The sequence below is a fragment of the Camarhynchus parvulus genome, chromosome 2 (assembly GCF_901933205.1).
Source record: "Camarhynchus parvulus chromosome 2, STF_HiC, whole genome shotgun sequence".
Taxonomy (NCBI): Eukaryota; Metazoa; Chordata; class Aves; order Passeriformes; family Thraupidae; genus Camarhynchus; species Camarhynchus parvulus.
This window is the reverse complement of record NC_044572.1, coordinates 13,693,282-14,269,997: the sequence shown is the minus strand read 5'-3', so window position 1 is coordinate 14,269,997 and position 576,716 is coordinate 13,693,282. Positions and strand designations below refer to the sequence as shown.

The window sequence follows — 576,716 nt, the reverse complement described above, 5'->3', positions numbered from 1 at the left end:
TATATTGAAAATACTGATAGTTAATCTAACTTGTAAATTACAGCCCTCAGACAAATACAGAAGCAGCTGTCAAATAACCATCGCACTTGTGAGATTTAATTCAAACACAGTTTTATATTTCTGTTGTTTTTGATGACAATAGTAAACTACTACTTGCATAGCAAAGCGAGGGATTGATGTTTTCAGAAAAATGGAGTAACCATGTGAACCTCATGCCAATATTGGCTCAAAAAGCAGCCCATATGCATTGCAGAAGATACAGTCTTGTGAAAGATCCAGCTCATGGGGTAGGACTAGATATAAAGCAAAGAACTAACACTTTCATGGTCAGAAATAACTGAAAAAAATTCAACTCAATTTAGAAACAAAGTTTTCCTTTATCTGCCATATAAAACCAAACTGTTCTTGCGTTACTTTCAGGCTCTTCTCATTTACCTGGTGTTTCTCAATCCAAAATGTTTTACCAGTCTGATTTTTGATCTAGTGTTAACATCAACGTACGACTGCAGTGGCCCAGCTAGCAAAGCCAGGTCTGGGTGGGAATACTGAGCAGCTGCGCATCATCCCAGGATCCTTCTTCAAAGGGGACTTCAGATCACTCAGTTCTTGCTACTGTCTGCAGAGTCATACCCATCACTATTACTTATTTTCAGCAAAATAAAATGAAATCAGACTAACATCTCAGGCTAATTAAAACATTATTTTCCAGCTTACTCTTAATTTTATATCCCTTAGCCATTTTGCATCTCATGTCAAAACCACAAGCTTGGTATTTGAAAGCTCACTCACTAATCTTTCACAGAGGGGAATGATGATATTTTTTTGCTCTGAAATATAGAACAGAGTATCTGCAAGAGATCTAGCCACTGGGTAAAAATACTAGAGCTCAAAACCTGCTGTAGGAACAATTGATTTCAACTTGTAGTCCATCAACTTAATCATAAGAACATTACAAAAAAATAAGATCAGTGTCATTTCCATCAGCATCCTCACTTTAAAAAAAAAATTAAAAATCCAACTCAAAAGAAGTCAGGAGCATAGCAATCAAATGTATAAAAAATAAAACTAGTCTGTTTGTAAAATTTTGGTTCTTGTTAACAGGGACTACTTGTCTAAAGGACACCCTTTAAAAAGGCATAATTTAAACAGAAAGGCAGGAAAATTATTCACGTTCACTAAATGAATGCACATGACTAAAACATGAAAAAATCAAGCTTGACATTCAAGATACATCTGAAGTTAAAGGGCATGAAAGTCCAATAAATCAGAATGTTTTTTAATTATAAAAGCACCAAAATGTCTTCCATGTCTTTCACTCACAGAAGCATGGCTTATGTGTTTCTATTTAAAATAAGTAATATCTCATAGTTATACAGTTCAGAAAAAAAAATAACAATGTTAGACTTTATGGGCAAGAACATGAAGTGCCCAACTTTAAAGACACCTTTATTAGATGATCCTTAATGCCTGATTCTGGTTACTTAATACAAATTTAAGAATCCCTTAATGAAGTGGAAAGGCAAGTCATGCAATGAATAGATAAAAGAGGAATCCAGAGAGAAACAAGCCTAGATTCAGATCAAAACCACAAATATTAAAATAATGTTTCTCTTTGAAGCATTTTACCTCATTGGCACAATCCTATTTTATCTTTCTAAATGGCCTATCTGGCAATGCATTAATCTATCACTACCATTAAGAAGTTGAGAGGAAAAAAATCAGCAGGGAAAAAAATAGAATCAAATAAAAGGCTCAAAATTTGGCCCCTACATATCTTGCTCTTAGGCAAGCTGCAATGTATTAATAGTTCTTTTTAATACAAAGAGATGGAAAATAGTTTTTGCATAAATTAAAAACATGTAAATTAGTTTTTGCATGTATCAAAACCATCTTCTCACACTACCAACTACAGTATTGCTAGGAAGTGTGTTTTAATGATACTTAACACTTTCTTAAGCAGTATGAGGAAAACAAGTAACAAAATAGAAAGGAACCAAACTTCATTTTAAGAAACCCACAAAATTTATCAGACATTTAACATATCCAAAATAAATGGCTACAACATGACCAGGGTCCCACTGGATTATATAAGCAGGGCTTCAATGTTCACTTTATGAATCAAATTCTGAGGCTGCAATTTAAACCCTGATAGGAATGAAGTGGTAACATTTTGCTCCCAGGGATGTCAAAGAGGTGCCCTTTTGTCCTGGCCTGTCAAAGGCTGAACTGGACCAGTCAGAGGGGAGACGGATGTGAGCATCACATGTTCTTCACTGCTGGGCAGAAAGTAAAAAGGACTCATCATCCCACCCAGACAGGCTGTCCCTGTCAGCTCCTCAGGTAAAGTACAGTGGTCTCAGAGTGAAGGACTGCTGTGCTGCAGCTAATCACCATTTCCTTGCCCTGGGTGTGCAGACCATGGGCTGCACTCTGAGCTGGCCAAAGGCAGTTGTGGGGACAGAGCTCCCTGATAGCACAGATGTCTCCTTGCAGTGGGGCTAAGGCACTAAGGCTGATTCGTCACTTCACAGATATTTGCTCAGTCTAAGCCACCAGATAAAAACTAAGCAAATTTGTGCGTCTGTGTGTGTCTGTGTGTCTGTGTGTATGTGTGTATGTGTGTATCTCCAGCAAAGCAGAAGTTGACCTTTCAGACAAGACTTGTGCCACTGTTCTCTCACTGTAGTAGTCTTTAAATCACTGTGCTACTAATACAGTACATTAATAGCAAGACATCTCGCATGAGTCATGTACTCTTTGAGACTTGTGGGCTTCCTTTCTTCTGAATCATACCAAGTTTATCCTGGGATAGGGCATACTCCTCCCTACAGGGACCAAAAAGTGGTGAGGGGAGGATGGCTTAGACTAAGAGAAAGAATCTCTGAAAACAGATGATGTAGTCAATGACCTTTGTTCCCTTTTACTTTCCTCACAAAATTTAAGAAGCTGAGTGAAGATATTTCAGTGTTTGCACTAAAGAGAGTTTACAAATTTTACCCCCCATCTACACAAAGGTCATTGTGCTTTTGGGAAACACAAAACAATCCTCTGGTTCGCTCCCAGATCAGCTTAGTGCATCCTCATCACCTGCATATTTAATATCCAACAATAAGTAGCATTAAGAGAACAACAAGAGGCAAGAAGCTCTGCTTTGTTTAACCTGAGAATTGCTATGTGCTTATCCAAACCTTATCTACATCCTCCTACAAATATGTGAACCTCTGGGTATGAGAAATATTTAGACACCTGCTACTGAAATTAATGGGAGCTGCAAGCACAGAGTTCCCAGGACAATCAGATATCTTAAGTCTACAAAATTAGGTTGAAAACCTCCCAGGAACAATTTTTCTCTCTCATCATATTTACTACTTATCATCAGGAAGGACATATTTAAAGTACAGGCTCATTTGTAGTATGCTGGTAATCCTGATTTACTTTTTTTATGGGAAACAACCAGGAGACAGGGCAGTACAACAACAACAAAAAGAAGAAACAGACAAAAATAATGGAAAGGATTCAGTGTCTGAAAATGGGATTGTCTCAAGATTCCTAGTGGATTTTCAGTGGGTTCTAATTTTCATCCCAGCAGATTAAGCTTTCTGTGATAAAAGGGAGGTTTCTCTGAAAAGTGCAAGGGAAATGGCTTCTTAGGCCCCCTCTGACAATGCAAAACACATGGGCGTTCTGCTAAGCTCAGGCACTGCCTTTTTGAATTCAACGGTCCCTTTGCAGATGCAAGAGTTTTGGGAAAGAATGAGGACTGCAGCTTTCAGCCTGGTAGGATCAAGATAGCATTTTACACACTCTAAATCATGAGAAGAGGGTTCGTTTCCATTTAAGTACTCCCTTCAGGAAAAATGGCTTTAGGATGGCTTCTGCAGTTTCTAAAGCTTAAAATGATCCCCTGGAGAAGAAGGATATGGTTATGAGGAAGAATAGTTACTGTAAAACAGCTTGCTGCAAAGGTCCATAGCAGATGAGAGGAACTGGCTGGTTTACTTGTAATTCTGCCTTGTTCAGCTTTATGGCTTTGGCTGCAATTTAAAAATAAAGCCAAATTTGTGGTTTGATTGGCTGTTTCCAACACTGAACAAGTACTGCAAGATAAAAAAGAGCACACACATTTTAGTGGAATGAAAATACATCTAATCCCACTGAATACCTTCTTTGTAGTCATCCTCCACAAGTATTCGTGAGAACAATTATTTGCTTTTCCCTGCCCACAGGAAAAAAAAAAAAGAAAGAAAGGCAACACATTCAAAGCAGCCAGGTCTCTCACAGCTGATGACAGAGCTGAGTGCACATGGACCACAAAATTCCTAGTTACAACCATAGACCTGTGTTCCCCCAGAGTAGGGCTACTACATTACAGTTCTTTCAAGTTTGTGGGTTGCTGGACATTTTCTGAGGCACCACTGCGTGATCCAGGCAATGTCCATTGGAGTCATGGTGTGTGAAGCTGCAGAACTGGAGTGAGCTCTTTCCTCCTCCTCCAATCCTCTCCGTTAGCCAAATGTGCTGCCAAACGTATCGATGATATTTTTGCTCCCGACAAGGGAGAGAGAAATGAAGCATCTGACTCCATCTTATCAGAAGGCTAATTAATTACTTCATTATACTATATTATTCTATACTATATCACATCTATATTACATTACATCTAAACTGAATGTGCCAAGCACTCAGCTCTGCACACAACTGCCCAGAATCACATGACTGTCAGCCGACAGTACCAACACACACACACACACACTTGGCCCTGACAGGACAAGGAAACAAAACACCATCACTTTGGGTAAACAATCTCCATATTACATTCTACTTTGGCACAAACACAGGCACAGCAAAAAAGATAAGAATTATTTTTTCTTTCTCAGAGGTTCAGAGAATGTGAAAACCAGAAATATTCTTGGGAAGAATTGTGCCTTGCTTTTCTCCGTGAAGAGAAATGTGGCTACAAAATGTAAATTCTTCAGATACGGGCAATTCAAAAGGTGGTGCAACACATTATAAGCCTAAGGGGCAATCTTGAACATCATCAGTCTTGAAGCAGAAGCTGAGATGAACTTGGGTTCATGCTGCAGAAAAACTTAGGCACTGACCTATCAGCTAAAATTCAAACTTTGGAAGTTGTGGCTGTGGAAACGAACCACAATCTTTCCAAATGCAGAATTTCCTGTCCCAGCCTCTGCTGGGGCTGTGTGGGCTAGAAGTGACTTTGGAGAAATTAGTTACTTGCTGCTGTAGTCACAATAATCCCCCTAGGCATGTTTCTGTGGTGGTGACTACATTTGGAGACTCTGCAGCGTACCTGTCTCTCTCTTGTTGCCCTCCACAGACATCCATCAGAGTCATTTGAACTAAACCAGGTCTGAGTAGAGGACTTCAAACAAGTTTTCATGCATCCCTTCCATCTGAGACTTACAACGTCCTGCGTAAGCGCTACTGGGAAAGAGAGGTGCCCAAAAGAAACTTCTGCTTTTGCATCACGTGAATTTGTAGCACAGTTTTTCATCTGCCATTGTAACCTCACTGCTTATCAGCTGAGTGTCCCCATAAGGCTCCCTTCCTTTAACTGCTGGGGGCTTCATGTCTCATAAACGCTTTGCAGCAACAATAGCAATGAATTTCTCACCAACCCAGTCCCTTAGACAGGGTGTCTTCAGAATGAGTGGGGCTCTCTGTGTTCTTCACATGCCCAGGAGATCAAGGGTCTGACTTTGAGTGTATGTGCAAAGCAACTTGACAGTGCACCAGCAGAGACATGAGATCCTTCTTATGGCACTTGGCTAAGCTACAGAATGCAGAGCTGCAGGCTGTTGGGGTGACAGGTATTTCTGGGCTTAGAAAAGTTTTTAGAAAAGTCCTTACTGGGCAACATCAAGGCCTATAAAGAAGAAAGAAATCTTTGGTTCAGAGCTGCCCTGACCTACAGATTGCTGGAGAGTTGAAAAATGTACTAGGTAAGGGTCACTTTATCACAGAATCACAGAATAAGGTTGGGAAAGACCTCTGAGATCACCAAGTCCAACCTATGACCAAACATCACCTTGTCAACCAGACCATGGCACTGATTGCCTGGTCCAGTATTTCCTTAAACACCTGCAGGGACAGTGACTCCACCACCTCCCTGTACAGCCCATTCCAATGGTCATCACACTTTCTGTGAAGAAAAGGGTGATTGCTCACCTGTGTCTAACATTTTCATCTCTCCTGGCCATCAGCCATTGGCCACCCCTTGCTGAAATGCTAACTAGGCAAGGCAGATATTTAACCTGGCTCTTTGTAGACATTGCCACATTCTTTCTCTTTTGAACTTCTTTGCTTTGCTTTGCTTTGCTTTGCTTTGCTTTGCTTTGCTCTGTGTGTGGGGGTGCGTGTGTGGTTTTTTTTCCAGGCAGGGACTGGGGGTAGAGGGGAAGGAGAGGAAGGTGGGGAGCAGACAAAGCATCTCAAGGAGCAGAAGAAATTCCTGCTATAGGCTAAACTCTTCTTAGATTTTCAGGTTTTATACAGAAGTATGCATGAGTCAAAATCCCAGGTCTGAAGAGTCCAAAGCTGAGATTTGAGATTTCATGGGCTTATTATGCATGTAATCATTTTCTCATACTGCCTTCAGGAAGGCTTGTTAGAGAGTTAGGATTTTCATTTTGTTCCAGTAGGCTGCAAAAATGCATTTGGCAGTGTGTAAATTAGCTGATGTAGCTATCCCTTCAGCTCCACTGACCACTACACTCACCTCACAGGCTGGAAAATTCCTCCTGAAGCTTCATCACATCTCCTTGAACCAGAGATGCTATGCTAATGTATAGATGCTCTGCCTATAATAAGCTCCAGTTTCCATGTGCTAATAATTCTAGAGTGCTTGTAAGGGTGCTTAATAATATAAAAAAGTACAAAAGAGTGGGAAGCAAATGCACCCGGGGTGGATGGATGTAAGAAAGAAGATGGTTTTGCCTATCTTACACTATTAAATGTAAGATATATGGGGGGTCTGAACAAATCTCTCTGGCTTTCTGTCACATAAAGGTAGGCTCCAGTTTCCCATTTTAAAGATGAGTTTAATAACGTGAACGATAGAGCTGGATTAATTTTGTTTTCATCTGTAGGTATTATACCAGTGGGAAATGCCATCTGATAAAGGGTCTGATTCACCTAGCAACCTTTCTTGAAAAGGCATTACAGAATAAAAGCTATCTTCAAAGGACATTGATGTATTTATGTACTGAAATTAAAAAGTAGATGCTTCTGTCTTTGCTAAAGTTGACTGAATATATCCCACATTCCTTCAGCAATCCAGCACCTTGGCTTGGTGTGAACACACCTCTGGTTTTGTGTCTCTCAATCAGTGACCCTGCCTGTTATTCCTGAAGCCTTTTTTTTTTTTACATGTAATAAACTAACTTGTGAGTTACCAGATTAAGTTCTGCATAAGGAGAAGAGCATTGTTCCCAGGGAAAGAAGAGACTATTTTGAAGTGAAGGAAATAAAAGACAGTGAAGTGTCTTTATTTTCATTCCAGTTGAGCTAAGCTCACTGCTGGCAAGCTCAAATCTAGGTGGAATATCTACCTTTGACAGTCCTGGGATATCAGCAAAATTAAAACTCTGAGCACAGAGGGTTTTTCTTTAATTGGGCTTACAGCCTCCACCACCAAATTGCAAACATACAGTGAGCATAGATGTAAACAAAAACCTGCATGTAGAACCCCTTGCACTCTACAAATAGACATCAAAAACCTTCTCAGCATAAATGCTCTTTCTGCACTACCTCCTGCATTCTTTCTACATATATACAAACATACCAACAGAACACCATATTTTCATTTGCTTTCTTTTAGCATTAGAAAGTAAAGGCATTTATCCCCACCAGACTGTTTATAATGATGCTCTAGGTTTAGCTGCATTTCCCCTTTGGCTTTTCTCCTGAAGCAGAGAAGCATTTGCACAGAGCACACCAGGTGTTACTTTCATATCCTCAGACATACTGGAATATATTAACACAAACACTAAATCAAAACACAGCAAAATTAATGATCAGTGCTAGGCTAGAGAAACCAAACTCCTTATTACCAAACAAGACCTGAGTGTATTGTTTCTGTTATCTTAGTTCCTGATTAATATAAAATCAGATACCAATAGCTAATTAGCTGTTCTAATTATTGGTTTGAGCTTGCATAAATTATGCTGAAATGCCCAACTTTCTCTTGCTTTAATCAATATAATATGTCAAAAAGTTGCTTGGGGTTGTAAGATAATGAGATAACTAAAGCAGTATCCTGTATATTTCATTATTATAAGCTTCAGTCAAAAGAAATATCAGTATTTCTAAATTATCCCCACTTAAAGTATGCAGTCTAAAGCCTACTGCTCATCAAGCAACTGCTCATCAGCCCTGTAACTCTTGTAACTACTGCCTGACAATCACACTATCAAATAAAATGTAGATTGAATAATGCAAATGGTTGTATCTTTTCCAGAAACCCACAATGTCCTGAACAATACAAACTGCACCATTTTTCCAATGTGTGGACTTAATTTTTGTCTGGCTTGGCCTCTTGAGGGTAACATGTAATCCTCTGAGGGCACAATTTTGGCAAAAACTAATTCTCATTCAGACACGACCCTACTGCAATCCAGGTTCACTTGCAGGGCACTGTGGCCTGCTCATGCTTGTAATGCTAATCCTTTAATGCAGGGGTTACTTCTATAAGCACCATGGTCATTTGCAAATGAAGTAAATTCTTTAATTTCCTAAAAAGCTGGCTGCTATCTCTCACTTTCATCTGCTGCTTTAAAGCCCTTGATTATGAATAGATTCAAATTATTTTAGCAGAAAATAAAATTTTATGTATTAATGGCATAAGTGAAGGATAAGAAGAGAAATATCACTGCAGTGAAAGAAGTGGAAACAAGCACTGTGAAAGTGAGCTTTATGGCTCATGTATTTTTACATTATAATCTTCATAGTGTTAGGCAACACTACTCTTCAGCTGTACAAATAAAACAACTATTCATCCCGAATCTTGCCAAATTACTTAAATATCTAAAAGGTGATTTCAGCTGAACTTGGGCATCTAAGTACAAAAAAGTGATTAAGGTAATGTTTATTTGAATTGGTGCCAATAAAGTTCCTTAAGGGACAAAGGTTTTGCAGGTGTTCACAGTCCCTTCACCTTGGCTACCATAAGCAGTCTGTCACTTAGGCCCTGCTGGAACTTGTTCAAAGTCCAACATTAAGCATTCCCCAACAAGATTCTAAAAGGGAGAGATCCCATCACCATGTACTGATCATGGACTGGAAAAACCATGTTCTCCACATAACTTACAGGCACTGGCTATTGATGCCATCTGTTAAGATTAAGATAGGATGAATTTAAGACCCAGCTAGGCCAGAGCAGGGAAAAAAATCCTGTCTTTGATGAGAGGAAGGTTCATTTAGTTGAGAAATTGGGGACTTGGCTGCCACACAAGAGAGTCCTGCAGTCTTTCCTTTGCCCGTTCCATTTGCTCTGCCTGGTTTGAGTTCCACTGAAGGGTTCCCACCCTTGCTCCAGCAGCAGCAGAAGTTCAACTTGATCTTTGGCTCACACAAAGGACCAAGTACTTATGATAGTTGTGGTCACAGAAAACAACACAAAACTGGTTAAACCCTGGATTCTGAATGATGCACTTTCATCACAAGGGACCAAAGACAAGTCCAGATCAAAAGTTCACACCTGCTGCATATTTACTTAGGGCAAGAATTTCCTCATATGTTTCTCATGTTATTAAGCCACGAAAATGAGAAGTTGGAAGAAAGGTGGAAATGAGGATCCAGATTTAAAATTTGATTATTCTAGTAACAAAAGCATTTATTTTTTAAAACAATCAATAATGATTTTGTTTTTAGAATGAATGGAAATTGAAGAATTCCTCCTCATAGGAAGATCAAGGGACGGGATATAGTCCTGGTCAGCAGTGGAACTGAAAATAAGCTTACCCATTTAAGGAGTACAATGGACATAGCTGCTACATAACACCTTCAGCTGTGACCTTGAAGAGCAATCCTTCTGGATTCAAAAGACATTCAAAACCTGGAGATAGTTATGGTAAACTATGGAAGAGCACAAATATAAGAACTATGATCCCATGCTATGATCAGCATGGGTGCTGTGGGAGAAAGCCTGGGTCTTTTCTTTAAAGGAGGTGAGGATGCTGTTGAAATAAACACAATAATTAGTGCTGTGTCATGGGGCTCCTGGAGGGGGTTGGGTGGCAGATGTCAGAAACACATGGACATCTCCCAAGTGAACAGCAAGAGATATTAAAAAAGAAAAACAATTGAGGGTCATAACCTGACAGGTAATCAAGAAATTGAAATGTCTGAAGAATGACAAAACTTTGAGACCAGATGGGATCCAGCATGTTGGAAAAAATATGGCATTCAGGGACATTGGGGAAAGAGTAATCACTTTAGTGCCCTGCAGATTTATAATGCATATCCATAACAGCAGCACCTGTGTATGCAAGTGCACTGTACAAATTAATTTCATCATTTATGACTCTGAGTACATAGCAAATTTACTTTTCTTTTACTTTTATTTCTAGACAAAAAAAAATATTATTTGGATTTTTTTAAAGTTGCCTTTCTTTCTCTGGCTCTTCTTTGTTTCAGGCTGAACTTTGTTGCCCTTGTCTTTTGTTCTGACTGCCACTTCACAACTGAACAGCAAATGAATCCACTTACAGCCTCTTTATCTTTTCATTGGTACAGAAAGTGAACAAAACTAACACTTACCATTATCCTCCTCCTGAAGCCACAGCCCTCCATGGCAAATTGTTCCCATTCAGAATGTCTGTGATGATAGCCAGAGTAATTCTTTGTTCTGAAGCACCCAAACAATTCCTCAACCCATTTGTTTGATGAACAACACCTTCATGTGTTTCAGTAAAAAAAATGGGTTTTCTGCAGGAGGTTTAAAATTGCGTTATTAAAATCAAAATGAAATAAAACAAAAGACACTTCTTGTGTACTGTACAACGTATGCAGGGTTGAATGCATCTGAGATATGAGATGAGGATGCAGAGTTTGCAGCTGCTTCCCCATTATAGGATCAGAACTACACACTGTCCTAGCAATGCTAATCCTTTGCCTATGTCTGACAAATTCTCTCCTGGTTGTACATGTTGAAATTTTGAGTTTGAGAATCAAGACAGAATCCATGATTCTAAGAATAGAGCACTTTCAGGTGTTATCTGAAAAAGTCAAAATTTTACCTCAATTCAACCAGCCCATCTGCAAAATAGCATAATAATGTTATGCATTGCTAGTGAAGGAATCTAATTTTTTCTAGGGTTTTTTGGTGTGTGTGTGTTGTTTCTTTTTTTTGTAGTAAGGACCTGGAGACAGGATGTCCTGCCAGAGGAATGCTAGCTCTGGAGTGAGTACATGAGTGAATGTGATACAAGAGAAGGCACAAGGTTTTTTGTTCTTTTTTTCTTTTCTTCCTCTGCAGCCAGAGTCCTTCCGTTACCAAAGTATTGTGCAGCTTTCTGAAAACCAGCCAGGAAGGTAGTGAGGATCTCCAGCTTGGAAGGAAAAGGCATTTGCTTCATCCTTCTCCAGAAGCTGGTGGGCAGGGAGCAGGAACCAGCTCCAAGGGCTGTAGAAATATACCCAACAGAGTGTGGTGGCCACCAGCAGCCCCCTGCTCAGCTCAGATGTTGCAGCCACAGGCACATCTCTGCAAAGGCACCTTCACTTTTAATGGAGCTACAGCAGTGCCTCTTCCTCAGCCAGCTCTGTTTAAAAAGGTTGGACTCACTGCTACAGCCAGTGTGGTGATGGAAACCTGGGCCTGGTGCCTCGGAAGTATTTGCTTAGGTGTCCAATTCCTGGTGTAGTTAGACATCCAGCACCTTTGAGGAATTACATCTTCAGCCAAGGCAATTTGACAAAGAAATGTTATATTGTCATGAAAATAATGTAATAGTTACTTTTTCATGCATCTCAGCACCTCACGTTTATCTGCGAGGCCTCCTGAATGATAGGAAATTATTGTCTCTGCTCAGAAACTTGGTATTAGTGCATGTAGTAGGTTAGGTCTGTTGCCTAAAGTCACATAGGCAACCTGCATCTTAGCTAGGTTTGAATCCAGGTGTCCTGAGTCCCAGCCCAGTGTACTAGACAGGCTATCTTCCTCCTCTCGAGAGGTGACTGGAAAGGCTCTGAAACAAGAAATGTGCAGTGCTTGTCTAACTGCAGCAGTAGGAAAAAAATTTAAATACTACTCAGAGTCAGGCTTGAGGAAATTCTGATTTAATTATGAAAAGTCAGCATGAATTCATGAAAGCAAGCCTGTGCTTATGACTTTGCTGATAGGATTTTTTTCTGGGTGGGTAATAGAAATATCAGATAACAGGAATCCATACATTCTGTTTAACTAGATTTTCTGTAGAAAAGTCAGGTTCTTTGTGTTAAATGTCTGACTTTGGGAAGCAAAGGGATGCAAAAGAAATCCCCTTTTAACTTCTGCCTATGACAGCTTTCCATTAGAAACTACAAAGACTTCTCTCTCACATCACAGAGACGGGGATGAGGAGACAGCTTTAAACCTCTGGGAGCTTCAAAACAAGATCAAGAACATTCTAAAGAGGAAATTGCTCATGGGGCCACTCACATTGGGACTCACCAAGCTGATGCAAGTCTGTCAGTGGCTGCTGGCAGCCCCAGAACATATCCTTCATCAGCCCCTCCCCCTCACAGAGAATTTGGTGCCTCCCGCTTGCAGCCACAGGAGATTTGGAGACTCCTGGCCAACTCCTGCCCCATGGGGGAAGACCAATGGCTTTCAGATACACTCCCTTTCTTACTATTCTTGTTCTCTGAATTGGCAGTGGCAACCTTCTTGAGATATCTAATTTCAATAAGCCATGAACTAGCTCAAATATTTTTTTCAAGAGGTACCATGTATGCTAACGGTTTAACGTGTAAGGATGTGACTAAAAGAGAGTCACAAGGATTAGCGTGAGGATCAATTTTCTTCACTTTATATATCAATGACCTGGAAGAAAGAAGATGTAGTAAGTGGATTACACTTGCTGATGATATAAAGTGAAGGGGCAGACAAAACAAAGAAGGAGGGGCAACAAAATTCAGAATGTATAGTTTAGGATTTGGATGCAGCTGTGTATCTTCTAAGTTTTGGAATATTTCAGATAATGAGTCTGGTAATAAAGAAACAGAAGGAGAGAATATCCACTCAACAGCCACACATTACAAAACATTACAGAAGTGCAGTCAGTGTATGGGGTTAGTGGCAGAGAAAGCTCTAACAGCAGAAGCAAAAGTGCTGAACAGGAGAAACTGGAACAAAATCTCAAAACTGTAAGATAGAGAAAGGTAACTGTAAAGCAGGGAAAATATTCAAATGCTGTAAATGAGACTGGTTTTATGACAAAATATTGCATATTTCTGACTAGCTATGAAAAATATGTTGTGGGAAAAAAAGTGGTAGAACAGGCCTCTGCCAGAAACTGACAGCTGTTGAAATATCTTGATTACCCAGGGACTGGAGATGAAATCCAGGTTCGTATGGCTGAGGATAGATTAAAGGAGTCCTTGGTGCAGTACCCACAATCCTAAAAGGGAAAGAGAGGAGAAAGGACGGGAGCCCTTGGGAGCTGTGGCACTGCCTGGGGCACAGCGGCACGGGCATCAGTGCAGGGTGGGGGCAGGCAGGACGTGTCTGCTCAGGGAATGGATTCCCCTGCTGGAGCAGGGGCAGCACGGGCATCAGTGCAGGGTGGGGGCAGGCAGGACGTGTCTGCTCAGGGAATGGATTCCCCTGCTGGAGCAGGGGCAGCACGGGCACCAGGAGCACAGTTTGAGAAGTGCTTTGGCGTGTGCGGTCCAGCCCCCGCAGGCATCGGTCCCAGTCGGGCGCGGCTCTTCCCGTGAGTGTCCACGCCCTGTCGGCAGCCCACAGGGACGGACAGGGATCTCTGTGCGAGGGCTGGATGGGGTCCCATGTGGAGAGCGGCCTCCCCGTGGCTGTGATGTTCCTCCAGCAGCCGCTGCTGAGCTCTGGCTGTGCCCGGTGCCGCTGCTGCGCGGGGCCAGCCCTGGGCCCGCCCGCGGCCCAGTCGGAACCTCCCGCTGCCCCGGCCGCCCCCGGCCCTCCCCTTCTCCTTTCCTCTCTGTGTGATGTGCGCTGGCAGCTCATTTGTCACAGCCATTAAGTCATGTCGCTCCTTCCTGCCCCTGCTGCCGGCGTTGTTGCCCTCCCGGGTCCCGCCGTGCCCGCCTCGCCTCCCGGGCCGGTGCCCGAGCGCAGCCCCGGCCCGCAGTGCCGCACCGCCCGGCCGCGGGCACCTCTCCGGTCTCACTGTCCCCTCTGGGTGATTGCTGTCGCTGAACGGGACCTTCTGGGTCCCCCTGGCACACATCACACTTGGGCGACTCTGGACAGCTGTTGCCAGCTGCGTGCAGAGCTGCGGCTCCCTCAGCTCCGCTGCTGGCCTAGGGCAAGGAGAGTCAGTGCGTGCCCACTGCCTCCTCACCTGCTGCTGCTAAAGAAAAAGACCCCGCCCCACAGATTTCATGAGTTTTTGGTCCTAGAAGAATTTCCTGAGCCAGTGTCTGAGTGGCCTAGAAATTTCAGTAGTGTCTTCCTCTCAGCCTTGAAATAAATGTTAACTGAATTGTGAAAAGCAATCTATTGACCCTGTTTGTCAGAACATATTTGTGCTAACAATATTCAGCCTTGCACTATCCCCTGTGTTTCTTCTTTGCTTCAAAACATTTTGGATTCAAATCCTTTAGCTCATACTCCATGATCAATTTTACTTTCCCAAGACTTGATAACAATTCTGAGCTAATAATTTCAGATCTGTCCTGCAGTACGAATGCCCATCCACAGCCCTCGCCATGACTGGCCCATGAAATCAAGCCTTCACACAGCTTGCAGAAAGGACTCAGAAACCCTACAACGTCCTATGCAATGCGAAAGGAAACAGATGGGGAGTCTTGGTCCTTTGCCCAGCTCAGGTACAGACCCAGCTTGCTCCCTTCCGGCATCTTCTGAGTCAGTCTGAGTGTATCACGAACCTTGGAGTCACAGACTGTATTTGATTAGTTGTAATACTAAAATAAATGGAATTATTTGGGTTGTGTGACTTTCCCTATGACAGATAAAGCCAGAAGCAACAAATTCCCCAGTGGGTATATATGATTAATGTATGATGAATTTATAATATTTTTGCTTTTGACAGACTTTCAGAAGAAATTGAGACCTGTTCTGCTATCACACTTTCTAAATAAAATTGCACTTTTATTTTTTCTGTCAGAAAACTTGCTGATAAGCCAGAAAAGATCAGAGAAATAGATGCATTTGGGAGAGGATTTTACTTTATTATTGGGTCTTTGTTCCACGCAATTTCTGCATCTTAGGGATCAAGGTGAGCCTCCCATAATGCACCTGCCAGTAAGCAGGTATTAAAAGGAAGTCTTTCTAGGCATTTATCTATGAGACATCCGACTGTAAGATGAAAAGATGACCTAGGGATTTGCTGACCATCACAGGCAACGCTTGCTATGATTAAAGCTATGTATGTTACCTGGACACAGCTACATCAAAGTGCTAATTAGGGAACATGTACTTCTAACTGGTACCCTCTGAGGCTAATATGCTTTCATTTGTGTTAAAATCCATGACTGATGCAGAGAATCAGTGTGAGCTAGAAAGATATATCTATATAATGGACAGTATTACTGTACTCTCATCTTTTCTGTGATTTATTCTCTTTATGCAGAGAAAGAAAATCTGTGTTTATCTCACAGGGCTGAGACATCCAATTAAAGAGCCTTGTCCTACAAAATCATCTTTCTGAAAGTAAAAATGAAAGAAAATTGGTTTGATTCACTTATTCCTGATGATAAGTACTTAACCATCAGTTTTCAGGAGATTCTAATACTATAATATTCCCCAAAGGCTTGCTGTAATGGGGATAGACCACACTTACACAAAGAAGAAAGGAAAAACATCACCCACACATTGTACATGAATATAGATGGTTTTTAAAAACTGATTTACCAAGGCAAGCAATTGATAGCTAACAGATGAAGCGGATCATAGAAAAAACTTTATATATTGGCAGTGAAGCAGTCAGGATGCGGCGTGTGCTGTATGTGAGAGCTCGTGCTCTGAATGCCCCTCTGGTTGTGGCAGGTCTGTTGGGAAGACAGCAGTGCCTCTGCTTGGGTGAATTTTGTCTTCCTCTCCAGAACTGACACATAACAGACAGGGATACAACAAATCAAGTCATACCAAAGTAGGGGGGGACATTATTCACCCTCTAGAAAAAAAGCATCTAGCTATTCTCCTACTGAGTCATAAAACTGCATGCACTTAAGTGTAAAAGAAACCAGACCTATCTCTTCAAGTCAGACTGGTTTTGATACTCTTTTATCTAAGGAACAACAGAACCCAATTGTTTCTTGGTTGGACATAGACCATTTGGAGGCCATATGGACATCCAGGTTTTTATAGCACATGCAAAGGATATTTTACAGTGACAAGTTACACTCTCAGTGCTTCTTCACTGAGTGAGGCTGCAGAGAGATCAAATAAGTTTTTCTTTAAAGAAAATACAACAATAGAACTAATGTGACTAAGTGCATTACATTTACTGTTCAACTTCATCTGGTATAGGTAAGGATAGAAAAGGTCTATTGAAATGACTGCAAAGGTGACAAGCCTTCAGAAACTCAGCTGCTTTCATTTATTACTTACTTGAAGAAGTAATTAGGGTTCTTACTTCTTGGCTAATACCTCCTAATGGTCACTTTATTCTTGAAAATTTTACAGTACTTTGGCAGCTGGAAGGTAAGGTGATTGTGTAAAAATGTTTATCAGGAATGGCCCAATAAAAATATTTTCTTTCAGGCTACAAAAGCCTATGCCTAACTTTTTCTGCAGAGAGGTGGAATGGAATAACTTGTGTCATAGTGTGTAGAAAATAGAGGCAGGCAATGGGAATACATAATGATAATCCAGCCCAAGTGCTATGAATGTGAAAGGCCATTCTGCACAAACAATGCTCTGCCAATATGACATCTTGATTTTTCTTTGGATGTTTCTCATGGAGAGCAGAGTTTCTTTCATCCTTTACACAAAGTAGTTTTGATTTTCAGAATTTTCAGAAAACTAGAGGCAGCACTCTCTGCTATGCACTTACCACACACTGCTTCCACTGCAGAGGTGTTAGACAAAGACTTGGGTGTGTGAACAGCTCTGGAGTGCCCAGCCTGGGCAGGGATGCACACAGACCTCCCAGAGGTGCCAGGACTAGGGGGAGTGTGAGGCAGAAAACAGTTCTTCTTTTGTCAGTAAAAGCTCAGCTGGATTGAAGCAGTACCGGCCTGGCTAGGAAAGGAATTATGAGTGAGGAAGTGTTTCAGTACTTGGCCCATCACTTGTCTAACACAAATGTCATCAGAATCAGAAATGAACCATTTCCAGTGCAGGCATATCAGAAATCTTTGGGTTGTCTATTATGGCTGATTCCCTACTTCCAGTGACAAAGCAAATGCAGACTTTATATCCACAGGCTCCTGACTCAGCATCATCAATAATTGAGCTGTTAAAGCAGTTCCTTCTTGTTGAATGGCACTTTGTTCCCAACTAGAGCTTGTTGCAGGAAGACCATTTTTCTTTTAAAAGCTGGACTGTTCTATACTAAAATTCTCCCAATATAAACATGCTTTTCAAACCTCTTATTGGCTTTGTCCATGTGTAAAATCCCATTTTTTCCACATATTCACAATAATTCAAACTTAGGTGTCAATCACTTTTTCATTCCCAGGAAACAATTGTATACCATGGAATATATTCCATTGCTGTCACGGTACAAAGTGAACTATTAGAAAAGGATAAATAATACTTAAGGAAATATATTTTTCCCTGCTTTTGCCATATTGTTTTTAAAATTCCATTTCCCATTGTATTTTCTCCTACAACCTGGCTTTGTGATGTTGCTGTCTGCATGCAGAAGCTATTTAAGTGGAACGTTGCACCTCACTTGTTCAGAGCTTATAATGAAGAAAAATGTGCAAAAGCATTACTTCACAGAAAACAGATAAGTAAGCATACTGCCTGTCAAATTTTGTCACCCATGCTTGGCAGACAAAAAAATAAACTGCATAAGCCTGGTACAAGAGTCTGCAATCCACAGGGCGTGAAATGTCTTGGGGACTAAGTTTGTATTCTGCATTTCTTCATACATCTCACTAATTCTCTGCTTCTTTTCCTAGGCTGCAGAATCTGCAATGTATTGCACAGCACTAGCCGTGAGGCCCCTTAAATCTGTCTGGGATCAATCCCTTATGAGGTATTATCTCATTAAAACTGGCCCAAACCCCAGCCTGCTCAGTGATATTTAGATTTCTACATCAAGCTGATAGGAGGAAAAGAGGCATTACACCAAGGCATTCAAAAAAAAAGAGAGAGGAAAAAGCTTTTTTGCTTATCTGCTTTCATAAACAGCCAGAGGTAAGAAAACTGCTATTAAAACTATTAAGCTACTCTTCCCCAGTATCTGTCTCACGCTAGTTCTCTGTGTTACTCATGGCATCTGGCAGTGTTTTCACTTAAAACAGGGTTGCTGTTTGTTTTTCTTGCCAGCTCTGCAATCCAGATCTGCTTTTATTTGGTGAAAGTGAGACTGTTTGGTGATGCTCCTGACAGAAAGACAATAAGCAGTTTGTATGCATCCCATGTATGTGGGCTTACTGCTCTGCTGGGTGAAGACACTGCTGCAGGAGAGAAAGGCACAACTGTGGCTGTGCCCTGCAGCCACTCCTGAAAAGCTGAAGCCAGGACAGAGGGTGCCCTGTGCTCCAGGCCCAGCCTCCAAAAACAGGCACACATCCGCCATCCAAAAGCCACTGAGAATAGTGGTAGTGGCTCCTCTGGCTTTCTGCTTTCCTGATTTGACATCCCCTGTGTCCAGAGATGGAGAAAAGGTGTCTTAAAGCTCAAAAGGGGAATTCTCAACCTAAAACCTCATTTAAAGGAGAAGCTAACTTGCAGTGTGGTAGTGAACAACAACACTGTCCTGCTTTGGAGGGCTCAGAGGGGGAGCAGAGATGTGTGTGAGATGTTTCACTTACAAAAGGAAGCAATTTAGGCTCTTCTGTTAGCAGCCAATTTTTCTGAGTAACAGGGCAAATCATAGGTACAATTCTTGAGTTCCCTCCCTACCTGACCATGGAGGAATAGCAATGTGAAGCTCATGAATCATGAAGATAAGTATGATGCAGAGCAACTGATTTAACAAAATATTTCCTCAAATTCCATCTAAATGTAATGATAAGTTCTCCCTTCCCATGGCTGTCTGAGCAAGAGATGTGACAGCCCCAGAGTGAGAAGAGATAACAGAAAGTGTAGAAAATAAATTAATCCTCTTCTAACCATATGAAAGTACACAAAGCACAGAGCAGGGCTTGAAAAGGAGAGCATTTTGCTTTGTAAATTCAAATCAGAGGAGCAGATATTTTCTGCTTTCAAGAACACTGCAATACCCCTCATCTTCCACAGCAGGCTGAAAACCAGCATGAGGGGAGGAAATGAGGACCAAAACTGAAACAAAAGCTTGTAGTACCCAGATGCTCAAGGGAGAGAAATTTCTCTTTAATTATGAAGTTGCTGGTATAAGTTTTGTGATAGAAATGCTGCTCTGTCAAAAAATAGACAAGGTTTCTATGCCAGTATTTTCCAGATTTGTCCTTCCAACATTAACTTAATTCCATGAGGAAACTGGAAGATCTGGTTTTTCATTAACTATTCTGTGTGTGTTCTGAACCTAGGGTGTCAATGATCAGAAATTAAATAGATAATAGCTGTCTGCTTTAAAGCATGGCTCTCCTTGTAGCAACTTTCCAAGACTATGAGTAAGTAAATAAAATAAATAAATATGTGAAAATAGGAGTGTTTTCTTTTTTACTAGTTGAATTTTAGTTAACTAGTCTCAGGAAAAAAATGGTCAAGTGTACTATAATATTTGGAGTTGCTCCTTTCTTCATGACCTTCAGAGAGGTTACTTGAAGGTGCAGAATGGTGTTTATACCCTAACACTCTCTTGTGCATGCTGTAACATGCACATAACCTGAACTGCTTGTGGGGATATAAAATATTAAATAAAAACAGGGTTCTGCCATTATGACTTTCTATGATATACCTATTGAAAAGAATGGGGAATATTAGCTGTGCTGACTGGAACAGCTAGTCATCACCAATTTGCTCAAAAAAAATCATATTTCTCCAATTATATGAACTCTTGAAAGATTTTTCTTATGGGTCAACATTATCTACTGCACAATATGTGCCAATATTCCTTTGCTGCTTATTTACAAGCAGTACATAGCTAATATTCAATTGTCAGCATTTTTCTCTATGCCCTGCTTGCTTAAAAGCAAAGTTAAGGGCTTGACAAAATTGTCTTCCAGGAAACTTATTTGTATGTGCCTTCTGAAAAAGGAGCTCTGACACAAGTGATGTTAAGGTACTCATAAAGTTGGATATGACTGTATCTGCACCTACAAATGATAGTAAAATACTAGAAATTTAAAATCCCAAATTATTGAAAAAATTTGTACTTCTGCCTGCATCAGCAAGCAGGTAATTTTTCTGTATGTAACTGTTTTTCACCAGCAGAAGAGCTTTCCAATGCAATAGGCTGAGTCCTGGGGAAATTTCCTTTCATTTCATACAATTTTCCCCACAAGTGTATGAGTGAGATACCTTGAATTAATGATGTCATTTCAGTGCCAGGCTCTTCAGTGGCAATTACCAAAAGGAAAAAAAAAAAAAGAATGAATTCCCTGGGTGCTTTTGTTAGTTTTTCATTATTTTCTCTTTGAAAATTATTCTTCCACACTTCATCTTGAGCTGCCTTTTTTCAAGCTGAATAACCCTATTGCTTCTGCTGAATACATGGACATGACCACCCACACTTAGAAAAACCTTACCTCTTGCTGAGCTCCTCTGACACAGTAGGCAGCAGGGCTCATGCAGCAATAAAACTTCATGATCACAGGGGAAGGAAATAGCGCAAGGCTGGGAATCCTCCTGCTGTTTCCATATGATTTCCTAATTTCAAAATAAGCTGAGAAATAATAGGGGGGAAGTATATTGTGAGAATTTCCTCTGTGCTCTTCTGTGATTTCCCACCTGGGCTGTCATGAGTGCAAGGAACTCTATTAAACTGCTACCCCAAAATCAGCAGCTTGGCAGCCAGTCTAACAAGCAGGAAAACTTTATTCTCCAATTTTGTAAAAGGAAGTTTTCCTCTTGGACTAAGGAAGTGCAATCATAGAAGGCTACATTCTGGCTTGTATTTTTTTTTTTTTTGACTGCCTCCCAGTAGGAATGAGATCGTGATCTGGAGCATGTGAAAGGCTATACTTGTTTACACTTAGCCCTCAGTTTGGTCCTATATTAAGGTGAGATCCAGCTGTGATGATTTCAAAGCGTCCACACAGACAGTCAGGACAACCCTGGCAGTTTGGGGACTGGGATACAAACAGAGTGCTGGTTTATCACTAGGAACATCTACCAGGTACCACCTGGTGGTATATGGAATGTATACTGTAAATGTATATGGAATAAGGCATTTTGTGGCTGCAGCTGTTCATTTTACTCTTTAACTTCTTTCCTTCCCCATAAACCTACTTCTGTAGAGGGTCAATCTGTCCATTGATAACTCAGTCTAAATGACCATATTTTCAACTACAGTTTCATATACAGTAATAATTTTAGGGATATAGACTAAAAGGTAGGTAGAGTTTCTTTCATTCTACAAATACCAAATTGGTGGCAAAGTTACTTAGAAAAATAAAGACTCAGTTTTCTTTAAAAATAGCTAAAATAGAAAGTGTTATAAAACATTTTGATTATGAAAACCAGGGCAAGTCCAGATTTACTCCTCCATCCAGAGGACTCTCAGCTTTACACTGCATTATGAACAACAGAAGAAAATCAGCCAAGAACTGTATTACAGGGTGTGTCATATACACATTTGAAATATTTATTTCAATGTATCCTGTACACCTTGGTACAGTAAGCTCTCTCAGGTCACCTCATCAGCCACAAATCACTTTTTGGGTTGGCTTTTTTTGTTTGTTTTCATTGGTTGGTTTGGTTTGGCTTTTTGTTTTCTTTTACTTCAGAAAATCCTATAACATTGTTTGAACATGCATTTTTTTTGTGGTTTTCATTTCCTTTCTCTGTCCCTAAATTGATTATTTAAAGACTAACCCTCTGAAGGAAGCAAATGAAAACTGATGTCATATTGTGTCAGATGGTTAGGTATTCAAGAATTTTAATTTCAAAATACAGTGGATTATTGTACTTTAGACAGTGGATTTTTACTGTGCTACCACCTAATGAGAGCACATGTGGTCTTCAGAACTGAAGTCACAGGGGGGCACTGCTTTTAAATCCCATTAATTTTCTGGTAGACTTGTTATTTGCTTTTCTCTTTCCTTCCCCAGAGTTTCAGCACCTTTGAATGCCCTAGAAGAAGTGCTAATGCTTTACTTCACAGAAAATGTCCTAGGTACAAATCAGCCTGCTACAACAACAGCTGGAGTACCACTGCACTCTGCTACTGGCCTTGCTTCCTTATTTATTTAAAGCCCGTTATGAGAGCAAATTACCCAAAAAAAGACCAGGAGAATGGGGAAATATATACTTGGGGGATCAGAGCTGCTGGGAAGTGGAGCTCAGCCATGCCAGACCCCTCTGCTGCCTCTCCTGGTGCTCCAGTCCCTCACTCTCTGGGCAGGTTGGGCTCTCACACTGTACATTAGCACAGGCTGAATACCATAGTGGGACTGTTGCTCAGCAACAGCGACGAGAACAATTTGGTTTTGGACCATTCAGAAGATGATTACATTTGCAGCATGTTCCCCCCCACCTCCCCTCCCCTTCCCAGTACCTATTCCTGGATATTGTAAATATTCATCCGAGTTTTGCATATACAGTAGTTTCCCCTCTAGGTAAAAACCATACCATCCAAATGAGCTTTTAAGAGTACTTTACTCTAATGCATGCCTACATTTCCTCTCATTCAGTAGGTATAATGTTGCACACAAAATGGCAATGTTGGGCTTCTGGGGGGTTTATTTGTTTTGTCTATGTCAGACATATTTCAGCTGGAGCAGGGCTGGGCTCTTTATGACAGCGCTGCTTCATCGCTTTGTTTGAGACACGTAAAACAAGTGAAGTATTTAAATAGTTGTGAACACCTGAATGACTTTAAAGCATTTGAGTAAGAGATAGGTTCAGATCTCCAGATTTCCAATTTCCTCCCTAATTGTTTCTTTATCTACACATCTTTCAGCATCCCATTAGAAAACCAGTCCCACGCTCTCAACTTAAAAGAGTTTGTCTAGAGACTATAATGCAATATTTAAATATTTGTCATACATTTCCCTCAGCTTTCACTCTCAGTAGTAATTTATTCTGAACCTTCCAGTCTTCTTTCTGTTAACACATACGTAACTGTTGCAAGAGTAACTCTCCAGGTCAGTTATCCTGATCCACCCACCCTTTTGGCTAGGCCTTCCACTGCTGCTACACAGCAGACAGAGCACTCCAGGTCCTTTTGTCTTTAGTGCCTCCTTCATGCCCTGCAGAGCAGCACACAGTCACCCATCCATCCGTGCCACCATCACAGAAGCTAGCTTGGATATCCTATTTACAGACATCACATGCAACCTTCCCCTTATTTCTCTCCCCCAGATATGATGGAAAACAAGAAGGGAGGGAGAAAAAATGTACTAGTTCAGAAATCAGTTTTTACCCTCTAAGACCAATATGGATGTGTGTGTGTGTGTGTTTGTTTTCAGTAACACTGGGTCCCAGCCCACTGAATCACATCAACACGTTACTAATTTAAATATATAAGATCAGCAATTCTATTATTGTCCTTTTAGTGAGATATGTGCTTGTGTACCTTACCAACTCAGTCAAGCATAAGTTGTTCTCTTCTGGTGTAGATGTAAAAAAGGAATCTGGTGTTTTTGCACAACTCCTGCTACACCTTCCCTCTCTCATCTTATTTCTGCTCTTGACAGTCCTCTGAGGCAGTGAAGTGACCCACTGTGAGCTGCCAGCTTACAGGGAAGGGAAAAGGAAGAAAGTGGCAAATCTGGAATTTCTCTCAGTTTTTCAAGAGCACCTTGTTCTGCCTTGGCTGTGTCCTGACACAGGAGCACAGGGGCTGGCAGGGACTGTGACACAAACCCACCTTGCCCACCAGCCCCAGACCCTGCCACACCAGAGCCTGGAGCTAATGCCTCTCCATAGCCCAGCTCCTTCCTCACTCGTGCAGCCCTGTCCTGGAACCTCTGGTGGGGATCCACACTGCACACAGGAAATCTTTCATAGAGTGCAGCCTGCAAGATGTTTTTGCACATAGCAGATACACACACACAAACTCAAATGGCACTAGGATTGCCATTTAGAAGCCCTGCTTCAGATTCCCCTTCATGCATGCCCAATAACAAAATACTTTTTCCTCCCTAATTAGCTGTATTAGAGCAAACCCTAATACAAGGTTGACCTAAATACAAAATTGGGTGGTTTTTCTCACTTTACTCTGCGCAAGATGTATTTATCATATAAGTGCACATTTTTGGATTTTAAACATTTCTCTTTTTAAAATGCAAGTTAAATGTTAATCAGTGAGATAATCTTCATAAAAATTACTAGGTATCGATGCTCAGTTCCAACCAGATATTTCCTCATTATATCGAAAGAACAAATTAGCAGCTCCTGCTGCAATGAACTCCTTGATACAACATGCATTTATCCAGGCCCCATGGGAGTCATTACAACGAGATTCACCTCTGTGTGTGTGCATGTATATATTTAAAAACAACCCCCTCAAATCTCTCCTTTGGTCTTTCAGTGGGGAGCATATCAAACAGCTACAGCAAATCTCATACACACACATCAATATCATGCTAACATTGTTGAGTTTCACTGAACCCTATGCCAAATTAACTTTTACAGGGCAATTACAAAATCTTATAATCATGCAAATTAGTAGTTAGCAGCTTACATCTTCCAATTAAATTGCCTCCTGCTATTCCAAGATCCAAGTTAGCCACAAAAACTTCTCCTTTTTCTTTTTTAAAGAGAGACTCTTTATGTGGAGAGTCATCAATATATGGATTAGCCTTCTCAGGGACAGGGGTCCAACTTGAAGCAATCGCAGGCAGGTTATTTCACCAAAAGAATAAAACCCAAACCATAGTGTGAAGAGGAAGGGGCATTAACCCTGGAGTTATTATCAAATTTGAGTGTCCAGGTGCACTCCTAAGCTCAGGGTCACATTCTGTCTGCGGTATAATCCCATATCCAGACAAGATCCGAGCATCATCTACTCCCTCTCACATTCTCCCTCCCTCTTCCACCCTGTGTGAAGAAGAAAAGCCATTTCTACAAGGGCCAGGGTTGGCCTCTGACTCCTGGAGATCGACACAGTGTTCTCCAGCACAGTGACCCTTTATCTGCTTGGTCCACTAACAGCCAGGTGTCCTGTGCATTCTTCCTTACAGAATGAACACATGGCACATTTCAAAGCTTTCTTCCAGCTCCCTGCAAGGTAGGGAGCAGGATGAAGTCATCAGTGTAATATGCTTTAACATAAGGCAAGAAGATGAGGCTATTTACTCAATTTACAGAGGGAAAAAAAAGGGGGCTTTAAAGAGTCAAACTCCTGAGTTTAGCACAGCAAAACCAGCATTATTTGTTACTTATGAAGTACAGATTTTGTAGAAAAGGTTTTGTGTTTGTTGGGTGTTTTGGGTTTTTGTTTTGTTTTGTTTTTTTTTTTTTTTTTTTGCTAAAAGCATACAGAAGAAGAACATACTGCTTGGGCTCCTAAAACAGCAAAGGTGTCAGAGTGCACTGTGGCCTACAGAATTAACATTGATGATGAAAATCAAACATCTCAGAAGAAAAGTCAGAAAAGTCACAAAACACAACAGACAGTGAGAACCAGTGTCAACTCTGGAATATGTTGCAGAATTAAATTCTTTCTTTACCATTTTCTCTTCTTTAACTCGCTGCCCCTCAAAGGGCACCCACAAGGCTTGACTTGCACACTGGGACAGGATCTCTGCACACCTAAGGCAGCACTGCCTTCAGTTCCCAGGAGGTCAGTGATTTGTAACCATCCCTGGATCTTCCTCTGTGCAAGCTGTATTTATCATATAAGAGCACATTTTTGGATTTTAAACACTTCTCTTTTTAAAATGCAAGTTAAATGTTAATCAGTGAGGTAATCTTCATAAAATTACTAAGTATTGATGTTCAGTTCCAACCAGATATTTCCTCATTATACTGAAGGAACTAATCCCTGTAACCATCCCTGCTACTCTTCAAAATCAGTGCAGCTGATGTCTGTCCTGATGGGATTAGGCTTGGACAGAAAGCTGGCCTGATACAGAGGGCTGCAGCCTCCCAAGTTTTTGAGGCATCATTAGTAGCTCAGAGGCAGCAGCACAGGTTCTCCTGAGGGGCAGTTTTTCAGGCCAGCTTGGTGGGTGTCCCCAGGTACTGAGCACTCCCACAGCCAGACTCAGTGTTGGGTGTGTTGTGTCATGGCAGAGTGAGTTTGGAGTGACTCCTCACTCACTCAGCCCACTTATAACAGCTCTTCTCTGACTCATAAAATTCCTTATAACTGAAAGGAATTGAGGTTTGCTTTTGTTGTTTTAAGTGAAAACTAAACTTCTGAAGAGAAAAAATAAACAGCTACTGAGCTGTAAAGATGGACTCCTATTACTTCTGCCACCAGTCTCACCGCAGCTGTTCATAACCACAGCCATACAGGCTAAGTCCAGCATAGAACACAAGCATATCCCTAAAAATGCTAACAGAAACTATAGATGTCTTCATTCAGAGTATGCTGTCCGCTATCTTCTCTCTCATCCGGGATATGACCAATGCAGCATTATCAGAGGATATGTAGATTAGACTTTTTGTCTTTGGAAACATCAGTGTTTAAAAACTCGGAATATTTAAGAATCATCTCATTATCAAGGATTTGCCAATGGAGTTTCAGCATGACTGTGATTTTGATTCCTGGCTGAAAACAGATTTTTTTTTTTTTTTTTTGTTACACAGCTAGTTTAGATTGAATATCAGAATACCAAATGGCTATAGAAATTCCTCTCTTGCCTTATTCTCATAGCCCAGAATTTCTATGGATAAGGCAACATATTTGCAATCAGTAGCAATTGTAGTTTGTTTACAATCAGTGTATCAAAGCACCTTTTTCATACATGGGAACAGGGAGAGAAAAAAAGCATGGTTCTTGTGCCAGATAGATATGAAAGATTACACAGCTGCAGTGTCTTGAGGTTACAAAGCTGCCAGTTTAACAAGCAAGATAAGCAGCAATGCTGATGTATTTATAGCAGTTTAGACATTTATAGTGCATTTTAAAAGAAATGTAATGAACCAATCCATAAATAGTATGAGGATCATAGGTTTATTGCTGCCTTAGTGTAACAGAACCTTATGATACAAAAACATGTCAATAAGAAACTTCTGTGTTAATGGCATTGGCAATAAACTCTTTGGGGCAGGGCCTGCCCTGCTGGTGAGCAGACCTGGGCAGAGGGTAGCACAAGGCAGCACTCATCTGGTGGGACCTTGAGCTGCCATTGTACTGTAAATATTAGAAAATAACAACGGGAGATCTGAAAGCTACAACAGCCTCTGACAGGATCATTATCTTGAACAATATGTTCAATTAAAATTTTTTTAATAGTTGGGACCTAATCTGAATTTCTTGTATGGATGTCAATAGATTTTGGACCATGTCCTTGGATATGGCATTTTGCAAATGTGCTGGATGAAGCAGCTCAAGTCTATAAGCTGTTTCGCAGGAAAAGTAGAAAATCACAAGGATCTACCAGCTCATTAGACTTTAAGGTAGTGACATATTTTCTTATTTAATTTAAGAAAAGGTATGTCAAGCAATAAGTTAAATTCCTGCTTCTCAATATGTACATCCAAAAAGCAATTTGTTCTGTCTGCTTTATTGATTGCCAAAACAAAAAAGACATAGAATTTACTACTGTAAAATCCTTTTGCTGTCCCCAGTCATATGTAAATGGCAAACATTTTCATTTTGTAGTGCTGTCATACATTACCAAGTGGGGCAACTTTTGCTAGTGTCAAAATGGCTTTGCACCACTTCTGTGATAAGGAGAGTGCTGAGACAACTCTGAGCTGTCATCGCTGAATTCTCACCCATCCCCACGTCACGCAGTGCTGTTCAAGGATAGAGCTGTTGGCTTCTCCCCTTGACCAGCCTAGACCTTTATAGCATAAGTGAACAACATACCACGGGTTAAAAGCAACTTCCCTGCCAAAAACACTTTTCTGACTGGGGACTTCCTGTAAAAATTCTGGCTCCAAGAGGGAAGTAGAAGAGGGTATGCTAAATGCTTTTCTACTTAATTTTGAAAGTGATGACGCTCTCCAAAATAAATACTGGAGAGGTTCTTAAGCAGTAAATGCTTTGGACTGTAGCTGTAGGCTGGCACTCAGCCACAGTTAGGTGGTGTTTGGTTCTGGTTTCCCAGCCAACCTCTCATGAGTGAGTGTTAAAATGTGCGGTGAAAGAGTGATGAGGAAGAAGTGATGAGAGAGGAGTTGAGATTACCTCTCTGTCACAAATTGCCCTGCTAAGGTCAAAGTCAACATTATTAGCAGGGAAAGCTGATCAGAATTCAATACTAAATGTAACCTAGTGACATGAAGTTTCCTCTTTCAAACTTTCAAGCCTGCATGGATATGAAGTGCTCCTAAAGTGCTCTCATTTATAAATCCACTGCTCCTCAGAAAACCCCTCTTCATGATGGAAGCTCCTAGTTTTCAGTTTTGAGTCCTGATTTCCTACAAAGTTGCAGACACTTTTCCTACAGCTACTGCCTGGTACCACTGGCACAACTATGTGAGAGTCTCACTCAGCACTGCTGCCTCTCTGTCACATCCATCTCTGAACACAAGCCCGGGATCCCCGAGATGCCACTGCTGTTACATCTGCATGGGACTTTCAGATTGCTGTACGTCAGTGCACATGTGTTTGTTTTCAAAGTCAACAACAAATGTAACATTAAACACCTTTGACTGCTCCAGTGAACAGCCTTGTCTGCTTCATGTTGCAAAACAGACCTAATTCTTATTGTAGCTGGTTTGTGATTGAACTAATGGTGCATGCAGAATCATAATTCAGCAAAGTGAATTAAATTATCAAAGAGTCTTTTACACTCAACACTTATCACTGTCTATCCAAAAAACAAACAGTGTACTTGTGGGAGGGCAGTTTTTTTCAGAGAGTTTAGAGGGAGGTGGGTGGCCAGCTGTCAGCAAAGAGGAGGCAGAGACACAATTCACAGAAGCATTGAGGGGCTGGAAATATGCAAATGACAAATCTAAGCAAATCAGCAATCCTCCAAAGGAGAAGCATCAGTGGATTACAGGAATAATTTCCTCTTACAGATCCCATTTGTGAGTCTCTGACTGTCATTCATTACCCGTACGGTTTAACAAGGGACATGAATTACTTGTTTAGGATTATTTTCCTCTTTTGGGAGGAGGGTCCTCAGGTACTTGCTCTTTCAGTGCAAGGTAAAATTTGTCACCTAATTATTTTCCAAATAAGAACCTGACTAAAGGTCTTTGCATGGGAACAGAAATTTTTCTTTAAAATCTAAAGGAGGCAGATGTAGCTAGTGTCCCCAGTGCACTTCAAACCAGCTTGTACTGTCACCTGGTCCAAATGTCTTCATGGCAATGTAGCTCCAGTTTACCTGACTTACCAGATCACGCCTTCACCTGACCAAAGAGAACTGTTAACTTTCAGGACCATGCAGAAAGGCAAGTTTATGTGGCCTTTTCTTTCTACCCTAAGGAAGCTATTTGAAGACTTCTGTAAAGGGTTTTTTTTGTTTGTTTGTTTGACTGTGTTATTTTACTTCACTTGGTAGGGAATTTATTTTCCTTACAGGATGCACTTTGAATAACCTTTAGAGCTAGAACACATCCCAGAAGATGCTGAGCTGACCCATCCCAAATAAGACTGAGACCAAGATAAGCACTAATTCACTACTGGTTTTGTATTGCAAAGGAGAGTTTTGGCTTAGCAGATAAAATACTTCTCTTGCAGAAAGTAATCTCTGTAAAGTGTCTAGCCAATCTCATTCTTTTTATAGGCTAAAAAAATCAGCAAATTAGGTAGATCTTGGTTAAGTAGGGGAATAGAAGGTGTAAGACAGGAAGATGCCACTTTTTGCTCCTATCTCTGCAGCAACAGAGGCTACCTCATGACTCTTAAATAAATAACAGTGGCAGTTCCAACAAATGACAGTTTCTTTCTTCTTGGAAGATCAATCTCTTTATGAAATTTTAATTCATTTCAGATATTCTGTTTCTGTTCAACAGTTTTTAGGCTGGACTTGGATGAGCACTGGTGGGTTGCAGTTTCACTGAAGGAAAGCTGCTGTTCAGGAATGTTGTTGAGACCATGGACATTTTACTCCAGCATGGAAGGATCAGAAAAGTGGAGATTCCCAAAGCAAGATCAGTACTAAATGTGTACTAGCTGAAAGCTGTATGAAAGATGTTTGTTACCCTAATTCTTACAGATCTGTAAGAATCTGTACAGCTGTAAGCTTCACTGCCTCTGCACACTGCCTTTTTCTTTCCTGAGTGTACAATCTGACAGTTTTCCCAAATGTCCAGTCCCATTTTTCAATGTAATAATTCAACCTATTTCTTCATGTCCAAAACACAAGACTATGTTAACTTCTCCCAGCACTAGCATTTCACATGCCTAGGTGACTATGACTGTTTTTTCCTCTTCATTATCCCTTGTTCACACTAGATATCATCTGTTCATTCAGTCAATCCAACCAGCTGGATTTTCTAAATCTCTGTTCATTCTCTGTCCCTTTATTCTGGACTATCTCCCTTTGCTCACCATTCTTCTCAAAATGCCCCAGACTGGCAAACCTGTTGCTGAATCCAAACTGGGATGTGTGCAGCAGAAAATCAGCCTCACCAGTCTTTCCGGCTGTGCTTGTTTGTAGATCCCTGCAAAGAAGAAGAACATGGGACAACAGATTGAGATTATTGAACTGAATTACCATGCTGGTTCACTGTAATCTCCTGCTCTCCTAAACTGCCTGGTGTAGGTGATGTGCAGATGATTAGCTCTGCCTAGGTGTACTACCCAGTACTTCCCCCAGACTGGCTCCAGCTTGTCAAGATTGTTTTGTATTCAAGGCCTGCCCTGCATTAAATCCTTTTTGGGTTTCTATCATCTGCATAATCTCTATTCCATCATCTGTTAATGAAAAAACAAGCTAAACCCAGCCTCTGTGGAGCCCCATTTGATGTGTCCTTCCATTTTTAGCCAGCTCTTGGGATTGAGATCTGATAAGTGTTTTGTTGACCCAATGCTGATGCCTGGGCAGTAGAGAACAACTTTACATAAAATTTTGACACAACCCCTATTCTTTTCTGCTTCAATTGTGTCCTATAACACAGCTAATAATAAGACAATGAAATCATTGCCTCCAGCTGTTTCCCAATAGAATTTACCAAAAGAGTAGTGAAATGATCTCATTTAAATCTCATTCCACACAAAGCATTGAACTGTACCAGCCAACACCAACACTGGTTCCAGTGTGGTCATAGTGCAATTTCCTTGACAGTCCTGGACAGTTTCAGGGAGATTACAGATGGATGGGGCCCATTTGGTTCCAGCTGAACTGAAGTGCAGATGGATCCCAAATGTCAGAAAATGGATCCTTACAGCTGAAATACTTGTGGATACTCAAATTCCCTTGGAAAGTGACAGTTCTGGAAATAACATTTTCAGTACCAGTAAATTAGTCCCAGAATGGCATTTCCTGGCATGTCCACAGTCTGGATGTGGTTAGCTTGAAAGAGACACAGAAAAAATGTTGAAGCGAAGATACTATTGTGCTCAGAGGTGCCCCATGGGAAAATATCTAGGCTTGTTCTCTCACAGTTTAAAGCTCTTCCTTTTTATTTAAATAGTGTTAAGATTGATACAGGTAATGAAACTCAGGAAGGCTGCTGGCTTGTTTGAAAAATAGGGCAGCTATTTGGATGTGTGAAGGCAGCTCAGACAGACAGCTAACATAATCTACTGTAAATATTTTATTTCCTTGCTGTGGAAGGATAAGTCTATCTGGACAAAACTGTTCAGCTTCAAGCTCCAGTGGTGGAACATGGCAGGAGCACTGCAAAGATGGAATTGTCCAGCTAAAGCCCTGTGACGGCTGACAGTGCTCAGGACTTTTCAGAATCGGACAACAGCTGGTGGGGAAAAATATTTGAAAGTGAAGTGTTAAGATTTCAAGAACATAATCAAGTATGTTTTCCTACAAACCAAACAGAGCTCAAATGCTCTGAAGGACCTAGAGCTTGCGTTACTGCCAGGACAACAGCCACAGGCTGAGAAACCTGGTTTCCCTGGGATGCTTCTGAGCGCCTACAAAACCGCCCAGCAGATTCCAGCACTGACAACAGCAGCCACAAGCACAGCAGGTTCAAGCTTGGCAGGATCTTATCCATGCAGGCAGAGAAGAAAGGAAACTCTGCTGAAATTCCTGCTGATTTCACCTTTGAAAAGGATCCTCAGAGGTATCTGCCAGTTAGCTCATTCTGTGCTGTCCCTTTCTGTAATGGAGGCAGGAGTAGAGATATCCATCAAATATAGACCAGCTGCTCAGAAGTGCATGCAGATACCAACCCTTTAATTCCTTTTATGTAAATTCCCAGTAGGGACTGTAGGCTGGACTGTAATTTTGAATGAAAGATCTCAAATTCAAGATTGGTTTTGAATATGTGTGGGAGAGAAAACAAAAGAAATGTCCTTTATGTGCTGTCCAAATTATTTATATTTGGACTGAGTGATCTGCAGAGCAGATGGCTAAATGATTTCTGAGCTTCTCATAGGAAGCTGAGTCCTCTGTATATACAGGTATGCACATATAGATACAGTTTATCTTGCTCTACCTTGTGCTTATTGTGAGATGTTTCTGTAGGTCTATAGGGTGCACACAGGTCATCTTTGCATCCTGGCTCCAGAAGATTTCCCTGGGCCTTCTGCCTAATAAACCAACCAGTGAAATTGTTTACCCCACAGAAAATCAAAATATTTCAATCTAAAAACTGATGACCTGATACAATATGTGAACTGTGCTACTCCAAGATGTGCTGCATGCTTTGCTTTAAGTTCGTACAAATGTCAGTGGATATTTAACAGATTTAACTTCTTTTTTTTTCTTTAAACTGAATGAAGGGAACACTTTTTTTCCTTCTCATTTTAAATATGAACATTGAGTGACATTTCCTCTAATTTGGAAATAAAATATGGCAGTAACATTAGTCAATCTGTGCATGAGAAAATGGATGCCTTGCTCCTGTTACAGAGATAAACATGGCTGTTGGGCCATCCCAGTAATAAATTATAGAGAATTCAACCCTCCTGAAGAAATCTGCTTCCATCTTTCTGGTTTTTCTCCTGTGACTACTGCTACAAGACTGGAAAGTAATGAAACTGGTAGAAATCACTGTTTGCTGTACTTGTCTTTTAGTTTTCTTATTAGATTGTACAAATCTTGGGGGTTTTTATAGCATCCGAAGCATCTTGTTTATAAATGGGGTATAGCACATGTGAGGTGATTATGCTTTGGATTTCAGAATCTAGGAAGTGCTGCACTAGATCCTACAGTCCTTTCACAACAGTAGTTTGCCAACAAGTACCCAGTCCCAGTATTCACTAAAGGCTAGACCTGTTTTACAAGAGACACTTCAATATTTTATGGTCAAACTGCCTTATTGAAAATGTATGTTCGCTCAACTTTTTTTTTTTATTAATAATCTATGTGTTTTTCTTCCTCCTAGAAGGGATTATTTGCAGATGTTAACATATTTATTTTTCCTCAAATCTTCAAAGAGCTACCTTTGAGGTTTGTATTCATTTTTTTGGACCTGAAGTTCCATGGCTAATTCCATGAACATGATTGCCGCAACATGTACTCCAGTTTTAGCTGCTTGTTTTCTTTTAACATTTTCATTAATAGAGCATTTCCATCTTATAGAAGTGAAATGTCCTCCTTAGACCTTTTGTAACCTGAAATGTATCCCATAAGAGAGCACTTCTCCACCCTTTTATGCCTCTAGAAACATGCTGTCCATGTTATAAATATCAATAAAGCTGGAAGGACTTAACATCAAAATCTCCAAGACAACAACAAAGATACAACAAATCAAAGGCAAAATAGTGATGGTTCAATTAGACTTTTAAATAGGATATTAAAATGAGGTTTGTAGTTAAATACAATGTCTCTCTGAATTTGGCAGGAAAATCATTAACTGAATGATGTTAAATTTGCACAGATTGTTGAATAAATGAGTAAGACTTGGTTTAGATGGCAGCAGACCAGCCAAGAAACATACATACAAAGACTTGCTGCTAGTCCACATGAACAAATAAATGTCTTAAATGAGGATAAGGGTATTTTTTAAAGGATCAGTAACTGAATAGGTACTATTATCATTAGCTAGTCCTCCATATGGAGTAATCCTCTTAGAGTCTGTACAGGTGGAGGAGTTAGGGGGATATGGACACAAGTTCCTGTGTAACAAGATGAGGTTTCTTGCTTGTTTGCAGAAGGGGTGCTGCTAGCTGTGTTGGTATTAATCAAAGTTTGTAGCTATATATTCATGACATCTAAAAGCTCTGTAACTTTAATATTTGCTTACCTTGTTATTCTGGTGTATCTTTTGTGTGTGCTTCCTAGGATACATCCTGAGAAATCCAGGTAGCTGGAAGCACAGAGATAAACAATGCAAGGATTTTTCTGAAAAACTGTTCCATTTAACAGAACATTTACAGCTCAATTTATGATTTGGCTTTAGCTACTGCTAGCAATAAATTTCCAGAATATATTTATGAATTGTGCTGTGATTTCTTCCTCCTAATGAAAAATTTGTTTTCTGAAATCGACCAACTCCTGGATAGTCATCACCTGGAGTAATAGTTTAATACACAGTAAGTGTGTGTGAAAAAGCCAGAATAAACAACATCAAGGTATAACCTTTCTCCCAAAGGTGAAATGTAATTTTAATTAAGACTTAAAAGTAAGATTATTTGTTACGATGTTTTTATTGGTACTCATTTGATTAACATTATACTGAAGGCAGGGAAAAAAAGCAGTCCTTCATCAGCAGGTGCAGTCTACAACTGAAATGAGATCCTGGTTCTTATCTCAGCACATCTGGTTGTAACTTGTAGGCACTTGACAGTTTGTGTGGACAAGGCAGAATTCCTTCCTCCTCAAAGTTGTTGGACCCTTCTGCCCACTGGGAGCCGTCACTGTCCCACGCTGTTATCCAAATCTCCACTTGCAAGGATGGGGGCTGGTGTGGCAAAAGCAACCTCACAATTAAACAATATAAGCAACTATGGATGCACAATTCCTTGGTATAAGCATGGCTGAAATAGGCAGGAGTGGGAGATGGTGATGACAGATAAGCATCAGTTCCAGTTCAGACCTGAAATAAAGGGCCTTGGTGGGTGGACTGATGAACATACTTGTAAACAGTGATCCATGGGGCAACAGTTTTCTTTTGGGAACTAGAAATTCAAAAAAGAAGTGTCAGCTAAAGTTAAAGTTGGCTGAGTGGAGGGAAACGAGGGCAGTCCAAGAAGCTGTAGGCCAGACTTAGCAGTGGGTGGGATATGCAGCACAAAACCACATTTAAAATAACAAGGTAATTCTCAGAAGTGATTTCCCCCAAGTATTTTGAGCAATGAAATAACCACACTGGTCAATGCCTATGATGTGATCTCATCCCCAGAAGTACAGTTCCAGTTTCAAATACCCTTATAAAGTGATTACATCACAGAGATGCTTCCAATTTTACAATTGAAAAAGACTCGAAGTACAACCTCTCTACCAACATAGGCTAATGAAGCATATTCGAGAAAAGACCCTCCCTTCTCATTAATAAAACTAACATAATGCCTCTAGAGGAATTAAAGGACTTTGGAGCTATAGTTAGATTTGTGCAATATTGAAAGGCATTGATATTTCCACTCCAAGGACTGCAGCACATCCACTTACAATACATAGGTTCACAAGGCAATTCAATAAAGCAGTTCAACTCCAGTGAGTTCAGTGGAGTTGTGCCAGCTGTGGATTCAGCCTCCTGATTGTAAAATACAGTCTGTGATGGTGTGAATTATATGAAGTTTCAGATCCAAGTAAATATCAGACAACAGCAACTATACTCCATTTATTTCAGAGTTCACCTGGGGACTTTGCAAGAAGACTTCTTTCTGTATGAACAATACTGGGATAATTATAATATCTTAATATTAGAAAGAAAGGAGCCAAATAAATTGCTAAATGGTGTGAGAGAGAAAGATAAACCATGCTAGAAAAATTATACAATGGGCCAAATTTATTGAACAATGCATAATAATATGGGAATCTGAAATTTATTTTCAGTGTTGAATATGCAGGATACATTTAATATGCTCAAGATGCACTATTCAATCTGCAGCAGCTGTCTTTGTACAGAATATTTCAGAAGAATGAAAAGGAAGAACATACAGTGAAACAACCACACCAAGCACCTTGCTCTGCCCCTGTTTGCTGTCACAACATTCCTTCCTTCCATTCAAATACAGCATACAGCTGAGATTTTCCCATAGAACCGTGTTAAGTGTTTCACAGGAAAGAAAAGACAAACAAAGGAGAGTAACCCATTTGTGTGAAATGATCTGTACCCACCAATATTTCCACATGGAGAAATAACTATTTGTTGTTAAATTATCAGCTCAAAACTATGAAATATCAAGGATTTAAACCTAAGTGAATTGTCAGGTAACTTCCTCAAGAAGCTGGATCCTTTTCAGCTTCTGCACTGACACCCTGCTTCTGGAAAGCGTCATTATTCATTTATGTTTTGCCTTCCTGGAACAGGAACGGATGTAAGCCTGAGCTGCTGTGACTTAGAAGAATAAACTATTATCACACAGGCCACAACATGTAGAAAAAAGAGAAAAGATGCTATTGGTTCTGGTCATTTGTCCCTAAATCTGCTCTTGGTTGCAATAGCTGCATCTGAGGAGAAACAACATCCTTTCCAGTCCTTTGTTTCTTTTAGTGCTCTCACAATGCTCTATCCATGTGATCCATGTGTACCCATCTGTACCATTTTTTACATTTCTAACTTAATTTTATTAGTTTGACTCTGCCTCCTCTAGTCCCATTGGATGCATAAGCCTGCCCATATTCCTGCCTGTCCCATTTTAAAGTCAGGAAACATGAACCAGTGGTCAGACTACGTCTCAGATTTTCCAGGTAGCTTTTTTCTGCTCCTGCCACCCTGCTGTTCTGTTTCACTCTGCTATATTTTATGCTCATCACTGCTAAGGCTGTTGTTAAACTGAAATGCAATGCTTGTTTACAGGGAGACATACAGGAAAATTATGTACAGATTAATCAAAGCAATGCTTGTTTACAGGGAGACATGGGGGAAAATTAGACACAGATTGGCCAAAGCAACAGAGATAAACTTCTGGAGGCAGCCGTGCAGATGCAGCAGCTCCCAATGGCTCCCAGCTGGTGGTCAGAAATAATCATCCTGCCCAAGGAAAATGGGATGTGAAGTCTGTTTAACACATTTAGATGCAGATCAGATGGGTTGTCTCACCTTCAGGAAAATGCCATCTTTCCCAGAGCATCTGATTTAGTGTGCAGAAACCCAAGAGTTTCCAAAACTAACTCTGAACTGGAAGATGAAAGTTGGGGGGCCACATGTGGGGAGGGGCTGGGGCCTCCCCAAAGACTGGGTGTGCAGATAGGAGTTGGACCCCTGAAAGGCAATAAATATTAAGCATCAAGTAATTGATGCTTACAGCTGAATCAGGCTGCCACGGGACCATAGCTGCTAGCATGAACTCATTAACCCCTCCCCTGATGACATGAGTTTACTGTGAAGACTTCTCTTGTTCTCCATGGGAACCATGTGTTAAAGCATGACAGGTTTGGCTTTGGTTTTTTGTTTTCAGGGGGGAGTAAACAGAAGCCTCCTTGCTTCTTTTGCTCTGGGTTGGAAGGAACTTTGCAGAAGAGCAGGGCTCTGCCCTCTGAGGAAACAGTAGAGCATAGTGAGGTACAGGAAAAGGAATTTTTCTGGATGCAAGGTGAGCATGAGGGACTCAGCAGAGGCCAAGAGAGCCTGGAGCACTGAGATAAACCTCTGAGCAGTGTGAGGAACACAGGATCAACAGAGATCACAGAAAGAAAGAATTTTGGTGGAGTAACCAAAACAAACTGTAAATTCTGTCACAACCCAGAACAGCCCTGAGTTACTGATATTCAGAGCAACCCTGTCAGAATGTCCCTGTCTTGCCAGGACACAGTGCAGGAAAAAGTTCATTTGTAAACTCTCAGTTTACTGTATTTCCTTCTAGACTTCCTCCACAATAACTTTATTCCTTTAGCTATAACTCAAATAAAACCCAGTTTCCAAGTTTCAAAAGTGTCTTTAGTACTTTGGGCTGTTTGCTGCAAGGTTGTGCAGGCTGCAGAGCTCTGGTGAAGCTGTGATAGTTTCAACCCTGAGTGACTTTAGATTGAATTTAGAGGTGCACTCAAACATTTTGTCTGGCAGATGAAGAGCAGCAAAGAGCTGAGGGAGTGTTCATCTTTTTCTGTCAGACCTGCCTGCGATGTCTCTGTGACCTAAATTGCTTTCAGCTTCTGTGTGGACTTCCTCATTCAGCTTGCTGGATTCCCACCATCCACACGCTCCAACTACATGAGTAATGTCACATCTGGTCTAATGTTGAATTTGTGTACCCATGCAATAATTTAGTGTTTAGAACATTAACTAATCCTCTGGATTTTCTTGTTTTTGTTTTGCTGTGGGTTTTTTGTTTTGTTTGGGTTAGTTTTGGTTAATTACTTTGTAGTTTCATTTATTGTGAGCAAAAGCAAAAACAAGCAAAAGTTTGATTTCTTTTTGTGTATTAATAGACATATTTTAGAAGCAGCAATTTTGTTTTCAGCTCTTTCAGAACCAATATGAATAAAATAATGATTCTGCAGCATTTTCACTGATTTCTAATGAATTTCATCTGGTGCATTTTTATACAGAGCTACAGAAAATGCAGCATTTCATCCTTCATTGGGAGGAAAAAGTTGCCAAGCTAATTTAGATTTGCTGAAGCTCTAGCCTTTATGACACATAAATGACTGACACAGTAAAAGGAGACAGCACAAAATTTCACTGAGTTTCGACAGAAAGGCAGATTTATCCATGGGCATAACTCAAGGAAAGTTAAGAGAAGAGTCTGGCTTGGAGAGTCCCAAGTGGATTTCTACAATTTATGGTTTACAAATCCACTCTAATCCTTGTCCTTCCTATCTGTTATGGGCTACTCGCAGGCAATAAGTATCTGTCACATTGCCAAAGAACAGTTGTTTATCTAGTTTTAAGTGAGTATGGGAGCCCATTTGTTTGTTTTCACAGGAGGTATGATGGATGCAATTACAGGGGCAATAATATGCATGGTTACAGTGTAGCTGCTCTGTGGATCAGACAACAAAAACCATCCATCTTCCGTGCATGCAACCGTCACAGCTCCTGCCTTCAGCTGAGTGAGAGCTCTCCAAAATGTGCAGAAACTTTTCCAAGTTCAGGGTAAAACCAAATAAAATCATTCCCCCTAGTGCCTGTGGTGTTAGCATGGCAGGAAGGGAGACTCAATTTCTACATAACTAGGGCATGATTTGTGTCTGGGGAACTCTCTAAGCTTCCTCCTTGTCTCTGCTTGGACACAAACATTATCAATACTGGCTCCCTGACTGGGTGGAAGCTGCTGCTCTCCTCCATCATGACGAGATTCAATATTTGAGCAATCAGAGCTAGTCCTTCTGAATCAAGCAACAAAGTGATTTTGCTCTTGTTTCTGCACACTCACTGTACACAGAGAAGATGAATTTCCCCCATGCATCTGGCTCCCCTGTAAGATGTACTGTACTGGGCACTCTTTCACTACAAGTGTGCAAATCCTAATTTGTCTTGTCTTCACTGATATATTCTCTCTCCCAGCACTTTTAGGGCTTGCAACCTTTTCTTCTGTCTAGACTCTATCGTTTGATTTATTCCCCAATTTGATTTCATCTCTGATTTAATAGCTCTCTTGCTTGCACCTGCCCTTTTATTTTGTTGTGGTTTTTTTTTCTCACTTCTTTACTATATGACCTTTCCTAGACCTTATTTAAAAGATGTATATTGCCCTTTCTATTGCTATATTGTTCTTTTTGGCCTTTTTCCCCAGCCCCTCTTTGACCTCTTAATTCACTCAAAAGGGGAAGGGGTGAATGGAAAGTAAGAGTAAGACAAAGCTGATGCTGATTTGGCTCACTAGAGTCTTGAAAAATAGCTGAAATTTAATTGGACAAAATTTGGGAAGCTATGAGGGACCACAAAATCCTAGGATCTTAGCCCAGGAATATTGCAGTGTGCACATTTATAATCACCTTTGCATTTTTCTTATATTATCTGATCAACTTCTAAGGGTTTTCTGAGTCACACTATACTACATAATACCATTTATTAAAGACTGAAAACATAAGACTACATGCAGGAAATAGGGATAGATGCCAGGATTTGACCCACTGTTGAAAAGGAAAGGATTTTTAAAATAAAAAAATAAGCTTCACCCTGAAGATTTCCCACCCCATTGAGGAAATTCCTGTTCTCAGTGTCAGCCCGGCTAAGGCAGCAGAGCAGCATGAATGGAGCAGCCTGTCACAGACAAGAACAGCATTGTACACAGACAGAACTGGGAAAAAGTTCTGTTACTGTGATAGATTTGTGTAGTAACAAGCAAGGATGATAAATTTTAGAAGTTGGTCAGGGTTAAACTGGTAAATCATGCAATCAGTTATGGGTTCAATATTAACAGAAGATATTCTCCAAAAAAAAAAGAGACAAAGTTGATTACATTCTTTCAAATGACTCCCAGATGTTAAAAAGTGCCTTCCAATGAAAATAGTTATATAATCTACAAACCTGAACACCATGGTAAAGGAATGGTAGTGAAAATTACTGAGTTAACAATTTAGGCCCATGGCCATTTTGTCTCTCTAAAGACTCAGAAGAAAACTTCATATGTACTGAGAGCTGTTGAAGTGAAAAATTCTGAATTTAACAGATTTCATACTTAGTGCATTAACAAGAATCTTTTCACTTCAGGCTAAAATGCAGTCATTTTTGCACTTTTTGTGACACTGATTTATTTGTAAGAAGTGTTTCCTTTTTCTGTGGCTTGCAGTGGAACTGTGGAGCAGGCTCTCAAAGCCATTTAACTCTGTGACTGCAAATGCCAGTGACAATGAGGAAATACCCCTTACCTGCATAGTGCTGTAGTGGAGCTTGTCCCTGTTTAATATTCCCTTCTGGTTCATTACTTTCTGTGTTTCTTTGAAGTGCCCAAAACCGTTCAGTTTACCAGTTACTCCATCATAGTCTAAATATAGCATGTAAACTTTTAGACTAAAAAATAACTGTAGGGCTCCTTTTACTAAGATTCTCTAATTTAGAATTCTTGAGATACTACTCCTGCTTCAGTCTTTTCTTCTTTGCTCTTCTGATTTTCCCAAATTAGAGATGAAATCTAATGCCAAGCTAGGATTTTCAGAAACATATCAAATGAATGGAGCTTCTGAGGGCTGGTATTATCACATCACCCTCAAAATGGAATTAAAATAAACACACTGTCATTCAATAGCTTCCATATTAAAACTGTGAGAATTGCTGTTTGACTAATTAACAGACACATAGGTAAATGTTTGTTGAACAGTTGTCCCTGATTACTTTTATTTTTTTTTCTTCTTGTAACACTTATATGAACCTCTGAGTTACTTCTCGATAATGAATCTTGCTGGCAAATCTATTTTTTAATTATTTGTTTGGGGTACACAGAAAGATCACATTTTGGATGAGGACCCCACTCTATGGCTGAGCATATGCAAAGCTGTGATGGGTGCTCAAAAGTGTTATGGGAACAATGAAGGGATTTAAATTCCAAAACCAATTATATATTATTTGCAGAAATTAATGGTCCCATCAGTAGTGGAGACCAGATTTCAAACATCCCTGAGGCAAGAACACCACCAATGATTTTCACCTCTAAAAATATTTCCTAGTGTGTTTTTTGTCTTTGTAGTCATTTTGCCCTTGATGACATTGTTGTAACAGTTTCTAATGCCAAGAATAAGCCAAGAAAAGATAGAGAAATATAAACTGTGATTTTAAAAGGTTAGGTTTCTCTTCTCAGGAATGTAGTTTGCTAAGGGAGCATGCATTGTTTGAATACTTCATACTCACCATAGGGTAGATAATCTAACTTCAAATATCCGAAAGTTAACCATCAAAATCAGTGCCATTGACCTCGTGACATATTTACAGTGCAGGACTAAAACAGCCACCATCAGACAACTATACACTGGACTTGGCTTTGGTGTCTGGGATGCCTCAGATCTTTGGGCATTCATGAATTATAGGAGCCTCCCTCTTGAGGTGCTTTGAAAGGCACCTATGATTAATATGGGCATTATTTATGCTTACATAGGGAAAATGACCCAAAATCCCAACTGTAGCTACAGGGAAGATCTCCATGCATGCCTAGAGTTTCAACGGCCATGGGGTTGCCCCGAATGCCCAGGGTCTCTGCTGCCACTGGAAGGTTACAGGAGAACTGGTTTCTGAGCAGGGCCTGAAAGCCCCATGGAGAAATTCTTGCTAGCTAAACATCCACAAACTTCTCCTTGCAGTGAGGAACAACTCGTGCTCTAACTGATGCATTCAAATGAACAGATAAATTACTGGCGGTGCTTTTGAAGTAGTATCATCCTCACCCATCTTAAAAATTCTGGTAGCTACCTGACAGAACAGCTTATATTTTTCATTAAATGCTGACAAATATATTTTCTAACTGAGATCAAAATGGCATTATTTTCCCTTGAGTGCACTAATGTTTTATTTATATATATTTATTTTTTAAAATCTCCCTGATATTTACGGAGTTTATGAGTTTTGCTTTGGGTTTGTTTTTTTCTTAGTAAAGGTTTCTTTTAATCAAATGTGAGTATTAACTATTTATTAGCTATGGTCAAAAATAAACTTTCAGATCTGGAGGGCAAACACATTGTAAGGCTCTCACAGTTTAATCCTGGATTATGCAAACACTCAAATACTGGGAAGCTCATTTAAGCGAGAGGAGCAGTCAGCCTGGGAGAGCTTGGGGCAGTGTTCTCTCAGCTCTGTTCCCAGGCACCTGCAAAGCTGGATCTGTGCTTAGACAATCAGTGCCCAACCTTTTGCAGATCAAGAGCCAAGAAATAAAACACAAAGAGTCTTGGTTCCATCACTGGCACAAGTGCTGGGTCTTTGTGCCAGAACGAAACGCTCTGCCCCAAGTGTTTCCAGTGTTGTCCATCTTTGTCTTCCATTAAATGCATTCTCTCCCCCAGCTCAGATCCCTCCTCCTCCTCCCCCCAGCACCCCACAGCCTCCTGACTCACTCCATGCTCTGGATTTTCCAGCTCCAATGGCAAGTTTTGACACCGTGCTCCTACCAAGTAGCCACAAAGATGTCTGGGGAAATTTCTTCACTTCCAGATATAAATGGTATATGCCCGTGTTGAGAAACTTGTTGTGTTTCAGAAAAGGAGGTTTCATTAACCAGTCATGCCTTCAGTCTTCACATCTTTGAAAATATCTGAAAAAGGGTACAATTATTTATGGCTCCCAGGATTTTCTATCAAATTAGATGTTTCACCAGCTTATTTTTAAACCAAGTTAGATTTTTTTTCTTGCCGTAACTTTTAAAGGAAACTAGAGGAGCTGTTGATAAAATGTTTACTTTCAAATGGACACAGTTATTGAAGAATATATTGTTCATAGTTGCCAAAAGTAATACAGAAGAACAAAGCAGACTGACATTCTCCTTGAATGCATGCTGAAGTGAAAAATAAACTTTCAGTGATCCAGACTGTAGAAATGCAAGACAAGAAACTGCCATTGAAAAAAGTGTTTTATTAAATTAAGATGCTACTAGATGTCATTGTGACTCTGTGGGTAGCATGTCTGTCTCACAGCCAACTACTTGTGGGTTCAAGTCCCATACTGGGACTTTGGCTCCCATCCAGTGTGCTGCAGTAATAAGCAGCGTGTGGCACTTTTAGAGGTGTCATCCTTCAGAGGAAATGTTAAACCTACTGTCCTTCTGCCAGCTCTCCAGTTGGAAATTAAAGATCCCAAGTACCCTTTGAATACAGTGAGTAATAACCTTGGGGCCCTGGCCAAGATTCCCGCTCTCAATAAAAGAATTTGTAATTCACAGGGCATATTTCACAAAATAGCAGAAGTCATAGAAACCAATTGAAAAGCCTCATTAAAATTGTCATGGCTCCTTTATGTATTTTTCAACATAGCAAGTCACCTAATTGATGAAGCTTCAATGGCATTTTTAAGCAGCTGCCATAAATTGCCTATACAGGGGCGTTCAAAAGAACAAAGAACAACTTCCACTACACATCTTTGAGAAACAGCTAACTCCCATAGACACCTTTGAAAAATTCAGCCCAGGTTCAGGAAAGGTCCTTGAAAAATGTTTGACAAGACTCCATTTCAGAACAAACCTTTAGTGCGGTGCACTACAGCAACATTCATGGCCTGTTGAGTCTCCCAGCAGCTTCATGTGCTGTTCCACTCTCTAAGTGCCAAGAGCTGATACACTCATGTTTCCAAAGGTATTCTTGCACTGGAGACTTAACCTGGCCAGCTGGTGTTTACATGCCATTAATTATGATTTTGAGACATTTTCCACATGGCAGGAATCATAGCAAAGTTATTTAATGGCAGTGGGCAAATATCCTGCTGGTGGCATATATACATATGTGCATAATTGTGGAAGAGATTTCTAGCTTCCCTTGTGTGGGCTGGGTGAAACAGGACACACATGCTCTGAGCTAAATCCTCTATCTCCCACTGGCCCTGGGCAAGTAATCTGAAATACTGTAGTTTGCATATCAGGAAACTGTAAACTATTTCAGAAGAGCTGGAATTGCATTTCATAACCTGCCCACACCTTTTGTCCCCAGCCTGGTTGCCCCTTGGCAGCTCCACTTTGGGGGCTTCTTCACCCTTATGGTGTGTCACCTGGGTGAGCAGAGCAGCTAAGGGATGGAGGACACCAGTTACATGATTTCCTGTCATGAACCCTCAGGGTAGCCATGAGCTGATCACACAGAAGGGAAGAGCTTTCACCTGCTTCGCCCTCCCATTTACTGAATGCAAAAGGCTCCAGGTCCACATAGCAGCTTGGTGATGCCACTTCTGATAAGTCACGTGCCCTGGGAAACTAAAATTTAGCAGTCTGTTTTTCAGCCACCTTAAGCTCACTGGCAGCAAACAGGGAGAATGTACATCTAGATAACATTTCACCTCCTGGAGATCTCTCACGTAAGAGAGATCAGAGGAATTTTTTTCTCCTGACAGCTGAGGAAGTGGGAGTGTCTTGTGCAGATGTGGACCTCAGACAAAGGAATTCAACACTTCCATACCTAAATCCTTCTTATATCAGGCAAGGGTATCCTGCCTATGCAGTGGGAGGAAGGCTGAGGCTGCCAGAAAACAGCAGCTTGCAATGTGGCAGAGAATGTCCTTTGTGGACTACATCAATAATATTTTTTTACTACTTTATAAACACAGAATGTACCACAAATTTCCAAAACCTTAGGTATGTTATAGAGAAACCTCTGTAGTGTCAGAATCTTCTGATTTTTGTTTTTGTGGCACATATTCCTCATGCAGACGACAGAATGAGCTCCCCTGACAGTGCCCAGGTGCAGTAGCAGTCCCTCGAGTACCGCTTAGATGTGTGCCAAAGATTTCCCATCCCTGCCCACTCACTCCCATGACTACATTTTTAATGCAGTTTTATAGGATGGGTTGTTGTGGTTTCTTGCTCCTGAATAAGTTTCCCCTCTCTCTGCTCACTAGCCTCTGAAGAAAATAAATGGTAGGAAAAGAAAATGGCTTCTGTCTCTCTTACACCTTTCTCATTTCACTTCTGCTGTTCGCTTCTCATAGTTCCAATCTCAAGTGCTCTTCTGAACTCCTCACTCCAGTGACCGCCTTTCTTAATTTAATCTGGACAAAGCACTGAGTTCATTTCAAGTCATAAAGCTTGATTTGCTGTGTGCTCTTGGCAAATGTGAATAAGCTCCCTGGCTCCTTTTAATCAGCTATCATAATAATTTCTTTTTTTTTTTTTAAAGCTGCAGCAATTAGGTCACCAAAGCAAGTAGTCTCTTGTGTTCTGTTGAGAATAAATCCGTCCTTCTCTGACTTGCTGCATAATTTAATTATTAAAGCTTGATATCATTTTGGTTTCCATGTAAGGCAACCCCATCAGAGCAATTTTATCCTTTCCAAGGCAAGGTTACTGCTCCTAGAGCCAGTGCTCAGAGGGGCTGGTGCTGGGCTCTATATGGTAACATTACTACTTCCTACCACTCACATTGCAACATTTGTCTACCTAGCCAGCCAACAATAGCACTCTGCTGGCTTCCTCCTCATGAATCTGCTCTGAGCTAGCATGTGCAGGATCTGGTATCAATTAGTTAATAATTCAGCAATGGTTTGAAGATGTAAAACAGCTGCTAAAAGCTAAGCCTTATTATTATGCTAACTAAAATTTTTTCTTTCACCTTTTTGGTTTTTTCCTTCAGAAAATATTATTGTATTGTTAACTGCGTTTAGCACCTCCTAGTTCTGACATTTAAATATCTAAAATGTTTTGGTGTAATTACTTTGTTTTGTATCACAATACCTAAGTTGTTCAGTTCTGTATGAAAATTTGCATAGCTAGATTTTGGTTTAAGAACAGTAACTGTTTCTGTTCCCTGCTTTCCAAAAGACAAGAAATTTGTGTGGTATAATATTTTACCCATCTGACTGGAGAAGCCTACCAAATTAAATTATTTATGAAATTTGTAAAAAAGTTTTGGCCTCTTGGTTAATTTTAATTTTCAAACTCTGTTTTTTTCCTGGTTCCTTCTCAGTTCCTTTCACCACCCCAGGAGTATCAGATACTTCTGGTGCATTTGGGAGAAATCTCCCCTCAGTCACATGTTTTGAGGATCTGATTGGCACTCTAAGGAGGCTGCTGGGCACAAGTAGAATCCTGTATTTCAAGAAAGACTCGTAGTACCCACATGTAGCTGGAAATTGAAGAGACATAACAGCAGAGTTCAGTAAATGGTGCCAAATGTTGTTGGTCACAAGAACAAAGTATCTTCACACTCACCTTAATACATTGTGCAAATTGCTCAAACACAAACACATTTTGTCTGACTCATGCAGACAGAACAAGATCCAACTGCAGCGTGCTGAGAATAATGGGGTCTTGCCACTGAGTAAGTTTGTGTGGGTGTGCACTGCACATGATAATCAATAGCAATTATTCTAAAACATGAATTAGAACAACTGTACCATCTCATTAAAAATGATTTCCACTTTTTTTGCTGGACTGAATGCTGCAACCAAAACAATTTGAACTTGGAGATATTGTCCTACTCCAAATATGGGAAGTTGCTTAAAGGCTAAGATGACATGCAACATGGTTTTCTCTTGAATTTAGTTTAAATTCCAATAAACCTCACTAAAGAAACTTAAAATGATCTGTCTCATAAACTTCACAGCCTTTCTAGGCCAAATATATCAAAATTCTTCTGGTGTTATAAATCATTAAATACCTTCAAGCCTGTCAGAAACACACCATTTATGTAACAACACTTCAGTTCCTTATGGAACAACTAATTAAATGTCCCTTTTACATACTTGCCTTGTCCTGCCTGTAGCTATTAGGACACATCATGCATTTTCAGTCAGTGTGAGGGCACTGGAGTTAGCTTCCTGGAATTCCATCAGGATAAAAATAAAGTTGTTCTTAATATGTGACACATCATTCAGTATGGCTTGTTCCAGACACTCTGGGAGAGGAAAATAATGCATGCTTTGTCACTTGGGGCTATGTTTTGCCATGTGGAACTATTTTAGTGCTCTGTGCTTTTGATGGGGACAGCAGCTAATCCCCTTCTCAGGTACCAACACCAGAGGAGCATGACTAAAGTGCAATTTCTACACAAAACCTGTGGGCTAGCTTATGCAGAAAATTAGGATCTTCACAAGCCTTGCTGCCCCTGTGTGAAATAGGTGAAGCTGTTCTGCTTTGCCATACCTGGGGGCAGCTGAGCAGGCAAGGCACAGCAGAGCCCTCTGCCTTTGTTCACAATCCAGGAGGTCCAAACTGTTCCATCAGGAGGCACAGACTCAGCCTTGAGCTCAAATCCTGGCAAAGGCTGCACTTTCTGCCATGCCTGTCAGTGTGGCAGAGCTGGGCATGCTCTGCAGAAACACCTGGGTGACTTTCTGGGGAGCAAATCTTCTCCTGAGCAGTTGGCAGCAGTGTCAGAGATGTGCTCTAGCTGCGGCCAGTAAGAAGTCAGCGGGGAATGGGCCTTTAGCACAACCCCCAACAAGACAGCATGAGCCAGCAATGAGCTCTTGCAGCAAAGAAGGTTAAGGTTATCCTGGCTGCATTGGGCAAAGTATGGTCAGCAGGTTGGGAAGGTCATCCTTTCTATTTTTTCAAAAGAGGTGAGGTCAGAGCTGGAGTGCTGTGTCCAGTTCTGGGCTCCCCAGTACATGGGCATAATGAAGAGAAAGAAGAGGGACTCAGGAAGGAAAAAGAAGCTGAGCTGTCCAGGTTCCTTAAATTGCTAATATGAAACTGAGTAAAATCAGCTAAATTTGTGCACACTGGGGATGTTAATGACCAGATAGATAAAGCTGAATCACAGTGAGACTTATCTCAGTGCAATACTGTATATAAGTACATATATAAGACAGTATATAATATCCTGCATCCTTTATTGTCTTGTTTGTGTCTGTCTTGGCATTCCCTTTTGGACTTATTCCTTTCCCCAAGGCTTCTCCCAGCTGCCAGGGGCTCTGCACAGACTCCTCAGGTTCTTTGCAGTCAGTGCCACCACATCCTGCCATGAACCTGCCACTCTCCTTCAGCATCAGCAGCAAGAGCTGCAGCCAGCAGGATTCAAGGATATTTGACCTCTCATCCAGTCCATGTATCAATTCTGCTTCAAGCTCATTCTCCAGCCTGAACTGGGACTTCAAAGCCACAGTCTGATGCACTGCATTGATTTTGCCTCCAGAGACTATGAGAATATTTGCTTTCTCTGGGAATACTTTTTTTTTTTGCTGTGGCAGAAAATCAGACATAGACATATATAAACAAAGAGCTTTGAAAGAACATCTGGGACAGCAAGTGTCCAACAGAGACATATCCTGGCCTGTTTCCACTCTTTTGCCACTTGAAACTCATCCCTAGAGCCATAAACAAAGTAAAGAACAAGAGCATCAACGTTTTTCAAGGAACTCTCATCCTGCATCTCAAAGTAATTGCTACGTGCCTTTGCCTGCAACCTTATTTTGTGCAGAACCTTCATTTGCCCTTAGACATCAAACACTCCCCAACTTTGAAGAAGTTTGAATACAGATCTGGTCTTTGCAGTCGAAGCACACCTCTAGCATAATGATGAAAAAAGAAGGAATGTATTGAAGCAGAACACAGACAAACTTCTTCCAGAAGTCACTCTAATCAAGCAGCTGCTTCCAGCATGAGGTCATGTCAAAATGTTCCTCGACATGGTGAATACAGTTCTGACGTGATTTTTGAAAAGACTAACTATATTAAGCTCACAGCACTACTAGATCCCTACATTGGCCTCTTAAGGCAAACATGAGTGTGTTAAGGCACTGGTTTATTCCATAGACACAGTCAGAGGATAATACTGTTATTCAGTTCTGCCTCACCATGGGAAAGCAAATTGTAATGAGTTATATATAGAAGAGGCAGATACAATTTTTTTCCTAGTACAGTAAATCAACTATACACTTTGCATTCCAGTAGTTTCCCAAACCAGTTTTAATGCACTGGTTGGTAGATTTTAAAGGAATATATCTGGCATTTGAACCTCAAACATGTAGTAAAATATGTTATTCTGGTGGTGTTGTTATCCAGACTTCTTAATCACAGATTAGAAATCCAGTGGTTTAGGCAATGCTACAAATATATAACAAAGATGGGATGACACAAACAGTAATAGAATTCTGCACAAAAATACATGATACAGAGGTGCATGATACACCAGTATTCTTCTCCACTGTGATCTATCAATACTAACCTAGCTTAGTTGTTAAGGCTGAAACATTTGGCTATAAAAGGTCAGTAGTGTCCTTGAGGTATGGATCTGAAATATATTTGGGGGTAAAGCTCAGTGGAAAGAGAAAGGGGACCCTTCTGAAGTTGATTTGCATGAGTTCCTTACAACAGGAATTCTTAAAGAGCATCAGATTTTTATCATGTCTGGGGCACAAGGGCAGAAGCAATGGGACTAATTATAATAGCAACAACTATGATAACAATAAGACAAGAACAATGCAACAAAAAGATAAGCAATTTTTGTTCAGCAAATGGGTTCATTTTGCCAAAGCCTGTTTAAACTCTTGGGCAATGAGAGAAAGCAATTATTAGTGTACTTGAAATGTTTCCTGTCATCATATTTTTTCAACAATGCAAAGTTTCTAGCATTATAGGTGAAGAATTATTTAGGGGGAAAATATCCTGTTATCTAATCCAAGCCTTTACACTTGTCAGGTCTTCTCAGAAGTTCCTCCTTCAGCTGGAGAATTAGATATGGGTTCGAAGTTCAGAGTATTCACCTCCATGTGCCTGATGTTTCTCAGATGTAATTTTACTAGTGGTCATTCAGAATTAGTCATGTGTCTGTCTGAACAGAGTATACAATTTTGCCCTTCCACCAGCCCCAAAGATATCTTTGTCTATAGCCAGGCGAGGCAGGCAGGTGCTGTAATTATGCTTTCAGAGGACAACACTATCATATTTACTCTCATCTTTTACTCATCCTTTGATAGCTTTTTATGATTGCTCTCTGGCTTTTGGCTTGCAGCCATTTCCCATCCCACAGGCAATGACAGTCACAAATAGAAAGAAAAAAGGAAAAGATGACAGGAAGAAAACAGTCAAGTAAAACAGAAAGAAATTCTGGAGGGGAAAAGTGAAGGTTTAAAAGAAAAATTTAACACATCAGAACAAAATAAAATGCCTAAGACACATTGGTTTGAAGATAAATGCAAAACCTTTCCTTTAGACATTTAACAAGTACAGCAACACAGTAGCAGAGAAAGAAGAAAGGGGAAGGACAGCAATGGAGAAATTGTGTTACAATTGTGTCACAAGCTTTTCTCACAGCACATTCTGAATCCACACTTTAAGGGTGGCTGGTTGTGATTCATAAAATAAATATCAGAAAATATACCCATTTCTGAGTGGAGAGAGTAAGAAAATCTCTCAGCTCAAAGTCTCTTGGGAGACATATCTCAGCCACAGCATGTTTGCTGAAAATATAAACAGGTGCTTGACAGAAATTTTGAAACAGATTTTTTTTAATCAATGAAAAAAAGTTAATTTAATTTTTTTCTCTTAAAATGCTTATAACCATTATAAAGTGTGGAGTTTCTGGTGAAGATCAGAAAGTACCATGTTCTCTTAAGACAAGCATCTCATAATCTGAAGGAGAATCTGGCCTTTTGCTAATGCCAAGTTGGGATGGGTGAGGAGCTTCTTTCATACCACATTTTAGTAGCCTCTAGGGTCACCTGATCTCAAACAGGAACAGCTTTGAAATCAAGAAAACTTTTACAAGACATGAAAAATGTTTCCTGTCCAGCTCTAGCATGAAGATTCTTATATCACCAAATAAAATGGCTAAAATAGCTTTGTTTGTTCAGTTTATTGTTGTGTAAATTGCAGAGAAGGCATGGAACTCAAATATGCAAAGGTGGCAATTCCATTACCTACTTTCCAGCACAACATATGTTTTCAATTTAAGCAAATTTTACTCTTTCCCAACTGCAAATTGGATGACATACAACAAAAACTGTGTTTTAACAGCTTTAGCATTTTATAGACGTTACAGCCAAGCACCAATCCTTTACCTTAGGAAAAATTAAGAATTACAAAGAGTTTGCTATAAAAAGACCTAATCACCAGCCACCAGCAGGAAGCTGTATAGCCTACTGCATAGTAAGCTCTACTAAGGCACAGAACACACGAGCTCCTGGCCTTGAAAAAGATGCTTTTCCCCTCTTTGTTCCCATGTCTATAAAATGGGGCAATAATACCTATCTGCTATGTAATTGGGTGCTTTAGGGACAAGAGCTTGCTGGTTTTTGCAAAAAGGAGGTCACTTGATATTGCTAATAGCATGATTAATAATAATGCAACATGGCAAATGCAGTAGAAAATATTTAAGCAAGTTTCAATGAATTAACTCAAAACTTCTAGTTTTAGGGATCTATTTCCATTAGTTTTTTTCTTCAACTAAAGCACCACAATAGTCTTCATTCACAGCAAAAATGTTCCAGTAGATTGAGACTTTAGTTACAAAACCAGCTACATCCTCCTTAGCCTGTGTATGTTCTCCAAGATCTGTTAACATAAGGCCTGATGTTTTTATGCACTTTTGAAGCTCATCTCTAGTAAAATGGCAGAATACTAAGTATAATCACAGAATCACACAGAACAGGTGAGGTTGGAAGGGACAACAGTGGGTGTTCTGGTCCAACCTCCCTGGTCAAGCAGGGCCATCCCAGGGAGCAGGACTGTGTCCAGATGGCTCTTGAACAAACCCAGTGAGGGAGACTCCACAACTTCTTGGTCACTCACACAGGGAAGGAGTTCTTCCTCATATCCAGGAGTCTCATATCACATTGCCTCCTGTCCCGTTGCTTGGCACTACCAAGTAGAGCCTGGCTCCATCCTCTGACACCGTCCCTGCAGATACTGATAGGCAGTGAGGAGGTCCCCTCTCAGTCATCTCTTCTTGAGGCTGAACAGACCCAGCTCTCAGTCTGTCCTTGTAAGAGAGATGCTCCCTCCCTTAATCATTTTCATTGCCCTTCACTAGACATTGGCAAAATGCTGCCAATAAAAGAGTGCCAAGATCTTTAACTTTTTTTGTAGTAGTACATAAATAAGCTGCATATTAAAATACTTATTGTGAAAGCCTGAAAAATCACTCCTTTATTCCAGATTGTCTATAAAATCTGGGCTCCACTTCAGTCTGTTGGAGTTTTGCCATTGATTCGGCAGGGTACAGATTTCAGAATGGACTTTGAAACAATTAGATTAGAAACAGCTACTTTCCTGATTTCCCATATTTCACAGTGGAAGCTGAGAAAGGACATTTTGAATATTGAAGTAATTTAAGCCAGCCAAAAAGGATGCAGTCGGTAAACTTGTTACTTTGCTAAAAGATTGACTGTCTGGAAAATGTTACAGAGCTGGACACTTATTATTTTTGCATTAGTTCTCAGAGATCTGAGGCACAATCTATGAAATTAATCAAATGTGTGCATGTGCACACTATAGTCAGTGTGGTACCAGTTTTCTGTTCCTCACGTGCTCACGAACTCTTATAGCCACATGCTCATACACACTTTGATACAGCAGAGTTCCATATAGCTTCAACAGATTGTATGCTGACAACCACACAGAAAACAAAGAAACTCAAAAAATATATGCAAGGGCTTTCTATACTTACTATCTGGACAATATTCTTCCACACTTTCATTCTTACATCTATCATTGATTTTTCTTAGTACTTTGGACCTTGGGAGTATTTTTGATTTGGTAGCACTGATGAAACAAATCAGTTTTTCACTTTTGTATATTCTACTTTTCTTCTTTCATTTTTCCCAAGACCAATATAAATATTCTCGTGCCTAAAAGTTCAAATTAGGGTATGGCCAGTTATGTGTCCGAAGGACCTTGTTTCTCTTTTTGCCTTCTCTCAAGACCACAGGGTCAGTATCTTCCTGTTTTTGTTAGGCCACTTTCTGTTCATCTTCTACTTCTGTACTCATATAATTGAAGCAATGCTTATTTCCCATTCAGGAAATCTTCTCTTCTTCTCCTTTAGTCAAGGCCCGCCCCAAGGACAGTGATTTGGACAGTAGCATCTATTGTTTCAGCTGTTTTCTTCCAGAGACGATTTTAATTGCTTCTCCCACCTGCATGACAGAGTTTGCATACTCATCACCATGGCCCATGACTGTCCAGGGACCAAAACCACTTCTGCTGCACTTCAACATAATTTGCTACCCTCCACCATATTAATATTTGACCCTGTGGGCTGAGGTCAGCCTCTATGCACATATTCTCTTCTGACAATCGTCAGAAGCTGTACTGTCCTACCAAGAGATTATTTCTGAAAGGCCAGCAACTGATACACAGAATTGCTACCACTTGTATAAGCTCCTTCCAGTAAATTGGAAAGACCTCAAAAGACCTACAAAATTTTATTTCACACACAGGCACATGAAGACACATCTGTATTCAAGAAAAAAATAATGAAAAATATTATAAGGATCTTTGCAATCTAATACTCTCACACAACTCAGTTTCTCTATAATATCAGCCTCTATTGTATAAGTACCTTGTTGCATTAAACTTTTTTTCAAATGCCCAAAACTATTTAAAATAATGGTCCACCTGTTCACCCAGTTGTCTTCTTCAGATTGGGATAATTGGTTGTGGGGGCTGATGAAGGGGGTGGGAAGATGAGGTCAGTTAATTGCTGCCTGGGGAAGAGGATGTAGGAGGTCTCTTTTGTTCCAGGCCCAGGGCCCGCTTGTAATAAATGACATGCAACAGAGATGCTCAGAAGACACTCTTTTAAGATCCTTCCCACAAGGGAATAGCAGATGTTCTTTGTGATTTATGGGTCTGGGTTTTGGGGTCTAACACTGTAAAATGTCTGTGCAATCTGGACTAGGCATCACAAACAAGTGCAAACAAATATATCATGACATTATATCTTCCTGTGCATTAACAGAATAAAATGACAAGCACCAGAACTGGGTAAAATACCTTCCAGTTCTCCTTTTACATAACTGAAATGTGTGCAGACCTCACACACTTTGAGAATTTCCATAGCCAATGCTTTCTGGAAGGAAACAGCCCTCGTCCTGAACGCTGCTGTCCCATGGGTTCCCTGCTTTTAGATTATGGGAGATCTCACATCTGTTCTCAGACTTGCCAACTCTAATAAAATGTATTTATTTCAAGCTTCGTTGATGGTTAGGGAAAAAACCTTAATAACTATTGAAATGGAAATCAACAACTGTTCCAGGTCACAGTAAATGGATTTGAGGACTTAGTAACCTGGCACCCCTGAAAATGTCTCCTACATAATGCCAGACAAAATGAGCATATTTGTGAACATTTGGTCAGCTCTCATGGATGCATACTCCATTGCTGAACAAATACAATGTATCTTTCTTATTTCTTCCCTTTTCTTATCCTCTCCAGAGTAATAAAAATACAGGAGCCCTAATACAATATTTTCTATCTTTTCCTCTCCCTCTATCAAGTGTCTTTGATGCAGCTGTGATTTACAGTGTTGAGGATGACAAATCATCCATACTCCACACAGTGTTGCTTCAAGTGAGGAGAAGGAGTTTTAGAAAAGCAAAGTCCTAAAGCAAATAATGTTGCTCGACAAAGACATGAGCAAAATAACCTGCTATACCTTTGATATTGAAACATATGCATTTTCTTCTCCAGCCCTTAATGACTGTTTGAAGAAAAAAAAAAATCAAGATTAATTGGCTTTGAAATTTGGCTGGGAGAGTATTTAACACATTTTCACTTATGTTCAGATGCCGTGGCTAGAAAATGGTATTTGTGTTGGTATTCATAAGCCATACCTCTCACTTCCCTGCCAAATGTCTTTTATTGTAAAGGGGTTTATGTGGGAAATATCTCAGTTTATCTAAAACACCGAGAAAAAAATATTTTTAGATCTGTTTTCCTCCCTCCCCCACTGCCATTCTCACATGCATAATTAACCAGCAATCAGGTATAATAGCTAGACATGTAAATGCCTTTAGTTTCATGCAGGTGCAAAAACCCAAGGTTATACACAAATCAAGCCTTAAGGATTAGTCTTTCAGTATAGGACACAAAGGCTGCCTTCCCCCTCTCCTCTCAACTGATTCCTCAAATGCAGATACTTCTTTCATGTATAAAATCTAATAATGTAATCACATCCTGACCCCTATAATGTATAATGCAAAAACAATGTTGAGTGAGCATTATGAGTCAGTTTTGGCATCAGTTTTGGCAATCTGAAGATAGCAATACAGTGAAGAGAAAATTAACTCTAAGATGAAGCAATTACCAGGAGATCAGCTGAAAAAATGGAGATTTACTTCAAGAAAAACTTGGAAAACAGATTCTTTTCTGACTTAGAGGCACTAAGCTGTTTTTTCAGTTACAAGAAAAGAAAAAAGATTGGGCCTTGGGAATAATGTCTGTGTGTATGAGAACATACACAAAATGTGAAATGGGGAACAATCTGTAGGGATTTCTTGTTTTCCCATAGTTAATGTACAGGATACTTACCTTTATCTTCCACTAAACCTGGATTAGCATTTTGAACTTTAGAGATGAAAATCTTCTCCTAGGATAGAGGGTTTTCTAAAGGTGGCAAATAATAATTCAGAAACATCTTCCCTCCTAGATAATTTGTCAATATTCAAAACTAAAATCTTGAGTGAGACAAATGGTTCAAGGTACACAATCAGACCTTCCCCAAGGGGTAGTAATATGGCATTTGTTAAAACCCACCTAACTCTGCAGCTGACAGTGGGTAGGGCTGTGGTTTATGAGGAAGAAAAGAGGTTTTTGAGGTGGTTGAATAGCTGGGTTAAAAGGTTTGTCAGCACAAAAAAACAACCCAAAATCATCCTTATCGTGGCCATAAAATAAATACAAAATGCAGGCACTGTGAGTAGGTCTGGGTATATGGTCAGAGAGGTCACTATATTTTCCTTCATAGTCACAAATCATTAATTAGAACTAACTTTCCTGAGGAGCTGTGGAGTGTCCTCATAATCAAGGAGAGGATCAGTTTTACAGAGGCAAGAAAAAAATTAGAGTTGCACAACAAATAATCTTTTCTGCCAGTTTTCAGATTTAAGCAGCTGAAATTCTCCCCTCTGTGCAGATGCATTTTTGTGGAGTGGAAGCAAGCTCTAACATGCTCATCACTAAGCCAAACAAGTGCAGGAAGGCCAGATGCCTGTAAGATCTGGCATGCCTGTATTTAATGATGTGTTTGGATAGCAGCGATTGCAGCCTGTCCTGCTGCTCTCTGCTCCAGCCACAGAGCCAGAGCAGTTCCAGAAGCAAAAGGGAGCACTGACTGCCCAACAAGAAAGCAAACATTGAAAACATGCCTTTGCCTGCAGTCTAGCCTAACGCAGCTGGTGCTGGGACAGATGAGCAGGCTTTGCACAGCGCGTTCATCTGGCTCTGCTGGGCTCCCCTTCACAGCAGCAGCGCCGAGCCCCACTCCCAGCCCAGGGAGAGCCTCAGCTCTCTGGGCTTTGGAGAGTTTGCACTGCAGGCTTTAACCTCTCAGGCTGACTCTTTTTTGTCTACAAGAAAAGTCAAACTGTCTCAACATATGAGATTTAGCTCAGCATTAAGCCACAAATCCTAAGCCTAGAAGTGCTTTTCTGTGGCAACCTTAAGTTTCTGCCCTGCCATCCCATATTATGTCAGCTTTTCATGTTGCAGCTCTTTCCTCAGCATTCTTCTAACGTAATTTTCATAGTGCTTCTGGAGCAAAGTGCCCTGATGTCATGTGCCAGAGATTACATCCCTCACTGGGAGACCTAGGCACATCCTGAAAGAGCTTGTAAACTAAAAAATTGTGCAAGAAGCCCCAGAAACTGCACCCTTGAAATGACAACACATACTGTCGCAGACATTTGGTGCCTCTCAGATTATTCTGTGCTCTACATTGAAATGCAGTGTTTTTCCTCCTAAGACTGGCAGCTTGGAGGCAGTGCCAGGCTCTTTGGAAGAGCACTCTGCAAACACCTCTGTAAGTCTCCCCTGTTCCCCCAGCACTCCTTGCCCTGCCTGCATTGTGTACTTTCCTCCCTCTGCCACTGATGAGGCTCTCCCTTCTTGAGAGCCAAAAAGCCACCCACTGTGGTTTTCTCCATTAGGCCATAAATGCTCTTGAGCTGCTGGAATCTGTTTTGTAAATAGACAATTAAAATGAAGAAGGGAAAAAATCTCTGCTCACTTTGCATAGTCAGAGCCCAAAGACAGCTGTCTTGAGAGGCTCAATCCTGCACATCATGAGGAGGTTCTGAGGAGTGCTGAGTACCTTCATCTCTAAAGAGCCTAATTGGAGACAGGGGTAGCAAAGCACCTTCAGCACCCCACTGGATGGAGCCACATGTTATTGGGACTCCCACTGATTTCTGTCATCAGAGCAATTGGTTTTGAGAATAAGCAAGGAAAAAAATCCCCCACTGACATCAGTGGGAATCCTTGGCACATACGGGGAACAAAACGTTATGGTTGAGATCTCTGGATATGGGAGCAGTCTTTTATTCTGCTTATGCAAATTATTTATACAAATTATGCAAATAATTACCAAGTCATTCTGGTGACTGTATAATAATAACAATAATTATTATTGTAATTACTAATGTTGATGTTTGTCACTATTGTTGTTATTCACATTTATTGTGATCGTGCCTTGGGGCCAGCCAAGCAGTGTCCATTAGGGCTGTACTTAAAAGAGCAGTCACTGCCCCAGAGAGTTTACAAACTGAAGAAGCCCCATGGATGCAGAAGGGGAGGGAGGGACAGTGGAGGGGATGATGCAGTCAGTGCACTTAGGACTGGGGATGGGGAAGGAGCAGGGCAGGGAGTCATAGCAGGAGCAGTATGGGCAGACTGTGAGGAAGGGAGACATTTGTGAATTCCCTTTGTGTTTTTCTCCCAGGACCATACAGGTGTTAGCATTTTATATGTCAGTGTGTGAGACAGATACACCCACTCCTCAGGTCTGAGTGTGTAAGAGGTCTGTGGGAAGTGTGGGTTCCATGAACTTACATTTTACCTACTCTTGATCAGTACAGAAATCCCTAAGCTGCTGTTCTCCTTCTTGAGTATCCTGGGATTCTGAGGTGCTGTTGCTCTGCCCTGAGGTACACAATCTCTGTTTTAGCCTTCCAACCCAGCCCCAAGGAAACTGCACTGATGATGGGTTTTCTCTTAGCCTACTGTGTTCACACCCAAAAAGGTGGAGGAAAAAAACCCCAAACCAGCAATTAATGGAAGTGGGACCTGGCCTAACCTAACCTTCTTCATTCCTCATCAGATGTTTTCCAGGTTCTTACTGATATGGAGAAAGAGTTCTTGCCAACCTCTGCTCCCTTCCCAAAGTGTCTGCACTTAATTTCCTTCCCATGACCTTGAGTAACTTCACCAACCACTTTTATATAAAACAAGCTGGGGCTGGTTCTCCAAGCTTTGTGCCAGGTGGCAGGAACCACCTAAACCCCTGTGAAGAAGGGTGACCTTCACCCAGCTGTGTGCCAGGAGCTGGGCCAGCCCATGCCGTGCCTGGCAGAGCAGTGGGAAGGGGCAGGGCTGTCTCCAGCCAGCGCCTGTGCCTAAACTCTGGCCTTGATCAGTTTATTAATAGAGCAACTTAATGTGTTGTTTTTGCCAGATCCCTGCTGCTGCTTCTCCTTCCTGACTTCCTTCAGAGTGTTTGTTCATTGTTACTTGAAATAAATGAAAGAAAACTCCTACAAATTACTTCTTCCCTGAAAAATGCAAGGAATAGTCTCATTATTCTTGTCATAGAGATAACCTATCAGCCCTCTTGCATTTTGGAACTAGTATATGTAACATCTCATGGCTCTTCACCAACAAGACTTTCAATTACAAGAACATAAATCCAGTCAAATTTCACTGAAGTCAAGTCTTTTATTCTTGATTTACTCCCTTATAATTTAAAGCACTGTAGCTGTATTGTGCTCGAAAAAATAGAGGAACTTTTCAAATCTCAGAAGTCTGAATTTCTCAAAATGACATATGTGGCTATGATTTCCTGTGTGAAGTACAAATTATCAGGAATGTTTCTGCAGAGCTGAGTGATGCCAGAAACCACTTTTTGGTCTACATTTCAACAGTTATTCTTATCCTGTTTTAACTTTTGTGTAAGTAATAAGGATGGATGGACATTCTTCCCTTCATTTTTCAGTCTCTGTATTTTCACTCTTCATTAGGTTTTGTCTCCTCTGTTCTCTCCCCCTTTCCCACAATCTCTTATTAGTGGAATATGAGGTCATTTATTATCAGCCTGTACCAAACTTTCAAAACTGCAATGTTCAAGTGGGTCCTACATTAGGCATGAGCTAGGCCTATTCAAAATGTGTAACTTGTCATCATTTTGGTGCCTAATATTATCTTGCATGACAGAAATGTGTAACAGCATTTTTTCTGACAAGGCTTCTTATAATCAGAGGACATCTAATCTATTTATTTCTATTGGGTATGATGTGGGGAGTTCAAAGTTGCACATAGTAACCTGTCATTCACAGAAGTCTCAGACTTTTTTTGGAGGACTGTCTGTTGTGGGAGGGATAAGACAGATGAATGTGAGGAAATAGTTGAAAGGTTCAGCTTCCACTAGAATAAATATGAATAGCCTTGAGCTGACAGATGTAAAAGGACAATTGTTTAACAACTTCCTTTCTACCAGGAGACAATATTCCAAGCCCCTGTAAAATACAATGCACTATACAATATAAACACAATGCAAGTGTGCTTAGCAAATTAAATAGTTGGGGTAAGAATATTTGGATAGCTGGACTTATTTTCTTGATTTCTAATTTTCCAAAAATGTTGGCTAGATCTTGGTTTACAATGTCTTAGTTAATTTAAATTTCCGGTCCTATTATCCCTTTCTGAACCTCCTGGTAAGCTGAGTAGGTTTCATAGCTCCACAGAATAATTTTGCTTAGTGGAATTGTATTTATCTTGGCCATTTTAAAGTTCTCTGTTCAGCAGAATTTCTCAGATTAAAAAAAATCAAAATGTGAAAGAAAGATTGCAGAAAACAGTCCCTTGAATAAAATCAGCAGAATCATTTCCAGATTTTTAGATCCCCACAAAACAGGGAAATACCCACATTTTGTAAATGGGCAAAAGGAAATGCCCTCATTCTGTAAATTTCTGTGGATAAAAGGTACCTTCTGCCCATTGTCCCAGGTATCCTCAATACCTGTTTGTACTCAGTGATAAGGAAAAGAGGCAGAGAAACTCAATAGTGCTCAATACCTGCATGATCAAGCTGATCCATCTCCAGCTCTCTCTGTGGTCAGGGAGTGTCTTGGCTGCATGGCTTGGTGCCATTTTCATCTCCTCTACTACTCCCAGTAGTATTGTTGGGTTGAAACAGAATTATTTTAGGGACAGGATAGGAAGGAGCATCAGCACAGGAAATCCATCGTGATGTTACTTCTATTCTAGTCACACATGCAGAAGGCCAGAGGCAGTGGCACAGCCCTTTCCTTTAGCCCTTGCCTTCAGACCCAGGTTGTTTCTGCTGAGGACTGTGTTACAGCCATGGACATGAACAACTGCCCTGGGTAAGTTAGAGCAGTCACTCCCAAAGCATTCACATCCAGCGCTGGCTGCCTCAGGTACTGACTCTGCTGACACCTCACAGCCTAAGGCAACAAATTTCTCTGTCCTTGTTCCTTTCTGCACCTCACCAGATCCTGATGAGCCGGTGAAACAGTCACGTTTACTTCTGCCCCACTATCATCTAACGGGACGTACAACAGAAATCAAAGAAGTCTCATTTGCCCCCTCAAATGGCTCTGTTTCTAGAAACCATAAAAAGGAACTGTTTCTATTTATTAAGGCATTGTTCTACCCTTAGATAAGGAATGTCACAAGCTCATTGTAATTATTAGCCTGGAATACAGCTAATTCTGAAACAGAAAGGAAAAAATTTTCAGAGTACTGATGGCTACATTATTTGTGAAACTTTTGTGATGAGATGCTTTGTTGTAAAACTGGCAGGAAAATTGAGAGGGGTACTCACAGGAACTGTGGCATGTAGATGGTAATTTTTAAGGTCAATTACAAATCACAGTCTATAGATTTGCATATTGTATGGTGGCTGAAAATGAATGTGCTATTGTGAGCATCTATTCAAGATCCCCACGCTCCAACTGGCTCTGCCTGCTCCATTTCAGTATAGTGCCTGGTAATAGAATTATCCTGTGAACAATATACATGCTGAAGAATAATAGGTTGAAATTAATTCCCCCAGTGGTGTTTTCACTGCACCTACACCTTCTTGGCAACTGTGAATATCTGTAGCTTATCTTAGACACTACACTAGAAACAGACATTTAAATTAATTTTAAGCAGCTTGAATTTAAAAAAAAAAGTCCTCTATTCTTTTTAAAGTTGCCTCTATTCTACTACTCTCAGCTGTTCTACTTTTTTTCAAAAGTACTCACATATACTTGAAACAATATTTATTTACCCTAAAGCATTTTTTCAAGATTAATAACATAACCAAACATCATACTATTTTTCTTGGCAACAATCAGGACCCCATTTCATCCCTGAAGTTTATCCTTTCAGTTCAATTCAGCAGGACTTTATTTTTTACATTAAAAAATATACAAAGATTCTCAAGCTGTAAAGACACAGACACCCTCAGGTACCTGTCATAGGTAATCAGAAATCATACTCAGAATGTGTATTTCCCTTGTACATCCATTTGTCAGGAAGTCCAGTCTTGGACGCAGATCACTGCTTTGTAAATGGATCATCTGTTGTCTAAAATGCTGAAGTGGAAATAAATCTTATGACATATCCTGAGCCTTTCTTCTGTTGATTTTTTTTCCTAGACTGGAATAAATTGAGGGATTATATCTTTCATAGCTAGAGAGCTTAAAGAAAAGGACTTAGATTTGTAATGAATAAAGATACCTCCTGGGAAAGAAACAAAGAAAATAAAGAGTCAATGAATGAAATATTTGCATAGATAAACAGAAAGATCTTCCTGAGCCTACAAAGCATGACAAAGAAATGAAACAAAGCTCACCAATGGAAATAGTAGCAAAAAATTACTGGATTTTGCTAGATCAAATGCACCGCTGTTCAAACTGGATCGGTTCTAAAATAAATAACAGTGAGGAATAGCCACGATCCATTGATTTCTCGCTCCAGACAAACATTCTCTCAGCAGGCAACATGTTTTATCATAGCAGAGGTAAGCTTCAGTAGTCACTCTTATTATCTTCAGGAGTCTTCCATAGCCAATACACCTCAAATGCACATTTGAGATCAGGTTTATGTCTTGACTTTAGCAACACTTTCAGTTTTAAATGTCTTCTATTCTTGGTTTGGTTTTTTTTTTATGAGGGAGAAGAAATGCTTTGTGTGGTCATACTGGTCACACTATACAGAAAAAAAAAAGTGGCATTGTCGCTGGTTGGACACAAGATTTTCGGGGTGAAGGAAGAGACGAGATGGGCTCTATGATCAGAAGGCTTGATTTATTAAGTTATGATATATACATCTATTATAACTATACTAAAAAGAAAAAGAAAAGGAGAGTTTCTAGAAGCTGCTAACTACTTAAGAATAGAAAGTAAAGAAATGATCAACAAACTTTGCTCTCTCGGACTGTGTCTGAGAGAGCTCAGTTCTGGATTGGCTATTATCTCTAAACACTCAATCTGGGCCAATCTAGAACTGTCTTGTTGCATTCCACAGAAGCAGATAACTTATTGTTTATGTCTAGTTGCTGAACTTCTCAGCTTCAGCAGGAAAATCCTAAGAGAAGATTTTTCATAAAAGAAATGTCTGTGACATGGCATCAAGAGGAAACAGTAGAAAAGCCTGAATTTTAAGCATCACATAAACACCAGTTTAGTTCTTATCTTTCAGGACAGAGAACATCTTTCCAGACAGGTACATTTGACAGCTCTTACTCACTAGCCCTCCCATCCCCACTACCAGGAGGTTCAGTTAATGGTCCTGATAACTGCATGGGTGCAATGCCAGCAGCTTTATCAACATGTGAGTGTCTGTGATGAGGATACAACTGACCTTAATTCCACTTTCAGACTCTTACAGTGACTTGCTGTATGACCTTCAGCAAGGAACTTCTCTGCACACTGTTATTCCCAACAGGATAAAGAGATAATGATGTCTATCCACCTGGTAATGAGATTTGAGGGCTGCTGATAAAGTGCAGACCAAATTCTTGGTATTATCAGCACTTATGTGACTTCAGCAGCATCAGTCAGTTAGCCTTTGCAGGGAGCAGGAGCCGGGTTGGGAAGCAGTAATTGGAAGTAAAAGCAATTGATACAGAGGTCTGTTTAATGTGGCATTCTGGGCATTGACTGGTGTCATGGTGGGGTTTATATGCACCTTGTGTAGCTTGTGTCTCAGAAAAAAAGAGAAGGCTAGCAGCTTACTGCAGAAAAATGCCTTTTCTTCAAATTTTTGCTTTGCAAGTAAACTTCTGTCCCTGCTTTGATTGGGATGGTGCACCAGACAACTTCCAGAACTCACTTTTCAACCCAAAGTCCTCTTCCATCCCAACTGGCTGCTGTTGCCTTAATTTCCTTCACCCTGTATAGCTGTTTTTCATATGATTTTTTCCTTCATTATTTTCCTTCAAAATCTTTCGTTCTCTCTCTGATCTAGTTCCTGGATATTTTTTACTTGACCCAACTAGGAGCCAAGAGAAAGTTACAAACATATTTACTTGCAATACTAGGTTGTCCTTGTCAGTAAAATGTACCCCATGCACAGCACCTAGGCAAAGGCACTGGACATACCAGTTAAAGGTCAAAGTCATTCTGACAGTGCAAATGCCAAAAAAAGAAATTTCTCTTTCAAGTTTCATTTCTATTTATCCATTGCATGTTGTCAGTGGAAACTGAAGAGTATCCCACCTGCTTCCTCATTACTGTCCATAATCACACCAACTGTTTTCTCTTCAAGCACAGATTCCTATCCAAGTTCATAAATTACTTTTTGCAAGCTTTGACTTGCTCAGTATAAAAACGCAGAAACACTTTCATGCCAGAAAGGGGGAAGCTCCACCCCACTGCATCTGACCCCAGCATTCAGCTGTCTTTGTAAAGATTTTGAATGCTGGAACTAGATCTGAGGGGGAAAATATTGCTTTGTTTTAAAAGGGTGTAAATGAGTGATTGTAACGGGTGCAATCCTTACTTTTACATAAATATTGTGATCATTCCAGCAGGAGAGGAGGCCTTTCTCTAGAAGCTAGCCCATCTCTTTTTTATTGCAGAAGTGTTGAACTGGGACAATTTTTTTGCAACAAAATATCAGAGAGTTTGCTTATATGAAAAAGAATTCTAAGGAAAATTATTAGGATATTGCTACAGTAGTCTACATGGCAGAACTTGTACAGTTCCCAACTCTGAAGAAAACTGTGAAATTCTGCATTTTTTGCCATTTTTTTGTCATTTGCAGCAATCTCATGAATACAGATGTTCTCCTTTTGGATAGGAAAATACATACGTTGAAATGGATAATAAAACCCAAAATGTTTTTATATACTTTTTCTATCATTTTTATTGCATGTGACACAGTTATTAAAATGTGAAACAGAAGCAGAAAGGAGGATGTTTCACACTAAGGATATTAAACATTCATTCATGAAACACACCAATTTTTTTCCCCCACCCCTTTTTTTCCAGCACACTTTTAATCCTGCCTAGCCAGAAAGAAGGAAAAGTTGAAAAATGGTGACAGGAGTTTATACAAAGACAAGTTTTCCTGTCAGTATCCCTCATGTCCATGGGAGTATGGAGGATTTTGTGCACTGGTTTCCAATTGTCACCATGGCAGCATGGAGGGACAGGCTGCAGCTCATCATAACTCAGGCCAAGAAGCTCCAACCAACAGGGATTCCATAAATGCACTGGCATTTCAAAAGCAAACACATCCAGTAATTGGAAAGGACATTTGTCATCTTTTTAGAAGTTTAATTAGACTCGAGTCAAATAAAGTCGCTATACACCTAGAGATTGGGAATCAGAACCAACCATGCCTCTTGTAACTGTTTTAATGACTCAAAACTCTTCAGTGGGAGGGCAGTGGCCCATCAGACAGTGGACAGCATACACATTTTATCAACTATAACTGGTAGCAACCAGCTCATTCCCAGGATATTTTGGCAACAGATACAAAAGTTAATGGCTTTACACTCTGTCTCAGTTCTAACATTAAGACATGACTCATTAGGCTTTTTGTTAAATATTGTCCAAATTGAATGTTAACATGGGAAAGCACCAATGTAAAGCGTTAAGCACCTACTTCCGAATCAGTGGCAGCTTTGTGAGTATTTTGTCTGAAGAAGAATTTGGCCAAGCTGGGAAGGAAAACTATGTTGAAGTTTTGCTAAATTTTATTTTCTGTTTGAATTCTCAGGTAGCCTAACACACAGAACAAGTTCTCTTTCCTGCAATATGGTCTGTGTGTGTGAGGCCCCACTCAACATATACAAAGGAAAACCATGAAGCATAGAGGTGATCAGTGTCAGAGCAGGGATGAAGGAAGACTAGGGGCTGGCCATGCAGTGCAGAGTGCAGGGATACACGGGGAAAGGAGACAGACCAGTGGAAATCAGCTGGAGTTCTCATCCCTGCGTTCCGTTAGATGCACTGACAGGAGCAGACATGATGATTTATCTGGCAGAAAATAGCCTGGTAGTAGATACAGAACTCAACTTCATTAAGATAGAGATGCATATGATATCCTTCAGGCAGACAATGCAGAATATAAAATGGATCTGGAAGGAGCACTGTCAAGTCATGTTTAAAGGCATTAAAAGAAAAAAAAAAAAGATGCAATTGAAAATACTTTGATAGAGCAGAGATTTGATAATGTGACCCTTCAGGCTTAAGAGTATTAAAATATGGTCTAAGATGTATTAGTTCTTTGTGTTAGCAAACCCAAAAGGATTACACTTATTCCTTAGATATTCCCACGGATGTAGTGAATGCAAACTTACTGGGCCCTTTGAAGAAGGATCTGACAGGATGGGTCTTCTTGCTTCCCAAGAAAATCACTTAGAGACAGAAAAACCAAGACTGATATCTCATCACCCATTGGATAACAGTGCCATTGACCCCAAAGTGGTATCACAAAGGTGAGGCTAGGTAGGGAAGAAGGGAAGAGAAATGAACTTGAATAAAAATTAACCCATTCTGGAATGTATGAAGAGAGTCACAAAGTATTTTAGGCTATTGTCTATGCACACCAAGGGTTAACTTCTTTCTGCAGCTACTGGTTGAAAGGAGGAGAATAAAGTTGCTTCTGAAGAGATTGTGACTGATGAGCATTGACCTTTGATGTTTGACTGATTTGATTGTTTCCTGATATTTATTATTTAGCATTTATTGACCAGAAGAGGAAAGAAAAAATGCCTCATTGCTATCTCAAATTAGTGAACACTGCAAACTTCAGAAGATGTAAAATTCTGCAGAAAATTATCGGGCTTTGGGCAATATTAGTAGATTTTCATGTCAAACTTTTTTTCTTTTTTTTTTTTTTTCAAAAGGAGCAGATTAATATGGAGCAGGCATTATGCAGTTTAAAAATAAATTTCCTGTTATTAGAGTAGGTCACTATTACAGGATGTTTGCTATGTAGAATAAACCTTTGGGGATAGCAATCATATTGGACAGAGAGCAGATTGTGACAGCAATAATAAAGTGAACAGCACAACAGTGTGGGAAAGGCAGAAGAAAGAAAAAACTACTGCACTATTCTTAACAGAGATTCACATTGAGATATAGGCTTAAATAATTATAAGAACTGAAAATTTTTTCTCTTCTTTTACATTTATTTCCCTAGCCTGCTAGAATAAAAAAAAACAAACCACACTTTTATGGATTCATTTCATTGTAATTTTTTTTCCTGATCTGTACAAGGCTCAGAATCCATGTGCAGCAGTGACAAACACTACATGTCATGCTATTGATCGGTGCTAGCATATAAACTCACCAAGTCAACAAACTAAATGCCAAGCTCCTTCTGAGAAAGTCTGAGAGGAAAGCTGAAATGTATGCCAGACCCTGAAAACATCTTGCTTGCTCTTGTTGAACAGAGAAGACAAGAGCATGAGTGCTCCACACAGCCTTGCTGCCCCCAACGACAAAATATGAGCACATATCTCAACTAGTTTTTAATATGATTGCAAAATTTTTAGGCTGAGGCACTAACAGCAGAGCAAGACTCCATCCATGCAGGACTTTAGAGAGCTATCTCAGCAGCTTGACTTGAAGCCAGATGCAAACAGGAAACCAGTACAGCTGTTTGTGTCTGCTGGTGTATTTATTTTCTTTATCTGGGGTTTTATTTTATGTTCATCACCCAGTATCAGGGCACTTCTATTCACAGCATCTAAAACAATCATGTGCACCAACTCAGGTTTCCAAACGGCTCTCAGAGCTATCTTAGGAAAAGCACCATGCAGTAGTCAGGTGTGAGATCTTGCAAAATTGAGACAAAGATTGCCCAGTGTCACAGTTTTTGTGTGACAGTTGTGAATGAAAGGGTCCAGCTGCAGTGCCAAAGTCATCTTCAATACACAACCTTTGGACCTGCTGTGGAACATCCAACACTCTTCCATCACTCAGTGACACACTTCTGAAGTCTAATCACCTACCACCTTCTAGTACAATGTTGATACCATGAACATTTTGGGAAAGTGAATTTGGCCTTTATTCATGAGGACACAGGGATTAGTGTAGTGCAGGACACTGTCTGCATGAAAATTTTGGGGTTCAGCAATAAAACTTAATCAGGAAGGACTGTGTTTGTCTTCTGTGGTGTGAGTTTCTGTCACCTCAGGCAATGCCTTAAGCAAACAGGGAAGGAAGGCATTGGTCATCACAGAGGTTCAATAAAAAAATTATGCAGCTCTGTATTTCCTGACTGAGAAGTACTTAATAATTTCATTATCTCCCTTGACATCTTAATTTTGAAGTAGCACTGTTTGGGCAAATGCAGCTCTATATTTGTAAGACTGGATGAAGACTGGTCAATGAACAGGTGTTTAAAGTGAATGAAGACCTTCTAGACCAAACCTGAGCTCCTTGACTGTGGCCAGATTCAGCTGCATGGATACTGCTCATTCCAAAAAGGAGGTGGAGGAGTCATGTTCTGATGTTCCAGTGTTGTTATTTCAGAGACTCTGAGCTGAACAAGACAGTCTTAATGACACAACACATCTATTCCAAACCAAGAAAGAGACTCTGCACACACTTACTCTGTCATCCTAGGGTTGTCTCCTGTTATTGCCAAACACTTCATTGTGTTTTCTTGACACAGAGTTTAGTGCTTGCACTAATGAAACATAATCCCCCCTTTTCCCAGAAATGTTCTCAGAGCAGCAGGGTGAAACCAGTGTCATTGATTTTATACTAGGCCAGTAATACCATTTTAAGGGATGAATCCCTTGATGACTGTGACACATCAAAGTGCTCATGCAAGGGCAGGGGTCAGTGGGTTGGATTCTCCAGCCCATCCACGATACTCAGTTATTTCCTAGTACTGCATGAAAGCTGCAAATTGTTTCTTGGCTTTAGTTTCCTCTGTAGGGTCCAGATGCCAACTCCCTGGTTGTCCCTGGGGTATTACCAGGAGGGGGAGGAGTGCTCATGAGCTCCATGCCTACTTTCTTCCCAGTTGTCTAAGCCAGCTGTGCCATTAATTTCTCATCACTATGAAACAGTTTGAAGCATCTTTTGCTTTATGCCAAGGACTGGCATAGGCAGTGCCCAGCGCAGACAGAATAAAGCACTGACCTTTGCCATTCTGTTCTCATAACTTGCAAATGAGCACAGCTTAGCTGGTCCAGGACCCTGGCCAGCATGTGACAAAGAGAATGAGGAGTTAAGTGTTCCCTTCCTCTCCCAACTATCTGAAATTCATTTGGCCACTCCATGGCTGGAAGCCACTGCACCTGTGAGTATATCCCAGGGGGTCACTGCAGCCTGTCTGCCTTAAATGTCAAAAAATTCGGCAGATCCTACAGTGGGAAAATGAAGAATAACAAAGTCTGCACCACTGGATTTTCCTTTTGGATAGTAAAACACTATTTATTTTCCTTTAATTATAGAGCAATCATGCTTCTCTGAAATAAGGCTTTCAGATTTCACTATAACTTCTCTCTTAATTGGATGTTTGTGAATGTAAAGGTTTCTACCATGACTTGTGAAATGAAACAAAAACATCATTTCTACATTAATTTAATTCTTATATTTCCAACCATTCTCTCACAATCAGGTTTCCTTGATAGGCTTAATCTTTTGCAATGGTTTCCATGGCAACTCCTCTTCATTGTGGTGACACCAAGGACTCCAGTAATCATGAAGCCAAACTTTGCCAAGGGATTGGCTTTTGCTTTTTTCCCGCTGACTCTGCCATGGCAGCCCTTGCCTGCTTCCTCCTGTGTGCCCCACCTTCCCAACAGGCACACTAACAGGCAGGGGTAGGAAACACACAATGGGATGTAACTAATGTTTTATTGTTAATGCTACAGGCAAGGCTCCCTTTTCAATTCCTGTTATACATTGCTGTTTACTGCTGCATTCCCAGTAAATCCCCAACAGAAAGGTGAGGTTCTCATAGCTGCTCATCCTCAGAAATACAAAATGTTATCCTGGCTGTGGAGTCCAGCCCTGCAAAGCAGCACAGCCTTTTTCCAGAGCACAGCACCACAATGCCTGGTGTTCAGTTACACAAAGCAGCCTCCTCTGTTCAGCACAGTGCCTCAGCCGGGGGGCACAGTGTGAGTTATCCTGCACTGCACTGCCCACATCCACCCCAGCATTACACACACACACACACACAGAGGCTAACAACTCCTGCCATACAGCACACACACGCTGGCTAACAACTCCTGCCCTACAGCACAAACCCACGGCTGCTGTTTGCAGCTGTATGAAAATTGCTGACACCAGACTGAGGTGGCTCCAGCAGTGTTTGGTTATACACTGCAAGAGCTGTACTTTGTTGCTCCAATTTCCTTCCTACAGTTTACCTCCCCCTCCTCCAGACCAACCAGCTCTGAGGAATGGACTATGTGACTGGCAAATCAAACATTATTATTAATCGCTGTAATTACTTTTCTTGGCCCAATTGCAGAGCCTGGGAAGCTAACCACAGTCTCTAGAGTGCAACCTTAACTACAACATGTTTCTGAGCCACCATTACCTCATTGTTAGTCATGTTTAACCAGAGAGAATTGTGAAACCTTTTTTTTCCCTGAACCCTCTCAAACCACGTATGCTGCACAGATGAGTGTGAGAATCTCTACATTTATCTCTCTGTGCTTCCATCTAACCACGGACTTTGCCAAAACCCCAAGTGTCTGCTTCAGGCTGAGGGATAGGCGAGTACTCTTTCTTCTCCCAGTCACCAGTGGTGTGAATGGTTTAAAAACAGCAATGATATAATTCTCTGTCTTTGAATGCCCACAGAAGGAAAAATGTCCTCTTCTGAGAGGCATTGGTTACAGGGTAATTAATTGATGACTGCAAGGTCACTGAACAGAAAATGCATTGATAAACACTGTGTCTCTCAGCAATCTCCCTGCTTCTTGTGTTCATCACCAGCTCCTCATGTTCAGTGTGAGAGGCCAGGGCATGGTCCCTGCACTTGGTACTTGTCCCAGATATTCCTGCCTGACCCATGCATCACTCTGCACAAGCATGCAACTATGCCAAATTTTTTTTCCTAATTTTTTGAAGGTTTATCTGTCTCTTAGGTTTATCTCACCTTGCCACCATACAGGTGCTAATATCAGCAAGAGGCAAGGAGCAGGAGTAAGTTCAGGTGAGAGTGAGGTGGAGCAGCCCTTTTGTTTCAGACCTCATTTTATGCATTGTTTTTCTTACATATTTACTATACTGTGTATTACTTAAAAGTAAATGTACAGTAAAAAGGAAAACTTCTGTGGCTACACCTTCTATCCCTAGGACATCAGAATCTTTTTTCTTAGATCAGTCTCATTTCCTTTCTGAAGGGACTCACCGAACTATTTTACAGCTAGGAGTGCACCTATGTTTTTCTACTGCACAATATGACCTGAGACAAATTAAACACTCAAACCTGCCTTTGGCTTAAGCTAAAATTGTACCTGAGGTTGTCCACATTAAAACAGAAAAATTACAGACATGTGGCAACATCACAGCCCTTCTCAGCCACCCAATCAATGTGGTTGCCATATGGTTATGAAAGTGACTGACATTTTTCAACCTCTGCTCTTCTGCTAAGAGCTACTTTGCAGCCTGAGTGAAAAGGGTGGATGATTATAGAGCCAGCTGGGTGAGGGAGAGGGAGGGAACAGCTCAGACATTTTAGCCAGAGTTTCTGAGCAATCATCATCATCAAGCAGAAGGAATTCTGGTTCTCATTGTCTTTGTACAAGCAGGGGTAGGCAGGTTAGCGCTAATTGCCAGCTACCTGTGAACACTCAAATTAAAACTCAGCAGCCACTCTGGGGTTTTTCAGACTTGAGTGAAATGGCAGGAGAATGCTGCAGAGGCAGAGGACTGCTTGCTGTCCATGGGTAAAATCAACTGTCAGGAGGGCAGAGAAACACCCTGGCCAAAGCAGCAAGGCAAGAACAGCTTAGTTCTTCCTGTGGCACTGCCTTGCACCCGTGGCCAGCCACCCTGAGGGAAAAGCCTGGGGCTTTGCAATTGTTTGAATGGCAGAAGAGCTACACCTTCAGCTTTAGGGCTAACCTGTAGGAGAAGTGCAGCCACCATCACCAAAGAGTTATGAGCAGAAAAGGCACAGGGTTCTGTGCTCAGTACAGTGAACTCATTCATGCATTTGCTAAAGGTGCCTCTGTTGGGTGCTCTCAACTCAGTGCAAAAGGTTGTTTCTGTTTCCCCAGTTACAGAGAGCTCTACTGAGCATTCAGATATTCAAAACAACTCTTTCTGCCATGCTTGTGTACTCTGCCAGGCACAAATGATGCCACGGTGGCAGGGGATGTATATAAAAGCGGTGGACAATCATCCCTGCAAAAGAAAGCTGTATCCATAGCAGAGACAGAGCAGCACTTGTTCCTGTGCTCATGGGGGAACATTGAAAAGACTTGGATTAATCATTGCCAAAGAGCAGGTAAGTGACAATAGTGAGAATTTTCATGACTACTTAAATGGGACAAGAAATGTGCTAGTTTGACCTTTTGGAAAAAACGATGTAGACCTGCAAGTCTAGTAAAGGTCCTTCTGGCCTTTCCCTTTTTTTCAGAGGTGTAAATATTACTATTTCATTTCTAATACTTGAATTAAACCACTTTGACTGCTTATAGTAAAAATGTGTTTGTAATTATTTGCAGGCAGGAAATTTTATATGCAAGAAGAGAACTTAATGATGAAAATCTGGCCCTAGAAAAATTAGTAATGAATGCTCCAGCCAATATTTCCCAAACATTTCTCTGCTGCAATGTTGGCCAAGCTTTTCTGTTTTAACAGTTGCATTTTGGTCAGGCACACGTAAAAGTACATTTTGCACTAAAATGGAACTTTTGCTAAAGTGCCGCAGAAGAAACCAGCTCTGACATTTTTATGATCCCCAAACACAGACAGCCATTCAGACTACAGATACAGGAGTTATCATTCATATAGTCCTAGCTGCTGTTTTGGTTTGGTTTTCTGCCATGCCTGTAAGTGGACCTTGCTTTTAGCAAGCTCCCCATCTAACCAGACTCCCAGCCAATACCTGGTTGGGAGAGTGTTTTGTGTTCAGGCACCTCTGATTTGAAGACTCCTGTTGTAAATTCACAGCATCCAATTCTTGAGTATTTTTTTTCTGCTCTTCCCAAATCCTTACAGACTCTCAGTGAGAGGATATGCACACACCCCTGGTGCACACCTTGAGGAAGCTTTCTGTCAATTTCCCTTGAAATTCCTACTAAGGAAAGTCAGTGGGAAACAGAGCACACCACCAGAAAAGACTCTTCTTTGTTCTTCCCTCCAGTCATGTTGGCTGTCCTCAGTGTCTCCAGTGAAGGCACAGGGGAAGCTGCAGGCACCTTATGCTGCTAGTTCTCCTTTCCTCCAAGGACTGTCACTTGCAGCAGCCCTATTCCTTCCTAGGAAAGAACACAGCCCATTAACTAATTTATCAGCATTTACATTGCAAATATTATCTAATTAAATAACGCTGCTCCTTTAGCATTTACTGTGTATCTCTAGCAAGAGTTTAGTAGCAGGATAAAATATCTCAAAGGAGCTTAGGAGTTTAGCTCTCCAGTCACTCATTCCATTTGGTGTTATCTATGTTTATTTTTTCCTCCTCCACCTACAGATACACGAAGCAATGAAAACAAGCTGCAAATCCACATACTTGCCTTTGGAGTCTCTGATCCTTAAGACAAATGTACAGTTATTAAAACAGTTATCAGACACTTACAATCTAAGTGTTGCTAATGGATTTTTTTCTCCTTCTTTCCACTCTTCATAATTAATGCAACATTTGTTCACAGAAGTGCAGCTCTGGCTGATGCAGCAGCATAAGGAAACCAGCTTACCTGAAGCAAAATAATAATGGATCTTTGGGGAAATCCCACCATGAAAGGAGCCAAGAGTAAGAAAAGCAGAAGTTTAGAAAGCTGGACTGAAATGAATCCAAGGAAAACATGCATACACCAGCTACTTCTTTTCAAAGGAGGCAGGTGGCAGGCTTACATCTTCCTGTTCTTCAGCTCCCCATTTCCTTTTGTGGTCATTTTTCATATGTGTCTCTTCCTTTTCTTGCAGGGCAAAATCTGAATATGTTCTTTCTGTACTGTGCTTGCAGTTTCCAACTCAGCTTACACATAGAATAATTCAACCGCAGCTTCCTACATTCCAAGTTTATCTTGCTTCTGCAATCACTTTCCTCCCCTCTCCTCTGGATACTTCAGCATCAGGAGGATGTGGGCAAATCAAAGGGAACTGAGAGAAAACAAGCTGAAGGAATTAAGAGACTGAATGAAGGCACATTAAAACCTGGGTAATTTATGACATAGTGAAATGCAATGTCTGTCCAACATTCATGTATTTGGCATGGAACAATAATTGAAAGATTCTATCCTAGACACTCAGTGTCTTAGCATGCTGTTAGCGATACAACTCAATCTCACATGTATTGAACAATCAGTTCAGGAGAGTTCAGTCAGTCAAGCACATATAAAAACCTTCTGCTATTCCAGTGCTAGGAAATACATGCCTATCTCCTTATTATTGTTAAAATTCTATCAAGCAGTTCTTCTATGTGGCCTGAGGTGACTGAATTCCAGTTATTTGAGACCATAGGAAAATGAGATGTACTGGCATTTAAATATTACAAGAATTCAGGAGGGAGAACAAATACTGAAAGTAGTAAGTGAATGTAGGGCTGGGGGTGGATTAAAGGAAAAGAATGTCACATAAGGATAACAGAAACTCAAATCTTAATAATGATATAATCATCTAGAAAATATGTAGTTTGTTGTTAAAATATTTTAAACCTGAATATTTTGAACTGGAAAAACTGAAATTATAAATACAATGCAGGATTTGCTATTACTTTCCTATTATTTCTATTGTTTTTAACAGCACAAAGAAAGGGCGGGGTGGACAAATACTTAGAGTGATTATTCAAATGACTGCTTCATATGCAATAAAAAATGAGATCCATAATTTGCCAAAGGATAAATACAATGCTTTAAAAGTTGCTCTTAATTCTAGGTCATTGGCTTTACCATGACTGCATAATAGCAGGGGCAGAAATTGATCAGGCTCTTGTCTTCAGACAGAGCACACATTTTGGATAGATATGTTCATCTCTGAGGACAAGGAAGCTATAATGCTATTGTAATTATGGGTTATGTATGCCTTGTTCAGCTTCATGATACACAATATGCACTTATGTAGTTGGATAATAAAAAGTTGTATCTTATTTGTGATAAACAGCTTTTGCTTTAGCCTAGAGAGGGATTCACAAGAACATCCTCTCAGGTGCTCTTGCAAGTATTCATGCTGCATCTCAGTGGATAGCTCCTGCTGCATTAGAGCTTAAGGCAGGGCCATTTCAGCACAGAAATCTCAAGGAAGAAATGAGTCATATCTAAAAAAAAGCGAACCAAACCCAACCGTTCCATGTGTTGCACAGCTAGTGAAGCCTTGTTGTGGTTGGATTTGTATCCTGTGCTCTCCAGTATCACCAGTAACTCTACATTTCTTCCTAATCCCACACCTTCACTTCCCTCAATCTTCCCCACAAGTGCAAGCCCAAACCACCAGTGTATGGTATCTCCCAGTTCTTCTATGTTGTGCTCCTTCATCAGCTGCAGCTGCCTTCAATGTCCCTGCACCTACTGAGCTCTCTGGTGCTTCCAGAAGCTTTCCTCATCCTCTCTGCTCCCCACGATGCTGCTCTCTTGCCTCACAAAGTGGGGATTGCCCACTAGAACACCCTGAGACATTTCCTTTTATCACTAAGGAGCCTTTTCCAGACCTTGCACGTAGGCAGGGGATGGAGGGATTGATAGTGCAGGGCTTCAGTCTCACTCACTGTCAGCACCTGTGTGGCCAGAAGCCCAGACAGGCAGGGTGGATCTCTCACTGCTGCAGCTGAGCTGTAAGCAGCCTGACCTGGACTGAACTGTCTCTTCTGAATAGGATCTTTCTGCACTGGTCAACATCAAATTTGAATACACTTGATATCTCTGAGACATTAAATCCTTTGTCAAATTTGCTAAACTTTCATCACAACTTCTGAAATTCCTGGGTGAAGACATGAGTAGATAGACAGATGGATGCAGACAAACAGCCCTGTTTGCACATCTCATCACATTTCATTAGACAACCAGGGTAAGAAACTAAGAAGTTGAAAAAGCAGCACTGCCTCTATCTCACCAAAGCAGCTACTGAAACAATATAGGATTTGTCACCCCTCTTTCTCAGAAAAAAGGCTTACTTCCATAATTAGTTCTATGTTTGCTGGACCAAAACATGAAATCATATTTTTCTGATCCAACTTATCTGGACATCATTGTCTCCTAATTTTCTTTTTCTAATTTTCTGTACGGAGGGAACTCAGATACACACACACATGCACACCTAAAATGCCTATGTCTCACTTGCTTGGTCAGTAATTTAGCATAGTTATTTAAAAACTAATTGGAGATTATTTTTTTTCCTCAGGAAAGCAAAACTATTTTCAACATCATAAAAATTTTAAATAATCCAGGTTGGCAATTTAAAGTTATTACTGGATTCATTAGAGCTTCAATATCCTACCTACTGCTGAGCTGCTGACAGGACGAGATTTAGCTGAAATCAGTGGATCCAATTAGAGCCAGGGGTTCACACATTGAGCACTTACAGAGTACAAATTATTGGTGACATTTCTAAACAGTGATTGACACTGAAGCCAGCACAGGTTTTCTATACTGCAATGGAATATTATGAAAAGGACTGAACTTTATAACCTTTCCATGGTAGTGGCAAAAAAAAAAAAAAAATCAACTTCCACTTATTTGTTATCCTTCGTTTTTCAGCATAGACTTTTTTTTTCCAGAACAATTGGACAGTCCCAACATAAATCAGGGTTCTAAGTTATATTACAATTTATCAAGGCTGTGGTTGCAAAGGGCCACCTTCAGACATGGGGATTGTTAGATTTACCTCTCTGCAGAAAAATCATCCTTCTACGCAGATCCTAATAGTTGCTTAAGTCTCCATTATCAACCCACTGCTGTGAATAGGAATAGGTGAGATGGTCTGTGTATACTCATTTTCATCTCTTACACAATGATTTCTTTGGAATGTTTTTCTAATCTAATTAAAATTCATTTGTGTATGTCATTTATTAGCCCAACTGATTCCCAATTATATCTCCCTGCAAACCTTGTCTCTGTTAGAATATTGTTAGTGCATTCCAAATATAAATAATTAATAAGACAAGCATGCCTTTCTTATCATGACTTGTGTGCTATCAACAGACTCACAATTCACGTTTGGTGCTGCAATCACTTTGCTTCCAGCAGCCACTCAAGTATCAGTCCTTCTGGCTGCTATTGCAAGGGAAATGATTTAACCATCTTGAATGTTCTACATGGCAAGATAAGGAGGCATGCATGTGTGAGAAGTCAAGGTCAATTATCTCAGTACGGTTTTCCTGTTATTGCTATAAAAAATTGTCAAAAACTAAGGCCCTGATCCTGTAATTATTTTGCGTGCAAAAATCATACGGATATCAAAGTGAATTAGTTCAGCACAGAGAGGGAGTGCAAGACCAGACATCCAGCGAAATGTTTAATATTTCAAGTGTATCATTCTTCACAATACTGCTCTGTCAAAGTAAATGAAGCAGAGTAATGTACATTGGGAAAAAAAAAATCAGCCAATTCCATTTCTGCCTTCCCCATATAAATAAATACTAAAGACTCCAAGACTTGAAAGAAAGCCCTGAGGAATAAAACCTGATTGGTAAAATTTTGCCTAAGGTGTTGTAATAGACACCACAAAATACACGTTCAGTCACTGAGTTTCCACTACATTCCTCATTATAACTGCAACTGGCTGAATTATTCATTAGAGATAACACACCCTGTGAATTTATCATAATATTATTTATACAGTAGAAATTATCACCTAAAGCTGATGGCATTTGTTTATGTTTTCCACTATATGGCCAAAACTTGATATAGCAGGGGCACATTTCTTATTTGCAAACTGGCCAACAACAACTACAACAACAATATTAATAATACTAACAACAACAACCATAATAATAATACTTTCTGCTCTAATCTGCAGATAAAGTATCATTCTGTTTGAGTCCATGAAAACATCACTCTTCATGAGCATAGGCAAAGCAAAAAGTGGTTCTAAGTTGTATCAATTTCTAGTGTATTGCAACAGAAACTCAAGGTAAGATGCCACTACCAAAGACATAATTGAAAACTGTACAGAAAGGCTCAATAAACCTGAACATGCAATGCTGCTGTCAGTTGTTTGCCCCAAAGGAAGTTGTGTCCTTCATGTACAACAGAGCTGAGGAACATCTGTCAGTCATGCATAGGAGTCCCCTATCTTCCCTGTCACTCTGTGTAGTCTGCAGTACTACAAAATAGGTTTCAGAAAATTCCATTGGTCTGCTCCTAAAACACCTGTATTAGTCCTAAAGTGTTCTCAAAATATCAGTACAGCTGTTCTGGATCAGCCAGAGCAATGATCCTGTCAGTGGAACAGCAATATTGATCAGGGCTCTAAGATGAGGTAGTTGGGTTCATATTTAGCTAAAGCCCAGGTTCACCACTTTCTTCCCCCTTTTTGTAGCTCAGAAGCTTGATCCCTCTGGCCCATTATCTCCTCCATAACACCTTCTATCACAGCCTTCAAATATATCAGAGAAAAGACCTTTGGTTTTGTCGTCAAGCTTTTTGCAAATTTCCAATTCTCTTCTTCAACGTTGATGTATTTCCTTCCTTATTCCCTTAAAGGCTCTTATGTCCACACATTCCTAGCTTACAGATCGTGGCTACAAAGATCTCTCACATGATAATTGACTGTAATCTTCTATATACAAATATCCTGAGAGAAAACAGAGGGGGGCCCCCAGGATCCTATTGCTCAATATCCACCATTCCATCTGGGATGCATAAAATTCCTAAACACTGTGTTTTGTTGCCTAACGATGCTTCCAATCTTCCTAGCTGTAGCTGCACTACTGAACAAACAAGTTCTTTACTGCCAAAAAGCCCAGCCAAAAGTAACTGTCCCACAGACACTTGGTTGAACTTGGACCAAACAGTGGCCTGAGAACTCTACCACAGAACTCTGCAACATCTGACCACTGCTGCAACTTTCAGAGGTTGTGTCTGTTAGATTATATGTTTCCCTTTTCAAATCCCTTTAAGATGTGCATGTTTAAAAGACATCTCCTTGTTACAAATTACCGCTACGCCGGGTTACGTTACCCTACCACCTATTGCTGCTCAACAATTGCTAAGCCTAGAAGAAAGACCTGCCAAGCTGCCAACAGGAAAATAATACTTTTCTTAACCAGCTCTTTTCTCATATTTTGTCACATTAGAGTGGCTGCACAACACAGTTTCACTGCAGGGTTCTGCTGGAGGCAATTTTATTCCAGAGCTGATCATCAAGATTGCCTTCAGCAAACTCCTGAAGCATCTGCCCTTTCTCCTCCCAGGAACCTCCTGCATTCAGTTGGACAGGCAGAGGTTTCTCAGGTTTGCTCAGGCTTGCACCTAGAAGACAATAAGGAAAGGGAGAAAATAGCCTTTGCTCGCTCACTTCCTTCCCCTAACACATTCCAGACCCCACCATTTTCATTTTAACAGCTCCTCTTTTCTCCTGATGGCAATAGCTGCTGGACCTTTCACATCCCTCTGGAGCCCTCTGCACCAAGGCTTCATGCACAGAAAAATTCCACTCCAGGATAGAAATCAAGTCCACAGGGCCAAAGAGATATTCTGCTTGTCCAGTTTCTCTACATTCTCAAAAAACTTGGCCAGTCTTCATCTCCTAGATTCTCTTTCTCCTTCCAGCATGAGAGTTCATCTTCCCAGGTCACTTACAGGAAAGTTCTGCTCACACCACAGAGACACTGTTACTGCTCCCATGGCTATGCTCTGTAGTCTTCTGAGAGCAGATAGGAGCTCACAGTGTACTCCAAGACAGCAGCTGGGTTTTTTAGAGCATAATGTATTTGCTGGGCTTTGGCACGGGACTAGCCACATCCTCAAAGCTTACAATCATTTTGGGAGCAGAGTTTGTTCCCACAGACCTGCAGTAGATATTCTGGAAATATCCTTCTGATCTACTCATTCTCCCATGATGTGTTTTCCTCAGTCTGTGTTTTTTTTCTGACAGTTTCATAATTCTTTTGTGGGAAACCTCCCAAGTCCTGAGCCCTTGATTCCAGCTCCAGCATTTTTCCCAGATATAGTACAAACTAATGCCACAGTTAATAGGTTTGTGAAAGTCCAAAGACTTTCCTGCAGTTCCTTGTTCTAGGAAATATATAAAAAAATAAAATCCATTTCTCCCTGGAGCTACATCAGTGCTTAATGTTTCAGAGGATTTCAGTGACCAGAGCTTCAGAGCTGCACTTCTCTCCCTTTAAAGAAAAGCAGACAATTGACCTGAAAAAACTGTAGTCCTTATTTATAAGTCTGTCACATCCATAATACCTATCCATCCCAGGAATCTGATGTTACTACACCTTTAACTGTGATCATGGATAGCCCTCTCCTTTCCAGATTTGCCTCCCTTAGCTGTTAATCCAATAGCATCACACTCTGATGTGCTCAGTTCACTCATCTTCATTCTCCCAGGCCACTTTCTGGAGCTGTAAAGGACAGCATTTCCATGGCCCAGAGATTAGAAGACCGTTGAAGGGTGCTTAGAGTCCTCTGGTTCAGGAAGAAGGAATTAATTAGGAATTAAACTTTTCCTCCTTGCAATCTCATTATGAGTACAGCCACTTTTCCTATGAATATTATTTCTAATCATGCAATCATAGAATATCCTGAATTGGAAGAGACCCATAAGGACCATCAAAGTCCAACTCCTATACTTTCCTTTTAGGAAGGTACCACTTACATGGCCAATCTTTTATTTAGTGATCTTTGCTGGGTGTGTGATGGAAGAGTCTCTCTAGTCATTGCACACACAAATAAATTCACTGTTCAGACCAGTACGTGAACAGAACTTTTATATTCAGGAGATCTAGCAGTCAGCAGACTCTTGTAAACACTGACATAACTCAATAATTAGTCAGAATATTGGGTTAGCCAAAGAAAACCAGCAGTTTTGTGGGTGTTTTGTGAGCTAAATAGTCTCAGTGAAGAGTCCAGAAGTGCCAAAGTTGGTGCAAACTGGAGAAGAAGAAGGGAAGGATGTGCAAGGCGTGGGAGCCAGAAGCAGGGAGAACAGGGGAGGAGGCGGGGAAATGACCTGTCCCTCTTGCAGCAGCAGGAGGAAAGTCAGGCAGCTCTGTTGTCTCTTATCTTCCCCTAGAGATGCATTTTCAGTGCGATCGCCATCAAGCCTCACTGGCTGAGGCACTGGGATGGGGTATTTGAGGGAGACTACTGTTGGTTAAGACAAAAGAAGTGTCCTTATAATCTAGCTGTGAGGTGGTCATTCAGCTGCCAAGAAATAGCATTTCAGATGTGATTTCACTGTTCATTAAAGCACTTGAAGAAAATGCCTGCTTCTGAAGGTGTGAGAGAAGTTTCCTTCTGGAGAGGGGGTCTGACTTCACTTAGTTTGGACATGTTGAGGTAGGTGACTTGAGAAATGCATTTACAGCCCTGCTCAGGGAGCTGTAGTTAGGCAGTAATTGTGCCAGGTGCTGTGGAGGTGACCGCCCTCCACCACAAACAGCCCGTACACAGATTGCACAGCAGGATATTTCATTTTATTGGAAAAGACTTCTGAATAGCAAATACATTAATGGGATCCAGAATCAAACCTTAACTTGCAAACAAGGCAAAAAAGCTACATTTGCTGGGTAGTTTATTTCCAATAAATAATTTAACCTCTTCCAATAAAAAGTTCCGCATTCTGAAACAGAGAATTGGCTTTGCAGAAATTATTCCTGGTGCAGCATTTGTTCAAAGTCATTTCTACTGGATTCTGGAGGGAAGTATATGTTTCAGGAAAATATTTTGGATGTCCTGCAAAATATTAGTTGCAAAATCTCAGCTGCAAAATTTCCTCTGCTCTTTGAGCTCAAGCTGTACATAAAATAATGAGAGCTTCAGGTGTCTCCTTCTCTCAAAGCTGTAATTTATGTCAATAGATAGGAGGGAATTAGTGCAAAGCATAAATTATCCTTTCACTACACTGCTGCTTTCCAAAATTTATATTTCAACAATCCCAGAACAGACCTCGGCAATATGAAAGTCTTTAAAATTATATTGATCAACAAGTGATAAAAGAATCCTCTAAAAATAACAACATAAACCCAGTGAGTTTAAAATATCCACAGGAAAGCACAAGCCTTCTGAATATATGCTTACTCTTTCCAAGATTTATTTTTCCTTTGTCCTTAAAGAAATTCAAATTAATTATAAAAATGAGGACATTCCTAATGGGATTTTACTGAAATGTTACAAGGCTTAATTTGTGTGAAAGTACCAACAAGTTTATTCATTTTGTAGGAGTGTGGAATTTGCTTCACGTAATACTCAGGACTTAGCTACAGCTTTGATAGAAATGTTATTTGGTAATTATCTGCTCTTCCCTCGGGGACAAAGTAATTAATTCTGTTCTGCAGTTCACAGCATATTCTGTTCTTACACACATATGAAGGATGAATTTTGGAAGATTATGATCAATAGTTACTTTATTGACAACCAATAACTCATCATCCTGACAGCTCCATGACTTTTACAGAAAATTCAGGAACACAGAAGTCAAACTTCACTTCTTAACCTTTTCAGTTGTATCTGGCGGGGAGGGGAAGAATAAACCTAAAGGAAAATAAAAATTTAAAATTAGGTTTCATGAAAGAATTAGATGACCTTTTGTACATAAAAAAAGAAAACAGCCACCCAAAATCTATATTTTTAGTAAATCACAGCTAAGGTAAAACCCATATGTTTTCCCTCATTTGTTGATTCTTTATTCCTTTCCTTTAGAGTAGAGAATAATTTAAAGTTCAGGTTAAATACAAGTTTGAACAATAAATTTTAGGCATAGGTGAGGAGCTGAACCTCCCCTAAGGTCCAGTTAAAGGCACGTGACTTTTTAGTCCATCACAGAGCAGCTCTGTGTGTTTGGAGTTAAGGTGCTCATCACAGCCTACCCTTAATCAGTGTGGTGTGTTTCATACTTTGAAACAACAAGCACAGAAGAAGAACATACCAGCTGCTAAAAACCCAAATACAGAGAATCTGGAAATGCTGTCTTTGTGAAGAGGAAGACAAAAATGTTCCTTTTGGTACTTTGTACTCAAATATTACTTTGTGGAAGTCACTGCTATCAAGAAAAAAATTCTTTTCATAATTGCTTCTGCAGACATTTTTTGCCTGCAACAAGAGAAGTCCCGGTTCGGCACAGCTGTGGGAGAAAGAGATCCCCTCTAGGGATTCTCACATAAGACCTGACTCATTCCCTATCCCAGATACCACAGCCTGGGCAAGGCATTTTGGCTAGAGAGTTATGATTTCTTCCATGGATTTTTTTTGTTTGAACAAAATCTTCTGGAACAGATGCAAACATACAGCATGGAATTCCCCTTTTTCAGTCTAGCTTATCCCTTGACAGATCCAATGAAAAGTTCATCACAAAAAGCACTCCTGTATAAACAAACAACTGTCCACTCCAGAAAAGGTGACATCTTCTCCTGCTTGTGATGTATTCTGTAAAATAAACATGACTACCATTTCTTGGGGTTTTGTTTCCCCAGTTGAAAATTATTGATAATAATCAGGATAATAGCATTTTCTACCCAACAGGAAGTTGTGTCAACAAATATATTAAAATTGTCAAAAGATTGAGCTATAGGAACACAAATACTGATACCATAGCAAGGAATTAGGAACTTACTGTTCTTAAGTTTTCATTGGTCCAAAACCAGTCAGCTCTGAAACAACTGAAATTCTCATTTATTCCAACAGTAACTAAGGGACTTGGCACCAGCCACTTAATTAGTGCTGGCCTTAGTCAGTTTTAAAAAGCTTGTGCATGTAATCTGCCAATAAACCAACAATTAGATGTTTTACAGGAAACTATTCCATTGACAAAAATTAAGTTTAGGAAGAAGGAGTTGGAGGACTGGAACTGGCTGCATTTCACAACAGTGCTGGTAATAAATCTTGACAATAAAAGGGAATGAAATACTTAAGCCAGAAAAGTGAAATCACTAAAAATAAAACTAGAGACAAATTACATTCATCTACCAGATCTCATTCGAATATCTGAGTGGAAAAATTTCCTACCACAATAGCTGCAGCATCCCAAGAGATCTGCCTCTGCCTTCACCCATGCAATTCTGCCAATCCAGAAGACAAATAATGAGTGGTGTTCCTTTCCTCATTATGTGTCCTTCAGCTTGTGGCCAAGATAGAACACTCAATGTGGACAAGCAAACAGTAGTTATATCCACCAAAGGTGCCCCTTGAGGATGCTTTCCAGACTCAGAATAACATTAGTGAAAGAAAGAAAACCAACAAACCAATAAACAAACCAGAAATACCAGACCATCAAAGGTCTGAAAAAGACCACAGAACGCCTCTGTTTTTCTGCACACGGCACAGCCTGGCTCTGGCAGTGTGAACACCCACTCTGTTTCAGACAGCCAGGGACTCAGGATGTGAGTAGTCCTTGTGCTCATGAGCATTAACACCTTTGGGTAAAACAAGCCTGGTTCTTTCATCACAACCAGGAAATAAACGTTGTGCCAATCAACAGGAGAAACAGAGCATCAGCCAGCCTCTCTTTCTCTCTTTCCTTCCCCTGTCTTCTGCCTTATGTCTTAATGCAAGTTATGTGCTTTGACCTTCTGTGTGATATGTCTTATCACATATCTCATCCAAGGTCAAAGCACATAACTTGCATTAAGATTGCAGCATGAAAGTGGCCACTGTCTTCCTCTTCCTACTTTATCACTCCTTCTCCTGAACATGAGGTATCATGAAGTTTCTTCAAGCACAGGCTCTCCTGCAGCATCCTGGCACATACATTGCCTGGGATATGTACATCCTGCTGTGTGCTGGATCTCACTGTGCTGAGCTCACCCAGTTACCACCACAGGATCTGATCCCCACAGAGCAGCCCAGCACAAAGCCTTGTCTCACTTGGTTCACACAGGAGCTTCCTCAGGATTAGTTATCCCTGCACTCAGCCTCATTAACATTCCCTTCCCTGCCACTGAGAAGCAGGCCTAATTACTGAGGATGCAACGTTGGCTGATAAAGCCAAAGTGTCTTGCTGTTCTGGTACTATTTTAGTTGATACCAGTCTGAGATATTATCCACAGCACCCTGTGCTGAGTACAGTGAGTGAAATGAGGAATAATGAGGTGGGAAAAAAACTCCCTTTGCCTTTTTCATACTTCAGCAAAGGTTTGGGTCATACTTGATTTCAATACAGGTTGAAGGTTGGGGTCAAGTTTCACTGGGGACAGCTCAACTCTTCCTATCCTAATTGCTCAAGCCTACTTTTCATGATTAATTCTCTCATCAGTGCTTCAAGGTCTTCAGGGATTTTGGCAAAGATGACAGTGTTATCAGCTGATCTAATGTGGCTTAGGTGTTCCCATTTATCATGATGCCCTTTTCCTCTCTATTCAAGGTTTTCATAAACTTTTCCAAGCATGAGGTGACTTGTTCCAGTGTGACAATATCTTTTTGTCTATTCTATTCTTTCATTTGATCTCTTCACTTTTCTTGTCAATGCTTAAATGTCACTGCAACACACTGTTCATGTGCCCTGGGACTCTGAGAAATCCTCCTCCTTATTCAGTGCTTCTCATTCTGACTGTGTCCAGGTTTTTTGTGTGTACACCGTTTCCATTACACACCTCATTAGGGGCGTGCACCTGCTCCCATCAAAGCCAATGGCAAAATTCCCACTTACTTCAGTAAAAGCAGGTTTGGACCCAGTGGTATGCCAACTGATAAATTAACTTTCATACAAAACCCAAAGAGGTAGGAAATTTTCCAGGATTATGTTTTGCCATTTGAACAAAGGGAGATTTCTGTAATTGAAGTTGTCAATAACTTTTCTGTATTAAAAAAAATAGCTCTTTAGCCACTACTGAAGACCTGAATGAAAATAGACTCTCTAGCAATGTTAATACATTAAAAAAATAGAGTCCAGTAGCTTTTTCATAAAGTGAACTACATTAATGTCAACACCATTAACACTGTAGACTACAATTGCTTAGGATGGAAAGTGATGCCTGCTTTTTGAAATTAATTGAAGCCCATTGCCAAATGACCAATACAGGATATTCTCCAAGTAACATCGCTGCAGTAAACGCCAACTAAATACAATAAAAGAACATAAGGAGAAACATAAAATATTATTTTGGTCTCTGTGGCAATCATCAAAGAAAGCATGTATTATTTTTTTGAGAGGTTAGGGACATGGAATGAAAAATCAGGGTTGATATGCCTTTAATATTATTCTACCATGATTACTATTTTTGACATTGTGGAGATGCTTCTTCTATGAGAGATAGAGTGAGATTGTAGCATGCAGCAGTTTAAAATAGAAGAAAAGCTTCATCTTCCTTTACAGTCAACATCAGCCTCTCATTTCTGTGACCTAGGGTATCTTTCCCCAAGCATTCAAACAAGTCAGGGCATGTTTAAAGTTGGTTTATGAAATAAAACAAATCATTGTCTTCATTCTTTCTAAATTGGAGTTTTTGTATTAAGTCAAAATTTTCAGTAAATCAATATCTGATTAGAATATTTTGAAAGTCAAAAAAATTTTGTACTAGTTCTTGTTTGACCCACAACTGGCTATATTGTCTGGTTTTGATCCCAAACACAAATTTCTACTTTCACTGGCTGCAGAACTGTAATATAGATTAATGTCCAGTAAGCTATAGTTTGAGATGAAATTAATCTCTCTCATGATGTAAACCAAATTTAAGTCTTAGCCTCCAGAAATTTTTCTGTTAATGAATTTCTTCACTAGTCCTTCATCAGAAATAACGAACCCAGTCTGAAAATCTTTAATCCAATTCCCATGGAACTCATTAAAAAACTGGAAGTTTCTCTAAGTGAACTATGGAATCAAATATATTCTTTGTATCCCTGCTACTGCAGTGAGTTTGATCCATCAGCTTGTAGCTCCATTGTATTGATGATACCTGTGTGCTGCCCAGAACATACCATGCACGCGCAAAAAAGGCAGCAGAGGTAGAACTGAAGGAAGCTCTGCTTGGAGCTCAGCAGTATCAGATAAAGCAGCATAATCTTACTCCTTGTCAGCACTGTACAACCCCCAGGCTGCCCTCCACCAGGGTGCCTTTCCTCCAGACTGGGAGGCCAGTTGCCATGACTGCACATCACATACCTTTTCTACTCAATATCATGCTTCATAGTGTTTATTATGGAGTGGCTCAGATATCAATTGCACCAGGTAAAAAGTCCGAATCCTTGTCTTGATGATTTGAGAGGTAATAGCTGTGCAAAGTATGAAACAGACCTTCACCCCCTCTGCTAGTTATACCTTTCATTAATGACTTGATCAGTGCTCTGGGAGAGTAAAGGCTTTCAGAAGACTACAGCCCAGCTTTCTTAATTTGGTTTTCATAACAAAAGTCACAGAAGCCTCATTGTCTTTTCTAATAGATACTTGTGGGACATTAAAAACATGAAAGCCCCATGGATCCCCTCTGTAATGCTCTCCACTGTAAGGTTGTGTTCCATATGAGGTTATTCACTTTGGCTATCAGCTGCACTGACCTTCCTGAACAATGCAGTCAATTTTACCCTGCACTTGACACACAATACACTGATTCCTTGGCTCCTGAGAACAGGCTAATTGAGAGGGTGTGCTGTATTACAGAACATGATTTGCTTAAAAAGATTACCATCTAGCTCATTAATTTTACATTACCATACCATGCTTCTATTGACGTTATCACAATGCTTTCTACAGCTACTTACAGTGATCAGAAAAATGCACAGAGATCACATAGCCATTAAGGTGATGAAAAGGTTTTTAGAGCTATTATTATTTATTTATGTTATAGCAATCCCTCCTGGTCTTGGTCCATACTGGGGCTCACTGTGCCAAGCCAGAAAATGTGTTCTCCTTCCTGAAAAACTTGGAGTCTAATTACTCCTGGAAGTAACAAAGATGACACAAACAAATAGGAACAGGGAAAAAAGTAGTACTTATGACTTGCATTTAAACAAACCAAATGTTTTCACAACTGGAGACCTTATGTTCATTTTATAAATATACATTATAGAACAGGAGTGAGCAACAACAGAGTGGAAGTGATTGGCAAGGGGACAACTAGAAAAAGACTGAACTGGTGAGAATTTTCATCCTGAAAGGACAGCCTGAGATGGTATTTGAAAGGAAAGAATTCAAATTGATCAGATAGAATCTGATCTCATCAGTGAAGCCAAGGCTGCAGTGTTAGCACAATTAGATATAATATTTCTGACCAGTAAAGGTAATATTACAATAATTTGTGAAGTGTCTTGGACAAGGAACTAGATTAAATGAGTATGAAACAGTGTATGTGACCATCAGTATTCTCAGGGTTTTCATGGGAGAAGCCAAAGAAATTCTATCAGCAGAGAGTTGAAGGAGCCAGAAGAGATCCAGGTCTCTTCAAATGTCAGTGTTGACCTGGTCTAAATAAACTGTTTCCATTTTATACAGAATTCTGAAATTCCAAGTAACACAGCCTTTCATTTCAGAATTAAATGTTAAGTAGAAAAGGCTAATGAAAATTAATTGTAATAAGATTCTGCTTGAAAGAATTAAAACATTCCATTGAAAGAAAATTATGGGAAATGCTGCAGCACAACCATATGTGCCCAGTACCATCTGAGACACCCACAACAACATTTGGATGAAGCACAAGCTGTGAGGTACCTGGCATGGCTCTTTTGACTGCAGGAAGTTATAGGAGTGCTGCAATTTACGGCTGAGTTCGGAAAACTGCTGCCTGCTCTTCCACAGCAATGGGTTTGAAGCCATGAGATGGCTGGCTCAGAGAGGAACCTACAAGGCTGCCAAGCACACTGTTGCAGGAGTGAAAAACAGAGCTGAAGTCCTCTTGGTTTCCAGGCTGAGTGCTGCAGAGGCAGGACACTACAGCACCAAGGCTTGCCTTTCCCCAGTTCATCACAGTAATCCTTCACAGTGTGCTGGAATCTCCCTGTTATTCCCAGTTTCATCTTTTCCCATTGGTTGTAACAGTATCAAAAGGTCAATGGGCAACACAACAGCTTTGAGCTTGGTTGTTGACTGTCAGGTTAGCATGGGAGAACAGCCCTGATGCAGAGGTGGTGCTTCCGTGACTCCTGGGATCCCCAGTTCATGCTAGGAAGCACTGCATGCTGAAGAATCTCAGCTGAAAAAGAGGATGGGTCTAGACTGCAGATCTCACCTGCAAAGCTGATCCAAAGCTCCTGTGGTTCATGTGTGCATGGGGGACTCTGCTGCCTCACAGGAAATCCAGCCCCAGGGCACCAGCAGGACAGAGTTTGTCAAAATGGCAGACTCTGCACAACACGGTTGCTTTGAAGCCTCTGGAAGCCCATAAAATGAACTGGCAAGAACTCAAGCATGTTGCTATCAGAAATCCACCTGTGTTTCTCTTATAGTTCATCAGAAACTACATATTTCCAGAACACAATCTGGATTTCATAATACAACTTGGTTGGAAATACCCAATACGCTCAAACAGGAAGGTTAAGAAATGAAGATAGGAGATAAGGAAAAATTAGACCACTTAATCAGCTTTCCCCTGTGGCTAGATATAAGCAATAAAAATACAGTGAAATAACCTGTAAAGGACCAACAGAAAGGAAATACATATATTTAAAACTACTATTCATCCTTACAGCTTTTTATACTTAAAAAAACCCAACAGCTTTATAGTTCTACCATAAATTCTTCCTGTAGTACAATCTGGGGCATTACACAGCACTAGCTTACCCACAGTACCTTACATTGGGTTTTATTTTCCCCTTGCTAATATGGTTTCTGCTCAGAAGTGATGCAGCTGTAGTGATGCTCCTAAAGACATTTGTCCCTCTGTCTCACAGACATGGTTTCAATTAAGTTTAATTACAGCCACTGCAGTGTCAGACCAAAGTCTACTTCACACTATGGGTAGCTTCTGCTGCAGGACAGCTCAAATCAGAAAGCTCTACAAGAACAGAAAATCTGCTGCCACTCCAATAGTACTATTTGCAGTCACAATGGGTGAGTTTCCAAGTATTTTTTTTTTTTTAGTACTGTTTGAGGCTTATTCGGGGCTTCACTGCTGCAACCTGTAAGCAAGGAAAAAGATGGAAAGAGTAAAAGATGAAAGCAGATCTCCTGAGGCAGACTTTTATCATGAATCTCACCATCTCTGATGCTTTTTTGGAAACCTCAGCTCCTGCTGTCAGTTGATTATAAAGACCAGATTCTTTTTTTCTTAAAAAAAAAAAGTTATTATCACTGACAATTACAGAGAAAAGTCACAAAAAACATGACTGAAGTGTTCCTGCAGGGCTCCAAGGAGGAGGCAAAGGAAAAGAGTTGAGAAATTATTTCTCTGACAACCTTATTCTAAGCAAAACTCAAGGTTTTGGAAGGACTTTGGACTGTAAACAGGCATCTACAAAGAATGAAGCAAAGTGTAAATCTCATGCCTAAAAGTTTAAGAGTATGGAGAGTCAATCCTTTCGTGCTGAAAACAAAAGGTGTGACACAGATGCTGGTACAGTCATCGTTGATTTGCGCATCTCTAAGTCTGCTCCAAGCTTAACTTCTGCACAGCAACCAGCTTGAGGCAAGGCTTGGTACTCTGGGTACTACCAGGTTTTATTCTCACCCCAGAACTTTTTGTTCAGAACCCAAAACCTGCTGGGATGGATTATGTGGATGCTGTGCTCTAACTCTGTGCTCAAACACAGAAAATGGCATGCAAAAATCTGTGAAGGGAATGCAAATCTACCTTCTGAATGGGCCAGACACATGGCACCCTATTAGGAGCTCTATTTCTCAGGCATCAGACAAGTAATTTTTTTAATTTGTTGATGCCATGCACAGGATCCATATAAAGCCAGGCACAGAATCCAAGAACAAACTGAAAAGGAAAAACAAGCAGCATTTGCTCCCAGCAGCGATTGCAGCCACATGGCAATCTTGGCTGCTCTGCAGAAAACATTCATTAGCCTATTTAACCAAAATTAACTATGAAAATGTACTCTGCATTTTCTTCCCTCATGTTGGTAAGGTGTCTTTTAACATAAGTGTTTTCTAACCAATTTAAAGCAATTTTTTCCTGTAAATGGTATCATTATTATCATTATGTTGGGAAAGGTTAGGTCATGATTTTTCTCAGAGTTCTCAGAATCACATTTTACTTGCTAAAATGCCAGAAAAAAACCTCATACTTTAGATTCACTGAGATGCAGTAAATTAACATCAAGAAATAAAGCATAGAACATCCTAATGGACAAAACAGAAGCAATAAACTGTAGTTACAGATAAATACTCCCACAAATGCCTTTCTTCTCAGTGAAATCAAATCAATATCCCTGATTCAACAGCAAATATTTCCAATGGCCTGACCTGACCGCGTCTCACAGCATGGCTCTGACTCCCCCAAAAATAGAAACAAAGGTGTTGTAAGTTGCAATCCTGAGTTTAGGTCACTGAATCGAAGTACCTCTATGCCAGTGTTTGCACACTTCCTCTCCATCTCTAAAATGTGATCAATCAATTCATCTCTCCTTGGAAGACTTAAAATCTATATGTAAAGCTGCATTTACCACCCTGTGTACACTTCAGCTACAAATGTGTATATACTTGAATTAAGCTGTTCTGTAAAAAGAGACTGTGAATGGCATTTGTTTCACAACCCTGAGGAAGAATGTTGAGATTTTTTGTTCCAACAGAGCTGGGGCTTCATCCTTTCCACCTGGACACCCCTCCTGTGTCATAAGAGAATGTTGAACCACTTGTGCAGAACCAGACTGATGGTTCATCTAGCTCAGCATCTTTTATCTAGCAGTGTAACAACAAGGCGAGCACAAAGTGACACTTGCCCAGCAATTTGGAACACACATCTTCCTTAGCAGATGATGTCTTTGAACTTACTAGCCCTCTCACTATATATTTTTGTAGTTGCATTTTGAACTCCATAAACTTTTATCATCTGCAATATCCTGTGGCAAGAAATTCCACAGCTTACGTACATGCCATGGGGACCTTCTCCTCTTTTATGTTGAACTTTTCAACTACTAACTTGTAGGTATAGGTGCTCTCCTAGTGCTTGTGCTTCAAGAGATCCATGCCCACTTTTTCTGTGCCTCATGATTTTATACACGTTTGTCACATCAATCTGAAGTGGCCTTATTGCCATTCAAAGTCTTAGAGGGGTTGGATACTTAGTTTAAACCTAAATGGGGGAGCTGAGATTGTACATATTATTCAAGGAGCAGATAAATGAATTTATACAGTAAAGCAATATTTTCTGGTTTTTTTTTTTCCCTAGGATTATTTAACACTAGATTTGGTTTTAGTACTAAGGAACATTGAGCTCATACCCCACAATTTTATTCTTAAATTCCTCAGGATTATCATGACATGAAGTTGGACTTTTTTTGTCCATCACTTTACATTAACTATATTGAATTCTTGTGCCATTTTTATTATCTTTCAGTATCATGAGGTCCTTCTGTGACACTTTATCCATGTGGGCTGTCATTTCTACTACCCTGAGTAACAGCCCCATCAACAAGTTTTATCACCCCACTCTGCCTCCTCAGTAACTGCTTATTGTTTAATCTCTACTGCTTGCAGTTTCAAGTGGTAAGTGGCAAGAGTTGTGCATGATTACAACACAGCACATCAGAAAGGAAAGATTTAGAAGAATTATTGCACAATATTTCTATTCCTTTTACCACCTTTTCCTCTTTCCCATCTGTCCTGTATTCTCCCTGTTTGCAACACTCTGCAGAGAAAAAATACATGTTGTTCAAGGAAATTGCACTGGTAACTGTTCTCTGAAAATAACATTTGGATAATTAAAAGGAAAATCCTTTTTTTTTTCTTCAGCCTTTTCTAACTGAGCTAGAACCAGGGGTATCTCTGAAAAAGAAGTTTGAATGTACATGTAGGGGGAATCATCACTTTCTTCATTTAGTGTGATGTTCTGACAGAATCAACTGCAGTTTTCTTCTTACTGTCTGGGCTGATAAGAAATCTCTCCAAGGCCAGAACAAAGAATGCTCCAGGGATCTGACAGCACACAGGATTTATGTAGCAGCAGACCATCATCCTATTCAGAAGCATTTAGCCAGAGAAGTTTGCCTTGCCTCTACATCCAATTTCCATCAGTCAGAAATGTCTAGGGACCAGAAAGATTTAAGAGCAGAGGGTAACCTTTGTTTGTGGGTTGTTTTATTCATTCACGACACACAGGAAGTATGAGTATGTACTTAAGAAGGCAGAGGAAAACATAAAAAGTTGTTTTCAAATCTGACTTTCAAATCTGAAAACAGATTGTTGAAAGAAGCCTCTCAATTAGAATCTTAAAAAATATGATCTTCAGGATTCCTGTTTTCTCTAGAACCAATGACAATTAAAATGTTCCTCTTATACTTTGTCCTCCGAAGTCCTCTTTCTAAGTATGGGATTTTGACTAAATTTTAACCAGACAGAAAATCTGTGGATGCCACAACTAAGACAATTCATGGGACTCATTTTAGCACTCATTAGAGTTTGAAGAAAATGGTTTCTGTCCTTATTTAACATGCAAATATTTAGTTTCTTCTGCATTTTTTGAGTTTTTTGCAAAGTCTTTGCTATCACTTTAAGCTGTTTTTCTTCCAGTGATTTACATGTATTGAATGACTCTAAAGTTTTCTAACAAAGAAACAACCATCTAATTATCCTACATGAATCAAGCCAGGATAAGGTAATTCCCTTCTTGTGTAAGGGTTGTGTAAGCTTCATGTAAATAAGGCTGTATATGTACTTATTATAAAGCCAGTTTATATTCTGAATAGTTTGATGTTTTATGTGACCAAAGTCTTTCTATAATTTATGATCTACTGACTAAATTACTCACATTTTCTAAGAACAAGCACTTTCACCTCAGTCACACTCCACCTAACTGGATAATGAATGTTTATGTTATCAAAATTGAGAGAGACATCCCTGGAATTTCACTTTGTTGTGCAGTTACATCAGCAGTTATTCACAAATATTGAGAACCACATGCTTTCCTTGAACATCCCTATGAGTACTTACTGTAGCCTACAGACCTTCACTGGAAACAAAGGCTGTGGGTACCAGAGTTGAAAGCCTGAATTTTTTATTCATAAGAAGTTTTTGCAGTCAATGTTGAGCCTGAAAATGATGCTATTTGCCTTGAGAGCAGAAAATAGCAATTTAAGCAAAATCACTGACTGTCATGCACAAAAAAAAACCAAGTTAAAAATAAATTTGCATGAATAGTCAATGAACTGAAATGAAGATTTCTCTTTTCATGCATAAGACTTCTCAAAAATTGCCTAATGAACATTATATTGATTCCTTTTTTAAAATTAGGAATAGATGTGCTTCAAAAAATAGTTTCGCTGTGTTTCTTTGCCAATAATATTTCTTGACCACAGGATTCAGCAGCCATCTCATTTTAAAATTGTTTTCCATCCAAGCAACGTCACTGGAGGAATAACTCTCTCAAAAATATTATTAAATTCAGAAAAAGACATCTCAAAATATGTATATGGGACTATGTAGAAAAAACCCTGAAACTCACCTTTATGTTATGAAATTTCACTGGCATTGAAGGTGGACAGACTAGACCTTTCCTTCTCTCCTTTGAGGACAACAAGAAAAAAAATGGCATCTGTACCTAGCACAAGGCATTGCCATCTGTATGCATTAGGGTAAGCCAATTTAATTCTTAGGATAATGGGACTTTCAAGTTTCCAAAGCTACAGGCAAAAAAGAATATATTCCACCTTGTTTTCTCAGATCCTGAACATGATTTTCCCCCAAACTGAAAGGATTGCCTTAATGGTAAGTATTGATAGTTGTATATTTATTTTGTGAGCATAAGTTTAGAAATAATATTTGAATAAAAAATTCTATAAAGGAAATAATGAAAGACAAGTAAGGTTATGTGCCACTTTTGAGCTCTAGAAAAACATATAGTTCTCAGAAAGTCAGCTCCTGTATTAAAAGTGTGCACAAGAAAATTAATGACAGAGGGAGAGAGAAAAATCAGGGGGACAGCTACTTTGTGTTTCATTTTGATAGGAAAAAACTGTGTCAACCAAATTTTTGCTCTAACATAATTCAGATGAGTCATAATGTTGATTTTTAAACCAAATGCATCAGAGTCTGCGAGATAGCAAGCTCAAACCCATAATTGAAAGAATTATTTATCAGTCTGAGTTGAATAAGACATCATTCATTTAACAGAAATTAGAAGTAGCTGCCTTGGCAGAGTTTGCCTGTGGAATTTCAAGAGGATGGGCAAGAATTCTTATAAAGCTGAAGAAGTCTGTTTACTGACTTGAGCAGACTTTGAAGGGAGTCTCTTTGCATTCTGCGTGCACTGCTCTGTGCACAGAGTTATCCTTATCTTTAAATGAACAAATGCTGAAAATCTTCTACCCTACCAGTCTGTCTCAGCAGAGCAGGATAAACGTGCTCAGCTGAATGCACAGTTAACTCTCTGCACCAGGGCTTTACATGTGGACCAGTATTTTTTTGTCTTTATTTTTAATTATTTGTTTCAGTTTGAAATTCTGGTTGCCTTCAGAGGGATCTTAAGTTTTTGTACTCTCCCTTTAGGTTTTTTAATCCAGATTAAAGAATACATCCTTATTAAAAAGCTAACTATGCTTTATTCTGTCCAGTGTAAAATTCCCATTTTAAATGGCTGCAATCATAAGTCACTTTTAAAAAATGTAAGACTGAATTTGCATTGTGACTCTTGCTACTTTTATTCCCCATGAAAAAACACTTCTAAATTTGGCATATTATCATTCATAAGTAAAGTAGCTCTTTAAGTCCAAATTGCAGAAAAATGGTTGAAAATAACATGATGAATTAAAAAAAAAAAAAACAGATCATGAATGAAGAGTGTTAGATAAGGATCAGCATGTCAGTCTTATCAATAACATTAGTTCTAGCACTTATAACACCTATTTGTTCTACAAACATGCTTTGGACTCAGGTCAGGAGATGAGACAAGATCTTAATGAGGATGCTCCACATCCATTAGGAATTGGAGTCCATCTGTTTCTGCTGCTGTTGCTGTTAATCACTATCTTTATTAATTTCTTCTGCATTTCAAGCCACTGATGTGCCAAAAATGGCAAAACCAATCTCGTAGCCTGTAACTTCATTGTTCCTCACGTGCCTTCTTCCTCTGGTGGCTCACTGTGCAAGTGAAAGAGATGAAACTTACCCAGAGAGAGACACAAGCCCAGCTCCAGTGCAGGTCAAACATCCCTCCTCTTCCTCTTGGCCCCTTCATCCTCCAGGAGAGCTGGCAATGATGCCAGCAATGCCCACAGCCGTGGGACAGAGGGGGGACACCAGGGGCAGAAAATGACTATGAGGAGGAAGTCAGCAAAGAGGGGACAGGAAGGAATAGAGCAGAAAAGTGAGAAAGTGAGAACAAAATGGGCTGTGGTAATTACTCAGGACATAGAAACAGCTCTCCTGCTAAAATGAAAGGAGAAAAAAAGGAGATGCTGGTTTAACAGGAATGGACGTGAGAGTTTCATCTTAATATACACCGAGTAGCTTTGTCAAAGCTCTTTATACACTGCAAGGAAATAATGTATCCTCTCTTTAAGGGTGTTGAAACACAGCTCAAGGCTCAGATTTTGTTTTAAAAAGTAATGTAGTAGGGAGAGAACTACAAGAGGACTAAAAGCAGAAGGAGATATCCATATTGTGTCAGCCCCAGCCATAATATCCCACTATGCTCCTTTAATAGGGCTTGAGCTCAGGCTGCAATCTGCTACCACTTATTCAAACAAGGCAGCTATTTCATCAGTGAAGTCGGTAAATGTAAGAAAGAAGCAGCAAGCCAAAACCCAAAATGTCAGACTAAAAATCCTCTTCTCTCTCAGTCACTCAACATTCACTTCCCTGGTCCTGGCAAGGTCAATATATCCCTAAGGTAGCTCCTGGGCAGGCAAGACAACAAAAAGATCAGATTTTAGGCATTAAATGCAGTTGTGGGGGGAAAAAAACCTCAGTGAAAGCAGAACAGGGTCCTAGGGTTTATTTTAACATCAGACATCATTTCTTTATATCTACCAGCCACCTCTTCACTTGTTAAAGAGATCTGATCTTAAGAACTTCTCCCAGTCTTATATTATGTCTCTGTAATTATTGTTCATTTATTCTGACCAAATTATGGATAACTACGAATTATGTTTTGTATGCAGTAACTTTCTTGCCTGGGTAATTTTGCTAAAATTATAGGAACTAATGGAACACATGATTCTGAAATAATAAAATTACATTCATATCCTTAAACCAGTTGAATTTTTCACTTCTAGCAAGGGGTCAGTCATCATGTGTGATTCAAACTAAATATGACATTTCTTTTTCTATTTAATTTATTTTTTTTTTGTATCCAGCACAAAAGAAAAATGTTACTTGGCTATAAGCATCTTTCAGAGCAGCCTAAGAAAGAAGACAACTTAGATCTTTGTTTTTCATATTTGAATTTTGGTGCAAAATTGCATATATTACCAAATTTTTCCAATGACAGATTGCTGATATTCAGACTGTTCAGCATAATATGGAGAGATTTTAAACAAGTGAATGAACTTTCCTATCAAAAGCAACTTCATTTTTGCAGGCTAATCAAAAGGACATTGTCAAGGTTGTTAAGTATTAAAATTTCCATAAATTGGCAGTTCTTCCGTTTGAAAGTACTTACCTTAAAGAGACACTATCAGCCTAAAAAGAGACACATTTAAACTTGATCTGAATGCAGTGTGCTTTTAATCACTGAGTTTAAAGAGCTCAGGGAAAATGTTTTATTTTCCTTTAATTTTTGGGAGGAACTGGAAGGCTTGTTTGCTTTCCTGGCTTTTGTGATATATCATCTTGTAAAGTTTTCAAATGTCTAACTGGCAAGAGTGTAATCCTTTCTAAAGCAACTTCAGACATGTTTTCAAAGGTAATTTTTCACTTGAAGATGCAGATTTCCGTGGCAGTGGAATGGGTGCTTTTTTGAAATGGCAGGAGGTGCTTATCTAAATTTTAGATTTCTAAATACTTCTGCAAATTGGGTCATTGAGTTTATAAGAAACTGTGCCACTGACAGACAGTGGGATTCGTATTCCTGAATTCTTTCAGTGTCTGTAAAGTTTTGTTCTCCTGAGAAATTATTTTCCCCATCACACTGTTGCAGCAATGACTAAGACTTGACTGCTTCTGTGAGCAGTTACATGTTATTTCTATTTCACTTACACTGGACGTTTTATAAGATCTAGACCTTAGGTATTCAATTTTAAAAAAGGACACACACTAGGCACTGCTACAAACTGGCTCTATCATACACCAACATATATAAAAATAAAATTTTCCCAACTAAGATATGCCAAAAATATACCAATCTAAAATATGAGTCACATTGCCAAATCCTTTTCCCATGAAAAGTTTAACAAATTGGATACTGGTTTAAAAGTAAAGTACATGCTACTCTGAGATAAATGGTCTCTTCAAATTACCTGTGTCTCTATTACACCTCACTGTGTAGGTTCTCACAGAGGAATTTTAGTTTGTGTTGACATTATTTCAAAGGAAGCTGATGCACACTGATGGCCACTGATGACAGGTTTTTATGTGGCCAACAACACCTGTGAGAATTTTTGACATCTATTAACAATCATGTGATTACAGTAGGTAATTTAGGAGCTAAAGCAATGCACCAGTTATTCTTTGCTGCAAGGAGTGGCTGACAGTTGTCTACATCTGCCCTTTACCAAGTGATGTTGTAGCTCTGGGAGACATTGTGTAAAAGCCTTAAATTACTTAAGAGGGAGATGAAATTCATACACTATGAACTCCAGCTATATGCTCCTTTTTGATGCCAGCTCTCCCAACAACCATTCACAGTTTCCCTTTTAGTCCCCTTTGGTATATTGTGTGCCTTTGTGCAGCTTTGCATTGTTATCAGAGTCATTCCATTGCCTTTAGTGTCTGTGAGCTGCCGTTGGTCAGCAAAGCCACCAAGCCCATCCAGAGAAGGCTGCCAGGCAAGCAGCTCTATTTTGCAATAACACAAGTCTCCTGTTTGACATGAATACTAGACTCAGGCTACCCAGCATCAATTTTCTGCATATCTCTAGCTTACTTTGGAAAGAATCTGTGGTTAGAGGGCTACCAGCTCAGGACCTTCTATGCTATCCTAGTAGTACTGCTGAATATAACCAGTTGGGTTGTTTATTATTCCATAGATGTCTTGCAAGGTTTAGCATGACAACAAACAGCACTGAGGGAACAGAACTAAAAATTGCTGACTGTCGGCTCATTGTGCTTCATAAAATTGCTGCTGTTTCTGACAAGGGTTTTGATGTTTTACTGGGCAGAGTCATACACCTGGTGTTTATCTACCCACTGCAGGAGAAATGTGGGTATATTGTAAGACTATCTCATTTTCAGGGTAAATCTTTCTCAAAGGACTGTCTAGTAACAATATATCAGGTTTTAAAGCTAGGCAGTTTTTCTGTCTTGCACTCATGCTTTAAAATATGTTTTTCACATCAAAAGTGTTACCACACTGTCCTTATTCCTGGTGATATATTATCTCCACTTCTCTCAGAATGAGGGACCTTATAAATGATCAGCATCATCTCATATCTTCTAATAATAATGTATGTTTCATTTGCCACATCGGAACAGAATTACCTCAACCCACTTCATCAAATCTCTTTGGAGAATCTGATTTTAACCTGACATGTTGGGTCCATTAGAGAATGTAATTATTTAGGGTTAATTGTACAGGTGTGAAAGTAGGAAGGATATTTTGAGTTGTGACAGATAGTATCAGGGTCAGACTTGAGGTTAAGAGAAGGAGGGTGTGCGGCATTTCTGCTCCCCTTTAATAGAACAATTAACACTTAGCCCAATCAATCTTCCATTTTTGAATGTTCTGCTGATAGGTCATGCACCATTACATCAGCATGTGAGAGATGGCCAATGCAAATAGGTCACTGGGTACCATCTCAATGGCAGCTTGCTGTAAATCTGATGTGGTTTAAATACAACAGAAGAGCACCAAGATGAACAATAGAGGAAGACTCACAGATTCAGAAAACTTTATAGCAAAAAAGAATGTTCTCTTAAGCAGGATAAGCAGAACAGCATTGACCCTACCACTGATTCTGGGTACTGATATAGCTGGAGGTCTCTAAATCCAATAATAGCTGTAGAAATATCTTTAGACACCAAATCTCATTTTGCAGTTTGCTGTCCATGGGTTAACAAAGGTTTTTCCCCTTTATTAAGGACCAAAGAGACAGCAAGTCCAGGTTTATTTTTTCAAACATTACTGGATGGTGAATTTAAATTATGATGTTTTTGCATAGACACAGGCTCTTCACTTCTCCATTCTTTCTGATGGAACAATATGAGAAAAGTCCACCCTTGTGGTTAAGGTGTGACTGTAAAGAACACGATCTGCTCCCAGTCAGGGCACAGGTATCCTGGCACATGGCTGTACCACTGCTGTGTAAGGAAGGCTGGGGTCTGCAGTGTACTCAGGACCCAAGAGAAACCCACTGAGTGCACAATCTTATTTCACAGTGACCTGCTGTAAATGCAAAATGATTTCTCATGTCCCTATCCAACTATGAGTCCCTCAAGGGTGACGACACTGGTTTCAGAGTTGAGCCTCCACAAGTGTGTGCCTCAAGTCCTCAGCACCTGCAAGATTTTTTGTCATATGGCTTTTAACATGTTCACCATATGCTTCTTCGATGATTAAATGGCAAATTAATGCATGCAATGGTTAAATTTCCCTGCAAAGTGGGGTTTCTCCACTGTTTCACTCTACCTCAGGGCACGCTGTTCTACAGTGGTCCCTCCTGTCTCCATCCATACAGTGCCACCTCATGTGCCTGAGCAACTCGAGTGCTCTCAGCTGAAAGGCAGCAAGATCACACCTTACCCACTCTGCTCTTAGGTCCTCAATTAAGATGTACACCCTTATAATGGGTTTAGGAAAATAAATTCCCAGAAGCTCATAGACAGCCTAACCAACTTAATTTGAAGTGTGCATTATTCGCAGCTCTAAAGTTCAGCTTCAGAACGAGAACACTCAGAACTGCATCTTATGCTGTAATTTTAGTTTCCTTCATTGCCATCACATGGAGGGACACGTTTGTCAGCTGCATCATTCACAGGAGTATTGCAGAATCTTTTATAGCTGAAATGTTCAAAGCTTAAAATTCCCATTCTGTATGATTTTTAGGGTTTTTTTGGTTGGTTTTTTTTTTTTTGCTAAAACCAAATCCCTACATTTCATCCAGAATGAAATAATAATCTTTAAAATTTTCCAGGGAAATGAAAACCTTGTCTCCTGACTCCCACATCTCCTCACCGTGTTCCAGAAATCATGCAGGAGCATCAAACACTCAGACTGCCTGGCTCTGAGGTTGCTTGGAGGCTCCCAGCTCATACTGTCTGTTCAGACAGGTCACTTTAATCTTGAGACTTTCACCTCTCCTCTGCTGTGGGAACATCAGGGTGTCTGGTGCAAGAGCAGGCTGCAACATAGGACCCAGGCCTCTGGATTGGGTTTGGGAAGTCAGGGGTTCAAACAACCTCCCAGGGGTCTGACAGAGACTTCCATGTCATTCTGTTGTTGGGATTTTTCACAAAACTTTTTGATATTTCAAGTTATCCCCGTTCTTAAGAATTTTGGAAGTTTTTAGGGAAATATTCTTTTCCCATTTGTCTCTGGAAAAAAAAGGATGAGCTGCATGTGCAGCTTCCCTTCCTTCGATGTGTCAATCTTGAACTCCACTCAGAGGTTCAATTGGTTCCTCTCTTTTCATTTATTATCATCTTCTGAAGAACACTTTTAATAACAACAGGCTATCTGCAGTGTCTCTGATTTAAGTAGCAACTATTGATTGACTAGTTACAACTTCCGTGCTTTATGAATTGTTCTCTAGAGGTGACGAAATGGGGAAATCGATGCATCAATTTGCTTTTATATTCCAACCCCTAGTGCAAGTCAAACCTTTTCTAAGCAAACTTCAGAAGGTGAAGGAATATTTTAAAGTACAAGCAGATTTTGTGGGTGCAGAAGGGGAAAGCATATAATCAGACATTCAGTTCATTAAACATGGTAATTGCAACAACAAAAAGAAAAAAATAGCTTAGGCCAGTGATATAATTTACTCCAACTGGAATTCTTGAAGAAATAGACCATTTTATTGGAGCTAAAGTAATTTTATTTTTTAAAGGCTCAAAACTGAATAGTTTGAATGGGTGGAGAAATACTCTTATTACTGTGACTGACCAACAGAAGCAATGCAAAATTTTCACTCCCTGATTGCTATATTTGCCATGGCCATAGTGGTTTACTCTATCAGCCTAAATTTATACAGGGGGACAAAAGTATGGGTTTACATAGATTTTCAGTAAAAATACAACAGGAAATCATGATGCATAGGCGTAGAAGCTGCTATTATTTGAGTCACCATAACATTTTCTGGGAGCCAGAATAGTACCACATGATAATTCACCTACCTTATCACAGCAGAAAACCTCTTTACACTGAGAATCAGGTACAGGACAGGTTAATCTTAATGGCTTATATTGATAGATTAAATGCATATGTTTTACCCATGCATCAGTTCTGAATTCAAAGAAACAGCTACAGGATATTAATTTTGTACATTTTGTTATAGAATAGGTACTACATATGTTCAATACATTAACAAAATATGCCATGCATCGTTTTCTGTCAGAAATGAAAACAATGCACTTTGAGGTTTCTACATATTGCCAAGAATGTTTGGAATAAATGGACCTTCAACTTTATGACATACAGTTTCAGCTAAAATAAGAGACATGTATGAATAATGGCCATACCAGGTAGAAGAAAATTATTATTCTGGTTTTAGAATAGCCATAAAGTAACAATAATTTCCATATTTCTGAAAACAAAATATTGGAGAGACTGATAATATGCACACAGGCATTATTTCAGCAGATGGGGCATATTATATTCATGGGTCAGATCTTACACTAATGAAAAAAGTGTCTCCATCAGCTTTAAACACCTAGTTCCAAGGCTTTTTAAGGTACTATTTATCCTGAAAGATCAATAATTTAATCAGCTGCTCATTATTATAATGATTAATATGAAAAACATTTCCAGGTCTTGCTTAAATGAACACCCCTTCTATTTATATCTGTGCTTATTCCAAGGAGTGTAAATGTTGGATACACTAATGAAGGAGCAGGACTCTAAAAATATTCACCATAAATCAAAAACTTAATAAGCTACCAAAGCAAGAATTAAAATTATAAAATTTAAATGGTACAAGCAAAGAGGCCATTTTAAAAAGCAAAATAAAAAAAAATGCTCACCATGAATTACCTGAGAAGCAATATTGGACAATAAATAGAGTGGGTAATAAAAAAACTCAGCATTTCCTTCTCCCCTGCCCAGTTTAGCTCAGAACTAATAATTACAATTTCAGCTGCTATCATAAAAAAGTGTCCTTGCTGAAAAAACCCAGGATGCTGTATCCATAGCCAAAATTAAATAGCAAATCTGTGGGTTGCTGGATCCGTAGGCCAGGACCAAAGCTCACCAGATGTAGCTTCAGTTCCTGCCATGTACTTCTGATATAACCTTGAGAGGCTTAGACTCATATGCATAACTCCCTCTCCAAGCACTGAATCCCAGGACAGGTAGGGTAGTGAAATGATCTTGTTTCACAAGGAATATAAAAATGGAGAGATAAATTCCACCAGTTACAATAAGACTAATGTTGTCATGTGACCTCTCCAGAAATCAGATGTATATTCAAAGAACCATCTGTCCCCACAAGCAATCAAGGAGACTTGTCCTGGCTGTAGGGGGGGTGTCAAGTAAGAAACCTAAAGCCAAGAAGAGTTCCCAGCCGTATCCATATCCTTAAGAGATTAAAAACACTGTGCTCGTATTGTGCTTAGATTTGTTTTTTTAAGTTGCAGGAAGGCAAGGTGTCAGCTTCTCTTCTATGTGCCAAGAGTGTCTAGCCTATGGCTCATGGCTTGATTTTATTTTGCACCTTGGACATTGTGGAAACAAACTGTCATGCTTGGGAGAGCAAACCACTCAAACTGTTCGGAGAAACCACATAATTATTCAAAAGAGTGCAATACAAACCCAGCATGACTGGTTTTTAAGGTCATTCTTATCACACTGCATGGTTGCTTAAGCACAGTGCCTCACCTCTCCTGCCAGGGTTTCTGACCAGGTGCAGAAGCCTGTGCCACAGTGCCTGAGAAATCTTTTCTGGCTCCAAAGTATGCAGCTTTATTGGGCCAGGCACTTTCAGGCTTTATGTAGAATGTTAGAGAGCAGTTTGAATTTTCCCTTAGTATTTCAGCTGAACTGCTCTCACAGATCTGTCTAGCACCTTCGGTGGGTGCCCGCTCTCGGATGCTGCTCCGAAAGGTTATCAGATCTCTCGCAGGTGCCACATCTATAGCACTGTCTGATAACATACTGGATGCCTTTGCTTAGCACTGAGCCAATGAAGTGTGATTAAATCTTGATTTAATTGGAATTTAGACATGTGAATGAGAATAATAATTCTCAAACTGTAAGGAGGATTTGAGAATAAGCTCACTAGTTCATCCTCCAAAACTAGAGTGAGACAGTCACAGAAAACAGTTCTCTATTACTTTCACACATTATCTAATGAATCTTCATAGGATCCTGGTGAAACCAGAATTATGATTAATCTATTTTTATCCTCTTATGGTTACTAAAGCAGAAGAGATTAGCCCAACATATATAAATTGGTTGTTAAAAATGTCATCCATTTATTTGTCCTTGCAAACAATATTTTTCATGTGTCTGATGATAACATTTTAGATATCTTTTGTTAGAAATGTTCAGAGTAAGAAACCTGTTCACAATCACCTGGCTGACTGAAATACTGGGTTCTCATGGAATATGCTGACAACCCATGAGGCTGGGTTAATCACCAACCTGTGCACTCCTACACTGGCCACCACGATGGTATACAGAGTAAATGCATAATCAGCTCCTGAAGCTAAGGCAGTAGAAAGATGAAAAGACAACACACAAATAGGGGGGGCAAAAGATGCTGAAGTTACACAAACTTTTCTTCTATGATGTAGGAACATGCCCTTTCTCCAAGGAGCTTATTACCTGTGTTTTGATCCCAGTGCTGTTATTACTGAGCCTGGGGAAAAAGGGGATTTGAGAGACTCGGGTAACTATCTCCATTAGAGGTAAACATGTTTTAGGGTGCTTGTTCCTATTACAGAAACAAAAAGAGGGACTGTTTTGTCACATGGGAGGCGTTGAAAGGCAGGTCTGGTCAAACATGCCAAGTTGTATTTATGCCTACCGCTGGTCATGCTCTGCTGAGGAAGGCACAGGGAGCTGCAGCAGAGGCAGTGGAGCTGAGCTGTCTGTACAGCTGAGAAAGGCTCCTGAGCATGGCTCCTGTTTTATTATGATCCAAGCACACAGGTAAGTTTTTTACCCTCTCATAGAAGTACTGGGTTTAAGATCATGCAGCAATCAAAGTGTGGTTGTTTCTAGTCAGTGGGGCACTTTTTTTTCTCCCAGAGGCAAAGAAAAATATTAATGGAACAAGATTAATTTTCAGGCTCAAGTGTTGCAGAGGCATGAGGCCAGGCAGCCCTTTCATCTGGTCCTATAGGAGTGACCCCTGTCAAGCCCAGATGTGCCACTCTCAGGGTACATCTCAGGGCTGGGGGACCCACACATTTCACTTGCTGAGGATGGCAGGTGCAGAATCCAACATCTCACAGTAAAATCAGCTGCAGAGGGGTTTATGGCTGACTTTTAGTGCTCCCTTCTTTTTCTATGACCTCCATTACCAGCAGTAGTTTAGTGGTAATGTTCTGTGCTGCTCTCTAACAGCAAGAGATTAATTGCCCACTAAGACACCTGAACAAGGAGCCACAGCCTTCAGTACAAGAATAACACCTGCAGTGAAAAGCAGATCCTCCCCTATCTCTGTTCTTCCCAGTCTCTCCCCTCCTTCCCACTCTCTGCTACTGTAAGATTTTTCGCAGCCAGGTAATCTGCACAGCTGCCTCTGCTCTAAAGTACTGAGGGTGGTAGAGCAGAAGGAGGGCAGGCTATCTTTTAGCACATGACTATAGTCCAGCAGTGATAATCATTTCAAACTACCTAGGAAAAATAAGCAATATAATAATGTTAGTCAGGTAGCTTTTTCTACCTTATCAACACCTGCAGACACAAACCTGCACTGACAAATGCTACACCAGAGGGTAGGATAAGTGGAATTAGAAAATATTACCTTCAGGAGCTATTGGGCTCCCAAATGCGATATGCAACAGTAATGTAGATAGCATGGAAAAATAGACAATAAGTACAGCTTTGAATTCAAACATGACCTTCAAAGAGCTTTTTCTTAGAACACAGAGTAAAAGCTCTAAACCTTTGAAAGAGCATGACCAAACAATAAGCCCCCAACTTTATGTACACCTCTGAGAATTCATTCTCAATAATGGACTCTCAGAAGTCTTTTATCAGTATTTTAAAGACTTTATTTATCTAATTTGAAAGATATCTTCTCTTTGCCCCATTTTTATCACAGTCTCAAGGTATCTTATCAATATTCACTCAGCAAGCACAAGCATATTTCTAAGTGACAGTACAGAACAGTATGTGACAAACTGGAACATTTTTGCAGCTCAGACCAATGTGCAAGATAAAAGCATATAGGCTCCTGCAAGAGCAGCAGGGCTTTGGCTGAAATGTCAGAAGCAACTATTTTGTGGGGAATGATTCATTAAGCTGGCACTTCAAAAAGTGGAGGAGCTGTTCTAGTGCTACAAGTTAAGTTTGAAAAACCTAGACTGCCTTGAACTATAGGTTCAAAACTGGCAAGAGACTACTAACCTTACTCTTATGCTTCCAAATGAGAAAAATTGTGCTTTAGGAAACCTAGTACATGATGTTTCAGAGGCAAGATCTTCCGTAAAATGGAATTGTGTTTGCAATTCACAGACAACAACGGCCATTAAACTTTCTATTAGGGAAACATATGTTTCCAGACTTTCTTGGTCAAAGCTGAAAAATTATTATTCTCTCTCAACACTGAATTTTGAGAGTGGATGAAGAAAATTCCTGTCTTAATGTAATTTGAGAATTTCCTTAGCATGAAGTGTGCTTAGGAGAAAAAACAATCATTAAATGCATCCTTTATTAAGCAGATAATTCAAGTAAACGTATGAAGCTTTTAAAATGAAATAAACTACCCAAAAGATTTTGCAGATATAACTTCAACATAGGAATTGTATAGTTGGTTCAGAAATTATTACATTTGTAGTGAAACTTCATGGCCTTGGGCACCTACTGTGTGAATGCATATGAGCCATATAAAACATTTGTAGCCTGCATATGAGATAAATGAAAAAGCTTGGAAGATGACCAAAATTTAAAAAAAAAAACAAACCACAAAACCCAACCTGTGAATAAGCAATCAAAAACCATGTTGAAAAGACAAATTAAACTATGGAAAGCCTTGTTAGTGACCAAATATTAAAATCAGCCTGATAATTAATCCCACAGTGAATAAAGTATAGAGGAATAATGCTCTGTTCCCTCTAACTTACGTTACAATTATATTCCACAATGGCTAGACAAACAGCCAATCCAAGAAATGCAATACCAACAGTGAATTCTTCAAAGTGGATGAAGTTTTACCTTGTATTAAAGCAGCAGATAGTTCCTTGACTTAAATATTCCTTTTGTTCATCTGTTACATAATAAAGGCAGACTATTAAAAAATTGATCTAAGGCACATCACAATTGAGTAAAATGATTATTTTTGAATGCATTTTTTGTTTATTATTCTTGCTAAATTACTGTGTGCTTCAAATAATAGAAATCATATGTGTATTGACCAAAGAAAACAAGAATTATCCAAAGGCGTATTATAGAACCAAAACTTGACTCTGAAATGTATTTAATCCTTTACAATCAAGTGTTCAGCAGTGTGTTTAAGCATTTTGTCTATCATTAATGTGCTGGAAATAGCAGTGGTGTAACTCCTCTTGGCCTCATCAAAGTTAAGGATTAGTCCTAGATCAATTACATAGTGCTAAACAGCTCCAAGTCCCCTGCTGAGATGATATACAATATTTTTTCCCTGGTAGTGTGTCTTTTTCTAAAGATAATACAAACCACACAGCATCAATGGATCCCAGAACTTGTGGGGCTTTCTTATTCTGAGAAAAAACTCCAGCTATCACCTGTGAACAGAAAAACGTGTTTACTGCAAGCCTGTTAAATGCAGGGGTTAACTCCCATTCTTGGGAAACCTGGGGCTGGGAGGAGGTGGCTCACTGGCAGTGGCAGGGCTGACCAATCTCTAAAAATCAATTCATGTCATCAGCTTTGGAAAGGTAATCAAGTGTTACATCTACATTCCCCTAACCAGCTCTAATCTACTGGAGGTTTAACTACAGTTGATTTAATGAGGCTGCTCTGAGAACTGGAAGGAAGTTTGGGGATTTTACTTAAGAAACAGTAGATGCAGGGGCAGACACTTGGGATTTGATAACTGAAGATGAGAATCCCTTGTTAATCATGTCTTGCTAGAAGTCAATAATTAAAATCTCATTTTTTCCTAAAGGAATTCTTACTTCACTCTGTCTACAAACACAGTCCCTGACAATTGTCATATGACTTTTGAGTTAAATGTTTTAGTCTCTAGGACAATTATTTAATAGGTCTTTTATTCTTTTGAAGTCTGCCAAATTAATTAATATAGCTACATGAAGAGGGACGTTCACTGCAGAATAAACCTCCTATAAACAGCTAGGACTTTTTATGTTGGATTTAACTCTCTCAGAATGAAAATAAACCAGAGTTCTGTTCTCGAACACAAACATTTTAGAAAGGGGCAGGAAGAACATCAGAATAGTCCAGGAAGTTTTAGTTTGAGCACAACATTGGCTCATGGGTTTTGGTGACTGCGCAAACTCCTCTTTCAGAGAGCAAAACCCAAAGCACACAAGAAAGAGTGGTACAATGTATAACTTGAGTTTAGTGAGAATATTTCCTGTAGAAATGTTTCCCAAGTGAATTTCATCATTCTTAACCTGTTAAATATGTAAACAATTTTTTCTGGTGTGAGAGAAAGGAATAAAGGTGACTGAACCATCCAAGCACTGCACATATATGACAATGGTTCACACTGCTTCCCAGCACACAACAAATAGTTTAAAGACATTTTTTCTCCTTGCTCTTATCTTAAAATACATCAGTTGTAGGAAGAAACAACAGGGAATTGTTGAATTATCAGTTTACCCAGCACTCTCTTGAAACTGTCCTGGGTTCTCACTGTAATACAGCACACCCCTGAGATGATGTCCAGGAACCAGTATAATTACAACATGAAGATTAAAACAAATAAAATAATAATACAAATAACAAATCAGTTCCCCATGGGGAGTAATAAGCAAATGTCTTTGCGCTATTTGAGATACACTCATTATATCAGTCTGCGATATTGAAGCCTACTTTTGAAAAGTTGCTGGTAATAAAGACAAGTCAAGCCAAGTTCCTTTTCTCATAAAGTCTGCTCTAAGCTTCTTTTGGTTATCTGTGGAGGAAATAAAAATGCAATTAAAAATAAAAAAAAAGGTAAGGCCAGCCAAAGCAAACACACACATTTTATTTTCCATTTCTCGTCTCACTTGTCATTTATTTCACTTTATGGAGGCCACCAAGGTTTTTAATGTATTTCAATCTCCTACTTAGAGTCCTCCAAGGTCATTAGCCATTGAGGATTCATCTACTTCTATTCTCATACTGAATATGATAATGCACATGTAGATTTCTGGTACTGTCATTTCAGGCAATTTCCCTTTGAAACACACACCAGAAAACTAATACATAAAACACCCATCACCCCCATTAGGGCAAATATACTAATCCAATAAGTTTACTTCCCACCTGGAGAAAATCTGGAGCACACTGCATTAGATTCTTACACCTTTCACTTGCCAGATGCTTTTTTCCTTTATATAGATTTTTTAATTATTTTTTTAATAGTACCTCTGACTTGTATTTAGCTGGGATAGAGTTAACTTCCTAATACAGTGCTGCATTTTTTGGATTTAAAATGAGAATAATGTTGACAAGCACTGATGGTTTAGTTACTGTTGAGCAGTGCTTGCACTACGTCAAGGACTTTTTAGTGTCTCATGCTCTGTCAGCAAAGAGGTGCACAAGAAGCTGGAAGTCCATAGCCAGGAAAGCTGACCCAAACTATCCAAAAGGACATTCCATACCACAGAAGGTCATACTCTGTATATAAACTATGGGAAGTTGGCAAGGAGATGCCAATTGCTGCTCAAGAACCTGGGCATTCAGCAGGCAGTGAAAAACTGTGTCTCACTTGTCTTCCTTGGGTTTTATCTCCCTTCCCCTCTCTCTTTCTTTTCTCCCACCTCCTCTTCACTGAATCCCTTTTCATTACATTATGATTTTATCATCATTAATATAACATTTCAATTATTAAACTGTTCTTATCTCAACCCATGGCTTTTACCTTTTTTCTAATTCTCCTCCCCATCCCTTGGGGGCAGGGGAGCAGGGTACTTAGTTGCTGGCTGTGATTAAACCATGACAACTTCCATCAAGAAAATAGCTTATATTGTAAGGATTAATGTCTCCCAATAATAAGAACAGTTAATTTCCCAAAAGAATATTTAATGTATTCACATCAGCACATACTAGTGGGAAATGTGTGACCAATAAACACATGGGGATAATACACACTAGTTTTGATGATCTCAAAGCCAGGTATTCAGCTGGTGTTCATTGGAATGCATCTCCCCTTCCTTCTATGAAGCAATAACAAGGTATATCAGTAGAAAAATTGGCCTTTGAGATTCTTTCTTTTACAAAGTCAGAGCAGAAATATCTAGAATCAATTCCTGGTAAACTTTTAATCTCAGTGATATTAAATTTGATTCCTTATAACCAGATGCTTTATGAATTCCAGATACTTAATCTTTGCTAAATAGTTTTTCATCAGTAAATTCTAATGGCTTTGTGAAGCGAGTAAGAAGATGAAAAAAAGAATGTTCTTGCAAGGAGAAAGATGTACCTGAAACACCAAATAAATGAATCTCTTACAATGATTCCTAACTTTTGAATTTTAACAATTAAAATAGGTACATGCCTTCTGCTTAGTCTGGAGAGAGAGAACCACCTTCTACTACACCTCAGAGCTATTCAAAGTGATAGCCCAAAAAGTGGTTTTTCAGTTAAGGCATACTATGCAAAGAATGGCATTTGGGGCACTGTGAGTCACTCACAGCACATTTCAGCTTACTTCTGGAATATTTAGAAGTTTTTTTCTTCTAGCTTAGGGAATTTGATGTGTGTAAGGCAGAGTGAAAATTAGTCTCGACTCTGAGGTCCTACTTCTATGGAACCTCAAGAAGCAGCTGTTGCAGACTCCAGTGTTTCACAACATTTAAATACTTGCAGTCAGGAGAAATGGAAACTGTGGCATACAGAAATGTAAAAGACAAAGTAAATGTGTTATTGAGCTATTTTTTTAAAACCCTGGTGGTTTTGAAGAGGATCTCATAGGTGCTGCTACAACTCTAAAAAAAAAAGGCATGGGAAATGATGAAAGAAATGAATACTGAGCAGTAACTACTGGTCCATGTTAGATACCACCTAAGTACAGATGATGTGGCAAAAGCTATTGGAGCCAATAAGAAAGTGCAAAACCAATTAACAGTGCCATAAAGATCTGGAATGACAAATTGAAAATAAATCTCAGAGCAGAACCTCATATCACCCTAAAATGTTGAGAAAAAAGGTGATTATGATCTTAGTCTGAATTCCCACAAAGAAAATATTACCCTATCAATTCTGTGTTAACCTGAATTCATGGAAAGAACCTGAATTCAACCAAGGTCTGCCTTAGAAACCATTAGTCTGCTCTTGGTTGTGAGCTTGAAAGTAAAATACTTGCTTTTAATGTGTTGCAGTTGGAGAGAGGTTACAAACATAATGAGGGAAAGTGAAGAGAGATCAAGATTTTCAAGAGACATCTTGTTCAGATTAAAAGGTTTCACGAATACAAGCAGATTCTGTGTAAATAAGCACAAAACCTACATAGTGTTTGCAGCTCATAGAGGAGCTGGCTACTGTACACAAAATTGCAGTCTTCAAACCAAAACAGTTTCTTCACCTCTGAAGTGCTCACTGACTATTTACAAAGACTTACTCATGAACAAGGGTATGTCATTTACTCCTGCAGATAAATTGACTCATCAGCCACAAAACTGCCCTTTGGCTGTGTTTAGTCATCATTATTGAAGGTACAGACATGGCAGGTGTCACGCATTTCAAGCAAGTACATTTAAGCAACAAGAAAGTGAACTAGTGCTGAATATTGCTACTGAGTTATGCTACCAGACAAAAAACATTGATTCAAAGGATAAAAGAAATCAGAGAAGATAGCTGGGTGGGTGGATGGGTACAGTACACCAATAATCCATCCTGCTACAGTAAAAAGATGGGATTGTCTAAATAGGAGATCTAGATAGAAACTCAATTTCACCTTCAAGAGGACAAAGGCTTTGGAAACCTTATATTTAGCCCCTTCACAGTATAAATATGTCAAAGATAATTTTCTTTAAACACGCTGAATGTTTAACATGTTCCATAAACATGTTGAAAAGATAATGCTTCTTCCCTTTCTCTGAAGTTTTAACTCTTGAAGTGAATGTTCTTCTTGACTTGGAGAGAGAGAATGAGGTACCAGATATTATTCTTCTACAGACAAAGAGAGATGGAAATGAGAGAACATAAAACTATTTATTACTAATGCCTGATCAGTTTGTTCAAGTATTATTTGGCTTTTCTGTTGAATGTGGCAGGTTTTCTGATTATTTGCATGACTAATGATGTTAGCATGACAGTCTCCAACATCCAGAGATGGCATTGACCACATAGATACACTGTTTTGAGCCAGGTTGCTTTTTAAAAGGTCATTTCCTTGAAGAAAAAAGAAATATATTTGCTTTTTTGAAGTGCTCAAATAACTGATGAAATTCATTTAAAATAAAGTTACAAAGGTTCAGGAGAATTTGCAAGATTAAACGTGCCTTTTGTTAAGTACTGAAAGCAGAGCAAACCATGTAAAGATGGGAGAAGCTTATCCAGATCAGCCTTAAGGTATCCTAATAAAGCTTGAACTGCTGCAAATGATTAAGCTAAATTCATGCCAACATTCTAATGGTTCTGCATATTAGCAATGTTACCTACTCACAAGATTGAGGAGGGATTATTACCTGACATTTTCATGTCCTTCCTGAACTCCAGAGTATGACAGTTTGACTTAAAAGAAAGTTATCTCTGTCAGGAGAGGATGAAATAGAAGTGACAAATACTTAATCAAGCCAGAAGCTGGGATGCTGAACTGGGGCTGAAGGTGATTATAGTCACTGGTGACGGAACATTATCCACCTATGTGTTACATCAGTGGAAAATAACAAGTTATTAGTTTGAAATTTGTGAAGTGATTCTTTCAAGAATCTTGTATTATGATGACAGAGGAGAGATTTACTGTATTTCTATTAGAAAAAGGCTGAACATCTCTGCTGGGACTTGGGAAAGCATCTTAACAAGAGGTAGGAAGAGATAATGAGTTGAGAGGACATTCAAAAGCAGACCCTGGAGTTCAGGTTCAAGCTGAACCAGGACCAACATACAGATTGCAAAATTTTTGCAAGCTCTTTCAAACTGCCTTGGCAAAAATCCTATCAGATGAACTGATCATATGCTTTCTACATCTCTTAATTAGCAGCAATCATATGAAATCAAGGAGCTCTGTAAGGTTTTTGCATTTAATAAAAAGCATCTCAAGACAATGGCTACTCCACTACATCTGAACTAGAAAGTAGGTAACTCCTGTTTCTGGAGCCAGTTATGAAAACAAAAAAGATCTGTAGTTTTTACTGAAGTGCTGGATATTAGAAATAAACAAATAAATGCCTATGTGGATGTCTCCCCCCCATTTATTAGTAATTTCTTATAAATCTGCAGAAAAAGAAATATCTGAGGCATTCCTTTACATGTATTAAAATTCTGTATCTCTGTGTTTGGGTGATAAAGATCAAATATGTTCCTATGTCTGACTAGCTAATGGACACTGAGGCTGGCACAAACAGCATTTGTTTCATGTCTTTTCTTCCCCTCAAATATGCCCATCAGGATTTTCTAACCTGACTTTTTTTCTGTAATCCTGCCAAAAAATGCAACTCCTGTGGCTCACAGGAAATCCTGAGTGGTATATTCTGACACAAAACTCCAGCCGTAGGAAGTGGGAGACCTCTCCCATGTAGCTGGAGTGCTGCTGACCAGATGACTCGAGGAGGAAACACAATGTTGACACAGACATGCAATGCTGTTGAAAAGACTTTGTTTAGCAATTGTTTATTTACTCAGGAACTTGGTACCACATTAGCACCTTTGTTCTGACTTGGGATTCACTGATTATTTCCAGAAACCCTGACTGCTACCAGAGTAACACCCTTAGAAATGCTTAAAAACAAAATGCATTACAGAATCCCCATATACAGAGTATCCATATACAGCCGGAGTGGCTGCTGGATAATTCTTCCATGCTGCATTTTTAAAGAGAAAATGACACTGGGAAAAAGTCCAGGAGTTCAAAACGTTTGAGTCACGAGGTTTTTATTGTCTTATCCACCAGTAAACACCTTCATCTAAACTTATCTACCGTGTCACTTTGTTGGCCGGAATTTGGCACAAGAGTGTAGGCGCAATAAAGTCCCTGTTCACCAAGTGATAATTTGTGAGCCAGTCATTGAAAGGCTGTGTGTTTTAAGCCATTCAGTTTGTCTTTCTAGTGAGGTGTAGGTGTTCCATGTGTTCTCACAGCATTTGGTAATAAGCCATGAGACACAGATGAAGGAAGATAAAGAGGGAGCCTAGTAGGATATTGTAAATAGAGTGCCTCCCACTCGAGGATGGTTGTATGTGTCACTATGAGAAGAAATATTTCATTGGTATTCTGCAGGCATTGCAGGAAAATGCTACTGTTACAAAAGCCTGGATCATAAATATGGAGGGGGAGGGAGAGAAGGGCTTAGTTCTCACTCTAAGTCTAAAGGATGTTTCTAAACAAAACTAAGCAATGAGGAAATACTGGTCTGATTAAAGCCTATTGATGTGAACTGAAAGATTTCCATTTGTGTCAAATGATGTTGCCCCTGTTCTTTTGCGATTCTGTGCTGCTGTTCGCAATTTTTTTTTTCTGGAATGCAGCAGCAAAATCATCTTTCCATTTGAAAAGCATTCCTCTCTATAATATTTTAGAAAACATGGGGTTCAAGCCACAGAGGCACAGTATTTCATCTTACCTAGAAGGTGTCCAGGGGAAAATAAAGGCAGAGTGGGCAAGACAAGTAGTAGTAATTTCTTATCATTGAGTTTTGACTGTCCAGCAAAGCATGAACATTCAATTTTATTTATTAATGTGAAATTTTAAGCAGGAACAAAAACCAGACTAAGCCTTTCTCAGGGGTATGAAATTAGCCTATGGAATGATCACATGGACATTTATGTGCTTGTACAACTAAAATTAATGTGGCACAACATACTTTTTTTCTCTTCTGCTTGGCTGAACTTTATTTTCATAGCAAACATCAATTAAATACGAAAGATCAAGCCAATAAACTGTATCTAGCACACTCTGTGATTATTTGTAGAATTCAGTATTTTCCCTATAGCAAACTGTCACTTTCTAAAAGACACAGCAGAACTCAAGGTTTCTCAAAATAAGAAAGTTGCCCACAGAAAATTCTATACACTATTACTTTTTTTTTGTATATGTAACTTATCTAAGGGAAAGACCTCATATTTCATGCTACATGGGCAAGACTTAAAGCAGTGATACTTATATTTTCTCAGACAGTCTAAGTAAAGAAGGTAACACTCCCTGTTTTTTCCTCCTATCATTTTTTTCCATGGCTACATTCTCTTGAGGCTGGGAATGCTATCCTCAACTGGGGCTCTCTTTTTCTACAGAGGCTGCAAGTTAGAGCAAAACTGCCCTGTGCCAGGGGCATACTCCAAGGTAAATAACTTGGAAGAGTCAGGCTGATAGCTTTTAAACATGTTATGTTAACTATACCACTGAAAAGGGAAAGCATCGGGCAAAGTTAAAGAACTTGTGTGCACTAAACTCATTGTCATCAATGACTGCATTCAAATAATGGAATGAGTCATCAGGGAAATAGAATAAAATGTGGATGGAACAGGTATGAAATGTCCACAGACCTTCTGGTTTCCTTAAGCATTTCTGTTGATATAAGATTAAACACCAGTTCCCCAAGCATCTTGATGACAAACCCTCTTCAATTTGTCTACTGAAATCTAGAGATCTAGGTTAAAAGACTGTTAAATATCATAATTACCACTTAAAAGTTTAGACACTATAACAAATATCTTCGAATGAGACTTGATGCTATTATGCTGAATTGGATCTGTGTGTGCCAGAAGAAGCCACAGCATGGGCCATCTACTTATGTCAGTTTAAGATGTGCCTGTAAAGCCACAAGCTCATGATAAATTGATTTGCTGAATGTTAAATATAAGCCCATCTACAACCTGCCCCCCTCTAACTGAACTGAATTAAGACAAATTAGTCTGACTTGTGTCTAGTCACAGGCTCTGAACACAAAGGCAACTGTGTATGCAGTGGAGCAACAGCCACCAGCGACCTGGCAGCTTTCCTGGTCTGCTCTGGAGGAGCAACCAGCCTGTTGATTAACCTAGGTATCAAAGTTTTATTAGTGAGGGGTGGGGGAAGAGTCTAATGACAATCAGTGTCTTGATCTGCAGTTATTTATTGGAATTTTGAGCTGGATCTTCCTTGAATAATTTTAATTGTTGAATGTCGTGTGAAGACTGGGAATGTCTGCAGGACACACTTCCTTAATAGCCCATTGAATACTTTTTTTAATGATACATCTAAAATTACACAGACAAGAAAAATATATAGATTTTTGTTTGTTTGCTTTTAAAGGCAAGAATGAGCCTACACAATGCAGAATTAAAATGCTTCCCTGTCTTTAGTGATTACCACGGTCTGATCTATAATTGCAGAGAGAATCAATCCAGGCTCCTTCCAGCAGTACTCCTGAAGGAAGATATCCCTTTCCAAAGCATCTGGATCTACTATATAGCTATAAAGAATTACACAACTTGCCAATAGATATGAGATTTCTATTGGCATGCCTTGTTCTATTAGATGCAAATAGCTTTTCCATTTAGAGGGCACAATGAGATGAGATAAGGAGACATTTACAGACAAATCTCCTCACTGTTGGGAGGTTAAAGCAGATGGTGGGCATTTCAATATAACTTTTTGGAACAAAAGACTTTATTTGATTTTTCTTTTTTTTTGACATGGTTTCCTGCTGGAATTGTGCAATTTCTCTGACTGGGGCTTCATGGTTTGTCAGGCTGATAATTATTTCTGTTGGTTTTCTATCTCCTCCATAATACATCAGTAGCAAATATGATTAGGAGTAAGCTTTCAATATTCACTTTTAAGCATTTGTTATTAACAAGCAGGGAGATTTTCATATCTTCCACCTAGGAAGCATTTAACAAACATTAACTACATTTTCAAAGTACCAGAGTTGTGAGGTAGATAAAGCTCAGGAATTTACCAAAAAGCAAGGAGACTTGTTTTTTTTTTCCACTGAGCACTAAGCAGTGTAGCCCTTGCTAGTGTAACATGGGACACGGAGAAAGGTATTCATCTGGATCTGGCCTCTCAGGGACTTTAGTGTGCTTTCCTCTTGAATTATGAGAAAGATATTCTCTTAAAGAGGCATGTAAAGGACACACCCTCTTCCCACTGAAATATGAAGTAATCTTGGTTTAAATTTAAGTAGGACAGGATTTTGAGATTAAAAGGGTGGAATTCATCACACCTATTTTCGATACTCTAAAGCTGTCAATCATATAGGCTTTCTTTAAGGCTAGGCCAATCTTAGCACCCAGGTTTGAACCCTTTTTTAGGAAAGGCAGAAGTTCTTTGTGTAGGCGGTTCTCCCTCAGCTGACTCAGAAATACATTCATATGAGTAACTTAACCTACACACTTTTGAGTAACTTTAGAGAATGTAAATCCTAGCCTGAGTGGAGTGCCCATGATAGACACACCTCCTAGCAAGGAGCAGGGCTGGGATAGGAATTTATTATTTCCTTTTTCTCAGTCCTACATTCCGTAAAATGTGTTGGGAGGCACTAAATTCTTACACTAAAGACAATAAAGAAACGGCATTATTTTATTCCTTTCCATTCTCTATGAAAAAAAAAAATCATACTGAACCACCAGAAACGTAAAAGAAAAAAAGAAATCAATGTAATACAAGACCAGAGATTGAATGTTATTTCAGTCAGTGGTTCTTGGTGCAGCAGCCACAGCTCCGCAGACCCCCAGGCCTCTCTGCTCTGTTTACCCTGCTGAGGCCGGCGGAGCTCCCGGCAGAGCCAGCGCTGAGGGGCCGCAGCCTTGGGGAGGGACGGCAGCTTTGGGAAGGGACAGCAGCCTTGGGGAGGGACGGCAGCTTTGGAAGGGACAGCAGCCTTGGGAAGGGGCGGCAGCTTTGGGAAGGGACAGCAGCCTTGGGAAGGGGCGCCAGGGAGGGAGGAGGGCAGGAAGGAGCGAACTCCACCGGCTCCTTGCTGCAAAGCTCCTGTGTCGTAAAGCCACATCCAAGTGCCGCTGGTATTTCCTCAGCCACCAGCTGCTTTTACCTCATAAAGGGGCTTGATTGCTTTGTTCCCGTAGCCCGGCCGATTGCTTGGCACGCCCATTATTTTTAACGAGGATTGTTATTTTCTTTGGAGCAAGAACATCCCTGTTGGCAGCCACTAACACCTTTCAGCCTGACTGTATCGTGCTAACACGTAGCTTTAAGCACACTGTAGGTGTAAGAGGCGAGCACAATCCTTTCCTCGAAATGTCTGCACCCTCGCTGATAAAGGGTACGAAAATCTGTGTGCGGCTCACACCCCGGCTCAGGACGGCGGGAATGAGCACAGAAAGAGTGAGCACATACCCAGCTCCTCCAGTCTCAGGGGTGCCACAGAAAGGCAGGAATTCATGTGTGCTCTGGGCCTCTCGGAAAATGAACATTCAAAGAGACTTGCAGAGGTCAAGCTTCAGGGCAGGCCAGTTCACAGGGATCGCAGAGGGTACATGTGCTGTGTTAGAGAGTGCTTTCTTAACATTTCAAACCTTTCTCACTCCTGTGCCAGGGCCAAGCCAAAACCAGCCAGAGAGGCTGAGGGACTGAATGTGCAGCCCAGGAGCTGGGTGTTTGTTGCAATGCAATTTAAATGGAGGCCAGAGGAGAGAGTGCCCGGCCCAGTCTTGGCCAGACAGCAGCTCCAAGGTTCGGGCACTGCTCCAGCTGAGAGCAGGGACTTGCACTACCACGCTCTTGGAAGTGCTGTAAGTCCTGGGCTATTGATTATTCTGCAGGCTTTATCCTCACTGTTAAGTTTTCCTTTTGACAGATGGTTTTCTTTATGATGAAAACCTCTCTGTCAAAAAACTCCCCATCAGTTCTTTCACTAAGACAATCAGTGACTCAAGTCAAAAGAACTGTGATAACCCCAAACCTTAGGACTGAATTGCCTTAATTATATATTACACTTGATAGAGCAATCAGAGTTGCTTTGATTTCGGTTATGAATAGATAAGATCTGTGAGAAAGATTTAAAAAGTCACTCTTTGCCTCTTTTTTCCCCCTTTCTCTCTTTTTTTTTTTAATTGACATTACCTTGACATCCTCATGTAAAATATCATATTCTCTCCCTGGCGTGACTGAATTCTGCTGCTCACAGTTTTATCACTGCAATGGCAAATATTCTTCTTAGTTTAGAGAAAAAAACGTGGCAGCAAAGAAAAGGAAAAAATGGATTTGGAGTACTGGCTCTGGTTTGGGCATTTATCTTGACTTTAATCTTCAAGCTGAAGTTCCTGTTCTCCTTTTTGTCCTCAGCACAAAAAAAAAAAATAGAATACAAAATATTTATATTTGTTTTCAAATCAAATTTAGGTTTTCAGTTACCAGATACATTGCTTTCTTTGAAAACAGCTTTAGTCAGATCCTATGATTTGACTACAAAAGGATGAGAATGCCTGTGTTCAACAGGGAAAATAAGAATAAAGCCCTTTATGAGAGGATGGGAGGTTCAAGGTGACAATGCATCATGATTTTATATCAAATAGAAAAAGCATTATCTCTAGGTCACGGTACTGACTGGCAGCCTGCAAACCATCTCTTTGATACACGAGCCTGGTTTTACTTACAGAAACATCAAAAAACCCCCCAAAAAACATTAAAAAGAAGATATTGAAGCATCAAGAGAATGTTAACCTGACAGCAGCCAGTATCTTAAAAGTGTATTTCTTACTTGTGATATTTACGGGCCAGATTTTCAAAATTAGTCTCTATTTTTGACTGTGAAATTCAGCAGACAACATCATTCTGGGGTTTGCCTTTCCCCTCTCTCTCCCTCATCTGAGTGCTCATTCCTCCATGATCAGAATTTCTGAGACTCAAGGCTGATGTTTCTCATTTGGAACCCAGGTCTTACTGAGTCATGTTCAGTGTGTAAAATTATGTCTATGTAATTTTGACTTTAAGTAAGCAAACAAAAAGCCACAGCAAGACCATTAAAGATGAAGTTAGCAGACTTCAGACTGACAATAAGATAAATTTTTATCAATACAAGCAATTAAAAACTAAGGACACTGCCAAAGGATGTGGTAGATTCCCTGCCTCTTATCATCCTTAATATAAACTGGATGTCTTTCTGAAAGATTTTCTTGATTTCAGCCACAAACTGGGTTTGATGCAGGAAGTATTGAACAACATTCTACAGTTGGTGTTAAAAAGGAAGTTAGGTAATAAACTAGATTATTATAGCAGTCTCTTCTGACCTCAGAATCTCTCCAGAATCTATCTCTACCTTCAGGACTAATTTATTAAAAGCCTGGCTGGCTGTTGCAGGCAATGAAGTATTGCAATACTTCAGGGGTTCTGTGAAAAAGGACTGTTGCCAACATTACTGACTGCAGTCAGCATTTTCTGAAGATCATAGGAAGTGAAAATACAAAATAAGCATCCTTCTGATTCATGTACATGTTCCCCCAAATGCTTGCTTCCAAGTATTTTTCATTATCCAGCAACTGCACACCTTAAATTTGAAATAAAATATTAAAAATTAATAACTTTCACTAGCTTATGATGCTTTTTCTCTGTCACATAAACTAGATGTCTAAGAAATATTACTTCTGCACACTAAGTAAGGATGCAACTCTGGCTGTGAAGAACTTGTCTATAAAAGTCTGCTTGCCAAGAAGCACAGCCTAATCTGAAAATACTAAAAGAATCAGCCAATTAGGAAGCTATCAGTACTAAATATTTGAATTTTCATTCAGTTCAAAAATTAAAAAAAAAAGTAACTAAAGTCTCCAGGGCCTGATGCCAAGACACGGTTGGTTAAGTTATTAGACAGATCTAGGTCTAGTGCTAACACCATACATGGGACAGTCTGCTGCTTGCTGCTGGCTTTGGTTCCTTGCTCAGAGGCTGACTTCTGAAATTTTCACATTTGGCTAATAAATGGGACAAATAGCATTTTTCATTTCTGGAACCTCAGAATGTCTGCTGCAAAAGGTATCACTTTTTATCCTCCTCGGGCAAAATGGTTGGGTAGGTAACCAACTTCACACCTCTGTGAAAGAAAAGGACAAGAAATATAAAAGGAATCCCAGTTTTTTTTTCTTGAGATATCCTCTCTAAAAGAGCAGAAAATCTATTGTTAAAACAAGTCACCTCAGTACTTAATCCTTATCAAAATACTTAGAAATCTGGGACAACTATGGAGAAGTTCTTGACTCTAACCTTCTGAAAAAACCTTGAGAGGACACCTCATAGAAATTTTCCTGCTTTCTAAGCCCAGAGACAAATCAACCATAGAGATATGTGGGCCCTGCCAGGGCACCTGTTCTGGGACCCCTTTTGGTAGCACAGTTATCCTGGAGGTGTGAAATCAGCCCTTCTGTTTTCCCTTACCAACCCACAAAAAACATATTATGTCTGTGTTGAGCTGTGCTTCTTTTTTGACTCAGTTAAGAGGGAAAAAGGGAAACATACTGTATGGAAAAGCATTTAAAAATAATCTCTCCCTCATTCTTTACAAAATCTAGAGTTGGCTCTAAGGAACAGAGTTTAGGTTTAGACTTTGCAACAGGAGAACGTGCCCTTTTGGCACCTCATATGACTTTCTCTGAACTTTGCTGAGTGTTAATCCACTAAGCGCATGGTAATGCATTTGGAGGGGGAAAAGAAAAAAAAAAATAAAGTATTTTTCAATGGTGACTGCGTGGGACTATATTTAAAGAAAAGTCAGTATTTTTTCCATATGTTGAATGACATTCAAGATCCAAATGAGCAGTCATTTTTACCTTAGACATTCATCAGGAATGTACTGGCAAATATCACAGGCAGAAAAATTGCTGGAAAAACTGGGCAGAGATTTCTGTTATTCAATATGCTTTCCCTCTTCTTTTGTGCTCTTTAAATTAAATGCTATTTCTTTGGCATCAGGGTGCTCCAATTTTACTAGAAATCATGACACTAAATATGCCATATATACTATAAGGGCACAATCTAAAACGAATTAGCTCAGCAGTTGTATCCTTAAATGTCTACAAGTTACAATGTGTCAGGAAATCTGGGTTAAAAGGGTGCCAGAACTGAAGCCTAGTCAAAGGGAAACAGCTAGAGAGTGCCTGCTCTGACAGGTCACTGGACTTTGATTACGCAGTCAGATATGGTATTCATCCCCTTGATAATGAACGTTGGGTGGCTGGCTGGAAAGAAAAGGCATGGAAGATGGCTTTTGGTCATTGTCTGAGCTATTTCTGGTAATCCTTCTTACTGTCTAACTCATGTGTTCAGGGAGGATTTGGGCCTGTGGGATAAATGGAATTGAAATCTCTCAAGAGGAAAGAATGATAAGGAAACAATGTGTACTTGCCAGCATTTTTAGGAGGAGATGTTTAACAAAAGAAGAAGCCTGTGTTCTGCATTAGGTTACTGCATTGCCAGCTCTACTGCTTTCATTGCTGCCTCAAAATGCCAGCTCAAGACAATAGAAGGGCTCTTGCTATTCTCTCAGCTCTTTGCTGAAACTGTATCAACTGGATCTGAATATCACCTATCAAATGTCATAATATTGCAAATTACCATTTAATAAATATACACAGTATTTAGAGGGAGATTAATCCTTAATCACATTTAAATTACAATTTAGCGTGGACTGGGACAACATTCATGGTGACCCTAGGAGATAAATCAGCTGCTCCATAACTTTTTTTTCAAATATCTTCAGAGTTACAAGTTAGGTTTCCAGATGCTCCTTCCCAGCCTGAGTCCTGCATCTAAAACTGCTGTGAAATTCACAGCACACTAGTTAAATCAAGAGAAATGTAACAGCTAAGTAAATTAACATTACTGCAAAGGCTTCTTCTGTGGTAATGTCTCCCTAACACACACAGAGGGCAAGGTAATTCCCTGCCCTGCTTTCCTCCATTGTGTTTGAAAGAAATGTTGCCAGCTTTTGAGTCAAAGCTTGTAAGAAGGAATTGTGATGGTGCTGTTGGCACAGAGTGTGCCAACACTCTCAGCAAATTAAGAAAAAACACAACCCAATTGCCCACCTATGGACAAACACAGCTGAGTTGGGAAATAAAATGGGCCAGCCAAGGTACAAATGGCCTCTTTGTACTCAGAAGGGGCAAACGGGCTTCAGGCTCATGCTCACCTTGGTCCTGCACCCTCCACTTCCTCTCACCTCCTTTCCAAAGGGGGGCACCAGGTTCACAAGGTTGCACTTGTTCTGTGCAGCCAGAGGCATAACTCCAGAATGTACTTCCACCATGGCAGAGCATGGAGCGCTGTTTGCCATTTGTATTTATCTGCACAAACCTTCCCAACCAGTTTTACAGTTTAGCTCCAATCACTGTAGACTGTGACATTTAATATCAAATACTCTTCCAACGTTCCCACATTAATAAACACAAACAGTGAATCCTCTCTCTGTTGTAATCGTGATTTCTGGCAGCATTTAAAAGTGCATATTATTATGACAGTATTAAGAATTGGTACAGCTTCATGCAATGCTGGAATATATATCCAAAAACTAATTTGCTTGAGCTGTAATGTTAGGATTATCCTTCTGTCTTTCATGACTGATGCTTCATCTGGAGAATGCTTAATGTTTTCTTGTCAATGAGTGTTAACTCAAATGAATTATTCCAATCTGTTTACTTTGTCCCTTTCTAACAAATGCAAATTATAATTAAAAAGGAAAAAAGAAAAGGAAAATGTAAACAGCATTGAAAACATGGCATGACAACGCTGTGTAGATTTTTCTACTCTTAAGTCCACATCAATAAGCAATTTAACAATAGAACTCTTAATGGGAGACCAACAGATGAAATTGTTGTAGAGCAGATCCTTGGATGGAATTTTTCCTTTGCCCACATAATTGCATGCAGCCATCCTTGTGTGAAATCCCCCATCAGATTACAGGGTTTGTTGTATGTAAATTGAAGACTAAATGCTTGGTAGCACCTTTCAGCTCTGCAATGCTGGAAATGAGTTTTTTAATAGGAAATCAGATTAGTAATATTTTAGTCAACAAAAACTCAGAAAATTTCTGCATAAAGATGAGAAAATTATTCATGTAAACTGACTTAAAAAAAAGAATGAGCAATTGTTAAATTCTGTATGCTACTATTCATAAAAAATGCTGTGCCTAATTTTATAAAAAAAGAATGAGATATGCAAAGACAAATTATTTCTACTTTACCAGCTATAGTATTGACTGAGCTTTTGACTAGCAACAGGTTGCATAGTTTAGTGGTTTCAATTTTTAATATTATTTTATTCAGTTCTCAAAGTGAGGAACAATATGTGGAAAATTGCAATTAACTCAGTCCAGATTATAAACCAGACTTTTGCAAATCATCAAGCAGGCACTAAAGCAAGACATTGCCATTTCCAGTCCGTGTTATGCTGCAATGTATTATAGTAACCTTCAGTGAGTTTCAGAAGCCAAAGTGAGAAAAGACTTCTCAGCCTTAAACTTCCTTTGCAAATGCAAAAGTAGTTCTTCATGTGTAAATCTCCCTTCCTTTGTAGCTGATAGCTCAGAAAACAACTGACCATGTAGTAATAAATTATCATTAATATTATTTATAAACACTTATTAAAATGGTTCTTGCAGTTTAGGCTGGACCACAGAGCAGAGCCTGAATGTACCACACACTGAGAAAGCTGAGGGAGATGTGTGTCACCAGCAGGAAACAACAGATGTTACGTAGAATGAGCAAAACACACATCACCACCATTAGATGCAAAGTTTTAGACAAAGACATTCCTGTTCCTAAGAACCTACTGGCTTTTAATAGCCTGGCTACATTTGAACTATCACAAGGCTTTGCCTTTGCTCCTAAGGAAGATATAAAATGTGATGGGTACCCAGAAGGGGGTCTCAGACTTCAGCATATTCTAAGTGGGAATAAGAATTACGTTGGTGGAACAGTGAAAACTAATGTCTTCTCCAGCTTTCTGAAAACAGGTGATAATGATTCTGGGCTACTGGCAGAAGGCTGTAACTCCTGCAAATCTCTTAAAATCCCTCTTGATAGTTTTCAGTCTTCAAACAGTGACTTCAGGAATGCGTCTCCTATTTCCACAAGAAATTTCTTTCACTCTCTCTAAAAACTTTAAAGAAGTGGTGCCTTAGATAAAAGAAGAGACCTGAGAAACTCATTTTAACTGTAGCAAAGAGCCCTGCAATATGGACTGTACTTATAAATGAGAATGTAATTACGGCTACAAATACATTGTGCACCTGCTGCAAAAGTCCATATATATCAACTTTAAAAAACTCTTTTCACATCAACTCCCCCTCTGCCACCAAATAGTCACCGGCTTTTATTGCCAACAATACTGTTCTGTTCTATAGATAAAAAATAAACACAGCTCCTTGTCCAAAGGACTGACAATCTAAACACACCCCAGGGAAACCCACAGAGGAAATAACAGAAGGACAGTAATGTTGTTCTCCTTGTCGCCTTGTTAATTCACATCTTATGCACTACACGATAGAGTGACTCTCTAGGACAGTGGTGAGTTTTGTGCTGAGGTTACTGCTATCTAGTTTATTCCTTTTTATGCCTTTGGGGCAAAAAAGGAGAAGAAAAGGCAACCAAATCCCAGTGGCTGCAACAGTGACAAGAGTGTAAGGGAAGTGGAGAACCTTTTTACTCACATTTTACACCTCTCCCTCCCTCTTCATTTCTTTCCTTAATTTTCTAAGACAAGGATTACCCCAACAAACAAGCAGATTAAAATCTAATTCCTGAAGCTATTATCACCTGTGGCTGTCATGTATCCCTCTCTGACAGATGTCACTGCAGCCACTACACCGAGAGCTCAGTTTGTGAATGTAAGCTCATTCCAGACTTTCAGGCTGCTGTAAGATGTGCATCTGAAAACAGAATTTTGGGAGCCTATTTGCAAGGGAAGCAGGTCCTGGCATCCTCTGGAATGGTGCAAGTGGCTTCCTCTTCCATCCATCTGCCTTTAAACCACAGTCATGTCAGTTTGAGCTCTGAAACCATCAGTCAGGCAGAGTGACACATCTAAGGAATTTTGGTTTTTTTCACAGTAGACAAAACACAGTGGGCATAAATATCTTCCAAACTTCCTCTAATTTTTTTTTCTTCCAAAGATCCCAGGCTTGATGTTTTTCTTCATCTCATTCAGAGTATTCTGTCCACTCCCTGTAAGTGCCTAGGAAGTGTGCACTGCACACAGAATAGAAATCAAAGCCATATTCTTTAGTCTGCTTTTGTGTAATCCCAACTCAAGCTTCCAGTCTCAGTTTTTAAAATTGATTAAAGTGTAAATTACAAAAGATAATACTACTCATAAGGAGAGAAAAGTATTACAATAGGTTTACAAATCTAAGAGAGAAAAATCAATCACTGGCAAGAAGTAGCCTAGGATATGAATGAATTGCATGTCATTTAGAGAAACAAATAAAAGCAAGAGAATTAATCAGCAGATGTAAAAGAGTATGATGCTGATACAAAATAGAAGAGATTACAAGGAGGCATGAAACAATGACCATGTGCATCAAATCATAGCTGCTTTCTGCACAGATAGGAAAAACAGTGAAGAAATGCTACAAGTTATTTTTTGAAGAGGGGCATGAATTAAAGGCAAATTAACCCAGTCTGTGCCTCTCCCATGTACACACATACACACACACAAACCCTACTTTCACAAAATCGGCCCCCATTGTGGATTTCTGACCCTCACCATTCCTCTGCCGTGCTAAAGTCAAATTTTAAATTGAGTCTGGAAGGCTAGGATGGAATGGCACAACAGCAGCATAAGAAATAGATGAGGTCTTTTTCTGCATTTGCATTCCTGACAGATTCCTTACAATGCTTATTATTAACTAGACTGAGGACTTTGGAGAGAAAGATGTAGAAACAGTCAGGCACAGCAAATAGAATTAGGAAATATTTTGAAAACAGTCTTGCAAACCAGGACATGCAATAGCCAAATTCACTTTAAGTCTCAACAACCCAAGTTCAAAGGTTTGAATTACTCAAGAATATCCTATGTTTAGCCAACACTGCTAATCTGGCACATCACTTCCTTGTCTGGCCAAACCCTCCCCTTCTCAAAATACCCAGAACAGATAAATGCAGTGTTGCAGATACTCATTAACAGAGAGAACGTGACCGAAACATCAGCGCAGCTTTGAAAGGCAGGCCTTATATCTACAGTCATGGCCACATATCTACAGTCATGATGGGCTTAAATTTTGTTTTGTTGTTCTTCCAGCTGTTTGCCAGCAATGAATGGCAATTGTACTTTCCAGCCATGTTCAGCTGGGCTCTACGCCATTTTTCACTGTTTTTGATGGCAGAGTTCTCAAAGCATGCATTAAACTATCTGGCCCATACAATAACTCACTAGGGTTGCACTCATGCTTCCAAGGAGGCCCATAAGAAGAGGGGAAATAGGTTTTTTGAGAAAGGCAGAAGTATTCTGCATTAGTAATATTAAACTTTCCCAAGGAATTTCAATAGCATTAACAAATTATTTTGATAAAATGCAGGAGGCTTTGCAGATGGTTTTCTCAGGGTTTCAACAGAGCAAAATGTGCAAGCTGTACACCCACTCCTCGATGTTGTGAGCTCCCTTACAGTCTGTCCTGTGACCATTCTCAAATATACTAATATTACAGACTTAATCTCATAATGGTAATGCATCCACAAACAAATTACTGCAGTAATGTGGTTAGCTCAATTAACTTTTGAATCTATTCACTAGGCAGAACTAAAGGTCATTTTCTATTAAAATATCTCCCTCCCACTTCCTTATCACCCTCTGCAGCTTATGGGAGTTAATATTAGAAATCCTGTCTACACTATGTCAGGAAGAAGACAGGGTGACAAAGCCAGAAAAAGACCTTATTCTTTACTAACATAACACAGACACAGCCCAAAGAGAACATCTGCCTTCTTTCATGAACACATCTAATTATGGTAAATTGTTAACACCTTGAAGAGGAGTTTCATAGAAGAGTAAACTTTAACATATGCCATCCTCAAACATAAAACATCCTGTACTTCATACTTTTCCAAACACATGCCCTTTTTCCTACAACAGTTTATCAAAGGCCTTGTTTTGAAAAGGACTTCAACCTGTTTTCTATTCCTGTGGATGCATTTTTTTAGTGCTTGCAATTATTTGCCAGTGCAAGTAAATCTGCAGAAATTACAAACTATGTAATCTGGGAATGCAGTCAGAAGATGAGACAGCAAGGCCTACAAAACTGCAAATGCAATTATTTCCCCATGCCCAAATGCAAAACACTACAATTTAAGTCTTTTGGAAAATCCTGCCTTTATTTGGGCACTGAAAGCTGCCTGTCCACCCTACAGCTCCTGTTGCTCTTCCCCTTGAGATCCCACGCTAAAGTCACAGTGAATAATTTGACACTGTTATTGCCATGGCAACACCTTTATGTCATGCATACACAGAATCATGATTGACATTCCTGCAGTAACCAACAAAATGAGAAATGAGGGGAAGAAGGAGAAAACCAGACTCAGCTCCAATACTAATAGGGGAAACAGAGGATTATTGGCACTGTAAATATTGCTTTATTCATAAATCTGCCTTCTGCCATTTTCCACCATGCCAGCATTCCTGTGAAGGGCTCCCATCAGACCCCAAAACACAGAAAAAACGCAGAGGGGGTTCCAAACACATGCCTGGATTGGGCCAGATTGCAGTGGGTGTCCTTCTGACAGTTCTGTCTTTGGGCAAAGGACTATATACTACAGAAAAGAAGATTTTGGCCACAGAGGTGAGTCTTAAAAATGTGCCTCCTAAATGTCATAGGTATGGCCTAAAATAACACAACACATTAAACAATGTGGTTTTTGCCTCTGAGGACAGCCTTCAGGTGCTCAGATGGGCTGTAAACTTTTTCTTTTCTCTTTATTTATCTTTATTTATCTTTTCTTTTCTTTTCTTTTCTTTTCTTTTCTTTTCTTTTCTTTTCTTTTCTTTTCTTTTCTTTTCTTTTCTTTTCTTTTCTTTTCTTTTCTTTTCTTTTCTTTTCTTTTTCTTTTCTTTTCTTTTTTGTTTTTATTTTCCTTTCCTATTTCCTTTTTCTCCTCTTCTCTTCTCTTCTCTTCTCTTCTCTTCTCTTCTCTTCTCTTCTCTTCTCTTCTCTTCTCTTCTCTTCTCTTCTCTTCTCTTCTCTTCTCTTCTCTTCTCTTCTCTTCTCTTCTCTTCTCTTCTCTTCTCTTCTCTTCTCTTCTCTTCTCTGTTCACAGGATGACACACAAACCATTAGGAATAGTATAAAAAAACATCTGTTAGGAATTTTTTGAACTCAATGTCTGCAGCAGTTTTCATAGGGGTCTACAGGCAATACCAAGACAAGGATGGAAACAGCCTTTTATTCTAAATTTCATATGTACAAGGAAAGCCATTTCACACAGTTTTGTAAATTCTGTGTAAAAAAGCTATTGTCATCCAATGTCACTGTGCTTACACTAATAAGAACTTTTAAACATGGAGTACATTATTAACAACAAAAACTGTTAACAAACAGGCATAAAAGACACAGATATGTGTGCTGATATTTCACATACATTCTAGAAATGAGTTGGCGCAAAAATAAAATGTGCCAGTAAAAAAAAATAGGCTTTTTTTTTAAATCACGCAAAACATGATTTTTTTTCTTGCTTTCTCTCCTTTTTTACACAATATGCTGAGATCCATTCTCAAGCCTTTTCACATCAGGATTTGCAGGCACTTCAGCAACCCAGCTATATTTTTTACAATACATGAAGTTCAGACCAACAAACAGAAAAACAGCTGCTGCAAAAGAAATTCTCATATCCCATATGCACATTCAAATATTACTCTCTGCTAGAGCAATCATTTTCTTTAGTAATTTTTGGATACTGACATGTTTTCAGGATGATGTGTAACAGCTTGTCTCCATTTATCTTTCATTCATGTACTTAAAGGTTTCTTTTTAATGTAGCATCACGATGTAACAATATGGTATATGGAAGCACAAAGGAAATTGTCCACAAAGATTCACAATGCCGAAAAAGAGGGAATTGTTCTCTTTACAGGTATTTGATCCTAAGAAAATCTTTGATTTCCTCTGCTCTTATTTGGAGCTATCTCCAAAATTTGTCCAAAGACTACTGTGTACTAGATGAGCTGACATGACGCCCTCCCTAGGTCTCTTCCTAGATACAAATGTCGTATGACCAAATTAATTTAGCAGCAAAGCAAAGCAGAACTCAATTGCATGTGTGTTCATAATTTCCCATCTTTAATAAAATAGTGAAATATACTTATCAAAGGCTTCCCCGTGTCTGTATAAATAATCTCTCTCCAGTTATTTCATTTGTAATGGACTGTGCATTAAGATTATAAGGCAATTGGAACAGGATTCTCAGGATAACTGAAAGCTTAATATTGTTTTCCTCATGAGTCAGGGTAAAGGCTTTTTTAATAAGCTCAGAGTGGGGAGAGAGAGAAAAAAAAGAGTGCATATGTGCATAATAGAAGAAGGATAGTTTTTCAGCATATAGACACTTAAATATTGATCAACAAAGACTGGTAATGACTCCACCATAAAACATATCAGAACTCCAACTGCAATTCAGAGTAGAGCTCAGCCTTATCCACTCAAGAGCGATATGTACACCTCCTTCTGACCCAAGAGAAATAATACAGGACATGTCAATGCTTCCTTCAACCTCAAATTCATTAATTTTATGCCACAAAGCTGCATGGTGGTGTAATAAGTCACTGCAAAATAAAACACATTACAACAAATCCTAGCAAAAAGCCATTGACAGCTACAGGACTGGGCTACAGAACTGGGAAGGCAGAGACAGCACTGCTCACTTCCACTATGATTGTCAAATGATGGAATGCCCTTCCATGGATTCAACACTTGGGACAGAACGGCAAAGACGTAAGGCCCACCAATGCTTTGCCCAGATTTCCAAAGGCACTGAAATAGAAAACGGATATATTCCTTAGTACCATCAGCGTAAAAAGTTTTCAAAATAGAAGTCTTTATATGAAAATGTTCCTTATTGCATGGTAAGTTGATCCTCCTTTTCTTCACCTCAAGAATAGAACGGTCTTCCCTTTTCTGGTGTTTGCAATCTGTTCAGCCTCGCTACCTGAGATGGTGAAGGCGGTACATCTTGTCTGAAAGGACCTTTAGGAGGGGCATAATTAGGGTCCTGAATTTTCTTATACGAGTCATAGTTGCTAGGCCCTTCAGAAGAAGTTTTTTTTTTCAGTTGTTGTTCTTTCCGCCTCTGCTCTTGACGGAGAAGTTCTTGTGTTTCTAGCATCACCCTGGCATTAAAGCCATGTCCCCCCATATAGCCATTCCTTGATCCCTGGTAGCTGGAATATCTGGGATTTTCCTTTGCAGTCTGGAACCCTTCTCCAGGGGAATAACTCTGCTCCCAGGAGTCTTGAGATACAGAACTGGCATTTTTCCTGCTTTGCCTGAAAAAAAAAAAAGAAAAAGGGTTTTAAGACAAATGTTCTGGTTCACCTTTGACTGTTATTGACAACAATCACTGGAAAGAAGGCAGCTTCTGCCAATGCCTTCAGCTTTTCCCCAGAGATGGCATTCTCTAGAAGTCACTTTCTAGAGTCACAGTTCTCTTCTGCCCCAAAATGATTTCTTATCTCTTTTGTTGGGAGAACAATTGCTAGAGACCTGAACTATATTTCTAGGCCTCTGCAGGAGGAATATGCCATAAAAACCCATCCAGCTACAATTACCCTCATGTTCTCAAGAAAAGTGTTACAATTCAGTTGCAGACTAAGAAAGACCATAGGTGTTTCTGTGCTTCCTAAGAATGCAGGTAACAGCCAGCAATTGTACAGTCACTCATTGAATCTAGACTGACACTTGATTATTTAATCAAGTGCAACAGGCAGGTCCTTAAAACACCTGCCCTAACACTGCACAAGTCACAAGAGAAAGCCCATTACTGAAAGGTAGTTCCAGTTTCTTCCGCCCATGTCCAGAACTAAGGAATTTTGTGCTATAAGGAGTGTTTCCCAGTCTGCTATAGCTTTCATAAAAGAAGAGGCAGAGATAACATTTTTTACTCATTTTTTGGCTCCAGGGAGTAGATAAATAGGCCAAATACACACAGGAATTACAAATTCTTATCTCTTTTCACAATAAATCACCACATTATTTTGAAGACAGATTATGGTTTTGAAATAACTTTAATTTACTATCAAACTGCTAGATGCTTGTATGAATTTAAAATAAGATTGGTGGTGATAAAGTAAAACAATTTTGTGCTGCAGCAAAAGAGATATCCACTTTGAGATCAAAATTAGAGTATGAGAATCAAGCAATAAAATAAAATATATTGCGACATAAATCAATAAAGAAATAATTTAGTTGTTTATATATGGCTTGGTTTTTCATGTCATCATGTATGACAGTGTGGCCTCATCCAATGAATATACAGTGGAGAGACAGGAGGACTGGAAAATTTTTTACCATTACTAAAAGGAAAAAGTCACCTAATGTTTTTGCAATCTTCCTTCTACATGTATAATTTGAAAATTACCATATCTACCTTATTTCATAACTGTTTCTGAGGCCTCTGGATGAAAAATATTATGCAAGATGAATGTGAATTATTGCAGAAAAAGTTACAACATAATGTAAATTCTTACAAAATTTTTATAGCTGTTATTGGTAATCTCACATCCAACTTTGCCAAAGCAACAATGCTTCTGAGTCATGTTTTATCACTCCCTGGAACAAGAGCAAATTGAACAAACCTCTGCAGGCTACGAAACTGTCAGGTTCCTGATCTAGAGCAAGATAAATTTTAAGTAATACAAAATTAACATGGAGTCAAACCTTGCTCTTACAGTTTCACATGGGACAAGAGGATGACTAGTTGAACCAATTTAATTTACTGACTGGTTTCTGGTACTTGTTCAAAATTAGTTGGCATGTTTTCCCTGTCTTTCTGGGAAGTTCCTTTAAAATTGACTCAAGAGTTTATTTGCCTTCAGTACTAAAGATCTGAATGTGCAAAGGGGAAAAAACAGGAGGCTCTTGGAGAATTCACAGGATGAAAGGCAACAAAGCTCAAGAATGAAGCCAGTGTACGAACTTCAATCCTTACAAAATCATGCTTGCAACATTAAGCTTGGGCCCTAGTTTTCAGATTAACAGTAGGATTTCTTTAAAGATCAGTCACAGTGTAGGAACAGTTTGTAAAGCTGGAGAACTCAATGCCCCAGGTTGTTACAGGAGTACTGTGGTATTTACAGTGCTGAACGTTAGCCCTGCAGTTCTGTCTGCTCTCAGCACAGCAGAAACACCCAGAGAGCTCAAACTAATCCATTAAATTATCATTAATTACACAGTAATGTGCATTGCTAGATTGCTAGCCATTTCTCATGTTGAAAACCACCTTGAGTAAAGTTCTCAGTAACTCTTTTCAAAACAAGCATTTCTATAAGGTTTTTTATGATCTATTTTTCATATTTCTTGTTGATTAATTTTCTTGTAGATTAATTTTCACCTTAGAGTTTTTAATTTCTGCCACTGAACAGCACTGCAACTGATTCCAACTTTTAAATGCTACCAGATCTGGTGAACAGGGGAAGAAAGTTTTAAGCATCATAGTTTTAAAACTAGAAATGAACATGGTTGAGTGGGGCTAGCATAACTGAAAGAGAATTTCTTAAGAAAAACAATATGGCATTAATAGGTGTGGTCACTTCCAAAGGAAGGCAGAGATAAAAAGAAGAGGGGATATAAAGATTTTCAAGATGAGAAACTAACAATCTCAGAAAACACAGGAACTTTACATTTCCCTTTCCCACCTTCCAAACTTAACAGAAAAATTTTACACTGAAAGGTGTTAAAGCATTTGAAAATCTGAAACTCTTTTATTTTTCAAAGATACTGCTAAGATAAGAGTTCATGGCTAGATAACTTTGCTATAAGGCTTATATTTGTTTCCAAAAAAAGAATTATACCTGGTAAAACATATCTTGTCACAACAAATTTTTTTCCACACCATTTCCACACAAATCATGAAAAATAATATAGCCTTATTGAAAAGCAATTTGACACCAAGCTCTGGTGTAAATTATTCTCCATTCAACCATTGCTGATATTTCAAAATGCAGAGACTATTTGCATAATGCTTAACTATGAGAGTTAATTTGTAATACAAGCTGGCTAAACTTCTATTAATTCTTAAAATAAATATCAAGTAAAAGCCATTTTGCCCAAACAACTACTCCTTTAAAACACCTACAATTTAAAAAAAACATACCTTTGTTTACACAAAAATCAATTAATTTTCAGCATTCTACATCTATTAAAAAATGTGTATATGCAAACTTGAAGACCTTTGGTTTCCTGGGTAATTTTCTCAGTTCCATGTTTTTTTGTTGGAGGTCTTGATGGTTTTTTCCTCTTTTTAATTTTTTTCCATAGTAACATCTCACAGATAGAATTTCTACCCAGTAAGGAATTAGGCAAGAGAAAAAAAATCATCTGACATGTCAAAATGGGACACCTCATGTCATGCTCAGGAGACTTTTGTAATTGCACAAAATTAAACTGGATGGTGTCCCACAAAGAATAGGCTTGTTTCAATATTTCAATTCTATTGGGTGCTGAATGTCATCAAATTCCCCTGAAATCAGCTCTGAAGAAATTCTCTGAAGCAATTCTCAGTGATCACATGCTCTCACTTAAGAAATTCTATGCCTCTTCCACAGTGAATACATTCCACCTGATATCAATGCTGAACAAAAGTGTCTGCACAAAGTCGGACATTTTCCACCACAAATGCAATTAGCTGCAGGCTCCTAGGCACACAGAGCTTTGGAGGTTCCCATACCTGGGCAAGGAGCTGTACTGGCGCTGGGCTTGCTGGAAACTCTCCCGTTCCTCCTGCCGCTGCCGCTGCATTTGGACCTCCACTGACACGGAGTGCCTGCCACTCTGTGAGTATGTCTTGGTGTTTGGCTACAAAACAAAATGGAAGTGTCTTAAACAAAGCAGAAAAACACCCACCAAAGAGGTATCATTTAAGCTGCTGTTGTACAAATACAGCCATACTTGTTTTAACATGCAGTTCGAGCAGCTCTTGCACAATAATTAGGGTAAATTCTGACCTGTAACAGTGGCCTGTGCTACAAATTCTGTTTCTGACCTACTATTTCTGAGATGTACAAACAAAGAATCATCCAGATTATGGGTTATGCTTTTGTGGCAACACTATAGTTTAAATTAAGTCAGTGGAACAGATTTTCAGACTCTGAGTTGGCCTAGCCATGCTAATGCTAAGTTCTACACCCCCCTCAGGATTTGAGGGGGGGAAGGAGCACAGCAGCTCCTTTGAACCTCGCCAAAACACTCAAGTGATGCTCTGCCTTAGTGGAACCATCCTATTTTTCAGTTGGCCCAAAGACTGGGAAAACATTTTCTGGTTCAATATGATCAAATAGATAAATTCAGCAAGTCTCTTGTGGACAATGAGGACTCCTGTATCTCTGAGTAGGATCTTGATGAGGTGACAATTTGAAACGTTGAAGCCAATACTAAAAGCAAGTGAAAATGGATGGTCTTTCTGGGAATAGAGAGTATTACAGGTTGAGAGGGGACAGAATGGCAGGATTCAAACTTTGGACCATGGAAAAGTTTACTTTTGTAGAGATACCTATCAATTTCTTCAGATTTTGTGATTTCATTTTGCAAAATAAAGTGTCACAAAAATCAAAGAATGCTATGGGCTTTTCTTGTTGTTTTACTAATAAGGTTTTGCCTCCAAAGAAACAGAGCATTATTTTTTTTCTCCTTAAAATTACCAGTACTATTCAAAATGTGTAAGTTTAAATATGGGAAGGTTAGGAAGCATAACCACTAGTCTGAGCCTGGGACTGAAACAGCTTGTCTCAGACTTACTTTTAAAAGCATGTTTTGCCTTTTTATCTCTGCTTTTCCTCAAAACAAACATCTCTTGGGGTTTTTTTCCATTATAGTTTCCGCAGCAGAAAGAGCTGGCTCACAAATATATGCAAGAGAAAAAAGCTTTCCAAAAGCTTTGCACATAGAAGATGTTTTAGAATCTAGAGTCGTCATTTGTGACATGTGTCTGACTATAGTCACGTACCTGCAAGTAGCCAGAAACAACAAGTTTTAAACAGGTGTACAACTTTTAGAAGTTTGTTGTCAATGAGAATGCACTTCAAACAAAGCATCAGTCTCAGCTCAGAATTTAACAGATACAATTTTCCCATTATAAGAAGATTACTGGGTGAAAGAATCAGAATGTGAAAGCACAGACTAGAAATAACAGTGAACTCATTTGAGAGAATCCTGAATGTAACAGTAATGTCTATTTCAGAAGAGGTTACTTTTTACTCTGTAAAAACCCCAGTAAAACAGCATTTCTAATGAAAAAATGCTTTAGGAATGGTGAGATGAAGCAACAAATTGAGAAAACAGAATCATGTGTCAGCCTTGTGGGAAATTTTCTTGGAGTTGAATAAGCTGTACATATGTATGTCCAAACCAACAACCCCCACAGAGATTTCCTACTATATTAAATAAGGGCTACACATACAGAGCAGCGTTTCAGTTATTGCATATGTCAACATTTCTAACTTTCTTGACTTTATTGAGAGTCTTCTGACATTTGGTATTTTATTGAAGGGCTCAGCTTATGGAAGGGAGTGATTACCTGAAAATCATAGGGTTTATTTGTGAATTCTCTGCTGTGTGGTTATAAGCAGCTTACAGCAAACCAGAGGGAAACTCAGAAGTTCCCATATCAACTCCCCCATAAAGAATAAAAACATTTAAACTAAGATTTTACAGCCAATCTCCTAATTTCATGGGTTTCATTTGAACAACATTGGAAAGCTTGCAGCTACATTATGTCATATGTGAGAAAGTAGTTATCACAGATAAGATATGAAATCAGAATTGCTTCTCTTTATTTGAAAACAGCTTCACTTTTTTCAGTTGGCTGTAAATCTAATGGATTAAAGAATTTGACAGTACAGAGAATGGTTAAATCACCAAAAAGGTGGAGATAGGATTGAGCTGCTGCTCAGTTTAGGTTTATACAGCACAATAAAATGCTTTACCTAGAAAGCACACACATGTGTGGAGAGATGAAGTTACCACAAAAGCCTGCAGTAAAGTGACAGAGGCTCTGAAAGTCCTAATGGAGTATGAATGGACTAAGATCAAAATGTAACTTCAGAGATATTTCTTTTTAATGCACAGAGGAACCAATGGTTCAATAGAGGCAGGAGCTGTCCCTCCTGTCTGCCTGCTGTAGTGCATGGCCAGAATGACAGGATCTGAGGAGTCAGGTCTGGATTCTCTGTAGTTCAGAAAGAATTTCATCTAATGGACGACATTTATAATTTGATGGGTCTAAAGGCAAACATCTCAAATCCATTATCTGATTTACTGAAGGTATGCCCTGTTAAACTAAGAGGATTTGCAATACTTAGCTAATCTGGAAAGGACATATATTTAGTCTGAATGTTGTTCACATCTACAATAAGCTGTTCATATAATTGAATCTATTATCTCATTTCCAAAAATATGTCAATGAGATACAAAAATCCTCCCTTTGTATGCAATCATAAATTCCATATCATAACATATATACACATAGACAGGTACATTCAACCATCTTATTAATGAAAAGGCATTTCTTTCAAAACTTTTCATTCAAAACTTCAGTGATACCATTGTGAATGCCCTTGATAAATGGTTCTGATGATATAAAGACTTAACATATTCCTTTTGGACCCTTCGCTTGCTCAGTAAAATGCAAATCTTCATACACTGATATACCTTGTCAATGTGCTGTTGATTAAAGTAACTAAACAAAAAATATTTATATAATAAGTAACTTTGCTATTCAAAAACAAATTTGTAATTTTGTCTCAGTTCTCATAGCATGCTTTTATACACATATATTTTAATAAAATCCATTCCTAAACACACATCTATATAAATACCCAGTCCACTTATGTTAGCATAAAATGGAGAAAATTAAGAAAAAGAACGTTGCACTATTTTCAGATCTTTCAACAGAGCAAAAAAATGTGTACAAGGAACACATGTAACCCAGTAATTATAACACTGATATCAACACAAGGCTAAATACAATTATAACAACCTGAAACCATCCAACAAAGCTGGCAACAGCTCGGTCCTCACAGAACAAATTGATAAGAACTCTGGCCTTGCTTGCAAAGAGATGTATGACAAGCACTGACCTTTTAAATTAGGATGTGGTCAAGGCCACAAAAACAATCAAGGCCGAGTCATACAAATAAATGTATGTTCATGTCTTCCACAATACATTTAAGTGGCAATGATAGTGCATTCAGCATTGTTAAACAATATTCAGCATATAAAACTGTGCTTTAAGATAGATGAAATTACACAGCTCTCTTCCCAAAGATGCATTAATTTAAAACCAGGGCTGCAAAGTTTAAAGTTTCTACCTTCTCCCTTTATGCAAACATTTTTTGTTACATGTTCTGTTACAGAGAGTAGCTCTGTAACAGACCATGTAACCCTCGTGCCTCAAGTTGCAGTGACCCTTATCAGCAGTGTAGGGCAAGATATTTTAGGGACAAAGGTCCCTCCTCTCTTTTCCTACCTATCCCAGGGGCTGCCCACACAGCTTCTGTCCCTGCACTGTGGCATTTGTACCCACCACACAGGGTAGTCCTGTGTGGTGGCAGCAGGGATCCCTCAGGAATGGCACAGATCAAAGCTGCCACTGAATTACAGAGAGGAGATCATGGGGCCATCCAGGGCTTTCCAGGGAGACCCAACCAGTTCAGGTGACAGGAGATCTACCAATGGCAGTGACACACCTATCTGACAGCCTAGAGCCACAGGGACAAGCTGGGAGAAGTGCTTACTCAGACTCACAGAACTCTTTGGGTTGATAAAGAAATAGTTAACAAGGAGATTACTAAAGGAGCAAGTCCCTTAGTACTTTCCCATTTATTAAAAAACCCCACTATTTTATTTAAATAAATGTGCTAATTTTTTTTCTAGATTAAGCTCTGTGTTTAACCAAGATCAAGTTCACCTGGGAACTTGGCAGGCACAAAGCCCCCCAAAAGTTTGTGGTTCTCATAGTGCAGCACTAATTAGAAATAGATAAGATTAAATGACCTTGCCTGCTTTATGTGTAAGTGTACTTGGCACAGATGACAGACAATCCAGTAACTGTGTATATCAAAATTCAGAATGATAAAAAACATTCAGTGTCTCGGGGAGATGTCCTTGAAAACTATTTTTACTTCCATCTTTGTGTTTATGTTGCTATGGTGAACAGAACATATTGCAGCATGTCTTTTAAAAAATTGCCAACAGGTGCATGTATTAACTCAAGCAACATGTAATAAGAAAATCCCATCCCTTTCTGTACCTTTCTGTGGTGTATATGTAGGAAGCTGAGCAGAATGGAACAATGATTTCTGTTCTGTATTAGGAGCAGCAGAAGGAAAATCTTCAGTATGGCAGAAACAAACCACTAAGCCCTGAAATTCTACTTGAGGTATTTATGCTCACTGTGAGCTATAAATATGTTTTTTTACTAACTAAAATGACTTAATTTCATTTTAAAATCTTATATCTTCATTTTTTAATTTCAAATATATCAGTAGATTAAAGCTAGTGGGTAAAAAATTTAAAAATAAAAAATGTTGAAGTTAGAGCCTAAACTGTAGCAAAAATTCCTGGTATTTTATTAAATCCTTTGCAGATTTGATATATAAAATGGATATTAACTACACAGGTAAAGGGAAATCACCTGTGGATACACTTTCCTAAAAATTATTATAATAATAATTTTGGTTTCCTCTCTGAAAGAGATTGTGAGATAGGAGAAACTGCAATTTACCTTCTAAGGTTTTTGTCTACTGCAATACTCTGTTAGATATTGCCTAATATCTTGCATAAAATATCCTAAAATACATGCTTGAAATGGATTAATAATAGAAAGAATTATTACAATACTTCTCTTTCTCACTAATATGTTGAGTAATTCCACATAATTTACAGACTGATATAAACTTTACAATGTTTGTTTTGAATAAAGTCTGTTATTCATTTTTTCAGGTAATATTAATATGCTATGGTCAAAGTTATAGCAATAAAAATGTTTCCTAAAGAATCTTAGACTATTTAAAATTTAGTATGGCTTTGAGAAGGTCAAAGACTTGACTAGAGGGATAAGAAATAAGTATATTAAACAGAATAAAAAGAATTTTTTCTATAGAGACAAGTCCTCCACACCAACAAACAGCAGAAAACACCCAAGCAGAAAAAAATCCCAGCCCTTCTGAGGCTTTAGTTATCAAGCCATGTATAAATATATTATTAGGACTCCTGGAGTCTTTCCTCTATGAAAATCATATAATTATTTACTTTTCACAAATTTGTGCATGTAATTAAAGCTATACTCAGCCAAGTCAGGTAGTGTATATATTATGACCTAGTCAGCTGTTATCTGTAGAAAATCAAGCACATTTTTATTTGATTCCTAAATATTTAAAGTACATTTTGCTCAGCTGCTCTCTCAACATCAGATTTTTCCTGTCATTCAAATAGATCCAGCATGACTGGGGATGAATGTATTTGTGAATGGAATTTGCCACCTCCCATTTTCAGCACCAATTATTGTATTGAATATGATGAAATAAAGCACCAACTTTTGTCCCTCAAGCATCTTTGTGGGCTTTTTGGGATCACTGATGTGCTTCCACAAGCAGGATTGGCAAGCAGCTGTAGTGTTTTCCATGGATTTAAAATGCTCTTTTTTTAAATTGGATTGTTCAGTCCCATGGCATTTAGGGCTACAAAGCTGTGGTTTTGTTATTGAAGGGGTGGGTGTGTCTGTTAATCAAGATGTGACTAGGCAGAAATACAAGATGTGGAACAAATTACAAACAAGTCCCCCGAAGTCTGGAACTGGTACAAGGTAAGCCTCAGCAGACCTAACGCAATCCAGAAAAGCACAGAAAACACAGGCTCAGCTTTGGTACAAAACAGAAAAATCAGCCCCAAAAGAATCCTCATTGGTATCAAAGTGTCATAGCAACATCAAGGGCCTTAAATATTAGCAGACACACTGTAATTCCATGCAATTCTGCATGTCCAGATACACATTTCTGCACTTTGACTGGAATTAACACCAGCAGGATTAAAAGGGATTAATTAAATTTTATGTTATTTTTATCTTTTTTTTTTCCATGCAACATCAGGCCTATAGTATTGCCCTTGAAAGCCTCTTGTAGCTCACTTTTTAAAATACAAACACATAAAAAGCACCACATAAAAGAAAAAAAAAAGAAAAGCTATGATGCCTGAGAAAGTCATCCTAAAATAAACAAATGCAAAAATCTCTTCCATAAAGCTTTGGCTCAGCTTACAGAACCAGTGAATTTTAGACATGGCTCAGTGTTGCAACATTTAGGTAGTTATTTAAACCCTAACAGCGTGTCATTCAAATGGCCTTGAGCAGAAATGTTATGCTGCTTAATAGACAATGTCATCTCATTCCATCACTATCACTTTTTGTGTCTGTTCAGCTGCCTGATGCTGTTGAACACTCGCAGGCAGTCAAGTACTTTGTTTACTGGCAGGACAAACACAGTAGGGCAAAAAGTCCAGTGCTGTTGCATTGCTCAGGTACAGAGAAATGACCTTCACCTGATGGGTCTCAGCAGGAAGGGATGGGCAGGCACCCACAGGTACCACTCAGAGCCACTTGTGCTCCATGGAATGAGATCTGCCTCCCACCCAGGGAGGAGACTGACGGTATCAGCCACAGGCAACTGGACTCCTGTGTCACAGGTCATTAATAATCTGGGAGGAATTGGAGTTGGTGAGGTTTACAGGACCATTTTTATAATATATTAGTGGGCTTCTGAGGCATTGGGCTCCTCTGAATATCCTCAGAGCTGCCAGATTTCCATCAGCATCCATTACTTCCACTGCAAACTCCATGTTCATTTATACTTCCTTAAAGTAACCAAGAGTCCGCATCACATCAGCACTTCATCCCTATCCTCAACCATCCCATCAGCTTGGTAATGAGAAATGCAAACTACTTATCACTTCATAGCACACACTTCTCCAAGGATGGGTTTTTCCTCTCTTTCTATCCAAACCAGGTCAAAATTGGCTGCTGTCTTGTGCGTCAAAGGCTTCTCTGTATGCAAAGCCTTTTGTTTATGTAGGCTGCACAACCCATCTCCCTCAGGTGAAAACTCTCTTTTCAACAATGGCCCATGTACAGTTGCAGTTTGCACTGCTGTGGTTTGGAACCAACAGCTCACAGATGGAGAAAACACACTGATGAATGTATCTAAGTATTTTCCTACACATGTATTATAAACCAATTCTGCATTTTTTGGTGTCATCGGTATTTAATAACACATCTGGATCTGTTTTGAGAGGTTGTCTCAAGAAAGTCCATCATTTTAGACTAACATGTTAAAGTAGTACAGCACGCTCCTTAAAAAAGAGGGTTATGGCTCTTTAAAACTGAAATGACTGTGAAGGGCTGAAACGGATGAGATCATTGCTTTATCCTTTCCAAGCATTGTGATCTTGAAAGGCTAGAGTACACGATGGAAAAATAAAATTATAAGTCAAATAGACTCTGGGCAATTTTTTTTAAAGTACTTATCTAAAATAAAACATTTGGTCACCTTTGTATTTAATAACAGAGCAGCTCTTACAAAAGCAACAATAAGCCTCAGAACTAATATTAATGCATTAAGCTGAATTAGTCACTTTGAGCTCATTTGCATGAACTGTAGAAGGGGAGTAAACAGAGAGATAACATTTGTTTGAATAAGAGAAAATAGAAAGGTCAATGTTCTGACCCAGGATTTAGGAAATTATTCCATTCCTAAGGTAATCAGTCTGTCATCCAAATAATTCCCTTCTCATTCATTACAAGAAAGTATAATAAAAGCCAAGTTGACTGTCTAAAGTTGCTATGGCATTTAGATATACAACAATTTGGCCCATGACCTCCAGTAGTTAAGTTCTCAAGTCTTCAAGCGCGCAAGCTTTTCTCATACACAGTTTTCCCAAGAATGTCGCTGAAATCTCTCATTTGGAAACCAAACAGTAGCTGATATGGGTAACAGAAGGTATCAACTACACCCACCCCCAACCTACCCCAAACAGCTAAACTATCCCTGTGATGAGCTAGCACATTATCTTCCCCACCTCAAACTGAAAGCGTCTGCTCATAAAGAGAAGTTTATATTATTTATTCCATTCCAGAGGAAGTTAGATGTTTTCTAACGCAAGAAAAGAGAAGCCTATATCCTGATACTGTTGTTCCCAGTGACTTCATACACAGACATGGTGGTTCTTTGGCTATTCTCACCTCAGCCTCGTGTACATGGCACTGCTGAGCAACAATAACTCAAACTCACCACCCTCACCAGCTTCAGAGGAAGCTGTGAGAGATTCTGCTGCTGTCATCACACAGTTCCCACTTTTCTGGGAGCACAAAAAAATTGTTCACTTGTAAAAAAACTGTAATTTTCAACAAAATTACAGTTTTTGCCTCATATTTAAAGGATCCTAATTTAGGATATGTAATTGATTAAAAAGCAGCACTAATTCATTCAATTATGTTAATCAAGATAAGCACAAGTATTTAAATAATTGTATCACATTAGTGGATCAGTTTGAACAGGATTTAAAAGATCAATTAGGACATATATCTCAATACAGAACTGTCTCAGCTAATGTAAGTGTCAGAGTGGTACTACTGTAAAAGAGGCTCATCTCTTTTACTGTGAAAAAAGATAGTTCTGCCTTTATGAAAGTAACTAAACACAGTGATATTGCTTCAGAGAAAATAGCATTTACAAGGTTACATCTTCCATTATTTATTGTTAGTAGGTATTTTCTTCTGGTTTTCCTTGAAACTTTCAGATCAATAGGTACTGCCTTTGATACTAATCCAAGCAGTAACTCCCAGAGTCAAGGGTCTAACCACGGAGCAAATAATGCTGTCTGCACCCATGACAGATGGCTGAAGAAGTTTAGAACTGAAGTAAACCTCAATGAACCTAAAATGGGGATCACAGCAAGGGCAGAAGTGTGGAGGCAGAGCACCCTGCCTCCCTTCTGGTCTCTTCCCAACCCACCCAGGAAGAGCAGGAGTCAGCCAGGTGTCCCAGCTGTGGCAGGCCCTGCACACTCACCCACGGCTGCTCGAAGCTGTACGTGCGTCTCCTGTCCTCCACGTCCTCGTCCTGCTTCGCCTGCTGGAACTCCTGGCGCAGGCGCTGTATCCGGTCGTGGTTGTTGGGGGTTGATCTGTTGCTAAAACAGAAGGGTGGAAATGATCAATATACTTGGGAACTGCCACCTGGGACTGGGACTGGGACTGGGACTGGGACTGGGACTGGGACTGCTACTGCAGTGCAGGACTGCAGACATGAAAATAATTTACAAGTATTTAGTCCAAAGATCTTTAGTTTTTTTAAAGATTATTAATGTTGTTTTTCTAATAAAGACATTTCAGATGTTGCAAGGACAAGGCAAATAAGAATATTTCTAAAAATTATCATAAGCTGTTGGCACCTTTTCAGTATATGCCATTCCTAGTATAGTAGTGTCAGACTTAACATAAAGGGAAATTAAAAGTCCTAATGATCTCTGCTACTGAATAAACAAGAAAGATACTTTTCCCCGATCAATAAACTGTAGTACTATCCGATCTTTATTCACATCAAATTAATTACAATGTCTGGAGGCTCTACCTATATAAAATTTGGTTATTTTCCCCAATCAATAAGAGCCTGTCATCCCTTCGTTCTGTTTTTAACAAGTCTTTTAAATTGATCAGTCTGAAAGCATTAAAAGGCTTGGGGGCCAGTAAAAAGCCATCCATTAGACAGGGCCATAGGCAGGAATGGATCAGGGCAGCAGATGAGAGCTGGCTTCACTTGGCCCCACAGACACTGGTGGCTGGGGAGGGCTCAGTCTCAGAGGTACTGATACAAACCAGCACACCCAGGACCTTCAAAACCATCAATTTTTCCACAATACCCAGTAATCCACGCTCCACGGCACAGGTGTACACGAAACCATGTGCATGTAATGAAATATGCACAGGAATGGCTTATTTCATGGAGAAGGGGGAAAGTGGGTATTTATTAATCTTGTTGACATTTTTCCAGCTGTGCAGCTCCCACCTGACCCTACAACCCCCCTCTTTCAAACATGTTAATGTGGGAGCCACAGAAAGCCTGACAAACAAATATGCTATATCAAGACTAACCAGAAGCATTTTCATCTATTCTTGTGGGCTTCTTGTGCCCTGCATTTCATTGTTTATTTCAAAAGAGCTGATGAGGAATGGACATCTATTACTTTGTTTCAAAAGAGAAATCTGCAGAGAGACAATGGAAAGCAATTCCATGGATTTCCTTTCTTAGGCACACGGTACAATAAAACACAGTGAATTTATATCCTGTATCTCATTTCGTATGAAAAGAGACAATTCTAGAGCCCATTTGTGACTGTTTTCCATGTCTTTTGGGACTGGTAGGTGCAGGGGATTGGAGGTTGTAGATGTTTGAGACATTACCTCCCACTCTTTTCAGTGCCAATAAATAAAGTTTATCAGTGCTTGGTTGGCCAGACAGAAAAATTAGTATGGTTCTAGCAAAGGCTAATTTTTGAAGTGGTTTGGGTTGATTTATTTTTAAAATTTATTTGAAACCAAAGGCAAAGAAATGGAAGGAGTTTAGAGACGTGTTTTCTTTCGTGCTTTTTTAAAACCCAAATGGGAGCTTTAGGAAATGCTTTATTTGTAGGGTAAGTCAATTTCTATGTGAAAATTACCACTTTGAAAAGTACATTTAAAAGAAAGCTTAATTTAGAAAAGGTGGAAATGAAATACTGGTATTTTCAAGATTTCCACTTCATTGTAGGTGTGTTGCTAATTTTATTTCCTTAATTCAACCTCATTTTGTAAAACAGCTTATCTCCATTTACAGTTTTATTTTATGTAAATTTATTTTTTATTGTCAAATTCTGCCCAGCTTTACTATACAATCACTTGTTTTTTTCCCATGCATTGCTATACACTTCACATTTTAAAGGGATTCATCACAATCCAATATGAGACACTTTTAAATGGTCTGTTGATTTTTAAAACTGTTATTGTTAATCCAACAAACAAGTAGTCCACTACTTTCTACACAGGCAGGTGTTTCCTATATGATAAATTGCACTTTAAAAAGCAAAAATAATATAATATAATATAATATAATATAATATAATATAATATAATATAATATAATATAATATAATATAATATAATATAATATAATATAATATAATATAATATAATATAATATATACAGTATAATAATATATAAATGTAATATAATATAATATAATATAATATAATATAATATAATAATAATTTATATATTATAATAATATATTATAATAAGCAAAAAAAGCAAAGTAAATATTTATTTTTCAAGTATAAGAATATGTTTGAAAGAGAAAAGTCATTGAATTTCTGTGCAAAAATTACTAGAAAAAATGCCATCTGTAGACACCTTGTAGTACTCAAGATGATGGGTAAACCATCAGGGTTCTCTAATCAAGATTGTTTCAGATTTTAGGGATCACAGTGCAGAAGTGACACTGAAGCAGTTTATCCATGGCAAACAGAAGGTGAACTCCAAAGTTCTTCACTAAACCTTGTGCACTATCCAGGATACATTACACCAGCCCCAAAACGGGCTGCTGGAAGGGTTATTACACATATGAGGGCTTCTGCACATTTTGTGATAGTTATTCATTAAAACAACTACCTTATCAGAGGAATAGCAAGAAAATAAATGCACAGTGTCCATGCCATGAAGCCAAAATGTGTCTTTTCCCAAACAGCAAATGCATGAACTTGACACCTTGCAGACACTGCAGAGAGGAGTAACAAAGGACAAGGAGGATCCTGGAATTTATGATCAACTTGTCTCCAGACCTAAGGACTTATTTTAATGCCAAAAAAACCCTTACAAAAAATGAAAAGAAAGAAGAAGTCATGCTGATTTAAGAAAAGTTATTCAAACTTATTAAAGGTTTGATAATGGCAGAGAAGATAAATCTTTTAACATAATATTTCTATTTTATCTGAAAAGCAAGGGATTTGACTCAGATTTAAAAAATTGCAAAGAAGTGAATTATAAAAAGAACTATTTCACAGAAGAAAAAAGAGCAAAATTAGAACAAAAGGCATTTCTGTATCTCCCCAAATTTCTTCGAGCTCAAAAAGTCTCTAAGAAACTGAAAGTGAGATCAAGTCAGTGGGTTAATAATAATAAAAAATTACATATTTTTATTTAGAAGAGGAAAAGGCGGGCAGCTAAGGAGGCACTAAGATATATTGCTTAAAAGATTATTTGAAGGCTTAGACTATATCTTCGATTCACCTCCTTTGGTTTCCATTTTCATTTCAACCTTGTTCTAATCCTCTAGGTTAAATTACAGCTGCCTTAATCTTCTGACCACTGAGGGCTTGCACATCTCTGTCCTGGCCTGCCATGCTGTCACCTCTTTTTTTTCATGCCTTTCTTCATCCAGTTACTCTTATCATCAGTGATTTTTTTGATGGTTTTTATGTCTCCCACTGCACTCCCTCTGCACTCAGGGAACACTTGGTACACCCACTTGGTATCTCATTTAACTCCCAATTAGTACTTCTAGAAGGAGGAAAATGTAAAAATCATAATCATTAGGGAAAACTGTCACCAATAAAATTTTGGAGTCAACAGTGCAAACCTAACTTTATTCCTTTTCAGATCCCAAGATGTTCTGCTTTATTTAAAAATCTTTATGTAAGTCACATCATTATCCCTTGGGGCAGAGCTAAACAAATTATATCCCATGTGAAGTGTCCTTAGCCAGTCTAAAGCAAAATAAATTTTGACTTATTGGATGAATTGACCCAAGAAAGATAGGGTCATATCAATAGACTACTAGGATGCAGGCTGCAGGTGTTCTTGCTGCTTAAATTCCCATTGTGGGTGTATGGGGAAAGTCCTCAAAAGTTCAATTAAATGTACCATGTTTTGTTTGAGTCCTTCATTCAAATGCACTGAAAAATCTGAAGGCAGATCCACCTCAAAGAATTCAGGACTACTAGCAGGAAGGAAGGAGTTTACCTTGAAATACATCCATGCTTACTGAAGATTTAACCTATGCAAACTAAAATTTTTAGCAAAACTGAAATTACAGCTCTCTACAGTAACCACAGCTTGCCCAGACAGCCTTCCCTTATGCCTACTTAATAACAGGATGGCTGTGAATTTACAGAAGACAATTAGCACCTCCTAGCATCAGATACAGTGATGTTCTTCTATCAAAGTCCTCTCAATGTTGAATGTTCTTAAAATAAATAAAATTCAAGGAAAGGCTTTTAGGGCCAAAGTTTACTCGGGTTGCAAAGCATCTGTGCTTTCTTGTATCACAGCTCTACTTGGCACCCCATTGCCTTCCATCTGCAGAAGGCACATTTCACAATCAGTTGTTTTTTGAGTGCTGCTTCAAAACACACCACCAGCAGCACAGACTAAAAATGCAATGGTAAGCAAGACTCAGATAGGCCAGGGCTGTTATATATTTCCAGGAACAAGCAGTTGCAGCAATGGCCATCAGGGTCTCAGATCATTAAGCAATGTCTCAGTGTGATGTCATGCACTGATGTGCAGAGCTGTATTCCTTTCAAAACAGTCAGATTTTCAGTGTGATAAAGTAGATACAAACATGCCACTGAACAGGGATGACTGAAGCTTTGGGAAAAACTTTATTGGCCTGAAAAAGCATGGAAAAGGGTCTTAACAACACCACCAGGCAGTTGCAACTTGACTAGAATAACCAAAAGGTTAGTAAACAAGCAGTGCTCTTTACACCTTGAAATCTTCTATCACACAGTTGAGCTGCCGGGGCCTCGCCGGCCTGAGCGGCTGCTTAGATCTCTGGATAGCAGTAATAAAACACAGATGGGTTCTTATTTGCTTCAAGCTCGCAAATAACTATCATCCATTTGTATGATATAAATCCCTTTTCATTTGAACAGATTAGCTGTGTCATATTAAAAATTAAGGTCTGAATTTGTATCTATTTCCATTTACACACAGAGAGGAGCAGGAAACAAATTTATTTCCATAGGATTGGCAAAGTGGCCACACCATGGTTGGTGGCACACATCCTCACCAAAGTACAGAACTCACTGAATGCCTACAAAATTGACCCCTTTCTTCATCACTTGAGCAGGATGAAACAGCCCAACAGAAAGTAGAGTGGTGATAATCTAATATAAAAACTTCTGCTACATTTACTGGAACTTGAGAACCCTCTCTCCACAGTGCTTAACCCCAAGCAGATGGAATTGTCTGTTTCAGATGGCCCTTGAGGGTGAATAAGCAGAAACTGTCAGGTTATTTCAAAAAGTCATGGACATAAAATAAAATGAAAGTGTGCCCTTTACCAGCCTTGAAGTTACCACCACGTCCCAATGCACAGCCTGCTGGTTTGCTCACTTTAAGCAGATTTGTTAATCATCAGTGACACAGATGACTGTGCCCACAGAGCGCAGGCGATGAGGGCTGAGCAGCAGCACAGTTTGTACTCTCTCCTTCCTGCCACCAGCTTGCCAGAGCAGGTTGGTCTTTTCCTATTTTGTTCTGTGGTTTATTTTTTGACATCTAAATGCCACTCCTCAGGCTTAAGTTAGTGTAACTGATTTGGCTGGTCCTCTCCTTCCATTGTGCCCTACATATGGTCCTTTTCTGAGACATCAGATTGCTCACGAGCACATGGATATTAACACATCCAGACACGGTACACAAACAGGAGCAACCATGGACAGTGCTATGTAAAAGAGCTGTTACATGATTACAGGATTGCTACAGTCACCCGAGAAAAAAAATTAGCTGGGCAAGAGATCAAATTTGTTAGACTACAAATGTACCATGGCTGTAACCTGGAAAGAGGCATAAAAAGCCTTATTCCACACTACTTTTGTTTTTCTTAACTGTCAAAGAATTTATTGGGAATAAGGCATAAAAAGGTAGAGGAGAGGTGTTAAAAACCAAAAAATGTATGAATTACAAAACTGCAAATAAAAATAGTTTCTCTGCACGAGCTTCATTAAGTTTTATCAGCTAGTATCTTGGGTTTTTACACTCAAACCACAGGTCATAAATTCACAGTAAATCCTCCATATGTTCACCAAACACCTGAATTAAATTTCTCTTCTAGTTGTAAGAAACTAAATGTGCAGCTCAAATTAATTATGCATGCAAAGTTAGTTTCTAACAAGGGCAGCTTCTTGCATGCTGAAGGGTATATATTCTACCAGAAATTTTCCCCCCAAATCTCTTTCAATTTTGGCTTCTTTCTACTGTTCACCCAGTTATAAAACTCATCCTCTTTTGCCATTTTGTATTTGCTAAATGAACATCGAGCATTATATATCCTTTAAAGTCAGGAGGTTTTAAAGGCAGCTAAATTCAGGGATTGTCTTAATGTGACAGGCAAGATATAGCACGTTACCTTACACATACCTACACACTTCAGCATAGTAATTCCATCAAAACAGGATTTAAACTTCAGGATTTATGTCAATATGTATGCATGTGAAATCAGCTCATTGGGAATTTTAGTGTCATTCCAGTTTACCTTCACAGTGGAAGTTCATCAACTGCAATACCATGAAGTACATAAGTCTCCAAATGCACTCACTTTCTTCTTCAGTGAATAAAATTAATTTCCAAATTTTGACATTGTGTTGAGATGAGCATTTTACACAATTTCAACAGAGGAAATAATTAAAAATTTAAAAGATACACCTCTCTTCTCCAGGTTAAAAAGGTAAGTAGCCTCAAATGTTCGAAATTTAGCACTTGCTTCTGATGTGATGGCCATAAACAACGTGGAGAGGTGGGGCTGATGGGGAGGTCACTTCACCACGACAGTCTCTCCAAACTTTCCAGACTAGATTTCACTTTGAGTCCCTCTGTGGCCCTTCTGTAGCAGAGCCATCATTTTACAACCAGTGAAATACGAAGAATGCACCCAAGACCCTTTTTATTGCCACCATCACTCTTCCTTATTAGCCTGTCAGAGCCTGCACACCGGAGACTGAAATCCAGCCTTACTTTTCAGTGGAATTCTTCTACTACAAGGAAAAGCAGAGATTTTAGGAGCTTGCTATAAACATCTGAAAACAGACACTCAGCTACTGGGTTATCACACAGTTTAAGCTTTTCTTTAGAGCTGTTAGATTTTGCAGATATAAGCCAAGCCAATTTTCAGCCACACACAACTTGTTACAGCTGTTCTCATAGGGTATTGCACTTTCTGAGTTAGGAAAAAAAAAAAAAAACGAAAAGGAAAAGAAAAAAGAGAATGCCACAAAACCTAAAAGAAAATACAAGACATCTCATTGTGAATTTCTTATAAGAATGTTAAAGAAATAGCAGAAATACACAGGGAAACATTTAATAAATTATGAAAAAAAGAAAACTAAAAAAATACTAGCGATCAAGCAAGGGAGAAATTTGCAGTTTTGATTCCAAATGAAATACAAAATTACTTCAAAGTCAGGTGGTGAGAAATGGGCTCTGATCTAAGAATCTTCCTGTCCTAATTGGAACAGACAGTGATGGCTCCAGTGCCGCTAGGTCTGATGAACACCCACAATTAGACATCACAGGCTATTCTGTGCCAATGTGAGACTTGCCTGGCACAGCAATACAAAGACATTTAACAAAGACCACAGAGAAGAAATCCCCTCCTGGACCTAGCTGGCCATTCCTGTGCCAGCAGAAGGGATCATCCAGAAAATCTCTAGCAGGCTCCAGGCCATGGCAGCCTTTGTTCCCATTTAAGATAATCCAGCTGCTTTGCTCGAAGCTGTTTAGGGAGAGCTCCCTCTGATCTCTCAGGATGAGACACGGGGCAGAAGCCTTCAGCAGAGGGGCAGCAGAAGCAGCTAGGGAGCAGTCACTTGTTAAAGCAGGGCAGGATTTGCAAAAAGGAACATCTGTCCGTGGCCAGCACCACCTGTGAGGTGTGAATGCTGTGACGTAGGGAGAGCCCAGCCCCCTCCAGCACATCTCACACCACTCAGCTTCTGCTCTGTGCTGACACCGGGCTCGAAAATCTGCTTCAGAGCCCAGCTCTAGCCAACAATGCTGGGTCTAGCAACATTGAAAAATAGAAAAAAAAATCCTGATTGCACCATTTGAAGGACAAACCAAGAGTGATATTCAAATTATCCAAATTATTCAAAATTTTCCAATTTGAAATTCAAATTGGAAAATTCAACAGATTTGGAATAAAAGGTTTATTTAAATAATGCACCATTAAAAATACAATGTAAATGGTGAAATTTAGCTCTGTTTCAATGCAAAACCTCACTTTAAAAGTATTTAGGTCTTGCTTAATGCATTGACATAAATTATACTGGAAGCCCAAAAAATATTTTATGTTGTTTATTTCTCTTAATTAGAGAAAACACTTAGTAAATAGGTACCAGGGGGTTGCAACTGACAAAACAAAATAGAATGTTTTTGACTCTTGTGAACACATGCCCTTACTAAAAATGACATCTTGTTTTAAAGTATTCATTAAACTACATTATTAAGCAATACATTGCTAGACAAACACTGACCTATGGACTAAGACATCTCTTTAAAAATCCTGAACATTAAAAAATATAATGCATTACACCAAGTTCACATGTCTTGCCCTGTCCTTACCAGCCTCTTACATAATTATAGTATAATTTTTTCTGTACTTTGACAGAGGGGCTATTGCATTATAAATCTTCAAATAATATTTTGATTGATTTTACATTATATCTTACTTTAACTATAGGCTAATTTCAAACTGCAGAATGAGAAATTTTCCATTAAAAACAAACAAACAAAAATGACTTGGCCTAAGGATACCAAATGTATGTGAAAGTTGAGGAGACTCCCTTCAGTCTCAGAGAGTAGATCAGAAACTATATAAAACAGAAAATTGTGGGACCATTGTTTATTTTTCAAACTAGATAAGTTGCAATCTGTAAATTAAACTTTAAATCAGAAGTTGCTGTTAAGCATTTCATCATTCAGTGCCTGTGCACACAATATGAATCAACCAAGAAAAAAATAAAATCAAAGCTAAGATTGATTACTTGAATTGATGCCTAAATTCACCCGACTGTTGCCTTCTTATGAAGTTTATCACTAAGATTTACACTGATTAGCATAAAAACTAATTAAGATTTTTAAATTAATTATATGCATATGGAGAGTAGAAACAAATCTCAGAATTGTACATTGCAAAACAAATGATTTCTGGATAAATCCTTTCAGCATTTTACTTTAAAAATGAAGATTTTAGTAAATAGATGTTTTAATCATGGTTTATCACCACACTGTCTTGATTGACCTTAAAACTATAAATTTCTGTGAAATTACAGTTGTATTTAAAAAATAATCAACTCCAGATAAGGACAGAAAAAACCAGCAATTACCTTTTATTCAAAAACTCACTTGGTTATTCAGTGAGTTAGGTGGAACTCAACTTTTATTACTTGAGATATTTTCAGGTTATTTCACTTCTTTTTCCTCTTGGAAATGCAAGTATGCTTTTTCCTCAGGAATTCTTTTTCGGATGTATTGTGCAGGATGGCCAGTAATTGATGAGGATCTTGCTATGCTTTGAAACACTGGATTAGAAATCCTGAATTCTAATATTTCCTGCCATTGGGCTGTCTTAACCCAAGTGCAGATTTCAGAAACCCAAAAGCATGTATCTCTCATACTGCAGACAAAATACAACATTTACTTGTAACTTCAATATTTTTCCAAGACAATTAGCCTGATAAATGTTATAGTAAAGCTAATTTATTTACCAGGAGAAGGCAAGATGCAATTTTTTGCAACCAACTGTAATCATCTAAAAGGCAAGAATGTAATTCAAACTAGTCACTTGGACCCTTTCTTTGGGAAATACAGAGAAATAAGTTATTCCAGAGGGCAATCACAGTACTTGTCTTTGGATGCAATTATTACTCTCAAGAGCTCATTAGTTTTTTCATCGACAAAGAAGAGTAGAGGGACAAGCTCAGGATAGTTTTAGACAATTATATTGGGGCAGATGAATCCACTCTAGATGGTTAAATTGTGCTCAAGGTAGGTGGAAAATGAATCATCCTAAGAAATCTGGTACTAGGAATGCCTGGTAGGAGGTGATGGTCAACTGGCATAGCAGTGTAGCACTTTAATATTTTGGCAGAAAAACTCATTAGAACAAAACCAAGTTGTTCAGCCTCTCTGTGTTTGCATTCACATAACCACACAAGGACAAAAGCCTTTTTTAAAGCCCTGTATAAAGTTCATACAATAAACAGATCTCATTTACTTCAGTATAATTTTAAGAGTTCTTTACAGAGTACACGATGCTACCGTTTGTAATTCTCTTTTATGGAAAAAAACCAAAAAGCCTTAAATTTCTTAGTTTCTGAAGCATATAGAAATGTATAGGCATGCCTGAGATAAGCCAAGGACTGCAAAACAACAGTTTTTGTGGTCAAGGTCTCATCAGTATGACTAATTTGTATCTCAACTTTTACATTACTAAAAGTAAATGCTATGCAAATGTATTTTCTTGGGTAACATAATTGCCACATGCTTTTTAGTAAACAGGAAGAAATGAAACATACATAGTAAATAATTCCACTTAGCACATCAAATTTATTTTGCATGATATTGGCAGTACATTACAAAGTTACAATAGTATTATTTCTCGTTGTTATTCTTGTAGTCTTAGGTTGATAACGTTTCATTTTGACACCATAATGGTGTCTCTGGGGATTTTGATGACAATGTGTTTTGACATCCTGTTAAAAATATATCCAAACTGATATCACTTTATTTTGTCATCATTACCTAGCTGGATTTCTAAGATACTGCTTTTTTCTGACATCTTTAATCAGAAAGATTTCAGTCCAAGTGGCAAGCGCCAAAAAAAAAGTTTTGCAGATATCAAACATGACTGTGTAGCACACACTACTGCTGCTCAGACTTGCGCCGGCCAGACATCCCAAAATGTAACAGACTAGTCACACAGCACAGGGCCTCAGATCATAAAACATGAAAATGCCTTTTCTTCTACAGCAGGATAATAAATATAATAAATTGTACTGTAATTCTATTTCAGACACTGGAGGCAGGAGGCCCAGCAGCACAAACGCTGCTGTAAACCAGAACCTTCTGCTGCCGTTGAAGCGTCTGACGTGCACTCGCTTCATGGTCCCGCTATAAAAACCAGAAATATTTCCTGAACGCTATTAAAAAAGTGAGATTTCTAATTTGTGAGCTTTGCTGAAATGGGAATTGCTACATATGTGATTCTAACTAAAGAACAGCAAAGCCAGTTCCTGTACAAAGCTCTAAAATGCATTTCTGGGCTTGAGCTTTAGCTAGTGCAAACCTGTCTAGACCCATTGAATCCAACAGAGCTTTTAGAATTTATGGACATGTGAAGATCTAACCAAGGTTTTGGGGCAAGAAATAAGGAATAATTTTCAGCTCTAAGCTTCTTGCTACCAGTATGAAATTCAGGGATTAATTCTGAAACAATTTGCTAAAGAAATTATCTGGTAAGTTATCCCTGGCTGACAGAAAGATGCATATCATACCAATTGGAACATGTCCACTGGCAGCTATATCACTCAGTTTCTTCTTTTTATTATTTACTATTTCTTCATTGTTTCTCTACAATGAATTACGGAGCAACTCCAGGGAAATCAACACATTACATGTACTGAGAAATATATTTATTCGGCACAGCAGCTTGAGTTCTACTTACTAAAATGATTGCTGATAAAATCTCAAATTTTAAGCATTAATGCTAAGATTTTACTGCCATTCAAATCTGATCAAAGAGATTAAAGAACTTTTTCTTTTCCCTGCACTCTCCTAAACCATAATACTTAACAGAAATTGCTTGTATTATCTTATTTCAGAGAGCAGGCTAGAGCTGAGACAATCCCTTGATCCCAGTTCATGAATAAAGCATTTAATGGACTGCACTTGTCAAAGGACACACTAAGCATTTGATCTATACATTAAACAAATATCTATGAAAAGCAACCCTCCAAAACAAAACAAAAAAAAATTGCCATTGCAACTCATTATTTAAGATATTTTCCTTCCTTGCTCTCTTATTTCAGGATTAAGACTCTGAAGGCATTGATGGGATGACACACTCGCACTGAGACAAAAACAGAATTTTTCAAACCACTGTTGGCAACAATTTATATTCCATGGAAATAACTAATCAGGCCTCCTATAGTTCATATACAACCACTCTCCAATAGAAGGAATAATTTGTTGCAACACCGGAAAATGTATAATTAAAGAAGTGGCAGAAGGTTAAGTAGTACCCTGACATTCTAACACTCTCCGCATCTTTTTTCGAGTTTCCTTTGGGTATTTCCAGCAAAGGAGAACTTCTGCCAGCAGAAGAAGATTAGACTACAGAACTGTGAGCCTACATGACTATGAACTCAACTGACCTGAAGAATTTGACACATAGCTACAAAATGCTCTTTCATGCTCTCAGAAGACAAGATAAAATATTATAAGCAAGTAACTGTAGCTATTACCATAAGCAATACTGCACAGCCAGTTCCATTTAATGCAAATTATATACTTGTTTCCACTGGCTTCAACCATTCTTCACTAGACAAAATCCTAGTAGGCTGAAATGTCTGAGAGGCACATATACAAGACTATGTCAATTTTAACAAATACATTTTTTTTAAAAAGGTATTAAAACTATATTTTTCTACCACATTTTTTCTACCTCAATTTTAAAACTCAGTGCAGCTTCTTCAATTATCTTAAAAATAAGAATTGCAATTAATTTCTTAAAAATCTTTTTCAATACAATGAGGGTTATTAATCCAATGAGCTGTTAAATGACAGACTAATGAAACATCAGCACAAAAATGCACTGGTATTTAAGATTAATCTTGGAAATAAGCTCATAATGTAGTACTGACTTTGTAGCAGGTCACACTATTTTTTTACATGTGTGACTGCCATGATCCTGTAGAGAAGCAGTACCAGACATTGTACATCACTTAGCTCCAGCCTTCTTTACAAATTACTTCTCCCATAAAAATGGTAAGAGAAGCTCCATGAGTATCTACTGGAATTTTCAAAAATAATTAATGCAAGACATAGCTTCCAGAGAGCAGTTTTTGTTGCTATGCTGCTAACTCAGATTAAGTTCAGTTCCCACGAATTTTCCTATTTGAGCCACACAGTAATTTGCTTTCCAGGGAAACCAAAACCAGAAATTAGTCTATATAAGGAAAGAATGATAAATATCTTTAGTAAGCAGCACAAAGATCTGACTTTGCTGCACTTTTGCTATTTACTTTTTTTTTTGCCAGATTTCCACATCATTAAGCATTACTCAAATAGCAGGACCCCTATCTGCAGCAGACACTGCAAAGACTGCCTACAACCAGACCTTAAGATTTCACAGTTTAAGAACAGATTTGCTCTTGCACAATGGAGGCACACACACATTTGTGAAATGTTCCTTTTCCCCAGAACAAATGCATGCAGTGAGGGCTCAGCTCAGTGACTGACTGACTGCAAAAGGAGCCAAGCTATACAGGACTACCCTGGAGACACCTAAAACCAGATGAATTAGATATTAGAGCAGGCTGCTGAAGTCAGAGTATCTGAATGAGAACTTAGTAATGAGACTTGAAGAAATTCTGTGGGATTTAGGTGTCATCCAAACTAATGGAGAGGGTCACGTCAAAGTTGCTCACTAGGTCAGGAGCTGACTAGCACACAAGATGGTGATGGCATCTACCCTGCCTATGAAAAGAGCTGGCAGAAAAAACTGTGAATGAGCTAGCTACAAGCTCATTTTTCCCTATGTTGAAGTTGTATAGATACTTTTTATAATCCATCATGATTGATAAAAAGGAGAATCCTTCATGAGACAGTTCAACCCCTCCCTGTCTTCACAGTAGGCAATACTTAATTCAATAGTAAGGCAATACTTACACCCCTACACACATGGGGAGGCCAAGGAAGTCACAGCACCTGGGGAATTGACTTCATTTGCACCATTTTAATGCCACTCTGATTAAGAGACAATGTAGAAGTATAAGCAACTCCCAGAAACATTTTTTTAATCAAATGATACTTCCCTTTGTTGTGTACAGCTAAATGCTTCTTTTCCAGCTGTCAAAGCTGGTACTGAGAGAACAATACAACTCTTTAGCTCATGGTACTTAAAACAAACCAAATGGCATGTCATATTGTAGCTATGGCTCTATTACTAGTGACCAATTCCTGTTGCACTTTTCCAGTTACATCACTCCTAGTAAATTACTTGCACTTGATATAGACCAGGCATAAAATGAGCAGAAAACAAAACTTTGGCCATTTTAATTTAAATTCTCATAATGGCAGGTCAAATTTATGTGAACTCCTTGGTGAATTGGTTCCTTTATTAGTACCCAGTTTAATTCAAATCAGAGTCTTCTACAGAAGATTAATTAAATATTAATCAAAAGTCCAGGGCAGTCTAAGCTTCTGTTCCATTAACCTAAATGTGACTCGACACAGAGCCACAATGCCTTTTCTTCCCCATGCTCTATTTTAAAGAAGGCTTTTAGCTTTTTCCCTGTTATGGTGCAATTCCTTGTAAATGCAGACATGCTATTTGCAATGTATGTTTAAAGGTCGCGATTCTTTTTTCCTTTTCCAATTAAAGCTGCTCTTAATCACAATTATGCTTTCAAGAAACAATTAACAGAAGTCAAAACTTTTTTCCATCAATATGTTTAAGAGATGTACAGTGTATATCCTCTATTACCACTGGTGTCACTGAACTAATTATGTGAGGTTAAGGTTCATCTTCTTGGGTGTAAATTTTGGGTTGAGTTGACACTAAAAAGAAACATCAATTTATTAGGAGATAAAACTTGTTCCACAGTAATGGAACAGCTGTGTATATAAATTTATTGCAGCTTAATGTTCTTACACACAAAGCAATTAGAGCTTTCTGACAGACAGACTTGCTAAGTATAGTGTGGAGCATATAGTAATATGCAGTTACAGGCACAACATACTTAAGAGTGATCATGTATATTCTGTAGAGTAATATCAATTTCTCAAGCCTTCCAACGCTAGATGTGTCCTTAATTAACATAAACGTATGCTTATAACCATGTGAAATTTTTCTTCTCTGAGGAGGAACCTTTTCATGTCGTGTCATTTTACTCATAGACACCTCTTGTGCTTAATTTGGCTTCTCCTTCTGCAGGAATAGATACAGCCTAGGCCCAGTTCCTTTAGGTGGGCTTAATTGTTTCAAGGCAATAATGCTGTCATGAGATTGCTCAAAAAAAGATCCAAAAGTAAAACCATATACATGGTGTTTCGGATAAGTACTTTTATTTCTGGAACCATAAAGGATGAACTCATGGATCAAGCTGTGTTCATCTAGCATCATTTCCTCTCATCATCTGCTCCCAGCTAGCTGTAGTTGCCTTCAAATAGATTCTAGGATATTTTTCCTTCCTGTCTTTCCTATAGGACAATTATATTTAACTTAAGCTAAGGATTGTGGTTTTAAGGATATTGATCAGCAAGGGTAGCAATGGAAACTGAGCACTATGGAGCAGTTGTGTTCCCAATGAATAGTATTTGATACATTTTTGTAGCATATTGGAAGCTTGAGAAATATTAGATCTTGGACAAGGATACATAGGTAATTGAGATGATAATCTTCCAGCTGATGGACTAAGTGGTTAGACTAAATGGAGCTTTTCAAAAGACAGTGCTGAAAAAAAAATCAGAATTTCACTATGTGTAGGAGTACAGACATATTGGTTTCTACAGGATCAAATTAAGTGACAGGGAGATTATTATTATAAATTAATCACACTATTCTTTTAGGCTAAGATTCTCAAAACTGCCTAAGACAACTGCAGTGTGTTTCACTCTTTCTTTGAACTGATGTTGAAGTTCTGCTCTCTGAGCAGAATGTTCCTGTCCCAACCTTTGAGTCACAAAGCACTCATGAAATTACAGTAATCCAAATCAAAGAGCTGAATGAAAAATCATGTTATTTCTTTTTTCTTTTCTATTCTTTTCTTCAAATGGGCTTGCTTTCAGGAAGATCAGTGCCCTGATCCCTCTGTGAGCTCTACCACAGTCAGGGACACACGACATGGAGCAGAGGAAAAGGCAGGAGTATGGCTTTTTCAATGGAAATTTGTCCCTAGGGTGTCCTGCACTCACTGTGTATCAACATAAGAGGTATTTAGATCCTCAGACAGCCTTAAGGAAACCAGGGTAAGGTAGAAGAGAAAGGGTAGAAGAGGAACCTAAGAAAGTATCTCTGCAATGAGAGTCTGGAAATCCATTTGGTCACATGAGGAAGACAAATCAGTGGTGAGATGCTCAGAGTCCTTCTCAAATTGAACTATTAAGAGCTAAAGCAAAAATTTATGAACAAAGAAGATAGGCAGGCATGTACTTTGTACCCATTTTATGGCTCAAAGTGGTTATCCTCTGCCGAAACAGCAGCATGAAACCCTCTCTAAAAAGAGGAGAACTGCATAACAATACAGGTGACAACTTGAGCTTTGATGGTGCTGCTATCATTAGGCCATCAGAAATGCGTAAGTGGTGCCAAGACACACAGCATTTTCATTTCACTGTCTTTTCTGCTTTTGTCTTTGAGATATGACATGGGTCAGTGAATCTGATCACAGTGCATAAGCCAGGAATTCTTAACTCTCACCACTTTGGAAAGGCCATTCTTAACCTGTCTCTGCTGCAGGTGCAGGAAACACTATCTGAAAAATTCAACAATATTTAACTTCAGTGGAGGACTGATCTAAAGACTATTGCTACTGGAAGAATCTTGAAGATAAAAAATGTCAACAACCTAACAAACTATTCTCCATTTTGGTACCTTCGCAGCATACTAATTGAAGGTAACTGGCAAGTAAAAAAATGTTATTTTTAGTGTTGTTGTTACAAACAAAATTTGAGCTACTACTGAAATTTAAATTGCTTATAAAAAGACTCTTCCCAGTAATTAAACATTTCTGCAGTTCCAGACTATTTTGCTCAGGGAATAATTTATTCTTAACAAACTTTAAAAGAACATCCTATCTCCTATTTCTTTCATGATATACTTAAAAACCTAAATTATGGAGCGGTGGTGGGGTTTTTTGCCATTTCTGTTTTTTTTTAAAAACTATCACCTATCCACCACACTAAATAGATTCCTTTCCACTGTGCTGACAGCTGTTTCCCAGGTAACCAACCTAGCTAGAAGTTGACTTCAAGCAGTGCAGAGGAACCAGTACTTACATCCCTTCATTTACATGTTTTGAGGAGCCCCTTTTAACAGCTGCACTGTCCCCAGTGCCCCCAGCAGTCAACAGGAGCTGGGAGTATCCAGGAAGTAATTGAATAAAGCTCATCAGCAGTCAAAAAATACCAGCTAAGGGCAATTTTATATACAGAACAGTAAATACCATTGGCAGTTGGAAATTAAAACTATCCTCAGTGGTAAACCAGCAGGATTAGAATTCACACGAGCTGTCACTTTTCACGGGTTCTGCCTGATTCTTGCCTTCCCCATAAGGGAACGGGGAGGAAAGCGGCAGGCGTTCTGCTGCTTCTTTCTATAATCAGGAGTCATTGTCCCCCCAACTTCTGAAAGCAACTCTTTAATACACCTTATTTCAGAAATCAGATTTCATCTGCGGTCAGCCAGCATTCTTCTGGATTCCATGGTGATTGAAGTGCATGCAATTCCAGTAATTTTTGTCCAACTGTACTTGGCTGCTGTGTATTAATTGAAAACTGAATTACTCTGCAAGGCACTGGCTACATTTGAAAGTATCTGTTACACTTCTCTGTTTTTCTGGTTCAGGCACTTACTTTTTACATCCATGGCATCCGATGCTGCAGTGTATAGAGCTGACAGAAAAGATTATATATTGAACAATTGAACAGTGCACTAAAGGAGCAGGATTTACCCTATAAGCATACAGTTCTGATTTTTTTTCCCCTACGATAATGAAAAAGCTGTATCTTTGGGAAATTCAGTGCCAGATGTAGGTGGGTAGTATTGCTGATCAGTCAGTTCCTAATAATGCTTGTTAAGGAAACCCTACGGAGCTCTGGTAGGGTTATTTTTATGAAGAGAGGAATACACTTCTTTCAGTTCCCCCACCCCCCAAGAGACTCCCCTTTTATTATGCTGGAGTATGGAGTCACAGATCCTACAAATGGCATGATCTCAACAATTATGTAGGAAATGCACAATGCCATACATGAATGAGCATATGCACACCTGGCCTGTCACATGAAGACAGATGAAAATCTTGAACAATTATTGTGCTCTGTTTTAAAATAAAATCAGGCTTTGATGTGTGGAACACAAAGTTATTTGCTCATATTGTGCTCAACTGTTCAGATATTCAGTTATCCAAGAATTTCCTATTCACAATTTCATTTCAGACACTGCTTTTTTTTCCACTATTAACACAATGGTCCCTTACAGTTAGCTGCAACTTTATTTTCTTGTTCTCCTTAGTAGTTTGGATTTGACTGCTGTCCAAACAGACCTGCTTTGAAAATTGACATTGTCTTCTCCCTTTAATATTCCATGAAAGACAGACCACTTTGCACAGTAAAACAAATGTCATCACAGCTATTCTAGTTTCATCTAGAAAGACTCAATGGTGCCTCTTATCTAAATAAGCATATCTAGCTAATAATCTGCCACACTCAAATTCTTGCTTTGCCACAAGCTCTGAGGTCAGACCTCCTCAGCCTGGGTCCAAGAAGGAAACAGTGATGAATGGAACCAGCCTGCTTTGTGGTTTCTTAGTGCCTGTGGTGGAAGACACACCAGGACACCCTGAATCTGGCCCGTTTCCCTGTGGAACACAGTGAGGCCCTGTGAGACAGCCACTGCCACCCTGGAGCAGTACAAATAGGAGCAGCACAAATAGGAGCAGCAAGTGGAAGAGAGTCAGAGAAATTCTTTCTTCTTTATGTCCTCACATGGGCATGGAAGAGGGCAGAATACTATGTATTTCAGTACTGCCCCACAGTTTCTTCATCCAACATCTATTATGTTGGTTTAATAATTTCAGGGAACTTCTTTTGCATAATCTAATCAAGTTTCTTAAAATGACATTGTGTTAACAACAGATCATATTGGGGGCTGCACATACCATTTTCCTAAAGGCACTGCTTTTAATGTATTTCCTGCCTCAGAAATATGCACCTGAGGTTACTGATTTCTAAGATCAGTTAAGAACTGGAATTTCTGTGAAGTACAAAAGTCAGACTCAGGTGAAAAGTCAAATACTAAATTCTTCCACGAAAGAAGCAGCTTTGGAAAAAGCTAGGATGCAGAAATGGCAGAAAACATGCTAAAATAATCTACCAAAATGAAATACTTCATTATTCCTTAAATCATAACATTCTTTTTAATTCACCTGAACTGTACATGTTCCATTTGGGATCACTTCAAGAAACTCCTGTGCTGCTCCTAAATTGCTACAGCTCTCATGGACTGCAATTGAAGCAGTACATCCAGTTATTCTCCAATACTGGATTTTTCAGCAAAATTAGGTATTTCATGATGTACACCATGAAAATTCAAGCAGAAATAAGAATATACTGCCTTATGAGAGATAAATTCAGTAATAAGTTGCCACAGAAGACCATATCCATGTTACATGGTGGTGTCGACATGAAAAAAATTGCTAAACATATTAAAATATTTTATCATGATTGAATTGCCTGATCTTTAATTATAATATGTTACAATTACACCTTCATAATGAAATATTTTTAATACAGAAAAATTAAAACCTATATTTTAGGAGGTTCCAAGCATTTACTAAACTTTGCTCATCGACAAATTTTATTATAAAATAATTAAGTTTTAAATTAAAGAAAAAAATTGTGAGAAATAAAAAGGAATAATGTATTTCAAATTTGTATAACTCTGTGGAAGCCATATGAAAATCCACTGGAAAAGCATCCACTTTCAGTACCACTGGTGAAAAAACCCCAATCCTCTTCAGAAATAATGGGCAATTTATGCTTTCTGAAATTAGCTACAACAGCATAATTGCTGGGTGAGGCATACAGCATTTTACAGGCTGAGTTTTTCCTCAGAACGAGATCCTGAGGCTGATTATAAAGGTGTCATCTTCTGTAATCACTCCTGGTGCTCAAAGCAATTACTTTTCAATGGAACAGCAAGTAAGAGAACAATGGAACACAAGAACAGAGTTCAGTGGTTTGTAAACCTTGACACCTCATATCATTCATTTATTGACCAAATTGATAAAAGAAGTGTGTTATGATTAAAGGACTACAACCCTCATCTCAGATGGCACATGGAACACCATGAAGCTGGTGGCCAGTAAGAGGAATTTAGAGAAGAAGCTTGTTTAAGATCTGATCCCTTCACAAGGACCTTTCCCTCCTCTGTTCAAACAATGAGAGTTTTGTACAAGTATAATGCATGTAAGGGAGATGAGAAACAAGAAAGAAACACTTCACCTCCTGCTTCATTCTCCACTAGCAAGCAAAGGCTGTCTGAGATGGAGGGGGAATGAGGCACAGATTATTAGGAGTATTCATGGGAAGTCTGGGACAGGCAGGTGCTGCTGCTGGAACCACAATGTTTAAAGTCAGGAAAAGAAGCTGCTGAGTAAAAACATATGGCAGTAGACTAAATTTGCTGAATGGAATGTATATTTTTCCCCTACCTACTCTGTCCCAAAGACTTTGGTTTTATGTGTCAGAGACTTTAAACAATAATAAGCCACTACAGGAAGCAAATGTTAATGATCACAGTGTGGAAGAGCTGTTTCTGAGTAAAGGGAAAGGATTTCTAGAGGTTTTAGGCTATTACTGCAGGTCAATACACACATCTGCTCTTCAAGAGTTTAGCTCCATGGTTTTTCCTTTCAGGGCATCCAACCACCTGCCTTCTGCAGGAAGAAAGTCAGTGGAACTGGGTTGTGAGGACGCTGGGGCGGGCAAAAAGAGAGGAGAACACAGCAGTGACAACCGGCTGAGTACTCCTTATTCCTGTTTCAGCTGGCACAAAAGCAAGAAAGAAGACATTATCCCAGACACCTCTGCCTCTCAGCTCTTATTTTCTTCTGCAGATCACCTATTACAGAAATGAAGTGAAAAAGATTGTGGAAAACTCATATGGGAGAAACCAATTTTTTGAGAAGCAAATTTAAAATAGAGGAGACTTAAGGGAACTTCAGAGAGGGAAGAAGGGGAACAAACATATGTTTATGGAGATACCAGGAGATTTAAAGGTTGATGAAGTACTTATGCATAAATCTGAAGGGGAGATAGAGAATAGCATAATAAAATGTGACAATATTACTGGAGAAGGTACTGGGAAAATATGGAAAAAAGAATGGGTTTAGGGATTCTATAAAGAAGCTATACATAATAATGTGAGAATCATCTCACTTAAATTTCAGACAGCTGAAGATAAATTTCTGAGTGAAAGCTTGTCAGTTTTTACTCTAGGGAGAATAATCAGTACACAGAGACTATGAATGATGGGTGCAAAATTTACCTTAGATACCTAAGGATTCCAGAGGACACGACCCTTAGAGAGGTTTCTTTCTACTTGATATAAGAGGACTTTGGTAGAAGCCAAACTTCAGAAAAGATTCACAAGTCTACGAGAATGAGACCAAGAAGGTGAAGATAAATGTTTTAACTGAGTGAGAACCAGACTAAGGTAAGTGAAGGCAGAAGTAGAGAGGGGACAAACCACTGGACAAATCACACAAGTGCGCAGAGATGGAAAATTAATGGAGGAAAAAAACACTTGAGGAGAAGAGATCTAATAGAAAGCTGGTTTCATTCAATTTTTGAATGTGCAGTGAAATAAAGAAAGTCTGACCTCTGAGATCATAGCCATAGCCTTTATACTTGGAAATACAGTGTTCCTTTGGTTTTAGTCTGAAAACAGTATGTGCATAAAAGCAGGTTTTCCTTTTCAGAAGATGAACATCTAACAGCATAGGACTGGAAGCTCAGGAAAATCCATCAACCCCTGCACCCTGTAGCCTCAGGCTTAGCAAGACTGTACTCCAGAAAAACCCTCCTTTTCCACCTCCTAGCCAGGAACAGTGTAAAGCTACAAAATAGTCTGGGAAAAAAATTAAAACTCTCCATACAAAAGACAGTAAAAGTATATGAAACTCATTGTGCCACAGAGAGAGACTACAGGCATCAGCAAGACAGGCTACATAAAATGTCTGTGTGGGTGCTTTGGGAACTACAGTTCACATTACAATGAAAACAAACCTTTCCCTTTCACATAGAGGTCTCCAACAATAAGACATTAGGAAAATGTGTCTTGACTTCAAAAGGGACGTCCAGGCCATCCTTGAGTTTTAGTGGGAAGCGGAGGCAGTGTTTGTCAGTGCAACCACGAGCATCAGCATTTCCCAAGATGTGATTAAGGTCTGAAACTTCAGACAAAAGCCTTGTCCCCAAACCACCTGCCTTGAAAAGTCAAAGTAATTCTGGCCTTTTCAGGTGACTAATGGATGACATGAAGCATGGGATTAATTAAATACACCATAAATTCAGAACAACAGATACAAACAACAAACTGTGATCTTGTCTGCTTTCAACTTCCTCTTGGCAATACCAACAAATCAAATACCAAAGGTTAATATCACATACTTTATTTTCAAGACAACAGCATGGAAAATGGGCAGTCACAGGAAAAGTAAACTAGATATGATTAAAGAAATGTTACGACCTTTGTGAGACTTTGAGGACTGCTGAACAGCCTGCGAGTTAATGTGACAGATGAGAGAGATTGGTGTTTGTTTACAGCATGTCTAAATGCAATAAAAGAACCTACAGAGGAAGAAAGTAACAAATAACAATTCTCCCCAGCTGAGTGCCCCTTCCCTGACTCTGCTTCCCTGTTTTCAAGACAGAGAAAACGCAATGCGTCCATGCTCTGAGCCCCTGAGTCATGTATTTATAATTTATTAAGAGGTCAAAAATGGCATTTGCTGGGTCTCAGCATTCAAAACTCCTTGAATTGCTCTAAGAGCCGAGACTCTGTTTAAATTCAATAACTAGAGCTTATTGAACACATCCATTATGACAGGAAGTTCACCTGCAGCAAAACTACAAATTCCTACCCAGTCTGTGCTGCACATTGTTCAAGACCCAGGACAAAATTCTGCAGAAGAAGCTTCAGTATTAGGTATTTCAGTTCAGTCATTCCAGGAGACAAGAGCTCAGAGAATGCACTTAAATGCTCTTTGATCCAGTTTTCTCTTTTTCTCTCCTTCCTTTTATCCATGTACAGTATTCTAAACAGGCTTTGCCAAAATATGAAGTACTTTGCATATCTTTTGTGTTTGACTGGTCGTCTTAGATTAAAATAAAAGCTTAATGAAAGTCGACAAAGAACAGCCTGTAACATTTTAAAAGATATGTTCAAACATTAAGTGATTCATCCTCACTGGCTCATTAAGAAGAGGAAATTGCGGCAGAATTCAGTGTTAAAACCACTCAAAGAGTAGATGACAGATCCAGGATCAGTTCTTATAAATCACTGTCTCTCACCCTCACTCTCAGCCCCAGCCCTGCAATAAACCTCTGTGGGAAAGTTTCCTGGGCCGGCTCGGAGCCATCACGTCCTCAGAATCGGCTGTCACAAGTTGAGAAATGCGCTCGTCCTTCCTTCTTAGCATTTCACCACAGTCACAGCCCTTTCAAACCCCAGGCTTATGATTTCAATAATCCACCACAGTAAAAGTCATTTGTGGAATTAGATATATTGCTAGCTACTGAAGTATTTTCTATTACCTATTAGTGCACTGTGGAGCACATCAATACAGAGCCCAGATATTACAGCAAGGGACACCCTGGAAATGCCTAAGCAGACTGATCAATTTAATCTCTGTTGCAATACAGTGCATTAGTGGGATGGATAATTTTTTTTTTTCCTTTTCTTGGCACAGCTTAGGGAGCTCAGAACTAGGATAAATATTCTCTTTCCTCCTCAACAAATGCTTAAAAAATGACAAAAGTGACAGCTTTGAAAGATTGATTTTTTAAAAATGAGGTTCTGTATGGTAGCTTATGAAAGTGCTTCAATTTAGAATGATTATTAATCAACCATCCGTTCAGATAATTTTCTAATTTAGGGAAAAAAATCTATATTCTGTCTCTTACATCCCCATCAGGTACCAAAGTATGAATGTTTCCACTTATTAACAAATACAAATAAGAGAGCATTATCTGATGCAGAGAGACAGAGTTAATGCTGAGATGTAATACTTTTACCTGACAGAAGATGTTCTGAATTTTAGTACAGAAGAGTCATAATCTGGACGTTAAATATTTTATTATATTGCAGTCATAAATACCATACATGTATGAAATGGCAAACCCATTCTGACAAACTGGAAAATAACTGCATGCTCTGGATGCTCTCACTGGTTAATTCTACATAGAACAGAGACTTAATTTCCTATTAAAAAAACATGAGATAATAAAATAGCAAGTGCAACTAAGGACAAAAAGATAAGAGTACAATACAAACAGCAGAACCGGAAAATAAAATTTTAAACCAGAAGAATTAAAAGATATTTTGACTGACACATTTATAAGCTTGTCCTTACACTGATTTATTGTTGTGTGGTCTATCTACTTTGTTTGCCCAGCATGAATACTGTGAAAATTGGAAATATAATGTGAATATTTATCACCACAACATTATTCTGAAACAACCCAAAGCACTCAAGTAGTATGCAAATACCATAAATTAGTTTTCTAAACAAAGTGAATTTAAAACTCAGTCCAGAGGAGTTATGTGGCTAAATCGGATGAGGATAGAAAAGTATCTACAAATTAGGTCCTCAGTTTCCTGGTCAACTTTTCCAACTGACTGACTGCCAAGGCAAAGAGGAATGCTACCCTTGCTGCAGCCATGCTTAACAGAATAACACCTCACTTAAAAACAATACTTGCATTTCTGGGGGACTGTTCTCCCTTGAATTGCATAGGAAGTGTCATAAGGAAAACCAAAATAAATATAAAACTCCAAAAAATATTCTTGGAGGCAGACACTTTTAACTTGGAGGCTACATAATTTTTAGGAATGATCCCTAATCCTTTCTAAACGGACCTTGGAATCATGTCTGGTTCAAAAATCCAAATATACATATGTACATATATATACATGGGCATAATTTATGAAGGAAGACATGCAAACACAATTGTAACACAAAATATGTAGCAAGGGAGTCATATACTAGTCTTTCATACAAAATACAAATTTATTACTAAATGTCTATGCCTAAAACTCAGTATGTAGTACATCATATTTTAAATTATTAACATCTCTGCTGGAGAAGCTTCCTTCATAAAATATTTACACAGCACGTCTCAGGACTCTGTATTTTGCCAGCAGTTACTCAAAGTGTAAGATAAATATAGTTAGCAGGTCATTCTTTCCCTTGATAAGCTTTTCTTTTCAATAAAAAAACCACCCAAATGTTTAAGCTATGCCACTGCTATGGCCTTCGTTATGAAATACTGCACTCCAATATAATGATATATTTTGACCTCTTAGAGCCATCAGGGTCAGAGGGCATCACTTTTGCTAATGACAGGGCATGGCTGTAAAACACAAGAGGCAGGCATGTTCCAATTACTTTCCCAATTAGCAGCAACAATCAATGCAGCTGCAAAAAGCCTTCAGGAAGCTGGCAAAATGTTGCAAAGTATGGATATGATCCTCCTGAAGGAACAAGCTCAAGAACAATAAAAGTATTAGTCGCCCCTTGATTATTTTTTCAATACTACAAGAGCATTATTACCCTTTATTTCAAACCAGGCAATCTGGAAGTGTTGCCTTTTCAAAATCCAGACAGCTCTTCAAAGCAAACAAGAATGCCGTAACTTATTCTTTTCTAACCTAGGCAAGAAGAAAGCTTCATGGTCATTTTGCTAGAGAAAGGAAAGAGAATTTATAATGCAAAATTCAAATATGTTGGATTTTTATTTAAAACTAAAAAATAATTATGCTCCAATATTTCAGAGTGTGAAAATGTCCTGCTCAATGGAAAAAAAGTTTCCAGCATTTCAAACTCTTGGCAAACAGTTGCCTGGGCTACTAAAAATCTTCTGAACACAGCGTAAGAATTCTCTTGGCATTTGTACGTTCAGTTTGTCAATGTCAAAACAAAATTTTAAAGAAGATGTAAGAAATCAGAAAAGCAGAACTTTAGACTCAAATGGATTTTAAAACAAAATAGACCCAACTGTACCCAAGACACATGCGCTTTGAAATACATAAGATGATACTGTTACCAAATGTTGGGCAACATAATTTCAAAATGCATTTCAACCACCTTTTTCATGGTCACAGTTTTCTTTAGGATATGAATTTACAACTATTTGGGTCAGTTTTGTATTAAGGTTAATTGAAATACAGGAAAATCATGATGAAGTAGAATTAATTCTAAACTTCACATTATACAAACATCACTTTCTACTGTGGCCTAAGTATTCCACAGCAATATCCTTCACATCCCAAACTCATGGAAGCACAGAAAAGAGAATTCTGTCATAATTCCATTTCATTTTTGCATTTAATTATGTAAAAGGGACATTTTTTAATGAAAGAAACTTACAGACCATAGAAGAAATGAGAATTATCTTCATGTCCCTTACTACACAGAAATTATTAGCAATAATGCAAAGGAAATACTTTTTTAATATTCGGGGAGAAAGAATGCTGTCAATTGAATAGCAAAATAAGGAGATTATTGAAGAGCAAATATCTACACGATTTTTTTTCAAATTTGCAAGAGATTACTTGTGGTTTACAATTTCTAAGGGATGGTCTGAGGGTTTTCTCTGGATAAGTACTTTGAAGTATAATATCTACTGTAATACAGCAGAAATTCTAAAATCTATAAAAACACAATGTGTCAACATTTCAAGGAAATAAATGGGATCATCTCAACATGACTTCATTGTAAGGAAAAATTGTGAAAATAGTCTTAAAAGAGGCAATCAGTTGGATGGAGTGGTAGCGTGATTAATACCAATCAACACTGTTTAATAGAAAACAGGTCTTCTTGGGAAATTTCATACCATTTTGTGATGATATTACAAATTCAGTAGATGAAGAAAACTTCTGAAAATACTTGCTCTAATTTCTGTATAAATATCTCTCCCTATTATCTCTCTGATGAAAAAGTAGCACGGCACAAAATCAACATGGTTCATCTATTAAACATGTTAAAGAACACTGAGAATCTGAAAAACAGTTTGTAGGTAGGGAACCAACAGCTAATGGGAACATCTTTGGTGACATTGTAAAGACATGCTTTATGAAGAACCAACAGGACTGAACAGGAAACTCAAGATACGTATGGAAACCTTCAGAAAAAAATTCTGGGCAAAAGTGTAACTAAAAAGATCTTAGCAGTCCCAATAAACAACCAATAGAAAATGGATTCTTACACAGCGACTCTGAACATCTGTATTCAGTGGATTCTTGCACCTGCATGTGCAATGTAGGAGCAGAAAAGTCACATATATCTGCATGTGACATTGATAACATTAAAAGAAAGTAATTTGCAATTTCTGTCACCACACTTTGAACTGTGTCTATTAGAAGAACAGAATATACCATAAGAGTGACAAACCTTTGAAATAATTTACAGTATAAACAGTTGTTTTTTCTCTCATCTGAAACCCTAAATTAGATGATTGGAAGTACCACACTGAACAAGGAAAAGAGGAACTGATTAAAAACATTCAGACCAGCAAACCTTTTTTTGCACAGGGAATATATTTTCGCACAGATAAAAATATTCTTTCAGTGTTGATAATGCTTTTGTAGTTCACAGGAGATGTGGGGCTGAAATAAATTTTAATGTTCTTTGTAAAATGATTTCAATGCAAAAAATAAGAGAATAAACACATGTTCTTCTATGTTTACTGATTCTATCACCTGCATTTCAATATTATTCATTAGCTCTATTGTGTTTTAAATGAGACTATTTCAAACTATGGTTCAAACCAACAGTGACATTACCAGGGACCAAAGCAGCCTGCAGGCTCAATGAGAGACTGAAACCCAAATTGTAAACAAGATTGTAACAATAGGTACAAGCCTGGATCAGCTCCGTGTAACAGTGAGCAAAGCAATATGTGCCTTACATGTTCACCTTCAAAAAATCACCTGCTGCAGACCAGTCCCAGAGTTCCCAGCTACAACAGATAAATCCTAACATAGAATTTCTGGAGCAAAAGAGACACTTGACTATGCAAGTATCCACTTTATTTACTTCACAACCAAGAGCAGTAGTAAGGTAAGAGTTAATTCTTCTTGCTGAAAGATCTGCTAATAGTTATGGAATTTGCATGATAATACTCCCTCATTGTAAAAGTAATATATGTATTATTTTAGATGAACAAATGAACTCCAGAAAGAAAGACTTTAAAAAAAAAGAAATTTTTTTGCTTGCTATGCCTTGTCGTTGCTTTCCTCAGCATGTTTGGCTGTGTATTTGTACACACACAATTAGGTGTGTGCAACTGCTGCAGCACTGCAGAGTTCCCTTTAGAATCAGAACTCTCTAGCTGACAGGAGGCAGATCTCTAGCTCTATTCCATTTTCTACTGGACAGCAGTAAACTGAAATTATGTCTAGTGTGGCAGATTCCTCAGCAAGCCAAACTGCTTAGGCTGTCACTCCCTTTGAACTTCCCTCTTCAGGTGAGAATGCTGGGGACAGGAAAGGAGGGAGAAAAGCATCCCTAGGTCTTGGCTGTCTCAGGGACACAGGAGTACAGCTGGTCCCAAGAAAGTCTTCTCTGTTTTTTACCAACTGCTATCTTAGAAAAATAAATAGATGATCCACAGATAGATAGAAAGAAGTTCTTGAACTTGACCACAGAACCTTCTCAATGACTTTGCTAAAAATAGTGTCTTGCAGATGAAGGTGGTATCACAATTGAAGAACACAAAGAATTAGAGAAAGGTCCCTCAGATGCTAAGCAAAAGCTACTTCAGCAAATAAAGCAGAGAGCAGAGTATCCTTCCTTAAAATGATGCACTGTACATTTCCATCTTTTGTGGTATCAGTGATATGCTAAGTATATTATCTCCCCCTTTCCACCCACCTCTTTCTGCTCTCATTTCTCATACACAGACCATGCCAGCACAAGCAGAAAGGATGAAAGGTAGACTGAAATATGCTTCCATATGGCAATGCACTGACCTCTGAGACACTGCTCCGGATTCACACTTGCAAATAGGCCTAAAGAATTTCCCCTTTGAAGAGTAGACTGAGCAGCCCCTCTCTGCAAATTATTGAGCTGGGGAAGTTGAGCTTTCAAGCACTGCAGTATTTCATGCTACATGATAGAGGAATTGCTCAAATTTTAAGACCTTACTAACAATGATCAGTTTCAAAATAGCAGAAAATTAAAGTTGAAATATTGTAAAAAAAAAAAAAAAAACAAAATCCTAAACATTTTTTAAAAATTGCTTTTATGTGATGACTGAGAATCTTAAAGAGAAATTATATTCGTCACACATGCCCTAGGTCTGCATTGTGCTTGTGCTTTCCAAAGCTCTTAAATTACCAAACAGAAAACAGGTGTTTAAGTTCTTATGGTACATCTGTCAAATTCATGGCACATTGTTTTTTCCCATTGAATTTAAGCACTAATGTAAATATGATCTCTGTTAGTTCAGTGATAAAGAACACCATAAGATAGTGGTACAGGTGCTTGCAATGGGCTAAGTAATCAATGTTTCTGGCTAACACTCAGTATATTATAAATAATTTTTTACTGTAACAGTTCACGCTTTTTGTACCTTCTTTTAATAACTTCTCCTTACCAAAAATTAAACCTTCCATGATGTAAACTAAACATTATGATAAATAAGGAGACCTACCCTGTCATTTCACCTACTGCAGGAACAGCAAGTAATGAATGATTCTGTCTCATGGCTCTTGGATTGAGTGAGAAAAGCTGCAGTAGAGGCTGCTTTCAAAGTTTTTCATGGTTTTATACACTGATCTAGCTTTATTTTATTTTTAAGGTCAAGGGGTGCTATTAAATCACTTGACAAATGGCATAACATATGTTCAGAGGAAAGAAGCAGAAAACCTAGGAAGACATTACGAAGTTGCACATTACTGTAGAAAATACACCAAATAGTAGAAATACCACAAAGTTACCACACAATAGACTTCAGTAAACCTATTAATTAGAACACTGTGGACATGATGATGAAGGAATAAAAAGATAAATTATGTTCTTGTTGGAAAAGCCCCCGTGTTTATCCACTACCATGTACAATTAGCATTTAAAATTGCTGATGCAGAAAGTGGTACAATTTTTCATTGCTGCCACTTCTGGGAAAGGTGCAGTTACGTATTTTCAGGCAAAATAACAGGCACAAAGGTGACGTGTTTTCTCTCAGGGACAAAGCTTGCCACCTGCACAGCTGTTTAGCACCCTAGGCTTGCCAATCAGCACCAACAGTGAGCTCAGAGGAGACTTTCACTTTGAACTCATCAAGAGGATAAAGGTGTTGGCATGGCCAAGTGGGAAGGAACTAAATTTTCTTTAAACCACCTGTAAAGGCTAACTTGGAGCAAAGATTTATTTCCTGACTGACTGGTGCCCCTGAGCATGAATTTTAGATGTTAGTAAAAAAAAAATAAAAGCTAACTTTCAGCAATTAAATTCACAGAGCTTTCTGTGGTTATAAAATCACCAATATGAAGTGAATAGCAATGCTGGGGGAGAGCAGAGGCTGTTACTCTCCTAATGAAAGTCCCCTGTCTGGGGTTTCCACCTCAACTTCCATTTAGATGCTGCAGCTTTATCATGCCTATGTAACAGGCAGTTTTGCTTCTTCCTGCCAATAGTCTGCCATGGTAAATAGGAAAAATGTTCTCAAAACTGCACGGCCCGATCACACATTTTAAATCTGAGAAATTAGATCAGTTTATGAGCAGAACAGTTCTGTTATCCAAGTCTCACAATTTAATCCTTACTCTTATGACATTTATGTATTTTCCCAAAGCGCCAAGTGATGGAAGTTACACATCCCTTGCATTTTTAATCTAGTTGCCTAAGAAAAGGAAGTTTTTATGATCGTGCTGGTCTGTATTTCAAACTATGAATATCTTTCCAACTACAGCCTGATTTAAGATACAATTAGGGATAAAAGCATCAAAAATAATTAAGTTCCTTAAAGTTTTATACAAATCACTGCCTGGGTCAAGGACAGAAACTGAAATTGCTGGCCCCTCTGTTGGGACTGTGGTCATAACTCAGCCCTCAGTGCTGTGGAGCTGCCAGCTGGTTGACCAACATTCTTATCCTGGCTACTCAGCACATGTGTAGCTTTAGACTTGCTGAACTTTGTACAGCTGGTGCCTATTTTTCAGGTGGGAGTGTAATAGGAAGAGAGCTGGTATCTTTCTGGAAACAAAGAGTTTAGAAAATCTGTACGACATAAGACTTTCAGTTCTGCTACTTAAAAAAAAAATTTCTCCTTTAAAGTAAGACCTACTCACATGACTGGTGCAGAAAAGCCTGCAAACACAAGCCACTAAATCTCTAAAGGCTCAAAAATCAATAACATGCATCTAAAGAACAGAAAAATTTTAATCTCAAGACTTCTTTAAGCACCCTCATGATCTTGGAATGGCAAGCATCGATAACATGATGTAAGAAGTAACATCAAAAACATGACAGTGCCAAATCCTTGTTTAAAAGTGGAACACATCTGAGATGCAATGCTCAGAGAAATGCAGAAGCGGAATTTCCCCATAGAGAATATAAACAAGGAATTGAGAATGGGGTCTGAATTGCCCCCGTTTACTATGCCTTGATTCACTGTGAAACACATTGGGAATCAGAAAGATACCTGCTTTACTGCTCAGAACAGATGGGACATGGTAAGCATTGCTTACACACCACATGTTGATAGAATTATTTTGTTATTTTCATGAATCTGTGGCTGAGAACTTTATAGGGCACCTACAGAAAGAATGAACCTCCATGGACTGTTCTTTAGAAAAATTCACATCTGCACAAAAGAGCTGAAGCTATTGAGAGGTTAACAAAAAGAAGAGACTAAAATATTACTTTAAAATATTTCATTCCACCTCATTTTAAAGTTTGCATGCTGATATAATACTGCCATAACCATATTAAACCTCCACAGCTACTGATATGTTATTATAAATAATTGAATATTGGTTGCTGAAGCAGAAAAATAAATCCATGATAGAAACCAACTCTTTTTTTTGTCTTATGTATTCTAAAAAAAAATAAAAATACCAGATGGTTTTTAATTAAGGCAAAATTATTAAAAGCTCCCAAAGTCACTTCTCCTCCACTAATTCTGATCTTTCCTCTTCTGTTCATCTATTTTCTGCAAGCTTTAATCCAATGGAAAAATAACCTGCCCCCTGCATTAACCTGCAATTTAGCTATTACCTACTTAGTAGCATGTCATGAACAACAAGTTCCCTCTAAAATGGCAAGAAGTCAGTCTGCTCAATGTGCTGAAGTACCAGAGGTACTTTGGCAGCCCCTCTCTGCCCTCACAGTGACACATTCAGATTATTTATACTCCTGTCCTGAGCCACACAAACCCTGGTTTTGCTGCCTCAGGGTAAGGAGGCCGTGATGCAGAAGCACGAACACATTCCTGTTCCTTAGCGGGCTGGTCTCAATGCAGGAGGAAACAGGCTTTTAGGGAAGCAAAATTCTTTCTCTACTGAACAAACAGCTGAGGAAGACTAACCTCTGTGTAGTATTCAATAGTGCAAGTTAAGGATGAAGAATTGCCCCACGTGCTACAATGAAGCTCTGGTTACCTTTCTAATCAGCATGGGAAGCACACACTGCACAGCTCACATTTCTGCTGCATAAAAGCTCTCCTTTCAAGAACATAAAATGTCCTCTTTTGTAGCCTGGCTTGTGGCTTGACTCTGTCAGAAATACAAGGTGTAAAAATATAAATATGAGGGGCTGCAACCTTTGCAGTTTCTTACATCTTTTACAGGAGCACGATTTTAGGCTTGAATAAAGTAACATGCAAAGCTCTAGGGAAGTGATTCAGGTTCAGTTACTTCCTCTTAAAACTGAGATATAACTGAGGGACATCCCTGCACTAAAATTAGCAGCTCTGCTCTTTTCAAAATATTATCACTTCAACTGTCACAGGAAAACACTACTCAGTAATTTCAACTATGGACCAGGAAGATGTTCATACAGACAAATCAAGTGAACAAAAGACAGGTATGGGAGAAGGAGAACAAAAATAAATAACTCAAAATGCAAATATCTGGGGCTCTAAGGTAGCTGATGAATAAACTTCAAAACAATAACATGCACTGGGTTTTCCTGGAAATCCATTATTAAGAGCTTACTATTAAGAACATGGCTGGGAAATGGTGATGCTCTTTTCTGATACTGATGGTTATGATAAAACATCCAAAGACATCCTTTACTCAACAGAGACAGTTCCTAAACAGAATTTTATTTTTAGTATGCCTTGGACTTGGACAAACTCCAGAGTATATAACTTTCTGTTTTATTTGTAAAGAGTAAATATAATTAATTTCCCAAATCAGGTGTCAATTGTCAAGTGTCAACAAAACACTTGTCTAGCTCATCATTTCCAGAACAGGAGCCATTAAATGTAAAGAAATGGGCAGTAAAAGATATCATAAATCTTCTACTATTCCTACAGCTATCACATGATTTTGGCACAGTTTTGTATTCAGTTACTCTGGTTTTACAACAGTGTAAAACTGTCAACAGTACACAGAGTACATCAGTCTGTCTTTGTGCAGACAGATCAGACCTATAAAGTCAACTGGCATCTGCAAAAGCAGAGTTGTGCCCAAATTTATCAACAACAAAACTGTTAATAACTCTGCTTAATTACAACCTGTACTATCCAACATAGAATTCCCATGAGTTTTTAATTATTTAGAAAGTTGAAAGATGTGATAAGCTATTTTTGAGACAAAAAAAAAAAGAGACAAAAGTCAACATTTCAAACTGGTAATTTTTTAATGATCTGTACTCAAAAGCTGTCAGAAAATATTCTCTCTAATACAATGAAGCAAATCCATTCTTGAAGTCAAGGTAATAGTGGGAAAAATAGGCTTGGTAACAAAAGGAATTGTTTTACTGACTGCAGAAGAGCTACTAGTCCATGGAACCATGGCCTGAGCAACAAGAACAAATAAATAATACTCTGGACACTCACCAGTACAGAGGAAGAAGGTCTTAAATCAGAAACAAAAGTTAACTTTGAAAAGAAGCCCTACAAAAAATAGGTGGTTTGCACATGACCACAAACATGGAGCAGAGTTATTAAATTTCTCAAATAAATTATTAGTGCAAAGAAGCTTATGGTTTTCTTGCAAAAGAGACTTAATATCCTGGCAGAATATTATAGTTAGAAATGCATTCATAATTTCTCCTGTGATTTTCACAAACATATCAGTATTTATATGGGAACATACACATACATCATATAGAGAGAGTTGCAGATATGCTACAGTGCACATTTCTACCCCTCCATCTTTGTGCCTAGGCCAATGTCTTGAGGGACCATCAAAACCTTCAGCTAAAGTTTCATTTATTTTATCAGTTAGGAAGAGATTTTCTCAGCTTTTCCAAGGCTCACTGGATTCCTTTCCTTCCAAATAGTGTTTCATGTTCTCAGTCCCAGAATACAGCAGAAATATGCCAGCTGGCTTAAATGCCAGATTTACAGGGGTTATGCTTAGCAAAGCTGACTATTGTCTGTATGCTGCACAACTCTGGGGGAGATAAGCAAACTTTGGTTAACCAAGAATTTTGGGTAAGTGATGTTCTGTAAAACAGGGGTAGAATGTGCATTACATGTTTTGCTCAAACAGATGTTGTCTAAGCTGCTTGGATGCTGACATTTCAGCTGAATATTGCTTATTATTAACCTATGCTAATTGCACGTTATTTATGACCAGCATACCATGCTCATCAGTTATGAGAGTGGTTCATCCTACATCCAGTTAATGAAGGACTTCTGAAATAAGCCATGAACCTCTGGTCCTGCCCTCCCAAAATACAATATGAAGGAATCATCTCTGGCTGCCCTTATACTACATGATCACCACACAAAGTGAGCTCCTTCCTCCTTTTAAAACATCAGAGATGTAAACAAAGATCTCAGCATGATCTACTTGAAGATTTCACTGCTCACTGCAAGGGGAGTGGGTTAGATAACCTTTAAAATGTCCCTCCCAACACAAACAATTCTATGATTTTATGGTTACAAAATGGCTGTAAACAATAGACACAGCGCACAACAACACACTGTGAGTAAGCAGAAAACACAAATAAAAAGTAAAATCCTCAAATGCTAAGTAAGGTGCAAAAGGAAAAAAATGTTCCTGAGAATATATGCAACAATAGAGGATAATAACCCTGCCTACAACTAAAGCTGTCAAATAAAACTGCTCTGTTTCTCACAAAAAACCTATACTTTCTATATAAATTATATTCAACATCACCAAGTCAGACAGATTTGTATTAAGTACAGATTTATCCTCTAGCTAGTTATCCAACACTAACACGACATAGCTCTTAAATTAAGACAGTTTTATGTGAGCTCAAACCTGAAAGCTTAAGCCTGTGAGTACCTATAAAGACATTATAATTATATTTACATCATATAACCTGAAAACATACACTTAACTTTTTTCTCAAGACCTAGTTTTAATGCCCACTTCTGCATATGATGTTAAATGTATTTGCATTTTTAGTTCAGATTTATTTGTACTCAATGAGCCAAATTAATCAAATTCATCACAATATGAAAATTCCAGTGTTTTATATGAGTGCATTATCCATTATTTAAAATTAATAAAAAGTACCTATATTCAAATATGTTTTAAAACAACACTATGGACTCTTGGCTTACAACAATATCTACCCTGCCATTGTTTTCATGCATCTCTAAACCAGCATTCGGACACATAAGAAACCACTCAGTTGGGCAATACAAAATAATTTAGGTTCCTAATCCGGACTTAATTAAATAGATATGAATTCTGTAATAATTCCTAAAAATACTATTTTTAAAAAATAACAATAGGGTCATGATATAAAAAACACTAGAATATAGCTGCCTAGCCTCTAGCCTCAAGAAGGATAAAAGTTCCTAAAAGCAAAGGCACCCTCACATGCAGCTAAATTTTTTAGGATTAAATTGAGAGCTATCCTTCTGTAGTACACTGGAGATGGAAAGATAGATGTTTTAAATCTGCAAAGCCTCAATATCACTGTGCTCTGAAGACAGCAGGCAACAGAATGGAAGGAAGAAAGCATCTTGATAGAAAAAAATCCCAGGAGTTAACCTGCTTGATCTTTCACACACAGCAACTTGATTTTACAGTGCTTCAACAGTTCCTCTGCCGTCAGAGGAGCTCACTATTGTACTCCTGCGTGTGGCAGCCCTAGCAGCACACCACCATGATCTCCTGTCCTTTGTTCTAGCCTTAGAACTCTTGAAAAATAGACTTTTCTAAATAGACTTCCTGAATAGTTCACTTCTGTTGGAAATTGAACTAAATAACCTAAAAGAGATCACCTTTACTATACTCAGTAGACAGACTATCTGGTGTTGGAGATAATCACCTTCAAAAAAAAAGATAGTTAAAACAGCCAGGTTAAAAAACTATTGATTTGGCTACATGAACACATCTTCTTCATCTGTTTTCTCATAAGGCAGATGATATAGCACTGCTTCCAATCCCAGGTTTTTAAAAGCTGTTCTTCAAACAGGCTATTGAACAAAAAATAGAAAGGCCATTAACTGAACCGAAAGGAAAAAAATCTGGTTGATTTGAACCAGGTCAGAATTCTCATTAATAACTTTAGCTACATATACTAATGCAAAAGTTCAGATTACAGGCATTGTTACAGAGGAAAACAAAAGAGCTGCTATTTCTGCAGAAGGGGATGGCACACAGACTCTCACACACCAAACAAGAGCAGCAAATATGTCTAAAGTCTGACCCTTCTCTTACTCCTATAGAAATCTTGATCTCAGATCAAGCCACTGACAACATTAATTATCCAACTGAAATTAACAAAGGTTTATTCTAATATTCACATTGTTATTGCTTCTGTCTGTCTCATCTGAAACATAATTTAAAGTATGATCATCTGTCACAAGCTCTTAGCAGGAAAATACACACTACCATAGCATTCCCTCTAGGACTTCCTCTGGGAGGTCATTCAGAGCCAGTCATCCTGTCAGATGCAGGAATTTACATCAAGTAAAATATATTTTTACACCCTAAAGCAAACTCACTCCTTCCTTTCTGATTGCCTGGATAACAAAGTTACCTGCTACAAGCTATCGAGCAGGCAGATCTCCCAGTAGATCAGACAGTAAATAAGGTACTCAGCATCTAACAGGATAAAATTCAAAAACCCTGCTTCTACAACACTTACATTTGAAGATCAAGGCTCAGAAATGAAGGACATGATGTTTTCCATATGCACAGTACTTAATGACTTAAAAGTAAACATATGTACAAGTGTTTCAGTAATTGGGTCCTCAGACTGTAGTGCAGTCTCTTTATTATTGGCTTCTTTAAAAATCTCACAAGTACATTACTAACATCCTCCAAGGAATCTTCTTAAGGAATGTTTCCAGCAAAATACAACCCTAAGATCTAAACTTTCCTACTTTGAAGATATATAGCTTTTCTGGTATCCCAAGCAAAAAAAAAAAAAAAAAAATCCTGTACTATTCCAAAGGAGCAAAAGACAAACTATTAATCTCTTGCTTTATAAAAAGCTTTATAAAAAGCCATGAGAACTGAGAAACAATTACTATAATCTCATTGAATAGCAAACTGGATGTTTATGATTGTATGTTCATTGTCCAGTTTGGGAGAAATGCAGGAAATGCAATAAAGAACGGATATATAATCAAACATTAACTTCAGGCCATTTCAAGAACAGCAACTCCTCTTATTGTTAGAGGCAGAAACTCTTCCCTGGAACTTGCAGGGCAACCCACCCAGATCTCAAAGAGCCACCACAAGACTGTCTGCAGGCTGAAGTCTTAGCTCTGTGAATCCACTGGCATTTGATCCATTTGTTCACAAGACTTTTCAAGTTTCCCTGTTAGGCCCATGAAGGGCATTTGAGAGAAGTGTTTGTACTGCTGGTGTTGAAATGCAACATAGCATGAACATGAGTGGAATTGTACCTCACTCTTTATTCTAATGATTTTTCATGGCAACAGATGGCTCCATAACCTTATGCCTCAGCCCAAGTGCAAATTACTTTGAAAGGCTGTATTGACACGCTCATGGACACGGCACAAATGCTCCTTCAGACTCACAATAATATTTACAGGCATATTAAAGCATATAAATATAAATATAAATATAATGAGAGAGCAATGCATATTTCAGGAATTTAATATTCGCTGCAAATGAATTAATGATTTCACCTTTTGTCCTATAATGTTTCAAACCTCTGTCTAAGTTCTGGCATCACGTTATCATTTCAAATTAACTGTAATTTTCCACTGCTATGCTTGCTATGAATGAGAAAACATCTAAAGAAATTACAAATGTGCTGACACATTCACAAAAAAACCCAACCAAACCAACAAACCCAACCAACGTTTTCTCATCTGGAAAAAGCTACATTTTTATTTCATTTTGCATATTATTTAATTTCCAATGTTAGAGTTTAATCATAGCGTTTTCACTATTGAACTGAAAATTTCTAAGACTAAATAACCTGAAATAGAGAATTAGTGTATTTCTGAGGATAGCAAAATACAGCCCAGCAGAACGATTATATCACAATGGGACAATGTATTACAAAAAAAACCCCAACTTAAAAAAAAACCCTAAAAAGGAATACAGCTCTTCAGATAATTAAAGTGCTTTAGACCACTAGCCAATTGATTTTCTCCTTGTAAAGGTAGTTCAATTGAAATGTTCAGAATAAATCATGTGTTAAAATTATCTTCTAAAGTAAGAGCTGAGTGCATATTGATTAATAATTATTTGCACTAACGGACTGAACTAAAAAAAATACCATCAATTACTTCAAAAAACTCTAAGATCAATCATGATGGAATCAATCATTCAAAGATTCCCTACACTTTGCCCAATATTTCGGAAGTGTTCATCGAATTCCTTTCTAGAGATACCTTGGTTTCCTGTTTCTAGAGCTACGGAAATTTGTTCTAAATGCCAATTATCACTAGGTGTTTCAACTGCATAATACAGCTCTCACCCTTCAGTTGCAGGGGAGTTCTGTAAGAAGAGCAAACATTTTCCACATCAAGTATGAGGCATGAGGGGGCACTTTCACCAGGGAAGTTTAGTTAATATTTCATACTTATGCTCCCACAGCAAAAGGAAATGCAAACAGCTTAAATTAATGACCAGAAAAGATGATTTACATAGAGCTCCCGTCCGAAGATGGGGGATATTCAGTATAAATTAACTCTGTTTTACACACTAATGAGTCCTACTCACTGAATTTGGCCGGGCAGCACAATAAAACTCCAATAATTCTCTAAAAATTGCATTTTAGTTTGCCTCGTTATAAATAGCACAGAGATCGTTAATCCCATACAGCACCACAGGCATTACTCTAGCCTGGTATCTTATTGAAAATCAAGCAGAATTTTCCTTTCTCACGCTGCATAGCCCCATTAGAGTTGGGTGGGGAGTCTGCTGGCTGTAGCACCAGGTTTAATTTAAGGAGGTTTGAATAAAAAAGAAAATTTTCTGTGGTTCTGATTTTCAAGGTTTCTTTTCCACTAGGTTTCAGGTTTATCACTGCAGAAGCGTTAATTAGAAAGGCAGACAAAAACAGGTCAGGAAAGCTAGTGGAACTTAGTCCACACTTGGGTGGAAAACATTCAAAATTGCAATGCTGACCTCTTAGTTATTTCCTAGTTTCTTGTTTGTTTGTTTGTTTGTTTGCTTGTCTTCTTAGGTTGGCTAACTCCTATACACACTAATAGGTCTTCAAAAGGTAACAAAATTTCCATGCACTTCCTCTGTAATGCACAAAAAAGCATTTTATTACCTGAAACAATAACACTTTAAGCTGAAATACTGAAGTTTAAATATTCTTTACATAAATGAGATGCACAGCTCTGTCTGAATAACTTAATTTTATGCATTTTCATACTTCTAAGGAACTTAGTAGTGAGGACTGCTTATTTGCATTCATTTACATAAAATTTGCACAAAAAGCTGAAAAAGGGTAGTAAGGAAATCCATCATTTTGACTTTAAATGAAAATATTATTTCTGTAAAAAACATGTTGAATGCTTATTTTATTTTACTTACAACATTGGTTTTAATATCTTCATAAATATCAAATGGCATCTCTCAGAAATGGTGACTTTTTTTCACCTAGTAGGTTTAAGAAAATAATCCAGAACATTTTTGATGTAAAGAGATAAAAAATGCAACCTTCCCCCCCCCCCCCAAGAGAATTTAATTTCTTAGCAAGGTGAATCACCATTCTGATATATTCCGGGTGTTCTCTGAATTTTTACTCTCCTAATTTTCTATGCCTCAGTCTTTGCCAGGTTCAGGAGGGGAAAAGTACAGATTCCCTAATGAAAAAATGGTGTAACATGCATGTACAAATCCAAGTGATTTTAAGTCCTGCGCTGTCTGTGGATTATCTCTTAGATGATGTTAAAATGTGTTCAAATAAATTCTCGGTAATTTCACACTTACATTCAGCATATTTTCTTAGCCTTGTAAAGATACCATTTTGACATGCAGCCACAGCCCTTCTGGCTGCCAGCTGTACTCCTAATCAGCTGGTACTAAACCATATCTGTTCTCAGCATTTAGATGGCCAATGGCTTCTCTTTCCTTAGAGATTGCACACAGTTTTACTCTTTTAGTTTATTTCTCCATCACATTCAACCTGTGTCCTATTACACCACCATGCCTCTGCAACATGCAAGTAAAGCCAGGAACTGCAGAAAAGGCAAAGAAAGATAAAACCATGGAGCAGATGCTGTCCTACAGCTGAGCTTTCCAAGGCAGCACATTAGGAAATTCTGCAGTGCAAAAGTGGTCTCTGGAAATAATCATGGGTCGGATTTGCTAAACATCCTACTGTCAGGCACAGTGACACTTTTATCAGCTTTCACCATGTCCCTGGTGTCAGTAACTCACGGCGCAGTATCAGGGATAACTCAGCTCAAGCGAAGGCAGCAGAAGTGTGTGCTTGGCACACCCTGCAGTGACTCCATTCCTGGGGTGGCCAGGTGAGGGTGACACCCCTGAGGCGGAGCTCAAACCTCTGCAGGGGCCCTTAGGGCACTCCAGCTCTGCAGGGCACAGGCACTGGAGGCAAAACCCAGGGTCGCTGTGGACACCAATATCCTAGAAGCCGGGCTGCCTCAAGCTAGCAGTAAAAGGGAATATACTTTATACATTCTGCTTCAACTAAACCCAAACACACAAGTGCCAGGAAACAAAATGTGTGTTTTCAGGCTCTCATGATCATTGCTCAGGATTCCTCCCACTATTTTTTCTTATATGTGAGCTTTTCCATATTCCATCCAAGTTCCTGGGTGATTCAGGATATGCATTTCTTAAGTTCGTCTTACATGATTTCAACTCCTAAATGTTTTTCAAAAATAATTTTGTACTGATTTCCATCAGGTCAGTAACATACTTTTTATTATATAGCCTTTATAACACATTGCACTGGAAGATTTTAAGACTTTGAAACTCACAAGTCTCTACTATATACTTCTAATCTGGTTGAAATGTGAAAAAAACTAGATTTTACTTGTGTAAATTAAAAGATGGTACAAGTACATTAATTTTCATAATCAGATTAAAGTGTTGTAATAAAACTTTCAGTGACTCAAGGGAAAGATTGCTTGAGACAGCAAAGTGTAATTAAGCAAAACTAGGGTATCTGTATCATTAAAGAAAATGTTAAAGGTAATTTGAGTCTAGGGATCAGCACTTCAAACCTTCCCTAGCCCTATCTTTAACCCACAACCTAACTTGGTGGTGTAAGCACTTTTTGTCAACAGCAGCCCAGAGGCCTCATGAAATTAATTAAGTATCCTATCTCTTTACAATGGAAACAAACCCGTCCACTTGCTGTTTGCACTTCTGGCATGATCGGCATTCACTCCCGAAGTCACTGGCATCAGCAGCTGGCTAGCACAAGACTGAGCTCTCTGTCATCCTTTTGTCTTATCTTACCACTTTTAGATTCACACATTAATTATGGCAGTCCACAGGTGTTGGGTTTACAAAGCAGGTATGTCCCCTACTACAAAATTAGTTATTCTGATGGTTCTTAGCACAAGAAAAAAAAGCCCCCCAAAATGCTGAAAGAAATCCTTTGTCCTTAAAGTCTTTATACTCTCCCTTAAAAAAACCCCATGTGAGTCACAAGTGGGAGGACTGCAAGGAGGCAAGGATGCATTTGCTTTGCCATCATGTAGCAGCTGTCAACACTTCCATGCCAATGACAGACGTGAAACTGCATGAGAATTTGGAAATACAATACGGCATCAAAAAAAAGAGATGCCAGGAGAAGGTTAGTCTGTGCTTCCATGCTGATGCAGCCTCCGCAAGCAACTGAGGGGACCCATGTGCTCTGTCACTACATGGAAACAATGGCAAGATGGCAAATAGGTCTGTGGCATCGCCAGAGCCCGTTCTCAGCTTCAGGGCAGATGCTCCAGGCAACCTCCCAGAGATCTGTGGCAGTTGTGCCAATTATCCCATGGATCCTTCAGCTCTACACATTTATCAAACTGCATCAGCAGCCCAACACAAAGACAAGACACCAAAAACCTCAGAGAAGCCTTATTATTCACCCAGCGGTCGTATGAGCACTGGCCCTTTGATGGCCATCTATATAGTCATTATTCTCGCTCTAGAGAATGGGGTCCTGAAGCCATAACTTGATTGTTTCATATACAGAAGATTAATTTCCCCCTGTTTGACCATGAGATGCAGATTTTAAAAGCAGCAGAAGACTCTAGAAGCCCCAGAAGAAAGTTATTGAGCACAGCTCAACTGTTCACTGTCACGTTTATTCTCTTGTAAATAAACTACATGCGTTTTTACATTCCCTAAGTTAATCTTAAATATATTACCAAAAGGTTGCAATGGTTTCTGATTTTACAAGGTTCACTTTTGCCTTAAGAAAAGTTGGTTGGCAGTTTTAAAGTGAGACTTTAAAATGGAATAACCAATGGCATTAAGTGGATGGATAAATGATTTTTGACAACTTGTTTACACTCCTGCAGAATCATAACAGAATCCCAGATCTCTGTAATCATCAATATGTTATTTATGGAGGACAATCACGTGACTGACAGTGCACACATCAGTGAGAATAGCTGCAGTGCCAAAACACACACATGTAAGATTATTTGCTCTTAACAGACATCACATTGGTAAAAAAAAGCTGGCCAGAAGCCATTAACCTACACCTCTGAAATTCTGCTCTTGGATCTTCTCTTCAATTTGAACACACTCTAGCCAAAACAAGAGGAGTTTCGGTTTAATATTTTACATCCACTGATGAAGCAAATACTTCAAATGTCATGCCAGCAATTAAAATGAGTCTAAATTTTTTGGCTACTGTGGTAGTTGAACTTCGGACCTTCACAGTGAGTCACCACAGTCACACCATTACTGAGATATTATATTCTGCAAGTACAAAGATGGGAAATTTTCCAGATTGGCTGCCAAGATTCACTGCACCTAGGATACAGCAAGTGTCATAAATAGAATTTGCCACAGCAAGCCTTGCAATAACTGCCAGAGAAACGCAACAGACCTCCTGTGGTCTGATTTAACATAAACAAGCCAAGACATGGAAAAAGTAAAAACACTGCCCTGCAGTCACTGCTTAATAGCTTTTCCAATCGAGCACGGAGAAGTCTGACGTATTGAGAATGTCTGTCTATGCAGAGTATGACTGTTCCTTATGCACTGCAGCTTCTGCCACCTCACAGGGAACCTTCCATTCCTCCTTGGAAGACAGCAAATTTATGTTCAGAAAGAGCTGAATTTAGAGTCTGCTGCGCGTGTAGATGTGAATATTTGCTTTTACTGCTTCTCCGCCCTGAAACAGCACAACAAGCCCCATGCATGTAAAAACATATGGCTTGGGAGCGGAACCAGTAAATGCAAAGTGCCTTTATTTCCTCATTGAGTCTCACTTTATAGCTGCTTGTGCAATCCAGATCACACATCCTCCTGAGAGCATTTTACAAAAATAAGTTTTCCTCATCAAAACACAAGAACCCCGAAGTTTTCTTATAGCCTATTACATTTTTATTCATAGAATATTATTTAACTTTTATTCCTAAAATGAATTACTTACAAATAAAAGATTTCTACATTCTTTCATAATACATAGCTCAAAAAACTACTCCTCCTCCCATAGGACATCCTTTAAAGATCAGAATGTTAAAACACAATTAAGAGAACAAATTAGTAAACAATTACTTCAATTGTTATCACCATATTGTAACAAATATTACCAAGGGTATTACTTGCAAGCATTGTGACTGAATAATAGACCGAATAGAACTCTACTTGTAATTTCTACATAATAAGCTTTAGACTGCAGTTATGGTATGTTCCAGAGTACTGGAGGAGTCAATTGAACAAAGGAATAGAGAAATTATATCTTTAACAACTGCATTAAAAAGGTAACACTACCTTTAAAGAAAAACATTGGTCAATTAGTTGGAAAGGGCAAACTCTTATTTTCCTTCCTCTTCATCTTGCCACAAAGAAACACCATCCTGGGAAAGGTCACGGTGCATTATGGAGAAATTAGGGAAATAGATTGCTGTGAACTTAGTCCTACTCTTCTGTGGCAAAGTGCAAAACCCTGCAGTTATAAAAACAGTCTAGAGATAATGGCTTATCAATGAAGAAGTAAAATTGTAAATGACTCCATCATGACAGCTTCAGGCAAAAAGCTAGCACGAACAGCACTGTCATATGTGCAATTCTTCCATGTCTTTAGAACAGCACAAACTTTCCTCTTAAGAAACAATCCAGCTTCAAATGAAAGAAAAATCACTAAAAATTATTTTGATAGAACTTAAAAGTTGTAGGATTTCCTAAATGGAGGTTGAAAATCAAACTGATTGAATAAAATAACTTTTTTATACTGTGAAAATGGCACTGGATTTCAAGTCTTACACATAATGAAACAGAGATCTAAGGAGAAATAAAAAGATTTCATTTCAGTTTAAAGCTCTGGTCACAGGAAACCAATGAGAAGAAAATGTAAATAATTCAGGAGTGTTTATTGCAATTATTTAGTGAATTATAAATTCATCTTCAAATTAATTTCATAAAATCCAGTGCTTTACTAAAACACTACTTTACAATACATTCCTTTGTGATGCTGAGAGCCCTGATACTATTTGGCAGTTTGTCATCTGGAAAACCTCAAAAGGATTTAATTCCCTTCAAACTTAGCTAGGAAAACAATGTTAAATATTGGAAAATAATAATTTTATGTGGTTTCTTTCCTACTATTATATTGGAATGATACCAATGTATCAGTTGTAACATGAAAAGAGAAAGTGCATCCACCCTGTGGCACATGTGAGCTATTTATCACACTACTACAGGTACCTCCCATATAGCTGAAGACACTGTGGCTTCTGGATCTTACCCCAGCACAGGAGAACTTAGAAACTATGAAAAATCTGTGACATAAAAATGTGGTCTGTAAGGCTGAACTGGAAATATTCTGCTACTGGATGACAGCTCCTCTGGCAGCATCTGCAGAACCATTTCTATCCTTTTCTAATTTGCCTGGGTTATACACTGCTTTCTGCTGGCTTTTAGTGGCTTGACATGTCTTTACTCTGTAAGAGTTCATTTTGTAATATCAATACCATCAAAGAGGCACAAATGCAGAGATATAGCAAGGTCTGTTTTCATCTAGGTATTGCAAGTCAACAATCAAAAGGTTTATTTTATCCAAATCTCCTTATTCTTAGCTTGCTTTTCAATCAAAGCCAGAAACAAATGCAAATGTTCTTCACGTAACATGAACTCACTTTCAGTGGGAATCCAACACTTGTTTTTGTAATTTTTTTTGGTGGAAAATAAGCTAAACTACAATCAGTGGCAGTCTGTAATAAACCTGTGTTGGACCTTTAAAAAAACATGGTGTTTTGATGTCTCCAGACGCTGATTTCTGTCACTCCACATCACTTTCCCATAGTTCCTTGTTACTATATGGCTATGCTAGACAATGTGCAGATGTGCTAGAGAGTGCTCATAGTTAAATACACGTGTGCTACAACCAATTCACTTCCAATACAGTTTTGGCAGCCAAAAAGAGTAGCTGCAATGGGTATTATCCATTTGTTCTTTGTTTTAATTCACAGGGTATGAGCTTATCTACGTCTAAGCTATTACTTTCATGTTTTTCTAGGCTAAAAATGTTAGAATTCTTTCTTTACAACTAGAAGCAACTCTGGGGCAAGTCATCATGTTGAACACAGTACTGCAAGCTGAGCCTCTCAAGCAATCAGCAGCACTGGCCCCCTGCACCAGGTGCTGATTTCTCCTATAACAATAGGCACAATTAAGTCAAAGCCAACCCGATTAACTCTGCTCCAGGCTAACCCCTGCATGCTCACTGGTTCCCTTGATTAACTGCACAGGACTGACGGACAGGAAGGTGTCAGGAAAACCCCTGAAGAATTAGCGAGCCTGCAAGGAAACTCTGCAGGAGGGAGAAGGTGCAAGAAAGAAAGAGCAGAAAGGTGGCAGTTTAAAACACTTATTAAAGGAGTTAACAAAATAAAAGGATGTAATTTAAATCACTAAATGACAGAAACCTATTGTGATGAGGCAGTGCAGTGTCTGAAAGTGGATACTCCCCATAAAGATCACACATGTACCTGCACAATAGCATTAGATGAGGACAGAATTATAAACCTCAGTGACATTGGACTTTTTGGGTTCAGCCTCCTTGCAATAATTGGAGTAGGTTTTGTATTGATAGTTATAATCTTCAGCAATATAAAGTATTTAGTAGTGCCCACCTGCTGGTAGTACTTTAGTGCCCCTTATGCACTGCCAACAAGAACATCAATCAGCAACTCATTAAAATAAAACTCAAAAATATGCCAGTGAAATGCTAAAACATACTTGAAATATGTTCTGTTAGCTTTCCCATATTCCTATATTCATTTATAGCATCAAGGTATGAGCCAATATACAGAAGCTCAGATGTTGTTGTAATTTTAGCATAGGGCAATGTTAATTATAGTGTGTCAAGATGTTTAAAAATTAATAAAAGGAGACAATTCCATTTTTTTGTCACATACCAGTTAGAACTACTTCAGTTCATCACAGCTTACTGCTGTATCTTTTTGGACTTTTATAGCATTGTGCTCTGTGTGGAAGGAGTGCCCTCCCCCACTTTAATGGCAGTAGACTGCTGGGAGATTGTTCAAAGATAAAAATATGTACCACCAAGTCCCTAAAATGTCATGATAAATGAACTCAAATGTCACTATTAAAATATTTCCTTTCATCAGTTTCACAGCACAGATCTCCCATCACAATGCCAGAACTGACACAACTTTGCTCATACTTCTATGGGAATACTGAATTTCTTTTTGAAGGTTGATTTTAAGACAATGGAAATGTGTGTGGCATAAAACTGAAATAGCCACCTGTAAAGTGACTTAAAAGGTGCCCCCTGGAGAAAACCTCTTCTGCATGACCCTCTTCCAGAGGAAAAAAACCCGGGTTGAGTTAATCACAAGCAGACCCCTGAAACAATTCTCTACAGGTTTCTTTAAATGTGAAAAGCATCATTTTGCTTCTAACTGATTCTGTTAACAGTCTCTGAGAAAGAAAAAAAGTCACAGAGCATAAGAGAGAAGAAAACAGAACACTAAATGAGAAATTCAAGGTACCAGCTTTTTTTTCCTTTTTGCTGATGTTATTCAATGCTGTGTTCCTAAATAGCAAGAAAAAAAAAGAAAGAATACCTTTAATGCAATACCAGAATCAATGTGACCATGACAATTTTGTTAGTTTATTATGGGTATTTTCTATAACATTTCATGCCTTTCTCCCTCATGTCTAAGCATTTTATATTCAAATATCCAGGTGATGCTTTGGAACTTTTAACAAAGGGCTGATAGGAAGTGAAGGCTAACGAACAATGCATGTTTATAATGAGAACCAAACTGCTACCTGCAGAGAACAATACAGGATGATCTCTCTTTGGAGAGGGGCAAAAAAACCAACAGCATAAACGGAACGCTGTCAAATTTATAAGCAGCAATTTAGACAGCAAATATGTTGCTTGGGTTTCAGCAGTCTTAAACACTGTGAGCGGCTTAACCTTATCTCCCAGTGCCACTGCCTTCCTGGAGTAATTGATGCTCGGAGTCCCCCAATTTCACATAAACCAGGCCACTGTGTTATTGTACACAGCAATCTAACTGCTAGCAGAGACAGGAAACGGCGCTGAACCCAGATCAATAGACATGTCAACAGTAAGCTGCTTAATCTAATTCTGCCTATCTCATCTTGGAGCACAGAGTTTGCAATTTTACTGCTAGGTCCCTCTGGCAGGAAATGGTTTGGAAAGTTTAGTCTTAAGAAGTTTAAGCGATATGCTTATCCTCCAGGCTCTTGAATGTTTATTCAGCAGAGTAGCTGCTTTAAATGTTTTATAAATGGTAGCAATGTAAACAAGGCACTCCTGAATTCCTTCCCATATGAAAGCCATAACGGTGATTTCCTCACAGTGGACAGGGAGCTCAACACAACAGCCAATTACACTTAAATGTAAATTGCATTTGTACAGATGTACCAAACTCAAATAAACTTTGGTGATCAGAATAATTTTCCCAACAACCCCTCCTTCACTCTGATGATGCTCCCACATGGAAACACTTCTCTTTTAGCAATTATGTTGCTCCTTCCTACTTCACAGAATTTTCAGTGATTTCCCTGCAAAAATACAGACATACATATAGATAGAATTCACAGTTCACTGGTGCCTGTTCCATGTCCCAAAACACCCAGAGTTTTCAATTTCAGCTGAACTATGACAAAGTCATGGTGCATCCCCAGGGGTTTGTGGTGCCCACAATTGAAGAGGCCATGGCCACTGCCAGCAAAGGGGAAATTTAAGCTCCTAGTTGACTCCGGAATCACAGCTGATGTTTTCCAACCATGACGGACCTTTAAACCACTCTGACTGTCTATTTGTCATTGGAAAACAACTGCAAACTTGTTTAGAGAGGAAAGATGGTGTTTTGCTCAAGGTGCTGCAGAGGGAATTAGACAGTACAGATTCTTTCCTCAACTCTGCTACAAAGTGCCAGTGTGATTGTGCCAGCCAGTTTTTAAGTGCTTCAACTCCCCGTCCATAAAATAAAAGTTCCCCAACTGAACTGGAGTGCTGAGATACTCAAAGCATTAGTGTCCGTGAGGTGTTCAGACACCACAGTGCTGAGCATTACAGAAAAGTCAATAAATGAACTCCATAAATAAAATGTTACAAAAGCCTGTTCAAGTCTTTCAGCTTGAAATCATGGGACTGCTCCCATGAGTTAGTGCCTTGGAAATAAATTTAGCAAAGATTCCAGGAACAATACAGCTGAGGCTAAGATTAGGAAATAGCAAAGCAACAATTATTATTTAGATATTTGTACATTACTTAACAAACAAGTTGTTTACAGCTAGAAGTCTTACAACACACTGCATACCTCAGATGAGGAAATGAAGTTTTTTTTGAGTAAAATTTTTAAAAAATCAACTCAATATCTGTAGGCTTATCTGTGAACAAAACTCTCTTGAACAAAGACTTAAATGGACAGAGTTTGCATACATGGCCTAAAATCTCTTCAAACTTGCCTTCTTTCAGTTTATAAAAGTTTTGCTCTTGTGCTCTAAAAGCCTAAACTATAGAATATTATTCCAAAGATCAACAGCATACGATGAAAAATCAAAGGCAAAGTCGAAGAAATTCTTTTGTCAACAATTCATGGACTCAACAACAGCCATTTGTAATAAGGAGCAATTTAGTAAAAATAATAAAAATGAGGAGACAGACTATACATTAATGTAAAACCTAGTAATTTAGCTCAATTAGTTCACTTCAAATAGAAACTTATCGTGTGCTAGTCTATTTTGGTTTCAGACTTATCCCACCCCCAGTCCCCATTTTCAAAGCTATAGTATATTCCAAATGCTAATTAACTACCATTCCTTTTAAACTCATGAATATCCCTACAAATCTGACAGTGTGGTGGTTTTACATGGAGGTAAGACTAAGAAATTACATTCTCATTAAAATGCAAACAATTCAGAAAAGACCTTACTTTAATCCCTAATACACCATTACCTGTCTCAGCAGAGACCATCATATCCAAGAGCAGCTAAGAACAGGAACATGTTTCTTATCCTAGTGACCCACTCATGGAGAAATCCATTTGTGGATTTCTCAGTGTTTGTAATTTCAGCTTTGTTCTAATGACATCTCCTCCTTCTCTAGATTAAACTGTGGGTTTCATCCCTCACTGTTCACTCAACTTCTCATTAAAAAATGCCACTGTAGTAGTAAACAGTAATTAGCCAATTAACAACCCCACAAGATGGAAATAATTCATTTTACCAGCTCATATATTTTTAAAAAAGTAACCTGATTCTTTTCAATCATCAGCTTCGGCAACAGTGAAAATTTATCTCGGTAGAGAGGGAACTCTGTTTTCACAAGCATTTCTTTCATACCTACAAGTGAAGGCACTGATCATTTCTCCAATGCAAAAAAATGATTATTCCCTCTGATCTCTAAGAAAAAACTGTACAGGGAGCTCAAAATCTTTCCAACTCTAAGATAAAATTGCAAACCAAAAGCGTGCACAGAATCTTGCTGTCAAATGGCAACCAGTCTGCTTGACAAAAAAGGAGAGAACATCTCGCAGTTTTGAGTGGAATAATTAATGTTAAAGGGTTTTAAAAGCTTGGCTTTATGAGAGAAAAGCACACAGAAAATAGATAAATGGGTATTTAAGGCCATCTGTATAAAAAATCATGGAGAACTTTATAAATAAATAATAATTAAAATATTATTATTGTGGTGGCATATTTGTAAGTGTATACCAAATATACTCTGTAATTCATGATACAGTCCAGCTATCTGGATATTTAAATGTTGGACCATTTTTATTAAAATTATACTAGGTCATAGTAGGTCTCAAAGTTTGGGTTCCCCACCCTGAATCTCAGGAATTCAGTTTTTCACTTAGAAACATGTTCAAGAGTGTGGTGCAAACTGCCTACTACCATGAAGACAGAGAGTTACAAAAAATGGTTTTTAAGTATTGTGCCAAAAATTGAAATACATGAGGCACATTTGCGGCAAAATTTGAAATGTACATGTTCAGGAGATGGAGGCACAACTGTTCAGCTGAGAAGTTATGTATACAAACGCCACATGAATTTTTATGATGTCCTGATCCTTTGTAACAAAAACCAAAACTACACTCATTTTTTAAAACTCCCACATAAGCAACATGAAGATGTCACTTTTTATGTTACCCTGGCTTACATGAAACCAGATAGAGATTCAGATCCTGCAGGTCACTAGGCAAGAAACCCAAACATGGGCGCTTACCTGTTTTTTGAAAGTATATGAAGCTTTGAATTGGTAATTCCCTCTGAGATCAATAACTTTTAGGTACCTAACCTGCTTAAGCACTTCTGAAAACCCTACTGCCTGCTTAGAATCTTACTTTGGCTAGTCTGAGATACTGATGAGACTGCTCCATTTCCACAGCTACAATCACCATCAGTTCATGACCTTACTGACTGGTGAAATGGCAGGCAGTCCTTCCAAAAGGACTAAGTCAAATTGACGCATAGGTGTCTTTCCGGCCCTTGGGTTTAACAAATGTATTGGTTGTTTTCTACCCAGACTTAGATAAATGAGTAACAAATTAAAAGAAACGTTGTTATGATTCACTGCAGTAGCTTGTTTTCTGTGCTCTTCTCTTTTCTGATACAAGGTTAAAAGTGACTGGTAAACCTTTTAAGGTTATTGAAACTAAATTATTAACACTGTGTTTCACCTTCCTTTTGTCCTCTTCATGGCATTTTCCCTGATTGCTTACTGCTACTCCACTCCTACAAGTTGTAAATCAAATGAAAAGCCTTTAAAGTACAAAACCATCTGATTAAAATTTTCATCCACAAGGGAACCACAGATATGACAAGACGCCACATTATGCAGTTTTTACATTTAAAACATCTGACAGTCTTTTTTTTTTTTATGTGTGTGAAAATTGAGCGCTTTCATCTTTTTAAGCAACAAAAAGGATGATTCTCACTCATAAAACCCATTTGCAACCTTCAAAACATCTTTGATATTCTCCTCCATTGCAGAACTGCATTTGGTGCAGTATACGCAGGCATAAAGTACCGTGACACATGGCTAGTCTGGTCACATCTGAACTTCTCCCAGCTCTAACCCGTACAGTCCACAGGACTCCTGAGATTACCCATCAAACTCAGCACCAGATCCTTCACAGAGAGCCCACACTCTGTGGGCAGCTGGAAATATAAAGGAAGATGTGGTAAACTATGATCAAGAGTCTAATAAAAACCTACAGTGAATACTTCTGATAGAAAAGACATACCTTCAAGGAATGAACTCTGTCTAGAAGGAAGTAAAATCTAATTTACATTTTAGTGAGGTTTCTAATGCAATTCCTATCTTAGATAAGATACGGGTTTATTTGACAGCACACTTCTGAAAAGTTGGCAAACAACAACTTTCTTAATGCTGCTTTTCAGCAGCAGAGTATAGAATGATGCATCACCAAGTTTTCAAGATCTGAGCTCCTGATACTCCAAAAGAGAATAAACCAAGCAAATTACTTCATTTCAGTTTTCATTGGATTTCGTAGCTGCTACACATTTATGGTCTGCTAGGTTGGCAGGCAGTTACTGCACATATGCCACAGCAGTAAGAGGTTTGTTTGTCCAGCAGTGGAATCCCTGCACTGGAGTTAAAACATCAGCCTGAACCATGAAAAGGCTTCGAAGAAAGCCTGTGGTGCTAACAATACACTATTTAACATCTGATATTAATGATATCTGATATCAATGTCTGATAACACATTCATTATGGAGATAGGAAGTTTCTTGGAAGCACTGAGCTCTCAATAAATAGCAGCACTGTCTGCTGGGCCAGCTCCTCATTTATTTCATGGACTCACTATTTAAATGCTACTGCATGAACAAGGTGTGCTGTAAGCCAACTGTTACAGGTCCAAATCGAGTATTTGGTACACTATATTAAAAGTCAAAACCACAGAAATGCTCCTTCCTAATCCCAAGGCATGTGATGTGTGCATTGCTTTTCTAAGGAACAAGGTCAGTGACAGGACATTGAGAGCTCTGTCAGGAAGGGATGCTGAGCAGGAAAACCTTAATGTGAGGCAAGCTTCAGGAAATTATCCCAAGAGCTTCAGGAGAATCATTGAAATGACTACCTGAGATAGCATATTTGGGTGAATAATAATAATCAACAGAGATTTCTTCATGAGGAGAAGATCTCAAAGATGTTTGTTGTCCTTTGTTTAGGATGCAAGGTACCCGTTCCATTTACTGTTTCATACAGAAAAAAAACATTATTTCAGCAGGAGTGGAAAGCACTGATGGCAAACTTTGCATGGGAAAACTTAGGGTGCTGAGATGGGCAGACAAGACTAACCTGGGAGCTGGAGACAGTGACTGGGTCCCTGAGCCAGAAGACAGCAACGTGTGGGCATTTGTGCCATATTTGATCTGGCACTCTTGCTTTTCCCTACAGATTAAAATCTGTATTGCCATTTCCTGCTGGCAAGATTTTCTCAGGGAAACCTGAGCAAGCTGCATACAGAATGAAGGAGCTCTTAGGGCTTGTATTTATCGAACAACTTGTTTTCTCAGATGTCAGTTTTTCTTCCTTTCCCCCCACCTTTTTCTTCCTGCCTTTGTTTTGGTGTTCAGACACCTAGACTCTCACAATCAATCACAGCAAACTAGCTCCCATAAACCTGGTTAGAGGAAAACAATTTCTTCCTCAGGCCTCCAACCATTCCCTAGAAACCAGCTGTTTCTCTAAATATACAAGGCAACAGCACCTGAAAAACTGAGCATGACATTACATGACAAGAGAAATCATTTCAGCTCTGCCATCCCCTGGCTTTGTAGAACTGGGATTCATGTAATAAAAGATATATTTCAAACAATTTGGAGATCCATTTATACAATATACATTAAAAGAGTCACCAGCCAGAATAAAAAAAAAAGGCAAGGGCATAAACAGCTGGGAATCCTCAGCAAGACCTCATACACTTCAGGGAAAGTAGAGCCTTCTTCCCAGGGAATTTTTTTGTTCAACAATGGCAGAGTTGTGACAAAGGAAGAAACGAGGCACAAAAAGGTGAAAAACAATTTCCCATATTTCTTTTGCTAAATGCTGCTGTACCCACTCTGGTGTCAGATGATGAGCTTGGCTCCCCTTTGTTTCAGCAGGCACCGCCACACGTTGTGCAAGGCCTCCAGCTGAGTCAGTGCTCGCCCGCTGTGCTCCGCGCACACAGATGGGAGTGGGCAGGGAAATGTCAGCCTGCCTGGATTAGCTCGGCTCTGGTCACGCACAGAAACGGAGCTCCGGGCACCCAACAATCCCAAATTAAACATGAAGCCTCCTCCCCAGTCCAGGCACCTCGTTTTTCAGGCATTAGTCATTAAGGAACTCCCCCAAGTTGGTAGGTCTTGCTGTGGCTTTAAGTGCTTGCTTTCATAGCTCTACATCCTGGCAGTAATGGGACCCTGCCCTGGCAATGAGATAATGCCATCACATAAGAAATGTGCTATGACGTTTTAAGTTTTTAAATCACTTGGAATGCATGAGTGTAGTTAACTTTTACTGTTATTGTTGCCAATCCCCTTGAGGGAAAAGCAATCTTCCTATTCCCCTCATTCTATGTATGGCATCTTTTTTGTCTGACATATTTCAGTAATTCGGCATGTTTATTCCTCAGCTAGTTCTAACTCAACCAGTAGAGGCTGCATTTTGAATCTATGAGAGCAAGCTGGCAAGTGCCATGGAAAAAAATTAACATTCCAAAGTACGCAACACATGGATGAATGTTACACAGCCTGATGGGATGCGGAATTTTTAAATCTTATAGAGATATCTGTGTATTATTACACCACTTCTCTCTGTGAACACTCTGGTTTTGGTTGAAGGCTATTTCCAGTTCAGACTCTTTTTCTTCAGCATTTTCTCCTGTCTTTCCTACCTACTATAACACCCATTACTGGCTCTCACTCTCTACAGGGATTTGTTTCACTGCTTTCTTTTCCATTTTCTTTGGACTAATTCTGTCCCCTGGTCTTCTCTCTGGCTTCAGGCAAAAGGTCCAGTTCTTCCTCTATACACAATCAATAGGAATATGTAGTAAATGAGTGAGATTTTGCCAATTTCACCTTTTGGACAGAGATGAAGCCTTTTGCACTATGCTTCTGTTTGTCAGTGCTAACCCACAGACCAAATACAAAAGCAGAACTTCTCAACCAGGTATTAAAAAAGAGTTCCACCACAAATCCTCCTTTTACAAATTTCCAATTGATTATGAGGGTTGCATCATAGATTAAAGGTGCCACCACATTTGGAGTGCTCAAACATGAAAAACAGCAGAAAGGGCAGTACTATCATGGTGCCAGCATATTTTTTCTTCTTACCACTTTAGCCCAAACCTTCAGGATCCTCCTTGCTCCTCACCCAACTGTCACAGGCAAAGGAGACAGAGGAAACACTCAAACACGGAACAAAATAACTTTAGAGAGCTGCTACCATATTGCTGAACAGCAGTTCATTGTTCCCTTGCCTTGGATAGTTTTAGGCCTTTATTTTACTCAAAGATCTCTTACTTACCAGTGCCCTGACCTTGGCATCTGTGCTACTCTCTTAAAGCTAATGTGATCTGCTCACACAAAGCAGACTATTGCCAAGGAGCATAAGCAGCACCAGTGATGTCACGGAACTCATTAAAGATATAGTTGACTTCTTGCCCCTAGAAAACCTAATTATTAAATGTAACCTTAGCTGAAAACAGTAGTGGTTGTTGATAAGCAAAGTAAAACAAAAGGTGTTTTGTTCAAACATAAATATAGTACTTGACCAATAAATAAGAGTTCCTGCTTTATAACTGTGGCAAACTGTAGTTAACCATGAAATTCCTGAGATAATTGATATAAAAAAAGAGCAGAGTACTCTGAAATACAATCACGTGCATAGTTTGAAAATCTAATTCCTAATGCAATTCATAACATTAACACCAGCTCTAGAAAACTTAGTGGTTCATTTTAATAAACAGCAAATGCTGCACATTCTCACTCTGAGGACCCATTAGGAAGCTAACCCTGATATAAAACTGCTATAATCTATCTTCTGAGAATTATTTTAAAATATACCTTTTATAGCAAACGTAAAACATAATGACTGTGTTGTAAATGTGAGTGCTATATTTATTTGTTGCTATAGCTATGGATTGCAAATTTAGAAAGGAAAAATACACTTCAAATACTATCACAGACAATATGAGCCTTATGCTTCTACACAATATTAAACATGCCACCTCCCACTGGTGATACATAAATCACAGCACTGTTAAATCAGCTTCTTTCTTTGAGCAAACTTACTTCCTGAAATTTCTTACATTTTTTGTAAGATAAAATGTTCTTATTTTATCTGTTTTTATCTATCAAAGGGCCAAAAACTACTGAAAATTTACATGTCACTGCAGTCCATCCATAAAATTTACACAAACGGCTAAATCAGAGAAACTAATATCCTTGAAATACAAGCAACTAAAGGAACAGTTAAAACAATGAGATTTTAAGTGAATATTCTCAAGGGTCAAGACACTGTCTTAAGACTGGAATATGCCTAGAATATTTACAGACATCTTTCCCTCTCCTCTGTCTTTATAAAATGACTGCAAAACAATTCTCTCTAAACACTAACAGGCTACACTGAACAGAATGTACAGGTCTGTCTACTGAAGCCACAAATAATTTCAATGGGATTGGTGCAGCTTTGCAGGTATTGTGCTGTCTTATAAAATAAGCCAGAAACATTCATCCTCAAAAAATCAGGTGGTTCACATGCATTTTATTATGCAAAAATTTTCTTAGGATGAGAATGGATATTCCAGTATTCGAGGCATTAAATTTTAAGTTGGTCAAAGTTACCCTGGTAATATTGGTATGGAGAACAATGATGCAGAGACAACATTCATCTGTCACAGAAACTAATACACCCCCTTAATTTCCTTATGGGTATTGCAGTCTCGTTTTGTACAATTTTCTCTCCTCCTTGTTGCATGTTTCAGGATTTCATGACAAATTTTTGTGTGAGGTCTGTTCAACCTCCATGTAAAAGCTACCAGTTAAAGCATCACTCTAGGTTTGAAGACTATCTGCTGAAGGCATTGAGGAATCAGTGTGAAAATATGACTTCTCAGACCAAAATTATTCAAAAAGAAAAGAATATTCATATACATCAGATGTAAAATTTTAGCACACAGGAAAATAACACTAAAATATATGTGGATGGCTTTAAAAAACAGCAGTTAAAACACAAAGTAACCAGGGGAAGTAGTTTTAAGGGAAGTAAAATCACATACACATATGTGAGTTCCAAAATGCCCCTCTCCCCGCTTTTTTGGGGTTTTTTTGTTGTTTTTTTTTGGTGGGAGGCGTGTGTGAGAGAGGATATTGGACAGATGTCAAGGTCAAATCACAGAGCCTTTAGATCTAATACAAACTATTACAGCACTCCACATGTATGTGTCACCAAAAATGCATGTGATTTTAAACCTTAACCACAGATTACAGGCTGGCTTCCTGTGACTTTTTAAACATATGGTCAGAAGTGAGGATGGAAGAAAGCATTTTTGTGTGATCTCTCATTGATCTGAGAATGTAATCTTTGTTTTATTTAAGTGTCACAGCTTGCTACAGTAATGAGCTGAATAGAATATTTAAAGGGTTAAGCTTTGGAAATGAGCAGATTCAGGAAAGGGCACAGTAACATCTTAACCCCTAACAAGTCAGTAAACATTGCACATACCTGAAGGCCTTACTGTTTAAGGTCTTTCTTAAAAAAAATATATATGTCTCAAAGCACTAATTTTAATGTCAGGTTTGGCATCATTGCTGTATAATTATCTAATGCCTAATATGTCCTTGAACGAACAAAATGTATCACATAATCACACCCCATAATTACAAAATACATATAATCCCTATTTATATACTCATATTCTTCAGTATAAAATATGCTATTATAATCTTCCACTAACTGAACTCTCCTAAAAATTATAACTATCTGATATTTTTCCTTCTCTCTCATTCTGACTTTACTCTTGCTTTTGTCTCACTCTAACTATAACAAGCAAGGGCTCAAAATTAGTTATTTGCTATACAGCTACACCCAACACAGTGGAGCTTGAAGTATCTGGAGCTTCTCCAATATCCATGTTAAATTAAACAGTAGCAAGGTCTAGGCAAAAGCATTCCCAAAAAGGCTCATTCAGGTCTCCCTGAGGATCCCTTGAACACAGGGAAGTCTGTGCCAGGATGTGAAGACCCAATGTGACAAATTTACTGCTCAATGTCTCAGCATCTTTTCTTCTCCAGAAGCTCTTCTTACCTGGAGTCAGGTACCCTCACACCTGATACACCATGTCTGACCTTCAAAATACACTGGCATTACATTCATTGCTGTGTTGCAGCACCCCACACAACACTCTGTTCACTACCATGCAAGAAATACATTTTATGTTTGCTTTTGCCAATGATACTGCAAGGCAGAGTGCAAATTAACTGAAATAGAAGTACGATTTTATAAGAAATTATTATACTTTTTGAAAAAATATGTGTTTTTATAAAGTGGATCATAACCTACTAACTTCAAAATTTAAGGATGCCATGAAAGAGACTAAGAGTTACTTAAACACTTCTATAGGCAGGGGTTTTTATGTTAATGCAAGGAATGTGCTTATTTTTTTCAATGACTAAAGATGAAAAAGAAATCTGTCTAATCCTGTAAAATAAAGGGTTTTAAATGTCAAGACTCTGACCAGTGAATTCTTGCCAGGTAACTTTATCCCATTGCTTTCAAATTAAAAATGGAATTTGAACTACTGCTGCTCTGCTCTAAACAATGTTGTTTCAAACAGAGGAGTAAAGGAAACAAAGCAATTACAATAAAAGAATAAAAACATGTCAGCTACATTCACATTAGTTTTGTGCATTTACACCATGGATATTGCCATTGCTGAGCAGAAGCCAGGTGTGAAACTAAAAACATCTGCTCTGCCTGAGCAACCCAGGCTCAGGTGTCCAAAATCTTCCTTTTATATCTCCTCCCATTGGGGTCACTGACATTGCTCAGGCTGCCCTTCTTCACCTGGAGTATCAATAACCTCCTCACCCTTCTCAGAGCTTTCTGCTAGTCATTCTGTCAAAGCTGATCCTCATATTTTCATTTTACTGCTATTGTGCTGTATCAGTAACTTCAAATTTCAGAAGATTCGTGATTAGTTACTATGCTCTTTCTTACCATGTAATTTCATTTTTTTCTTTTCATATCATCCACTTTCAGAAGTGCTAAGAACACCTTTTGCTCCCCTTGGATAAACATGTGTCTGTATGTATTAATCCTGGTCTAGTAATATTTGCACACTATGCAGTCAACATTTTCCATGGAGGAGATCTCCTCTTAGGCACCAAATTTAAAATGCAGAAAACCTCCGGTACCTGTTTCAAAATCATAGATAATGATTGAAAATAAGACATAGTGGATTATAGAAAATGGATGTCAGTCCCAATTTAAGTACCTAAACTGAAAAATGTTCTAAACATGGAGTTCTTAAATTGAAATGGTGAAACAAGCCTTATAAGATGGCTATTTTGTCAATTACAGTAATGACAGAGAATGAATCACAGACTCACTGAATATTCTGAATTGCAGAGAATCCACAAGGATCACTGAGTCCAACTCTTAAGTGAATGGCCCGCACAAGGATCAAACCCACAACCTTGGTGTTACTGGCATCCTGCTCCAACCGAGCTAATCACTCCCACTAAAATCCTACCAAAAACCAGCAAAACTCTACAGGATTTCAAACAGTATTACTTTGTACTTCATTTTAGGGTCAGCTATGAATATAACAAAGTACAAATACCATGGAACCATGACAGAAAGAAGCCAGGTCTGACTCCTGACTGTGAAACTCTTGATATCATTCTAGGTTTGAAGGGGGAAAGGCACAGCATGACACACATCTACCTTAAGCTGCCAACTGACAGGAAGGTGATGCCATCCAAGTACACAGAATTATCTGTTTGTGCTCCTTCCATGAGCTTTTCTTCCCTCTCCCACACCCATGCTCATAAACTAACACCATTTTCACCTAAGTCCAGCTCTGGTGATCACCAGGCACTTTGTGAGACCAGTAATGCCTCAGGCTCAGCAGAAAATTATCCTGCATAGAAAAGAGAGCTTTCTGTGCAGCCAGTGAGCAGATCTGGCTCAGCAAATGATTCTGGGATTCCTGACCTGCCACTGGGAGGAGGTCAAACCATCTGAAATGGAGGAAACTGGAAAGGCAACAAAACATTCCTCTTTTTGGTGAGACACCACAGCAGCCCAGTTGTTTACAGTAGCAGAGCACCAGAGCTCTGGGAAAGGGAAGTGGCTCTGTATGGAAATATTATCAGAGGGGACATTCTCAGGTTCACTTTGTCAACAACACAATATTTCTGTATACAAAATCCTTTAGCAACTTGGAAAAACTGCAAAATCAAGAAAACCTCAAAAATTGCAGCAGTCAAGAAGCTTCATAGGTTAACAAGCCTTTCCAGCAAAGTATCTAAGATTCTGAACTGAAAATTTATTGTTGAAATTTTGTGTTGAGAAGAGAAAATCACCAGATAAATGGAATGACATGAACAAAACCACTCAGAAATGTAGCATCTAACCATGTATCTCTAAACCAGTACAGAATTCCCCCTTTCATCTGTTTGGAAGACTTCAAACTAGCAAACTTGTGATCACTCAGCTAAAGCCAAATGAATTCATGGGCACATTTTGCAAAATTGGATACACTACAAGTCTGCACATATGGATGCAACACAAATAATTAAAACGAAAGAAAAAAGCACCCTCGGGTCATAAAAGAGTCTTGAGAGAGAGAGAGACAGAGTGACACTGTAACAACAACAACAACCACTGCAAGCTAGACTATCTACATCCATAGCCATCTACATATTAAAAGGAATGCATATTCATATTCCCCAAGCAATGTCCCTCTGCTCTTCCAAAGTCAAAGGAACTCTTCTCTAAGCGGATAAAATCTTTCTCACTATGGTTTTCAGCAGCTGTCTTTGCTGGTTTCTAATCAAAGCTCATGATAACTGACTTTGGCAACAGACTGTAGTTTCCCAGATGAGTAAGCAAACAAAGAGTTTATTTTTCCCCCTCTTCCACAGAACTTGAGATGCATTTTCTGTCTTAAGAGGGATTTGATGACTTCCATAATCTGGTCAACACCTCAAATACATTTAATGAAGGAACATCAGGGGTCTGTGGTATTTGTATACTTCAAAATGTGGACAGCTACAAGACAAAGATAAATGCCAGCCTGAAAAACAAAAATCTAGACTGTAGCAATTTAAAAGAGTAGAAAATGAGGAACTTTTAGACAATAATTTATTTAGATTTGACTGAGAAACAGACATAAGAAGAGAAAGTAAATTGACACATCATAAAAAATCTTCACTTGGGTTATTCTTAAGTATTCTTTAAATTGGAGAGGGGGGGAAGCTCATCACAACAACATTCACCGAAAGATATTGATTTAGAAGGCACAGCCTGAGGGATGTCAAACCAGAAAATCACTATAATCAACTACAAAGGAAATTCATCATGACAAAAAAGGAAGTGGGTGGATAAGCAAAGCCCATGGAAGAAAAATAACATTGCCTGTTGTTAGATACATGATTAAAAAAAAAAAAAGTGAATGTTAAAATGATTCCTACTCATTTAATATGAGAAATCTAATGGATAGATACAATACATTAGGGTAGAGGATGCATTGTCTTGAAGAGACATTGCAGAGTTCCATACACAAATGTGTCTTGCCACTGTTGAAAGACAAATTGTAGGTTGAAGATTAAAAATCGGAATATTTAAAAACATTAAACCTATATTTATTGGAAAGACTGCATAAAAAGAGAGAAAATGTATGCTAAACCCACAATTCTAATTTACTTTTCTATAATGAAACAGAAGAGTACTGAATATAGTCCAGCAGAAGCCAACATGTTGATAATTGATGAAGCAGACAACTTCAAACATCCTAGGACAAGAAAGATTAAGTTTAATATGTCTCAAATGTGTGGGTTTAAAATAATTTAATTCAACATTTGTTCTCAGTCTTGAATAGGAGAGAAGGAAGAGGGGAGATTAAGTGGCAGGTGAATTGAATGTTTCTTTTGATGATAATAAAATCTAGAGCACTGATGGAATGTAATTTAATCGAAAGCAGCACAAACCACTTCTGTGTGTGACACAGCCCTGATCCCGCAGTGCAATCTGAAAGCAGGAACAGCAACACACCCAGCTCAAAGCTACACTGTGCACATGGGATGTGCTCAGCCCTGGGATTCCAAGGCAGCCTTCACACAACAATCTGACAGCAAACTCAGGGAAAAAGATTCAGATGTGGTTGATGTTTTTGAATGCCCTGCTTTTCACGTGTTTGATTTGAGAATATTTCTCTTGACACAGACAAGTGGTGCAAGCAGTTGAAAATGAGGCTAAAGAAGTTTAATATGAAGCAGTCAGAAAACTGAAGTGAACAATATTTGGCCATAAAAATTTAGTATACAAGCTGCATAATTCATATTTCCCTCAACAGCCCTAAACAGTGCTACACAAAGCATTGAGTGAGGTGCTGAAAAATAGTAGATATCTTACAAGTGGTGGTAATTTTTACCACAGCTGCTGAAATTGGTAGCCCCCATAGCCAACCCCAAAATCCATCTTCATCTTCTACCACTCATCTTCATTTGTGATTTAATAAAAACACCCCACTCAAAATCCCCAATAAAACTTGGGTAGTTGCATAGCGGCTACATGCAGTTCTAGGGCATGAAGTTACCATGAAGTACCATCTGTTTTCTCACCACTGTCAGTTAAGAGCAAATTGTCTCAGATTGAAATGGCAACTTCATAAGTATCTGGAGTCAGACAGAGTGGGATTCACCTAATAAAATGGAGACATCTATATCTGTGTCACTCAGTCAATTAAGATACATAAGACTTTTAGGTTAACAGCTGGACTTGATGATTCCTATTTGCTTCACAAAGTGCCTGCATGTGAATTCAAGAAGTCAGTGAGTCAGTGAACTGCATATGCAAATGAGTTCACAAAACTATAGATTTCTTATTTAAGCCCCTTTTTTGGATGGTTTTTTTTTTGGTTGGTTGTTTTTTGGTTTGGGGTTTTTTTTTTTAACCTGATTATTTTCCACCTTAAAGAAACAAAAACAGTTGGACTAGATCACAGGAAAGGTCCATCTGCTCCATGTCTTGTAACAGCAAATATCCAGAGAGGAGTACAAATATATAAAATAACCTCTCTGATACACACCTCCCATCAATGCAATGTGCATTACTGACTGCTTTAGCTGGGTTGTTTTTGGGTTTTTTTGATGCAGTGGTAACAACACACAGGGCTCCAATTGTCTGTGCAATGCTTCAGAGCAGCAAAGCACGTTACAAGTGCTAAGTATGACTGTTCAATGTGTTCACTTTTATTAGAGATTTGATGATGAAATGCTCAGATTTAATATGCCTATTACTTGTATGAGCACAAAATAATTCATCCAAAGCCTGAAGCCTATTAGCTGCCAACTAGTATACCAATTTACATGATTTTCTGATTAAAAGCACCCTGAAGATCACTGCAGTAATAATGAGGTGTTTCTTAAAGAAGCCAAAGCAAAATACTTATTTAAAAATATTTATTATAACAGCAGTTTAAACATAGTAGTTATAGTTTTCTTTTCCAGACACACAAAAAGTAAACATTTGCCTCTCTGGCAAAGATGCTTTTTGTACAAATTTTCAAAGCAGTAGCTTTGAACTTCCAACTTCCTATAACATATTGAGCTTCTGTTAAGGCAAGGTAATTTTCTATATTTTGAACTATTTAGCACAAAGGATCATGCTATCACCTCTAATAGCTCTCCTTTTCTTTTCTGCTACTCTTAGTCCTAGCAAAACATTCTCTCAAACTTCTATGTATATACTACTAGTAAATAACAATAATATTAATAACATTTTTAATAATAAAAACTAACAGCATGCCACAAAAAACTATTTTACCAGGATAAATATTCCTAAAAAAGTCACAAAATCTTACATGACTAACAGAAAAATAATGTATTTACCCCTAAATTAAGTCAAATCAGTAAGTGTACATTGGGGCCTCTATAAAATACCATATAGTATACAACAAAAAAATGCTCAGTGAATTCAAATGGTTTTCCCTGGCTGAAAGGGACCTGAAAGTCCTGCTCTCATAAAAATGAGCTTTACTTGGTTATGCCAATCTCACATGACCATAAAGACTTTTCATGCTGGAGAAATCCACAGTCTTGACAAGTAATCTACTTCCTGTGCTTCATCCTCTTTCTCACTAGACAAAAATATCTTTTTTACTTCCACTCTAAATCCAGTATTTTTGTCCTGTCCACTGCAAACAGGGAGAATAAACTATTTCCTTTTTTCTGAGAAACCTATTGCATCATATGAGGGGGGCTCTCAGAGTTGGACAGCAGTAAAGATCACCTATAGAAAAGATGTGCGTCCTTTTGAAAATCATTTATGAAACATCTTGCCATTAATAATTATTGCCCATGAAGTTAAACTACATCTGTTTGCACACTCTCATGTTAAGTCCTTTGTTGTGCTGGCACTGCCAACATAAAATTTTTAAAATGTTTTACTTATTGAGCCAATTATAATAACCAAGCGAGAAAAATTCCATTACATATATTAAAATAAGCTATTATTGCTTTTTAAGGGATTGACTACATAATGCCATGACTTCTTAAGCAATACTGCAGTTGTTGAAATATCAAAATTCTTATATGCTTTTTCAAATCATTCTTTGAACAATGTCTCCCCCAATCTATCATTTACTATATTATCTACATAAAGCAAAAAGTTTTTTAGTCTGACAGATTCTCAAAATATGTTACAAAACTGGTTCTTGTCTTGCTTGAGTAAATGGTATTAATGGAACATGTAAAAGTAGATGACTGTATACAATTGCCTTTTTGTCCCTAAAAGGCAAATTCTTCTCTAGCAGCCAAATTAGAGCTATCACATGCAACTGAAATTGCTGAGGAAATGTCTGTAAACAACATTTAGTTTTTATATTCAACTTCACGTATGTAGAGATTGCACAGGAGAGTTTACTCAAAAGCTACAAATAGACATTATCCAACAATTCAGGCATTCATTTCACTGAAGCATATGAAATTTTATAGTACTAATGGAAACAATACTATTCTTGAAAACAAAACCCCAGATATTTATCAATTTGGTTATCATATCTATGGCTCTGTGATACTTAAATACCCATCAAAAAGAGACAGCTAGTTAGAGATAACAAACATCCATGCATTTAAGTCATGTTACAAGAAAAAATAAGCTTTGAAATAGGAAACAGCCAGTGTTTAGTTAACAATATTTGAGTCTCCAGAAGAATAGAAGCCCAGAAACATTCTAAAACTGGCCAGATTCAGCAAGCTAAATCTTCACTGCTTTCTGTCTTGCATATAGTCTTGCCCCAGAAAACACTTGGTGATGAAAGAGATGCAAGTACTTGATTATTATAATCCTATAAATTAATTCCTTTACATACAAATATTTAGAATTTACATGTATTTACATCTTGTAACATTTAAGCACATTGGAGTATTTGAAAGTACACAATAGCTGTCCAGACACTGTCAAATTCAGACATAATATTTTGCCTTTTCATGCTCAGGAATGAGGACAGACACCGATCTAACCAACAGGAAAGGGCAGAAAGGTGGAGAGGTTTTAAGCTTGATCTTGCATGTATGTGAACCAGGTTTAAGTTTCCCCCTGACTACTGTAATTGTAGCTAAAAGTCACTTGGTGAGTATCATCAACTCAGATGCCTAAACATGGAAATCTAAGTGTCATGTTAGTGACCCAAAGACTTACTTCCATTGAAATATGAAACAGACCTGCAGCAGCTGCAGATCCTTCTTGGCTGGAGCTATAGGTTGGATTTATGATCTTTAGAACATCCAAAGCTGCTCAAAATATTTACATTTAGGCATTGCATCTGCCTTTCATGGGATACTCACACATTTTATTTTCAGTACAGGTGTTATGAAAATCGGATGTCCCAGGCATTAGAGAAAGGCACGATCCTACAGTGCTTTGGTTTTCCCTGTGGAGGTATCTCTATCTATACACTATATAGATTTCTCTCTCAACACCCATACTGTGTCTGAACATCCTCCTCAGTGCCTCCATTTAATGAGAATGTCAAGTTTGTGAAGGCAGATGCAAAAGTGATGCTGATTCACCACAACATCAGGACCATAAAAAAGATCATCAGAGCAAACCAGACAATGCCCTGGAGAGCCATGGATGGCCAAGCCTGCACTGAACGGACTTTCACTTGAACCATGCCCAGAGAGGAAGCTTGGTTGACTCTGGACTTTAGGAGTTCATATCAACTTGGTAACTAAATGACCTCAGGGCAGGATTAATATGTATGGGTAGGGAGCATTTGCAGCTCTGCCTAAAGCTATCTCACTTGGATGCTCTGGATTGTCCTCCTGAGGATACTGGCTCTCTCCTTTGGCTATATAGATAGCTTGGCTTTCTAATTTAGGCATGAATAAGCTCCTTTTCAAAATTTTGAATTCTTCTTTTGTGGAGCCTATGTAGCTTTGGCTAGGATACATCCCAACAGATTTAGGCCTGATGAAACCACATTAAATCAGAGTATTTCAGAGATATCCATTCATCCTCCAGGAGAGAATACTAGAATTTAGAATTAAAAATTTTGGATCTTAACATACCAGAGTACTTCTTTAAGTTCTCTACATTTCACAAACATTTTCTCTTTAACTCTGTGAAATTTTCTAATTTGACAGCTAGATCCATAAACCATCATGATTATCTTAATTCTATCAACACTCTTAAGTGCAGTATGAAAGCTCAGTTCATTGAACCATCAAATAATATGACATAAGACCTAGTCCTGTTAATCATCATATATATAGAGAGAGAGATCTAGAGAGAGAAGCATATGTAATCCATTGTACATTCAGGCTGTCAAAATGTTTTAATTATTCAGTCAGAACAGTATGACTGCATGAATCATTTCAGTGTTCACCACAGAGCAAGTTGGAAAAAGGTCCTGATGAAATAACCGCATAGGAACTTTTAAAACTCTTACTTTTAAATAAAATTTGAGGTATAAGTAAGGAAGGCATAAGCAGGTATAAGTCTAGGACTGCTCAGAAAACATAATTTTTTTCTGCCCCCTCTGCTAAGCCCTTTCCAGCTCAGATAATGTTTCCATTCTGCTGCAGGCTTCTCTCAGGAAATTAATTTCTGAGTTTGATGTCACCTGAGGACATCCAAATGAACCACCTACCGTCTGTGTAGCCTCCTTTCTTTCTAATACTGTGTCACATCTTAACATTTCACATAACAACTGTAAAACAGACAACCTGATCTTAATATAAACTCTACAAAATACTGCACCACACTCTATGGAATTGTACAAATAAAAGTAAGATAACATCACCCTTGAGGATTTTTCTATGCTCTAAATGTACTCCTTCACAGGGCAATGTACTGGGCAAAACTGAAGGTTTTGGCCAACAGGAAACAAGACTGGAAGAAGACTGATTTCCTCTCCTTTTCATTCTTTCACAGGATATTCTTTATTTCATTCCCTTAATAATATTTCCACCCCTAAGGTTGCAGGAGGAAAGGGGACGGATGTTTTCTAGAGGGGATAATTGCAGGAGACATTTTGCAGAATAGGGTGAGCTACTAAACTGTTAAACAGGACTCTTTCTTATCTGGTGTGTTTGCAGAGGAATGTATTAAACAGAAGTCCCTTAAGGTACATTAAGCCTGACAGTTGTCTTTCCTCCATTGTGAGTTTGGCACGCGTGACTGCTGTGAGACAAGGATCCAGGCTGCCACTGACTCTTATTTTAATGCCAGCTCGACCCTGACATTCTCCAGTGCCTACTGGATTTGTAGTGAGATATTCTGAAGAAGTTTTCCTTTTCCTTCAGTTTTTCAAATTACCTTAATATAGTGTAAAGTGAGAGTTTATGATCCCAGAGAGAGATATACCATACAGACTAGCACAGCATAAAAAGTATCAGGATAGGCTTTGCAGCATCCCCCAGTGTCTCAACTGCGAGCCAAAGGGACTATTTACTAATCAAAAGCCCTCATATTTTTCATTCTTTGCTCCTCTTTTGATAACAGAAGGCCCAGACAAACAGGAGCAAATAGAAACTCTATTCTGCTGTTCATGCAAGCCTGCTTACCAAATGCCTCCCATAGGCTGCTTTCCACCAGCCCTGCTATTCATTTAATCCGTTCAGTCCTGAAGAAAGATCAACTTAGGCAATTAGACAAGGGATGTGAGCTCTGAGGGATAATTGGATGACTTGCATGCAATAAACTTCTTGCACAGTTTCTTCACTTTTTTCTTTTGGTCTCTTTGCTCATCCCTTTGTTTCTCATCATTAATTTTTTTAATCAAGTTTGCAACACCCTTGCAGTTACAGCAAGATAGTAATGTGGCCGAGCAGCAAGAACCTGAACACCTACATTGCAGCTCCTGCTGTTTTATGCCTCTTTAAAATGTTCTGATGTGGTATCAAATGGGATGCAGCAGTCAAGGCATCATTTTTGTATCTGCAGCACTGCTGAAGTTGCAGGGTGGGAATAAATGAGCTCAGGTACTTTTTTCTAATCTCAGGTGAATCCTGGAAGAGAGCTCATATGGGGGGAAAAAGTATAACAGAATTTAATTGCATTCTGGTGAATTGTGTGTGAATTATATCATGGCCAAGGACCTTAGTGACATACATTAAAGACTGCTGGAATGTAATTATTACCTTTCTTTACCCCCTATAGCCATCTTCACCCCACCTTCTTGTCATCTCCAAGTCAAAGCCTGGGAGCTCTTTTTGCCTTGGGCACACAACCTCATTCTCATCCTTAGCCCTCAGCATGATGCTTCTAACTTTCATTTCCTCCTGATTTGACATGTTCCTCTCACATCAACACTTCCCTCATGTCATCCTTCCTAATATTGTATTTATTTACTGTATAAAATTGCCTTCCTCTGCTCACATGAGTTTAAACTTCTTAGTTCCTTTTATTTCCTATACACTAGCACAATTTGTCAGACTGGATACACAGCAATTTAAAACCACATAAAAGTTTCAACATTTCCCTCTAACATTTCAATATAATTCTCTTTTATAATAAATTTCAGTGAAATATTAATGATCATTATACTATCAACCATAAAAACCATTACAACAAAAAATAAAAATCTGATCTTACACTGCCTAGCTTGAATGCTAGATTGTGTACCCAGCTGCTGAATGTGCAGAAGTCCTTTTCAGTGCTCATCTGTAAGGAATAAAATATTGCAGCCACAGCTACCAAGACTTGTCTCAATCTGTAGGAATGACAGTTTTCCTTCTGGATGTCCACATTCAGCCTCACATGACAAATAGATACAATGTCCTGCAGGCCTCCTCTGAAAAGACGCTCAGGTAACACTGACAGGCATAATATGAAATCAGGACAGACTGTGCGGAACCTCTGAAATGCTGTAGGCTTCTTACAAATGAAAAACACCCATCAAGAACAAGGTCAAGAGCAGAACAAAATTTATTTCTCTTCCTATTAGAGAGATATGTATCCAAGAGATAGCTACCTTCAGATGAAAATATGGAGGACTTTAAGACAGGATTATTACCTGACTGAGAAAGAAATCTAAAACCACTTTTCAGAGTTCTTGAATGACTAGAGGCAGCTCTGCTCTCAGTATTGCCTCAGTGAAGAGAAGATTTGAGTAGCTCAGGCAGAATGATGAAGGATGTGACTGTTGAGTTGCTTGAAATGGCGCTCCTGTGTTCTACCCAGAGAATAAAAATTCACTGAAGATGGAATAATGAAATAAGAGGGTAAAATATGAAAAATGTGATTAAACTAAGCACACAAAAGGAGTGATGTTGCATTTGTCTACGGACAAAGAAGGAAAGGAAGATGGTAACGCTTTGTGTCTTTCCTGGTGAGATGTGGCGATAGCTGAGCTTGCTTTGTTCAGTTCTCAGCAGCAGTTAACTTGTTGTTTTGTGTCAGAGACATCTTTTGTGAAAAATCTTCTTTTAGGATTTTTCCTGCTGAAGCTGAGAAGTTCAGCAACAAGATGTAAACAATAGGTTATCTGCTGCTGTGGAATGCAACAGGTCCATCTGGATTGGCCCAGCTTGGATGTTTATGGCTGATGGCCAATCCGGGGAGGGAACTCTCTCAGACAGTCAGAGAGAGTTGCCTTGTTATTCATTCTTTCTTTTCTATTCTTAGCAGCAGCTTCTGGAAACCTTGCTTTCTTTTGCTTTTTAGTATAGTTATAGCATATGTATATATCATAAAATAATAAATCAAGCCTTCTGATAATGGAGTCAAGGATCTCGCCTCTTCCTTCACCCAAGAACCCTTGTGACAACCATCACAGTTTTGTGACTGAGGAACACAAATATTTATCAAAATATTTTTTTCCTCCTTAGTATCTCAAGGGACATGCTCAGGCACCATGAATCTCAGGTGGTTTATGTCTTTCTGTTGTACACCTTAGTACATTCAAGAGAACATGGAGGCAATAAAACAAAAAAAACCAGATTAAATATCAGGCAATTGTCTTCTCAAACAAGAGCTGTAAGAGAAAGAGCCCCCATAATGCTGCTGAACACATCCCATTTCAATGTGCACTTCACAAGTGACAATACACAACAGTAAGAACCAATTTTGTGTAAAGAGGAGATCAGACCAAGTGACTAACAAAGTCCTCTCTGTAACTCTGTAGAAAACGGTTTCTGGAAGAATATCAACAGGCAGTTCTCACCAGCATACAGGTGTTAACCTTGGTGCCCTGGCCATGTTCCAGCCCAGGTAATTATGTTTTACACTTAAATTCTCCTTCCATACTGTCCTGGCTTGTCTCCACTCTCTGGCCCTGATTTATGTGCAATTAAAGAGCAGCAGTGTGCCACTGCACAGGTGTCAGTGCAGGGACTGGGGAGGGGATCAGCTGAGGAGTGAAGGTGTACTTATATTAACTACAAGTCCCATTAAAGGTTATGGAGTTCCTCAGGGTCCCTGCAAATATGCTCTAGATGAAAGATAACCCTGCACAGACCATCCTATCCCTCACCTGTGCTTACAAGGAGGGCAGCTGATTTTTCTATTATTTTTTTTCCTGCAGGTGAGGGGATACTTGGCTCCCCTTTGTCCCAGACAGCTCAGCAGGCAGCTTCCTCTCCCTGATCTCCATCCTGCAGTGCTCCTGATCTCTACAGGAAAGTTGCTTCATTTCCCCCTCTGTTCTCTGGTGTGGTCCTTCAGCTCCACAGGACACCCAGTGTCTCCTGAGCCTCCATTCCTGCAATGCTCTCACCATCTGCAAATTCTAGCCCAGAATGAACATTGCAAGCAGGACTTTGAGAAATGCTCAGAAGCCAGAAGCCTCTGTTTCAGAATTCACTGCCAACACAGTATCATTTTTCTAGGAGTTGTGATCTCTTTTTGTCCAGGAAATTGTGCAGATGAGCTGCAGAACCTCAGTGTTAAAAGAGAAACACAGAAAATCCTTTAGCAAAAGAAGGGCTGTCAGAGCCACACATCCCACACAGCAGCAACCCTGCCCTAGCAGAACTAAGTGTGTGTAAGGAGCAATCCAACAACACACACAGCTCTGAGTCATTTTTAAGGGTACCTTAAGATGCATCATTTTTGGTGGAGCTGAATGCTGTAAGCATAACACAAAGCCTGTGAATTAAAGGACAAAAGGCAACTTCCTATGCAGCTTCCTTTATTCAAAGACAAATCAAGAGTTATACTGTGTTCTAAGACTTATTATTCAAGTTTTGAGAATGCAGTAGAGAAAAAAATACATGTTTTCAAAATAATTTGAGAGAAACAAGACGTAGTTAAGTGCATTCTGAAATATGAAAATACAATAGCTAAAAAAGCCAACATTGACAATCACTCAAGGAGAAGTTCAATGATAACAATTATTTTGTAAGGTAATCCTTATTATTTTAAAATTTCTTTTGATGCCTGAAAATTTTGAATCTCTTGTTTCATATTCCAAATATTACATTAAGTGTTTCATTAATTTTGGTTGAGTTTTTCAGTTCATTTTTTACACACACACACACACACACACCAGACTCCTCTCTGAGTTGCACAGCATTAGAATATGAGAAAATGGACACAAACAGTAGGTCAGGAAATTCTGATATAAAAAGCTTTTTCTCTTTGCCTTTGTTTTTCTAGCTAGCATGAAGCTGATCAAATACTAGAACAGGCACCCAGGGAGCTAAATGAAATCTCCATCCTCAGAGATATTCAGGACACAACTGCAGCCCTGAGCAACTTGACCTGAGCAAACCCACTCTGAGCAGGGGGTTGGACTAGGTGACTTCTGGAGGTCACTTCCTCTGGAGCAGAGGAATTTTAAGAGATTTTCTAAATACAAAAACATACAGACAGACATAAGCACATGCACATAAAAATTCTGTCACAGCTAAACACATCCTTGTATCTGCATTTCATTCTGCACATGGGCATGTGCTCTACTGAATATGGACACAACATATGACATGCTACATAAAAGATGGAGGCATCTGACCCATGAGAAGGAATAATAAAAAATATAAGTGTGAGCTCCAATAAAGTAGGATTATTTCTGACACTGATTGGTATGTTGGCTTTGCCTATTTTCCTGCTAAATTCTGACATCTTGAGCTGCAGCAATTTTAACTACAGCAGAATAGTGCAACTAATGAAAGCTAATGAAATTCAGTCTGCATGAACTGTTCAGTGTGGCTTCACAGGACAAACAACTTAGCTCTGGCCATCTAAGCAAGATGTAGAGGATGTTCCTGAAATTCTAATTAGACTGAATTGAGGAAAATGGCCTCATGGAAGAAAAGAAAAAGATGGCCTTTCTCTAGTTCACTGTGCCTCCACAGAATCAGGTGCACCCACCCAGTGTGACACATTTCACAACTGAGATGAGCAAAGGAAAATGAAGACTGTGGTGGTTTTCCAGCCACTCACAGAAAAGGATCAGGGTACAGGGGTACAGCCCAAGGCACCCGGACGCTCCAACCCACTGTGCTGAGCAACCAGCCCTTGTTGTTCTAACAAGGCACCCAAATGGAAAAGTTTTCCAGATACTTCTCTGCAGGGAAATCTTCCAAGAAGAAACAGGTTATGAAGCTCAACTTAAAATAGTAACAGAAGTGCATTTGGGGACTAGAAATTACCAGAGTATGATAATGTAGACAAAACTTAGATGAACAGTCCTACTAAAATGAAAGGAGCAATTTCTTTTAATTGTACATCTTTCATAAAATGCCTTTGCATAAATTCCCATAATTGCTCTTCTCCATGATACCCCAAAGATTTAGACAAAAAAAACCCATTACTTACAGCACTGTTTTAATACCAAGTTAGTTCTAGATGAACTACAAAGGCCTAATGGAGTAACTGCATAATCTTAATAATTCTACCAACTCTTTTAAATTCCCTCTATCATGTCCCTAATATTTTTTCCTCACTTGCCATATGTAAAACCATACAAGCCCTACATTTGCAATGTCTGTTTGAGAACTTTTATCAGATCTAGAGATTGAAAAATACACTAAGCAAATGCGTGGAAAATTGTTTCCACAGAAAAGAAGCCTCTGTCTTAAGTACAGTTTTAAAAAAAGTTGGATCAATTAGCAATCTGTGAATGTTAGAAACATCTTAACAATGTCTCAAAGATGAAAGAGCATATCACAGAATGAGGAAAGGGGAAAAAATTAAATTATGTCTGCAGTCCTAATGAATCAAAGCCCAGAAGGTGGTCTCCGAATCAGCAGGTTCTGATGAAATATTAAGAAAAATTATTATTGATGAAAAATGAATAAGCTCTTTTTGATTTTAGCAACCTTTAAATCACACTTTGTTAATTAAAACAGCTTCAGCACAACCCTCCATTCCTTGATGGGCATTTAGCAATCCTAAAAACGGGTGGGTTAATTTGACATTTTAGCCAATATGCATAGAGTTTATCTTAAGCTGGCAGACACAGCACAGTTTAAGATGATGTACAAAATAGTACACAGCTAAACCTTCTTTTTCTCCTTTTTTCTTTCTTTTTTTCTCACATTATATCTACTAACACAAATACAAAGTAACAACAGGCAACTTCTGCTTGTTTTCTCTGCAGCATAGTAACAGATACCACCACTGTTAATGAGCCATGAACTATGTCTTGGGAAATAAAGACCCATGCTAATATTTTCTGTCTTCTTTGTTTGCCAGGTCACAGCTCTTCCCATCCCAAAGATAAGTGGAAATGAAAAGTCTGAGGGACATTAGTTCTCATATCCCTTGAAGTCTAATTGTTTTTTTTAAATGTTGGGAGTAGAAATTATGTGTTCTCTTTTCATCCCAGTTTGTACTGTTTCCTTTTAAATGGAAACCTAGGAATGAGGGAAGCTGTATTAAAGTAGGAATTGTTGCACACAAAAGACATTTCATTACAGAAAGCAATGCAGCTCAGGCATGCCATGCATTGTTACAAAACTATACACACAAATTAAAATGAAGCAAAATCTGCTCCTCTGCTTTTTCTTTCATAAATTAAGTCTTATATGTTATATCATTGTCTAAACTCTGAGTACATGAAATTACCTATCCATTACAAATATGTCATCTATTTACAATAATAACATTTGATATATCCATCATGTAAGAAAGAGTGCTATGAATACATCAAATTGAAAAGCTATTTAAATGCCACTAGTATTTTAAAGAATGAAAAAAAATTCATGGCAAGTAAGTCTGATTTTAGAAATAAGTCTGATGTTTTTCAGAAATACCTAATCATATAAAATAGGTCACGCAAGAAACCTTTCAATGTTTCACATCATAGTGTTTGAGCCTTAAGGAACAAGATTTCAAACACCTTATAAACCAATTCTTTAAGAATATATCATGAAGTACAAGGCTGCAGGAATATACACTGTTTTCTGAGTGATGAGTGGAAAAGCACTGTTTTTCAGCTTTCCAACCAAGAACAAGCTGAAATGAGATCTTTCAGCAATTTCTCAGTTTCCAGGGCTGCCAGTGTGGTATGTTTCATTCAATGAGTTTACAACATGTTTAAAGGAATTAACCACTTCCCCTTGCAAGCTATATGAAGTGATGCTATTTTCCTTCCTGAAGTTCACTGCAGAGGATTCCTCTCCACAATTAGACTCCACCACTTCCTCCAGTGACACAGTACTTTGACCATAAGCAGGACGATTTGTGGGTCACATAAACAAACAAGGCTGGCCATAAGGATAAACAGTGTAGTTAAATATAGTTTGTCTCATCTGTGAAGGAGGTGTCATTCATAAAAATAGAAAAGAAGGTAAACCCTTTCAAATCCTCCAACATTAGAAGAACATTTTACTGTTCATTCATTAAACTACATTAAAAATCTAACTTCAAATTGCATATTTAATTTAAGAAAGTAAAAAGCCAAGATTTCATGAAAACACAGGACTCTCTCCAAGTCCTTCCTTTGCACCCCTCTCTCATAACCAGACAAATCTAAAATGAAAAATCCCTAGCTCTTCAAATGCTTGGAAAGGAGAAGCCTGAATCCTTCTCCAAAGAGAAACAGATGGGTTGACTGGAGGGACATAAAAGACAAAAAGATCATAAATTTGTATTCTATTTAGAAAGGGCCACATTCAACAGCAACAACAAATTAAACTGATTAAATTATGGTGTTCAAGTGAGGCACAACATCAGTTTGCAATCCAAATTTTGGTTAGTAGGACTTGCAAAGAACAGATTTTAGCAGTTTACACCGGTAGGATCAAAACACTTGATTTAATGAATGGAAAGCCTTTGCTTTTTCAGCTTTGTGTACTCAAATATTCCCCATAATTTTCTCAGGATGAAGAAGTTCAAGTTGAATTGATGGCATTAGTGGGAAAAAAAGATGTGCACGTTATGCACACAGCTGGCTTTCTGGACTGCAATCTCAAGCCACACTATAACCATTTGATGCCCGAGACATGGCCTTTTCTAGCTTTTGCATCATGGTTTTTCATACTGGGATATAAATTTATTGTTTTCCTTTTTCTTCTTTTTTTTTTTAATTAAGTATTAACTTCTACCATCTGAATAAAAAAGTAAATGTTTTTCTCTTTTTTAATCCAAGCAACAAAATACCCAACTGATCTATATCTGTGTGCAAAATGTACTAATTTACCAACAAAAAATACTACGCATAATTCAGTTACAACGTATTTAAATTACTAATATATTGTGTTGAAGTGACAGGTTTTGACCCCCCTTTTATAAACAGTCTCTCAACTGCACTAAAAGGAATTGAAAATCCCCCAGCTATGCAGATAGTCCCAGCTTCCAGCCCGGGAGCCCATCCGCCGTCTCCCAGAGCAGGGGCACCAAGGGCACGTTTGGGTGGGCCCCTCTTCACCTCCTGGTCCTGTAACCCAGGGAGGGAAGTTCACCTCTCTTATCTCTCTGTGCATTTGCCCAATGCAACCATTTGTAGAGGTACTAACCCCAGCTGCTTTTGTGAAAACAAACAAATAGCTGTCACACTTCGGATTGCACGGCAAGCCAGACAGAGGAGAGGGGAAGAGAAACCACCGGGGTTTCAGTGAGGCTGTGGTAAATGGAGAGAGATGTGGTTCTCACAACAGTATCAGTGCTTGGGATCTATTCAGAGAGACACCAGGACTTCCAAGTAATTAAAATGGGAGACCTGAAAAGAGTTCACTGTAAGTCTGCCATTTATTCCACCAAAGTGGTAACCCAAACAGGGGAGTGCAGTTGCATACTTTCACAATAGGGAGCCGACATAAATCCTCATGAATTTATATTAAAACTTGTCTTATATTCTATCAAGATGGAAGAACAAAAGAAAACAACCAACCTAAGATAATAAAATGCCAATGCTAATAGTGTCTATTGGGTTCTAAATACACAGGTCTATGAGAGACCAAGCTAATTTTTAGGTAGTCCTGGGGGCAAGGATTACTGGCTTATAGGATGAAGGGTAGAGAAACAAAAAACCCCAATGTGTTAGCACTAAAGTGAAATTAAACCCCATGAAGAGTCTCACAGAGGCTCTAACTAATCCTTCTCTGGGTTATAACAGACAGAGGAAGAAAAATACCACAATGACTTCCAAGTATTTTTTTCAGTTTTACACATTAGAGAACTGCAAACAGTTTATTAACCCACTGCTCTCCAGGCAGGTTGCCTTGGAGAGTATGATTATTCCATAATGGCATATGTGCAATTTCCTAGGCCAGGAAAGTCTTTCCAGAAGTCAGATTCTTACAGGAATGAAGCTTTTTAATGCCACAAAAGAGTGATACTGACTGGAAGCTAAGGACTTAAACCCTGTGACTATTAATTTCTGAAACATTACCAATTACTTATGGCGTTGGCAAAACAAGAAGGTCCCTGCAACTTGAGTATTCTCAACACATTCACCTACATGAGTGGTTCCTTCCCCTGTAGCATGGTATCTGCAGGGCTCTGATGGCAGAGGGTGATAAAAAGGGAGGAACAAAGGATCCAGGAGATGGGAAAACACTCCCTGATCAGCAAAGAGAAGCAAACAGAGATAGGAGGGAAGAGCTTACTCATAATCTTAGTCAATATAGGTTGTTAGCCCTCTGCACAGCTCTGCAGGTTTTAAATGTCACTGGATAGATGGTTTGCAGTGCCATGGCCTTTCCCTTCACGAAAGTGCTCTTCAAGTCAACTTCCAGAACCATCAAAAAATCTCTTCTTCTGAGAAACACCCTAGCATTTACAGGATGCATCACCCTAAGTAATAACTCCTATCTCTATCTCTGGTGGGCCTGGCAGTAAGCTCCAATTCCTAGGCATAAATGATCCCACAGACTTAAGAATGCTCCTGTGACTGACACTACTAATAAAGAAGTTTAATATAGCTGCACAAGAGCCAGCTTTTTTAACAAATATTTATCCAAGCACAGCAATATAGTATTTCATAGCTTTCATGACCCATTCTGCTATGGCTAAGAGTTATTTTATATACACTAGAAAGACAGGGTCTGCTTATTTCACTTTTTACATATTCTTTTATTATATCAGAGTGTTTCTATGCAGTTTCCAGGTTTCATTACTCTCATGCCAATTTACGCACAAAGATATTACTGAGAGAATCAATGTTAACAACTTAATAAAATGTTCCCCCACTCTTTTTGGAAAAGCAGCAAGGAAAGTATGTGACCCGACCTTAAAAAAAACAATCTTGCCTCTTTGCACTGAGCAGATGACAGTTAAAGGAAGTGGGGTTATTTTCAGTTCCCAGATATTCCTTTGACATAACTTGATTCCACTTCTGATAGAAAATAAAGCAGTTCATAAAGGTCTCCCTTCTAAAATGAAGGTTTTTTCTTTTAATGGCAAAATGCATGCAAAAAGCATATGATTATGGTATTTATGTTTCCATTAAAATGTCCTCAGCAAGCTGGAGGAGTCTAACCTACTATTTTCAAGCTATTAGGATTTACAGCAGCACAGTGCCTATTTTATTTCAATTTTATTTCAGGACAATGCACTCTTGGTGGGAAATGATTAAAGAGTGACAGCCATTAGGAGTTGTCTTTCTGCATCGTGTTCAGCTATGGATGTCAGGTGATTGCCATAAAGCCCCACTGTATGGCATCCTTGTCATCTACATGAAAAGCAGTATTGATCAGTCGTTCAGCTTCTCTTCTGTGTAATGCAAAACATACTAGAGACATTTTTCAGCCAAGCTGAAAGCCTTATTCTCAAGAACTATGTTCTTGAGACACCTCTTTCCCAAATGGTGAAATAAACATAGATTATACATTCCACCTCTGCTTCACTCCATCATAGAAGTGAAAAACTTCTTAGCAGCCTGTCTCTATTCACTGTCAGTGCACTGGATGGAGCTGATGTCACAAGGGCAGCTCATGTATATGGAGCTAGGCTGATCATCAATCTCTCCCAACATATTTATTTATTTGTTTATTTATTTATTGCTAGAGCTTCCTTTCTTCTGAGCAATAAACTCCCCTGTTAAGAAAGACAATCTGCTTTGATTCTCTAGGATAAAGAGCAGAAAATAACTTTTTTAGTGTTATATCCGTAACTGATACAATCACGGAAAAACCAAACCAACCAACCAAGCAACACTTTCCCCTCTAAACCCCACCAAATATCCATTAATGATTGAACTCTGATGCAATACAAATCTGCTTTAAAGTAGTTCTAAACCAGTTTCAAATCCTGTAAGGATATATTTGAGTAGCATTTACTGTTTAGAGGCTGGGGTTTTTTAATAGCCATTGTCAGTAAAATTGGTAAGTCATTGTCACTTACACACATCTAGCTGTGCATATCTCCAATGAGTGAGTTAAAATCTTTTTCTCCTTTGCTGTATTTTGACATTATACAATCTACTTTCTATTTAGAGAAATGAACACACAATGTTTAAGGAATCACCATGTGCTTCCTACTGCTTTGCACTATCTGTCTACACTGATGAGCAGTTGACATACTTGTCCTCCACTTTGCTATTCACTATTTGCCATGATACAGTTAAACTCAAAACAGTTCGTGGTATGTGTTGATGAAAGTAATAGAGAAGTTGGGGGAATATTAAAGGAAAACAAACCCTGACAAGGCCTCACACACAGCCACAGTAATTCTCTTGCAAGTTATAAAAAAAATTGTCATAAGTATTCAGCAATGGGATGCAAACTATTATGGGACATTTTGTTATAGGCTCCTTCGTAACAGACTTTTAAATAACCTTTTGGACATACTTAAATGTCGAATTTTGTTTGGCACTAAGCACCAAACTTCAATAGAAATAACATTTCCCATATAAACAATGCTGCTTTTAATATGAACGTGCTAAAGATTTGAGACAGCCTGGCCATGACCAGCTCCTGGCAGTTCAGCACAAGGGTAACACACTGAGTGATTTCCCTTTCCATCCACAAAGGCTGGAAGCAACTGTCTCTACTCGGGTAACTTCTGAATCATCCAGAAGAAAGGAAAGGATGGGAGGGAGAAGAAGTAAAACACACTGAAAATAACACCACGGGTGAACACTCATGTACACAATATTTTAAGGATGCAGAACTGCAACCAACTATTTGTCATCAAATTTCTTGTAGCTTTATGAGAATAAATGAGTGCCGAGAAGAGAGATGGAGAAGAGCATTGAGCAGAGGCACTTGGATGCTTGGTGTCAAAAGGGGCATCACAGGCAATGCCAAGTGAAAGAGGAAGGTCTCACTGCTGGAAAGGGATAGCAAGAAAGAGGTTGCAATGCACATGGGGTGAAGAGATGGGTATTCTACAGACAAGGAGACAAAAGAGTTAGCAAGCACCTCAGGTCCACATGGTCAAAACTGATTCTTAGAACAATGCTCAGATAATGCTTTCTTAGTATATCTAAGATAAAGCTGTAAAAGAGCAGCCTTTGGGAAGGTGTCTCAGCCATAATCCAGGCTCTCAAGCTGAACATTACAAAGGTCAAGCTCCCAGACACCCCTCTCACACCTCAAGGATGACTGAGAGCTGCTCCCCCACAGCTCTTACACCTCCTCCATGCCCAACCAGGTGATCTTTAAAATCCCTTCCAATCCAAACTATTTGCTACATGATTCTGTCACACACTCTCTCAGCATTAGGCCCAAAGTGCAGATCCAGCTTCTGGGAGAGGTAATTTGAACCTGAGACTGTGCACATCACTGCAACATTCCCAGAAGGTCTCCTGGAACCAGGGGGATTCACCATCTCCACAGCTTGGTTGTTGATACAGTTGTGAGGAGAGAGAGGAAAAAAACCCCTATACACCCGACCTTCATTCCTCAAACCCCCAAACAGGTATTTCAGAGTACACTTATAGCGAATAATAATATTTTTACATCTGAATTAAATATTTCTTTCTGGGTGTTTCTTGTCAAATGTGGCCCCCTTTATCACAGGACTAGGGTTGGTTTTTCATGCCCCATTTCTGGTACCCTACTTGCATTTTATCCCTTTGCTAAGGCCCATTGTGTGTGCTGGGTCTCTCCTTTTGTCACAGCATGATCCAGCTGTGAGAGACAGGACCCTCTGTGCTCCAGGAGCAGCCTGAATGTACAAAACTACTGCACTGCTCTTTAGTCCTACCTACCTGATTAACATCAGATTCCCCTGGTACTCCATTATCTTCCACTTTACTCGCTCTCTCCTGGCTCTTTTATCAGCCACCACACAGAGTTAACTGGGTCACGCAGGTCTCCTATTTTGCTGTGCCAGGTTTGTATCAAAGAACTTTTTTTTTGTTGATGTGACATTGATGCCATTCAACTCCAGCATGAAACACTGCCTTTGGTCTAACAAAAACAGCCATGAGAGTCACCACATGGCAGACATATCCAACCAAGCTATCTTGATTTCCAAAGGCACAAAAGTGCTGAAATGTCAGGCACCTGGGTATACCAGTGCCAGCCAATATAAGGCTGAGGAATACAAAATTCCAAGGACACAGATGCTGTCATCTTTTAACATTATTTTGCTTCATTCACTGAAATAACATATATATACCCACAATATATAAATCATTTACTATGAAAAGTAGACCTTTTATACAATGCAAGAGAATGGTGTGATTGAGAAAATAAAAAGGCAGCTCTGCAACTGATTTTTAGTAAAAATGTATGCATTCCACAATGCAGCTGAGATTTTCTTATTTGTCATATTAGATGATGCATATTTATCAATATTATGTAAAGAAAATTTCCAAAATAGATCAAGTGGAGGGTAAGGTACAATACTCTCAGTCCTCAAAGAGTTTTAGATATTTAGCTGAAATGTAAATTACTCCACTACCACCTAGAACAGAATATGCAAGGTGAATGCCACTGCTCATGCAGAAGCTATACAGATCTCAAACACTGCACACAAAGACATTGCTTTGCTGATTTTACTGAAAATTCAATATTTTTCTCCTTGAAAGAATGAGGTAGAAAACAAAATTAATGGCATGACTATGAACTAAATAAATAACTTCCAAATGAGTGAACAATATGTCTTGCATTAGGATTTTAGGTTAATTTCTGTAACGCTGAGAAAATGCAGAACTACAAGTTTACAATAGTAAACCTAGAAAACAGGTGTATGTTCACTGTTAAAGCATAAAAAACCCCTGTAAATTCTGCCTCTCACTACTTTTACTTTATGTTAATTTACAATCCTCTTTTAGCTTCAGGTTTTCAAATGAACTCAGAACTCCATCAACAGACACCAGAATTTTGCCCAGTTTCAGCATAAAAACAAGCAAGAGCACAGTTCAGATAATGTAACTGCAGGAAGAGTACAAATCATAAACTACAACCCAACAAGTAACTCAAGAGTAAAGATTATAATCTGCTCACTTGGTCTAAATAAAAAATCTCAGCCTGTTAGACTGAAGTTCAGGACTACAGTAGGACTAGAATCCACGTAAACTTTAACCCATTTTTGCTATAACAGTAACCTTTTAGAGATTTTGTAACAGCTGTAAATAGATTGGAAATGTTGTATTCCACAAACATATCTGCTAGAGCTTTGACAAATTAACTTGATTACGTTAAAAATTTGAATTTAATTCTAACGATACCCAGCAGTGACTCCAAAATTCCAAACCATCTGAAGAAAGACAAGAAATATAGTTACTCTGCAGAAAACAACTTTCCTACCCCATTCTCCCTCCCATTATTTGAGTGAGTTCAACACTGCTCTACATAAACGCTTTAAAAAGCCATTAACAAAAATGCAGCTCTGCCTTTCCAACTGACGTGGACAACCACGTCCCATGACCAAAGCAACACAAGGGTGGATTTTGAGAGGGGGCATTGATTGATGTGTGGCGCTCACCTGTCCACAGGTGAAGACTTCGAATTCCGTGGTTTCTTCACCTGGGCGTACAAGGCTTCCACGGTCTGCCCCTCCCTGGGGCTCTGTGGCCGGGCACTCAGCGTCACTGTGCCGCTGTTTGGGGAGTCATAGGCGGCGATGCCGGCGTACATCGGATCCGCGTCGCAGCCGAAAGTCCGGTTAAAGTCCTGGATCTCCGCGTAGTCGCGCTCCCGAGCCTGCCTCTCTCGAAATTCTCGAGTTTTTGCTTGGATTCTGAAAAATTAAGAGAAGGCTGAAACCAACGGGTGTCCCCCTGACAGTCAGCAGACACTTTAGGTAGCCTATCTCAATGGAAACCCGTGAAGGTTTCCAGTTTCAGTTTGCCATGTGGTCTCAAGTTTACCTTGGACATTGAAGCCTAGATTTGAACAATGCTAACAATCAACATCGGTTTTAAGGAGTACATCTGATTATCCACTGTCTTTTGTTTCATTATTAGCTAAATAATGACTAGCCATGGCTGCTGGTAAACAGAGTTAATCTATCATTTCATGCTTCCTAGGATGCCTGTGCTATTACCTGGCCTGACATCATTCATATTGTATTGTACTCCATTAAAACTTACCAGATTTAATGGTTCTAATGCATGTATTTAGAGAGGAATTTAATGTACTTTCTTAGCTTAATACTACAATTTTTTTTCCAGAATTTAAAAACTGTGTAGGGATAGAATATATGGATATATTTATGTTTGCATGCATGCAGTAAACAGCAGAAGCAGATTCTTGTATGATTCCTTTGAGATGTGCATGCTTTTTAAAAAATATAAACAAACGGAATCTGGCATCTCTCAAAAGCAGGCTGCATCTTCTCAGAAAGTGCCTTGTGTTAAAGTTACAAATGAAAGGTGATGCTGGACAGGGTTTATATCTATGTGCACTAATTTAGCTGCATGATAAAAAGTGACAGATAGAAACAGATGACATTTAGGAATCTGACAAGCACAAATCGAGCAGAGGTCATACTTTCAAAAGCACATAAAGCTATTACAAAAATTTGATCAGGGCTTCGAAGTCTCTTTGGTATTTTATTAAATTTGATGTATTGCACACACATATGCACAGCCAGCTGACCACACCCCCCTTTACACTGTCGTCCCAGACCAGTTTAATGCTCTGTCATCATTGCAAAATGAAGCTGTCTCCTCCCTTCCATTAGTAAAATGTGCTCCTTTTTCATCTAATACAGCCATGGCTACAGAGTGACAGCATCCATCCATGCAGACTGCAGCTCTATGCATCTCTGCTGTGTGCCATTTCCAAGGACATCTTATTTGCCAACTTTCAACAAGAACAGCCCATTCAAAGCCTCTGTCTCTTTTGAAAGCAAGCCTCGACTCTTCTGAAAATAGAAAAGCCTTAAAGTTAGGTAACTTTGACATTCTTGGGAATTTTAAAATGGGCCTTCAAGATTAGTTTTACAAAAACAAAAGGGGTTACACAAAGGGTGGGATTCAGACTGCAGATAAAGTCATTAAATCCTAGTGGCAGCAGTAGGTGAGCTCAGAGCAGCCACATGTGCAGGCTCCCCTTATGGTGGCCAGGAGCTGTTGGCAGCAGACTCCAGTCAGGAACCATACATGCGCCAGAGAATGAAAGAAGTCACTCTAGAGACACTCTTGATGCTGCTGCTTATGCCTTCCTTGGGAGCTTGGATACCCAGCCTTGATTAAGCTGCTACAACATAAGCAGCTCTGGCCACCTGACATCCCCAGCTAATCCTGATGGACTTGCAGCTGCTGGGCAAGGACTCTCCCAGGTCATGCTGAAGTCCCAGAGACTGTGACAGCCCAAATGACACAAGTCATCTCTGTTCAAGCATGTGAATTCAGCCCAGAGCTGGTATGTGAAGATCAGAAATGGCTCTTTGTCAGACTGAATCCCAAGGAAACTGTTCCTTTACAAAGATCACCATAAAAAATAAGGGAATACAGGGAGGGATGCACAGACATGTTTTCCCCCACAAATCCTGGAAGTATTGACCATAGATAGTGATTTGGGATACAAGTGATTGACTGAATTACCTTCAACAGACAGAGCCACCTACACTGATGGTTCAAAGATCCATTTACATGCCCCATGTTCAGTCACAGTGAAAAGAAAAAAAAATTTAAAAGTTCATTTTAAACTAACATAACTTTTTAATTTTGCAAATATTAAAATTATTTTCTTTATTGGTTGCTTTTTATTTTTATAGGGAAAATGGAAATGAAAACTGTAACACTAGTCAGCTGAGAGAATTTTCCTCTACAGGTTCAGCAACATCAGACTGGAATTGGTTTTTGTTTAATTTACAGTGGAGAGGGACTCAAATTTAAATGCAAAACTCATTTCAAACTTAAACAGGGTTTCTGCAGGTCTATTTTAAAATAAAAACATATATTTTACCTTCTCCAATACCCCAAAACTGTTAATTCAGAAGTGTTACAGCCTTAATCACTTGGAAGGTATCTATGTAGGAGGAAAAGCAGGTCTGAAAATCACCTGTGCATGTTGATTCCTCTCACTGTAGTTTACCTCCCAATCTGTAGTCCAGTATTATTTACTCTGTGAAGAAATGTATTTATCTACTTATATTTGTCCTCTGAATGGGAGAAGCATAGGAGATCAGAATTTTTTTAGACACTGGTAGCTTTAAGTTTCCTTTAAATGGATAATTTATCATCACATATGGGAACACTGTCTGACATCAATTTGAAGGAAAAAATCCATGTATTTTAGATAACCAAAATTTCAGTGCATGAAATCAGACAGTGTAACAATAATGTGGCATAGAGTAATTCAATCAGAAGAAAACATTGTTACCTGAAGTGCTTATAAAACAGAATTACCTGGTGGCTACAGGTGATATCTGCTTTTGTTACACAAACTGCTATGGGAGAGGGCAGTGACCTTCTGTGAACATGAAGATCACATCACTCCCCACAGGTGCAGACATGAGTTCCCTGCTTCATGTGAACCACCTTTTCTCCTGCATCTGCATATTGGCTCTTTAATAGTTTGGAAGCTGAGCCATTTGCAGCCAGAGCATTCAGGTTTTCCCATGCATGGCTCCATGAGGGATACTTATTCCCATTCAAGTGGGAAAGAACTGATTGCTGAAGTGTTATGGAAGTAATTAGGTCCACATCTACCAGGAAATTTTTAGAGTATTTTCTACAATTGCTAATACAACGTATTAATACACATACATAGTATTAAAAATCAGAGTCTAAACACATTAATCTTCCTGTTAATTATAAACAAAGTACCCAGTAACTGTTTGCAATAACATTTAACAAAAGATAACACTAAAATTAAAGGTATAAAGTGTTTGACTATACTGAAACCCAAAATGTCACCATTTTTTCTCTTAATTATTCTTTTGTGCTTTACATTTAAGCCAGTGTAAAAATGCTAGCACTTTCACATGACAAAAGTATAAGTATTTGAATTGCCTAACGTATTTCTGAATATTGTTTAAAATATGTTTGGATTTGCCTTTCCAAGGACATACCACATTTAAACATTATGTCTTTCAGCTTGAAGGAACCAAACGACTAGGGAAAAATATGTAGGCATACTCTTGAAAAGAATAAGAGCTCTCAGCTGAATACTGCACTATCCCTTTTGAATTATAATAGCTTTTAACTCTGAATATATTTTTATATAAGGACTTGAACTTAATGTGATGCTGTATTTTATGCTGGCCCCTCTGTGTGCTCATGTGTGTATATGCTTGATGCGCCCTAAATCATTTGTTAGCACATAGCACATCAAGTATGGATATGGGAAATGCCAGTGCAGACTGTTGTGGGGAAGATTAAAATGGTTATGTTAACACACTGTGCAGCACCGATGAGAACCTAGAAATCACTGTGTGCTTCAGTCGTAATCAGCAACACCCCCACTAATGAAATCCAGCATCTGGAGAAGTGTTGGACCACAGTGCTTTGGTTTCACAATGTGGATAAGTGTATTAAGCTGTCTTCACTGAATTGTATTCCTTCATGACATGGCACAATAAAAATACCTATGTCTGAGATTTCAGATCAGCTAATTTTGAGGATTTATGGCCGTCCTAAGGATTTTGTGGTGGTTTGATAACAATAATAATAATGCTAATGCTTAACGTTCACATAACTCTTTTAGTCGTCAAAGAGTTTTTGCAGAAACTGCTAATCCATTTTTCAGTATTTAAACTGAACTTTTAAAAATACAAAAGCTACCCCAAGAAGTTTCTAAACCCTTCCTGCTGAAGTGTTAACACTGAAAATGTCAACAACACACTGTCATACTTTTGAGACTCAAATTATAATGTTCGGTATAAACTATCCTCATGCATTTGTGTGCCATTCAATTCAAAAGCTAATGATAACTGCCTCAAATGACAATATTGTTAGCTGCAGAACTTCCTATAATTGTTAGAAGAGATTTTCATTGCAAGCTAATCCAGTAATGATAGACATACCCATTGTACAGCAATTCCTATGCACATGAAATGGTGGTCGCAAAAACAAGGCAAAAGCGTTTTGCATGGCTGTCCCCAGGAAACAGCAGCTACCTCGTTCCCTTCTTATAAACTGTGAGTGATATTCAGCTTTCAGATGAAGGCATCTACCATTTTAGATACCTAAATTTAGGTATCAAGGTATGTTTTGAACTCCCAGGGGAGCTGGTCAAGATTCAGTCACATCAGGCAGCTGCTGCATGGTCCAGCACACAGTTCAGCTGAACATCTGTAACATGGACATTTTAAGGTGAAGCCAAACCCTTCTCCAGGCTCTACCAACTGTGTTGAGTAGCCCTTCCTTGACCACAAAGGGCATTTAGCCATGTAACACATATGTGGGTACTAAGCAGTCTTATTAATTTGGGATTCAATTCCACCCTGAACTAAATGTTTACTGCAGTTCTCTAAACTATACTTTAACTTTTTTCAGCAACAGAAAAGTCAAATCCAGGGAGCTGGATGAGCTGTTGCTGGTAAAAGTGAATAAGCAAAGCTGTCAAAAGAAATCAGCCCTTATTTCATCTAAAGTTGGGAGTAAAATATAAGTATATCCCAAATCCCCCAAGACCTTCAGTCTCCTTTGTTTGGATTTTTTCATATTAGTGATTTAGGTCCTTGCAAAAAATCACTACTTATCTTAATTGATGAACACAGCATGGGAAGGATATTCATGGCTAGTACATTACATTTGCCACTGCAATGGCAGCAATGTCCTCCCCTAAGAGCAGAAAAAAAGTTGGCTGCTGTTTCTGGTGTGCAATTGCTTGGTCAATTCAATTAATCCTCCTGCTGCTGCCAGGATTCAGCTATTGCCCAAGTGATAATCCACACCCTCGTCTTTTCCACCGAGACTCACTCATTTACAAAATCAGTATTGAACGCTTGCAGTTCCACATATGTGAGATGGCTGACAATGTTTATTAAGGATGGAAACAGCATTGTGTAAGGACAGAAGCTTAATGACAAGCCATTCACGGCTGCCAGTTCTCAGTTCTTCTACCATCAGACTGGCATGCGCTGGGATGATGGATTGGAAACAGAGAAAAACAACAACACGTTTAGAAAGCCAGGCAGCTTGTTCAAGTTAGTCCAGCGGGATGAACACATTCAGTCCAATTTTTGCCAGATATCGTTTCTAATAAAGAGGTCAGAAAGTGCATTGGCCAGCAGCCAGATCTTGTCAAATCTGTCCCCTCCTTCTTTGCTAGTGAAAAATACCTTGCAGGCACAGCACACCAGGTCTCACTGTTCCTCCCCCAACCCTCTCTACTGCCTTCGGGGCTTTAATGGCCCTTTTTCTAATTTTTGGCAATCAAGTCATCAAATATGGGAGTTTGTCCTCTCCTCTATTTTTCTTTGACCTTTGTCTGGAGCCAAGCAGAATTTTTCTGACAACTAGTCTTCTAATGAGGGTACCTTGATTATAGGCATTACTGTGATTTCACTCTGAACCGGCATATGACACTTAGCTTTTCTTGCCATGATTAGAGCTACTCAGTTATCACAGTTATAACCACCCTCAGCAGAGCCATCTGCTTCCCTGGGAAAATCATTCTGAAGGATCACTGTGCACTATGGATAATCCTGGCCACCAACAGCCACAGCTTGTAAATAAGAAAGACACCTCCTCTTCCTCATTTCCCCCCATTTCATTCAAAACTTTTTTTAAAAAGTCAGAAAATACTGCTATGTAAGTACGATTTTTAAACTGAAAGGCCTAGAGACCCAACTTTCTCAAGTCATTAAAAAAAAATTAAGAGTTCTGCCTTATCTGCTATAGATATACATGTGTGACCAGTTGACTGAAATATGACCATCCTCTGACCTCAGACACATGAGGAAACACATGCAAGATGTAGTCAGTTTGCACAAGCATACAGGGACAAAATCAGAAAGGCCAAGGCATAATGTGAAATAAAAGTAGCAGGGAGCTTTAAAGATGACAATAAATCATTGAGTAATTGCATTAGCAGTAAAAGGAAGAGCAAAGAAAGGGTTGCTCCCCTGCGTGGCAGTGAGGGAAGGATATTGACAGATGATGCTGAGGAGACCTGAGGCTTAATGGTTTTTCCCTTTGCATCTGTCTACACTGAAATGGTTGACTGCAAGCAAATGACCAGCATAATTGACTACCACCAATAACAAAAATATCTTCAATATACCAGCAAAAAAAGTAGCTAGAAACTGGTTAAGGTAGTAGAAGTTCATCTGACACACACAACTGTCTGAGGCAGCCTCAGAATTTTTCAGCAACTAGGAGAACTTGTTGAGGATAGCTAAAATACTAAAAAACTAGGAAAAGTCAAACATACCTCAGAGAAGGAGGAGAATTAAAGATTCATGAGTTTAACTTCAATCCCTTCTTAAGTAAACTACTGGTAAGCACAGAGGAGATAATGGGACAAGCAGTAGCCACCATAGAGTTATCAAGAACAGATGTGGTTTAAGTCAATCAGATTTCCCTTCTAAAACACGGGAAATGGCCTTGTGAACAGAGCAGAAACAGTCCCAGGCTAAGAAAAACAGCTATGGGATGGATGCAATAGGTTGAACAAGGCTGCTCCTACAGAGTATCTAGAGAATAGATTCACAGTCACCAGAATGCACAGACTGAGATATTTTTTATGTGGATCACTCTGAATTTACTCAGGGTTTTTCATTATTAATTAGGACACTAGTGAATCTGCAGAAAACCCAAATGAAGGAACTTTGGAGGAAAGGATTAAGATTTCAAATGTTCTTGAAATACAGAGTAGGCTACAAAAATAGAATTAACTTAAATAACAGCAACTAGAAGGTAATTTACATAGTTCAAATAAATAAACAATCAATTAAACACAGAAAAAAACCCTGTGAGTTGCTTTTTCAAGAATGGATCTGGAAGTTCTACTGGGTAACATATATGAGTCAGAAACATCAAGCTGTTTGGGGAAGAAAAAGACAGAGTGGGGACAAAACAGCCATCTGCAAACACCAGAGGAAAAGAATAATGTGTTAAGTATTTAACTGAAGCAAGAATAATTAAGATACTGTGAGCAGGGCAACTTCCTAAACAAAAGGCAGTGGAAAAGACTGCCATAGGAAGCTGTAGAGTTTATTGTAAACTGGGGAAAAGAAAAAAAAAAAAACAACCAAAAAAACCACCAGGATGAAACAAACATCTTGCAGGAATGGCACACCCTGCAGATACTACCTTGAAAAAGTGGTATGGTCTCTCTTTAAGATCTATAATTCTGCACCTACATAGAAATTTTACATACCTATATTTCCTACATATTGGTTCTACAACAGCTGAGAAATATAACAAGGACTACATTTTTTTCATTTAAAAGGCTGCCCATCATCTCTAAATTAAAGAAATGTATCTACATAATCAGACAGTCTTAATTTTCTTTCTCCTTCAACAATCACAGCCTATCTGCCAATTAGAATATGTGATAGTACTTACTGTCTCTCTGAAGATCCCCCCTCCTCAAATCAGAAGAGATGCATGAGAATTTCAAAAACGTTTAATGAGCTACAACCCAGGAGGGCTGCAGTTAAAAAAGAAAAAAAAGGTGAAGGATAAAGGTGATAAGGTGATTACTTTAAGTGCCCTAATATATTAAGGAGAGAACATTATGCTCATTTTTATAAGGAGTTATATTAAAGAAGGCTATTAAAGAAGGCAGCAAAATACAAATGAAGATGTAAAGAAATGAAAAAATGCAGGAGAGAAAGTAAATATTATGCATATGAGCAGGTGAAGTGCAAACACCAATTTGAAATCAAGTGACATTGATGAAACTAAAGGAGACATTAAAATTATTTCCTCTAACCTTGTGGAATCTCATATATTTCACCCCCATCCTTCCTTATCACCTGACCTTCTTGATTCACCCTTTGTCTTTACGAAGTGAAGACCCATCCATGTCAGCAGGTTTGTCAGTATCTGCTTTCTGTGGATGTTGCAGTAAACAAGCGAAAATCCTTGCTTACTTTGGGTTAAAAAATCTGCAAATTATCTTACTTACACTTCAATGGAGCTTTCAGCCTACTTTACAGTTAACAGTCTGCCACATTTTAGGGTGGAGGGTTCGCCTGCTGTGCTTTTTTTAAAGAATACGTATGTTTCAACCAAAGGAGAATGCTGCAGGTACACAGGCAGCACTGGTCCTCCTGTCTCCAGAACAAACACTACCTTGACTGAAATTTTCTGTCCTTATTTTCATGTCTGATCCAAGGATCAGTGACCCCAGAAGTGGAGGATCACACAAACGAGCAAATGAGACTGTTACCCTGCTGGGTATCATGTTGCATCAAAGACCATCATTTCTGTCTGAAAGTAAAATGGAAATTAGTTTGTCTTTTGCATAACAAAACTGGCCAGAAAGGCTGATATTTACACCTATGACAACAGGTTCTTCATCATTAGATTATCTTAGCTCTAATCTCCTATTTAGCTCTTCTGCTGGACTGAAGTAGAAAGGAAGAGACCGTGATATTCAACTATTGCTGAAACACAAGCTCCTGCTCTCATTCCTCCTTGCTTTAAAGGCTCTGCTTGCCTTCATGCAGACTTGCTTGGACTATTTCTTCCAGTACTTTTTTTTTTTCCCCAATTGGAGAATAATTCCAGAGAGCAGCACTGGTAGGTAACATCTGAATTCTGCAGCTAGATGTGTAAGGAGCAGCTGTTCCCATGTGTGCAAGAAGCAAATGACATAAGCAAACCACATTTCAAATGGCACCAGACATCATACCATGATTCAAATCAGTCATTCCCAGATACTGGGGGCAGCAACTGGAGGTTGAGCTACTCTTATCAGTTGGTTGAGCTGAGCCTATCCACCAGCCATGATCCTCTAGCTGAAGTCCAGTAACAAAAGTGGGTACAACATTCTGCTGCTAGCTCTATTTCAGGTCCATTGTTCTGTATTTCTGGAGTACTATGTATAAAATAGCCTAATCTGGAAGATGGAAAATGAAACAGTATGAAGGGACACAAAAAAATGAAAAACCTCACAACAAAGCAAGGATTATGTGAATCTCATACACTGAAGATGAAAGGAAAGGTAAAGAAAAAAAACCCCAAACCAATAAAGAATATAGCTTATAAGTCAATATCTTAGCTCAGGACCCTCAAATTCACACCTACAACACCTCTGAGGATTCACTTCTAAAACCTCACTGGGTCACAGTAAGGACAGCACAAATCTCTAGCATGACCAGAAACAGAGCCAGCTGTCTCATAACTTCTAAAGGGTTTCTTCTAGTGACTTGTTACAAAATAAAGTTTGCAGCTGTGCTGTGGAGGGAGGACAGATCTGCCTGTTACAGATGCATCATCAGGTGTCTTTCTGGCTGGTCAAATACTTGCTGCTACATTTAAGAATTAGAAAAAAGAGTAGGATTAGTGCCTTGTTTTACTGTCAAACAGAGTTCTGTAGTGCAGTGCAGAAAACCTAACAGGTTTTGAGTTCTGTTCAATTCAGCAAGAATAAGTTCAGTGAGTTAGTAACTATGATACAGCTATTTTAATTCTCAAAGAAGTCTTTGCCACAGTAACTCTGCCACTAAAGGAGAATCCTTATGACATCAGAGGACATGCTGCTGCCTTAGCCTGAAGTTCTTGGCATTCTAAAGTGAAACATTTAGTGCTCTTGCTTTGAACTAATATGTCTAAGAGAGTACTTAATTTATCTGATCTACAAGACACCTTAAACTAATTTATAACACAGAATATTATAAAGACAACCTAAATTATGTTTTTTTCAATATATTGCAAGGGACTTGGCTGATACTTGGCTAGACCTTGCCCAGTGCAATGTGTTGAATCACTATAGAAAAATAATAGAGAAAATACGCTTTTAGCATGATGTCTTAAAATCTCTATAATTACAATATGTAGTTAGAGAATATGTGGTGTTTTGTTTGAAAAACTACTCCAGTAACTATTATTCTACAAAGGCTTCAATTTACATAACTCCCAAAGTCAGTATTTTTATGAAGTGGAACTGGCCTGAAATGTTCTTCCAAAGCTCAATATTCACATACTTCACTTCTGTGTTCTCTTCCAAAAATTATTGCCATTGATTTTTTTTTCATATCCTGCACCCTTATCCATTATGTTAAAAACCACTGCCAAAAACAATGCTACAAATCTCCATGAAACTGAGACAAGCAGACCCCATCACAAAATAAGTGAGAATGAGAAACATATTGCTCTGATTTTCTGATCACTGAGGAATTTTTCCTCTCCTCTGTTACAGGCTGGGAAGAAGGTGAAAGTTTTAATGGAAAATGTCACTAATTACTTATATTCTGAATGTTTGCAGTAATAATGGTTTTAGAGCTAACAGTTTTTCTGAAAGCTGTTAAGTGGCATCAAAATACAGCAGCAGCAAAAGTAAAGCTGAATCTTTGAGTTATTTCAAAAACACAGATAACTCTTAGACATTGTAAGAAACAAAAATCCTTTCCTTATCACAGTATGTTGTCTTTTTTCCTTAAAGTAAGATGAAACTGTTCTATGAAAATATTTTGCTTAAGGGGGAAAAAAGTTGGGGTTTTCCAATAAAAATATTATGGTCTCTCGGGAAATCTGGAAAGACACCAAGAGTGTCCTGCTGTTCAGCCCCCTACTCCATCTGATACTTTAACAGTTCCAGATGGCCTTTACTACAGGATGACCTTCCCTCTATTCTTTTATTATGACCTTTGGGTCACAAATTATCTATAGGATGCTGCTGTCATTCTGTAAGACACTGCTGTACTCTTTCATCTAAAGAATAAAGATGCTTAACATTAAAACTCATCTTTGTTAGGCTGACCTTCCAATGATGATCAAACCAGACAGTTATTCCAATCAATGTCATTGCTGCAGAAAATATGTTTCATTTTTTGAAACACTGACATTAAGAAACTAAGGCAAGGTTTTAAATCAAATCACTTTTGCAATTCCACTTGGCTAGAGAGCATAGCCTGCTATACTCATCTAAAATATCAAAAATATTGCTGCAACAGTTTTGATGAGTTACATTGATTAGAAGGATGTGGTGGGTTTGTTTTTTGTAAATTATTGATGTGGTTTTCATCCCAATGTCATTGATAGGAGGTAATAAAACTCAATGTAGGTTTTATTAATTATTTGTCTTTCTCTATCATCACTAACAGAACACATTGAACTTACACAGGAAAGAATAATAAATAGTCCCAATGTACTAAATAAAGTAATAAGGTTAATTTCTTTCCTGCTGTCAGTAAATTCATGTTAGCAGTCTCTCGTCAGCTTGACATCAATTAATGATTTTAATTCCAGACTCTTGTCACAGTACTCACCACCCTTTCGTCTAATTAAAATGGATGATGCATGATGAAGGGAAAACACAGTACTTCTGTTCTTGTTGTAACATTTCTATTCATTAATTTACTTTTACAACAAAGGCCTTGTGGCTTTAATGGTACTAGAGAAGGATGAAGAGAAGTTTATTACATGTTAGAGATAAAGACCCATATACCCTTAGGAAAACATAATACAGGAAGCATTTTATGGAATAACCGAATCCTTCGGGGGATGGGGGGTGGAATCAGTCTTATTTTAACTATTAATGAACAGGCAGAATGTTTCCCTCTAAATTTAGGACAAACAACGCGTGAACGACACCCACCCTACTCGCAGCCTTGTTTACATCCGCACAAAAAAGTGCTGTCAGCCTATTGACTGAGCTCCAAAAGTAACAGCAAATCTGCCAGCGCAGGGCAGACGCCTGACCCGCCTCCCCGGGCAGCGCCGCCGCCACTCCGCGCTGCGCCCTCCCCGCCGTGCAGAGCCAGCATCGCCTCCTCTGCGGCCGCCCAGAGCCATCCCCGGCCGCCCAGAGCATCCCCGGCTGTCCAAAGCCATCCCCGGCCGCCCAGGGCCATCCCCGGCCGCTCAGAGCATCCTCGGCCGTCCAGAGCATCCCCGGCCGCCCAGAGCATCCCTGGCTGTGCAAAGCCATCCCCGGCCGCCCAGAGACATCCTCGACCGCCCAGGGCCATCCCTGGCAGCCCAGAGACATCCTCAGCCGTCCAGAGCATCCCCGACCGCCCAAAGCCATCCTCAGCCGCCCAGTGCATCCCCGGCCGTCCAGGGCCATCCCGGGCTGCCCAGAGCCATCCTCAGCCGTCCAGAGCATCCCCAGCCGTCACGGCCACCCCCGGCCGCCCAGAGCCATCCCCGCGGCTCAGCACGGCTGTCCCCAGCTGACACCGGCGCCGGCGCGGCCGCAGGAGCGATCCCGGCGGGGCCGAGCCGGGCCGGGCCGGGCCGGGCCGGCAGCGCCGAGCCCGCAGCTCCCCCTCCCGGCCCCGCCGCTCCCCAGGCACCTCCCGGCCGGGAACTGGCGGCACTTGGGACACAGCGACGGCAGAATCGTGTAAATGTGGCCGCCTTTGTAAGGCAGAGGAACAACAGGTCATGCTTTCCGGGTCAGAAAGGGGGAAACCAGCACAGCAGGAGGGTTCTGGGGCAGACAGAGCTGTTCCCATGCACGCACCCAGCGCGGCATCGCTCTGCCGCGTTAGCTGTGCTCCAGCATGGCACAGCACAGGCTGCGACTGCACAGCTGCTGCGACAGAGCAGAGCGAGCCCCCGGCCACACAGGGCCCCATCTGACCGCTCTATCGCCCTGCCAGCATTTCCGAAGCCTCTGCCACAGCACTTCTACCAGCACAACACTTTAATTCTCTCCCAAAAGGTTTCTCCTTATCTCCTCAAGGCTGATCCTCCCAACACAGGTGTTTAAGCACTTGATTTTGCATCCATTTCAGTGGAAGTTGAGGAAGAATACAATACTAAGATTAAAACACTTTTATGGTAACACAGAGATTTACAGAACATTAGTAAAGCTCTTAAATCGGTGAATTAACCAAACAGAGAAAATATCCTCTAGACTTTGTTTCCAAGAGGAGAAGTGCCTCTAGAGGCGGATTACAGCATAAGCACTGCTTGCCCATAGATGGATCACGAACTCTGAATCATGAGATTACATGAGAATTGCAACTTTCATCTTTTAAGCATTATCCAGCAGTGAAGCAGGCTGGATTCAGATGAATTTCTTAAAAACTTCACAAAGAGGTAAGCTTAGTTCATTCCTCTGTTATCTGCTACTCGGGTACAAAGAATAAAGTTGTTCAGGTCAGGGAGAACTTTCTTTGCTAAAGGAACTCAGTCCAAGGCTGAGGATCACCGGCACATATGGCCTTGCCGTGTGTGCCAAGAACTGCACGTGTCTGTGCTAAAGAAGGGAAGACCACAGGCAAAGGTTTTAGATTAGCTGACAATATATTTTGTAATGAACACAAAGTTGAAATGGAAAGAAAAAGAATGAAAAAAAAAAGAAGCTCAAAACAACAAAAAATGAAATTGAAGGAAAAATGCAAGGGTATGGATGAGGGAGAAACAAAGATATCAGAACTTGCTGTTTGGAGGGATGTCTCTCTCCAACAAAGACTGCCAATAACAACCAGAAGACAAAAGCAGTAGGTTTTTGAGCAATTCTTTATATCTTGTCTTTATATCTCCTAAGAAAGAGACTACACTAAAGGGCCTTTAAGAATTCAGAAAACATTTCAGGGCAATCGGGATGAAGGATATCAATGGACACACTGACTAAATATTGAGCAAACCTACTCTGGGCGGCCCCCAAAGACCAGATGTAGAGGGTTTCTGGATTGGAAAGGTCTGTGGGCTTCCAGAGGTTTAGATGCAGCAGCACAGCACAAGGTGACCAGCCATATCAACTGATTCCCCTTGGTCACTGACAAAAGCTTCAAAATCTCCTTTAAATTCTATCCAACATTGTAATGCCTGTGCAAAACTATAAGCATTTAGAAGCATCTCTAAAAGCTCAAGATATTCCACACATCTCCAGTCTGCAAAATCCAAGACATCTTAGCAAGATATGCAAATCATAGGTATATCAGGAGACTCTGGAGTTGATAAAAGACCTTCTGTAACAAAACCACAAAGACTCAGGGCTCTTTTCTCAGCCCATCCATGTGAATGTAGCATCTCAGTGGTGCCCAGTTTGAGCAGTCCAGTGATAGACAGACAAGATGTCCACACAGCAACAAGGGGCTCCAAATTAGCATACATGTAAAACAGCTGCAATCTGGCACAGGACCAGAGCTAAGTGAACTTGGTTCTTATTCAGCTTCCTCAAGACTCTTTCTTAGGAGACTCAAGGCCACAGTCAGAAATCCTATTGCCCAGTCTTGCCTCAAGTTTTTGACTGGTGCTGCTGCTGGGGAGAATCCTTTCTAACAGGACAGCAGAGCCCAGCCAGATTTTAAGATAAGTGCTTGGCAGATACTCAAGGATCATGCAAGCAGACTTGTTTTTGTGCAATAAACCAGAGTTAAACATAGTGACATGGGGCAATGTTCTGTGGCCTTGGATGAACTGTTGTTCCAACATTTGGAGGAATTACAAATAGCAAGTATTTTACAGAATTTTTGGTAAGACTAGTGGGTGGTCTCATCAAGTACCCCCCTAATTGTTCCAGTATTCCTTGTCATTGAAAGCTGGCTGCATTTTCAACTAGATAACTTCCTTTTTCGTTCAAAATTACTTTAAGATTGTCAGTAAACACACACCATGTACATATATATCCATCATATATAGGATGTAGCTTAAGAGATACACAGCTTAAGTGATACACTCCTTAATCAAAGAATCACAGAATCAAAAAATTATTATTAATAATATATTTTAAAAAGGCCATTTTATTAATTTAATCATGGTAAACTGAAGAGCATTTTTCTTATTTGTCTCATAATCCACACAAATGCTAGGTTTTAAAGAAAATACTATTGTAAGCACAACACTATTAAAATTAATAATTCCATAAAATTGTGGGCATGATTGATTTTTTAATGGACTGTTCACTTGTTCTCTGACCCCCCTAAGGATTTTTGCTCCTAGCCTCTCATACATAGTAAATTCATTAAATCCAACCTATTTCCCCAAAGCATTGCATCATTTTAGAGGTACATAGTATCAAATACCAAGTAAAATAGAACAAGTGAATTGTACTGCCAAAAAAATCAGAAGACAAAAACCCACAGAAAACAAAGTTAAAATAGCAGCCATTATGAGCCAACACTGACAGTAATATTTTACTCTGTCTCCTAGTAAACATTTTGAGGGATTGTTCAGTTAATTTGCAAGAGTACTCTTCATTAGCAGCATGTATTCTAACATCATTATTTTACAGGATCAAAAGGAAATTCTGCAATCTAACTGCAAAAACATTTAGTCTCTATGGACCAAATCAACATCTGAATTTTTTAGAAACATAAGGAAGCACCTCACACATTGGGTTGCTATTTTATTATCTTTTATTAGTTGTACATGCGACTACCCCAAAGAAGTTGCATTCTCTTATAGACATAACACAAAGGAAAGCAAATACACAGGGAAAGAGAATAATGGGAGGATAAGGACCCGTGTTACTATAACATCAAGCTGTTATGAAGTTCTGGCACATGCATTTTCTGCAGTTTCAGTGAACATATAAAATTGTTTTTGTGACACATGAGGAGCGAGATTCCAGGAAAGATTCAAACTGGTTAGCATAACTTGATGGACAGGGATTAGGATTTGCTCCATGCATTGGGGGCTATACAAATAATTTCATAATTCTACCTTGGTACCCAGCGTGACTATTGCAACCTCTCTTACACCATCACATGGACAGTCTATACTCTGACCATTCTTACTGAGAGAGACAGAGAGACACAGAGAGACAGAGAGAGAGAATGAAGAGAGAGAAATGTTACTAACCCAGGCGTCAAGTCTTTCTTCTTTTTATAAATGTACACGGCTGATTTTCTGGGGACCTCATGTTACTGAGAAACCCTAAGGGCCAGCTGGGGCTCAGCAGTGTGTGAAGCCAGGGCACAGAGTGGTGCTTGTCTGGCCAACCATCCCCTGCCCTGAGCTGGGCAGAGCAACCGAGGCAGCTTTCCATGGCTCTGCACCCCTGGCATGAGCTCTGTGGCTGCTCCATCCATGAGAAGGGAAGCTGGCTGTCCAAAAACCCTCATCACTTACTTCCTTCAATTCCAGCCTTCCTCTTTACCATTTAATCTGCAAGCACTTTACTTTTAAAACCAGTAACAAATTTAATGACCCTTGTTAAAAAATAAAAAATGAAAACCAATCAGACTAGAAAAAAAACATCCAGGCACTGTAATCCAGCCACCTTCTACAATCAGAATGGATGGGCAAAGACAAGAATAAATTTTTACATCAATTTATGATAGCATATCTGCTAAAGAGTAAAAAAATTCCCATTATATAATCTAAACGGTCATAAATGATAAAGTTTCTGGAGTTTAACAAGTTAAACCAATAAACACACACTCCCACCCTGTCTTTACTGTAAATTGCTCAACCCTAAAAGTTAAAGCCTAAACCATTTTAGGTTTAACTGAGGAGTCTACACAAGAGTTACAGTGGCTCTCTATTATACAGTGGCTCTAATATTCTCTATTAAGCTGTTAATGATGAAGCCACCATTCATGAACTTCTGTTCTTATTTGCGGAAGACCAAGGTGCATAGAGATGATAATTAAAGAGATCATTATGACTAATTAGTGATATCTCCTCTACAAGGACAAGAAAATTTCCCTCCAGAGTTTCTGCATCAATCCTAAATTTATGGTGAGCTATAGCATGATTTTTAGATAAATAATTCTAATGCAAAGTTCACTTTTACTGCTAAATGTGTCTGAATCTATTTGCCATTCAGCAACTTCGTAAAGTTTGTCTCCTTACTGAAGCGATGTCAAAGAGGCTGTCTCTCAACTCACATCTCCCAGTTTAAGTTAACTGGTAACCTGCACTTCTCAAGATTTTGATTAAATTGATCTGAGAGACACCAGATTCTAGGCCCCAAATATCTAGGACTACAAGAGATAGGATGAAAAGTAGACTGGAAATATTGAGAAGAGCATATGACATATATATTATATAGGGGTTTTTTATGTTAAGGGAAGCTGACAAGGAAAAATAGAGGTGCTCACCACTCATTTTTACAATAAGCAGTTTAATATATATATCATTCCATAAACAGACTGCATGGCACATAAATAGACTGAACTCCAGTGACATATATACTGGTAAGCACAATTTTTATGTTTCTCCTAAATTTATCAATGAAAAATCTAGATATGCAAAACTCTGAAGAAAAATACAAAACATACTTCATTCTATATAAATATTTGTTTTCTGAAAATGTCAATAAAATCAGTTATAGAATATATAGAGAAAGCATTTCATTTTATTACTTCAGTCTCCTCAATAAGAAAGGGAGCTCTGCGTCTATAAAAGATGCTTAACACAGCCAAAGGAGCTGTTCATACTAATGTCCAAAATAAATCCAGCTTTGTCCTGTTATTTAAAGTATATAAACATATCAACATGTGGAAAATTTCATCAGTGAAAATTGTACTTCAGTTATTTAATTTAAAAAACAAACTCTCTCTATCAAGGTTTAAGCAAATACTGAAGTCTACCTCTCCTGTTCTTGCTTCATTCGTATTCTCTCCTCTTCTGAAGTAAGAGCTTCCTGCACTTTTATTTTACCAGTTTTCTCACTCTTGTCATCTTTGCGATGTTTGCCAAACCTGTTAATAACACACAAAAAAAGAATCTAACTTGTGACATGAACAAAACTGTATTTTCCTTCTTCCATGACAAAGAGAGTTCTCTAAGAAGAACTGCTGGGAGACCAGGAAGGGAAAGTGCAAAGACCTCAGAATCTCAATTTTTAGTATTTTCAGGCTGCTTCCAGGTTGTTGTTTTTTTTACATAAGTTTTTTTCATTTTTATTTTCATTTCACTCCTCTTAAAAGTTTATAGAATTCCTCACTGAAGAACAAAACAAACAAAAAAATAATAGTTGGATCACATTTCCCCTTTATGCCATGATTTTGGGTCACTATTCCTAAACAGTCAAACAATGTTTTAGAACAGCATCTGTGCCCAAGGACACAGCTCAGCTTTGCATTAAGCAAAGGCTTCCCCACTTTGGAGGGGAGAGAGGGAACTGCAGGTCTGACAGCTCCCAGGGCAGCACCAGTCTCCACACCCCACAAGGGCCATTTCACCCCACAGAGGACACCATTCAAAACTGTAAATTTATTCTTTTTCAGCCCCAGGGGTTCTTATTTAAACTTTATTACTCATGACTCTTTCCCCAAGGGTGTTCCAGTGAGGGAGGGTGAATGGAGGGATGGAGCTGTGGGGCTGCCCCAGACAGAGATGGGTGCTGCCAACCCAGGGTTTGCCCTCTTCACATCTCCTCTTCCCCCTCTAAAGGCTTCCCCTCTACATTTCAAATTTAAGTTACTTGCATATTTGCACATTCCACTGTTTTCTTTAAACTTTTAGGGAGTGAAGAATTTGGCATTTGAGATACTCCGTTATTATTAGGACAAAGTTATTCCTATTTCTTAAGACATTTCTGATCTATTCTGGAAGGAATGACTTTCATACAGAGCGAACCAAACAAACACTTTAATATAACCTTTAAATAGATCTAAACTTTAGATGAAAACTTTCTATTTAAGGCAGAAGGGCTAACACGTGTCTGTTAAACAGTATATATACCAATTAAATGTGGCATCATTTATCACACCAAAAGCAGCAAGAATTTTACTTTTTTTATACCAAATGCTGATCTGAGAGCTGACTGACACTGCGGCACTTCACACTCAGGTTCACATCAAAAGTGAAATTAAAGCACTGAGACTTGCAATCAAACACGTCTAGCAATAGTGCCAACAGGACACCACAAATGCTCATGGACAGTGAAATAAACCACAGAGTTCTTAAAGCTTCCTTCTGACCTGTTAATGTAACATCTTTAAAATATTTAGAGTTCACCAGGTATTTATAATATTTTCCCATTGGTTCCTTTTGATTCTAGGACAAAGCCATTGTGTGGGTTGAAGTACACCACACAGCAACCCTGCAGAATCATTAATTTCTGGCCATTCAATCAAGAGATATTATTTATATTGTGTAATGATGTTTACAGCTCTTAGGGCAGCTCTTTAAAACCAAAACACAAAAATACAGCATAGGAGCATGTACATAAGCTTTAAACTGTTTGCCCATTCTCCATACAGATTGCTCATTTCTCAAGAAATTCAGGCATCTGAAAACTAAAACTGTTTATTAATAACCACCTGAAAAGGGGATAGGCAGAGGACATGATGGGGTTAAGGAATGCAAAATAGGGTGTAAAGTTAACGTCTCTGATTTCATAATGTTATATGTGAAACTTAAATTCAAAACACCAACATGTATCTTTTAAAACATCCACCTATTTATTAGAGAGTAATCAAAAACATTATACAAGGCATTTACATATTTGACACAAGAGATTCAAATCAAGTTATGGATGTTGTGCTCCAGACAAAAGAGATTGTTTAATTTAAAATAGCCCTAAAACCTCTAACCCAGAGAGGAGTTTTGGCAGAAAAACAGTGGAACTGAGCCACTCTGCCCTGACACACAGAGAGTGCCTGAGGTGGCAGCGTGGGTCTGACTGACAGAACGTGCAGAGCTGTGAGGAGACAAGCAGCATATGTGTCACTCTAGCACAGCATCTCTGGGATGCTCACATTTGCTTCAGTCTCCTGCCCTTCCTCAACCCAATTAAAATGTCAGATAAAGCAAAGCAATCAAACTCTGGAGTATCCAGTTTACTTTTGAAAAAAAAAATTGCTTAAAAAAAAGTGGGGGGAAGAGGGGGGAAGAAAAAAATTGAATTAGTTATTGCCCATTAGGTTTTGGCAGCAAAACAGAATTTCTGCCACCATAAATCAATTCATTGAGAGTGTGAACAGATATATAGTGAAATCAATACCTTATTAAAAAAATAAAGTACACAGGAAATTTCTAATAATCATTGTAAGCAATCTAGTAAATGTCTGGTCAGGCTGCATGATTGTGAGGAGAGAATTTCTAATGTTAACATGTAATGCAAACCCAGCAGAATTCAAAGGTTTGAATTTGCAGATCCAACCAGGCAGGTCCAGAGCACACAGAGCTCATGTGCATTCCCACAGAGGCAGTGGTGGCGCCACACAGGGAGCACCTGCAGCAGCACCAGGGCTCAGTTCGCTTTCAGTCATGAGCAAGTTGTGGCAACAACTCTTCTTCTCTTTCAGGGTTTTCTTCCAATCATCTGGGAATTAATGTTCCTTCTGCCCCTGAGGACCATCCTGATAAAAGTCTCTGGAAGACAGCTCAGGCTCTTTCCCAGGCATTTCAGAGGGTGGCCACACTGTTCCCACTCTGACTGGAGCCTTCCCAGTGCCCATCTCTGGCAAGCTCAGTGGTCATCCCAGCAGTGGACAGCCTAGCAGGGTATGAACCATGGTGGTCTTGCACAGGTGCCTTCTCTGGATTTGTCACCCGCAGAAGTGATCTATCTGCCACAATCACCACTGCCTGTAACAAGTTCAGCAACGTTAACCACACTGTCCCTACACTGGAACCTGGAAAAACAAACACCATCCTCCCCCCACCCTGACTGTAGCTTCGTGTTTCTGGCACAAGGCACAGTTGTGTTCATTGTGGCTTAACAGTCACAAAGCTTTGAGAAGATGATAAGATAGCATCTCAAGAAGATGCTGAGAGAGCCACCAAGCAATTGAGAAAGGTGCTGAAAATAACTGTGATGGAGCAACATTTGTACACCCCCACACACCTCCTTTATTTCTGTAGGGGCAGTCAACACTCCCCACTACAAACATCATTCTAAGTCTTTGGTAAGATTACTCTTGCTAGCAATAACTGTGTTTGTTATTTACTTCTATTAAAAGTGTTTGCTTCATGAGGTATGATTTACAGTCATATGAAACCCACAGCCCAAATAGCATCCTCTCCACCAAATTTATAGCAGATATTTATAAATTATTTATTTAACAGTCATAATCAAGCTAAGTTTAACTACAGAAATACAACATCCAGCAATGCTAAGGCACACCATTAAAGTACTCTCAGCTGTACTTGGGTGTAACTACACTGGTGTCAAGCTATTGAGAATCACCTGTCTTATTTCTTCAGATAGATGTTTCCTACTCATATAAAGGATGTTTCCTATTCATGAACATTTACCAAAACAGGACACTTAGAAATAAGACTATTCAAGCAATCTATGCAATATCCCTTCAAAACACCAAAAACACATCCCACAGTTACTGTGCACTGTCTCCACAGTGAGAGGTAAAGCCCCTCTGCTGCTGTTTGGTGACCCTTGTTTAGTTGTGTGAGTCAGAAGTCAGGGTCAGGTCCCCAGAATGACACTTGGTATGTACAACACCCTGAATTGAATGCATTGGCTCAATGCAAAGATCTGGCTTAACCTATGTGAAAGTTTCACCTCCTTACAAGTGCAACTCCTCCGGTCCCTGACTTGCCCCATGTATATTTTGCGTTTGACACCTTCCCTGCAAACCACCAAGCTTTGCACCATTGTGAATCTTCCCCCTTTACTGCTCAGGTATTCAAAAGGAAGGAGAGATGGAATTACGATCTATGTCCCATACATGACCCAAGGCAAATTTGGAATCTCACTGCTTCCAATACTATTTTTTCCATAATCCATGTATTGAAAGACCTGGTACACCCACGTAATAAACTCTCCCACTGAAGTGACTGGGAACAGCCTAAGACTGAAACTTGCCAAGTGCAATCAAATATATCTCCCTTGTAAAGCAGAAATCACCATCCATTTGTGCTGTGTCAGACAGGCTCCAGACTTTTGCAAGGCCTTGAGGACGCAGCCAAGCACTGTGATCCCAGCCCTTGCTGCTCCCTCCCCAGACACAGGAGCAGCTCTCTGCTGTGTGCAGCTGCTTACAGAGTGCCTCAAGCACTTGGTGATTTTCAGGCGCTTGTCTGAACCTGAGATGGTGTCATCCTCACTGCTGGGGGCTGGCTGCTGGGATACTTGTTGCAACTCTTACAAATGTAAATGAAATGACAACTTTCCTTCAGATACAGACATGAGAACTCCATCGCCCAGCATCTGCACAGCAACGCTCCTTGCAATACTGAAAAGGAGGACAGTGCTTACAAACAAAGGTAGAAACTACTGATTTTGGAATTAAAACCCAAAACCATGCAGAAAAGGAGCATCTGTGGCACTGATATTCAGACAGTGTTGAGAATCTAATCCCAAGCTCTTTTCTTTTGCTGTGTTTGGTGCCAACAATTTGACTGCGAGCTATAAAAGCCCAGCCTAAATTACTACACAAGACACCAATGCACAGACACAAGCCACTACATGATGTGCAACCAAATTACACGCAGAACTATCTCACCAAGTCACAGAACTCATGAGGAAAACAGTTCTGTTCCTTGGATATAGCTTGAGCTATACCAGCTACTCCGAAGCACCTGCAGCTACAGAAGCACAACACTGACTGACCTGTGGGCACCACTTGCCTCAATCTCAATTCTTAGAAGCAGAGCACAGATTATTATTACTCAGAGTAGAAAATTAAAGAGAAAAAAAGAAGTGCACATTTTCCTTCAAAACCCAAGTAATAAAAAAATTACCATTCTGTTCATAAATATCCTTTCACAGATATAGCTTAATACTTCGTCAAGGACACGAACTGCATGGTTATAGAATTGTCTCTCCATAATACTAACAATGTTTACTTCATGTAACAGCTTGTTTATTCAGAAGTTCTCTCATTTAAACCCTGTTACAAAAAGTATAGCTAAAAAGTAGTTTAATTTTATTTTGTAGCTGCACAAGTAAAGAAAAAAGTTCTATGACTAACTGAAATCCAGGTTGTAAATTAAAAATACCCTGTCTGTCCAAGAGAGTGAGAAATTGATGAAAGAGAGCAGCTGAAATCTTGTTCACTCTAATTGCCAAGATACTCCAGAGTTCTGCTTAATTTATATCTCCTTAATTCTCCTTTTACATTAAGGATTGGAGAAAGTTTCAAGATAAGTGTTAATGCTCAAAGTCATATTCACAGATCCACAGACTTAATCCTTAAATTCAGCCAACAACAGGAATCACAATAAGTGAAGAAATTAAAAATTGTAAGAGGACCATCTTCTAAATGCATGATCTCTAGTACATAACAGCCAAGTCATATCAGAGGAAAGGCCCATCCTGATATGATACTGGTTTTTCACATTATTATTAATAAAAAAGATGGGAACACAGACCTGTAGGCCGTAAGCTTGACCCTCAAATGGGAAATCACAGGAACTTTGGATAATCTAATCAAACTAAAATGAATGCCCAAACCTCTCTGTCAGCTGGCTCACTTTCAAGCTTACTTGCTTGAATAACTGCCACCAACTAGGAGGTGACCTAATCCCAAGTCTATCATGCTGAACAGAGAGGGACTGACTAACAAGTGCCTTCAGTGGCTTTGGGCCAGTGCATCAGAGCAAATGAACAGTATGAGGCTCAACAGAGAAGACAGCTTAGCAGAACATTTAAAGAACAGGCTCAAGCTACAATATGATGCAATATATATTTAAAAATATGTGAAATGTACATAAAGTACACAAGTAAACATAAAGAATATATAAATGATTTTGCAGAAATAGATATAAAAACAGATAGGACAAGTGAAGCAAGAAGGATACACAAGTAACTACAGAAATTCCACATTTAGAAGTTATCTAAAAAGTAGATTCAGTTTAAAAGAATATATGTCAGCATCCTTGATACAATAAAAATAATACATGTGTAATCTGCTAAAAGGGTTTTACTCTGATGCGTTACTGATGAGATCATTGTCGTCTGCCAAATCATCCACATATTTCATTAGAATAAAGAGCTACAGAAGAAACATGCATTAGTTGATTAATGAAAAAAACACAAAAATTGATTGAGACAAGTTCAGTAGCATTATGTTCCTTAATAGAAAAAAGACCCTCATTAAAAATTAACAATTGATAAGTGTCTTAAGCTATTTTGTCAGTGTTTTCTAGCTTCAAGGAATGCTCTTTTCCCCTTAGTAGCAAACAGTATTCACACACACAGAGACACACCTAATGTAAACACTGCTTGAATGATTTTGCAATGATTTCTTTTTCACCCTGCTGTATCAGCAAAATAATAAGATTTATATTGCAACATATTATTGGGACACACAAAACCTTTCTGTTGCTAAAAAAATAAAAAAAACAGCAGAAAAGCCACCCTCTTTAGTGATGATCTGAAGGTTTAGAAGCTTTCCTTTCCAAGCAAAATTGTGCAAGTGCTGTTTTTAAAAACATGTTTTAAAGTGTAAACATTTCTATATTGGCAAATGATTTCTAGAAATTACTTGTTATCACTTGTTACTAATCAAATTAGTAGATCCACTTCTACTTGTTGGGAGGGAGTGGAGTGACTGCCGGAGTGACTCAGCAGCAGCACTGTCCTGAGATGACACAAAAGCACTGATGTGCGGGCACCTTGATGCAGGAGCTTGTGGACATAATTAAAACAGACATTGATAACTTCATTTTCCATGGATCTCCTTGCAAATGTTAAAACTGATAAAGCAGCAATCCTTCTGGTGCAGCATCCAGCAGAGGACCCCTGCCAGGAGGGCTCCTGGAGAACTCTATTGTCACAAACCAAGAAAAGCACATTACAAAAGGTCATAGGTCACTCATGAAAATTAAGAACACTCTAAAAGATACACCTGTATCTCTTCAGGCCAGTGATGTTTGCCTTCAAGCAATAAAGAAACTCACATGTTCAGCCACAAACACAGAAATTTAAAGCACAAGAACCAAAGTGGTTGTTACTGCAAAATATCACCCCTTGGAAGTGCCCACCTTGAGCCCGAATACTGTAAAGCATGTGAAGGTCTTCTGTGTTCTATTCACACATTTTCTCCCAGCAGCCTCCATATCACTTTCCAAACATTAAAAAATCATTTTTCAGCCCCATGCAAGGGGGTGTTCTAGTACATCTCACCAAACTAAGTTTACTCGAAAAGAATAGACAGGGTGGCCCAGTGCTTCATGTGCAGCAGCACCGGTGATTCCCACACCAACCTCCAGAAAAGAAGTGCAAACAACAGATGTGATCCATAACTGCTTCCAGCCAGTGAAATGTAACCTGCCTGGCTTTGGGAACCACTACCCCAACTTCCAAGAAAATGGGTATGATGCCTAACTAGAGACATGTCATGAGGTTTCATTCAATTATTTTCCTAAACGGTTTTGATAACATTGCCTGAAAGGCATGACACAACAGGCAGAATATTATTCACACCAAGTCGCTCTCTTTTCACGACTTAAACATTTGTAATATTTACTTCCAGCATAAAATGGTGGAACTTTTAAAAACAGATTTCTTTTATGGAAAGACCATCTGTTTGCAAATTTCTAAACAGAAGATAATCTTGCATCGCTACCCGTGATTGCCTGAAGCTAGCTGGAGCCATGGACAGCTCTAATAAATAAATAAATAAAGCACAAGCAATCAGAAAAAAGCCCTAACTACTTCAAATTACTGTAGTTGAAAAGCAGGCTGAGAAGTTCAAAGAAAGTATCAAAAATTTGACAATGATACTATTGTAAAGAAGGCAGCAAGACAGCAGAGATGTCCAAATCTACTCAGTAAGCAACACCACAACATAGTAAAAGTCACCATAAATAATTCATATTCAGACAAAACCTGTAAAACTGGGGATTGTGGTATCCCTAAAGGAGTCAGGAATACAAAAAAAAAATCTTCTGCTTAGGTACAATTTTGTTAACAGTCATCACGGGAGCAACCGCAGAAGAGGTACATGACATTTTAATGGACATTTCATAACAGTCTAAGCATTTTCAAGTTTGTGACCAAAGCTCTCTAATATAATGTATGTATTCAAAAAAGAGAGTAGTTATTGACCACAGTTACTTGCCCCAAGCTTAAATTTGATACACTGTGTGCTACTTGTCATTGAAGAAAGTAGCTCATAAATGTGACCAACTAAGATAACTCAGTATTTTTATATAATAGGTATTTTATAAATATATACTCTCAATCAGACACATATACTTTTATACTGTGATTTGATGTACTTAGAAATTCTCCTGTCACCCCTCTCAAACAGGATGTGCACTTCAAGACTGCAGCACCCTGTTCTAAAATGCAATACTGAGCAGTAAGATACTAAACAGTAACTGAAAGACTGTAAATACAAATTGCAAAACACAAAATAAAGCCTCACATACAGAGCCAAGAGCAGACTCCTGAGAAAGCCTGAGTGAAGGCCTGCAGTTTAACTCACAGACTGCATACATAAAAGCACACATACAATATGCAATACATAATAGCGTACAGAAGGATAACAAAAAATTCCCAAATGCTCAGCAGCAACCGCTGCCACTATTAACAAGTTCTTGACAATCTAAAGTAAAATGTGCTCATTCTTCTATAACATAAGCATTTTTTCTATGAAGAAGTAAAATCCCACATCCCAGCGCTACTGGGTGCCAGGCTCAGACCCCATTTCTGACTCACACTGTGCCCAACAGGTGACACCACCTTACCCCAGCCCTCCCCACCTGCCCACAGCTGCCCTGCAGCCACACAGCAAGGTGAGCAACCTCTGCTGCTGCATTTGTCACACTCCACAGAGGAGTTTAAAAATTGTGGACCCATTTAGGTAGGAACAATACTACATTGTGTGCCTCTAATTACTGTTGTCCACTCGGGATCCTTAGAGACAGCGTTTCAACCATGGCTACTCAGCAACGCGTTCTCTCCACAACTATACTTCTAATTCCTGCCCTGTTCATTTTAATGCATTATTGTTTCCAAATACAATGCTTCAAATTGCAAATTATGTCTGGCTCAAGGGCTGATTATGAGAAACACTAGCACTTCTGCCTCTGTGTGAATAACTCTGATAATAATGAGTGATTGATTGAGCTCCAAGAAGTCCAAATGATGAGAAGGGTCAATTTGAACATTTTTATTAGCTTCTTTTGTTAAATCTAACACTTTTCCAGGCCAGAGACAAATACGGCATCTGGTTACCATGATTTTTTGCAGCCCTCCCTACAGAAGTACAATTTAGAAAATGGGCACTGGTCTAAAGGCAGACCTTATAAGAAATGCTAATGAAACATAAAAACCCACCCATTTTACTGGCACTCAAGAGATGGCCAAAGAAAAAGAGAACAAAAAGAAAAAGTTGCAAGGGAAATTTGCTTCAAGACTTTTCTGCCAGAAAAGAAAAAAAAAATCCCTCAGTAATACTAAGAGGCATCACAGCTCCACTTTACAACCAAAACGCTTTGCTTAATAGGCCTGCCGTAGGTAAACACGAGCTACAACATGAAAATCACTAAAAATGCTCACTAAGCACACGCAACAGCAGAGAAATTAGGACAAAAATGTAGTAAACAAGCTAGTTAGACCAGGAAATTGCAGTTACATTATTCCAAGAACTTAAGTCTTGCAGTCATGCAATTAAACTGTATAAAATCAGCAAAAGTTAACTTAGACACACAAAAAGTTAATCAAACTAGCTGCAGTTCATCCAGAACCTTCCAAAGATTAAATTTGCCCTACAGATCTCATTACCTAGAAATGTTACTATATGAATCAGCACTTTTTCTGCCAGTTACTAGAGATCTTTGTTAATGCACACCTCCTAGAAAATAACCTCTGCAGGGAAAATTAAGCAATAGGTGATGTCTCTGGATCTTTAGCCTCATTCACATATCTACACTTACAGAAGATAGAGAAGCCACAGAAAATTTCCAGCAGAAGACCATAGTCAACACTGTAGGACCTGTGGGGCAAGTCTGAACAAAATATTCCTAAAAGCAGACAAGTGTGCAGCTGTCATTCTCTTCTCTACAACACCAAAAAGCAATTCCCCTCACTGAGCCATAGCACCCAATGCTGATGGCTGTGGGTTACAGTTTAGGGTCCCCTGTCCCATTCTGGGTTTCACAGTGCCACTCAAGTCTCCTTGTGGATAAAAAATAAAGTTTAATTCTATAACCAAATTAATAATGCCAACAGAACACCTTTACAAAGTACCCTAGAGCACAATTCATTTAAGTGCTCTTGAAGTCTTCAAGACCAGGATGGATGGGATTTTGAGCAACCTGATCTAGTGGAACGTACTCCCATTCAGGAAGGGTTCTATTAGATCTGGATGGTCTTTAAGTTCCAACTTAAACCATTCTGTGATTCTATGAATCCACATTATCATAGAAAGCACAGAGCAAAAACTAACAGGCACATTATTTTGAAAGTTTGCGACAAAGATAGGGAGGGCTGTGGCACAGGGACTTAGCCTGAACCAAGGCTCTGGATAATAAATATTAATATGTCACTGCTGGCTTCACATACCTCTGTCTCTTCTATCAGCTGATATACCCTGCAGCAGGAAAATTTAGTTTGCACATGCTGTATCTTCTGGGTGGAGAATGAAGAGCAAGGCTTTGCACTGCAGCAGCAGCACCAGAACATCCATCTCTGGAGCAGATGCAGTAAGACTCAGGTGGATCATTGCTGGGACAGTAGTCTGACAGCAGGTCCCTGCAGCAGCTGCTTCCAGGGCTTGCCCAGAGCTACCTGGAGCCCTGGAGATGCCTGGCATCTTGTAGCTGCCAGCAGTCAGAGCCTGAGCTGTCTTCATGGTAAGAATTTGAAAGCAGTTGAAATAAATATATCAATAGTGATTTATACTGCTGATTATTTTAGGGCCAAGCTGGGAGCTGAAATTTTTTCAGATTCAAAAGATGTACAAAGCAGGACTTGCTTAGGACTAATTACAGGCAAGAAATGTGGGATGGTGAGTTGGGGTGGTTTGTTTTTTGATTTGGTTTCATTTCTTTTTCCAATCCATATAAATAAGCTCCTAGCACAGAAAACCTCAGACTTGGACCAGCCCCATGCACACTGACATTTTTGTTCTCATTTCTACATGCTCAGGCACTATAGGAAGCAAATGACTAGGCCTGTATTTATTTAGAAACCCAGAGAGATGATGTTTAAAATAAACCCAGACTTGACTTCAAAGATATCTGGCTCTTGAGATGTTCTTGAAATGATAACAGCTCTGCTCAGGCTCAGTGTTGCACACAGTATACAGCAATTATCACTGCCATTTCACTATTTCTTCTGAATATATAGCCTAAAATAAATCCTGAAAAAAAAAACCCAACAATGAAAATGGCACTGATTCTTCACATTTCCTTTAACTTACACAAGCAGTTTTCTTCCTTTAGGGTTATAAAAGGCAAATAGAACTAGCAAAGTATTTGGAGCTCTACAGATGATACCAGGACTCCTAATGGTTACAGATTATAATATTGTAGGTATCATTACCTGCTCAGCAACATCAGAGAAAAGAAATACTTTAATTGTCACACTACATCTAAAACTCCTGCTTGTGCCAGCATGTTGTGCTCTCAATTTCAGGATTTTAGCACTATGTGCTAAAGACAATGATAGCATCTATAACAACATTGTGAAATATTTGAGATTTATTTGTGGTATGCTGCTGTTGAAATGTGTAACAGCAGTTCAGCTTGCATGCTAAACACACCTGGTCTTGAATATGCTAGAGGCACTTCCAATTGGTATAAAAATATACTACTTTTATTACTGTGATACTGAAAATTGCTGATAAAGATAAGATTCTCAATGCATTTTTGGTTTTTAATCTTCTTTTTCATATCCTTTAAAGCTAATCCATAAACTTTGTCATTGATTAGACATTTTTTTACCAAGCACTACTTATAACAGTATAGCATGAAAAAGGAAACTACATATGTTTTCAGTGATTCATTTATCCAACATCCATCCAGCATTCATCCACCTTCAAAATACACTCAACACCAGTATCTGGGAGCTCTAGCATATGTTTTTTAGCATACAAACATTTCATATTTATACAATACAGGAAACATCACAGGACATCAAAACCCCTGGAGACACTAGCATGGACAAGGTATTATCCTAGTTTTAAAAGGAGAAAATAGCTCCTCTTGAAAGTTTAAGCAACTTGCCAAACTCCAAGAGTTTCTGTACTGCAAGCCCAAAAAACATTAGGACTAACTATGTAGATTTCATTGACAAAGCTCAATCTATGAAGTTAAAAACCAGTTAACATTGGCTGGAGTAGTTATTTATAACAGAGAATTTCTCTACAAATACAGCATTTCCAACATACTTTCAACATGAAATACAAACTCTTTAAAAGAGCCTATCAGTAGTACACTGTTATATTTATTGAAATTAGTCAAGTTCACCAAGCAGTCTCATGAAACTATACTATGTTCTTTTTCCTTTTTGGACTTGGAGCTACAAGACTGATAGCAACAAAGTCCCGAAAAAAGTGTTAACATTTGTAGAAACTAAGAATTCATCTTCTGCAAAAGCAAACATTTCAAAATTTACTGTTAACCACATCATCAGCTAGACCAAACATATACTGTAAAACTAGTTCTTGAATTCATTCCAGTAGGGTCTATTTTATAAACATCTACAGCCCTTTCTTTCACTTTTGCTTATTGTAAGTTTGCCCAGAAGTGGTAAAATTTAATACATGATGGAACACTACATTAACTACTGAAATGTTATTGCACATCAAAAAGGTTTACTGCTACTTTGTAAACATGCTTACCTGAGTGCCATAAAATGCTGACATAATGAGCCAGATCTGCTGCAGTGCACTGCAATCAGGCCTGAGCACTTGAAATGCAAAAGCAGCTCCTTGATACAAAAGTCATTTACACAATCTCTAAAAGACATTTTCGTATATGGCATACCTCAAATTTTGTAGTATTTTGAAATTAGGTAAATATACCCCAAATGATCAGTAACAGGACAAATTGCCCAGAACAGAATATGTGTTCACACTGTATTTTGTACTTGAGCACAAAGGCAGTGTCTCAAGAAACCCCCAAGCTACAGATCCCTGAAGCCCTGGGAAGACCAGGTCACCCAGTTCTGGTATCCCAGCCTTGGGAGCTACCACTGCTCAGTGTCACAGTACTGGGATACAGGGACTTCCTGGGTATCATTTAACTCCTGTGTGACCAAATTCTTATGCTTTTACATTAAATCCTAAGGAATCAGTCAAACATGAGTGGAATTAAAAAGAACTCCTTCTCCCCCTCCAAAAGTAAAATAAACTTCCTCCTTTTATGACTGGCTGAACTACAAATGCCTGAGGTTTTACTTGATATATGTACTTTGGGATGAAAATGGAAAATATCAGCATTAATGCAACAGTAATTTTAGATATTTAACAAAAAACAGATCACATTTTCTGGTGTAGCATGAAATAGTAGAAAGAAAGATTTCTGTCAACTGTTTCTTCCTCAGTTCCACAGAAAATAATCACCTTTTCTAGCTCAGTGGATCATATAAGACACTATTACTCCATCAGACAATCAGCTCAGTATTTAATAGTTGCCAGTCCAAGACAATTTGGAGTAAGATGCTTTGAAGCACAATGAGAAAAAAACCACCCTCCTTATAGATAAATTCTTCCTTAACATTTAGCATGTAAGGAGTCTCAAATACAGACTCAGGTATGTAACTTCCTTTACTCTTGGGGTCCTGTGAGGGCAGCATCCTTGAGGGTAACATTGTATCACAAAGGTCCTTTAAAATGTCAATTTTTTGCATGAAAATCTTATTGTACAGCCACATGTTCTTGATTCATGAGAAGCTTAAGTACATGCTGATTGATTCACATTTTTTGTACCAGCAATTATTCAGTGTCTCTCACTCCTATCTTACCAAGGACAAATACTTTTCACCAGGAGAGTGGTTAAGCATTGGAACAGGCTGCTGAAAGAGGCTCTGACTCTCCATCCTTGGAGATATTTGAAAATAAACTGGCCGTGACACTCAGCTGATGAAAAGTTGAAGCTGGGCTGCTATGAGTAGGAGATGAAGCAAGCAGAAAACTTTTCTTGCTCAAATCACTAAGAGTGCAGTACTTTGGATATCTCTTCAGTTCCTTATAATTATTTTTCTTTCCTCTAGAAGTCATCAACACATTCAAAGTGGGGGAAATGCAACTTCTATACCCCATTGTCACTGTGTTTCTAATATTTCCCTCTCTTATTCTTTCTACAGAACTTGTGTTCCTCTTAGTTCTTCCTGAAGAAACAATTTAAAAGCCTAAATAAGGCCTCTGAAAGCCTTATACCTACTATTTTCTTACTGCATTCAGGGAAACCCAGGTGCTCACCAACTACTTCTGTGCCAGTGTACTCTATTCCAGAAATTATACACTGCTTTAATCCCATTTTGCCATTTTCACTGAGGGGTTGCATAATTAAGTCTTCAATGATTCTTTCTTTGCACAATAGTAGGACAAGTTAACATCTTAACAGGAGGCATCATCCTGCCAACACAGCACAAATACAAATCATTGCTCCTGGGGACTGAAATGCAGTAGTAAGTTGGAGCATGGCCTTTTAGAAAAGGATCAGCTGTCCTGCAGCTGCCAAATTCAATACTTTAAGAAAATGTGACTTAACCACCTATGTCATCCCAGATACAAAACTATACTGAGTTGCATTCATTTTCCTCTAAGTCAACATTCCTATTCGTGTTTTTAAAAAGGATTTTCAAAGATGAGTCTGGCTTCAAAAACGTAATCTACAGCATCCACAATATACACCAATGTACAGGTGCTATCAGTAGTGAATTAAACCTCTAAAGAAGCTTTCCAAGAGATAACAAATGTCATTAATAGAGCTTTTCACCTAACAAATACTTCATGTCTCAAGACAGTATTTATTTATGATGCTTTGTTATGGACTAGGGCACTGCCTGTTTAGTCTTCAATTATCACATGAGGTGGAAGAAAAAAAATCCTATTTCTATATGAGCTTAAACTGAAATTGACTTTGAATCTCTGAACTGTCAACAAATTCTTCCCTGAAAAGGCTGGCTTTGCAGAGATTATAAAGAAGGTGTCATCCATGACACTTGTGTTCTATATTCATCCAGCAGGCCTGGAAGAGAAGTGTGCAGAACGCCGGGCAGGATGGCGGGGGGCTCAGCTGTCACCCTGCCTGCCTCCTTCGCTTGCTTTGCAGGCAAAGACAGTGCTGAAGGTGTCAAAGGTTCTCTATTTAAAGTCGCTGACAAGCAAAGGAAGAACACTGGGAGAATATGTTAGCAGCCACTATGAACTCATCTCTAGTAACAAGTCATCCTGACACTTACTTCTGGATGTTAGAAACAAGAGCCCTGATTCTATAAAAATTTTAAAAAAGACCAAAACAACCAAACCCCCATACACTATACCACCATCAGATTTATAAGTTCAAGATTTACTCTGGGAAAATCCAGAGTAAAGAACATATAGAGCAAAATCCCTGCTTTCTGTCAGAGTGGCAAACCAGAAAGCCACATACGATTATGTTAATCTCCCACTTCAAATCTCCCTTGCACAATTGCATACCACTGCTTTCTGTGTTTCGTTTAAAAGTCATAGAGTTTACTAACCACTTAATGAAGCTGCATTCCTTAAAACCCTGACAGATTATGTGAACTTGTTTGGTGCAGAAACATAAATTTGCCATTCCACTACGCCCTGCCCCGATGACATCTTAGTCTAAAGTGGGTGAGCTCGTGGCTGCAGGCAATGAAACACACCTCTCCTCAAAGCAACTGCCTCCATCCAGCAGCAGGCAGAAATGCACAGAGAAAGGAAGGAGCACTGCTTATCTTTCCAAAAAAGAAAAGTTATTTCCAACCAAGCTTATCTCTTTCAGTCCCTTATTTAGTTTTAATTGGAAAGAAGGAAGTGAAAAATATGAAAATGCTTTGAAAGACCTTTGTAAGAGTCCTGGGTAATCGTCTGCATCAAAGATGACAATTTGCTGCATGGCTGATTTCATTTGAAAGGCTCTTCTGATGCTGTGTGTCCCAATGGACAGCTGAAACTTTGAAAATGGATCAGGACAAAGTAGCCCAGAGGAGCACAGAAAAGGTGCATCAACAGTATCCAACTTGCAGACAGGATGAGGTCAGTGCTCCTCCTCTAAAGTGAAAGGATATCCTGCTTAGACCCTGCATCCAGGATTATAGTAAGCTATGCATTTTCTAGCTGGTGGCAGAAGGGGGGAAGCAGATGTGGACTTAATGACAGTTGTGCCAGCTGGCTTGTAATAGCAGCAGGCAAAAACCAGAGCACAAATGGCCCCAGATTCCATTTACCTGACCAACGACCCAGCTCAGTGTTTCTGATGAAAGTCTCAGCACAAGCAGCACAAGCTGTCGGCAGCGTTCTCATATGAGCCTTAGCAAAGCCAGGCACAACTCAGTGTGCACACAATAAGCTTCCAAGTTTGAAATGATGCAGCTGATGGGTGTTTAAGCACTAACCTCCTCCTCTCTGTTCCAAGGCTCAAGATTTATTGTGTTTTATTCCATGAGCACTCAAGGAAAAAAAACCTCTAACTTTCAGAGCTCATTCCCATGTTTTCTATTACGTCCATATATCAGTGAGTGTCATTCACCAATACAAAGTCCAATTAGTCATGCTTCCAAGGAAAATGTCATTATTGCTGCATCTTAAGCTACTGAATGATAGAAATCAGACCACAGATTTTGTTTTATCAAGTTTGAAGTATTTGCCAGTCCTGCTGATTAGGATAAAATTCAACAGTATTTTACACAACTCTGACATGTTTTAGTTACTGTGCTCAGTTAAAAGTCTGAAGATTGCTATTAAATGAAAGAGAAAGAAGGTTATTACCAAATCAATGGTATAACCTTTGTGAGTTGCTTGTCATCTCCTCACAGACATTACAATGAGAAAACTTAAATGAAAACCAGAATAGGCAATACAAGGAAGTCATGTAACAAGCAACAGTAATCCACACAGGTTATTCTCCCAAATGCCTAGTCAGTGGTCTCAGATAGCTCATGTGGTTGAAATGTGTAATTCAGAGCTACAAACAGTATGTTTATAAATCTAGACATGTCCAATGCACCTTGGAAACAGCTGTGTGGGGGGATAAAACCAGCCAGCAGTATATCTGATTTCAGCTAAACAAGGTTGCAAACTGAATTATCTATTTCCTCTCATAGAACTGGAAGATGCAACACTGCAAGGCTCACAGTAATCATTTTAAATGTAATTAAATCCAATTAGGATTAGATTTTAATGGTAATCTGGGGATATTACATTTGCATTGGCTATTCAGTGCATTGATTTACCCACCTATGTGCTACAACACTTAAAATAGGAATTAAGGATCAGCTACCATATGTTAAGACTTTACATCTCCATCAATATTACAGGTCAGATCTTAAAATGCACAACTTCTGATACAAAAAACATCTATGCATATGATTAATTTTGAGCATACAGTCTTCTTCTTTGAAGCTCAATACACAGTGCTTATGTTCTCCATTGAAAAGTCAAGTTTATGTGGGACTCGGGTACTAATTCCTATGGTATAAAATTTATTTACTTAATATAACATATTTATCCACAGATGCTTCAAATTACATTACATCTATTCCATAAATGACGCCCAAAGCTGATGCAGATATTTCTTGCTGAAACCCCAGGTTAAGATACAAGTCATACTCCCTATCTTTTGTTCTCATCATCTGCTCCCCACACAAATCTAAACATACCCTATGAATTTTCAAAGCCATTTTTCTCCAATCATATCAAGGGTTAATTGTTTCAGTAGGTTTGGGATTTTTCATCAGGCAATGACTGTCCCTAGATATTTTCAGCAAGACATGACTAGATAGCTTGGCCTCCCCACTATTTCCTTTCCTGCCTTTGGAAACCCAGAGCTGCTTCTTTCTCCTCATTACTCTCAATGTCTTGGGGGTTCATTTTCACCTAAAGATGTTATTTCTCAGACACATCCTGTCCTGAGACTGACCACTTGCTGGACATATTTTACATCATCAGTTCAGTCACCCATATAACAACTGTATCCAAGCTTGCACACTTGGAAGAAGCATTAATTAAGTAATAGGACTGTAAGTGATCAGCAGCACCACAGCAGATGTGTCATTTCATCATCATCCAAAAGCTTCACATGCAACATCTCAAATCTTCCTCTTTCATATCTTATGGGGATCCACTTTCATAAAAATACTCTGTACACAATAGGAGCAAAAGGAAGAGGAAAAATGCACCATATACCATTTTTCTCCCTCAGGAGAGGAATGTCAAAGAATTGTACAACACAGAGACCCATTAAATTAATGTACGTCTACCAGCACTAATTACAAGCACCCTCTTTGAAACTGTGAAGACTCTTTCTTAAGGCAGCACTATAATAACTTCTTCAACTACTCTGTTACCCTCTGTTACTCTTCAATTACCCTGTTTTTGTCAGGGTAATTTTTATCAATAAACAAAATCTCTACTTAAAAATAAAATCAGACTCAAAATGAGTAAACATATTTCATATTGCATTTGGAGAAGCATACAGATTTTTATAAACTTCTGATGTCAAAACACATATCCACTGAAGGCTTCTCAGCAGTGAGACAAAAAACTAGCAGAACTTCATTTCAGCTTCCCAAAAGCTATTTGCTCAGCTGGCAGTGGCCATCCAGGCACCCTCTAACTGGAGAAGGAGGAACTGCACAGCATTTCACAGGCCACAGGATCTGGCACATGATCCTCCTGAAAGGCTAAGAATGATTCCAATACTCAGATAAAACAAATGGATTCAGGTTTAAGCAAAGCACTGCAGCACCTGCCTCTCCTCCATTAGACCAATATTTCTGCTCAGTACTTTTCTAGGCTAACTTCTGTCCTATTTTCATCTGTGAGGAGACTTCTCAGCCAAATGGCATAATTAAATAATCCATTGTGTCCTGAGGTGTCAGTTTGAAACACACATATGCTCAGACAGATTTATGTCACAGTAGGAAGGGTGAACTTCCAGCCTGTCCACAGCCCAATGCCAGCAAAGGTCTCTGGAGATACCAGGAGCTGTGTGCGTCAGAGTCACACAGTTTTGCAGTTTGCAGCTCTCCACCAAGGTTCTGTCAACCCTCTTTACTACGTTTGTCACAAGCAGTAAAACAATGGAGGCGTTTAGAAGATTTACTTATGATGTTGACTTCTTATCTGAATCATCCAGGGATTTCTTGGAAATGATGACTAGATGCCGAAGGATAAAGGTAACTTAGGGTTCTCTAGTGAGACTTTCCATCTCACAGTAGAGTTTAATGAAGATTCCAGCAGTAAATCCTAAGATTTTTACTGAACACAAGGAGACTTATTTTTATACATCACTCAGACTCTTCTTTATGAGATGCCAGTTTGCATATAGGTAATGAAAAGCCCTTTGACTAAATACAGACATTGGAATAAAGTGTCAGTTAATAGCAACTTCATCCCACAAGTGTTTTTGACCATACAACCTAATGAAGAAAGATTTTTTAAAAATTAGACCACTGAAAAGGAAGAAAAAAGTGAAAAAGGAGGAAAGAAAAAGAACAACAAAGAAATTACAACGTTGTACAGAACTAAAACATCCAATTATGCTTTGATCCTGGTTTGAATTTTAAATGTTACTGTCATCATTATTTTCTATCACGCAACTTCTTTCAGTAATTACTTGATATCTATGATATATGTCAAATGTACAGAAAAACAAAACATGTTATAGGTAGAAGTAGTAGCTTATTTTGCAGACATAAGAAAGCCCATCTCTCAAACATTATTGAGAAGCCTGTCAACAAAGCAAATCAAGCACCAAGTGGAAATGAGACATAATGCTTAATTCTCTCAATCAGCATTTTCTTCCTTGCCAGGAACACCTCTCTTGTGTGGGCTGACAAGGTGCAAGCTAATTTACAGATCCAGGAGGAGTCAGCTATATCCAGATAGCACTGCTCTCACATTAATTAAGAGGAGACTGAAAAGTAAAGTTCACTCAGAAATGGTAGTGAAGGAAAAAAACCTCAAGAAAATGTTGACTGTTATGAAGAGCAAACAACAAAGCATTGGATCATCCTCCCACTCAAATTAGTGTTGTTTCCAAATTAGAGATTTCAGAAGTGTTATATCAAGCACACAGCAAAGGTTACCTTGCCTGGCCCATGGAGCTGCCCAAGCTTTCCAGATGCTGCAAACACTTTCTGACTGAACTCACAAAACAACACTCAAGGTATCCAAGATGCTACTACTTAGAGCCTATAGGATTTATCATGCATATTGTGCCTCAATTTTACCTGTCATTTCTGCTGTTCAAAAATGACAGAGTGCAGAAAAGAACCACTCAGCATTTCACATCTCCTGTCTTCCACACTCTCCCAGAGTGGGGTGCAATGCTCTGCTCCAGGCTTGAATTGAGGCAAGCAAACATCCAGAGAATGAGGGCATCCCCATGGGCTTCACAGGCTGAAGGACTCCCTTCCTACCTGACATGTGAGGCTATCTCCTATAATTCTTTTTCTGTTCCATGGCATACACTGTCTAAGAGCCTGGTATTATTTAGTGTTTTCTAAAGCAGATTTCAAAACGATATCTTCTAATTAACTACTTTTATTTTTCCTAATTAACCACTTTTTCTACATATTACTCTCATAGTATGATTCTCAGTCACAGAAAAATTCTCAAGAACCTGTGCAGTTACAACACATGTTAAACTAATATTTTACAGGATAAAGAAAGTAATGGGATGAAAGTTAACTGAAGCTCCCCTCATATGCTTTCAGAGTAGAATCATTAATAAATAATTAAAATAATACCAGTACCTCACTTTAAAATTAAATAACAAAACAAACAGTGCTTTAATATTGCTTTTTCTTTGAAATGTGTTTATTTACTCTAGCTGGCTAAAAGAAGGACTGGTTTTCTTGCTCTCTCACCCCTTTCCACAAGTGATCAAAGATGTTTGTCATGTTACAACATTTACCCACAACAGCAGGGTGTACCTCAGCAGTGTGCTCCTTTCAGATCACTTATGTCTGCTGGAGAGATGACTCCTTTAAAAAGAACTCAGTGTTTGGTAAATCAGGTCTTTCACTGACCCGTTCTCTATGGATTCTCAGAGCACACAACCTTAGATCCTGTCTTCCTTGAGAGAAGCACACTGTTTCTCAGTCTCAAACTGATTAATCTCTTTCACATCCTGCCTCCATGACACCAATAGTCTTAATAGTAAAGCAAAGAAAAACATTCATTTAGCAACACATAAGTTTTGGGTACAGTATTAAAGAACAAAAATAAAACAAAATCCCCCATGTTTTGAGTTGTCAAAGGATATGTGCATGACTTAGACACCACCAAAGACACTTTCAAAACCAAGCAGTCTGTGGCTTAAATTACTTTTTCCTTTGCCTTTCCTTTCCTTTGGCCTGCCAGCCATCTCCTTCTCTTTCATTCTGAGCTGCTTCTCCTTTATCACACCATCCATAGACTCAAAAATTGAGAGATCAGCCTATATATATCATGTATGGATTTGCATAGTAAAATATGGCCTCAGAAAGAATTTCCAATATAATGACTAATTAGAAAAATAAACTTCTTATAATTCATTCTACATTTGATTGCAAAGTACCTACCTGAACATGTCTCCTAAGCCTTTCAGCATTCCTTTCTTTGCCTTAATTTTATCCTTCTCTTTATCTCGATCTTTCTTCTTTTCCTTTCCAGTTTTTTTTCTGTCACCTTTATCTTGGCTTCCATTCATGTGTCTCTCTAATGAGTGGGATGGCTGATCACTTGCTGTGGACACAGATTCTCTCCCAGATCTTGAGCTCTCCTCTGTGTCTTCCTCCACTGAAAGCATGTATTAAGAAACATCAGTGACATAAGAACAAACAAAAAGGGCAGACTTTTTGGTATATTCCATAACGTATTTTGAAGCAGGATATATGCAAAACCACAATAAACTCTTTTTTTTTTTTTTTAATCAGTATCTGCTTACATGGTTTTCCAAGAGTGTTCACTAGAAGAATTAAACTCATAAAAGCAAGGAATTCACCTTTGCAGACCATTCTGCAAAACACAATTTGCACTTTATGGGTACTCTGGATAATGTATGGATTAATAAAGAGAATTAGCAAAGTGATATTAATTGGTCCATTTTGTTTCAGTATCTAAATCAGTTTAGGAGAGATTTAGAAATATCTGCAAGAAATAACAGCACCAGTGCAGCATGCCTTGTCCATATATTTTTAGTTATATTCTCATAAAGATATGAAAGTCATTAGGGAGTGTTAAACCTCAACACAAGCCATAATAGACCTTTTTCCTTCTGCAAGTAACATAATAGTTTTGTTATGCTTCTTCATTTCCTGGAGCCATTTAGAACACATCATGCACTATGATTGTTATTTTTGGTGTTATTCTTGGTTGAGATGGGGCAGCCTGGGAGGTTGAGGTAGGGAGAGCTCATCAAGTGGAACAAGTAAAATACTTTAAGGGCAGATAAAATGTTCCTTCTCTGTTTCTAATCCAAGACTAGGAGTCCTAAAGCGCACCCAAGGTTAGATTTAACGGCCCACATGTAGTTCAGAAAGATTGAAAGAAAAATTTCTAAAGAAAGAAAATCCGCTGAAAACCTGAAAACTGCTTCAGCAGTTTAGTAAGAAAGAAATAAAACACTTCAAGCTGGTGGGTCAGAACACCGCACTGCATGCCTTGTGTAGCTGGGACTTTCCATGAGCTCTAACATTTTATATCATCACATTTAAGTAGGGTTCCAACCATCTCCCAGCTTTCCAACAGACTGCACAAAGCAGCAATTAGGATCACAGATGCATACTTGGTATTGCCTCCTGTAGCTCCAATGAATACAAAGGCTCCAAACAACTTCTGGCAGTAGAATTTGAAAAAAAACCCACAGTCTTGCCTTATATATACACAGTCTACAGAAAAGAAAAAAAAATTTTTGTACTCAATAAGATTTTGAAATGGTCATGGCTTATAGAAGGAAAAAAAATGGTTTTTAGTTTCACCGATGTTTACTACTTCTTAATATTATTCTGCTAATATTGCTCTAGATCTCAGCACCACTTCTACAGCCAACAGAAGAGTGTAATTCTTCTGAAATTTCCCATCTATACACTACTGTAGAATATAAACTTGCTTTTCTTAGTCATCATTCATCTTCACCTTGCAAGTAAATCATTGAACCTGAAAAGTCTACAAATCACTGACTGAAAGCCATTCAATATAATGTCTTCTCTCTCTCAGAAACTTGCTTGCAAAATACGTTTTATTCCTTAATATTACAATCCACAGACATGTCCAATAGACTTTGCAGTTATTCACCAAGTATCAAGATTTCTATAAATATTCTCCAGCCCTGGATGATCACACAGACATATTTCAAGAAAAATATACCATGTCAGATAGATCTCAACATTATTTTTGAATCTTAACTAGCACTCTGAAGTACAAAGAGTGGCCAGGCCTTGGCATTTAATACAGGACTGCTATGAGTAAAGCAGATGATACAGCAGCTTCTCAACTGTAGATAGTTTTAATATTCATGTTATTGTATTTTAGGAAACAAATAGGTCCTATACATGCCTCTGTACTAGCTGTTCTTGTACTTTTTTTGGTCCCAGCACTTCTTAATCAGTGTCTGGAATGATATTTAGTTATTATTAAAAGAATTGTGGAAAAACACTTTGGAATAGAAATGTTAATTTTTTAGATGTTAATTTATAGCTGCAATCTGTTCTAACTAGACATTTAAAAGACTGTACTTGCGAACGAATATAATTAGCAAAAAAAACTGTATGAAATTTCTGACAAATTTTGAGATCAACTGTTTACTTGGAACTTCACTGCTAGAATTTTAAAGATGAATCAGTTTTGACCTATGTTTGTTCATACTCACATAACAATACATTAAATAAATCATAAATATATATATATATATATTGTTTACTGTGCTATGCTGAGTTGCAGAACAACTTGTCATAACAGCGTGGCGTGGTTTAGGAAGGGTACTCCCCAGTTTGGTGCTCCTACTCAGACTCTCCAAAACATGTGCTACCCACTTGCTCCCCTTCCCTTCCCCTTTGCCCCTGCAGCAGGATGGAGAGGACAGCTGTAGGCACAAAAGGTAAAGATCACTGGTTGAGATGAGAACAATTTACTGGAAACAGCAATGAGATAAGAAAACCAACAGTAACAGCAACATCTCAAATGAAAAGCACATAAGGAAAGAATGATTGGCAAGCACATTCTCACCCCTGACAACACCTGACTGTTCCATCCACTACTCTACAGCACCTGGTAGGGACCCCTTCCCCCATCCCTGGAAAATGATGTGAGGTGGTATGCAATAACCTCTGGGTCCTGGCCTTGCCTCCTCCTGGCTATGGCAAAAGTCAGCCCTGTCCTGCCCAGAACCAGGACACAAAGCTCCCACTCGCTATTTATTTTGCACGTTCCTTGAAGAACATTGTCTCCTTTCTGCATTAGTGTTGCAATTAATATTTGTCTATCATACACAGTTTGCTTGCAATTAACTCAGTAGCTTAGACTGAGGCCTGTGAACTGGGATGCCTGTTCTCCTGGAGTAAACACTGGTCTCTCTACTGAACTAAATAGATTTCCAGTTTTCTTAAAAGGACCCGATATGAAGAAGCTTGTTTCACTTTTATGCAGTGCAGTCATCCTGCAATTAACATACACATAATTACTAGTGTTTAGAACAAATGCAAATGCTGCTCAATTAAAATTCAAACCCAGGCTACAAATGAAACTTCTAATTTTTGTTATGTTGCAGTAATGACATTAGGTTACTGCAAAACGCAGGATGTATTTGTTTTGGTGCTGTTATTTTTCCTTTTTTCCCTGCAACCTCCTGCCTCTCCATTCAGGATGCTGAAGCCAAAAAATTAAATTGGAGTATACTTTAAACATCAATTAAACGGAACACCAGTGTCATTTCATGAACCACACTGCAGTATGGAGAACTACACAAACAGGTACTATGAAGCTATTCTCCTAATTAGCCCATAAAATGGAAAAGATGCACATGAGGAATCAAAGCTACTTAATGTGAAACTATTTTGCCACTAAGCTTCTAGGCCTCTTATTGTGATATTTAATACAGCCCTAGATTCCAGCAATTAAGATTCAGCAAAAGATTAGAAAGCTTTGTTGATCTTTCCCAATCAAAATTCCTTGTTCTTCTTCATGCCACTAAAGATAAACATTTTGCTTCTAGTCAGCTATTTCAAGTATTAAAGAAAAAAACAAAACAAAACAAACAAACAAAAAAAAAAACCACCAAAAAAAAAACTCAAAAAAGGAAAAAAACAACCAAAATATCCCCCCAAACCAGGAAAAATTATCTGTAAAAGAAGAACACCAACAACTCTTTCCACAAATGCTCTTTCTTTACAGCCATTACACCTCACACACATCTTCTCAAATAATTAAAATGTTACCTCAGAACCAGTCAGTGCCATCTGATTTTAATCCTACATTTAGTAATTTAATAGCATATTTTTGCAAGGACATTTAGAAGAGTCAGCCCCTTTGTCACATATGCTACCTGTATTCTTTATGGCTTTTGTGTATGGAATGATGACATGTTAGGAACTCCTCTATACAATATATGGCAGTGCTATTATTTGCTAATCCAAAGCGGATCACTGTCTGGAAGACAAAGAAACACTTCTAGCACTGAAACACTTGAAGAAAGGCAAAAAAATTCAAGCAAGACAAATGGATCCAACCTCAAGGCCGTCACCAAACTGACCACCAGCATGTTTGCCTGGGTTTTATAATGAGAGAAAGCCACATTCTAATTTCAAACAAATATGGAATAATTAAATACAATTTCAGAAAAACTTAGGCAACGTTGTTATGGCAGCAGTGAGGCATTAGTTACATTAGATCCAGATTGTAAAACTCCTACATATTCATATGTGCCCAAACTTTGTCCAGCTGAAGACACCATTTGGTAAAATCTCTGGAAGCCTAAGTCCATATAAAATTTACACAAAGTGAAGCAGACTGCAGTGCTTTTAGGTTTAATTCAGATACAGACATTTTCAGGAAGGCAGGTGACAAAGGGCTGGGACAACTCTTAAGCTTCTTCCATGGTCACCGTGAGAAGCAAAAATCCTCAAGGACTGAATTCTGTCCAATCAACCTCTTACATTTGCTTTGCTACTAATCTGCTTCTATGAATCTGGCACTTGAAATTTCTGGAATACTTCTTGAATGTTTCATTACCATATGTGGAAGCTATCAGAACACAACAAAATGCATACTTGTACACATATAGCTTGGCCAAACTTTGCTCAGCCCTTCTTCACCATGTGGGATCTGACAAGCCTCGCTCTTGCTCTCTCATGACATGAGATGGCTCTTGGTCCATGGTGTGAGACAACTTCATCCAGAGATGAGGGCACAGACTCACCCCATGACATTTTGATTTCAGCCAGAAGGCTTTGTCTGGTCCCTGCTTCTGCTGGTTTTGGCTGGTAGGGTTATTTTTCTTCACAAAGAAGAAAAATAACCCTACCAGCCAAAACCAGCTTTTGGCTTTTATGGGGCTGTGTTTTGGATTTGTGCTGAACACAGGGTTGATAATATAGAAATGTTTTTGTTATTGCTGAGCAGGGCTTAAACAGAGCCAAGGCCTTTTCTGCTTTTTGTACAGCCACAGTGGTGAGGAAGTTGAGGATGTGTAGGAGGCTGGGAGGAGACACAGTCAGGACAGGTGGCCCCAGCTGACCAAAGAAAGGATATTCTAGAATCATGGAATCATGCTCAGTATATTAAGCTGAGGGTAGAAGGAGGAAGCTGGGGACATTTGGAGTGATGGTGTTTGTCTTCCCAAGTAACAGCAGACAAGACAGGGCCCAGTTCTCCCGGGGATGGCGGAGCACTTGCCTGCCCATGGGTAGCAGTGAATTAATTGTTTTGCTTTGCTTGTGTGTGTGGCTTTTGCTTTCCTAAGAAGTTGACTATATCTCAATCCACAAGGTTTCCAGCTTTCACCCTTCCAAATCTCTCCCCAGTCCCACTGGTGGGGAGTGAGCACGCAGCTGCCTGGGGCTTTTGGCTGCTGCAGGAGTTAAGCCACAACACTGCTGCTCCCATGTGAAGGATCCAAAGGGCTCCAAATACCTCCTTGCTACTCTCTATGCATTGCATCAACAAGCTTAAAAACCCTTACCAGAATCTCATAAACCTATATTCACCTTGAAAGTGCTTCACAACAACAGTTGTGTTATATTTTTGATAACTGAAGTTGAACCATCTCTAACTTCTGGATAAACCTTGGATATCTGAAGCCTCAAACCACGATATTGTTATCAGTAGGCTCACACCAACAAGGCCTTCTATAAAAACATGGTCTGATGTCCCAAAGAACACAGGCATGCAGCTTGCAAGAATGAGCAGGATCATTACACATTTTCTCACACCTATTCTTCTACTGGCCAGAAATAGATTGACAGCCAGCAGCACCACACCAGCATATAGCCTCACTACTCTATGAAATTGTTAAGTGCTGCAAAAGCAAAGCAGAATTAATTCCATCTGTAGCTACATTTGAGAAAAGTGAGTGGCAAAATGATCTCCCTTGTGGCCTCAGAACACTCTTAAAAAGAGGCAAATTTAAAAAAAAAAAAAGGCCAAAAGTTTTTTAAAAATAAGAGTGGTTACAGAAGTAACTTATAAAAGAGTATTAGGGAATGATGCTTATAAAACATAATTTCTGGAACTAAAAAACTTCAAAAAGAGCAAAAAATTCCTTTTCAAGCCTTCATTAAATTCAGAATAAATACTTTACCATTTCAACCTTCCCACCATCATCTTCATTCATAAACTTCTAACTAGCTGCAGGTTGATTAAAAAAAAATTCTGCTGGTGTGTGACAAGTTGAAAGTAGTACAACATGAAGGTTAAAAATTCAATGATTTTAATACAACCCCTGATTGAGGTAATTTACCATTCATACTATTTTCATTCAATATGAGTTGTCATTTTACCAGCCCATTCTTACATAGTTCAATAATGATAAGGTTAGCTTTGAAGTGATTCTTTTATGTTAATGACATTTTCCACATGTTGGGTCATACTTCGGGTTAAAGAACTGAAAATGTAAATGAATGCCCATTAGGGTGGGTAATAGCTGATCATTAACTTTATATTTTATTAGATCTGCCAACCTTACTCACTCTAATTAAAGGACAGTGATTTCTTTTTATCCCCCCCAACACTACAAATGTACTATTTCAAAGTTAGATGCCTATATTTTCGTAACATAAATGTAGTGGGTTTGCCTTTCAACCTATTTTTTTTTTCTAGTTTACATTAGTACATTAATTAGCAATCTTACAGAATATTTTCACAGTAATTTAGGTAAACACATTCCAAATAATCTTATTCTCTTATTTTAGAAAGGAAGAAAGCTGCAGAGTGCAGTGATCTGTTAAAGCAAATGAAGGGGAAAAGCCTAAATATTGATGAAGTCAGTTCTATTCTTTTAAAATTCTAAAATTATGCTCTGCTACTTTAGTCACTTTCTAAAGGAATTAACCTATGCCATTAACACTCATTATGCAAAGCAACAGTTTACTTACAAGTTTCCATGCCTTCATCATCATCATCTGCCACAGGTTTGTCATATGATTTGTCTATGGCAGCTCGGAAGCTTTCGTTGCAGCCTCGTCCTCGGATAATTCGCGGCCGTGGGCGGTGGAAAGGAATGTCACCGTTCAGTGTCACCTCAGCCACGGCTGTCTGCAGACTTTCCAACGAGCTGGATTTCTTCAGACCTAATGAAGGCCCCACATCTCTGGTTGGGGAACCTTAGTGATTTAAAGGGGGAAAAAAAGTAATTAGAATTAGTATTGAGAACGGCATGCTTGATTATGCATATCCATCCTGAAAGTCTTTGGGGACACACTTAACATTATTCACATCATCTCTCAATAATCTGTAGGGAATTCTCCACAGATTTGTTGGTCTCAGAAGCAAATGAGTATGTCAAGTCACAGTCAGTGGAACTGACAATGTTAGCAATGTCTGGCTTTTCAAATCAGTGAAGAGAGACCAACATCCATTACTATTATTTTACAAAATTTAAATGATAAAGGAATCACAGGGCTTTAAAAACTTAGCTCATACAACCAGCACAGATGCATATCTAACAGCATCTAACAAAACAATTAACTATTTTTGGTTGAGCAGAAAATTTCCTCTGTACTAGCAACTGATGAACAGAGAGCAGATCATCGGCATGAATCCTACCATGTGTAGTGTAACAGTCTTGCAAAGCAGCCTGACCTCTGGCTTCAGTGAACATGCTGTTTGTCTGAATTTTAAAGAATTGCATCAAATTGCTTACAATTTCATAATTAAATGCTTCTGAGAAATATCAGCTGACTTGCTCAGATTATGTGAAATTGTTTAACAATAATCTGTGGATAGGACCCAGTAAAATGGCTAAAATACCAGTTACCCAGCTGGAAAATAAATGCGCTCCTGGCAGTCACAAGGAGAGACTGTTGGGGCAGCACTACTACAGCTGGGGCTGAGGGCAGCTCTCATCACTGATCAGAGGGCAGCATGCCCAGAGATGCGCCAAGGAAGCCTCAGGCAGTGTTCAGCAACAGCCTTTCTTCATCCAGACTTCAATCCTCAATTTTGTGGGTTAAATGGACAGCCTTTGTTCTTAGACAACCACTCACGCTACAGATCACCTCACAACTGCCCAACTAAACCTCATACTAAAGTTAAAACTAGGAAGAATCTTTCAGGGGAAAAAAACCCAAAAAAATCCCCATTTTATTGATTTTATTCAGAAGTGCAAGTACAGTCTTAGCTAGATTTGCTATAGGATTTGGGAGTGGAAGGCAAGATGAGGAGGGACAACATCATCATGGCTACATTTCCTGAAATTATGAGACCAGAGCCCTCACCTGTAACATGAAATTTGCACTTTTTCTCTACCCAAAGGGAGCACAAAAGAGAACTGTTGTGGCACCACAACAGTCCCAGGTGCTAGGCTGCTACCTAGTTGAAATCAGCATCCTCATCTGGCAAAAATAAATTTCACAGCCAGCCACCACCGAGAGACAGAGCCAATGCTTGAATCCTCAGGAATACCAAAATTATTAACAGTACATTAGTGAACACAGGTGTGAATAAAGGTGTAAAAAAGGAAAACTACCTCTTTTAAGCATTTATCTCAGAATAATACAAAGTTCTGAAGATGATCCCTATTCTGGAAGAAATTAGGAGACAGAAGGGAGACTGCATCTGTCACTGTTCTTTATGAAAGCTATGTGAAGTTACCTTAAATTGGGGAAAACTGCTACTGCTCTACTAAAACTATTCAGTATTCTCTGGGGAGGAAAGGGGGTTGTTTGCCCCCACAGAAGAGAAGATGAACAGCAGCATGGCAAATTTTCTCCACATCATTTGTTACCTTGGTATGAGATGAAGCAAGGCAGTGAATGCTGTCATTTTCTATTCAGCTATTAAAAGTCTGAGCAATTACGTTAAACTGAAATCCCTCAGATCAAATAAATTCAAACAGCAGCTGTCAAAGTATTTCCCTTCAGCTGCCCTACTGTTAAGATTAACTTGTAAACAGAAACAAACCAAAAATCTACCCTCCCAGGTCTACACAACTCTGCAGTTTGGTTCCCACAGCAGTCTGTGGTCCTGCTACTTGGACCCTTGGCCAGAAATAAATGCACCCCAACAAATGAGACATTTTATCTTCATGAATTCCCATCTCCTAGAAGAAGCCACCCTCTCACACACAGCCTGTACTTATTAGAGGGCTGAGGATGGTTGGGGGCAGAGCACAGGGCCAGCTGGGACCAGGGAGGGTTGGTGGCTTCCCAGCTGTGCAAACAAGCTGCAGTCTGGAATTGCCAAACTTCTGAAAATGGCCTGAAGTCTAAGGCGAGTGTTTTAGAGAATATTCTCTCTGCCAACTAAAAGCACTCCAATTTAGACAGTGCCCTATAAAACTGTCCACTTTCTAGTCCATGGTCAAATCTGCTATTCCCCCACTAATGCCTGCAGTATACAAGAAATGAGACTTTATTTTGCTTTTTACTTTTCAAAGTATTTAATTGTATTTTTTTTAATTGTCTATGAGACAGAAAAAAAAAGAATGCAACATCTTGGAGGAAAAAAAAAGAGGAAATGGGACAGTCATATATAAACCAGCTGTTTGACAGATCCAATTTCATATACAAAAGGAAAGGGTGTCCTCTTACATGGCAACTTACTGTAAACTTCCTTATTCCACAATCTGCTTTGTAACCTTCCAAATGAAATGCTCATATATCTTTTCCTAATTACTGAGTGGCTCTTTTTGTAAACAGTAATTATAAAGAAGGCATTTATGTGCCCATTTGTGTTCATAAAGAACACTAAAAAAAGTTCAATTTCCTGACACCCAATATAGACCTTTGTGAGAATTGTATTTATGTAAGCTGTGTTTTCCCAAAGGATATCCCATCTGGGATATGACCTAATGTTGCGTACTGTAAAACTAATACTGGATTACACAAATGATAAGAATATTTATTGAACTTGGGTGGCCACAAACACAAATGTGAACAGGTTGCAGAATCTGAAATGGGGAATTCTCCTCTCACAAGCAATTTTATCAGTTGATCATAGAGCTGTGTATATTTTAATGCCTTCACTATCTTCTATGGCTACTTCATAGCAAATCTACTATTCTAAAAATACACAGTTAGGTCTCCCTGTAAATAGTGTGTTAAGAATTTATTACTAGAATTCACCAGTCAGAAAGTGAGCCGTTTACCTATAATCTGGTAAAAACCAGCAACTTTCTTTAAAAAGGATTCTGTTTAAAATTTATGAGTCACATCAAAACACTGTTTTCTAAACACAAAAATGTCAGCATTTTCTTCCAGCCTTTACAGCCCTGGTGGTAATCATCAGAAGCGTTATCTGCTCAGAATGAGTCCTACCTCTATTTTGACACCAGAATTTAAAGCAGAAAAAAGGAGAGGAAAAGACACATCTACCTAAAGCATATTTATATGACTGAGGATGAAAGGGATTCTTTTATCATTTTTAAAATTTGAAGTTTATCAAAATCTCCCTTTCCAACGATTTCCCTAACAAATATCCTTTGAGGTGGATTCATCCCTCTGTATCCCAGCAGTCCTCCTGCCGTGACTGCCACCATGCATCCTCCTCACAACTCGGCAGTGCCCACACCCTGTCCATCTCCTGAGGGCTTTGTCACCTGCCAAACACAGCCCCTGCCCACCACACATGTCCCTGCACTCCCTGTGTCCCCAGCTGGCCAGCCCTTGGGGACAAGGGCCAAGCCTTGCCCTCCCAGCCCTGCAGCCACCATGCAGGTCATGACTGCGCAGGTGCCTCTCCATGGCACACGCACCGAGGGGACACTGAGCACACAGGCATCACACCAAGCCCGTGTGCTGCTCCCTATGCCTATCCTTTGTTTCTCCCTTGTGCTGACACTGTTTAACAACTCACTGTGCCTTCCCTCATCTCACCCTAAGGTAATTATTTGTACAGTGACACCAATCCGCTCGGGCGATTTGCAAAGGCAAACCCCATGGTGTCAAGGGATATATGATGTTTTGTCCAGAGTAGTTAATTTTAGTCTATAAAGCAAATTTTTCATCAGCACATTCTTTTAAATCATTTTAAATGACAATTTTTTTTCTTTCTGAAACATTAGTTTTATGAGCTGTCAAGTCAAATGCTACCTGCAACTGATGCCAAAAACTTCTCTGGATTTCATTAAACCAGTTTTGCAAAGGCATAAAGTCTACTTTTTAAACACCTTCTTGAAGGACATTATCAGTGAGTCTATTTACTTAGTAATATCTGCTCCATTACATTTGATAAATTTTTCCATTTCTAGTTCAGTTCAGACACTAAGAGATCAACACTTCATCTGGGGAAGGCAGGGGAGGAATAAAGTAAGAAACTGCATCAAAACCAGTTTAATTTTGATTCAGTTTAATAAAAGTTTAATTAAAAAAGCATTGTGTAAAAATAAATCCATAAATAATTTAAATAAATGTTATTTGATTTTTTTCTTTTTCATTTTCATAACATGCACATGGAAAAATAACCACCTAGAGCTATAGTATGCCTGGTACTCTATAAATGAGCCATGCTCAATTGCTACTGAATATACTTCTAACCTCTAGGATGAACTGTAAACATTGCAAGGATTAGGTACTTCAAGTGAACTATAGAAAGAAAAACAATTTAAAAACTATTACAGTAACTAGAGCTGGAGAGTTCTGTGCTCTCCTTTTCAGCCAATACTATTAAATCCAACTGTGACAGTAACATAGTTTGTTTTTATCTTTTCTAAAGTAAATACATGTTGAAGTTTTCTGGCTTTTAGAGTTCATTAAAGCATAGTTCACCACACATTTGAAGCTTTTTTTTTTCTTAGAACCAGACAATTTTTAAGCCAAACTACAGTAAGTAGTTTGTTTAACAGCTACATCCATCTTCAGTAATGGAAGATATCCAGTGTTTAAATACAAAACCTGGTTAAAAGCACACAAGATAAATAAAACAAAAGTACAGCAAAAGGTGTTTTCCTTTTTTCCAGCCACTGAAATTTTTTTCCCAGCACATTTGCTGTGCACAAAATGTGTAACTGCCTAGTCCAGACAGCATGGTCATGCTCTTTCACCCAAGTTGTCCAACTTGCCTTTTTTTCGGAATTTAATCCAGGTGTTGCACATAAAGGAAAACTACACTCAGTTCATACCACCCTCTACTGATACCACCAAGACCACTAAGCACTTTTAAAACCTGAGGATTGTATTTTACTAAAACACACGGGTTTTACACCATTCTAATCACATCCCAGTCAACTACACAGGTTAATAAGAAAATGAAAAATAATTTACAATAATTTTGAGTTTGGTCTTTAACTTGTTTTTATGTGAATAATGTTCAGAGGTGAAGGCAGTTCCTAAGCATCAGTTATTACCACAACCATTAACACAATTCATACATTCACACTCTGATGGCTTTAATCCTCCAAAACATTCATACATTTTGAGTTTGTTTACACATTCTTTTTTTGCAAAGCTGCAAGTCTGTGGCCATACTCTGCAATGTTTTAAAAGCTAGAAGACTTATCTGTTCAAATAAAAATGATAATTTTATCACTTGATTACTTACAGCTTTTCAGTATTCCTACTCATGTTATACAGTCCAGTTAAACAGAGATGCAGTTGGGAATTAGTAAATGTAAATTTTGTATTGAATGCACTACTCGTCAGATCATGATAAAATAAATAATATTTTCAGGTTAAAAAGGTGAATTGTTCCTAATTAGAGCTAAGTAATGTTATGGTGTCCTCTGGATCTAGCCTAATTAAAATAGCATTCCATAGGTCAAAAGCTAACTTATATTAATAAATCATAAAGGTTCATAATTGCAGTTGGTGCATTATTTTAATTACTAATAAAAAATATGCCTTGAAAGCTATTTCTCATTATCATTTTGTGAAACATTACAATGAATAGTATGTGGAAAAGATTCTATTTACATATTCTTTTGTTCTGTTACGATGCTCGGGTTTCAGCTCCAAAAGCAAATCAACTTGCACAAATAATCTTCAACTCAATGCACAACATGTATCTGATGACCACTTAAGGCAAAGGCAGCAGTTTTCTAATTAAAATAATTATTTTCAAGCACTGTGTTAGCACTGTAATAGCCAAACACTCGACTCTTCTAAATCATCTCTCTGTGCACTGCAGTTTGAAGCTAGGAGGAGATTTTCCAAGATTTTTTTTTTGAAAGGACAAAAAACCCCAAACAACTCTGAATATTTATGAGTTTAAAGTGCAGAAACAGGTGTCTGCCTACATGACCTGGTTGAATATATACTACCCTAGATACTTATCCTATAGAAAAATTTTGTTTTTCTGTACGACTTGATTATTCACAATAGAAAGCAGCCATGCAGGTACTGGAATATTCATGTTTTCATGCAATTTGACTGGCAGTTCTGTAATTGTGGTAAGCTGCTTTGACCAAGGTTTCTATAGCAACAGCCTTACTGTCAATTCTTACCTGTTTTCTGGTCATCCATTGTACTGAGCTTAGTCTCGTCAGCTACTGTTAAAAGGTAAATGCATATTGGTTAGGCCAGTTAGTGCCCATGCCCCACATGCACTCAACATTCCTCCTGCTTTGCATATTTTCTTTTCAAGTTAGGGGACCTTAGAAATGTCCTACTTCATGCAAATAAACTGCAAGAGTAAGCAAACATTCTGGGGGGAAGTGGCAGCAAACCAGTAACCTTCATGCAGTGTCAGTCGTTCACATCACTGGCAGGTACAATATGTTATTGACACGTTAGCACGCGGCACTCGTCAAGACAAGTCAACACCTCCAACCTGACTGCAGCCTGAGGATCTTTGTGAATTAGGGATTGTAGGCAAGACACAACTATTGTAAAGGAGGGAATTGCATTGTATTTTATTATTCTGAGTAGGGAATTCTGTGTGTTTAAGCCATCAAAACTCACTGTTTGAGGTTACTAGAGTCTGCACTTCAAAATCTAAATGCAATGGCAGAAAAATTGATGGGCTTGTTAGCAATTACTTATTCTCAGTTGCTTTATCAGTTTAAATGATCACTGTGATTGCCTGTCTTAGCCACTGCTACTCTATAGGGCTTCTGATATAAATATTAAAACTTGGGTCTCAAACAGATGTCAGACTAGTCCCATTTTCTAATTCTGAATTCATCTACAAAATGAGAGACTATGAAAGACCTTTAAGGCTAACTGCATTATAATCATGGACTGAGAATAAACCTGGCTACCCAGAACCACAGCGTGGTACAGTTTTACACAATCATTCTGTATGGATTGGTAAATGCATTTTTCACCTCTATTTTAATAAATACCGTTTACTGTGTTTAGGTATAACCATATATACAGAGGGCTATGATATTTGAATGTATGGACATTTACAAACAACAAACAACACCCAGGCCACTTGGCCATTCAAGTTAGTACTTTACTACCCACAAGTAGACATTATGTGCAGTACCACTGCACATACACAATCTGTTTGGAATTATAAAATCTATATACTTACAACATGAAAATCAGGTTCAAATAAAAAAAAATTGAAAAAACATCACTCACTACCTAGATCCATGCTTTTGGATTTTCGTGTTTTAACAAACTCCAACTGACTGGCATCTGAAAATTGCTTTGTACGCTTTTCTGACATGCTCTGGCGTCCAAAACCCTCTCGCTGGAAGGCAAGTACTGGATCAACATCTGGACTAAGAGTGCTGTAGGAAGGGAAAAAAATCATGCGAACATTTATCAAGATCACGCAACCTTTCACTCTTCAGAGAAAATCATTTATTTAGCACGTGACTTCTAGCAACGATTAATCAGTTTTAAATACACCACTGCAAGTATTCAGTTACACACACAATGGATTTGTTTTACTGCATTAAGCAATTCTAGTTAAAAAGTACCAAGGATTTCATTTATAATTTTAACAAGATATACACATCTGGTGTACTATACATAATCTATTAGAAAAGAAAGTCCAAAACAGGAATAATTTGCAGGAGAATAAAACAGTTCTTTTTTCTTCCCGAGAAACAAATTTATTCTATTGATAGAAATTTATCTGGTCTGTCTTTATCAGAAAATATTTTTAGTAAAGCATAAATAGAAACTGTCCTGCCTGAAGCCCACAGAGCTTGAAACTTCTTAATTTAAAAACTTTACATTAAAATTTCTCCCCATATGTGAAATTTCTTGTAGATTTTTCATAACTTCTCCTTCTTTTAGCCTGGCTATGACAAACAACCATGTATTTTCATTGCTTCCCCACAGAGCAAGTACTTGCCACAGTGGATCCACCTCCTAATCAGAAATGGGGAGAACTGTATTTGGTTTTTGTTTCTTCTGCAGGTTTCTAAACTGACCTCAGCTCAGGCAGCCAAGTTTTCAGTGAGCTGCCTCAGAAACATGCTGAAGATAGATTTATTAATGGTGCTCAAACACTGGCAGAATCCTGAGTGCAAGAATGCAGGCAAAATTTGGTGTGCAAGCTAAAAACATTTAAACATTTTTTCAGAAGGCAAGATTGAGTACTGCAAATAAACAATATGAAAGGAAATTCACAAAAAGGTCTTCTAGCTCCTAGAAAAGGGCATGGTATATAGATCTCTACTTCAGCTGGCACAAAAAGAAATAAAAAACATGAAATACTGGAAAAAAAACAGTATTTTGGACCATTGTTATCTATCCTATAGGTAAATGACCCCTCAAAATCCCTCTTTGAATATTGTTGTACTTCAACATAAAAAAGTTAAATATTTTGTCTAAAGATCTCTAAATAGATCTCTACATGCCACTCAAGATATTGTGTTTAGTACCATCTTACTGTTTAGTACCGTGTTTCTAAATAATTCTTTTTACTGTAAGGGCTAAGTATAATAAACCTTTCTTTCCTAGTGAGAAACAGGCAAATGGTGAATTTCTGCAAAAAACAACTTATACTTTTAAATTCTGTAACAAGCACATGTTTATGTATGCCATGTACTCTAATTTACAGAAGTATCTTTGATCAAGAAACACCTGAGTATTAGGCAAAACAGAGAAAAAGAGGTAAGGAAAAGTGTCCAAAGGCATAAAGTACTATAAAGGATGAAAATCACTACCCTCATTACCAGACAGCCAAAAAGAAATTCAGTCTAGCAATGGCAGATTTACAAATAATAAGATATGTGCTTGTGACAGGCATATAATACTCCAGTGTGAGCAGGATCAGAGCTTATGTGAATAAAGCCAATGTCAAGTGCCTTTTGACTTTAATGTTTCTGGCTCAGGCTCATAATGTTTTACATTTAATTACTGCAACTATTTCAGAGATGTCTGCACAATTTAGCAATGTTCTCAAGCATATGCTTAAAAGCTCTGATGAATCAGAGACCATACTCAAAAATAGCTATTTAATCCTAACACTGCTCCCACAAAATAGGGAAAAAATTATCTCCACATGATAAAAAGATAAAATAGACAAGGCCAATATACACTTCTAGCATTTATAGCAGTGCAGTATGTAGCTGAGTAAGAACCACCTAAATCTGAAAACGTACTCCAAAGTGACTCCAACTGAACTTACAGGGTTTCAACACCTTTCATAATCAGGTCATAATTGACTTTACCAAGGCCACACAGAAGTTTCTGGCTCCCTGCTAGTCAGCCCTGTCTCTGAAGGCCAGAAAAATGTGGTTTTACTAAGTGAGAATTTTTTGCCAGCAACATCTGTTAGCACAGGCTCACGTTTGTTAAAATGACTGGTTTCATCTTGCTGAACAAAATGCATCCTGTGACACTTTCCTCAGAAAAGGTGAACTTAGAAAATTATTTGTTTTGGCTCTATGCTTCTTTTCTCATACAAGGTTGCTTTGATCCTCCTATATAAAACTTCTACTAGAGTAAAATATCATTTCCATGTAAACACAGCACACACTTATATATTGAAGTCCTAAGAACAGACTAAAACTCTGGTTCAAATATAACTTGAAAAGGACACCCCAGGCCCCAGAGAGAGCAGTAGGGTCTGGACATGGCATCAGCAACTGGGAATTTGGGAGGCTGGAACCCAGCATTTCCACTGACACCACTTTTAGAGACTTTCTGCTTCCCTGATCTGCCCTTGTCACACCTCCCTTCCACACATACTTATTAAGGGAATTATTATTGCATGTTTGCACAGTATCCTGCACCCTAAAGGTGCTACTTAGCAGCTTTATTTGAGCCTTACATAGAGTTCTGAATTTTCATGTCCGGTTTTACTTCTATTATTAATGACCCATGAGTGTTTCAGTAATTAAGGAAGGAGTGGATCACAGGAGCCTGAACGCTGTACATTGTCTAAAAGTATTCAAAAGTCCCCAAGAAGAGCAACAACTGCAAAACCAATGAGTGCAGAGGAGGAATTAATGCCCCTAAAAATGTCTAATTTTAATATTTTTCAACTACGTCAATAAAAGACAGAGGTGAATTTAGTGCAAGTCATTAAGCAATGCCAAATGCAATTTACTATATTCTAGAATACTTAACAAATAAGATTTCTGGAATGACAGCTGATCCTTAAAAGAATGTAACCGTCTTCTGACCCTCAATGTTATTAAAATTCCATTTATTAATCCTGTCTTATTGGCCCTTTGTTTTCATAACATTTTCATCAAGGATTAGGGAGATATTGTGAGGCTGAAAAAGCTTACATTTTCTTCTGTGATTCAGAACAGCTGCCATTCTTGTTTGGATAACCCTTCATCCATATTCTTAGTTTTACCCTTTGTGCCTTCCAGCAAAATCATACAATGCACCTTCGTTTTACAAGTCTTCCTTCATCCATTAGCAACAGGAAATTATAGCAACAATCTAATTCCATTGCCATTTACTTTTTTTTTTTACAAATAGAATACATTAGGCACTAAAGCAGCGCACTGCTTTAAGTGCCTTAACTCTTTTAAGTGCTATTGTATCTGAAGACCTTTACAGTTTCTCAAACATACACTTAAAACTTTTTTGAGTGTGATCAATTCTACAACACCTAATCCCTGTTTTCTTTACTGTTACTTCATTAACAAAGAAGTGCATGAATAGCAAGACACACTGCAGAAGTCAATGTAAAAGCATCTGCAGTTTTGTTCAAATGTTTTAAGTTTATTTCATAGGATTTTGCTCACATTCAGCTAAAAATATTCCCTCAGAAATAAGCTATTATGTGCAGGCTTGAGGACTGTTCTATTTAAATGTCTCAGATTCCCAGCTTTTACAAAAGACAAAGGGACTTTTCATGGACCCAGATTACAGGTATGACTTGTCCATAACAATAACTGCAACATCAAAAAAAAGTAAACGAGAATGAAAAAATTAAATTTCCATACAATCGTTAAAACAGAACTTAAAATAGAGAACTCAATTCCTGGATGTAAGATGAAATAAACTAGTTTAAAGCAGAGAAGAAGCTGACAGGTGCATATCAGCCAGCAGGTGCTATTGCTGTTCTATAAAGATACTGCTGACACATTCGTAGCAGGCTCAAGAGACAAGAAAAATAAGAAAATTCTAGTACTTCACACCATTTGTGGTAATTATCCAGCTTCAAGAAGTAGCAGCGTACAGAGGTGGGCTTTTATTTTGCTATTACTATAGATAATTACTGGACTTGTAAATTAAATCTTAGATCTGTATTAATTGTACTAAGCAATAAACAGTATTTCTTTACCAGGAACTTAAGGAAGGCAATATTGGAGCTCAATGCATTTCTCATTAAGGCTCTTATATTAAAATGTGTTAAAGTAATCAGAGAGTCAACCTAAGACTCACAGAAGTTATTTTTACTATGGATTAAACATATAAAGTTACTTTCCATACCTTTAAATGTGGAACTGTTACTTTCTGTATATTTAAATTTAGAGCTATTACAGTATATTGTCTTTGCAAATCATCTAACAATATGAATAGTAGTTCTTCACAAATAATGAAGAAATCTTAACCAGCTCTTTTTGCATGAGCATTAACACAGAGGCAAAACTAAGAGCTTTGAGGTCTAAGTAGATTTGAAAGATTAGTACATTATTAGGAAAAGCAAGGAAGTGTACAAAAGTATTGAGATGCTCCTAGATATACAACGTAATATAAAAATAAAACCTTTGTTTTATAAATTTTGAAATATTTACAGTGAGGTTTATAAATTACGACTTCCAATCAGTCTTCCATCTTTCATAAATTCAAGTGTTTAAATTTTGCTATTTTTTTTACAAAAGCTAGGTCAGGTAGAAATTAAAGTTAGATCATCATCAAAATAACACAGCTATGTACTGTCTAAGTAAAATATCCACAAATATGCTTTGACACAGCACAAAACTGAAACCAGAGGTATTTGTATAGACTTCCTCCCTGAAACAAGGAAAATTATCTGTTTGAAAATAGTAAAATCCAAACGTGACCAAAAAAAAAAATTAAAATTAGCAGGAGCCAAAATGTAACTAAAGGAAAAGATGCAACTACAGTTCTCTCTTTTTTCCTTCCACCAAACCATGCTCTTACCAGTCTGTTGACTCATTAATTGCAGCTTTAGCCCATCCACCAGTATCAACAGTGCCAAACCCGACATCATCATGGGAACTGGATGATGACTGGTCAGAGAGATGAGGAGGAAGGACTGACAGCCTGTCATCTTCAATAATGACAGTGTCATCCTGGGGCATGTTCACTGTTGGAGACAGCTGATATTTACCTGGACAAAAGGGAGAAAAAAACCCAAAACTAAATAACAGCAGTGTGCAGAGAGTGCCTTGAAAAATATTTCATCACAGATGATAAAAGGTTATGTCAAACTGCAGTGCCACTGATAAGAGTGACACAATGCAGATAATAAAATTAACTATGTCTCACTTTGTACCCATCTTCCTGTGCACAGGTCTGAAAATTGATGCACACCAGTTGTTTCTGTGGCTACTGCAAGACCACAAGTTCTTCAAGCTCAACAGAAGGGCTGAGGTTTGGAAGAGATCTCTCTTCTCGTCCAACCCTTTCCACTCAAGCAGAGACACCTACAGCCATGTAGCCAGGACCCCAAACAAATTCCTTCTGAGTATGGCTTCTGCACCACCTCCCTGAGCACTCTGTGCCGGTGCATGGTCACCTTCACACTGAAAAAGTGTTTCCTGATGTTCAGAGGAACCTCCCATGTTCCTGTCTGTGCCCATAGCCTCAAGTCCTGGCTGAGGAGCTGCCCAAAGGCACCTCTCCCAGAAGACTGTATCTCCTCCTGTATCACCTTGTTTGGTAGAAACAAAGAATGTGTTCCACAAGGACTAACAGAGGCTATCACTTTTCCTGATCAGTCTGGCCTTCATGAAATGAGAAATTATTCAAGTGGTGCTGGAAGTGAACACATGCAAAATTTGGAGAAAAAAAATTATCAAATTCTATTATCAACAAATTCAAGTCAGTTTTAAAGTTTTAACACTTTTGTTAAAACACTTAAACAACAACCTTCACATACATCAAGACTCAGCATGAGTCTGTTCAGTGGCAGACTTCATCAGGTAAATTTGTGAGTACAAGTTAAAGATGGTATGATCTTACTAAAACAATCTGTAAAACTGTCACATCTCATGAGAAGAAACACATTAGCTTAATCAACCATTAATCTGACAACAAATTGAAAATTATTCTAAAACTATGATGCGCCAGTGTAATGTATCACAAAACTTCTATTTCCATATTTTAAACTGCTTCTATGGACACATCAATTATTTCCACACTTTACTTTCACTGTAGATATGGAAAAAAATGTGAATAATTTGGGGAAAATAAAGTTTTCCTCTTTTCTGTAAAGGTTTCAGTTACTCTCACTACCTTTGCATGCAATTATTAATAAAAAAACAAACAAACAAACAAACCCCTATATGTAAAGAGGTAGTTAAAATCCTCACTGCACTAGATAATACATATAGCAATCTTTCCAAAGAAGGGAAAACTGCTTTCAAAGGGATCATTAAAGAAGGCTGAAAAAATGGCTGGAAGAAAAAGGTACTGCATGGTGAACACCTCATCACTGTCAAACTGAAATGAATGCATGCAGTTTGCATAACAGCTGATTCTGCCCAGCAATAGTTCCTTTGATGGACAGGTTAATGTTTAGCCTGGTAATGTACTTCTTTCCAAACATAATGCCTACAAGACTGTTAACTGTGTAGTTAATAATGTCTCCAAAGAATTGATTGTGAAAAGGTATAACCTTATGGCACTCAGCAGATTGAACTTCCCATCTGAGAGGCTACAGTAATTCAGTAACACTTTTAACTTTTCACTACCCTTCTTTATATCTGACAAGGGTGAAGATTGACATTTTAATAGTTGCTTTAGAATTAGGGAGAAAACCCATCTGACATGCCTATGCTTTTCATTGCAGATGAAGCTAAAAACAGTTGAAAGGCTTCACCTCCAGCAGATGGTTGGACAAACCTCAGCACGGGACTCAATACATGCTTTGTAGAGAACTCAGCTGAAGTGGATAGAAAATACCCCTGGAGAATTAATTCCACAAGTGTTGTGAGAAACCTTACAAGGAAACATCAAACAAACTTCAAACCCAGTAATCTTCAGTATATTTGACTGATCTACAAATCTAAGGCATTGCTCAACCTGTCTACAAACCTCTTCAAGAAAATAATTTTCCCTCGGGCTGGAAAAGTGCTATTTAGACTCTGTGAAATTTAGACTCTGACTACACTTCAAGTCCAGTTTTGCATATATTAATTCAGCTTCAGTGAGGTAATCTGTAATAACATAAAGTATGTTGGACACTGTACTAAGCAAGGTAAAACATTCTCCCTTTCAAATGTTTCTCATCTCAGAACAATGATGCTCAAATTTCTTGGACAAGTTACCAATCTAAAGGAGCACAGTCTGTGGACTTCACCAAACAATTGGGTAAGAGGGGTTCCCATCTGTCTGTGCAGAAAAAAAAGCCCCAGAGCTCCAGTACCAAATGGCTGGTCTCCTGATCTATGAGGATTTTCATCCTACAAGGAAAAATATGCCAAGCAGCATATTTCAAAAAATATTATACACCTTCAAACCTATTATACACCAGAAAATAATTTGTACTGGAATTAAACCATCAACATAGAGCCCTCTAAACAAACCCTGATCACACACAGTACATGGTATGAATAACAGGTTTATTCATGAAGAACTAAACTGCTCCAGGTCCTTTCAGATCTTGCCATTCCATAAAGTTCAGTTAATACGTTTGCTGGGATAACTTGGCTCCCACACTGACACTGCATTGTCATGGAACTGTTTCTGGCTTGATGCTTTGTGCTTTTGCTATTGCTTTCTCTTTAAAGGATGGTCTACAAAATCTGTTGAACACTCTCACCGTATGTTCCAAACCCAGCATTACCTTATGAATGACTCATGAGCATGTTGACACTGTGGGACTCAGACCAATAGTACAACGAACGCCTGGAGAATGACTAACAACAAAGATTTCTCTGCTGTATACAGGTCTTGGATTTCAAGAAAGTGCTCAGATCTGTCAACTATTGTACAAGAGCATAACATTTTGATGAGATTCCTGGCCAAGGAACTACATTTTGATTGTAAAGGGTTATTTTCATTTCACTGAGACACACACTCTACATCTCTAGCTAAATTTCTGTCAGTAGTGCTTCCTCCTGATTCTACCCTTAAGATAGCAATTATTTATGTAGAGAACAGAGTATTTCCTGTTGTGTAAGAACCATCAAACTTCACAAAGTTATGGGGGATCCTTCAGGATGAAAAGCAGATTCAGTGCAAGTGATTGTTATTCTGTGTACCCCCCGAAAAATATCTTCTGTTTAGTCACCGTTAGCAACAAAACCTGCCACGTTCATAAAAAAAAAATCAGCAACTAGAAGAAGGAGATGAAAGAGGACTTTGTACTAAGCTGTTTGTTGAATAAGAATAATTTATATAGACAGCAGCTATGTATTTATGTACTGTAAAACTCAGGAGCATAATGCATGACATACAAGAACGGTATGTCAGAAGAAGACTTGAATTTTTAATTATAAAGCCAAGCAAACCAGTATAACACAGCTGTTTTACTGAATAACATGCACCTTGGAAATAATAAAATAAATAAATATAAGGGTTTCTTACAGCCATCTAATTCTTAAAAGACCCAATTTATATAAATAAAATATCCCATCTCCTCCAAACCAAAAGTATTCCCTGAATACAGAAAGTTGTATCTTTTCTCCATCAGAAATTTTCAGTGAAATATTATCAAATGAAAAAGCATAAGAAAATCTATAATAGCAATAACCACCTAGAAAAGTAGATCAACATGAGAATCATCAGAAACATGAAAAGATTCACGTAGCCTTATTGCAGTAAGCAAACATTATTTTACATAATTTAAATCACATCCTAAAATTGGTATTTTATTCCCACTCTCACAGCAAGGCTCTGACAGCCAGTTCTTGCTTGTCAGTTATGAAGGAGTAAGGAAATTGTCTTAAATACCTTTCCTGAAATTACATTAATGGTATTTAAAAGAACAAAACACTCGAAATCTTTGTTCCAACTTTAAGCAATGACTAAAACAAGCAGGCATTTTCCAGACTTTAAAATTGCTACTTTTGAATACTTTAAATTAGGAAGGAAGAAAACTCAAACCCATCCAAGAGCAAAAGCAGCAGGAAGACCTACTCCTTCCATGAAAACAAACTGTCATCTCCTCACTAAAAAGTACTGAGTACTAGAAGTTTATTTAGTTAAATCCATTGAGGGGTAATTCAAAAGACATCAGATGATTCAGAGAGCTCATCAGAGGGGTTCTTGATATGGGGAGAGCACTCAAGGGAAGCAGCACTGCATAAAGCACTCCTTTGGGCTTGTTTTCATGGGCAGGGCTGGTGTGGGAAGGTATAGACCTCCAGTGTTCTTCAGCCAGGTTGTTCTTAGGACTAATCCTCAATTTTAGGCCAATTTTCAAGAGAGGAAGAGTCATGTAACACCCACAAACATTCTCAGGAAAATAAAAAAGCCATGCTTTTTTTCTCATTATCAATCCCCCCAAAAAACAGAGATTCCACTGCATAAAAAGTGACTGAGTCTTTAAAATGTTAGCTATTCTGAAACAAGCAACTGCACCTATCTCTCCCAATAGGCAATACCTCCCTGTTGTATGGCACTGCAAGAAAACTTGCATATGAAAGATTATGAACAGTGCAGTTTTAATTAGTGGTGCTGATTAATTCAGGAAAAATAGTCTTATTAGAAAAGTGACCATTCCCCAAAAACTGGGTTTAAACATCACAGGTCTGTGCTTCTGCTGTGATTGCAGAAGGGAACAGTCCAATCCTAGAAAGACCAGTTTTAGTTACACGCTGCTAGATCACATTTACTATGAGGTTCAGGCACAACCTGATTTTCCACTAATGTGCTTCCACTAAAGATTCAGTGAATTAAAGTCACAACCAACCAATTTTTTACATAGTTCCTGGTCCCTGAAAACAATTCAGAAAAGCAATCAAAGAAAATCAAAACATTTACTTCAGGTTATGAGAAACTTAGAAAATGAAGGATAGATTTTTTTTTCTATGTATACAATGCAAAAGTATCTAAGGGTATTAGATGCTAACAGCTTTGGAAATACTGTTTTGGTTTTTTGTGGTTAAACATGAATTACTGGCTACTGCTAAAGGGGTGATATCAGACTGATGAACCACTAGTTCAATTTGGCACGGCAAGTCTTGTGCTCCTCTGATGTTGAAGCAAACTGCACTGCTGACACACGTGCACCCAGACTTTCTCAGGGCTCCCTCTCCCAACAAAAATGGACAATGTGTTTAAGTGATAATTTGTTAACACTTATATGAGCTCTGTGTGTAAATCCTCTGCAGCACTGATGGAAAAAGCAGAAGGCAATGCTTTGCAAATGTTTTATCTAAAGCCTTGACACAACAAAAACTACCTCTTTCTATGGGAGAGTAGTGCTAAAGACTTCAAATTAATTCATCACTCCTTAAATTTGTTGACAAACAAATACAATTTTTTCTAAATTTTTCTCTTTAAGAGCATATGACTTTGGATGACATGGTTTCACACAGCCTTGATTTTCACGTGCTCATTTTTTCTTCCGAGCTGCACAAAATGAAATGCAATAGAACAGAATACAGTATGTTTCTAATTACTATTTCCCAAATGAACAAAAAAGGGCAAAAGACTTACTGGACAAAATACCCTAAATAGCAATACTTGTGGATTTTCAGAGAGTTTAACAGCAGTCATATTTTGTCACCACAAAGAAAATGCAAAATCCAAAATACAAAAATTATTTTAAAAAGAAAACATGGGTGGAAAAAAAAAGAAACCCAACCCAAATAAAAAAATATAGGGTGAAAAATATACACAGACTGTTGATTGGAAAAGCCTCTGTGATAGACTAATTTTCTAAGGCTGAAAACTAATCTAAAGCAATTGAAAACTATGTTATGCCTCGCTTCATATGAAGTTTATAGTACCATCCTCTAACATATTCTGTGTACCTAATATGCTAAAAAAAGTCCTAGATTTAATAGCCGTGTCTTCTTTTTAAACTCACAACTCAAGCGAGCAATTGTCACGTCTTCTGTCAGGTGTTATTTTCATCAAGCTGCTTTTTGTGTTTAAACTTGAAAATCCTTTCAAACTAATCCCATCCTAGTCAGTAAATCCAACCACTCCTGTGGCAAGGCAAGTCTTTATTACCTAGCTCTGTACATCAGAAGTTGAATTGCTGCAAAGCAAGCACTAATAACCTCATTATCCACTGGGACCATGCAGATGGCAGGGCATAGAATCTGCACAAGGGATGCTTATAATTAGTTATGAGGTTTTAAAATTGGTGTCCTACAAAGCAAACATTTAAATAAATTAATAAGTCCCCTAATAAGCATAAATGGACGCAAGTTTGCCTTATTTATTTTTGTATTTTAGTAGGACTGAAACAGAGGTGAAGGAATATTGAAAAAAAATTATGAATTCCCATGAATCACTGGCTTTGATGCAACATGGAGCCTAGACCAACCAATAATTTATTGTCCTAAAACAGATATTGAAAGACCATGTTAAATTCTACTATTATTCATTCTATGACCTGTCACAGGATGCAAAATTCACTTTAGAATCCCGCTTTACCTTCTTCCTCACATTAACTATCCAGAAGTCTTGCATAGAAGAATTTTAAGGCACGTTTTAAGTTGGTCAGTGCAACCTCCGTGTTCCCAATTCCCACATAACACATTAGCCACCCTTCAATGAATCACAGAGAGAAATAAAACATGCCCTGCTTAGCAGAGCTGCTCTGACTCACCCATTATCCTGCCTAGTGCCACGTTCTTTGTGGGTGACTCGCTGAGACCCTCAATCCCACCGTAGAGGGAGTGGGAAATCCTCCGCTCCCGGTCATCCAGCAGAGTCTCTATGGGCAGCTCTGGCCCAGAGGGGCTCCCAGGTGATTCCAACTGCAAAGAGAGGAGAAAATTAGTGCCTGAGGTCCCCTTACCACATGGGGGAACTGTAACAAATTGCCTAAGGCCTAGACCTGTCTGAGCACCAAATGAGCTAGAACTTCTCATGCTGGACAGAGATAATTTGCAATGACAGCTCTGCCTAATGACCAACTTTCTAACCCCTTTACACTGCACCCCCCATGGTGCCCTGTCAAATTTCAAACCCTTCAGCAGAAAATTGGTGAAAAAACCCCATTCCATTTTGGTGCCTCTTTGTTGGATAATTTCTCAAACAGACAGTTGGGCTGTTTCCAATACCATCAGCAGACAGCTGGGCCATCTTCTGCACACTGACAGCTGAACACAACAAGCCCCTTGTCAGGAGCATGGAACAGGAACTCTCATTTGGAATTGGGCTGCTGCTGCCACAGTGGTGCAACTTGCTTTCAAATGAAATCATCACACTCCGAAGTTTTGTAGTTAGGAACAAAAGAAAAAACACAAAAGTTGTCAGACTTCACTGTAATTTTATTTTCAATTTGAGTTCTTTGCTCTGTCTTTCCTGACTGCAGAGTAAAGAGGTCTTACATGCCTCATTCAGCCTGGAAGCTCCTCTAATCTCTTGCTGCAGCATCCAGGCAGAGACACAAAAGCAGAACTGGCAAGACCTGGGGTGCCCTCCACCCCAGCCCTCAAACCCCTGGAGCTGCCAGGTCCCTGCCCTCCACAACTGAGGCCAGACTCTCCAGGGCATCACAAGACCAATGAAGTATGTGGTGGAAGTGATGGGCTCAGGCTGCTTGGCCACGTGCACAGGAAAGAGAAAGGCTGCACACACAGCCTCCTGCCCACCCCAGCTGCTCTCCTTCAGAAGAATGCCTGAGTATCTTCCCAGCCCAGCCTTTGCTTGCAGAAGCTGGTCATCCCTCATTTTCCTACAGAGGCCTCTCATATTTTTCAAGAGGACAGGGAAAAGTCAAGTTCTCCTTGGTGAGCCCCAGAGAATCAGAGCTCAGGGGAATGCAGCTCTCCAAGAGAGGAAAAGAAAATAATTTGGTATCATCTACCCGGATTTAGCAACCCTATCAGCCACAGCTCTGCTGTCAGCACAGCTCCCAGGAATGAGAAGAATGAGTACCTGTGCATTCACAGGTCACTGTGCATGCCCAATGTAGCAGGGCCCACATGCTCCCTGCAGAGATAAGAGACTCCCCACATCATGGCCCAATCCTCATGCCATCCAGTCTTCCTGCTGCCCCTAAAGCTCTTGGTTCAGCTGGGCTCCAGCACCCTGCTATCCTCTCAGCAATGCCACCAAGATGCTTTGCCAAGACCATTAAACCAATTCACCTGAACATTGTGAGCTGAATTCAGCTCTATCAAAAAAGTAAACAACTATTAAAAAATACATGTATTTCGTAGAAAAGTAGTATGAACTCAGATATCAAAGCATTAGCTCTTCTTACCAACACACTTCTTCATATTGAAGCAAATAGTTAAATCTTAAAAGCAGTGTCCTTACACAAATCCCACAGCATTTATTTCATACATATTGAAATACAGTGGGGACCAGATACTCAAAGACACAGAGCATGCTGCAAACTATTTAAAGCCACTGGAAATGCTCATTCCAAGTACCGAGTGATCTCCAAACAAGCACGAGAGGACTAGTTCATAGTTTCAGGAATTACAATAACAAGAAACATGTTGATTGTTTTTTCTTTTTGAAACAGCTGCCCATTATTAATCACCCCACCCGCACTCCCCAGACGACTAAAAAATGTGTGCTATGAAAAAGTTTAAAAAATCTGCTTCAAGGGCTACAAAGCCCTGGGCCTTCTCCCCAGCAGAGGCTTTGAAGTGAGCCCGATGGTGGATGACTCCTGACGACACCCGGGGCGCGGGGGCGGAGGGCTGCGAAACGCCGCACTACGGTCAAGGAGACCGCGATCGGGAGGTCTCAGGCTCTGTAAAAATTATTATTTCTGTTCAAAGCCATCATCTGTTTAATATAAATGAGATATTTAATGAAGTTCCAAACTGTAGACTTATCTCTCCCAGTTTGATAAGCACCGGGGAGATTTACTGCATCGGAGGGTCAACACAATTACAATTGGAGGCACGTCAAACTGCAGGAGAATAATATACTTGCAGTGCAAGTGAATTAGACTCAGTAAGGTTTAAATTGCGAAATGAGGATTTGTTTTATTAGTTTTTTTAAATTGCAGATTACAACTGACAGCTTTACTGAAAAGTAAATTAAACAATATTTGTAGACTCTGTTATAAAGAATCTAAGGCACATTTGAAAAGAAATGATAACTTCTGAAACACTACAGAAAAAAGAGTATAGCAACATTAGACTGCTTGAGAGCTTAAAGTTGCATGATAAAGGTACTAAATTATGAACTACCCTTTATTTCACTGCCTTTAAATAAGGTGTGAAAATATCAAAGTGCTTTGGGATTTATTCTCCCAGTGCTATATTGATGACTTTATGTAACAAGTGTCCAGCTTTTAGTGAGCAATATCACACAGTCCTTCGTGTGACAAGCCATCAACTTTCAGATTCATTTGTAGAAAGATCTCAAGAGATTTTCAGAAAGACACTGACGGTGCCTTTCTGAAAATGAGACAAGATGGTTCAGAAGCAAAGAAATATATAGAAATTCATTCCTGGTAATACAATAAGTCCAGAATAAATAAAAGAAATAGCAGGAGTGTTGCATTTATATGGCCATGTTTTGTAAAGTGAATCACATATTTTATCATTTCCATGAGTAAAACTTTATTAATTTTTAATTAGCATCTCAAAAGATGAGTTTAAACAAAGGCATTGACAGCCAGCTACACAAACATTTTACAGAAGGTAAAATGCCTTTTATAAAACACCCAAAATTAGACAACTGGTTGCCACAAAAAACCCCAAAATGCCTTTTCCTTACATTGTTAACAGCACGTCTGCGCAAGAAAAGAAACACAGAATTTGCAAACTGTTGTTGTGGGCAAGACAAACAGTCCAACAGTCCAAAGCAAAACTGCAGTTCAAACAGACTTGTTCTTCGTGATGCATTTCTAATAAAGAGCTGGAATTACACATTCTAGTTCCTTCTCTTAGCCACTCTCAGTGCTATCTGGTATAATTTGATTTGATTGGCTGATAAAGAGTGGGCAACATAAACAAAGCTGTACAAATTCCTGGCTTCATTAAAGGCCTGGCAAGGAAAGAAATCCATGTGGCAACTGGCCCCCTGTCAACAGCTGCTGGAGCACCCCTTGGTGCGCCAGTTCAGAGTCACAGACCAACTGAGGGTGGATGAAATCACTGGAGATTATCTAATCCAACCTCCTGCCCAAAGCAAGGTCTGCAGGAGCAGGTTGCACAGTGCCCTGCCCAGTTGGGTTTTGAACATCTCCAAGATCAGAGACTCCTCACACTCTCAGGCAAGTTGTGCCAGTGTTGACCTCTAAGAAGGATTTCTTTTTTCTTATGTGTAAAGAAATTTCTTGTATTTTGGTTTATGCCTGTTTCTTCTTTTCCTGACACTGGGCAGCCCTGAGAAGAGTCTGGATCAGTATTCTTTATTACTTCTTTATTACTTTCATCAGGTATTTATAGACACTGACTGGTAAAGATCCTCTGATTTTTCTTCTCTCTAGACTGAAAAGAGAGAGTTCCCTCTCTGGATCCTAGCACTGATCTGTACTAAATGATCATATTTGTAAAAATGCAATAAAACCTCCCATGCTACAGATTGCCTGTAGCTCCTTTTCTATCCATTCTCTTAAATTAAAAAAGCCAGATTAAAATTTTTTAAATTAAAAAAAAGGCTCTACTCTGACCCTTTGTCATTCAGATAAAAAACAGCTGTTTGCTAAAGTACTGTCTGTACCAGCTAGCCCAGCTGCTGCTTATCTGGATGATAAAAGGACAAATAATGCAGTCCCTTTTACTTAAACACCACCATCCATCCTATTTGAAGTTATGTACATAAATATGAAAAAGGCTTATGCACAAGAAGAGTGCCAAAATATTCAAAGCATAAACAATCTTTTTTTAATGAAAAAAGAATCAGACTCCATTTTTCCTTCAGAAAATAAATTGTCCAAATATAGGAATGCAAGCGTTATGGGTGTTAAAGAAGTCGGTACACAAATTTACTATATATGACACTGCATCCAGAATGCTGAAGCTCTATCTGTCACACAGAATTATTCTCCAGGCTTTCTTTTTTCTTTCTTATCTGTGTACTGTGGTTAAGATTTCCAAAACACTACAGCTTCATTTTCCAACATAGATACTTTTAAAATACTACTAGACTATATCAAGGCATCAATATCAAAGGCATTAAAGAAACTAAGTTTTCATAGGACTGGACTAAATTTTCATTTTCTGGGTTGAAAACTGGCTAAAGAATTGGACACAAAGATTGATCTTCAGGATGGAGAAGAGTTGTAGATTCCCCTAGGAATCAGAGCTGGGAATAGCTTAAGTTGATAAACAGCTTTATCAATGAGTTGGAGATAGGAATGAACAGGGAAATCACTGTGTTTGGAGGAGATGCTAAAGACTTTTTGACAGTTAAATTCCAAAAGGTCATCACAAGACCAATCTAGTGAGAAAGAAAAAACAAACCTGTCACCTACATTTCAATGTAGCTAACTCGGCAATGCATGCAGGGGGAAATGATGCTGAATATTTTATACTTGCACACACACTGGAAAAGATGCTTGCTTGTTTCTTTTATAATGAAACTACTCATTTGCAAAGTCTCACTGATCTATCAGTCAATTTATTTCATGAATGATGAGGTCCTTATACGGTCTGGAATCAGGACTCTGCTTCACAGTTTGCTCATTTTCAAAAGGAGAAAAAAATGAACAGACATGCATGAAGAAATCTGGGGATCTGCAAATCATTTGCAAAGATTCATTTCAGACAGGTTTGGCAAAATATTCATTCTGTCAAAAAAGGGGGGGAGGTCTAAACAAGAAAAACCCTTGAAATTTCTCATTTTGAGGAAAATGGTGACATTCTCTCACTTAACAGCAGACAAGTGCTGCCTGCCTGTGACATGAACAGAGTGCAGACAAGCAGTCTGTGTCTCTAAGCTGTCCAGGTTGCAGGACTGAAAAGCACAGGATTCCAAAAGTAACAATTACCTTTATTTTCTTGAATCAGCACATGGAGGCACCAGCTGCAGGGATGTGCCTGGCAGTTGTGCCTGAGTGCTGAGCACGTCCTGGCGATGCAGCCGCCAGCTGTTTGCCCATAAAGGCTAATCACAACAGCATCACTAATTAACAGAACACAGCACAAGGAACTCCATTGTTTCACCTTAAATCTGAGCAATTTAAAAAATTTCAAACCTGAGTTAAAGATCTAAAAAGCTGATGGCTGTCTCTTCTGAAAAATGAAGTGTTAAAAACTGGCCATATATGAATATCAAGTCAATATTATTGTTATTCTCTCCATTTTTCCCACTGTTTTCACAGCTTTGCAAATATGTCTCAAAGAGTCTCTCCATGCTTATGTAGGAAACTTGATGAGTTAACAAGCAAGGCTGAAAGCTGAAAACACAGAACATAACAGAATGTTTAACTTTTTTTAAATGGGGGGCAAGGGAACCTCAGATATAGCCAAATCCCAAATTAAATGTTTTTGTTACACTAATCTAACAGTGTCCATCAAATATTCAGTGTGTGTTTTTATCTGGAGTGGCTGAGATATTAAACACAGTTTTGCAAGGTTTGTAGTAGTGCAGCTTGCAGAATTCTACATTGCTGTACTCTGTACAGATATAATGCAAACAGGAGAAAAACTCAGATGCACAGCTTTGGCTTAGAGCTCATTCATAACTAACACTCCGTACTTATATCAATATTTACTACAAGACAATTCACTCAAAAACCTTTATGGATTACACACTATCTTCTGGTGAGTCAATGAAAATTCTTCCTACAGGCAAATCTTCAGCAAAACCACAGCAGTACAAAATCTCTTTTAACCTTCTGGGAAGTTTGTGGTCTCTTTTGACTACAGTTATAGAAGGGCTGATGATATAAATTATCTCCTCCCTGCCGCTCTGAAGTCAAGATAATACTCTTATGGTATTTATGTACATTTACATTGTTGCTACAATTGCTCTGAAGGCTCAGTTTACAACATGAGAACTTGTCAAGCTGTTTGAGAATAATGATAGCATTGGAAAGGAGTATCCAAGGTCACTTCACAAAGTTCTGAAACAGTTTCATGTTCAAGAAGCCAAAGAAAACTCTCTGACAAAGACAGTGCCTCTGCAGCAGATCAGAAGCAACTGTTCTGCCTCTCTCAACCCAGGACAACAGAGGTTCTGTCACTTCTAGACAGCAAACAAAATACAAAAAGTACACAAAAATCCTAGTATAAATTGAAACATGCAGAAACAACAATCTACAGAATCATGCCGCAAAACTAATTCTCCCTCCTCAGCAATTCTGAGGGGTGATTATGAAAATTGACATTAAAACCAAAAGAACAGTTTCATACCACTAACTGCCTTAAAAATCCAATTTAAACTCAGTTTTAGCAAAGAAAGAAGCGGACTGTGTAGTCTATCTCAAAGGAAGTCAGACTGACTTCGTAAATGCAAAACAATTGCTGGACTTGATGGCAGGGGAAAAAAAGACTTGGGGTTTTTTTGTTCTTTTTGCTGTTATTTCGTTGTGGGATTTTTTTATCATCCAGAGAGCAACTGCTTTCATCATCCAGACGTTTAGCACAATTACTTCTGCATTGGCATTATCACCCCTCGCATGGATTTCCCTTTTGAGACACCTGTGGGTGCTCCATGGTGTGGCAGTGACTCAGCCAAGACCTGACCTCACAGGACACTGGAACAGAGCAGAGTGAACACTGTTCTTGGTGACACACAAAATGGAATAACACCAAACCAGTTCCACTTAACTGTAGTTCAGACTAACAAGAAACAAAGCTATGTTTTTGTATACAAAGTGGACACATATGACACTGAATCAACAAAGGAAAGAAATCAGTTGAACAGGTTTTTTTTTTATCTGCTGATTTTTTATGGTGACTCCTTTGAAGAACAAAAAGAGGGAGAAGAGCATAGGAAACACTGGGAAGCACTTTCTCAAAAGTTGAACATTTCTTTTTATAGTTAATTAAACCAGTAAACCCTCCCTTTCTGAGGAGCTGGGGGAATTTAGCCTGGAGTAAAGAGAAGGCTAAGGAGAGACCTTTTTGCTCTCTACAGCTGCCTAAAGGGAGGATTTAGACAGGTGGGTGGGGTTTGGTGCTTTCTCCCAGGTAAAAAGTGATAGGACAAGAGGAAACAGTCACCAGTTGTGCCAGGGAAGATTTAGACTAGATATTAAGTAAAATATTTCATGAAAAGTAGAGCCAAGCTTTGGAATGGGATGCCCAGGGAAGTGGCTGAGTCACCATCCCTGCAGGTCTTTAAAACGTGTAGATGTGGCACTTGGCAATATGGTTTAGGGGTGGACTTGGCAGCGCTGGGTAAATAGTTGGAGTCAATTGTCTTTAATCTAAATGATTCTGTGCTTCTATGGTGACAAAAGGTGGGATTTTAGTAAGATAAGTGTGTGCCCTTTTTATGTTGTTGCTTCTAATCTGCAAGCTCCTGAATTTGCTGCCAGTCAAATATCATTTCTTTTTGTGTTCTAATACTAAAAATCTTTCCTGCTGTTGCTACTGTAATGTTCCAAGGGGAAAATTTGTATACCAGCATGTCTAAGCAATCTGTGTTGCTAAATTAAGCATAATATAGCCAAGACAAGGCCAGCCACTGAGGCACTGCTGTCTCCAGCCAGTTCTCAAGCCCCACAGCCACTACTGAGGGACTGAGCTGACTGAATACCATACTCATATATGGTATTCCTGCAACATTCAGAAATAACATTATCACAGCTTATCAGTGTTATATCAGCTTAATAATATCTAAAGCTTAAATTGGTCACATTCTTGAAAGAAAATATAGGGTTTAATTGCAAAATACCAAGAAAAAAAGCTCTCTTTGCTTTTCATTTCATTGAAGTCTGGGCATTGCAAGACTTCCAGAAAAGTGACTTCTTGCATACTGCTAGCTCAGCAGGTAAACAGCTTTATATCCATGCAAGTCATCCTTTCATCATATTAAAATATGCAAACAGTATTGACATCGTATTTCCTTTGGATAAGTGTGATAAAAGCAATAATTCCTAGGAAAAATTACTTACAAAAATTACTTTGTAGAGATGATTACTACAGCAATAGTGACATATCAATGCTTTCCTAATCATTATAGCTGATCTTGCCAGCTTCTTAAAGAGTTGGGAAAATGCACAAAAAACTATAAAGGAGGCCAGAAAGAGAGGGCCTATCCTGCCCTTGTGCAGGTACATTTCAGTGTATCTAAATCTGTTTCCACAATCAGTTCTTTTATCATGAAGCACATATATTGCAGTCAGCTGTGCTGCTTTTGGCAACTGATTTCTGCAAAATAAATCATACTAAATGTCAAGCATATATAGGGGACCAAGCTACTCTTGAATGAGTAAAAATTTTGCTGGATTCAAGGAGAAATATCTTTGTTTCATCACCGCTGGATTACCTCCCTTGTGTTTACAAACACTCTCTGGATTAATTCAATCAAGAATACTTTCACCAGGAGAAAAGGGATCATCTTCTATATCCTTTTAGAAAAAAAAATTAAACACAGAAATAGTCTAAAATATTGCACCCTTTTTATGTAATAACATGTAGTAGCCTCTACAAACTGGAAATTGGGTAAAAATGAGGAACAGTCTCCAAAGGACACTCTGAATTAGGCCTAGATAAGGACATCACCACATACAAAAAGGTCAGAATTCCTTCAACACTAAGCAAGACACGCTGTGCATCCAAGCTGGCTTTCTAGCAGTGTGCATACATAAACATGCATGCATACAAAAACTTTGTATAAGCAGTTAATCAAGAGGAGCTTAACACTTTCAAAAAGACTAGTGTCTTTTTCAGACATGATTTCATAATACACTATGGACTGATTTTTTTCTGAAGGTTAGATTTATGCATTAAAAAGTAAACCATTCTTTTTTCCCCTAGGCAGGAGCAGTGATACTAAACCAATTTGTGCACATCGTTTTTGAAGCATGATGATCAAGAAATAACATTCCTGATAAGACCTTACTATTTTAGCAAGATTGAAAGAATTGACTTTTAGATTTCTAAAGAAGAGATGCTTTTCTGACACGCCATTCAGCTGTATCCTATTTAACTCAGTCCTTTCTCCAATTTGTTCTGAAGTCTAATTCAGTCCTCCCCAACATCTATAGTCCTTCTCATTATATGTCCATATATTCCTGGTATATAGCATTATTTACATTAAATAGAAGATAAACTATTAGAAATCATTAATATATTTCAATACATCGACACATCAAAATTGCACTAGAGAAGACAAAAGTCGCAAATCATCAGAAGAATCACCACTTCACCCTGAATTCAGTAGTTCAACCTCTCCCACAATTAAGGCCAAGACAAACTTTTGTAGAATCTATACGTGAAACTTTTGTTTAGATAAAACATAATAATGAAATATAAGAGCTCTACTCAATTAAAAAAAATTAGAAGTGACAAAGAAACAAGTCAGTTAACACAAAGTCTATAAATGAAAGACCTAATAGACCTCCATAAAAAACTCCGCTGAACAAAAATCACGTAAACAGTGAGATCCAATTACAAAATCAATACAGTTTTATTCAGTGTTTCCTGTTTTTCATTGACAAAAATTCTCGAAAGAAAAACTTTATTGATCAGTAATAACGTTAGCATGTCTAACACTGAAATTCAGATAATTCTGTAGTTCTCTCTTTCTTTAGCTTCTCAGATATTATTTTTCAGCTCCCAGAGGAAACATGACATCTCCTGTAAACACAAATACCTCAGAAGTGAAAATTGCCAATCCCAATATCAAAAGCTTATTACCTCATTGCATTTACTTATTCGCCTCGCCACAATAAGCTGAATCATTCCTCGTTTGTTCCCTTCAGTGGACATGGACCTCCTCAAGGTTTCCATAGCATCTTGATTTGTTTTGCCCAATAATGATTCTCCATTAACTGCTATTAGTTGATCATTCACTCGAAGCCTGCCATCCTGGAAAAGGTAAAAATTATAGATAGTTACATAAAACACACACAAAGGAAGCTTTGTCTACTGGAGAGAATAAAAGAAAAACAAATCAAAAGAAAAATATTCAACCAACTATACTTAGTCCTAAGGGTTTATGGGGAAATGAACACTGCAATAATAGCTTCCACTGCAGCCACTATAGGAAATGTCTATTCCAATTACAGATTTGCACTGAAAGCTATTATCATAATCTGTTTGCTCAAACAGCATACTAATGGAACTGGACCAGAGATGGCTCGCTCCTTCCCGAATCTGTTAGGGTTGTTTAAATCCTGGGACGTGCAAACATGTGAGTAGAAATCTAAATGTTACCTCTGATGGTGTAATTGGTGAATACTAGAGACCTCATTCTTCTTTGATCTATGGATATTTTCAAAATAACTTATTATGGAAAACTGAGGAAGACCAAAGTACACAGATATTCCCTCTCACCTTGGATGCTGCTCCACCGTTAATGATGGACTTGACGAAGATTCCTAAATCAGCGTGGTTTTCTTTTGACCGGTTACCTTTGACACTCACGCCAAGCCCAGCTGACCCAGAGTCATTCAGTGGAACTTCAAAAGTGAGGAATTCCCTGGTGCCATCAGGTGTGAGGACAAGCTCCTCTTCTTCTGCTTTCTGTTGGGGAGATTAGTATGGGATTATAGAATAGCATTTCTCTGGGAATTCTCTTCCCCCTACAGCTATTAGCATTCAAAACTCTCTGCTTTTTACTGCAATGCCACAATATTTTCCACAGTAATTATGTGAAGAAATCTGCAGAAATAGTGTATTTTCAATCACCTCCAGCTGACGCCTAGGTTCAGAAATATCTTAAATACGTGTCTAAGTGCTTCTCTATCTAGTAAAGTAATTGCATCACATGTCATTACTGAATCTGCCATCAATACTAACTCACATGTAAGCTGCTATTTCATTAGCCAAAAGAGAGCTTTATCAGAAATATTTTCCTCCTTGTAAACCTACAGAATTTTTAAAGTACCATCATCATCTATGGAGCTTTGCAGTCTTAGGGAGAAACTAAGTGCAAGAAAATGAAATTCAAAAATTACTTGTTCACCTCATTTTATTTAAAATTATGTGTGTTAGGAAAAACCAAAAACTACACAGCTGAGATCTGCAAAAGCACATCTCTCTGGTGCTGCCAGGCTTATCATCAAATCTAGCTCTGAGTGCCAGTTTTCCTGTTTTTCCAAGCTCTGCCCTTCACCTCTGTCCACTTACCCACCTCTCTGGATCTTTGTTGTCCTCCACACCCAGTTTTAGCCTGGCTGGGAAAATCCCAGGTTTTAAGCACCCCGAATTACAGTCACAGGCCTGCCACAGCTGCCAGCAAGGAACTGCTCAGTGACACCTTTCCATGCATCCAAAAGCCACACAAGCACAGGTGACTGGCCTCACACTTCACCTCCTGCCAAATGCAGGAAATAGGCTGGGACCAGAGACCTTGCAGTGTCCTCACAGAGCAGTGACACTCTTAGGGCAGCAGCATGAACACAACACCCAGGAATGAAAGTGGCCATGCCCTGAGGAGTACATCCAAGAGACTCCTGCCAAAGGGAGGAATGGGAGGGACAGGCTGTTCACCAGCCCTGTTTGTGATCTTCTTTCAAATCTAACAAAGTGGTTATAACCACTTTTTGTTATAACTTTATCAATTAACAAAAAAAGTCATGCCCTTAAAGGCATGATTCTCTCCTTGTGAACCCGACTGTGTTGGGGTTTTTTTTCAGCCACATGAAGGAGAAAGAGAACATACAGCAGAAGGTGTACAAGAATGTCCAGCATCAGCAGTTCTTCTCTGGAAGAATTAATCTGGCTGAATTTTCATAATCTTAGCAACATGTCACCTCTGTTTCTGACACTGATTTTATACCAACTTTTCCCACATCACTGATCTATTTGCAAAGCTCACTCATATGAGTGAGAACACGTATGAGAAGTTAACATGCGCCTGCTGAGCTGTCCCTGTTTCTTAAGACTTGAGGAAATGCAAACACAGCCTATGGCAAAGATAGATGTGAAAGCCATGTGGAGTACAGCAGACTGAGATGATCAATTTGGGCACAAGCATGCTAGTTGTGTCACCATTGACCTAGAAATGCAGTGCAAAAATGTCACATGGGAAGGCAGTCAGACTGCTGAGAGAGCCGTGACAGCTGAGGGAAGAAAAACAGGAGTTTCATCTTTTCCCACTTGTTAAAAGCGTGAACCTTCATGTGTTCACCAGCCCTTCCATTTGCACTAGACTCCTTTTGCTTAAAACTAAGCACAATGGTTCACCAAAATACCCAAAAAATTCCCTAAAACAATGGAAAAATTAACACCCTCTATCAACGTGCCATAGCTAGGCTGGCCTGCTTGTGAATCCCCCTATTCAAACACATCTCTTGGTCACACGAAACAGCACGACCAATGCTAGCTGTGAAGAAGGGAAAGATGAATTGTGACCATTGAAAAACACTCTACCTACAAGATGTTTCCCAAATTATGGGAAAATTACCACCCTAATTTTCCTGCTTGGTTCACAGAAGCACTAGCTCCAGCATACATTTGAATCCACATTTTGTCAAATGGCTGCAGAATAAAACAATCTGAAACAGATGTACGTTACCTTACAGTTTCTGTAACACTGATCACTGTCATATTCCTTAATAAACAGTAGTAGGAATAAAGCTTGTGAGTCAAAAGAGAGATAAAGCCAAGGGAGGATGTGTGGCTTATCCAAGAAAGCAGATATGCTTACTGAATTTTTGTTTACTACTGTTAAAATAAATTTAGAATCAATTTCCCTCTTCATCCAGTATTTTCCAATCTTCAAACAATCCACCAAAACTTCAGGCAAAGCAGTCTCCCAGGCCTGTCAGGTGCATTTCTATATGACAAAAGGTCAATTGGAGTGAGCATCTCACAAGCATCCCCAAAGACTTGGCTAATGTCCTCTACCCTACTTCTCTTCAGTGAGACCAAAGTGCTGCATTATCAGTTCAGCACTGCTTTAACGTGAGGCTTATGCTTGCTTGTTTCCTGCAATCTTGAATAAGGAAATAAAACAATATAAGGCTACAGACACGTGAGTGTGCAGCTGAAATGTGAGGCCAAAACCTGAAACAAACTACTCTGAAGCAGCTGTACATGAGTGAGCAGCTCATGCTCATAAAAAAAAATGAGAAACAGCAGCCTCAGCACTGGATCAGAAGTACTGAAAGCATAAGAAAATTGCTCAACTCACCCAAGGAAGAAAATTACCATTACTAGGCTATGGCTAAATTTCTTTAGGGACTTCATAGGGCATCTACAGTTTTTCCCACCTAAGCACACTTGCTTTACCACCATATCTGTGTCTGGAATTTTAGGGACATAAGAAGCCTTTTGCCCTCCAGACTCTGTGTGACACCTGTCAGTATGAAACAGCATGCTTGAATGTAAAGCTTAAAAAAAAAAAAGAGAGAACAAACATGAAAAATGTGGCTTTCAATAAAAACTGAACTATTAACTTTCAAGTGCTATGGATATGAAAGTATCAAATTTAACATTTGTGCCACACCATGGTATCAAATAAGGTCTTACTATGTATGATATATTGAATATAACTTCATAATATAAACCTTGGAGCAGTACCATATCATATAGTGACAAGGAACCTCTAAGCATATCATAAAGGAGCCAGTCACAAAGAAATGGGCAGGAAGGTTTTTAGCTTGCTACTATAATATTTTGAGCCAAAGTTGAAAAGACAAAAACAAAACAAAAAAGCCCCAGCAAAATCTCATAATGGCTGAATCCTTTGTTCTCCAAAGCCCTTTAGAGTACAGAAATATTACATGTAAAGCAACCCTCCCCAATCAATATAAAACCAACTATTATAAAAGAGTAAAATTTGCCCTGAAATTGTGTTGAACATTAAGTCTTTAAATCTAACAAATCACAGAAATTCCCTAATACATCCATGAGACAGCAGAAAAATGCACACAAAATCTAAAATGCAGCACTAAACATTTTCAGCTGAGAACACAGTCACTTCTTAATTGCAGTAGCTTCCATTTGATCTTGATACTCTCTAAATTAACAGCTTTACTATGTCAATCAAACACCTCAACACTATTTTCATGATTAGTTGATCTGTAGGAGAAATTTATTCCATCATATATTTTGACAGGCCAGCAGTAAACATGCAAGCAAAATTATGTACTGTGAACCCTGAACAACAAAATTCAACTCCCTTAAGATTTTTCACACACTATGTCCAAAACAATTAACAGCAGAACAATATTCTGTTCAGACAGAGGCTGCTGAGGAAAAGGTCATCTGAAATGACTTCAGTTGGATGAATGAAGCTGCTCAAGTATGTAATTTATAATAAAAATTTGATTGGTGATAAAATACGTAGGTGACTTTTTTGGCTTCAAAATCATATTCAGCATCAATTTATGCTAAACGACATTTGAGATAAGTTTTTCACTTTTTATATACAACATAAATATATTGTAAATTTAAAGATAAACTCCCTGACTAGAGCAAACTTATGACAGTGTTTTGATATATACAGGGATTTAAAAAAGCCATAAGATAAACAGGGCGGGGTGGGGGGGAATTATTTTTCTCTTCCACATGACATTATCCTCTACCTAAGTTCTGATCTGATCATAAAATCAGATTTAATTTTATAAACAACATTAAAATAGACTTTCAGTAGTTAGAGTGCCATTACTTTTCTCATCATACTAGTAACAGCCTCTAGTCCTCTTTATTCTTTTATCACAGAATTACAGAATATGTTGAGTTGGAAGGGACCCTGAAAGATTGTTAAGTTGAAGTCCTGGCCCTGTACAGGACACCCCAAGAGTCACACCCTGTGCCTGAGAGCATTGTCCAAACACTTCTGGAATTCTGTCAGGCTCGGTGTTGTGACCACTGCCTGGCAGAGCCTGTTCCAGTGCCCAACCACCTCTGGGTGAAGAATCTTTTCCTAATATCCAGCCTAAACCTCCCCAGACACAACTTAAGGCCGTTCCCCTGGGTCCTGTCACAGATCACTAGAGAGAAGAGATCAGTGCCTGCCCCTCCTCTTCCTCTCAGGAGGATGTTGAAGATCACAATGAGGTCTCCCCCCCACCAGTCTCCTCTTCTCCAGGCTGAACAGACCAAGTGACCTCAGCTGCTCCTCACACAGCTTCCCCTCAAGGCCCTGCACCATCCTCGTTTCTCTCCTTTGGACGCTCTCTAATAGCTTCAGAACTCTCTTATCCTGCAGTGCCCAAAACTTCACACAATTTCCAAGGTGAGGCCACACCAGTGAGGAGCAGAGTGGGACAACTGGCTCTCTCGAGCGGCTGGGGGTTCATGTTTTACACACTATTGTTTGGGACTTCCTCTGTAGGACCTCATCAGGGTTCAGCCGGTGAGTAAGCAGCATGAGATGAGTGAAAACAGAAACTGAACAGCAAAGGAAACCTTCCTCCCACCTAACAGGGGAAGCAATTTTCAGTCAAGTCAGGACAGGTTTCCTAAGTGACTCGCTGCTGCTGCAAGTCTGGCAGCATTCTCTCCAGCGAAGTTCATTCTCTTGCAAGCTTAGACCTGCTGCCTTCTCAGCAGTTATTCAGTCACTGAAACTTGTCTGCACATTACTTTGTGACTATGTGTACAGAAATGTGCTCCTGTTCCCTTTCACAGAGCAATCAGTAAAGCTCTGCATCTGCAGTTATATATATAAACACATGTGCATGAAAACTTTCACAAAGCTCTTGAATGCAAACATATATGCATGTACACATACAACACACCCTTATAAGTGTATATATACAAACCACAACAAAGACTTTCATGTGATTAATTAACTATAGCACAAACACTACCTAACAACTTGAGTGACCCCATTCAATATTCAATTTACTGTCTCAAGTTCTGTTGTGTCCAGCCTTCTAACATTACAGCTCTGTTAGCCACTGTTTAAATACTGTTTTAATCTATCAACCTTTTGTCTCACAAATGTGTCTTCTCTCTTTACAATTTATCCAGCTGGAAAACCTCAAGTTCTCACAATATGAGTTTGGTGGATATAAGAGCTCTCTAGGAAGCATAGGCTGTAAAACTACCGGAAATTTCAAAATCCCAAGTTTAGTCATTGGGTTCCAATAATGGGGAATTCCAACCTAACGTAACAGCTTTTTCCAAGATATTTTCAGTCTTTAGAAGATTTTAATACAGCATCCATTATTTAATTATTTCTGATAAGGTAGCCACAATACTAAGGAATCATAAGCCCTATAGTTTGGGAAACCAATAACACCTGTCTCTGTATTATTGTAACAAAACAGAATGCAGCAGGATATATGCAAGAGAGGAAATTTCACTTAGCTGTTGTGCAAAGACATTGTTAACATCAGGGGTGACTCAAACTGTTTTGCCCTTCAAGTGAAGTGGGTGACATTGCTGTCTTATCAGGCCACCCTCTAAACTGAGGTACACAAAAAAATGATGACTTGCTCTCATCCTATGCCATCACATATACAAATGTTGAACACATGAAACAAACAGCTCTAAGGAAACAAAACAGCTTCTTTGGTCAACAACTCTTTTGTGGGGGGTGACATTTAGTACTTATAAAAATGTAATGTATTACTGCTGGAGCTACTGAAAACAGATCAATGTAGGTGGCCTGAAACACACCTTCCCAAAAGCAGCTGAGGGACTCCTTGGGAGGAGTAACTGAAAGCTGGTGCATCCCACCATGGGATGGCATTAAAGAAAAACATAACCAGAGCAACTGCATCAGCAGAGAAAATCATGCCTACTGATCCAGAAGTGGCATGCACACTCCAACCCAGTTTTCTCCTGAAATACAAGACCATTTATCTTTTTTTTATAAAAGAGTTGTGTTGCATTATAGGTTTTGAGGACCTAAAATGTCTACTTACCTGGTCAGAAAATTATACAGGAATTAAGCCAACTAAACAACCAGAATTCTTATGCTTGCTTTCTTTTTCCATCTCTTCCTAGACTAAGAATTTTAATATCTGTCATATGTTAGATAAACACTAATGAATCTTATTTGCTCATATACAGAGACTCATTATTCATATTAGCAAAGTTAATATGTCACATCTGGCAAAGATTGCATTCATTCAAATCAAACAGCAGCTGCTAAATATCAAAAACTAGATCTGAATTCTGAGATTTTATGGGAAATGTGCTCTGCTTTAATCTTAATCCCATCAAGGAAGAGTTTTTTGTGTATTGGACATGGATTAACTTTGTTAAGTATTTATAGGCAAAAATGCTAGCTCATGAAAGTACTGCTAAACAGCCCCACTGCATTTCCTGTTATGTCCATTTTAAGGATTTAGTTTAATATCAAAAAAGATGTTCCACATGCAAAAATAACTTCAGTTTAAAGGTTTAGATGGAATAAGATATGATTTAGAAAAAAAAAATTAAATGCTTTTCCAAAGCATAAAAATTCTAGCATGTGATTTTCATTTAGAATGGAAATCAAAGCTCTGCAAAAGCCCATGTTTAAGTACATCCACATGTTTGTTACTTCTCCCTATAACAAGTCCATTGCTTGACTTTACTTACGTTACTCTTCCTAATGCCACCACTCTGATCTGGGCTGTCATAGAAACTGGTTTAATCAAACAAGATTCTACATTTCAAAAATTGATCCCACCATTAAAATTACATTCTGTTGGTTCTTAATCTCAGAACTTCTCACAGGGACCAGTCTGTTGCAGGTACCATAATCACTGTACTTTATTCAGGCAAACATACTCTGTTCAAAACTGCTGCTCTATTCAAACTTCATGTCCCTACTCTATGTCCTGAAACAAAACCATGTGATTGTAATGCTAACTCCGTTTCTTTACACTTTGCTTATCCTAGAGAAGTGAAAACCAAGGGATTAGGTACACAGTAGGTGTCTGTTCTGCCAAAGAAGCCTATAAAGCTACAGCTCTCTGCACTATCCCTTCTTCAAGAAAAACTTCAATGCCCAACACACTAATGAAAGAGTTCCCTAAAAATCCTCTCACTGGCCTATCGGATTTACAAGACCTGAGAGACTAAAGAAAGAGATAGAGTCTGGAAAAGACAGACAGGAAAAACAAGTTGAAAAAGAAATAATGCCTATGTATAAATCCATGGCAGGAAACACATTCCTCGTGAAGTAATACCAGTATGGAGCACCTCAGAGGGATCTGTGTCTCACTCCTATTTCTGCTGCAAACTTTCAGCCAACCATGGCAAACCATTTCACCTCACTATTTTCCCTGCATTTAATATCAAGGGAGAATCAACATCAGGAGTCTAAAGGCAATGATGCAGTAAAACAAGGTTTGCTCCAAATCAACAAGTTTGTACACATGGGTGTGGCTTCTGGATGACTCTGCAATGGTGGCACTAAGACAACCCTGGCACAGTGAAGGGACATGTATGTTGTCTCCCATGAAACTGGGAATTTTTCAGCAAGTGTCTTCAATGTCAGTGCTCCAAAGGCAGCCACAGCCTCCCTATGGTGCTGCACAAATCCAGTTCAAAAGTGCCACACCACATCCCAGGTAAATCACCAGCTGCTAACAGTCAAAACCCAGCCTGAGGGTCAGTTCTAAGTACTGCATTATGCAGAAGTTTATGTTCAGTGATAATGAACGTTCCAGGAAATTCAGACTGGTCAAAAAGCATTCATGATCACAGCCACTTAACTGTTATATTAATTATTCACTAGGAATGAATGTCTTATCTCGAGTCATAAATGTGCCAGAACATGCTATTTAATACTGGAGTATCTCCTATGGTAAAAGATTGAAACTACAACAGTACCTTGCAGAAATCACACATTCACTACCTATTTCTTTCATATGGGCAGTGATCTAAAACTTGATTAAAATTATGAGCTGAAACCACTCAAAATTGCAGTAAAAATGCTTTTAAAACATTGTAATCACCCTTGTGCCTCACACGATTAGAAGATAAAAAGGTACAAAAATATATCTGCAGCATTCCTAAATGCCATGGAGGAAATAACAGCATCAGCCTAATCATCAGTCAGCGATATTCTCTTTCAGTAAAATCATTCTGTACCAATTGATAACAGCACTGCTGGGGGTATAGTCTGACATTAGTCCATCTATGATCTTGACTCAATGTTCAGACATTTGGATCACCAAGCTGAAGGTCTATACAGGTGCTAAATAGGAAGTGGTGAGAATTTATTACAGCTTTTCAAAAGTATCTCTGGATGCATCCCCAGTGACTAGGTATCTTGAAGTAATACAAACAGCTTCTAAGCAAAAGACAAACACACATGCACTTAGAATACATCCAGTTAAAGCTCAACACTGACTGTGCTATTTTTCCACAATAATTTTCTATCTAATAATCAATACAAACCATGTATTTCTAGACATTTGCTAATATTGTCTCCCATACTCACAATATGAAAACTTGTGAGCAAAAAGCGTACAAAAGTAACTATTCATTAGTTCTTACAAAATGCCTCTGACCAGCATCACCCCTTTCCTACAGGCAATGAATTCTTGCATAAAAAGGGCAGCTAGCTAATTTACTCAGAATCACACACAGAAGAATATGCAAGAACAGCAATTGGATCTGAAAAAAACACAGTGATCAAAATGAAATTTAGGTAATAACTGGAATATCAAATGTTTGAGTTCAGAAGAAAATATAAAGCAATCCCATTTCCAATTTCTATCAGTGCTGCTAATCATTTATATATTGTTCCAACACACCAGCCACTCTTGTTATGTCACTGTTACGAAGCCTGCACTCACTTGAATTCATAACATTCTGCTCACTTACAGCAATTTGACAGAAAAACAAATGAGAACAGAAAACTGAAGCTTTTCCATGCTTCTGAGTGCAACAATCATGAAATGAAATCCTGAATTCTCACTCTGAATCTCTTCTTATCACTAAACAACACTCCTTAGAAAATACTTACTCATATGATAATTATTATTTTTCTAGCATTATGCTTATATGAAAGTTAACTTGATGGTTCTGAATTCAGAAAACTAACAGAGAATGACAATTGTAAAAGCAAAATATTACTGAAACACTATCAACCTTCAAAGAGTATGAGGAAAAATTAACTGGCAGATGTTTTACATAGCATAATTAACAGTTCATTTCAATGCACTGTAACAGGATTAGGATAATTATGCTTAGAAACAGAAATGTAATAATGATAAATTACTAGTTTTTTCATATTACAGGCAATCTCCTACATTCCAAATAATCACCCTGTTTAGCAATAGGTGCATCTGTTCAATGCTGCCATTAGCTATACAAATGGCACAAACTCATGGCTGGGTGAAACAACCTTTCACCCAAGACACAGGAGATTCCTCGTTTCATGAGGAAGCAGAGCAATGGCTCTGTTCATAAGTAAAGCAGAAGGTGAAAACACCAGTCCTGTTTTCACCAGGGCACAGCTACTGAATAGAGGCTGAAGCTGCATCAGCAATTTGCATTTCTTATGTAAAACTGGAGAGCAGAGCTTAAATTGTGTGAGCCTCTCAAATTACAAAATCTTCTTATATGGAAGTTTAAGATTGAGAATCTGTATTCTGTGATGGGGCATAAAAAACCTGAATTCATATGCTTTCTTATATGGGTTGTAAGGAATAACTGTCAGGTATTTCAGGCCACAAATTAGGAAAAAAATTACCTTCAAGATTTTCTTTTATTACCTCTCTGAGGACTAACTACTGCATCCAAGTGCCACAACATTAATGCAAACCATTTCAAAGTAACAGTTATATGAAGGTAACCCCTGAGTAAAGAATGATAAGTTAGGCTTGATATTTTGCTATTTTATTTCAGGGTTTCTACTTTCAAAGGAGGTTTTTTTTCATATCTTTTTTTTTTATTTCAAAGATGCACCTTCCTTCTATTTCTCCACAAAGACATAACAACAACAACAAAAAAAACCCCACAACCATTTTGCCTTTAAATGAAAAACAGACTTGCATTCCACCTCTCTCATTTCTGTAGCTTCACTGCCTTCATCATGCTCTTTTGTTGGTTTTGGTTTTTTTTGCTTTGCTTTTGACTATCAAGTCCTTGACACTTGGAGACTAAAACCTCACTACGAACAGCACAAAGATCAGAGCAGGCACAGAAATAGAAATTGCGAGATTAGAAATCTCAAAGACCTGAAAAGTAGACAGAGGAGAAATAAATAGGTATAGAAGCAGAACCAAGGAGAATAAAGGAAAGCAAAGAGAAATACTTTCAAAAATCATAATAAAGAATGTGTGACTGTATTATTAAAGTGCAGCTCAGGAAAATTAGGTCTGTAAAATTGAAGTATCACACTTATCCAAAGCTAAGTAGATTGGAACAAGGGACATAAGTGCAAAAGCATTTTGTGCATTAAAAATACCCAGCAAAACCTTTCACAATTAGTCCCTTTTTTTATTCACATACTGGAGTCGGTAAATATAAAGAGACCTGGTGTTCCTAGTATCAATCACAGTTGTTCTGAGCCTTGAAATAAATAACAAAAAATCCCAATGCATAAAGAATGAAAAACCTAAGACATTAGGCAAATTTTTTTGTATTGATCAGGTTTCTAGCTCATTCCCTCAGTAACCATATGTTACACAGTCTTCATATGTTTTCCAATTCACTTCCATATTTTCAAGGCTTGCTAGGGCTTTCTAGCTGTTTTTCTCAGAAATCCCTAACTACTCATACACTCCCTGTGCCTCCTGCATAATCTCCTGATTAACAAGCATTTTTTTACCCCACATCTAAAGAGAACAAATGGGAGATACCTATTTATTTTGCTCTTCCCTTAGATGAAGTTAGAGTATTGGTTCCAAGAATGCCAGTGAAGGGGTTTCACCATGGAATTTGCTACAAAACATTAACTTTGCAACAGATGAGCAACTGATTTCTATAAACACCTTGTAGGCAATCTGCTTTATCTTAATGAGCTTTCGGGGTAGAATTTCAACTCCTAAAACCAGGATACTTTTATAAGGCTGCACCCACAAATTATGGCATTCAATTCTCAATGGTATTCGATTACAGATAGAAATACTATCCTGGGCTTTGATCTTTCATCTCCTTACACAACAACAGTACGTGGTAAGAAACTATCAAGATAAAAACACATCCTCTAATGAGATGCAGTAAAGAGATACTGCAAGGCATGTCTGAAACAGTGATACACCCACAGTTTCGGAGAGCCCTTGAGCAGAAAATTTTCAGAGAGAAGGACACTAAAAGCCAGAAGGATAGAAGTGAATATTGCCAACATTTAACTCAAATTTCCATGTTTACAGTTACATTCCATTGGTCTGAAAAATCAATAGTATCAACCAACATACTCTTGATTACCTCACTGAGTTGGCTCTTACATATAGTCCTGGCTCATACCAGTCCTGACTTTCTTTTTATTCCAGACACCATCTTGCCATTGCTGGTAAGACATTCTGAATTATCTAGACAAGCTCTTTTTGTTTTTCAGCAGCTGAACTCATTTCAAGTCCCAACAGGAATCTTCTCAAATTATCTATAATCTAGTTTATTATTTAATTTTAAAATAGGTACCTAACTGAATAATACCTAATACCTAACTGAATGGAGTTTCTTGAACTATGTTTTGAACTAAGATCCAGTATATCTTTAAGGTAATATATTATTGTTATATTCTCTGCTTGTATTTCATAAAATACACCTTTTATTTTAGACAAACTAGTTAGATGTATTAGTATATTGTATATTGGACTGATCATTTTCCCTTGACTAAAATGAGATATATTAACATTACACAACCTCAATCTAGAGCCTCACTGGAATACCACACACACACCTGGTGCAGCCTTCAAAAGGTTACACTTAATATTACTTCCATATAGTTTCTTAAAAATAGCTAACAATGGTTTGCTATGAGGATACAATTAAGACTTAAGCCTAGTTGATTAATTTCTGTGTTTGTATCTCAGATTTCTGTCATATAATCATGATTTAAACAATTAGCTTCAATATGTAACCCAAGCTAAAGTCCACTTTTATAATTTAACTTTCAGCCTTTGGCTGTATAGAAGAGATGCAATTTCAAATAGCACTTGAACATATGCAGTAAGGGAATTGTGTACAATTTTCAAACAGTATTTGAAATTACATTAAAAATGCATTTAAAATGTAAAGCTACAGAGAGCCATCTACAGCATATAAGGTGAAAGAAGGATCTGTAAAACTTTGATGGAGAAGAGCCATATCAATTTAAAAACATTTGGGAGTCTTCCAGTATGGAAAAGACAAAGCTCTTACCGTTTCCTTTGGAATTTGTGACTGGCTTTGTTCTGCATTCTAAAGGAAGTAAAAAAAATAAATAAGAACACAACTACATATGACACATACTATCTAACAGCAAGGGGGATAAACAAAGAGCTCTAATTCTGAAGTGAAGTGGTAATAAAAAATGAAGGTTGTTCATCACACCCCTGACTGAAATTTTTCTAAACAACCACTACATGAGAAGTGAACAGAAATAATTCCAGGCTCCTTATGGTACATGCACCTGACTCTACCTGGCTGTGAGGGTGGTGACTGGTGGCCAAGGAAGAACCACAACTGCTTGCACTATTTACTGGCTGGTGGAATGTTCTCATTCAGGGAAGCCTCCCCCTGGCTTTTTCCTTCTACTTTGAAGTTTTCAGAGAATGACTTCAGCAATCCAGATGAACCCTTCCATCTATTTTTTTAAAAATCCACTCTCATTAGCAAGGGATTTCCCTTTTGAGCATTTTTGGATGAACTAGAACTGCAGCTCTGCATATCCCAGGACAGGAGGATGCATTCAGTTCACCAGAGAAGGGACCCTCCTGTACTTTCCATTCCTCACCTGTGTCTCAGGGCACATAAAGCAAACACACATAATTGGAAAATGCATCGCACAACAATTCTGGAAACACATATAAGGAACTATGGCTCTTCCAAGCCCACACCCACCTATATTAAAACCCATCTGAAAACTCAGGAGACACCTTAATGCTGGCTGGCTGATCACTTTTGGGCTAATCAGCTGTTTCTTTCCATTCTGCTGGGCCCTAATGAAATTCTAGGGTTTACTGGACATTTTTGTTTCAGGCTGTTTTGCAGGAGAATCAAATGATAAAGCGCAAAAATGTAGTGGCAAAGCAGTAACACAAACATCCAGTAAGCTTCAACCTGAAGCCAACAACCAGTAAGAAAAAAAACGAAGACAGCTACAAGAAAAATGTAAAGGTCCCACGTGTACCAATGGGCATATTAATTCTTAGGGAACTGGAGACTGATGCTGCCAGCCAGTATCTGCTGGCACTGAGAACATAGCTCAAAAGCTAAATAACCTAAGTCAGTCCTTCAGAGGATTCACACAGTCAGTAGCAGCTCTAAGCAAATTCTTCACAAGTTATGTGAGGCAACCACAGAGCACCAGGAGCTCTCCTTAACCAGAATAATCCTCAGCCCTTTTGTAAAAAGAGGGGGCAGGGAGGGAAGGCTGTTAAAGAGATGATGTGGCTCTAGCTCACACGAGTGTGGACAAGCCCTAATAAATTACTGATCCGGCATTAGGTAACAGTGAAAGGAATAAAATGCCCAGTATTCTGGAGAAACATGGTCATTGTTCCAGATCTCACTAATTACAAAAGTTGACTTCTGCCAGCTTGATTTGCTTCCACATCTTCCTCACTTTTATCATGCTCTGCTGCACTTGATCATCACACACACATACCTGACCTGTTCCACACAAGTTTCAGAGATCCCATACCAACCTAAGCTGGCTCAGCTTAACAACCCCCTAAGTTTTAGCTAAAATTACACAATTTCATAACAGCAATGTTAAACTCCTTAACTTTCCTAAAGTTTATTATCTTCATTTTACTTAAAATGAAACCCTAAGACATTTAATTTTTTTTCAAAAGTCATTCAAGCCATAACCCAAAGCATAAAATCTGAACGCCTGTTTTATTGGGGATACTATCTATACAAAGTGTTGTCAAATAAAAAATGGTTTTAATATTGAAAGTTCTCAGTAAGCAACAGCAAGTCCTGCCCTTAATAAGATGGATAACATCAAATAACACGATTTCCTACATGTGGTTTCTGAGACACATCTCATTCAGTTAATATTTTAAAGCACACAAATGTAGAAAATATGAGAGAAATAGGGAAAGGATGCAAAGACAAATTGTTCCTAAGTGGCCAGAGAAGGTCTGCATGTGAAAAAGATGAATAGACATGATTTCAGCTCATTCTCCTTCCTACTTCAAAATTAATGTTCTTTCTTTTTTTTCTTGTCTTTTTTGTTTGGTTGGTTGGTTTGGTTTTTTTGTTTTTTGTTTTTTTCCCAATAAGCCAGTAACAGTCAGTGAGAGGAGCTAGCTGAAAAGACTTGCTTTATTTTTTTTAAGGATTATTTCTTACTAGAGCAGAAAAAACATCCTTTATGATGAGTTTTAGCTCAACACCTTCCCCAGCATTTCTGCTCCTGCTCTTTGACAGCAGTCAGCAGTGCATACCTAAGAGTTCCTCACATCAGAATGCAAACAAACAAATCCTTATGCAACAGAGGATCATCACACTCATGTACTGTCAGATCCTCACAACAGCTTTTGTTCAACTGGAGCTGCAGAAAAACACACCAGCTCAGATCTATCTCATTACACAGTGCAAAGCTCACCTGACACAGCCACACCACGGTCTGGCTTCCCTACACTGGATTTTGCCAAAGTAATTGAGTGTTGCCTGAGCCACAGCAGGGAGGCTGCTGAGCTTGGGCTCCTTCAAAGGGGCTGACTTGCTGTCATTTTAAAACTAGATAATGTATTGCTATTAAATCTCTGCATTACTTACACCATATATTTGTTTGCAACGATTTAAACAAAATCTGATGTCAAATTATGCATCAAAACTTCCTCATTTTACCACAGAAATAATATACACAAAATTAAGATATGTTCTTACTTCTAAGTTTATTTAGAAATCTCAAAAAGCATTTTCATTCACCTTTATGAAAGCTAGTGCCATGAAAATTGTACCACAGGAACTTATAAACAGATTGCTTTCACTGTTACAGTGATAAGGAAGGGTTTAATAGGATTTCAGATTTTTATTTCTCTTCACTTTATGACAACTTTCACTTCAGCACTTGCAGGCATGTTCCAAGAATTTTAAGGTAAAAGTTGGTTCATTTGCAACCTTCCCTGCCACTTTGGCTTCCTAGGTCTAATGGCAGTTTTGAAAAGTGAAAAGCTAATGTTTAGTATCTTGAGATGGCTAAACAAAAATTCATTTTCTTTGCATTCAAAATAACACAAATCCAATAGAAAAACGAAGTTATTAATTCATCATACTTATATTTGTCTATCTTCTCACAATAATGCAGCCAAGTAAGTTTATTTTAGAGTTGTTTATAGCTACAATAATACAAATAATAAATCACTTCAGCAGTTTAATTGAGTACAGAACAAAGTGAGACTGCTACCATTCAGAGTCTACCTTTTCATAACAGAAGCTATCTTGAGTAATTATCAGAGAAATATCAATATACACTATGCAAGTGGAGCAGGTACAGTATGAAACATCATTTTATTCCTATTTAATGTAAATTCCTTAGAAACATCTTCTGAATTGCCTTGCTAAATTAATAACTGCAGGGTTTCCATTCCACAGAGATTGCATTTATATTCAAAAAAGGCTACTACTTCTTATATTTTCCATTTTTTGATAGAAAGGTATTTACATATCCTATTTTGGCATAATACTATATGTTTGAGAACATATTAGTGAGCAGGTAGTGGGACAAATGGCAGGCTTTCAAACACAGATTTGTCCTTATGAAAGATATGAAATAATCTCCTTGTCTGCACGCATCCAAATAAAGTCTATGCAATAACTTCTCCTATAATAAACATTTTCACTCCAAATAAAGCTCTCACTTATACATTATCAACAAATACTTAATTCCAATAGCAGATCTTGAAGAAAATAAAAAACATGCATGTAAAATGTCCTAAATAAAGCAAAATAGCTTTTTTTTCCTTTTTCTTATATTCAGTGCTGGCCATGCATGTTTACTAACAGGAGACAAGATCAAATCATTTGCTCACACTCATCTAAATCTCTTAGCTGCTCTCTATTTTACGCACCAGTTCCCTTGGATGGAATGCTTCTTCCTGTCGAAAAATCAAAAGGGCAACAGTTCCTCCCATCTTGGTACTTCGCAGCAAGGATACAACTTCTTCTTGAGTTTTGCCTGTTAAATCAACTCCATTTACCTGCAACACAGGAAATGTGAGACATCAGTAAGACTCCAAAACAGGGAAACTAGCAGACACTTACAGCAAAAAGTCATGTGAATCATAATATGGACAGTATTAAGAAACTCTCACTGGAGCAATCTGCTTATTAGCTCACATTACAGCTTTCATTTAAGAGAACTAATTAAATGGTCATCCTTGCCATACAAATACAAATAACAAGCCAGACATTTATACTCCTCTCCTTGTCAGCAGCTACAGTGTACACACTAAAGCCAACTAATCCCATTTACTGGCATTTCTTACAAGAACCTCTGCATCTTTCGGCAAAATCAACATACAATCCCAAACTGGTCCCATTTCCATCTGTCTTGATGTTATACATACCTTCCAAACATATTTAGCACAATGAATTGTGACAAAAATAGAAAGTAATTATTTCCCTTTATGACCTTGGAGTTGCTATTCTTGCCTCTGTTCAGTGGTCCAATCCCTTGGTCTCCATGTGCCACTGATCAGGACAGGCAGGTATGGAATACATGCAGGATTCCCCACTGCATGAGCTAACTTCAGTAACGGAGAAGCCAGAGAAAGATCGAACAATCTCAGGCTTGCCTGCTCAGAAACATTTTGGAAACGAAGGCAAAACAACTAACAGTGTTAAGCAAGGGAGCATGGTGCTCAGAAGTCTGCAAACCATTTTTTTCCTTCCCCTCATAAGAGAGCACAGCTCACACAGTTGAGATGCCATGGCTGTCACCTTAAATGCATCTCAGTCCCCTTCTACCCAAATCATCTGGGCTACCTTGAATTACAGTAATTACAGGGGGCTATCCTCCAGCAACATTTCAAGCTGACTTGGCCAATTTTGCAGTAAAGTGAAGTTAGAGCCCTGAGAGGCAGTTAAAGACTCAGCTGTACCTCCGGTGTCATTTGGCTTAGGGACAGTAATGAAGAGCTGTGGGTGGTAACGCATCACTCCAGCTGGATTTGCTGAAAGCTCTCTGTGGTGCACCTATCTGAGAGAAATTTAGTTCCCTTGAGGACATCCTTACTTCAGGAGGGAAGTGGCCTTGATTCTCTGTAGGACTCCTCTCCTCTTATGTCTCTTTCAGTTAATTCACTAAACCTTTTCAGGGTATTGCCTCCCATCCTTGGCAACATCTTCAATAATTTCTGGTCCGTCACTCCATGCTGATTTAATTCTACTTACTAGGTAACAATCACTTTGCTTCAATATATTCCTAAACAGCAATGCAAGACTACGACACGATATTCACCTAAGGACATGTAAACTTATGTTTTTGTAGTGTGTCTGGGTTAAGCTCTTCAAACAATTATGTACTGAAAATGCCCAGCACCTTGATCTCTTACCTAAAAATATAAAGCCAAAAAAGGGAAAAGTGGGAAAAACATAAAATACTAGAAGTAATACCTGTAACATAAAATACTAGAAGCCTCTGGAAGTGATAAAGTGTGTGGGCTCATGCCAAAACACAGACAAGGAACATGTAATATTTCCTCACCTCAATTAATCGGTCTCCAGCTTTTAATCTCCCATCTTGAATAGCTGCACCTCTCGGAAGGATGTTTTTCACATAAATTGGAGCAGAGCCACCAATTGGGACATCTCTTGAAGTAATGCTAAATCCTAAGCCTTCTGTACCTGCATAAAGAATGTACATTACTAGTTAAAATGCACATTTGATATTACACCATGCAGAATGTATGTATACCTCACTGATACAATCCATGAAAATACATATAAGATGCAAGAATTACTTCATGACAAAAAAGAAAACAAAATATCTACAAGAAAGCTGTAGCTGAAGCACTGAGTCTGGGCACAGGTGGCTCAGCAGGCACTCCCTGCAACTTGCTATTCTGATGACTTCCAAGTCATTGTCATATTTCTGACTTTCTATTTCAGATGAGCTGAGTGACAAGGAATCAGAACAAAGCATATCTGATATCCTATCACTGTCTTCCCCCTTGTCAATCTGGATCTCATCAATGATCCTTCCTTTTTCCTTTTCAGCTCTTCCACTGGCGACAGTCAGCCAATGCTGCTGGGCATGGGGCTCTGTCAGCTCACTGGTGGACACTGGCAGTGTGTCTCACTGGTGGACACTGGCAGTGTGTCTCACTGGTGGACACTGGCAGTGTGCCTCACTGGTGGACACTGGCAAGTGACAGTACTGGAGCTCCGTGGCCTCATTTGTCCTGTTCTGGGGACCTCAGGCTGTTTTCAGCCAACAGCTCCTGTGCCCCCAGGCTTCGCCTCAGCTCTCACTGGGTTCCACCCCACTGTCTGTCATGCAGGCAGGGAGCAAACCCAGGCTGCCACGTCTGAGGTCCTGCTCTACATCCAGGTGACTGACTACACTTGGCCAAGACAGACTGAAGCAAAACAGAGGCACTTAAAATGACTTGGAGAAATCCAGAGCAGGAGTCCAGTCAATACAGCAAATGAGACTTGTCTCTATTTCAGGGAAATTAGGAATGCATTCAGTTCCAGGATTCACAAGCTGAGGACAAACAGAAGCCTTTCCTACCACACAGAAAGCTCATTTGTGATCCTCTCTTAGATACAATCTATGCAATGTTACCAACAACCCCTGAAACTCTACAAAAACCTGCCACTGCCCCCCTCAACATTACACATCAAGTCTATTCAGGACACTTAATGCAGCATGAAAATAGCTGGCCATCCCGTGGAGAGCCCCTAACACAGTGTCAGCACCCACAGCTTGCATTTGAAACTTCTCAGAGGTTGTCAAAGCACCTTGCTGGGCACACACAGGCCCAACCTACATTTAAGCTGACCTACAATGGCAACTGCAGTTAGGACTCAGCAGTATCAGGTAGGTCCCCAAAAGCTACCACAGAATGCACCTTTGTAAAATGCCATGGGGACAGAAACCAAACTTTTATGAAACAGTCACCAGCTACGAGCCCTGGGAAGCTTAACACAAACTGTGTTAAAGACACACAACTACTGAACCATTTGAGGTGCTAATGTATTTCAGATGGAAAAAAAAAACCCAACTGTGCAACAGCAGCCAGAGAGATGAGTGAGCAAGAGAGCTCTGCAGACCCCAAGGTCAGTGCAGAAGAAAAGGGAAGAGGTGCTCCAGTTGCTGGAGCAGAGATTTCCCTGCAGCCCACAGAGAAGATGATGGAGAGGCAGTTTTCCCGCTGCAGTCCATGTAGGTCCATGGTGGAGCACAGATGCACCAGCAGCCTGTGCAGGACTCCACACCAGAGTAGGGAGATGCCCAAAGGAGGCTGTTCCCTATGGGAAGCCTGCACTGGAGAAAGCTGCTGGCAGGGACCTGTGGCCCCATGGAGAGAAGCCCATGCTGGAGCAGGTTTGCTGGTGGGATCTGTGACCCTGTGGGGGACTGACACTGGAGCAAACCCATTCCTGAAGGACTGACCCCATGGGAGGGACCCACACTGAAACAGTTCCTGGAGACCTGCAGCCTCTGGGTAAGGCTCACCTTGGAAGGACTGTCTCCCATAGGAAGGACCCCACTCTGGAGCAACACAAGATAGTGAGGAGACCTCCCTCTGAGGAGAAAGGAGCAACAGAGAGAACCTGCAATGAACTGACTGCAGCTCCCATTCCCCATCCCTGTGCACTGCTGGGAGGAGGAGGTAGAGAATTCGTGAAGTAAAGATGAGTCCAGGAGGAAGGGAGGGGTCAGGGGAATATGTTTTAAGATTTGGTTTTATTTCTCATTACCCAACTCTGATTTGATTGACAAAAATTAAATTAATTTCCCCAAGTCAAGTTGGTTTTGCCTGTGACAGTAATTGGTGAGTGATCTCTCCCTGGTCTTATCTCAACCCACAAGCTTTTTGCTGTGTTTAACTTCCCTTGTCCAGCTGAGGAGGGTGAGTGATAGAGCTGCTTGGTGAGCACCTTGTCCAAGGTCAACTCACCACAATGTTACTTAATTCCTGTAAATTCATTAATTTCTGTTGCCCATGTTTAATTGCTAAACCTACTTTCCTAGAGAGCAGATTAATATTCACACATGAAAAGAAAGCAGGATTCAAATATAGTAACCACTACTCAACATACAGATTTCTGAAATCTGCACAATTGCATTTAATTAAAATGTATTTATTTTATATTTTATTATATATACTACAATATATAATAAAATATATATTGTATATACAACAATATATATAGTAGTATATATATGTAGTATATAATTATATATACTACAATCTATATATAAAAACAATATATTTTATTATCAAGACAGAAGTCATGCTAAGAAGTAAACTGACACAGGTGACATGACTGGGCATGACACAAGCTTTTAAACCTTTATCTTGAACATAACTATGTGCTCCTGTATACATAGTAAGGGCATACAGATCTTATTGTTCAGGAAATATGGATCAGTTTCTCTAGGCTAATTATTTTGAGACAACTTCCCTTCCTTCTGCAGCATTCAAGACAGCTGACATTTGAATTTGAAAGTCTTCATCCACTTTCAGGCAAATATAAAATTTATCTGTGCTGTAACATAGAGATAAAAAAATACTAGATCTCATAATATCCATATTTTACTTAGGAGACCTCCCAATTTTAATGATGCTTCAAACATTCATAGAGCTCTTTAATTCCCTGCAATATGTGAAGATGATCTGAATAAGGTTTTTTTAAGTCACATCTCAGCTTTTTATGGAATTTATCTTTTTCTCATTATAAGGATCAGCGCTGAATACTTCTCTTGGAGTACAGGTTTTGTCTGCTAAAATTTCTAAAGTAATATCAGAACATGAGTGCACTCCCAGGACAATATTTCATTATTAATAAGCTTAATCTCCATTGCCTGATTACAGCATCATTACAGATGTCTGGTTCACACACAGCACTTCAAACCCCCATGGAAAAAACAGAAGTTGAAATTTTCACATTACAAATGCACACAGGATATAAATTTGGACTGTGACATTTTCTGCTGTCAAACCTCCAGAAAGTCTTTACCAAATCCAGCAGATCGTCACAAATCCACACTGAGCCCAGATATTAGAGGAAGAAAATTCTAATTACTTGTTTCTGTAGAAAGAAGGGGCCTCAATGGACTGTGCTTTACTGTGCTGCTCTGTGCAGCTTTGCATGAGGCAGCTTTTGGGTGCAATTCTCCTTCTACCATTTCTCTGCTTCAGTTGGCTGTTCATGCCCCATAACTGGTCTTCCCTGGATGATTCAGCTGCATAAATCTACTGTGCTTATTATATATAAATTAGGTGTTCACAACACTGGGAAATAAATGGATACATCCAACCGAGGACAAAAATAAATATGACTTCTCTGACTGAATTGATTTTAATTTTTTTTTTACACACTTAACTGATTTAGTTCTCTCCACTCCATTCATTTTCATTCTCCTGTTGATAGAAATACATATAAGATCTTAATATCTCCCTGCTGCTAAACTGTTTTCAGTTCTTAGGGTGTATAACTGCATTATAATAATGAGTGAACTGTGCAAATATATTGTAGGCTCTTCTGATTTATGTCGGTAATACAGGAAAGACTGGACACACATACAGGTAGAACCACAATGAACAGAAAACAGAAGAAATTTCCATATTTTAGAAAACAGAGGAGGCATCCTACATAAAGCTAGGAGTTTTACTTTGCAATCTTTAGATTTTTTGAGCTATGCTCACCTTAATCTCTTCTACATTTTAAAAAGGGTAAATTTTTAAAAGGGTAGAAAACACTTTCTTCCTTCTATAGCTGTCATCTCTGACAATGATCAAATTACACCAAGTGATAATAACATTTAAAAATTACCCACTAATTTGTGTAATTCAAATTCTCAGGCTTCTTCAATAAATCAGCAGCTCTCTCAACAAGTTAAGAGTTCTCCTTTTTTCGTGAGTGTGATGCTGAACACACCTTCTAAAGTCTCATTACCCTCAAGAGCTCAGCCAGCTCTGAACTGAAGACACAGTAGTTTTAAATTAATAAAAAGGGCAGTTACAATGGAAAAAACATCTATTTTGTACAAACAGGAAAGTGACAGATTTGATGTGTCAGTTGCTGTTTCAGAAGAAAAAAGTTCTGGTAGCTTTAAGGTAAGGGGAAGAGGAAATCTGTTCCTAAAATTTCATTAAACATATTTTCAAAATGAACATCATAATTTCATTTGGAAGCAGTCTGATCATAAACTGACAGAATGTTAAAAATGTTATAAAATTTTACTACTGGCGACTAGACCCTTATCTCCCAGAGAAGAAGTGTTTAATTTCTTACTAGTGCTGGGATTACCTTCTTGATTGTGTCAATAATGTGCCTAGCATAACATTTCTGTCTTTCTAAGGCTATCCTTTGCAAAAAATTGTGGGTTCCTCACTCAGCACCAACTGCAGGTCTAAATTCTCAGCAGAAAAATTTGCTCTTGGGTAGAAATACAGACAGGATACGAAACAAAAAGCCACGATCACCTCTGCAGTATTTTCATCCTCTCAAAACAACACTAGTCCATAGACCAGTAAAGAATATCTGAAGGACCTACACTGACCACATCTTGTGATACTTCTCTTACAGCTGTCTTGCCTTTCAGCACTGTAAGCAGTGCTAAAAGTAAATCATGCTCTTCCTTCAAGTCTAATTTAAGAAAATGCATATGAGTTCTCAGGGAGTTCAATACAGATCTCTCTAAATTTAAAAAACAACTACAAACAAGCAAACAACAAGAACAAGAATGCAGAAAACTTCACTCCTAAAACAATAGAAAATATCTAAAAACTGACAATTGGGCACCACATTTTTTAGTAGTTATGCAAAAAAGGTAGAGAACATTTCTGAGCAATCTTAACAAGGACAACTCATGTGGGTCAACAGTCCTCAGCCAGACTAAAGGACTGTTAGGGGAAAGTGTAGATTCCTCATGCAAGACAAAGAACACAGCCTCCCTTTCCTGAAACAATAAGCAAGGTTGGTTGCAAATAAAAAAGCGTGTGACACAAAATCACAAAAATTACAAAATAAAGCATTGTCAGTTAACGAAAGTAGTAGATTATACTGGGATGGAGAATAAGGAGACAGATAATGTTATAATAAAACTAAGCAGAAGGGTCAAATGTTCTCTAATAATAGTCAGAGCAGACACTGTCCTTCCAAGCACTTCAACCTCCTGTTTTGTTCACAGGAGACTCTTTCTGAAGATACAGATTCAGATGGATGACTGCTGAACTAATTATCCTAGTGTTCCACACTGGAAACCAGGTTTTTGGGTTTTTTTTGAAGGACTGAATCTCATGTAAGATTTGAACAGCAAATATGTTCTTACTGTAAGGGGCATCACTAAACTAACCAAGATCATTTTACTGCTCCTAGTTTAAGCCCCATATTTTCAGAATTTGTGCACATGTAGTCAGGCTTACTGTACATGCAAATGACTGCTTAGAAGGCTGACTGCTCAGCTGTCTACAAAATTTCTGCAGCCATACACACAATCAAGACTAATTGCATGCCCATTTTTATGTAGTTGAGTGATTTGGAACAAGTGAGGTTTTTTTTCTCCAAGTAAAGCTCAGACCACTCAAGAAGATCTTTGATCAACCTAATAGAAACGTTCTTTTCCCCTTATGCTACATCCTGCTAATGGTGATCAGAAGTGGTTTTAAAAAATGGAAAGATGAAACTGATGCAGTTTATGCTTCTTCAGTGACTAATAATGCTCAAAATTATTTGCTTCACTTTTGAATCTCATTTCTCAAGGTCACTGAAGTAATTTAGGCATCTACACGCTTCATTTCAAAACTGACAAACACTCTGCATCTGAACAGGAATTTCAAGAGAACATATCACTTCAAAAGAAATTTTAAACAAAAATTTAAAATGTCAGTTCAAAGTCTGGCTCAAGAATCTGTGTGGAGAAAACAGGAGAGTATAATGAAAAATGCATATAAATCTGTACACTTCAGCTCCATGATGCAGGATATCTTACAGACAAGTTCAGGGTCCTGTCTTACACACTCTCATGTATGAATCCAAGCAAAGCAAGTAACTGTCCATAGATGTGCTCCACTCCAGAGCAAATATGATGCCCTTTCAAATTAGCATAGTCCCAAACTATCTATGCCAACTTATTTGTGTCTCTAACAGCTTCTTGCAGAAAGGAACTTGGGTGCAGCAGGGCTGGGCGTCACTGTGCCACGGCACTGAATGCCCAGTGCCCTGGTGGCACTTGCAGAGTTTCAGGTCAGCTCTGTATACAAGATGTAGCAATATTAACCTCAGTGAGCCCAGTAAGCCAAACAGGAACACAAGGAACTCTGAAAAGTTTCATAATCCTGCTCACATCTACAATTTAACAATTTTTCTCTCCTGCACTGTGCAGAGGAGCCTCCTTTGTTTCAGGACTCATCTTCTAGAACAGAGCTGCTATGTCCTGTTTGTGATATGGTACATGGTAACTGCTACAGCTTTCCTGACATTTCTGTCACTCATTTCTTTCCCTTTCTTTTTCATGTTTTGCAAGAGAGAGGCCAAAAAGGAAGAGATAATCACAACTCCCATGGTCGATGGCTAAGTCACCCTCTGGAAGTGGGGAGATGTGGACTTAAGTCCTGATGCACTGAATAATTCAGACAAAAAATTAGCAAAATATTCGGTGGAACTAAGACCAACTTAAGAAACACGAGCTCAGTGCTGACATTTTACTTCCCGAATTTTATATTTAATTTAGCTATACAAACATGTAGTTATAGATAGAAATCATATGATGCAATGAGCATTATACTGAAGGGCTAACAAATAAGATTAAGCTAATTTCCAGACCGAGTACTTCAAGCTTGTCTTAGTACAGCAGTAGATATGAAATCTGAGTAGCACAATGTCCAGTGGAAAAGCAGTCTTCTGAATGCTTTAGTGAGTATCAGGCTAAATGCTGTGAGTTACTAAGTGCTCTAAGACTGAGCCTTAGAGCCATTTGCTACATAATTGGTTATTTATTATTTAGAAGTGTTGGACTAAATTCCTTTCAGTTGCATTGGCTCAAACACTTGCAGCCAAAGAAGGAACACTGGGAGTGTCCTGGTGCATATGAGCTCAAAGTTCAGCCTAACACTCTGGGTGTTGTATCAGTGGTCTTATTTGCTTTATTCATTAGCTGCAAAGAACTATTTTTATTTATTTATACTTACTTTGGTATATCAGTTTACACCAAAATGTACACAAACACATGCTCACTGTCAGGTCTTGCATTATCTTAATTTGTGTGAGCTATTAAGCTAGACTGCTATACAACCTTAATGCCATTAGAATATCAGCAATAACCCCTACATCTATATGCTAAAAGTTCAGGCCTTGACCTTTAAGGCAAGATAAACAGATATCCATTTTCATTTAGAAAAGTCAACAAACATTCCACATTGACTGAAACATATGACTGACCTTCTCTTCTGACTTTATTAAACTGCTAAATCCTATGAAAGTTCAGGTTATTTTAAAATGCCAAATCAGCAATAAATATTAAGAAATCATAATTACAGAAGCACATATTGTGGGGTTATTCTATGATTGTCACCCTATATCATAAAGCTTATGCAATATATAAAAATACAGCTGTAATAAAGAGGGTCTGTCTGTACTAAAAAAGAGTCAATTCTCATATAGTACATCCATTATCAGAATGTACAGGTTAAATGAGAACTGCATTTCAAGACAACACTTTACATGCCTTAATGCACCCCACAATGAGTTTTTAAAGTAATGATGCTAACTGGTGAAACAACTGCTACCTGTCAACTACAAAAAGAACATCTGTTAAATATCTATAAAGTCTGTGTAATTACAACATCCTTCCTTGGAAATAATAATCAAAAACAATCAACATCCCTACTGAACTCATATTTACAACAAAATACTTGGGGCATCCTCAAGCATATTGCTGCATTCATTGCTCCATATGTGTGCTCTCAGAGTGATCAAATGTAAGTCAAAATGGAAGGACATGCTTCTTTCTACAGTGGATATTAACAAATGAAAGACAGCAATGATAAAAAGGCATCTTTCCTTATGCCCATTCTCTTTATTTTTACCATGCATAAAACACAGTCTCTACCTTTATCTATAGCCTGAGTTCGGTACCATTCCACCACAAGCAGTATTCTCAAATAGGCCAACTGTTAGAAACAAATATCTCCTTTAAACTTCTGAAATATATTCTAAACACATTTCAAAGTTCTCACTTTGAAAGTAAGAACTTTGTAAGAGCCATCAAACTCCTCTGGTATGAACTAGATGTAAAGTATCTTTGTGATCAACAGGTAGCATGCATCTTCTTTACTCCAAACCACCTAAGGTATTAGTGCCAGCAAGGATAAATTATATTCTAGCCTTGGGGGAGTATTTCTGAAACAGTATCCAGTGCATGATGACCAAATATAACATCATATCACAGTCAAAAATCCATAAAATGCCAAATTATATTCTTGCATCTTATGAGGAGTTGTACCACCATATTTGTTTCACTCAAAAATATTGTGGTCCCAAATTACATATTTATTTGTTAGTGCTTTTTAAACAATATGAAATGTTTATTTCCACTTCTGGATGAGAATTCTTTTATCTACTGTCCAAGTAATAATTCTAATGACTTCCACAGACACAAAAAACCCAGGTAAAAATCACTGTAGTGACTGAGAGAATATTTATAAGCAACTGATTCCTTACTCAACCAATAACAGCAAGTTTTTCCAAGTAGGCTGATCTGAGCTGATGGCCTAGAGAAATTCTTGAAGGAGCATCAACAACAGAAGCAAACTGTCAACTCAACCTTATGTCATCCAAGTTTGTAGAGCTTAAAATTCAGTAACCAGAAAGAAGCAATCTGGTGGTTCATGTGAAGTTCATAGAAAGGAAAGCATAATGATAATGTGACAAGTAGCCTGGTACCTGTGAAACTGTAAAATCTCTACCACTCAATGCACTGTCTTCAATGTCTTTCAATAAAAAGGTTAATTAATAAGTATCATCAACATTAAGCACATAAGAGTATCTTAAGGGGAATGTACCCCAAGTTCATGGAGAATACTGTCATATGGGTAAACTTTCTGCTGTTTAATGTAAATAGTGTTCTTGTTGCTAGAGACCAAATTATAGCTAATCTTAAACATGCTCATTTGAATACCATAAAGCTCACAGCATGTATAATCCTTTAAAAACATCATTTCCCAAGAGCTAAGAATACTGGCATCTAAATGTCATTTTATTATACTTTCAACTATCTGAAAAGCATCTACACATTAACTACAAAAAATACCAAATTTTCTCACATCATAAAAATTTCATGGATGTACCAATGCATCTACATGTGCACATATAACACAGATGTTGAGATAAGCACACACTACTTTAAATAGTCTCTCACCCCCATTCAAATTATATTAGCATAAGGGCCAAGACAGGAAATATCACATTACATCTCAACCAAAGGTTTTAACATCTCAGTGGAAAAAAATGAAAGCTTTAGCTGGAAATTAGAATGTCCCATTTACCAACTGGATCTAAAACACTCTTAAAATCTAAAGGCAAAACTCAATTTGAAAAGTCTTAACTGTGAAGTGCAGAACATGGGCCATTTTTGCTTAGTTGTTTACATTAAATAGTTCACCACTCCCTGAGTCTTGGCCAACAGAATTTGAGGCATTTACTGCACTACTTTATTAGCTGAGAAACAGAAGAAAATGTTAAAGCACTTCTCAAAATGGCCTTTTGCAGGCATGCTGCACATGCTGAATGCAAGGTGGGTCTCCTGGGCCGGCTCTCAGGGACAACTCAGTGCCTTGGCTGCAGAAATCAACCCATTGTGTCGGAGCATCGGGGGGTAGGACGGTCGGGACGGACGGAGATGAGAGATCTCTGCAGACAGGTCGTGGAACTTGTGGTTTATTGCAAAGGGCCTGGGTGCAGGGACCTGCTGGGAGCTGCCAGCCGCAGCTCGGAGCAGCCCGAGAGAAGAGATGGGTAAAGAGGATGAGAGGGAAAGAGAGTAAGAGGTCAAGAGCGTAAGGGAGTAAAAAAGGTAAGAGTGTAAAAGGGTAAGAGCGTAAAAGGGTAAGAGTGTAAAAGCGTAAGAGAGTAAAAGGGTAAGAGCGTAAAAGCGTAAGAGAGTAAAAGGGTAAGAGCGTAAAAGCGTAAGAGAGTGAGGTTCCCGTTACAATACAATAAATCTTCTTCTGTGTTGGATATTCTGATTCTCACTAGCCAATCTAGTACAATATACAAATCCTATAGCATTTACATACAGCCTATAAGAATCATTGCATTACCATACTGTGTTACATTTTAAACCCTAAAAACTACTCTTTGGACCCCTTCTGCTAAGCTAGTAGGGTCTGCTCTGACCCATGGACCTGTCTGCAAGCAGAGGGTATTGTTTCATCAAAAGGGGATTACCTTCAGTCTGACCACACCATTGTTTTCTAGTTGTTCAGTAACTAAGGGATTTCAAAGCCTGCTTTCATTTCAATCTTGCTTATAGTTTCTATATTCTCAAAATCTTTTGCCAGACAATCACATTTATAAGGCTTTCCTGTTTCATCTTCCCCAACACATTGCACTCCCCGTGCTCCTGCCGGCCTTCCTGCCCAGGACAGCAGCACTGGGCACACACACATACCCTACTGCACGAGGAGCACACTGGTGCCTTACCTTTCCTTAGCTGTATACTGAGCCTCTTCCCTATCTTTTTGGTGTTATAGCCACTGTTGGCAGTGGAGGTGAGAACTTTCTGAGGTGACGGTACCAGGCCAGAGGGTGGTTTCCCTGATGAGTTGACACTATGAGGTAGCTGTGAGTAGGAGTCCATCTGGTCAGAGTGGTTCCCCACTCTAGACATTCTCTGTAAGGTGTGAAGTCCAGAATTGTTCATGCTTTTCCCCTCAGCATACTGGGAGTCGGGGCTGAAGCGGCTGGAGTAGAACACGCTCTCGCTCTGGGACAACTGCTCGTACTGCTCCTTATTGGCCGCGGGCACCACGTGGAACCAAATGAACGGCGTACGCATGGCTTGGCGGAACATATGCTGTGCTCTAGGTTTTCAAGTGAACAGAAAATCAGCAAATTAGGACTGGCAGACTACGGGATATTATAAGCATAATTACTGATGTTAATTAAGGAACACGAGCTGACAGACACATTGCACTCAAGCATAAACCATAAAACTTGAATCTGTTCGCTCGCCTATTTGGTCTGCTTTTCGCTAAGGTTTACTGCTTTAGGGCAACACTATGGTTAAATATGCTTCATGACTAATGTAGCAAATACTGGATTCAGAAAAGCAAAAATTTTAACCACAGTCATGAAATGCAGACAGTCCTATAGGAGGACTGCAGTGTCCTTTTGTTTTGAACCTTGATAATTGTAATAATTGAGATAACTGTTGCCACAGTGACAACAGAATTATTAGAATGAAAATGACTAATTATAAAAGACTATGTATTCCACAATTTTCTGATTATATGGAGTCTTGCAACCAGTCTAGCTTACAATTCAATTTTTTTCAGCTGGTAGTATATCAGAATACAACATTAAGAAATGGGAAAAAAATGCTCAATCCTGTACAGACAGACACTGGGCTTCAAGGTTACAATCCAAAGTATACAAAGACAACAAGGTCTTTTCACAGACTTTACAAACTGTGATTCAGAATCTTAGAACAAGCAGAGACAAGCTGCTTTCAACCATATGGTACAGGGTGATGTTTCAATTCAGGTTAGAGTCAAAGAAATTAAAGCCACATTTCAAATATATATATTAAGTATAAGATGATCATAACATATGATATTTGGCCCTCAGTGTGTTACGAATTTCAGAACAATGTGATCATCCATGAAGTCACTCATTACCTGCATACCTATTTTCTATTTTTCTCTTTGTCTTGCCTGAGTGTGAACTACAGCCCCCTCTTAAAAGTCTTTCTGATTTATTTTGAGATTCCACCAAGTCCAGACAACCACAAAGCAAATATTTATCTCTCAAACTTCTCCAGGAAGTTTCTACATATGCAGCATCTTTAGTTCTCGCACAATCAAGAAACCACATATTCTTAAAATGTTAAAAATAAAGTCCTCATGTTGTCCATTTATATTGATGCATTTATAATGGTGCATTGAAAATATAAGAGCAAAAGCCATATGGGAATTTCAAGAAAAACAGATTACCAATATAAGAAGAAAAAAATCTATCATGTATAAAAACAATCAAATGAGAATTGCATATACTGTAATGACAATAATTATCCTGGGTTTTTTTTAGTCTGGCTATATAAAAGCCACTAATGTCCCTAAGTGTATCTTTTCTTTATTAGAAAAGCAAGCTTAGAGGTTTCTTTCTTACCTTCCTCAAATTATTCCAAGGTGCTAAAAATCAAATAAAGCAATGTAACGTGTGGTAAGAACACTTACTGCTCAAATCTCCTGTTCCGCAGGTCTCCGTCATTAATCCTGACAATACAATCGTTCTCACGGAAAAGGTTTTCCTGTTCAGCTTTTCCACCCTTCTCCAATCGCTTCACCAGCAGCCCCAGCGTTCTGGAACAGTAAGATTACAAATTATTACTATCTGAATAATTTGCAACATAGAAAATCCTGTTGATTTAGTGTTTTATCATGAACACTACAGGAACTATATTTTAAACCATCTTTATCTTGAAGGAGGATAGCACAGTTTTAAATAACTTCAAGAATTATCTGATTTATTGTCCCTTTTCCATAAAACAAAAAGCCTAGGTGTATCAAACACATCAAAAGTAAGAATGAACAGGCTGTGGGATGAGAGCACATCCATTCTTGAAAAAGGCCAAAATTTCTGTGTAGTAAAAACTCCAAGAACCACCACACATCTGAGGAAAGATATCTTTTCTGCTAGTTAACTGAAGCTGAATAGGTTTAACACAAAATTTGAATTTCTGAATTAGAAGAGAATGTCACAGCCTTCACTACTCCTTCTGTGCACGTGAAATGTGGGGTCATCTCATGTAACAAGCAGCCTGTAATGAGGCATGGATAGAGAATTCAATAATTTCATGAGGGCCAAACAATTTTATTTTTAATTCTTAACATTTTTAATAAAACAAAAAAGATGAAATTAAAAATTTAAATGCTCTTTCTAAATTCAGAATCTTATCTTAAATTAACTGACTGATAAAAATTTCCATTTGATAGCCTCTGTCCAATGAGTTAGCCCCCTCTGTTTCATGCTTACCCACAGCATCATCTTAAGGACATATGTAAAGAGAAAAGGTAGAAAAATATTCAACCTGAAATTATGAAAAAGGATCTTGAAGAAAGGATTTCTGAGGTACTGGCAGGATAGTATGCAAAGTCAGTCATGTTTCTATACCTGAACTCAACCTGAAGGAGAACTCAATCTCCAGGATTATTCTTGCCTCAACACTGCATTTGATTTTTTTTTTAAAGAAGATCAGCTTCACAGTGAAATCCCATAGGATGTGGGATCAGTGGGTCAAACTCACATCAGCCAAGTCAACAGCATTACTTTTTTCAGAATTCATTTCAAGGCATGGCGAGAAAAATACTTGGTCCAAATCAGCAGGAATTGGAAGAGCACAGATGACTTTTAAGCAAAAACCTTTCACTGATCACAGCACTTCCATTCACACGTAATACCTCAGAGTACATGAGCAGTCAGTGGTGCTTAAAAGGACTCCTCAGGTGCTCAAAAGTTATGTAAACACTTGAGCACTTCATCAAACAGGTCAAAAAAAGCAAAATTAACTTATTTCTTCCACTTTAGATTCTTCATTTACCAATTTATCACCAGCATAAGCAAATAATACACTTTTTTACCGAACAGTCATACATTCTCTCCCACAAAGTAGATGAAAGAGTAGGAGAAATGATCCTAGTAGTATCTCCATTTTGGAACCACCTAGAGACATTAAGATATTATGTTGAAAGGATCTATAAATGTAAACAGACCATGAGGAGAAAAATAACACAAATTCTGACAACACAAATCATCAAATGAAGCTTGAGTCAGACATTTGCATGACAAAAAATTCTACAAGTCCACAACAGTGGCACACTAACCTAATGACCACGTCGTACTACAATTCTTCATTATATACATTAGGTAGTCACAGAACGTAAAACAAAACAAACTTTAAAATATTGATTCAATCCCTTTTTTCCTTCTGTTCATTAAAAAAAAGTGTTGAAGGCAGTCTCAGATTTTTAAAACTGTTAAATAATTATGAAGAAATTATGGGTTGTTTGATAGTTCCATGAAGAATCAAATTAACAGTTATATTAAGAGTAAAACAGAAAACTACTTGTATGGCTTCACTATGCTATTTTTATCAGAATTATAGTTTTGACACATAGAAAACTGATGTGTTAGAAAACAAGTTTGTGACTTCTTCACTTTGTGAGCTGATGAATTTCTTTTAGGGAGATTGTCTTTGAGCCACAAAGTGAAGCTACATAACTGTAAATGGGGAAGAGATAGGCAAAGGAAATTATAAAACAGGGAATGCTACATTTAAGAGAAAATCAACAAAATACTTGAGCAGGAAAGAAAGGAGCTGTATCTACTCTTCCTTTTCTTTCACTTGATGCCCAACAGCTCTTTGATGCAGGTGTACTCCTCTGCAAGGCCCAAAGACAATTTTTGCATGTGCATGCAATGCTGGCCCAACAGCATACAAAGAAACAACAACAGGTGTTTGGTTTATATGGTTAACTATAAAAAATACCAAAATATCAAAACAGTATCTACACAAAGTACAAGAATCTAAGTTAATATAATGACAACACACGACACAAAATAATGTGGCTATTTCATCCCAATGTCTCCATGTACTTATGATCACAAAATAATTGCTCTATCAATAGTTTTGACATAGCATTTTCTTTTAAATGTTGCTTTCTACTGTCTCACATTCTGAATTTATATCAAATTATTAATGCAAGATGCACCTTCATGCATGGTTTGACACTTACATTTATTCCACTTAGGCTTTCAAATCTGTAAAAATATTACTAATCCTAACCAATAGTAGAATAATCTAACAGATAAATAAACTACCAGTCAAAATTGTAAACAATCTCATTAAACAAAGACTACAAGTTCTGCTAATGAAAGACTGCTCATCTCTAACATGGCATACGGTGCTCGTGAGGATTTTACTTTTTAACAAATGTTAGAGCTAGGTTAACCAGGCATATAAAGCTAAAGTCACTGAGAGCAAATTCAAGGCTGGATGAACAGATTGAGTCAAACCTAAAACCAGGCCTCTCACAGTGCCTTTTCATTCATTTAATTTTTTACATAAACACATGGCACAAAAGATCCCTTTAGACACAATTCCAGAAACAATTTCCTAAATGAGGGTTTGCATGGCAGAGAAAACTAGAACTATGGAAAATGTATGTTCTTCAAAAATTAACAAAAGCCTTCCAACTTCCTACAGTATTTCTTTAGCATATTACAGTTAAATGCAAGAATGTTACTCTAAAAAAGACTTTCTGGGAATTCATGTTTGTTGTTGCAGGTACTGGAGATAAATAGAGTAGACCTGATATTGCAAATATGCAGAAACCTAAAAACAAATTGGATTTTTTTCCCTGCCATATGCCACCATCATTAATCCTGCGAAGTGGAGTTATACTACAGCTTCAATATTGTGTTTCCCACATTAGGAAGACATAAATTTTGAAAGCATCTAAACTCATCTGGTATAAAGTACCAAAGTCAGTATATACAATTTTTTTAAACACAACCATGTAGCGTACAAATGTATGGGTATATTTGAATTTGATTAATTTTGTCCAGTTAAAGTAAATCAACACAGTTTCTAATACAAATTCTTCCATTACAAAACTTTTCAATTCCAGCCTTTTCAAGAATGAGATTAAATATCACGTGAACCTTTGCAAAACATTCTGCAAGTCGACAATCCTGTTGAAAAAATAATAAATAAAAATTTTGTACCTGTGCTGTTTTAGACTAACATTAGCTGACACAGAAACAGAAGGGAAACTGCCAAAGCACAGAGCTCAATCTTTGTATTTATTTTAAATACCTAATTGGGAATGTAAGCAGCTGAGATTATATTAGCATTTGCACCACTGTATTTCCATGAGGTTCATTACTCTAATTATACTATTAAAATAAACTCAGCTACATGTGTTAACATTTCAGTTCTCAGTATAAATTACAACCAACGATAAAACTAGAAATAAGCAGTGATTTTTTTATTGACATCTAAATTGCCTGACTTAGTTGGGGTAGTTGGTGAAATGCAAACTCTCCATGTGCCATCCAGATGTATGGAAATGATGATAATTTACCTTAATAAAAACTGACAGTGGAAGTAAAAATAAAAACTGACACTGAGCATCTAGAATATGATTTGGCCATCATGGCCCATTGTATGTACACACTGAAGTTTATTTATCTATTTACCTGCAAGCTAAATGTAGTGTAATCAAATCAGACAGAATAGAAAATAGCCAATTTAAATGTTTGCGTAAAGTCGCTAACATGAAAAGGCAAAAAACTAGATTAAGGTACAAAAATAAGGATTGATTGAAAAGTTGATGTGCAGCGGTTTCATGCTTACAAAGATCTCTGAAAAGTTCTACAAGAACATAAACACAGTGTAAAATTCATAGATTCAGAGGTCAGAGTAGGCAAATTGGCTTGTTTGTTCAAGTTAAATTATTGTGGCTACTCAATGCTAAATTGCACATAAACTCCTTTACCCAATATTGACATCGCAGCACTGCTATGGAGGCATTTAAATTTCATGCTTGAAGTCCAGAACCAATTCCCAATCTTTGGTAACCACTCCTCAGATTTTTAGCTTGACTAATACTTCAAATTATGCTTATAAAACTTCTTAAAGGCTGAGATCAGACAGTTTGAATTGAGATACAAGAGTGAGGGAATGGTACATTCACTCCACAGAGAATTTTTTCCCCATACATATGTTTTTGAAAGTCATGGCTACCTTTGAGACTTAAAAGGCTGAAAATGCAGAAGAATAAATGGAGAGGCAGACAGCACAGATCTCCTACTTGATCAAAAGGAATATGATCACTAGAGAGGCACCTTGAAGGCAATATTATGGACTCTAACTATAGACAATGGCCATTAGATATTACTTCAGTTTTCTTTGTACCTTGAGTACAAGACTAAAATTTTTACAGTGCCACACAAGGTGAATTTATAAACTCTAGAAAATGAAGGATATTTCCAATTAAAAAAAAGAATAGAAAGAGTCTAAAAAAATTTCAAATTTCTAGATTTCTAGTAAGGGTAGTTAAGGTTTGTGTATGTTTAAATGCCCACCTCCATTTGAGGCTTTTCTTTCTTTTTAAAAAAAACTGATAAATTTGTCATTTAAACTGACAAAAATTCTCTTTTGTTTTCCTTTCTTTTGAGATTTCCTAATATTTTAAGACATTTAAGATATATAACAAAAAACATTTTTAGCTGTAGGTTTTAGATGTACAGTTCATCATGGATCTTGTGGCATACTTCAACAGAAGAAAAGCTGCAGAGCTGTGCATACCTGTCTGTATCAAAGTAACACATCTGATACTTATAAGTGGATGTTCGTTGTGGAGTTTTCAGATGAATATCCAAATCCTTTTCAGTTCTGCTTTACTAAGTAGACTTCAGAGTAGACTTGGGACTATGGGACTCTGATTTCCATATCATTATTCACAGAGATTTCTGATGTTCTCTCATATATTCCTTGTGTCAATTGAATCTCTTTCCAAAGACAGACATGGCAGGATTTCAGAAGAGCAGCTAGGCTATAGAGCTTGAGATTTCAAAAGCAGAAGAGGCCATATAATGGCAAATTAGGCTGTAATTACTGTTGAGCTTTCCGAGAACTTGGTGCATCCTCACTTAAACATCAACAGAACATCCCACATCATCTAGGCTGCTCAAATGAGATTCTTAAGGGACTGTTTGCTCCTGTCTCTGAGCACCTAATAAGAAGGAAGGATTGGTGGTATGGTAATTCTGCACAGAGTAAGAATTTTCTTTCCTTTCATATTTTTATCTCATTCATTCCCTCTTTTTTCTACTCTTATCTGAACACTTTCCTACTTGCCTTCTCTTCTTCCTTCATTCTACTTTCATTTTCATGCCTCCTTTTCTGCTCAGCACTGCATCTATGCAGTTGCAAAAATGTGCCAGCAGGTTTGCAAACAAAACTTTTATCCTTAAAAAATGCATAACCATAAGGTGATGAATATGTATACCCTCCTCCCTTTTGATAAGATGAATAAAATATGCTAACAAAATCATATGATCAAATAGGCCAATAAAAGACAGATACATTTCTAGAGGCAAAACCAGAAGGATAACAAGGAAACCTCCATAGAATAAAGTTTCACCATATCTTTACAAATCAATAGTACTTTTCCCAGAGAAACACAGGGGTTTTTAATTTTAAAAAGTCTCAGTTTTACTGGAAACAGAAATAATTTGTAGCATCTACAGAGATGAGGCAGAGACCTTTACAGATTTTGTTCAAGATCAAAAGCCAGTACTCAAAAGATTCTTATTCCAAACCCCCAAAAGACCATGAAAAAGTCAAATATTTTCTCAACAGAAGTAAAGAACAGAGTTTTGGCATATAATTGTTACAGTTTTGGAGTGTTTCCTTAAGGAGAGATTTTTCTGGGATAAATTTTTTGGTGGGAGAAGGTTCCTGCTTATTGCATAGGGAAAAAAAGGTGAATTGCATATTACTTTTTCAAGCTATTGCTTTAATAGCCATTGCCTATTGAGTAACAATTTCAAAAGCAAGAGAAAGGAACTACAAGAAAAGTAACTGAAAACACAGCATAACTGGGATTGAACAGCAAGCAAATATAAACCAACAATGGGACAGTGGACTAATCTATATAACAAATGAGATCTTGTCTTTTTGGATATCCCTCCGAGTCTTTACTCAGTCCTGTGTTTGATTTTCTATAATTAGGTTTGTACTAAGCACATCCCCAATCAAGTTATTATAAGCAGGGAGTTGTAGGTTGATTGTAGCAGGGAGAATTATTTTTTGCAGCCAGGGGAGGAACAAAGAGCAGCCATGTGCTACAGTGAGAAATAAGTAGGAAGCAGAAGATCCCTGTCATGCATCTGCTCTCCCTCTGAATAGAGCAAAAGGAGAAAAAGTGTGTCTTAACCAGGAGGGGAAAAAAATTAACCAAATCCCCACCAATTGCTTCAAACCTGAACCTGAGTGTGCTCCTTCCCCTGTCCACGCTGGAGGCAGCTGGAGAAAAATGTGTTTAACCTACCTGCAAGCATGCAGACACGTGGGTATGCAGACAGCAAAGCAGCAGCACAACACATTAGAATCAATCCCAAGCAATGAACTCTGCTCTTCCTTCATTAGAACAGGGCATGGCAGAAGACATTTAGAAGTATTCTAGCTCCTCCCCAACTCTGCTCCTCTACACTTTCAAGACATGGGACCAAGTGTCTCCCCTCTTCAGCAGATTATTTTGTAGAGGGTCAAAAAAACCTCAGCAATTACACATATGGTCCATTTTTCAACGAAATGAGTTCTAGTAGTACGAAGAAAAAGAGGATAAATTTTAATATAAAAATTATTTCCCTTGTAATAGAATTTGCTTTTCCAGTATGTTCTGATTTAAAACATCTATATTTAAAATTGGCTTTCCTGCAGTAAAACTTCATAAAATAATTTTGCATGACATAGTTAAATTTCTTTTTTTAAAAAATTACATATTTTATTTCTGTGTTTATGGCTTTTTTCCTTAACATGGTCTCATTATGTATGAACAGTTTAAGCTTTGCCTCAGACTTGACAACCACATTCACAGGCTGGAAGCAAATTTTACTCAAGTTAAAATTCTTATTCAAAATGTCAAAATACATATTTTAACATCAGCATTACTAAACAAGTACTTAGTAGGCAGCTGACATTCTTAAACCAGTCTTTTCCTTGGCCTTCACACTGCTGAAATCCCAGATAACTGTGCGAACATTTCAACCATTCCTAACTCGATGGGATTTACTTCTGAGTTGTGGTTGAAGTACTGTTCACTCATGGCCTTTTCATCCCCATTCTGAATTTACTGAATTTCAGATTATGAAGAGAAGAATTCACCACTTAACACAAGTTTGCTCTTAATACTTGTAGGCCCTAGAAAAAGTAGCTTTAAAGTAAGACAAATTACATTTTCTCATAATGCATGTCAGTGTATGAACAGTTCATACTGTTCAGGCTATGAAAGCATTGGGTTTAAGTAACAAGTGCAAATAAAGCTCTTATACTGTGTTTAAAATCCCATGAAGATATTTGGTATAGAAGGAAAAATACCTAAAACACTTTAGTATTTCTGAAAATAGCACATTAATATTTGAGAGATACGCTTGTATAGCAAATTAGTTTTGTTAATTTGTTAGTTTTTAATTATAAAACTGAAATTGCTACTGGGACAACAGACACAAGAATTTAACACCCCTTTTCATGTGCAAAGATCACTTTTAAGATACATATATTTGTTCCCCTTTTCCTTTAAGAGAGAAAGTACAGAGCGTACTTAGAATATGCAATCACAGTATAAAATTTGCATATATTGCTGAAAAATTATCATTTCTCAAGGTACTTAAATTTCCAAATCCATCAGTAATTAATACAAAAGCTTAGCTTTTTTGCCTGAGATTATTTTCATGACCCTAAACACTAAAACTCTGCATTAGCAAATTAAGCATTAGAGATTATGTATTCTGTTTATTAATAACATCCCCCACATTGTATTTTTAATGCAAACTTCTTTCTTTACCCCTTTTTTTTTGGTGGGTAAGCAATCAAGCTTCAGGAGTTTCAGCCTGTAAAACAGGTTCACTTTTCCCCAAACCAGAATGTTTCAACTGGTTTTGCTACTTCATTTTAACCCCAACAGATGGGGCAACATGAAATTTTGGAAGTGTGGCAATTGTTTTCTCTCCTGCTCTTAACAAGTAAAAGTGTAGGATGCCTCTGGTTTAGACTCCTGCTGTTATTTGAAAACTTGTGGTTTAAACAGTACACAGGGAAATGTTGCACAACTATCCACCTGAATTAGGGCAGGAGTTTATACATTTTAGGAGTCCAAAAGGAAATGTCTTTGTCCTTCAATTTACCCCGAGATTACAGAGCCTTTGAACTATGGAGTCCATTCCAAGCACAGAGTCAGTAAACTTGCATTTCTTCCTTTCCTAATGAGTGAGACTGCCTCTTGAAAAACAGACAATATTCTACAGAGGGCAAAGGCACACAACACAGAAATTACCACAACCAAGATAAAGCACAGCAAATTACAATGCAAAGAAAATCCTACACGATACGTTACCTTCCGCCTCGGGCACTGAAAGGCACTACATGGATTCCCAAAGGCCCGCCGTCATTGGAGACCTCGACGAGCTTTACCATATCACTGTGAGACAATGACCAATGAGGAATGTGAACATGGAACCAAAAATCCCACACAAACATACACAGAAAAACAAAACCATTCCAGAAACCAAGTCATGGTGATGAAAGCATTGCTGAACACTACGTACCTGAAGATTAATCTGATGGCATGAAAGGAGATCAATCATCAAAATACTTCAATTAATAGAACCAAGAAAAGTATAATATTTTTTTAAATTTAGCTGAATACATAAAAATAGGTCTCGTCATCATCACTGCATGCATATTGCTTTATTTTTTTCTTATTCTAAAGTTAAACTGACCATTGAGTAGAAATACCTTAACTGCCACGCACAATTTTTCCTCAGAAACCTAAAAGCTCATCATAGAGCTAGCATGCTTTACTTTTTTATCCTAGAGACAATGCTAATTTTTTTACATTAGCTTTCCCATAACTACCTCATAATCAAATGAGAATTATTAAATTTTTAATTGGCTAAATCCTTCCAGTTTAAAAACACATTAATCGGTATTACTTTAATTCCATTTCTTTTACTGGAAGATTCCTGCATCTCCTTACTAAGGAAAAGTTTCTAAAGTTTTAACTGTAACATTCAAAACCAACCAGACGTCCCCTGAAGCAACCATGCATCTAGTTTTCAATTATATATTTTGCTGTACTGAGGAAAAAAGCAGCAGAAGAAAATACAGGTTCAGAAAGAGACATGTAAAAATTGTAGAAATAGATTTATTAATGTGTTTGAAACATGCCCACATCTGGAAAGGTGGAATATAGCCCATGAACCATAAAGAGCTATAAATGCATAAATGAGAAAATAATATACAAAAGCCAAACCTCTCAGTAAAACTGGAAGTGAGAGATCTGAACAGAAGCCACAATCTAAATTTGCAGCTTATGCTTCTCTCTAGCATTACATACTTTTTCCTTATTTCCTGGCACAAGATATATATACAAACAGATCATTGAAAAGCTTGCTCCTCATAGGCATACAAATAAAACTTAATCTCAAAATGGAGCAAAGGGCAAGACAAATTCCCTGTGATAGCAGTAAAACATTTTCTAGTTCCTTCAATAAGCTCTTGATCATATGGTGGCCATCGTGAAAGCTTGCAGTTCTTAATCTGTAATTTGAGAATAACCAGACCACATATGGTTGGGAAGTCAACACAAGTCCTGGGTTACAGCTTGTTTTACTTTTGTCCTACACTAAATTTTCTAAATGTATTTTAAGGTAGCTTTTACATTTGCTGTATGCCTCAATTGGTGCCTGAATTTTTACCTTGATGTTTAAACAACATGAATGGAAGGTCTCTATCCTTATTGTCACTGTTAGCTCAAGAAAGTAGTGCAACAACAGGAGAGCTGAGAGACTTCAGCCAAAAACATGTTCTTCTTCAGACATGGATCAATGTTTTAAGACTGAGATCAATACAGCATTTCATACTGTTCCATGTGCAGTTTCTGTATAGGCTGACTTCATTTCCTTCTCACTGTATGTTAAGGATAAGTTGTCATTAATTAGTGGGCAAAGCAGCTCACAGGATTCAAGCAACTCCTCTGACCTCAAAGGGAACTCTAAAAGACACTGCTATTGGTAGGCCTGTGATTCTGTATGATCAACTTTGTCCTGACTTTGCTATTAGCTTAGAAGAAAATTAAGGGCTAGGAAAGAGAACAAGTGAGAATCTGTGTGATGCACCTGGAACTGCCTAAATGGAAATGGCTTAAATTAAAAAAAAAATCCACTTATTTTCCATATCCAGCATACACCATTTAGCTTGTTCTAGTGGTTGAGTCAGTCATTTTTCATTTGTTCAAAATACACATTTAACATCGCTGCACTTATTTTTCTTACACTTTTTCTTTTTAAAAAATTAAAATTCTATCTCAAATTCAAATGTTAAATTTTGTAAAACGGAAAAAAGAGGAAATTATAGTTTCCTAAGAGAGATTCTTTCAATCTGGCTTCCTGATTTTCTCAGAAGTTTGGGCCAACTGCTTCAAACAAACATGCAAAGAGTATGAGATCAAAACAAAACATAAATGAAGTAGCATATGATGAGAAGTCAATAAGTTACCTAAAAGCAACACCAGGAAGCATTACATTTGACAGAAGTTCTGCAAATTCTATTTAGGAAACAGCATTTGGAATCTACAATGTAACAGATTTTGTAAATGGAACCGAGTAAAATGCACATTCTACAGCCTAATAGATGTCACCATGATCTTTATCTAACATTTAAAACCTCTGTCCCTAATTCATAATTTAATTCAAAAATAACAGGAGCAGAAGATTTAATTTTATTTAAAATTTAAGTTAATAAATTTAAAAGATTTAATTTAAGGCTAGAAGGGATATTTTCTCATTAACTCCATAACAAGGTATGGATCAGTTCTTTCCAATGAAATGCAAAAGGTCAAGTTTGCAGTATCTTTTGACTACATAAAATATCATTCAGTGATTGTATTTTTAAATTAGGTGGAGCTAACAAAACACCAGTTTCGATCCATTCAAAAGTATGAGGTTTTTGACCACACAACTTGCGACTGTGACACGTCTTCCTAGACACTGTGAACTAGTGATTGGAATTAAGATTTTCCCCTTTGAAATTCTTGCCTGTTGATCTATTTGTACTAGCACTGACCCTATTCCTTTTGTCAAGTTTTCAAATTTCCATCAAATAAGCATATTCTTTGAGGCAGAAAATCTTCTGTAGCATCAGCACTTATAAATGTCAAGTTTCCAATGCTCATCTTTAATACGAGCTTTTTAAACTGTTTAAAATCTGTTTTTAAAAGATCCATTTTTTTAAACCAAAATGACACATGACCTAAAAAAGATTGCCCCACTTTCTTAAGAGTAGTATCACTCACATTATTCTGAGCACTTCACTAGTCTGCGTTTAATCTTAAGACTTGTTAAAACAATATGTTCTGCCAGTAACTTACTCCAGGGAAAAATTGGTAGCATTCTCCAAACCAGTGTCTGCATGTCCAACAGGCTCAACTCTGCTGTTGTCCTCCTCTGTTCGATCTTCATCCTAGATATTAAAAAAAAAAAAAAAAACCAAAAAACAACTATTTAAACCTACATTTAATTTTATTAACTCATTTTCATAATGATTATTGGGGTTACCACATGTGCAGTGGAAATGCTTCCACAACTGTCTGAAACTGTTCTGAATTGGTTTTTGTCACTTTCAACATTTTTGCAATTATATTTATAGTTTGGCCAGTGTTATATCATAATTCTACTACAGTTATAAAAGCCATGCAACAGAAGCTATCACAGTCAGCATTTTTTTAGGTTGACAAGCAAAGCACAAAATCAGCTGATGGTCAGCAGTGTTTGGGGAAACTCCTCCCAGGCTCTCCCAGGGCAGGGGGCTTGACTGATCACACAAGGCAGATCACTGAGGCTCATTTGCAAAGTCTTCAAAATAGTATAAGAAAATGCAGCTTCTGTAATTCCATGAAGTATCAAGAGCTTTTTAAACATTTTATCACGGCCTTTATTAATAGCTTGCCAAAGAAGGCTGACATCAAAGAGCTACGTGAGGGTTTAATGCTAACCAATTTATTTTATTTTTAATTTCACTTTCCAAAAAGTACATATGTTATTCACCAAATGTATAACTTTAATGTCAAAGTTGTGAATGCTGTACTTTCAAATTTAGATCAGGGTAATTCAAGGACTTCCAGTAAGAAGCTCTAAACCCATTCTTATGTGTGTGTTAATTATTGGAAGCTTATACTTTTAAATATCCATGTAATCAAAAAGAAAATATTACAGAGTGCGAACAGTAGGTTTCAAGCACAGACAGAGACAGATCAATCAGGTCAGTGAAATAATACATGATAGGCTATGAGTTTAGCACACAGAGTCAGACAACTCATTAAAGTATTGAAGAAATGTTAGAAGCAGGCAAAGACAGTTGGTAATGTCTAATTGAGATTTCCACAGGGAATCTGCAAAAGCAGGAGGCTGGATGCACCAGGCTTCCATGGGCTATGGACATGCCTTCTGCACCCTGGAAAGCAACACACTTTGTGAGGCCAAGCTGCTTGGAAGATTGATGATCCTGTGTCTCAAGAGGCATTAATATGCACCTCCTTGCCATATCCCTCTGTTAAGCACAAGGTAAGTAATGCATTTCAAAGGTTAACCAGCACCTTGAACCTGCCTAGAAATGTATATTTACTGATTTCAGTTGAAGTTTTATATGCATCACTGCATTAATTTTAAAATTAAATAAATATTCAAATCTCCATGCCAATTCTAAAGTCACATGCAAAAAGGTTTATAAAGGAAAATCGGAACACTTGGTGTTGTTTCATACTGAAAAGAGGTATTCCACACCTTGTGTCATACAGCATCTTGCAAATCACTGTCGCCATGGGTTTCCTGGTTTGAAGTTAGGGACATTGCTGGTTGTAGAAAACTATGTATTTTTATTGCAATGAAGTTGTTACTAGCCTAAAGAGAGCTCTTTTCATCAGAGTTGCTGATGAAGCCCAAGTTTGAATCTCACTTATGACAAAAGGTCATCACAAATGAACATGACTTTGTTAATAATATGGTTTTTGGCAAATTTTCATTGTGGCTTTTCCAAGCAAACATGCAAGAAGTATATATATACATACATACATATATATATATATATACACACACACACACAGAAGAAGAGATTGAAATAACATCCTATCTATTTGCAGATATGCCTCTGCCAAAAAAATCAATGTCTGGCTTTATGCTGTGTCATTTTAGCAGTCATCTATATATGTGCAATGTAAGCATCATTCATTTAGTAACACTTGGGTCCTACACTTCATCACCCTTAAGCCCCAAAAGCTTTTCTCTTGACAACTTTAATTTTGTTAGCAGAACTCCCCTTGCCCCACTCAGTGTTTGCAGAAGTCCTTTGGGCTTGCTCTTGACAGACCTGCCTCCAGTGCCCTCCTGGGACACAGCCCCTTGTGCAACACTTGAGCTAAATCCTTGTACAAACCCTTCTTCCCACCCTTCCCAAACCTGAGAGTATCTTTGCTCTTGTTCCCACCAGACCTAGGCCTCTCCATTTGTTGGACATCCTGTTTCCTTTCTTCCTGTCCCCCCTGGTGGTCTGGAGGCTTTTCCTGCCAAGGAGAGGAGCATCCCTCTGCCTGACCTCGAGTGCAGCCAGGTCAGAGCAAAGAGCCAACTCAGCTGCCTCCTCTGCACCTTCCAGTCTTGGGGTATAACAAATCAGAAACTGCAAATCAAAAGCTATGTATAACAGATGCTATCTGGCACCGTCACATCTACATTTTGCGCCTTTTGTTTTGAGAATCATAAACACAGCAAGTTTTGGAACCACACTGACTGTCAGTTATCCAAGCAATTAAGGAACAGCAGCTCCCACACGCCTCTGTCTGGCTTTCCTGGACAGCAGACAGATCTGTATCAGAAACATGCATGTGCCCATAAATAGGTGCTTAGAGGAGCAATCATAATCCTAATGAAAGCACTACTGCCATGATCAACAGATGTATGATGTACCCTTTTAAAAATCTTTAATATTACAGTAATCAGACGCTCTTTTCTTCTCAAAATAACACAGATTTTCATTTACACTGAAGTGAACAGAGAGAAAAATTGGACACCTGCAGAGGGATTTGACTTAAAATTCTGATTTACTACAAAAAGTAACTAACTAGCTGTGAAAATCTTTGCATCAAGCAATTATTTCTTTATTTGGAAAGCAGATTTCTTCTGAAAGGCAAATTCGACCTGGATGAGGTAAACAAGGAAAAGGACATTTAACAGAGCAAGAAAGTTTCTGTGAACCCACTTGGACGTTACTGCAGATATTTCTCAGAAATAATTAATTTGAGCAAGTTCCCAAAAGTGTAAGGTTTATTTTCTCTACATAAAACGACTGATATCTGCTATATCAAAAAATACAGTTTTTAAGGTACAGCTATGAAAGAGAGAATGTGTTTTTCTTCTGAAACTGAAATAAGAGTAATTAAAAGAGCTTTTTATCTTTATAGCACAGAGGAAAATTTAAAGCATCTCTTCCAATGTACTTCTCCATATCTTGAATTTCTCAGTGTAAAATTTCCCACTGTTTGAAAAATAAAAAGAAATCATTATTTTTCTAAGTTCTGTAATAAAGTTAATGACTCAAAAACTGAAAAATTATCTTAACTGCTTAAAATGGACTATTAGTGCTAAAAGTTCTACCTATAAAAAGGTCCATTTCACAGTTCACCTGCACATTGTTAATGAAATACATATGAAAAGTTGCAAATTGGGTTTTTATTTTTGAAGACAGTCTATCACCACTTAGGATTAAAAATCTGCAGAGTTAAGGAATGTCAGCAGTATTCTTGCCAACAGAACCTTATCCAATATATATGAACCCAAACAGTTATTTTAATTACATTTTCTCAGAAAATTTCTGAATGAAATCTGCCTAGTGTAATTTCCAAAGCCCAAAACCAGCCGCGTTTTCCCTGCCTTACTGGAAATTGTAATGTCCATTACCAAAATACCAGCTCCTGCCTTCAAGCAATCCACAGCTTCATCTTCAAAGTGAAGTTCCCACTTCATCTCTGTTCAATACATTCCTCCTTCAAGAATGTGACCAATTTAAACTTCAGATATTATTGAGCTGATACAATACTGATAAGCTGTAATAATTTAATTTAGGTATCTTGTATTAATACCGTATATGAGTATGGTATTCAGCCAGCTGAGTCCCTCAGTAGTGTCTGTGGGGCCTGAGACCTGGCTGGAGACAGCAGTGCCTCAGTGAGCATCACAGTGAGATTGACCTTCCCAGGGAGCATCAGACACTGGCTTATTTTCTACCATTTAATTTTTTTAAATTTTAGCACAGTGAATGTAAATCCTGTAAAATCCCAAACTGAAAGGATCCAACACCAAACTGGTGCTTTAGATTTTACTGTAGAGAAGGACAGGTTATCTATAATGATAGAAAGCGCCTCACAATATTTTATTTTCCTCAGCTAAGACACAAATAAAATAAAGCTATTGCTATTAAAATATGCCCTTCCCTTCAAATTTCCCCTTTTAGTCTCCTGCACTTCTCTGTAATGATTATGGAAGAAGAGACATACTCGCTATTAGTCTCCTGGCAGCTGTGCTTCATAAATGTTTGTTTGGTTCTTGCAACATAAAGTAGGTTCTCTCTCTCTGTATGATCACACTTGATGGGAAACAGCTCCTAAGAGACCTCTTTTCCTGTGTCTTAACTAGCACAAATACACCAGCATCAGGCTTTTGTGCTAATGTTCTCACTTTTTGATTAACCGGCCAAATCTCCAGAGAATGGCAATTTTCAATCAAATCTGAAGAGCAGTTACAAAGACAACATGGGGAAAACCCAAAAAATACTGAATACAAAAAATAGGCTATGTTCCCTCTTGAACATACGGATATATGCACAAATAATTAGGTGAGAGCTTTGTGTAATTCACAACAGCCCTGTACTTGGTGCACTGCTATTATCAGTAACCCAGGGAGAGAGAAACCTTACATTAAATCATCATCCACTGAAACACAAAAAAATGCATGCAAAAAATTATTTAATCTTTTACATATATATATACACACACACGCATATATACAAGTTAATATTCTCTTTACATCTCAATAATCCCTATGTTACTCATGTCCTTCTGCAGGATGGTCACCCTGCAATTGGAAATGACAATATTCACATAGTTTTTATATGCCTCACTACACTAAAATGAAATTTTCCTTGCTCAGTCAAATCAGTGAATAGATATCATATAGACATAGAGGAGTGCAGAATGGAAGGGATTTCTCAGGTCTCTGATGAATATCAAATTCATTCCCTGCTATCACAGGCAATCATCTCTTATTTCCCATTTATTAAACTGATCAAGCTGAGCCTTAAGCCTGGTTGGCTTTACAATGGCACTATTTCTGTTTTGAAGTGCCTTAAAAGGAAATGTTTTTACAGATTTAAAGAGAGATTAATTTGATTTCCTATTGTCCAAAAAGCAGAACACCAGAGAGCCAGTGAATATAATTTGATACAACCTTCCTTTCGCAAACGTATGTGACAATTCATTCAATTTTGAAAAACTAGCATTTTTTCAGTCATAATAACTTTCTAAAACACCTATTAAAAGCCTGGCAATACTAATAACAGCTGAACAAGTCCTATGGTATACCAGTTATTTTGTAGTGTGTATTAATTTAGAGCTTCACTGAAGTCAGTGGTCTTTCGGGGCTCAACAACCTGTGATGCATCACTGAAATGACACACATGTTCTGTAATGATTTGGTGGCACACACCTCTATCACACAGCAAGCCAGGCTGGTGGCTGGAGCAAAACACAAATACTCCTTGGCCACATGGCAGAGCTTCCAGGAAAAAAGATTTTTACTAGATTATGCTGCAGTTAATTCTTTTTACAGTAGGCATTGCAGACAGCACCGAAAAGTATGAGAGCCTTTTACGAGCTTTAGAGTATGTTAGGCAAAAGGCTTTCCTGCTAGTGAATTTAACTTGAGACATTTTGCTGCTTCTGCTTCTTCACAGTCAAGAAAATCCTGGGTCTGCCCCTACAGTGATAGCTTACCAACAAACAGCAAGAAATGCATTAAAAGTCAAAAGGCTTTTTTGTTGTTGATCGAATGTGCTTCTTAATTCATGCATCTGAATAATCTCTGCCTACCAGTAGAGAAAATAATATTGATGAAAAGAGAAAAATTATTATCCAAAAATTGCAAACATGCACCTTGGCAAACCCATACAAGGAAAACAGCACCAAATGGGATCTGACAGAAAAAAGCCCATCAATAATGTCTAAAGCACCACTGATTCTCCAGCATTTCACAATGTGCATTGTAATCGTATTTCACAGACTGTATCTGCTCTTTGCCTGAAAGCTACAGGGTTTGTTTTCCCCAAACTGAGGTCATCCCACTCTGGATTGTTTCAATGTCTTCTCCAGGACCACTGACAGTCTGGGGTGGGAGGCAGAGGGAGGAGGTGTGCTGCAAAGCAATAGCTACCAGAACAAATCCATACATCTAGGTTCCTCTACAGATGGCAAGTATCAAGGGGATAACAAAAATACGTAGCTGTTCCCACCAGATCATATTTAAAAGACATTTTAGAGAAGACTCAAGTATTACTGGAGCACAAAACTATTTTTGTGTTCATTCTGCAACAGCTCCAAATCCACATATAATGTGCACCACTACAACATTCATAGCATATTACAACACAATATAATGATAACAAAATAGTGCCTTAAGTTTCTGTTCACTGGCAAATGGATAAAGGGTTGCCAAATTGAACTTTAAAAAATACCTAGATGATATAGTTATTATATTAAAGAGAAACTCAAAATGAAGACAACATTGGGTCCTTTCTAATTTCCTACATTGACTTTCTATATTATAGTGGCAAGAATAACTCAAAAGTGCATTTCCTTATTAACATGTTGGGGATAATATTAAATGCTTGCAAAGCAAATATAAGACTCTTGGATGTGACACTTTGAACAGCAGAAATATTAAAATGGATCTCAAATGTCTCAGCAGCAGCTTAGGATGCTAAGCCACAAAACGCTTCTTGCTCAAAGATACCAGATGTGCTTCATCTCTTCCTTTTCTTAGCACCTAGTAACACCTGCACAGTATAACCTATTTTTTAAACATTTTATTAGATGCCAAGTATGTGAAGAAGTAGAAAACTCAAGGCATTTCATCACATAATGAATTTGTCAGACAGTTCACTTACAGAGCAGCTTGTAAGTAAAACCAATCACAGCTAACAAGAATAGCCAGAAAAGATTTGGCAGGACCAGACAAAGCTTCCCAGCACTTATAGTGCTGCCTGTTGGGGAGCCCACTAAAATTAATCTTTAAAACCAAACACAGTGATAAAATCAACCAAAAGATTTGATGCAACAATAAAGCACTAACCTCTCACATGCTACATATTTGAAATATATAAAGCATGGATTGTCACACTTTTAATATTAAGTGAAGCACCCAAATAGCTTTCTGAAGATCTGATCAATAGTAAATTACAGATGTGTCCATCATATTATAAAGAGAAGTAACTCTCTCACAGACCCATGTACAACTATAACAAATTACCTCAAACTGATTGTTGCCTTAAAAATGGGTTCATTTTGTGTAACTGCCTAGTTACAGTCTTTATTCCATTTTCTGCTTTTCCTCAGGATTCAAAACATATCTGTTTCACAGGTGTAAGTCTGCTCTTTGTTTCTTTTAAATAAGGCTTATCTACAAAATATTTCCATGTTCAAATCTCTGAAATTTTATACTCTTCTCATATGATTCACAGACTGACATACAGACCACCAAGATCTGCCAGTGTAAAACAAATATCAGGGCTCATATTAAATATAGATTCAAAGTCTTACTTAGATGTCAGAATCATGGGAAGTATCTTTAAAGAAAATAGTTATCAGCTTTACTTGAAACAAGGCTACAATTATAGGTCAATGTATAATCAAATTCCCAGCAAAGTTCAGCCCAAAGGCTAGGCCTGGTTATCATCTACCTTGCATAATGCAGGAATTACCTCAATTACAGAGACATCCCCACATGGTGAACCAACATAAGTGTAGCACTTGGCATGTAACAAACACACTCTGGTTGACGTCTTCATATCCAATTTATTTTCCCTTTCATCTGATACATACCCTGCTCCTATAGATGACCCCTTGCTAACTCATGTGATACCTGCACACAGAGGGGAAACTGCCCCTGCTTTGGTAAAAGGTGCTTCACTTGAATTTTTTCACAACAGGGATGACTTTTACTAAAGGAAGTCCAATTTCCTTTTAGAACTTGAGTTCTTCCTACTCCACAACACCAGTTAATACAGTTCTGGGATTTCAAGACCAGAAACATTCATTTGATATGGAGAAGTTGATGTTTATGGAACTAAGAAAACTCAACAATATACTCCTAACATGGATTGTTACTATGGCATCCAGGAAATAAATAAAAAAATATATATAAATACAAATATAAATACATATATAAGATATATATATTTATATAGATTATATAGATATAGATTAGACATAGATATCTTCTATATACATATAGAAGCTTCTAAATATACATATGTATTTATAAGGCCACAGCAACAAAGACATTATTTTGTTCTTAAGGTAGGAAAAAAACAGATTACATGGCAGTGCTATAACTACATTGTGTTTGTTTTTTTCTGTTGAGTAGTCTAAAGTAGGTCAAGTTAGGCACATCCATTAGTTCTCCTATAAATAGATCCACACTGAATTCACCTGCTTGTAACTAATGTAGAGCAACAGAATTTTAAATACTTTTCCCTTTAATCTGACAAGTTAGTTCATTCTGTATACAGACACCAGGAAAAAAAAAGTCATTAAGTCTTGCATGATTTTAAAATGCCAAAAAAAATGACAACGGAAACATGAAATTGGGACAAACTTTCCCTGCAGAAAACCCAGTGTACATGCCTCCACCTATAAGCTTAGAGATCTAAAAGACTTCTGCAGAGATGTATTATAGATAAGTCACACAGTTTCCCCTTGATATTGAGACAAAGGAAAGGAGACAACTCTGTATTAATCACTTCACATTTTCCCTGTAACACTCCTGAATATATTATTATTCACCTCACATTTTCAAAGACCGTGATTTTCTTCTGAGGATTTTTTTTTTTCAAAGATACAAAAAGCATTTCTTATTTAGCAACTTGAATTTGTCATTAGGCAATTTTCAAACAGGTCTCATAGCTCTTTTATCCTTATTCATTTCTTTTTTTTTTAACTGAAATGGTCCCTTGTTGCTTGATTTGCAGATCTGTATCAGCATGCAAGGATTTCGCTGGCTTCAGCCAAGTACAGAACAGTTCAAACCCCTGGAGCACTGAACATAAGACTCAATTTAGAAGCAAGGTAAAAGTATAGCACTCTCTTCCCTGTCACACAAAACATCATTTTACTCACACAGGCATCTTAATAACAAAATTCAATTCTGGATATTTTTCTCAGCATGGCTCAGGACCGTTCAGAAATTACGTCAGAAAGCTCACTGAAGACTTAGCTTTTTAAAAATGCAATTAAAATATCTGTTTTCCAATAAGGCAAAAGTCTATACATTGGTGGGAGTTTAAACTTAGGACATATCCTTTGAGTTCTGTCTCCTTTAGAAAATGCAACTTTGAAAGCTTTTGGTTTTGTGTTACTAACAATCCCCCTGTTAGTTTTGCCAAAGAATCATAAAAATCATGGAATGGCTTTGCTTGAAATGGTCCTTTAAGTTCATCTAGTTAAAATCCCCTGCCGTGGGCAGGAACACCTTTCACTAGATCAGGCTGCTCAGAGCCCCATCCAGCCTGGCCTTGAGCACTTCCAGGGATGAGGCATCCACTTCTCTGGATGTTCCAGTGCCTCATCACTCTGACAGTGAAGAATTTCCTTCTAATATCTAACCTAACATCTTTCAGTTTGAAGCAATTTCTCCTTCTCCCATACTACATGCCTTTGTAAAAAGCCCCTCTCCAGCTTTACTGTAAGCCCGCTTAAGTACTAGGAGGTGCTTTAAGGTTTCCCCAGAGCCTTCTCTTCTCCAGGCTAAACAGTCCCAATCCTCTGGGCCTGTCTTCATAGCAGAGGTGCTCCAGCTCTGGTCATCTTCACAGCCTCCTCTGGACCTGCCCCATCAGGTCTGAATCCTTCTTATGATGTGAGGCCCCAGAGCTGATGGGGCTCCAGCTGGGATCTCAGCAGAGCAGAGCAGAGGGACAGAATCACTTCCCTCTCACTGCTGCCCATGGTGTTTTGGATGCAGCTCAGGACATGTGTGGCCTTCTGGGATGCAAGTGCACATTTTCAGGTCATGTCCTGGTCCTCCTTAACCAACACCCCCAAGTTCTTCTCCTCTGGGCTGCTCTCAAATCACTCTTCACTGAGTCTGTGTTTTGTGCTTGGGATTGCCCCAACCCAGGTTCAGGATCCTGCACTTGTCCTTGTTGAACTTCATGGGGTTTGCATGTGCCCACCTTTCAAGCCTGTCCAGCTGCCTCCAGATGGCATCCCTTCTTTCCAGAGTGTCAACCACACCACATGGCTTGGCATCATCACAAAATTTATGAGGATGTCCTCAATTACACTGATATGTTAATATCTTATAATCTTGTTTAAAGAAAAATCCATGGGTTTCCTCCCATTTAGACAGTGACTTACCTCCACTTCTCATCTGCTAGAAATCGCTAACACATAACTTTGGTTTATGACTTTTTAAATTTATATTCATACCGATTAAAAGTAAAAAAAACCTATACATCTGTTTCAAAAGGTCTTTTGTGTTACACATCAAGTAGATGGACAAATACACCTGAGGTGAAGGAGCCCTAACGTGCACATATCTTAACATTAGGTCTTCCTGTCCCAGCTCTTCCTTCCTAAAAGAACAAAACCAGGCAAGGTTCTGGCCCCAAGTCCCAGAGAACAAAGACCCAGAAGGGAGCACCAGCACTGTGTTGGTGATGTAGGACACCTGGCCTTGATGCAGAGGGACAAGGCACCCAAACCTGCTCTCAGCTCCTATGAAAATTTGAGTGATGAGATTTCACCATTTTGCTATTTCATCTTTTACTTCTCTTTTGCTGAATTCACAGTTGCATTCCACTTTTTTTTCCCACCTCATTCTACTGAGAAACTCCACTAAAATTGCCTCAATTGAGTTTCCCTGTTATGCTGTAAAATTTTCTCTTTTGGTCTTTTGCACAACATGATTTTTACCTTAGGCACCAAACAAATTCACCATTTTAATAACAGAAAATGCTATAGCATTTTTCATTGTCCTTTGCTCAATTTGTTTTGTTGAAATCAACATGAAAAACAATTTCAAACTTCTCAGTAAATGCTTCATTTACAAATGCTCCACTCCAAGTGCCTACAGGGTTACAATCTGGTCTATGACAATTTTATTCATTTTTTAATCAAAAGCATTAAATCAAATTTAAAATAAATACTACTCAGTACTTTTGTAGTGCCTTCCAGCACAGTATGGCAAGAGCAGTTCAAGGACAATAATGACTTCAGCTTCACTGCACGCACAGGAGGAAGATTAGAGGTTATTCTCCAAATTATTTATTCAAGGAAACTGAGGCAAAAAATATTTTTTTCCCTATTTTTGATGTTCATCTCCAGCTTTAAATGCTTTCAGTTTTGGGTGATGTCTCTGAGATAGACAGAGCCTTAGTTTAAGAAAAATGTAAATGTATTTACACATAGTCCTGAACTTAACCAAGAAGGCAGCACCAGGGCCCCATCACCTCTTGCAGGATGGGCTGGAGCAAGGCTGGAACAGCTCCCTTGGAGCACTTTGGTCCTGGGCCTGCACCAGCACACCTGCACTGCCTCACTGCCATGCAAAACCCTTACACAACATGTGATAAAACACAAAACTTCATCATCATCAACAGCCAAACTTCATCATCACCAACTCACTAAGCTATCCAGGGACCACCAAAGACAACCAGACAACCTCTTTGTGTAAAATGTACCAAGGAACAAAGTGTAGGACATCACACAACTGCTACAACCACAGCTCCAGAGGCTCTTCACAAACTACCTGTTACAAAGGAAGGGCGTTTCAAGAAATAACTAATTTATTACCATCTGTGGCAGCAGAAGAGATCCCAGCTCCTCAATAAAATTAGTTCTTTTTACACTTCTCAGAGATCTTATTTCCATTTGCAATTCTTTCCCCTCCTTTTCCACACCAAGTCAGAGCAGTTAGGACTGAATTCAGCATGTGTGATGGTGGTACAGTATTTCCAAGCAATTGTATTTCCTTCCTGCAGCCCATAATAACACCTCAGCCTGGCATTTCATTACCCAGCAAGGCCAGCACAAACCACAGATGTGGGTTGTTGAAAGCAGCAGTCTCCTCTTCTCCCCTCCCCAGATGGTCATGTCTGGCATTGGATTCCTCTGTCCACCTTCTCCTTTCAGTTTATTCAAGCATTTGCATCATTATACAAAAGATCTAAATTAAAATTAATGTTTAATAAAAACAATTTTAATTGGTTACATTTCCCAGGCTGGTCCAGTTCAGTCTAATTAACAGCCTCATAAAAGCTTAGGGAGGCACAAGGGAGGAAGCAAAGCATGGCCAAGACGGCTTCTTTCAGCAGCAGAGACGACTGAAAATGTCTCTACTGCTGTGGCCCCAGACTGTTTGAAAGGATACTGCTCATCTGCAGTCCTGAAACCAGCTCAAGGCACTCATTTCAGCATTCAGTAACTTGCACTATGTCCATCTCTCTTTTAATATCATCCCTCTTTTATTACCTCCTTCAAAACACTACCTATTTTCAACTAATCTAAATAATTGTGTCTTGTTCACTGAACTCGCTACATCAGCAACTCCCCCTCTTTCAAAATGAGCAGGCTTTCCAGGAATAAATCCCTCTTGCCCTTGAACACTGCTGACCTATTTTCCATCATTTGTTTTTTCCCTGCAAATTTCTAATCTACAGCAGAACTTTATTTGTCACCATATAAGCAGTTACTAAACAACCATTTTATTTACTAAAATTCTACCATTTCCCTTAGAGGAGACCAAATTAAGACAGGGGCACAACTATGCTTTTAAATTCTATTTCTTGAATGTATTAAAAGTTAAGATGCATGAACAGAAAGGGAAAAAAACCACATCTTGTGCTTGAATTCCTTTCCATCCATCCCACCCCAAAAAAGGTGAAAATAAAGAAGTCATAGATACATTAGAGAAGCATGTACCTGAGTGCTTCTCATCAGTCATAGCACTTTATTCATGGATGTCTACATAAACACTTTTTAAACAAACAGTAGCATTTGGGGGAGCAAAATTCAGTAAGGAACCAGAAAAACGTTTGTCAATTAGGATTAAAAAAGCATAGACAGCGCTAAATCCCAAAAGTATAAACACTGTTAAACCCCACATTTAAACATTCTGATTTTGACACAAGGTTTTCTTAGTTGTCACTTAGTTACAAGCTAGCTAAAGTCAGGTTGAAGGTTTCAAAATGTACAGGAACTTTTCAATTTCCCATAAAATCACTTTCGAATCCCAGATGAGCCAATCAATGAAGCTGATCCAGTCTAAGACCTCCTGAAAAAAATGTTTATTTTACTTTAACTCTTCACAGCTATCTTCTGAACCTGGAATACAAAATACTTTTAGGAAACAGATGGAAGCAAGTCCTATTACCTTCCTGGAGTTTTTTCTTCAAACTATGAAAGGAAAGCTTGAAGAACCCTGAAGAACAAGCAAATGCTGGGATTTCAGTACAAAGTCTCTTTAGAAATCAAGCTGCACTGAGAGCTTCTCTCTCTACATCCCTGGGCAAGATCTTTGGCCATTGACACTTCCCAGAGTCACAGAACACATCCAGTTTCAGACAACCCAACTGGGCTAGTCCAGCACCTTGCTATGGCCAGCTCCGGCTCTCGCAGAGGGCAGTGCAAGGACAATACTGATCTACCAGGACTGACTAGATGGGAAATAGGAAATTATCTGCTTTATCATTAGAGGACTAGAAGAGTGAATCAGAGAGTGGACCTTTGAGACAAGGTAAAGGCCATGATATCTTATAAAACTGATTTACTATAAAGGCAAAACCAGTTTAGAAAAAAAATTAGAAAATTCTGTGACAAAGGCTCAAAGGCTCCTCACTGAAATTAAAAAGCTCGTGGTTTTCTCATAAGATTATATTATTTGAAGAAAAAACGGAGAAACAAAACAGATTAGTGCTAAACCTATGAAATTTCATTTACTATAATCAGCAGGTTACTGACTCTTCTTTTTTGTGGTCTATCCTCATCTATTTACAGGCTCAGAATGATTCCTTAGTATTAATATTCAGAATATTTTTGCAGTTTGATTAAAATAAAAACAAACAACAAAACTTAAATATCTTGCACACATGTATTCCAAACAGTGGAAGAGTAGGTTAAAAACAAAGTGATGAAATTCACCAGTAAAATACAACTTAGGTTTAAAACAATCTTTTAAAACATGATCAATGAGTTTTGTGAGACTTCGCTATATTACATCGGCAGACTGAGAATCCTGGTGACTGAGGAAATTGAAACACAAATAAATGCAAGACAAAGAATTCTGAGAAATGCAATCTAGCTTAAGCTTCAAAGGGAAGAATCTTGAAAAAAGTAGCACCTCTCAAAAACAAAACCCAATAAACCACCAAAATCAGCAAAAATAACCATACATTAAGTAACTAGTCGGTGATAATACTGAGGTATATTTAATATATCTGGTTTTACCTGCAGCATGAAATAATTTTGCATCAAATTTAGCTCTAAAAGTACTTTCAAATAGCAATTCCCTTTAGTCTTTTGCCCTCTTGGGGTAGCATGGATGAATATTAATGTAATAAGTACTTCTTTATACTGTAGATGAATAAAACAAAAGAAAATGGGCAACAGTATGACATCAAATATTAATGAAGAAAATTAGTCAAAAAGCATTAAGTAGCAGTGAAAACAACAGATTACTGGAAAGATTACATTACTTCTCTGTCTTATTTACCAGCTCCACAACAACAGTGCAAAAAGGAGACATGGAGTGGGCCAATGATACAGTACATATAGGCAGCTAACCTACAGTCTCATTGTATGGAAAAGTACTATATTTTATTTGTTTTAAACTAATTTCTGGTCTGTCTGACTTACAGGTAGCACAGAGTCTGAAATGCCTGAAGTGGAGAAAACAACTGCATTTCCACTTGTATGTCTCTTTGGACATGACTAGAAAATATTTCTCTTTATGGTGAAAAATCCATGTAGGAAAAAAGGGTTTAGAAACCCAGCAGATTTCCAGAGTGTAAAGTGTGTAACCTGTGGATGTAGAGGGGAACAGAGATACCAATGCTCATCCACTGTTAGCCTGACCATATAAGAAGGACACACAGAGAGGGGACTTCTGCTGACTTGTAGCAAGTATGAAGGAACATCCCTCCAGCTTTATGAAAAAAAAAAAAAAAAACAAAACTGCATCTTCCCACTCACCACTGTGAACATCACCAAAGCAAGGCACAGAGCAATGCACACACAAGAACCACCCATCCACTGGTGCATATGCTGCAGCAAAGAGTTAAACATGGGAAAGTTGGAAGCTTTTTGTCTATATAGTTCAGGTAATCTACATAGTAACTGAGTACAAGGGAGTTTCCTGCCAAAATGAGGTAGTAAAGAAGAACAAAGGATGTATTTATAAACCTGCTTTTCTCTGTAAGAAAATCCTATAAGAAACACACAAATATTGAGCTGTTATATTCTACACAGATAAATAAGAAGGATTAAATCCTGGATAGGGAAAAAGGTAAGAACAGAACTTCCATGTGGTACGAATCCATGTAGCTGGAAGAAAGAAGGTAAAATGAGGCTAAATATCAGGAAAAAATCCTTAATGGAGTGATATATCAGATTTCGAAAGTCTCCCAAGGGAAGAAGCAGAATCCCCACTGCTCAACACATGTAAAAGCAGCATGGACAAAGAACTACAAGATAGGCTACAGGGAATAACTCAATACATAGCAAGAGGATGGCTCAGATGACCTAATAATATAACAGGATTTAAAATGAGTAGATAATTCTATTATCATTAACCACATTCACAGTAGTACAAGCTAAAACACTGTTGCTATGGCAATCAATCCTTATGCATGGTTGCAGAAAATGACTGAGATACAAGGGATGGAAATGAATTGAACCAGCCCTTCCCATTCTCAATTAATTCAACACACCAGTCAGCTGGGAAACCACCTAAGACTAAAGTTTACATCGAGCTTCCCACAAGCCTTTTAAAACATACAGTAAAGTACAGCTGAGTGTCTGGCATTCAAATGTAGGTTATCCTTAGATTTACACAGTTAGTTAAAATTCAAGGTAAGAGCAAGGCTCCAGTTCAGAGGGGATGCTGCTGGAAACAGATGGATTGCTCTCATCATTGCATTTGGAATACTTAATACTACTTGAATTCTCTCAGCCCAAAGTAAACTGACACTATGGAAAGACCAAGGCATGCATGGTTTTGCTCTCATGGTATTACAGCTCCATCTCATGAGAATATGAGACAACTTGCTTTCCATGTAAAGGCAAGAAAAAAAGACAGCAGAGGTGACTGGCACTTTCTAACAGACCATAGTATTGAAAGCATCCTGCTTCTTATTCTTACTTTATACTCACAAATTTTTAAGAGTCAAGCCACAGGATAACAAATAATCAGTAGTCTCTTGATTACATGTTATCAACTCTAAATCAACTCCCTGTTTTTACAGAGTAATAAAAACATGCACATCTCTCAGTACACTGGGAAATGGATACCACTTTTGCTCACTCAGCTTTTCTCTTTACTTAGAGTAACAGAATATTTCTCAGGAAATCAGGAATTTAAACTTGACAGTAATAAAATCCTTAGAGCTGGGGAAAATTTTGGAATTCAAATTTGCAAACATGTAATTTAAGTAATTTCTGGTACCACTCAAATACAGTTTGAATCTCTACTAGTATATGTGGAATACCACTAAGTTTTTTAATGACAACTGATAATTAAAAATAAGCACTAACAGTCCTCTTCCTCTAAAACAAAAAAAAAGTTTACAGCAAGACACAACAAGAATTGAGTAGGAATGAAAGCTCAAATACCTAGAGGAAAAACCACCATGGCCTTCCAGCTCTGGAACACAGTAAAAGGTGGGTACAGTGTTTTTAGGAAAAGCTGGAGGCATATGCAGACAGAAGAGAAGACTTCTAATTCTGCTCCTTGGAAATTCACAGCAACACTTCCTTTCAAAAAAAAAGCTTCCCGGGTGAACAAAGTATTCCTTTTTTTGGTCTTGTGATAATCTACAGTATTGTTAATAATGCAAAGCAGCCCACACAAAGAGAGGGGGCACTATAAATTATAAGAGCCATGTATTCAAAAAGGAACAAGTTTTTACCTGCTAGTGCTGGTATTTTAATGTAATCCTTACTCAGTGTTTTGTGCAGCACTAAACAAAATATTCATTAGAAACCAAGTTGGGGGGAAAGATCAAAAGGGAATCAAGTCCATATTCTGGTTTGAAAATCAACTAAGAACAAGCAAGTACACCAGGAGGTAAATACAAACTCTAAAATCCTCAATTACAAATATTTGAAAGAGGCTAAGAAGAAACTAGCATGCTTTTAAAAAGCCACTAAATTTGACCTTAAGGAATGTATTATATTTTAAATGAGAGGCAAAATACATTAGTCCAGAAAAAGATCAGAGCAAGAGTGGAGATTTCAATACTCTCAAATGCATACAGAAGCAAAACATTTGATAAATGTGCTATACAATTACCCTTGTACATTAAATATTTATTTACACAATGTAATATTTTGTTAAAAAATTATCAGGGATAATCAGAGAAAATGACTCAAGTACTATCAGAACATTCTTGAAATGCTAGAACATGCCTGAATTTGTGAACATTTATTCAATTGATGAAGATACATCATTTTGATTGAAAACAGCCCATGACACACTGCTTGTATATTTTGTTTCTATTTTAATGTATTTCATTAGTATTTTTCTTGGAATTTAAACAAAAACCTTCCCACTCGTGTGAGCTTCAAGTCATTAGTGCAAGAACTTCAGCCAATGTTTCATGAGAAAATTACTGAATTATGTCTGTTTATGATTATAACACAGATTTCTCAAGAAAATTGTTCCCTCCTGGGCATTAAAAACTAAATGAGTATGAAAGACTAGAATGTGTTGAATGTGATCAAGCTAGCTTTTCCCGCCAAAATGCTTCAATTTAATCCAAAAATAATTTTTTAAACTTAAACAAAGTCTAATAAGTTATTTCACTTCCAAAAATGACATGCATTTACTAGGAGACTCAATATAAAGAGATCATTAAAAAAATCAAAATGTCAAGGCCAAAAATTTTATTATGCAACTGCTGTAAATAATTTCTTTTTTTTTTTAATATAAGTTCATGGATGACTCAAAAAGAGCATGTGTGAGAAAGAGAAAGCAATCCCAGTGCAACTGAGAAATTAAACTGAAAAATTAAAGCGAGGAGCCAAAAAACAGACACACAGATGGTAAAAACTGGCAAAAATTAAACGTAAAAATCATGCTCTTAAGTACCAACAGATGCAGTGACTTTAAAATATTACTCCTTGAGGATACACAAAGACAATAAGCCCAGATTGTGATTCCTGGGCCAGTCTACTGCTGTGCTACAGTCCCAAAGTACACTGTACTGTATGGAGAAAAAATGATGTGTCAGGGACAGTGATATCTGCTCTGCCAGTCTACTAAAACAGAAGGGAGGCAAGTTAAACTATCCCACACTGTGAAATTAATGTCTTCAGGGGGAAAAAAAATTAACTTTGTCACTGAGATTAGAGAGGTGACTTGCAGAATCCATTTACAGATTTATAATGCTATACAACCAAGCATGAACTGGTTATTTGAGCATTTCTGAAACATTCCTTCTTGAAATGATATTCAAGCTTCTTGCTCCAGATGCAAGCAGGACTGTGCTTCCCAGATTCCATGCTGTTAAACACTGCCACACTAACAGCTTTGCTGACCCCCAATCTTATTAAGAGTCTCCTAGATTTTAACCACCACAATTACCTAAAAGCTATCCTAGTTTAGACTACTGGCATTTAAACAGGGAAACAAAAATAATCCAGGATTTGAAAATCAAGAAATTGATGTATAAGAACTATATGTTTGAAGTTCAGCCATTCCTGAAAGACCTTCTTAGAATATAAAATGTAATAATTATTATTATTACTTTAAAAACACAAGATTTTTTTCCAGATGATCAACTTTCCAAAACTACCAATTTTCCAGATTGTTAAATGAATTCAGCTGATGCTGGTCTGCGTGACTGAACAAACCCAGCATCTTATGCCATCACTGTCATTTCAGGCTAGCTGTAGACATAACCGTAGAGACCACTGCTTTTTGCAAGGCTAAAAAACAGAGTCTAATTAAAAAAAAAAATTTACTACCTCTTCCAGTATGCAGAAGTTTACAGTGGGCACTTTCTTATCTAAAACTATTACTGGTGCTATCAAGATAAGCACAAAATATAAGGGAAACTACTGAGAACTCAGCAACATGAACACTGAAAAAAAATTACATTAAAAAGCTATGCCTAAAAGTTTTAGAAGCTATATACAGACACATGTTAACACAGAGATGCTCATATACGTGTATGTATATGCATGTCATCAGTGACAACACTTTAAAATAGTGCTCCTAAAAATGAGCAGTTAATTAATTGCTCTGTATTTCTAGTGTGCAAACAAGTATGGACCTGTACTTCATTTCACTCCAGTGTTTATATTGATGAGCAGTAACAAAGCTGAACTATGAAAATGAACGTGAAGGTTTGCTGCGTTCTAACTGGCAAACAAGGATAGCATCACAAATCAACTGAACTTTATCTCTGTAGAGTCTCCCGGCTGAGATGACCCAGAGAGGTTCCACTTCTCACCAGAACACCCAGTTAGAGCGAGCCCCAGCAGCTGCATTTGCTCTGCTGAAACGGCCCCAGGGTGGTTTCGAAGTGACTCCCACTACCCAGAACAGTCCCAGCTGCACTCAGCAGAGGCAAGCACTGCTCTGGTTTCACCCAAGCTTTCTGAGGTAAGACAAGTCAAAGCGTGCCTGACACCAACGTGCGCAAAGCCCCAGGGGCCACCATGGGAGGGCAGAGCTCTTCAACTGCGCCTCCTTTTATTTGACGTGCACAAAGTGCCTCAAACACGAGAAGCCATAAAATTAAACAGTCATTAAGGAGCTGTGCTGCAATGGTGTAGGTAGATATGTGGGTTCACATTGACTATAATATATCAACTTTTTTTTCCTCCTACATATTTCCCAGCCTACATCCCAGTATTTTCTGCTGTCCTCTGACACGCCAGTATGGAGCTGAAGTGCCTCCTACCCAATCTTCAGTTTTTCAGTAAGACTGACATTTAATAATTTAGAGAAAAAAAACCTGTCAGAGTCCTTGAGCTACATTAATTTCCATAATGCTACAATACCCACTATCCTGCTGAAATATAATATTATGTGTCTTGCATGGAGAACAGTTTTAAAGACCTTCAAGTCACCAGAAAAATCCATCAGTTCTGATGAGACGATGAGTTAAAAGAGTTTTCATGAAGAGAAAGCTATTTATAGTGGTAAAGTGTAACTACAAGGAAGAGCTACTGATGGGCTTGCTTTATGAAGTCTGTGCTTTGTTGTAATAATTATTGCCTAGAAAATCAAGATAAATAAAAATGTCATGATGGAATATTCAATGCAACTTGCAATAATTTTAAACAGAGATGCTCACAGATATGGTCACTTTCTTTTGGGACATTTAATTTAGTCTTTGCTTTGGATAAATGAGTGAAAATTATAAGCAATCATGAGTTCCTACACATTGGGAAAGTAAAGATTTTTGAAGACAAATGAGGGTACTGGAAAAGGAAGAGGAAATTAAGATTTGAAACAAAATGAATGCTGGCTTCCTGCCTAGTATTTTGAAGAAACAGTAAGAGAACCAGAGGCTTTGATCATACTGGGTACCTCACTGCACATGTGTTTATTGCATAGTTTGTAAAAATGCCTGCAGTACATAAACCAAAGGATAAATTTTTTCCCCCCTCTCGTTTTAGCAATAATTTTATATGTATACTGCCCTGATTTTTAAATTGCAAAACCAAGCAATATTTTCAATGGCAAATTAAAATAATAGTCAACTGATTTTTCTTAAATTCATAAATAGTCAACTCTTGGCTAGATAAAGCAGCATAAAAATTTCAATCCAAATGAAGTTGAAGTAACCACATGCAGATGACATGAAAATAATACCTTAATATGGAATCTGGGCAACAATTCTTATTCTTAAAATATCACATCCAAGAGATCAAAATTACAAGTAGTATGTTTTTGAAAAGTAAAATCTTTACAACAGTTTATTACAGAAACTCTTTTGTTCATCCAGTCGACTGCTTCTTCATGGAAACACTAGTTGTGCTGTATTTGCTTTAATTCTGTGTATTCTGAGTATGGAATCTCCCTTGTCCAGAGAACTTGCATCAGTTTCACATTGGTGTTCTTTCTTTGGCACAGGGATTCAGCAAAAAACCTCACCAGTGCCACAAGGCAGCTGGCATTTAGTGCTTGGGGCTTTTGAAAAGATTTTTATTTATTAAATCAGATCAAATAAAAGTATTTACAAAAAAGAGGGGTATTTTTGTTTTTTATATGACTTATATAGAAGTAAATAACTTCTTCCATAGCCCCATTTCCTAACCAACTTAGTTCCTGTTGTCCCCCCTTGGCCCTGGATAGGAAGTTGACCATTGCATATGCAACTCCAAGTAGTTTCAAGATCAATTTAGAATGGGCTTATTTTCAAATCAGCCATAGAATGAACAGGTGGGGCTGGCCTATTATCTTCTTTTCTCACCCAGTTATACTGAAGAAATAAATTAAGATCTTATGGTATCTCACATCAACCAGGTCATATTACGTAATTCCATTCACTCAGTTGCTGCACTCTCTAAATCATGCTGTGTCGCTTCATGAGAATCATGACATTTCTCAAAGTATCCTATAAATTACAGTAACCACTTAATACAGCCAGAGAGTACTACATTCAATAATGAAATGCTCATACTTAAGCAATAAAATCAAGATTAAATTTAAAACCCAAAATAAAACAAAAACCCAGACAAATTACTTCCACATAACTCAATTATTAACTCCGAGTTACACAGTATCATTCCTATTTACAGCAAAATGCAACCATGTCATTAAAATGACCTGTCCACACAGGATTTTAAGGAGTAAGCACCTTTCCTATTTCCATTTATTGGAAGGTAAAATAACTATCACTTCCACAACAGAAAGGATAAACTTGGCCCTTTTCTGAAAGCACCTTCCTCACAATTAGTGAAAAAAAAATAATAGAAAGAAAAAATATTAAAATCATCCTGTTATTATTCAATCAATTTGATAAAGATATGTTTCCCATTCATATAAAATCTTCCTTCTTCCCTTGCCCAAAATAACCACTTTGTCTTTATTTCTGTTCTGCTTGGAGTTAACTGACTGGAAGGTCTCAGCAGTGATTTACCTGAACCTCCTCAAAAAACTCTAAGGAGAAGCCAAGAGCTCTCACATCCATGTTTCCAGTCCAGAAAAGTCTATTTTAGTGTAGGAAGTATTTTTATTTTAGTGTAGGAAGGACTAAAACTTCCATTACAAATTAATAATATAAATATTACTTTAAAATAAGTAACATCACCCATTTAGAAGAAAAATTGTATCAGCAAGAAAATCAGAGCATTAAAAGAATAAATAAAGGCACTTATTTTTCTATTTAAGGTCAAGAAAATTCTACAGCATTAATTAGGTTAACTAAAAATTAAGCTAATGTGAAGTTTAAGCTAAGATCAGTGGCTTCTAATGCACACTTATAAAATCTTGGTTTGACAACAAAACCAAGCACATTGTAGACCTTGGGTTTTCTTATAAATTGAAAGGAACAAGAAAATGATTCATTGAAGGTGACAGAGGGTTTGTGGAGTTTCCTTCCCCAAAGATATTCAAAACCTGCCTGGATATGATTGTGTGTAGCCTGCTCAAGGTAAACCTGCTTTAGCAGGTGCTTGGACTACATTGCCTGCAGAGGTTCCTTCCAAGCCAAATCATACTGTGGTTCAGTGAGAAAAACCCAAACCTACAGCATCTGGGATACTTTCTGATTTTGAATGGTGTCTTTCTGATAGAACACGGAAAAAAAGAACAGCATCAAGACTGCACAAAATAAAACAGGAAAGAGATTTAGGGAATGGAGTGTAGAGATGGCAACTCTTTCCTTCCAAGGAATTGGCTCCTGCCCCATAGCAACTTGTATTACAAAACATTAATAAGCACATACATAGGAAGAAGAGAAAGGTAGAGCAGAGAAAATAAGAATACAAAATGAAAGGGGAAAAAAGGTAAAATTTCAATACCATGTACTACCAGTACCACCTTCTGAAAAAAAAAATGCATAATTTCTTTTTAAGCCTTGAAGACACAAGCAATCACATATTTACACTTTGGTTAAAAGGCTAGAATGCAGAACGAGCATAATGTGAATTTTAAATTAAGAATACTTTACCAGGAAGGGCAAGGGAGAATCCTCTATAGACACAATTAACAGAATTGCTTTAATACACTTAAAAGTTTTAACCTTTGTGGTCTTTGAAGTGAACAGTGGAACTGCATCTATTTCAGGCTTGCACCAAAGGGCTGTACTGCCCTGAAAAGTTTTACAGTGCTGTAAACTAATGAAATAAATTATCTTAATTTGGTTAGATCTATTTTCATTAACTGTATTACCCACTGAGGGAATGAGGACAAATTTTAATTTTACTAATGTATTTCAGTTGTGCACTACTGTGGCACTCTGTAACTGAGGCTCCTGCTCAGTGCTGCTCATTTGGCCATCTTGGGGCCACCTCTCTCCTCTTTCCCAGGCAGGGAGGGCTGTGCAGGGGGGAAGCTGTGACCATCACCACCCCAAGCTGGCCTGAATGGGACTAACTCCTGCCACATTCCCATCAGGACTGCTGCAGACACAGCACAGTAGCACCAACAAGCACATTGTGAAAACAGAAAGCATTTTTGTTATAAACAAGTCATGGGGATACACTATATACACCTGGAGTAGAAAGTAAACATATGAGAAGACAGACCTTTTTCACAGCATGAAGAAAGAAAACAAAGAAGAAAAAAAACACTGGACACATCCTTTGACAAAAAGCTTTTCCAGGGCCATTAATGGATTTTCTGATGTTATTATTTGTGGCCATGGACAGACAGAAGTCTAAAAAGAATGAGATAATATTGTTCCACAAAATATTTAGGTAACAGTCAAAAAACTAACAGCAATAATTAATAGAAAGCTTCCTACAGGATCTCTCTGCAATTTTAGAGAGTATTATTTATACTGCTGGTAAGGTACGTTCATTACCATAAATTACCATAACAACAGGATTATTTAAACAGCTTGGTCCAAAAGGGCAGAAAAATAGCAGTCTATGGTTACTAGCAAGTCAGAAAACACTTTTTATGTGCGGCAACACTTCCCAAAAAGTTTCTGCAAAACAGAGTGGGTATTACAGCAGACAGCAGCAGAGACAGAGTTGTGCTATCTCACTCCTTTTAGTGCTAGTCAGGCTGCACCTGCAGAACTGTGTCAAGTTCTGGCTGCCACAGTCCATGAAAGACAAGGATGCACTGGAGAAGGTTCAGAGGAGGCCCATGAAGATGATTAAAGGGCTGGAAAGCATGCACTGTGAAGAAGGACTGAGGAAGTTAAGTCTCCTCTCTGGGGAAGGCTCAGGGGGACCTCACCACATTATTTGAGTACTTAAATGGTAGCTACAGAGAGGACAGAGGCTTTCTGTTCACAAAGAGAAGAAAAGGGCCTACAGGTAGAAGTCACTTTAGGCAAGATTTCATCTTAATACCAGAAGGATTTGGTAGTGGTGTTTTTTGCGTTTAGTTTAGTTCAAGATTTTTGGGGATTTTTTAATAATCAGAAGATTATAATTATATAATTACCAGAATGACCTCCCTAAGAACATCATGATACATTCCCCATGGAATGTATCATGGACAGGGTACCAGGTAGCCCCACCTAGGCTCTCCTTCCCACAAAAGGTAGGACCAGGTCACCAGGTATCTTCCAATATAGGCTGGTGATTCTTTACATTTCAGACCAGTCCATCATCTGCCTGCTCATACTTAAACATCTTTGAGAGTGAGACTGTTTGCGTGTGAGGATATACACACCTGAATATGACATGTCTTTTTCTATGATAATTAAAAACCATGAGTATTTTTGTTAAATTTCCATTTCTGCCTTTGGTTTGGCTTTTTTTTTTAATTTTTTAAATGTGGACACATATGGAGTTACATTCTGCCACTGAATTCATATCTACACAGCAGCATATAACAAAGCAGACTGTAGCCCCCAACTGCCTCACCTATTTAATACACAGTATGAAATGACATATTATTTTTGAAAGGAGAACAAGATAGATGCCAGCATGAAACAGTGTTTATGAAAGCATCACCACTACAGCTGTCCCCAAGCAATAAAGCTGTTTATTCCAACCTCCTACCTCATATAAACTGAAATCCTCAGCACTGAAAAATAACTTGAAATCTGTTCATGACTCCAAGACAAATAAGAAAAGTCTTTTCTCTCCAAAGTATACAACTATGGTCATGTCCAGAAATGGCCATTTTCTATGGAACTGCACGGACTTATAAATTCCACATTAATATTTTCTTGACATTAATGCATACTGCATTGGTTGTATCTTGAACTTTGATTCTATCTCTGTACATACTGGTGCATTCGGCATAAAAATAAGTCTTTTCTTTAAGGCTTCTTTGTTTCTGTGGTTATACACAAACATTCAGAGAATATTCAACAAATATCTGTATTAACATATTCACATCTAAGGTTTATACAAGAAACCATAGATATTCTTTTGAGTTCAGGAGACATACAAACTCTTCCATGGGTGTAGGAATACAAAAAAAAATCTAAAAAAATATCAAGATAGGACTTAAAAATCAAATTGATTTGAAATATGGAAATTATTATTAGATTTAGAAATCTGCATCTGAAACAAGTCAGATCCAAAGTCAGATTTATACCTGGAACAGACCTGTGATTATGATTCTCAGCACAGAAAAACACGGTAAAACTGTTAACCTCCAAAGCAGAAACCATAAACTTACATGCCCATCATAAGAGCTTGTTTCCCCTTCCCTGCCCTTTTTAAAGCATTCTGACATGCAACAGAACCAGCTCCAGCAATTCCCAGATTGGGATATGTCTGTGGGACCTGGGCCCTTCACCAGCAGAGCCTCAGCTGCTGGAGCAGCTCAGCGCATCCAGCCTGGGAGTGACAGCTGAGCTCATGCACGCCCCAGCTTGGTGCAGATCCACACTCCAGTGGTAAACAACAGGAGTTGGGACAGCTTTTTTAGGCACTCACATTATAATCAATGAAACACAGGTTTCTCACTTTGGAGTGCACAATGCATAGCATTTGTTCCTATCTAATAAAAACAACACAGGGAAAACACTGAAACTTGTCTAGAGAATAATTACTAAATTGTGGTCCCATACACATCAGTGATACCCCAATACCACAACAGTCTTATGGGAAGTCAAATGCTATTAGAAATTGCATACAAATTTTGACCATACTACATATACAAAATATTCCATAGGGGTGATTGGTCAAAGAAAAAAGGAGGAAAAAAATAAGGAAAACATTATTAAACATTTATTTAGTATCAGCTCCAAGATGTCAGGGTGCTATTCTGGCAGCCAGGCAGGGCATTTGGCTGCCTCAGACCACTGCCCTTACTGAGCTGTAATTGTCCCTCTTCATGCTGAGTGGAGGCTGAGATGCCAGCACTTGATAGCTTACATTTCATCCCAGCATTTGAGCTCCAGTGCTGAAATAGCTCATATCTTGCCAATATAAAGAAATAAAGGGAGCACTCAATACCTAATTACCTGTAGCAGCACCAGCTAAGAGAAAATACTCTTTGGCCAGAACAAGATTTCCATCATCTTCACAGTACAAAATCCAGAAGAAACAACTGCTGCAGCTGTCAGGGTGTTGACAGCCCTATCAGAGTGAAGCCAGTGTGATCACAGGGCCAAGAACCCATCTCAAGTAGTAAAAAACCTTTACATGCAAGTGGATATGGGACTGGGGATACTGTGAACTCCTACAAGGGCACCTTGAGGTCTTCCCACCAACTCTGTAATTAACACAAACCTTAAGTAAATCCTCCACCAGTGCACCAGTCACTTCAACCTTCCCCTGGTTACAACTATGCACAATTACTGAATATTAAATCATGTGCCAAGCCAGAAACAAGCAAACACATGGCATTTGATTACATTTACTCCTCCCATGATCAGCCTCAGTGCTCTTGCCTAGTTTCACAAATGCTGGGCAGCCCCATGGTTACACACACACACACATTCCCTGCATTTCACACGGGACCTCCACTGATGACCCCCCAAAAAGCTCTCTGCAGTATGCCTAGAGCTCTGAACACTTGCATTTCTCCTTTTTTGTGACAGATATCCTTTATAGGGAGTATGACAAGCTTTAAAACTATCTTTGTATTTTACAATGTATATGCTGCCATGGTTCCTTGTTCATTAAGGTCGTTATCACAAGAGACTAATTATGAAGTGCATGGTCCTTGGAGAGAGAGGAAAGCAACAGAATCTATCCTGGCATTTTACAGAGTAATGGATAACCAGTTAAAAATGATTCCTCTAACTGAAGCCTAGCTATTTCTTTTTCAAAATCTTAAAGCCCAACTCGTTATAATGACAATAGTTTTCAGTGCAGTTTCAACCTCTACATATGAGGAATTTGATATAAGATCCTCTACCCCTCAGCCTCCCCCATCTTCAGGCCATTAAACAGAATTCAGACCCTTCCACTGCAGTTACAGCCACAATAAAAGATAAAACCTAGGGGGAAAAAAAGGCCAAAATATACCTGTCAGACAGGGAGAAGCACAAAAGAGGTACACTAGTGAAAACAAAAACATATACATTAGCTATAACACTATGAAACATTTAGAAATAAACAAAATAAATGAGTAGCATTGCTGCCTTCTTTCTTAAAGCATGTAATAGAAACAGGTTTTTCGTTGTTATATGAAAATTTGACAAATCCACATTAAATTAGTGGTTTAAATTCACCAACCTATCTCTGAAGCTTTGATTTTGTTTTTTTCAACTGACAGTGCTGAAATGCATTAATTTATGGTATCCAAATGTTTGAAGAGAGCATATTCAATCATCTTAGAAGCAGGCCTTATTTTGCTGAAAATACAATCTGAAGGCAGGTACTCTACAGCTGGAGATACAAGACCCATATGGTCCTGCCACGTCTGATCCTGCTGCAACAGGAACCAGAGAAACTGAACCAGATTACTATGGACAGATGTCATGAACAAAAATAACTGAGGGAAGTGTTCCACACAGCACATTTCTGCTCAAGACAGCAGTAGTAACCAGCTTCTCTTGCCATTTAGAACACATTTGAGTTTCTCTAGTCTGGCTTTTGCTGGATACCAGAAAGCTACAGGGCACTTAAGAATCAGACACATTCTTCAGTAATAACTACGAAATTTTACTCCATCTCCTACTTTGTTTTCATGCACCAATAAATATAGATATACACCAAATACATGAATGTATAAAAATATATATACCTGTATGTATATAGAATTACATAGAGTTTTAACTGTACTAAACTTGTTGTATTTGCAAATCTGATCAACTGCTTCATACTTAAGTGAGGCTGTTTTATGATTTCCTCTCCTGCTGTCCCAACACCCATTCCCAACCAGCTGAGCAAGGAATGTTTCAATTCATGGTCTCTTGTTTGCTGTCAGTTCCAGTATTTGACTAATAAAACAAAAATGACCATGTGAGAGAAAGTTTCTGTGTATCTAAACTTAAGGAACTGGTGAAAACTTTAACTCTTTCATGCATTCCCTTTCATGTCTCCCTGGTATGAAACAGCATGAGGCCAGATTTGATCAGGGCCCAAGCAAGTCTTGAGGTGAACTGAGGGAAGAAAGAGTTCTCAAATAAAAGTGACATTACCACATATATTAATAAATTTCAGAGAAAATAAGATTTTTCAACTATTCTTTAAAGTTTGGTTGCTGTGGGGAAAAGGAAGGTGTTGCAGAGGTCAAGGCAAAGAATAAAAACCAACTTTTTCTTTTTTAATATATTTCAGAATCAAATTAAAGACTGCACTTTTTTTTCCCCTAGTACTTGACAATCTGTAAAAAAAATTATTTGAGTGAAAGAGTAAAAAAATACAATGATAGAATCACAGAATGGTTTGGGCTGGAAGGGACCTTAAAGATCACCTATAGCTCCAACCTCCCTACCATGGACAGGGACACCTTTCACTAGACCAGGTTGCTCAGAGCCCCATCCAACCTGGCCTTGATAGGACGGGGCATCCACAACTTCTTACAGCAACTAATTTCAGTGCCTCACCACCCTCCTAATGAAAAATATCTTTCTTATATCTAATATAAATCTATTCTCTGTCAGTTTAAAGCCATACCCCTTTGTCCCATCACTACATGCTCTTGTAAAAAGTCCCTTAAAAATCCTTACCTTTCTAAAAGTATTCTGAAACTGAATTTGCATTTTTGGCTCCATAGCAGTGAAACTATTCTTTGGTACAGAGTACCACACAATTTATCTCATGGGCTTGAGAAATACCAGAAGTTACTGAGAAACACATGGATCATTTGCTGCCCTGTGGACAAGCAGAGGGCTCTGGAACTAACTGGGAACAATTCCTAGGCACCTATAGCTAACCAGCACATACAAGCAGAAAACCTTAAAGGACTTGTAAACCAGACAGTCTTTTCCATTTATTTGATGTATCACTCTAATTTACTAGAGCCGAAGTAAAACTCCACAAATACAAGCAAAAGCAATTACTGCCAGACATTTTAACGGGCTTCATATATTCCTCCATTTTTAGGCACAAAAACCCAGAAAAGTTTACAGAACTATTTCTCTAACACCTACTTGAACATATCTAATTCTATGCCCTTATTAATCCCTGCTACAGTGGTTTATAATGGTTTCCCAGAAACAATGTCTCTTGTTCCATCTTCAGAATGAGCTGTGATGCTACAGAATTACAGTTTGCTCCCTACTGCTGTTTATAGGAAATGAGGCGCTGTCCACACAAAAATAATTGTACTTCTTTGGCACATCACACTTTCAAAAGGTCTCCAGACAAAAAGTCTCTGAAGTCTGCAAGATGAACTCAATGTTTTCCACTACCTTCTCTGAAGAGCCATAAAGGCATGTTAGAGCAGGACTATTAATACCCCTGGTATCCGGGGGTTCTGCCCTACACGATTCTTGGCGCTGTTGCTGCCTTACCCTTGGTGCCAGACCTGCTGTCTGCTACTCTTTATGCACGTCCTGGCAGGGCGCACACAGTGCTCCGGCCCCTCCACAGCTCTGCCAAGCACACAGGAACACAACTGGAAGTTGCTAAATTAATTGATTATGCCAGATTGCAACCTTGTTGCTTGAGCTTCCCCTTCTCAGAAGTGAAGGTTTAACCAGTGGGAAATAACATCCCACAGTGGATACCAAAGAAGATATTAAAAATGCCAAAAGCTGTGGAAGAAAATCTCTGTGTGCAGCTACTCCATCCCCTACCAGGCCCTTCCTTTCTTCCCTGTAGTGCATCCCACTCTCCCAACAGACTTTATTCTCCTGTATGTATCCTGCTAAAAAGATTCCAGTCTAACCTATTATCCTGCTATATGAAACTGCAAAAGGATCCTGATCTTCCAGGTACATGTAGAATCATTAACATATTCAAAGAATAAACCATCTCTCAATAAAAAAACACCACCCCAAACAAACAAAAACAAAAAGCAGAGAACTTGCTCTAAAGAAACATCATATTTACAATTTCCAACTGCGAACAGTTGACTCTGCTAACAAATATGCTTCCAAATAGGCTACCCTTACCAGCAAATTATTTACCTAATCGGTGAACAAATTGAACTAGTTAAGCTGTTCAGAGACTAAAATCAACACAGAGCTTAATATGAAACATCATATATTAAAATTTCATGTACCAAAAATTTTACAAGATGATCACTATTAAGATTTCTAATCCAACTTCTTTTGCTGAGACAACAGTTTCATTAAGTGCCACAGCGCGAATCTAACGATGCATGGAAATCTGCCTCAACAACATCAAACAAGCAGAACTGACACAGGAGGTGCCTTCAAATCTGGGCACTGACTTCCCCTTTCAACACAGGCTGACACAGAGACAGCAGCTCACTTCATCCAACCTAACGCTGTATCTTCTTGGAGGAAAACAGCAATGGAAGGAACGCTGGCATTAAATGCGCAGAGGAAAGAATAGAAAGACTAAAGACAGAATTTTTCTCATAGAATATATAATCAATTTGCAGATAATTACAAGGCATAAAGATAGTTAATAACTCATATTTGGGAGGAGGTTGAGGGGTTTTTTTAATACTCTGTGATATTATTTAAGCTCATTTTAACTAAGAAGGGGTTTGAATAAAGAACGTTTGGAGTATGCTATGATTTAGCAATGTCAAACTTCAGGTATCAGTAAGGGTTTTTTGGGTGCAGATCAGGCCCAGGACACCATGGATTGGATTATAAACCTTCCCCTCCATTCACACAGTACAGTGTAACAAAGCCTGGGCTGTGTCAAATAGTAAATTTCATTTTGAAGCTCTTCTGTATAAAGCAAATTCTGGGTTTATGCCCTATTGCTGTAAAATAGAAATTTTGTTCATTTTTGTTCAATGCAAAAATTCAGTATTTTCATGGTACATTGTATAAAGAAAAAAAAGAGGCAATAATGCTACATATGCACTACCCTACATATGAGCTTGCTCCTGTATTTCCAATTTCCATATTAAAGATGCATTTCCTGTATACATCTGAAGACACTTTGAAAATTTCAGTCATATAGAAAGAGATGAAGTGACTGCTAGGCAATTTGAATTTCAGACCTTTAAACCTCTTTAAACCTCTGTGACTACCAGCTTATTAATAAATTAAATTATAAATAAATTAAGAAATTAATTAATTAATTAAAAACAACCACAAACTGGAACTACTAAGTGTCTCAAAAAAGACTAAGATAAAAATCAATATAAATATACAGTAAACAAATATAATACTGTCTTAAAATTTATAATTAATATGTTTTATGGCGTTTATTCTTAACAAGCATTTAAAAGTGCAGTGCAAAAACTGACCCACATTTGGCCATTATGTAGTATCATTGTTGGATTTCAATGGCAGTGTGTTTATCAAAATAATACTAATTAAAATAACCTTGTTGGTATCAGTTGTGAAGAACAGCAGCACTCCATATACTATAGGAAAGCATTTATGAATGCAAAAATGAAATTATTTTCAGGTGTCCATTTCAGTCTGAATGCAGTTTTTTTTGAAGCAGAAGGGATCCCATACAAATGTAGCCAGCATACTGCTGGTGCTTCTATCATGCTTAAAAAGCCTATGTCAGGTAAGGATACACTTTTTTGTAATAGCTTGGAGTAGCATAAAGATTAGATTGATAAAGTAATATATATATATACACATATATATTACCTGTTCTTGCCTCTCCAGCCACTTGTCCACCATGGGATGACTGGCACTTAACGATGAACGAGCACTGTCTCTCTGAAACTGGTTAGACCAGCTACTAGTATCTCGTGGTAGGCTTCTGTAGTTTTCATCTTTCTAGTTTAAAAGAAACAAAAAAGGGTCTTATAAAAAACAACCAGTCCTTGCACATTAACAATGCAGCTGGTTATTAAATGAATACAAGAGGAAGACTGGACCCAAGGACAGCACAATGACTTGGCCACTCAAGGGCAAGAGCTCCTGTTCCTTAATGCCAGTGACACCCAAATAGAGCCTAGGTGGAGTTGTAGATCTTCCACCCTCTTATACTTCCCTTCCTCTTTTTCCAACCTCAAACCTCTAGTGCACAGATTCCCAACTACATACTCAGCAAGGCTTTCAGAGCATCACTCTCCTCAGTTCATTCTCACTGAGAGCAAATGCACCAAATGAGTGCACTCAGTGACCGCTACAGCCACTCTATCATTTTTCCAAGTCTCTGTATGTAATCAATTTTACAATCAAAGCAGTCTCACTGCTCCAGGTACTGTCCTTAAAACCAGAATAGCATGCTGTAGAGTTCAAAACTTGAATTTATTATTTCACATAATAATGCCTTGCCTGGTTTGCCTGAAGCTACAAGTACAGTCACATTTGTAGAACAGCAGCAGATGGAGATTGTGCTGACAGAGATACACTGATCCTACTGAGACTGATAATTTTTCTCTTTCTTTTTAATTGATGAATTTGTCTGCACATCTTTCCTTCAAGCTGTACAAATTCTTCAGCTTCTAAAGGTTATTAGTCCTTACCCTGTCTGATCACTAAAAGCCAACAAAAGCAGAGGCAGATTCTTAATGATGGGAGTTACTTTTAGCCTAAAGTCAGTGTAACTGATAGCTTACATAGCTTAGTTCCTTCCAACTGAAATACATGGAGCTAAAGTTCTGCTTAGCTTTTCAAAAGAGAGTTATAAATATACTATAATATATATAAGTATACTTCCTTCAGAAGCAGAGTATTTTTTCCAGTCAATGTTTGTCTATCTTCATGCCAAATCAGATAATTCAGAGAGAGTATCTATTTTTAAAACAGGATTGCAAAACATATTTTACAATATTATTATCACTTTAAGGAATCTCAAAACCCTCTAAAATAATAAACAAACAGCAATGCACATTTGCAGCTAAAAGTTATTATTTTCTTTATAACACACTGAATATTTTTTACCCCCTCTTAAATCAATACTTCATTCCATCAGCACGAGTATTTCCTTCCCTGTTTGCCATACTGATATTTCTTTGGCTTGGAACAATACTAGTCCAATATTCTAGATGCAGCATCTTACAATTGTCCTTCACAACTTTACAATTCCCTTCCAATTGTCCTTCACAACTTTATTTCTTGTATATATATATATGACAGGCTTTGCTAAGAAATTCAGGTCTTGGTATAACTGTGAAATAGAGCAGTTTTCAAAAGCTTCCCATTCAAGACCAATCTTTTCCCAGGCATATCAAACCTAAGCTTTCTTAATTCATAAGAACTTCTTTTCTTGCAAGATGTTGTAGTATAAGATAAAGTCTTCCATTTCAAGACATTGAAGCTTCAATTCATCCAACACAAGATAACATTGTAAAAATATGTTTGCACAAGTAACCAGCCTAACAAATAAGCATCATAAATTACTTTACCCTGCCACAAATGAGCAAAATCTTTGTGCCTTTCAGCAACTGAAAACAATCCAGTATTCCAGTTCTGGTTAACCACACAGCAAACTAGAAACCTGCTCTGTGTCTTGCTTAGAAAGGGAAAGTCAGCTTTGTACAGCAAATGCCATAAAAGTCAAGGAATGGTGTATACAAATTGATTTTTTCCTGTTGCTTCTCTTATTCAATTCTCCTCTTAAGGCGACAGGGGTGGCACAGCTCCTATAAGCCAAAACAACGATTTCTCTTGTTCAAAATGGTGGGCAGGTATAACAAGAAAATCAGAATCTGACAAAGAAATAACAAAAAAAATCATTTTATGCACAAAACCACCCATACAGTTGGTGCGTGCATTATTGTCACCCAACAATAACCCACTACCTGACAGACATCACCTAGTCTGAATGAACAGAAATTTCTTCCTATGAAACAAGATGTTTTCTGTATTTCTGTACTTTATAGAGAACTCAATTTTTTATTGGTTCTTGCTTACAATGTTCAATAGAAACTTTTTTTAAAGACATTTTTATTTATAAAACCCAAAGCCCTCTTTCCACACAGCATCCATTATGTCTGCACAGGAGCATTTCACAAGAGTAAGAGAGAAGGAAAGATGCTCATCTAGGGATGTGTTGTTCGTCAATTATTCAATCACCAGGTCTCAGGATCACAATGAACAGTCACATTGCACAAAGTTTATATTGGAAATTTGTGCTGTAAAAAGTCTCAAGTATCACAACACTCAGTGTAAGTGAAATTACCTAAGCTAAGAGAGTTAAATTAGACCTCTGTCTTGTGTATCTATACTAATGTCAAGAATTTTGCCAAGCGTTTACGCCTAATATTATCTGTGCTGACAGAAGAGTACATTCATCCCATCTACCAAAATATTTCTGCCTGTAGCCCACTTCTGTAGAAGATTGCCTTTCCCCTGCTAAGACTTAAATCAGCTTATTTTACACAGAAGACATCCAAGCCACTCAGCAATCTTTTGTGACAGCAGAAATAAAAGCCAGAATGGTAGAGAGATGTGGTTTCTGTAACTCTTTTTGTTTCTCAGCACTTTCACCTCTCACCTTTCTTCAGAGGCTCAAAATAGTGCTATTATCAGATTGGAATAAAATACCAGTGGTGCACTCACACACAGAGTTATGTTGGTTTTAGCCAAATAGTGAAATACTAGAAGATCCACCAGGCACAGACAAGCCCTCCACTCCTTTCTTTGTCACTGCTTTCTGGCAAACAGCTCTCCCTGTTCCCACAAGTACAGCACTGGGACAAGCACCAAGCTGGAGGAGGAGCAGAGGGATCAGCACCCAGCACTGCACACACCATCCCTCTCACAGACACCTCCACCACACAGCCTTAAGGTGCTCCGGCTACCTGGAGCCCCATATTTGCAGGGGTTTCTATTACTGCCAGAGTAATTCAAAGATAGCTGTGCTGACAAACTACAGAGGTACAGGTGAAAAACATCGCTGCAGCTTAGACATTGGGATTTACTGAGCCATCTGTGATGCTGCTATTTAAAATATATATTGTTTGGGGATTTTTTGTGTAAAATATTCAGTTGCTAATCCAGAAAGCTGTACTTGTCTTCAGCATGATGCAGCTTTGGCACACATGCTCCCAACATCCAGCTGAAAAAGGTGTGTGTCACTTTTAGCTACAATACCATAAAGGAGAAGATTTCATGGTACAGAAGCCATCAGGGTCACTCAGGGAATTCCCATTTCTTCTGGAAATGCAGCTGTAAGCCCTCCTGGGACCAGGGCTGACATGCATCATCAGTTACAATTAAATGCCCTAATTTTTTAAAAAGAAGTTTCTTTCCCAAACATCTTTGGGGACCATGGGCCATGTCAGCTTTATCATTTTTGAAATGGAAATTGATCAATATAATACTAAAACTGCCAAGTCATAATACCACCACTACCCTTAACTGCAGCATTTTGGAGTAATTTTAATGAGGACACATAATCTAACACTTTAAGATTTAGTTCAGCATAGCGTCCCTGTGGGGTTTTGCTGGAGGATTGGGTGAAAGGGGACAGGAAAAATGAAGCAATTTTGCTATACTTTTAATTTCAGATGAATTGCAATATATAACAAGAGTCTCATCAAAGACTCTGTAGCTGGTAGAGGAAATTATGCATTAGAATGGTCTGTGTACTTCAAGTACTAGCTGTCATTGCATGAGCTCACTTGTGATTTTAACTTGCAGTTGTACCCCTGCAAACTCCCAGCATCACAACCCAACCAGAACATTCTCCACCCGGTGTGGTGACAGTTCCATGTCTGCTAAATCGTTTGCTACTTTCCAAACAGTGAAAAAACTGGGTTTTCCCTTTGTTTCACCTCCTGAATGGCTAAAGTGTGGCAAATTTTGGTTGCTTATTTAAAACAAAACTACACTAGACAGTATCACAACAGGGGTAAAATACACTGAAGACATCTTCAAAGTAATTATCTGAAAGACAATTCAAAAATGCAAACCAAGTTTTCACTTAAATTATTTCTACAGCAATAGAAATGTGTCCCATGTGTCCTTTAGGAAGTCACTAAGAGAGATCATTTTGGGGACAGATTTTTTTTTTTTTTTTTGCTACTCAGTCTTTTTCCTTGTATCCTATGCACTTTGGAAAAGGCTGCTTGTTTGTTTGGCTCTAGTTCCTTATGATGGCCTCAGACTGAGATAGGATTTGTGATGAGAGATGAAGAAAAACACTTTGTTTAGTCTTTTGAGGTTGTAATTCTACCTGAAAGACTTCGGCCAAATTCATGTCTATAAGGGCAATTATTGTTGTTGAATCATTATACAGGTTATAAAGGTTGTTCTTTCCTTTAATGCTCCACTGTGACCATGTTAGACCCTGAACAATTTGGTGCCACTCTCAGACAGGATGCTAAAAGCTGTAATTAATTACCAAAACATTCACACAGTTTATGTAAGTAACTCTGTCTGATGAAAACATCTGTTTGTAAAGGAAATAATATACACACAGATCCACTTTCCATGCTGTCTGATGGTCTAGCAAATGGATTCCTGGAGTTTTTTACTTGGATGAGGTTTCACGGCTGCTTTTTAACTGGATTTTAGACAAATATGAAATAAGACCAAATTGACCTCCATTTCTAAAAAAATACCAAAACAAAAAAAAAAAAAAAAAAAAAAACAAAGAAGGCCACACAAATGTCTGTTTTACATGGAAAATACATTACATATATAAAATTAACTAACCCACAAGATGCATTGCATGAAGAGAAATACCATTTTTAAAAAAACTCTGCTTACACAGATGTCAGATTTGGAACTGTTCTCTCTATTAACATAGCATCTTGTAACAACAATTTCTCCCAAATGTCAGTAATTTACCTCCAAACTAATTGTACCAGTCACTTCCTAGAACTATCCATGTATCTCAGGAAAGTGGCACTACTGTTTGGGTGAGCTTCCTTTTATTCCCAGTAGATTCATTTTCCAAGGTTGCTCTTTTCCTGATGTATACCGAAGAACATGACCCCAGAAGCTGCAATAATGCAGACACAGCCCAGACATTTAGTGTAAAGAAGGAATGAATTACAGTCACCCAGTATCAGAAACCTTTGATCTAAGGCTGCTCTCCAAGGAGGGAAGTAAAAGAGGACTCGCACATTAAAGAATTACCACAGCTTCATCCCTTCTATCAGCTCTGACCTGGAACACGGGTCATTTCCAACTGGTAAAAACCGATTTGCAGAAGATACAAATGTAACAGTCTAATAAACAACTTGCATGCTCTATTTATGGTGAAAATAGATGAGAAGAATGACCACTTCACATTTATTTGGATATTTTCAGAAAGACTTTTCTCAGAAATGACCCTCTGTATAGCTCCATGAAAGGAATTAATGTACTGTGCTTCTAGAAGAGCTCATTAGATGCAAAAAGGAAAAAAAAGCAATTGAAAAGACAGTGTTCTGTTTAAGTTCTATCACCTTTAGTTCAGAAATTTCCAGAGTTGTGCTACTCCAATTTATATATTCCATGTCACTATTTGACTGACTAGCAAGGCCTGACCTTAAAAAAAGCAGTAACTATGGGCCATGATAATCAGACAGTTCTCTGTGCAAGTGGTATTATATGTAAACATTCAGCGCCAAAGAATATTGGTTCAATTAAGAGCAAATCAAAAAACATGATACTGTCCATCCAAAGCATTCTGTTGATGTCTCTTGTTTACAACACAAAAATTTAAAATGTCATGATCTCTGCATGTTCACATGCAAAGCCAGAAGTTTCCAAATAGTGTTATTTCTCAGATGGAGGGACAGGAAAGAAGCTGCTTCTTCCTTTCACTCCTTATTTATTAATCTCCTAATAAACCCCCACAAGGGATATTTGCAAAAAACTCAATAACATACAAAACAACTCAAATAAGATACAGCAGTTTATATTCAGTAATTATAATTCAGAAACCGTAACTAAAAAGACATGGCTTTCCACTGCTCCATTTTAGAGAAAAATAAATTAACCAGTTAAGTTAAAGTGTCATGAAGCTACAGTTCTGATTCCTCTACACATTATGCTTAGAAAATCATTTCCCCTTCTACTATTTTTCATTCAAGTTAATATTCTCTTTTTCTGCACCACTTTAAAGGCATCTAAAGAGTTCTTATGCATATCCACCTGTACATGAATCCATATGGGTATCTGTTTAAATGCAATAATATAATTACGCACAGTCCCGCCATTTTTACCAGATATTTGCTTTTGTAGCCAGATTTATAAATTTTATGCCAATTTGGATTTAGAGAAAATACAATTTGTAAAGTTGTTTGTTTATTTTAAGTGTTGACATGATGCATTTGATTCCTTGGGAGAGCCAAGAAATTAAAGAAGGGGAAAAAAAGCTCCTAATTAATTAATTTCAAAGCAGCCTCTGAAAACAGGATTTAACAAATAGAATGTCAATATTAAATATATTTAAGAAGCTAAGGGAAACAGGAAACAAGGGGACATAGGAAACTTCATGACGACCTTATATTTCGATCTCAAAACGAAGAATATCTTATAAACCAGCAGCAGCAGCCTTTTAAATGCCAAGTAGATGCTTTTTGTTGGCCACACCACTGAAACGCTGCAACTGGCTGTCTGTATGTTTAGCAACTTGCATCTGATGCTCTGACATGAACAAAGGAGGCTGGGATATGAAGTAACCAGCCTGTCTTCTCCAACTAATGGAACTGATTTTCTCCTTTCTTCTTTACATTGGCCAGCATGGAGAAGAGCAGGTTTTTAAGGTCAAAAGCACAAAGGCAATGTCCCAAACCCATGGTACCTCTTCCCCAGCAGCACTTACACACTACTGCCTTCCTCCATATGGAATGATACGGACCCGCAGATCCACTGGGCTCCCAGCAAAGCATCCATCACCTCACACAACTTGCCAATTCACTCAGACCTCAGCCACAATTCCTCCCAGGGTCTGTGGAGGAAGGCCCAGAGAGGAACCAGGCCAGGGCTTGTAGCAGTGTTTCTCTTTTATCTGAGTTTACAGCAGCACACACGCCCTCGGCTCCTTGCAGTCCTACGGGTGTTCCTCACACTGAACAGCTTCCCATCTTCCTTCATCTTATTGTTTTAGCTTTTGTCCATGTTTCATTTACTTCATGGGCTCAGCAGGCAATGCTCTTTAGCTGGACATCTGTACACAAGAGCTGAAGAGCTGTTTATACAGAGACAAAAATACTGGATAGTAGCACACAATGATCATCCCATCAGTCTGTGAAACAAAACCAGGCTAAAGTGACCTCTGTACAGCCTCAAAATCAGTCATAACACAAGTGCAAAAGGTGACTAGGAATTCCTGTATTTACTGGAGCTGATTTTCCCCACTAACTAAAGCTTAACATCTTCTCCCCAGCTTTACTACTCCTTTGCACTGATTAGTTCCACATATGAGTGAATTTTATTCTGATACTGCTTGGTTGTCTTGTCTTTATTCATTGCTAGATGAGATAAGTGAATTTTAAAATGCAACAAAAATTTAGCAAAAAATGGTGAAATATTCACTGTTTAAAATTTGCGGGTTCATGTCTGAACACTGTTGGGAAGCATAGCCTGCAACCTGAATTGTACTTTAAACTTCTTTTTCTTGCTAGCTATACATTCAGCCAAAATCCAAACGTGTTTTGCACCAATACATAACCTTAATAACCAGAAAGCAAGACAGACAAATATTTTAATCTGCAAAATCTCTTGAACAACAAGTGTATATGTTTACATGGTTGTAGGTTACAACTAAATAGATGGAAGCAAGTCAAAACACAGATCCATATCTATTACCAAGAAAAATATATGTGCTTCTAACCTTTGGAAATAAAAATATCCACTAAACCTGAACATCTAACTGTCAGAGTGTTTTTTAAACTTACTCAATCTTTTATCAGCCTACTCTTTCAAGGACCAGCCTTTCACCCTCAAACCAAGGAAGAGCTGCAAAAACATAAAAAATTAAAACCAATAGAGACAAACACTTAAACATGGGAATTTACAAAGTACACCCTCACTTAGAAAAATAGCACAGGAAAAGCCTTCAATTATCCTATACCATGTACTTGAGAGCTTTCTGTTTTCAGTATAGCTTTCAGTGGCTCTCAGAGAGGTGCTGTACACTGCATTGACTGAAGGGAAAGACAAACAACCTGTGCACATTCCAGTACTCCTTTATCACGAGTGGGAGACTCTCTCACCCTGACCCTCCTTGGCACTCCCAGCTCATGATGCAGCACCCAGTCCCCTCAGCCATGGAGCAGGCATTGCTCACCTAGACACTGCTCACCCATCACCTGCAGCGAGACTGGGACACAAACACACATCCTTCCTTCATCACTGATGAAAAACAAAGCCAATGTGTTTAACAGACTTGCTCAGCCTGAGAGTAGAAGTGGAAAAAACTCACCAGCTCTCAGATCTTGCATTGATATCTTTAGAGGGGCAGAGAGGAGACTGGACAGATGGGCATCCACAAATGGATGACTTGGAGCAAAAGGAGGTAAAACAACAAAGGAGATGGAGAAAATTATACCTTCACTTTGGATTTATTTGTTTTGTTGTTGGCTTTTTGCCTACTTAACATGTGGTCATGACTGACTTTTGAATGCCAACAGCTGAATCCTGTCCATGTACACAGCTCTCAGCTAATGGAGCAGCATAGCATCAAATGATGCACACTGGCTGTTACCTCTGTGCACTAGGCAAGGGTTTTTCACTTATTATTCCCAAACTGCTGGTGATACTAAGAAATATTATATTTGTTTTCACATTTTGAAAGTCAGGAATTTTGAGCTCTTTCGTGGAGTTTTCATTGCATTAAAATATCACCAGCTACTGGACTAAAGACAGACAATTCTTCATGGTATTCATGAAAGCACCTGAGGCAGAGGGCACATGAAGAAATACAAATTATTCCATCAAAACATAAGAAAACAACTTTCTTATTCTGAGAATGATCGAACACTGGAAGAGGTTGCCCAGAAAGGTGGTGCAGGCTCCATCCTTGGAGATGTATATTCTCAAAACCTGGCTGGACCCAGACCTGAGTAACCTGCCCTAGCTGCTCCTGCTCTGACCAGGCAGGCTGAACCCAACAATCTCCAGAGGTACCTTCCAACCTCAGCTGAACTGTGATTCTGTGAAAGTCATGAATTTTACATGCTCCCCAGGACAAAAATAACACATACTGTGGTGATTTCATATTGCACTCTCTTTGGGTACAGTTCCTTTTAACTATTTAATCACCATGCAACAAGCTGCCAGCAACAAGTTACTACCACAAAGGAAGAAAACTGATGCATGTAACTTCTGTTTTCTTGACTTTCCATAAATCTCTTTCCTGTAACATTTTACATATTAAAACATTTTATTTCACCACCTGTGGATAACCCATGTTCATTCTCCCTTCCTCTCAGTCTATGCAAAACCACATCTGAAATTACAAAGCTCACGACCATCTCATTGAAAAGGAAAAACCTGGCTCAAATATACCTGGATGAAGAAATATTCGTGGCTATTGAATCGCCCAGAACTTCTGTTTAAAACACTGCATTTTTAGGTTAAAAGCAGGTAGCTGTATCCATCATGTGGGGGTTTAAAGCCTCTCATGACAGAGATGCCAGGCTCTTAGCAGATATCCTGAACTTCTCCTTAGCAGATTCACCTGTATTACAGCACTTCACCAACACTGCTCACCAGGTGCACAGTATCTCCCTTCTGAAGGAGTCAAAACCAGAGACTAAGGGTCCCAAGAAACATCAGCAACAATTTGGTCTCAGGCTCCCAGAATGATGCCCAGTCTTTTAGTCCACATTACTCACCAGTTAATTTAATAGATTTGCACTATGCCATTTAGACTTCCTGGCTACAAAATGACACCAACACATAATTTTAATCCTCTGAGCCCTTCAATCCTCTGAACTATACTTCAATTCTAGTGTAATACCACATCTTTGGTGACAGTGACAAAATAATTGTCACTAAGCTGTGTTTCAAAGGACTTCAAGGTAAAGGAAACTAATTTTCACTTTAAATTTGATTTTGAAACTGAAATATCATTGTTGTTGGAGCTTTTCAAAATATGTATGCATGCTTTTCTCCTATCTAAACACGTTTCATTAGAGAATTTTTTTTTCATTCTGTTTACAAAGAGGATTAGAAAGGACTGCATCTTTCATATAAATATAAATCCCTGCAACCCAGCAATCTGAAAATTTGCACTCATCAGTCTCAGCCCTACCTGCAATAGGAGATCTGGGAAACACAATCAGTTTTGCAGGTAAGGCCACTGATGCTAGATGAGACTTAGAGCATTCATGGGAAGTTTCAAATTATTTCTCTGCGGCTTATAGAGCCCAAAAAAATTAGCTTTCCAAGTAGGAAGAAAGCCTATCCTAGAAAGAGTTATTACTCCTACAAGGCACAGCGATATTCCACCTCAAAATACATATATGGACGAACCTATTTAACAACAAATAAGCAAAAAAATTTGGCGGTTGACTAAACAGCAGAGACAAAAAAGCAAAGGAAAAAAGCAATTACAAAATGGTGTGCCAAGTACACTGAGTTATGTGCTTGCTGTTGCTGATCCACCCCACAGAGCACATTGTGTGCCATTTGCTTTGCTGCAGGTGAGTGAACCCAGCAGCCAGAGGCACAGAAGCCCATGCACAAACATTTTTCTCTATCTTGAGCTCTCCTTTTTAACCTACATTTCCAATTCTTTCTACTGCACCTATGTTGTTATCTCTGACAGGGCAACATATGAATCAAAATCAGAAAAGTCACAGTGGGAAGTTTGTCATAAGCCTGTTATCCACAGTGTATCCCTGCAATAAGCAAGGCAGGTTAACTAGATAAGCCTTCAGTCTTTCAGAGAAGCAGGATCAAGGCAGGTAACTAATTTGTAACGATAAGTCATTCCTCACCATAAATGGAATTGTAAATTTAAAAAACCACACTGATAATATGGGATAATTAATTCCCATATTATAAAATAATGGGATAATTAATTCACAGTCATTATAAGATGCAGCATAACTGGTTGTTGCATTTACACTCTTCCAAAACTGTAGCACAACATCTAAGGGGAAAGAAACATGATTTTTATCAATGCAACTCACTTCTATTAAGGACAGCTAGCTGACCCAATAGGCTTTGGTACTGTGTTATTAAGAAAGTGATTCACATCAACAGTTATTCAGAAAACAACAATATCAAAGAAGATTTTACTGCAGTGGAAAAAAGCATGTATGATATGCTTCAGCTGTGTACAATCTGTTCACCTGCACAGTTCAATACAATTCAAACAAAATTACACCTTGCAAATCAGGTATTACTCCAGGCCTCTGAGAAGAGATTTCTACTTAGAGATTTCTTCTTTTTTCATTAGAATGGCTCAAGGAAGCAAGAGACAGGATTAAGTCAAGCTATGAGTCACTAGGTAATACAGACATGTCTCTCACACACACAAAAGTATCTGAAAATGGTTTTAACATTCAATTTCAAAACAATTAATCCCAAGAAGCAAATTTGCCAACTAGAGGTGATCACGAGCCAATTTTATGAATATTTCACAGATGGGAAGACCTATTCATTTGGTTGAAACCATTCATGGGAAGGATTAGGTCAGGAATCACCTAGCTAAGAACAGTTAACAGCACTACAGTAACTTGTAAATAAATGAGTACCTTGGAACAAAAAACACTTGGTTGCCAGTTGCTCTTACAGTTGAAAAACATAGAAAGTAGAAATTATCTGAGATTCCAATTCTAAGGATAGAGAATGTACTATGATATCCTGATAATAAAAACATGTTTCTTTACAAGATGATTTGAAAAATGGATGAGAATGCACACTCAGTTTAGGGCAAGGATTTCATATCACAACATCCCACTTATTATAACAGAAAAGCATCTCAAGTTCAACACACATCCAAATCTTTGCAAGAACAACTCAGGCCCCTCCAACGCATACTCCTGGTCTCTCTCTGGTCATTCCTTTAGGGACACAGGAGATCTGGTGTCTCCTTCCATTTATCCCAGTAACTACAGGCAGCACTACAGTTTAGTAGGATCCTTCCACCAGCCCGTATTTTTACTCTTGCCCAGCACCCTTTTCCTTTTCTGTTTGCCCAGAACTACTGGCATATGTCCTGGCTCCTCACAGCCTTCTGTGCATGGCAGCACTCTCACCCCTTCATTTCATCTCAGCTTGGGCATCTGCCCGTTCTCCTGCCATTCCAAATTCTTCATAGCCAAAATGAAACAAACACCAATAAGACGTCCTCTCTCACTTGTCCCTGAGAAATAAATCCCTTCTGCCAGACACATGCAGCTTCCCCTGTGCTAATTCCTCCAAAAATTGGACAGGGTTTCTACCTGTCAATTATTTCTCTTTAGAGGTGACGGGCTGAAAGTAATGTCACTTCTTGGAGTCAGTAGGTGGATGAAGCTTTTGGCAACTCTCCCAGAAACCCTTTTCATGTTTCTGCAAGATACTGCTGGGGCAAAGTTGCTAATCTACAACTGTGCTGCAAATCTCAGCCCAAGAACATATGTTCTTGTGCTGTCAAGAAAGAGAGCCGCAGTGAAAACATTACATAGTGCCAACCACTCACAAAAGATATATGGGTGCTCAGGCCCAATGCACTGAGCAGAAAATTAAGACTGTTCTCATTGCTTTTCTCAAAATGTCTGTGTCATCTATAATCAATGAAACAGTCAGGAACAAAGCACAGCCATCTCTTTGTTATCCGAGTAGCTGAAGAAAAACAACCTACCATAAGAAAAGAGGACTTGTTATAGCTCAAATAACACAAATACATTTGTAAAAATTCATTGTTAGTACTTTGGTAAGAGACTGGTGACAGGGACTTCAAAAATGCCACCATTTAGAATAATAATACAAATTAAATTGCTGCTAATACTGTGAAAGGAAATGAGAATTCTCAATGCCCATTCCTAAGAGAAATAAGATTGGCTACAAAATCTTGACTCACATGAAGAAATCAAGACACTGAAAACAGAAAAAAACTCAGTCTAGCATAAATGAACTCAGGATTAATTCACAATACACATCACATAAGCAATTATTTCATTCCATATGTTTACTGCAATTTACCTATTAAAATAGTCATCTGCTCTATTCAAATGATCAGTATATAGAGTGCTCAAAAATGATAAAAGAATGTATCACCATCTTTTGTACTAAGTAATGTAACTTCAGTTCTTTCCAATCTTCTTGATTTAATGTTCTCGAGTGCCTTGCTTCCCATCCCTACATGAGATCATATGCATTCCTTTCCAGTTTGGTCACCATGCTCCAATAGACATTAAATATTTTCATAAAAACCAAGAATAAGTACATGCTGAACAACTAATGATGAGACTAGGGTGAAAGATTAGCTGCTGTTCAATTCTCTCCAATTTCTGCTAACTTTAGACACTCCAAGAAATCTGATTATGCTGTGTATAGCCCTTCATATCTATGCTTGTGGAGTAACGAAGTGTCATCTCATTATCATTTCACAAAACTTAACTGAAAATGTTAATACTTCAAATGGATTAGATTATCATTTTTCTTCTCTGAATCAGAGTAGTACAAAACACATATTTACAAAAGGGCACACACTTCTGTGCCACACCAGTAGAAGTGACAGAAAACATACTATTATCTGCCTGAAATTCTGATTAAGCAGAAACCTAATGACACCAAGTTAAACTGACACCTCTGCAGAACAGGGACCTCAATGCCTATGAGCACTGAGCTTTTATAGATTCTTTAGAAATGACCAAAGGCCCACTGAAAATAGTTTGGTTCATTAGCAGTGTATAAAGACTTCTTTATTTGGGGTGTGTGAATCCTGAGTGCTGAGACTTAGTTTGCATTTATACTGCACAGAGTTAACAGGAATGAAGGGGAAAAAATAAAAGCTGTATTAAGCTGCATATTTTCCAAGAAGACTTTGTCCTGTGTAGTCAGAATGGCAACCAAAAGTGCAACATTCTTTTAAAATTACTCATTTCTATTAGAAAATATACATTTTTTCCTTTTGAGTTTTTCTGCAAGTTACCATCACAATTATGGGCAATGTGGGATGGTGCAAAAGGACATGATTCTTCCAATTTGTTTAATATTGCGCTGAGAAGAGTGCTTCTTGATGACTTCTCTAGCAAATAATGCAATTCATGGAGAGATACTGAAATCATATTGAAAAAATGAAGGAAAAAATACTCACACTGCATTTCAGTGTTTTATTTTTAAGACTGCTATCAAGGAGAGAAATTATTTGCAATTTGTGTTTTGTCTTAATTCACTAGAGCCTCAGAAGGTACAAATTAGCAATGCCGGGTTAGCAAGACAAACCAGACCAGCTGTGGGCATGCAGATTATTCACTGATATTAGGCCTTCTACAGAGATCAGTAACAATTATTACAGACATGGCCTACCAGCATTAAGAAAAAGTTGAAAAATAAAAACTTTGCAGAATAGTGAATAATCATTGATTCAACTACAGCTAAGGGCAAAAATCAAGTTTTTAGGGTCACTGCTGTGGTTATCACCGAGAGTCTGGGAAGAGCAGGACAAGTGTGACTCCAACACTTCACTGCTGTTGATGGGGTTGGGTGGACAAGGTCAGAAAACACAAGTTTAAACCAGGAGCAGATGAGAGAAGCAGAAAACAATTCAAGATTCACGCACATTTGTAATTTATTTACTAAAGTGGGAGAAAGAAACATACCTTTCTCTCATGAGCACTGGGCACACCAGGGGTGTTCTGCTTGAGGAAGCCTGCTGTTGTGGACCACCTGGTGGGGTTCTTCCGAGAAGGCTCCTCTGAAGGAAAATTTGTGTCACTCACAGAGGTGGAGAGGCCAATCAGTGCAGGGTCACTACTGCGTCGGACATGGAGAGGCATATCTGAAGAATAAAACAGACAGTAAATAAACACTGCCTAGATTTAAATTGTTTCTCACAAAGGAAAAATATTTTTCAAGCTCTGGAAGGCTGGCTGTGACCAAATGTGGTTTCATACAGTAAGGAGTTATTGAGCTCAGCATAGCTCCTCAAGGACAAGGTCTGTTCCCTCAAACCACAGCCTTGATGCTTGGCTGCACATGGAGAAAAGGGAGGGAAAACCAACCCCTCTGAACCAAGCACAGCTCAGTGGCTTTCCAAGCACAAAGCCATCTGTTGGGTGGTGTGCAAAATAAAAAGATGCAACATGAACTTGAACAACCAGGAGGGTAAGGTGACATACAGGTATTTTAAAGAGCAAGCAGGCAAAGCCTGTTGGCAAAGCAAGGGGTGGACTTGGACAACGTGTCCCCCACCCCGCTGCCAGGGCTGCAGCCTGGGCACTGCTAGCACAATGTCCTGCCAGGAAGCTGCAGGCCAGCCAAGGCAACCTCCTGACCTAAAATATACACTGCATTTCCCTCTCAAAACTTATGGAAGAGACTGTTTTCTCCTCTGCATTCTTCCTTTGCCTCTTCCTGACAGCTCAAGCAAGATCTGTGCTGATTAACCCTGATTCCCTCAGCCTTGCAGCTGGCGTGACTGACAGGAGAAAAATATTTCATTAGTAAAAAATGATGCAGTAGGAAGGTAGACTGATTGGAAAGAGATAAGATTTTCTTAATATATGTAGAGGTCATCCATTCTGGAAACTTTAATGGCACATTAAAGTTAGTTTCTTTTGAAATAGAACTTAATATTTTCCAATTTCATTTATTATCCTACAGCAAATACCCACACATCCATCCTCTCCTTGCCCAAACAGAAGTTTCACTGCCTGAATTTGTGACCTCTTAGTACTCTCCCACTCAGCATCAGAATAGAGAGGCTGTGATTTATCAGTTTTATTTCTCTTTATTGTAGCACTGAGAACTCTGAATGCAAAGTGCAAAGGAAAAAGGTGAAAGCGATGGCACCTAAACAGTTGAGTCAGTGGGAAAGGCACAATGGGCAACAGCTGAGAATAAAAACCAGGACTGGATTTTAATGCTTCAATGCAACAGTTCCCAAGGAAACTGAGGGTGCATGTCTGGCAATACTAACAGGAAAACACAGTGACAGGAGCTGTTTGTTAAATGACTTGTCTCAATCTCAACAATAGCTTCATGTTAATGTTACATTTAATAATATTAAAGAATCTTATTCTGCAGGGCATTATGAATACACTGAAAAATACAATAAGTCATGCCACACAATGAAAACATGTGGGTTTTTTTAATCCACAAGGACTCCTGCTGCTGAGATATAAACAAGTGTTACATGACCGAACACCAAAACAGTCAATCCATTTCATGTTCATTCTGGTAAACAAGAATAACAAAGAATTAACAGTTTTTTCCCCACAACCATTGTACTATTTCTCTTTGCTTTCAAATTTTTTTTATTTTTAATTTTCATAACAAAAGGTAATTTCCAGCAAATAAAATGCTTTCATTTCTAAATATGTATACACTTACTTATAAATACACACGTAAGTGCATAATGGAACTAGAATTAAAGGAACATTTCATGAAAGATTACTAATTATGAAGGAAAGTATTAATGAGCAGAGTTAAGAGTTTGATTTCTCAGTATATACTCATAGACTCTAACAGAGGGTCTTTCTTTGCCTTGTTTTCAGCTACTTTAGCTTTCATGAAGCAGCTGAAGGCAAAGCAACTCCTTTCCCCCTTAATGACAAACACACAAACAGTGCCCTATGAAACCCCAGGAGCTCCCTGAGCAGAGGTGGCTCAGCTGCAGCCCCAGCACTGGATGAAGTGACCCCTTCCCAGCAGTGCTGTGCTGCTGGCACAGCCCCCAGCACGCTTTCTCCTTTATTAGATCAGCCTGAGCCAAAAGGGGCTCTCTAGTATGTAGTGCCACTTAAGAAAAATACCAATCTATATTTGTTCCAAGCAGCAGCCCATGCACATTGTCATGTTTGCCTTCACTACCCACCCCACAACAGAGAATTACAATTTTCAAACATGAGTTCACTTGCTCCTTATGCTTGTACGTCTATATATAAGCACGGTGATAGCAAAATGTTCTTGTATTTTTACACTTCTTTTTCAAATTGCTTGACAAAACAAAAGTTCAGTTGGGCGAACTTCTGTAAGAAGAGAAGCCAAACTGCCAACAAAGAAAGAAAGGAAATCAAACCAGCATTTCTGGAGAGGAGCAAGCCATTATCTTTGCCTTGGCTTCTGCTTTGTAGTCAAAACCTGACAGTTTGCACAATGGTGAGTACAGACTCTTCAAAATACAGGTAGTCAATTATACAATGGAATTGCCAAATATTAATATGCTCTGGAGAGAACATTAACATGAGAAGCTTCTCTACAAAATCTACTCACAGATGAGCCACCTTTAGTATGACTAGTTTCATTTCAATAAGTTTAGCTATTGAGATATTTTCAGATATTTACTGAACATTTCATCAAATCTTTTTAAAAAAGGGTATTCTGTCAATATGAAGGTACAAATCATCTCTTCTAGTCTCTTCTTATGGAAATGGTTCCATACCTAAGGAGAAGTGATTTGTTTTACAAAGCAAACTTGATAAATAAAATAAACTGAATTATAGAAGACAAAAAATTTGTGTATCTTGCCTCTATGTATTTCCCAAGTTAACAAGAAAGGTAAACACATGGCATTACTTTTTTTTTTTATTACGGGAAGGGGACAGGCACACAGAGCTGGCTCTAACACATGGTGCTTGGCAATGGTCAGTAGGTCTTAATCTAAGTAGTAAATCTTGTTCACACTGTTAACCACAAGCTGGAAACATCTCCTCCATTCTCTTCAAGTCTGTTTCCTTTCCATTAAAACAACAACATAAAAGAATATATTGAACAGACTTTTTTTTTACCCAATATATTGTTGGTTAAAATCCTCTAGTTTACAGAATTTGACTAGAATTTATAGATTTGAAGAAGATATACTTTGAAATATTAAAAGGAAAATCAAAGGAAAAGAACTTAATAATTAAACCGCAAGATAAAGTACGCATGGGACCGATGCAATGTCACTGATTCCAGAATGATGGCTGATACTGTTTGAAGTCTGTGGTTTCTTTGAAGAGTGGATAAAACAGCAATGAACTCTAATCACAAGGCTTCAAATTCTCTGTGGCACTAATGCACTGTAAATATTGATTTGCTTCTGCAGCTAAGGTGCCTTTTAAATAAGCACTTGAAATGGTAAATCTAATAATGAATTACAGGAAGTTTTAAAAGTCTGAGGAATAAAGAAAAATTAAATTAAAAATCCTGAAAGCTACCACTAACACAGCTCTCGAGTCACATTCAAGGACTTGAAGTATTCAACCAAGAGTCAACTTCAGAAAGAATTATGTTGACAGAGAATCCCATTAAGTTATGTATATAGCCAGAATTCTGCTAGAAGACGGTTATTTGTAGGATAGATCCAAGCTGTATAACAAAATGCTCACATTCATAATCATGAAATTCTGACTGGAAGCCTCATTTTATTAAAAGCAACAGCAGTTTCACTATAAATTATAAAAACAGCCAATACACATTTTATAACCATCTTTAAATGTAAAGAACACAGAGTTGTACCTTCCCTTCCTGCCAGCAATTCCATTTTTATTTTAAAAGGGTCATCACCTTCTCTGATTTTCAAATATGCTCACGAGCAAAAGTATTTGAGGATCTGGCAAATTTCATCCATAAAGCTGAGTGTGCTGCCCTGTGTGCAGGCACTCAGCACAATGGATGGTGTTCCCCCAGAGCAGAGCTAATAGATACCTTCCCATCCCAATTTCCTCTTGTATGGCAGCTTGGAGAGCATGACTAGAAAAATACATAGTTATCTTTATATAGCATGGCAAACATAATTTTACTCTGTGAAGGTTTCAGCTCCCCAGTGCCACTGCAGTTTGTGCAATTTGGTGTGCAGTGGATTTAAGGCACAGAAATGAAAAAATGATCTCAGAGTCATTTCTGGCCATCTCACACAGACCATCAGGCTCATGACAGATGAGCAGAGCGGAAGAGGATTTTTTTTTCCCCCCCCACACTCTAGGAGACATCTCTGGGAAAATGATAAATCAGTGAAACCAAAAAACTCTGTGGGAAACAGTAGCTTTTAAGCAAAAAGCTGCTCAGGTTAGACAGAGTTCCTGAAAGTGGTCCCATAGATATGTATGAACATCAGGGTGCACTGTATACACAAGACACACACAGACCCTACATCAGCATCAAAAACCACTCTGGGGATGAGAGACAGAAATTGAACAGTTTTGCTGTCTCCACCACCCATCCAGCTCATCATTCTGCTCAAATCCTCATCTGGAGCCCAAGAGAAAGGATGAATCAGGGTCATCCTGGGGCTGAGGAAAGCAGGACTGCTTCTTTCAGCTTGAAGTACTTGGAACTACAAGCTAAGACTTTGTCTACATTTAATTGAAATATCTCTTTAAAAATATTTAGATTAGCCTTTAGTTTCATACTCCAGCACAGCTCCTGGAGTTCTGGTTCCAATTTCAGTAGGTTCAGTTAATCTCCTTGTTCCATTCAGTTGGACACAGCAAGAGCCAAACACCCCCTATGACATTCAAAAGCTCAAATCCCTGTATCAGTTCAACTTTCATATTTGCAAACCTCTAAAGACAAGGTGATGGTAACTTCCAAAGACCACCAAGGCTGTTGTAGACTTGATTATGGATAGAAGAAAAAATAGTTGGAGGCAAAAACCAGCTGACTCTGAACTTATCTACAAACTGCATTACACCCTAGCAGCAGCTAACATAAGCCAGCACTTCTCTACAAGATTAACAAAACAGTGCAAATCAAATGTAGATATCTTGAATTAGAAATGAAAGGAAAAAAACACCCTTAAGCCATTCCAAGAGGTGAAGAACCACTGCTGGGAAGACAACACCATCTGTCCTGCAGAAGAAAATAGGCAGACTACAGGGAGATGGCAGCTGGGAGGGATACAAAACAGGGGCACTGCAAAGCTACCACCAGTTGTAGGTGCTTTCAGAAACATACTTTTGAACGTCACAGCAAAGGAGGAGGATATACATATACTTATTTATTTATACACACACCACCAACTTTCTCCTCATGGCCCAGAGCAGTATTTTTCTCCCTCCTGGAATCCATTCCAAAAAAATAATTTTCAGCACTTCCGAATGTCGAAATCTCCAGAACTTGTTTATTTGTATTATTCTCCCCAAGTTTATCCTCCAATCACTAGTTATCCCCCCCTTTAAAAAAACTCTTTTCATATGTCACAGACCTCTCAAGTCTCCCCTAAACAGTGCTACACAGCACATAACCTTTGCCTCTTTTAAGTCACTATTGCTGTTCATTTTTGTAAATATTATTCCAGTCTTAACTTGTTCAGAAGGCACCCTGAATAGTGTATTTCTTTTATGAAATACCCTCAGTGCTGTTTAAATCATCCCTGTCATTTTTTGAACTTTGATGCTAATACATAGTCAGCAGTAATCATATTTGGGTATTTTATTGTCATGGTATCAACCCAGAACATCCAAAGAAATCCTGAAACATCTTCTGTAGTCTTGCTTTAGCATCTGTCTTGATAATTAAAAGTATAACTTTAGTTTAGATCAGTGTTCTTATACATTATCTTCTATTTATTCAGGCTGAATCAAACTGTATTCAGTTGTGTAGTATATATCTGTTGGGTTATATATATCCTTCCTTCATTCATGCTATTCTATTTTCCCAGTCTATTAACATCTAGAAATTTAATTAACATAGTATTTACAGTACTGATTCTTTCAGTTTTGAAGATGTTAAATAAAACCAAAAGTGACAGGAAGCCTCACAAAACGCTATTGGACAACAATCTCTAGACTAAGACTGCCTCCAACTTTTAAGATTTCTATGCTGATTTTTAATCGATGAAGTGTTTATGGTCACATTTCAAGACGCTTAAATTTCTATCAAATGCTTCAACATTTGCAAATACTACATGAATTACCCAATATTCACCTGCAAATGCCAAGTGTTTTGTATTCATGGCTTTCCCTTTCAGAATTACAAGAAAGGTGACATAGTTTAGATAATTAGCATTTCTCTACTTGAAAATATGTTTATGCATAAAAAGATCAACTTCTAAAATTAAATTTTCTACATTCAAATTCTTGGTTAAATAGCAAGACTTCTACAGCTCTTACAGAGAAAAAAATCATTGTTTCACACAACTCCAGATATTTATAACTACTTCATTTAGAAACCAACTGTTTTTAGTTGTTTTTCTAGCAATTCATCGTCAAACAACAGCTTATGTACTTCTCACAGACATATTTTCAATGTTATCAAATATTCTCTGTTTTCTTGTATCTTTAGTTTTAAAATGGCACATTTATAATCATTTGCACATTAAACCATGACAAGTCACCATTAGCCTGTTTTCCTCCCACCAGTGCCCCACACAGTTGGAGCTCTGGCAGGCAGCCACACCAGAGGCTGGCCACAGCACTGAGTACACACAGCGTGGTCTGGCAGATGGCAGAAGAATGCAGCAAGTTCTGCCCCCAGCCATCACATAAATGCAGAGAAAAGACACTTGGCTATGTAAAACACACCAACAGGAGCCCACTGCATGTTAGCACACCTTTAAGAAACATAGGATATTATGTTAGCATGCCTATGATCAAAACTGGAAGCATGGATAACAGAGAAAAGAACACAAGCAAGCCACCGAAAAGAAATCCTGTTACAAAGCAGAAGAAAGAAGAAAAGTCTTTACTTTCCTGGTATAAATTTCAGTTTCTTTTAATAGAATCTAAGTTTCTCATTTCCCCAACCACGACTGCTCAATGACTTTGAAATTCAGAAATAAAAAAACAACCTGCCACAGTTATATTTTAATAATGAGGTAATGTTAAATCCTTATCTTGAAAGATCTTTAAAATAACAATCTTCCTTCTCTTTCTCTAATATTCTTTCTTCTTACTTTTGAATACTAGAATCCAGGAAGAAAATTATGATTGCACCCTGAAACTCAATTTACTTAGACACTGACTTTTAAAGCTAATTAGAGAAAGATCTTTAAAACTGAAATTAAAATTTAATTACCTTCACCCTCTCTGTCTCTTTTCTCTGGGCTCTTTTCTAAAATGCAAATATCTTTATATGCCAAAAGAAAAGACAAAAATGTCAGATTTTACAAATGTTCTACTCATCTCTGTCAAAAAATTGTGTTTCAGTATATTTTAATGAGCTACAGTCTCAAGGTTTTGGGTATGTTCTTCCTGATTTCCTTAAAACATGCTGGATTACCTCTTTACCTATTTTCATACTACTGCTACATATGCAAGAAAAATGCACTTCTAGTCTCCCAGATGCCAAAATTTTTGCAAAACATTTATGTCTTACTTTTTCAAACAGTTTGTGTGACAGTAGGAAACATCATCAACCTTGCTGCTATGAAGTTATTTTGCTTTCATTAGAGATCATACCTTGCTAATAATACTATGACTGATATTTAGTTATGTTTTAATGAAGACACTGTATTACACATCTTCATTCATTCTACAGTGCAAGCCAGAGTTTATAGCAACAGGAACAAATTCCTGGCTGCTTTTAGTTGATTAAACTTCAGCGCTCTGAGACACAGGAAGGAAGCTGGCAGATATTTTTCTTACCGCAACTTTGAAACATCCCCTGAAACTTAATGGAAAAATTCCTCCTGTTACTAAACACAATGCAGTGCTATGAAAACTGTTGATTGTTTATGGTCCAAATGCTTTGGGTAGGCTCAGAAAAGAAGGAAGATGTTTGCAATGTTTTCTCGGATAGAAGAGATAAAATACAGATGCAACAATAGGATTTACATTGTAACTTGAAGAGCTCAGTTGGGAAAAACAAGAAATGTTTAAATGTGTATAATACACAGTACAGTTCTTTCATCAGTGAGTTTCAGTCAGAGAAAACCTGCTGCGGTTGCCAATGCCATGACCCCCTTCTGGTCCCTAGGCCACCACTGTGCTTTTATGTGAGGAGGAGAAGGGGTGGGAGAAGAGCAGTACCCTGCAGCACCAGTATCAGGGTTCAGTACTACTTGTGAGTCTACGTCCATTTCTGATTTATCAGAGAATAAAGTTTCTTTCAACATCAGTGGCCAACACAGCCTCATACATCACTGCATGATCTCCTGTGTGAAGTGAGAATTCCTGTGTGGATCATTTACAGATGCCAAAGAGTTAAACATGCTTAATTGCAATTCAGCAGCTATGTGTCTAATTAGCAAGAGATTTGTCACTAACACAAGTCCTTACAAAGCTGGTACTGCAATCTCACTCCTTTCCTACTCGCCATCAAAAAACCTAATGCCTCATCCACTGGCTCATGAATGACATCACAAAGTGACAGAGAAGTAGAGACCTGCACTGCCCAGAGGGCTTCAGAGCCTGCAGGCTGTCCATCAGCATCCCTCTGTGGGAACCGGCCAGAGGAGGAACTCCTACACACCAGCCACTCCCTGGGAAGGAAATGGAATCCTGCAGCATTTCTACCAAGGTTCAGAATGGGAAAAAACACCCCAAAACTTTTGAATTAGTAAGACATCACAATGGCAGCATCACTAAACAGTCTGGTGGTACACAGGGTATGGAAAAGGTAAATTAAGGGTGGAAGCTGGGATCCTACTGGGGTCCTAATTATGGGAACTATGAACAAGTTACATGGGATGGTTGTTCACGCAGTTATTTTTGAAGCAGTTAGGGAAGAGGCATTTCTTTGCCAATCATCAGATGAATGCTCAGTCTTTGGAGGTGTCTGGCTGTTAATCTGCTACTTCTCCATGTTTGTGTGGAGCAGTTCCTTGCCACTGAGCAGGCACTTGGCAACCCTCCTTTTCAGGCTGGGGTGAGCATGGCTGGCTCCAGCCTTGCTCCACTGCAGAGAAGTTCAGAAGACACCAAGAATTGAGCTGTGGGGTTTTTTGAGATATAAAAGCAATCCTGTATATCACAGGCCACTGTCAAGCTGGAGAAGTCAACAATTTGGGGATATCAGTGCCTGGAGGTAGATCTGAACCTGAGTTGCACAAAATCCGGACAGCTTCATTTCAGAAATTATTTAGACATATTTTTAACAGAAGCATAATAATTGTGACAACAAAGAAAACTTGACCACAATCACTTAAAAGGTTAGGGTTTTTGGACAGAAATTATATGTGCATAGCTACATGCACAAACTACAAAAAAAAAAACAGAACACGTGGGAAGGAATTGCCTCTATGCACACTACTGAGTTTCCAACACAGCAAACATTTACAACTAATGTCTATAATAAGACAGAGTGAACAGAGTCCTGAACTTCTATTAAAAATTACCAACAGCTTCTGCAATTTTAATGACACTTGCTCTTGTTTCCATGACAGAAACATTTACTAGGATTATTAGAAGCATGTTGGTACATTCATGAAACATGCTCTCATTATCAAATGCTCTCATTATCAAATATCTGTGAGTTAATGTTGCACTGAACTCCTATCTGCTGCTGATGACCAAGAAGAGCAAAAGATCTCAAGCAGAGGTAGGAAAAGGCCACATCATGCCACCCCATGTGCCCAGATAAACAAGATTTAGCAGAAGGCTCTTCTGCACGCAGGGACTAATACAGCTCAAAGGCAAAGCACAGAGCATAAAGATCTCAAGAATATTATTTTCTGTCATTCAGTTGCAAGTATCAAGCTGAATCCCCACAGACAAATGAAACATTTGCGTGTTTAGGTAATGAGATGAAATGCCACCAACCCTCCTGATCCACAGGGGACACACGGCAGCAGAGCGGCCATGACTGTGACATGGGAGGGCAGATAGTGCTGCTCCCTGCCAGTGTATGTGATGCTGTGCCTGACCTTTCATTGGGGTAGGTCAGAGAACAGTCTGGAAGCTGCAAAGTTTGGTGACTACACAAAACTAATGGTGACCAAACAAGGTCTTTCCAAGCACAGAGTGGGGAATAAGAAGCTCCAGCTTCAACACAACATGCTAAAATCTTCTTTAATTCTTAACATTAAAGATCACCTTCTGCAGAAAACTCTGGTGTTCCCAGTAGCCAAATAGTAAGGCAATCCAGCCTACACTGGAAGGTGTGGTTAGATTGTTCAGATATGCCCACAATGGGACAATAACACATAATGCCTGCTGTTCTCCATGGGGTGACAGACCAGCAGACATCCTCAATTCTTTTCTAGATATCCCCTTACTGTTTAAAACCATGCCTAGTGAACAGCAGGAAACTAGTGCTGCTCGAAGTATGTGCAAAGTTGAGCATCTTTACATGTACTTTTCAAAGCCCCCTAAAACAACTGGGAGCATAAATTGTTCTGTTTTGGAAATGAAGAACGTTGTCTACACCTTAGAAAAACTTTGGCACTGTCTTTCTTTTTCCTCTTCCTCTTTTTTTTTTTTTTTAATTTTTATTTCCCCTCTGGATTTTTTTCCCCCCATTCCTCTCCTTCTACAGCCCTGGAAACATACAGTTACACTGCATGCTTAATTATGTGCCTCTCACTCCATTTTTTAATTTCACATTGCCAAATCGAAATAGAGTAAAAAATTATTCCTGTAAGTTCAAAACCAAGAATAAGCCAGTAGAAAGAGCTTCAGCTGAGGTTCAAAAGGAAATCTTGCTACATGAAAGACAGTTCGTGAATTTTTGGACCAATGACTTTTCATGCTCGCAGTTGCCAAATTTCATTAGAATTTGTGATTGGTTCTAGCCCAGAAATGAAGATCATCTTTCTTAGTGGAGAAACAGCTTTAGCCAGAACTAACAGAAGATATTTACTGAAATACTATGGTATATACTTCGTGCCAGAATTTGTCAGATTCCCAGCAGCTAACTTTTCCAATCTGTTTCCACACCACAAGGCTCCCTCCTTGTCTCATCCTAAATGTGCTACAATAATTTCAAGTATCTGCACGCAGAGAAGGCACATGAGGTGGACAAATTTTATTTTACAAAATCTGTAAATTATTTATTATTATTATTAATAATAATTTTATGCTGTTAAGGAATTCTCACTTTGTTTCATTCTTCAAAGGAGATTAATAAGGCAGTTATTTTTATGCAGCCCAAAATATACTGATACACTGAAATGAGAAAAAGAGCAGACTACCAGTATATTTTACTTGGTCTTCTTCCATTAGCATGAGTAATTGGAGGCTTCAGCTGAAACATGAGGAATGTCAACAGATTCCAAAGAAAATCAATAGCCCAAGACAGGTTATCCTGGAAATGCCCTGCAAGTAGTCAGCTGGACAAGAGTACTCTGCAAAGCCCCTCACACTCTCACTCTACACCAAGCAGAAGAAAACATCTTGTTCCAACTGGTCTGGCAACTGAATGGCTTCTTCTGCATCTGAACCCAGACAAGCACCTCGTGCACTTGTGCACCTCACTCTCTCCCAAGACTTCCCTGCAGAAAGATTGTAAGGTAACAAAATCTCTGCTGAGGATGGACAGAAGGAAAATCAGGAAAGCAAAGGAACTACAGTTGCTCTAATTCCCATGAGCCCATGGCCAGGGTTGCTTTCCTCCTTGACAGAGTGCTCACTTCCCTGAATGTCACACACCCAGACACGGCCCCACAGTGTCAAGGCTAACGACCTCAGTCCACAGCAAAATGGATCCAGGAGCAAAGCAGGAATATGCAAGGGTCACTCTCCATCCAACTGCCAAGATGAAGATGCAAAGGAAGAGCTACTCCTTCTAGCTAAGTGCCCCAGCTGCACAGGGATACCAAGCAGGATGTAAAGGAGAGCTGTAAGAGCACTGTGGCATCCTGTCCTCAGCATCCATGGGCTTCCCCTACCTGCAAAACCATAACATGCTCCTGTTATAACCAAAAATAAAATTCAGTGTAATAATACTTTTAGCTTAAGTTAATTCTTCACAACAGCTCTGTGGAATGCAATTCCTCAAAATTTTCCACTCCTCAAAAGGAAGTTACCTTGCATAATCACTAAAAAAAAGCCACAGAGAAAGGAGAGCCATCCTCCTGTACTGATGGAGCTATTTCTTTAACCTACCTAAGAGCAAATGGTTTTAGGGAACAAGTCTTATAATCATTATCTTATATTAGAATTTAGAACACTTGCTAGTAGTAAGACCTTCCTATCATATTGATTTTCAATCCATGCATCCTTACATGGCTTGTGCAAAACATCTTTCCATTCACAGAATAAACAAAAGAAAGATGCACAAACAACTGTGAGTGAGAGAACACCCATAGACTCTCACAGATCATCAATTTCTCTGCAGCATGCACCACAAAGTCAACGTACTCCCAGCAGGAACCACCTGTTTTTTGAAGTGCCTAGTTAAAAATCTGAAAATTAACTCAAAATCTTCTAATTTTACACCATTTCTACATTAAATGTGGTGCTTTGGAGTAAAACCACTTTACTGGTTAATAAAAGTAGCTACCTTGTGTTTTATGTAAAATAGGAAATGAGAAAAATAGGTTCATATTGTTTAGGTACCTATGTTTATACAATCTCTGAAGGCATAGTATTTTTATAACTATATGAGAGCTAGTGTATTTAATATTTCATATGAGATGTCAAAAATCTACTGCATTAAATAACATCTAAGATACTTACTCATTGCTACAAATACAAAGGCTACCTAAAACAGATGTTTTTTGAAGTCATTACAGAAAAGTAAACTTATATTCCTACGGATACATACTATCTTTAGTTGGGATTTTTGTCTCTAGAAAAACTGAAACATTATCTTTTATACCATTCACATAAACACAAAAAATACTCCTTAAAAGTTTCTGAAACTAAATAGCTTTCTGAGGACAAGTTCATTACTTTGTCCTCTCCTCTGGAATTCTTAGAACTATTTTAAAAGTTATTAATTCATGACAGAGTTCACTTTTCTTTTTGTCAGATGAGATTTTGATTTATGTAGTTTTCAAGCTTTTGAAAATACTTCCAAAGGATGTTTAACATTTTCATTCTCAAGCTCAAACTTAGGAGAGAAAACTTACCCACTGGTCATGCAACACATACAAAATGCAAACCTTCTCAACAATTTTAAAAAGGAAGCCAAGACTTTGCATATGCGGGAAATGAAGCCCAAATCTTAATAATGGAGGGTGTTCCATCCCCTCCACAATAGAACATTTCCAATGAAAGTGAGGGTTTTATCTGCAAAAGCCAACAAGACAAAAGACCACTCATGGAGGAACAACTCCTGGCTGCAGGAATTCCAAAACCTCAAGAGGGGGACAAACTGGGCTGCATCTTATTCCACGCCCAGCATCAAGCAAGCCTCACTAACATCCCTCAGTTTTTACTACCTCTTGGAATACAACAATCACCACACCTTTTTGTGTGATTCCTATGGCAATTCTAATCTAGGGAAGATTAAAACAAACCAAACAGACATATGTGCTTTTTCTGAGATGACCAAAACCATTTGTGCAAAGAAGGGCTGCTGCCATGTTCCTCAGGAACAGCTGGGTTATCTCAAATACGAGTGCTGGACTAAAACCACCTATGAAATGTGAAGAGTTTTTTGCTGTTTCCACATAGCTGCTGAGGAGAAAAGTAGTTAAACATCTTGGAGTGCTCTGTTGCTCTCTTCAGCAGCAACACCTCAGCAGGGCTGGAACTGGGAGCCAAAACTACCCAAGCCCACACGCATTCAGATGCCCACATTCCTCACTCCTGGTTGGCACAGGGACAGCACTGGGATGCTGCCCCCTTGGCCGGCTAACTCCAGCAGAAAGGAAGAAGCAGAGATCACGAGACTGAGAGATGATTATGCTCAGCACATCCAAAACCTGCAGGCAGGCACACAATATCTCTACTGGGTCACTGGGTCACGCTGTCACAGATCACCATAAAACAGTTCCCTTTCTGACCACAGACATTCTGCAGCTCTTCTCCCTGTGCAGACTTTGTGCTTTAGGAAGTCCTGTGACACAGACTGAGAGGACAGAGTGCCACCTTTCCGTAAAAGGCACTTCCCAACCCCCTCCCTGTGGGGTTTTTAACTATTTTCTTTCCCTTTTCACACTACAGGAGAGGAAAAGGAAAGAAGTGGACATCACACGCTTTGAATTGCATTCTGGTGGGATTCACCTAGATATGACTGAAGGATAACAAGCTTAATCCACAAAAATATAATACCAAGTTCTTTAACAAAATATACTTTAGCAGATTTGGTATCAAAGAAAACCAACCTCTCTGTTCCCAAACTGAAAGATGAAAGTCTTTGCATGAACAAAACAAACACAGAAATTCTTGGATCAAAATACACTCAGCAGCATGAGGCTGAAAAAAATTTCCTGCTGATTTACTGCATGGTAGTTTGCTTGTCTAGCCTTTCGAAACAGCAATCTAACATCAGTGTGAGGACAGCAAGAGGGAAAATTGCTGCCTAAGTGGCAGGTTTGTTATTGTTTGACAATTCTAAAGAGTTCACTAGAAACTTCTAAAAAGAGCATCTTTAATTCCCTGAAATTACTGATAATCGGCCAAGTGAATGGAGAACAATTATGAGGAAAATTGAATGCTTCCAAATGCCAATTTGCTGTATATCCTGAATTAATATTGCATAAGCATATCTAGTCTCTTGCTGTAAAAGCAAAGGACTAAAATCCTAGGCCCACAGGCAGTCTTGCATGGCTCTCCTCACAGATTTCTGTATCATCATTTTTGCATTTTATAATCATACTTAGCATTTATGTGGTGACTTACATATTTAACCTATTTTTCTCTCACCCCCCCCATCTGTCAGGTAAACTGTCTTCTGCATTAAATGTTCAACAAGAAGCAGTCACACACAACAGCATGAAGCCCCTAATACAGCCAGAGATATAATCTGGTTTTTCCTACTAATTAAGTCAGAGCACACTTGAAGCCATTGTTGCAAAATACAGTCTTTGGAATTTTCTGTAATACAGCTATGCCAGCAGTTGGCCATGCAGTACAGTGAAGAGAATAAATACTCTGGGAAGAAAAGGGCTCAAAACATCCTTTTTTTTTTAGCTGAGCCAAAACAGATCTGTTTCTGCTGAAGGGCCAAAAAAGTATTAAAAGTTAATCCAGACATTTGTCAGCCTGTTTCCTGGGTAGCAGCTGATTTGCTAGCCAGTCCCACAGGAGAATACGACCAGCCCAAGCCATGGTGACTCAACCAGATGCTGTCCCATCCTCCTTAGTCTGCACTTCCTCTGCACCCAGGAGGAGCTGAATCAAAAAACAAATGCAAAAAAACCCTCTAAAAGTAATTTTAAAGCAAGACAAAGCAAACCTAACCAACACACTCCACGTACAAACAAAATGTAGCATCTGGATGAATGGGAAACCTGGCTGCTGGAAGGTTTGCAGGAGCAAAGGGTATTGGAGCAGTATATACAGATTTCTGTGGCAGACAGGATGGGCAGACTACAGAATTGGCTGGAATGGACATTGTAAACAACAAGAAAGGGGGGAAACCTGCACCACAAAAAATAAAACGTTAAGAAAACAAATACAGAAGAATCCTAAAATGAGAAAAGCATAGGTCCAAGTACACAAAGAATCGTTCACTACATGCATTGCAGCACTACTGTGAGACTCCAAACAAGACTCATAACTCAAATCCTGAAGACACCCTGTGATCATCCTGTCAAACACCTATATAAGCCCAGGCACACCATGCAATAATGTCTGCATTTAGTCTTTTAACTTCTGTTGGAAATACAGAAAAATATTGACTTTAATTTCAAGACTTCAGGAGACAGAGAATCCATCACAGCCCCAGGACTGTCATTTTTAAAGCTCTGCAATTCAGTGAATGTCTTCTATGTCAGACAATCCAGTTTGTGTTTCAGAAAAGGTAATTCAAAACGTCATCATGCACTTACACAAATCTAACATTACACACTACCATTTTTCATTTTGTGATTAACACTTGAAAAAAAAAGTGTATTCATGTGGGATGATCCCTCCTTTTCATGTCTTTAACTTTTTTTTTTTTTTGGTTTTCCTTTTCTTCAGTTTCTGGCATGGACCAGGTCTCAGGTTCTACAGAGAGCTTTGCAAAGAGAAAGGGTGAGCAGGAGGGCAGCAGCAACCTACTCACTTTCTCTCTCCTAGTCATACATCATTTACATGGGTCCTAGGGTAACTGTTTATACAGCACAGTAACATCAAGGAAACAGTTATGTATTTTTATTTGTCCCCAGGGAGGTAAACATTCCCTGCCACTAGCTCCTCTTCCTGCCCTCCTCCCTCCTCTTCTCTGATCCATGCATCTTGGTTCTTTAATTCTTCATGCCTTCTCTTTTCCATTCTCCTTCTGTTTCTGATCACAAGCTGATACAAAGTGGTTGTCTCCTTTCTAAAATTTCCATGAGGCATCAAGTTAACCCAGATGCACTGTGTTCTCAATCTGGAAGTCAGCAAATGGAAGCAGAAGGAAGGAGCATCAAGTCACCAGCTAACCTTCTCTGGGTTAAAGCCTCACCCCATCACACGTGCTGAGCATCTCGCATTCCACAGCTTGATAACCACAGACAGAAAGCACTGAGCACACAAAGAGCCTTCAGCAGCAGCCCTACCTTTGACATTTCCTCACTTTTCATTGTTAAAAATGACCCTTCAGGTATCTTACAAGCAAATGACAGGAAAAATAGCGAGGGAAAAAAATCAAGGAAGGAAACACAGAGCAAACAGTTTACATTGTAGTGAAAGTAATAAAATAGTTATGACTAAAATCAAACAAATGTATTTGATTTGGCTGGTCAAAAGGAAAATAAAACTGAATTACCACACGTATCTATGGGTGAAAATTATCATACCTCTAGCTAAAAGTATGACTTTAAGAAATTTTTCCAAGAAAAGATAAATGAAACACTGTATTTGGTTTAAATGTTACATATACAAGGATTCAAAAAAAAAAAGAAAGAAAAAAAAAGAGGAAAGGAAGAGAAAAAAAGCAAAAAAGGACTCAAAAATACAGCTTTCCTTACAAAAGCCATCGCTTTTGATACAGCATAAGATGAATTATTTGATTTAATTACTTACTAAACTCACTAAATGCTGTAAAAACATGTGGTCAATGAAATGCCTTCCTCCCACAGACGTCTGAAACTCTGATCCTTTCTGAGGAAATTCTAACTATGTACCAATCTTATCTGCTTTCATACAGAAAACACTGAAAACCTGCTATCCTAAAACTCACGACATCTGCCAGATCTGGGAGGCATAAAGTAGAGAAAAATACAACATTGATTCACAAGGACTCAGTGCCTGTTAAACACAATTGGATTTGCAGGAAAACCTTGAAAGCGTATGTACTGAGAAGATATTTAAAACATCTGGCAAACCCCGGATGAGGGGAGGGTGGAACACAAGCCCTTAACACAAGAGCAAATTAAAATACTTCATTAAAAATATTTTTCACCCTTAGTAAAACATTCCGACTTTGAAAAAGAAAAATAGAAACAAATGGAGCAAAATCCAGCCCTGGGAAAACTGGGAAACTGAACCTGGGATATGGTTCATACAGCATAGCACAAATTGCTCAGGATGAGTGAAGCTGATGTACTGCCTTCAGGGTTTGAGGAGTAATTTAATATTCAATTCATCCTATAATAGGAATCCCATGCAAAAAATTCACATGCACGAAATCCTTCTGGTAAAACACAGAATGAAGAGTCCTAGAAGCTGGCTTGTACACCAGCAGCCACAGCAGCCAGGCAAACAGCACATAAACAGCTGCATTACCATCTACCCTGAAGTGACAGCCACTGGGAATTAGATGGAACTTCCATGTAGCAGTGAAATGACACACACACAGGCACAGCTCTGCTCCCAGAGCTCGTTCTGCTGGGCACGTACCCGGCACTGGGAGTTGCAGTGGGGACACTGCGGGGTGTGAGCCTGGCAAAGGGGTGTGAGCCTGGCAAAGGGGTGTGAGCCCAACAAAGGGGTGTGAGCCCGGCACAGGGGTGGGAGCCCAGCAAAATGCTCCGAGCCTCACAAAGGCTCTGAACCCAGAAAAGCAGGCACTGCCCCGGGCACTGCTTCCCTGCCTGTGGCACGCTCAGGGCACAGATGACCCACAGCAAACCCAGAGGCTGCACCCTCAGAAGGCAGCTGCTCGCTCCCAGCACCACTGAGGACACGGCTCAAGCGTGCCCTGCTCGGGTACCCCATTTTCTGTGCGTTCTCTGGATGTGCTGCCACCGAGACACACTACTGCACGGCAGCTGCCAAGACACACAGTTTGGGATAAACTCTTCAACTAGCAGAAGAAGCAGACCAAGCTGCAGTAAACAAACATCTGTGAGTATTCCCAGCTGCAGTTTCAGGGAAGCTTTTTCACCCTTCACTTTCTGGGCTATCGGTTTTTAAACAGTTCAGTTTTGTCCTCCTTCTCCCCCCGCAGCTGCTTGCACATGGCTTCTCCTCCTGGAGCTCCTGGAGCAGCACCCTGGCAGTGACCTCTCCCCAAGCCTTCAGCTGCACAGCCTGCTACCCCAGTCACTGCTGAAGCACAAACCAGAAATAATATCTTGGTACCAGCACTAACTGCAAACAGATTTTCCCCCTACCCTTTATGGGTGGAAGAACTGAAAATACTTATTACACTGTAATGCTATGTTTTAAGCAACATAACAAAGAGCTATGGGAAAGCAGGATTACGGGAAGACTTTGCCCACTTGTGTTTTATTACTTTAAAGGTGAACTTAAAACAGCGGTAGAGGTAAATCATCTACATGTACAATACTCACAGAAATATCGCCTACTATGTCAAACTAGAGCAGTAACTTTATTCACTCGCTTAATGGATATTTCCCATGGATAAATGTCATGCAGTTCATTTGACAGAGTAGTTTCATGGTTTTTTCACTGCAGTAAGACCTTCATTTTTATTTATTTTTCCATGAGTCAAGAACCCAACTAAATTTTTAAATAAAACATGAAGAGACTACACTATGTAAGACCCTTCAGATGGAAATCATTGTGAAAGTCAGGCAGTGTTTGACCTACAATCTCTCTGTCATCTAATGAAAGTCTTAAACATCAGAGCTCAAAATGGATTGGAATAGAAGAAGCTAACATCATTTTTATATTTGGTGGAGAATGCTTTCATAGGCAGAAAACCTCCAAAAAGCGTAAAAGCAGAGAGTTCAAGTCAGGACCTACCAAAAACACTGAAAGACTTATTTGTGTATTATATAAGGCTGGTTAACAAGGCACATGTGTCCATTTTCCAACTTGTTAGAAACTGGTGAACATAATTTTTTTCTTTCATAATCTACTAAAAAGAACTGCTAGCATTGCTTCAAATGTCATTTCATTTAAAACCGTTTCAGCAGTTGCTGCCCATCATTATTCTGTCTGTAAACTTGCAAACACATTTACTTTAATAGCCTATATTTGAGGGATGCTCCTTTACACAGCCACCCATTCCAGAGGCTGAGTGTGTATACAGAGAACTTTCCAAGTCCACAGGGAGCCAGGATACCCTGAAGAGGAGGAAAGGCAGGATGGCTGTAACACCCTGCAGTGTGTGAGAGAATGGGCTACAGAGCCACCCAACTGCATAGAGCAGTGAAAACAATTCACATGCTTCAGACCTCATCAAGTCCACATCATGTTTATTCCTCCAGATTTGGGCTGGCTTTCAGTGTCACACGGCATCTCTGATGCTTCAACATCTGAGAACACGTGGCAAGGAAAAGCACAGCTGCCCCCTTTGCAAAGGTTTACCTGTTTGGGACCAGCACCACAAAGTGACCAGACACCAGTGTCAGACCCAAGGCAGACGGCATTGATGGTTTAACCATGAAATTACATCAAAGTGTCTCAAACCCAGTAAATTTTTTACTCTGAAAAAAAACTGAACATGGGACTTTCTGCAATCATGACATACCATCCACAACCCAAATATACCTCCCAAGCATAAGTAGGGCTGTATAGGAAGTTCCCATAGGAACTGTATATAGTTCCTGTATAGGGGCCATGCAAAATTGCTCAGTAAGTAAAACTGAGAAGCTGTTTGCTTTGTAACATGCCACTTATCCTTTCTCTTCTAAATTTGCAAATTAAATTTAAGGCAAAAAAGGCAACTTCCTACTTAATGATTTTTATGGTTTTTTTAATCTTTCATGTAAGAATTTATTTTCATGGTGGGAGTTAAATCACAGGCAGAACAGGATTCTCAGACATGTATTTTGGAACTGGTCAACTCCACTTCTCTACAACAAGAGACATTAGCCAGTGCACCTAGTGTAGCCAATGGGCCATTTCACTCTGAAATAAGCAGTAAAACAGGTCAGATGAACACATCCTAAAGGTACCAAGAATCAGAAACTGGGTTGCCTGGAGCATTTAGCTCAGATGCAGAACGTGAAGTCTGTTGGTATCAACCTCATCCGTCACGTCTGCTTTGAATCAGCTGTTGCCCAGCAATTGCCAAAAAAGTCCAATTTTACTTAAAGTTGTGAACATAAACAGTGCTGTACAGAGAACTGAATCAAATCCAACGCCTCAGGATAAGGTTTTAATGGCTGATCACAGTTTGCTTTCAGAAGCCTCATTTCTGACTCACAGGCACAATATTTGGAAGCTAATGCAACCTTGTTCTTGCTGTCTTTGTACACCCCTTTACTGTACGCATGCACAAGCAGTAGAAACATTTTAACTTAACCTCAAGTGCCACTGTTTGCTTTTGTTTGTAAACCCACATGGTCCCCAACTCCCTGTCTACAGATACAATCACTTCTACTTTCTGTCAATCCAAAACTATTGATAGAGCCAATTGCCTAAATCCGTAACAGAGGCCAGAAACCCAGGCCTGGAACACAGCCTGAGTTCATATTCACTCCAACCCCAAAGAGCCCAGCTCTGGCACCAGCCCAAGCAGTAAAAGCAAGGTGGCAGCTGTGTCATACAGGGGGATCCTGTCTGTCCTTGCAGTGTCACAGAAGGGGAGCTGAGCTGGGGGTCCCTGGCTGCAGAGTACTGGGGACACTGAGCTCCAGGGAGCCAGGCCAAGCTGTGACAGCAGGAGAGCAGGTGCTGGGCTGGTGCCTCATTCCCAGCTCAGAACAGCTCCATGGGCCGAAACCAAGCTAGTCACCTCCACAGCATCCAGTGCCAGGGGTCAAAAAGAGAAAAGTTCTTCTAAATACATACTCTTTATTCTCACCCTGAATGCTTCATCTGCCCCTAACATGAACCCACAACATTCTGAAGCTGGCACTTATCTTAATTACATAATTAATTTAAGATTTATAGCAAGAGATGGGTAGGAAAAACAACAAATTTTGTCTTTGTTTCAAGTATGAAATAAAGCAATAAATTAATGGAAAGTTATTTCTCACCCACTCCTTTATTTCAATATCATGTTTCAGTCCTTTTCAGGGCATGAGAGTGAATAAAACACAACCCTATTCAACTAGTAGCCATCTGTCTCTCTCTCATCCTCCTCAAAGGAACATGTCAAAAGACACAGAATTTAAAGCAACTTTTTCCCAGTAATCACCCAAAGAGATGGACTACCTCCAAAACACATCCCCATCTAAAAGAGTGTGTTAATATGCTGCAAATTTAGCAAGGAAGGGAGCAAGAAGATCCTCTTGTGAATTATGAACAAAAGCAAGCAACGCTAAAGTAAAAGTTTAGCATAATAAATACATTACTTTAAATGTAATATCTTAATACACTGGGCTTGTGATCAAAAATACCCACTTGTTTTTCTGGGGAGGGGGACATGCACTAGCTGATGCATTGAACACAGGGTAGCACCACAGTGTGGCACAGAGCCCCCAGCACACACCCCTCTTCATTAGCCCTAAAACACCAATCCCACAAGATCAGCCCTGCTTATGACCAAGTGAGTAATTAAGTACATTTGATAAACTTTGCATCATTTCCTGTTGAAAGATTTTTGGTCAGTAATTAATGTCAGTTGCCTACTCCCTCATACCCCTTCAAAGGCGCATTCCTGTTGCCTCAAAGCAAAGCAAAACACAACTGGGATGCCACTTACTGTTGCAGACTAGTGGCTCTGGATCTTAAGGATGCCTTGAAGCATACTGTTTTATCACATGTCAGAACAAGTATCTATAAATACTGCATCAGGTTTTCAGAAACTCTTGGGTAAAAAAATGTAATATGTACATATGCCTTCAGAGTAAAACATTTCACAGGATGGTTGTACTGTGAGAAAGCATTCCCTTCTCATTTCAGATTCATGCTCCTTTGCCTTCACTGCACTCCTCATTTGCTTAAAATGAAATTACAAGAAACAGAGAAGCAAACAAGAAAGTATCTATTTTAAGAGTTATTACATTTATGGATATCATTGATATGTGTGATGATAAACTCTTGAAATAAGCATATAGTTTTATCTCAATGGTATTAAACCCATGATTCCACAATATGACAGACTTGAGCAGCTACAGTGCAACATTTGATTGGATAAAATGGTATCATATTTTTGCTTACATAAAACCAGAGTTCCATTAAGGAAAAACTTGCCTTTCATTTAAAGAAAGGGAAAATAAAACCCAACAACCACCAAAGGAATGTTGAAATACTCTGAGAATACAGCTCTGATCTTCATAATAGCTTGTTGTTCAAGTGATCATTAAATCTATTTAAGATGTCAAACTTAGATTAATATTCAAAACTGACTTCTTAAACTGTTCAAATTCAATACTTACATCTTCATAACCCTTCCTTATTATCCCTCTTGTACTATATTCTCTAGCTACCTGATACCTCTAACCAGGTATCAGATACAATACTGTATTTTTATTACTTCTTCTTATTAGTACTTATAGATAGAAGTCCTCACCATATGGAATAATATCTCGAAATGCACCACAATTACTCAGGTTTCCTCCAGAGAATCAGTAAGGTCTAATTTTTTTTTACTTTATTGGTTTCAGGGATTTTTTTAATCCTACTAGGAGCAACAGTATTTTGCTTGCTGGTATACCAAGAAGATTGAAGATATTAAAGGTTAATTTAGAAACTTAAACAGTTTAAAATCCATTTGTTTTTACAAATGTGTCACAATCTCATCAAAAACACATGGTTTTTAAACTGCTCAACAATCCCAAATTAACAGCAGAGCACTATGCTTGGAGAAAACACCAACTGGAGATGACTCAAGTCAGAACTGTGCTGTACAAAGATCAAATTTAGCCTCACGGAAGAAAGCAGCACCTGGTACTGATTTTTGCTTCAATAACTCTGGCTTTTAAACAATCATATCCCTCACAGAGCTTTAGGGATAAAATGTGGTAAGAATTCCTGAACAACAAGAGCACCAGAAGGTGAGGAAACAGACTCTGCTAAATCTTCCCAAACTCCAATGCATGAGAAACCTTCCTTATTCAGATGCTAACAACTGAGGTGCAAGCCTCAGTTCAAGGTTCTTTTTGTATTATCCAGACAGTAAAAGAAACATAGAAGAGCCTGACAAGGGAGTAACAGTGTGAATGATGGTTTGGAAATCCTTTGTATTTCATTCCTGGAACTTCACTGGAACAACCGGCATCTGAACATCAATGATGGTGACCAAGGAGGTAGACCATGGAAAGCTGAGCTGATCCAAAACTGAACACAGAGAGTAGAAAACCTTCCCCTGACTTCAGCAATCTTTCATAATAAATGTGGATGATTTTCTCTATATTTTGTATTCAGCTACTTAATGCTGGAGATAACTTGATCTGATAAAGCTCCTAACATCTGGGTTTTGATGAACTCATCTTTCTCTTCCTCCATTTCTAATCTCTCAATTCCTTAGTTCTTCACATATGAAAATATCTTTAATTCCATACATAAAGATGACTCAGAGTTGAATTAGGAGTCAAGGAGACAAACAAGTGGCCATATGTGGGAAAGAGTGCTGATATGATCATCATTTTTGAGACCAGAACAAATATGAACACACCTCTGCCAACACACTGACATGGAGCGCTCCAAATCATGAAAGCAAAACCCCAATCTTATAAATATTTACATAATTCTCAGAATATACATTTGGGACTCTAGATTTGATACTTGTATCAAATCAGTGAAGTGACATATTTAAAGCAATTTTAAAGTACTTGAAATTCACACATTTATGCACTCCCATCTTTAAATGGTTTGCTTAGCACTGGATTTTTTGAACACTCAAATCTGAGATGCAAAACCATACACATTGTTACAATAGACACAAGAAATGGCTCACCTGGGGTCACCAAACAACCCAATGGCTTAGCCAGGAACAGGACACATTGTCCCCAGCAGCCCTCCTGCCTCAGAGCACAGCGAGGACAGTGCCCACAGCATGCAGAACCTGCCTCTGAACCATTCCCACAAATACTGCCTCACCAAATGAAGTGTAAACATGTTTTTTATCCCTATGGGTTACAAAAAATGGCTTTCGCCCAGAAATGCCAAGTCTCCTTATCGGATATGAAGAACGAGAAAAATATCAACACATTTGAAGTCTTGGATCCTACCAGTTTTTGTCTTTCCTTAACTAAATAAACCAGTCCTACCAATTCATCATAGTCTCCAAAGCAACTTATTCTTGTTACTCTCTTTTGACTCTCTCCAACTCATTTAGAATTCCCCCACGGCTGGCACCACAACTGGTCACTCCAGCTGAAATCTTCCTGCACACAACAGTGAGCTCACAGCAGCATTTGCTTTCGGTCTTTTGATAGAAGAGCAGAAAGCCTGATTGCAGTATAATAGTGCACCACATTGCCAGGATCCTTCTAACAGTATTGTGGATTTTGCTGTTCATTAGTACTGCCTTGCAAATGACCTTTTCCTTCCTTAGATACATTGGCTGTGCCCATTTCACTGATTTCAAAACAGTTAATAAATGTATCAAAAGTCAATGCTGAACTGAAACATTGCGCCTGAAACTCCATCTTAGCTTTTTATGCAGTACTTTATATTCCAGTTCAGATTTATTAAAATACTAAACAGTCCTTAAACTAAGAGAGCCCTCAGGGAGTATACTTGATATGTCCTACTAATTTATCAGTGAACAACTGAAAACTACTCAGAGAGCAGAGAAAGAGACACAAATCCAAAGGCAAGCAAGGTCAGGAACTTTATTATAGCAATGAATTCCCAGTCAAAGTCTGCATGCATGCTCTTACCTGTGAGGAATAAACTTGTGCTGATTGCAGGGTAAGAGCACACTTGCACACAGGGAACCTTAAAGCAACAGCCACGCTGCTGGGTAAACAATGATGTGAAGCTGTAGCAATTTCTTTGCTTCTCTGCACTTCTAGCACATCTTCAGAGCCAGCTGTGCACTCACTTCAAAATATTCTCATCTAGACTTTTTTTTTCATGGTCTGGATCTGTGACCAGAATACAAAATTGATGCTGAGAGTCCTGCTGAAATATATGATACAGACCACCTGAGCATGTAATTCACTGGAGTGCACCAATTCCAGCCAGCTCTTAGCAATTTCTTAGGCCGTCCAGCCAGTGCTCTGGAGATACTGACCCTCCAGCCTTCAAGAGAATCTTACAATTAGCCCATATCTCCTTTTTAAGGAACTGAAGCACCTACAAGACATCCTGAAAACAAAAGCAACTATCTTCTAAAATGCACAGGCAGCTGCTTTGTGTCACACTGGCAGAAAGCAGTACCACACAAACCCAGGGGGGAAGCTCTACATGCACAATATGCTTGTACACCTGCCTGCTAAATATGTCACTGTGGACATCATTTACTTTTACAAGCAATCGCTTCAAGGAGCAAATAGTTCAATTTTATTAATGATATTTGTAATCACAGAGTTACAAAGGTTGGATCTCTGGGGGCTATTTGGCTTAATCAGTCCGCACAAAGAAAGGACCAGGTGGACCAGGCTGTTCAGGGCCAATTTCAGTCAAGTTCTGTTCATCTCCAAGCACATGGAGATGCCACAATTTCTCTGAGAAGCTTGTTTGGCTGTCCAGGTGAGAATGGTTTTCCTTATTTCTAACTGGCATTTCCCTTGTCGAAAGTTGTGCTTGTTGTCTCCAGCAATAACGTGCCTATGTGAGAAGAATCTGGCTTCATTTTCTCAATACCCTTCCATTAACAGCTGAAGAAAAAAGAGACTCTCCAAGCCCCCTTATTCCCCTTAAGGGAAAAACATCAGCTCTCCAAACCTCTCTACCAGTCTTATAATGTTTTCCAAATAACGCTACGTATGAAAACTGCTTTTTCACTCTAACTGCTGAAATAGTCAGAGACTTGTTACACATAATCACACCAAGACAAATAACCAAGGGTGGTCTTAGTTCTTGAACAAGCTAAATAATTTTAAAGGAAAACAAGACAAAGAGATGACCCTTTTCACAGTATCTCATGAAGCTGAAAGGGATTTTATTTACAATATTTAAATGCAGTACTGTGAAACAAACAACTTGGTTCACAGGCAGCGCACCCGCTGCTGAACTGTCACTGCCTGACATCCTGTCTTATCTGCCAAATTGCTCATTAGGTTTGGCAATTTTCACCTGCACCTCCAGTTTATATTTCAGCAGGGAATAAACATCAGTCTGCTTTAACAATCTTCTGCACTGAGCTTCCAACCTCTTCCCAGAAAACATGCAGGCACAACACAAAAAATGCCTTGTGTACTGTATGCTTAAAAAAAGATGCAGCTGAAGTGATGAAATACAATAAAAAGTTTAACTTGGGTAACAGAAAAGCAGTAAAAAAGAAAGAGCTAGATAAGAAACATAAATAAATCAACTGCTTGTATCAATGAATTATGTTTTCACAGTGCAAAACAACAGAGGAGATATGAGCCAGCCTCATTTTTGTTTCCATGTTTATATGGGATGATGGAATTTGACACAAACACCCCCTCCCCAACATGCGAAGTACAGGCTGTGTTTGTGCATGGGAAAAGAGGGACTCCAGATGAATATTACTTTTCCAGCTGGACCTGATCTAGCTAACCTTTCCCTTGCTGGGAGAGGAGCGATGGTGTGATCTATAAACAAACAGAAGGGGTAGCATGGCAACCAGAACAAAGAGAGGAGAATCTCAGCAGGCTTTGAGCCCCAGCCCAATGCAGGGAGCTGCTGCCTGGGAGCAGAGGGTGCAGGTAAGCAGGGGCACAGAGCACAGAACCGCGTGGAACGGCCGAGGAGCAGAGCCCACGCACCAGCAAAAAGCACCGGAGATGTAAAACAAAACGTCTCAAATGCTATAAACCAATTTCAGCCGGAATACTGTTTTTCATTTGTTAGAAGTAAAATATTCACCGCCAACCCTGCAATTAGCTGGAAAATTACAATAATTACAGCAATTTTGTATCCCATCTCCAATCCAATTAATAGATATATGACCTTGTCAACATGTAATAATCAGGATCTGCATCTACCGCAAAACTGGATGGGTTTTATTTGCTGAATAGAACTTACACACTAAGAAGATAATTATTTGAAATACTGAGAATACCATTTGTATGCTATGCTTCACTTCACAAGTTATAAAGGAACAACAATAAGGATAGTATTTCCATTTTCAATGTATATTTAAATGAAATTCCTGAAATAGGTATGTTTAATATGGGATAATATTACTGCACTGGGATTCCAAGCCTGTGGTTGGAACATTTAAAACTGAAACACATCTATCAACATTTTAAAAAAGGTATTAGATAAATAGGAGAACATTTCTGATAACATATTTATTACAAATTGTTTCACACACCTAATTTGTGCATGTTCCTACAAAAAGTGTCAAAGAGCTATAATCCTTACCAACAGTTTTAGAAGTCTTCTGTATTTCTAAAGTTCTTTGTATTGAAGGATCTCAAATCCCTTTTTGGTCATCTTAGCAATCAGTGAACTAGCCAAGTGCACCACGTATTTTCCAGAATGACACCAAAGATAAGTGAGCTGTCCAATATATCACTGAGTTTTATCTGTACTATATGATTTTGATGCAGTAAAATTCATGTATTGTAAAATATACCAGATAATCACACTAAGGAGAAAATGTGTATGCATTTGCCTGCTCTAACCCCTGCTAAGTTGAGAACCAAGGAGGACAGTTTTTTGGTTTATGCATGGAAATGAGATGTGCATTTAGCAGTGACATACTCTAGTGACAGCAAAATGGAAGGGTCCTGAAATTCCAGGATACTTCTTTATTCTGCCATTAATCCTTCCCTAATTTAATTCTGTGTTGCAATGAAGCATAGTTATAGCTTGAAAAGACACACATTCAGCTCTTTGTAAGCTAATTTTTAAAAGCTATTCCCTCAATCGTACAGAAAACATTCTGGTACAAAACCCCTCAAACTTAACAGAGTAGTCACTTTTCCATTTGCATTTTACCTGACTGCTTAAACACAGATTTTATCCACTAATAAAACACCTACACAAAATCAGTCTCTTGGAAATTACACATGGTTATTTTAAACAATGTATCTGTAAAATATCAAAGGACTGATAATACTAAGAATCTTGTGGAGTCCCTATTTCAAAAGTTCAAAATTATAGACATTGCACATAAAAGGACACAATGCCTTATCCACATCGTCTTGTTTGCGTGCTACTTTTAACAACAATGAAAATTGCAAAGTAAATTACATTCCATAATTTTTCTTCTTAATAAGTTCAAATATTCAAAGAACCTGCCTGAGCAAGAAATGCAAAAAGTAATTCCTGTTATGTGGTTTTCCAACAAATGTTCATCACATTGAAATAAAATAAAGGGATGTTTCTGGATGTAGTTTCTGCTTTTCAAAGTGTCTTTTTGCAACACAGTAAATGCATATATTTTAGCAGGTGTTTTTATGGAAAGGTGACAGCATAACCTAGCAACATTGACAGGTTAAGTAGAAAGTGCTCCTATCTTTAGTTTCTTTTCACCATTTTGTTAATTAAATGGAACAAAACTGGCAAACCGAAAATTACACCGTGCAGCAACTACATTTGGAGATATTGCTGTGATTTTCACTGTGAGGACAATTTTAAACTGGCAGCCTAGAAGAAGCTTATGGCTGCTAAAAGCAATTTATAAATAATTTATTAAAACAGAACAGGTTTGTTTACTTGCATGCAGGAAGCATTTACGCAGTTTCTCGGTTCTGATCAGCTTTCGATAAGAACAGATAATGAATCATTTTTCCCAGCAGCATGGATGGGTAACAGCACTTGGCATCTTTGTAAATTTAGACAAAGCACACTGAGATACCAAGAGCATTTACTTACTTGCACGAAGGACTGACGGCGTGACCTCGATTTCACTTGTTGCTTGGTAAGGCTGGAAGGCCGATGCCGCGTTGGAGCCAAGCTCACTGCCAAAAATCTCTGGGCTCTGCGTGCCTGTCGAGCTGGCACTGGTGCCATCACCCCCATGGTGTGGATCTTGCTCATCAAACACAGCCACGAGCTGCAAATGACAATTTAATCTACTGTTAAAAAAAGACCTCAACACCATCAAAGCGCCATTGTAGATCAGCATTTCAACATTTCTCCCCAGCAAAGAGCAAGAAGTGTCTATCAGCAGAGACTCCAATCAATGCCTAGATCACATCATCAGCCCAAGAAAGGCAGCCATTAACTGGATCCTACAAAGGGTCAACAGCTCTGATAGGACACAAAACTCATCACTGTGAGCCACAGAAAGAATGGCACCAAGGCAGGAAAGCAAGGGTTCCACCTTCCCGAGGAAACCACTTCATCTTACCCAGAAATGCAGAAAACTGAGTGTGGATTTATACCTGTGCACTGGAATTCAACATCTGTGTTTAGATACCTCTATACACATCATTACTACAGAGTCAAATCACGAGCAAAACCACAGTTTTACAGAATAAAAACATTCAAGAAGAAGGCATGTTTACAAACACTGAAAGCTACAGACTATGCAAAGCCAAGGAAGTGTTATAATCACAACCAGTCATCATTTATTAATCTGCCATCTATTATCATGACTTAAGTTGTGGGCTTCTCTTCCAAAATTTCTTTAGTCAGATTTATGGAAATACTCTGTATCTGTTAGCCATCAACTTCTCCAAAACAAGTTTGAAATCTCAAGTCCCATTTAGAACTTTGCCAAGTCAGTAATCTAATAAAAATTTACTAAATCTGTGTTCACCACTGCAAGAAAAATGGGAAAACATCACAGTGATTTTTGATTAACCTGAGATATTTTTCCCACTGTAAATGATTTTGTGCACTTATTTGAAACAAATAATTTATCCCAATTTATCTTTTGTAACATACTGAAAGAGATAACACCAGCTCTTATACACATTTCATTTTAAAACCTAATCTTCAAGACAGAGAAAAAAGTGTTATGGATAGCAGCATTCTGCAGCCTGCAAATTAACCTATAATATAATATTTGAAAGACATTTCCAAGAAAGTATTACATTCTTCTGTTCAAATTGGTAGGGTAAATGGAGCAAATCAACTTAAACTACGCTGGTCTCTGCAAATTGTTTCTTCTGTTAGCAAAACAGCTAAAACTTTATGTAACTGAAAGGCATCAGAGGTCATTTTCTCTTTTTTTTAAGCGATTTCAACATCATCTCAGCTAAAAAGACTTTAATAATAGTCCCTTTACCCAAATTTAACTTACATAAGCATCAATAAAAAAATTTTAAAATGCAACTCTAAGGCCGAGTGGAAACCATTTGGGAATTCAGCTTTTGAAAGTACTCTCAGACATTTTGAAACTACAGGGAGTAGCGAACTTCTGCCAATAATTCCATATCTAATGCAAAATTTAGGCTCAGGCATGTAAAAAACAGAAAGAATAAACTGGTAATGGATAAAGGATCCATGCTCTCTCCAGTGCTAGTCGAAAGGCAGGTAGCAGCAGGAAAACCAGACTGCAGCTGCAGACAGCTGGAACATGTTTTTACCATAAAAGTCATTATTTTATGCTTGAGAAATCTACAAACAAAAGAGACGTGACAACACCAAAATGTCAGTAGCTCAAGAGTATTGGAAATTTAATTTTCTAACACAATGTGAAATATCAATGCTTACAAAAATATGCTTCTAAAACTTTACTCATAACTCTCTTACTGTTTTATAGCAAGCTAATTACCAATCTCCAGCAACTGAAAATAAATGAATCCACAAGTGAAGGTCTGTAAGATATTCCAAAAAAAGACAAACAAAGCATTTAAGAATTCTATGAAATATCAAATCTTTTTGTCCTTCACATGTCATGTATCAAGATAAATCCCCCAATTACATTCTGTTCCTTTGAGGCTGATTGAAAAATATTATTTGATGCATTCAGCTGAAAGTATTTCATAGATATTATATATATGCAAAAAGGTATGTGCATATAAATCTCTATATATGTTATCTCCTACACTAAGTCGCCTCCAGCTTTTTGCCTATTCCTGACAGTCTACAACCTATAACTTCAGAACATCTAAAAATGAATGTTTCTTATTTCAAGCTTAGCTTTTGATCTTATTGGGTTTTTTTCAGGTATTCACAGTTTTGACAGCTTCAAACCTTCAAAAGGCTTCAGTTTCATTAAAAGGCATACCAAATTGTAACATTTTTTTAGTGTGAAGAAACACAATCCATGTTAGTCTTATCCAAATCTAATTAGCATTAGGAACACAGGTTAGGAAGTTCATTGTGAAACAGCACTACAATGGTACAGTAGCCATCTGGACTACAATAGCTCAGTCCTCATAATAAGCCAGAAAGTCTTTGGGACTGGAAGATTTAATGCAAATAAACACCCTTGAATCTTGATTTCCAGACCCTGGCATGCCATTCTACAGGACTGAGTGTGTGGGAAACAAGAACAGCCAAAATATCTTGCACTGTATTATGGTATCGAGCATTTATCTGATTTCTTCAGAGACCCTTTATTTTATATGGCCCTTCAAACATCCTTTATTTAAATCAAAAGAGATTATTCAAGGAGAGGAATTGTACTGCTGGAGGCCCAGAGATCACATCGTGACTACTGTCCTTGCAGGAACAAGAAACAAAACAAAAAACTTCCAGAGACACCTTATGCAATGTGGAAGGAACCACAAGAGTAGGTCACTGGAGCTATGAAGAATTCCTTGCTGCAGGAATCCACAGCCATAAACACTGCTCTGTGCCAGGGAAAAGGTCTCTTGATGAGTCATGTTTAAAGACTACAGAAATGTTTTTAATTTGGCAAAGAATGGAGACCACCATTACTAGACCAGCTTTAATCAGCCTTAAATCAACGGTAAGCCTACGGTATTTTGCTGGGCTTTAGGCATCAGATTTACAACGAGAGCAGAAAACAAAGATGACTGTCTTTTCTGGAAACATCATCTTTACTGTCAGGAGACTACTTCTATATGGATCTTTTTCTTCTTTAATAAGAAATAAAGTTACCCTGATCTTTTGAGAATCACTCTATTATTTCCAACACCTGAGATGAGCTGTGCCTCCTGTTCTCTGTCCTTCAGTTTTAGATCTCATCACCTGCAGTGACCTGAGAAACTCATCATAACACCCACTCTTATGCAGAAATGACCACCAGAAGGACTGAACAAACCATAGTAATGCATTAATAAAGTCAATATTAGACCACTATCAGCTCTTTGAAAGAACTTCCACCGAAATTTAGTGAGTATTGATGCCATTCAGTTTAATTTTATTTTTCGTTGTGAAGACAAGCCCACATCAAAGACCAAATATCATATCAACAGCTAATAAAAAATTGTAATATATTTTATCTATCCAACATTCCATGGAACCTCAACTTAAATGCATCAAAGACATGAGAATATGGTTTAATAGGTTACAGTAGTTTTAATCACCTGAGGCAACAAGACACTCTGCATTTCTCAATCACTGAACTAAAAATCTGCAAATAGGAAATAAAATCAAGTAAAAGCAAACCACCTTGTCATCTCAAAACAAATTTAATAAATGATAGGCTTCATTCAGATTGGCATGCTAACATTTCTTATTATAATATGGCAAAAGCAACTGAAAGGTGAGAGGCTTTATTATCACCATTTATCATGGTAAGACGGCATAGGAAGTGTCACCAGTTTGAACAATATAAGATTTTGGTTCCCAATGAATATGTATATAACTTTTCAAGAAAAAATAAGTTTCAAATATTCATTAACACATTCAGACATAAAACCAGCAGTTTTGTTCGGATCATAATTTATGGAATATTAATCCCATTGCAGCAATGGAATTAGAGTAAACCTTCAAATGGTCAACTGCATAAAGTAAAATACTTTTTATACTCCACAGCAAGAAACACAAGCAATTTTGTGTAAATTACCAACAAAAAATACAACTTTTTTAAAAAGCAATAGCATTCAGTATTTGACCAACAGGTTTTCTCTTTTTAGAAATACAAAACTGCAATAAAACTCAACAATTACCCCAGCTGTAAAAAGCACACTTATGATCATTAGTATATTTCAAGAGGTGCAAGGGAATTTTTTATTGCCATCCTTACCCTCTGAAGACAAAAAAAAAATAGGAGTACAGTTTAAAACCAGTGACTTGATGCTCTTCTCTTTTGACTGATACAAGTCTTTCCACAGCAGACAGACAATGAAGGGAGAGTAACATACTTTTTTCTTTTGCTAAATATGCTAGCTTCATCAAGCAAATGCCTTATGAAGAAATTAATTCACAGCCTGAAATATCAAAATCAATGTTTTACTGAGGGACCTTTGGATCTGGGGTAAGAGGAAGGCATTCCAGCATATTACTGTATTCAGCACTCCAAAACACCAGGTTTTACTGAATTAATTACAATCCAACATCTTGTTCTTTCTAAAAGAGAGGATGAGCGTCTCTATTGGTCTGTCTGGGACTCAACACATGATGCTAACCAGGTTATATTTACTTAAATAAATAAAAGGCAAGAAGATTGATTTATTTTAATATTGACACAGCAGCAGCAGTCTGCATTCCAACATTAATTATTACAATTTCCGTCTATTCTAAAGTAATTAAAAATTAGTAAACACATATGCAGTCTTAATTAATAGACTAGATTAAGCATTTGAATGTTAATTAACTGGATTAAAAAACTATTTCCACCAGCAATGGCTGTTTACATTTTCATTAAGCATTACTATCATATAAACCAATTCATTACTATCAAATGGTCTGATCAGGTCATCTCTCTTCAGCACCAAATCACAAATCCTCCACTCCAAAGAAATTCGTAAAGCTGGAAACTTCTGCTGTATTCTTCCACTACTATGACAAGATTGTCCAAAAAATCCCTTGAATTCTGCATATTCCTAGGTACATGTCCAAAATTTGCTAATTCTTCAGTGATATTTAATGATGAATCTGATACTGGCTCATGCGTAGGCACCAGCAATGATTTCAGATTTATTTTAGTATCAGTGAGGATTACAGCTCCATTGTCCTGCTAGAAAGACAGCAACTGATCATTTGGTTTTCATACCCTCTGGGTTTCACAGAGGCTCCACACTTCTTATCCAATCTTTTTAAGACTGAGTGAAACTGAAATCACTCACCTTTTTAGATTATTAGGAGCCATTTTAAATATCTGGTTTCTTCTCACCAGGACACTTTGGAGATACATCCCTACAAGAACATTCCCAATTTGTTCTGCCTGTTCAGTGGCCAGTTGTTCAGAAGTTACTCTGCTGAGCAACCCAAAGTGTCTGCATTCCCCTGGCTGAACCCTGCATTTCCAAGTCTCTGCAACTTCCAGATGTGATGTTCCCTTTCACAGCTGCTATGGTCTTCTGGCATTTATGCTGCACAGCTTCTCCTGCAGGATGGCCATCCATTGACAAACGGCCTTTCACACCAGATGTCATTTTTCTTGCTCCAGGAGAACAAGGAGCACAGACCTTGTGAGACAGCTCCAAGTGATGGAGCCGCTCAACCACACACCTGTGGTGAGGCACCAATGCTGTCAAGGATTCTGGCTCTCAGTTTATGCTTAATAACTGAACCTTTTCTCAGGGAACTTATGGGCCTTGAAAATAGACTTTGGTGGTTCAAATAAGACTCTAAAATCTAAATTAGCCTTGTGGAAATATCTTCCCCTTAAAGTAGCTACTTTCAGCATTTCCTTTAACCTCCAAAGCCAGAGGGTTAAGGCCAGCCTGTCCTGTGTAGGCCTCTGTCTGCACTCATGTGACAGCCATGGGCTGCTGATAAGGGAGATTTAACCCCTCTCACAGCACAGCCTTAAGCTTTCAGACATGTGCAGCAAGTGCCTGGGAAGAGGACATGAAGAAGGCTGGCAAAAAATTTAAAGATGCACATCACTGGCATCCTTTTCTCAGCATAAAGCATTTCCAGTGTCAAGCAAGACTGTACAGTGGTGACCAACAGAAGTGACTACACACATCCTATGCAACCAGCACAGCTGAGGGAGATGACAACAGAATACAAGCACAGTTCTCCAGCAGCTCCTGAGGGTTGGAAAAAACCACTTTTACCCAAAGCAGTCTATGTATTACTCAGTCCATGTTACAATGCAGAACTAAGGAGTAGCTGTTTAATAAGGCCCAGCAGTAAATCAAATTTCAGCTAATGGCACCTCAGACTCCATAACATCCCAAAACACAAGTTGCTTGTGAATGAACAGATGAGTGTAAGGAAAAAAAAAAACATAAATTCAGGAAAATCTCTAGCAAGGGAGTAGCCAATTATTATTTAGAAATGAAAGAAACTAAATACAAAATCAATTCGTAGGTTTTCTGATGACTGAACTGACTGTAATAGCCCCATGGCAGACCCAAATTCTTATTATTCCTTGAGCTTCACTTCTCTACATGGCTCATTGAAAACCCATTTAAATATAACTACTGTTTCAATGAGCTAGTAAGAGAAAATACAGAATAGATACTTCCACAATAATACCCTATTGCCCACAGATATATTAAAAAAAAATCAATTAGCAAAATAGCAGCATCTAAGAGTCATTCTGTGCTGGATGCGATGCGCAACCTGAGCATCCCCTTTACAGACTTAGACATCACCCAGCATGCTAAAAGGAGAAAAAGGGAAAGCACTGTTTCAATTTAGGATAAGTTGTAGCACAAACAACAAACCTCTATATTTTCAAGAAAATCATTACCTGTCCTAATTAATCACTTGAGCCATGAAACTAGAACAAGCTTTTCATAAAACTTTTCAAAGTTGCTGGAAGGGAGCCAAACAAAGAACTTTTCACAATAACTTCACTGCATTATAGCTTTTGCAAAAATAAGGACATTTAAAAGGTCATATTCCACCATCATATTAATACTTTGTATTCCATTTTCAGTGAATTATACAGAAGTGTAAGCTCATACAGAATCATAGAAAAACCTGAGCTGGAAAAGACATCTGGAGATCACTAATCCAAGCCCTTGTTCAAAGCAGAGTCAGTGAGAGGAGGCTGCTCAGAGCCACATCCAGTTGCATTTTTCAATAACTTGAAATATGGACAGTCCACAACCTCTCTAGGCTCTCTCCCAGCATTTGGCCCTATTGGTCCTTTTCCCTGTATGGAGTTGAAACTTCCCTTGTTACAACATGTCTCCTGTCCCTCACACTGCTCCTGCGCAGCTCAGAGCAAAGCCCAGTTCCATCTCCACCATCCCTGACAGAGAGCAGTCACATCAAGGCTGCTGTGTCTTAGGGAGCCACACGGTCACAGAGCCCCCCTAAAGGTCCCTTAGCCCTGTGACAGCTTCCAGCCCACCCCGACAGCCTAATTCACCCTGACAGCCTCTGGCTGGGCCATCACTGCAATGTCTTCCTTGTATTCAGAAGCCCAAAATATTCCAGAAGCAGAGAGAAATAAACACAGAATCATTTGGGTTAAAAGGGACTTTAGAGATCATCCAGTTCCAACCCTCCTGACATGGGCAGGGGCATCCTTCACTAGAGCTCCATCCAACCTGGCCTTGAACGCTCTCAGGGATGGGGCATTCCCAACCTTCTGGGACAACCTCCTCCAGTGCCTGACCACCATCAAAGTAAAGAATTTTTTTTCCTAATATGTAATCTAAACCTACTCTCAGTTTGAATCCATTCCCTCTTGCCCTGTAACTGCATGTCCTTGCAAAAATCCTTCTCTCTCTCTCTTTCTTGTGGGCTCCCTTCAGGTACTGGAAAGCTGCAATTAGGTCACCCTGAAGACTTCTCTTCTCCAGGCTGAACAATCCCAATTCTCTCAGCCTTTGCTCACAGGAGAAGTGCTCCATCATCCTGGTGGTGTCACTCCAACAGGTCAATGCCCTTCCTGTGCTGGGACCCAGAGCTGGATGCAGCACTGCAGACAGGTCTCATCAGAGCAGAGCAGAGGGGCAGAATCCCCTCCCTCGCTGTGCTGCCCCACAGGGCTTTGGATGTAGCCCAGGGTACAGCTGGCTTTCTGGGCTGTGAGCGCACATTCCCAGCTCAGGCCCAGCCTCATCACTTCTCTAAACCTGCTGACTACAGACCTGCTCATATAGCCCAGGGTGGAGCTGGTTATCTTTACCACAAGGGCACTCCTGACCCATGTTCTTCAGGTTCTCCACCAGGTCTGTCTCTACAGGAAGCAGCCTCCCACCCACACTGCTGAGAGGGGTTATTCCAGCTCACATCCAGGACTCTGCATTTACCTATGCTGAACATAATCCACCCCCTCAAAACCCTATGAGATAAAATAACCAGTGCTGGAAAATACACCACAGGTCTCAGTGAAAGTCGTTCCCAAATCTGCTAAGTAAGCACCCCTTGCTTTCAAAGCTCAACATAACACACGAAGTTAAATCATATTTGCAAAATCAAAACTCATCTATTGATTTGAAGGACACTAATTTTACAGGTAGTTTTAAAATCTTCTGCTTTCATGATACTTTACATCTAAGAAATTATTCTGAAGTAAATATACAAGCTTTTTATTAAAACATCGCTTTAGCGTATTCATTTCCCATGGCACTTTGATCTGAGAAATTCTAGAATCAATATTAAATTGCAATCTAATCCTCTCCCAGTAGGAATTAAATGCACTTTTAGGTACTATCCTGTAAGTTCCCATGCTATTAAAAATATTTCAAATATATTTAAAATGTTAAAATATTTTAAAAACTAATTTCATATTATGCCTATTTAAAATATTTTTTCTCTTCTTCCCCCTTCCTGCTGAGCAACAGTCTAAAAGCAAGTGTGATTTTGGCACCCTGGAAAAGTCATTTGTGTATATTCTGTCTGAATTGCTCTTGACCTGACCTCTGTGGTGTAAATCAGGCTGAGGCTTAGACAAAGAAATAAGACAATAACTGAACGGAGTTAGAATTATTTCAAGGACTATTAGCAGTAGCTGCCACTGAGCTGCCTGCTTGCTTGGCTGGATTTGGTTCTCCACGACCTCACCCCCTGACTGTACCAGACAACACTTCTACATACAAGGTACTGTCCAAGACCTGAACCACCAGCCCACACGTACACACTGACAGACAGACACAAGGACAGACAGGGCTCACACAGATTATCCTGCAAAACCCTTCTGACATGCTTACCTGGCTAAACCTACTGCATGGACACAGCAAGCTCAACACCAGGGCTGGATCTTGGCCTTCATGAGCAGCTAACATCCAAAGACATCCACACTGGTCAGCTCTTAGAGACAGAACAACCCAGAAATGCAGAAACACCCCACACTTTGTGGACTGATAGAACAGGCAGGAGGACAATGGAGCCAGGAGATGGGTTTCTGTTCAGCAGGGTATGCTCACCTGGCCAGGAACAGCCCTAGAAGCTGCAGTTTGTTACTTTAAATCATGCTTTGAATGCTGCATTTCTGCTGTTAACTGGAACCATGCTAAGGAACGCTGCACAAGCTCTTGCAATCAGCTACTGATCCCAGCCTTCCAGCGAGCACATCCATCAGCACTGGTACCCACAGCTGCCAGGCCAAACCCTGCTGAAAGGGCTGCAGTGCCATCACTGCACCCTGATCCAGCCAAGGATGGAGTCAGCCATGGGAGCCCACACATGGGAAAAGCTGTAGACACATCTCACTGCAGAACTGGTCTGGTTGAGATTATGGGGTAAAGACACTTCCCAGCTTCCAACTAAAAGCAGAACTATGGTTAAGAGTACAAGAAGAGAGAACATCATCCCAATTTCTTTTAAACAATTTTGGTTTTCTTTTACCCTTCTCAGCAAAAATTAAGATACTGTGCTTAGAGAGAAGTTTGCTTCCCCCAATTGTTACAAGCCCTCTATATGACAGGTACTAAAATGCTTAAACCCATGCTTGTTTGGGCTATGAGAATAGCTGCAGAAAATATCTTTGTCCTAAATAGGACAGTTTTTCTATCACAAGGTTTTTATCATGGCATTTTTTAATGGGTTGTTTCTTCACAAACTCTTCCTTTGAAAGCATACATAATACTTGTCTATATATGCTGCCCTGTTATTTTCTTAAATCCTCAATTTATACAGAAAAGATTTCTTCCAAAATCCTTTTGTATCAACAGTCCTCTTGTTCACAGCTAAGGACATACTCTGCAAAATTATCACAATATATGATTTACCACGGTATCTCCTTAGCTCATTTTGAAAAGAAACCGAAAAAATTATATCCATCCTGGCTTTAAAGTGGTGCATGAAGAAAACATGGTTTCAGAAGAGAGAGTGCTGTGCTTGGGAAGTAGCTGGGGCACATCTGAGCATGTGAATAAGCCAATTTCATCTCCTCCATTTTTGACTCCTCAGCACAAATGAGTACCATGCGAACCACACTGAGGACAACGATGTTAGTATTACTTTCAAGACAATTTTACACTTCTAGAGCACACTATGAAAGTCTGCCTTTTTACAGGATAAGGCTCTAAAGGATACCCTGACTGTACTTCATGCAGCTGAGCTCGTGGTATGGGATGACTCTGCAGGTCTGCAGATTTCCAAGTCAAAAGCTCAGACCGTGCAGGAGTTCAGTATTTTATTCCTGCCACAGAGGTCAGCAGTTAAGCAGTGACGCTATGCAGTAAGTAATCCAGACACTGGGTTATTAGAGGGGCTGGTGTCACAGAGCAAGATATATTGCTGAAATAAAAATGTATTAAATCTTAACAGTTGTCTCATCTGTCATTGGGAGCTGCAGTCATTGAGTACCAAGAAAGAAATGGTTTCAAAAATCTCCAAATAAAAGGGCCAGGCTTTCCATTCCTCTGCTACAGGATCAAAACAGCAGCATTAAATTCTAAGATTTTAATTTCTACTGAGGTACAAAAAGGTAACTAGCTAGTTAAAGCATAGGACCATCTTTGCAAGCTTATTAAACTCCAAGAAAATAGATTTTGCAAAATACAGCTCTTCATTTTATATAGTGTGTGCTGTTCAGTGTAATTTGCATGCAAAAGCCAGGAGAATGTGATTAAAAATACCCATCTAGAGACACAGATGAAAAACTTCAAACATTTTCTGATTCCCTTCTGTTCCACTCATTATTTCAATACCTCACTACAACAAAGGAATAGATAACACTTGTCCTTGACACTAGCCTAAATTATCTTCAGCGTGCAATACAATACCGATTAAATTAGGCTTATTTTAAATAAACGTCAAGGTCTGTTCAAAAGGTAAAACTGTGTGCCTTTTGCCTTTTGTATAACACATCCCCTCCCCACCCCCCAAACTTCTCAGAGGTCTGAAAAACAATGAGATATGGTGCTTTTTTAAACTAACTTCATTATGTAGATTTAAAAAAAAAATCAGAGAGAATCATTTAACTCTGACATTTAAGACAACAATAACTGTATTCTTCATTTTGTGTATAATGACAAAAATAACCAGCACATTAGACAATAGTTCTTGCCTCCCTCCTTTAAATAAGGTTCTAAAATATCCAAAATACAAATGACTCCTTGTTCCCTCATGACTAACAGTTTTTATTATTTTAAGATGTAACAATAGTGAAAACACTGCAACTTAACTTACATTACAGCTATCCTTACAAAATTAAGAAGGTAACTGTCCAACAGCACTGGGCTGATTGTAAAAGACAGAGGCCAGGAGATCCATGGAGGTTGTCCCATCCTCTGGCAATCCCCAGACACTGGATCTTGACTCACCAGAGTTATTATGTGAACTTATGTCAAATACAGAGCTCTGCTCTTAACCAAAACACACTCCTTAGATAACATTTGGTAATCCAGAAAAGGAGAGATTCTTCTTAAACACCTTTAGGTTTTCTACTACTAAGATGACCGAGATCTCTGTATGGATTTCAAAATGCCTGGTTCACCCATATCCGGGTGGATTTCCATCTACCACACACTAACTTATTTCCCACAAAATAGCAGGTTTAATGACTTAGTAGCACAGCGCCAGGAATACTCACTAAAACCTGGGCTCCCAATGCCAAAATCGTTTTCAAAATTATCTGGAGCCGCTTTTTCAACAATATTCTGGCAGATAAATTGTGGAAGGGCATCCCATGTATTTTCTCTCCATAAAAATGCTAGAAACCAGATGCCCAGGTATTTCTGAAACTCTGCTTTTAAAAGCCACCCAGTAACTTTTCAAATCTGTTCCCTTAAGTCCTTATGAACACAAACAGGAAAAAAAAAAAAAAAACAAACACAGGAAGAAATAAGAGAGTAAGAAGGGAGAACCTCAGAAGGAAACTAGCAGGTTGATATCATCACATCCATCAGGAAAACCATATTCACTGGTAATCAAGGTGCTTTTCCCTCCTTGAAATGCAGGAACGACCAGTAAAGAACATCTCTGATATTACTCTAACAATAATTTTGCCTCAGTTTGTGATTCTTGACTACTTGTAGCAGAAGCCTCCACCTTGCACTGCTCCTTCTTTAAACAGGGATGCAGTGCATTATAACCAAAGAAACAGGAACATAAATAGAGACTTTTGACAGAATTATACTCCTAAATCATTTTGTGTGAAAGCTTGAAAGACTCCAAACTTATTTTCAGGACTAATTTTGAAAATTAATTCCCTAAATCACTGTGCAACTGGGAATAATGCAACTACATTGCCTGGATGAATACAAAAAACTTGTTAAAAAAAAATACCCAAAAGAGAAATTACAGTTGTATGCACAATCACTTCAAGCTACCAAACTTGGGACCAGACTATCATTCTTACATTTTACCTTGACTCACCCCATATCCATAAAATGCATTTTTCGACACATCATAAAAGTGTAGTACAGCCTAGGGAAGGAGACACAAGCATTGCCAAAACCCATCAGCTTCAACTTGTGGACAAGGACTGCTCTGAAAATCTCAAAACAGATCGCTTCCATTCTGTAGGTCCCCTAATGCTTCCCCATCTCCTCAAGGCTCATCTAGCCTATATTTCTCCTCTTTTCTCTCCTGGAAAAAAATTAAGGTTATAAAAGTAGCTGACACCTCATACCAGGCCAGCAGGCCTGTCCCTGGTTGAAGTATCTATATTTCATAGTGACTTCAAATATTGCTGTAAGGTTATTAAAATCATTCATGATTTTATCTGTGCCAAATGGATCATTACACTGTCAACACTCATCTTTATTATGCAAAAATATGCAGAATTTAACATCTTTTGTCGAGCTGGCAAAACAGTATATGCAGTAGTAACTCTGTTTTTCATTAAATTTTGCACAAGGTTAAAGAGTGTGCAGAATCTGATTGCTGAAGTCTCCATTCAAAAACATCACACAAGACAAGCTGTTTGACTCACGTAGCAAAAGATTATTTACTTAAAGCCTACAGACAAAGAAATTATTCTGATGAATTTACTCTGTCCTTTAATTTTTAGAATTATAAGCTAAATGTTGCCTTTTTGAGAGGGGGAGGCAAGACCTTTTTTCTTTTCTCCTTTTCTCATGCTTTTTTTCATGTCCTTCTGCGTGCACCTAACAATCCCGCTTGATAGAAACTGTCCATAAGCTCCAAGGCTAGCTCCAATCCTGCCTCCTACCTTCCAGTGCTCTCTAAATGTCCTTCAGCAGAAACAGAAGTGAATGCAATCTGGTTACCTCTTGCAAAAGAATAATTTCTTGGGAAGCTCCAGCCATCTTGAAATAGCTTTTCTGAATGTCTCATTAAATCTTCATTTAATTCTTCTTTCTTTGTATTTCTCCTGCCACATTTAATCTTTGCAATTGTATGAATTTTTTAGAAAGCCTTTTTGGGGTGCAGTTTGTATTTTGGTGCCGCACAAAGCAGATACATTGCATAAGGGTAACACAGGTAGCTGGGTAAATTATGCTGTCAAAAGTGATTAACATTTAAAAAGACTAAACAGAGGAAGCAGATAATACCTCCCAGATCTGCTTTTAATTAAAACATCTTAGCAATTATTATTAAAAGGCAAAGACTGAAAATGAGAGACAGCATAGCTTCTAAAGAGAATAGTTTTTATACTTTTCATTAGGGGTCACCTTTTCTCATGTGCAAGACCACTTTTACATTACCTGCCTCACCGGAGACCATTCACTTTATTAATAGAACTTTGCCCACACTAAAACAAAAAAATACACATTTAATCAGAAACATTTATGCATTCATTACTGTTTCAGATGTCCTTGCTTTAGGACAATGTTGCCCCTCAGTGAAAGCAAACCGTATTTAAGTCTCTGTGCCTAATTGTTGTATCCCAGATGATTTCTCTACTTTCCAAAATAATTACCAAACATTATATCACCTATGCTAAAACAGTAAAAGGGTATCACCAATGAACCCCAGAGTAGGAGAAATGAATAGCACATACCAGGAAAGTCTAACACGTGTAGCCTTTGCACATAAATCAAACTGTGTTACGCATTCTGACAGCTCCATCTAGCCACAGCTACACAAAAGTAACCTTATCCCAGGCACAATGAATTAATTTACATTCAGCACATACCAGCAATTGCACAAACTCTTGTGGTTAAAAGTGTCCTTTCCAAAACAACTGTATTGTTTAACAATTAGATTAACACTTTCATGATCGTATCTGTGCTTCAGAGAAAAACAGAATCAGAAAAGTCATGTTTTTAAAGGCCCCAAAATTAGAGCATCTGGATAATGTCAGGAACAGATGCTGAGATCAGAACTTGGCAGGAATTCCTGAGATGGGGACCTCAAACGTCTTGGGGAGAATGCAGAGCAAAATGGGATATAATGCAAAAATGCAGAGTGTGAGAATGGCAGCGTGCAGGCTATGCACATCTGATGGAGCAGATGAGCAAGAAAACCAGCAGAATGGCTGGCTGCCAGAAGTGGGGGGAAGAAGAGGGAAGCCTCTTCGTCATGATGCTCCAGCACTACCAATGTACAAACTGGCAGCTCATGGACCAGCCTCTGGAAAAGGAGCTAACTACTGTAGGTATCCTGCTCTGTGTGCCCATGTGTGTATCTGTAAATTAAAATAATCTGAGGAAAGGAACTGTCATTTCCTTTTATGTTCTTATTTTCTACAATGCCAACCATTCTTGACCTGCCTGGTGTAAAGATCAGGCAAGGCACTTGAAAGTGATCCAACTTTCAGACACAAAGAATGGCTGTAACACCTTCCTCAGAGACCACCACAGGGTTCTGAAATACACCTTAGTTAGACCTAATTTTAGGCACACATATTTGAAAGCACCGGCTTGAGACTGTATACTGAACAGAGGCAATGCATCTCCTTATCATATCCATGATCATTATCGTTATCAAATTCCTTATGAGAAGTGGCAAATGGCTGGAAACGAATTTTTTTTAGCATTTTGAGTTGCAGCCAATACAATTTACAGATCACGGATAAGGCATTTTGTCCTTAAGCTGATCTAAATTAAAATTTTAAATTATGTTAGTTTACCAAGAGTACTTGAGCTGTGCTAAGTCCCTTAAAACTCCAAGTGTTAAATCCTTAAGTTTCAAATATGTAATATTTCCATGTTACATTTAATTCCAAAATAACTAATGCAGAAGAAAAGGAGATTAGTCCTCAGAGGTGGACTAGTGCAGCTGCCTAAAAAAAGCAAACAAATTTAATTCTGTCAGACCACTGTGCTGGTACCAGGACATGCAGAGGCATTTGCCCCAGCTAATGTGTAAGAAACTCAATCCAAAGTGAAATTTTAAATTCCCTTAGAAATCACACAGAAAGAAAATGCAGTTCCCACTACATGCCAATTCCCAGAAATTCTCCCTCAACCTGGCATTGAGCAAAGCAAAATCAAAAGGCAACGAGCAGAGGGGCTGCACATCCCCCAGCCCAGTTCACCCACACACACTGCCAAGCACAAATGTATTTCAAAACTAACCTCAATAACAACAACATCAACAAAAATCTTACAATACCATTATTTCATTGAGCTTCAAAGAGGGACTCACTTCTAATGCCCACTAAGCATCTACTTTGGATGTTCTGGTACAGATATTTCTGACATGGGAAAGGCAAACACCACCTGGACTATCTCCACCATCCTTTCACATTCAGACATCATGGAGAGACAGGAGGAAAAGAGAAGGAAAAACAGCAAACAACAAACTAGAAAGGAAAGAGAAGTTACACTGTACTGGAACATGTATTTTTTATTTTCTCACTGGCATTTTAGTATTGTCCAATACAGGTATTTTATAATCTCAGATGCCTTGACACTTCTCAAAGGTGAGTGAAGAACAAACATATATGCATTTACGTAAGGGAAGAATCATGTAAGCATTTGTAAAAAACACAGCTGTACCACGGCTCCCTGCACCAGCCAGTGGACAGGTATGCATTTTTTCTCTGGGAGCGTGTGTATTGGCAGCATTAAATGTAACAAGGGCCTGCAGGGTGGGAGCAGGAGGCAGCAGCCCAGGCAGCAATGCCAAGGCAAAGGGAAGACTCCAATGCAGGAGTGGAGGTTACAGGACCAGCTCAGAAGGAATGCACAGAGGATGCAGTGCTGGAATTAAAGCACATGATTCACATATGCTACTAGCAGAGAATAGATAACAGTGATGTATCTCAGAGCCAGCACATACAAAACAGCCTCTCCCACCCCTTCATGGTGGGATTCAGCAGTCATCAATTTACAGCAGAAATTCGGGAAGTAAATTGTGCTGAGGAGCAGGCACAACAGTTGCTTCTTCTGAGGCCACTTAATTCTACCTCCAGTAGCACAACTGTGCCTAATCTCCCCCCACTCTCCCATGACTGCCAGAAAGTTGCAATCTTTATGCATATTTCTGTTCATTATTTATCTGATGCCTTGAATGAATAAAGTTTAGTTTATGAGTTTATTTTGGGCTTGTTACCAGCTATATTCCTTCAGTTCTAATTTAGCAAATTGCATCCTGAAATTCCAGAAGGATCCAATCAAGGCTTTGGTATGTGAAGTATCCTTTGAGAAAACAACTGAGCACCATCATTTTGGTTTTCCAACAATCCTTCCCACAAGTAAACTTTAGCTCCATTTGGAGCTATTTACATGCTCATTTCCTTCAACTCCCATCCCTAAAACTCATGAGTAAAGGAACTTTCTTAAGTATCTGAATACCTACAGCCATGAACCACCAGGTGAACCTGCTCCTAACTTGGAGAAGAAACTGCGGCCCTGGTGTGAATCACAGCAGTGCTGAAGCACCGGGTGTTCAAGAGAACAAGTGATTCTAAGAACTCAATTCAGTGCTCTGCATTGCTCTTTCAAGCAAGAATACTCTGCATGTTCTGTCTTCTGGATGCACATCCTGCATTCTGGATTCACACAATGCACCTTGACACTCCATGCTTCCCAAAACAGGGACCATGGTACATGGCCAGCCCAGAAGGGCATGGATAAGCTTTGTATAAAGAGGAGGTTGCCCCTCTCAGCTGACTGCACAGACCTGGAAAACCACAGGGAAAGGTGGATGAAGAAATTCAAAGCATGCTCAGCTTTCAAAAGCACAGAACAGCTTGGATCACCCAGCCCCTCCAAAAAAACCCAAAAAACTTTTCAGAGTTGTGAGCAAAAGCAATGAACAGTTCAATATAGGCTACTCTGAATATTGCATTGGAAGTACATTGGAATCTAATTTACACTTTGCTGATCCAATGTACTTTTCAATTCACCTTCCAGCAAACACTTCCTATGAGAAAGCCCTGAATTGGAACTGTGAGAACGGTTTTTAAATCCCGTAAAATAAAACTATACTGATTTAACAGCATGCTTGCCTTTCCACCATGTCCACTTTGATCCTAGAAATCTAGTAATATAGAAGAATTTTAAAAAATCCAAAACCAAAAACCAACAAAAAAACCTGTGCCTGCATAACTGTGAAAAAATCACTCAGCTAAGCCACTCAAGCTGTGATTAATTCTCATCAGAAACACACATTCGACCCAATTTTTTACTTTATAACATCAAGCTAGGAATGGGGGTTGTTTTTTAAGAGGTTCACTTAAAGTCCAGTATATCTTGCATGCAAGTCTGTCAGATAGAAGCAGTTCAAACTGAGCCGACAGAGACCAGCTTCCTAAACTCCTCCTGAAAGGTTTCCCTTTCAGAGCACAGTCAGACAAGGAAACAGTACAAGTTTCAGTGTTGGCAAAAGGCATTTGGTGGTGAAACCTAAAGGGATGATTCTACTTGCTCTTTCCTCTAATCCCTAAATAACTCTTTGGAAAGCTTGGGACATCTGTCATTTTCTGACACCTTCGGTAGAAAACTTAATTTAAGACCAGTGACCAAATTTGGAATGGAAAATTTCAGATCAACATACTATCTCTCTGCTTTGCTCCCCAAAACCTGGGAATTGATCAGTTAAAAATCCAGAACTGCAACTCCTTCCACCATAACCTGCGAACCTGAGGATGGGGCAACTCTTCTGGAAAAGGGCCATGCAACATGGAACCAGTGGGCAGTATAGAGCCTTACAGGTAACTTTTGGTGTGAGAAAATATGCATGCAAACAGGCCACAGCTGTTGGCTTGGTCTTAACCAGACAAGAGCTTCCTGACTGCCCAGGGAAGGGCAGGACGCACACACAATTCCACTGTGCAGTGATTTGGGCACTGACTCCAGAAGCAAGTACACCCTTCCAAACCAGGGTAAGGATTGCTGGCCAACATCTGCAGAGGCAGCACAGCCGGAGAAAGTGGAGGGCTACCTGTTACAACCACAGACTGCTGTTGGTTATAGAGATCCTTTGTATGCTCATCTTCACACCTCTTCGTCAAAGTCTAATTCATCAAATAAGAAAATGGAGACTATGCATAAATTTTACACTCTCTGTTAAGTAATTTACCTGCAGTAGGCACCAACACTGGTGGTTACAAACTAAGATGCATCAAAGATGCAAGCTGTAACTATATTCAAGCTTTACTGCTTCACTGAGGCACCTCAGTCACCAATGCCAGCTAAACCCCTAGTACTGACTTTGCACATAGATTCTGGAAGATGTTTTTCTGATACCCCAAAGTCTGGGATTTTGCACTGCTGTTCGCAGAACAGCTACCAGCAAGGAGCACCAAGTATTGCTTGGCACCTATTCAGCAGCCAGACACACTTCCTACAACCTGTAGGAGACCAAAGAGTCTCCTACACACTCAGCTCATTCTATTTAGACCCTGTCATGCAGCAGATTTAATTTTGCAAACTGACCTTAACATTAAAACACAAAAAAATTTACTTCAGTAACATTTTTTCCTGGAGAAGCATTGCATAATTTCAGATATCAACCTCAGATTCCTGTTTTGAGAAACCAGTTTCTGCATACCAGCAGGAATTCAGTCAGCCTGATGCTGAATGGCTCTCTGGGGGGTTAGCTATCTTCCACTAGCAGTAAAGACATGAGGATACCAGTTTAACTTTAGCACAATTCTGATGCCTAAAATTAAGAAACATAAGTAGCCATCTGTGTTACTCAATTGCAAAGTTATATGAGAGTGGAGAGAAGAACTGACTAATTTAAAAAAAGAACATTGTATAATTCCACTTAAGACTTGTACTTCCAATTATTAAATTCTTAGATGTTAACAAATATGGGAACTAACACCAAATATAATTTATAACATTTATTGATAAACCTACAGAACCTATGTTCAAAGAGGAACAACTATAGTGGTATTGCATGCTGTGCATCAGCTTAATCACGTGGCTTAAATTAAGGAACAATTGACTAAAAAGGCTACAAAAATGTAGTTTATGAGACTGACATGGCTTTTAATACAGTGCTCACCAGTTGTTTTCCAGATCAAGGCTGATGTTTTAAGTCTAATTTGAAAGCAAGAAACAAAAGGTTGCAAAGTGCTCATAACAACACCCATTCCATGATCTGATTTTTATTTGGAAGGAGTAATTCAAACTGCATCAAAATGACGTGATAGGTCATTTTCAAATCTTTGACTCAGCAAGCTAATAAGAGTTGACTGTGCTCAAGTAAAAAATGCATCAGTTAGAGACAAAAATTTGGATGGTCAGACATCTTTACTCTTGTATATATGGAAAGATCTTAGATTATTCTGACAAGTGTCCAGCTGAATTAGTCATACAGGCAATCAGTCAAGTGTCTACTGGCGTCACACAGAGGACTGTGGAAAGCTACAGCATCATTTTAATTAAAATACTGAAAGCAAGTTAGAAAAAATTCTTGTTAAAGGTACTCATAATCCCCAAAACCATCTAGGTGACATATGTAACCATAATCACTGAGTGCCTGCAGGTCCTGGTGTGGCCCACTAGCAGTGTGTCAGGAATGACACAGTCTAGACAAGACCTGAAAATAATAAGGGGCTGCCTGCCCCAGTTTCCCTGAAATTGTCCACAAGCAGAAAATAAAGGGATGATTTGATTTTTAGCCACTGAGCCCTGTGTGACTCTTGGCTGAAACTGCCCCTCACAGGCACTAACAAGGAACACAGCCCAGTTTTTGTTTGCAGGTCATTGTAGATAAGACCCAGTAATGCAACCAAGTATAACTCTGCCTTCCTTAGTGGAATACTCCACCCACTTACACTCTGACAATCAACCAGGAAAGAATTTCTTATCTTAACTAGGGCAAAACTGCCACCACAGCAGCTTTGGGAAACATAAGGGACTGCAAAAGCAGGTGTCTTTAGATTTAGGGTTCCAGATTTGTCCATCCATTATTAATGATCCACCTACTGTGTTCTTGTGAAATATGAATCTTTTCACGTGCTTTAAAATCACATGCATGGACTATCTTACATTAAAGACTTACACTCTACAGTATTAGACTAATTGCATGACTGAGGTAGAGAACAGATTCAGGCAGCTGGGACTGACAAAGAAAAGCTATATGTATATGTATATGTGTATATATATATATACACACACACATACACACGGGCAGCAGGTTCCTCTCCTCACACCACTGCCATCAGGTAAGGAATCAGGAACACATTCTGACTTTCAGCAACTGGACAACAAGCAAATAAAATTAAAATTAGAGTAAGCAAACACAGACTGTATTCTCCATGTGCCACAACCCAGCAAGTGCTGAGGACACATCTGCCTTACTGCTGGAGTGCTGTGACCATGATGGAGATGTAGCCACATCCCTTGAAACAGAACTAACAGAACTCCTCGAGGCAGTTTTGGCACATCAGATCTCCCCGAAGCGTATTTCCCTATTAAAGGCTATATTTCACTGCAGACTTTTCAATAGTTTGAATCTCCTATGACACAGATAAGAAAAGGTTCAAATCTCAAAGTACAGGAAACAGGGCAGCATCTCAAAGTGATGGCACCTCCAGAACAAGTGGGTGCCTGTGTTCACAAAGAAACGCGGCTGTGTTTGTTTTGGTTTGTTTTATAGAAACCCTAAGAAATTACCCAATGTCCATCTAACCAACAGCTTGCCATGTACCACTGAAAATATTTATATTGCTTTTATTTTCCCTAAAATCAACTTAACTAGCTCTCATTCTTCTCATATTATTTTAGACAGTCAATGTATTTTCCTCCCACTGGACAGAGAATGAACACATTATCTTTCCATCTTACAGGGCCCCTGACAGCCAAATAAAACATGGTTATTACTGTCAGAACTCAAATGAAATATTCTGAACATGGCAAGAAGTTATTAGCCTGATGTTCAGAAGACAAGCTAGAAATGGAAATGGGAAGGAAAAATATTTCCCCTATTTTATAGGCTTTTGTGGGAAAATTACCTTATCTTCTTGTTGAAATAGGTTTGAGTTGGATTTTGTTTCTGCTGTGTTGAAATATCCTAATTATTGCATTAGGAAGATGCAGGATACTAATTTTTATTAATCAAAATACTGATAAATGAGAAAGCAATTATCGAAAAACATTAATATTACTTTAACATCTTAAATTATACACACTAAATCAACCAGGTAATGTCATTTCAGTGCACAGTAAATTCACAGCAAGTAAGATTTGTGATATGACAGATAAAGCTAGAAGCACTAAATAAGAGCATTCACCTTTCAAACCTCTTTCCTGCTGCACTTTAAAAACAAGCCGACAACAAACACCGTGGCTGAAATGTTCCTTATACAGAGGTTGCCTACTTTAACTAGGCTCACCTATAATTAGACAGCACAATCTACTCTGCACAATAATTGAGAAATATAGAACAATGGAGCAACAGTGAAGAAAAGGGAGATTATTTATCTTGCACGCTCGAGTGGTGGTAAAAACCACAAAGTGAAAATCACTGAGATGTCATCTCTCCCAGTACACCAGTGAGAGGAGAATTGAGCTGAAAATTGTACTTATTACAATTTTAAAGACACATCCAGTCTGCTTTGAGGCCAATCTCAGCACAAGTGGCTCCCAGGGAGGAGCCAGGCAGCCCCCACCACTGCACTCAGCAGCTGCCCAAGGGACACTTGTCTCCAGCGGGTTCCTCTGAGCATCCTCACTTCCTGGAGCCATCCAGAGGGATCCACAGTGTTTGATCATGAAATCACATCCCTTGATAGCTTGCACGGGAAAAATGCCATTAAAGCAAATTAACTGTGCACTAGCATTTATCAGCAGGCCATTTCGACACTTGAGCAGTCAAGTCCACTGATACCTTCTACGTATATTAAAGACAGGTCCATGTGGAAAAGCAATTCTCAAACATTTCTAGAAAATCAGGCATTGACTAAGTAAGTTTTTAAAACCCCACAACATACACACAAAACAAACCAAACACCCACCAAACACACAGATGTCCTGGATCCATCCATCCCAATATTCTGATTCTAACAACCTTCAACAGCAGATACCATAAGAACAGGGCAAAAAATATTTTCTGTCTCTGCTCTCATGACCTGCTGCTCAAGGACATCCTAAACCACACATACAGTCTTTCTGTTTAGGCTCTTTAAGCCAAAATTAAATATAGATTTATAATACAAATATTTTATACAAATATTTTGAAAATTATATAAATCCAGGTCCTGGGATTTAGTGCTATTTATGCCACTTGTTCAGACCTGATCAGATCTGTTCTTTTTAAGCAGTGCATTTCAACCCAAAACTTCCAAATTATAAAACTAAGAAGTTTTTCACTATTTTTTCCTGTTACAATTTGTATCAAGTTTATCTACACAAACTTCAAAATGTTTCAAATGACCCTGAATATCCAGCATGTGTGATATCCTTGTGAATAACTCTAGAAGTCCTAGTTACCTCTAAAGACTTACTGTATTTTAAAATTTTAAGACTATTTACTTATACCAACAAAGTAATTTTTTGCACTGCTTCCTTTTCTGAGTTACAGAAATTCTGAAAGAGCCCCAGATAACAGCATCTCACAGCATGTATCACCCAAAGGATCAGCTTCAAAGTTCCCAATATTCACATTTTAATAGTCAGTTCTGGTTCTGTAGGAGTGCCAGGCTCAATATTCACCCTCATTCTCTCACACTGCAGACCAGCCACAGAAGTTTCCTTCAGAGCTGTGGTTACCTCCAGCCCACAGATCTCTGCAATGTGCTCATCTCACTCCTCCTGGAAAACTCTCTTGGCCTTTCTGCAAAGTCCCTGCAGTGAGCAGTGCAAACACTGACAAAAGTAATACAGAGCTGCTCTGAACTTTGATGGGTTTCTTTGCACTTCAAGGCTCATTCAGCAGAAGAGACACAGTTCCCTCTGTGAAAATAAGTTTTGCACTCACAAAATGGAAGAATCATCAAGAATTTTCTCCTCATTTGCAAAGGATAAACAGTTTTTTAGGCCTTAACTGTTTAGAGTAAAATAAAACAACAGGACCACAACACTATTATGTTCTGTTTTCTAAGTAATTCTGGTTTTCATTATTCTAAATCATATTATTGTACTTTATGCCCCTTTCTGGGAAAAAAAAAGAAGATAACTAAGTAAGATTTCAAAACCATTTAAACATATCAAAGTACTTGGTAAATAAGGTTTACATGTTCACTTTCTATGACACAGTTGGGAATCTTTCTATAAAAGCCAGAAGTTCTGGAACTGTAATTGTATAATGCCTTTCAAACCAGGTACTTCATCTTACATGTTAGAATACATATTTTTATAGGTCTGTATTGCCAGAAAAAGGAGGTGGGATGCATGGGAATCAAATAAAATAATCATAAGTTTGGAGTCCGTGATTATTAAGTGAAAAATGTACAAGGACCCTGCTTGAAAAGTAACTGAAGGGGCTGAAGGAGCAACAAAAGAAAAAAAAAAAAACAAAACAGGTCTAGAACTTGAACTGGCTTTTATGAAGTTTTTTCATAATGAAGCAAAATATCAGTACTTGTTCCATTAAGTTTTTTTCTTTTCCTTTCACAAAAATTAACACTTTCCACAGAAGCCTACTTATGTATACATTTTTATTACAATATCTGCATTTATTAATTTTTTTTACAATTTTCAACACTCTGCAACTAAATTTTAAGAGAAAAAAACCAACCTATAAAATATATATGCAGTAGTTACTTCTGTGGTCCTTGTCAGAGGTCACTGCTTCTATTAAGGCCATCTTGGATAAGAATTCATAGGGTTCATATAATCTCATTTTAGGACACCCAAGCATACTATTTAACCAGCATCTTACAAACCTATTCAAACCTGAGTTCTCTGAGTTACTTAAGCAATTCAACCATTGATATAATTAATTTTGATGTAAATCTCTCTCAGGGGCTTTAATGAGCCAAGTCAGGAAAATTCAAATTAAATTATCCAAATTAAATTAAAGAAATGTACACTAGACCTCAGAAGCTCATAAGTAATGATGTTAAAAATATTTCCCCAACACTACCTAGAAATAGCATATTAATAATAATGTTTAAAATGCAATTAGAAACATAGCTGTTACTCAAGAAGTCCTAGAAATATTTTTGAAATATTTAGTTGAAGTCAGGATTCTAGGACAAATAGACACAATGGATTTGCTTCTACATTATGCACCTACCTGTCCTACTGGTCAGGAATCAGCACTTGACAGTGTTGGGTCCTAAGGTTCTCGAGGGGGAAAGGGGAACACTTGTTTCAGACCTCCTTGACTTCCCAGATGAAGTCAAACACTTCTCACATGAGGCCAGCACACTCATGGCTACACCAGCCTCTCCCACTGCAGATTTCTTGGAACAGCAAAGAGGAACAGCTTGAGAACCCAGCAAAGCAACAGCCAGCCCAAAAACCAGCTGCCATTACAAACAGAGCCTCTGCAGGAAAGCAAACTGAAGGAAAGCAGAGTAAAAGGTAGAACTGAGTGCAAAGACACCATAATCAGTTTCCACAACCAGTTACAATTGCTGTTTTTCCCCAAACCTTAAAAATGATAAATAAAAAAGCAAGATGAGTAAGGCATCACTGATCCAGTCTATAATCTATGTGACCTCACATACACAAATGTACAATTAAAAAAACTGAATTGTTTTAAATCTATCTCATATTTATAAAGAATGTTCATTCCACCCAAGCAGAGTCTCCACATGACCAAGAACAGAGCCTATAAAACTATACCATGTTTCACAAGACCGGCCAGACTCAGGAACATCCAAAATTTGATAATTCTATTTTAGCAGAACAGCATGATAGATGGTACTTTTATGCTGTAACCTAATAAAATATCCTCTTTTGTCTCTCCCACTAGAAGAATATTATACTTTAAACTAGATCTAATTAAAAATAGCAGGGGATGAGGTTTGTATCAAAGACTAGCCCATGCAGATGGTGATCCCCACACAACACCAGACTGCACCTACAGCTGAGAAGTCCCCATGCCTGGCAGCTTCCCACTCGTGCCCTCAGGACAGGGAGGTGATTAATGGACTCTGCCTAATGGCAAAGTAAATGAATCAGCAGCACTAAGCTCCTCATCTGAAACATCCGAAAGAGTTTCAAAGAGGTGTCCAGGCTTCAGAAACTGTGCAAGGAAGGATGCCAGCCACATTTCTCACACACCCTCAGCCCATGGGCAGCCCTTTGGGAAGAGCACCCTGTGTGCCCTGCCAGGCTCTGCCTGTAGGAGCAGCGTGCAGACCCTGCCTAGAGAGGGTGTGGAGCACACACTGAGCCAGCCTGCACAGCTGCCATGGCTGCAGGAGCACCGGGAGGGAGCTCTGGTCACCCAGCAGAGAACCCCACGAGAGACTGGGAACTACTTCAGAGCAAGATCAGCGTCGCACTGACAACAAGAAATGAGATTTGCAGGGGAGGAACTGACAGCACTGCACACTCCCTGCAGCACCAGCTCCCTCCTGGAGCTCCCAGGAGGAGGGGATTCAAAAGGCACCTGGCATAGGAGACCCCAGGGCAAGGCTCTTCTTCACCAGCCACCTGCAGGGCACAAACATGGAGGATTCCCCTGTGAGGAAGCAAAGGTCCAGCCTGAGCTGAAAGTCCGATTTTCTGAGTAACGTGCCTCTTATGTAGTCTTCCCTTTCTGAAATGCTAAGGAATATATTCCTCAGACAGAGAAATAAAAGCCAGAGAGCTAAATACTATGTACTTGTCCTTTCAGGAAATACCAAATTTGTGCAGATAGAAAACTAGACTATGAAAGTCCACATATTAAGCAGTTTTGAAAACTTGAACTGAAAAGTACCCTTGAAATCTTCAAAAGTGAAGATTCAATAGTAAAATAATCCTGGCTAGCTTTGCTGTAAAATAGTCTCCATAAAAACAACAGTCACACTGAAAGCCATGTAGCAAGTAGAAATCTGTGTCTGTTTAGGGCAAACATTACTACAGGTCTGAACAGAAAGGCCTAAATAAATTTCTTACAATTACAGGCTGAGATTTTCAACACAGGTGAGTAACATGAGGGTAAATCTTAAAAGAAACCTATTTCTATCCTGCATTTGCCAAAATAATTTCATTAAGGTAGTAGACTGGAAAAAAACATTGCGTTCTCCTTCTTTGGTTCCTGTCTACTGGCACAAGAGACACAGATGTGGTAAATAGCGACCTTCAAGGATTTCAATGCTTTCCTTGTCACTGCTTATCTTCCAGGTATGGGGAATGAGCACAGGTGTTCAACTTCACCATCCCCCAAAACTTCCTTGCTATTTTCTCTCCAAGTTCAGATACAAGTAGTCTTAGTCCCTACAAACTACTTATTTCCAACCCTGCAAGCAGCAACACGTACCATGCTGCAGATTTTGCCAGTGCTAGCAGAAACTGTGACACTGAGCAGGAGGGACAATCAAAGCAAAAAAACAGTCATCCTATTTTTTTTTTTCACATTTCTGTGACACTGGAAAAATACTTCTTGCATATATCATTTTATCATTAGTTTCTATCACATGCATAAGGCAGTGTGTGAGGTTGCTTCTTTATTACAGGAAACACTTTCAAATGAGAGAGAAAGGATAAAAAAGGGCAAAATAGAAATAATAAAATGTAAAAATATGGTTATAAATTACAACAAAGTCTGCTCAATTTGTAGCAAATAATTCTTCAGATAAGCAAAAAAATACCCTGAGAACAAATCCACTGTGTATTTCATACCCTAGAATCTCTTGGTTTGGAGCATGCAATTTCTGCCCTCCCTCTCCTCAACAGAACAATTTGATATTTCAGTCCTAAAGTAATAATACATACAAACAGCTTCATTTACTCAGAGAAAACTGATGAGCCTTCATCTATAGTCAAGCTCTTTAGTGCTCAGATTTGACACAGGAGCCTACTTAAAGCTCAACAGGAGTTTGTGAATGGCTCTTTGTGTGACACACTAGCTCTAGAAAAATCACTTGCTTGTGGTTTTATTCTACTGTTTCCACTTCATGCGCAAAGTTTGCAAGAATCTAAGCAGCCATCCTGTCCCAGAACAAACATGTTTAAAGGTAAGAAATAAAAACGAATACCTGCATGTGTGGAGAAGCCCCCTGCATATTTACAAGGGAAATGTCAAAAAAAAAAATTCAGCTATTTCTGAAAGAATATGGGTTTTCTTCAGTTGTTACACTATCTTTCACTGAATTGGCCATTTTAACACAGTCCACTTCTTTTCACAGGTGGTTTTTTTTGGTCTTTAAAAAGGGTAAGACTCCTAAAAATCAAGGAACTTTTTCAAATTTCCTATTGTTCTAGGTATAATACCCTGTTGTCACAGATAAACAGAGTCAGGAATCTCAAAAAAAAGTTGGAAAATATTTGAAGCAAGCCAAATTGAAATCCCATTGATGCACAGTAGTCAAATAGTCCATCTGTATATACTTATCCTTCCAAGTTGAATTATTTCAACTGTCAGATAAAATGGCATGAATAAACAGTCTGAAACAGAAATCTGATGTATTGATTGTGATACACAATCAAAGATAGCAATGTTTTTATGAGACAACTTTCGTAAATTATTACTACATTTTGCCTCTGCTTTTTTATTACTCCCTCTTCCCAGAAATAATAAGTCCAGTCATTTTGCTAAAAAGAAAGTATTTCATTTCACAATTCACAGATAGTCCTGTATCTGCTGAAACATTATTTGCCAACTACTAACACCCCTACTCATCACTGACTCTGGTATTACCAGGCATTTTTAATACAGTAAACAGAAACTACTTTTCTCTTAAAATATGGGCTGCATTAAAATACATAACAAGTGTCACCTAAATATATCTTTCAGTTAAAGAATAGATTTTAATCTCAGTGTAGTGATTTAAAAACAGATAATTGCCAAGAAATCAAGGGTGAAAGCAGTATTTTATACAAAAGGCAAATGAAAAGAAGATGAACGCAAGATAACCATGAAATGTCTGAAAGACCAAAGAAAAAAACAGGGTTTTTTTTTTTCCCAAGGACTGTTGCCCTTAATTTAGATATAATTTGACACATTGAACTCTGTGTGTCTCTAAAAGAACAAAACAGGAAACAACCACATCCCTCTCGATACACTTGAATGAGTCTTATTAAGTTGAATGATGTTTGCTTGAGGCCATAAACAGCAATACAATATTCATCAAAACGCACCAGATTAAACTTTTCTCCCACTTGCTTACCTCTGGCCCAGCCGATTTCCCCTAAAAGAAGATCAATTTTGCACTGACAAACGTAAGAGTTGATACAAAGGCTTGCTGACATACCAAACCAAAGAAACCAGGAAAAGCCACTCCATAGCATGAGAGTATTTAACTCATGTAAATTTATGGAAACAACATTTATAGAGAAAAGTAAACTACTTAATAAGTTAATACAAATATTCTTAGAAAAGACAGACTTCTGGACACATCAATCCTTCCCTCATCAGTCTTCCACTAACATAAATGTCTATTCAGTTTTTATGAGTTGTATAAATATTAGACCTCTGGAAGTAATGCATTAGCACAGGGTTTTATCTATCTCTTCACTCTGCTCAGCAAAACAACCACAATGTCTCCTGCAGCTACTGGATTAGCCAGTGCTGCCTCATCTCAGGCTCCTACAGGGATGACACCTGAAGCAGCAAACAGGCTGCACATGCACAAAACTGTCACAATCACAAACGAGTCCTGTTCGTGCTGCAAAGAACAACGGGGAGAGACAAGTCAGGGAAGTGCAGCTGTCTTCAAACTCAAACTTCAAACCACTCAGCAGCAGGGACAGGCTGCAATACATGGCAGGTGGGAAAATGGCCCAGACACCTTCCAATGGTGGTGCAAAATCATGGCCTCCAGAATTCAGTAATGCCTGCAGGCCTTACGTGAGCAAAAGCTTCAGCCACCCACAGAAAAAGTTTTTCTCTCAAGTTTGTAAGTCTGTTGGTCTACACTTATGGAAAATATGTAACTATGGCAATTTCAAAGCAAGATTTTTAGTGTTCAAATCCTTGGCAGAAGCCAAGTGTCTTTGTATGTACCATTGCCTGGTTACTGCTTGACCCTTCTAATGGAGTGAGCAGTAACAGGAATAATGCAGCAATAAAAACCCCACAGGTTAATGTTTTATTTCAGGTTAGCACAAGGGCGAGAAGCACAGGATTGCTGCTCATTCTATAGCACCAACTAAATAATACCAACCATTGCTATGAAAGAAAATGCCCAAACAAAGGAATGATACAGTCTCCCAAAAAACTTAAAGGGTACCTTTTACCATAAGGATGTGCTTCCTACTGCACCTAACAGAAGAACTGTTAGGTTTAATTTATTTTTCTATTCTTTAATAGACTTTCTTACCCATGCACCAATAGGCAATTTTTTAAAAAAATTTCTCCCAGAACAGCAATAAGATTTGACCTTGCTCACTTGCTGTAACTAAAAGTACACACACATGAACAACAAAAAAGCACTTCTGAAGTAAGTGTTGCTAGCAGAAAAACACAACAGATGCAGATACCATTTAGAAATGTTCCATATGATCCCCAATGTGATTTTCTATATTAAAGTACAGTTTTCTGCAGAGAAGTATGGTTTGTAATAGCGGTAATTTTTTTTTCAGTTTGCTTATATTTCAAAATGTTCTGCTAAAAATCACAGCTCCTCAGTTTATCTTTATGGTTGACTGGGGCTGACAAATTCAGAGGGGGTTATGTATCATTAATATCACAATAAAAGGAGATGCATTAGTGTGTATAATTATTGAAATGTTTTTGTTAAACCAATGGGGTTTTGGTTTCTCTACAAAGAAAAAAATATGCTGAGGGCTGTAAAACAAAGGCAGAAATCCACAGTTATTAAACAAAAAACATACTATCAGGTGCAAGGGTAATGGAAAGCATCCAGAGCCTTCGCATCCATAGAAAAGCAGTGAGCAATTACCCTTAGCCTATGCAAGATGATAGAATGTAATTCACATAATGCTTCCCCAGACACAGGCTGTATCAACCCACTGCTCAGGAAATTTCAAAAGATCTTTAGAGCTTAGGTTAAAACTGAAACCAACAAGGAGAACCAAACAGGACGAGGTCCACACAGCCTGCTAACCACTCAGAGGGTTTGCCTGCTGGCCAGTTAAAGCTGGGAAACATTGACTTGAGGGGCATTCAAGAAAAGAAATAGTTCAGAATAAGTTACATATAAAGCATTATATATGATACTTTGACTTGCTCTTCCATTATCATATTCCCTACTGCCTATTTATTAGACCCTGATCATTTTCCTGGAATAAATGTTGAAATAAAAAGCCTTTAGTTACTCCATTTCTGGTATCACTTTCATGTAAAACATGCACCTTTTCAAGGTGCTAAGAAGAAAAAAATAGGATTGGATTACATATTTTCAACATTTTACTAGGTAAATTCAAGCCTAATGCCAGACTTACTCTCTTTTAGACAAAAATTGAAGGAAAAACAAACATCAAACACTGGCATCCATTAATGAAAAATGTTATAGTGAATTCTTTTGTTTTAGTTTTTCCATCAATAAATTCCATTCTATTTTCTCTGTCAATAATGTACAAAATAAAAGTCAAAAGAATACAACATCTTTGAGAACAGGACTTTGTGTGTGTGACATAAGACTAGCTTCCTCCTGTACTTCTGAAAGTCCTCATGTATTTGGCTTCTTCCCATAAGGCATCTTTCAGAGTTCATTTTAAGTCCACCTTTTCTAATAACAAATCCAGTACTTGGAAATCTGCAGCAATGCATTTTGGCATGAGAACATGAGTAGCTCCATGTTTGCACACTGCTGTATTATGACCTTTTCAGTACTACAGTTATCAAACACTTTTTAAAACCCTTGGAGACTTGGCATACATGTGTATGCTGATCACCTCATGAAAACATACTAAGATGGAACCTTATTTTTCTCCTTTCATATACTCCAGTCTCCCTACAGCAAAATTACAGACATTTTTGGCTTTAGCAAAACCACAGAAACACTGAAGGACTCAAGAAAAAACATTAAAACAAGGGGATTTCACCTCCAGGTCTGGAACACGTGGTGGTCTGTGAACCACTCCTTAGCCTGCAAATACAAATTATGAAAATCAAAAAGTGTTAATGTGCCAGGAAGTGTTCACTGCCAGGAAATCTGTATTTTCACTAGCACACTCCAAAGGTCTCTGCAAACCAAAGGAAGTGAAAAAATGTTCTAAAAGGCTATGACAAAATGCTTGTATAGAAAGGCCTTGCAACTTGGTGTTTGCACCACCATGTTTGAAAAAAGATTGTCTAGTCTTCTACTTTCTAATGAATAACCTAACCTGGCAAATCCTGGCAGAACCCATTGCAGCTCAGCTCAGAAATTAAGACACATCAAATACAGTTGTATTTGCTCCTCAATAACTGGAACTGCTGTCACACCAGGGTAATTCCACAACTTCACCTCAGTAGTAACGGGACACAGACATGGACTGCTATGGACAGAACCCTAGGGGAGAGACTGAAACTACCCAAGCACCTGTTCCATCTACCTACTCTCTTGGACAGGTAAGCGTTAAAATAAAATTATTTTGTAGTATGATTGCATCTCCACGTGAATGTCCAAATTATATTACTTAGCATTCCAAGGCAAGCCAATGTTTCATAGTGCCTGTAACACTATTATTAAGTTAGGTTAAGGTTATTAAGAGACTAAATGTCCATGCAAGTAACTTCAGAAATCTGTAAAACATAGAACAGAAACCTACATTCTTCAATTGCAGTCCTACATTTTGTTCAGCAGGGACATCATCTTTCACATTCCTAAAACCACAATTAGAAAAACACCACTTGCCCCAGTATGTCAGAAATTTGGTCCCTGCATCCCTTATCCTGTGCAACTATTTCTATCTTCAAGCCTCTCACAATGCTTGCAGAATTCACATTTTATAACGTACATACAAAATACATCCCGAAAAAAGTAAAGAAGAATTTGAATCAATATATTTTATTCCCTGCTGATCTCCAGCTATGAATCCTTTAAGAAGGTTAAATAAAAGGTATTTGATAAAAAAATTATAAGGCTTCCATTAAGACCTGTGAGGAACATTTAGGACATATTAATTAGAAGAAAGCAAAACACGTCTCCAAGACAGTTCTTCAGAGTCCACATCCAGAACAGCGATTGTATAGAGAGATGAAACATTTCCTAACATCATCATCACAATCTGAACATTATATGAACAGGGGAGACAAAAACCCAAGATTTTTTTCAGAAATTGTAGTAATATAGTTGAAGAAAGTATTTACCACCAGAGCTGATATGAGTATAAAATAAATTTAACTGATGAGAAACTTTAAAGAAGAGTCTGCTGAAAATGAATACAGAATGTTTTTTACTTGTAATGTTATAATTAGCTGTTCAAAAATAATTCTTCACAAGATGCTGTTTCATACTTGGCATTATAGTGAAGCCCACAGTCTGCATAAATGATGTCATAGGCACAAACAAGCCCAAAGAAACTCTAATTTGGGCCTCGAGAAGACCTCCTAGGTCAGAATCAGCAAGCAGCACTAACAGCTAAGCTGTTTTTCAGAAATAAACTGTTCTGTTTGCCATATGCATGCAAAGATGGTTTTTGTACATCAAATACAGTTAATATGTGCTTATTGGAATATAATCCCAATATTACCGGGTTGAACGTGCCTGGGCTTGTCTGGCCCTCGCTGCCTGACCAAAGGCGGCAGCCGTGGTGTTACACCCCAGAGATACCTTTGGTTAGTTGTATGCGGCAGCCAGGCTCTTGGAACAAGTCCAGGCAACAGAACTCAGGCTGGACCTCTGAGGAAGAAGCTTTAGGCGAGGCGAAGAGGAAAAAAGGAGATAGATCCGGCTAGGGGGTCATAGTCCAGAGTTTATTCCTGGGCACGCAGGCCTCTGAATGCAGCGACAACCCCGACCGGATCCCGACCGCATGGTCCTGTGTCTTTTTAAGCTCAGGGCAAGGGGGAGGGGAAGGGGTAGGTGAGCCACCAACCAGGTAGCGGGGGGGGGGCTCAGGAGACAAATGACACCTGGATGGCCCAATTGTCCCCAGGGCTGAGAGGCATCTTTTGAACTTCACCTATCAGATGACGGCCTTGCTGACCTTCTGAGATTGATGGACAGCTCTCAGCAGGAGGCAGGGAGAGGGGACGGGGGAGGAAGTGGGAAAGCCAAGACAGGACACTGCTTCACACTGTAACATGTGCTGTAGATAACAGAGCCATCAGCACCAGCCCCAGTCTGCACTGGGGACACGTTGCACTCCTGGGACACTCTCAGTAAGAGTCTGAACAGCACTTTGGAAACAGGCTGATTCAGAACGGTGGGAGTTTCTGTGAGTTGGAATGTATTGCTCTGGTTTCTCTTCAGAGCAGTAAGACACAAGTAAGTGAGGCATCTGTCTTGACAAGAACTGTACCACAGAGATGAAGACTGACTGAAGGACAGAGCTATCCCAAATTGTAGCACTTGGCCTGAAAAATAAAAACCACTTTTTCTAGTAATATGCCCTCACCTAACTCCAAAATTAATACCAGACAAAAAGCAAGGGGACAAGTTTGCTAAAGACTGGCATCTCCCAAAGACCATAACTGATTTGGAAACACTATACATCATTTTTCAGCCAAATCACCAGTGAATGGCAGCTAAAACAACTGTCTTCCTGTTGCCGTCAGACACAAGACCTGGCTCATTTCTAGTTTGCCCTAACAAGCATCACATGTTTTACTTGAGCTGGCTGGTTTCCACATTTGAATGCCAAGAAAACAATGACCAAATATCTCCCAGTTAAATCCCATGCAAAGCTGAGACAAGAATATTTATAGATAGCAGCTAATGCCAACAGCAGGGCATATAGCCCAACAGCTCATGGATTGAGCCAATTTTTTATTTTACTTCATAGAATCATAAAGATTGGAAAAGACTTCCATGATCAATGAGTCCAAACTTGGACTGAACACCACCTTGTCAACTAAACTAGCTCTAAATGTCACATCCAGTCATTTCTTGAACATTTCCATAGATGATGACTCCATCACCCCCCTGGGCAGCCCATTCCAATTCTCTCCGTGAAAAAATTCACCCTAAGGTCCAACCTGAACATGTACTATTGCAGCTTGAAGCCATTTCCTTTTGTCCTGTCACTGGTTGCCTGGGAGAAGAGCCCAAGCCCCACCTGGCTACAACCTCCTTTCAAGGAATTACAGAGTGATAAGGCCACCACTGAGCTTCCTTTTCTCCAGGCTAAACACCTCCAGCTCCCTCACTGTTCCTGTATGACACTCTCCAGACCCTTCACCAGCTTGGCTGCCCTTCTCCAGATATGCTGCAGCACCTCAATGTCCTTCTTGTAGTGCAGGGCCCAAAGCTGGACACAGGACTCAGGGTGTGACCTCACCAGTGCTGAGTACAGAGGGACAATCACTGCCCTGTTCCTGCTGGTCACCTCATTTTTTATACAAGCAATGCCACTGGCCTTTTTGGCCACGTGGGCACACTGCTGGCTCGTGTTCAGCCAACTGCTGGGGAGCACCCCAGGCCCTTTTCAGGCACCAGGCAGCTTTTCAGCCCCTCTTCCCCAAGCCTGTAGGGGCGCATGGGGGGGGCTGTTGTGACCAAGTGCAAGACTCAGCCCTTACATTGCCATGGTCCAGAGAGAACACAGAAGGGCTGGCTGAACACTCTTTCCGCTTCAAGTCTGAATTTTCTTCAATAGCCAAGTCTGAATAATGTCCCTCAAATTCCTTATAACAGATTATGATCTTATAAATTTTGAGACAGGACATTAACCCCGTACACCAACAGATGTGTGAGTTTCAGCATTACTAGTTCCTTACTCTCAGAATCTCCATAGAGAGAAAATGTCATTAAGACTAAAAGTAAACTATTGTTATTTAAAGAGGCAACAAACTTTTTAATATTTCAAGAAATAAAAGTCCAGTATTCTCAGTAACGTTTAAGAGAAATAAAAACTGCAGATGAGAAAAAATAAATGCAAGAAAAAACATATCAAGCAGAATTCCTTGCTGTTTCTCCTGACTCTTTCCAGTCCTCCACCTGCAGCTCAAAACCTCTCCCCTTTCACACTGACAGAGACAAATAAGAACTCACAGCCTCCATGGGCTGCCCTTGCCTTGCAGGCCAGGCACCACCCTTCTACCCCAGAGACGGCAATAGCTGGACTCCTCATGGCATTACCTTCTCAGAGATACGGGCAAGAAGGGTCTGCAAAGGTAACTACAAAAAACCAGAAAATTTTCGTTGGGGAAAATGCCACAACATTATGTCTTGCCTTCAGTTATCAAGGCTAAGTGTTAAAAGAGCTTCTAGAAAACAAAGCCCTTCACTGCTGCAAGCAGCAGCAAGCTACACAAGACATGTCTTACATATTTCAATTCTGGTGGGAATATTAGCTTTTCAGAACCCAAGGTTCAGCTCAAAATCTGTAATTACTCCCTCTTGAGAAGACTCACCCATACAAATTGTGCCTCACACAAGAGAGTAAGCACAAACTTCCAGTCTATGGAAGTAGAATTTTCAGTACCCAGAAAATTCACCTGAGTTCAATAGGACACCTGGCAGAGGTAGCTCCTGGCATGCAAAAAAGGTCAACAGAGCTGGGGCCTGTGCCTCATATGGGACAGCAACACATCAACAGATTTTAAAAGGTTACTTTCCCTGCATGTCTTTCATGTAACAGCTGTGTGGAAGTATTTCCTCCACAGAGCTACATTACCAGTGCAAAGTGCACGTGGAGGAGCAAGACATTGATAGGAATCCTGCTTAGGAGGGGATGTTCTGTTAACCAGAAGACAGCAAGGCAGATTACAAATCTCAAAACTGTCAGAGCATAAGCAAACCTATTCCATTCACAGCGGCTCATGCAGCTATATGGAAAGCACAGGCTCCCATACCATGAATATTGATGGCACTGGTCAAAATATACTGATGGTCAAAAGAAAAAAAATCACTTTGTTATAAATTAAATTGGTTGATTTCACCTTTTTTTTAGTGAATATGGGAACTATACATGCTTGAAGGACAGGAGGTTACATTTATTATGCAAAATACTTAAAATAGATCTTAATCTCATTTTTAAGACAGAAGGGAATTATCTTCACAGGTTAAGCGAGGGGCAAAAATTTAGGTGCATTTTTTTAGAAGAATGATCATACAACAGCAACCATGTGGAAGTATATTGTTTTCTGCATTCATTTTTGGGATCCTTAAGTTAGAAAAGAAAAAAAAGAAAACTGAAGAAATAGCACAAAATGTTCAAAAATTTCAAGGCCTTAATTAATCTTTCTGAGATGACAGTCCTGCTGATTCCTCTTTTTAACCTGCTTGGCAATGCTAATTTGTTTCCACATAGAATAGAAAAAAACTTTTCGAAAGATCTCAAATAACTTCATGAAGTAAGGCGTGGTGGCTTTTGTTTGAGTTTTTAATCTTTTTCCAAAACAAAATGTTTACAGTCAGACTGCCTGATCACTCATCAAGCTTCCCTCAGCCAGCAGCTTTCACTAATCCAGATGAACAAAACCTTCCAAGTCTGAACAGTGTCAGATGTGCACCAAAGCCCAAAGAGAAATGCATCAGCATTTGGCAGCCACGGCATGCACACGTATGGCATCCATCAAGTACTGCTAGAATGAAGGTAAATACCACCAAACTTTACAAGGAGAAACGTTTTGGTTTTGATCTTCTCCCCAGTCCCTCTGCATAATTTTAAGAAAGAAACAGGGCTACAGATGCCCTCACTGTGTGCTCACTGACCTGGAGGGTCACATCCTCCAAAGCAGCACAGAAGCTCTGAGATAGCAGGACCACCACTTACTTATCCCTCAGAATGGCATATTTTTATCTTGATTGCTCATCTGCAGATGAGAAGTTGCTTTCTTCTGCTAACTTCAAAGATATTTAAATTTTTCATATTTTTCATTTAAGAACAGTTCAGAGAACCTACACTAAGGTAGGAAAAACGAAGTGGAATACAAAATCGCTAGTGTGTAAGATGCAGGCTATTTATTTCTGTCATACTGGCACATTATACTGGGATAGCACCAGTATGTATATATATGTATGTGTATGAGTGTGTGTATATATATCTATAACTATATTATATATATATCACCATATTTATATATATATATCTCACCATATTTTTATATATATATGTAGCACCATATTCTTATCCAATCTGAAAACATTTCTGAAACCAGTTGTAAATTGTCCCTACAATACTTTTAGCATGAATCACTGTCCTGATCAGTTCTTAAAATTCAAAACTGTCCTTGTTATTTAGCAGAAACATGCAATCTAAAAATACTATTCTTTCTGAATTATTAAAATATTTCCAGCTATAGAGAACCATGTCTGCATTGCACTGATACAGTTAACTTCTCTGTGCATGGCACTGGTAGCACTGGTGCCTACTTGGGGATGAGGAAGGGAGAAAAAGCTGGAAGCTAAAGATCTTGCAGACAGCATCTCAGAGCTTTTAACATGTATAAATCAACGAGGTTAATGAGATCCTATTAGCATTCATTTCATTTTATTTGCAATGGCTTTAGATCAATATAGAAACTGCAACCCACCTAACTAAATCTATACAGTGCTTCCCAAACAGGCCATGAATGTATTCCTACTCACTGAAACTGATTCCCTACACACTCACACACCCACACAGCACAAAGTCAGGATACCTCAGAACATGAATTGTATATTTGGAACACAAACCATGCCTGCATTACACACTGCCAGCTTCTCACCTACTTTAAAGAGTGCATTTAATTCCTTTAAGTGACTAAACTGTCTTTGCCACTCAAGACACTTCTTCTCTTTCAGCATTTTTCTCTACCATTCAGTGGAATTTTCTGACAAGGCTTCTGGGAGAGGCCTGCAGACTGACCTCCCATGGAGCACCTACTCCAACTCAGTAATTAAAATTTTAAATAACATGTTTTTACATCCACTTCCAACTTACTCTAATTTACACTTTATGGTAGTTATCAAATGGACAAACACCATGATCCAATTACACAGCAACAGAAAAAGAAAAGGCTGAACAATTGTTATTATTCCCAGCAGCCTCATCTGGGCAGTAACCTCACAGTATTTAACAGATAAGCCTTGGTACAATATACTTGACATTTACATTTTCAAATGTATGTTCTATCCAACTGCCCTCAAAATATTGGTTTAATTAAGATATAGGACATTGCTGCTCAGAATCACTTCACTAAAAAGGCATATGTTGAATAGTCCAATAACCAGTATAATAAAATTGAGCTCTGTCACCTGGAAAACCACTGCTTAACTAGAAGAAAAATCAATATTCTCTTTTCTCACAATGTTTTCCATTTCACTCTGAAATCAAAGCTGCACCAGAAATGCATACTGAACACAGTCAGCAGTTCCAGAGGAACATAAAGAATACACTCAGATTTATGCATGATTTTATAGCAGGGGGTTTATTAAGAATAACTCAACATCTAACATGGCATTTAATCAAGATTTAAACTATTTATCTCTCCCAGTGAACAAAGACCGAAGTTACAGAAAGCTATTATCAATATGAAGAAAAAGCAACACTGATACCCATTAAGCACAAAGAAAGGCAAACATGACAAAAATGAAGAGAAATTAAAGGTCAACCTTATAGGATGGAAATCAAAATGCAAAACATGCATTCCAATAATTCCTGGTGCTTTAGGTGCTAAAACAACGCTCTGCAGAAAGTGGCTCAATTCACAGGGTCATATGACAACCATAAATCTTTCTTATAATGAAAAATGCATACAGGGGAAGAATGTGCAAGTTACTATTCCTTTCTGTATGTCAAGGAAATTTCCAGCAAATTTTATAGTTTTAGCCCTGTCCTAAACAAGTAGGATAAAAAAAAATTCACTCTAACTTTGAAAAAAACCAGCAACAATGCATTGTTTGAGAAAAACAATTCATTTCCCTCCAAAAAAAAAAAAGAGTAAAATGTCACAAAATACAAAGTGAATTAAATAACTTTGGCAATAAAGGATGTATGTGTTTTGCATAGAGGCAGAGGTCTTTATTTTAATAAAAGCTCCCAAATATCAGCAAAACACAAGCCACATTCAATTGATATATTGACGGATAACGACACCAAATTAGTTCAGTTAAACAAGCTCAATTTGTGAACTAACATGTGTATTACAGAAAATGAAAAAAAAAAGATAGTCTTACTGTGCATGTGATTATGGGAGGTTTCTAGCACAAATACAAGACTTGGGGGCTCAAGGCTATCTCTGCCTAACAAAGTACAGCCACTTCAATGTAAACATTATAATGCTGCCTTCCAGTTTTAAAATTCATTTAAGATCTTAAAATCTTTCCACCTTACATATGGATTCCCTTGACTTCTATACCCTTTAGCAAGAGAAAGAGTTTCTGTACACCCATTTCCCACTGCAAGTGTGTTTGAACTCTCACCAATTGATCCTTCTCCTCATTCCTGAAACACAGACACAGAACTCTCCTCCATGTACCATCTACTACCCACCTTCCAGAGGAACTCACAGAAATAATGACTCTAAAAATTCCTACCCTCTCATTTTAGTACAAGGAAAAGCCTCCTAACTATCTTTGCTAAACACATTGAGAAGGCAGCATTAGAATTAAATTTTGCCTTTGCTATATGTGAGCATTCTAGTCATGAGAAGCTACAAGTATTACCTTTTTGAAATTAAGACCAAGAAGAACCAAATGGATAACAAAATCTTGTTAAAGTATATAAAAGATACTCCTGCAACTCGGTTATCACCCACCGTCATACCAAAACCTGAATTCCATGCCTGGTATTCAGCATCTTAGAGGGATTGTTTGTTTATTTGGTTTTAATTGGGTTTTTTAGTTGCTCTTGCTTTTTTGCTGGGATGTTTCTGGGGTTTTTGAGAGTCAGCAGTAAGGGAGCTCAAAAGAGATGAACAAGATACCTACCCTAGAGCTATGAAATATTAACTCAAATAATCATTAGGGTAAGTAAAGGGAGGTGAGGACAGCCGTCATCATTCCCTCTGCAGCTTTACTTGCATCTATACTAACAAACAAACAAGAAGAGTCTGTAGTATAGCCAAGTCCATTTTCATCAATACAGCATGTCAATCCCATCCTTCCCCCATCACCTAAACAATCAACCTGCAACACTGGACTTCATAATCGGGTGACAAATGCTCTAAAATGAAGCTAACAACTCATAGCAAACATTGCAAAAACACACTGTCACTGCAGCCTGAACTTGCTCTCACAAAATGCTGGTGGTTTCTGCAGTAGAGAAATGGCAGGACTCAGAGGAAAATGAGAGCATATTCAACTTGCTTCCCTCTCAATTTTACTCTTGAGAATATTTTTGTCTCTGCTTCCTCACACCTCTGCCTTACCCGATCTACAGACTCTCCCCTGAGAATTCCTCTTATTAATATGTGTAGGAGGTTTTGTATATTCTGCTGGGATCTTATTCAGAGCACAGCTTTGTAGTGAAGTTGCATTAGCAACTACTGACATGGATGGTTTTAATTCTGGATTGTTTTCATTCACAGTCTGAACAACCTAAAAAGTGTAATGAAGAATGCACATTTTACTTTGCCACAGTAATAGATTCATCCATTCTAACACATGAGTCCACCTTACCTGCTCTCCTGAAACCTCATCTCCATGGTGTTACTTTCAGGAAAGATCTGGCTCCTCACCATTGACAAGTTACCTGGCTGACTTGATAGTGTTTAGACTTTGCAGCATTATAAGCATGTATTTTCAAAATATTATTTCCTAATAAGAAAAAACAGGACTGAAAATTGCCCAGATATCTGCACACCTCATCCATAGCTGTGTTCAAACCTACAGCCACCTGCTGCATCAACAGAAAGGCGGGAAACCAACTGCACAGATAAGGAAATCAAGGCAGAGTAAAATTAAAAAGAATATAACAAAGTTATACAATGCAAAGTTGTGCTCAACACAAAAATGTAAAAGGGGTTGTGACAGTACAACATAGGGAAAAAACAGGCACGTAAAAAGACCAAGACCATAGTTTTGGGTTCTTGTCTTCTTGTAACCCACACCTGATCTAAAGAGAAGCTACAGGAGACAATGGTGGCACCATAAAGTACTAGAGATAGTTCCTCCTTAACACTATGCTATGTTCATAATAAATTTAAAAAACTTTGCCAAATATTTTCCTGTAACTCCAAAGGATGTATTTCATAATAAATTGTTTTGTTTGGGGGGTTGTATTGGGTTTATTACTAGAGTGTACCTTTTATAGGAAAAATCAGACTCAATTACCTTTAAGCATGCAAAAAATTCAGACAAGGATGCAGCTTAAAAATATCTAAGTCTATGGGCATCAGAATAATTCAATTATTAGCAACACATAACATGCTTTTATAAACTACATAACTTCATTCCGATTATTATTAAAATCTCTAGTGAAAACTGAACTGAGAATTAAATTATTTCCTGCTTATTCACACTTGCCATTTTATTGGTTTGTTACTACATTGGCACCACTATACTTATACTATTAATTTTCTGTTGCGTTACCACAATAATTTTATAGGTTTACAGAAGCACTGTTGTGCTACTCTTAACCTGATTTCTTGCTCTTGAGATGTAAAGAGATCAGTTCAGCACAAAGTAAGGAAAATAAAGCTGGGTCCCATGTCAACAACTTCCCCATACAACAGCTTGTGCGTTAAAGAGAGAGGTGGGAGCTCAGTGATACAAAACTTTCAAGTCCCATGAAAATACACTAAAGTCTATTCCAGACTCACAGGGGGAAATGTATGCATTTTCAGTATATTTAATAAGTGTAATAATTGAAATGCTTAGAAGTTAGAGTGATTAAAAGCTACATTTATCTTTTCCAGCACATTAGTGTACAATTACAGCTGGTCTAAAAATAGGCAAAGTTACTCATAGCTGAAAAGATCAAAAATTGTATCACTTGAGTGACTTGGTTTATTTTTAGTCCAGTCTTAAAAAGATGAAGAGTTCCACTAGATTAGGGAAAACCATAATTGCTGTTGGTTGTCAAGCAGACATATTTTCTTGAACTGAAGACTAAAGCTGGGAACTTACAAAAAATTCTTATAAATAGATCATGAAATAATCTCCAATTTATGCAACTTGTCAATAAAAGACAGGTTGATTAACTCAGCCAAGAATAGTAACACTTTCTTTTTGGAAGTCATGCAGGCAAATTAGAACTGTCATACTTGGAAATGACTGTTTTAAAAAAAGTTGATAGTTTTTCTCACTATATCTAATAAAACAAAATGTCTGTTTATCTATATTTAAGCATACTACAGATGAAACAAACTTGCAATGAATTAACATAATCTGCAGAAAAACTCAATTTTCTGCCCTGCATGTGCAGGTGAATACACAGAACAGATGGATATCTCCCATTGCGAGTGTGGCTCAGTGTTTCTAAGCAACCTTGCCCCATCATCTTCTGTGACAAAAACAAGTGAAGAGTTTGAACTGCAGTCTGATAGAGCTGTGAATACTAATGACTAACCAAAAAAAGAAAAATCTTATCTCTCTTCGAATTCTGAATGGAACAAAAAGAAGCCACAACTACAAAAATACTTATTAAACTGAAAATTCAAACAATTAAATATACTTGCATCTTTAGTAATTATCTAAGAAATGAGAATTCAGATTTCAAACAATCAAATCAGGTAATTATTTCTTTCATATGCAGCACATAATATCCATGAACATATACATTCTCATAATGTGCAAGCACACAACTAGAGATGGCAACATTTCCTGGCCACAGAATTTATTTTAATCCTGTTACCACTTCTGAAAAGCCAACCCATATCAGCAGGAAATTAGCTGCTCTGACCCCACCAGCCAGGTTCATCATGCACCATCACACAAGAGTATTGAAAATGCAAATGCTGAAAGCAGCATACTGCTATTGTACCCCAAAAAGTAGGTTGAAGTTTTGTATTTGTTACTCATTTTCAGAAACTGCATTCTGACAGACTCACAGGAACTACAAGATAGAGTAATAGGTCAGAAATTTGCCTACTATTCCTTGTTCACCCACTCTGAATTTTGTCTAATACATAAGAAATATGTAAGGGGGAGGAAAACCCCATGTGTCTTGTTACAATCATTGGGAGGATGGGAGGAAAATGCACATACCAATTCTCAGTAAAACTACGCAATTAGCAATTCAACAAAACAAAACCCTATTCTTTAGAAGAGCAGTAATTATACTGCTTAAGGCACTAAAAATGTCTCACAAGAAAATGAACATTTTTCCAGAAAATAAAGCAAGCTTTGACAGTTTCCTGCTTACTAGAAATCAGAAGAAAAATCTGACTACTGTCATACCCCCTTGGCCTAAACAAGATGTAACAATTACTAATATTTTATCTTTAAAGGACAAAATCTCTGTGTTTGACTTTACCTAAGTTACAAGCTCTGCTCTACTATTGCAACTTCTCCAGGACAAAATGAAAACAAGCTACACACCATGAGAAGTTTCAGTACTTTCTGAAAAGGAACTTGAAATCTTATTGCCAAATACAGAAAGCAAGAAGAGCAAGAGGAAAATATAACAATTAAGGACACACAGGTTAATTTTCATTCCTATGCCAGAACATCATGGTGCTGTTGTGATTCAATTATTGAGAGACGCCTCTGCCCAAGTTATGGTGCAAACAAGACCAAAAGCCACAGTCAATAGTACAGCTTCTATTTAACAGTAAATGGGAGGCAGAGAGACAGAAAGGAATAGTAAAGTGAGGCGAGAGGGGCAAAGGGGGTGCCAGAAGGGGACAAAAAGAAAGGAGAGAGAGATAGATGAAGCAGAAAGATACCGCCACCCATCATGGATCCAGCAGCATCCTGCTGTTCCTTCTTTCACCCTGGTCCTCTCACTGAGGGTGGTCCTAGAGCTGTTCTTCCAGGAGTACCACCTTTATACAGTCCAAGTTCCAAGTATCCACAGAGCGTTGATACCACTCCCATTACTTGGAGTGATGGGTGTAAAAGCAGTTGCTTCCTCTCCCAGTTTGCCAGAGTGGGGAATTTTTGTCCAGATGCATTAACCAGGATGTGCAAACCAAACCTCACCTCTTGTAAGGCTTGGAATTAGCTCCTTTCAATCTCAAATTCCTCTCTTCTGCACCAATCTCACACTCCTGATGTGGTGGCTTACCTCACAGCAAGCTCATTCTTGTGGCCTTCACAGTGTTGGGAGGCAATTGTGATCTTTAACTCTCTGACAAGTGTCCACAGGGTGGACCAGAGCTGACAAGGTGCAAGCACTACTCCAGGAATCAGTGCCACACCTTCCCTTACAAGGACTGGACAGCTGCTTGCAGTTCTCAGGTTTTTCACAAAATACTCTGGGGGTTGGGAATCACAAAGAATGTCAAGCATATTTAACTACTTACACTGGCTGATCTCAAGAAGAGGGGAGAAGGGGAGATCTATAGGAAGGTACTTAGTTACAAAATGCTAATAACAATTATTAACAAACTAAATACATCTTTTCCCCACAACCTCCCTCAAGTGTTTTCTGTTTAACATAGCCTTGATGATGTGAATGTCTCCATGTTAACCTTGCAGACTGAGCCTTTGAGCCTGGCTGCATGTCAGGCAATGCACCAAACACAAGAAGCAGGAGATTTGCTGAAATCACAGATGTTGTGCTACAGCTTTTTTAGAGGCTTTGCTTCTACTCAACTGACACTTTAAGAGACAGGATTTAGGACAGTCACAAAGTAGCTAAAAATGGATTTTGCATACACAAGATTTGTCCGTGGCCTGAAAATTCAGTCTACTGTATTATACAAACATACAAAATACAGTCCTAATACTGTCAAGATGCTCTTTGGGAACAACTAATAGATTTTGGCCAGGTAGGAGAGATTTTCAGTATATTTTCTACATCAATATGTAAGACAACAAAGCAGTCTGCTGATGCAACATAATTTCAAATGTATGGTAAATTGAAAATGGGAAGTTCTGCAAGAAACATTTTATATATATAATCACTTACAGTAACAAAATTACATATCAAAGACTTACATAAAAAAAAAACTTCCTTCCACCACAGTATCACTAAAGCACATACCAAAATACTGTAAAAATGCTTTAAAAGAGCACACGGCATAAATATCAGCAATTTATGAAAAAGTTCCTTTGCAGTTATTAGTTTTATGCAACATTACCTAGAGATTCATATGTAAGTTATCATATTGATCTGCTCTCCAAAATTGAAAGCAACACAGACTAGAGAGAGAGGATGCAAAATGAATTCATAAACTATGAAATTGCAATCTCATTACCATTTTGCTTTTCCCATACTACATAGGATTGTTCTGATAGCAACAGGGACTCTAGCCAAGGAGCCACAAGCCTGGGACTAAAGATGCAGTCAGTTTTTCTGGGATATAAACAAAAGAACAAACTAGTAGCTGACTTTTAAAACACTTCTTTTCCCATAAAACATCTAATGAAGCTGTCTAGAAGAGAAAACTTTGCTAATAAAATTATAAATCACCCTTTTGGCTCCAACAAGGGTCACTTGAGAGGTTCTCCACATCTCTCAGAAGAGACTTACTTCTACAGAAACTGTTATCTTTGACAAAGTGCTGTTAAGATGCATCAATAAAACAAGCTAGTCAGGATTTGAAGTGATAGATAACTTTTATTAAACTACCCCGTTGTTAATAATAACAACAATAATAATAATGACGCTTTAGTGCAGATAAATCCTTCCTCAAGTGTGAAGCAAAACCCAGCTTTTAATAGAATTTAGAAAATTGCATAAGTACAAATAATCCTCATTTCTCATTTTTAATTTCTGTGTAGAATAAAATAGGGATTTTTTCCATTAGGTAAATTTCATTTTGTAACACTTCATTAGTCCAAATAATGAACAGATCACGCAAGAGTACACAAGAAAGCTTAAAAAACTACAGGAACTTTTCCACAAGGGTTTTTTACTTTTGCACACTAAGTTCAAGAAACGTTTGGACAAAACTCTTGGGCACATGGGGATGGGGCTCTGCAGGGCCAGGACTTAAGACTCCATGATCCTTCAGAGTCCCTTCCAACTCAGCATCTTCTGTGACTCTGTGAACACAGCCTGGGATCCCTCCTGGATGCCACAGAACCTTACACTGAGGCAAGAAGTCATTCCCCACCCCAACCATTTCACATCTCTTTGGTGAGGTACAGCTGTCCTTCCCTCCACAATCTGCAGAGCTCTTGGCCATAATTACACCTCACAGGAAAAACAAACCACATGGCAGTCCTCTCGCCCTGCCTGCTGGGACTCACTAGAGATGGCAAGCAAGATAGGATTAACCAAAGAGGCTCAACTATGTCTTGCAGTTAGGAGATAATCACCAATTACTGCTTCAGACAAATCTGATTTAGCTTTACTGAAGAAGAAGAATTGTATGAGGGGGAGAGAAAGGGGGAAAGAGACCCTAGGATTTTGATAAAGCAAACTGATTTTCCACTAAGAAAATCAAATTTTATACTTGAAGTGTTCTCTCCTGATTAATACCACTGTATTTTCTAAAGAAATTCTCAACTAAATTGAGTTATTGATCAATTCAGGGTTTTATTTAATTCACTGCTGGCACCCATTTCTCTTTATCTAAGTATTTATATAATAAAAATAATAATAAATGGTCATCACCATGAAAGCTGAATGCTTTACAAATTCTAAGAGGTATGTAATAAATGACTTCCTTGTTTCATTGAAAGTCTTATCTAAAGCAAGTTTCTCTATAATTAGATGTATAGACAATAAATAAGAAATACACATGGATTTGCGCTGTTTGGTAAGAAATACCTTGTTTAAAAGTATAGTTCATTTCTATCAAAAAATCACTACACCATTTACTTAAATTTTATTTAAATTTGACATTTACTGTATATCTCCACATTATAAATGACAAAAGGAAAAGCAAGCAATATTTGGGGTTTTTTAACATCTATTCTTCCTAAGATTTAAATTAAAGCAAATGTTTAAGGGAAGAATTTATAGATCACTATTATAAGCCAGTTGTTCCAGGTAACTTCCTATAGATATCATACTAATCTTTTAGACAAGTTATGAATACCTCATCTTTGGGGCAACAGAAAAGCTGTGGATGCTCCATTCCTGAAAGTGTTCTGTGTCAGGTTTAATGGGGCTTTGAGCAACCTGGTCCAGTGAAAGATGTCCCTGTCCACGGCTGGGAGCTGGATTAGATGACCTTTGAAATTTCCTTCCAGCCCAAATCATTCTATGATTCTATGATCCTGTTTTACAACAAGATATTTTCAATTTCTACAACAGCAAGAGCCTTTCAAAACCACTGTTTGTTGACAAAGACTGTAGAGCCCACTAATGCCATGATGAGAGAAAGAGCAGCCCAATACTGGCCATCAACACTGCAGGGTGGAAATTTGGGTCAGCAAAGAAAAATAACAGCACATGTTAAATCTTTAATGAAAGCATATCAAACTTCCATTGTCCACAAAGATGTTCATGTCATCTCCTTCATGTTTACTAAGATCATCCAATGGTAGGCTTGGCTATGCAAAAATAATCCTCCCAGACATAACCAATAAATTCATTATTGATTAGCCCAGTACTTGATTTATCACCAATCAAGCACTGGGCTAAAATTTCCTCAGGAATCTTAAACAGTATTATAGTCTTAATTGTCTCCTCAAAAACAAGCAAAAATAATAAGAAGAGCATATCATAGAAAACAAGATGCCACAGGTACACCGTGAATTTTTATGATGTTGCGACACAGCACATGTTTATCAAATTAGAGGAGGATGAGTAAACAGCAGCAGATTCACTGACTGAATGAGATGGGAAGATCTATATGTGGGCAAAATCATCTTCTAATTCTAAAATAGGCTTTAATATAGTACTGAATGTACTAATATACATACAAGGTACAAAAACCCATTATCATTTTCACCAGACACGTAATTCCTATTTATGATACACAATGTTGTGTATCATCTGTAATCACCAATTTAGATTATGAAAACCCTCAAGCAGTGGAACCAATAAATCATAGAATAGGTTAGAGCTATTAGAAAACATTAATTCTATTCTCAGAGCTAAATTACATTTTGCAATTTCTATCAATGGGTTTGAATGGAACCTTGAAATGATTAATGTTTTATCAGAGATAGCCCAGGCACTGTACACAGAAGCTGCCATTTAGAATTTAATGCTGGTGATGTGTTAGTGACCTAGTAAAAACTGATAGACTTATCACCAGTCCCAGCACTGCTGAGCACAACAGATTGCAGAAGTAAACCATGGATTTGTAATTAAGTCTGCAAGCTAGAAGGCTCAATATTTGGTGGCTGACGTGAGGTACTGCCAGCCACAACTCTGTAACAGTCCCAATGCACTTGTGCGAGGGAAAAATTCCCTTGTAATTGGTATCAGCATAATTGAAATGTATGCATGTAATTCAGGTGTGTGAATGAAGGCTCCCTCTGCTGTCAGATGAACTTTTGGGAACAGAAGCTCAGAGCCCACCTCAGCAGTGCTCTCCATTTACTGTCTGCTCATCTCTTCACACTCCCCAAGTAAGAAAAAAAACTTAAACCACATTGTGCAACTACTCCTGTAAGATTCCCCTAGCCAAGAGGACAGTTGCACAGACGAAAATACCCAAGCATCTACAAGAAGGTAAAGAAGCAGTATTTTAATATAGAAAAAGTGAGGTATCAGTAGTCCAGGCTTGTGGACAACAATTATTAAAAATGACTTAAAAATGCAGTAAAACAAAGATCAGAACAGTATCTACATCTTCTGATCTCAAGTATCTACAATGGATCTTCCCTAAAAGTTGTATTTAAATAGAGCAGCCAAGCTGCACAGTGGATAGCAACATGATCAACATACAGAGAGATTGAAAAATAGTCAGATGTCACAAGCAGTGGAGTATACTTGGAAGGAAAAGGCAAAATTTAAACATGTAAAAATAAGAAGATAAGTGATCCTATATCACAGCATTAAAAATAAATTGAAGTCTATAAACTCTGAAGTAAGCCACCTGAAGAGGAACAAGACATCTCCAAAGAGCTAAGCAACATTTATTACAAGCCTCAATAAAGCATCCAATAATGATTCAAGCCATGATTCTTTTGCAACCTTTAGAATACACTGTGAAGGATTCTTTACTACTAATTGGTGGTCTGCTTAGATCATTTAAGGCCAATACAGACTAATGTATATACATAAAGTATGTAAAGAGAGAAGCATGGTGTTCTGGTAAAGCCATTGATGGATAAGATTGTTGTGAAGAATAAAAAAAGTATACTTTGCTTAAATTAACAATGCTTTCTTCCTTTTCTGCATCAAAAACAAAACACAATTTTCTGTAATGATTTATTATGTATTATCACAAAATCATCTGTCATTCTTCTTCCCAAAGAAAAAGAAACAAAATCACATCTAGAAGATTTTTATCAATTTCTTACATACAAGAAACTCGTGACTATATTACTGATGTATAAATATGTCTTTAAAATCAGTGGTAAATTCTAACATTCATTTTCTCTCCCACCAAAGAACTCCTCTACATAAAGTACAGAATGGGCTTTGTTCTTTTGTGTTTGCCTGAAACTGGCATGTTTTTAGTTGTTTAGTGTTTTCAGTAAAATTTCTATTAATTCTTTCTTTCCTCAATGGAAGTGGAGATTAAATCTTGTCACTTCTCTAAAGCAAAAAGCAAATTGTTCTCAAGCAAAGGACTTGACATATAATGCATAAGACCCTGTTAGGAAAAAAACAAAGCAATAAGAAGAGGGAATAATCATGGAAAACATCTTCCCCTTTAACACAACACTACAGCTGAGTTGATCTTGCCACTTCTAAAATTCCTTCTCCAAAGAAGTATTTAAGAAAGCTTATCGGAAATGGTAGCAATAAAGCAATAATGACTGTGGTCATTATAGAAAGTTTGATTAATTGCTATCACAAGCTGGTGAGAAAAGCTAGATTTTCATTTCCTTGCACTTTCTAATCTGAAGACAGATATGGGTGAGATGCTTTAATCAGTTGGGACTTAGATTTTAACAAAATAAGTGCTACTGTTTTGCTACAAGACACTTTTCAAAAAAGTTAGACTTCTAGTAACCATGGAAAGTAAGATGTCGTTTGCCCTTGTCAAGTGCCAGCATTACAGGTCACAACTCAAAAACGAAAAAAAAAATCACAAGACAAATCTCAGTTCAAAAGTGAGGAGGTGTGGATTCCTCCTGAATACCAAGCCTTCCCAGAACAAGGAGTCTGTGTCTGAAATACTTTTGATTCAACTACATAATTCTGTTCAACCAGACCTCTGCTAAAAATGTACCTACATAAGGATTATTAGTAAAAACAATTCTTAGTACATCACTGCTTCTTTCATCTGCTCCTTGGCTAACAGCCATCCCCATAAAAATTGTTTAGACAGGAAAAAAGTTTACCCTGGTTTTTTTTGGTTGAAGAGGGCTTAAAAGCTCTGCAGTAGCAGGAATCTGATAGTTTGTTTTCCATTACAGGAAAATTAATAGGTGAGTCAAAGATTATTAAATTATCATCTTCATCAAAATCTGCTACTTTGAATAAGGTTACTACCCTGAATGAGAACAAGGAGGAGAAAAAAAATAACACTTCTGACTAACAAAGGCTTTTATTAAATCATTGCTGCTTTTTCTCACAGTTCTGTGAGAAAGACAAGATTAACTTCTTTTAACTTTGTATTACTGTGTATTTCCACTGCTCCCTTCCCTCAAGTCTTTTTTTCTTCTTTCATTACCTGGTTTCCTCCACTAGTCAAACGTACACCCAGACAGGCAGCATCTTCCTTCCCTTCCCACCCTTGTTCCAGGGTATCTGTTGTTGAAAAGTAGCTCAGTAGAAAGAAGTGAGTCTGTGCAATTCAGCCCCCCAGCCCTTCCAGTGCCCCCTGGCCCCAGCTCATACCCTGCACTGCTAAACGTGGCCAGGCTGCCTCCAGCTGAAATAAACATCTGCACAAGAGACCTGACCTCCTCCAACCCCCTTTGGTAAGCTGTTACACAGAAACTCAAACTCCAATGTTTAAGCCTAATTTAATGAGAACAACTCCCAAAAGCATTTTTATTGTGAAAACCATAATTTTTTATCCTAATATGTAATTATGTGGATGTGGCCTCTTTTTAAGTCCTGTAAGATTAAAGAGCTAATTGCAGTTTAACTCCTTGAACTTGCAAAGTTACCAGAAGGACTGACAGCAACTTGCAGAGAACCTCTGAGGGAGACAGAAAAAAAATCAAATCCCAACTGAAATAGAGACCCTCTGTCAGATCACATATGAATTTTCCTAAATAAGTGGTAACCACCTCTGAAGACCAGAACATCTCTTCTATTCATAAAAATCAAAGCCTAACCAAAAGAAAACACAGACTTTTGGTGGTTTCAGCAGTATGATTACTTTTGTAAAATGCCTTGTTGTCACTTGCTCCAGTACATTTCATCAAAGTATTAAATAGCTGCACTATACTTGGCATACTAAGCCTATCTGACTTACACTAGTCACATTAATTTAAAAGTAATAAACCCAAGCAGACAAAGTCACATTTCTTTTGTTCAGGAAATAAAAGTGCCTTCAGCAATAGTCAATCCATATAGATTACTTAGTGGAAATCTAACCATAATCTCATTTTACTGTATCTTCTAGAAAAGCTTCAACTTTAAAAGAAAATCAGCTTCCAGGGAACAAGTCAGCCAACAGCTTATGTAAGAATCTAAGAGACAATAGCCTAAGTTAGAACATACATGGATGTGAGTATACATCTGTACTAATTATATATGTACATGTCATGTAGACATTATTATCACTTAAAGATCAAGGGGAAAATGTGGAACATATCTAGGAACACAATTACACAAAAGAGGTTTCATTGTACACTTTTGTTTAGCTCAGTTAAAGCTGTTCTTGAAACTGAAAGGGAATCCTTGTTATTACAAAAAACCAAGAAAGGAAACAGTTCAAATATAAGGGAAAATTAACAATTAAAAAATCATAAAACATATTGAAAGAGAAGGAATAAGGAAATTATAATTTCTTTTCCATCAAGTTTCATTAAAAGGAAGCAGAATTGAGACATTTGCAATGCAAAAGAGTCAAACAGATGTATGAAAAATACTAGTAACACAAAGGTCAAAACAGGATGATGAAAAATAATGATGTTTTTCTTCTCTTTACCCCCACAACTAAAATTTAGCAACAATATATAACAAGTGCTTGGTCAAATTATTATTTTGACTTGGTAATACCATAACTTCCTGGCAATCCAAAGTTTCCATATGATAGAGCTAAGAAGAGTTGGAGACTTAACTATCTGGTCTTCCTCAGTAAGGAGAAAATGGGAACAAAAGAAGTATTTTATCTTGTAAGGTGATTTCACTCCCTCTTTTTTCAAAATCCTCGAAGACTAACCACACACAACATTAGCAACACCTCTACAAGCCTGGGAAAGTGCCAATCCATTTCCTACTGCAATCATTTCATCCCATTCAAACCCAGACTCCACAAAGCATTTAATACTCAAGGTTAAATTTCAGCTTAAATAGCTGCAATTAAATGAATGTAACTGTTCTTTGTTCAAGTTCTTCACTGAACTGTGTCTACAGGGAGAAAATCACATATGTTATGTACACAGAAATGCATGGAAGTCTTCTTTAAAAAAAAATTGCAGTAAGAGTAGGCACAAGTAGGTTGTCATCTTATTGCAAAAGTTCCATACCTTCTTGATGATTTCTCATGGGCAACTCCTCACAACACTGACTCCTCCTTCTTCAAAGCACAGCCAACTAACTCCAGCTCTCTCCTCACCCAGCTAACCCTTTTGTAGCACTCTTCTTCTTATTGGACACAGCTGTGGCCTATTAAGGGCAGGCCTGTTCCTAATCTCTGGTAATTAGTACAGCTGCAACTCCTCAGGTGTGAGATTACCTTCTGCACTATATTTTCTTGCATTCTATCCCCCCACACAAGTACAGAAACTGCCCATCATTTCAGGGTACCCTCCAAAAGCATCCACCATTACATGAAATAGAAGGCATAAAAGGACCTAGATGTCAATAGTGTGTCAACACTCAGCTATGGTTATGAAGTTCAGTCTCATGAATTTGGGCACAACTATGGCTGCTGAGGCTTAATAACATGCTTTAATTCTATTCAGTTGGGAAATTAAATTGCCTCATTTACTATGATTAGATAAATAATACTCATTGCACATTTGCTTAGAAAAGACAAATTTCTGATAGTGTGCAGTTATACAGGATGAATAAAGGATGGTTTTAATCACAGCAAGACTTTCTTGTTTCCATCCTGTAGTGCAACCCCTCTCAGCTGTGTGACCCCCACCTCTGACCCACTCAGCAGCTCAGGAATGGGGGGGAGAAATCACCCCTCTTCAGAGCCTTGCTACTGACACTGCAGCATTTGAGGCACAAGCAATTTAGAGCAACTCATCTTCAAAGTCAGCCATGAAATAAGACAGTTTTGATCATTTTCAGAGGTCGCATAAAGCTACTCACTCCCAAGGAGAAGAGCTGGGACATGTGGCAGGTTCAGTAGTATCTGACACACAGCATGATATTTACATTTTCTTAGAGACACCAAATAAATGAAGGCGACCCATTTTAGAAGCGTCTCTTATGTTTCCAGGTCTGAGAAATGAAAAATATACTGTCTTTCCTGATATGATTCTTTTAAAAAAATCCATATGCTTTGTGTTTTTTTATTATTATGCTTTTATATAAAACAGTAGTTTTTCCTGAGGTAACTTATTTAGGAAATATATTTTCATTGCCTAGACTTAAATGACAGAGTAACAGGGATGTGCTGTAGCCTGAGGCTGCAAAGAGGGTGTTCTCTGAAGGCCCTGGGAGTCACCCAGCATCCAAAGCTCAGCGCTGTCTGCTGGGGTGGCCACACCACCAGGAGTGTTGGTAATGGGGCTCAAAAATGTTTCCTCCAAGCAGAAGAGTGCCCCACCCAAGTGTTTGTGTACAGGTAACTCCATTAAAGCCTGCCCAGTGAGTAATACAGGCCTGGACATCACAGAGCAGGACCTGATCCTGGAGACCACACATATTAGCACACCTACAACAGCCCAGCCAGCCTGTAGGGATGGGCAAAGATCCCTGACATTGCAAGAGCTTGCCTGCTTTTATCCATTTATTTGCTTGACTCAATAATACCTGAGAGCACATTTGAATTTAATTTCCTTTGGTTTAAACTCTAACATCTTCTAAAAGAACATCACACTTAGAAAAAGCCCACTGTAGCTGGTGCTCACAGATAAAATCTCGGATAAGCACACAAGACGGCACAGCTCGTGACACCATGGCTTCCCCCCAGCAAGCATCAGTACAATCGCCTGCAAGTGTCTAATACCCTCCCAACCCCAGCATGGCTCTCAACAAACCCATGCAAGGTCAGTAAATAACCTTCTGCAAGTAATATCCTGCCTGAGCAGGAAGCCACAGGAAGGCAGAGCCTTGGATAGCAGAGAACATGGGCAGCTGGCATATTTAGAATTCATGGACTCCATCATGTACGTACTATTGGGAGTGTATGCACTCCATTATCACCAAGTGGCACCAGGATGGAAACACAGACACCCAACAGTACCTAATAAAAGCAATGGTCAAGAGTCAGAAACAGTAGCGGCAGAATGAAAAGTCACCTAAAAGAATATTCTGTATGTACATGGGGTGAAACCCACTTGCATGCTAAAAGCTTTATTTATGCTTTCGTATGATTGCCTAGGATGCACTCCTTTTTCCTTATGGAAAGAAGAAATATTTAAGCTTATTACATTTCTAGTTGTCAGAATACACAACGGAATGTTCAGAAACAGATTCAGGCCCCTACAAAAAGCAACCTGAGCATACATAGCCCAAAATGTTTTGGTTCATTAGGCCTCAAAGAAAAGCATTTGTACAATCCATTCGAGATAAAAACTGAAAGATACCATGTGAAAGAAGTCAAGTTAAGACCTGCCAGCTAATGCTGAGAAAGCTGAAACAGAGGCAATTCTCTTATTATATACTGTATTAAATATTTTCTTCTTCTGAGTTGTCAAGACCTGTCAAAGCATTTTTTTCTCAGCAATACTCCACCATAAATTATCTAAAACACATTTAAAACAAATATATATACACACACATAAGTGAGGCTTTCCATACATCTCTACTGTTCCAGATTTTTCAGTTTTAACGTCTCACATAGCAGACAGATGTACAAACCATTTTACTTTTGTTTACAACCTCAAATATAATAAGTCTTTATGGCCTGAAATATGAGCTTTTAACAACATCTGTGCAGTTAGAAAATATAGCTCAGCTGCCTAATCACTGTATGGAGAAAGAGTCTTTTCAAAAGTACTATCTATTGTAAATACATATTAGTGGCACAATGTTAAAATGATTATATTTTTATTCAATTACAATCCACTCTACATGACAGTTCAGGTAGCCTAGATCACAATTAATCTTGATTAGTGAAACCTGCAGCATTGTACTGTTCAGAGTAATCAGGATGATTACACAACATATGATCTTTATGTTTCTGTTTTGTCTCTGCGGTGGTTATCAGATACTTATCAATTTTCTAGCCCGGAAGAAAGGTTAGACAGGATGGCAACACAGGAGCCAGCTAACCTGAATACATTTCACTTGGGCTACAGAAAAGCCATAAAACCAAACAGATTGAGTATGCAGGGTTTCTAATGTTTATGTTTCTGAAATCTGACAGAACCTGTAAAAACTGATTCTTTAGAAATAACAGCAAGTTTTAGTACACTTTTTAATTTAGATTATAATTTCCTATAAGCATCATCAGTTGCTGGGGCATGTTGATTTTATTTCCCTCTCATGCCAAGTACAGCAGACACTTTTACTAATGATGGTATCAAATTGATACAAGAGGAAAGCAGATAAAAGAAAGAAATCTTTTCAAAGGCAAGAAAGTGAGGAAGAGACTAGAACCAGATAATAAAACATCCTGAGTAAGAATGAAGAACTGGAACTATGTAGATAAAGGAGCCAAGAGCAAGGCAAGATGGAAGAGGCTGGAAGGGAGCAAGGGGAATATATGTAATTCAGTAGAAAGGGGCAGAAAAATCTTCACCAACTAACACTTGCGCTCTTGCAGTCAATAACTGGAAATATTCCTCTTGTGTACAGCACTGGTTAAACATCAGGATTATTTCCTGCTTGCCTGCATGGAAAGTGAGATTCAAGGAAATACTTAACTTCTCTGTGTTACAGCATTAGCAGAGCTTTGGGCAGCAGAACTAAGCTCTCCACAATCAGCTGAAGCCAAATGTGGTTGCCAGTTTGCATTTCCCAGCCACAAGAAATTCCACTCAAAATGGAAAAATCTTGAAAACTGCTGTGTGAAAGTTTAAAATGTACATTAAAAGCTTTAATTCTAGCATTGCATCATGGAAGTGCTACATTTGGTTACATAATTATTTTTAGTCATATTTTGAAATTATTATCCTACCTATTAGTACCTATGGCTTATTTATACATAAAGGTAGAGACGTCTAAGTTTGTGTGTAGGAGGCAAACAAACAAAAAAAGTCAATAGTGAAAGGCTTATTTTGCTACAGTCTGATGTTTTTAGGTAGATATATATATATATATACATTTGTGTCATGTATTATGAAATACAAACACAAATACCAGTTCTTTAAATTAGAGAATAAACATTGAATGTCTATATTCTTTTGTGCCTATATTCCAAATTACATGTACAGGCAATATTTTTCCCAGGAACAATTTATATCATTGATGTGAAATGCATCAATAAAATTCCATACTATTTTTGAACATGGCCTAACATAAAAACAGCATTAAAAGTTTCTTATTTCCTGCCCTTAGCTGAACCTCGGAACTTCCAGTAGGACATTTCTGCATTTATGATCTAATCAGCAGGGTCAACAAGAGCCACGGACCATGAAATGGAAAGAAGCATTTCAGTGGTTATATAATGACACCTTAACGTGCTTCTCATTAATCAATTACTGCCATTAGCAAGCCTCTGAAGAAGGAAGAATTGCAATGACTCTGCAATTAGGCAGCTAACTACAACTGTCACTATGAAACAAAAAATCAAAAACACAAAACCAAAAAAACAACCAAACAAACCAAAAACCAACCATCTAAGGAAATAGGGAAAGAATTAAAAATCACAGAGAAGCAATTACTCCGCAGATGTTCAAGTCCCAAGCAGCCTGGCAACTTACAGCTATGTAACTGTGTTAGCAATTTTAAGTTCCTTGAGAAAATGCTGTAGTGGTGTCACTGCAAGTAATATAAAACAGATGTTAAATATTTTACCAATACATGCATTATACATTATGTACATCCCTGAAATGTTATTTTTTTTTAAATCTATCCAACACAGTATGCAATTTAGTTTTGCTTTAATTTTAGAACATTTCTTTTACTTCCATTCCTACCAGGGACAACAGTTTTATCCATATAGGAAATTTAGTGTGTAAATTCTTGTCATGAAACAACTGTTCAATGAGATGGTATAGTCCAAGTCTGTGCACACAAAAAAAAAAAAGCACAATATATAGGAGTTTAATAGGGTTTTTCCACTTTTTATCATTTTGCTAATCCTCATTCATCCGCAAGCTAATAAATTAACTCATGTTAATTACATAATTAGAATGAAAACTTCTCTGACCAAGAACTTCATTTCTGTAAAGCACTGATCTCATTGACTGTGCCCTATAAATGGTAATGACAAAGCTTGATTACAAACAGTGACATTAGAACATCAGAATATTGAGCTCTTCTGGGAATATAGATATCACAGTTAGTATATCACAACTTAAATATTGCAATAAATACAGCCTCCAGAAAGCAGCCAATTTCTACAAATCTCAGTGACCTCTGCAATAATACAGAAGGTTTCTTTATCCTAGCAGCCAAGGCACCATTTCTCAACCTCTGCTGCACTTACCAGGATTTCCCACCAGCAACTGTAATTTTTACCTTGGTTTCCAGTTTATTTTCAGCAATAAACTGGAAACCAAGGTAAAAATTACAGTTACGTATGTGTTATTGTCAGAGACAGCATGACAGGAGCTCTCCCTACTATGTCTAAGCAGATATACAGAAACACACACTCAGGCACTTACTACTACTCTCACCACAGCCCTCAACACAACAGATGTTTTGAAACAAGTTTTCTTCCTGTCAACCTTGAATTCAAAATCTGCAAACACCTGCAGACAAGACTTGTCTTCCGTGCTTTGTAAAAGAGTGCAGCCAAACAGAAACTTTGCAACAGAAGCACTAACTCTAATATTAATTTGACCCAAAAAGCCACACTGCACCAGAACACAGCATGCAAGACTGCTGCTCATCTTCCTCTTATGCTGCTCTCCCCGTCACTCTCCTGCTGCTGCCCATTTCACTGCAAGCTACATTTTAGCTCCTACTGAGTTTCAGCAAATTTTCTCTTGGGATCCTCCATCTGCCACAGTAGATCTGCGACAAATGCAAGTATTTGAATTGCTTAATGGCACAAATCAGTGCACCCTCTGATCAAGACTAAAACTCTCTGATCCTTCGTAACTGAATTATCTATTGTATTTGGTTTATTCATAAAATATGAAAATAGGAAGCTATTCCCATACATGTTGTCATTACACGTCCTCAGCAATGAATGATTTTTCAATTTAAACTATTGTATTCAAGTAATTTTTCACAGTGATGTCAGAGCTCCTGAAAAAGGATAGTAAAGATGAAAAGTGAATTTTAGAAAAGCAGAAACATCATTCAGTACCAGCCACAAAACTCCAGGTTAATATACATAAGGAATATCCAAAATGTTCCAAATCCTTGGTAAGGAAAAGCTGATATTTTCTACAAGTAGTAGCACTTTTCTGTATATCTTCCCATGTGTTGCCTTTGTTCTGTGTTAATGAAAGATCCCATGCAAAGATAACAATTTTCACCCCAGGTACCTGAAGGAAAAACCTGCTGCTTTTCTCACATTCTTAAAAGAACACCTAACGTTCTCCCCAAGGGGAGAATTTTGCTGCTCCGTTATTTTTGCCAACTTCTGAATTGAAAGATGTTCCCTCTTGTTCGTGTGGCTGGGTGGGAAAGGCACACAGCCAAGAGAAATGAAAATATATCCACACCCTGCTCAAAATAAAAAGCCATGACATGGATAAAAACAAGAAGGGAAAAAAGAAATCCAGAAAACTACTATATTTTTTTTCTATTAAATGAAAATTCTGTTAAACTCAATTCACTATTTTCTATTAAAGGAAGCAATAAAGTCATTAATAAATCTTACAGTTGAAAAAGAAGGTGGCCCAACACTTAGGGAAGCTAAATTGACATTTAAGAGAGCATTAAGGTGAGGAGTTTAGGGGTGTGATTTGCAGACCCCATCCTTGCACCCAGGTTAGTTCAAACACCCTTGCTCAGCACTGAAGCCAGCTGGCCTCACACTGAAGCAGGTAAGTCCTGACATGATTTCTTCTGCTCAGCAGGGAATTAACAGAGACTGTAATTTCCTAAAGAGCAGCAATAACACAAATGAAAGGACTTTCTACAGTGATCAGCTGACCTTTCATTAGCACTCCAGCTGCAGACCTGTAAGAAAAATATTTCATTACCCAATTGGGCTTTTATAAAAGTACACACAGATGCCACTTAAATAAGGGTAGTAGAGGAATTAGAAATGTACAGATCCCTAAGAATAGAAAAAAGTATGCAAGTATTTAATGTTCAGCATGTCAGGTGATTCATAAATCTTAGTATTAAGCCATCTGCTCAGCTCTCTTCTCCACTAATTCAGTCCTCCACGTCAAATTATGCTCCTAAGTTATTTTTGTAAACCAGAAACCAAAATTTTGTCCAAAAGGTTGCAGCACTCCTGGTGTATGTGCTTCCCAGCCTGGAAGAAATGCCACTGGACATGTGGTTACTGCTGTGGCTCAGAAGAATAAGAGGAGGAACATCAATCTCCACCTTCGGGTGAAGGTTCACAGATATATCCACCAAGGCTGGGGCAATCTCTATTGCATTAAGGAAACTGATGGCTTCAAGACCCTGCAAGCCAAAGGAAATGCAGCAAACTCATTCCTGTCAAAAAGTTTTTGATGCTAAACAGTCATACTTAGGATGCTTGATTGCAGGAGGCAGCAGGAGGACAAAGAAATTTGGCTGCAAATATGCTAGCTCATTGGAAAGCAAAACCATTTAGCACTGACAAACACACCAAGAGTATGTACATTTTGTAGAGGAGCAGAACCTTCCAGAATTGTTCAGCCTCCTCAGAGAAAGCAGTTCTTTGTCAAAGAGAATTTTTTGGAGATTTTTAGAGATTGCTGCCATAGTATACCACCATAGCCCAGGCCAGACTTAATGCTGAGCTGTTTACTATCCTAATTTGCACATTAATCACTAATATCAGCCAGTTTTCCTTAGAGCTTTTTTGTTTTCCTTTGTAGGTTTTCAGAAGAAGCTCCAATTTTCTGATTGTTTTCAAAGCTTAAGAATGCATGTAGTAAGGCAACAAACCTCAAGAGAGAAAATGAGAGAAAAGAAAGCCTGTACCTTCTCCACTGAGAAAATTAATTTTAGCAGAACAAGCCTGTATTCCACACAAAGACATTCCTCCTTTTCCCAGTTTAGCTGATTCCAAATTTTCCCAATGACCTTGCCCAGATTAAATTTACCGTCAAGCAATCTTATCTTTTAAATCAACAAACTGGATTAGTGATAGTCTGAGCTGGGAAGCAGTTTTCACACGCCTACCAAATTTGGACCAAAAAACATTTCCAAATTCTATTCAATTTAGCTAAATGCTTGCAACATCCACTTTCAGAAGACTATTTCAGAAAAGATCATAATTAGCTACAAAACCCAAGCTGAGACATTGCTTGAGAATTGCTACAAAATCCTTATATATACACAGATAAATAAACAAAGACACTTCCAAAACAGCAGCAGTGAAAGTGAAGCTTGGTTGTGAAAGGAGAATATGTAATTGCTTGGAAGGTTAACTTCACTCCCAGCTCAGTATCTACATTTGAAAAGGTGTAGAAAGAACTCACCATGATCACCAAGTGGAACTTAACCTACAAAGAACCAAAACCAACCCAAGCCCTCTGGAGCTGCCATTTTATTTCTTCTTATAAATGGTTCTTATGCAAGGTTGATGCTGGGAACAACATGGAAGGTTTGCATAGATTTTGAATTCTCTAGTCTTTTGCATATTAAGTATTAATACACAGAGGATCACAAAGAGACAAAGTGTCAATAACTAATCAAAGTAGAGATAAAATGAAAGATTGTTTTCATTGCTCATCACCATTTTAATACTTTGCATATCAAAGGCCACTAAATACTCTATTCTGAAAGAAACAAAGTTTGGTAGGGGGGGAAATTTAGGGAAGCAAGCATGCAGATTAAGCCTCCTTTTTTGGGAAGTTGCTCCATCACTTTTCTCAATTGCCCTTGAGCTGAATCCTGGGCAGCAGCTGGTCACCAAATAATGGGATGGTGAGGTTCTTATTTTTATCTTTCATAATTTATTTGTAAACAAATAAGAATAAATAAATAACAATAGTAATGAATTACTCTCTACATGGATATGGAGAGAAGAAGAATGGGATTAGGAACAATATTTCTTGTTGAAGTGCAAACAGCAGCAGCTGGAAGTCATTGCAAGGCCATGTCTCTGTAAAGGCTGTCAATGATGTGAGACTGAAGATGCTCTGCCTTACCTTTATTAAAATTTTGTAACAACATGGCTGAGGTTGGAAAGAAGAGTCACCTATTTGGATAATCAGCCATATTACGACTGCTTTGAAGCACACAGCTACTGCTGAATTTCAAAGTTTTTTCTTCATTGTTACTTACATATTTGTCTTAGAACTATGGATGTTCACTGAAAAGACTGCAGAACCATGCCACAACACTAATAGTTATAAAAATATATTTCAATAAGATAGTTACAAGCTGTTTTTCTATAAAACTTATTCATATCTTGGATGTGTCTAATACACACACAAGAGGTACTAGTTCTAACAAGCAGAATGCTCTCACCACTAGTGCCACGTATGAAACATTTTCTATTTGTTTTTAACAGCAGTGTTAAAATTATATTCCTGTCACAATGTTCTTCTCCATACCTTACCACAAATAAGCTGTCTATGATTTTTCATCCATCTTACTCAGAAAAGGCCAGCATCGTGGCCATTTTCCATAAATACAGCACAAGTGAAGGGGTTCTATTTTGTTTACTAAATTTGGGAATTGGACCAGAAAACTGATAGACATTTTTTCACGAAGAAGATGAGTTGGCTATTTCTGTTTTAATATTTCAAAATGCTCTGATTACTGACAAAAGCTGAACAGAATGACAAAGGATCACCTTCTCTGAGACCCTGATGCCATGCAGGCAAGCACTGCTCAAATCATATGATGAGTTGCTGCCTGTTTCCAATCCTTATGTCCTCCCACTTAAAGTTAAAAAAAAATTATAGCAATAATAATAATAAAATAATAAATTAAAAGAAAAAAAAAAAACACAACCAGCTGGTCAGACCAAAATCTTTCCATTCTGAAGACATCAAGACTCCAGCAAGTATTAAGTTCTTTAACAGGAAAAAACCCATAAACTGTAAATTTTGTCCGGTCACTATGAGGAAGATCAGCTATTTGCACCTGCTCAGTCACAGTTATTTACTTCAGAAATACCTGTGCCAGGAATTCCAGCTGCACCTGCACAGCAACATCTGAACCATTAGAAGCTGAGGAATACTTCAGCACAGGCTTGCCACAGAATGATGCTCTGAGGATGGACTAACCTGTTGTGGACAACAAACCTTTGTCTTTAATCAATGCTTTGCACAAAGCCTTCCTCTATCCATGCAGACATCTTCAAAAATGCATTGTCTCTGTCCTCCCATCTTTACAGAAACAATCATGAATATGTCAAGATGACAAATCAAAAAGGATATTTTGTATCTTAGTCAAAGGAAAATTTGTGATAAGGTGTGGTCTAACAGTAAACTACTGATCTTACTGAGGTACAGCCAGTTACTACCTTAATGTTATCTTAATTAGCACAGTTCATCTTCCGAAGACCCAACTGGAAGGCACCATGCAATGTTCAGATGGGACATAACAATATATAGATATTATTGCAAAGAAAGACTGGTGGGTGAGGGGGGAACTACACTTTTATGCATATTTTTAAAATTCTGGCCACAAATCTTATACACATGTTTAAGTCAGTATTCCTGTTGCACTTCATGTTAGTTGACTTTGTCTCATTACCCTGCAGAGAAGAGAACAAAGAAAACATCACACCAACAATGCTGTTTGCAATCCACCCATTTGGAAGCATCAGAACGTTTGCTCTGATCATAGCTTAGCTGTACACACCTGGCTTGTGGTACCTGTTTCCCTCAAAAGGGATGGGGGCTTCAGACTCCACCTCCAACTTGCTGGCTACAAATTCCTATCTGGCCACAGGGCTTCTGCCCAAGGAGGGTGCTTGTAACTGCAGATTGTGTCTGAGTTTCTGAGTCCTTGCCAAAGCTGAAGCCACAATTCTTGGTCCTGTGGGGGACAGACCAACCCCTTTGCCACCCATCTTTGCCCCAGATGCTTCTTTGAGAATGAGGCACACCCAGAAAACTTCACTATGGAGTGCAGGAGGAACTAGCAAATGCCACTGACCGCTACATGTCCTTCCACCCTCAGGACACTCTGAGGTCTTTTGGTATTCAAAATATGGTACTGTGAGTAAACTGGAGTAGAACTGAAAAGCCACAGAGTTACAGAGGCTCGTACCTAATGATACAGTTCCCATTTCTGGCAACCCCCAAAACTGGTTGTTTCCTAAGTCACAAATAACAGGCATGATTCACTGAAAGGCTCACCATGCTGAGTTTCCAGTTAACTTCTCCTCAGTGCAATGACAAAAAAATAAAACTGATAAAGGATCAACATGAAATGAGAATATATATGTTCAGACAAGGCTCTGTTTGCTGATCTAACAAAAGACTCCCAGTGTAAATTTCACAAACATCATTTCCCCTGCAAAGTCCATGCTCAAATGAACTCTTCCTTCCTCTATTTTCTTGAATGGAATCAGAGCTCCTTGTTCCATGCAAACATGCAGCAACAACCTACCTCCACCTGCTTTTCTCTGCTATCAGCTTCTGGAGTCTCCCATGCCTCCACAGTGATGGAGCTGCAGCGGATGCAGAACTGTGAACATCTGTTGGCACTATTTCCATAATAAAATTATACAAGCCCTTGAAGAACTAAGATCAAGTGAAAAATCCAGAAGACTTGAAAGCCTCATTAGCTTCTGGTTAATCAGAATCGGAAACTGTCTTTAGAAGAAGGGGGACTCTTGAGATTTCTCCAAAGACTGTTTTCACAGCTGTAATTATCAACTGGTAGCAGGAGAACAGAAAGCTTTAAACCAGCATTTTTCAGAAGCTCCAAGAGTGGTTTAGTTTGTTTGTAACTTGAAAACATTCTCCAACAGCAGATGAGAACTACTGATCCCCCCCATGATAATGGCAAAATAGAGGTACACAGTCGAGGGAGAAAACAGCAGCAAAAGGTTCTTTTGCTGCCATAAAATTAAAAAGCTGGCTGTGATGATGAAGGGAACAAGACCAAACGTACAAAGCTGGGAAAATAGATGGCACTCACAGCTGATTTCAATGCTGCTTTTAGTAAGTCAACAAAGAAACAAACAGGAAAAGCACAGTTCTTTCTGCCTTTATCTTGGTGCTTTTATGTGCAGGGAAATCGAGCTTCAGGAAGGTGTAAAACATTTGTGTAAGGGTCAGACACACCTGGTTCTTGGGCAACTGGAGAAGCAAGGCATTAGAAGAAGGAGGAGGGACTTCTACAGAAGTGATCATTTGGATAAATCTTGATAAGTAATACTAAAGATTATTAAATTCTGGACACATGCCACATTTCTTAAGGCTATTCAGGTTCCTTTGAAATCTTACAATCACCTCCACTTTCTACTTTCACAAAAAAGATCTTTCTTAAAATTTACACAGTTTCATTTCAAAGCTAATGCAGGCACAGGAATTTCCTAGTCATAATATTAATATTTTCAGTACTACATTTTGATAAGGTGCACTAAAGTGTCTCAAGCACAAACTCACAGTGACCTCTGCTGAACAGTTAGTGCATCTTCCACACAGAAAATGGAGCTGCTACACTGCCAATCGCAGCACGTGCAAATCTGTCACACTAGCAGCATTTTGAAGGAATGTCACTGCTTAAGCTACAAAACCCACAGCTCTGTTTGATATGGAACAGATAAAATTTTATGCAGAATATCAAGAGGAATCTTCTGATAAGCCAAAACAAAAAGATTAGGTTTCCCCAAAGCCCTACATGTCACTTTGTGAGCTAATGCCATTGGCTACACCCAGTAATTTCAATTACTCACTAAGGGATTACACTTATTTCAGTAAATTAAACAACAGCAGGCTGCTTCTGCTTCCAGGGCCTAAATAATGATGGTGGTGAGAGCAGCACTGGCTGCTGTACACTTAAGAATATTTTGATTTTATAAATGAGAAAATTCAGAAATCTCTGTCTGACATGGTTTTAAGACTATTGCAAATATTTCTATTCCTCAAAATCCTCTTCCTAGGCTAGGTGCAGTTGTCCAAGCCAGCCTTGCCAACACTGGACAGCTGCTTCTCTCCAGCTGTGAGCCCCAACAGAGCAGCATAAGCAGAGAGCTGCCCTGGGCATCTGACATCACCCTGGGCTCCTCAGTGCACAGCAGGGACAATGGGATGGAATTTCCTCTCCCACCTTCTCCCTGTGCAGTCTCCCACACTGCCTGCTATGTGGGAGAAACCCAACTGCTACTCCAAGCCACAGCTGTGTCTATCCAGGAGCAAGGGTAACCAAAAAAAAAAAAAATCAAGTTCAACAAAAATTTAGGAACTCCTTCAGCTCCTTCTGGACTCTGTTTCCAAGGTTGCCAGGAGTAACATGACTTCAGCTCCATTTCCCTCCATAGCTTTCATTTTCTTCCTGTCTTGAGACACAGCAACCATGTTCTGCTGGTGGACTCCTTTTTTCTATTCAGATTTAAGTAATTTTTTTTTCTTCTTTTCCTGGTAGAAAGTAAATAGTTGAGTCTCAGACCAAATCAACGATACCCCAGAGCATTTACTCCAGGACCCAGAAATAATAGGAGAGGGGTCTCAGGGCACTTATCCCACACAGGGGTACAGAAAAAGCCTTTCGGATGAATAAACAGTTACTTTGCAACTACATCATCTTTTTTTATGAAATACAGAGAAAAAAATCCTGTACACAGAGACATGGTACATTTCATTCAAAGCCAGCCAAACTAAATGCATTAAAAATATTCTTCTAGCATAAATAAATTTTGCTAGGAGAAGAGGTCCCTACTTCCTACTTTTTTACTTCATAGCAGGTGGCTGCACTTCTGAATACAGAATGGGAGAAAAGAGCTCATTTATTTGTTTCCGCCATCAGAAAACCATACATATTTCAGACTTACCAGTGTTTACAAAAATCAAGTTTTTATCACTACTTACAAGAGCCATTTAATCCACTTGTGCACCTCCATATGCAAACTTGCTTTTATTTAAACAATATCCAGTCAAATAAACTGTATTAAACTGTGAGACCACCATAAATAGCTTAATATTTAAATCTCTATATTGCTTGTAAGTTATTAGGCAGAAAACTGGACTAGTTAAAACTGCATCTCAAATTGCATTACACACCATGTTGCCAAGCACTTAATTTGCATATCATGCCACCAACACTAATACTTCCCTGAGAGCCTTTCAGATTACTCTGTTCATTTAGGCACAACAGCTCCCAAGGCCATGCTCCTGTATCAAAGCTACCAGACAGCACCTCTGCAGTGCCCCACAGCTCTAAACCATCAACACCTGTGGGATTCCAGATTTTATTACCCTAACCAAGTTTCTATTTATGATGAAGACAAGACTTTTTATTTTCATCTTAAATACCAAAATAATTGTGAGATAAGAAAAGCAGCGACAGCTGGAGTATCCCCAGGTTAAAAGTCACAGACTGACCATTTCAAAACAGTATGGAAAGAAAAGATACACATCAAATCTGAGCTGAACCCAGGATTCATTCAAGTCCTAACTAAAATTTCAGGTTTTCGAGTCCTTAATATTTCATCAGACTCTTGTGATTCTAATCCAGGATTTGAAAACATAGATTTTAGCTTAAACACTGAATGCTTCTTCGTGTTATGAAGACACATTTTCATCATGAGAATTATATTCTCATTATGAACTTCCAACAAATTCCAAGGATTTCTAAAATGTAACCTCTTGAATTTTCACTCAAATCATGATCTTTGTACATTAAGGGAGAACAGAACTGAAGCTTCCATGATCTAGCACAGAATTAAAGACAGATTTAACTTTCATATCTCTAAGCAGAACTAAAGCTCTAAGTTAACAGACAGCAAGTTGTTCACATTATTTCTGCACAGATCCATGTCAAGCTTTGTGATTCTGACACTTCCAGCGCTGACATTAAATGCAAGATCATGGCTGCAAACCAACCCTTAATGTATTCTATGGAGCCCATTTAACAGTATTTGTATAGTACAAAATGATATCATATACAATTAGAATGTGTATCATATGCAACTCTTCAGCTGCTGACTCAACAGAAGATGGTAACTTAGAAATATTTTATGGTATTTTACAGTAACTATAAAACCACAATATGATTTCCTTATTTTTACGACTCTAAATAAAACTCAGATTTGTTTTAAGCAAATGAAAGTGATGCTCCCATAGGAAAATACATCTTTAGTTTTTACAACATTCCATAAAACACAAGATGTACAGAGGGTTTATTTAGCTTCAGAGACATATTTTGACATCATAAAAATTCCCATCTTTGGCAGTTCTGAGTGACTGGAATTAACTTATTTACTTTGAATTAACATAATAACTTAACCAGATGGTATGAGAGTTACAGTTGATTAGATCAATGACAACAATGTCACCAAGTCTGAGCATCTGACCTTGGCAAAACAAATACTGCAATATTTACAGTTAAAAAGGCAGACAAATCTGTAAAGAATGGCTGTTGGTAAATTATATGAACACAGAGCTCTCCTCATTAAGAGAATATGCTACCAGAGAAACTGAATGTTATCTTGTCACCTATTCTGTGAAGCTTCCTGTGCTATGAAAAATATTTTTAATATGCATTCCAAGCAGCATTCATTTACATATATGTACTACTTCTCTCTTTTATTGGTTCATTTCTAGATTTAACAGACATGAAGATAATTGAAATTTTATATAGCACACTAAACAGAATACAAGCCATGCACTGATTTTAACATTTTTATAAACCAAAATTACAATCAGGTAATACACATGCATCTTTTATTTATTACAAATAAAATACTTACTTCATTAATGTATTTTTACCCTAAAGCTTCTCTGAATGTCCAAATAATTTCCCAATTGCATCTCAAAATTAAACCCTTTAGTTTTCATCTCTATACCCCAGGGCTTTACTGCACAACACAACATATTTTAATATGGTTAAATGCTACTGATGTTGCAAAATGTTATTCCTTATTGGAAATGGTCATTAATATCACTTCATACCTCAGAGAGTATGGTAGTAATTTGGCAATAAAACACACTATTATCATCGTCTTCTAATAACCTGAAAGTGTTGTAATCCTAGGGCCCTAAATGTGTTACGGAATATTATTAGAACAAGCACATTCTGGTCATTATTTAGATGGGAACATTTCCCAAGTCTCTCATACCTCATTCAGTAATTGCACACTCCTGCTATAATTAAATCTGCCCATTTTAAATTGTCCATAATATTCTGAGGTTCATTTTCTGGTCCTGTGGGACACATCATTGACTCCATTTTGGGAACAACATACTTTTTAATGATGTATTTTAAATTGTTTATTTTTATTTAAGTGACTGTCTAGAATAATAACTTGAAACATCCTGAATTAGATAAAACAGTTTAAAGTGAGGGAAATGAAAAAAACCAGCAGCAGCTTCCTAAATACATAAAACAAGAGTGAAATACTTCTTCCTCCTTGAAATGACTTTACCTACTTGTCCAGCACTAAATGTACTGTCTTCCAGGGGAAAATATTGCTTTGGGATGAGCAGCATTCACTGGAGACAGCCAGGTTCACAGGAACAGAAATGCTGTCCCCAAGGCTTGGCCAGGAGCCTCCCTACCAGAGCCACGTACACACAGCAGCCACACATTGCACTGCCTTCAATTCACACTGAGACACCCAAGACAGCAACAAAAACCTGAGTGAAGGGCTTAAATCAAGAAAAGCCCAAGGTTGCAGTGGAGTGCATTTAAACAAACAACTAACCACATCCAAGTGTAAACTGTTCATTGTGAATAAATTTTGAAAATGTGTATGTTTGAAAATGGGTATGTTACAAAACTGGTGTCATTTATCAGAATTAAAAGTAGCAGCTGCATGATCTGGTCTGCCCATGAGGCATCTCCATCTTGCCCTGGCAGAGCTTGGACAAGAGCATCAAAGGAAAGCTCACTGCTTCCACATTTCAGCTGAAAGCAAGCCTTAAGCCATTTTCCCCCTCAGCTAAATAAACCTTCACACACAAATCTCAGAAGGGATCTCCACCGGATTTTCTGCACAAATAAACTGCAAAACTTGTTCACACCAGGCAAATTGTAGGGAACTCATAAGCAAAGAGAGAAAGCTAACAAGTGAGGCAGCACCCTCAGCTGAACTGCGCAGATAGACCAGGGATCTACACCATACTAGAAAATCAAAATTCCTCAAGAATGGCACCTGGGTTCACTATTTGTTGTGATAACATAAGGGGGGAAAAGTGTGTTTATATTTAGAAAAATAGTAACACAAAGCACATTCCAAGGGCATGTGGAATATATACAAACCTGAAGGGTGATACATATCTGTGTCACATACAAAATGCTGTAAGAAATAAAGAAGTAGAAAGCAGACCCTATAACCGAGAAGTACTGTGCTTAATGGAACAGTTCACTGAAATGGGAAACAAACTCATGCTTATGGCTCTCTACAAGCAACTCTGGTGTTATAAAATGCACAGAAAGATCCAGCAGAAATATTTTGGCTACACTGTAGGTAACAAAAACATTTCAGGGCTCAAATAAACTAGAAAGAGAATGAAAATCTCCTTCAGCTACCTGTCAGTAACAAGAAAGCAAAAGCATCCAAGAGCAAAAATTTAAGGATTAAAGGGGGATCAAATTATTGACAGGGACAGCTTTAAACATCTGAAAAGTTAACCTCAAACATAAACAGGAACTGTTGGGTTTAAACCATATTAAATCATCACAGAGGAGACTGCAGTCAAGCACTCAACAGTCCCTATACTTGTGCTATTCTCCATACATTGTTAATATTCTACATTCTCATTTACAGCTGGTACTAGATATCCACTGAAAGAAACACCGTTCCAGAGTGCCTATCCTCATTTACACACATGTGAATGTACAAAAGTTGGACAGAAGACCCCAAATCCAGAATACTTGACTCTCTCTCTCATGTGCTACTCTGCAGTTGCAGGAAGATCTTTGTCAGACCATCATGCTCTCAGATATGTATTTAGACAGTTTTACAAATCTGCAGCTCTACTGGTTTGGATCAAGTACAGTGTTGGAATTCAAGTAATGAACTTCCACTTGGCACCAGTCATGCTCCTGGTACGTTGCTGTTCTGCTGTCAACTAATTTAGAAACAAAGCAGTATTTTTCGTTTTTAAACTGTCTGATTAAGGAGATAAACATGTTACAAAATTACTTTTGCAATTATAGTGTTATCACCCCAGAGCAGAAATAGTAGTCTTTGTCCTTCAAAAATTATTTTAAAATTTTCTTTTAATTTTTTTTTAATTTCTGATTCAAGATAGTTTGATATATCTGATATGTCTCCAATAGTTGGAATAAGTTGGAATAATTGGAATAAGAAATAGAAAAAAGCAATTCAGAAATTAAGAAAGGAAAATGTCTAGGAGAACAACAAATCAAGAAGGCCGAAGAGCTGTAGGCTGTAACACCTTCCTGAAAAGAGAACTCTGAACTTCCAAGCAATGACATGACTCTGATAGCTTAGATCATACTATAATATGTTATAAAAGCTGTAGCATTATGCATTCCTTTTACAGAAGATAATCATGTTTGAATCCTTTAAGACAAAACCAGATACACTAGTATTACAAATTAGCTGGCCAAACTTCCCATAAACAGTTTTTAAATATAACAAAGATTTCCCAAACATCTAGGAAAAAAAATGATCCAATAGTCACAGTCATTTGTTGGCATTTGCAATACACTTTTAATTGTCTAGTGAACAAACACTAACAAAACCTATGTCATAAAACTGCACCTATGGCTATTTTATCCATCTACATTTATAGTGACCTACGTGTCTCTGAAGAAGTTACAGATTTTGTAACATTTTAATAGAAAGTTAAAAAAAACAGGTTTGTAAATTCCTATCTTTGATATCTTTAACATATACTAATTTTCATCAATGCAAAATGAAGACCAGCTCTTCTGTAACAAGGTCTTTAAAAAAATATGTATCTCACTAAAAGACATGCAGGTAGAAATATATTGCCTCATCTACCTCTCTGCATAAGAGCAAAAAAAAATAGGACTATTTTAATAATTCAGAAAATTATTTGAAATCTAAATAAAAACTAATAATTCCCCAGCCTTTTGTGGGGAAAGGAAAGGTAAAAAAAAAAAAAAAAAAAATCAAAAAGCCCCTGAGTGTAATTAAGCAGATTGAACACAAGAGGTAGCTCGTGTCTCCATGTTCTTCATTCAACTAAGAAACAGGAAAGCAAATGGAATAGCAAATACAGCTATCACGATGAAATATGTGTTTTTAAAAGCAAGATGGACAAAGGGATTTTTGTGGCCTCAAAGAATTCATGGAGAGCAATGAGTAGGTTATTCTGGGTGTACCTCTGTGGAAAGCACCCTGTTCACTCTGAGTCATTTCATAGCAAAGCCCTGAGTCCACAAAAAAGAGTTCATTTTCATCCAGGCTGCTTCTTTCTTTCCACACTGAAAAGGAATGCCATCTGCTTCACACATAACTCCAGCATTTTCTTGAGGATCATTATAACTTACCCTAATTCTAGACCCCTTTTGTATGGTAAAGACACCTTTTTGAAAACACAATTATATTAATACTGAAAATGCAATTATAAATGCACAAGTTTTCATTCCTGTTTTCAAATATGTTAATTAAAATATGTCACAGCTGCAGGGGAAAAATTTGCTAAAAGGAGTGTGATGTGTATAATATTATCAAGTAAACTACAATTATTACCTCTTCTTGATAAATATGTTTAGAAAATTAATGTTTCAACACTGCATATCTAATCACTTTAATCATCTTTTATTACAATGGACAAATCCATCAAAATCTACAGAGATGCCCTCACTGTTAGGTTTCTAAAAGCATGCACTAGCAACTTCCAAATGTTTCCTAATGACAAGAATTAGGCAGCTGGCCACAACGCCCTGTACCTGTCTGTGGGTCACTCTCAAATAGTTTCTCCCATTAATTACACACATGCAGGGAACCAAAAGAGAATATTCATTGTGGCCAACTCGGGGATGCAGCAGTCTGAAGTAGGCAGAGCAGCTCCCATCCCTGACTGCTGCCCCTCAGCAGCTCACCCAGCTGTCAAACCAGGGGCTGCAGAGCAGTTGTGAGAGCACCAAGCTTATGCTCACCTGTCAGTACTAAATTTACTGTGAAAAAGAGGCTTTTATAAAGATCTTTTAGGCTTGCCTAAAAATACACATCATCTTAATTTTAATGCAATTTCTACACATTACCTATTATTTAAACCCTAAAGGATCAAAAATAACACCCAGGACCTTTCTAAAGTTTTTTGCAAAAGAATAAAAAAAAGCTTGTATGTAAATGCTACAGGTACAGTTCCTTACTCAACCAAGATACAGTTGCAGGTGAATTTTAAACAAGTAACCTCTCACAACCACTGGTAGGTTTGAAGCTGTCTCTACTCAAGTTAGATGCAACATTCTCCTGTGTATGTACACAGATAAGCAAACATAACTAAATTTCAGATTAGGATCTGTTCTTCGGGGTAGCACCCTTAGGGCAGATAGGCCCCTGAAATGGCAGGACCTCAGTTTTAGCAAATGTTCTTCAAATATATGAATGCACTCAACATCAAAGATCAAATTAGGACCTACCAGTTAACCCTTACCACAAAAACAATGCAAAGAACCATGCAGAACTCTTTACTTTGAATAAAAACTGTTCTTATCAACAAGAGATTTCCTATGGGATAAATGGAGCAAGGGAAATTTTGCCAATTGCTACAGTAATGTGCAATATTCAGTGCCATAACAAATCACATCTTACTGTCATCTCAGTACCCAATTCCCATTCAAAATCTTTAAGTAACAGATCTCAAAGCACTTAATGTTTTATGCTGAAAAGCTAACAATATATACAAAAACATTTAAAGCATGGTATGCAGTGACCTGCACATATGATCTCTACAGTATAAAATTTACTAAATGCTTATAAAAACATAAGAAACCACAGATATAGACATGCAGAATATATAGATGTATATTGTATATTCCCTTAAATGGGCAAATACTAAAACACAGAAAGAAAAAAATACACTCTAAGTGTATATTTGAGATTAAATCCCCATACCATTTAACTTCGCACCATGTTTTTGAGAAACATATAAATGCAGCTAAAAACTATACTAGTTCCCAATGTCTACTGAAAAAAATGAGAATATTATGACCTTAGTTTAAATACTGGTTTACTTTCAGGGCTCATTAACATTACATAAAAATATGCCATTATTAAAATTTTAAAGGGGAAAGAATATTATAAACTAATATCCATTTCATAATTTGCAAATCTATTATAGTCTACATTTCTTTTCTCCATGTACCCATTTCAGGTGCTGTTGAAAACATCTGAAGCAATGATTCATTACAAAAAAAAATTTATTTAAATAACTTACATAGACGTAGTGAAATATTTAACCTAAGCAGCTCAACACATTTTCAACACAGCTGTAGCTGCTCAATGGAAAATACAATTTTCCCTGTTTAATTGAGTGTACAGTACCTGTGACAGTGCTGGCACTACCTGTGTGAACTGCCAGACTGCTAACAGGGAGAAGCAGGTAATTCATCTAATGCTCTTACCCACCTAACATCCTTAAATGCTGATGTTTATTTGACAAGACAAACCAGAGGAATCCAATCCTGGAACACACAGAAGCTGAAGCACCAAAGGAGATTAAATATGAACTAGGTCAGCTGGATGCCATTTCATTTTGGCCTGAGCTCAAGTAAAACAGAACACAGGTAACCTGACTGGAAAGCCAACAGAGAAGGCCCAGAGCAACAGGAGCCCTTAGCCAGGACCAGCATCACCCCCCAGTTAATTGCATGCTGTTAATGAAAACTACTTCATTGCATCCCCCAGTGTTAAACAGACTCCTGGGGCTCCTTTGCCAACAGGGACAAAGGGGAGCAAGAGGAACCACTGAGATGGCCGAGGCCGGGCTCGCTACCAGAGAGGGGTGGGAGAGAACCAGATAACAAGCATGCTCCTACAGTTTAATAATTTCTGAGAAACAACTTCTCAGCTCTGGGTCAGATGTCTGGAGTCTGTCAAAGTCAAGGGATTTAGGCACCCAAGACACTTCTTTAAATTGTAGCTCTAACAGCATCTGGACACAAAGCTTTTGCAGAAGCTGACTTGAGCTCCACTCACTAATCTGCTTATGCTCCCTTGGTGGCCCGTACCCAGAGGGGCTCCACCAAACACAGCTCAGGGGGGCCAAAGTATGGCTGCTCCTCCAGCAGGCTCCAGAGACAAACCTGTCACCCAAAAAGAGGGGGTGTCACACAGAGAGGAGCCTCACACTAGTCACAGTCAAGTTTCAGAGAGGGACATCACACACTGATGTGTTACCATCACATTTGTGAGCATCTGATCAAGGCAAACATATCTGAAAAGGTTTTAATATCATTTGTTGAATTACTAATAGTAAGAATTGTTTTGAATACTACAAATTAGGCATATTACAAATCAGAAAATCATAGAATGTTAAGGGGTTTGAACGGATCTTAAAGATCATCTAATCCCAACCCACCCTGCATGTGCAAAGACATTTCTCACTAGGTCACATTGCTCAAGGCATTACCCAACCTGGCTTTAAAAACTTCCAGGGTTAGGGCAAATATACTGGGTTTTAAATGGACAGAGAGGAAAGGGAGGTACTTGGTTTTCGGTCACTAACACACTTACTCCAATATAATTGCCTAGACTGTTTCAGATCTTTCTCAGTTTGAAAAAAAAACCTGAATTACCATAGTCCTCTTTTATTATTCACTTAGACCTCACTATAAATAGTCTAGATGAAGAAGTACTCTTTCACATTATGGACAGAATACAAAAAAATGCTCATATTTACACTCTGTGAATCCATTTCCATGCTGCTACGCCATTGCATGGTAGAAACATCTCTCCATCTTATCAATAACAATTACAAATGTAGTAAAAGTAGCGAAAAAAACATTAAAATAGCTATTTAAAAATCCACACCACTGTAAACCTCAACATAATAAGTATTATATAAACTAGTCACTTAATGAAAGCATGATTTACATTCTATGCTGTAAATTCACCAACAAATAACATCTTTACTTGAGCATGCAAAATACCTAGCTATAGCCACATCAGCACTACAGTCTTAGAAAAGTGGAAAGTAAAAATTATGTTTTTAAAAAATGAACTTTTAATTTACAGATTCATCTACTGATGCCCATACAGAAAGCTAAAGATATCTAAAGTATGATTAACAATTTTTTTTTCCAGACAACCTATACAAAGAAGTTACCATTACAAATCATTAAATTTTGTGATATAAAAAGAAAAAAAAAATTACTCAACCCTCTGCTATGGATCACATAGATATTTTTGTTAAGTTATATAAGAACAAGGTATCTGTCCTTAATTCCAGCAGCTATCTCAAAGGTCATTACTTTGGATATAAACTTGAAAAGGGGAGAAATAACCCCTAAAACCCCACAACATTTAACTGAACTCATTTCATCTATCATTGTAATGGCCATCACACAGTGATCAGTCTTCTGATCACCAGACATTAAAGACTGTGACAGAAGCCTTCGCTACTACTCCAAACAGTTTAAGATCATCCCTCAGTGATGCCATCTCCTGCTTCCCTCTACAGTTCATTCATAGTTCTGTCTAAGAGCACAAGTCTCAGTCACCCTAAAAAAAAATGCTGCTGACCTTCTACTGTTGAGAATAAAACCTTGATACTCACCCTTCAACTTTATTTCCTACTTTTCTCTTTTTTCATTAGCTATAGACAAACTTCTCCCTTATTCCATAGCTGTTAAGTTTTTAGAGCTTTTGGGGACAGAACTTGTCAAACATCTTTCAGAAATCCAAGTGAGAAATACTATATGGATCATCCAAATGCCACCAGAGTAACCTAAACAGATTTATGAAAGATGACTTCTACTAACAAACATATGAGATAGAAAGCACATCAACCCTCCCCACAAGATCAGATTCATAAAACCATCAGGATGTAAGAGGAACAACCAATTGCAAAGTCTTCCTCTGTGTTTGTTCCTTTGTCAACTCAGACTCTGCTCCTGCTTGCAAGCAGTTGGATTGTATAACAAAATCCGAGCTGGCTGTGCCACATTCCTTCTCCTCATTACCAAGGTGTACCATAACAACAATTTCTCCAAAACAGACTTGCCCAAAGTAACACAGGATGTTTGTGACAGAGTCAAAACACAGCCAGCTACAGGGGGAGTGGAAAATCAGTTCTTCCCCTGAGGTCCTCCAGTTGTTCTGCTGACTCCCAGAAGAGAAATATGTGCATCCTCTCTCCTTACACAGTTAGATCACTGGGATTTCTGTGTGTTCTGCTTATATGCTGTACTGGAATGCTCTTCTTTAAAATCTGGAGACTTCCTACTTTCTTTCACCATCTATCATCTAAAAAGTTTTCATTTAAAAAAAAAATAGGTCCTGTCTTAATTCCATCTACACTGAAGCTTGTTACCATGTCACTAATTTATTCCTTCCAAATTTTTTCTATTAAATTAATTCACTGTGTTACAGATGTTGCTATTGATTTATCTACTGAACTAAACACATAGTGAAGCGGAAAGTAAAACCAACAAAAAAAAATTATTGCTTTTTTCCTCTTATTAATTTTGTCATGGCTCCAAGAGTAATTCCCTCAACAGCAACAAAAAACCATATGCTTTTCCACTTCAGTCGCTCTGTAAAACCAGCTTTCTAGCAGCAGAATTAAGAAAATAAGTCGTGATGAAAAGAAACTTGAAAACAAACAGAAAGAACAAGTTACTTTAAAATGCAGGCTGCATTTTAGAAATTAACATAACTAGAATTTTTTTAAAGGGACAATTTTCTTCAGATTATTATTTTATGGTACAATTTTAGGATTATAACAGAGAAATCTGAACCAAAATCAGTAAGCCTAAAGGTATTTTTTTGTTTGATCAAAGCATGAGATACGGCTGCTCCATTTTTTGAGTCCAACACAAATGCTGATCTAAACAGTATGAGCAAAGACATACTGGGTTTGGGTTTGAACCCATACAAGCTGAGTTCAAATTTGCAACAGGTTTTCAATTTCAGGATATGAGAATCATTAAGTGTTTACTAAAATGCAGCAGAAGATTATTGTGTTAATCTCTGCAAGTTACCAAAACATAAATCCACTGAATGCATCACTAAGTACCTATCAACTTTTGGAGTGATTTAAAAGGAGCCTATCTGAGCTCCATATCAACAAGTTGTTACATTTGGAAATGATTAAGAACAGGTAAGAGCAGTTTCACTTATTTGTTTAACCTGGATTCAATATCCATACAAGTAACTAGGAGGTCCTATGGAAATCTGAAGGAAACACTGCCCTTTCCATAAGATGGATGCAATACATTCAGAGGGGCTAAACAAGCACTTTACTTCCCAATAAAAGTAAAGTGAGTGCACACATAACAGTCCATGGGGTTGTTTTTTTGGCAAATGAAAATACAGTTGCTTTTTGGAAGCCATAAAAAGGAAGGGAGTGGGAAGGGAATGAACAGGTACATCAAGATGGTTATCCTGATCTTTGCACCAGCAAGCATCACATACCAGCTCTGTAACACCTTTACAGAACAAACCTTCAAGTTATTAGCAAATACTCTTTTGCATTTGATGGCCACTCAGAAGACTGAGAATGGGAATTAAGAGAACAGAGCCAAGATGCAGAGGGCTAGACAGAAATGCCCTGAAGACCTACCCTGCTCAGGTTGGACCCTGCTGCCTACAGCCACAAACCTTTAACTGGCAAGCTAGTTAAGCAAGGAAAGCTCCATATCCAAAGATTTAAATAGTTTATTACAGAGTTTATTTGCTTATTAAAACACCACTTTATCACTTGGAAGGACTAAAGTCTTATATTTTTACTAATTAGTAGACGTCAGCTGTTATTCTTTTAGGATGTATAACAGGGGGGGGAAAAAGTTTATTTCCCTGTTCTGTAATCCACGTGTAGCTGTTCAGATGCCTAAATGCCAGCTCCAAGACATCAGGCCAAAGGCAATGCTCAAGTTATTTAGTTCATTTGCATCTGAGTTAAGTGTCTATATTCAGTCCATCCAACTTCTGATGGAGCATGGAAGGAGGAAGAAAAACGAATTCATTATATTTTAGTAACTGAACATATTTTTACATGTACAGAACTGAAGTTCAGTGAATTGTTTTGTAGCAGCAAGCATCAACATTCGGAATAATTCAGGACATCACTGTCATTCTAAGAAGACAAACTATTACACCACTGTCTGCATCTGTTTCCCCCAATGCAAATCTGCCCATATCTGTGAGCAAGCACCAGTGCCAATGCTCCATCACTTGTCTGTGGAGCAAACAGGTGCAGGAGCTGATAGGGAAGAGTTGGGAGTCTCAGTCTGCATGTGCAACACTGGTATTGTGCCTCAACAATGTCATAAAGTGAAAAAACCACTGCCCGGTGTCATTCATCAAAGCATCGTGATGGTGTCAAGAAAAGAAATATGTTCTCTGCTGTCAACTTGTTTTAATGAAAATGCATTGCAATATTTAAAAAGTTCTCAAAGCTGACTTCTATTTCTGACAGCTGACAGATTTATGAAAGTTATTTTTGATGAAAAATGAGCAACAAGATTAACAATATTCAAAACAAAGAAATCAATGTAGTCTGCCTGAACATGCCAAAGTACTAATAGAGGAAGAGAAAGTAACTCAGTAAAGCAAGGTCTGTAGAGGAGAACCTAAGGCAGTTTAACAGCAATGTTTAAAGTTCACAATATTTTAAAAATTGGAACAGCCCTTAATGAACAAATTGACCTCAAATGTGACAGACTGTGGAACACTGTGGCTCTCTCAAGCACAAACACTTCATGTTTGATCTTGCTCTCAATAAAAGCAGAATGAAAGCAATGAAAGACAAATGGTAGAGTTATTGCCACCTCAATTTTCTGAGGTTTTCTTTTCAGGAAACAATTCTGTGGAATTTCTTCGGTTTTGTGAGGTTTTCCTTTAGTGGTTTTTTTTTTGTTGTTGTTTTGGGGGCTTTCCCCCTTCCCCAAGGAATTAGCAAATGAAGTAGAAAATGACATTAAGGAAACTTTCCATAACTCATTTAAAATATGATCGGCACAGGGACAACTAAAGCATTTGTAAGTTTATAGTAACCTTTTCAATCATCTCTTTAGTATGTATAGCATACAGCAGATCTGAGTTCAAGAGGCTGTGTAAATTTTTTGTTCTGACCAGTAGGAATAACTGTAATCATCATCCTGTTCTGCACTACCTCTTTCTAACTTTTGGTCATTAATTCTATCTTATGCTTCAGAAACCACTCCAGGAAAGATTCTTTAAACCATTTCCATTCCTACAAAAGTTATGGCTCTACTTGAATATAAAAACAAGAGGAGATAAAAGGCATTGGTGCAGGAGGAAAGCTGCCATATTTGCCATCATGGGAACATAACACACACAACTGCAAGGTTGAACATAAACTCTTTAGAAGGGACAGGTAAGGAAAGAGAAGTTGGGTAGCCCTGTATATGTTAGGAACAGTTTTGATTGCCTAGAGCTAAATGATGGTGATGTTAGAGCTGAGTGTTTATGGTAAAGAATCAGGGAGAAGGCCAACAGAGTGGATATCCTGGTGGGAATCTGTCACAGACCACCTAACCAGAATCAAGTTGCAGAGGAAATATTTTATAAGCACTTGACAGAAGACTCTCAGTTCCTGGCCCTTGTTCTCATGGAAGACTTCACCTTACCAGATGTCTTCTGTTTCGAAATACAGCAGAGAAATAGCCCAGGAGCTATCTGCAGATTATGGAAGGTGACCTTCCTGACACAACTGGTGAGGAAGTCACCTAGGGAAGGTGCCTGTTGGTCCTGTTATCTGTAAACAGAGAAGGACTGATAGGTGATGTGATGGTTGGAGGCAGTCTTGGGCACTGAGTTCATAAAATGATAGCTTTTGATTCTTGAAATATGGAAGAGGCAGAACTGCCACAGGCAGCAGAACTGTGACCCTGGAATTCCAGAGGGCAGACTTTGGCATGTTTAGGAAGCTGGGTGACAAAAGTCCCTTGGGAAGCAGCACTGAAGGACAAGGGAGTTGAGGAAGGCTGGACATTCTTTAAGAAAGAAACTGCAAAGGCACAGGAGCAGGATGGCCCCACATGCTGAAAGACAAGTCACTGGGGAGAAAGATGGACCTGACTGAACAGAGAGCTTTGACTGGAACTCAGGGGGAAAGAAGGAGAGCTTATGACCTTTGGAAGAAGAGACAGGTCATGCAGGAGGACTACAAAGATGTCGTGAGGTTATGCAGTGAGAAGATTTGGAGGACCAAAGCCAAGCTGGCTCTGGAACTTAAATCTGGCTGTTGCCATGAAAGACAATAAAAATGTTTCTATAAATACATTAGCAACAAAGTGAAGTCTAAGGAGTATCTCCATTCCTTACTGTATGCAGAGGGAAGCACAGTGACAAAGGATGAGGAAAAGGCCAATGAACGTAACACCTCCTCTGCCACAATCTTATACTAAAGAGCAGTTCTACGGGTACCTAGTCCCTGAGCTGGAAGACAGGGATGAGGAGGAGACTGAAACCACCATAATCCAAAGGAAGCAACCTGCTACACCACTTGGACACACTCAAGTCTATGGAGCCAGATGGGATCCACCCAAGGATAGCAAGGGAGCTGAGGGCAGTGCTCAGTGAGCCCTTTTCCATCATTCACTAGCAGCCATGGCTAACCAGGGAGGTCCCAGAAGATCCAGGAAACTGCAGGCCTGTCAGGCTGACCTCAGAGCTGGGAAAGGTCATGGAGCAGGTGATCTTGAGTGCCACAACCCAGCACATCCAGGACAACCAGGGAATCAGGCTCAGCCAGCACTGGTTGGTAAAAAGCAGGTCCTGCTTGACCAACCTGATCTCAGCCTATGACAAGATGACCGCTGGATGTGTCTACCTAGACTTTACCAAAGCCTTTGACACCATTTCCCACAGCATTCTCCTGGATAAACTGGCTGTTCATGGCTTGGATAGGCTCTTTGTTGGGTAAAAGACTGGCTGAGCAGCAAGGCCCAGACCCAGTGGTGGTAAATGGAGCTACATCCAGCTGGCAGCCAGTCACCACTGGTGCTCCCCAGGGCTCAGTATTGTCTCTGTTACCTGTTTAATATTGTTATCAGTGATTTGGATGAGGAGATTGAAGGCACCTTCAGTCAGTTTGCAGCGAACACAAAGCTGGGCAAGAGTGTTGATCTGCTGGAGGGCAGAAGGGCTCTGCAGAGGGATCTGGACAGGCTGGATCAGTGAACTGAGGTCAACGGTGGTCTGAGGTTCAACAAGGCAAAGTGCAAGATGCTGCACTTGGGTCACAACAACCCCTGCAACACTCTGGGCTGGAGGAAGAGTGGCTGGAAAACTGCCTGGAGGAAAGGGACCTGGGAGTGCTGAATATGACCCAGCCTGGGCCCAAGTGGCCAAGAAGACTGGTGACATCCTGGCTTGGATCCGCAATAGCATGGCCAGCAGGACCAGGGCAGTGATTGTTCCCTGAACTCAGTATTGGTGAATCTTGAGTCCTGTTTCCAGTTCTGGGCCCCTCACAAGAATGACACAGAGGTGCTGGAGTGTGTCCAGAAAAAAGGAACAGAGCTGGTGAAGGGTGTGGAGCAGAAGTCTTAGGAAGAGAAGCTGAGGGAACTGGGGGTGGTGTTTAGCCTGGAGAAAAGGAGGCTCACAGGAGACCTCATCACTCACTGCAACCAATGAGGTCGTAGCAAAGTGGGGGCCCATCTCATCCCCCACTGACAAGTGCTAGAGCTGAAGGAAATGGCCTCAAGTTAGGCCAGAGGAGCTTCAGATTGGATCTTAGGAAAGATTTCTTTACAGACAGGGTTATCAAGCATGAGAAGATGCTGCCCAGAGGAGTAACTGTGTCACCATCCCCAGAGGTATTTAAAAGTGTGTATGAGGCACTTAGGGACACAGTTTTGTGGTGGCTTTGGCAGTACTGGGTTAACAGTTGGACTGATGATCTTACAGGATTTTTTCAACCTATTCTTTGATTCTATGATTCTAAATCTATAATGCACTATTTTTGCTATTTTTTTATTTTTCATTTCTTGACTACATCTAATTCATCTGAAATGTAATTTTCCTAAGACTGACAAGGAAACTAAGATCTTGATTTTTCAGTTTTAAACTTAGATCACATGAGACATCTCACTATTTCTGACCCTACTGAAAACTAGAGTAGTAAAGCCTGTGGGAGAAAAGAGAAAATTAAAACAACATCAATTTTTCACAAAGAAAGTAGCCTAGAAGAAAAGCTGTCAGTCACAGATGACAAGAAGCCAGTTACAGCAGAAGCGTGAAATGTGAGCATCACTCTCTCACTACTTTCTGTTTATTTTAAATAACAGATGAACAGTCATTAATATTTACTGTATTTCAACTTAGTCAGATAACACAATATTCAGCCTGAAGTCAGATTAGGCAGCAGCTGGTTAGATGGATGTCATCTGTCAGGGGCTGTTCCTCTAAAAGCCACTAATACTGTCAGTGAAAATTACAGTCTACAAATCAAAAGAACGTTAAGTGTTTGAACTGAAACACGTATGAAATCAGACAGTTCCCACTGGATTTTCCCCATGTGCTATTACCTCCATGATCAATTCACACTTCAAGTGACAGAAATTGCTGAGAAAGCAAAACATTGCTTGCTTTCTATCTGAGAAGTATACTTCGAGCCAGGGGACATATTTTTAGACAATTAAAAATAATTTTCTTTCATTTTAGTCAAGAAATATTAAAGTCAAGCTGCTGTAAAGCAAAATGCTCACTCACTCCTGTACGGGACAACAGGGGGCAAAACTTTTTTGCTATTACAAAAGTGATAACATCTTAGCTGGAAATGAGATAAAATCCTTTTCCATTCGGAAATTCTGTAACATTAAAATACAACTTCTTCTAATAGTATTAAAATGAAAACAAAGTTTTCACTCAGAACTTCAGCGACTGTTTAAAATACATGTCAAAATATTGCCTATACAGCACAAAAAACTCCCAGAATTTTTATACCATGCAAGGATCACCATTCCACAAAAACAGTGGCATAGCACTTAAAACATACTTTTAAGTACAGGTACTGAAGGGGACTAAAGGGTACTAAAACACTAATTTTCTGTTAGTTAACTGTTTCTGCTAAAGTGCTGAGAATATGAGCATTTTGAAATGGAGTGTTATGATATATATATATCCAGAAACTTTTTTTTTCCTTTTTTCTGGTCCCATCTACTTTGTATTTGGCAGGCTTTTCCCCCTTAACTGGAACAAAATGGCTAAACCTAGAAAGTATTATTGCAGCTGACAACAGTTTCTTTTGAAATGCACCATTCCTATTTTGAGGATATAATGCTGCAATGCTGCACAATAAGCAGCAAAAAAAAACCACATGCATGCTGCTTCTTGCTAATCAGGGAATGCCACCAAGAATTTTAAATTAATAATCAGTGTGCAGCGGTACTGGCTGTGTGCCAGCAGGATGCTGAGTTTGTACAGAAGGGTGGGCAGATCCCCACTGGGCAGCACTTGGAAGGCAAGGCAGGAGTGTACCCTCGTGATGAAGGCAGCTCCTGCAGAGCAGGTTGGGACAGCAGCAGTGTAACTGGAACGTCCTGTCACAGCCACCAGCACAGTGGAGGCTGGACCACAGGATCTGCAAGGAGATGCCAAGAAAGCTGGGCTTAATCAGTTTAAAGAGGAAGCTAAAAGAGAAGATAGTTGCTGTCCTCTGTGACTTAATGGGTGGGAAGAAAGAAAACAGAGCTGGGATCTTCTGCAAGGTGACCCAGAAGTGGGAGGAGATGCAACAGTCACATTAATTGCAACACCAGGAAGTCAGATGAGGCTTTAGAAACAATTTTTCACCTTGTCAGCAAACACTGAAACAGGTGCACAGAGAGGCTGTGCAATCTACAGCCTTGGAGATGCTCAGATCCAGATCACACAGGACCTGTCTGCAGCAAGGGGTTGGACTTGATGCCTCCAGAGGTCCCTTCCAGCCTCAACCCCTGTAGTTCTGTGACTCTGTTTTGTCTCTTACTCTCCTCAGTGCCTACATTGCAACAGCAGATCAAAAGCATTCAACCAAGGCAGGGTGAGTATTTGCAGCTGGGAGAAGTTTGGTGAATACACCCAGAAGCCACCAGCTCAGCACACTGCATTCGGCCAAACCTAACCCAGCACTCTGTGGGACACCACCAGTCCTCTGTGGGCACAAGCAAGAACAAGGACTTGCCTTCCCTGGCACCTCCTCTCTCAGCATGGGTAACACGAGCACTGCCAAACAGAATGGCAAACTGGCCATTGTGCTCCCTTGGCTAGCAGGGCTGGAGCCCTGAATGCCTTTTTCACCCAGCTTTGCTAAGGGACATTCATTCTCTCCTGCAATGTCCAGAGCTCTGCTGACAGCAAAGCTGCTCCCAGCACCAGACTGCTCCTTGCAGCAGAGGCCATTGTAGTTCCCCTTCTCCTACGACCTGTCCTTTTTTTCTGGCAGAGTTATCAGCACACTGACCCCACAACTACAATTCCCAGTGCTGAAGCCAGGGAGAGATGGGAAGCACAGCCATGGCCAGGGAAGGTGGGAGGTCACACTCATCTGCAGCACCACCACAGTCCTAGATCAGCTAAAATCTGCCACAAAGCCACACTTTCAGGAACCAAAAAGCGTGGTTAATCATGTTAGCTTTTACATGTGCTATGACAACAATTACTCAAACAGAATTAAAAATAATAGCTCAATTTAGATCAGATTAACCTCTGAATTGTCAGTTTAGTATTTTGCTTGCATTAAAGAAATCACCAACTATATTTGAAAACCTCCTGGCAACATGGTGTTATTTTAAGACCACAACAAAATATTCCTTGAGATGGTATGCAATACCATAATAACTTCCAGGACAAGGCACCAAGAGAAGGAATCCATGACTCTGGAAGAGGACAACTTCTCTCTCAGTGCACTGGAAATCAGTAGCAAGGAGAGTACTAACCAACACCACCACAGCAAATGCCATCAAGGCACAATGATTTACACTGCTCTAGGGAGCACTCCAATACACACATCTACCACAATCTCCATGAACAAGCCTCAGTAAGAAAAGGAAAACATGACTTCAAGCCTCACCATGGCCAAACCTCTCACTATCATTCCACACTGCTTCGATTTTATTCTGTTTAACTGAAGGTGAGCCTACTTCAGCAACTACAACCCACCTCACCCTGCTGCGACCACAGCTTCAATAGTAACAGCCAACCACTCTGGTTAACAGCTTGCCAGGCTCCACAGGGAATGAGTTTTGCTCAGCCAACTTTCTACTAACAACCCAGCTGCCAGAGGAACCTACACACTCTTATCTCCCAGTGCTCTGTTGCACATATCACATGCTTTTCCTCTTTACACGCTTGTCTGGTTTCATTAAAAAAAAATAGGATCAGATTTTCACAACAAATCCTCAGGCTCACACTTAAAGCTGATTTCCCTCTCCCCAAAGAAGGCATTTGAGATTCCCCAGAGAATTCAAAACAAACTCTTGCAAAAGATAGGAAGAATATCACTAGATGAAAAGTAATCATAGATCATGGTTTTCAAAAATAACATTGTAAAATTAAATGAGATTAATCAATTTTTCTTTACTACTTAATTATCTTTAGTGATTACAAACCATTTGCTGATAGCTGGTGCTATGGCTTTTTGCTCACCAGACCTGTCACACACCAATAGTCCTGGTCCTGGCACATCTACTACATATTGATGTGAAAAACCATTACACTTTTGGGCAACCCTGTTCCCTCACATCACCAACCTTCCCAGTGCCATTTTTCCACTCATTGTTTCTTTCTAATAAGACAGCAGAAAGGGTAACTCATAGGCCTTTGCCTGCTCTCAGATGCTCATAACAAGGCATCTGGACCACTTCTGTTAATTGAGTCATATTTAAACACAAGGACTGGAAGATTTTCTAACAACACCCTCTTTGTATGCATTGCCTTGCATCTGGGATAGCAGGCAGTGAACCCCATATGGTGCAGGAATTATAGAGCTTAAAAGAAAAGGGGAAAAAAGTTTGTCATCTCAATTCTGTAGCATTCCATGGAAGAAAAATAGGAATATCAGTGACTAAACCACAAATCTGCAGTCTATGCAAGCCTTGTATGAGCATGGAACTTTGCCAGGTTCCAAAATGCTGTGTGCAACACATAAGCAGTTATCAGGAAAACAGTTTCAGATCTTAATTAATCCACTGAGGCTCCAGCCCATGTCCCAGTAATCAGTCAGCTGGTGATGAAAAGAGAAACAAGACTTGGGAGGCTCTCACAAAACAGCTAAAAATAAAACTGGATCTATTTTTTATGGTCCCCCGCACATACGGATTTTGATCTCCAATTTTTACTTATTTACACTTTATACTTCATGCAACTGACGTTGTTCTTCATTCAAAACACAACAAGAGACAACTACTTCTCTTAAAACTGTCAAATATTTTATGCATTATGTTGTGTAATACTTGCACACCTAAGAAGACCAGCCTACATGTTTCTGGAATGTGATTTCTATCCAGATCAACCAATATGACAATATCAGCAGCCAGTGAATGTAATTACCAGATTTTCCACCTCAGAACAGATAAGCCTAGGGAAAACAACATAATAAAAAAGTGATCTGTACTAATAAATAATTTGATGGGAAGATTATCTTGAAAGAGGTTCATTGCTACCTCAGATAGGATATTTGATTATTGCTTGATGATTTTCCATTTCTAGTAAGTTAGCTAAGCTAACAAAAATCCCATGGAACAGCAAGAGAAACGCAGCAATTTGCCTTAACATTTTCTTACATCACTGTAATTCAGAAAATGAAAAAAATGTTTCTTTAAAAATCTTCTCAGATTCTTATTACTATTTTACCAGTAATTAAATAGTTTTCATTAGAGCGGAGGTCAAAATGAAATTTTACCACAAAAAATAAAATTAAGAAATTAAACTGCAAAAAAGGGAGGTCAATGATACTAAGGCCAAGGAAGCAGAAAAAGATTTTGCAACATGCTGTGATTTTGAGAGACTTTGATTGATATCAATCTACCAAAACATTTAAAAAATTATTTTGGCTTGCCTGCCTGTATAAGCAGAAGCAGAGTATTGTTCCTCCAGGGAACCACCCATGTAAAACCACATATATTGTGAGCAGCAAAGTCTCCTATTGTCTCCTAAAACAGCAAAGACCAAAGCACAGCTTTAAATATTCTCAGATGTCAAACATCTATTAGAAAAATGTTTGTAAAAAAATTAGAAAGAAACTCAATCAACAAAGAAAAGCAATTTTTAAGTAACATTTCTCCTGGTGCTGTAAGTGAACATCTGCTCACTCAGCAACCCAGGCCTGGAAGGAGTCTGTGTGCCCACCAGTGACACTGAGCACAGTTAGTTCTGGCTGCTTGAAAACTGATCAGATCCTGGTAACTTCAAACCCATAATTTTTAAAGTCCAACAGTAACAAATGCAGTTGTGCTTTGTGTTCAACTGCATTTCCAATACACACAGAAGTGGCTGCCCCTGTGGGAAGGGGGGAGGGCAGGGAGGAGGTAAGAATGGTTCTGTCTCACTTAATTATAATGATCTGAAGATTGAAACAAGACCAAGCCTGTAGGAAAAATTAACTGTTCTTACACTTACTGGAGCATTTAGAAGAGAAAAAAATACGTTCTTGAGTCAGAAAAGCCCTTATTTAGATCTTTCCAATACACAAAAGTTATCAAAATGGACCTTTGTCTAGAGTGCTTCATTTCAGATATATCACCCACTAACATGTTGTAACCAAGCCAAAGTAGTAAAAGTCTCTTAAAATTACTCCCATAATTCTGCATCTATGAATACTGGAGTTCAGACACACATCTCTGTAAGAATTTTTAGCAAAGCACTTTTTCTGGAAGTGACACCATAAAAGATTTAGCTAAAGCAGATGATGCCTTTTTATTTTTAATAAAATCAGAATTTAGAAGATTAAATAATGAAACCAGCAAGACTACACATTCAGAACTTGTTCAAGCAACAGCCTGAATTCAGTAATTGAGCGTATTTTTCATTAACCACTAGAGGTCACACAGTAACCATGGCAAACATCCAAAAAATGAGTGGAGTCAAGAACCTTATGGTCTGTTAAATCAAAATACACAGGTACTCACTGATTTGCACCCACAAATAAAATTCTGAAATTAATGTGAGTAGCCTAGTTCCCCAAAAGATTCAATGAACTTGAATGTTCACAGATGTCATTTAGTATTTTACATTTTCATAAAATTGAGATTTATTATTTTTACTTTTAAAAAACACATCAAATAATGGGTAGGAGTGCAGCAGGATTGTCAGAGCTTGCAGCACTTTTGAAGGTTTTTCTGATTTCTTCAAGTCTTTCCTCATTTGAACTTCTGGAACTTCAATTCAAGAAAAACAGCTTCAGCTATGCCTATAATTAACACTACAGAATCCCAATAAGCTGGAATGTTCTACTATTTTACTAGTGAATTTCTTGCTATTTAAATAGACATTTTAACATTCCAAGAACAAGAGAAATAGTAATAAAACCAAATATGATCCCACACATATAAGATACATTGTATTTTTAATCTTATACCAAAATTTACACGGGACACAATAACTGACATTCTCTTACATCTGAATGGATATATGCCCTCAAAACTTTAGATGCAGTTGGAATGGTCAGGGTCTGAAAACTACTTGCTTGCAAGAAATTCACTTTAGTGCTACTGAAAATCTAGTCTATTTCAAAACTTTTGAAGAAACACTATTTGCAAAGTGTTAAAGTGCTTTATGTTGTACGCAGCTAATTAAAAATTCCCTGTGAAGTTCATTTAAACCTTTCAAGAAGGTGCACACAAGTGCAGAGTAAGAGATGGATCAGAGTCAGTGATCCTGTACTCCTTCCATGTCAGATTAAATTTTAGGGATCAGTATACAAAGATACTTTGACTGACTCACTTTTTATTCCCTTTACGACAGTTCACGCTGCATCTTCTCTTTGGAGAAATTTCATTTAATTAGATCCCAACAACAAAATATAAAGAAAGACCTGTGCATGAAAGTCTTTTACTACAGCAGAGCAGCACTGCCAAGGCACTAAACTGCCCTCTAACCCAAGAACTGGTCCCACCAGAACAGGTGCTTCTGTTGACTTGCATTACCTGTTCTGGAATAAGTAAGATATTTCACTCCCTAAAGCTCTCAGTCTGGTACATTTCAACATTAAAAAAAAATAACAACAATGAAGAGCAGTGGAACAGCTGTAATCTGAATAATAATTTCAAAAGTTTCAGCACCCGTCATGTTTTTCAGCACAACAAACAACACTACCAAAGCTCATAGGACAATTCTTGCACTACAGGAGCAATTCCTTGAGACAAAACAGAAATCATAAATCACGTCTTAAAAGCAGAAAATATGCAGACTTTTCTCAACATAAAATTAAAACCATAAATCCATCTAGCTCTTAAGAAATATTACAGGAAAAAATACAACTTTAGTTGCACACAAGCTTGTATGCTCACACATACCTACAGACACACACATTTTAAGTCAGCAGAGATTCCTTACTGCTTCATAGTAACACAGCCAGATTTACAAACTCCACAAAAATTTAGAAGGCAAGAATTTTTTCTGAGGAATATCCAAATACAAACCTGCTTTTTCTGTGCCTGCCTTTTCTGAGCACCCAATGTAGCAGACTTAAAGCTAAGAGACTTGGACTGTCTCCTAACTTTCACTGAATCTCTCCGGCGATCATATGAAAAAGACGACGACTTCTTTGTAATTTTCCTCTTAGGTGTGTCTGCCATTTCATCCAAAGTATGGTTACATTCAAGTAAAAAGCATCCCAAGAAAGTAAAAACTCAGTATCATCAAGCTCCCACCAAGCTTGTATGAAACAGTCTTCAATCTACAGGAAATCTAGCAGCCTGTAAGGAATGGAGCCCACTGAAGAACAGTTTCAGTTCTTCCAACAGGTTGTAAAAAATGAAACAATCCAATGGTCCTGCAATGCTGAATGTCACTGAAGAGCAGGCAGAACTCCTTCTTGCTGTTTAAACTCAGACAGGCTTCAGCAGTGATGCTAATCTGAAAACGTAGTGACTATCCTGCTGAGCACGCTAAAGGTGAACGGGAGGTAGCTCCCTGCACACCAACTGGGTGTGGAAGTACACCAACAGGGTGTGGGGATGAAGCAGAAGACTTTGGGTTCAAAGCATCTTCTTAACTCCTTCCTCTCTGGGCTACTGCTGGGAAGTCAACTGAAAAGTCAGACTGGGGAAAGCTCCTCAGAAAAAAAACAGCACTACTTTCCTGTCTTTGGATCCAAGGCCCTTTCTGAAGAAACCTTCAGCATGCAGTAGCCACCCCATTAAATGCATTAGGGGGCCTATTTTAATCTAATTTAAATATTCTGTGCTCTCTCCTTGTCAGTAAGACTATTCACACTACAAACCTAGGAGATACTTCAACTTCTAAGTCAACTAGAAAATAAAGTACCTGACTCTGAACCTTACTGTCCTTCCTTGGAAATAACTATGGAGTTATACCGGTCTCTTAAGACCTGTTGGTATCAATGGATAAGAGGGTAATGAATTCTCATCCCAGTGACAGTGTGGGAATCTTATCAGACAGCTGAGATTGCAGCTTTTGTACCAGGACTGTGTTTAGGTAGGAATGTCTCTCTTACATAAGGTATTAGTCAAGGAACTCTACAAGGGTGTAGAGCCCTGAGAGTTGCTGCTACTGATTCCCATTAAACAAAACACATCCAAAGGGCCAAGCTCTACAAACCATTTAATCCATGCTGAAAGACAAGGACAAAAAACTACCTTCTGACAAACTTAGGCACTGACCAGGGTCTTTTCCAGAAACTCTTCCTTATTTTATTCATGATGCTACTTCACGTACAAAACAACTATGAATAATTTATAGTTGCAGGATTATCCATTACTGTAATTAAGCTCTAATATGGGTCAGTCCTCTGGTGTATGAGTCTCACTACCTCTGTTAGGAAATATCTGTGAAGCTGGAACAGCATTTCTTTTAAGACCTGCTGATATCAAGGAATAAGTAAGTAGTATTAATGAATCCCCATAACCAACCTTTCCTGCAACTTCTTCCTTTGTTGTAGGATGAATAATCTACCTCTAGTACACAGTGATGTTGCTAAAATTAAGCAAAAGCTATCAGAATGTTAAGTATTTATTAGCCATAATGGCCTAATTCTAGATTCACTGCACATTTTGTGGAGATTTACACTGTGAAAGATTAGAAAGCACAGCTCCATATTATCTACAACTATATCTAACCAGTGAATCTGTAATTATTACAAGATATAGAAAAAATCCATTATTAAATATTTTTAGTACTAAGTCTCTCTTAATTGTGATGTGTTTATAATACTGTAGCAGTCATTATCTGTAGCCACATAATGACCTTCAATGTTACTAATATTTGACACTGAGACCATGATCCCTTCATTAGTCTGTGGTTTTCACCAAAGTCTAGATTAAAGAAACTTTTTCTCACAAACTGAATCCTACTTAAATTACCAGTTTCTGTGATTTACAAGCATGACCTTTTTGAAGAGTTAAAATAAGCAGAGAATTCAGTAGTATGTGCTTGCAAATGACATCTCAAGAAAAAACATAGCCTCCAGAACTTTGTGAAGTATCTATGACATTTGATAAACATCACAGATATTCTGATTAAAATTAAGGTCAAGAAAAGTTAGAAAACCTTTTGCAGACAGCTACTCTTATGACAGTTCCAATTGATACCCCAGAGCTTGCACTGAAAAAACAAAGACCACTTCTCAATACCACCTCTGATTCTACAGCCATGTATAGTTTGCTTCTGACAACATCTTTTCAAGGCTGAGATCCTGGTCCATTTAGACACTGCTGGTGGAGGATGTTAATCTGTACCTGGAGTCAGTGTTGGCATTTGCTCTGTGCTTTTTGCCGTGTCTACAAAATCATTTTTGGTTGCTTGGTTTGGTGCTGGAGGAAGCAGAGGGCTCATCAGCAGCACACACAGCAGAGAGATCCTACCACCCCATGCTGCACCACAGAGACCACTCCAGCAGCTCCATAGGCACCACTGAAAAACAAGGTCTCAGCCCAGTCATGTTCCCATTCTTCTTCTTCCTTCATACCTCAACTACTCCCAACTGCAAAGTCCTCTCCCTTTCCTCCTCACCTTGCCAGGTCCTTTGGGGAATTTACAATATTCATGAAATAGCAGAAAAATACTCAGTTTTGCAAGGAAGAGTCTTCTGCCGCTTGAGTGAACAAATCTGCCAGAGTTCTTATGAGCCAAGCAGCAGCACTGGGATGAAAACACTGGGCAAGAGACAGAGACAGGGCAAACTGCTGGAAGCCTTCTGAGACCTGGTTATGTGCCTTGCACATAAGCCACTGTGTCCAGAGATATATTACAAAATCAGAAACATTCTCCCAAACTAAGAGCAAGCTCAGAACTCATTAGTTTCTGTATTCAGTTAAAGCAGTATCTCTCCTAAAGCACATCACCTTTGCCAAAATGATATTACATCCACCATGTAATTGTCTACTCCCTGGATGCTTCTGCAACTCTTCGTGAGCAGCATTCACCATCCATGTGTGGTTTCCCACACAATAATGGAATTTGTCACTCCAGTATTCAAATCTTCCTCTCTTCTTTCAGAACAATTGCAAACATATTGAACAATACATGCTTTACTTTCCATCTTCAAGCCAGTTACATATCCATAAAACTCTTCCTCTTATTCTGTGCCAAGTCTGTGGTGTTTTTGACTGTGCTAACCCAGTCACTGTTGCTCAGGTCTGTCTTTCTGCTGAGAAAACAGGCATAATACTGTGAAATATTACTTTCTTGACAATACTGTCAAGATCTTCCCCAGTATATCATATTCATGCATGAGCCTGCTATTCCTCAGAGAACAGTTTTTACCAAAAAATTCAATTTTCAGAAGTCAGATTTACCTGCAGCTCTTCAGATCTCCCTGGAAACTGATTTATGGATTTACAAATGTCAGTCCTCTCCTACATGAGAGTTCTTAGTGCAAAAATACAACTGTTTCAGTATTACAGGAAAGGAATTGCAATATTGCAATTTTTCTCAAAAATACACAGCAAATCATGAATGAAAATGCTGTCACCACATAGCTAGGAAAAACTAAGTGATGATGAGATCAACAATTTGAAGAACAGTGCTGAAAGAGGTAAAAATTAAGGACAACACTTAGGAGACAACTTTAGCTACATCTAATATCTCTTATGGATTGAAAAATGCATATTCCACTATTCATGATTTATGACCTTTATTTCCTCACTTCCCTGGATATATGACTATCTATTAGTCTCATCCACGAACACTGTGAAATTAAACTTTAGTTGGCTATTAGAAATATTACAAGCATTTAAATACCATTCTTTGACTGAAGATAATATTTATATTTTGAGTATGTTACTTTCAAATCTGTTTTTATTAAATAGCAGCTGGGAATAAAGGCTGTGTAAATACTTTGAATTTCTACTTTAAATTCATCAGCAAGACAGACCTAAAAATCATCATGTGGCCATGCCAGCATTGAGTCAATAGTGTTAATGCAAAAACACCTGGTTTAAATGGACACATTCTGGTTTTACCAATTTTTCAGAATTTCAGTAATACAAAATGTCAATCTCTAAAAGCATAATTAAAACATAAACCACTGCCAAACAGCAGATGCCATCAAGAGCCCATTGTTCAAAAACTGAAGTTGTTTAACAGAAAATAATCATGGGGTTGTTATATGACAGGTTTCTTTCCCAGTATCAATACTTTCCCAAGCTCGGTGGCTCAAGCAGTTATTTTAAGCTGTTACAAGAAAAGAATGCCTTATGCTCAAAATGTCTTTTGCCAAGTCACTTGTGAGTAACAACAAATTGTTTCAAGGTCATCTGTTTTCCTGGGATACTGGGAATGAAGACACAGAACAAGAAGAGAGAAGCTGCACAGTGTGGCAGAAGATAATAATGGATATAGTTGAAAATTAATTTGATAGAAAGGTTTTGAGGGGAAAAAGGGTATTCCAATTATGGTATGGTAAGTACTGCAAATCATATTTCCGAACAATTTTTTGGGGCATTTTAAGGTTTTGCAGTCAGATTTGCTGCATGGGACCTGGAGAACTTGTTTCTTCATTCAGTCCAGGTTGTTAATCTGTTAATGGCAGAAACAAGAAGCACAAAGAGTTATTCTCTACTCATGATTTTAGGGTTGTATTCTTAACTTGCAGAATCAAAGAGAAATCACATGTAAATTCTGCTGCATGTTTGCTTAAATGAGGCAGAGACACACAGAATTTAGAATAAACAACACTACTTTGAGTATTCTGATTATGTAATGATGGAAATCTAAAGATAACAACTTTAACTGCACAGCTTTCATTGACTTCAAAAGCTCTTGAAGATTTTTGAGTGAATGAACAGGCACAGGGTTACCAAAATCTCATTCCTTCTAACAGATTCCTGCTGTCACAGGCCTACCCTGAATTTACTACAAAAATGGGGTCTTGCATAACTGGCCCAAAAAATAAGAGTGAGAAAGCAAGAATCAATAGCAGCAGGATACTGTAATCACAGCCCTTCAGTCCCTAGCTAGCCTTTAACCTTAACATTATAATGCATTTGCTCAAAATAGCCTTATTTCTGTGTAGGCTCCCAGTTAACATTTGTTACAAACAAAATACAGTCATCCTTTCCAAACCACATTTTGTGTATCACATGCCTCTCTAACTCAAGAGAGCTTTCCAAGAGGAAGTAAACAAAACAACAGTATTATTTAGAATTGACCATCTGTTTTAACACAAAACCCAAAAGTTCATTTCCTTTCCACTACACTGGGAAAAGGTCCTAATATGCCTTCACATTATGTGAAGAAGCTGCCCAATGACTTTTTCCCACTACAAGTCTTCACATTTCAAGCAAGCAGGCACTAACTTCATAATAATATTAACAGAATCTCTGTAGGTCTCTTAAAAGCAGATGCAAATGAAGCACAATTGATTTCACTGAATTTCAGCTGCAGTTTGCTTACTTAACACAGTTAACTATAGTTCACGACTGTTTACAAATTCCATTTCAACACAGATCCATGAAATTAATCTCCATCCCATTCTCACCAGAAGTATTCCACTCAAACCAACAACTTGTGTGTCTTTCTGGGAGGTTCAAAGTTTGTCTAAGCAGCACTAAGCACCAACATCACCTTGAACTTCCAGTGACCTGGGCCAGACAGAGCAGCACACACACAAACACTGTGGGAAGCAGGAGACTCCAATCCAGACCAAACCATATTCCTCTGGTTTTTATCACTGCACACAGTGGGTGTAAGCATGAATTGTGCAGGGTGAAGAGCTGACTGAATATTTGAAAATGTTAAGCAAAGAAGGCCCATGCCTGCCTTAGAAAATAAAAATAAATTAGAGAAATAAAGCCAGGTTGTAAATCTGAGCATATACCAAATTACTGTGGTTATTTTTAAGAACCAGTGTTGAATTTAGCAGTGATAAAGGAATTTATAAGATGCCAAGGCCTTTAGGATTTACATGCTGTTAATCCCACATTAACTTGGCAAAAATAAGTATATTGGAGCAAACAAATTTAGGAATAATTGACATTAGGTTCACACCTACATTGTTTCAAAGTAGCTCTATTTGCCCAGCTAACAGGCACTGGTTGTGATGATCAAAGGCAGATCCTTGCTCTCTCAGGAAGAAAAACTCTGATTTCTCAGCAATATAGCTACACCAAACACAGACATCTTGATCTCTAAAGCTTCCCACTGAGCAACAGTCTGAGCATTTCTATTCATTAAAAATTACATATAATTGCAAACAAATTATTTTTTCAAGTTGTTCAAAATATAAATTACTATTTCACTGAGAATTCAAATGGGAGCAAGTTATATTCATACACACAATTTGGGTTTGTTGGTTGTTGTTTTTTTTTTTAATGAGATTACACCACGGTTTTCTCAATATTTTTTCATTGATAAACAAGGGTCTGTGAGATCTCAAAATAAGAACTTCCATATTACATCCAAAGTATAAGAATTACCCAAAGTGTCTACATGCCTCAGTCTAGCTGAAGAAAAAACAGTTAAAAATGGTTTTGTTGGGTTTTTTGCTGCTGAGAATGTCTGCCTACTAAAAACTGAACTGAAGTCATCAAGTATGCTATCATCAAGTTGGAAACTTATCAAGATGACATATGCTTTTTGAGAGTCTTCATGGAGAGGGCTACTCTTGCAAGTTACAGAAATCCAAACAAAACAGGTTATTAACCTATCTTTAAAACATTGGTCTAATCACTACACACACAAGAAACCTGTATTTTTAAAATAATGGAAGTAGGTTACACAGCTGACTAAATGCTAGCTGAAAATAAGATCTTGTTTCCTGTAGCCAAATATTTTTCACAAACAGTAACAAGTCAGTCCATTTGTATTCAGGTATACACAGAGATATAAATGTAAAAAACATTTCTGTTTCCATATTTGAAAACTATCCATATTTCCATAGTAAAACTTGGAAAAAATACATTTCAATAAATATTAACAAGTTTTCTAAAAAATATTCAAATGAGCATTTAATTTTTTTATTATAATGTTATTACCTTTAACTGCATTAACCAAGCAACTTAACACACAGTGATATGTGTAATATAAATGCCCAATCTTATGCTGGCTAAGTTAGAGTGCTTTATGCACTTCCTCAATGAACTAAGTTAAAGGGCTTAAGTAAAGCTATTTCAGAAACAAAGGAACAAACAGCTTAGCAAAATCAGTTTTTCCATGTAGTTTGTTCCATGTTTTACTCCTTTTTTTTTTAAGGAGGAACAACACTGAGCATCACAAATTATTCCAGAAAGCAACTGAAAGGGCTAACCCTTACTCATCCATTCTGTTTTAGTAAGTGACAAGAGAATTACAAACTATAGGGACAGAAGAAGCTAAATAAAGTCACCCTAGCATGCTGCATTTTAATGTGAAGGACGCCATCAAAGATACTTCTCTCATTCCATTCAGAACAGCTGCTCTAAGGGTCTTTGTATTTGTTATAGGACAAAACATTTTCTCCATGGAGACAGTGGAATAGGAGTAAATATATTCTTCACATCACTTAAGTGTTTTATTTTACTATGGCAGTTGACTATACAGAGCAATAAATCTATCAAGAGGACAAGTGGTCCTTTGCTGCTCTGTATTCAGTATTGTGCTGATATGACACTGCACAATTACAGCATAAAGCACCACCAAAGACAAAAATTACATTTATCACTGATCCTTAAGTCTAAAGAACCATGGTAAGAGCAAACTGATTTTCAAAAATACAGATGTCACGTAGTAAGTAACACAACAAACTTCTCTTCAAGAATGTAAGGAAGTTCCTTATGAAAATGAACACTAAAACACTAAGTGTTCAGTTTTCCAATATCCTAGTTTTTGTCCCAATTTTTAAAAAAAAGAGACATATAGGAAAATGTTTGATTTTAAGCACAGCTAATCCTACAGACTTCAGTAATCATTTAATTACATGTTTAGACACCATCTGTTTAAATGCCTTTTTATAAAGTATGCTTAAGTGTACAGATAAGATACAAAATAACCCTAACTGGAGATCTATTCCAAACCTGGCATTAAATGAGAAGTGTATTAGTGTATAGCAACACAAAACCAGTTGATACACTTGCTATGGAGGTAAAGTAACAACACAAAACTAAAGGAAGCCAGGAAGGTCAGCTGTAAAAACACACCACAGGAAACAAAAAACCAATGACTAATGACCAAAATACGTGAAAAGACCCAAACTTGAAGGTCAAGTGAGAATGACTAATTCAAGGATATAAACCAGGATAGCACAGTGCATGTTTATATTGCACCTTCCTAATCAATGCTGCAAGGTCCTTTAAAAAAATGAAATTTAACTCGTAGGTGCCATCAGTAGAGATGAGCTTGGCAAATGCAGAGATAAATATTACTAATTGCTAAGTATCTTGTCCATCTATACACAAAAACAATATTGTAATAATGACTTTGCTTGCTTCAATTGCAATCAGTTTTTCAGCTATTAGTCACGCACATAAAAACACCCACAGAGTTTCACTGTGAGGAATTACCCCACTTGAAGGCAGCAAGGCAAGGTAAGAGCCAAAGAATAAGGTCTTGAAGTCACCAGAATTCAAACTTCTGAGGGGAAGAGCACATGAGGAGCTAAGAAGTGCATTATCCAAATAAGTCTCTGTGTGTGTATATATATATAAATATTTATATTTAGTGACAACTTGCACCAGCCTCCTCAAGGCCTGTAAGCAAAAGCTAAACTAATCACACAGCTGAGCACTTCACTATGAGATAACCAGCTAGAGGTTTTAATTAGCTTTTCATGAAATCTTATCTGGGCACTATTTTTATGGAAGAAATTCCTGAAAACTCAGCACTGTTACTCTATACAGCTTGAGTAATCCCAGCATTTCAGACAGTGAGGAGTCTTCATGTCCCAAGACTCCTCACATAATTTTTCTTTCTAAAGTCCTGGTTGAAATAACCATGTCAATTAAGTTTCGTCACAAGAAATAACTACAGGCAAAGTATGTATTTCTGAAAAATTAGCCTAAGAGTCATCATTTGGCCACTTTTCAAGGAGCCTTGACAGTGCCTGTTCTAACAGACGCAATTAAAGATACTGTCTGTGAAAGAGTGTGGTCCTGAAACATGCTTCCAGACTGAAGTCTGTATCAGGCTCAGATGCTTTCAAGAGCTTCAGCTTTCTAGAGAAAAGTACCATATTTACATGACTTCACAGTTTGCCACAGTGTTTCTTACCCACATTTTTTTGAACAAGTAATTCAAAGATACTTGTACCTATAACTTCAACAAATAGCCAATAAACAAAAGGCCTCTTAGTTGACTGTGATCTAAATCACTACTTAAAAAAGAATAAAAGCACTCAAGGCTCAGCAGTGTGCAATTACTGTCTCAAGTTCTCTGTAACTAGCAATTCCTCCAAAAACAATTTTTGGAAAAAAAAAAAAGCCAACACTCAATAGTTTAAAACCAGCAGGGTTTTTTGCACATATTTAACTGGTAACACAAAGCTACAATATCAACTTAGTTTTTGCACATTTATTTTCCACTGTTTGAGGTATTTTCATCCTTGCAACCTCCTTTTCCTATCTGAAATGTTAAAGAACCAGAAAGGATGCAAAGCCCATGATTTCAATTAAAAGAAAAACCCTGACAGTAACCAATTTCTCACATCTGTCAGGCAAACTACATAAAAAACATGTAAAATCTCTGTGTTGGCTCCCACTTTGGGACACATACAGGAAACACACACCACTGATGTTCTGATGTGCAGTTTGTGCCATGCTGCTTTTGTAGCCATGGGTACTTACACGGTCTTTGTCATCAGCTACGTCACAAAGAATGTCATCAAGATCCAAGATCCCACCATCCCCATGCTCCAGTCGATGGACTTGTATCCAGTAGTTTGGATCCTGCATAAAAGAAGAAAATAGTATCAGATTATCACATGTCAACAGGAAAATGTTATTCCACCATATAGTCAGCATCACAGTCCTGCAAATTCTTGACATCAAACATCTATTTAGGTCATATTTCTGTAAATAAATTTAAATTGAGATACCAAGCCCAAGTTCTTTATTCAAATTGCCTCAGACTAGATATGTAGTCTTCCCTCTTCTATCAGATCTGCATGAGTCACAATCCCATCACTGACACATAGGACTCTGACATATTCCAAATATTACTGCACATTACATTCCCAATATTCCTTCCATAAAAGGAAGAAAAATACATTGTCCACAAAATAAAGCATGCCAGACTGTGGTCAACAGGCACAAAAGGTTACATGCAGCTGTAAAAGATGTGAGGGTTTTACAGAACAGCTATAAAAGGCATAAACCAACATTTAAACGCCATCAAATCGCTTTCCACCTGTCCTTCACTAGAGGTGGTAAATGGAATATCTAAAACCTGTACTAAGAGCACTTTCACATTTGAAATAAAAAAACATATATACACACAGATACATATACACATACACACACACACATATGCATACAAATGTGTGTGTGTGGCTTTGTGTTTATACAGGTGTCTATCAGTAACTGGGAGGACTGGCTTTACAGTCTTTATTACTACTTTTGATAGCAAAGAAAGCCATAGGGAGCAAGGCTGTGTCCACAAAGTGTCTCCAGCATATGACCCAAGTGCTGGTTAGTACTTGACATGCTATTCTTAAAGGATTTGTTTCCTAATGGGGGAAAGTTGCCCTGTAACCACCTGGCCTGATCATGCTCCATAATCCTGCTTCTCAAATACACCCCCCAACGCCCCAGGCTGTTGTTCAGTGTCTCACTGTAGAAGAGCTCCCTTGCTTTTCACTGAGAAGTCATGGCTGCACAAAGTTTCTGCTGGGAGGACCATCAAAATTGCATCCACTTGCAAAGTTCCTGACTTCCTAAAAATAGCAACTAGCATGAGTCTGTTTAGGTATGGTGTCTAGAAGTGACAAAACAAACAAACAAAAATAATAAAAACATCACACCAAAGCCAAACCTGAACCGAACAAAAACCCACCCACACTAAAAATAGAAGTCATGAATAAATAAATAACCTCCACCCTAAAAGGCTTGAAAATATTTTGATTTCTCAAAGGTGGAACAGGATAAGAAATGGGACTACCAGAACTCCTTTAAATCCATATACGTATTTAAATCCTGACAGAACATGCTCCACAAAAGAACATAGATATTCATCTTAGCTTTAATATCCTAGAACTCTATTTGCAAATGATATATATGCATAGGTCAAATAATTTGGAGATATCTGGTACTATGAAACTTACTTCATTGTTTGTATAAGTACATCCTCCTTAAAAGCTGCCGTATGTCATCATCATTAGATGATCAGATTTCAGAACTTCATTTTACAGTCATTAGGCTAGCAATTCCATAAGTTAAATTACAGACTTTTTTCTCTGATTTCTTTAAGTATTAAATATCATTACCTTCCATTTCTTCTAAGCAAGTACTTATACAATTAACTGGATTTCTTGTATGTGGGTTTTCTCTAAACAGACTTACTGTTGTAGCATATTACAGGAGATAAGTTAGCATATTTTTTAAAAACAAATTTTTTAAAAGTAAAGATCTGGGAATATTTAAAAATTAATTACCTTATTCATACTGTCATGCATGTAGAGGTGCCTACATAGCCAGTTAATACACAAACCTGCTCTGTAAAAAAGGTACATAATGCAAACAACAAGGATAAACTTGTAAGTTTGAATACTCCACTAACACAGACAGGGTTGGACAAAGTCACCTGTGAGCACCAGAAATCTTTCAAGATTTCTTAGCAAACATGTTTGAAGGGAAGTCTTTGCAAACTCTGCTCTCAGATTAAAAAAAAAAAAAAATCCTTCCTCATCCTCCAGTCCATTAAAAAAAATCTCCTCTGCCTCTCATATCTACACCAAAGACTGAAACACATTTGGAAAGACCAAGATTTAGAAGACACAATCAAACAGCCAAGCTGTGAAGCACCTTGCACTCCTGAAGGACTTGACTCAGGTTTCCTCTGCTGAGATTCTCCATCTCAAAGCTAAGCTAGAACTGAACCATAGCCAGCCTTCACTGCAAAATCACAGACAGAAAACTTAGTTTGGGCTTTAAGAGCACCTGATCCCTCATATGTCACCCAATTCACCATTTTTGTTTGCAACAATTAATCTTCTTACTGAAGAATGGAAACATTAAAAACAGGTAACTGCAATACTGGCTCAGTGACCTGACTACATCCATCAAAACAAACAGCACCCAAGCTGAAACTACAACTTCAATATCCATGTATCCTTGTTTTTTGCTTGCTACCACAACTGTTTCCTACCTCCAAGGCAAATGTAAAAAACATTCACAACTACAGAATCAATAGCAGAAACACCCATTTCTAAATAACTATGGTGCTATTTCAGCATGCACAATCTACTTAAAAATAGCTTTGATATATAAGCTGCTTCTACTAATTACTTCCTTTAAAAGTTTCTCAATATTGCATAAGAAGTTTTAGATAGACTTCATTTTTACTGCATCACCTATTAGTACTGCCATAGCCTGAACTGCTCTGGTCGCTTTTCCTGTCAGACAAGGTCCTGATACAAAACAATACATGAGCAAGACCAGACAAGAAATATATAAAACTAGTTTGGCAAGAACTTACTCTGGCGGGATTTGGTAAGTAAATATGAAATAACAATGCAACTTTTCATTAAAGCCCGCTCCAAACATCAGAACCGACTTCTCTTGGGGCCCTTTTACTCCATTAAAGGTTTTGCATAAATCAAGGAATTGGTGGGGGAGGACTGGAAGGGAAGAGAGGTCTAGGAGGGAAGGGAGTACTCACATCGTACAGAGATTAGTTACACTATACTGGGGGAAAAAAACAAACCAAAAAAAGAAGAAAACAACATTGAAACTAGTGATTTTACCAAGTTATTAAAAACCACAGCCATTTATGGTTCCAAGTTTTAGCAATTATTTCTATATATTATTCAACCAAACAACATGAAAAAAACCAAACTGCATACATGTTCACATTTAAATTCCCGTTCTGTGATCTAAAATGAACACAATGTTGTACTAGAGTCAGCTCATATGCACTGTCTGCTAAATATGAAAGAAAGTGAACCAGACTTGACACAGACTGGAATGTAAGTACTCCTACATGGATGTTACGCGTGCATCTGTATTCATGGCTTGGTCAAGCTGCATTTCTCAATCTCAGCCAGTAAACAGATATTCACAGCTCCCTATGTAATAGCAGTAGTACAGTCCTCAAACATTTTCTGAAGCAGTCAAATACACTGTTTTGGCTCAGACCAGTTCCTAAAGTGGAAATTTGCTATTTCCAGAGCTGACTGGAGTTGACGTAACTTTGTCTGTGGGGCAAAGTGGTCTGGTCACTCCTTCAGGACACCGGAACACCTTTGGCATCACCTTCTCTGGGTCGCAGAGAGGGGCTCTCAGGTGAGATGTCAAAAACAAGTGACTGCCACCACAATTTACCCACAGCAATCTGCTCAGGGCACCTGCAACAGGGTGCTTACACAAGTTAAAAGGAAAATGGTTTCTAGCTATTAAACAGGAAAAAAAAAAAAAAACTAAGTAAATCAAGTTTATAAAAGTCAAGTTTCTGTAAAAAAAAATTAAAAAAGGAAAAAAGCTACGAAAAAAAATTTTTTACATCTCCCACAAGTTTTTCAGGAAACCTGCTTCAGAGTTACCATTTAGTCAGACATGATGCTGTTGTTTCAAAATCTGAATTTGTATAGTAGAATCAGATTTTCATATTTCATTAATAAAACAAAGCTACATTTATATTCTTTCACTGCTATGACTGTGTAAAAGGGTACTGCACTCTCCAAATCTGCAATGCATTTAGACAGAAAAGCAAGTGGTGATAGAGAACTCATTAGCTTCACTGCTCCACCAATGTGTAAGTTAGCAAAGTACAATTATTTTGAAAAAGCTGCATAGATGCCTTTGTCACTAGCTCATGTAGAAGAACCAGCAAGTTCAGTTCATTGAATGAATACAAGGATAGAAGCAACGCTAAAGCTGATTTATAATATCTTCATTTAAATATTGCATCACTCAGCTCAAGTCTAAGCAAGTCAGATCTCCTGTTTCCTGTCTACACCCATTTAACTCTTCAACTTGATGATGATTATAAAGGTACTCATAATTTAAGCTCATGTGCACCACATTTTCTAATCCTCAGCAATGGAAGTTAAATATTTGCTAAGTGAACACCAGCACTGAGACTGGAAGCAAGAGCACATTACAAAGGCAGCAAGAATGCAGCCATTCACATTCTGTTTATTATACAAAATGACTTCCAAAAAGCACAAAGGAAAAACTGAAAAAACCATTAGTTTAAGTAGTATCATTCAGCATTCTGTAGCTAACAATTTCATGTTCCCACATAATGCGAACAAGGACCATATGTGGAAAACAATATCTAGAAATCAGAATGGAAATAGCAATGTGTTCTTATTAATGGCATAGGAAGATTTCTTATTCCTTTACATCTAAATACATGTTTTGGTCTTCATAAATGTACCCTTTCCAAAAATATATTTTTAACATTAAAAGTAACAGTAAATAAGATTATTCTTTAGAATACTTTGTCCCTATCTCACAAGAAGACAGCGCCAAACCTCTGAGAGGTAGCAATCTATTTAACAGAAAGTAGAAAATCAGGCTCCTAAAAGCCTGATGAACAATGCTTAGTGTTTACTAATTGTGCCCACTACTGTGATTTGATCTCACCTGTCACCAGCAGGATGTCCTGAAGCATCAGAAAAACGACATTAATCGCCTGGCTACAATTACATACTTGGAGCTGGCATGGCAGAGGAGTGTGTGTGTGTCATTTCTCATGTGCTGCTTGAAGCCCATGCAGGGAACACCCCTGAGGGAGGACACCAAGCTCTCCCCAAGAGGTCTTTGTACTTCCTAACTTTGCCCACATTTCCCAACTGTGTTTCCCTTCAGCTGGGTGCAGACCAGTTGCCACTACAATTTGTTACACATCTGGAAATCAAGTAAGACAGGTATTTTTCCCCCCACACTCCTGTATTTTCTGATTTGTTCTTGCCCAAATAGGCAATGTGTTTTTTACCACACAACACTCTTGGGAAATGGATTGGCTTTGCCAAGCTGAGCTCCCAGGGGCTATCCATTGCCTATCAAGACCCACTGAAATTATTTAAATTTAGATATAATTTATAGCTTTTTGCTTTAACACAGATCCTTGTATGATTTTTAAAAACCACTATCAGCTGGACAGTTGTGCACAGGTATTTCAGTGTAATTCTCAAAGGAAAACGGACTCGCCCACCAAGACAAAGGACTGAGAAGAAGCATATCCAAGTATGTAAATATAACTTCTCAATTATACATCAGGTGATAAAGGGAAAGTAAGTATATATTATTTGTTTCTGCTTAAAACCATCTGGAATTCAAGATTATAAGGCCATGTGTGTGGCTATCTTCACTGGATTGAGTTTTCTGAGAACAGATAAAGCCTTTGTGGCAAGAATACACACAGATAAAAACCAACTAAATCACCAGGCTGGGGTGTGTACTGGACGTGTCTGTTCAGCAGCATATGGCACTTGGGCATGTTAACACTGTCTGAAAGGAAACTATGGTTAAAAAAAACTAATATAACTGAAAATTTGCCAGTGAATTCATTCATTTCCCTGTCTAGCCCGGTGCTGCAGGCAGGAACCATCCAAACAAGCAGTCGGGTGCCAAAAGACAGCCATGAAGGCTTGCAATGTCAGCTGGCTTCCAGTTACCTTCCACAGCCTGAGAAGCCAGCAAGAACAAGTCCCTGGGTTTAAATTGCATCTCCATCCCATCATCTGTCTCCTTGAATTTCAGGCCCAAAGATCTGCAGCATAACACACACGAGCAGCAGTGAGAGAATCAGCTCCAAAGCTGACTGTGCTCTCTAAAGTACATGGATGCTGCAGCACGGACAGTGGCAATACTGGTACAACGTAAGTGCATTCACTGTCTTGGCAAAGGCACAAGCCACAAAAACACTTAGCATAAATGAAAACAGCCCTTCTAAAGGCTCAGAAAGCAACTGACACCTGTAGCAACTCTTAAGTTACCAGGTGATGAGTTGAAGGGACAGTTATCTTTTCCATTTCTGACCTCACTCCACCTGCAATCACACCCCTCACACAAATTTTAGAGCACGTTCACACACACTTGCCCAATATCCCATGAAATCAAGAAAAAAAGGGCTACAGAATACAACAGAAAACAGCTGAATGTTGTACAGCAGAAAATAAGCCTTATCCCTTTCATCTTTTTGATCCTTAACCTGTAAAACTGCCCTTTGTTCTGAAGAGGCACCACACTAAAGCTAATTTCTTGCTATTCTGTTTTACTGAGAAAGAGGAATACACATTCAGGCAGGTGACACTTCATGCTGTAACAAGAGAGCTTGGTCTAGGATTTGACTTTTTCAAACACACCAGATTATACATAATGTCCTTAACCAAGGGATGCACACTGATTTGATAGGAACCAGCTATGAAAAAGAGAAAAACACAGAAGCCTGATCACTGAAGCAACTTGTTCCACTTCTGCACTCACCAGTGCTTTCCCAGCCTTGGTAAAAGGGCTTTAGTTTGCCAGAAATCCATCCAAGACAGAATTTGAACATATGGCAAGTATCACTCTTCCTGACACACTGAAATGTTAGACAGAGTATTTATGAAGCAAAAAAAAAAAAAAAAAGTAATATTGGGCTTTGCAGATGCATCCTGTATGCCCAGTTTCAACAACAATTTACTCAAAAATTAATCACATTACACTATCAATGCCAGTCCTCAGTACAGAAGCCTGATAGCCAAAAAATGAGCCAAACAGTCATCCACTTCAGCAATTAAATGTCCCCTAAAACCTATTAATTGAACTAATATGGTCAGTAAACTGCTGGAACGCTATTAAATATTGAGTTGTGCTGCATTACTACTGAGTACAAAAAAAGAAGCATCAAAGAACTACTTAATCTTGCTTCAAGTGCCAAGAGGTTGGTATTAAAAATGGTAAATTTGGCTGTTAGACACTCCACAGTTTACATAAAATTTCAAATATATATATTAAATCCTTGCTTCTATCAAATGAAGTGGTAATTTCCTCATCTGTAAGGAAAGTAGTCCAAGGTCTGCTGTAGCAGTAAAATTCCTGTCTTCCTTCCCTACAAGGATATGCAAGTTCTTTCTATTAATACATTACCCTCATGCATCATGAAAGGCTGGGATTTTTATTTAACTCATCCACTTTACCTAGAAGTAATCTATACCAATGCATGAGAAATCATATCACTAATTGCTTTAAATCAACTTTCCTATGTACTGCATCATTTCATCACCTGTTAAATAGAACAGAATCTCTATATGCCCAATAGCTTCATGTCAAGGAATAATTCAGATTGGAAGGGACCTGAGGACATCCCAGAATTGGACAGGGACCATGCTGAGCAGAGGTGGATGATCCCCTCCTCTGTGTCCTGGATATGCCCTGCTGACAGTGCCTGCGGCCAGTGTGCAGGGCCGGCTCCCGCCCACTCACTGTCCCCAGCCCAGCCTGTGGCACTGCCTGGGACTCCTTCTCTAATGCAGGACTAGGCACAGAATCCCAGAATTGCTTAGGTTGGAAAAAGCCTCTGAGATCATCAGTTCAGCTGTTACCCCAGCACTGCCAAGCTGACCACAAAGCCACGTCCCTCAGTGATACATCCACTCATCGTTTAAATACCTCCAGGGATGCTGACTCAACCACTGCTCTGGGCAGCCTCTCTTCATGCTTGATAACCCCTACTGTGAAGAAACCTTTCCTCAGATGCAATTTAAAGCTCCCCTGGTGCAATCTGAGGACATTTCTTCTCATCCCATCACTTGTTACCTGGGAGAAAAGACAGGCCCCCACTTTGCTACAGCCTCCTTCAGGTAGTTGTAGAGAGCAATAAGGTCTCTCCTGAACCTCCATTTCTGCAGGCCAAACAACCCTCAGCTGCTCCCCCTAGGACTTGTGTTTCAGACCCTTCACCAGCTCTGCTCCCTTTCTCTGGACATGCTCCAGCCCGTCACGGTCTCTCTTGCAGTGAGGGGCCCAAAGCAGGACACTGGCCTCACCAGTGCCATTACAGGGGGACAATCAGTGCCCTGGTCCTGCTAGCCCTGCATCACTATTGCTGACACAGGCCAGGATGTCACTGGCCTCCTGGACCATCTGGACACATACTGGGCTCATGGTCAGCCCAGCTGCTGATCAACACCCCCAAGTCCTGGGCTTCTCACTACATTGCACCTGTCTCCTGGCAGCCTATCTCAAAAATATTGCACTGAGAACATTGTTCACTGTCAAAACAAATGATATGGTGACATTTCCTCACAGCACACAGCCCTGTGACCACTAGGAGGTGCCACCACCAAAGGGCAGGTCCAGGTCAGCGCCTGGACTCTGACACAAGCACCAAGTAAGGCACCTCCAAAAAAGGAAAAGTTACTTTGTGCTGCCACTAGAACACATGTGGCAACCAAATTTGATAAGCATTAAATGAAGAATAAAGCTTTACATTTGGCTTTGAAAGAAGAACACACTTTTCACCACAATTACTGATAGCTTACACTGTGAGCAACTACATTCAGTTTGCTAAAGGGAAGAAGTTAAATATGACACTGCATCTCTAAACTCCATTATGCCCATGCTGTGAGCACCAAATAACACTGTCCTGCCCAAACTGCAAAAAAAAACCTTTACATGGGATTTATTTTAATCCCATTTATTTTAAATACCATTTTCTGTCCTCATGGCTGTCTTACTCCTCAGGGAGCTTCAAATTCAAGGATTGGTGGGTAGGACTTTGCAATATAAACAGCTTTGCAGAGCCACGTGAAAGGAATGCACAAGTTATGTACATGACACAAAGTTCACATAAGTTATGTGAATCACAGAAAAATTAATCTCAATTTAGGTCAGCTATGATATTGCATGTTTTTGATAGGATTTAGAGCTTTTGCATCCCTGGTGCTTTAAACCCTGTCAGCCAAGCACAGGGGTACCCACAAGATCTCACTGCCCCTCTGCAGTTGCTGTAAGTGGGGTGCACGTGGGAGGAGATGCCCCACACTCCCTGCATGGCAGCACACACAGCAGCTGGGCACTGCCTGCACAGCAATTCCCTGTCTGCTGTAGAGGAGGAGCAACGTGCCACCTATGGCTGCTGGATCAAGGTGGTAAATGGAAAAAATAAAGTGGCAAGCTGACAAATGTTGAAAAACACCTACAAATCAACACCAGAATAGATATATGGAGCATTTCTACTGGCTTTCCTGTTGTAGGAAAACCCTGCTAATAGTGAAAGGTTTAGGAGTTTCCCTTGTGCTCTATAAAACCATTCTCAAGACTATAACTATATTCCCCATCTTTGTCCTCCTCTCATGGACAGAGCTTTCTACACTGTCTAAGGAGGCTGACACGAGGCCAGGACCCCCAGACCCCACCACTCCACCATCCTGCCTCTAAGGGACACCCATGGAACAGAATCTGTGTTTAGCACACATGAGCAGGTACCTCCAGGTCAAACCCACCAAGGAGAACTGGTTTCCAGTAAGTATCTGCAAAAGCAATGTGGAAATAATCACGGCATCCTGTTAATTTATCTCTTAAATACTTTTCAAGATACTTTAACCAAAGTAGGCCTTATTTTCATCTCCAGGGAACAATTTGTAGCAATAATATTTAGCTATTACTTTTCCAAATTGCTCAATCTTTTTTGAAGGAGCATAATTTCAATTCCTTCTAGTGGCACTGATTTAAGTATGTAGTCACTCTTTTCTAAACATGCCTAATGCTTTTCTGAAACTTCAAGAACAATCACTATATAAATTCAACTACTATAATCATGCTTATTTTATAAGGTTAAATAAAACAGATCTGCAATTCTCTTTGAATTCAAGGTTCTGATTGCTGCTAATCCAGGGCACAAACTCCAATGCAGCATTTGATGTTAGTGTGAAGGAGAGGAAGTACCTTAAAACTACACCTCTATAAACAATACTCTCAAGGACTATTTGTTTTGTTTTCAAGTGTATTTCATTACTTCTGAAGGTATTTTTTTTAATTGACACTAAGGTTTACTATGGCTGTAGTGCTACTGACTGAGCATGCTGTAGGGTATTCCTGTGTTTAAGATGAAAAAAACCTACCACCATATCTGCCTGGAGACTTCACCAGGAAATAAAGGTAGAACTAATGCTAACTGGTACCAGCTCCACATTTTATCTTTCCTGCCGTTTTAATTCATATCCGTGTTTTGTTCAGAGATCAACAGTAACAGCTCCTCCTCACAAATCAGCAGTAATCCTCTTTTTCAAATCAATGACTCCACTCAAGTCTAAGCTTGAGGATAGCCCCAGTATAATCAGAATCTCACTGCCACACTCCTGAGTAGTCAAGAAAGCCCATAACAGAAAAACTCTAATGAAAGAACCTTACTCGTGACTTAATGAGGACTCTTTTCATTTTCAAACTCCTCCCTCAATCTCACTTCCAGTTCCAGAATTTGGTATAAATACAAAAAAATCACCTGCCAGCTGCAGCTGCCAGGTGCACCACAACCTCCCCTCTCACTCTGGCTTCTCAAAACCCACTCTGCTCCTCCATCACCTACATTTGCTTATTATTCACCATCACTTCCATACCTGGCCAGAAGGCGAAAATAGAAGGCATCCCAAGAGGTTAAAGCAAATAGAGATGACAGCTCTTGGAAAACACTTATTTAAAAGCACACTCCTTTCACTTACCACAGCAGCATTTCTTCCAACCAGACACTGCAAACCCCTCCCAGAGCCAACTGCACCAGCACCCACCAACATAGCCACAGCTTCCCACACTAAGCCCTGAGAATGGATCCATTAATGCACTAAAAACCTCCTTTTACTTCCTTAGCTCTCTTGTCCCCTGTCACCCCCAGTGACAGGGAGCAGCTAACAGCACTACACTGAACTCTAACCCATTACATGGCTTCCAAAATCGCTTCCATCTCTAACGGCGTGTCTGCACTCGTCCAAATTCAAACAGAAGATTTTATTAAGAGAGAAGCAAAACCAGCTAGTCTTCTTGACCAGAAAAGAAAGCAGTAAAAAAATAACTATTAAATCAGTGAGGCAATGCCAAGCCCTATTTTGAACAAGAAGTAAACCTTCAAGTCTTTTCGGCTAAGTTGTGAGTATATCACATGTAAAATTGTAAAAACTATTTAATTTTTTGAGCTCAGAGCACTTCAATTTGCATCTCCAGAAGTTTGGATTAATATAAGAACGATATAACAGGGGTGTTTTCAGTCATAACTTATACTGTGGCCTAAATTAGAAATTGCCATCTTTGTAACAAAGTCAATTTTGGCAGAAGGTACAGAGAAATTACTACAATTGCACACACAGGGACAATGTTAGAAATATACTCAAGCACACCATAATATTCCACCTAGAATTATACCTTCAAGCTCAGTAAAACCCAAGTGATTATCTTCCTTCTCTTCTGCTAGACAAATTAGAGAGTATCCTCTACTTAGTCAAACCAGAGTTTGAAACCTCCAGTTCCTAGCTCTTTATGTGCTTTCAGAGCCTCATTGAAAATGTTTTCAGTGTAACAGCCTAATTATATTGTATACATACACAGAACCATAAGAATTATTCATAACTCATGGCAAAAATAGGTTTCACACAGGACTAAAAACTAAATTAAAATAGAAAAAAATTATGTGTCACGTGTTCACTTAGTGCAGCTCATGTGTTCACAGAAAAGCAGTATTTTTAAAAATACTGCAACTTCTGTTTTCTGTCATTAATTCCTATAAAACACATACAGTATGCTTGAGACTAAGAAGAATAAGCAACAAACCTGCCTAATAAAGTGTAGAGGGAAAAAAAAACAGGCTCTTCGAAAGTGCACAACTTTTCTTTCAGAAAACCTGTTGATTTTTAGCCCCTGGGATCTCTCCAATGGGTTTCCTACCCAAATGCAGACAGAAGAAGGTGGCTGTAATATCTCTTGCTAGCTTTGAATGATCAGAACACAACCAAGGCTACAGGCAGGTATATGGAGATTGTGTCTTAAACTCCATTACAGAGAAAAATTTGCATGATGTTCTGTAACAGAGTAGAGAAAAAAAGAAAATACTTTGATGAATAGAAAGAGACTAAAATATGGCATCTTTTTTTGACTGGTTTAGCATATGGTTTAGATATCGTACACTAACAATTCCCCAGCCAGGGCTGCAACAAACAAACCAAAGTTTTAAACCATTTCATTTGAACACAAGGCTCCATCCATGTATTTTGTAAAACACTTCAAATAAATTAATTTAACTTTGTCAGTTTTCCTGTAATAGCAACTGCACTGTTAAAAATACAATGGAAGTTTCAATAACTTAAATGAGTTTTTTTTATAAACCCCCATACTTTTTTAAATATCGAGATGTCTGGACTGATAGAAGCTTGCAAGCATCAAAATAACAACCTTGTGTGTATATCTACATACATATATATATATACACACACACACACACTCTTGTATATGAAACCTGCTCTCCTGCTCCTGAAGCCAAAACTACTGTTCTTGAAGAAGTCTACCTCAAAGTCTTTGTATTTGGATTCTCAGACTGTTCTTGTACTCTGTGTACTCTATTTTGACTCAGAAGAATAATTACGTACACTTACACAATTGAAAATATTCCATTAAATAACATCATCACTTCTTTTCCAGGAACAGGGGGCTGTGCTTTCTGAAGGAGAAATCCTCAGCTTGGCAGAGGATTTCTACAGCTGTTTTCACAGGCTTTTTCCTAGAGAAACTCCCAGCCACGTACAGATTAAAGGCCCAGCACACAACAGTGGGACAAACAACTGCACACACAAATTGGTTACACACAGCACCTGCACCTGGGCACTGAGCTGCTCCACGGCTGCACCAGACAGGCTGCCAGGAGAATTCCCAGGGCAGATCCTGGTCTATATATAGTGAGCTGCTCAGAGGTCATGAACTTTCATTGCTTAAGACACAGAGCAAGATGCACCAGCTGCAAGAGACCGATAAAGCTGGCCAAGACCTTTGCTGTCCTCCAAACAGGCAGTATTTCCAATACACAGAACCCAGCTCCTCTAAAACGAAATCAAAGCTTTGCTGTATTTTCATGCATTACTGATGAAGAAAAGGGAGAGGCAAGAAAAAGAGTCATGTAGGCCTCAATTTAAAAACCAGACTGTTTATAGGAGTAGATGTAATAAATCCCGTGACTCTAAGGTAGGTGATAGGACACAAACACAGAGCACACAGGGAGGGATTGGCCTCTCCCAGCTGTTGGAAATCAGACACTGACTCACAGCAACACCCTCAACTAGGCCAAACTTCTGTTCCAAGTCCACATGTGTGGACTTCACCAGGAGGTTTGCATCATACAGCAAAATTTAGCCTTAATAATGTTTTATTTCACTGGATGACTTACACACCTTCTACTCTTCTGATTTTGTAAAAGACTGATGTCATTTCACTCTGGTCTTCTACACACATTGCAGGTTGTTACATTAGGAATGCAGGTCCCCTTCATCAAGAAAAACAAAGTAAAATGTAAAAATGAGCAATAAAGTAAACCTTTGGCCTTTGAAAAAAGAAATGTTTTAGCCAACTTAGCGATGCTAGGAATCCTCCTCACCCTGAGAAGAAAGCTTTCTTAAATGCCAGCTTTGTACAAACCAAGCTTGAAGTAAAAATGTCAGCTTACTCAAAGCTTTTCTTTGATCCAAAGCTTTTCTAGAAAAGACTTTAGTGTCAGTGATTAAGACATCCAGCATGTATTGAAAAAGCTGCAGGTTTATGGAAAGCTCTGCAGAATATGACCTTGCTGCCAGTCCTTCCTCCTCCATCTCCTCCCAGCTGAGCATCCCTGACCCATGAAGACTTCCTCTCTCTGAAACAGCCCTTCACACATTTTAGCAAGTATTTTTCACAAGAGCTATCCCTTTCATTTGCACGTTGGGGAGAAAAAAAACTTACTTTTACACAACAAAAAATGCGTTCACTAGCTAGTTCTATTACTTGAAACCATGGTTGTTTCAAAATTCATTTAACTTTAGGAAAAAAAAATATTAAACTGCCTTGGACTCAAAAACTTCTAGAATCATAAAGCTTATATAAAACATTATTTTTGGACTATCTACATCAGATGAGATCAAATACAATACTGTACTAGCCAAACATTCTCCTAAAATAAGGACAAGGGAAAAAAATACACATCCTCTAGAACTCTGGAGTTTTTCATCCTTCCTATGAGAAGTACAATCATGTTGCACAATACAACAGAACATATTCAAGCTGTTCTCTGCAATGGTCTGTAAAGTAAAAGCAGACACTTTATCTGATAATTCAGAACAAGACACATCTTCTAAATTAAATCAATTTGAATTTAGCACACTGATGTTTTAAAGCGGTAACTTACAACCTCATATGATAACCTCTAACAACATTTCTTCAACTTTGAAATTTACATCAGTCTTCTCTGGATAATTTTTTTTTAATTAAAAATAAGACTCTGAAATTTTTAGTAGTTTAGCACTCATCTTTTGATAAGCTACAAGCCACCTTCAAGACTCACAGGAAAAAGGTCATGTTTTCAAAACAGCTACTCTTCCAAACACCAAACAAACAAACAAACAAGATTGTGCTTAAGCTTTCATTCTCACTCAGGTTCAGAAGACAAATGTTCCACTGAAACAACTAAGTCAATATACAAATGACAGACATGAGAAATGGTTCCAAAATAATTACAACTGCATATATCACTCTGCACAGAGATACATACTCAGGATGAAAAATCTGGACCTTGGTCACAACCAAAAAGGTCTGTGTATTTTTATTCACACCACCATGACAATCCAATAGGGTAAAAGACAAAAGTTACATTTTCTTTAGGATTTTCAGACCTCAAATACTAGACACGTAGATGCAAAGCTTTATTTTGAGCTCACCTTTTCTGTGAGCATGAAAGCCAGGTGAGGCTATAGGTACTTATTGAAAAATGTGAAGAGAAGCAGAGCTGGGTGGGGTGTGCAGAGCACGCCCAGAACTGCAGGGCAGCAGCGCGCGGCTGATGCGCTGACGCACAGGGAAGCTCCCTGCCACCTCCTCCTCCACTCCACCTGATTTCTGACAGTAACACACAAGCCAGAGATTTCAGCAGGAACCAGAATCTTGCCAGAGATGGACCATCTGCTTCAGAAAACTTACAGCTCATAGTTGATCCAGTTGAAATTTTACTGATGTATTTCAGTGGATTTCCTAAAATTCATTTTATTATTTCCAGACGGAAGTGTGGACAGGGGTGCTCCACAAGTAGGAGGTAACCATAAGCTGTCAGTGCTAATTTAGTTACTTTTAACTCTGGAACACCCAGCCTATTTTGGTGCAAGTTCAATTAAATGAGAAGCACTTTCCACTTCTCTGACAGGAGTGAAGTCTAGCATTCATGCCTGTTACACTGCTTGTGTCGCGTGGCACAAGGGCTCCTCTCCTTTGCCTCTCTCTGCCTGGTTGCTTCTGAAGCTAAAAAAAAATAATATAAAAGGGGGCTTCAAACCAGAAATAAACTTTAATATACTCTAACCAGCAGCAAAACAATCTTTGGGAAAATTACACAAATCCCTTAAAGACTCTGGGGCTTTGTCCCACACCACGAAGGCTTAAGAGTCTAAATTATATGGATGAAGCATGGGTTAGCTATGGCAAGCAGAGGGGAGGGCACAGGATCAGTTCACTGGGTGATGTTCATCCATCTTTTGAAGATATGCAGGAGAAGCCCTAAGCAGAGCACAGAAATGTTACAGGAAAAAGATTAAAAAGGAGGAATTGAGGAGAACTCAGAATTTGTCATTTCTAACAGATCTCCATTCCCTAAAAGAAAAGCTCATTATCATTTTAGCCAAACTCTAAAATACAGTTTGTCTTTTGACTACAACTTGCAGTTCAAACTTTCACAAGGCAGCCCAGAAACAGTGGAATAATAAGCATTTTGTGCAATTACTCTGTATTTAGCTTTAGATTGTTTCTGCCTACATAAGTCTCTCTTGTTTCAGTCTTACAGGCAAAAGGAAAAGGTTATTTGAGACTTCTGTTTCTGACATTCTCTTTTGATTACAGACTAAATCCAAAAGAGACAATCCTGAAAGGCCAAGACAAACGTGCAACCACATAATTGGTCTGGCTCAAATGGCACTGAAATCAGGAGAAAGCATCCCTAACTCCAGAGAGATACAGTCTGTGCTGAAAGCCACATTAAACTTTGTTTACTGTTTGCCTGAAAAGCCATATACATATGCTACAGGAATGTTTTGCCAAGCTCGAGCTGTGATGGTAGATAGGCTATAAAAAACCCTTGTCTTCTGCCAAGATGTGTATAGCACATCTGCATTATTTTTCTGGCTCACTCTCAGAAAACATTTTAACTTGGCATAGAGCATCACATCTTATTCTAGTGAAGTTCTTGCAAGAAGCACTTGGGAAGCAAAGCAAATAAATGAATTTCAGAAATACACTTGATTTCCCTAACCCATGAAATGTGCAAAGAGGAAAATTGTCATTTTGCTATAAAGCAGGCACTATGCTATGACACAGGGCAGTTGGCACATATGCATAAATAGTGGAAGTGTGTCATCTCATTAGTTTATATGACCCCTCCTTCAGCAGATGAGAGCAGATTTGGTTTATATCTGAGAACAACTAAAAGAAAAATCTCAAACATATTGCCCATGACTTCAATGAAATAAAGGATAAACAAAGGAATTTCAGTGTAATCGTATTACTAGAAGTTTTGCTCAGCTACAACATGCAGGACAGAAACAACTGGAGGTCATATACTTTACTCCCCAGCGCAACACTACTTCCCGCCCCTGAAAAAAAACCACTGCCAAGATCTAAGCCACCCATCCATTAACGTTTTTTTCTATACATTTTTGTTGTTTATTCTGTTCCTGTTTATGTTGATTAAAGTGTTTTATTTACTGTAGTTAAATTAATATTGGTAAATGTTTCATTTGCAAATTTAAAAAATCTATACTAAAATTACTTTGTAATTCATTAGATGGATTTTTTCAGCTTCTTTAGGAAAGGAGAAGGGAGAACCAAGGCATGCTTAATAATCTAGTACTTATCTATTAGGTCTTCAAACAAAATTCTAGTGCTGGCATACCTGGAGCAATCTCTTCATTCCCCACCACCACCTGCAGAAGTCTGGCCTTCAGTAGCATGGGTGACTGCAGGGATGGGGTAGAGGAACAGGACTGCCCCAAGCCAGGGCAGAGCTGCCTGCTAGGATAGATTGGGAATCCCATTCCCCTTGGGACAGCATCGCATCAGCAAGGCACAAAACACCAGCCAGAGCCCAATGGGACAAAGCTCTCCACCCACGTGACCCACAGGCAGTGTGACTTACCCAGGGATGCTGTGACCAGTGGCCCCTGGCAATTAAGCATGTTAAGCCAGCTCATGTCCCCAGGCCTCCCCAAGCTCTCCCCCCTACAACCTTCAGTAGAGCCTGGGTCTTTCTTTTTGCTATTTCTTCTCTCCTTAATTGGCTTTCACAAGGTCTGCAAGTAAGCAGCTCCCAAATGCTGTCTCTACAGTAATACAAAGCACAGCAGGGAAAACAGGGTGTGGAAAGAAATGCCAGCACTGGCTCACATTGGCTTCAGCAGCTATAAAATAGCCTCAAATTCAACTCACAGGCACTTTGGCCAGCAGTGCCAACGGCCCTTGGTTTGCTGGACAGCAACTGCTACTCCTCTCACCAGACCCAGCACCTGGCACGTCAGGTGAACAAAACCAACGAGGCAAAGAGGCCTCCTCCATTTCACCAAGGACTGTCACTGAAGATACAGGGGAGGATGGGAGGCTCACTAGGCAAATTCACTGCAGGTTGGCCAGGATAACAAGATCCTTCCCAGCTTCCTCACCTTTCCTACTGGGTAAAAAAAAAAGAAAAGTCTAAATTATGTGACTTTTCCAAGCCCTCTGCCAAGCAAGGTTTACAACCACACAGACCAAAGAAAAGATACCATAGCAGAAATCACAGATGCATACTATCTATCTCTGGGGGAGGAAAAAGCCCATGTAAACCAGCCACCATAAACCAGGAAACCACAGATAACCAGGCCATAAACAGTCTTCAACATCCTCACAAATATACTGCCCAAACACTAGGCTGCTGCTGACCAGCCATTTCTGCACATTAAATCCCCACTGTTTATATGAGAGAACAAGAGGATTTATTCCCAGCATAATGCACTGTTGAAGCTTGTAGCTTCAACAGCTCCTTACAAACCATTACTGGAAGGCAAGAAATGCAGAGGGCAAGAAATGCAGAAGGCAAGAAATGCAAGATAGTCCTCCTGCGGCTTAATGAATTCACTCTGCAGTCACGTGCACCCAGTTATTTCAATGATCCGTAAGACAAAGCATCCCCCAATCACCCGAGCTCCAAAATTCTCTCTTCTGCCAACACCACTGCCCAAACCATTCACACCTGCAACAGTCCTCTGGCTGTTCACACATACACACCAAAGGGCTCCAGCACCAGTGTCACTTCACACCAAGCCCTTCACACACGCTGACCAGCTCCTGTGAAGCCTTGACTATTTGGCAAACAGGCATTACACAAAAAAAAAACACAGAAAAAAAATTAAAAAAAAAAACCTACACATTTTGCAAGATTTCTTGCAAGAGAACACTAAGTTTCTCTGGTAACTTACTAATTTTGTTGATACTGAACCTTCTTAAATAGTAAGGAAAATTAAAATGCACAAAATCATAAATAGCATCTGTTCTTCAAGAAACACAAGAATTTTTTCTTGGCTTGTTTTGTTTTTTTTTTTTTTTTTAATCATTGTTTTTGTTTGTTTGGGGTTCTTTGGTAAAGGTATTAGGAAGCCAGAAAATCAACCGTCAAATGACAAAATGGGATGCAACTGTGGACAAAGCAAGTAAAATATTTTGTCTGCTTTGGTTCAACTTTTAAGAGTATTACTAGCATGGCTTTCTCTCTACACACAAGTTATAAAGCTAATTACAGAAGATGCTTAGCAAAAAGTATTTCATTTGTTGCAGTCTTTAAAATAGGAAACGTTAGCTGGAGAAATAGCTATTGGTGCATTAAAATGTAGGTACTGCAGCACAGTGTAGATAGCCACTCCATATCCAAGAATTTACCTGCTACATCATGTTGTACAGAAACCATAACAAAAATTACAAAAACCAAAACGAATATAAACCAGTTACTTTGATTAACTGAGTTCACTGCTAAAAAAGTCATATTCTGTTGAAAATGATTTTGCATTCAAGCTGTATTTCAGGTTGCACCCCAGGCCAGTCACTCAAAACCAACAAGAAACCCAGCAGGGCCAAGGCACTGTTCCCCCCCTTGTGAAGCATTCATGAGATCCAATCTGCACTTTGGCTGTTGGTACTATGGATGTCTGGTTTTCTGGTCTTAAAACTTATTGCAGATTTTTTTTTAATATAACCATCCTGCATATCTCATTTTGTTTGTAACATCCAGAGTTGCTGGACTGTGAATACAAATACACTTGACTGCAAATGCAGTCTGGAGTACAGCAGCAAGGATGGATAAAGGAAATTTAAACATGGGTGATAGTAAGTTATTCTGTTCTTCCAATTCTCTTCTGTTCCCCCAGGTGTTTTCTTTAGGATAAAATTATTCCTTTGATTAAAAATCTGGTACATCCATATATCATAGTTACATTTATAAGCCTTCCAGTACATCCTGACTCAGGTTTGTTTTCACTAGCTTTGCTTTTAAACAAGCTCAGCTGTTTAGTTTTTTTAAAGCTTATGATTAAGCAATTCTTCTTGCAGGAATCAATGCTGTGCATTACACTTAAGTGGGCTAAAGGTTTCCCTTCCTGATGTCCCTCAGTGTACATTTATACTTTCCAGAGTATTATTTCCAGTGAGAGCTTCAGGAAAGGAAGCTCACTCTGAAACACAGACAGACTGTGTTCAGAATTGGTGCCAGAAACCTTCAACAAAGCACTTCAAAAAGGACTCTGCAACAGCCACATACATTCTGCTCTCTCTCCCATTTTCTGCATATTCCTGCCCCCATTAAAAAACACATCATGCCCTTCCTAACACACAAACAATCTGCTTTCTCAGTATTATTTTTTTCATTTATTTAGACTCAAAGAAGTTCATATTTCTAAAAGAAAAATTATGGACAAGCCTCGCCCTCCTTGTCTGGAAAGAATATGGTTCCTTCATTTGAGAGGGAAAATAAAATACGAGTACAGTGGAAACAGAGGGAGAGGAAGAGGGTACGGGCAATACATATCTGTGGGGGGGCTGTTGGGGTTTCTTTTGGGCGTTGTTTTTATTGTTAGTGCTTTTAATCTCCTGTCGTTGTTCTGTTGGAAAGGTTTTTTAACTTCACAGCTACCCTGAAGTATCGGAAGATTTAGCAGCAAAACAGATTTTCTCTGCAAGAACAGTACTTGAACAGTAAACTTGGGAATACCTGCTTTTCATTTCAAAGAACATTTAGCATAATGCTCTATCTCTATAGCAAGAACTGCCTCTTAAGAACTCTAGAGAGCTCTGTTCTACCAAAATGGGCAGGATGCTTAGTGCCTTCTGTAGTTACAGGGTGTGTTGGGAATACCGCTGCTGGAAAATTTAGAGCAAGACTCTGACTTTTATGACCTCAAGTGAGAATTTTGCAGTATAAGCAAAATATCACAAAGCAATTTTTCATGAAATCCTGTGCCTTCAAAAAGCTTACAAAAGCTTCCATTCTTAGAAATAGTGTTTATCTTCTCTGTTAATGACATGGGCATGGTTATTAAACAGATACAGTACCAGTGCAGAAGCACAAATGAGGCTCACAACACACTATAAACTTTAAAAGGACACCAATGCCACCTGCCACAAATACCAACACTCTTCAGTGTTGTGGTGACTCTCAGCAGCACAGCCCAGCCAGCAGCTGCCCTGGGCACCAAACATCAAACACATCTGCAAATGCAGGTGAGGTGGCAACACTGAATAGTCCCAACACTCAGCTCAGAATGCTGCAGGGAGATGGGGCGCAGTCCAATACAGGGTGAAGGGCAAGGGAGCACTGCTGGGACTGCCCAACACGCTGTGCCCAGGGAAGCTGGAGGGGCCACAACCACAACTGGACCTACTGCAGGTGCACAGGACCCCAGGGAACACAAGGTACCACTTACCAAGCCTTGCCAGTGAACCTCAGCCTCTGCAAGCCATCTATGCTGCAAAACAGTTCTTTGTCAGTCACAAAGTGCAGTGGGATCACTGGCACAGGACTCTCCACCAAGATGTCCACAACAAAGCACTGAAGCACACACAAGAGTAACCTTCACACCCTTCATTATCTGCCCCCAAGGGACTCAAATGAGCTTCTGTAATTACCTGTAAATCTTGACACAGAGTAAAACAAGCCATACTACTCCATGGAAAGGATTTACCAATTTTTGGTTTTTGCCTGAATAAAAAAAAATGTAAATACAGAAAATTGTCTCAAAGTTTTTCAGTGGTTGAAATAGCAATCTCCTCCCAGCCTAAGGTAACTACAGATTTCACTGGAAAAAAAAGTCACATCAGAAAAGCCTTTTTAAAACAGTTGATTTGATACTAAAATATTTTAGTAGCAAGATCTTGAAACTTTTCATGAACAGCAGAAACCCCTGCAGGTAGCTTTGCAAATAGACTGCCTTGAAGAAATTAACAGTGAAACTGAATGCAATGGTGGACACTTAAATGCCTCTGTCAATAAATAAACAAAAGAATAAATCAAGTTAACAAGCTCTTGAGCGTTTATTAATTGAGAGGAAAGCAAAGCATCACAGTTCCAGGCTGGATGGGGAGAGGCCCCACCTTTCAGATGCTGTGCGTGCATTTCAGCGGGACCACGCAATGAAACCCCATCTCCCCTCTTAGAGAGGGACAGTCACACTGCCATGCCCTGCTGAGAGATGGGCAACACCCACCTGGAAAACAGCAGATTTTCACATCATAGCAGACCTATTTACAGATCCAGCATGACATATTTTGATGTCATTTGTTGAGTTTGACAAGGAGCAGCATAAATAGTGGAAGGGGGATTTCTGCAGCTACATATCCTCTGCACTCTCCCCTCAGTACTTCTTCTGTTTTCAGCTGTATCATTCAGGTAACCTAATACCTGTAGCAAAATAAAACATTTTGTCTCTGTCCTTCATGATTTTATTTTTAAATCAATTTACAAAGCAAGAAGAAGGGAAAATGGAAGCTAAGTCAAAGCAGCAATGCAAAAGCAATGAGATATTCACCTCAGGGAAATTGCTTTCTACTGCAACAAGACACAAGCATCTTTTTGTTGCTGTCAAAGAATTAACTAGAGAACATGCCAATAATTTATAAGGAAGTAGACATGTGCATAAATTTTGGGAGGAGGGGAAGATCTACTAGCTTCTGTGCTGCAGAAAAGCAGAAGACAGTGGTAGATAAAAAACAGAAATTTTTACTCCAACGTTTCTTAAAAGAATTATAGATGGGTAACAGAGCTCAGACTTGGAAAAACCTTTATATATTCTTCCTGTGGATTTCACTGGAGTCTGTAGGTGCACAGTATTTGAAGAGTCTCAGCATTCTGCTGCCCCAGTTTTTCCTTTGTGCAGAAAGAGGAATCTGAATATCAAGCCTTCTTATTAACTAGGGGAGGGGAAATAAGTGTGGAAGTGTTTAAATATAGAAAAATGTTGCCAGTATGCATTAGGTGTTACTAATGCCCTCACTACTAAAATATTAATCAAATGAAACAAAGAGGTGCCTTCAGGGAAGGACAGTGGTAGTTTCTGGGTCATGAATTTTTCTGAGCTACCCCCAGCATTAGCAGCATGGGAACTCCTTCAAAAGCTCAAGGAAGACTTGAATTGACTGCATGTTGCCTTCAACAAGTTCACCCTGGTGTATACACTCAGGCAACTTCTGCTGTCCTCCAGCTCTCCCATGATTACAAACAAACCTGCCATTTTCAAACATTTCCCTTCCTGGTTCCTATCTCTTCTTTCATACACAGCACAAATGCTTCTTCAGTCCCACTCCTTGAAGACAGACTTCTCTCCCTTCCCCCAGCCCTCTCCGGTGAATTCTTAAGCAAAAAGAAAAAAAAATCTTTCACAACTTTTTTTTTCACTAAATTTGTCCAAAGGCTACAGAAGTTTCTGGTCCACTTCAAAGTGTTGCTGGCAGGGCCATAACTGAACCTCCTTCCTGCTTCAGTACAGGCATTACCAGAAGGATGATTATCCTTGGCCTTATTATGGCCTTATTATTCCTTGCCTCTGGCTACCCTTCTCCATTTGGGAGCTAACCTACTTGCTCATCAGGTTCTTCCCCATTCTTGCCACTGCTGACATTTTCCAAAGCTTCTCCTAGAGCGACCACTTGTTTGCCTCACCCAAAAAGTTCCATTTTGGCTCCAACATATTCTCAGCAGAAGGCTTTTCCCCCCCTGCAAGCAATGTCCCCACAGCCCTGAGGACAGCCATGCACAAGCTCCCTCCCCATGCCCATTAAGAAGGGAAGTGCTGCTGCTTCTCCAAGAGTCAACAGCACAACTTACAATAGGCCCCAAACACAAGTGAGAAGTTAACACATATCTTGTTTTGAGATCAAAAACATGTTTAGGATGACAAATGCATACAGCCTAAAACTGCTATTGATTTCACCATCAGTGATGGTATCAAAAAAAGAAAGAACCTCCCCCCCCCCCAAAAAAGACAAAAAACAACCTAAAACTTAGAATCTCTCACACTCCAGCTACCTACTGGTTCTGCAAGTTTACTCCATTTTACAAAGCAACTGCAGTTTCTAAAGCATTATTCAAAACTCTGGCTATAGGGCTGAGAAGGCACAAGATCATTAGATCATTCCAAATAAAGAGGAACGGTAGGAATGAGAAAGACAAAGCTTATGGTCATTACAAGCAATTGTACACTAACCTCCCCTGATGAAGTGTGCAATCACTCCTAACAGATTTTTCAGAGTTTTCCTATGTTGTTTTTTCCCCAAAAAATGTTTTAAGTTGCAGTAGAATAACTAACAGCTGAATGCAATGATTTAAAGAGATTATACATTTTCCTTGGAAGAATTCCTTCTCCTGACCAGTGCTGATACTGGTATATATTTTTACAATGCTAGATAGCCCTGTTTCTTTCACTCAGATACCAACATCTAATGAGCACAGATATTTTAAATAATTCACAGTAAAAATTCTATGCTGAACATCCACCGTGCAGAACATGAAAGATTTTAGAGCAGTCTAGTTTAAGGCTGGGAGTTGTTAATTTGAATACCTCATTTCAAACCACTATTAACGTCAAGATGTTCAAAGCCCACTTGTATCAGCCTGGCAATGTTGGCACAGCAAGACTTTCAAGAACCTCAAAATTGTGCAAATGTCTGAAGTGAATACTCTGACAAAATAAAAACTTCAAGGAAGTAAGTAATAAACTTGAAATTTTAGGATTTACCTGGTGTGAACTCTCATGCTAGCAAGGCCTGACCAGGCAAGCTTTGTGCACTGAAAAGGTGCTTGTTTTTTAGTCCTGAACACCCAATGCACCAACCCAATTGCTTCACAGGTCACTGCAGATGGCAAAGCATCTTCTACCTTTCAACAGAATTTGGCTGAACCGATGGATTCTCTGATACTTCATCACTAACTCACCACATCCTGATTTACTGCTTCACGGAAACTGCTATTCACAATATTTTGCATTTGTTTACACTAGGCAGAGATAAAATGGTGAGAATTCCCACCTGGATTCACAGAAACAACATTTCCAAGCTGAGAAGCATCTCTTTAAAGTACAAGAGCAGCTCCAAAATAAAAAACTAATGGTGTCATCACCACATAAGCAGCTCCTCTGGCTTTACACCATGTTAACAACGGTATACCTGAATTTCAGTACATGCAAATATAACTATCAGTGCTCACCAGGAAAGGTTGGGAAAATGCCACATGGAAACTGAGGAAGAACTGGCAAAGCTCACAGGGCTCTGCACTGAGAAGCAGATTTGTTTTACTGGGCACTCTCCTCCCAAGTGCCCAGTGCCCACGAGCACCCACCCTTCATCTGCCAACCCAACAAACTCCCAAGTACTGCAGGACAAACCAGTAATAATAGCAATAATAAACCAGTGATACAGAGCAGGGAGTTACTAAGGATTAGAATGAGAAGCAGCGCAGAAAGAAAAAGAAGGCTCCCTGGTAAAATACCAGTACCCAGTCCTGAGAAAGAAGCTGGATCTTCTTAAAGTTTCTTCCTTTTTTTAAAAAAAATTTTAAAAATTTTTAAAAATCTCTAAACAGATTTTACAATTACTAGGCTAAGAAACACCAGTTTGGAGAAGAGTTTTTCATTGCTCACATAAACAAAGACATGACTTGCAAAACAACCAAGAGAAATGTATTTTCATATTCCATATTCCTCTAACTTCAGCACAAAACAGCTCTGGCAGTTAAAACTGTTTCAGCAGAAGAGCTAGGTTTGCAGCCTTGAAAGAAATCTCAGTATTGTGCTGAGCAATGGCAAGCAATAAATATTAAAACAATAGGGGTTACAAAAATCTCAGTTCAAGAACACCAGAAGTGGTACAAAGCCCCGATGCCTGCCCATCCTGAACTAGAAACATTACCCTTCAAGACTGCAAATGAGCATTTCACCTCTCAGTACATCTTCTGAGAGGTGAAAAAAATCCAACATATTGAGACAACCTGCTTGTGTGTGATAGCGTTCATGCTACGAAATCAACTGGAAAAAGTTTTACTGCCAAATTTACCAACACTAGCAAGCTGTTAGCATCAACATTACTCCAAAATCATGCAAGTAACTGCCTGCAAATTCTAGACCTGCTTATCTTTGTAACAGGCTGTAGATGAGGCTAAGCTGACCCTGACTACCTCCATAAGGGCATTCCACTACAAACTTCATTTTTTAAATTACATTATATAAATTGCCAAACAATACACTTTGTTTGCCCCAACACACTATATAACAATTTCCTACTTGCAGGAACAACTGTTTTCTGCTTATACTTTTTAATTAGAGTTACAAAATGTTTACAGTAGAAGGAACAATGGCCCTGATTTCTTTTCAAACAGCTTCTAGATGTGCTGCAACATGCCTGTGTATCTGATTGACACCACTTTTCACTACACAGAAGTGGCAATACAACCCTGGTACTTCTCTTGCACTTTTTCCAAGGTTCCTAATATTTACACCTCACATCTCATCTGTAAGAGTAAGGCGTGTGTAAAACCTATCTGCTTCTATGTGATCACCACTTACTTAGCTGTCTGCTTTCAAAGTTGCAGAAAGAGCAGGGATACTGATCTTGAGACACAATTATTTGGTTGAAATAACCAATTTCAAATTCAGTAGATATACTGTAACGTAAAAAGTGTGAACTAGGAAGCAGTAGTGGGGGAAATTAGATTACAGATATGAAAAGGGTCTTATGTTCCTTTTCTTTAAATCTGGCGGTTTGGAAAGTTTATCTGAGCTTGTTTAGAAAAATATAGGTATGATTTCTCTAAACAATTTTAAGTTGCTGACCTTAAAAAAAAATCCATTAAATTATTGATGGAATAGGAGTAAATGCCTTACGCGGGAGAAGCTGGAGTGTGCCAATTCCTCCTCCCAAAAACAGATACAAAGAAGCCTTTCTCAACATGGCTCAGCTCCATGGAGTTAAATAGTCCCCAGAGCAGAGGGAAGTCTGTTCTTCAGAAATGAGTAAACATGCACAACCTCATACAGACATCGTCTAGCCCTCACAACATCCTGCAAGGCATCAACATTTCTATCTCATGTAAAGACAGTGCAACCTACCTTTGGCCACACAGTGAGCTAGCAGCTATTTTCAGGGAGGTAGCTGTGTTTTTTCCATGCATATATTTACTTATACACACAACAGCTACTCAGCAAGATCACACCCTAGTGTAAAAGTGGCCTGTGACAAACAGACACATGGAAAGACTGGGACCCACCTGGACTGGAAATGTGTGTGCCAAAGGGATTGCAGCATGCTGCAGCCAGCTCCTGCACTCTAAAAACTGAGCTATTTCACATGGCTGCTTCAGGACAGGTGATTCACATCTTAAAGGCACTTATTTCTCTGCACAGCCTCTAAACAGAGCTTATGCATACTCCAGTCTTGTAGATTAACAGTTAGGCTACATAAACACTGCCCTACACATCAAACTTAACCAAGGTGAAGGAAATTAAGACAGCCTAAGTATGAGGATATCAATTTGTAGTACCAACAAGAGCTGCAATTAGAGATTTGTGCAGTCTCTGGGTAAAACAACAGCATTTAATACAAGAAATTTTGCTACAAAAGTGTCTTAAATCATCCACAAGAAGCTGACACAGAACAACCCATGTAAGTCTCCCAAACTGGGTTTTAATTCTCAGTATAGAATATGAAACAAAACCAAGAGTAAGAGTTTTGGAGATAGCAGCATACACATCTAGAAGCAACAAATCCCATGGTGGCAAACACTTTCTGTGGCTAAACCCTGACAAGCACAAGCCTTTTCAATGAAAGCTTCAACATCTTTATTCTCCTTGTTCATGCAAATGTGACCTTTGTGTTCTTCCTCACAGACACCTTGGTACACACCCCCACTCCAGTGTGAGTATCTAAGTTCAGCATATTCTCTCAGTGCCCACCTGAAGCTTCAACACAGCCTTGCTGTGCTCAGAGTCCAGGCACACACTCCATCATGTGAGCAGGGTGGCTGCCTGACTCAGCTGTCATCCCAGCTGATTCACCCTTTCTTTTATTGCTCCTTCCAACTGCAGAGAGACACCTTTAACCAGCAGTGCATAGAAAAGATCATAAGGTAAGATGCTACTTGATTACTATAAATTATATTAAAGCTTATTCTATTACATTTTTTAGCTTGTGAATGCTAAAAAAATCATTTCTTCTGTGAAAAATGATTGCTAAACAACAAAAACATCATGCTCAGATCTTCTGTTATTTCTTTTGTTCCCAAAATAGGTATCTGAATCACTAACACCATTCACCAGTGAATGGGCTACTCTCAAAGAGTTTTAATATTTGTAAGCCCCTAAGCCACAAATGCAAAGACACTTCAGAATGCACATGCATTGCTCAGGAGTATGAACATGGTTCAGCAGAACTGCAGAAAACAAAACTCTAAAGATAAATTACTGGTTTACATCATTGTGGTTTTCTCCTGCTAGAAAGGAATCCAGCAGATCCTTACACTCATGTAATTTATCAGCAACTGAAGAGCAGCCCCCTCACTTGGGAGCCACATTCCCCAGACTGCCAGAGAGCTGAAATCTCAATATTTGTCCATGAGGAGAAGCAGGCTACCTACAGCAACTGATGTCAGCTGACTCCAAAATGAAACTTCATGCTCATCCCAAACTACTACAGAGGAGCAGAGGGGCTTCTGAATGACTGAATACTTCCATGTACCCCCAGCCAAAGAGAAAGGCCACCCATGCAGAGGCTCTCTGTCACAGGAAGGCATTTCAGAGGGCCACTCTAAACACATTCTGGAAACTTAGGGGGTTTTTGAGAACAAAACCCAAATTCTTTCTTGATAAAACAGCAACTAAACTCTACTTCAGAACAATCTTTGTGTGTATGAGAGAGACAATAAACAAAATATCAAAATAAATACAAACCCATAACAGTTACAATTCTGAACAAAAATAAGCTAACTTCAGTAATTCCTCAAAATGTCAGTAACCTGACTCTCAGGATACACACTTAACTCCTTAATTATGGACTCTGTTCCTGTAACTGAAATCCAATGAAATTCAATCCTGTGGTTATCCAGAAGACAAACCATTGCAAGATCAAATGTAGTCTCTTGCTACTTTACCACTTTTCAGTTTTCCATATCAATTATTTTTTAGTTCAAAATATTCATCCAGAACAGGAAGGATGATTGTCATCACTGAGTCTGCCATTATCCATAGGTAAAGAAAAATATCATTCATGGGGATCTCCAATGCCACCAGAAAAATTCAAAGATAATCTACTCCTGAAAACCCAAGACCCACCACATTGGCTTCAACACACAAGGCCAAAAAGTCACATTCTGTATTCAAACTGAAACTACAGTGCACATCCTCAATAGCAGGAGAATTACTCAGCTGGACATTTATCTTTAAATGCACTGGCTTCAGCTTCACTTGAGGTCCTCCAAAGGCCAGCAGGGCCAACCCTGGGAACTTCTTTGGCAGGTGATCAGGAGGGGCTGTCACTCACTCATGGCAACTTTGGGCAGGGTAATGACAAAGGATAACCCAGCAGTTCCCTCTGTCCCTGGATGTCACAAGCACCCATGAAGCAATTCCCTCCACGAGCACTACTGCAGCGACCCAAGCAAATGACACTGGTGCCATTCACCTCATCCAAAGAGCAGGCTTACAGACATGAACAGCCCAACACAAATACACCCTTTTGCCTTCTCTCCTTCCCACCCCCGTTCCCTGCTGTAATCCCCAGCGATGCAGTCATACCAAAGCACCAGCCTTGATCAGAGCAGGGAACTGCACAGGTCACTCTTGGGAACAAGGCCACCCCTGCTCATGATGGGGAGCTGCACTGCACAGATTTCATGGCACCACATATATCCAACTGCAGGGCTGCTACCTGAAGAAACAGCAAGTCACAAACTGCTAAATGGGCATCATTAAGATTTTAACTCCAGAAGTTTACAAGTAGCTGTACTGGCAGATCCTTTTGCCTGGACACAGTTCTGCTGATTTCAGGGTACTTCTACCCAATTTCTTACCAAACCTGATCCCATAACACACCACAACAAAATAACCACTATCCTGAGGGGCCTGGTACCATATATGCTCATTCCAAGATTCAAAAGCATATTTACTAAGCATGGCATTTTCACAGAGTACAGCATAAGAAGAGTTGAGATCTTTTGCTTTTTCAGATGCTCTACCTTCCAGATTTCATAGGTAAATATCAAATTCCAGACACACTGCTTTTCTCCATTGATTCATACAGCACAAACTACAAGATGCTGGCAAAGTTTTTATGCTTTGTAGATGAGATACAGGGAAAAACATGAATAAGCTTTTTAATAAGAACAGAAAAGCAAATAAGGCATTTCAGTGGCCAGTAGAGCTGGGATGACTCCTATTTATTCTTTTGTGCACATACAGCTGAATGTTAACAACCATGCTCATGCACTGTGCAAGTGAAATAAAAAGGAGGTACCAAAAAAAAGAGATCAAACAGTTTGCCCTGGACTGATAAAGCAGCAAGCAAATATCACAACTGGAAGTGTGCTTTGTTTGTGAAAGCACAGTGCCCATTGCTACAATCAATTCCAGATGAGGGGGAAAAAAACAGTAAAAAAGAGAGGATGGAGGAAAAAAGAGAACATTTTGCTTTCTGCCTGGAAACACAAGATTCAAAAAAGAAGTGTCCTTCAGGGTTTCTGATCCTCAGGATATACTAGTTTCTCCTAGGACAGAACTTCCATTGACTCAGATCACAGTCATGTTTGAGCAATCTGTAAATCAATGAACATATCTGATTTTATAGGCTTTGTACTTCAGTGAAAAGTATATAGGTATATAGTACAGACAATTATCAATTTCCATTTTTAACTAAACTACTTCCTCTATTTCACATTGGTCAGTTTAGGGTGTTTTTTTCTAATATTGATTCTATATCCAGCTTGCTTGGTAATAAGCTCATCCAGTGCATTTTTTGTTGATGAAATGCTGACCATACACCCTCTTAACATTAAGTAAAAGTGTTCACATGAAAAAAAGTATCACTAGCTCTTAAATAAATATTTTAAAGTTATTTAATGGTGTACAAATTCAATATAAATGCAACCTGGATAGAACAGAAACAGAAATAGCCTTTTAAGTCATTATCAGAACAATCTTCATTTGGAAACATATCCCACTTACAAAGTACAGGGTAAAGAAAAAGAAAACAACATCTGAATTTGCAGAGCCCTACCACCATACATCCATTCATCACCACTCATTGCAATTCAATTACTTTCAATAAAACTCAACTTTTTTCTTAAAAGTTCTGACTCAGCAGCATTTGCAGGACTCCCATGACAGTATTGCTGATAGCTTAAAAATCTGTCACTGTGAATCTTGCTCACAGGGCGAGCTCAGGAGAGACTCTGGAGCAAAATCGCCCTGCTCTGACCATTCCTGCCCAGCAGCCACCCCTTCTGTTTGCCACTGCATGCCTTAAGGAACAACTCATCTAATCAGTTAATCAGCAAGATTATTAGGACAGCACAGAATTCTTCAATTACTGTTCTGGTACAGGGAATAGCCTGAGTTTAAAACAGCTAAAAAAGAAGCCCCAAGAAAGCCTAAAAGACAGCTAGTGGGCAGCCTAAAAATAAAATAAAACAAATACAGTACTAGTTTGCAAAGTATCATTATTTCTTTCCATAGCATCACTATATAAATTCAGAAATGCAGGAGGATGAGGAAACCTTCTAAACTAGAATCTCTGATGTACATGCAGCACATTAAAAAAAGGGGGGGACACTGCTGCGCAAAAATCATTTACAAGAATCAGAAACAACACCAAAAGAAAACAATAGCATCTAGAATGTAGTAGAACAGAATGAACTTTTCTGAAAAAGCCAGGGACAGAGATGCCATTGAACAGGTCAGGAATAGCTGTTTCCAAAGGGAGCAAAGGAAGCAAAGCATCAGCACTGTTACCCTCAGGACTGTTAAATCTAAATACAAGCAGCTTTTCTTTCCTCAGGGGCTTTCTACTGGAGAAAGCTGTCTAAAATAAGAGGAATATGTCAAAATAACAAGAAACACAAAATAATTCATGTAAATCGTTAAGAGACACGTTCTACACAATTTCATGGAAATCTCTCAGGCTCTCCATGCCTAGTAACAGCATGTTTATCAAAGCTGTACAGAGTCACTTGAAAATACAGGTTCTAGAGGAAAAAGATGAAAAACAGTTATAACGTCATCTAAAATTATTTCATAAATTCCCCCAACTGCATAGTCCACCAGCCACATCTTTGCAGAATGCTGGAGATAACACAATGACTATTATAGCAGTTAATAAAACCTGAAGGCTTCAACAAAAGCAGTATTAATAAATGGCAGTGATGCTGTAGAATGTTTTTAAAATACAAAAGCTAAACCATTTGCTAAATTCAAATCAATCATTCTGAAAGAAGTGATTTAGGGTGGAATTATGATTTGCAAAACCCCAATTTTCAGGATTTAGTATTATTATTATTTAATTTGTTCTACAGCAAGCACTCCCCTGTTTGCTGCCTCTGGCCCTACTGCCGCCCTGCACGTTTCCTTATTCACAATACAGAGATCCATCCTAATATGACATTATAATTACAATACAGAGATGCTAATATGATGCTTACACCTAACAAGGGGAAACCATGTTTTTTTGAGCACTGTATGCAGAAGGGATTAAAAAGTTTTGGTAGACTGAGTTCCTTTTGAATCAGCATCTGTAGCACAGTAGTCTACAAGGTAAGTTGAGACGAAGGCAATTAACCCCATCAATCTAAAAAAAAATGCATAACCATGAAGACAGCTCTTTCTTACCCACAGCTGAACACTATTAGAGCACTTACCCACTACCCAGGTTTCTTGGCCATGTCCACCTTTACTTACAACACTTCTGTATTAAGAGAGTATTACAGAACTTTAATGAGGAAAAAAAATCAAACACTGATTTAAATTCTACTATAATGGATTCATATTCTCCCTTCTTCAATTTTCTCATATTTAAAGCAAATACATCACTGACAGATCTTGTCTGGCTTCAGTGTGTCACTTAAAAATAAATCATTACTCATAAATCCCTTTAGATAGCTATACTGAAGTCAAAGCTAAGTATTTCCTTTATTTACACTCTAAGTTACAAACATTTAAACAGTACTGGTATCAACATCCTACACTGTCAAAGACAGATACTATATCAAAGTTTCAACCCAAGTTTAAAAAAATTACTTAAGAAACAGACATTATTAAATAGTTAAACATGATGGACTCCACACTTGACAAAAACTAAGAGACTTTCTTTCCAACAGCCAGTTACCACAAGCTACTCTCTTTTCAGCTTGGGAAACCAGGTGTGTCTTTTCATACAGTGTCTGAGCTACAGGACAGGAGAAGGACTAAGTACAGCAATATTTTACCACATCCTTACTAGGGAGGAAAGACAGTCTTGCAATGAAGGAGTCAGCAGGTCAGCACTTTATTTCCAGCTTGGTTCCGAACTGTTTGTGTGGTCCTGGATCAGCCAGTGACCTCCTGTGCCTGCTTTCTCTATGCACTCTGCAGGCATAAATCCCTAAATCCATACTTGCCCATGTCATCCTATGATATTTGCTTGCCGATTTAGTTTTTGAAGGGAAAGGTGGCAAAGCAAAGAAGAAAACTGCCCAGCTAAGAGGAGTGGGTGCTGAAGAGCCATCTCCTTGCAGATAGTTTGGGTGTTGCATGCTGTTACCACTGATGGCTGCAGCACAAGCAACCAGTACAGCAAAGTACATTTCTCTTTCCTAAGGTCAAAGAAAGACGAAGAGAAAATCACAGAAGGACTTAATGCCAGTACTCACTTGCTGCAATTAACATCATGCTGTTGTGAAATGCATGTGTTAATGAGGTCCTTGCAGAGAATGAGCCACAGGAATACACAATGCTGCTCCCAGGTGAGCAATCCCGTACTCCATCATCTGTGTTTGGAATAAACCTACACAACTTCCCAGTTAATGCAGGCCTGTCTTGGTAAGCAGTGATAAAAAGGAGCCCACTCCTACTCTGTGCCCCTCTTCCACACCTGAAGAAGCAGGGCATTTATACATACATTTCCCTTTTCCAATCACAGTGTCAGGAAAGAAAAACTAACCACTTATTTCCTGTATCTTCACCACAAGATTCAGCCAATGTTTCCGAAAGGAACCACAAGACACTGTAACTGTTCCTTAAATCTGAACCACAGCATTTTTAGTCTGTCCTGTTCACTTCTACATATATCTCTTTCTATAACTCAGGCTCATGTGCAGCAGGAAACTTGCTGAAATGGAGTAAGCAATAGTTTTCACAAAAAAATACCACTCGTTTTTTTACTGTAAATTACTGAAGCCACATTAAACTTCTCTCAAGATGCTCTGACTTCTGAATTAGAGCTGAGAACTGTGTAGGGACACAAAATGTTCAGTCCTTTTTAACGACTTGCACAACCTGTACGCATAACCCCACCTCCAAGTTAAAAATTAGGCAATTTGAAGTAGTTCATCCCATAATGAAAGCAAGTTATAAAAACTAATCATCTACTAGTGAGGAATATACCATGGCAGCCCAAACACACAGCAAATCAGAGCCTCTGCTCACCTTGCAGTTACAGGGCTGGTGCCTGCAATGGGACACAGCAAGCGCAACCCAGCACCAGTGAGTCTGGATACAGATGTGGAAATTCAACACCCTGGCAATGACCAGGGCAACAGTGTCAGTCATGACACAAAGGGGAAGGTTTTATTTGTGGAGTTCTATACCAAGCATAATATGTATTAAAATCCATGCTTTAAAAAAAAAACAAAACAACAAAGTGGTAGATTTTATTAGTTCACTTTATCCTTCTGCATATTTAATTTTTTTTCAAGATTACTTTATTATTTTTTTCTCCCTTGTCCATTTAACAACATTCCCAAACCAGTAGAGTCTGTCAAAGCTAAAAGCCTTGTCCCGCTGCTGGTGTATCACCAACATATGTTAGGAGCACTTAAATTGCAAGGCTGCAATCTGCTCTCTGAAGGAGGCTGGTAGCAGGTGTGACAGTCTGATCAGCAGAATGAACTATATATAAAGATGCAAGCAGTGGGGGGGAGGACTCCACAGCTTTGCTTTTACATATCATGCGGTATTTGTAGTCCTACTTATTCAGAAAGAGGGAGAGGAGAGCCACAAAGTCAAAACAGACAGACTTTGGCATCTTTGAGCTCAGTGTTTGATCTCACAGCCCCTCTCTCTTGAGAAAGCAAGTGAGCAGCACCAGGCTGTCTCTGATTTGCTGTTCATGCTAACAAATGCACAATTTGCAATTGCAAAGAACCAACCCTCTTATTTATTGCATCTAGGCATAGCGTACAAACCCAAAGCCATGTGGTCTTCCCTAAAGACTGGCTTCCCTAGCAGCCCATCAGGTGAAAGGCAGGCTGCAAAGGGCTGTTGATTATAAACTAAGTTCAGATCTCTGCTTCCTATCTCAGCTTCTACCTTACATTGAAGAGTAACACAAAACACAAACTGAATTATCACACTCCACACTTAAGTTCAGAAGGAACAGCACACTTTTTTCAAAAAGTGATAGGAAAATTGTGAATGATAAACAGCATGTTTCTAAAACACTAATTATTTACAGAGAAACTTTTTTATTTCAGTATCACACACGACTTTAATCCCCAAGAGCAATCAAGAAAAAAACGTGGACTCATTGTGTCTTAATTCTCTCTATTCACCATGTCTCTGGCATCCACCAGCCTTTGGAAACAAAGTCTTTCAGAAGGCAACAAAACACTGGCTCCCTGAATCAGAAGCAGCTTGTGAAGGCTGCTAGAGTTAAAGCAGTCTTTACACACTGTCTAATCACAGACATAATACAAAGGGTAACATGGACCACCCATAAAACCCATAAAATCTGCAACTTCTCTGCTGCCCAGAGAAGCTGCAGGTGCCCCATTCTGGGAAGTGTTCGAGGCCAGGTTGGATCAGGCTTTGAGTAACCTGGTCTAATGGAAGGTGTCCTTGCCCATGACAAGGGGATTGGAAAGCCCCTTCCAACCCGAACCACTCTATGAGTCTCTGAAAACAAGACACACACCTTACAGAATTAGCTATTATGATTTAAAGATTCCAGATAGTTTAATAACTTTCACATAAACCAATTTTTAAAAGCCTTTTCGTTTTGTTCTGAGACCAAGCAAGTGCTGAACTATGAAACTGAGGCAATTTAGAATAAAAAAAGACCATTTCATGCTAATTGGACTCAAGTACAGTGGATGTGGATGGCTATGGTAAATATTGGAATTTCAATTGAGAAGAGTAATATGCATGCATAAGCATTACAGATCCATCTTGACAGCATTTTTATAAAGGGAACAACTATGTGGATCTATCTGATCAAACTCAACAGCCCACAGGACACCAACAGCCTAGAGCACTGCCCAAACCTTTCCTCAGCCATTTACACTGGCCACCAGGAAAATAACACCACAAAAAGCAGATTTAATCAAGTCTGAAATACACAATTGTAAAAAAGTATTTTGGAAGTAGATTTAGAATACAGTTCCCTTCAGCAGATTGTTTAGACTTTTCCAGATGCTAAAAGGCAAACAGCAGTACATTCAAGCTAATTACCTCATATTCAAATATCACAAGAATATTTAACTCAGCACAAATTAGCTTTTCATACAAGCTAGCTCCCCTTCACTGCTGCTTCCATTCCTCAGCTAGGCAATTCCACCAGCAAAAGAAACTTCTTACCTCCACAGAGACAGAGTAAGGACCAGGAGCCTTTTGAGCTAAATATTTCATAAACACCAAAAGATACAATACAGGATGTTCATTACCTGTGGCTTCCAATTTAGCAAAGGTTTCAAGCTAACAACAGCTATTTTATGGCAATGCCAAAGCAACAAAAGGGTCATCAGGAATTTATTTCAAACAGCTATACTAATAAAGGAGAGAATTATAAGACACTGATTACATTTCACACACATTAACATCTGGGTTTAGTTTACCAAAGAATTGTGTTCCCAAGTGATCACTGGGTACAGGGTGAGGAGACTACTCCATTGCCTAACACAACCGCATGTTAAATATGCTGTTTTACATACAGAGCATAACATTTTCTTTTAGATCAGGTTAGTTAAGTCCAGAAAATATAGAAGGTTTTCTCTTCAAATGGAAGCTCTTAAACATACAAACATTTTGCATACAGTTATAGTCATTTAAAGTCACATTCACTGGCCTTTTTACAAAGAGACCTTATGCTAACACAGTATTCTGAATTTAAAAGTGCTACTTTATTTCAGTCAGTCCACTTTTTCTTGATATTTCTTCATTCAAACCTCAATTTTCCAGAATTATTATAGACAGCATTCATTTATGTTATTTTTCATTTGTAGAAAAACTAGAAAGAGCAACTAAAGCTGCTGTTAAAAAAACTCAGTGAGACCAAAAACCATCAAATCTATCTTCTCAAATCAGTATTCTTAATGACATTTAAAAAATGTTCAATAGAGGATTTGGCAACAATGCTCTGAACTTGCACCATGCCCAGAAGACAGGACTCGGTCTGACTGAGCGAGGGTGGAGAAGTCTCTTGTGCTGGGCCTTTTCCTTTCCCCCATCCCCAGGCACCTCGTTCCTACAATGCCACAAGAGAAGCAGCAGCTTTGGCAGTGTTCAGGGGTTAACTCAGGGCGCACCCTCACCCTGATGCAAACCTGACCTGCTGCCTCACTGAACCCTCACACACACCTCACAGGAGCCCTGCAAAGCTGGCTACCCCACTCCAGGAGAGCCACAGCCATTGCTGGGCTACCTCCCTCATCTCCCTGCAAAAGCAGCAGCATTTCTTCTCTTAACCAGCATTCATCTCTACAACAAAAACCAGAAACACCCAGCAGAATAACTGAGGTGTATAGAGATGACTACTCTTCTACTACTGTAATACTCTCCAAATTACTATAATTGCACAATACTTTTTAACTTTTAGCAAAGCCTAACACTTCAGGCTAGCAGTCTTCCAGCAGCCGGCTACTGCCAGAGACAAATTCAAGGTGAGTAAAATCCCTTCCCTCCTCAGGCTGCACACAGTGCTGAGGCCAGAGCTCATTCACCAGGAATGGATGGCCACCACAGCCTGGCCACCACAGCCCTGCTGCCTAAATTCTTCTTCTTTTGGTACCTGGCTGCTTTCCTGGTGCTCACAGATGCAGGCACAGTGTCTTCACAAGAAGGCAGAGGGGCAAACTGACAGCACAAACAAATGCACACTTAACACAAATAACATATGGTCCAACAGGTTCTTGGAGAGGTCCAATTAAATCAAGCTTTGTTATTTCACTTAGCAGCTTATTAAAGAAGCAAAAGGTTCTGAAGCTTCCAATTTATTGGGGTTTTTCAGCTGTCATTTAAGTTGTTATAGCAACAAAACTTTCAGCTGTGTGGTCTCAGAGACACTCCAGCAACCCCAGAAGTAATTTTTCCAATATTTACCGAATTCAGCTCCTTCCTGTTCAGGTCCTTAAGAACTTGGAACAAAGTTGTTCATTATATGCGCAAAGATGTGTATTGCTGCAAGGTTCTCACAAGTAAGATACTGCTTCTGACATTTAACAGAGGAGAAAAAAACATTATGTGGCCTTTGCCTAGGGGGAAGATAGAGTAACTCAACAACTTTGAAAGCACATGCAAAAAAGATGGGGTAAGGTGAAACTACTTTTCCATTTACTAAGTGTGGCTAGGTTTCTTCAAACAAATGAAAACACCTAGGTGGATGCACACACAAACATACAGGCACTCCCAGAAGTTCTATCTCAATTTAAAATACTTTATACCCACGTAACTTTTTTTTCTAGTAATACACATCAACACCAGAAACATTTTAAATTGCTATTCTGAGTCTGTAAAGACATGCACACCCAGAAAAAAAAATCCTATAAATGTTGCCACTTAAAAAGAAAACTGCTAATGATATACCCGCTTGCTCCTCCTGCAACAAATTCGTAATTTCACTGCATCAGCAGCAGGCTGAGTATGAGCAAATGTGGAGAGTATGGCCAAAAATGTGACACTGCTTTTCCAAAACAGAGTCTATTTTCCCCATCAAATCAGGGATACGCTACTTTCACTAAGCTTATTACTCACAAAGAAAAGCTTCCTATAATAAATTCCACAGGTTGATTTTTAAAAAAAAGCCTTTGGGTGACATCTGTTGTGCCACTGAGGTCAATTTTTCATCCTCTTGCTAAAAGGACTGCTTGCCTCCAGGGCACCAAGTTAACCCATTTCTTCCCATCTTTGGCATTTTCTGTTTGTCTGTACCTCATGTACTGCATTAGTGTCTTGCTTCCATGCAAATTCCTATTTTCCACTCAGGTGAAAAGAAAAAGTAATGGGAGTCATATCTATCTATCCTTCAAAAGCATTTCTGTTGTCATTATATTGCAAAGGTTTCACATAGTTGTCTCCTTATTACGAGACTTTCATACCTCCTTGATGTTTCTCATAGGCAGCTCCTCTAAGCACTGACTCTTTCTTCCTACAGCAGCCAACTGACCCCAGTTCCCTTCAACCAACCAATCCACTCTTTTATAACACTCTTCTTATTGGCTACAGCTGTGGTCTGTTAAAGTCAGGCCTGCTCCCAATCTCTAATAATTGGCTCAGCTGCAACTCCTTAAGGGGTAAGATTACTTTCTATACTACCTCTATTTTCTTATATTGTATCCCCCTACACATTTCCTTTCACCAAAGTCCAAGGACATCCCATCCTTTTTTTCAACCCCATAGAAGATCATCCTTCTCCCAAGTCATTTCCCTTCTGCCAGCCCTATTTTTGCCACCACAGACATCCTGACAAGCTGGAGGCAACACCAGCCAACTTGTCCAGCACCAAGCCATGGTCTCTGGCAGGAACACAGCAGCACCCCAGGGCCCAGCTCCAGGGGATGCTCATCTCTGCTCCTGGGCAGCAAGGATCATCCCCTTGCACAGAACCTCTCTTGGTCTTCACTCCTCCTCTCCTGCACCAGAGACCCCAGCCTTGAGATGCAGAGTGTGGGATGCAGTCCAAGAGTTTTAGTGGGAAAGTAGGAATGCATTTCTCCTTTTGTTTGGGACTAAATAGGTGATTAATGTGCATCACTTTGCCACAGGGAACTGAAGTAGAAAATAAGTTACCACCAAGTTACCTAAGTTTAAAAAAAAAAGAGAACAAAAAAATACCGCAACAAAATAGTTATTAAAATTATTTCAAATTTAACAAATACCTGGGACCAACTTTAAAAATAACTAAGGGTACCCATAGGAAAAAAAATAACACTGCTGAGGTATTGTAGCAAGGAAAACTAATGTGATTCTCTCAAAAAACAAAAAGGCCTTAATATTTGCTGTTAATTTAAAATTATTTTCCCCAATTTAAAATTTGACTCATTTCTCTTTCGCTAGCAATATTAGTCATTTTGACAAGTATTATGTATGTCTGTGCTGCTGTTTTTCTTTTTACTTTCTTGGTTTTTTAAACAGCCCCACTGGATTATGTAACTTAGCTCAAAGGCAGTTTGGTTTTTGGTGTTTTTTTATCCATTTTCCAGTACCAGACTTGCTGAGCATTACATCAAAATGACCTCAAAGAAACAAAGAAAATATATAATGTATATTAAAAAGGAGGGAAAAAAAAATAAAGCACAGATGCCCTAAAGTATCTTCCAGAATTTTTTAACACTTTTTGCTTCACTTTTTATTTTCTTACTGCTCAGAAAATATTTCTGAGTGAGAACATCTGTGCTATTTTCTGGATTGATGTTAGAAGAATTGCACTTTATTTTCAATATACATAAGCACTGGTTCAGCATTGTTGCATGTTTTATCCATTCAATTTATATTTGGATGAAACGGTTTGTTTTCCTTTGAAGAACCAGGAAATTGTTTTAAAGCTACATGAACCATATTCTGTATAACTAAGATCACCAGCATTTCTCCCCCATTTACTCCGTCTTATTTTACCAGATTAAATGTGCCACGACCAAAAGATGTCATAGTCTGGTACAACTGAGAAAGTGTTACTTCCAGTGGTGTTTTTGTAACAGAACTAAAACATCTGTGACTGTTATAAGTGAAGTTAAAGTGTAAAAAGCTATGAGAATCAGATGGCTTTCCACTGGCTGAAGGCTATATTGCCCAGGAGAAGAAAGGCTGGCAACTCCCTAAACCCCAGATTGCCTGCAGGAACTGTTCCCCAAATGCACTGAGCACTTTCACAGGCTCCTCCACAGTCCTCCCCTCAGAGCTACAGGAATTGCTCAGCAGCTGAATGGTGCTTTGCTCAAAGGGAAATCACTCTCCAGCCACTCTTCCACAAACACACGCTTCACTTTGGTCACTGTAAGTAACAGTGAAACACTGAGAAACCACATCATGCCAAACTGAAATCCATGGTGCATCCCATCCAGGCAGAGATAGGTGCTGCTCACACCAGCCAATCCCAGCAGTACCACACACATCCTTCACTGAAAGCACCTTCAAAGCTGAAGGGCTTACAGGGTGTCCACTTCTCAAGACCCTCTTTTTAAACACTACAGAATTCAGTCTTCTTTATTAGCTTTGAATAATCCCAAGTGTCTGCTTGCTCAAATCACAGGGGTACAGCCCCAGCATGGCTCTCAGGCCTTTTTAAGATGAGCCTCCTCCCTTGTTGCATGGATGGCACAGAACAAAGGCAAGAGCTGGCAGAGAGGGCATGGCAGGGCTTGTGCAGCTCCCTGCCTTGCAAGCCCCAGGTCCCTCGGGCACAGCACTGCTGTACAGCAAAGTGCCCATGCCAGGGACCTCCGCAGCCACTGCCACACTCTCCAAAGGTTCATGTCTACCTTCACCCTGCAAATTCTCTTGCCATGTGCAAGAGCCACCTGTATTTACAGATGAGCCAATGACAGAAAAACGTTGATTTGGCTGAAAACTCAGACAGAATTGGAGAAAAGAGGTTAAAAGAAAGTTTTCCATAATGAGCAGAGGGAATTTATCACTGTAGCCTTGCATTTCCAGCACCAAACCTGCAGGATCACACAGCAGCTTCCTAAATGTGAAGCAATCATGACCCATTTCAGTACTGATCTTCCTTAAATTAGCATCTCTCCAAGTGCTGCTCACCAAGCCCCAGCAGAATGACGCTCCTATCAGCTGGGTTTCACTGCACTGTTGGGAGCCCAGCGTCAGTGAAGAGGTCAAGAGCCAGCTGGAGAAAACAGCCCAGAGCCCCACGGAATCCTGGCTGACCTCAGGTAAATCACTGAAATATTACCCAGCCAAAACTGAATGTGGAGCCCAGACACATCATCCTGGGGTGTCAGCTAGAACTAAACTGACAGCCAACTGAGCAGCAGGGGTGACAGGGATTTTTTGGCATTTTGGTTCCTTTTTGGGGTTGAGAGGATTCCTGTGTATTCTGGAAATCACCTGTAAGATTTCTTTCTACTTAAAAAAGGCTTGAGATTTGCACATATAGAAAAATGAAATCCAAATCTAAAATAAAAAAAAAAAAGAAAAAACCACACACAAACAAAAAGAACTTGAAGTCGTTTTTATGCTAAATTTAGCCACTGCTGCCCTTGAGTATAGCCAAAGGGGTCACTGAATGGGCATTGTGGCAGATCCATTTAAGCCTGTGGCAAAAACCTAGTGGTCAGGCTCAAGGAGAGAATGTGCCAAGAACAACACAAAGCCCAAGTAAAATCAGCAGATTTTCATACTAACCCAGCCATGTGTTAGGCTCTACAAATGATGCCCCAGTGACACAGTCATGAGGAACTGTGCAACTGTTTGCTCTGTAGAATGTAACTTGCATCAAAGCTGCTGTTGTGTACCTGACAGAGAACCAGCTGTCTGAGAACTGACTTTTAAGCAAATAATCCCCGTTACCTGGCACTGGGGGGATAAAATCAAAAACAGAAAGAAAAGCAAGTTTCACAGACACAATCACTCAGGCTTCAACCTTCCTCCCTCGCAACTCCCTGCTGATGAATGTCAGACCTACCAAAGAGATGGTACCAAAGCGTTGGGTGGCCTAAGCCCCCAGTGTACAAATTACGTGAGAATATGGTCATCTGACACCTGTTACCTTTGCTTACACTGCCAACTCTCCTGGACTTCTGGTCTCTTATCAGCAGCAGCCTCTAACACTATCAAAGAGCAGATTACAATTTCTTTTCACAAATATTATTGCACTGCAGTTTTCAAATTAACAATTGAAGTATTGTTCCATGCAACATCAAAACCCCCATAAAACTTCATCTCCTACAGCATTTGGCATGGGAGAGGGAAAAGGTGTCTTGAGACTTCTATTAAAATCTTTTTGATTCAGCAGGAAAACTGTTAATTTACTAACTTTAACTGGAAAATGAGGGTTATATATGACATCTAGGATCACCACTACAAGCTCATGATATGCAGGCCATCAGCCTGAACTATCATGGAAACCAAACAATCCCTCTAGGGACTCAACGTGACACTGAACAACTCTAGCGAATCTACAACTTCCTATTTCATATTCTTGCTTACCATGCTCATTTACATCACTTTTTTTTTTTAATTATATCTACCCATTGCTTATTCATACCTATTTTCACTTGCAAGAAAAAGAAGATAAAAGTTAAAATGCTCACAATACCCTCTGCAAAAATCAAAGCACAAGAGATTATGCTGACCGTCAAAAGTCAACCAAAAAAAGGCAGAAACATCTCTGGCAACATCTAGATCAAACCAAAGTTACAAGATGCACAATTACTTCCTTTCAATAGTTGCTCGATACATCATTTTTATAATAATTTTCCACCTTTTAACACTGGTTCAATATTTGATAAGCATGTTTCATCTCAACTGCCCATCTGCTTCCTCCCTTTTGGTGCAGATGATGGTGCAGGCCATCATCTCTTGCCATCAATGTTAAAACATTCAGATGTGGCTGACCTCCCCTCTTAAATCACCCTTACCTTCTTGCAAGCTTTTAACCATTAAATTAATTGCTAGGACTACACCAACTCCAAATCTGCACAGCCCTTGACCAGCAGGGTCTGGAAAACACATCTACCATTCCTCAGGCCAGCTGTCCCCTGCCCAAGTTGTACTCCTTTAAGGCTCAGGCAGAGATTGTGCCAGAGGCTGCATCACTCCATCAGCCGCACAAAAGTGCACCATTAGCGTGCCCCCATGAAAACTGGGTTTCATTTAACATGATCGATTTTGCTGACTCCACTTGCCCTGAACAAGGTGGACATTTCAAACATCTTTTATCGTTTGCTTGTTCATTTCCCACAAACACAACCTGCAGAAAGAATGCATCATGTTTCAGACACAAAGCTTCTCTTGGAATAAAAGCAAAAGAACAGAAAAATTTATACACACTACATAGACCAGCCTTTAAACACAGCCTGTCATATTAATAATTAATTCCACATACAAAGACTTAGCATTGACAGCAGTGTTAATCCATAATAAATTTTTGGATAAATTTGAGGATTCACTCAGAATCCTCATCAAAGACATAGCACCCAGAACAAACTGCAGTTACCTGCAATTGTGCTATCTGTATGTTTTGAACTCCTAAAATTTTACAGAGAGGAGAACTGTACTATTATGTGGATTGTTCTCCATAAGTACATTTTCCATTCTCGACATGTCTCTTCAACCTAAATAATACCAAGCCAGAACACTGAGGGCAAATTTTGAAGTTATTCACTGCTGGCACTCTGCAAGCATGGTTTTGGGCTGCCTCACTACATCTGCACAGGGACATCATAAGTGCACTGTTCTGATCACTTACTGCTAATCACAACTGGGAAACCGTGACAAAGTGGGGGGAAATCTGGGAAGGGCTGACAACTCAGTTCTCAAGGAGTTCTCCTGAAAGAACTGCTGCACATAGTAGACACACACATTCTTGCAGGATGAGAAATGCTGCTTTTCCTGTAAGTATGAAAACCATATAGTTCATTCAAATATTTTGAATAATCTTCCACCAGATATGCTTCTTTCCATACAAGTATAGTGGTGATGTAGTAGATTTCAGTGTCAGCTTGATACCAGCTGCCAGACTGTAAGTTCATATGGGCACATATACTTTGATCCTCTCAGTTAGGAATTACTTTGTCCCCTTTCTTGTCTCCTTATGAACTGAAGATTTGCTCATCTGCTACACTAGCACAGAAAGGAACCATCTAACTGCTATGAAAATACAGTCATCTGTGGAATTCCAGCATCCAAACCATACAATTACTACGTTACTCTACTGCAAGCACAGCAAATAGCATTATACACCTACTTACAAAACTTACTTACTGTAAGATCCAGTTTCCTCCCACCTAAACATCACCACAGAAAATGTTCAGCAAATTTAAGTTAGAAGTAAGGTTTGACAGTGACCATATAAAACACTCAGAGAAAGTCCATGGACACTGCTGCTGTTTTCAACCACAGAATTTCCATCTAATAGAAACAATCTTGGTAATTGCAGCTACCTCAAGTCCACACCAGCGGCATTTAGCATAACCACCATATAAATACTAATAAATAAAACCACCATGTCATTTTAACCCAGAATACAGAGCTTTTGATACCAGTCAAAGTCTGGCTGCCTCTCTGCAAACTCTCCCTTTAATAAGTACATGGCCATATTCAGAGTTACTTTTTTTTTTTTTTTTTTCCCCTCCCAGGCTTCCACAGGTGGGCCACTTTTGTTCTGAACTGAAATTGGAAATGATGTAACCTTTTCCTGGGGACTGCTGCGTGTCTCCCCTGTGCTTATAACTTCAATCCCTCCTGGGTTTAACATTATGCTGCAGAATGCAACTGCCACCCCTTAATGTAACTAAATACTTGGAAGCCAGGATGCAGCCCATTGCCACAGAAGTTACACGGGCCAGTTTTGGAACAAAACACAGCAAAATAATTACTTTCATTAATGCTGTAATACTGAAGATCAAATGCTGCAAACATTTCTCATCTGAATGGCCCAATGAGGCATTCAGTGTTCCACAGTCTCACTTTACTGATCACTGCTTTACCTTAATCAGAGAAGTACTTTCAGCCCCAGTCTCCTATATGCAAGTAGATTGCCATGTGCATTAACTGCTGTATATGAATGACAGCTGACAGCCATATCCTCAAGAATCTTTTTTCTCTTTTTGCAGATGGAATCAGAATATGTTTGCTGTCTTCAAAACCATGCATTTTAGGAATCAGGTGGGGAGGTGATGGGAAACTCAGTTACTTTTCTCCTTCCAGCATTTGGGATTCTCTATGAAAAAACTGATTTTAAAAATTTTCTCGGGAATCACTTCAAACCAATCAATGAACTGTTCACAATATTCCTTCCATTGCATGTTTCAGGACAACCTGGCAGTCTGCATTTGCCAAACTTCCAGGATCAGAAGTGTAAAATGTCTCAGAAGGGATGAGGGGGTGAAGCATACTAAAACTTCTTAGATCGATAAGGCAGAGGAAAGGGGAAGGGCACTCCTGGAGTTTCTCCGCCAACGATGGTCACACTGCCCAACAAACCAGTTGATTAAAAAGAAGTTTGCAGCAACAAGAAAGTACGGGAGGGGGGAAAATGGGGGGGGAGGAAAGAGATAAAGAAAAAAAAAAAAAAAAAAGGAAGGGAAGAAACTCAAAGCCCAACAAGTTGCCCATGGAGGGAAAGCCAAGTCTGCAACTCCCTGCACACGCACAGCCCGGGATTTCAACATGGGGCTGCGGGAGGCCGGCGCGGGCGGCTGTCGGGCTGCGCCGCGGGCCGGGCCGGCGCCCCCGCACCCCGGGGCACCGCGGAGCGTCCCGCAGCGCGCAGCGCAGCCTCCCCGCGGCGCGGCGGGCGCGGAGGTGCCGCGGGCGGCCGCGCTGCTGCGGGCCCTCGGAGCCTCGCCCGGCGCGGGGGCGGCCCGCGGGGCGCTGCCGGACGCCCCTGCGGCGGGGTCCCTCGCACCGCCCTCAGCGCCGGGCCTGGAGGGCCGGGAAGCCTGGAGCTGGAGTTCCAGCCCTCCGCGGCGACTCCCGCCCGGCCCGCTGCGCCTCGGCCCCGCCGCCCGCCCGGGGCAGACCCGGCACCGCCGGCCCCGCGCTGCTCGGCCGGCCGGGTTCGGGCGGCTCCCGCACGGACACCCCCGGGGGCCGCCGGGTCCCGGCGAACAAAGGGCCGAGGCCCGCCAGGCGCCCGCGGGGAGCCGCGGAGGGGCCGCGCTGGCCGCTGCGGAGGGGCCGAGCCCCCCGCCCCCGCGGTGGCGCCGGGCACTCGCTCCCCGCGGGCTCCGCCGCCGCCGCCGGCCGCCCTCGGCCCCGCTCTCGCCGCTCCCCACGGCGGGGCAGCCCGGACTTTCCCCCTCTCTTCCCTCCCCACTCCGGGAAGCGCCATATTGATCGCGGGCGCCGCTCCCCGCGCCCCTCACCTTGGCGATCGCCTTCTTGTACCGGGTCACCGCTTGCTGGATCAAGCTGAAAACTTTCATGTTCCCGTCCCCGCAGGGCACGACCACCCGCGTCCTCCCGAAGCACACCGTGACTTTCATCCTGTGCGGCCGGGGGGCTCCCGCGTCCCTCCGGCCCCGCGCAGCCTTCCTCCTCCTCCTCCACCTCCTCCTCTTCCCCTCCGCCCTCCGCCACGGCCGCCCCCGGCCGGGGCGCGGCGCTCAGCCCCCGGCCGCCGCCGGGCTGCCGCTGCGGGCGCCCTGCCTCCGCCCCGGCGTCGCGGCCGGCCCGGCGAGGCGCGGGGAAGGGAGGGCAGCGCAGGACGGGGGCCGGTGCTGCCTTCCCGAGGGCCGGGGGCCGCTCACATGCCGCGGCGCTGCCCGCGGCCACCTGCTCGGCTCCTGCCCCGGCGCGCAGCGGCGGCGGGCGGGGCGGCGGCGCTGGCTCCCGCTCCGGAGGCGTGGGGCGGTGCGGCGGGGCGGGGGCAGCCGGCCGGCTCCGCGGGGCGCCGGCAGCGCGGACGGGGCGGGGGAGCCGGCGGGCCCCGCACACGGTCGGAGAGAGCGCCCCGAGCGAGCCCGAGGGGCTGCGGCTGCCCCCGCCTCGCTCTGCCCCGCCGGGTAGCGGGCATGCGGAGCCGGGGTCGCATCGGCACAAGGAGCCCCGCGAAATCCCGGTCCCTCGG

General features: G+C 38.7%; 1 protein-coding gene across 11 annotated transcripts; it reads right to left on the bottom strand.

Moving 5' to 3' along the window:
* Nucleotides 1-131,337: 131,337 nt before the first annotated feature.
* PARD3 (par-3 family cell polarity regulator) lies at nt 131,338-576,242 on the bottom strand. Of its 11 annotated transcripts, none has more exons than XM_030943492.1 (25): nt 576,013-576,242; nt 528,447-528,548; nt 427,165-427,345; nt 397,684-397,862; nt 382,679-382,810; nt 350,271-350,362; nt 347,238-347,321; nt 338,292-338,417; nt 336,538-336,917; nt 325,367-325,506; nt 323,730-323,858; nt 319,867-319,905; nt 306,991-307,179; nt 306,352-306,522; nt 296,229-296,379; nt 289,418-289,607; nt 284,471-284,622; nt 283,387-283,431; nt 276,884-277,111; nt 269,879-270,095; nt 247,860-247,970; nt 229,782-230,036; nt 146,281-146,401; nt 136,893-137,020; nt 131,338-133,494 (listed from the first exon to the last, which is right to left on the bottom strand). In XM_030943492.1, exons 1-25 carry the CDS (start codon nt 576,130-576,132, stop codon nt 133,101-133,103), a joined length of 4,056 nt encoding a protein of 1,351 aa, XP_030799352.1. In that variant the 5' UTR covers nt 576,133-576,242; the 3' UTR covers nt 131,338-133,100. The 11 variants fall into 11 exon arrangements, with proteins under 11 accessions (XP_030799352.1, XP_030799357.1, XP_030799363.1 ...); XM_030943493.1 differs by having other exon boundaries at nt 131,339-133,494; nt 284,474-284,622; XM_030943497.1 differs by lacking the exon at nt 247,860-247,970.
* Nucleotides 576,243-576,716: the final 474 nt, after the last annotated feature.

Excerpts from the sequence above, each read along its gene's own strand:
- PARD3 (XM_030943492.1), bottom strand. The coding sequence starts at position 576,132 with ATGAAAGTCACGGTGTGCTTCGGGAGGACGCGGGTGGTCGTGCCCTGC. Across the intron at positions 319,906-323,729 it reads CATTCCATCCAAGGGAACTG|AATGCAGAACAAAGCCAGTC; the intron begins GTGCGTAAAATA and ends TACTTCCTTTAG. Across the intron at positions 270,096-276,883 it reads TGATGAAGGCATGGAAACTT|TGGAGGAAGACACAGAGGAG; the intron begins GTAAGTAAACTG and ends ACATGCTTTCAG.